Here is a 507,500-nt window from a genome sequence, read left to right as displayed (position 1 = left end):
CAATGTCCGTCTTGCCAGTTGATGCACCGTGTGCAACCGCTCCCTGAGCCGCCGGAAGTAATCCATTTCTGGACCACCAGCAATCTCCGGCTCAGGGGGCGCCCCGAACACCAAGTCCACCGGGGTTCGGAGCTCCCTCCCGAACATCAACGCTGCAGGAGTACATCGACTTGACTCCTGCACTGCTGTTCGATACGCCCACAAAACAAGAGGCAGGTGTTGGTCCCAGTCCCTCTGATGTTGGCTGGTCAGGTTGGCCAGCTGGGTGGCCAGCGTGCGGTTGAACCGCTCAACCAGACCATCGCTCTGAGGATGGAGGGGGGTGTCCACTCCGATCCGCTCCATTGGCGCCCCAACCAGGTATTGCTGCAATGGGGCATGGGAGCGCTGGCTTGGACCTTTCTGCGCTGTGCAGTCGTCACAGCAATGAACATGGATCTCCACGTCCTGACGACACCCCGGCCAGTAGAACCGCCGCCTCAGCCGTCGCACCGTCTTGCCATTCCCAAAATGGCCAGTACCTGCGGCCCCATGAACCCAGCGGAGGACCTCAGGCCGCAAGGCCCGGGGAACCAGGAGCTGGAGTATGTTGCCTCCACCGTCTGGCGCTCGCCACCGCCGGTAGATTACACCACCATGGAGCTCCAGGCTGTTCCACTGGGAGTACAGCGACTTTGTCTCGGGCCCCTGGGAAGACACGGCGGACCAGTCTGGCCGTGTCCCTGCCTCCATCATCCAGTCCCTCACCATCCCCAGCGCTGGATTGCTCACCTGGTGTTGCTGTAGTTCCGCCGCGGTGAAAGGTCCCTGCCCTTCATCCGCACCCTCAGGTTCTGCTGCTGCCGATGTCGGACCCCAGTCCAGCTCCTCCAGGCGCCTGCAGTACCGGCACTCATCCGCAGAACAGGGGCGCCTGGACAGGGCGTCAGCGTTGGCGTGCTGCCGCCCTGGTCGGTGCTGGGCCTCAAAGTCGTACTCTTGTAGTATTTCCAGCCACCGGGCCACCTGACCCTCCGGCTGGCGAAAGTTCAGCATCCAGGTTAGGCTGGCGTGGTCTGTCCTGAGCAGGAACTTAGTGCCCAGGAGGTAAGGTTGGAAATGACGAACCGCCAGGACCACAGCCAACAGTTCACGCCGGGTAACACAGTAATTCCTCTCAGCCCGGTTGAGGCTGCAGCTGTAGTATGCCACCACTCGCTCCTCAGCCTCTCCCCTCTGGGAGAGCACCGCTCCGACCCCCACGTTGCTGGCGTCAGTGTCCAAAAGGAAAGGCTGGCTGGGGTCAGGATACGCCAAGACCGGGGCACTCACCAGGGCAGCTTTCAGCTGCTCGAAGGCCGTTGCACAGTCCCCCGTCCAAGCAAACCGCTGACCCTTGTTTGTCAACTGATGCAAGGGGCTAGCGACGGTGGCAAAGTCTTTTACAAACCTCCTATAATAGGAGGCCAGCCCCAGGAAGCTTCGTAGCTCGGCGACGTTCGATGGGGGAGGCCAGTCCCCCACAGCAACCACCTTCTCGGGGTCAATAGCCACCCCCTTTTCGCTCACCACATGTCCCAGGAACTTCACCTGGCGAGCAAGAAGGTTGCACTTGGCCGGGTTCAGCTTTAGTCCGGCCCCGCGGATGGCAGTCAGAACTTCTCGTAGGTTAGCCATGGCCTGTTCAAAGTCCTTAGCATGAGTCAGCAAGTCATCCAAATAGACCACGCAGCGGGCACGGGGAATGTCGTTGAGGACCCTTTCCATTAACCTTTCGAACGTGGCTGGTCCATTGCATAGTCCAAAAGGCATCACCTTAAACTGCCACAGTCCTTGCCCTATGGTGAACGCAGTCTTGAGCCGTGCCTCGGCAGCGAGCTCCACCTGCCAGTACCCACTGCGGAGGTCTAGCGAGCTGAACCAACTGGACCCTGCAATGTAATCCAGTGCGTCATCGATGCGAGGTAACGGGTAGGAGTCCTTGCGGGTGACCGCGTTCAGATGCCTGTAGTCCACACAAGGGCGCCACCCCCCTGTCTTCTTCCGCACCATACCCACAGGTGCGGCCCATGGACTATCCGAGGGTTCAATGACGCCATTAGCTGCCATCTCTTTTATCAGTTCCTCGGCAGCTTGGCGTTTGGCGAGGGGCAGGCGGTGGGGCCGCAGCCGGATTGGAGCAGCTGCTCCAGTGTCTATAGTGTGCTGCACCAGGCCCGTCCTTGTGCAGTCCTCTTCCCTGGCGGCAAAAGTGTCCATAAACTCTGCCAAGAGGCTCTGCAGCTGCCGCTGCTGTGTCGCACTGAGGTGTACCCCACTCCGCCGCCCAAGCTCCTCTACTGCCGCGACAGTCTCAGGTGACGGGGAGACTGCCAAGCTAGGCGGCGACTCTGGCTGCGGGATGTTGGCCCTGCTTAGGTTCGCCCCCTGGGTCCTCTTCCGCACCCTTGCCGCCCTCGGCCCCTGGCTGTGGCATGGAGCTGTGGGGTGCGAGGGCTTTGGGGGTGCTGGTGGGGTGGGGGGTCTGTCCCTGGCTACCGCGGCCCACTTGGAGTTGCACGGTCTCAGCACCCAGGTGGATGGCAACTCCCGGCACATCGACCCGTGCCCACCAGTGGGCCAGCAAGTCCAGTCCAACAATGCACTCGTCTGTTATGTCGGCAAGCCAGAACTCATGGTTCACACTGTTCGTTCCCACCACCACCTGCAGAGTCTTTTTCCCCGGTATCACAGTCTTTTCTCCCGTTACAGTGTACAACGCTGTGTGGGTAGGGGTCCAGTCTCTCGGCAATGAGCCGCCTGTCTCCGGAAGCACCCCCCTCCGCAGCAAGCAGATGGTGGACCCCGTGTCTACCAGGGCCCGGCAAGACCGTCCATCAATTATACAGTCCAGGTACAGTCCACGGGTGGACCCACAGCGGCCCACCACGGGATGAGCGTCACGGAGAGGGTTTAATGATTGGGGTGGGGGTTCCCTCACTGTCCCACCCCGTGGCCGTTTCCCGTCGGTGATGTCACTCGGCTCCGAGGACTAGGTGCGGGACAGTTCCGGGCGAGGTGACCGGGTTCCCCGCACCGATAACAGCAGTCCGTCCGGCGCCTCCGACGGGGAACTGCCTCTGATTGGGCTCGTCTGGCCTCCTCCTCTTCATCCGACTGGGACGCGCTCATCTCTCGCTCGACCACCCTGACCGATCGTTGGGTCACTGGCTCGCCCCGCAGCACCTCCTCAGCCCGCTCAGCCTCCCTCAATGCCTCCTCCAGGTCTCGGGGGGATGACAGCCGGACATGCTGTCGCAGCCTCTCCGGTGTGAGGCCCCTCAGGAAGGCGTGGAGACCCAGCTCCTCTCGTGCCGCTCCTGGGAACGTCGGATAGCCCCGTCGGGCATAGAGGCGGACGTCCGCAGCAAAGGACCCTAGGCTCTCTCCCTCGCGTCGGTGAGTCAGCTCCTCCCTGCTCTGTTCGGCTGGTGGTCTCTGTCCAAACCGTCTGTCGAGCGCCGTGGTTAGAGCCTGGAGGTCGCGCTGCTCCTCTGGGGGCAGGTCCAGTAGAACCTGGAGCGCCGGGCCCTCCAGTGCAAGCGCCAGGTGGGTGGCAGTCTCTTCTTGACCCCACTCGTTGTGAGTGGCAGCCAGCGTGACTTGGGCCAGGTACGGCTCCAGCTGCGTCGCCCAGTGTAGTGCTGTAGCTTAGCAGCCGTCCTGCCAGGAAGCGGTGGTGCGGTCCCAGGACTCCCCTCCCGTCGCAGGGGGAGCAGGGGGTGGCTGTTCCGGGGCACGCTGCGGCCCTCTGGCCGCCCCAGCTCGGGTCTTCTCCGCTGGGTCTCGGCAGCCATGCTTTCCAGAAGCGAGCAGTTGTCTCGGATTACACGCTCTAATTTGCCTTTGGTCGGCTCCATAGTGTCTGCTAGACACTCAGAATCCCACTTCTGACACCAATTGTAACGACCATGGGTTTGGGGAGCTGAACTGGCTAAACTGCTCACTAGCTAAACGGTTAGCAGGGCGCTAGCAGCTATCGCTAAACTTCGCAATGAATGGAGAGCGCTCGTGCCTCATACACCACACGACCCCGAGCGTCTCAGCAGCGGACTGGTAATCCCCAAATAATCCAGCAGGAGGCAGTAATGGTTCACACCAGGCGTTTATTTACCATCTTTTTCTACAACAACGTAACGCTGCTGACACCGAACCCCTATCACGCTCCCACCACATAGAGTCGCGGTGTCAGCCAACCACGCCAATTCAACCCACTCCACAGAACACACATCAACTTCACTGTGGCTTACATTAACATAACACTAACACAACATGCGAATCAAACACATAGGAACTAGCAGAACGATAGAAAACACAGACAACACAATACCCAGAATGCACCTGGCTAACAACCCCAGCCAGGTCATTACAATACATACATATATATATATATATATATATATATATATATATATATATATATATATATATATATATATATATATATATTTATTTATTTTTTTTTTTATGCACTTCCTTGTGACATAGTTTTCAACTTCCTGTTTCATAAATGGCCAGTAGAACCTCTCTCTAGCTAGGGCCAGTACTCGGTCAGTACCAATGTGTCCCATGTCGTCATGGAGGTATTTTAGTACCTTGGCCTTGTAAACTGCTGGGAGAACAAGTTGCTGTCTTTCAGTAGTACGTCGATACGAAAGTCCATTGTCAAGGCACAGTTTGCTCCATTCATGAAGCAATCTTCTTGCAGCTTTACCTACTGTTTGTCGTATCTCGTTTGTCATTACAGCATTTGTCTCTTTTAGCCGAATGATTTCTCCCACTGCTGGGTCTTCCCTTTGAGCCTTCACCAACTCCTCACTGCTTATGGTTGGAAGTGAAGTTGGGGGGTCTTGGTTCGTGTTAGCAGTAAGAGCCAAGCTACATCGTGTTCCTGGGCTGCTTTGGCCCCACCCCATGTGGTTTGCACAACTTCATGAGAGAGCCCCTCAGTACATGCTGTCACATACTTCTCAATGTCAAGGGGCATGCGGGACAACGTGTCAGCATCTATATTTACCTTTCCTGGTCTGTATTTTATCTCAAACCGGAAATCTGACAACTCCCTAACCCAGCGATGCCCAACAGCATTAAGCTTAGCAGTGCTCATTATGTAAGTCAGAGGGTTGTTGTCAGTATAGATGGTGAAGTGTGGGGCATAATAGAGGTAGTCTCTAAACTTTTCACACACTGCCCATTTAACTGCCCATTTAAGCGCCAGAAATTCTAATTTCCCACTAGCAATAGTTTTTCTCGGCTGGAGACAGCGTTCTGGAGCCATACCCAATAACCCTTAGCTTACCATCTTGCTGCTGATAGAGTACAGCGCCAAGGCCTTGCTCTGAGGCATCTGTGTGTAGCAAGAAAGGTAAGTGGAAGTCTGGGTAGGCCAGGACTGGAGGGTGGGTGAGCATGTCAATGAGTTGCTCCAGTGCCCCCTGGTGTTCACCAGTCCACACCACAGGAGTATTGGAAGACAGCTGACTGCCTTTGGGTTTCCTCTGGTGAGGTGGTGCTCGTGACATGTCAGACTTGGCATGGAGAAGCTCATACACAGGCTTTGCGATACGTGAGAAGTCCTGAATATAGCTACGGTAATAGCTGAGGAAGCCCAAGAGCCGCCTCACATCGCCAACAGTCTGCGGTGTTTTGGCCCTGAGTGACTGCACAGCCTCTAGATCCTTTGGGTCAATTTGCACACCCTCTGCTGATACAAGGCGACCCAAATATCTTACTTGTCTGCGAAAGAGTTCGCACTTTTCAGGCCTTAACTTCACACCATGATGCTGAAGCACTTTCAAAACTTTGCGGACGCCCTCAACATGCTCCTCAAAGGTGTTGGCATAGCAGAAGATGTCATCTAGGTAGGGAATGCAACATTCATCCCTAAATGCATCCAGCATCTCCTCCATACTCCTCTGAAAGGCTGCAGGCGCATTGGAGAGGCCGAAGGGTATTCTGACCCACTCATACAACCCCCAGGGAGTTACAAAGGCTGTGAGATGCCTTGAGCCCTCTGCCATAAATCCCTGGTGGTACGCCTTTCCTTGGTCAAGAATACTGAACCAGCAATGGCCCCCCAGCATATCGATCAGATCTTGGATACGGGGCAGTGGGTGTCTATCAGGTATGGTTTTCTGGTTTAGTAACCGGTAGTCGATGCACAGGCGTAATGTGCCATCCTTTTTGCGGACACATACAACAGGGGCAGCATAAGGAGATTTTGATTTGATTATCCAGCCCTTTGCTAAAAGGTCCTGGATGTACTCCTTTACTTCATTGAATAATGGCTTTGGAACTGAGCTGTAGGCTTTTTGCACAGGGATGTCATCTTTAAGATTTAGTGACAGCTCTAGACTTGTAATACAGCCTATATCATTAGCATCCTTTGCAAAAGCAGCTGACTCCTCAAACAGCATTTTCCTTACAACTCCCTGCTGCTCCTTTGTGAGGTGATGTACATCAACGAGTGGATGCCACAATAGAGTGGAACAACTTGGAGTAGGTGGTGCAGTGGTAGGACTCTGGATCTCCAGGTCTCTGTTTGGGAGTGAGTCAGTCTCAACAATTTTCTTGATAGGCTGGATACTGCCAATCAAAGCTTTTCGGGGTAGAATAATGTCATGTTTTGTCTGGTTTCCTAAAGGCAAATTTACATGTGGAGTTCTGCCCATCTGAACTTCTAAGAGGCCCTCACCCACAATTTTCCTCAGGTTCGAACAGCACTAGAGGGTTGCCAGAGTCAAACTGTGGTGGTACTTTACATTTTACCGAGGTTACGCTACCAGCTGGGATGACTTTGTCTTTCGGACCTGTTCTCAGGCGCCCCTGAGCAGAAACAGGTTTTTTTGTCTGCACAAAATGGACAATGGTCTTTGCTGTGTCATCAGGGATGGACATTGCCCCACCTAGGAGGCGACTTAAAGTGGAAGCTAGCCTTTCTGGTTTTCCCTGAATCACTACTTCAACCACATTGAATCCCAAAAGTGGCATTTCTAAGGGCAACGAGCTCACCAGGAAGGGTACACTGACTGATAAATCTGGGTCCTCATTTCCTGGTAAGTTCAGGGTTATGATCACCCAGCCATCAAAGGGGATTAGCCCTCCATTGACTGCATACACTTCCAGTGGCTTTTTATCCTCCATGAGTTCAATTAGCTCAGTCAGGGGACGAACGTCAAGATCAGGTAAGTACTTGTCTCTCCAATGGCGGTCTATTATGCTGACTTGGGCCCCAGTGTCCAAGAGAGCATTGACTGCGAGGCCATTGAGAATACACTTAGTCAAAGCTTTCCTACCTATTAATTTGGCAACAGGTTCATTGGTAGGCGTCGTGTCTTTTAGGGGGTCAGCAGCAGTTCTCTCACGGCTATGCTTTTTGTTAACAGCAGCTGTTTCAATAGTTGTTTTGAACCTGCTGTTCCCCGTCACATTGTGGGTGGTGTCTGTTTCAGCTCCTCTGTCTGTGAATTGGGACTTGGGAAGAACTCCGGTTACTGTTTGTCCCCCCACAGCAACCGGTTCACGTTTCCCTGCTGCTTAGGGTTTTTTAGGCAACCCACAGCTCTGTGTCCCTGTTCGCCACAAGAGAAGCAGTGTTTACAATCTTGTAACCCCTCCTGCACACATTTTGGACAACCATAACGGCTTCCTCTTCTGGTTGGTTGTGGCTTTGGGGGTAGACAGCTGTATGACTGGCTTCTCTCCACTTTCTCTGCTAGGGTGTCTACTAATTTGGTGAGCACATCTATTTTCTCTGCAAGCTTCTGTACTTCATCTGATTTAGCTCTATGCTCTGTCATGTCTTTCTTTGTATTTGCCTGCTTAACCTGTTCTCCCTCAACCTGTAGACTATGTGCAGCAGCTTGTCTTGAGCGTTGTGTTGACCCCAAACGCCTTTGTCGTTCACTTTCATCACTTGTTACCCTCATGACATGCTTTAGGATTGTCTCATCTGTAACTGTGTTGTCTGAAAGTAAAGGTTTAAGCTCCCTGCGAATATCATTGTACTTGTGTCCTATTCCCTGATACACTGTGTGTAGGAAGACATCTTGTACTGTGTCTGGGCTATACCTGATATCAGTCCCTGGCTATTTTGACCCAAACAATATTCTTTGCTTCAGTCCAATAACACGATAGAGGGACTGCTGAGGGGTTTCATGCTCATTTTGTTTGGCACACATTAGTTCTTGGAATAGTTCTGTGCTATTCCTCTCACCTAAGTGCGACTGGAGGAACCCCTTGAGCTCAGCCACAGTCATGTCTTCTTTATTGACCAGCATGTCCTTGAAATCTCCTGGCTTTATTATCCTTAGCACACCTCTCACAATCTCAGACTCAGTGAAATTGTCCTTTATCCCCTCCTCTATCTGTCTGCAAACACTGTTAATGCTGATATCAGATGAGTGATCTCCAATTTGGCCTCCTTGAACTTTGAATTCACGGCGATGAATGTAGGACAGATCCTTCAATGATACTACTTGTTCGGGTCCTCTGTGTCTGGAAACGTCCATCTGTTTCTCAGAGTGATGTGGGACTGAGAGTGTAGGTGTCATGGTCCTGCGACCATGACTCAGTGACTTTATGTTTATGTTCTTTATTGTTATTACTTTCATTATTATTCATGGCTGTTTTGGGATGGTTTGTGTTTGGGATTTTAGACACTGGGTTCTGGGTTTGTGCTCCCTCTGTTGGTCCCTGGTGTTAGTGTTCCCCTGTCTCGTCAGGTTAATCAGGTCCAGCTGTTTCCCCCACCTGTGTGTGATTTCCTCTGCTCCTCGTCGCGTCGTCTGTGTTCATACCTGGTGTAATCCCCTGCGTGCTCTCCCTGCTGTTCTCCCTTCATGCTCAGGTTTGCTATTTCTTTGTGTAGTTTCTCCCAGTTAGTTCATCCTTAGTTCTGTTTTACCATCCCCACTTTATATTGGATATTATCAATAAATCACCCTCACACCTGAATAAGTGCTGCGTTTTGAGTCCTCCTTCCGCTCTCCACACGGCCGCTGCCCCGGACCGTGACAGTACGACGCGACCACAACATGGACCCAGCAGCGCTTAACCCGTCCAGGGAGCTACAGGAGACGCTCATCGATGCCACACAGGAGCTGATCGACCTGTGGCTGGAAAGCCCGGGTGGCACGTCCCAGCGCGCTATAGAGAGGCGGCTACAGCGTCTGGTGACCGGTCTCCCATGGCTTCTGGGCTCGCTCTGTTCGTGGGAGCGGGAGTTTCTCCTTTTGGACCTTGGACTACACCCCCCGTCTGCATTCACTTTCGAGCAGCCCGATGCGGTGAGTGAGCGGGATGCATTGCTTTCCCCAGTTTCCGGGACTTTATTTTCTGGGGCTATTCAGAGCGGGATGGGAGACTGTACGGGTCGCTTACCTACCTTCGTGGTAACGGATCCCTCCCAAGTGTGCGTGTACAAACCCTCTGTAAAACCGAGAGACTGTTTCTCTGCCGCTCCTTCTGAGCCAGGACTTTATTGCCATTCTCCGGCTCAGTTCTGTGTCCAGCCACAAGCTTCCCAGTCTGCAGCTCAACCGTTAGCCTCCCTACGGACACAATTACCGGTTCTGCCACCGCTCCAGTTAGCCACTCAGCCACCACCACTGCTAGCCTCGCTACAACCCATAGTTCAGTTAATGGCTGAGTCACAACATTCACACTATTTTTCCACCGCTGTTTCTAAGCAGGGAGATGAACTGTTTTACAACGGACCTGTTCCTCAAAAGCTGGCAACAATAGAGACTGTTGCTCACTCCGGGGCTTCCCCAGAGGCTGGGTTACTGCCCTCAGCTTACTCTGGACCCCTGGAGGCCAAGATGCCAGCTGTGAACTGCACCGGGCTGTCACTGCCTGAGCAGGGTCAGTGCTCTGCGCAGCTGCAGCCCTCCGTATGTGTGCCAGAGGCCCACGTGCCTACTGGTTTTGTTTCAAATGTGCCAGAGGCCCACGTGCCTACTGGTTTTGTTTCAAATGTGCCAGAGGCCCACGTGCCTACTGGTTTTGTTTCATGTGTGCCAGAGGCCCACGTGCCTACTGGTTTTGTTTCATGTGTGCCGGGGGCCCCGGTGCCCACTGGTTCTGCGGCTGTTTTTGCTGGGGGGCCCGAGGAGCCCGTCCAGCCTCCTGTTTCGCCTGCTGGGGGGCCCGAGGAGCCCGTCCGGCCTCCTGCCACACTGACTGCCACGTCGGCTGGGGGGCCCGAGGAGCCCGTCCGGCCTCCTGCTTCTTTGGCTGGGGGGCCTGAGGAGCCCGTCCGGCCTCCTGCTTCTTTGGCTGGGGGGCCCGAGGAGCCCGTCCAGCCTCATGCCACACCGGCTGCCACATCAGCTGGGGGGCCCGAGGATCCCGTCCGGCCACCTGTGGCTGCTTCTCCACCTGTGGCTGCTTCTCCACCTGTGGCTGCAGCGCTACCACCTGCTACTGCCACGCCTCAGCCTGAAGCTTCGTCCTCGCCCGGCCCGGCTTCAGCTACAGCTTCATCATCGCCTGGCCCGGCTTCAGCCTCGCCTGGTCCGGCTTCATCCTCGCCTGGTCCGGCTCCATCCACGCCTGGCCCGGCTCCATCCACGCCTGGCCCGGCTTCATCCACGCCTGGCCCGGCTTCATCCACGCCTGGCCCGGCTTCATCCTCAGCTTCATCCTCGCCTGATTCTGGTCCAGCTTCATCCTCACCTGGCCCAGCTTCAGCTACAGCTTCGCCCGGCCCAGCTTCAGCTACAGCTTCATCCTCGCCCGGTCCGGCTTCAGCCTCGTCTGGTCCAGCCTTCGTGTCTGCATCCTCGTCTGGTCCAGCTTCAGTCTCGCCCGGTCCTGGTCCGGCTTCGTCCCTGCCTGGTCCGGCTTCATCCTCGTCTGGTCCAGCCTTCGTGCCCGCATCCTCGTCTGGTCCAGCCTTCGTGCCCACATCCTCGGCCACAGCATCCTCATCTTCACCCGCAGCGCCTGGTCCAGCCTCCGCTTCAGCGTCCTCATCAGCTTCGCCTGGTCCAGCCTCCGTGTCTGCATCACACACATCCATACATATGCAATAATACTAAGTGCAATAATCCTTTCTGTCATCGTTGTATTTTTACTCAGTTGTATATAGTATTTGTATTTGTATTCTATTTTTATCTTATTGTATATTTATTTTATTTTATTCTACTGTATATAGTATTTTATTTTATTCTATTCTGTACAGTTGTGTACTGTATTTATTCTTATTGTATTCTAATTTTTGCCTCATAACTTTTGCACTGTCCACTTCCTGCTGTGACAAAACAAATTTCCCACGTGTGGGACTAATAAAGGTTATCTTATCTTATCTTATCTTATCTTATCTTATCTTATCCTCGTCTGGTCCAGCCTCCGTGTCTGCATCCTCGTCTGGTCCAGCCTCCGTGTCTGCATCATCGTCTGGTCCAGCCTCCGTGTCTGCATCATCATCTCCGCCTGCTGCGGTCCCGGCTTCCGTGCCCTCAGCCTCGCCTGGCCCAGCCTCGTTTGGGTCTGGAGCTAAACGGCCGTTTTCTGGACCGCTGGCTAGGCTACTGGCCGGGCGCCGTCACCTGAGCGGCCGCCGTTGCCTTCCGCACGGCCGGCCCCCGGACCCTCTTCGCCTGAGCGGCTGCCGTTGCCTTCCGCACGGCCGGCCCCCGGACCCTCTTCGCCTGTGCGGCCGCCGTTGCCTTCCGCACGGCCGGCCCCCGGACCCTCTTCGCCTGAGCGGCCGCCGTTGCCTTCCGCACGGCCGGCCCCCGGACCCTCTTCGCCTGAGCGGCCGCCGTTGCCTTCCGCACGGCCGGCCCCTCCTGAACCTTTTGTGCGCCTCCACGGCCTTCTTCGTGGCCGGCCTCCTGAACTGTCCCATCCCGGCCTCCTGTGTTATCGGGCCCCTGGCCGGCCACCTGAACTGTGTTTTGGACTCTGCTCCCCTGTGAGTTTTTTTTTGTGAACATTTGTTTGGGACTCTGGGGCCTCTGTCTTTGGTCTTGGCCCGGTCCCTCCGTCCTGGGCCCCCTGCCGCCCGCCCGGATCTGGTGGTGTGTTTCTGTGGCTGTCGGGGGCCAGCCCTTGAGGGGGGGGTACTGTCATGGTCCTGCGACCATGACTCAGTGACTTTATGTTTATGTTCTTTATTGTTATTACTTTCATTATTATTCATGGCTGTTTTGGGATGGTTTGTGTTTGGGATTTTAGACACTGGGTTCTGGGTTTGTGCTCCCTCTGTTGGTCCCTGGTGTTAGTGTTCCCCTGTCTCATCAGGTTAATCAGGTCCAGCTGTTTCCCCCACCTGTGTGTGATTTCCCAGTGTCTCTTTGTGTATTTATAGTGTGTGATTTCCTCTGCTCCTCGTCGCGTCGTCTGTGTTCATACCTGGTGTAATCCCCTGCATGCTCTCCCTGCTGTTCTCCCTTCATGCTCAGGTTTGCTATTTCTTTGTGTAGTTTCTCCCAGTTAGTTCATCCTTAGTTCTGTTTTACCATCCCCACTTTATATTGGATATTATCAATAAATCACCCTCACACCTGAATAAGTGCTGCGTTTTGAGTCCTCCTTCCGCTCTCCACACGGCCGCTGCCCCGGACCGTGACAGTAGGTTGTGCTGTAGCTTGAGGTTTGGGAATGTGCATCAGCCTACCAAGCTTTTGGCTCAAATCCTCATAGTCTAACAGCATCTTTTGGACATTCTCTGGTGAAATGTCACAACTGAGTTCATTAGTTGTCTCAGTGATTAGCTTGGCGTTTGCTGTTACAGGAGTGGTTACATTTGTTACATCAGAAAATAGTACATCAGTGTCAGCTGGTTGGGCTGATGCAGTAGGTGGGACAGTGATAAGTGGGGACATTGGCTTTGTATTTACACTTGACCCAGCAGGTAAGATTACACTACTTTGAGACTGAAAAACCTCATCGACAACATCTTTTAGGGCTAGCAGTTCTCCCATGCCCCTATCCCCAGCATCTAACAAGTTCTTACTGTACATAAAGGCGTGGATGTACTCGAAACATCCCTCTGCGTCTCCGCTGGAAAGCTCTGCAGCATCTTTGCCTGGAACAGGGCTGACTGTAGAAGCAATCTGGAAAAGTTCGTTGGATGACAGCGACAGTAGGCTTTTCCTGATGTCCCATACCAGGCTTTTCCTCTCCTGGTCTGCCATGACGACGTCTTCCCCAGTCTCTCGTAGTAGGTTGCTTTTGGGTCCAGCCCTCTTCCTCACTTGGTCTCAGCTTGTCTCACACAGACAGCTCACTTTGGGGCAGCCGGCATCACGCTGTCAGCTTTACCAGCACGAGGTGTTGTAGGTTGTGGGATTAGCTCATGGCAATGTGGAGAGCCAATCCCGGAAGAGCCCCCAAAAATCTGTAACACGCCCCAGGCAAGAGGGCGGCTGGCAGATTATGTCTGGTTCTGAAAAAAACAGATAAATCATGAGATGGACGACAGGTAGTGTGTTTCCTCTCTCGCTTCTGCCAGATCTTTATTTAAACACATTCATGTGTTCACAACAGGTTGCAAAAACTTCTTAACATCTCTGTCTCACATTCCCAAAGCCCAAAATCAGAATAAACTAAAATAGTATAGTAATAGTATAAACAAAAATCTAAACAGTCATCTCTGTTGTTTGTTACTAAGAGCTATAAATCACACTTTTTTCACACATAGTTTGATAAAGCAAACATTCCAGTACTGTACCATATACTAATGGAGTACCTGTATAGTGGAAATCTCCACATCAACATTGCAGAGCGATCAGAATTATTGTAGGTTATTACACTAACTTTAGACAATAACAGTGACAACACATCAAACTGTCTCTGCGAACACATTAACTCAAATATACAGGAGCCGTGGTGTATTTTTGTTACAACAGGGTGCCTTAAGTTTAGAAAACAACAAAGCTAACAGCTACTCCAGGATGTGGCGAGCTAAGCTAGCTCCTACTCTCGATCGTAACACATTTCAATGAGCAAAACAGATGAATACAGATCCCAGCAAAACAAACTGCTGGTCAGGTTTTACCCTTATTTGGCATGTAAATTATGTGGACCACATGTGTGGCCTTATTACTTACTAACCTGAAAAAAACAGATAAATCATGAGATGGACGACAGGTAGTGTGTTTCCTCTCTCGCTTCTGCCAGATCTGAAGACGAGCAGTAGCGTCACACTAAACCATCTCACTAGGGCGGAAGTGCCCCCTTGTGGCGTAACTAGGGATCACACCACATGTTGGATCTCCAACAAAAATCACAAGCTTAAGGCCCTTCCTTAACAAAACTACACCTAAAAGCTTATACGATATACAAAAATTAAATCACATGATGTGACCACACATTACAGTGTGTCACATATATATATATACACACACACACATCAGTACTACATGCATGTATATAAGCACATAATGTACTTTATGTACGTTAAATATGTAGCAATGGCAGACTCCTTGGGCTAACATTACCCCAATGTGGTCATCTGGAAAGTATGCAGGCTGTAAACAGCGAGCGCAGAGGGTGACGAGGTCACGAAAGCTGTCCTTCTCAATTACATAAACAAGGGCCACGCCTTTACAAATGTAACGCGAGACGGCTCCTGTGATTTGCTTATGGTGCTGGGACGTTTTCTCATACGGCGTGCCTTCTGCGAAAGATTGCTGTATCTTTGGCTGGCTATCCGGTCATTAAGTGATGACGTGACGAATCCTACTTCCGGGCCTAAAGTAGTCTGCGTTTAATATGGCTTTTGTGTTGTTAACATGTTTAATGTTATGTATTTTCTTCTATTTGATCTCAAAAAGCTCCTAAAACAGTCAGTGATCACTGTTGACCTCCCTCGGCTTTTATTACCGCTAATCATTTATTTAAGCTCAGTTTTTAAAACCTTAGGATGTAACTACAGCCCAGCCCATGCAGCAGTATATGAATGACTAACCTCGTATTGTGGATGGATTATCTCAGTTGTTCTCCTGGCTGAAGTTTGGTCCTTTTACAGCATCCTGCCATGCGATTACATTTGTTCCTGACCACCGAGAACACTCACGTTAACTTTTATTGAGTTGAAAAAAGTTAGCTTGTTTATATTATGCTAATATAGCTGTGTCGCTAGCGGTCACGTAGCACATAATTATATACCAGCTAGCCAAACTTCAGTAACCCTACAAATGTCACTACTGTTTAGTTTTCTGTCTTCATTTATGTTGGAAGTGATAACAAAGCTGTACGTTTTAATTTGTTTCCAAAACCCCGCAGTCAGGACATGCTATATTGTATTTAGATAGAAGCTAGCGAGCTAACTTCCTGCTAACTTCTAACTCTGTTAAATGTCATAAATTCCGTTTTCATGGATGCCTGGATGTTAAACTCAATTGTTACACCTGGTAGAGCAGAACGCTGATCATTTTATTAAAGATGAAAGGCTTTAGACAGTTTTTCAACTCTCAGTAATGCCATAGTAATCATTTGATATATGGACCTGCAGCGGAGTTTAGGCCCAGACACGGCTAGTGACGTCAGACTTAACGACTGGATAGTTTTTCTTTTCCAAACTTGCTTCCGTTGTTCCACAACTTGGTTTAGCTTGGATTTTCTGCATTCTTGAGTATTCTTTTTCGTGGACCTTCTGTAGGTGATAGAAGAGATTTGTTGTGTTGCTATCGGGCAGTTTTATAGCATAGCTTGCAAATGGGTGTCTTCTGCTCCGTGTTCCGTGCTGTTGAACCCAAAATGTAACCAAATCACAGACGTACCCCCTCTTTTCGGTAAAAGTGCTTCTTCTTGGGCTGCCTGTGTAGCTGTCTCTGCCTGTTGCATGTCTGGGCATGAAACTGCAACCTGTCGCACGTCCATCGTTTTGAGTTACCGTAAAGCACACCGCAAATCCGGGTGCACGTAAAGCAGCACCATGTCGCAAAACTTTTCTTTGCAAAAAATATAATTTTTTTATACTTTATTTTCTCTTGCATAAAGTTAGAGTATGTATAGTGACAAGACAACACTAATATATTTGCCACGGGCTATTTAATGATATATTTTATGTAATAATTTATAAAACTAGGTTAGAAACGATAGAAGACAAATGGCACGATAGACATTTTTCTATCGTCCACACGATATATATCATCATGTCGCCCAGCACTATTGCTAACTATCATTAACAGCTCAGCATCTATTAGAAAAGTATTAAATTATATTATCATACTTTAGATTCTTCTTATGCAAATTGCAGATTTCTGACCATCTTTCTGACGTGGCTTTTTAAATTATGATAATGATCTTTTAGTGGTGTATACTGCAGTGTTCATTTTAGTTGATGTCAACCTTTGATACCTTTGACCTTTGACCACAGTATGTTACCTAATAAGTTTAAAATTTTGGCATTAACATTAGACTTCCTGCTATTTTACATAACAGTGTTACAAGTTCTCCTGTAACTCTGCTTCTATAATTAATATCCTTATTTTCTTTCTTGTTCCTTGAACTCATTCAATGTTTTAATGTAAAATCAGTTTTAGATTCCTGTTTTGTTTTTCATTTACAGAACATTTCTAAATCGCAAACAAAAGTTTCCTCCAGCTGAACTGGGTAAAACTGCTTGTTTATATTTGCGTCACTGCTTGTATTCTTAACTAAATAAGCAAAACTATTTACCTTCATGTAAATTTTGTCTCCTTATTTGTCTGAACTGTCTCAACCATCGCCACTGATGTCAGCATTATAAACGTGATCAGGTGATCTCTTATAAAATGAGAAACTTGAATTTGACTCTGAGAGTTTGAGTCACCTCGTATGTACAGTATGTATGTATTTACACATTTGGAAAACATATGCTGTCATGATCCTGGTCATTAGTTTTTGTGTGTTTTTGTATTTTGTTCTTTATTTATGCCATGGTTCCTAGGTTGTTCTGTTAAGATGTTGCTTATTTGATTTCCCCTGACTTTACCCCCTGTGTGCCCCCTCTGTGGATGTGAGTCCTTGTTTCCCCTGCCTGTGTTTTATTCCATGTTTTCCCCAGCCCGTTATGTCTGTGCTCTCCCCATGCTCTCTCTCTCCCCCTGGTCTCCCTCTGTGTGCTTCCTGTTTTAATAATAATAATAATAATAATAATAATAATAATAATAATAATAATAAAAATAATAATGGATTGCATTTATATAGCGCTTTTCGAGACCCTCAAAGCGCTTTAAAATACCACTATTCATTCACTTTCACACACTGGTGGAGGCAGCTGCAGTTGTAGCCACAGCTGCCCTGGGGCAGCCTGACAGAAACGAGGCTGCCATATCGCGCCATTGGCCCCTCTGGCCATCACCAGTAGGTGAAGTGTCTTGCCCAAGGACACAACGACTGAGACTGTCAGAGCCGGGGCTCGAACCGGCAACCTTCTGATTACAAGACGAACTGCCAACTCTTGAGCCGCGATTACTTTTACTTTGATAGTCTCCCGTCTAGTGATGGTAAATTTGATTCTTTTTACTGAATCGAGTTTTAATGAGTCACTCACCAAAGTGAATCCGGGTTGTTGAGTCATTTGATTCACTGAGTCAGTTGACCAGAGAGTGCAAAAAATGTACATTTTCACTCAAACTTAATTTGTTTCTCTTTTCATGTAAATCCTACTGCTAAGATGAATGATTCTAAAAAAACAACAACTATTTTATAGAGCAAAAAAAGACCAAAAGCATTTCTAAAATTAAGCAATTTCCTATCACAATTGCTTAAACCGAGGAGCTATTTTCTTGATGTGAGCTTCTACTCAGGGTTTTTTCTTCCAGTTCAGAGCAGAAATTTTTTTTAAAGATACTGGATGTTGTGTTTTTCTCCACAATTTTAATTATAAGCTAGATACATTGCTGCTAACAGCAACAGGGATGAGTCAGTGAGTCAGTTGGGCTTGTGAATCATGATTGATGAGTCAGTAAAGTGATTCTCGAGTACTGAACGATTCGTTCATGATTCGCGCATCACTACTCCCGTCAGTGTGCGTCAGTGTTGTGTTTGCTCCTGCCGTGTCTCATTATAATTATCAGTGTCACCTGTGTTCCCCGTGTGCTCCCACTTCCTTCGTTAACCCTCTGTGTATTTATGTCCACGTCTCCCTCAGTTCAGTGTGGCGTTGTCAATGTCTCTTCCCTGAATCTGTGTGCCTTTCTCTGTGTTCCCTCTGTCCTCAGTTTAGTTTTCCCAGTTTAGTTCTGTTTCTTTGTGAAGCCTGCAATAAAGCAGAGATTTTGAGTTCAGCTTTTGTCTCCGTGAGTTTTGGATTTGGGTCCTCATCTGCCTGCATACAGCTAGTTCATGACATATGCAGTGTTGAGCAAGTTAATTTGAAAAAGTAATTAATTATAGTTACTAGTTACTTCTTCAAAAAAGTAACTGAGTTACAAGAATCTAAAAGTAATTAATTACTTGAAAAGTAACTATTGCGTTACTTTTTAACCCTCTGGGGTCCAGGGTATAATTGACCATTTTTTACTACTTTTGATTTTCCCTCCACATTTCACCTTTAAAAACTATTTATTTGCCTTGTTTGGTCTCATCCTTTTCAGCACAACCTCACGTGTTTGGGTTTACAGTCATGTTTTCATTTTGACATACTGTATTAACACAATTGATCTAAAATCAGGCAAAAAACTAAATCTGAGTAGAAAACATTATATTTTTACTGTAACAACCACAAACATTTATTAAATCATATTTCACAACTTTAAATGCAAATATAAATTGTCAGTTTTAAAATCATATGCACAAGTTTTGCAAACAACAATGTTATTTGCATCCATTTACCTTTTACCCTTTTTTTTTATAACCATTTCAAACTATTTACAGAACAATCAGCTGTTCTGCATTCAATAAGATGATGCACAAATTATTTGTGCCACTCCAAAAAAATAATTTCTGTCCACTATAAAGGAGAACATCACAGCCTGATACCTGCAGGTTTGACAGCAGCAGGTGTATCACTCCTGTTTCTACCTGAAGACAGCAGTCGCCTCATTGTTCTGACACACAACACAAAACTATCCACAACACTACACACTAACTACACAAGACAACACATTAACTACACACTCCAAACACGCTAAACTTCACAAATCTTTCACATCTCAAAACTCTCTCCCTCTCTCTCACCGTCACTCCTAAAACTTCCCCCTCTTCCTAAACAACCAAATGTCATGTTTCCATATCATTTTTTGATTGGTTGACATGGTGCATTTCTCCACCAACACAAAGAGGCCCAGACCTCCCTCTCCCCAGCCACCTCCTCCAGATTATCCAGGGGAACACCAAGGCGTTCCCGGGCCAGCTGAGAGATATAATCTCTCCAGCTTGTCCTGGGTCTGCCCCGGGGCCTCCTCCCGGTGTGACATGCCTGGAACACCTCACCCAGGAGGCGCCCAGGGGGCATCCTTGTCAGATGCCCGAACCACCTCAGCTGGCTCCTTTCGATGTGGAGCAGCAGCGGCTCTACTCTGAGCCCCTCCAAGGCACTTGATCATTCATATGTTCTTCCCAGTAGAAGTACAGTATCCAGACAGCTGATGCCCGATTTGTTTCAGAAGATAAGAGCTGATGTTCAGGAAAAAAATCAAGACAGCACCTGCTGTGTGCTTAACAACTGACTGCTGGACCTCCAGCACATCAACAAGTTACATGTCTGTTACATGCCACTATGTGACCAAGTTTAAGCTGCAGTCAAACTTGTTGGACTGTTTTGAATTAACAGACAACCATACATCTGAAAACCTGGCTAGAGAGCTGGAAAGGATTGCAACTGAATGGGCCATTATGGAAAAGATAGTTGCATGTGTAAGTGATTGTGCAGCCAATGTCAAGAAGGCTGTGGGTGACATTCTGCACTGGAACCATCTAAATTGTTTTGCACACATTTTCAATTTAATAGTCAGAAAGGGAATCCAGCAGTCTCAAATTCAAGAAATTATCAGAAAGGTAAAAGCAATAATTGAATATACACGCCGCAGCAGAGTGGCTTCTGCTAAACTGAGAGAGACACAGCAGCAGATGGGACAGCCCCAACTACGACTGAAGCAAGATGTGCCAACCAGGTGGAATTCCACTTATTACATGCTGAAGCGGATTGCAGAAGTGAAGGATCCCCTCATTTCCACCCTGGCCTTGGTGAATCCACAGCTGCAAACCCTGTCACTTGAAGAGTGGGAGATGGTCAAGGAAACCTGTGAGGTCCTGCAGCCTTTTGAGGAAGTGACTGTGGAACTGAGTGCCGAAAGGTATGTTAAAATAGTTTCATAATACATGTATATATTTCATGTTGTGTCATTACATTTGCCTAAACACATTTTTCAATTCTTTCCCAGATAATAGCATTTAAGATGTTTCTTACAACAGCTTACAATTAAATGTAAACTGTGAAATGGTTTTCTATGACAATGTATGCTTAATGCACTGCACTGCAGGGGCTGTAACTGCATTAAAACGCATGGAACTACAGTCTTTCCTTTATTTCTCCTCAACAGGTTTGTTACTGGATCAAAAGCCATTTTAATGGCAAGAGGGCTGCAGAGGGTTACTGCACACAGACAGAGAAGTCCTTCCATCTATCAGCCAATCCGCAACATGGTAGATATCCTCATGGCAGAAACTGTTAAACAGCTGGGGGTATCGAACAAGTGAGCCTGCTTACAGATGCTACACTTTTGGATCCCAGGTTCAAGAAGCATGCATTTTTGCATGATAGACATGCAGAAGATGCTGTAACAAGAGTTGTGGAAGCTGCATCGAGGTCCTTAAGACCACTGCCACTGGCAACACCCAGCACAGAGGAAGGAGAGGGTGTCCCACAGGCCAATCCTTCCACTGAGACAGTGCCTGTGATTTGGGCCGATTTTGAAAAGCGGTTTGCATCACTGAGGCCAGGAGTCCAAAACCCCTTCACAGAGGCAATGCTGGACCCCCAATGCTGGACCCCCTGGAGTGGTGGAAGTCCCGTGCCACTGTCTTCAAAAAAACCTGCGATATTATGAAGACGAGACTCTGCATAGTGGCAACTTCCGTTCCATCAGAGCAGATCTTTTCAAAGGCAGGACAAATAATTACAGACAAGAGGAACCGTCTCAGCCCTGGAAAAGTTCGGGAGCTTATTTTCCTCAATGCCAATCTGTAAGGGACAATTAATTTTGAAGTGGACTAGTACTTTTGAACACAGTAATCTGTGAATTTTATTTATTTTTATTTTTGATTTTGATTTTGATTTTGTTGATTCACATTTCATTTTCTATCTGTCAGAAATTTCATTGATATTCTATTGAAATAAAAATAAATGTTCCCTTTACAAATCTTTATTTTTTGCTCTTTTTTGCTCTATAAAAGAGTTGTTTTTCTTTTTCAATCACTCATCTTAGCAATTGGGTTTACATGAAAAGACAAACAAATTAAGTTTGCATGAAAATGTACATTTTTTGCACTCTCCTAGCAACTGACTCAGTGACTCAAATGACTCAAAACAACCGATTCATTTTGGTGAGTGACTCATTCAAACTCGATTCACCAAAAGGAATCAAATTTACAATGTAATAAAGGCCTGACTGTGTCATGAACTTAGGAGTAGAGTATAGGAGACCCTCCCAAGTTGAACTGTGGAAGTAAAACAGAGAGAAGTTAATGCTGAGTGGAAATTCCCCAGAGAATGTTTGGGTGGGGGTCTCAACATTTGTAACTGGATAACTGTGGTCTGGAAGGGAGAGGGGTTTTTTATGACCACTAGGGAGTCACCTACACCCACAGTGTTTTAACTGTCACGCACACACATCCACACGCACACTCACTCATGTGCGCTCACATAGGCATTCATGTGCTCGTGCACATAGACACAGACACAGAGTTTGCAGCACACCGTGGGGGGGTTTTATGATGGGGTCGCCTCTATAAAACTGGCTGTAACTAACAAAGGGGTGAAGATTTTGCAGAGGGACACACCGGCCTCGTCTTCCCTTCTAGAAGTGCATGCTTAAATGAAGATGAATAAAGATGAATAAAGGTTTTGTGTAATAACTACTGAGTTCCGGTGCCGTCTCTGGAAGTTTCGACGAATAAAAGAACCGGGGTGAAACTGATTTCGGAACAGTATTTAGATTTTTGTTTATACTATTTTAGTTTATTCTGATTTTGGGCTTTGGGAATGTGAGACAGAGATGTTAAGAAGTTTTTGCAACCTGTTGTGAACGCATGAATGTGTTTAAATAAAGATCTGGCAGAAGCGAGACAGGAAACACACTACCTGTCGTCTATCTCATGATTTATCTGTGTTTTTCAGAACCAGACATAATCTGTCAGCCGCCCTCTTGCTTGGGGTGTGTTACACTTGCCTACTTCATTTGATGTGATGCCCATGTTTGAGTGGATTTGTATGTTGCGGCTCAGAGTGCACAATAACCACACCAGGTATTTAATGGCTGAGCAGCTTAGTCTCCAACACGTTTCACTTGAAATTCAACTTCGTTGTTTTGCCCATTAATTTGTTGGGATATTAATGGCAAAGGTGTGTGTGTGTGTGTGTGTGTGTGTGTGTGTGTGTGTGTGTGTGTGTGTGTGTGTGTGTGTGTGTGTGTGTGTGTGTGTGTGTGTGTGGTTGAATGGCTGTGCTCAGTATTCACACATTGTTATGGGATGAAAATCATTGGAGCTCATTATGTGGCTGAGCTGTGCTGGTTGTGGAGCTGTCATTAGCAGCGTCTCAGAGGAGCTAATGAGAGAAGCCCTTCTCCTTCTACAAAGCTCTTTACAAACTCCAGCTGTAGGCTGAAGGCTTACCTTACCATTATTCTTTCACGTGATTGGCCAAAGCTCCAAACATAGTGTAACAAAGAGTCCAGAAGAGGTGCAGGAGTACGCTTCTTCCACATCACATAAATTAAGATATACTTAAAAGGTTCATATTTAATTATTATGAGACACAAATACTGCCCACTCTGTAATCTAAATAAAACTGCAGTGAAAAATGTCTGATCTAAAACATACTGAATCTTTTCATGAAGGACCCTATTCTTATTAGGTGTTGACAGCTTCACATGGTCTTCACTGTAAACAGTAGATCTCAGTGAGAGATGAATCTAATTTCCCTCTCTTCCATGTATGCCATGCACCTTGCACCCTGCTGTTCTGTGCTGGATTGTCTCAGGGTATCGCTGCACAGCCTGCTCCCAGGATCTTACCTGATGATCTATGGGTCTTGTCACTTGTCAGGGGACGTTGTTTGATTGTTGGGGTTTCTCTCTGTTATTGTAAGGTCTTTACCTTACAGTAAAAAGTCCCAAGTGCCCTAAATATATGTGCTACTACTGGATGAGTCAAGTCGAAAGTGACTACTCTGTGCAAAAATATCAATAGAAGACAGCTGGAGATCCAGATGCTATAGGACAGTGGGGACAATAGTGAGGAGAGTGGAAATAACGAGCAAACCCCGGGAGCAGACAATACTTAACTAGATGTCCAGCCGTGCATCAGATGTGTCTAATGAGGTGGGGATGAAGATTATGGCCACCCAACCCAGAGCACAACTCCCTGTTCTCACTGACAACGTTTCAGATGTGACCACTGCTCTTTGCATCATCCCCCTCAACCAGAAACAGTGAGCTCAGTATCCCAAGAAGTACTTGGGCATAAGATTATGTGTGAAAGGAAGTCCTCCTGGCTGAAAGCCAAACTCAAGGTAACCTGGAGGATGAAGTGGTTAAATGAAGTAGAAAAAAAGGCTAGGTATATGCAACAAACCTATTACGAATCAGGGCCCAAAGCAACTAAAATACTTGCCAGTAGACTGCGTAAAAAGCAGGCATCAAGGATTATTGATAAAGTAAGAAACTTGGATAGTAAGAAATTACATTATATGCCCAATGAGATAGAAAATGAATTTAAAAAATATTACACGAGACTGTATTCACAACCGGCAGCCGCAGACCTTGAGACAATAAAAAATTTTCTTGACCCGCTGGATCTGCCCTCCATAGGAGATACCCAAAACAAGTTACTGATTTCACAGATTACAGATAAGGAACTAGATACAGTTATTGCCGAACAGAAAACAAATAAAGCCCCAGGAAGCGATGGCTTTCAGGCTGAATTTTACAAAGTTTTCAAAGAAGAACTCAAGCCACTTCTTCTATCTTGCTTCAACTGGACTCTGAATCAGGGAATAGCTCCACCATCATGGGGAGAAGCTATTATAACAATTTTACCCAAAGAAGGAAAAAACAAAGAATATTGCAAGAATTATAGACCCATTTCCCTCCTAAATAACGACTATAAATTGTACGCTTCGATCATTAGCAAAAGACTCCAAAAATTTGTACCAGATCTGATAGAAGTGGATCAAACTGGATTCATCAAGGGACGTCAGGCACAGGACAATATAAGGAGAGTCCTTCACAGTATTGACAATGCAGAAAAAACGAATATCGGTACTGTGTTAATTAGCTTAGATCAAGAAAAGGCATTTGATAGCGTAAGCTGGCTCTTCCTATTTGGAGTATTGGAAAAATTCGGGTTTAAGGACAGCTCAATACAATGTATAAGGACAATCTATAATCAACCTACAGCTAGAATCAAGGTGAATGGTAGTCTGACAGATAGAATTCGGCTATATAGAGGTACAAAACAGGGCTGTGTCTTGTCACCAATTCTTTTTGCTTTATATGTTGAGCCACTAGCACAAGCAGTGCGACAACATTCAAAGTTGGAGGGGGTATCCCTTGCTGGACAAAAACACCTTATTGGATTGTTTGCTGATGACGTTATTATTTTTCTACGAAACCCTGACAAGTGCTTCCCAATTTTGATGCAACTATTCCATACCTTTGAATACTTATCAGGCTATAAAATTAATGTATCCAAAACACAAATTCTATCATTCATTATATACCCTCCCAAAAGATCAGAGACGAATACAAATTAAATTGGCACTCGAACAACATGAAATATTTGGGCGTAACCTTGACAAAATCATTATCAGATATGGCGGACATAAACTATAATCAGGTGGAGGGCAACATTAGAAAAGATCTAGAACGGTGGTCGGCAACACCTACAAACGTCTACTCAAGAATCCAAATAATAAAGATGAATGTTCTCCCAAGACTGTTATACATGTTTCAGTCACTCCCACTTCCTATATCTCAAAAAAAAATTCAAAATATGGGACAAGATGATATCAAGGTTTATTTGGGGTGGGAAGAAGCCCAGAATAAGACTAACAACACTGCAACTCCCGAAGCGCAAGGGAGGGATGGCCTTGCCGAACCTAAGGGAATACTTCTATGCAGCCCAATTCAGACCACTTGCTGGTTGGTGTAGACCAGAATATGAGGCAAGATGGAAGGAAATTGAGAAAGAAATCGAGGGAAACAACATTCAAATTTTTATCTCTGACAAACATTTAATGACAAAGAATAAAAGTGGAATGAATCAAATTGTGAAATTTACATTAGACATATGGCACACAGTAATAGAAAAATGTCAGTTAAAAGAACAATTATTTATACTCAGATGGTTTAGACATGATAAAAATTTCAAGCCAGGACAATTGGACCAAACATTCAAACAGTGGGGACTAAAAGGGATTACAGCAGTTTGTACCCTTATGAAAAACGGAAGACTAATGAGTTTCCAACAACTAAAAAACAAATACAAATTGGAAAATAGAGATTTCTTTAGATATTTGCAAGTTAGGGACTACTGCGCAAAACAAATAAAATCTGACTGGCTTGGGAAACCACTGTGGGTTGTCGGAAAAGTAAAAGATTGCTATGAACATAAACAATTTAAAACTATTTCCACCTTCTATAGGTCATTAGAAGAAAATAGACAAGATTCAACACTCTATATTAAAAAGAAATGGGAAGTTGAACTGACTATAAAAATAACAGAGAAAGAATGGCTCAATATGTGTGAATTGCAACACAGTACAACTAATTCGCCGTTGTGGAGGGAATTTTGTTGGAAAAATTTGACACGTTTTTTCATTACACCCAAAATAAAAAGCAAACTGACCTCAAGTTTACAAAATTGTTGGAGATTGTGTGGAGAAATAGAAGCGGATCATTCTCATGTATTCTGGAAGTGCATTAAAATTAAAAAGTATTGGGAAGACTTAAAAATGAATATGGATAATATTTTGAGTTATACATTCCCAAATACTTGCCAAGTGATGTATCTAGGAAACATAAAAGAACACATACAAAAAGAGGACGTGTATTTAGTCAAAATAATTCTGGCCGCAACAAAAAAAGCTATTACAAAGAAGTGGTTACACCCAGATCCTCCCACCCAGCGGGATTGGATCAGTATTGTAGAGGATATCTCAGAGATGGAAAAAATAACACTCAACATTAGACTGATGGGAGGTAAATACGACAGACTATGGAGGAAGTGGAAAACATTCAGAAGTGACACAAATGAAATAACATAATAGGTTTTCTTTTTTTTCTGCAACGTGATAAATGGAAAAAGATATGTAAACTCCAGAAAGAAGTGGTTAAATGAGAGAGACGGGCCCTGGATGAACAAGGGGTACAACAAGATGCCCGTCACTGAGAGGCTACCAACTGCCAAACAAAGCCTCCCAGCTCTACCCACCAGGCTGTAGAGAAACACCAAAGAAGCAGAAAGGGCAGCACAGAGCAGATCCATAATGGTAGGAGTCTACCAGAACCCAAGCTGTAAACTGTGCAAAGGTCCTCCAGAGACTATCGAGCAGGCAGGATGAAAGGTGCAAGCTGGGACCGCACTGAGAGGCACAACCAAGTGGCTGTGATAGTGTACAGGAACATTTGTGCTAAGTATGGATTAGTGGCACGATCATGGGTCATTGACCCAGTGTTTGGAGATTTTATATATTTTGATGTTTATGGTTTAAGTTCGTCAGGTTGTCCAAGGTCATTTCTGTTATGCCTAGGTTGCCTTTATAGTTCACTGTTTATTAGATTCCCCTCGTGTCTACCCCCTGTGTTTAAGTCTCCCTCGCCCTTCATGTGTTTCCTGTCTGCGTGTCTGATATTGTCATGTTTGTCTCATTATGCTTCCTGTTTTATTTTGAAGAGGTCTGGTATCCCATTGTGTTTAGTTTCACTTCCCCTGTTTTGTCTGTGTGTTTCCACTTACTCCTTGTCCAATCGTTTGCTTATTGTTGGTTTCGCCTTTGCTTTTGTATTGTTTACCAGCCTACAATTAACGGCTCGCTTTCAGTTAGTATTAAGTAGGGCTGGGTATCGTCACTGATTTCTAGAATCGATTCGATTCCAATTCACAAGGTCCCGAATCGATTCGATCCACGATTCAATTCAATTCAATTTTAATCGGGGAAATTTTGCCTCAGACAGTCCGAAATATTATAATTCAGATCATGCATTAGTACATATCCATATTTTTATATCTATAAAAAGAAAGCTGACACTTGCAAGACTTTATCAAAGGTGTGAGCGTCACAGCAGAGGCCTTTGTGTCAAAGTAGCTGAAGATAAAACACAGAAAAACATGAAGGAGATTTTCCTATAAAAATATTCTGCAGTAGATCAAAAACAAAAGAAAACTACTAATCAACACATGAACATTACCTGATGCTGCTGAAGTGAAGCAGAGCAAAGTTACAGAGGTTTTATTAGAGACACAGCTGAGCGTTTTCCAATTTTGCATAATTTAAAAAAGTTTAAATTTGTTCAGAAGCCTATTGAACGGCAGAAATTAGGTTTTCTTTTCGGAAGTAAGTAAAAGGAAAGAAACAGCGTCCGACAGCGCTGTAAACAACGGCAGACTTGTGCGTAACAAGCAAGTTAATAATGCAGAAAACAGATTTTTAGACGGGAAACCGTTCTTGAAGTACAGAGAGAGGGAGAGAGCTGTGCATGAAGTGGGATTTTGTCATGGTGGAATCAAAACAGCAAAAGTCAGAGTGAATTCATGACGATGTTTATGTGAAGCGTAGTTTGGATCTTCTTTTGCTGCTAGTTCAGTCAGTATTGTTTGGAGAGAGATAAAACTAACAGCTTCAGAATCTAACACAAAAAGGGCGTAAACACAAAGCGCGGACCCGCCGAAACATCAGAATCAGGGAGCTGTCGGCTTTCAGCTCATGTCCGTGCAGTCAGGTGAGAAAGGCGACATCTCACTGATTCTGATCCGTCGGCGGGTCGCGTTTTGTGTTTACGTCTTTGTGCAGAATCCGTGTACCTGCTCTCATTTACTGTTTTAGCTGTTTGGTGGTTGTTGAAATTTTGTGAGGTTTAACTTGAGATTCTGGCATTTTGGGCAAAATAAATTTATATTAAAAAAATTGATTCAGGAATCGATATCATGTTATCCAAGCTAGAATTGATAAATCGATCATGAAAACCCACCCCTAGTGTTAAGTTTGTTTCCATGCTGTGTTTCATCTGCATTTGGGTGTGTCATGTAATTAATATATATTCTTAATGCTTATTTTCTGATTATATTGTTTTATGTATTTTAATAATACAGGCCTTTATAAACCAGGCCCAGAGGTGACAATAGGACTAGGTCAGAGGGTGACAAGTTGCCCTGGCAACAGACTTTAGAAAGGAGAAGTAAAGAAAAGGGTGAAGTTTAGTGCAGAGCTGCACCAGAAATCTGACACAAAGAAAGAGGAACTGAGTAAACTGAGGGGGTGTGCGTGACGTAGCTGAACTAGACACATACAGATTCATCTTGTGAATTTTTTTAGAGCTGTGGGTCCATGAGAGCGCTCAACAGTTCTCCGTTCCCGGGAATGTCAAAAAAGATCATTTTTTGAGTTAGACCACTTTGAGCCTTGAGTTTTTCTTCACTGCCAAAAGAATGCAAAGAACCGAATTTAATAGTGCATTATTCACACACTCCACACAGTCTGCTTCAACCACACTGTAACATTAGAAGTCTCGAAGTCCTGAAAGAAGACACCACCAAAGTCGGTCGGTTGAGCACAACAGGTTTAACTAAGGTCCTTTGAATTCAAGTTACTTAGACTGGTGTTAACTCATCATGACTGTCATTAAGTTTCCTAGAAACAACATATCTTTCATTAAAGCTAGCTGAAAGGCACTTCTTGCATTCCTTATTGCAGCATGGCTTGACAAGTAGTCGAACAACATTTCTTTTGTTATACCCAAATTTAAAGCTGATTTACTTTTTATTGTGGGTTCTGCGTTTGCACATTTGTGCCTGAAGATTCATTTCTGAGTATCCCGATGACCATCCAGTCGATAGCTGCTAGTCCAGGAGCCAGGGCTCAGCAGCTTTAGATGTCTCTGTCAGGTCTAATCAGTGTGATGGAGCAGAACACAGACAAACAGCACAGTATTATACCACAAAGGTTGCTGCAGCACAAGGAAAACGTCTCTTTAGCAAGTGTATATCGTTTACATCTGCTTAGAAACCATTTCATCTGACGTTTGTGAGATTTTCTGGCAACATAATTGCACTACTGTGCTCAGATAGTCTTTTAACATTCTAGTTAAACACATACTTTAGCTGAATGGTGCATAACACTATCATACCATGACATGACACAGGTCAGGAACACAAGAGAGTCTTTATAAATGTCCACAACTGATGTCAGTAAGTTTGGTTTGATGTGATTACACTTAACCATAATCCCTGAGGATAATGATAAAGTGTTTGTCCTCAGCTCTCTGATCTTTGGTTTCTCTCATTGGGTCTGTTTTTTTGTTTTGTTTGTTTACAATATTATGCTTTAAGGTGATATATTGTAAACAGCTGCTATATAAATGAAACTGAATTGAAATAAACAGAACAAACCTAATGATCATACCTGATCAGGCACGTGCACAGACAAACCCCAGGTTCATCCAACCAGCTGCCCTTTAGGCCCTGTGATAAGTGCCTGTATGCAGGACAGCTCTTTGCTGATTTTACTTTAAAGCTTTATATTTAGTTTAAAATTTTGCACATGGTATCAATTCCCAATTGTATTTTTGCAGTTCTGCTAGACCACACGTTTGATCTTTGTTTGGAGCCGCAGTATATCTCAAAATTCCTTTACTGCTGACAGCCAGGTGACAAGTTGTCCAACCTGTCCATGTTTCCCATCATTAGAAAATAATGATATTACTACAACTTGTACAACTTATTATTTTATATATACAAAAACCAGCCTGGTCTTGGAACGTTTTCGCCACCTGCGGGTGCAGCTGCCCGCATCCCATGTGGTACCCCAGATACTCTACCTCCCTGCACACTTCTTCGGGTTGGCTGTGTGCCCCGGTTGCCTCAGGGACTCCAGGACTACGCCATCTGCTCCACATGCTCCGCTCAGGTGTCACTGTGCACTTAGAAAAATAAAGGTGCCAACTGGAACCAAAAGTGGTTCTTTAGACTGATGCCATAGAAGAACCTTTTTTGGTGCCACAAAGAACCTTTCACACAATGGTTCTTTGAAGAACCATTTCTTTCAGTGGTTTATTGAAGAAGCTTTAAAGGTTTAATGGTTTTTCAAAGAACCTTTTTTAAAATGGTTAAAGAACCATTTTTAAAAAAGGTGCTTCAAATGGTTCTTTAAAGAACCATTTTAAATCTTTCAAAATAAAATGTATCATAAATTGAATTTGAGTAGGGTAAAATAAATATTAGCACAGCATAATAATAATAATAATAATAATAAATTTTATTTATGAGCGCCTTTCAAGTCACCCAAGGACACTTTACAATAGGATAAAACACTTAGTAAAACAATGGCAGAATAAGAACAATAAAATAAAGCACAAGATAAAATGAACAAACAGTGGATTCACAGTGAATATGCAGATTTGAACAGATGAGTTTTGAGTTGGGATTTAAACTGGGGGAGAGAACCAATATTTCTTATTTCAGGGGGCAGAGAATTCCACAACTTGGGAGCAGAGCAGCTGAAAGCTCTGCTTCCCATGGTGGTGAGGCGGAAGGAAGGTACAGTAAGCTGGACAGAAGAAGAAGAACGAAGTGAACGGGCAGAACAAGTGGTGGTTAACAGGTCAGAAAGGTAAGAAGGAGCGAGGTTATGAAGGGCCTTGAAGGTGAGCAGAAGAAGTTTGAAAATTATCCGGAATTTCACAGGGAGCCAGTGAAGTTCCTGAAGAACAGGGGTGATATTTTAATGGTTTGTTGCCATTTCGTAGTTACCAAAAGACAAAAAGGCATTTTAACCCTCAGCACAACATCACTACTAATACATGTCACATATTAGTGTTTTAAACAGTGATAATTAAATATATTTGCTATACTATAAATAAATATATATAAATACCATATCTATAGGTAACACAATTAATACATGTATTGTTTAATTGATAAAACATCAGAAAGTGATAAAAACACATTAGAAATAGCAATAGCTTCATAACAGACCAATAAATCAACACATTTTCATTAGCAGATATTTGCATGTTCAGTAAAAATATTTCAACAACAAGCTTTTGATTAAAATGATCAATGAACTTCAGCGTTATGTAAGGTAAGTTTCATGTTGGACTCGTGGTCTCTGACGTATGTATCATATCAAATAAATGTCAAAACATCAAAACAACCCCACACCTGCAGTTGTTTCAGTTTTTCACAGGTGTTTCCTGTCAGCTGGTCAACCTCACTCAGGTGGACATCCATATCAGCCAACCAAAGGACAAGCTCCTCCCTTTGTGCTTCAAATCCCTCCCACTCTGAGACAAGGAGCTGAGAGAGAGATCAAATGTATGCGATTCGCAATCAATTCGCAAGAACACATTATAAAAAACAAGTCCAGTTCTTGCCTGATTTCAAGTGAATTCTGAATCAAAACAGGGTAACATAATTCAAACGAGTGTTTGCTGCAAATGTGAGCACAAATCTTCACTTTGTACAAGCCTGCTATTAAAGTTCTCCTCTATGCAGACAATGTTCCTCTTTTCAAAGCACAACTTGGATCTGCTGTACAAATCTTACGGATACACGCTAAATGAAACAATAGTGTGCACGACTCCAGATTCTGATCCCTCATCCTAATATGGTCCCAAAAGGCTCACAAAAAAAAAAAAAAACACATAGCAATAAAGCAAATGTTGAGGCTTCTAAATACAAAGTCCATAAACCAATGGCTGACATCGGTTTTATCATAAGGGTGATAAATATACAACATATGGTCTTAAGACTAAAAGTATAATACAGATTTTAGTCTGAGAGATTTGATGCAGGGCAACCTGCAGATGCCCTATACGTACCTGCTCTGTGGTTTTCCACAATGTTTTGCACATCACTATTTAATACAGGAAGTAGGTGAACTAAAACAAGTCATCTTTCTTTGTGAGAGGACCATATTAATGAAAGCAAACCTCAATGACATCATAGAGATCCCTAAAGATGCTCCTGCTGCTTCTCTTCCTCCTCATCCTAAGCTGAGCGAGCAACTAGACCGGCTGCACGGGCGATGGGTCCGACATGATGAGCTGGGTTTCAGCACCACTGTCATCCACAGTCACCAATCGTAACACTCTGTCTGCTTGTGATTCGCTTTTATTTGGTTTCAGATCCGACAGTTTCAGTCCACGACCTGCCAGCTTTCTAGCTGTCTCCACCCTCCTCTCTCCAGTACCAATGTCACTGAAGAAGAGCCTGATTACTAAATGGGTTTCAGCTTCACTGCCAGCGTCAGTAGCACTGCCCCTTGAGCCTGTCGCACCATATATCGAATTATAGAATTTATTGGTTTTCTTTTATTATTACCTGATAGTAAAATATAATAAATAATATGTATTGCAATAAATAAAAAACTATGTATGTAAGCGAGTAAATGGTGTGCTACTATAAAGGTGCCTTTATTTTGGTGTCTGTTAGCTGCTGTGTATCTGATTATTCTACATCAACAGGCGTGTGTGTCTAATCCACATTCTGCAAAGGTAAAGCAGCCCTGAGTAGCTCCGTGCTGTGCTGGTCCATATTGAGGCAATCTGTCCTTGTTGCTTGTAATTTACATGGTAACGTGCTGATATTGAGGGAGCCTATCAGAGAACCCCTGCAGAGCAGTGTGGGAGCTCTGCCTTTGCTCGGTAACAGCAGAGATGTGCACACTCTGACCTTGAGATTATCTCTCCTCTTCACCCTCATCTGCTTGCATCTATCAGATTCTCTGCGGACTAAAAGCTTGATTTTCTTTCTTTTGAAATAGCTGGAGGGCTCTGACATGACTCCATGCAAGTCTATTTTGGATGTTGGTAAAAATTACAGAGAAAGTGAAATTAGGTGTGTGATACATTTGTCACATTGGTAATAACATTTATAAATCCAGAACAAAGACCGAGGCAGCTTGGCAGATAAAATGAGAATGTACCTTAGTTCAGGATGGTGTTGGCACACTGAACCAATTACTACAAAGTGGGATTAATGGATTAGCAAGATTTCAGGCAAAACAAGGTTTTCGGAGTCACAAAGGTGACTCCTTTTACCGTCTAAATTACTGTGAAAACCTATACCAACACATAGCCTGGTCCTGCGTTTCACATTAAAATTGTCTGAACTTTGAATGAAGGACCATGTCATTGCTTTATTCCACTGGAAGAGGCAGTGCATTAAAGTTACCGCAGCACAGTCTGTATGTATTGTCATCATGGGAATTTCCACGTGTTCAGTTGCAGAAAATTGCAAATATATTATAATGATTGGTCTTTATTAGCTGGAAAATCTTATTTATACAGTTGAAACTGCACTGAATGAAATAACAATTAGAACATGTGTTGTAGATGATGTTACACATGTCGTCATTTCCACATCTCCTTCATTAGTATATACGACCATGTGAAACCTGAATGCACTAAGTGGCCCACGATGTGTAGCTGTGTCACATTTTACGTGACAGCTCTAATGTGTAGATGTTTCGCATGACACTATTCTGTCAAGGTAAAGCAGTACTGAGCACACACTCACTGGCAAAAGAAGCGGGGTATCTGATGTCCCCATATTGGCGTTTTTCTGCATCATCACAATAACGCTGGTCTGGGATCAGCATTATAAATGGCCAGTCGTGTTGTTGGTTTGGGAAAAACAAAACAAACAATCATCATTCTAATGAGTTTTTATGATATTCTGACTTTTTGTTTTGGATTTGCAGGTTTGGGAGTTTCACTTTAAACATTATTGTATGTCAGAGGTAAGATTTGGGAAAACCAGTACTACAAAACATCTCCGATAACTAACTAAATGTTTTTTTACATCTAGATTTATTTTTCCTTTAGTTATAACCTCGTATATTATCAAGTTCGGTTTGCTGTATGACACATTTAGGGGACTCGCGTTGTTCGCTAATGAGTTTGATAGCATTAGCTAGCTTCTTAGCTAACGTCTCAGCTAATGCTCAGACAAAATCATTGCAATGTTGATCCTGGATCAGTGTTATTATGATGATATAGGAATAACACAGAGATATCAGAGTGGCACAATATTTCCAGCTGTGAATTCAAAAGTTTACCTGTAGTCCTACCAGCAGGTCAGCTTGTACCATGTTGGTGATCATCAGACGGGGACTTCACTCTGTTCAAAGTAGCAGTAAGTGTGATAAATTTTCTCCACTGTACCTGCAGCCACACTGGAAAGCTTAATGAAGGGCTTAATGAAGGACCAACTGATACTAAGGAAATAAATCTCATTAGTCTGGAAAGCTCAATAGTACATTTAACAATTATACGAGTAGGCTTATTGTCAGCAAATTAAAGCGACATGTTGTGGTGTGTTCTGCTCGAATCAGTGGATTCATCTGTGCTCTTTGGCATGTACTTTTTAACAGAATGAGAGGCGGTTGTGTGTCCCATTTGTGGATGTTCATTATCACTCACAGCTACTGGTAATTGTTCAGCCTGTCATTCACACAGTATTTGGGGGCGTCTGATTGTTACAAGGGGCAACACAGCTTATTATGTTAATGCCTGCATGCATTAGCAGTGACTGCATACCCTGACTTGTGTGTACATAACCTACTCTGAAATGTTTTGACTAATTGATATTTAATAAATTGATGTTCTGTCACTTCAGATTTAAGCAGCAGTACTCTGTCCTTAATTAATATGAATTTATTAAGTACTTACAGTTTAATGCAGCGTGATGATGCTGCACTTAATGTCAAAGCAGGTGACTTTTAGCTCGTGATGCATTTCCACTCAAGGTTAGATTTCTTCCCCCCATGCAGTCGAGGTGTTTTATCAAAACGCAGCAGTGTGGAGCACGTAGGTGGCTAACTGCTAACAGCAGGTATTAATAGGTCATCATTTCCTTCTGTCTTGTCATACCGCCGCCTTTTTTAGCTCTCTTGAGAGGAGCTTGTTGTTCAGGGTTTCATACAGTAAGAAAGCTATAAGCTGTTAACTTTCTGCTTGCCTGTTTACTCGTTAAGGAGGAATTCATCCAGATGTGAAGTTTATGTCAAACAGTTCTAGTTGGCATTAGTAAGCATGCTTAGTATGAGCTCTAAAAGGATTCAAAAGGCAGTAAACATAAGCCAGTGTTGTACCTTTTATCCATTTGTATATATATCTAAGGGCTATGAAATGGAAATCTGTCAAAGGGTTTATTTAACATAATGACTCAGTTCCAGTTTCTGAGATGAGTTAAAAATGTACCGTGGTTTCATTCATTCAGTTGGACGATCAACACAAAGATAAACTGTCAAATTCCATCCAACCATCCATCCATCTTCATCCGCTTTATCCGAGGCCGGGTCGCGGGGGCAGCAGCCTAAGCTGTCGATCTCCGGCTCCCTTCTCCCATCACTCGCGAACAAGACCCCGAGATACTTGAACTCCCCCACTTGGGGCAGGAACTCATCCCCGACCCGGAGTGGGCACTCCACCCTTTTCCGGCTGAGAACCATGGCCTCAGATTTGGAGGTGCTGATCCTCATTCCCGCTGCTTCACACTCGGCTGCGAACCGTTCCAGTGCGAGCTGGAGGCCCTCACCCGATGAAGCCAACAGAACCACATCATCCGCAAAAATCAGAGATGAGATTCTGAGGCCACCAAAGCGAAAGCCCTCGCGCCTAGAAATCCTGTCCATAAAAATTATGAACAGAACCGGAGACAAAGGGCAGCCCTGGCGGAGCCCATCACCCACCGGTTCGCATTGCCGGCAATAACTGTCAAATTCATTTGTATTTATTTTCTTATCGTCCTAATTCATACACATTTTCTCCAAATAGCTCCTAACTGTTTTCACCTGTTTTCTTAATCCACAAGTAAAGACTTGAAAATGAATTCAACAGATTCTGGAGCTTCTTAAGATGCTCTTAGTCTGAGTGGGTACTCTTCAGTCTCTTGATCTCTTATTTCTAATATCATTTTAATGCTGTTGGAAAATGCCTGGAAAAAGCTCTGTTGTATTCTCAGCTTCTTTACGTACGTATATCATCTATTAGAAACCTGCAGACCAGCAAAGACTTTCCTTCTAGCAAACTCAAAGAGAAGCTCCACACTCCAAACCATATAACCTTTATACCTTTGACACAACAACCCTAACCTCTGCTGGCATGGGAAGAGGAAGAAGTTTTTATTGCCTCCTGTCTCTCCCGTCAAAGCCTGGGCATCCAGAGAGAAACAGCACAAGCAGAAAACCCCGGGGAAATATCAGGACACAACCTGAGAGATGAAAATGGAGAGAGGCAGAGAAAGGTGAGATGAGGCGAGAGACAGAATGTAAATGGCATCGAGAGAGAAAGACTGAAGGTGTGAGATAGGAGAAAGAAAAGGGAGGTTCAAGGAGGAAACAGAAGGCAGGAGAGGGAGGAGGAGGAGAGGTGAGTGGTGATAGCAAAGCAGAGAAATTGCATTTTGATGGAGGCAAATTGAATCAAGTCAGCAGTGAAGACCTCGGGGCAGAGCGACAGATTGAGACGGTCATGTCAGCACGGAGAGATTACTACCGCCTGTGTGTGTGCGCGACGTGATGATTGCCTGCCGTCACAATCATAAAATGTCGCACAAGAATGTTTGTGCACGCACTGTGACAGCAACCCCCTATCATCAGGGTGAATGAGCAGGCACGCACACACACCTATGATAGTAACAGGAGACCAGGGAGACACTCGGAAATAAAAAGGAGTCAAAGACAGGTATATGAGATTGTCTGCTGAAAAGTCATCATCATCATCCACTAACAGGATTACACAGCAAGGATGCTGGTGCAAGAGAACTCAGCTCTGGTTTGAGGAAACTTTAAAAAAGCAGTCACACTGAGGAAATCTGTGTCACATTAGTCATCAGCGTGAAATAGAAAACGCATCTACCCGGGTGAGCACACGTGATCTGCTTTCAATTTACACGTCGAGGTTTTAAAATATCACACAAACAGCTTGGTCCACGTGAACGCTTTTCATATTGGACTGTCACGCCCTCTCTCTCTCACCTCCATCAATGTGGCTTTCAAGGCAGCGGCTTGGAGCCCTGTTTAAGTCATTTTAAGTGCAGTGGAAATTTTAAAAGCAGCATCAACCCAGTAATCTTAATGATGTCATGAAAAGTATGAAACTGTCACGGTTCTGGGTCATTTTGACCCAGCATTTTCAGTTTCTTATGTTTTTGGTATTCTTCTGTATTATGATTGATGTCTCATTCTTTAGTTATCCTGTTTTGATTATTATTATAAATCTATGTTTCAGTTTATTCTGGTTTAGGGTTTAGTTCTTAAGTTTTGTTCTTGTGCCGTCATGTTTAGTTTAGTTCTGTGTTTAGTCTTCTCTGCCCGTGTGTTCCCTCTGTGTAAAGTCCGTGTTTCTCAGTCTGCGTCTTTGTGAATTGTTTCCTGGTTTATTTTGAAGGGTTATGTCTGATGTCAGTGTTTCTAGCTTCGCTCCCCCTGACTCGTTACGTCTCATTCCTCCCAGCTGTGTTCCCCTTCTGTCTCTAATTCCTTGATGACTGCCTCGGTGTGTTTCTTTGTGTCAGTGTTGCGTTGTACCATCAGATTTTGCCTGTGTGTTTCCGGTCTCAGCTTTCATTGTTCTGTTCATGTTTTGTTCATTACCAGCAATAAAGCTGTGGTTTTCAGTTGCAATTTTGGCTCCATGAGTCCTGCGTTTGGATCCTCATCTCCGTCTGCCTGCACAGAGAGCCCTGACAGAAGCTGAAGAAGAATGGAGGGAACTAAAACATGTAAACACAGAGGGTGGAGCATGTTAGCAGAGCAGCATCTGTGATGTGTCATCAGCAGACTGAATTAGTGACGTGCGATACATCTGATCTGACACAGAGGAAGAAAATTTAAATCAAAAGTAGTGTTTTTCAAATTATAGCTTTCAGAGTGTTAAATTATGAAGAATTATCATAGAAGAAATACATTTTAAATATTCAAACATTTGATAAATGCATGGTATTGTGTATGAAATATTTTTGAGTCGTATTTTTATAATTTAAAGCCTGCAGTGGCTGTTTTACTGCAAGTATGTTTTAATGATACCTCTCCAGTTTGATTGCTCTACATCTTGACCTGACTAAATCTAGTCTGAATGAATTGTTATGAGGTGATTGCAGGGACGCACATATTACTCCAAGCTAAACTCATACAGCGATTTATTGTAGCATATATTTATGTCATTACTTTTTTCATAACCATATTTATTAATTTGAACAAATGGGTTTAAAGGATGCGAACAAAAACATAAAACCTAAGTCGCTGAAATAGCTCCACACATGACTCCACTTACAGTTAGCCATTATTGTCAACTGAGTGAGTGAGCACACATGAGCCGTGACGCATTTATACAGCTGTGTTTCACATATCACAGTGACAAGAAGTAGTTCCTACCAATCATTTAGACTACCCAGTGACATTTTTACTTCCCACTGTGTTCCTGTTAATGACACCACAGGTCGTAACACAGGGCCACAGCTTCCAGGTCAGACAAATGAAACCAGTGCCTTAAACCAGTATTCTACAGAAACTCTGTGCTGCGAAATGAGTTCAACACACACTTTGTTATCGAGACATCCCAACATTGGGATGATAAGCACTCACATGAAGCTCAACTCACTAAGCTAACCCAGGATTCCCACTGCGCGTTCACATGAACTGGGTGGTGTCAGCAACATCTGACCAATCCATAAGAGCCTTTCATGCATCCTATGACTGTAAGTGCCAACTTCTCCAATCAGAGACATGATCAGGTGATGTTAAAACAGTCATTTAAAAATCTCTAAAGAACAGGAAAAATATAACAGTTAAATGACCCCCGATTAATGCTGCAGAACACGATTAATCAGGTGATTTAATGCACAGATAAAAATTTTAATTAAAGTTAATTTGCGAGGCAGTGCCAGCCCTGTCAGAGAGTCCTCAGGCCACCCTCATGAAGTCTGTTTGTGATTGTTTGATCACAGACATTCACAGCTCGAGCAGTGCTCATCCTGTTCCTCACTGCACAAAGGAGCAGATACCGGTCCTGCTGATGGACCGTCTGTAGCCCTGTCCAGCTGTCCCAGAGTAACTGTCCTGAAATCTCCTTCATGCTCGGTGCTGGCAGACACAGCAAACCTGGCAAACAAGGAACAAAGCTAAGATTGTATATTTACTACCAACGCTCATCAGGAAAAGAAAACACTGCTATTAAAAACTAAAAACATTAGAGCCTCCTACTTGACCCGTCAAGTCTGCGCCATCTTTGAGGAATTGTCATGCTATTTTGGAAAACTGGTCAGTAGGCAATGATTTCACATGCCGGTTTCTACTCTGGAACCTAACTTGCTCTGGATCAAAGGTTCACATCATAAATTACTATGGCGATATAGCCTGATAGGAAGTGAACCACCTTCACGGTAGTGATGTGTCGGTCGCGAACGAAATGGCTCTTAGAGCCGGATCTTTGACGTGAACGACGCAAGCCGACTCCTTATCGCGAGCCGTTGGGGTTTTTTTTTTCTTTCAGTTGCAGATGATAAAGGATTCAGAAAGTTTATTCATGCAGGCCCATGTGACAGAGAATGTGCATCTTCTTTTTGTTTTCATATTTTAGTTTATATTTAATTGTGTTGTGGTTTACAGTGTTTTGTGTTGTTTCGCTTTAAATTTGTTTAAAAGGAAGAAGCTGAAAATTTAAATAGTTAAAAGTTGAAATGTGAATAGTTGTTTTTTGTATTATATGATTTATTTATTACATTTTTATGTGGAGTGAATAAATAAAAGTATATTTACGGTGGCCCCTAGAGACAAAGCACATACAAACTTCAAAACACGTACAAACTTCAAAACACGTACGAACTCTGAAGCACGTACAAACGCCGAAAGAGCCGGCTCTTTTTAGTTAGTCGAGCCGAAAGTACCAGTTCTCTAAAAAGAGCTGGAAATCCCATCACTACTTCACGGTCCAGAGAGCCCAGGGTTACTCCTGACATTACCTGGGTAAAACGTCCTCTCTTGTAGTTCAGACCAAAGACTGTAGAAAACATGGACGACAGCGCCTCCTCCCATTGTGCAAAAATGAAGCCAAAATATCCCGCTTGTGAAGGCTGCCATCTTGCATTTTTGGAGCCAGAGTCTGCGTAGTAGTGACTTGAGGTGGAGCGACTGTGTCACGCTCCCACCCACACACGTGACCGCAAACACGCCCCCCTACACTTTTTACATAGCCCGGCTGCTCCATTATTTTGCTGATGGGTTTACCGCGAGTGACAACTCGTTAAATTAAGGTAAATACAACCACATCTGTCATGGTCCGCGGTGTCTGAGGAGCGGATGGGATGCCCACGCCTATGGGTGTGGCTGTCGTCTTCACACCTGCATCCCATTCCAGGCGATCATCAGGAGGACTATTTAACCCCGCACGGCTGGTTGCTCCACACCAGTCCGTCAGTCACCATTCAGTGATAACTTGGCCCCCATGCAAAGGTGGATGTGGAATTTCTGGTTTCTTTGAACTATGTTAATCCTTTTACTGTGTGCTCAGGTTATTGTTCGGCATGTTCGAGCCTACACCTGCCTGTTCTCCTGCCTGTTCTCCTGCCCGCCTGGAGTTCAGATAAACCACCGGTCATGATCCTCTCCGTCTCCCTGGAATCCTCTCCCACGGACACTCACCCCTCCCTCCAATTCCCACGGCCCGGCCCCGATTGTAAGATAAATAACTCTACCCCGTTGTATGCTGTTATCTCCCTGCTCCCCAGTACCTTCCCAGATAGCAAGACGACATTGAATTAACAGGAAGAAACCTCCAGCAGAACCAGGCTCAGGGAGGGGCGGCCATCTGCTGCGACCGGTTGGGGTGAGAGAAGAAAGACAGGATAAAAGACATGCTGTGGAAGGAAGAGAGACAGAGGTTAATAACAGATATGATCAATGCAGAGAGGTCTATTAATACATAGTGAGTGAGAAAGGTGACTGGAAAGGAAAAACTCAATGCATCATGGGAATCCCCCGGCAGCCTACGTCTATTGCAGAATAACTAAGGGAGGATTCAGGGTCACCTGGTCCAGCCCTAACTATATGCTTTAGCAAAAAGCAAAGTTTGAAGCCTAATCTTGAAAGTAGAGATAGTGTCTGTCTCCCGAATCCAAAATGGAAGCTGGTTCCACAGAAGAGGGGCCTGAAAACTGAAGGCTCTGCCTCCCATTCTACTTTTAAATACTCTAGGAACAACAAGTAGCCCTGCAGAGCGAGAGCGAAGTGCTCTAATAGGGTGATATGGCACTACAAGGTCATTAAGATAAGATGGGGCCTGATTATTTAAGACCTTGTATGTGAGGAGCAGGATTTTGAATTCAATTCTGGATTTAACAGGAAGCCAATGAAGAACATTGGTGACACAAATGCCACTGTTGTAACAACATTGAAATACTGTGGTAAACCGACGGTCTTACTATAGGGACGTTGAAATGATGTTGATTTTTTGTCATTGATATTTGATCTATTTGTAGTCGACCAGGTGACGACAACAATGTCGAGAAAATGTCTATTTATAGTTGACCATCATTCGGCGCCGGTCACCATCAAAAAGCCATCGATTTGTAGTTGAGCGTTAAATTGCATTGTAACTGAGCGGGTATAAAGTACCGGAGAAAGTAGATTTATTGTTTTTTTCTTATCAATGACTTTGGTCTAGTTCACCAGCTTTAAAAAAATCGCGTCGACGTGCAATTTATGTATAGTTGACCGGAAAATTAAAGCAGCGATCACTTGGACTATTCCGCAGCACCCCTCTCAGTGGTACATCCCTCCAGGTAACCATTGTCTTGTACAGTAGAGCGGGACATTTGATTTACTCTCAGTGGAATTGACCGGAGAAGGCATCAGTTCATGCACTGCACTGGCCTGCACCACGATTAGTATAAGGTAAGAATGAATGACTTTTGTTCTATTCGTTATTTCCACGGTTGCATTTGAATAACAGTAAAAAACTCGTTAATGTACAGTTTCTGACAAAATGGGAGCCCGAAATTGTGTCTACTTTCATCTTACAATCCGGCAACAAATAAATTGCACTGCGAACAAAGTCTATCAACAAAGATAACATTTTCGTTTCATACTTTTCTGTTATATTCCCTTACAAAGCTAGCTTTAACGCTTCAAGGTTCCTTTGTTCTTGCCGTCGCCTCGGCGCTTGACCCAGACTTTCGCTCTGTAGTTGCTTTTTAGCATAGTACTACAAAAAATTGTAAATCTGTGATATATGATTGATAAACGTAAAGGTAACTGTATAAATCTGTTCAATGACTTCATTACTTTTAATGATTGGAGAGCACCCGCTTCAATTCACACTCAATTCAAACTTTACGTTGCACACTCACCTAACTTTACGTTGCACGCTCACCTACCGTGCATTTGTACCTTTTGCCCACACGTAAACAGCGTTTTCGTTAACTGAAAACTGAGATTTTTAAAGACGCCTGCCAGGGTGGATATTTTCGAAAACTCAGTTTTAGCATTTACGTGTGGACGAGGAAAACGGAGTTGCCTATATACATTTTAAGCTATTATTTATTATTTAGTTCAGTCAATAGATCAAGTTTTGTAGTGACTATGAAATATATTGTAATTATCTGTTTCCTGTTTATCCTAGACAGGGCAAAAAAAGACAAATTTAAAAAAAGATAAAAATGAAAGACTGGTGCATTGTGCAGTTCAGCACTGGTGGTACAGAAATAGTCCCTAGTTCATGGATAAATGGGGAGAAATTGTCATGGCCTCCATATCCTCCGTGAGACATATTCAGGATCCACGACGCAGTAAAGAGGAGAGTTCATCCTGGTGCAACATGGCTCACCTATGCACCAGCCCGGCTTCTCATAAGCCATGGTGGGTATCATCTAGATTGGTGTTGTATAAATGTAACAATAACAAGTTTTTCGTGTCCTAATTTATGTCTGGCCATACACATTTTACGAAGCAGAACGCAGTCTCCAGAGATATCTACGTGAACACTGTGATACGTCTGACCTTCAGTCCGAAGCAGAAACACAGACCAGTCATAAAAGAAAGCACAAGTAAAACTGTTTTATTCACAAACATATCTTTGATTGCTAAGAATTTATGATCTTGTCTTTTATACATATCTGTGGTGCTTGCATACTGCAATATCACCACATAATATTGTCCAAAAAGTGGAAGTTTGTAAACTTTTTAAAAATGCAAAGCCGTGTACACTTGTGCACTTCAAAAATTCCTTGTATACTGTACCTTCTTACATATCTCCGTTCCCTGTGTGTGTTGTTATAAATCAAACTGTATCTTTAGGAAAAAATATGCCAAAAGCACATTTGTAATTATTTTTGACCATTTTTAACTTTTTTCCTTTAGACCAAATCCCCTGTACATGTATACTGACTCAGAGGATGAGCAGCCCACAAAAAAAACAGTTTCCTCAGGCCCCTCGAGTGACAATACCATGTAATAAAATACTGTCTAGTGTCTGTGTACATATCTGTGTGTGACACAAGGAAACTTTTTTGACAAGTTGTCTGTATTCTTAAATACTTAAAAAAAATTATCTTTTTCTAAACAGCCCTCACCACTCCACAGTCTTCCCCCCCAGCCCACTGACAGCAGACACCATAATGCTCCCCCAGCTTCCGGCACCTTTCGCCACTCCGGTAGAACACACAAAACGACACAGCTTTGCGATCACCCCAGCATGCAGAATCTGATGTCGAGGCCTTCCCTATAGATGGTATGCTTTTAAAATTGTTTTAAAGCTGAATCACAATGTCATTGTACTCTTATCTTCAAAACACCAATTTTTACTCTTGAATGTCATCTTGTTGTGATTTTTTTTCTGTAGATTCCAGAGACTCTGTGAGGCCACTATTACAAGGCAAGTTCGAAAATCTTGGAATTTCAGATTTTACATGGTATAAATAGTAAATGGCCTATATTTGTACAGTGCTTTAACTAGTCCCTAAGGACCCCAAAGCGCTTTACACATTCAGTCATCCACCCATTCACACACACATTCACACACTGGTACCTAGCAAGCTACATATACAAATATCAAATATATGTGACAGGCAAAAACTAGCAAACACTTTTAGCAGTTAGAACAACTTATACTTGAATGCAGAATGTTACACCATCACTTATGGATATATTACAGGGAGTGCAGAATTATTAGGCAAGTTGTATTTTTGAGGAATAATTTTATTATTGAACAACAACCATGTTCTCAATGAACCCAAAAAACTCATTAATATTAAAGCTGAATGTTTTTGGAAGTAGTTTTTAGTTTGTTTTTAGTTTTAGCTATTTTAGGGGGATATCTGTGTGTGCAGGTGACTATTACTGTGCATAATTATTAGGCAACTTAACAAAAAACAAATATATACCCATTTCAATTATTTATTTTTATCAGTGAAACCAATATAACATCTCCACATTCACAAATATACATTTCTGACATTCAAAAACAAAACAAAAACAAATCAGCGACCAATATAGCCACCTTTCTTTGCAAGGACACTCAAAAGCCTGCCATCCATGGATTCTGTCAGTGTTTTGATCTGTTCACCATCAACATTGCGTGCAGCAGCAACCACAGCCTCCCAGACACTGTTCAGAGAGGTGTACTGTTTTCCCTCCTTGTAAATCTCACATTTGATGATGGACCACAGGTTCTCAATGGGGTTCAGATCAGGTGAACAAGGTGGCCATGTCATTAGTTTTTCTTCTTTTATACCCTTTCTTGCCAGCCACGCTGTAGAGTACTTGGACGCGTGTGATGGAGCATTGTCCTGCATGAAAATCATGTTTTTCTTGAAGGATGCAGACTTCTTCCTGTACCACTGCTTGAAGAAGGTCTTCCAGAAACTGGCAGTAGGACTGGGAGTTGAGCTTGACTCCATCCTCAACCCGAAAAGGCCCCACAAGCTCATCTTTGATGATACCAACCCAAACCAGTACTCCACCTCCACCTTGCTGGCGTCTGAGTCGGACTGGAGCTCTCTGCCCTTTACCAATCCAGCCACGGGCCCATCCATCTGGCCCATCAAGACTCACTCTCATTTCATCAGTCCATAAAACCTTAGAAAAACCAGTCTCGAGATATTTCTTGGCCCAGTCTTGACGTTTCAGCTTGTGTGTCTTGTTCAGTGGTGGTCGTCTTTCAGCCTTTCTTACCTTGGCCATGTCTCTGAGTATTGCACACCTTGTACTTTTGGGCACTCCAGTGATGTTGCAGCTCTGAAATATGGCCAAACTGGTGGCAAGTGGCATCTTGGCAGCTGCACGCTTGACTTTTCTCAGTTCATGGGCAGTTATTTTGCGCCTTGGTTTTTCCACACGCTTCTTGCGACCCTGTTGACTATTTTGAATGAAACGCTTGATTGTTCGATGATCACGCTTCAGAAGCTTTGCAATTTTGAGACTGCTGCATCCCTCTGCAAGATATCTCACTATCTTTGACTTTTCTGAGCCTGTCAAGTCCTTCTTTTGACCCATTTTGCCAAAGGAAAGGACGTTGCCTAATAATTATGCACACCTGATATAGGGTGTTGATGTCATTAGACCACACCCCTTCTCATTACAGCGATGCGCATCACCTAATATGCTTAATTGGTAGTAGGCTTTCGAGCCTATACAGCTTGGAGTAAGACAACATGCATGAAGAGGATGATGTGGACAAAATACTCATTTGCCTAATAATTATGCACTCCCTATAGTTTTTCGCCTCTCACTGCTTAAGCCATTAATCTTTCTAGAATTGTTCTTTGAAACAGATGCAACCTCACAAAAGATGTTAACGATGCTGTCAGACCTGACCAGAGCAGTTAACGAACTCCGTGAGGAGGTCAGAGCCATCCGCCGTCCCTGCTGCAATGAATCGGTAGATGCTGGGGTACTGCCTCTGGATTTGCCCTTGCACAACATTGAGGAGCTAAACAATGCAGAGGCAGCTCTTCAATCACAAGAGGCAAATAAGGCAATGGTAAGTATATAAAGGTTATGTACACTTTGTAACTATAAAGTGTAATAGCTGTCAGATGTGATTTAAATACATAACAACGGCCTGTTGATTATACACACAAGCACTTGCATACACACTTAAGACATGAGACACGCTAATTCCATCTCTTAAAATGTGTCTATAGGTGAGACGCTTTGCCTTGATTGGAGGGACCACACTGGAGGTGCGAGTCCGCCGCGTAATGGCTTATGCCATTACAAACGAGCTGGCCTCTGTACTCAACTGGGCAGGGAAAAAAACCAAGGACCAGACAGAGCAAAAAAGGGCATTTAAAGATACAGCGCTGTGCAGATGCATATTTGGTAAATTTGACCTTTTGTTGTAGTTTTATGAGCCCAAAGTGAACAGTAAAGGGATCAATTGATCTTTCACATTTCCTATGTCCGGTTTTTGCTATATTACTTTGTCTTTCTTAATAACAAAACTTTCATGTCCGGTTAATCTGGAGATGGAGTCTTTGGTCTTCAGCTTGTTTAGTCCTCGGGTTGTACAGTTTGTGCAGCCGTTTACATACTTTCTCCCCGCTGAAGACAGTCAACAAGAGCTTATTCATGTGCTCTAATTCACTTTTTGTGTGTGTGTGTGTGTGTGTGTGTGTGTGTGTGTGTGTGTGTGTGTGTGTGTGTGTGTGTGTGTGTGTGTGTGTGTATTTTTGTCCTAGATGGCACAAGCAGTCCAGAAATGGCTCCGATACGCCCCAGATCGTATGGGCGGCGCAGGACGCACATCATCCATCCCCATCCCAGAGTAAAAATTACAAACTTATGTGAAACATAGAAATGTAAATAGGAAACTCTCTTTTAATAAAGTATTTAGCAAACGAAACATGTTTATTGACCTTTTTTTGTTTAGTTTTTTTTCTCTGTTACATCACATGCAATGCTTTCTCATTTTAGGATATTAATATTGACATGATACCTTGTGAGACATTTTTTTTATAAAGGGTGTCCAATTTGAGGAATAAGTACAATTATGTGTTTAGGTGGTTTAAGTATTGATGGAAACATGCAGTAGTTTAGTATTGGTTAAAATACCTATAAAGAAAGGTAGATTTCCAGTCATGATTTAACTGTTGTTTTAATAAAAAGCAACTGTGCGAAAGAGGTGGAAAATCAACACCATAGCTCAATAGTGTTTCAATATCAGAATCTGACATTGTTTCAATGTCAACAGTATTAGAAAATATAACGTTGAATCAATGTCAGGTTTCAACATTGATTCAATATCAAAACCTGACGTTGTTTCAATATTAAAAAAGGATGCAAGAGTGACGTTAGGTCAAGGTCACACCTTAACATTGATTCAATGACATCGCCTGATATTGACTAAACATTGTTTCAATGTTTCCTTGCCATCTGGGTCTCTCCCTTTTTCTGTTGCAGCCTCCCACGGTCCTGATCAGTGTGTTCCCGAATCGTTTATCTCCCGGTCTCTTTTGTTCTAAAACAGCATGTTTTCCGTTGGTTATTCCGGGGCACCCTTAATTAAGAAATAAAGTTTATTCTGCGTGCATTCCTGCGTATTGTGTTTGCTTCTGGGTCTAGCTTGCGTGTTAGAACTACGGTTCTTGACAACGTCACTGTTATGAAAAAGACACAGATTGCCATCTTATAGTTCTACAACATCTAAAATCACTCTGTTTTTAATTCATTTGCTAGATTAGCGGCTAGCATACGCAATGTGTTGGGGGCTTGTTGCTAGCTAGTTAGCGATGCTACATACCTGTTACTCTAATAGTCTGTGTTATTGAAGGATTCAGGACTCCTTAGGTTTTGTTATCCATTTTTAGACAGCAATGAGATCAGCTTATACGTCCGGTTGCGCTGTAAGATGGCTGCACCGACGAGAGCTCCCAGCCATCTCAGCAAAAATGTTATTATTTATTTTGTACTGCTTTCTATTTCTGTGCGCGCAGCACGATCATACACTTGGTATGACAGACAAACGCTTTTGGAGCTACATTTGTCAGCCAGTTCGGACTTTACAGCGGGTTTCGACTCCGTGGACGCTCTGCTGCCTGGGATCCTTTGTTTACCCGCGTGACGTTGAGGGAAAACAAAGAGGGGGAAACGCGCCGGAGTTTTGTGCCGAACGCGACAGAGAAACAGCAAGCCACCTCTGCCCAGCATCCTGCTCGTGAATCTCCAGTCTCTGGACAACAAACTTGACGAGCTGCGTGCACCATTAAACACCAACAAGACATCAGGAACTGCTGCGTTCTGGCCTTCACAGAGACATGGCTGGAGCCCAGCGTCCCTGAGTGCGCCATCACGCCGGATGGATTCACTGTTTACCGGGGAGACCGAACGAAGGACTCAGGCAAGAAAAGGGGAGGAGTGGTGTGCTTTATGGTTAACTCTTTGTGGGCTAGAGATGTGTGTATCTTAAAAACTTACTGCTCTCAGAGCCTCGAGCTACTGACCATTAATCCTGGAGAACCCATGGGGTCAGAGCCGACCCCATGGTTTCCCTAGAAAACCAAAGTCAGGCCTTTTTACCTCCCGAGGGAGTTCAGCTCAGTTCTCCTCTCAGCTGTTTACATTCCCCCACACGCTGATAAAGCTACGGCTATGGACGAACTGTATAACATCATTACTGGACTTGAGAACAAAAATCCAGAAGCTGCCTTTATTGTGCTGGGAGACTTCAACAGAGCCAACATGAAGAAGGTTCTCCCCAAATACTATCAGCACATCTCCTTCCCCACAAGAGGTGATCAAACACTAGACCACTGTTACACTCCATTCAAAGAGTGCTACAAACCCCTCCCTAGCTTTTGGCAAGACAGACCATTGTTCCATACTGCTGCTGCCTGCATACAGACAAAGACTAAAACAGGAAAAACCAGCTTCCAGGGTCCTCTACAAATGGGACAGTGAGGCTGAGGAGGTCCTACAGGACTGCTTTGACACAACTGACTGGCAGATATTTGTGGATGCAGCTGATGGCATATGTGGTACTTTAACCTTTGTACTGTTTTCATCAGGTAATTTTGCAGTTAACATGTGAACATGTTGGATGATCTGTCTGCTGTCACTGAGTGGTGCTGAGGTCTGAATCTGAGGGCAGCCCCTGTAATCACAAAGACAACAGAACCATCACAAACTGAAATATAAAGTTTATCTCAAGTCTGAAATAAAGCTGATCCTTCTGTCCTCACACACTCAGAATCTGAAGCTCTTCTCTCACATTTTCAGTTCTACAGTTTAATCCACAGTTACAGATTAATGAGGAGTTACTGAAGTACAAGCTTAAAAAAAAATTGGTGTTACTGTCTTTACACATGTGGAGACTGAAAACATGCTGTTGTTTGCACATATTTAATAATCAGCTCTGCACAGGAGCTGAAGCAGGATGCAGCCTGTTGCTTTTACAGTATAATACTTGTAATAAAAGTACAGTAACAGTAATTAGTGACTGAGCACCCCGGGGCGTTTCTCTTGATTTCTTTAGTCAGGGTAAATTCATTCACCTGCACAGGTTAGCTAAACGAACCCTGACAGCCGAGTCCTCATCTTAGCTAGCTAGGTCTCAGGACCTAGCTAAGGACGGTAGTTACGGATTAGCTTACAAACACGTTTAACTTACCGAAAAAGTGCAGCAGGGCCTCGGGTCCTTCTGTCGGGTAGTCCAGTTTACTGAAGAACACCTCAGGCTGTCAGGTTAAAACAGTCGGTCGTGTTTTTGTAGCGTAAACGCTGGGCGTCCTCTCAGAGCCTACGCTCTATCTGCTATTCCCGAACAGAGATACGCAAGTTTCTCCGTGACTGCAGCTGCCAGTCAAAACTCTTATGATGACGTTACACCCCAATTTAACATCACCGCGGTAGGAATTAAAAAATTATCTGAGGAGAATTAATTTATTTTAGTCTGACCCCAGTCCCATCCACTAACATGGAGGAGGCGGACCTATACTCCAGCTGACCTATACTGCAGCCAGACACCAGAGGGCGATAGAGACGTTTTGGGTTCATTTTTGGGGAGCTGTCGCGTCGTCCATGTTTTCTACAGTCATTGGCCCTTTCTAAATTCTAAGTACGCGAGTACATACTGACGTGCTTGGCGAGACCGGACTTGCCGAGACCGCACGGGAGTACGGACTTGCCGAGAACACGAGCACGGACTCGCGATTTTTACAATTGGAACACCAGCGTACTTGATGATGTCACAGGTCCGGAGTTTTTACTGCCGTCCCCTCTTAATTTAACTGTGAGTAATATGTTATGAAGCTTAACTTTAATCACAGCCAAACCGGTTTACTCAGGAACAAATAAAACACTGAAATAAACCAAACATTAACATTTAGAAGTGATCTAAGTGACTTATATGTCATGTTTAACCTCAGTAGTGAAATCTCTAATAAAAATAGTGTACATGTACATACGTGTACATACCTTAATAAAAACAAGCAGGTGAGATGTTAGAACGCTTCTATTTTTATTTTAGTGGACACTCAATACAATAGACAGCTACTGGGGTTGTGGGTTTGTTTAACCTGAGTAGTGAAAAGACCGTGGGGGGGTTGAAAATGATATGCTGGGAGTCCGCTGTTCTCGCCGGCTCTAATGATCCTCGACCTCGCTGTCTGCTATGGAGCTGGCGGGTCACAGACGTCTCCGAAAACGTGATTAACACCCAACCTTGGAACTGGAACTTGTGACTCTTTCACACCTTAGCTAGCTACTTTAAGTGCTCACAGCCACCCATAAACTTAGTACAAGTAGGTAAGGTGTTTTCTCACATGCACTGAAGCTCTGACCTTTTCTATAAGTAACCTGACAGAGCTGCACAAATGTCCAGCACAGCTGGATCAGATTAAATGGGCTTTAACCTGATCCAGCTCCCTAAAAGTTTGATTTCCAGTTGCTCCCACTGACACGATCTCAGGCATGCCTAACAATTAGCTGTAAGTGAGGGTTTTCTGTGTTGTGCCTCCTGTTGCGCTATTATTATTCTTCAGCTTCCTGTTGTGTGTTTAATGTCAAAAATATGAATTTTGAATAATATCCAGACTGAATCTGAAGTTTGTGTTTCTGGTCGTGATTCTGCTGATCATTAATTAGCAGATACGTGCGTCTGCACAGGTTCCTGTCATCCAAATATGGTCACTCTTGGCTCTTAAAACAACAATGCTGACGCTTCTTTAAATCTAAAATAAATGGGTGTCAGTGTTTACATTCGTTTTTATACAGTGCATGTCATTCGGTGTTTCACACTAAATGTTGCTCCGAGGAGTCAGCTGTTCACTTCTTTTGGAAACGATATTTTAATTTAAGCCTGTTTTTGTAGCCAAAATCAGTGTCCTATGTAACTCCACTTCAAAACTGATAACCAGCATTAGGATACCTGTAATCTTTAACTGGGCTTTATAGCTCTGCCTGTTGGATGCCCCAGTATACGACGCAGGTCCCATGAAAGGAATGTGGGACCCGCACAGTGTCTGAATATTTAGACGTTCTGCTCATCTCCCTGATGTTTCGTCGTCTACTCGCAGAGCTCAACAATGCATCTGAGACAAATTCTCTCGAAGCAACTGGAGGAAAGTCGAAGAAAGAATCGTTTCTCATTCTGACTCATCCACATCACAGCGTCATCTGCATTTATCATCAGCAACAACAACAAGAGATGGTTTTGTTCTTTCCGCTGTGAGACTGAGCCCACTGTGCAGCTATATTTAGTTTGCCAGCTTGCTCCATAAAAACAGACCTAATGATGAAACTAGGGCAGCCCACAGTGGCAGAGCCCCTTGCAACCTGAAGCAATGCTCTCAGAAACCCTTGATGTTAATAATAACAACAACCCAGAGAACCTGTGCGCTTCATTTATGTACCAGCATTTTCTGCTGTGAAAGGCACTTCTGTGGTTCTGTTCTTTTCCACAGCATGTTTGCAAACAGCAGTTTAATCTAAAGATCTTTCCTTGAATGAGTTTCTAAGAGACAAATGTGAGCAGGATGATGAAATAACACTGCAGAGAGGCCACTGGTTAGTATGCAAACACAGCAACAAAGGTTCGGATGTGGGATGACGCACACCTGGCTGCCATCTGTGTTTTCACAGTGAGGAAGGAAAATACAAGATATAGATCCAAGATTTTGTTTTCAGACTAATTAATAAAAAATCTTCCAGATATAAATAATCAAACATTAAATATAACAAATCACCAGAGCAAATCAAAGACGATTCAAAGCTTCTTTAGCATATTTACATATTTCTGATATTCAGGAAAGTAAAAGACATCCTTCTGGTGACTGTGAAGGCTGAGAGTGCTCGTGGATTGCTGTGATGAAAAATTAAGCAGAGGGAAATTGGGATCTCTTTAATGAAACCAGACTGTTATATCACGGCCACGGAGGAATACTTGGTCATTTACGCATCAGCCTCTACTCACACTTGCACATATTTCCACAGAGGCATAAGATCCAGGGTGAGGAATTATACTGTAGGCATGCATACACACACACTGCACTGATCATAACACTGCTATCCAACACTGCAGTCGGTAGCCTAGTGATACAGTCACAGTCTGCTTTATGTGACAGAAGTGAAGAAAAACTGAAACTGAATATAAATACTCGTTCTTTACAAAATGTAAAAATGGAGAAAAAACAGTAGATGCATAAGAAAGTCAGCTAACACTAGACCATCTCCTCTGTGATGACTCCAGACATGTTAACAGATAGAAAAAAGCAGCATCCGATTAGGGTCTTGAAAGTGGGGCCTCCCTGCTGCTGCGGAGTCGGGGCAGTCTGCTTCTCTCCACCCCAGGGAAAAGGGTAATACTACCTGGGTCTGGGTGCAGTTTCCCCCTCCAGGGGCAAGGGTACCTAGACCTGGGGTATAGAGTACGCTTGGGGAGTGTGATTGTGTGTACAGTGTCTCTTTATGTCTGTCTCCACGTTGGTTGAGTGTTGAGTAATTGCATATGAGAGCATGAGGGTGGGAATGGATGTTTGTATCTGTGTGTGCCTGTTTGTCTGTGTCCATATGTCAGGTCAGGTCAGACGCCACCTCTCTGGGGACATCTCAGGCCCTCTAAGGTATGGAGGCCTATCTCCCCCCACCACTTCCCCTGCCAGTGGCAGACGCCCTCAGACATCGGTACATTGGTGGTTCTTTGTGTCCGGGGATGGGCATCCAGGTACACGCCGGCTCACTCCTTGGTGGCTGCTTGTCGGGGCCTGCAGCCTGCGGCTCGCTCGGGCCACTTCCGGGGTGGGGTGACCTCAGCCTCTCGGCCTGGGGCTTGGTCACTCAGGCACAGCAGGCTGCCGGCAGAGCTCACGGGCACGTCACTGCAACCCCCCCTGGCTTCTGCTCCGCGGCTGCTGAGTGAGCCCTCATCTGGGACTCTCCTCAGCTCTTTCTGGGACAGTGGCGCGGCTGCCCCTCTGTTGGTCTTCCTTGGTCTCTTGTGTTCTGGGGGCCTCTGGATGTCCGGAGTTTTGATCTCCTCCATACCTGCTTCATGCCCTGGTGGACGGGGCTGTGGCTCCCCACACCCTCTAGCAGATCATTACATGTAGGAACCTTTTAAAAACAAGCGCGCTCATGCTCACAGGTGTACACACGGGTGCTCACACACATAAACTACACCCTTTTTGGCTCCTACCTTAAAGCACATTGTGCGCTGTCGATCTTACGTGCTGCACAATAATGTTTAACACTTAGTATTTACTGTTATATTCCCATAGATCATCATGATGTTGTTTATCCCTTGTTAAATGCTTGTTTTCTTTTTTCTTTCTCAACAGGTGATCCAGGTGATTGATATTTGTATTTTTGTCTGCTTATTTTGTTGGTTTTTATTTTTTGCCCTTTATCCCCGTCCCTCTTCTCCGTTGTTTTTTTGTTGTTGTTTTTCCCCTCTTTCTTTCTCCCTTTTCTTTTCCTCATTCAAGTCTGTCCAGTATCTAGCAAGTGAAAATAAAAAATAAAATAAACAATAAAAGGTGAATCAAATAGACCATTACGGCAAGGATGGAATGGTCCATTTGGTAAAGTAAATCCGTTGGGCATCTTTTTTCGCCTTTAGACAATAATTCTGATGGCAAAAGAGCCAAACGGGACAGGCAAAAAAAAAACAAAAACAAAAAGAAATCCCTCGGTTTCAGCCCAGCTGACCTCGTTTTTGGACACACAGTGCACGGGCCTTTGCGATTGCTTAAGGAGAAGTGGTTGTCTGAATCGCATCGGGTGGAGCATAATGTGTTGGATTATGTGTGTGCTTTTAAGGAACGTCTCTCTTGTGCACGTCAGCTGGCCCACGACCATTTGAAGCGAGCCCAGGGCGGCATGAAAGCACGGTTTGACAAGAAATCTGTGGTTCGGATTTTTGCCCTGCGGGAGAAGGTGCTGGTTTTGCTTCCGGTGATTGGGTCCAGGCTTCGAGCTCAATTTTCTGGTCCTTACGAGGTAGATCAGAGAATAAGCAATACTAACTATGTCATGTCTATGTCTTCCTGACCGGAAGCAAAGGTTGCGGGTGTGTCATGTTAATATGCTCAAACGCTATGTGTCTAAAGAGCTTGCCACCTGTGATGTAGTTTGCCCCGTGGTTCAGTGTGTGCTGGGCCGGCTTAGTACCGCCCACAAGACGATGGTTTGATGGAGAAAAGTGGTTTTATGCCGGGGGCTTGGTTGAGGAATTCCAAAATGTTGGCAACTTTGGAATCCTCCCTATCTCATTTGCCACCCTCTGCTTGTAGGGATGTCCTAGCTTTAGTGACAGCTCATCAACCTTTGTTCTCTGACCACCCTAGACAAACGTCTGTGCTGTGTCACGACATCACGGTGGAAACTGACAGGCCAATAAAACAGCACGCTTGTCATGTAAACCCCACAAAGCGGAGCTTGATGCAGCAGGAAGTTGAATATCTCATTGAGCATGGTCTTGCCATTCCCAGTCATAGCACGTGGAGCTCGCCCTGTATTCTGGTACCGAAAGCGGACAATATGCCCCGCTTCTGCACAGATTTCCGGAAAGTGAATGATCGTGTTGGTTCTAGTGATGTGCGATACCACAGATTTCCTTTCCGATCTGATACCAAGTAATATTCAGGGTGGTATCGACGATACTGATCCGATACCGATACTTTGTACAAAAGCTTATTTTATTTATTGTATCTCAAATTATAGCGTCATAATGATTATATCAGAATCAGAATACTTTATTGATCCCTGGGGGAAATTATTTGGACATCATTATTTGGACATAGGTCATCAGATTACTTGTTCTTATCACTTAATAATGCAGAGTTCATCATATAGAAATAAAAAAACTTGTGCGCTATTTGAACACCTTGCCTGCCTGCAGCACTAAAGGACTCCGTGAGAGACGTCTGTCTCGCCCTAGCAGCACCTGTCCCTGTCCTCCTCTTCAGTTCGTCTCAACATACGCTCGTCATATCCTGTGATATGATTTACTCTGAGGTGTTTGACAAGGTTAGAGATGTTGCCACAACCATACATGCCAACCCTCCTGATTTTTCCGGGAGAATACCGAATTTCAGTGCCCCTCCCGAAAATCTCCCGGAGCCACCATTCTCCCGAATTTCTCCCGATTTTCCAACAAAATTGAAAAACCATATCGCAGAATTCATAGCGCGGCCCAGCCAATTTCAGTTTCCAACAACGGCGGCAGCTACTTAGTTTTAATATCACAACTTTTAACATATTTTCAGGTGAGAATGTAGCTGTGTAAACTTCAAATATCTGAGCCGACCGACACATCGTCTTCAAACCCCCACGGTCTTTCACTACTCGGGTTAAACATGATATATAAGTCACTTTGATAACTTAAAAATGTTATTGTTTGGCTTTTTCAGTGTTTTATTTGTTCGTGAGTAAATCGGTTTGGCTGAGATTAAAGTTATTAGATTAGATTAAATCGGGAGGGTTCCTCCGGGGTTTTCACACAGCTGAATAAAGGTTAAACAGAAAACTGATTAAACAGAAGAGTTTAAGTCAGCGCCGGTTATATTTTAGACAGCAAGGAGCAGACGGCAGAGTTTCACTCCACCGAGGGAGCTCGTGACATACTACCTGGCTTTCTCTAGACCACGAAGGCCAGGTCCTCAGGCAGAAGCAGCCTCTGAATTTGGACACCCCCGCTGTTTCCGGGCCGGCCAATAATAACGGTGACATTTAACGTATTTTATCCGATAAATAAACACTGTAAAATGTATTTATCACCCCCCAACAGCCCTTTTGAATGTCTTCCTAATTCTGAGGTCTCAAGGTTGGCAAGTATGGCTGCAACACCTCACTTTTTTGCCACATATATCGCAAACCACGTCTCAGCTGTTTGTGGAGGTGAAATACGTCCGCACAATTACGCTCAGCCATTGTTGTGAGCGCGCACGCCAAGGGGCTGCGAGACATTTATACAGCCGTATTTCGCACATGACTATGAAAGGCGGAAGAGGAAGTAGTTCCTTTGAATGTAGAAAATCCGAATGTTATAGTTTCTTTCCACTGTGTTCCTGTTAATGATAAACTACAATTTACCCTAAATTACTAAAATATCGATATTTTAATGTGAGAATCGATTCTAGAACATAAATGATTGGTATCGGAGGAATCGATATTTCAGGATCGATCCGCACATCACTAGTTGGTTCTGCTCAGTATGGGGTACTGGCAGGTTCCAGAGGTGGGACCAAGTCATTGTTTTGCAAGTCTCAAGTAAGTCTCAAGTCTTTATCCTCAAGTCTCAAGTCAAGTCTCAAGTAATGTCAGGCAAGTCAGAGTCGAGTCTCAAGTCACTGGTGTAAAAGTCCGAGTCAAGTCACAAGTCTGAAACTTTGAATTTCAAGTCCTTTCGAGTCTTTAAAAAAAACAAACAACGAAAAAATAATGTTGCAGTTATATGCTAAATGTAAATATTAGACCATGTAATTTTAAAATCTGTGTTTTTCTCAACACATGACAAAATAGTTAACTTAGAAAATATACACAAATTGTGAAATTGCACCTCTTTAAAATGCAGCTCAATTAAACCTAGCTCCAAGAATAATTTTCACCGACGGTTCTGAGATAAGCTGCATGTTATTCTTGGATGCGGTTGTAGGACCAGCTTTAAAATCGCATGACAAAAATATCATACACATTAAAAAAAACTGTATCACCAACGTAGCCTGGAAAACATTTGCTAGTTAGATGAAGTCAGCTATCTCATCTTAGCATATTTATATGCATATTTATAATCATACGGTTCTTGGAGTGAGTGCATACACTCATGAAGTTTAGTAACTTCCGGTCACTGCAACAAGCCCAGGTACAGTTTACCGACGGATGGGTGCAGGACCTTGAAATGCACCGTGTAGAACGAAAGACCATCGTACATATCATAAGTTTACCAGTCTCACAAATCGTCGTCATAAATACACATTCCTTAACCGTTTATTAATAGGACCTTTGAGCTCAAGGGTAATTAATTAGTAGTGGAAATAATTTCTGGTTCATTACAGAAATGTAGCAGTGACAATAATATTGTATGCTGTAATCGTACTGGGCAATTAGTGATACAAAAAACCTGTTTTAGTTGTTCCAGCGGTTTAGTGATGCCTCCCTCACACTCAACCTTTCTAAATGTAAGTTCGGGAAAGCTACTATTACCTATCTGGGGAAGCAAGTGGGACAAGGGCAGGTACGGCCCGTAACTGCAAAAGTTCAGGCCATTGTTCACTTTCCTGTGCCACAAACCCGGGGCGCTTTGCGTCGGTTTCTGGGCATGGCCGGGTTCTATCGGGGGTTCTGTAAAAACTTTTTGGATGTGGTAAGCCCTTTACCCGACCTCGTTAGCCCCTCGAAGCCTTTTGTGTGGTCTGCTGCATGTCAAACAGCGTTCAGGTCGATCAAAGTGTTGTTGTGTAGTGCGCCGGTGCTTTCGGTTGCCTGTTCAAATTGGTTGCCAGCGCATCTGGTGCAGGGGCTGTCTTGCTGCAAGAAAGCAAGCAGGGGATCGACCATCTCGTCTGCTACTTCTCTAAGAAGTTTCATAAACATCAGAGTCATTACAGCACTATCGAGAAAGAGGCTCTTGCCCTGCTATTGGCTCTACAACACTTTAAGGTGTATGTTGGATTGACAGTCAGGTATGTACTGATCACAAGTATGTACTGATCACAATCCACTGGTGTTTCTGTCTCAGATGCATAATTCCAACCAGCGACTGATGCGTTGGTCGCTGCTGCCAGATTTTAACTTGCAGCTTCACTACAAGAAAAGTAAAGATAACGTGCTAGCAGATGCTTTGTCTAGAGCCCTGGAGTTTTCTCCTTGAATTAAATATGTGGTGAAATGTTAATTCTTGGGGTATGGGGGTGTTACAGCTGCCGTCGTGGGCTGGGGTTCTGACATGTAAATGTGAGTGTGCAGGTGCGCCTCCAGGGGTGGTGGATCCCGAAGAGGGTGTGCCAGGATTGGATGCTGCTCTGGAGGTGGAGTATAAGACGGTGCGTTTGAGGACGGCAATCATCCATCCTCAGTTTTACCCCAACTGGCTGGGGCTGCGACATGCCCTGTGTTGTTTTTTGAATCCAGGAGGAAGTAGAGGTGGATCGCCTTTTCAGTTGGGCACAGTTTTCTCATGTTTAGTTAGTCAGGGAGGTAAGTGATTGTTGTTTGGTTATGTTTCTTTGGGGCTAGGTAAGCAGTCGCTCCCCTAAGTTAGTTTCCTTTTGTTTGTTATTTTGGCGTGGGTCCACCCCGAAGCCTGAGTGACTCCTGTGAAACCCATTTTTGTTTCGTGTCTGTAAATAAACCATTTCATTTTTTTTTTTACAAGTGAATAATAATTAATTTAATTACATTAATTAAATCCCAGAAAACGTGCAGACATACTGAAAAGGAAAGAACAGTAAGAATTCAGCACGAGGCAGCAAAATCACCCGATTTAAAAAGTAAATTTCAGTTTATGTTCTTAAATAATCCTTCTTTACCGGTACCACTTTACTGTACTCAGACTTTTTTTTTTCTTAAATTTTATTTTTGCATTTAAATTAAACATAACATGCTTATACAAAATCAACCAAGAACAATTACTGTTTTTAACATTTGTGAACTTATAAGCATGAAAGGAAAAAAAAAAGAAAGGAAAAAAGAAGAAAAAGAAGAGGAAGAAAAAAAACAAAAAAAAACCCAAATAAAATAATTCACGCAGAGAGTGAGGCATGAATTATGATCAGTTTTTTTTTTTTTAAGAATTCTAGAAATGGTTGCCAAATCATACAAAAACTCGCCAGTTTCCCCTCTCTATCAAATCTTATCTGCTCCACCCTGGCCACAGACACCATCTCATTAAGCCACCTGTTAAAACACGGGGCCGAAGAAGACCGCCACTGTAAAAGAATAAGTTTCTTTGCAGCCAGCATACCCATTGTAATTATCTGTTTTTGTGAAAAGGAAAAAGATTCGACTGATGCAAATGATCCAAGTATAGCCAATGTACCATCACGTGGTACTTTTTTCCTAAATTGGTTTGAAAACCACATAAAAATCCGGCTCCAAAAAGCATTCAAAACCGGGCAATGCCAAAATAAATGTGCAAGAGAACCTTCACCGACTTAATTAATTAAGTTTAAGTTTAGAAAAGTGTAGTCTATGAATGACTTTAAACTGGATTAGTTTATATCTGGCATTTATTGAGCCTTTCTGAATATTGGACAAACAATTTGACCATTGGTCTTCAGACAGAGGGACCCCGAGGTCTTCAGCCCATGTTTTCTTAATTCGGTCGGAATCAACTGGGATTGTAAAGCACTTAACAAACTGAGATATCAAATGTTTAAAATCTGCTTTCCGAATTATATCAAAGTAAGTATAACTTCGTGGCTTCAGTGGAAAGTCTGAAAAGTTTTGTTGAACAAAATTCCTTATTTGAAGATAACGAAAAAAATGTGATTGAGGTAATTGAAACTTTTCTTGAAGTTGAAGGAAGGACATAAATTTGTCATCTGTATATAAGTCCTCAATGTATTTCAATCCCTTTTCCCCCCATTCTAAAACACCCTATCCATTTTACCTGGTTTAAACAAGTAGTTATGTATTATTGGCATTCCTACTGAAAAATCAGGTAGTTTGAGAGATTTCCTAATTTGACTTAATATCTTTAAGGAGTGTTTAACAACAAAATTACAACTGAGCGAATTGTTAAAAGAACCCGTGTTAGAAAACAATAAGACCGGTAATGAGGCTTCAGATACTGTTGCTGCCTCTACCTGGAGCCAGATCGGAAGCTTGTCATGACAATAATCAATAGGCGAACCCCACTGCCAGTGCAATAGAGCTCTTGAATTTGCTGCCCAATAATAATGTCTAAACACAGGGAGACCTAACCCCCCGCAGGAAGTGTTTTTTTGAAGATGAGCCATGGATATCCGAGGGGGTTTTCCTGCCCAAATAAATGAGTGAATCAATGAATCAAGCTGCTTAAAAAATTTAAGTGGCAAATGAATAGGAAGGTTTTGAAAAAGATATAAAAATCATGGCAAATATACCATTCTAACTGCATTTATTTGACCGATCAGAGACAGAGTTTCCATTTTCTAATATCTTCTTTGAGCTTATCCAGCATTTCCAGGAAATTCAATTTATAAAGGAGTTTGGGATTTTTAGAGATCTTAAGACCAAGATAGGTAAAAGACGTAGTTACTAATTTGAATGGGAGTGAGCTGAGGAACTTTGGGCATAGATTATCTGTTATTGGCATAAATTCAGATTTATCCCAATTGATCATATATCCTGATAATTTCCCAAAGTGTTTAATACAATTTAAAAGATTAGGGAGTGAGATTTCTGGTTTGGAAAGGCAGATCAGTAAGTCATCTGCATACATGTTAACAAGACTTTCCACATTCCCAAATTTAACTCCCTGTATACCTGGGTGGTTTCTTATGTTAATGGCTAGGGGCTCCAGGGCTATATCAAAAAGAAGCGGTGAGAGGGGATCCCCCTGTCTCACCCCGCGTTGTAATTGAAAGGGAGAGGATTTATCTGCATTAGTGAGAATACAGGACACCGGACACAGATAAATCATTTTAATCCAATCCCTAAAGTACTCCCCAAAACCAAATTGTTTTAGAGTCTCAAATATATAAGACCATTCAATCTGATCAAACGCTTTTTGAGCGTCCAGAGAAAGTACTGCTGTTTTAACCTCTTTTCCATAACCTGAGTAAATTGTATTTAATAATAAACGGACATTATTAAATGACCACACTGTTAACCTTTGCTGTATTTTTCACAGTAAAATACCACAAAATGCCCAGTAACTTACCTGAAAACATTTCTACAGTTAATTACTGTAATTTGCTTTGCATTATGGGTATATTAAGGTTATTTACATTTACTTACTGTATTTTTTAAAATTGCGGTAGTAGTTATACCTACCGTTAACACATTAGCAGTAGTGCTACTGTATTATGTGATTTGAATGGTTCATCATACTGTTTGTGTATTTTTACTCTTTCAGTGGTTGGTTGCAATAGTGCATTACATTTTAACTCTTTCACTGCCAACCATTTCCGGATTTTCCTCCAACCTATGCCATTTGTCAGTATGATACCAGTGAAAGTATTATAGTTTTGACTTTTTAGGGGACTTGCCTGTGTGTAAGGTTCAAGAATTCTGATCATCTAATCTGCTGCATGCAGTTGTATGCACATGCACAGCTGCTGCAAATGTGTGCTTGCCACTGCGTTGCCAAAGGCGAACTTCAGTCAGTGGAGAATATTGTAATAATTTGGCGGAGGCTTCTCAGTCGAGCAGTAACTGAATTGCTCATTTACTGAACGTATAAAAACAAGTACAGAACTCTTCTGGGAACTAGTCAACCCAACTTAGTGAAACACACACTGAATGCATGCTGGCCCCGCCCACCCACCTACCTCTACCAACCATCACTCCATATCCTGACTGACATGACCTGTGATCCAGTGATTGACAGGAGAGGAAAGACAGTCCAACTTTGTTAACTCTTCGTTACGATATGCTCGAGAGGACAAAATATTTTGCACCTCGTTATTGTTGGACCTCTGTGTGGAAACTGCAAACGGGACGTCATAAGGTAATGCAAAGGACTCTCCTACCTAACATACTCGTTTATTAATTCTTAAGAGCATATATATTTTTTGTGTGTGTGTGGGAGGGGGCTTAAAATCGGTGTTAGCTTGGTCGAAATAGCACATTAGCTGAATTATTCTGGAAAAAAATAGGTTGTGTGTGTTTTTTTCTTTTCTTATTTAAATATATATTTAGATATATATTTTCCACGGGGAGGGGCGAAGAACACGGGCGCAACGACAGTCTTTGTCTTTTTCCCGCCGAGTGTGGTGCATTGTCCTCCTGCGCTTCTGTTCTATGACTATTGAGAAGCTGGCCACGCTAACAGTGGGACATTTAGCTTCAGCTAAAGCAGCAGGTAAAAATACACATTTAATGAGAATAAAGAAAGACAACTTTTTTTTTTGGAAATTTAGAGACTGCTAAAACAATCTTATCCAGTTTTGAGCTTGCTCATGTAGGTTAGCCTGCTTTATTTAATTTTGTGTGAGCTGCAGTACACAACATTAAAAAGTTAATATAAGATTAGGTTGGTGGCGCGAGGAACTCCAACCTAAGTTTAATATTTATTATTTTTTTAAGTGGGAAGGGGAGCATGTTTTTTTTCCTTTAATACAACGTCTTCCAGGGTCTTTTTCATAGGAAAACCGTGTAACGTCTGTGTTAGGTTGGTCAAAAGAGCAATTAGTTGAATTATTCTTGAAAAGATGGGTTGTGTGTTTTTTTTTCTTTTATTTACTTATGTAAATATATTTTTCAAGGGTTAAATAAATGCAACATTAAATTAATTGTCTCTCTGTCTTTTCCCGCCCAGTGTGGTGCATTGCTGTCCTCCTGCCCTTGCTGGCTGCGCTGAGTGTGATGTAGCCTCAGTGTTTGTGTTTTAAAGGCTTTTTCCACCAAGATGTCTGTTGAGAGAGAGATGACCTTACCCATCACACCAAGGGTAATAGCGCTTGGTAAGTAAATAGTTTCAATCCTCTTGTAATATTTTTGTAAAAAATCTATGTAATTATTGTTGTATTTGTACCCACAACAACTTACTTAACAGGGGTTTGTCTGTTTTATATTGTATAAAAATAGAATACACACAGTTTGCTGCTGTTTCTCTTATTATTTATTATACACAATGACCAACAGGAAAAAACAGCCTAACATTTCAGCACAGGCCAAAATGCCAAAACATTAGGCAGTTTTTTCCTGTAATTGATCATAATTTTCATTACATAATAAATAATAAGAGAAACAGCAGCAAACTGTGTGGATTCTATTTTTGTACAGTGTGAGGCCTGCTATCCAGCATTCTTGTGGAAACCTTATTTGTAAGGGTGAGCACATTGTCTTATTGGACTCTTGTCTGTTTTTAGGGAATAATTTCATGTCTGCAAGCCGCTGGATGATCAGTTTGGAGGGCAAGGTATTTTATGAGCCTGAGCAGATGCATGACTTTGCCAGCACCCTTGCTGTCTTCTTTGCGTCATACTACGTTTTCAACCTTGAGTATCAGGAGTCAGCATCCATCACACAGGAGATGATACAGAGGTAAATACTTTACACCATGCATCTACCAGGGATAAAACCTGTTTGATTAGGATGTATAATTGTTGAAATATGTTTACTCAATCTTGTAGCTAAGATTTTGGTTATGATTTTATGATCACAATTTAAAAGAGCAATGGGTCTATAATTTGCTGGATTGCCTTCCTCCTTTCCAGTTTTATGAAGCAAACAAATATTTGCCTCGTAAAGTGAAAACCATTTCATATTTTAACTTATGGTGTGATGTGCTGCTTGGGGTCGAGCAGGGGATGGACCATTCCTCTTGTTGCAGTCGGGTCCCCTAGACCGGCCGTAACACTCATGTATGGATCTCTGTGTCGCCACATCTGCCCAAAGCATAATCTGAAAGGCAAACATTGTGTTTACAGTGCGTATAAAACAGTTTTAGTTTTGTTTTTCCCTTTCATCACAGTTGTTTTAATAACCTCTCCATCTGGATAGTGTTAAAGCCTGGCCACTGTTTAAAGTTTTATCTCCTTTAATTCTGTTCACTGGACATCTTGGTCATCTTTGTGTTATTGGTATCTTTTGAAAACATTTTAATGGAACTGTCTGACAAGTGATATGTCACAGTGTGCTGTAACGTTTGAGCGTAAGTGGTGAGAGAAATTCCCCACTGTACTTAGTGTGCAACTATAATAAGCTAATTAGCACCACACCAACCCATACCATTTGTGGATACAGCTTTGCTCACATTAGCTTAGTATACCAACCTTTGGTCTACATGTAGTCACAGAAAAACCTTGTCAAAACCATCTCCAGCACAAACCCATAGGTGTTGTCACACTATGATGTAAGCATACCATCTGTCTAGAGAATAGAGACTATGTGCACCTTACCATATGCTACTTTCGGTGGGGAAACTCCTGTAGGGCACTTCGTTTCCGGAGTGATATTCGCGTCTTGTTTACGGTCAGGTTTTCCAAAAAAAGTAAACCAAATGGACGACTCAAGCGGCGATTTAAATTTCTCAAGATGTCTTGGGCATTTACCAAATATATCTGTAGATGATGTTCATCGACTTGTCGATAGTTTTCCCTCGCACCTCAGAGCAGAAGAGAGAAAGGGTTGAAATTTCTCAGCATATACAGTTATGTTCTAAAAATAACCAGCGATAGGTGAAATCTGCGAAGTAGCCAACTTTATTTTTTACAATTATTTTAGATGTTTTAAGGCTGTAAAACCCGTCACTACACACTGCTAGTGATCGATGTAGCGATTCTGTACTGTACAGGAGAGCACGGCACAGCACAGAGGAGCTCGACAATGATCTACAGCCGATCGGGACGCAGAACACAATGCGCTTTAAAAAGCACGGCGAAACAGCGAAGCTGCAAAAGGTGAACCGCGTTATAGCGAAGGACCACTGTAATTGTGAAGATACAGTAAGTCACAACATACCCTTCGTAAATACTAACATATAGAGACCCTTGCCAGCAATCATTCATGTATTTTTTATATCCTGTGGCTTTTTTTAACGGTTTGTTGACATGCTGTGTAGGTGTGTACTGATATCGACATAACTGGGAAACATCTGTCTCTGACTATTGTTCACCTTTAGTTTGAATGCTGAACATTTGCCTGTTTAAATCATAAGAACTGTCACTATACAGAGATGTGCTTCTGAATGTGGACGATGTGTCTTCTGCATGGTGAATGGTGAGTGTTCCCACCCTCTGCTCTTTGTAATTTAACGTAATCTTTCCGTTTTCGTATTTTGAGCATGATTTTTGAGTCCACCTTCGCAGTAGCAATTGACTGCAAAATAAAGCTACCGGAAATGTACAACCCTACATCCGGTCTTAACACAGGAAGTTATCATTGTCTTGTGTACAGGGTCTATAAAACATAAACTCTTAATGTTAAATGCTATGAAGTTATTCCTATCTATCATTACACACATAACATCCGTCCATCCACTCGCTTCTTCTTTTCAGGGTCGCCGGAGCCTATCCCAGCTGGCATAGGGCGAGAGACAGGGTACACCCTGGACAGGTCGCCAGTCTGTCGCAGGGCTAACATACAGAGACATTTACTCGCGCAGTCACACCTATTTTGATTGATTAAATTTTTGATTAATTTGGATTAATCAATTAACCTGTCCCCACAAACTGCATGTCTTTGGACAGTGGTAAGAAGCCAGGGTACCCGGAGGGACCCCACACAAACATGGGGAGAACATGCAAACCCCACACAGAAAGCCTGCTGCCTGATGGTGGAATTGAACTCATTACCTTCGTGCTGTGCGGCAACAGTGCTAACCACCATGCTGCCCATCATACACATGCCTTTGTTATAAAATGGTGTGTGGATATGATGAAAACTATAAATGTTGAGGTTATACGTGACACTCACTATACAGTCATTGCATTACAGTTTCAATTTTCTTACACAAACAGTAAAGAGGACTCATATTCAGTTCAGCTTTCACTTATTGACTTTTCTGCACTCAACCTATATTAGATGTCTTTTAAATCATAACACAGACAGAATAGAGTTGTCTTTCACTTGGCAATATTTTTCCTTACCAGCCATTTTCCCTTTGTTTTTCTCATCTTATTGATTCCTCACACACTCCCTCTTATATGTTACCTCCCTCTTATATATGCATCTATACATCTCTTTGTTCTGTCTGTCTTTCTGGGCGCTGCACAGCAGTAACAAAGCATAATATTAGGGAGGATGAAGATGTCATGGCGGGCTTATCCTTGTATCTCTATTTCCACAGATGAAACAGAACGTTGTTATTAAACAAGGTTGCCTAGAGCTGCCTACGCACCGTGTCACCTGAAATATCCCCATATCCTCTACTTTTAAATTCTGCACTTTAAAGAGTTGACATTTCAAAGTTTTTTGTGAAGCTGTTCTCTAATTAACACCAGTGAAGACGACTCTGACATTCACGCACTGAGCCAACAGAAACACAAGCTCCCTCTTTCCTGCACTGACAGTCAGAGAGGCCATCTCTCCACATTGCTCATGTACAACATGTTGTAGGTTAATTGGCTGATCCCAGGTGGATGGAGTGATTGATGACCATGAAGAAGCAGAGAGGGACTGAGTAACAGACCGACACCGATGCAGAGTATGGCAGTTGGGGGAAAGAGAAAATTGGGGGACACTGAGACTAATTTAACATCCTTCCCATCATTACCTGATAGCTGGGGGTGGGTCATTAGCTGAGCCTGTCCTATATGCTGGCTTCATGGTGCAGGATGAGGAACACCTGCTGAAGGTGGCAGATGGCAGATACAAAGAGCCCTGAAATAGACACAGTCAGGAGGGGACTGGTTCACATGATTGAGCTCTTGTTCCATTTCCTGTTGTTGGTTTATGTGTAGAAAACTAAAAGGACAGATTTATTTCTTTTCATTTTTAATGGAAAGACTGGCATTTAAGATGTGGCTCAAATTGTTGCAAAATTAGATGCAAAAGAAAATGCATATAAACGGCTGTATATAAACCACTAGCTTTCTGTGGTAGGAACAATGGCAATAATGTACATTTTGGCATCCTTTTTGAAAATTGCTTTGAAATAAAATGTCAGCTGCTTGACATTTTTATTTCAATAGATTGTTGTAATTTTCACCTTGATTGTCTCATTTTTATCCCTTCCCCTCCCCAAAAGTAAAATATGACGCAACACAAAGGTTTTGAAGTTAGCTTTGTTAAAAGATCCAAGATTGTTATGAAGAGTGTGTCAGACTGAGACAGGCAGTAAAAGCATTAAATCAAAAAAGATGAAAAGAGTTTAAGCTGCTCTAATTTAGGCTCAACAAATACAGGAGAACGTGACGAAGTGAAGGTGTCAAAGCTCTCATTTGTTTTTTCTTTTTGTAAACTCATTACACCGAAGCTTTAAGCATTAAAGTTGTTACTTTGTGTTAAAACATCATTCAATAAAGACTATTTTATAAATTAAACCTTTTCTTTGTAACTATATAAGATAGCTTACTCAACAACTCAACAGCCTAAGAAAGGAGTGCGTGTGCAATGCATTCAGCACACACATAAATGACTGTATTTACTTGCATTAAGTCTAATATGTAGTTGCAGCTGACAACATTAGCATTTACTGCGTCTTCCAGAAACCATTAGACATGACCTCTCCCAAACATTTTTGTTTTTGTTTTGTTTTGGGATTTTTTGTAAAGCTTAGGAGTAAGTGCTTAAAAGGATCATTCCAGTGTCTGTTTCCCATTAATGTGGCTGCTGTGGCTCTCTAGGTCATGGTAATTTTACTCTCTCTGTCTCCATTGTAGAGATTGAAAAGGCTTCCTTGATGTTAGAAAAAATTACCATTGAAAGCGGGTAATTTATTTGTTTACTTTCCATCAGACTTTAAAACAAACATGAAAAGTGATTTACATTAATATTGTGCCTTCTGGAAAAGCTGCAGGAAGCTCGTGCTGTTTGTTCTGATGAAAAAAAGAAAAGCTCACATTATACAACTTACCTTGTCTATATTGGAGCATGCGTCTGTGTGTCTGGGGCTTTTTGACCCTCAGCCCCTGTGGGACGTGATCATTGAGGGAGGGGCTCTCCACTGGATGCTGCATGTGGGTACTTGTTGGTTCAGTGGCACGTGGCTGCATGTTGTGGCGTTGTCAGGAGGGGGGGCTCTGCCGATGTTTGGGGGTCTGAAGCCATGGGACCTGTTCTTGGCTCGTACCAGGGTGGCCAGCCTCTAGCAGGGTAGCAGCCCATTGCCTCTGGTAAGTCCTTTAGCTTAGCTCCTGCCCTGCAGAAGCCTATCGTAAAAAGAAGAATTCATGGCGTACAAAAAAATATAATTTTTTTGTTTATTTTGTAGTGTACTCAACCTCAGTGAGAAAATCTACATCTTGCAGCTATTTTCTTTGTTTTTTTTAACCATTCAGCCATAAAAGACTGATGGGGTTTTCTCATCACCTGATCGATGGGCAGTGTTAAATACCCCAATTCTTTGCTCTTTGGGCTGAAGGAAGAACAACACTCGGTGTATAAATGACAAAAGCATTACAAAATTCCGGACGGGAGATGTGCATAGAGAGGGTCACAGCAGATCTGTCATGATCCTGGGTCCTTTTGACCCAGCGTTTTGTGTTTTCTCTTCGCGATTTTGGTTCTGTTCTCTAATTGGTGTTTACCCTGTTTCCCCCCCGTGTGTTCCTGTTTTATTGTGAAGGTCTGCGTCTTATGTGAGTGTTTTCAGTTTGCCTCCCTGGTCTCGTCATGTTAATCACTCCCAGCTGTGTCTCCCACCTGTGTGTAATCTCCCTGTGTTCTGAGTGTATTTAAGTTGTATTTTCTGTCTCAGTAATCGCTGATTCGTCTGTGTTGTTTCCCCTCGGTCTCCCTGCGTCCTCCCGTATGTATTTCCCCGGACCTCCCTGCATCCTCGTTTCTGGTTTGTGTTATTAGTTTTACCCAGTTTAGGTTTTCCTGTTTCATGGTACCCACACCATTGCTGTTTGTATTTTCGGTTGTCAAATAAACACTCATCTGCACCAGAGCTGCCGCATTTTGGGTCCTATTTCATATTCCACACGGCTTGCCCCGGCAAACCGTGACAGTACGAACCAGCCACCATGGACCCAGCGGCAGTAAATCCGTCCGAGGAGCTCCAGGACGACATTACGTACAATGTGGAGATTCTCCTCGGGCTATGGCTAGAGAACCCTCCAGAGGAGCTCCGTCGTGCCGTGGAAAGTCGGCTACAACGGCTCTTTTCTGGCCTGCCATGGCTTCTGCAGTCGCTCCCTCCGACCATGCAGGCTTTTCTCTGGCTCACACCTCACCTCCTCTCAGCCACTCCTACCTCGCTGCCCGACTCGCCGGATGTGATCTTGCCCGGCCCGTCGGAGCCGTCTGCGGGGAGGAGACGCCAATCGCGCCGCAAGCGCGCCACCCCACAGCCGGACGTTCGGGCTTCTAAATTGCCGGCTGTGGTGAGTGAGGACTCTTTTTCATTTTCGGACTGCATGACCGTTCATTCAGGGGCTATGTTCTGTGCAGCATATGATATTGTGAACAGCATATCACCAGCTCAGTTAGCTCCCCCGCAGCCACTCCCAGCTCAGTTAGCTCCCCCGCAGCCACTCCCAGCTCAGTCTCCAGTGTCACTTTCAGCTCAGTCTCCAGTGTCACTTTCAGCTCAGTCTCCAGTGTCACTTTCAGCTCAGTCTCCAGTGCCACCCTCAGTTCAGTCTCCAGTGCCACCCTCAGTTCAGTCTCCAGTGCCGCCTGTAGCGCAGGCCCCAGTAGCTCCAGTGCCACCTTCAGTTCAGTCTCCAGTGCCGCCTGTAGCGCAGGCCCCAGTAGCTCCAGTGCCGCCTGTAGCGCAGGCCCCAGTAGCTCCAGTGCCGCCTGTAGCGCAGGCCCCAGTAGCTCCAGAGCCCCCGCTACCCGTAGCCCGGCTCCAGTATCCCCGGTTTCACTCATTCACTCCATGCAGGGAGAAAGTCTAATTTCACCTCAAGGTGCTTTTCATGGTTCAGCCGCCATTGGCACAGTTTGCCGCTCCAGGGCTTCCCCAGAGGCTAGGTCTCAGTCCCCGGCTGATTCTGGACCCCTGAAGTCTATGCAGCCACCTGAGAACTGCACCATGTCAGCGTTGCCTGGGCAGAGCCAGTGCTCAGTGCATCGCCAGTTGCCTTCGTGTTTGCCAGAGGACTCCATGACTGCTGGCTTAATGGTGACTTCTGCTGGAGGGTCCGTAGGACCACTCCGGCCTTCGTCTCTAGTCTCCGCTGGAGGGTCCGAGGGACCGCTCCGTCCTTCGTCTCTAGTCTCCGCTGGAGGGTCCGAGGGACCGCTCCGGCCTTCGTCTCTAGTCTCCGCTGGAGGGTCCGAGGGACCGCTCCGGCCTTCGTCTCTAGTCTCCGCTGGAGGGTCCGAGGGACCGCTCCGGCCTTCGTCTCTAGTCTCCGCTGGAGGGTCCGAGGGACCGCTCCGGCCTTCGTCTCCTGCCTCCGCTGGAGGGTCCGAGGTGCCCGTTCAGCCTCCTGCCTCCGCTGGAGGGTCCGAGGGGCCCGTTCAGCCTCCTGCCTCCGCTGGAGGGTCCGAGGGGCCTGTTCAGCCCGTCCAGCCGCCTGCTGTAGCTCCATCATCATCCTCGCCTGCTGCAGCTCCAGGGCCTTCAGCCTCGCCTGCTGCAGCTCCAGGGCCTTCAGCCTCGCCTGGCCCAGCCTCCGTGTCTTCAGCCTCGCCTGGCCCAGCCTCCGTGTCTTCAGCCTCGCCTGGCCCAGCCGCAGAGCCTTCAGCCTCGCCTGGTCCAGCCGCAGAGCCTTCAGCCTCGCCTGGTCCAGCCTCCGCCTCTTCATCCTCGCCTGGCCCAGCCTCCGCCTGTGCTTCGCCTGGCCCAGCTTCTGCCTGTGCTTCGCCTGGCCCAGCTTCTGCCTGTGCTTCGCCTGGCCCAGCTTCAACCTGTGCTTCGCCTGGTCCAGCTTCAGCCTGTGCTTCGCCTGGTCCGGATCGCCATCGCCTGAGTCGCCGCCGTTGCCGTCCGCACGGCCGGCCCCCCGAACTGTGTCCACGTCGCCGCCGTTGCCGTCCGCACGGTCGGCCCCCCGAACTGTGTCCACGTCGCCGCCGTTGCCGTCCGCACGGTCGGCCCCCCGAACTGTGTCCACGTCGCCGCCGTTGCCGTCCGCACGGTCGGCCCCCCGAACTGTTTGGACTCCTGTGCTGTCGGCCCCCTGGCCGGCCCCCTGAACTGTTTGGACTCCTGTGCTGTCGGCCCCCTGGACTCTTCTATTTTGGACTCTGTTTTTCCTTTGTTCTGGTGTGCTTCGTTTCTTTTGGGTTTGGGCTCGTTTTTTGTTTTTGTCTTTTGGCCTTCTGGTGCTCCAGTTTTGTTTTGCTTCGAGCCCTCCTTCCTGGGCCCCCACCGCCCGCCCTGGTCGGGTTGTTTTCTGTTTTTTCTGGCTGTTTTGTTTCTTGTTGGGCTGTCTGGAGCCTGCCTTTGAGGGGGGGGTACTGTCATGATCCTGGGTCCTTTTGACCCAGCGTTTTGTGTTTTCTCTTCGCAATTTTGGTTCTGTTCTCTAATTGGTGTTTACCCTGTTTTCCCCCCGTGTGTTCCTGTTTTATTGTGAAGGTCTGCGTCTTATGTGAGTGTTTTCAGTTTGCCTCCCTGGTCTCGTCATGTTAATCACTCCCAGCTGTGTCTCCCACCTGTGTGTAATCTCCCTGTGTTCTGAGTGTATTTAAGTTGTATTTTCTGTCTCAGTAATCGCTGGTTCGTCTGTGTTGTTTCCCCTCGGTCTCCCGTATGTATTTCCCCGGACCTCCCTGCATCCTCGTTTCTGGTTTGTGTTATTAGTTTTACCCAGTTTAGGTTTTCCTGTTTCATGGTACCCACACCATTGCTGTTTCTATTTTCGGTTGTCAAATAAACACTCATCTGCACCAGAGCTGCCGCATTTTGGGTCCTATTTCATATTCCACACGGCTTGCCCCGCCCGGCAAACCGTGACAAAATCTGGACGTGTCTCACAGTTACACAGACTCTAATAGCTTCTCTCCCGCTAAACAAATACAGGCCATTTACCATTTATACCTCAGCAGGATAATGCATCATAAAACAGTGTAATGATTTCGTAATCTTTAATAGTGATGGTAAATTTCATTTTTACTGAATCGAGTTTTAATGAGTCACTCACCAAAGTGAATCGGCTTTTTTGAGTCATTTGATTCACTGAGTCAGTTGACCAGAGAGTGCAAAAAATGTACATTTTCACTCAAACTTAATTTGTTTCTGTTTTCATGTAAATCCTACTGCTAAGATGAATGATTCTAAAAAAAACAACAACTATTTTATAGAGCAAAAAAGAGCAAAAACATTTCTAAAATTAAACAATTTCGTATCAAAATTGCTTAATAAATATTTATTTTGTTTATTTTTATTTTATTAGCATTTTCCTTAAATGTGTTAAATATATATTTTCTCATCTAAATGTCTACTGAGCTGTGAGCCAGGGGGCGGTAATGCACCTTAACATTGGTTGCCAACCAAGAAGAAGAAGAAGCTGTGAGCCAGTGAGCCAGGGTGAGTGAGTGAGTGTTCCCTTTCAGTCGATTCACTCGGTACAACACATAAGTATGGGATATCACGCCCTCGCTTGTCCTGGCTGAAGAAACCTTTAATCACACCTTTAAGGCAGATGACGTGTGATGACACGTGCACGGCCCCGCCTGCATTTATAGCCGCTGTCATCACAGTCATCCCTCGGTTCTTACGCTCTTCACCTCGCTGAGAACACCTCTGCTGAGTTGGGCTAGCTAGCTGCTGCTAGTTAGCTCCGTTGTCTGCCGACTTGAACTTAGCTTAACTGCCCCTGTTGGTGTTAGCCTCCACCGCGCAGTTGGTGTGTAGGCTGCCTGCGGAGCGCTAATTTCAAGTTTCCCCGTGCAGCGTTTTGCTTTGTGTTTTGGAATGGACTCCAAACCGAAGCGAGCAAAGCAGAAATCTTCTCTTCGCCCCTGTCCTCAGGGATGCGGTTTGTCTTTGCACGACAGCGACCAGCACGATGCCTGTCCTGTCTGCCTGGGGATCGTCCACGCTAGGAGAGCGTTGACGATGATGACGTACTGGACATCGGCCTGGACATGCATGGTTTGTCGGAGGATGAGCAGGAGAGCTCATTGTCGGCCCAATGTACCGCTGCTGCTGCGCCGGTCGGCCACGGTGACACCTCTCTTTTCTCCCTGTTTCATCGTGCTGCTGAGAAGCTGCAGGTGGACTGGCCCTCTCCTCCGCCAGCTCAGCCATGTGGTGAATTAAGAAAAGGATCCAAGATGCAGGCACTGACTGGGGTGCGAGTGAATGTTTATTTGCAGAGGTGATAAGCTGACAAAAATAGGAGGAGCAGAGCAGGGAGTAAACCAATCTAAACTGGGGAAAACTAAAGAACTCAACTTAAACCAAACACGCATGGGAGGAGGAACAAAATACACAATGAAAGATGGCGGAGAGACGCAGACTGAACACCGGGTTACACAGAATGATGCAGAGTCCAAAAAGGCCCAGACGGACAAGTTCAGGGGGCCGACCCGGAGGCCGACAGCGCCAGAGGCCAAAACAGTTCAGTTCCGGGGGCCGACCGTGTGAAAGGCAGCGGCAGTGGGGCAGGTCCAGAGGCCAGCCACGCAGTAGGCAGTGGCATGGAAACAGTTCTGGGGCCGACCGTGCGGATGGCAACAGCGGCATAAAAGCAGTTCTGGGGGCCGACCGTGCGGACGGCAACAGCGGCATGAAAGCAGTTCTGGGGGCCGACCGTGCGGACGGCAACAGCGGCATGAAAGCAGTTCTGGGGGCTGACCGTGCGGACGGCAACAGCGGCATGAAAGCAGTTCTGGGGGCCGACCGTGCTCACGACAGTGGTGGCAACAATGCAAGTCCGGAGGCCGGCCACGGTGGCGAAGATGCCCAACATGCGGCCTGGCAGATGACCGACGATGTTGAGGCGGCAGCTGGGGACCAGAAGGCTGCGTGGCCCCCCCAGTACCAGGTGAGAAGGAGGCTGGACCAGACGAGGCAGAAGCAGAGGCTGGACCAGACGAGGCTGGACCAGACGAGGCAGAAGCCGAAGCTGAACCAGGCGGCGTGGGTGAAGCTGAAGCTGGACAAGGCGACGGCTGGACCAGGCGGAGGCGAAGCCGAAGCTGAACCAGGCGGCGTGGGTGAAGCTGAAGCTGGACTAGGCGACGGCATGGGTGAAGCTGAAGCTGGACCAGGCGACGGCGTGGGTGAAGCTGAAGCTGGAGCTGGCAACGGCGTGGGTGAGGCTGAAGCTGGACCAGGCGACGGCGTGGGTGAAGCTGAAGCTGGACCAGGCGACGGCGTGGGTGAAGCTGAAGCTGGACCAGGCGACGGCGTGGGTGAAGCTGAAGCCGGACCAGGCAAAGCTGAGGCAGAGGCTGGACCAGGCGAAGCTGATGAAGCTGATGAGGAGGCTGCTGCGGACGAGGATGATGAGACTGCAGCTGGCGAGGATGATGAGTCTTGGGGCTGGACGGGCTCCTCGGGCCCTCCAGCTGACGAGGCAGGAAGCTGGCTAGGTTCTCCTGAACCTCCAGCTGACGAATCTTGGGGCTGGACGGGCTCCTCGGGCCCTCCAGCTGACGAGGCAGGAAGCTGGCTAGGTTCTCCTGAACCTCCAGCTGACGAGTCTTGAGGCTGGACGGGCCCCTTGGGCCCTCCAGCTGACGAGTCTTGGGGCTGGACGGGCTCTTCGGGCCCTCCAGCTGACAAGGCAGGAAGCTGGACGGGCTCCTCGGGCCCTCCAGCTGATGAGGCAGGAAGCTGGACGGGCTCCTCGGGCCCCCCAGCGAAGACAGTCTCAGAACCAGTGGGCACTGGTGGGCACTCTCACTATGAACAGCCCCAGAAAACACAGTCTCAGAAGCACCAGCGTCCTTAAAACTCACCACAGATGGTCGCACAGGAGTCCCTGAATCCGGCTGTGGGGTGAAGCGCCGGTGGCGCGAACGTTGCTTCCCCACCACTGACGGCTCCGACGGGCAGGGCAAAACCTCCGGCGGGTCGGGCCGTGAAACCTCCGGTGGGTGAAGCTGAGACGGCTGCTTCGGGACGGTCGTAGTCCACTGTTGCTGGGCAGAACCCGCCACTTCCCGAGCTTGCACTGCCTCCCGGGCTTTATGCAGCTCAGAGATTAAATCCGTAAATCCCCTGACCTGGTGGAGATAGGGATTTCCATCCAGAATAGCCTCAATGGCATTTAACCCCACAACCTTCGCTCGTGCGTTGGAGGTGTGGGTTACCCAGTCCGCCAGGCGTAGGGCGCATGTGAGGTCGCTCTCCCCGGTCGAGGCCGCTGGATCCATCTTGTGGTCGCGTCGTACTGTCACGGCTGCACAGCAGTCATGTGGTGAATTGAGAAAAGGATCCAAGATGCAGGCACTGACTGGGGTGTGAGTGAATGTTTATTTGCAGAGGTGATAAGGTGACAAAAACAGGAGGAGCAGAGCGGGGAGTAAACCAATCTAAACTGGGGAAAACTAAAGAACTCAACTTAAACCAAACAAAATACACAATGAAAGATGGCGGAGAGACGCAGACTGAACACCGGGTTACACAGAATGATGCAGACGGACATGGAGTTAAACAGACGACACGACAGAGAGCACAGGAAAACACAGGGCTTAAATACACGGGGAGGAATCACGGAATGGGCCAAAGGAGGGAGACACAGCTGGGAGCAATTAGGCTAACGAGACAGGGGAGCGGTAAAACAGAACACACTGACATGAAACATGAACTTTCAGAATAAAACAGGAAACTAACAGACACAGAGAACCAGACAGGACACTGAACTTGACAGGCAGACTCATGAGCAGACACAATAACACCATGGACAGACAGAGGGAACACAGAGAAGTGGGAGCAGGCAGGCAAAGAACAGAAACCTAACAAATGGCAAAACCACAACAGAATACACACTCGGAATGAACAAAAGCATAAGGAAACACAAAACACTGAGTCCTCAGACTCAGGACCATGACAGTCGCGGTTCGCGGGGTTTTTCCTCCCACCGGAGCCTGCAACGGCCAAAAACTGCCTTCCCATGTTCCCAGACTTTCTCTGCGAGCTAACAGCATCATGGGACAAACCTCTGTCTACCCGCGTCACTATGGACAGTACATGGAATTGGACGGCGCCGAGGGGACTGGCCTAGCTAACCCACCCCCTATGGAGCCGTCTCTGGCTGCTTATCTGGCCCCGTCCCATAACCATGGTGTCGGCGGCCCCGCAACTCCGCAACTCTGCCTGCTTCGCAGCTGGAGAAGATTTATCGAGCTCAGGCCGGCACTTGGTTTCGAGTGGAGAGGGGGTCCAGCAGCAGGGAGACGCTGTTTTTACCCCTCTGTTGCCGCACAAGAGGTGCCGCTTAAGTTCTGTTCAGGTTGTCAGCCCCAGAAGGCGCTGCACTTTCCTAACACTGTCTCCCAAGCACAAAACCCCTGCACACAAAATGCCTCATGCCTGTTCAGGTGTGTTAAATGTTCAGGTGACCACATCGAGTGTTCCCGCTGTTTTTCATTGTTGTGCCCCAGAAAAGGTGCCTCCAACAAAATGTATAAATGTACATTTTACAATTTTACAATCAATAAAGAGTGTTGTTTATTCTCAAACAATCACAAATGCTCAGCGTGCAGGCAGAATGAGCCAGTTCAGGCAGGTGATGCAGTCCCCTGCAGACACACTGGGGGGCGACAACGCCCCGCCGACGGTGCTGCAGGTCAGCTGGCTGGCTGCTCACTTCCCTCCGTGGCATGCTTGCGCCCCCTCTCCGTGCGTGCTGTGAACCATTGCCATGGGTTACCGGTTGCAGTTCCGGGTCAAGCCGCCTTGTTTCCAAAGAGTCGTAAACACGACTTTCAACACCGAGGCGGCCATGATAGGAAACAAAGGCGCTATTGCAGAAAAGAGCAATACGAGTGGTCCCCGTTCGGAGACAGACAAAGGTTGGCTTCTGCCAAGTCTTGCATGCCATTCCATCCTGACAGGTAGGTGTGAAAGCGATAGAGGTTCCACAGAAGACTGTCTTCCAGAGCTCAAGTTCGTCATTACTGGGGTCGGAGCTTGGGTTCTCTGGCCATGTATCAGGACTGTTGAGCAGAAAGGGGGGTCCATTAGACCACCAATTAGGCACTTTGAGCTCGGCCAGAGCCTTCCCTCTTGTCAGGTCATCCGCTGGGTTACTCTCTGAGTCTATGTAGCGCCAGGTACAGTGTTCCGTCAACTCCTGTATCTCAGCTACCCTGGCTCCTACAAAAACCTTGTTGCGGCAGGACTGTGAGCTCAACCAAGTGAGGACAGTGGTCGAATCAGACCACAGGACTGTTCTTTCAATCGCTGAGGTGAGTTCCCTATTCAGGGTACTGGCCAGCTGCGCTGCCAGCAAAGCTTCGCAGAGCTCGAGGCGGGGAATAGAGAGAGCTTGTTTGGGGGCTACACAGGATCGAGCTAGGATGAAGGTGAAGGGAACTTGCCCATCCTGTTCTACAGTCCTCATATAAGACACCTCTCCATAAGCTTTCTCAGAAGCATCTGCCAAAATGTGCACCTCACGGATGGCCCCCTTTGAGTTAGCACTGGCAGGAACATAGGCACGTGGGAAGGTAAGGTGAGGTAAAAACTGAAGTTCCGCCTCCCAGTCAGACAAAGCTTGCAGGAGGGTGGAGGGGAGATTCGAGTCGTCCCAACCATGCTTCTTATCCCATAGCTGCCTGAGGAGGAGCTTGGCCTGAGTGGTGAAGGGTAACAGATAGCCCAAAGGGTCGTACTATGAGGCTAGGACTCTATAGATGTTTCTGAGGGTTGGCATCTCATAGGACACGGGCATGTGCTTATACCCCAAGGAGTCGGTATTCCAGTCCAAGCTGAGCCCGAGCGTGGTCTCTAGCGGGTTGGATTTGTCCTCATCTAGCCACAGATCCAGACTCTGTGATCTAGCTTCTGGAGGCAAATGGCTCAGGACACTTGGATCATTACAAGCCCACTGACGTAGCTCAAAGCCGATTTCAGCAACTCTCTTAGCCAATCCACCAGATCTCTAGCTTCTTCCGGTGAGCGTAGTGTAATAAGCTACTTTTCTGACACAGTAATTAGATAAGTATTTTAACAATATTGACTAAGTAATTAGTAATTAGTAATTAATTACTTTTTTAAAGTAACTTACCCAACACTGCACCATAGTGATGGAAATTTATAAGGCTGCTATTTCTTTGTGTCAAGCTGATCTTACTGAAAGAAAAGCTCCATATAGTCTTACTTCGTCTACTTTGTTTTTCTTTCAAAAAACATGCAGACTGCTACGATGCTGTCTGTACTGTTGTTTGACCACTTTACAAAGGTAAATAAAATGCATAAAGAAATGCACCTCAGTTTATTTCAGATTTCCATAACAAGGTTGGTCGCAAAAGTAAGACCCCCATGGATGATTGGATCTTGAGTCAAAGATGGAAAGTGAATGATCATTCTGGAAAAATGCACTAACAGCCCCTACCTTGCAAAGATAAGGGACAAAGAGAGATGACCTTTTGGATCCCACACAGCCTCCACTGGGGTCTTCGGGATTGAATCACATTGTCCTCCATTGTGATTGGGGCCATGGGCTTGTTTCGTTACTTCACACTAAAGCAACTAGCTTGTCACAATGTCACTCTAAGCCAGTGGTTCCCAAACTTTTTTTGCTAGGCCCCCCTTTGTTCGCCCCCCGCGCACAAACACATCCTCCAACCACACACACCTATTTTGCTCCATTGCGGTTTATTTCACACCTCAAACATTTAGTAAACAATTAAGCAAATACAAGTAATCTGCAATAAATTACAGGTAGTAATAAAATAAACTACTAACTCTGTTACGCTACGTCCACACCTACACGGGTGATTTTGAAAACGCAGCTGTTTCGTCCACACGTAAACGGCGTTTCGAATCACCGAAAACTGAGATTTTTTTAAAACTCCTTTTTTGCGTTTCCGTGTGGACGAGGAATACAGAGTTCAACACGCAACGTCAAAGGTAAGTGCCTTTTTTCACGTCAGCTGTGCGCCACGTTATTGTTTACATGAGATGAATTGCAGAATGACAGTGTCAAGGGTAGTGTCGTGGATGAGAGAAGGAGGACCCAAACGCTGGACTCACGGGCAGGTAGGTGAAGGTGGATGTTTATTGCCGAAGGAGTGAGCAAACAGTACAGAGGGAGGAAATGGCTGGCTGACTGAATGAATGAACTAAGGACTGACTGACTGACTGACTGGACATACAGACGACATCAGACATACATCATTAACATCAATGACACGACAGAGAACTGGTGAAACCGAGGAACTTAAATACACAGGTTGACTGATGACAATGATTGGAAACAGGTGAGTACAGGGCTGAACATAATCTGACTAATGACACGGGAGACAAACTGACACGGGAAAAAACAGGAAGTGAGAACATTAATGTGGCGAACCAAACTGAACATGAACAAACTGAAATCACTGGGTCAACGACCCAGGAACCCTGACAGGCAGATAGACACAAAATACTGTTAATCTGACTATCTGCAGGTTTTACACACTTACATACACACACGCAGTTACTGTCCCTCCATTTAGAAAGGCAGATGCTCACGGTGTAATTATTTTACCTGTAGTTATTTTTTTCCTGTGTAATAATATTCAACACTGCTATCAATACATTTTTCCAAAAATGCCTCTCTGTGCAAAATGGGTTCAAAAACATAAACAACTGTGGGATACTGTTTGTCAATGTTTTGAACCAAGGGAACAAATCGTGGCAGGATCAGCCTGATGTTATTTGTATCCCGCTGTAACTTTACTGTATAAAGAGCTAATATCTCCAAAATGTCAGGAGTAGTTAGTCATTATGAGAAGTGTTTGTGAACTAAAAATCAAGAATGTGGGATACTGTTTGTCCGTGATTTGAACAGCCCAGCACGTGCTCCTGACTAAGGGAAAACCAATTATGCAGGGGAGAGCTACCTTGGCACTTGTGCAGGTGAAGCCAAAGGGAAGATATGCTTCACCATATTTTCTAGTCTTTGGCTTAGAATGAAGTTGGTTTGGAAACATATTCAGCGATGCGTCATCTCCTGCTTTGCGTTTGTGTAGGTGCCCCGTGCTAGCAGTGTCCAAGCCTTCTTTCATACCACGCCCCCCTGCAATGGCTCTGCCCCCCCCCCCCCCCCCAAGGGGCGGGCCCCACACTTTGGGAAGGTCTGCTCTAAGCTTACTCACAAGATCGGCTGCCTTGAAGGCAAAAGGCTGTTACCCTTCTTCTAATTTTAGCTTCTGTCAGAACACAAGCACAGCTCATGTTCTCTGAGTCCAATCAAGGATCCTGAGCTTGGAAGCAGTGGGCAGCCATAGACATCATAGTTACAGTATTAATTGGTTATGGTTTTAGAAGCGTGGTTGGAGACATTCGAGGCTGTCTCAGTAACACAAGCCTCTCTAATGTTTCAAACAGTCAGACAAGATGAAAAAGAAGGCCTTTTCTGTCATGGTCCCTGTGCTCCGCTGGTCAATCCTCTATTGGGCAGGGCCGGCCCGTGGCATAGGCCGTATAGGCAAATGCTAAGGGCGCTGTCCATCAGGGGGCGCCACGCCAGTGCCACAAATGTTGGGGAAAAAAAAAAAAGTTGGTACTATTATTTCTAAATACAAAAAATAATCCCACGTTAATTAAAATGCAAAGTAAAGCTTATTTAATAGAAATATTATTTGTTACAACATTACACTACACTGCTGATGTAGGGGGGCGCCACCTAAAATCTTGCCTAGGGCGCCAGATTGGTTAGGGCCGTTTCTGCTATTGGGCAATATGTTTGTGGTTTGTTTGCTCTCTCGCTCTCGCTCTCTCTCTCTCTCACTCTCTCTCTCTCTCGCCACGGCGATGCTCACTGCGGGCTCCCGCTGCTGGCCCACACACCTGCTCATCACCACACCGGCCGCTGATCCCAGCTGATTACTGCACTACTTAGATGGCGAGTCTGCACTAGTCTTCGCTGGATCGTTGAGCTATCAGTGTCAGTTAGACTTGTGTTTCTGTTAACCTGTACTTTGAGAATTTCTTATAATTATCCTTCTAACCCGACGTTTTGTGTGTAGATCGTTTTTGGAACCCGATGCGGAGAGGAGTGATTGAGGGGGAACGTTTTTGTACAGAAAGTATGGAACACCCTTCTCCCAACCCTGATTCCCAAGGACCCTGGCGACCCGGACCCGTTTCCCCTGCACGTTGTATATAGCCACTTGGTGTATGTGTTCGCTGTAAATAAACGCACTGTCCTTCGCTTAAAGGAAAACCCTGGCCTGTGCCTGAGTCTCTTTCGGAAACCTTATCAGAACGATCCAGCCATTATGGACTCAGCAGGACAGGACCCCGTGGGCCGGGCTCTGGCCGCCCAGGAAGCTGCGCTGGCCCGCCATGAACAAATGCTCGGGCAGCTACGGCCGGATGTCGCCGCATTGACCCTGGCAGTGGCGCAGTTAATACCGCTGGAGGGAAATGCGCAACCAGGGAATCCCCAGCCACCCAGCCCGGCTCCCCAGGCGGCACCGCCCGCCGTAGCGTCAGGTAGCTCACCGCGGGTCGGTACGCCATCTGACGGACCTTTACCCACACCAGAACCATTCTCGGGTGAGTCTGACAAATGTGCCGGATTTTTGGCTCAGTTGTCTCTGACGTTTCGCGAGCTGCAGCGTTTTCATAGCAACGATGGGGCGAAGATCACTTATTTAGTTCAACTTCTGAGGGGCAGTGCACTAAAGTGGGCCCAGGTTGTGTTAAACTCTGATCCTGTCATCACCTACGCTGACTTTCTCTCCAAATTTAAGAGTGTGTTTAACCCAGGCACCGGGGCAGAGGCCGCTGCTCTCCGTCTCCTCAACTTCAAACAAGGTAGGAGAAGCATGTCTGAATACGCTATCGACTTCTGGGTTCTGGCAGAAGAGGCAGGGTGGAATCAGGAGGCGCTATGGAGCACGTTGCTGAACAATATCAGAGAAGAATTAAGGGACGAGCTAATCATGCGTGATCTCCCTGCCTCCTTTAATGAGCTAATGTCCCTGTGCATTAAGGTGGATGAGCGGCTACGGGCTCGCCGGTCGCAGTGGAACTACAACTTCCATGAGGCTGCGGGAGTCTCTGGCACCGGCGCCATGGCAGATGCCGGCCCCTCCCGGACTCACGAGAGCGGGGATGGAGAGGAACCGATGCAGCTGGGCGGCTCCCATCTCACCGCGGCGGAGCGTCAGCGCAGGATTACGGCCGGTGAGTGCCTCTATTGTGGTCACAGGGGACATGTTGTGGCTACCTGCCCTTCGCGGGCAAAAGGGTGCGCCCGCCAGTGATGGTAGGAGTACTGGTGGGCGAGCTGAGCCAGGAAGAAGCTCCTCCCCGTTTAACACTACCGGCCACGCTTTCCATTCACTCTAAGAGCCGCTCCCTATCGGTGTTAATTGACTCTGGGGCGGAACAAAACTTTATTGACTGTCAGTTAGCCCGGCAACTTGGGTTACTATTGGAGCCCCTGCCTCATGCATTACGTGTTACGGCGTTGTCAGGTCAACGCCTTCCAGACATCACTCTGGTGACGGAGCCTGTCGAGCTCACCCTCTCTGGCAATCATTCTGAAGAAATCTGTTTTTTGGTGTTTAAAGTAACTCGCACTCCACTAGTTCTCGGCCATCCTTGGCTACAACAGCACAACCCTCACATAGATTGGCTAAAGGGGCGTGTCACTGGGTGGGGGGAGGACTGCCACATGACCTGCCTTAAAGCTGCCTCGCCTCCAAGCACTGAAACGCCCTCTCCTGGGGAATTGAAATCAGCTGATTTAACTAATGTGCCCTCTGTTTATCACGACCTAGCTGAGGTGTTTCAAAAGGCCCGCGCCCAGTCACTTCCTCCGCATAGGCCCTATGACTGTGCTATCGAACTGCTCCCGGGAGCTCCTTTACCCACCAGTCGGCTATATAGCATCTCACTTCCAGAACGAGACGCTATGGACAAGTACATCATGGAATCCCTGGCTGCCGGCCTCATTCGGGCCTCCACCTCTCCAGTCGTGGCAGGCTTCTTCTTTGTCGAAAAGAAGGATAAAACCCTCCGGCCATGCATTGACTATCGCGGATTAAACAACATCACAGTAAAAAATAAATACCCTCTGCCGCTCCTCAGTTCGGCCTTCGAGCTCCTCCAGGGGGCTACTGTTTTCACCAAACTGGATTTGCGAAACGCATACCATCTGGTTCGCATCCGTGAGGGCGATGAGTGGAAGACCGCCTTCAACACCCACCTCGGCCACTTCGAGTACCTTGTCATGCCCTTTGGTCTCACTAACGCCCCTGCGGTGTTCCAAGCCCTGGTGAATGACGTGCTCAGAGACTTCATTAACCGTTTTGTTTTTGTCTATCTAGATGACATCCTGATCTTTTCCAGAAACCAATCCGAGCACGAGACCCATGTCAGACAGGTCCTGCAACGACTCCTCCAAAACCGATTGTTCGTCAAAGGAGAAAAGTGTGAGTTCCACGTCTCCACCGTTGCATTCCTGGGGTACATAATCGACCAAGGAAACCTCCGCCCGGACCCTGTGAAGGTAAAAGCCGTTGTTGAGTGGCCGGAACCTCCTAATAGGCACCAACTGCAACGTTTCCTTGGGTTTGCCAACTTTTACCGGCGGTTCATTCGGGACTTCAGCCGAGTTGCCTTGCCGCTGACCCAGCTAACCTCTCCCAAGCTTCCTTTTCAGTCGAACAAAGAAGCTCAGGTAGCTTTCCAAGAACTGAAGAAACGATTCGCCTCAGCCCCCATCCTGATCCAACCCGACCTCACGCAGCCATTTGTGGTCGAGGTCGACGCGTCCGACTCAGGGGTTGGAGCGGTTCTGTCGCAACGGAAGGACGGTAAGCTCCACCCTTGTGCCTTCTTCTCCCGCCGCCTGTCCCCTGCAGAGAGAAACTATGATGTCGGGGATCGGGAACTGCTGGCGATAAAACTAGCCCTGGAGGAGTGGCGGCACTGGTTGGAGGGCACGGCTCAGCCTTTCCTCGTCTGGACAGACCACAAGAACCTGGCATACCTGCAATCAGCTAAGAGGCTCAATGCCCGACAGGCCAGGTGGGCCCTGTTTTTCACCCGTTTCCACTTCTCCATCTCTTACAGACCCGGTTCCCGGAATGTCAAACCCGACGCCCTGTCCCGTCAGTTCTCAGTCTCGGAGGACCCCACTGAGCCCGCTCCCGTTCTCCCCGCCACCTGTGTCGTGGGCGCCACCTCCTGGGGGATCGAAGCAGCCATTCGGGAGGCTCAGGTGTCGGAACCGGATCCGGGAGGTGGGCCAGCCCAACGGCTCTACGTCCCTCAATCAGTACGTTCTCAAGTACTTCAATGGGCCCACACTGCCCGCTTTACGTGCCACCCAGGGGTCCACTGCACTATCAACTTCCTCCAGCGCTACTTCTGGTGGCCCTCTCTGTCTAAAGACGCTCGGGAGTACGTCTTCGCCTGCGCGACCTGTGCCCGGAATAAAGCGTCTCATCAGCCGCCCGCTGGACAGCTCAATCCCCTGCCGACTCAGTCCAGGCCGTGGTCCCATATAGCTTTGGACTTTGTGACCGGACTGCCGCCATCAGCAGGCAACACTGTCATACTTATCATCGTAGACCGTTTTTCTAAAGCTGCCCACTTCATAGCTCTACCCAAGCTTCCCATGGCCATGGAGACCGCACGACTGCTTACCCGTCATGTGTTTCGTTTGCATGGGATTCCGGAAGACATTGTGTCTGACAGAGGCCCCCAGTTCACGTCTGGCATCTGGAAGGAATTCTGCTCCTCATTAGGAGCAAAGGTCAGTCTGACCTCCGGTTACCATCCCCAAAGCAACGGTCAGTGTGAGCGAGCCAACCAAGAGCTTGAGACAGTGCTACGGTGCATAGCATCCACCAACCAGTCCATCTGGAGTGATGAGCTGCTCTGGATTGAGTATGCCCATAATAGTCTGACCTTCTCCACCACCGTTCGGTCCCCCTTCGAGGTCTCTTTGGGTTTCCAGCCGCCTCTCTTCCCCTCTGTCGAGGGTGAGCATTCTGTACCATCTGTCCAGGCCCATCTACGTAGGTGCCGACGAGCTTGGCGGGCCGCACGGACGGCGTTGCTGTGCACAAAGGACCGAACCAAACAGACCGCAGATCGCCGCCGCACACCAGCTCCAGCATACAGCGTGGGACAAAAGGTATGGCTGTCCACACGCTTTGTTCCTCTCAGGACTGAGTCCAAGAAGCTCAACCCAAACTTCATTGGTCCGTTTGAGGTTTCGGCGCTGATCAACCCCGTCTCTGTGAAACTCCTGCTGCCGCGCAACATGAGGATTCACAATGTGTTCCACGTCTCCCAAATCAAACCTGTCCGGAATAGCCCTCTGTGCCCTCCTTCCAGGCCCCCTCCACCCGCCCGGCTTGTGGACGGCTTGCCCGCCTATTCCATCACGCAGGTTATGGACTCTCGCCGCCGCGGGCGTGGCTTCCAGTACCGTGTGGACTGGGAGGGCTATGGCATCGAGGAGCGGTCCTGGGTTCCGCGGGCCGCTGTCCTGGACAAGCGTATGCTGCGGGCCTTCCATCAGTCTCATCCTGGTAAGCCTGGTGGGTCGCCGGGGGGCTCCCGTTGAGGGGGGGGTACTTTCATGGTCCCTGTGCCCCGCTGGTCAATCCTCTATTGGGCAATATGTTTGTGGTTTGTTTGCTCTCTCGCTCTCGCTCTCTCTCTCTCTCTCTCTCTCTCTCTCTCGCCACGGCGATGCTCACTGCGGGCTCCCGCTGCTGGCCCACACACCTGCTCATCACCAAACCGGCCGCTGATCCCAGCTGATTACTGCACTACTTAGATGGCGAGTCTGCACTAGTCTTCGCTGGATCGTTGAGCTATCAGTGTCAGTTAGACTTGTGTTTCTGCTAACCTGTACTTTGAGAATTTCTTATAATTATCCTGCTAACCCGACGTTTTGTGTGTAGATCGTTTTTGGAACCCGATGCGGAGAGGAGTGATTGAGGGGGAACGTTTTTGTACAGAAAGTGTGGAACACCCTTCTCCCAACCCTGTTTCCCACGGACCCTGGCGACCCGGACCCGTTTCCCCTGCACGTTGTATATAGCCACTTGGTGTATGTGTTCACTGTATATAAACGCACTGTCCTTCGCTTAAAGGAAAACCCTGGCCTGCGCCTGAGTCTCTTTCGGAAACCTTATCATTTTCAAACAGTTCTAGACCTCAAAAAACCCCAAAGACTCAATGAAGACAACAATATGGTGAGCTGACACCAGTTCTTGAAAAGCACAAACAAACTGGAGCTTATTTATTCAGTTGTTTGCTAACACCACAGTCTTTCTAGTTACAAGAATTTCAGAAACGCTCTGTCAGTGTCATCCTGAGCTTTGGTCCATTCACACTCATTTACCTTCAAAGTGGGTTGCATGTGTACTGCCTGACATTAGATCTGCGTGGCCTCAATGCCCACTCTTTTAGTTCTATATACGCGTATTGGCCAGTTTGCCGAGAAGCGTCCAGGAAGATGGAGAGCAACAGAGCACGGCAGCCTGCCAAAGGCTGACCGAGAAAAGCGAAAGCACAGGAGGGATTTAGTCAAGTGCTCATTTAAATATGAGTGAGCAACAGACTGTGGAATTTGAATGAGATTATAAAGGGAGATGGGTAGGATGAATTTCAATTTGAGAGCATTACACGTATTCTCTGTGTGTCTCTTCATCCCACTACCCCCGCGCCTTACCCACCATCCTCCCAGAGGTGAGAAAATAACTCCCAACAAAGAAGCGGGAGGGAGGAAGTTGGCAGCGCTGTCGCCAAATAGCGAAGCCCAACGGTTGTTATGGCACGGAGACTCCTCCCCTCCCATTATCTGTGAACATACACACAAACACGCACACACCAGAAAACACAGGTGGGAACACATACACACGCACGCACACACACACAGACTAGGATCTAGGTTAACAGAGCATCATATCCGAGTGCATCTCTCCAGCACTGCAGTGGTACGCATTGCACCTCATCTAAAAGCTCTTTATCAAATTATAGCCTCCAATAGCAATATAGCCATAGAATATATACATATATATGTACAAAGACAACATGAGCAGCAGCAGGTTGATGGAAGGCACTGAAGTAGGGAGAAAAAGACAGATGGAGAAAACACAGTGAGTTACAGGGAAAAAAGAGCAAAAAGGGAAAGCCGGGAGGGTGGGAGAACAGACTGCGAGAGAGAGAGAAGAGAGAGAGAGAGAGAGAGAGAGAGAGAGTGAGGGGGGAGGTTTATCCAGCAGCGCTGATGAGACAGAAGTTTCAGCTCTGTGCGTTGTACACGGCCAGGACAGAAGAGACCTTCCGCATACATACAGGTGAGACAGCTCACTTCTTCTTCCCCTCTGAAGCACGGCTTGTAGCCTTTGTGCATGCTGAAACGTAATGCAGACATTCAGGTGCAACAGAGAATGCTAGGAACTTGGTGCTGGGAGCGCAGCCTAAGTTGTGAGTGTGCTGGCATTCATCGAGCGCATCACTCGGGGTTCAGCAGATGTCCCGAGAGACAAACAAGACAACCAGTCCAGAATGTGCTCTGATTTTTCTGATAAGTAATTTCCCAGATGAGCTCAAAAAGCAAGGGGCAGCGTAAGTGTTGGTGTGATGTTAATGGATGCTTTAAGTGTTGCTTGCTGTGTAAGTGCTGGGAGAAAAGAGCTATACTGCCTTCAGTGCGCATTCAGCAGTCATGCCGCGTCTGAGCAGCATGCATTATTTATCTGCACTGATCTCCAGAAACAGTGACACCTCACAAAAGCAGAGGGTGTAATGCATATAATGTCTATATAATGTCACATGTGGCAGCTGGGCTGATATAATGCACTGTGGGAATGCGAGCAGAGGGACAACCTGCAGCTTGCATATGTTTAGCTGAGCTACAGTTGCTTTGTCTTGTTTGTAACATCTTGCCACGGTGGGTTGCAGTGTGGCAAAGACAGCATGCGTGGATATCCTATGGTTTATTTATCTGCCATTATCTGCGGCAGAGATACAGGAGAGCAGAAGGAGGCTGTGAATTAGGCTGAGGAGATGAGATCTCTCTTATCTTAAGATGGGTTTTCTGCACAAAGGCGGTTGACTCCTTTTGTCTGCAGATACAATATCTTAATCCGCATCAGTGTAACATACGGCTGCGGCGGGCTACAGATTGATCCTCGTGCTCAGTGTGTGTGCAGATTACACATTTGTCAGGGACATATGCTGGTGTTATTTACAGCATCTGTGTGTGTGTGTGTGTGTGTGTGTGTGTGTGTGTGTGTGTGTGTGTGTGTGTGTGTGTGTGTGTGTGTGTGTGTGTGTCTGCATCCAGCTGCTTCTGCCTTCTTTTATTGAGGAGCTCTTGATGTCGTGAGAGCAAACAAAGAAACCTAGAGTTATGAGATATAAAAATATACACACTGCCAGCGCAATAAATTGACAAGTAAAGAATTGTCTCAACCAAACACAGCCCGGAGGGAGGGAGCATCAAGCGGTTGAGGAAAGTTTCAAGCTTGTTGCTTTGCAGTAGATTGCAAATGTAAATGGTGTCGTTTTACCTGTTGTACGGTTTTACCATACAGGCAGAGCCTTCAGTTTTCAGGCCCCTCTTCTCTGGAACCAGTTTCCTGTTTGGATTCAGGAGACAGACACTATCTCTACTTTTAAGATTATTCATTACTAAGATTATTCTCTCACCCCAGCATGTCACAGCAGATGGCCCCGCCCCTCCCTGAGCCTGGTTCTGCCGGAGGTTTCTTCCTGTTAAAAGGGAGTTTTTCCTTCCCACTGTTGCCAAAGTGCTTGCTCATAGGGGGTCATATGATTGTTGGGTTTTTCTCTGTATTTAGTTTTGTAGGATCTACCTTACCATATAAAGCGCCTTGAGACGACTGTTGTTGTGATTTGGTGCTATATAAATAAAATAAAATTGAATTGCTGTATTAAGTCGACCATCCTTTTGACATCATACACTCTATGCAGACGATAGATGTAGCCACATGACATTACGCACTGGTTTGTGGACTTTTTGCTTTTTGGCTGCTGCTTTATCTGTGTCATGATCATGAAACACAAAAGCATGTGTTTCTTAGGATGCTTAACAAAGAAGTAAAACCAGCAGCTTAACAAGTTCTTTGGCTTAAGCAACCAAGTTTTATTCAAGTGAGCCCTTTTTTTCATAATAAATACGAGCCTGTAGCATTTAGTGACAATAGCATATGAAGACTGTAGCTTGAGGCGACTGCATTTACGTACTTCTGAGGATGATGTTTGGGGTTTTAACAGACAGACTGAGATTAAAATAGTTGCAGCTACACAACCCTAAAGCTTCTGTAAATAACATTTAATCTTCTGCATTCCTGCACCAAACAGTCAGCCTGTCTTGTTCATTTGTGCTGACGACCTTGGATTGGAAATCAACTTGTTGCATGCAATATTGTTGCATATTCAACACTAACAGCGTGGTTTGTATGAGTGTGTGAGAGCGAAAAGGCCGGTAACCCCTCTCAAATATTCAAAAAGAAAAAGCTCGAATGCTTGAAAAACAGGGCAAAGATTTATTCAAGTTGAAGCCATGCTGTTCTCAGTCAGTCTCCTTTTTGTCATGCTTTAATTCTCATTTAGAAAGGGCTCACTCTGCTGCTCACTGCTCCAACTGTGACAGGTGCAGCTTTTCCCAAAAGAATGCCTTCTGATGGGAGCTTTAAAAAAAATCTATATCAATGCATTCTTTTTTTCTGGATTTCTCCTGACACATGAAGGGTATAGGAAAGAAAAACAGTGGTCCATCTTTTCATTGACCACATCTACACATAGTTCAGGCGTTCAGTGTTAAAAGGCACTGAAGGCATAAAGAGCCGATCACTACAGATCCAGATCCATCATGATGTTACTGAGGTGTGACTCACTTTAAAAAGAAAACAGCAGAAATGCAGTTTACTTGTACTCGTGCTAGAGAGTTTTCTTTGTTTTCTTTGTATTACTGTGGGGTCTTTACTTTACACCTTGAGAGAACTGTTGTTGTGATTTAGCATTAGATTGATAAATTGAAGTCAATCATTTGCAGAAAAATACTGTATTTATCAAAGCCAACATAAATTATACTTTTTTTGTTGTCCTTTAATCATAGTTTAAAATCTCATAATCACATATAATTTAATATTAATCACACAATTACTGAGCAGTAAGCATCACTATTTTTATCCTTGGAAAATAAAAACACTTAGATGAACCAGAGATCACAAAAATAGATAATGAGATACTTTCTGTGTTTTTGTGCTTAATGGTATTTAACTAAGACACCTGAGTGATGTATGAGCAACTAATTATGTGAGCAACCTTCTCCAAGTCATCTGGGGTAGCAGTGTTTGATCTTTGAAACATCACAGCAAACACAACATTTCAGTTTGGAAATAGTTTGTGCAAATCCAAGCTCAACCACGAGACATTGCTTTTTTTTATTTGTCATGAATTGAAGAGAACAGCTTTGGGGGACATTAAGGCCACCGTCACAAAGAGACCAGCTGGCAACCTGCTGTCAGCTTGTCAAGAATGAGGGAGGTTGCTTGGTGTCACTAGGTGAAATCAGTCACAAAGAAGTATTTGCCACTGTATTGAAAACCTCATTGTAATTGCTGTGGTTGCTAGCAGATTAGTATGGTCACGTGTAATTTATGAGAGAGTTGCCAACACGTGCAAACACTTGTTAACGATTTGGTAAGCAGCAGTGAAACGGGAAACAGAGACCAACCATCTGTAAAGAAAACACCTTTGAAAAGTGGTGGTTTCAACAGAAAGGCACACATTTTATTTTGAAGGTGAACGCTCTCCATTCCTGATTTAGATTTTTCAAATTTCACTACTTGTCTGTGGTTATTTGGCAATTTGCAGACAACTTGTCATCTTCTATACAAACTACAGGCAACCACAGCAATCCAAGGAGTCACGAGTCCCCTGTGTTATTGAGGCTTACCAGGCTATAGTGTGACATTACGGCTGCCAGCACCTTCCAAATAAAACTGAATGTGGAATATTTGCAAGAGCCACTTCAGTCACTGATTGCCCATCTGTAAGCACCAACCAGAATACTCAAAGCAGGTGGAGATCTGTTTGTTCAGAGCTTGCCAATCTTGAAAGCACAACATGCATCCCACGCAGGAAAAAGTAACTACTAAGCCAATTACACGAGATTTTGACCAACAGCAGGTGAGCATGTTGTGGAACAGTGGAAGTGTGAATGCAAAGCATGATGTGAGAAGCACACAAGGAAAAAAGAGAGAAGCACTCTGATTATTTTAAAGCTCACACCTTTGGATCAGTGCAAGTTACAAATAAATCCCAGGAAAGTGACAGTACTGCAGCAGAGGATGTCTTTGAGTTGTACCGCGTCATCATCTGACAATCCCTCTGTTGCTGCACTAATCTGTCTCCAGCAACATCCTGACGATATCTCTCTCTCTCTCACACACACACACACACACACACACACACACACACACACACACACACACACACACACACACACACACACAGTTCACTCCACCCTGAACCCTTTCATACTTTCCCCAAAGCACAGTCCCCACCCCGAATGGAAAACAATCCATCTGTGGATTCTTCTGTTGTGATTATACAGGTTCACAATGCTTCAATGCTTTTGTTTCCTCACTTTCTCAGGCCATGGAAAAAGACTTTCGGACTGCCTCGAAGAGATTCTAGCAAACCATCAGGCAATTCAGGAGGGGAAAGCGGTGCTTTACCTGCACTGTGTATAGTGCGGGTGGAGTGCTGCTGACTTCGACTGAGAAAATTGTCAGGCGGTGGAAGGAAGGAATACACACCTCTATTGCGTGGAGATCAGGGGCAGTACCCCTGGATTGGCAGACCAGGGTGGTGGTTCCCATCTTTAAGAAAGGGGACCCGGTGTGTGTTCCAACTACAGGGGAATCACACTCCTCAGCCTCCCTGGGAAAGACTATGCCGGGGTGCTGGAAAGGAGAGTTTGTCTGCTAGTCGAAACCTCGGATTCAGGAGGAACAATGCGGTCTTCGTCCTGGTCGTGGAACACTGGATCAGCTCTTTATCCTCTCGAGGATACTTGAGGGGACATGGCCCAACCAGTCTACATGTGTTTTGTGGACTTGGAGAAGGCGTTCGATACTGTTGATCATAATATCCTATTAGAGCGATTAGAACATGCTGTAGGTATTACAAGTACTGCGCTGCAGTGGTTTGTATCATATCTATCTAATAGACTCCAATTCGTGCATGTAAATGGAGAGTCCTCTTCACACACTGAGGTTAATTATGGAGTTCCACAGGGTTCAGTGCTAGGACCAATTCTGTTTACATTATACATGCTTCCCTTAGGCAGTATCATTAGAAGACATAGCATACATTTTCACTGCTATGCAGATGACACCCAGCTCTATCTGTCCATGAAGCCAGATAACACACACCAATTAGTTAAACTGCAGGAATGTCTTAAAGACATAAAGACCTGGATGGCCGCTAACTTTCTGCTTCTTAATTCAGATAAAACTGAGGTTATTGTACTCGGCCCTGAAAATCTTAGAAATATGGTATCTAATCAGATTCTTACTCTGGATGGCATTACCTTGGCCTCCAGTAACGCGGTGAGGAACCTTGGAGTCATTTTTGACCAGGACATGTCCTTCAACGCACATATTAAACAAATATGTAAGACTGCTTTCTTCCATTTGCGCAACATCTCTAAAATTAGAAATATCCTGTCTCAGAGTGACGCTGAAAAACTAGTACATGCATTTATTACTTCCAGGCTGGACTACTGTAATTCATTATTATCAGGATGTCCAAAAAACTCACTGAAAAGCCTTCAGCTAATCCAAAATGCTGCAGCAAGAGTCCTGACAGGGACTAGAAAGAGAGAGCATATTTCTCCTGTTTTGGCTTCCCTTCATTGGCTTCCTGTTAAATCCAGAATTGAATTCAAAATCCTGCTCCTCACATACAAGGTCTTAAATAATCAGGCCCCATCTTATCTTAATGACCTTGTAGTACCATATCACCCTATTAGAGCGCTCCGCTCTCGCTCTGCAGGCCTACTTGTTGTTCCTAGAGTATTTAAAAGTAGAATGGGAGGGAGAGCCTTCAGTTTTCAGGCCCCTCTTCTGTGGAACCAGCTTCCAGTTTGGATTCGGGAGACAGACACTATCTCTACTTTTAAGATTAGGCTTAAAACTTTCCTTTTTTCTAAAGCATATAGTTAGGGCTGGACCAGGTGACCCTGAATCCTCCCTTTGTTATGCTGCAATAGATGTAGGCTGCCGGGGGATTCCCATGATGCATTGAGTTTTTCCTTTCCAGTCACCTTTCTCACTCACTATGTATTAATAGACCTCTCTGCATTGAATCATATCTGTTATTAACCTCTGTCTCTCTTCCACAGCATGTCTTTATCCTGTCTTCCTTCTCTCACCCCAACGGGTCGCAGCAGATGGCCGCCCCTCCCTGAGCCTGGTTCTGCCGGAGGTTTCTTCCTGTTAAAAGGGAGTTTTTCCTTCCCACTGTCGCCAAAGTGCTTGCTCATAGGGGGTCATATGATTGTTGGGTTTTTCTCTGTATCTATGAAGCGCCTTGAGGCGACTTTTGTTGTGATTTGGCGCTATATAAATAAAATTGAATTGAATTGAAAAAGGCATTCGATCGTGTCCCTTGGGGTGTCCTGTCGGGGGTGCTCCAGGAGTATGGGGTGACTGGCCCATTGCTACGGGCCATTCAGTCCTTATACAACCGTTGCATAGCCGGCAATAAGTCGAACTTGTTCCTGGTGGGTCAGCCAGGGCAGCCCTTTATCACAGATTCTGTTCATAATTTGTATGGACAGAATTTCAAGGCGTAGCCAAGTGGCAGAAGGCTTTCACTTTGGTGGTCTCAGGATATCATCTCTGCTTTTCGCAGATGATGTGGTTCTGTTGGCTTCATCAGGTGATGGCCTCCAGCTCGCCTTGAATAGTTTGCAGCCGAGTGTGACGCGCTGGAAATGAGAATCAGCACCTCCAAATCTGAGGCCATGGTCTTCAGGCGGAAAAGAGTGTAGTGCCCACTCCGGGTCAGGGACGAGACCCTGCCCCAAGTGAAGGAGTTTAAGTATCTCTGGGTCTTGTTTGCGAGTGATGGGAGAAGGGAGCGGGAGATCGACAGACGGATTGGTGCGGCGGCCACAGTGATGCGGATGCTGTACCGGTCTGTTGTGTTGAAGAGAGAGCTGAGAGTAAAAGCGAAGCTTTCAGTTGACCAGTCGATCTACGTCCCTACCCTCACCTATGGTCACGAGCTGTGGGTAGTGACCAAAAGAACGAGATCGCGAATAAAAGCGGCAGAAATGGGCTTCCTCCGATGGGTGGCCGGCCTCTCCCTTGGAGATAGGGTGAGAAGTTTGCCCATCCGGGAGGGGCTCAGAGTAGAGCTGCTGCTCCTCCACATCGAAAGGAGCCAGTTGAGGTGGTTCGGGCATCTGACAAGGAGGCCTCCAGGTATGTCCCACCATGAGGAGGCCCCGGGGCAGACCCAGGACATGCTAGAGAGATTACACCTCTCGGCTGGCCTGGGAACGCCTTGGTGTCCCCCCGGATAAGCTGGAGGAGTTTGCTGAGGAGACGGAGGTCTGGGCTTCTCTGCTTTGGCTGCTGCCCCCGCGACCCGGCCCCGGATAAGCGGAAGAAAATGAAAGAAAGTATACTTTATTGATCCCCATGGGGAAAGTCCTCTCTGCATTTAACCCATTCACTCAGTGAAGCAGTGGGCAGCCATTGGGCACCCGGGGAGCAGTGTGTAGGGATGGTACTTTGCTCAGGGGTACCTCAGGGTAGCCGTTCAGTGGATTCGAACCACCAACCTTCCGATCATGGGGCCACCACTACCTACTGAGCTATCCCTGCCGCAGTGGATGGATAGATGGATGGGTGAAATAAGTTATCCCACACAGAACAGTGTGCATGCTGTCAAATGCAAGCTGTCTTTAGAACAACTTTCAGTCCAGTTTCCAGAAATTCAACAGTCAGCACAAGTAAACATGACTCACTGCATTGTGTTTGTTTATGACCATCAAGCATTACACAGTGAGCTACCAACGTACAATCATGCAGTAAATGATGGGATGGGAATGACGGGATGGGAATGACGGGAGTGAAAACTGGGTAAAGAGACACTGGTGCTGGTGCAGGTGTAGAGTCAGAAGGGTAAAACAAATAAACAGCAAGGACAGAAGCTGTAAATGGACTGGTTCTTAAGCAGAACTTTCCTCTCTGGTTAAGCACTCAAAGTGCTTCATTCAACTTGTCTTAGTCACATTCATACAAGCGCTTTTTTCCAACATCTAAGTGCTTTCTGTCTAACACTCACACACTCCAGTGAATGCATCAGGGGCAGCTCAGGGTTCAGAGTTTTGGTGAAGCATGCAGACTGAAGCAGCCAGGGATCAAAATACCAACCACCCAATTAGCAGATGACCTGCTGTGACCCTCAGCCACCCCAAACTGTGGTATGAGAAGAAGATTGATGCCCATCTACAAACTTTGTCAAACAGAAGTTCACAGACCAAATTTAGCACCACTTACTACAGGATAAAAACAAACTAGCAGCCACTGCTGGTTTTTACAGTGGCTCTTTAGGGACAGCACAGCTGCTCTTTCAGCTGGTGCGCCTCTTTTAGCCAACTGAAATATCTTTGTTCAAAATTTTAAAAATCTTAAGGAGACTTTTATTATCGCAACTCAGAAATACCAGGAAGGATATAGTCTGGGGTAAAAATAATTGTTTTCACAAGCAGAACAACTCATCTCTGTGCAGGTTGCCAAGAGATGAGTGGGAAAATTGAGTCACTAATCCAACTTAAGGTGGAAATAGGTGAGAGCATGGGCTGGTGCTAAATATAGTAAGCCCAGATGATTAATACTACTGACTTTGGATTCTTCGTCCATGAGGTTGAATTTCAATGTCACAAAGTTTACCCAGCAGAATGAAGTGTGATCTCTTTATTGACCCGTGTTGTGGTATATAACCAAAGTGGTAGCTAAACGTGATGTGGACACCAAACTGACTGGACAAACACGACTCAGGATCAGCAGGTTCATCGCTTTCAGCGTGTTTAGAATTTAGTTCAAGAAATGCTTGCATAATCAATTCAATTCAATTTTATTTACACAGCACCAAATCAGAACAACAGTCACCTCAAGGCACTTTATATTGTAAGGTAGACCCTACAATAACACATGCAGAGAAAAACCCAACAATCATATGACCCCCTATGAGCAAGCACTTTGGCAACAGTGGGAAGGAAAAACTCCCTTTTAACAGGAAGAAACCTCTGGCAGAACCAGGCTCAGGGAGGGCGGGGCCATCTGCTGTGACTGCTGCAAGCTCACTAAGCCGCTAGCAAGTCTCTGGACTCTTCTGCTGCTTTCATTGTCCTTCAGTACACAGATGCATTTTCAGTTTGTAGAGAGGATGTGATCAGTCAGCACCGTGGATGTTTGATACACTCACTATTTAAGATACCATGGATTACACACCTCCGTTTATGATAGAAAGGGAACTGGATCAAAATCGAATAAGCATGACAAAGTTGGATATTTCTTAAGCATTAAACAAACGGACCAAAAATAAGTGGGTGGAGATTTCTAACTATATGCTTAGAAGTTCTTTGATTCTGAAGATGTGTCCTGCTAGTCTTAGATCATTAAACCCGTCCTGGTGGGCTGGAAACATCCTCCTGTGCTAATTATTCACCTTCCTCACAAGACCATAACAGCTGACCACAAATTGCAGGATAGTTTGCAACGGGAAGTTTGTTGGTGTTTAAATCTTACTGAAATCTAAACCAGCTCCTTACCTGACTACCATCTGTTTCTTCAACCCCTGTAATCGCACATATAATGGGCCGAGGCAGCAGTCAGCTCACTCCCACTGCTGCTTCACTTGTACCTCGTATGTCACTGATGAATCGAACCTCGCCATGTTTTCTGGCAAGAAACTAGGCTGCTGCCACAGCTGATATTCTCCTTGCTTTCTCTCTCTATTCCTTCTCTCTTTCTGTTTCTTTAGCAGGTGAATTGACAGGATTGAGAGAGCAGTGTTTCTGCTTTGGGTTTTCTTTGTACTCAGACACTTGCAGGAAAAAGAAGACACTTACAGGATGGATTAGAGTTCATAGAAATTGATCTCTTCTGTTGTTTGCTAGGGCTGACAAGCTTGGCTTACACCTCCAACTCTTTTTTTCTCTTTCATATTGGATCTGTCAGTTCTCTCTCTTTGTCTTTCCATCTTTCTTTCCATCCCTGCCATGCATCCCATCCCCAGGCTGGTCCGTGTGTCTACAGTTGAGCAGGCAGCTGACAGCTTGGTGACAAGTGCTGAGGAAGGGAGGAGGAAAAGCAGTGAAGGGAAGGAGGGAGGGAGAAGGATTAATGAGAGGGGCAGAAGCAGCAGAGGTCTGCCACTGCACCTCCAGATAACAACCCCCCAATTCTCTTTGATATGAGGCCCAGGTCGCCAGGCTGCTCCATCAGGCTGCTCCATCAGTTTGTATTTTTGAGGAAGGGTTGGGCTCTTATTATACCTTCCTCCCTTTATTTTCTTTGTGCATTTTAAAAGGGAGGAAAAGAGGAACCAGTGTAGGGTGGTGCCAAACCTCCGAAGAATAAAAAGCCAAAAGTAGAACTGAAAAAAACACCTTTGGGAAAGGACAAGAGGAAAGAAACTGGTTATCCACCCAAAGCACGTTCCCCCTGCTGTGCTGATAAATACAGGATGGTGTACAAGAGGAACTGCATGATGTCTCAGCAGTGAGAGGTTGGCAAATACAACATGGGAAATGTCTAAACAACTCGACTACTAAATCAAAACTTTAATACAACAGATACAGACACACTGAGACTTGATATATATATTTGGCAATTACACTCCGATGATCCATCATGGGAGAACTGAATCCCAGCACTGATAGGCTTTAGGACACCTCCCCGGAGTCTGAGGCTTAGATGGAGCTATGACTGAGGTATCTGTGAGTTCGAGATGGGGGGAACGAATGAGTCTGAAAGGGACAATAATGGACACTTAAACCAAACAACGGGAGGCTCATTGGGTCAAAGAAGGTAGAAGGAAGATGATAGGACAAGAGTAATGATGTCAGACAACGTGAGAATTGATATATAAACATGTTTCTACACATGATATAGAAACATGTATAAATCATAGGTTTTAAAAGATGGATGTAACTTCTGGTTCTAAGAAGATTTAGGTACCTTAATCTTAATCTTTAGGAACCTATTCCTAATTAATACCTTAATCCCACAGTCCTTCCAGTGACCAGCAGGGGCAGCTCCTCATCCCAATCCTCTTGATGCAAAAAGAGTCTGATTGTATAGAAGTCTATGGGGAAGCGTCTCTAATGCTAACTTATCTATGACTTCAGTCAAGATTTTAATTGTGAGTTTGTGGTCTCTGTTCTTAGTTTCAAGTCTCATTTAATATGATATGATGTTCATTTTGTAATTTTTCCTCATTTATAATAATAAATTAAACACTAAACATGGAGTGATTTGGAGTGTGGCTATCTTCTGATTCATAAGTACCTCACTAATCAAATTAATGAGTGTTGTCATTCTGGCTACATCCATCTTTTCTATTCAGTCTGGGGTATAAATACATTCACATTCATTGTTTGTTTGTTTTTAAAAGCTTTAATTTAAGCATATGTTTTTACTGCTCTGGGATTTATGCTCCCTCACTGGTCAGGAGCTGAGCTGTATGCACAGGGCAGTTTTCAGATGGGGGGGAGCAATGAAAGGACCTGTTGAAACAAACAGACCTTGTGATGAAACACTTTGCATATTCCTGCAGAAAACAAAATCCACCAATAGGCTTTATTTTTTATGTAAATAGCAAAGAACCTAATCCAGCCCTCCAGCTTTTCACTTTCATATAAACTTTACATGGATTTCCATAATACTGCTGTAGATAACAATGTGAAAACAAGGCACACATAAATCCCAATGAACCCGACCCTCTGACGTCGTAATGCCCCTCATGATCAGGGCTCTTGTGTGTGTCCTGCCCTTTGGCAGCATACTCTGTTTAAAGTTGAAGACATTTACTGTAGCACCAAAATATAATATCAAGTACCTCATTTACACTTAATTCAAATCTAACATGGCAGTGAACTGTGCCACATGTTTGGTAGAGCAGCAGATAATGTTAAGCTCTGAGTCATTCTTAGATAATCTGCCGTAGCTCCTCAGATAAAACATTACATTACAATAAAGATGTGCACACATCACCCAGAGGTTAAGCTGCAGGGATACAGATTTAATCAATGGGACTTTTCCTAACTGGTAATAAATTAATTTTGTAAGTCAAAATATTTACAATGAATTACCCAGTCCCAGTACACTCCCTTATTTAGATTTGTATGTACTGATGGTGGACGTGATGTTTGTTTGTTACATGAAAGCTCCAGATAACATTACCAACTATTGTGCTCATGCTTGGATTCACATTTGATTACAATTTGATTAAAATGTATATCTTAAGAGAATTTTGGAGCAACAGAAATTGCTCAAGTCATGTAAACTTGCACTATTTTATAATCTGCTACTAGAAGATTACGGCATGTCAGCTGAATGGAGCTGGTAGCTTTCAGTGTTTGAATGCAGATAATGCTTTAATAAGACAAGTCTTATTAAAGTCCATCTCCTTCTCTTAGCTGATGAAGGGACCAAAACAAAACTTTACACTTGTGCTAAATAACGACCCTAGACATCTTCTCAGAATGTGTTTAAGGACAATGAAATCCAGAGACATATTTGAATCCTTCATTTTACACTTTGTCAGATAGCTGTTGCAATAACTGTTTTAGTTAAAAAGCAGAAAGTCCTGCTTCTCAGCCTGGTTTAGAAGACAGAGTGAATTAGAAGCATTACAAATCTATAAAGGTGACTTTGAGGGCAACAGAAGGTTTTTTAGCTCAGACTCGGGTGTTACCTGTCATCATCCTGTCCAAGAGCTTCAGACTCATCTGGGATTTTGTCTGCACACTTCTGATTATACGACCTGTGTAATGCAGACATCAGTGGGGATGCTAAAAACAATCTTCTACAGTAGAAATCTTTGATCCAGTCCCAAAGGGCATAATCATTCAGGATCACCCCGTGACTCTTATTTCTTCTCCTGGGGCTGCTCCTTGTGATAATGGACATAATCATAACACTAGACTGAACACTTTGATGTCCATCCTCAGTCCCAGTCTACATTTTGATATTGACTTCTAGTCAGAGGTGTGAACTTTCCTATCCACCCTCCCTCAGAAGCCTGTGCTTTGATTTTGCCCTCCCAGCAGGTAGAGCCGAGGGAGGCGGCTTCACAACATCAGTCGCAGCCTGCTGCCTTCATGGGAAACAGAGCAGACAGTATTGGTCATTATGGAGGCCTTTATGTGCTTTTCACAGAGTATAAGGGCGAGCACGGGCATGCATGTGCAAAATTATTATCATCAAGCTAACTGGAGGACGTACAGGGTAAGATGGGCGTTGAGTGTTCTTTGGTGGAACAAAAAAAGAACCAGGTAACATGTATACTGGTTTTTATGCTTTTTCAGAGCAGGAATGTTACTGGGACTTAATATGTACGTCCTGTACTGTGGATAACTCTATTGACCTTCATATCAACCCGTGGTAAAATCTGATGATGACAGGTACTGTGGATAAACTACTGCACATTTCTGTGTAAAATGCAAGTTAAAAAGTAGAATGCATCAGTTCTGTTTGTCCCGATTTAAAATGTGATGTGTTGCTTTTTGGTTCAAACTGTAAATAGAAACAATGCAGTAATTGTTTTGTTTTTTTTTTGTTTTTTTGTTTTTTTGTTTTTTGTTTTTTTGTCCCGTTTGGATCTTTAGCCATCAGAATTGTTGTCTTAAGGCCAAGAAAGATGCCAAGCGGATTTATTTTACCAAGTGGATCATCATGGCCTTGCCATATTGGTCCATTTGATTGACCTTTATTATAATTATGAATTTATTTTATTTTCAGTTGCTACAAATGGGACAGACATGACTGGGGGATAGGACAGGGAGAAAGAATGAAAGAAAGAGAGGGCTCCAGGCCCCGATAAGCGGCCGCCAAGGAGTGAGCCGGTGTGTACCCGGACGCCCACCCCCAGACACAAAGAACCACCAACGCACCGACACCTGAGGGAGTCCGCCACTGGCAGGGGAAGTGGTGGTAGGGGGAGATAGGCCTCCAAACCTTGGAGGGCCTGAGATGTCCCCAGAGAGGTGGCGTCTGATACCCAACCTGACATATAGACACAGACATACAGGCACACACAGACACAAACATCCATTCCCACCCTCATGCTCTCATATGCACTTACTCCACACTCAACCAACGTACACACGATCACACTCCCCAAGCGTACTCTACGAACCGGGTCTAGGTACCCTTGCCCCTGGAGGGGGGAACTGCACCCAGACCCAGGTGCACAATGCAGCAATTAAAACATGAGCCGCATTTTGCACGAGCGTTGGGTTTTCTTTTTCAGCCGTGGTAGCAGTAACTTCACTCTGCTGTTACCACTACAGTTGTTTCAGTTTAACCGCATAATACAGATCAAGGTCAGACGAGAAACTGCTGAAATGCATTCTGGGAAAGTACATAATCACAAACCTGTGTAGAGAAAGGTGACTGAGGGGAGGAACATTGTGTCGTGCGCTCTTTATTCTAAATGATGAATATGGAGCATGTGGTTATGCCAACTGACCGTAAGCTTTAAGTTTAGATTTAACTTCATCAACCGTGTACAAACGGTCTTTTTTATACTTGGTAAAAAAAACTGCACATTTGTTTTTTTGTGTACAACCCGATCCTGTTATATGCAACTTATCACATTATAATCATCGAGGGAAATCTTGGGGTAGACACAAGCTCGAACCACCAACAGTGGTCCGTACACTGGCATCTTTCCCTTTGTAGGCTTGCAAACCACCAGTGCCTTCTTTTTCATCTCGTTCACCTTCACAGTTTTCACCAGTTTCATGAGAGCCTGGATGTTTGCGGTGAGCAACTTGAAACCTTGTTCCAAACATAGCATGGACCATACTCACAGTGTGTTATCTAAATGTGTAGAGGAGGCCATTTAAAACATGTCAGAAACATCCAACTTGGATTTCTGACAACTTAATGCTCTTTGAAACATTTTAGAAGGAAATATGTTTTTAATTTATGCTGAGCTTTTAGCACTTTTTGTTTTGAACTCACCGGTCACTCTTGGTAATCATCTAAATAAGTCAATCATCGGCAGAAAACTACAAGGATTTGGAACAATCAAAAATCTCACTGCTACTTCCAAGCAGTCCTTCCTGCTGATGCCATGGAGACTACTCGCTGCACATCCTACCCATTCATCTCGTGCATCCATACAGATTTCACTGGATTTCCAGTGGCCTCATTTATCTGTAGCTAGCAGTACAGAAGCAAAGCAGGCATATAAGCTATGTTTTTAAAATTAGCAGGTCATTTCAAATGTCAACAAATATGGCCTGAAACAGACTATCAACTGGATTTTGAAACACAAACTGTTAGCTAGCTATCGGTCCATTTGCTGTATTTGAGATCAATCTCTGAGATGGCGAGAGTGACAACACAGAAAATCCAGTCTCAAAATTATATCCGCTCTCTCATTAAGCACTTTATCCAGCTCTTCTGACCAAGGTGTTCCCAAGCCAGAGGTGTAATCTGTCCAGCGTTTCTGAGTATGCCTCATCCCAGGAGGACATACCTGGATTACCTCGCACAGGAGATGCCCAGGATGTATACTGATGCCTGCACTACATCATCTCACTCCTTTAACGTGGAGGAGTGGTCCCTCCTAAGTGACCACAGCTAAGGCTGAGCCTAGCCACCTTTAGTATCCATGATCTCATTCTTTAATCCGCAGGTCATGAACCAAGACCTGAAGATACTTAAAGTCACGAACCATGGCCCTTGGCAGGTGTTGCTGAATTTCTCTTGTTAGTTTGTATTGCTACTTTTATTTTACAATAGATTGTTTTTTAAGTAATAAAAAAGAATGTAGAGTACACCCAGCACAGACACACGCACACACAGGCAGGTATAGCCAACTTCCACGTTTATTGATATATTTGTATTTTGACAGCTGACTCAGTCGCACCGTCTGACAGCTGGAGCCCAGCTGATCTCCCTTGGCCGCTCCTCCTCGTCTCACTATAAACACAGCGGAGGAGACCATCATTAGTCCATAAACAATATCAGCTGTTCTTACCAGCCTCGCGGCGCCGCCCCGTTGAGCCTTCCGCTCCACTCCTCCCCTGCAGCTGCGCCCGGGGCCACGCCTCCGCCACACACCCCCACCGCCCGTTCGAGGCCGGGGAGCCGTCCGGCCGAGCCAACTCCCCCCCCCGCGAGCGAGAGAGGAAATCGGCCACTGCCATCTGCGCCCCCGGCCTATGGATCACCTTGAACTTAAAGGGCTGCAACGCCAGATACCACCGGGTGATCCGGGCGTTGGCATCCTTCATGCGGTGGAGCCACTGCAGCGGGGCGTGGTCCGAACAGAGGGTGAATGAGCGTCCCAGGAGGTAATAGCGCAGGGAGCCGACCGCCCACCGGATGGCCAGGCACTCCTTCTCCACAGTGCTGTACCGGCGCTCGCGCTCCGCCAGCTTCCGGCTGATGAACAGGACAGGGCGGTCGGCCCCCCTCACCTGCTGGGACAAAACGGCTCCCAGCCCTCTGTCCAAGGCGTCAGTCCGCAGAACAAAAGGGAGGGAAAAGTTAGGAGTGTGAAGCAGCGGCTCCCCACAGAGAGCCTTTTTCACCTGCACAAACGCCGCCTGGCACGGCCCCGTCCACTGGACCAGATCCGGGGCACCCTTTCGAGTGAGATCGGTCAGGGGGCTGGTTAGCTGCGCAAACCCCGGCACAAAGCGACGATAGTAACCCGCCAACCCCAAGAACCGTCTCACCTCCTTTTTCGTCCTGGGGCGCGGGCAGGATGCGATAGCCGCCGTCTTCTCCACCTGTGGACGCACCTGCCCGCCCCCCAGGTGGTACCCCAGATACTGCACCTCCCTCCGTCCAACCGCGCACTCCTTCGGATTGGCCGTGAGCCCCGCCCCCCTCAGGGACTCCAGGACCGCGGCCACCCGCAGCACATGCTCCGCCCAGGTGTCGCTGTGGATGATCACGTCATCCAAGTAGGCGGCAGCATACGCTGCGTGCGGACGCAGTACCCGGTCCATGAGACGCTGGAAAGTGGCCGGGGCCCCGAACAGGCCAAACGGAAGTGTCACGAACTGGTACAAACCGTACGGAGTGGAGAAGGCCGTTTTCTCCCTGGCCTCGGCAGACAAGGGAATCTGCCAATAGCCCTTGGTTAAGTCCAGTGTCGTGAAAAAGCGGGCCGTGCCTAACCGGTCCAGGAGCTCGTCGACCCGAGGCATGGGGTAGGCATCAAAGCGTGACACTTCGTTCACCCTGCGATAGTCGACACAGAACCGTATAGACCCATCCTTCTTCGCCACCAGAACGATGGGGCTACACCAGGCGCTGTGCGACTCTTCTATTACTCCCATCCTCAGCATTTCCGCCAATTCCCTCTGCACGATTTTTCGCTTGTGCTCCGGGAGCCTGTAGGGCCGTGAACGCACCGTCACGCCAGGCTGCGTCACGAAATGGTGCTCGATGAGGGACGTCCGGCCGGGCAGGGGGGAGAACACGTCCGCAAAACGCTGTTGCAACGCGACAACATCCGCTCTCTGGGCCTGTGTGAGATGGTCATCACAAGGGAGGGAGGCGGGAATGATAGAATTTGGCACCTCCGGACCCATCTCGCCGTCTCCGCTGGCAATCCCTCCGTGAACTGCTCCAGCACCACCTTGTCCACCAGCTTCGTCTCGCCCTCCGATGCTCCCGGTTGCAGCCAGCGCACCGCCGCGTCGCGCAGCTGCCGGGCCCAGGCGAATGGTCGGTCCGTTGTAGCCAGCCGACAGGCCCGGAACCGCCGGCGATGGTCTTCGGCGGTGAGCCCCAGCCTGTCCACCACCGCCGGAGGCAGACTCAGGGCCGCTGTTTGTGCCTCCCCAGACAGCAGGGGGAGCAGCCGCGGAGCCCACTCCTCCCGCGGCCATTGGCAAGCCTCCGCCGTGGCACGGAAGGTCTCCAAAAAAACTTGTGGGTCGTCCCCGTCCCCCATCCGGGGCACCGACACCGACAGCGGCGAGGGCTTCGGCGTGGCAGCGGCCCCGACCAGCCGTTCCAGAACTTGCGTCTGTCGGTCCGTCTGCTCCCGCAGCGCGGCCAGGTGGGCACGCTGGTCGGCCGCCTGATCCCGGCTCATCGTCGCCATCTCCGCCAGCATCTGCGCCAAGAATTGCAGAGGCTGGGCGGGTGGCGTGGCCTGTGGGTCGGACATTTCCCCACCGGCACTAATCCTGGGTTTCGGCACCACTTGTAGAGTACACCCAGCACAGACACACGCACACACAGGCAGGTATAGCCAACTTCCACGTTTATTGATATATTTGTATTTTGACAGCTGACTCAGTCGCACCGTCTGACAGCTGGAGCCCAGCTGATCTCCCTTGGCCGCTCCTCCTCGTCTCACTATAAACACAGCGGAGGAGACCATCATTAGTCCATAAACAATATCAGCTGTTCTTACCAGCCTCGCGGCGCCGCCCCGTTGAGCCTTCCGCTCCACTCCTCCCCTGCAGCTGCGCCCGGGGCCACGCCTCCGCCACAAAGAAATTTAAAGGTTGTGTTAGAAAGTAAGCATAGACTAAACATGGTAGGTTGCAGTATTATGTCAGAATTTACAGAATTTACAGTAACATGCTCTGCACTGTTAGAATAACCCAGCGTAGGAGTTACTAATGTGAAATTTAGCTGATGGTGCCTTTTAGTGTAACTAACCAAAGTCCACCTGAGACCAGCTTTATTCTGGCAGGGTTTGGGAAGCAGTGGTGAAAACATCTGTCTATATGCAGTTAGCCAAATCAGTCCTTCTGGAAACAAACTGGGTAGCCATCTTGAAACACCGCCTGGGAGTTATTTTAGAAGAATTGACTTTAATTTAAATTTCAACACCAATTTCTCCCTTAGATTTTTATTTGAAAATTTTAGTACCATTCTCTTACAATGTCTCTTGATAAATGAACAAAAGCACTAAATCTCCTGGTTAGCAGCAGCACTGGTTATCCCATCATAGCCACAAACAAACATGCAATGCTGCTTTCAGTACAAATTATGAGACTTATTTATAAGTTAGTAACTTTTTGCACTATCTCTAGCTAAATCCTTAAAGCTGAATACTTGCTGTAGGTTGGTGCCCGGGTCATGGTCAGAGCATTTTACAGAGAGCTTTTTTTGGTGAAAATGGTTATAGCGCAACTGAAACACGGTGAGGGGAGGAAGATTTAACCAAAACACTAAAACTTTGGGATGAAGGGCTGAAAACAGTGCACTAAAATTCCACAAGGTGGAAGGAAGCTGCAGATTCAACACTTCACGGTTTCCAGTGTGTTATTGAAAGAAAGCACCTCTGGTACTCTCAAAGATGAAAGGCTTCATTTTGATTGTACTATGTGCTTTGAAACACAATGAAATCATCGATCTTAATGTGCTATGTTGATAAAAATGACTCTCTGAAACTGATGACAGTGATATTGCTTTAATGTGCAGTAAAGACAGCTGATGAGATCACACATGAAATAAGCTGATAGACTGTTACCAGAAATAAGCACGACGCCCGTTCCTATTGTCCCGCAGCATCTTATATTCCTGCTCATTTACGGCATCCAATGAGCATCCGTACCACTAAACACAAAGTGTCGTGCATGCTGCTCTCCGCTCAGCAGCCGTTGGATTTGGATCGGCTCTCACTGACTCTGTCTGTGTGGCTTTCAAGGTTGCGTGCTGCAGTTCCAGTCAAAGTCATTTTCAAAGGAGCTTTTGTACTCAGATGCCAGTGGGAGAGGAGGAATCAGCAGCCTGCACCCCTGTGTGTTTAGAGGACAGGAGGAGGGAGCCGGTCTTGAGCTGGAACTTCATGTTTGCTCCAGCTCATGAAGCAAAACATGTTTCATCTGTTAAGAATGGGTAAACATGTCAGCAAATGGCAAATTATGCCTTTGGTTCCCATTTTTCAGGCTTTTGCCATTTAAACATGGCAGCTTACTATATGGATGTTTTTTTAGCTGAAACGTTTGTGAGATAAACCATGTGTCACATTTTCGGTTTTGAATTTACTTTGGATAAGAAACTGTCAAAAGCATTAACCAGCTTTGTTTCAAAGAGTGTGATGAAACAAAGCCTGATCCTGATTACTTTAGTCATTACACAGCCTACAGACTGCAACCATCAGTCAACCTCTGCTCCCAGGGAAAATATGTATTCTCCAAATGGGTGTAACTATTTGCTGGAAGTTGTTGTGAAATCAGTTGCTAAAGCCCGAGGATTAGAGACCAGTAAGGCCCCAGTAACCATCGATTGCTGGGGAAAAGTGTGTATTCCACGACAAATTGTTTGCTGAAGGTTGATAGGTGTTGCTAAAGTGAAACTGGCTGCAAAGAGACATACGGTGCTGCACCAACAGCATGAAATTGCTTTGGTTGCTTGGTTGGTTCCATGCAAACTCGAAGCAATGATCTGCTGGTGACCAAAGCAGCGCAAGGACATTTTTGATATGGCATCATCGTCGTCAACAACCTCCAGCAACCACTCCACAAGTGACTATTTTTCCATCGCAGTCATAAGTTTCCAGACAATTTCTAAGCCTGTGTGGTTCACAGGACATTTAACATATGATAATATGTAAAACTCCCACTTTAGAGGTGTTTTGTATTTGTTACCTACATGATGTTAACAATATTTTGCAGTGTATGTGCTTAGTTTCATACCTAAGAATAAACATGTGTCATCAACTCCCTCAGAACGTAGCCAAAGCTCACCAGTCAAGGAGACGGTGTTATGAATTTTTCAACAGGTATTATAATATAAATTTGAATATATTTTTTTTTATTTGAATCAGCATTTGAAACAACAGTAGGGGCTTACAACCATCAAAACACAGTGGAGCCTTTATCATGGTTTGCAGTATTGGGAGGTTACTTTTAAAATGTATTCCACTACAGATTACAGATTACATGCCCCAAAATGTATTTTGTAACGTATTCCGTCACGTTACTCAATGAGAGTAACGTATTCTGAATACTTTGGATCACTTAATATATTATCATGCTTTTTACAACTACATGAATGTACTATTGCTGTGTGATTTATTACTATTACTGAAGACTACTCGTCATACCAACTAGATGTTTAAATCTTAATATAAATGAGTAACAGTAGGTGGACATTAGGTAAAGCTGCACTTTCTGCAGCGATCTCGTATAGAAAACTATTCGGCGCGTATATAAAACAGGTCCGCGGCTCCGAACCGTAGTAAAGGGACCTCTGGCTAATACGTCGAGTTCACGGTTTGCCCCTCTGGGGGCGGGGGTACCCGGACCTGGGATATAGAGTATGTTTGGGGAGTGTGAATGTGTGTACAGTGTCTATTTGTGTCTGTCTCCACGTCGGGTGAGTGCCGAGTATTTGTTTGTGTATATGGGGGTGGGAATGCACGTTTGTGTCTGCGTGCGCCTGTTCATCTGTGTCTATATGTCAGCTTGGGTTTTAGACTCCACCTCTCTGGGAACATCTCAGGCTCTCCAAGGTATGGAGGCCTTTCTTCCCTCACCACACTCCCAGTGGCTGATGCCCTCCGACCTTGGTGTGTTGGTGGTTCTTGGTGTCTGGGGCTGGGGCTGGGTGTTCATGTATGTACCGGCTCACTCCTGGTGGCCGATTGGTGGTGCCTGGCGCCTGTGGCCCGGCTGGGCCCCTTCCGAGGGCCTGAGGCCCGGTCCTGTCTGGCACAGCTGGCTGCCAGCAGAGCCCGCGGGCACGTCACTGCAACCCCCTCTGGCCTCTGCTCCGTGGCTGCTGGGTGACCTCTCGTTTGAGGCTCTCCTCAGCTCTTCCCAGGAGGGTGGCACGGTTGCCCCCTGGTGGTCCTCCTTCGGTCCTCGTATTCTGGGGCCTCTGGATGTCTGGGGCCTGGATATCCTCCATACCTGCTTCATGCCCTGGGGGATGGGGCTTTGGCTCCCCACACTCCCTAGCAGATCGTTACATGGAGAAACCTTTTTGAATACAAGCGTGCTGATCCACACAGGCGTACACACGGGTGTTCACAGACATAAACTACACCTTTCTTGGCTGCTACCTCAAAGCACATTGTGCGCTGTCGATCTTGCGTACTGCACAATAACATGTAATATTTAGCATCTACTGTTATCTACTGTTAGCTAGTTTATTGTGATGGTGTTGTATTTATTAAATTCAATTCAATTCAATTTTATTTATATAGCGCCAAATCACAACAAAAGTCATCTCAAGGCGCTTCATAGATACAGAGAAAAACCCAACAATCATATGACCCCCTATGAGCAAGCACTTTGGCAACAGTGGGAAGGAAAAACTCCCTTTTAACAGGAAGAAACCTCCGGCAGAACCAGGCTCAGGGAGGGGCGGGGCCATCTGCTGCGACCGTTGGGGTGAGAGAAGGAAGACAGGATAAAGACATGCTGTGGAAGAGAGACAGAGGTTAATAACAGATATGATTCAATGCAGAGAGGTCTATTAACACATAGTGAGTGAGAAAGGTGACTGGAAAGGAAAAACTCAATGCATCATGGGAATCCCCCGGCAGCCTACGTCTATTGCAGCATAACTAAGGGTGGATTCAGGGTCACCTGGTCCAGCCCTAACTATATGCTTTAGCAAAAAGGAAAGTTTGAAGCCTAATCTTAAAAGTAGAGATAGTGTCTGTCTCCTGAATCTAAACTGGAAGCTGGTTCCACAGAAGAGGGGCCTGAAAGCTGAAGGCTCTGCCTCCCATTCTACTTTTAAATACACTAGGAACAACAAGTAGGTCTGCAGTGTGAGAGCAAAGTGCTTTAATAGGGTGATATGGTACTACAAGGTCATTAAGATAAGATGGGGCCTAATTATTTAAGACCTTGTATGTGAGGAGCAGGATTTTGAATTCAATTCTGGATTTAACAGGAAGCCAATGAAGGGAAGCCAATACAGGAGAAATCTGCTCTCTCTTCCAAGTCCCTGTCAGGACTCTTGCTGCAGCATTTTGGATTAGCTGAAGGCTTTTCAGCGAGTTTTTAGGACATCCTGATAATAATGAATTACAGTAGTCCAGCCTGGAAGTAATAAATGCATGAACTAGTTTTTCAGCGTCACTCTGAGACAGGATATTTCTAACTTTAGAGATGTTGCACAAATCGAAGAAAGCAGTGTTACTGGAGGCCAAGGTAATGCCATCCAGAGTAAGAGTCTGGTTAGATACCATATTTCTAAGATTTTCAGGTCCGAGTACAATAACCTCAGTTTGATCTGAATGAAGAAGCAGAAAGTTAGCGGCCATCCAGGTCTTTATGTCTTTAAGACATTCCTGCAGTTTAACTAATTGGTGTGTGTTGTCTGGCTTCATGGACAGATAGAGCTGGGTGTCATCTGCATTGCAGTGAACATTTATGCTATGTCTTCTAATGATGCTGCCTAAGGGAAGCATGTATAATGTAAACAGAATTGGTCCTAGCACTGAACCCTGTGGAACTCCATAATTAACCTCAGTGTGTGAAGAGGACTCTCCATTTACATGAACAGATTGGAGTCTATTAGATAGATACAATACAAACCACTGCAGCGCAGTACCTGTAATACCTACAGCATGTTCTAATCGCTCTAATAGGATATTATGGTCGACAGTATTGAACGCTGACTGAGGTCTAGCAGGACAAGCACAGAAATGAGTCCACTGTCAGAGGCCATAAGAAGATCATTTGTAACCTTCACTAAAGCTGTTTCTGTGCTGTGATGAGCTCTGAAACTGACTGAAACTCTTCAAATAAACCATTCCTCTGCAGATGATCTGTTAGCTGTTTGACAACTACTCTTTCAAGGATTTTTGATATGAAAGGAAGGTTGGAGATTGGCCTATAATTAGCTAAGACTGCTGGGTCTAGAGATGCTTTTTGAGTAAAGGTTTAACTACAGCCACCTTGAAGGCCTGTGGTACATAGCCGATTATTAGAGATAGGTTGATCATATTTAAGATCGAAGAATTAATTAATGGCAGGACTTCTTTGAGCAGTTTTGTAGGAATGGGGTCTAAAATGGTTTGGAGGAAGTAATTATTGAAGTTAACTCAGAAAGATCAATTGGAGAAAATGAGTCTAACTTAACATCAATGGTACTGAAAGTAGCTGTAGATAATATTACATCTGTGGGATGATTATTGGTAATTTTTTCTGTAATGATAAAAATTTTATTTGTGAAGAAGTTCATGAAGTCATTACTAGTTAACGTTAAAGGGATGGTTGGCTCAACAGTGTTCTGACTGTTTGTCAGCCTGGCTACAGAGCTGAAGAGAAACCTGGGGTTGTTCTTATTTGCTTCAATCAGTGATGAATAGTAAGATGTTCTGGCTTTGCGGAGGGCTTTCTTATAAAGCAACAAACTATTTCTCCAGGCTAAATGATGATCCTCTAAATTTGTGACACGCCATTTCCGCTCCAGCTTATGAGTCATCTGCTTTAGGCTACGTGTTACTTCTGATTTGAGACCTTAGTTTTCACCGGAGCTACAGTATCCAGAGTCGTACGTAGTGAAGAGGTAAAATTATTAACCAGATAATCGAGCTCTGTTGGGGTAGCGTTCAGATAGCTGCTCTGCTCTGTGTTGATACAGGGCAATGAAGATGATAACAGTGGGTGGATTATATTCTTAAACTTAGTTACAGCGCTTTCAGAAAGACATCTACTTTGATAAAGTCTACTCTCCACTGCTGTGTAATCAATTATTGTAAATGTAAATGTTATCAGGAAATGATCAGACAGGAGAGGGTTTTCAGGAAACACTGTTAAATGTTCAGTTTCTATGCCATATGTTAAAACAAGATCTAGAGCAGGGGTGTCAAACTCAAATACACAGTGGGCCAAAATTCAAAACTGGAACAAAGTCGCAGGCTAACGTTAATATTTATTGAAATATATTTATTCCTCCAGATATAAGAATGAATCTTTTCTTATGGACTCAAACACGTTTTGCTGAAAAACTGAATATGGAACAAGCAAAGCTTAATACTAAACAATATATATATTAGCTGTATAATACCAGTAGGCCAGCCCTATTAGTAATTTGGCCCGCGGGCCAGAGTTTGGCACCTATGATCTAGAGTGTGATTAAAGTGGGTGGGTTCTTTTACATTTTGAGAGAAGCCAATTGAGTCTAATAACAGATTAAATGCCATGTTGAGGCTGTCATTTTTAGCATCTACATTGATGTTAAAATCACCCACAATAATTATTTTATCTGAGCTGAGCACTAAATTAGATATAAAGTCTGAGAAATCAGACAGAAACTCTGTGTAAGGCCCAGGTGGACGATAGATGATAACAAGTAAGACTGGTTTCTGAGTTTTACACAAGGCTAAGCATCAGGCTTTCAAATGAATTAAAAGTCTGTCTGGGTCTTTGGTTGATTAATAGGCTGGTGTGAAAAATTGCTGCCACACCGCCCCCTCGGCCTGTGCTTCGAGATTTCTGGTAGTTAGAATGACTCGGGGGTGTTGATTCATTTAAGATAACATAATCATCCTGCTGCAACCAGGTTTCTGTAAGGCAGAGTAAATTGATTTGTTGATCAATTATTAAGTTTAATAATCCACATTTCACTGTTTTACTCTTTGGTTCAGATGTGGATACTGTATTGTTCTTTCTTTGTGATTGTTTATGTTTAAGTTGTTTGTTGCTGGTTTTTAGTTTTTTTTTTTTGTCTGTTTGGAAGCTGACATAGTCTCTATGGGGATGGGTTTTGGGGGGGTAGCAGGAGGAGAGAAGCTGCAGAGAGGCGTGTAAGACTGCAACTCTGCTTCCTGGTCCCAACTCTGGATAGTCATATTATGGGGGGTTTAATAAATTTGTCCATATTTCTAGAAATGAGAGCTGCTCCATCCAAAGTGGGATGGATGCCGTCTCTCCTAACAAGACCAGGTTTCCTCCAGAAGGTTTGCCAATTATCTATGAAGCCCACATCGTTTCTGGGACACCACTCAGACAGCCAGCAATTTAAGGAGAACATGCGGCTAAACATGTCACTCCTGGTCTGACTGGGAAGGGGACCACAGAAAACTACAGAGTCCGACATTGTTTTGGCAAAGTTGCACACCGATTCAATATTGATTTTAGTGACCTCCGATTGGCGTACCCGGGTGTCATTACTACCGACGTGAATTATGATTTTACTGAATTAGGTATTTATTATGTTGCTCTTTTCTGTTTGTTTTCTCTTCTGTTTTTTCTTATCTCCATACAGGTGATCCAAGTGTTTTGTTTGTTTTTCTTTTTTTTCTTCCACCCTTTCTCACCATCTCTTCTCCCCTCTATTTTTCTTTCTCTCTCTCTCTCTTTCTTTCATTCTTTCTCCCTGTCCTATCCCCCAGTCATGTCTGTCCCGTCTGTAACAACCGAAAATCTAATCAAATAAATACATAATTATAATAAAGGTCAATCAAATGGACCAATATGGCAAGGCCGTGATGATCCACTTGATAAAGTAAATCTTTCTTGGCCTTCAGACAACAATTCTGATGGCTAAAGATCCAAACGGGAAAGGCAAAAAAACCCAAAAAAAAACCCACATATACATATGCACACATGCATAAACTGATGGTTTGGTAGTGTGGCGTTGGGGGTCTTCTGAAAACTGTTGGAATTATCAGTGTCACATTTTGACCATAATGCAACAACATCTGGAAAGCATCTGATTGGCAACAGCTTCATTTTTTAGTTTGTCGTTGATCCCAAACACACTGAAAATTCAGTAAAAGCATACGTTGGTAGAAAAATGGAACACTTTAAGTCAAATATTGGCCCCCCAGAGTGTGTGTGAATGTGTGTGCACACATGTGTGATGAGAGATACTTTTGTTTTGTTTTTTTTCTCTTGCTTTCACAGAGCAAAAGCAGTTGTACTGGCCTATACAATGCAACAATAGTTCTCTGTGTGGCTTTGATCTAATGAAGAATAGTGTGTGTGTGTGTGTGTGTGTGTGTGTGTGTGTGTGTGTGTGTGTGTGTGTGTGTGTGTGTGTGTGTGTGTGTGTGTGTGTGTGTGTGTGTGTGTGTGGTGGGGGTGGGTGTATCAGAAAGAGAGCGCTATTGCTCAGAGGAAAGCAAAAGCTGGGTTACACAATGAGACTGAATCAGCTGCTTATATCTTCGTTTTTGCTGAACCAAAGGTCTTGCCATAGAAATTGAACCATGCTGTTTTAAAGAGTGATAGCACGGCTATTATTAGAACAGTTACAGTTACTAACATCACATTCACATCAGAGCACTGGCTAGTAAACATGATGAAAATGAAGGTTTCTACCATCACTGCACATTGGTGTAAAAGCTAAAGGTCGAAGGGAGCAGCTGGCCTCAGTGATAGTTATTACCAACATGAAAAGGGAAATGAAAATTAATTTGGGAGTAGAGACTATGTCTGCATTATGGTATGAAATATTAAAATGCAGGTTTGCATTTGTCCACACCTAGGGACGCATGCAGACAACCAGCTAACCCTGTGAATAATCACAAGGACAGAAAAGTACATACACTTTGTTTTCATAGGCTTTATGCAGCCATGCGTACACGCTGTTACTGTGAACTACTAAAAGTGCATTTCTTCTATCGTCTTTAGCAGCAAGTGGAAGCAGACCATCTCATTTTTCATCATTTGCATACAGAATCACTGTTTGCTCCACAAGTTATTTGACAATAATTTTTTAATAAGACAATATCAAAGTAGACATGCAATTTTACAGACTGTGAAACTGAGAGAGTCACAGGAGAAGTGGGTGAAATGTGCTTTTGTTGTTGAGAACAGAAGAAAAGCTACTGAGGAACAACAAATGTGATGGAGGCGATCGATCCTTTAAGTTCAGGGTACAGAACGCTGCTGCAAGGAAAAAATAGACTTTAAAAAATAAGCTCAAATCACAGAAGAAGAGTCAATAATTACAGGTAACAGAAAGAGCTGTAGATAGATGTGTTCATAAACATGCAATATAACAACAATACATGGTTGTAGTTTCACTGTCCTTTATAAAGCTTATTTATGTGTTAGAAAGCATGTGCATGGTCTATGTGTGTCATTTATACATGTGGCCAAAGCACTACAGATTATTTCTGCAAATGATGCAATCTGATGGAGGACAAGGGTTTGTTAAGAGCTTGTTTGCTGCCTGTTGTTGTTGGAAATGGGGCTGATAAAAAACACTTGGACTAAGCTGTAGAATAAGCTGCCATTAAACCAAAACACTGAGCTAGAAGAGGCTAAAAGCCTACACATATCTGCACAGCTGGGTAAAATCTGTAAGGTCTTTTTACAGAATCCCTGAAGTCAGTTTATTCAGTGCTATACAGTACTTTTGTCTGTTTGTGCCAGGATAACAGGTTATAGAGTAAAGTCTTCCCTTTCCCTGATTTACTTAGCAGACTAAATATTGCAAATCTTTCACATTTACTAAGCAGTGTCATCAGAAAGCCAGAACATTTTAGAAAATTAAGATATCTGATTTTATGATACTGGCTGTTAACTTCATGTCAATGTACATGTAATCTACATGTAGGTCCAAACAATCTTAGACAATGACACAGTTAATTTGAAATCACACAGTGCGTGTGTGACTGAAGTACAGACTTTAAGCTTTAATTTGAGGTGCAAACAAAAGTATTGCATTAATTGTTTCACAGTCATTTTTATACGCATGCCTTCATATTCAAAGGCTCAAGAGAAATTGATAAAGCTGTTTTATGGTCAGGTCAGTTTCCTCATAAGTCCATGAAAAATTCAGCAGAAATAAAGTCTTGAGTTGATTCCAAGAGTTGCATTTTATTTGGTCTATCTTCACTGGAACTCTCAGTTTGACTGTCAAAGACACGTGGATGCAAATGAGGAAGACTGAAACAAACAACAAAATCAGAGTAAGAGTAAAAACATTCGCATTGTCCAAATCACCATCTAACAAAGTCAGAACATTCATGAATAGATCGCTGCATCACTGCCAAGTCTACAATGAAGAGACACATTCATACAGTAAATGAAAATAAAAAGGGTTTGCAGTGGTGCAAAGCACTGGTTACACTGACAAATGGGAATTCCATTAAAACAAAAAAGGCCACACAGGTCTGGAATAAAGTTCTTTGGACAGAAGAAAGTAAAATGAACTTAGATTAACCAGAATGATGGGAAGAGAAAAGTCTGGAGAAGAAGAGAAATAGCTCATGAGGTAAAACATACCATACCAGTGTTGTGGGATGGGCATGCAAACGCCTGCCAGTGAAACTGTGTCACTAGTGTTTATTGATGATGTGAGTGCTGATAAAAGCAGCAGGATCAGTTTGAATCTGCTCAGATTTGGCCAAATGCTGCAAAATCAATCGGACAGCACTTCACAGTCCAAATGTATCCAAATGGATAGTAGCTCAAGGAGTACTGCAAAGAAACTGGATGTTCATCAACAGCCAGGTCAGGCAGATGCTGGAGATAAAACTGAAGGCAGAGAGAGCCATGAACAGACACAGTGGGACTGAAAGCGGCTGCAGTACAGAGGCAAATGACCAGAAATGCGTCCACAAATGTAAACTGCAGCTACACTTTAATGTCAGTCTTTTTTGGCTTTGTCTTGTTTACAGTTGTAAAAAAAAAAACTGAGCCATGGAGGAAAAAAGACTGTGCTCATATTGGTCAGTTCACACAAAAGAGACAGAACCATGATGACTCAAGAGGATTTTAACGTGCCAGTCCTTCTGTCACAATGATGTGAAATGTCTCAGATGCATTGGTTTGGTTCCATTATTAAACACCATGAGAAATAAAATGCTGAACTGTTGAGCACAAAATTTGTTCTTTTTTTGTTCCTGTCCTACACGTTCTCAGCTTCAGTCATCGTCCTTAGATTAGCTGAGGAAATCTTAGCTGAGGGTTAAATGGGAGACGATGGCGCTGCAGTTTGTGGACAGCAGCAGCAGGAAAAATGAAAACATATTAACAGGTTCTCTTAAAGGTAATATGAACTAGTCATCCTGAGCCAGCTGGAGAAAGCTGGAGAATGGCTGTTTTGCTTCAGTCTGTAGGCTAATGTGTCTGTTATCACCTCGAGCAGATGGCTCAGCATGGAAGAGAGAGATTCACACATGCACGCACAAATAAACCAACTCTTCCCTGCACATCCACAAAAACACTCTGAAGTATGTTTGTCATACACATGTACAGCAGCGCAAAAATAAACGTGAAAAAATTCCCCCCAGAAACCAAATATTCTGTCCACTACTGACATTTATTCATTTCTGAGTGACAAGAGGGTAACGGAAATGATTTAAAGGTTTGCTGGGAATCTGCATAAAAATATAACCACAAAAATATTCTAATGGAGGGGAAAAGGTCATATTAAAGCTGGTCGGTATAAGCAGTGTGTCTGTAGTGTCTGTAACATTCCTCTGTAGATTAAACCATGCACATGCCGAGGTGGCAAAGTTGCACTGCAAAATAAAACTTGGTGTGTGACCTTCAACATATTTCTTTTTCAGCAAGCTCCAACTAGTGCCAAAGTATCCTGTCACATGCTGTATAACTTATGTATACAGTGTATTTAGTGTTTGACCAGATTATTTATGTTTGAGAAAGAAAAAAAGACAATTTAATCATCCTGAAACAAGATACTGTGACATATACAGTAGAATATAGACATAAAGTCATATACAGGGAGGGAAATAATAATTTGAACCCCTGCTGACTTTGTGTGTTTTTCCACTTATAAAGAAATCAAGAGTTTATGTTATGATCATTTCATTTTAATGGAGAGAGACAGAATTCCAAAGCCAACATAACGTAATACTTGGTGGAGAAACCCGTGTTGGCAAGAACAGCAGTAAGATGTTTCTTCTTGTAGCTGGTCAACAGGTTTGCACATATCGCAGGAGGGATTTTGGCCCAGTCCTCTTTACAGAAACTCACTAAATCCTTTAAGGTTTCTTGGCTGCCAATTCGATGTTCAGATCCCTCCACAGATTTCCTACAGGTTGGAAGTAGACTGGTTTGGCCACTCCAAGAACTTAATGTGCCTCTTCAAAGCCACTCCTTTGTTGGCTTGGTGGTATATTTTGGGTTACTGTTATGCTGAATCCTCAAATGTTCTGGCTGAGGGAAAGAGCTTCCTGTGCAAGATTTTGTGGTACCTAATACCATCAACTGGCCCCACAATGCATTGAAGTCATCCTGAACCCTTAGCAGAAAAACAGCCCCAAAGCATAATGCTTCCACCTCCATGCTTGACTCTTTGGGTCATACTCAACATTTCCTTTCCTCCAACCATAGCAGGTCAAGTTGATGACATTTTATATAAGCATTGGAAATTTCTTCTGTTTCACACCAAGACTTGTTGCCTTCTCAGTAAGCCTCGTGCTGATGATCTTATACTGTAACCCATTCCAGCCTTGTGCAGCTCTGGGCACAAAGCCAGTCTGTGGGATCCCACATTCTGGCTAGGTTGTAGGGGAGCAAGCACTTTTGTACGGTGGCCCCTAGAGACAAAGCACGTACAAACTCCAAAGCACGTACAAATTCCAAAACACGTGCAAACCCCAAAACACAACGGAAGTGCTCCAGGACCCTAGGTGCAATGTTGAGCTTTTGTTACCTAGTGGCTACACAAGCCAGCAAGTACCAACGACCAGATTTGGTGTGTGGTAGTAACAGGTAAATTACCATCCATCCATCCATTCGCTTCCGCTTCTCCTTTTCAGGGTCGTGGGGGGCGCTGGAGCCTATCCCAACTGTCATAGGGCGAGAGGCGGGGTACACCCTGGACAGGTCGCCAGTCCGTCGCAGGGCCAACACACAGGGACAGACAACCATTCGCGCTCACATTCACTCGCACATTCACACCTAATGGCAATTTGGATTTTCCAATTAACCTATCCCCCACAAGCTGCATGTCTTTGGACGGTGGGAGGAAGCCGGAGTACCCGGAGGAAACCCACACAAACACGGGGAGAACATGCAAACTCCACACAGAAAGACCCCGGCCTGATGTTGGAATTGAACTCAGGACCTTCTTGCTGTGCGGCAACAGTGCTAACCACCGTGCCACCGTGCCACCGACAAAAAATTGGTTAAGGGTTCCCCAAGCTTTCACGCCCCTCATGTTCTTCATGTGCCCACCATTAGAAGCATGCCTATGGAAAAAGTGCGCCGGCACACAGTGCAGTGCGCTTTATAGGTGTTATCGTGCACTTTCCCAGCCAGGTGTTTTCCTTTTCCCATTCCTCCCTGTACTTTTGCAGCCTTTTTTTTTTCTTTCTCTGAGGGGAACAAACATTGCTGCTCTAATGCTGGGCTTACACTGTGCGATTTTTGGCCCATTTTGAGCCGATTTTTGAGTCGTGCGGCCGATTTGGTGATCGGCCCGATTTTGGCCTTCATCGTGCATCGTGTAGTATACGTGGGGTAACGAGAAGCGATTAACACCTCACGACCAGCTCCCGATCATCAATCGCTCGTGAGGGTGTCACCACAGCCGCTCACACTGCTCACGCGCAAACACGTAAACGTCGGTGAAAAAGACGGAGCAGCACGGCTGTGCAGCCTGTGATCTGGACACAAGCGATAGAGGCACAACTTGTAGAACTTTGGAAAGCTCACCCGAGCCTTTTCAATGTGGCATCACAAAATTATCACGACCACAACAACCGTGAAAATAGTTGGATTTACATTGCTGCTTTATCACAGCTGCCTGATCAATGTTTTTCATTAGCAATTTAGCAAAGTTGATGGTGGTGGTGTGCGTGTCTGTGTGAGTGAAAGACAGAGAGGGAGAGAGCGACAGATTTTCTGTTATAACCTTCATTTTATGGACGCACAGTGTGAGCTCTCAGGTCGCATCAGAGCATCGGGCGGTATAGTGTGAGACCCTGCATCGTGACCTACCAACTTCTAACCCCTGTGAGTCAATCGCGCAGTTTGAAAATCGCACAGTGTCTGCCCAGCTTTAGGTGTACTGTCAACCGAGACTTGCACCGCAGTGTCGGCATTTGTTTCCCTGTTGCCCATGCTTCTTGTTGTGGTCATCTGTTGTCTTCCAGTATTTTCTCCGCAAGCGACCTTTCCTCAACCAATGAGATGAGCGGTAATCTGAATTGTCATACTCGAATTGTCATAAGTGTGCTGTCAGCTCATTGGTCACAAAGCAGGAGAGGGGCTGGGAATTATGTTTTCAAACAAAGTGTTAATTCCATTAACATTTATAGACTACTTTTGATTCTCACTGTATTACGGGACAAAGTGCGTCCCTTATTAGCTCAATACGGTACGTGTACTTTTGTTTCTAAATACGGGACGATTCCGTTTTTTAAGGGACGGTTGGCAATCCTAGGCTCCCCAGACCCTCCAGCTGGCGAGGCAGGATGCTGGCTGGGTTCTCCTGAACCCCCAGATGATGTAGACGGCGGCATGGAAGCTGCTGGGTGCTGGGCTGGCTCACCTGAGCCAGCAGTGGAAGCCGATGCAGGACCAGCAGGTATGGAGGCCCCCTGCAAAACTGAGAGCGTGGCAGCAGGGTGCGCCAACAGCTGAGCTGCTAAGCGTACAGGGAGCTGAGCTGCTACTTGTGCAAGTAAAAGCGCATGTGACTGATCTAGAGGCAAAACTAGAGATTGAGCAGGTGGCTGAACTCTGGCCTGCGCCAAGGACTGAGGCATAATCATGCAGAGAGAGAGAGCAGGTGAAAAACAGTCCATAGTGCCCACAATCTGTAAACAAGCGGCCATGAAATTAGTAGTGTTAATGATCACTGATCCTGAGCCAGCAGTCTTTACGTTCTCAGAGTCTGAGGCAGTCTTAATTGGCTTAAAGGCAAATGGTCCAGTCTCTTCAGACACAGAAGAATTCAGCATAGGCTGGTTGAATTCAATCAATGACAGTTCCTTAAAGTTCAGAGGGGCTGGTCCAGCCACACGAAAAACAAGGATCACAACCTGGCACACAAAACATGACTTAGACCTTTATGGTGAGGCTCGAGGACAAACATTAAATACTCAGGTATGTATCTGGTTAATGACAACAGAATGATAGTGGTAAGTGGTACATTTAGATTGTATGGAGAAATGGGTGCAGATAACGCTGCGCTAGAATCCTTAATGAAAAGAGATGACTTTTCAGATTGTGACTGGGTGGTAACACTGTTATCCCAACATGAAACCTCGTCTAGTGGTGAGTTTACAGAGCCAGAGAAGACAGACATCACGTTAACTCTGGGAGGGGATAACAGAAGTTCACTAACAGTTAGATTGGACTCCCCACTTTCAGCCATGATCACCTGATTGGAGGTGACAGTGCTGGAGTTAAACAGTTCAGAAGCATCCTGCTTAATATTCAGAGGAAAACAGATTTCAGGTTGAGTAATGTTACTCGCTTGGATTTCTATGATCTGAATTCGTGTTGTTGTCAGTGAGTTTCATAGTGAGTCTTTGACCAGCATCTATAGTTTTCAGTTCTTTGCACACAACAGCAGGCAATACCTTATCACTTGTCACTTCACACACGGTCTGTTCACACTTTAATTCAGGACTGGCCACCTCTGAAATGTCTTTACTTGCTATGAAAGCAGAGGGGCCTGGAGGAGAAGAAACACAGTCTCTGAAGACAGGCTCCAAAAGAGGGTGTGGCTAGGGAACCAATCAGTTCTGGTACATTGAAATCTTTATTTTGAACAAGATCCCCAAACATGACTTTCTCCAGTGACTCAGTAACACCATCATTAGCTTCTTGAAGTGGCTCTGGGGTGAGCAGAGCAGACACAGGAAGGGAGGCATCGGTCACACATAGTCTGTGATGGAACCCTTGGCACAACATATGTCGCAGAAGAAAGCACCTCCACCCCACCGCCCACACTATTCACATTATGATCTGTGAAAGTCTCTTTTAGTCTAAGTGCAGCATCAGAGGACTTTACAGGAGTACTAGAATTGTTCACAATTGTTTTAGAAACAAAATCTCCTGTCTGTGGCTTGGTTAGCGGCGCATTACTTACCGTATTTTCACGACCATAAGACGCACTGTACTAAAAGGCGCAGTCTCAGTTATGTGTGCCATTACTGTATTTAACACACACATAAGGCGCACTGGATCATAGGGCGCATACAAGTACCGTATGCGTATTTAAAAATAAAGCGGGAGCAAACCTGAGTTCGGTACCTTACTCACATTTTTATTACCAGTAATCGTCATCATCAACAACACACAAGCATACAAGTGTGCGTATTTAAAAATAAAGCAGGAGCAAAACAAAGTTTGGTACTCACATTTTTATCATCAATCAAACCCATCGAAGTCCTCATCCTCTGTGTCTGAATTGAACAGCTGCACTAAATCTCCATCAAACATGCCAGGTTCACTTTCTTCACTGTCAGAGTCACTTTCTGTGCCGTGCGGCTCCTCGGAAATGATGCCGGCTTTTGCGAAAGCTCGAACAACAGTGCCAGCAGACATGTTAGCCCAAGCATCTACAATCCATTCGCAAATTGTGGCGTAACTCGCCCGGCGCTGCCTTCCACTCTTGGTGAAACTGTGGTCTCCATCGGTCATCCATCGCTCCCAGGCCGCTCGCAGCCTTACTTTGAACGGGCGGTTCACACCGATGCCCAGCGGTTGGAATTCCTTTGTCAGGCCTCCCGGAATGACAGCAAGCTCACAGTTCATTTGTTTCACTAGTTTTTTCACATCGGCTGTGAGATGGGCACGCATAGAGTCACAGATTAAGAGCGATGGTGATGCGTGGAAAAAACCACCTGGTCTCCTTACATACACCTCCCTCAGCCACTCTTTCATCATTTCCTCATCCATCCAGCCCTTTTCATTTGCCTTAATGATGATTCCTGCTGGAAACTTCTCTTTAGGAAAAGTCTTTCTCTTAAAAATCACCATAGGCGGCAGTTTCTGTCCATTAGCATGGCAACCAAGCACAACAGTAAAAGAAGACTTTTCGTGCCCCGTTGTGCGTATCGCTACCGTGCTGGTCCCCTTCTTCTCCACAGTGTGACTCACCGGGATGTCAAAAGTGAGCGGGACCTCGTCCATGTTTGTGATGTGGCTGGGCTGGATGTTTTTGTCGCCGATGTGTTTGCTGCAGTAGGAGCGGAAGATGGCCAGCTTTTCCTTATAATCCGCTGGAAGTTGCTGCGCTACCGTAGTCCTGGTCCGGATGGAAAAATGGCACCGTTTCATAAAAAGTGAAAGTGAAACTGCTTTTAGCCGAATGGTGACCGTCAAAACGCTTCTCCCGCTCGTTCTTTGCTCGATGATCCACCGCTCGAGTCTTTCCTCCAACTCGGGCCACCTCGCCTTATGTCCGCGGAAACTCAGCTGCGTTTTCTTGACCTGCCGGAGCTTGTTTTCTAGCTTCCTCCATTTGCGAACCATCGATTCGTTAATCTTAAATTCTCTCGCCGCTGCTCGATTTCCATGTTCCTCCGCGTAGCTGATGGCCTTCAGTTTAAACTGTGCTTCATAAGCGTGTCTCTTTGCCATTTTCAGGGTTGCGCCCACACTTCACCCTTTAGCGTTCTCATGGTGTTCTCTACTACCTCCTTACAACACACAGGGCGCACTGCGCTATAGGGCGCGCCGTACTTTTTGAAGAAAATCTAAGACTTTTAAGTGCGCCTTATGGTCGTGAAAATACGGTAGCTGAAACTCAGCACTGTCTAACTCTGAACAAACGTCTTCACAAACAGGAGGACACATGACACAGGATTCCCCGTCAGCGCAGCAGCTGAGCCATCAATCTCCTGTTTGGAAGGGCGTGACAAAAACACAGGCTGAAACTCTCCAGTGCTGGAATTCACAGTCTGTGTGGGTCTTACTCCTTGTGCATAGAAGCCAGACGAACAGACCACACCATTCTCAGTACTACAGTCGGCCATCTTCACACTATGAGTCTCTTTTAACTTTGACTCTTGAATCTGTAATTCTGAATCTAGTTCATCTTCTAATGTTTCAACGAAGACTGGTGATGAAAGACTGCATTCACTCACCTCCAGTCGTTGCGCAGCGCGACGGCGACACGAACGCCGTTTCTTCTTGATGGTGGTTTCCAATGAACCAGACAGCGGTTCCTCATGCACCATTGCAGAGGCTGGGGAACTAGGTGCTGACAGAGCGGTAGGTGAGAGTTTCTGGCAGCTCAGGGGGCCCCCGAGAGCCAGGCAAGTTCCCCGGAAAATCTTGTCATAGTTAGGAGTGAACCACGGCTTCCACCGGAGCTCTTCCCCTAGTTGAGCGCATGCAGCGCACTGCCGCTCCTCGAGGTTGAAATCCATGACCTCCACAGCATCCTTGTGCTGCTCAGTGGAGGCAAGATATGCCGTAGCAATGCACGACGGCGACGTGAACGCCGCTTCCTCTTTGAAGCGGCCGTGGACAAAACTTGAATTTCCCCTCGTCCTCCAACCACATCCGTGCCAGATAGGAAACAGGAGATGAGTAGTCCGATTGAGGCGGCGAAGGTGAGTGGCCGGTCCGAAGCGGGGCGACTGGCGAGAGCTCCTCCACGAAAATGAGCCAGGGCTTCCAACGGAGCTCTTCCTCCCGAAAGGCTCGTAACACCTGCTGCCGCTCATCGTCACCAAAATTGATGGCCTCCACCACCTCTGTGCAGCTTGACTGTGGCGGAGATGAGGAAGCCGATGAATGGTGAGACGCTGGCAGAGCAGTGGCGAGCTTCAGCATTCCAACTCTGACTGCCTCTGGCTCACGAGGCAGCGGCGACGACACCCGATTACGGGGTGAATTCGTGGGTGCTGCTGCGGCTTTCAACACTCTCTAAGCCAGCGATGGGTGCGAAGCTCCTCCTTCAGGGGGGCCAGAGAGTCGAATGCCTCAAAAAGCTGGGGAAACTGCCGGAGCTGCGACAGGATGGCGTCTATAGCCGCCAACACAGTGGACACCACTCTGGGGTCCATGCACCCGCAGATGCGTGTCATGAGCTGGCTGATCCGCTGCAGCTCCTCCCCCATCTCATCTGGACTGTCCGCTGGGTCTGACATGGTCAGGTCGTGCTGTCACGGCGGGGTGCGCCGGTGTGTAGATGAGGTAGACCCAAAAGCAGATACAGTGAAGACAGAACTAAGTCCAAAAATAAAGCGAGCCTTTGTTGTGGCTGATGGCATGAGAACAACTCTAGAGACACACTGAAACTGGGAAAACTAAGGGGACTAAGAACACTGTGTAAACTAAATGACAATGACACTCTGTGAAAGAACTATGAAAAACTATGAACACAGAGTAACTAGGAATGCTATGAAATACAGTGAAACAATGAGGGAAAACTATTAAATCTGTGGTGAGGATAACACACAACCGGACAAAGAACAGTAAGAGACAAAGGACTTAAATATACACATAAGGTGATCAGGGGGAGTGGAGACACATGAGGAAACAGCTGACTAGGATGAACATAATGATGCACAGGAAATGTAAACCAAAACACAAAGACATGGAAACTGGACTTTCATAATAAACAGGAAAACATGATAAGAAGCAGGCATGACACAAACTTGACAACATTAACCAGGCAGGCAAGAAACATGACCAATAACACACAATAAACAACATGGGGAACTTTACAACATGTAAAGTTCCCCATGTTGACACAAAGAAATTAAGAAACAAAGGACTAATAGCAACCTAGAAATTGACTGGATGAGCTAAACTGAAACTAGAACACAAATTAATACAAAATGACACATTAACAACCCACACACTGGCTCCCATGACCCAGTACCGTGACAGACTCATTAATGTTGAATTCTCTGGCAGCTGCTCTATTCCCATGTTGTTGCAGTATATTAATGACTAACCTCGTATTGTGGATGAATAATCTCAGTTGTTCTCCTGACTGAAGTTTGGTCCGTTTACAGCATCCTGCCATGCGATTGCATTTGTCCCTAACCATCGGGAACCCTCAGGCTAACTTTTATCAAGGGGAAAAAAGTTAGCGTTCATCCTCCAGCTTCACTGTGTTTATGCTATGCTAACATAACTGTGTCGCTAGCCACCACGTAGCACATCATTATATACCAGCTAGCCCAACTTCGGTAACCCTACAAACGTCACTGCTGTTTAGTTTTCTGTCTTCATTTATGTTGGAAGTGATAGCAGAGCTGTACGTTTGAAATTTTCAGAAATCTCTCACTCAGAACATGTTATATCATGATTAGGTGGAAACTAGTGAGCTAACTTCCTGCTAACTTCTAACTCAGTGAAATGTAATAAATTCCTTTTTCATGGATGCCTGGATGTTAAACTTAATTGTTTCACCTGGTAAAGCAGCAACGCTGATGATTTTATTAAAGATGAAAGAATTTCAGACTTTGGGACCTGAAGAAGATGGAGTTTAGGACCCAGATTATTCCGCGAGGCTCCTGACTACGGTAGCCGTAATGCTCCAACAATCCATCAAGCGGTGCGGCTTTGTAGCTTACCAACATTTTTTGACAGATATTTGACCACATAAAATCAGTTCGAGGTCAGTAAGGACAACCAGAATTCATACATAAGGCACACTGTCGATTTTTGAGAAAATAAAAGGATTTTAAGTGCACCTTATTGTCTGAAAAATATTGTAATATTTCCTGGGCCCTGTGGTTGATATTCTGCCTCTCTCCATTAAAATGAGACAACCATATAGATTACAGGCTGTTCCCTTCTTTGTAAGTGAGCACACTTACTGATTCAGGGCATGAAAGGATTATTTCCCCCACTGTTCATATAACCTTAACCACATTATATAGGGCAGAAACAAGCATGATTCAGATGTGTGAACCCACATGTGCACAAAAATATAACTTTAATCAGCACACACAGATAAATTCACACTCGCAGTCACACATTTCTTCTGATACACACCACCAACAACCCACGCAGCAGAGACTACACAAAAACGCACACCACCACCCACATGACAAAGTTATATAGGCCACATGAGCACGCACGCACAAACACACACACTATTACTGTATTTTAAATCCCCAGTAACCACTCAACAGCTAGATCCACTCCAAGAAATTCTGCCAGATTTGTTCATCGTTCTTCTCTTTCTCCACCTTTCCTCCATTTTCTCTCCCTCCTCTTGTCCTCCTTCTCTCTCCCATCTCAATCGTCAGGTATCGATCTGTTTCCAGGGAGGAGAAATCAGCCCTTCTCCTCCCTCTATTTTTAGACGCGGGGCATATCTCGGGGAGAACCACAACACGAGAGAAAATGGACTAGAAGCACCAACTCTACTGACAACACAAGATGGTGCTTAATCTGATGGCGAGCTGATATTAGAAAAGAATAAAGACAAAGCTCGTAAAGCAATGAACCTGCCAAGGATTCGCTGTCTCTGAGGACATTTGGTTCACTGCGGTGCAATCCATGACACCACACTGATATGCATTTGTAGTATTTTAACTAACTTCTACAAGAGAAATTCTCTGTGAGACTCTTTTAAAATCCTCTCTACAAACTCAAAAATGCATGAAGGTCAATCTAAGAATAAGGCTGGTTTTGAAATCCCCCACAGGCTGACCTTTGGAGACAAAGAGGAGTTTGGCTCACATGTTTCTGCTGTCTGAAAAACACACAGATATTTCTGTGTGTTCCTCAGTGTCTCTGCTTAATCTGTGGATCACAGAGAGTGTAGATATTAGAAATCACATGGTGAAAAAACTATTATTCAACTGAGTATGATAGCTTATGATTTTACCTCTACAAACAATCATTATGACCTTTTAAGAACAAACACAGATGAGTATTTAAAACCCCTTTGAATCCATCACATCTGTGCAAGCCCGTTTTATTTTCAACCCCATCGAACAACAAGATGAGACTTTTTGAGTAAAGCTACTTAGATTTGGGGAAACAATTTGTTCAGGGAGGCCATGAAATCAAGCTCAGCTGATTCTTTCTCTAACTGCTCTGCCTATAGTTGCTTACACCAACAAGCCACTTTGCAACCCACCTTAACCCAGTTCCTACTTTGATGACTTAAATTGAATGAATATCTTATCAGTTTTCACCAATGCCTACTATCAGTTTGGGGATCTTGGAGTTTTTCTTCTCCACCTCTCGCTCCATGTATGCACATATTGGCAAATACAAATGACTGCAGATGGTGGTTTTCTTGGCTAATGCACAAATCTCTGAATCTCTTGGGAAGATGGATGCCTTTTCAAATGCAGGATGCTTTGTGTTTTGTGTTTTAGCCATCAGAAAATACAGCAGCTCTGTAACACTCATGCTGTGTATACAGTGAACAGACACACAACCAGCTCTGTGCTGCTGCTTTATCACTCAGCTGAGTGGTGGGGAGTCCCGTACAGACAGTGATTGATCCCCTCTAGGATCAGAGCTCTTTTGATAAGATTGCTGCGACTGTCACTGAGGCATGCAACCTTTCATCTTCTGTGATAATGTTGATTTTCCAGCAAGGTGAAGGACTTGGAGTTAAACTGGCAGAACACAACAGTGCAAAAGCACATGATTCATACTCCATGTATTTTATGGCAAATACATTAATTACACAACTTGCTTTTGTAGTTAACCAAATGCCAAGAAGGTGGAAAACATTCATTAGGAAAAGAAGTTTCAAAAAATCTTCTGTCTGTATTTTGTCGTAGACTGTACAAAATACAGCTGGAGCCTCCACAGCTGCAAAATGAACTTTGACTCTTCCGCTACCATCTGCACTGTGTTTACTGTAACGGAAAGAAGAGGTGAGGTAATCCTGTACCTCCAGCACATTTGGTGTGTTGATGTTCAGTTGCAAATAGTTGAACACACACTAGTCTACCACTCTCAGGTATTCTGAAAGCTCATCCGGTATCCGGTAGCTGCAGATCCTGTTCTGAATATGAGATGCCACTGCCTATGTGTACAGGGGGCAGAGTGAAAAGGGAATAAGACACAGTTCCTTGCAGTGGCCGTCCAAACTTCTGTGTCTGACACAGTTTTAAATGTGAATGTGCTAGCGTACAGTAATCTGTGTTTAACGCAGTTCTGACCAGTGAGGAAATATCTCAGCTATAAGTGTTTCATGTTCTGCATCTGCGTTAAAAATCCAAGTTTATGCTTTTATTTTGATACATATAAGAAAACTATTCTGGAGGTCTTCAAAATAACACTCTGAAAGGATTAAGAGGTGTATCAATGTGCATGACAGTCATTCAGGACCAGTGTTGGGTAAGTTACTTTAAAAAAGTAATTAATTACTAATTACTAATTACTTAGTCAATATTGTATTTAAAATACTTATCTAATTACTGTGTCAGAAAAGTAACTTAATTACTAAATAAGTAATTTAACTAAATACTTCTTAAAATCCCTATAAACCTTGAATGGGCAAACAATAGAAATTAAACTCTTTAAATAATAAATACATTTTTTTTAAAGACGGAGACTCTACAGTACGCAGCGGTAGCATCTTTTCCACAATGTAGCCCGCAATCATTTTTTAAGCTCACCTTCAGACGCTTTCTGTGCTGCTGAAGTAAAATCACGTTTTGCCTGCTTAGCAGGAGTTGTCGCGGTGTTATCCATGGATGATGAACAAGGATCACTCAGAAGTGTTCGTCTATGCTCTCGTGTCAGGTGCTTCAGTAGATTACTCGTGCTATTAACAGCGGCCGATAGTTTTTTCTCCCCAAGACATAGCTTACATTTTACTGTAATGTTCTTGTCTGCTTGTTTCAGAAAAGTGAAGAGATGGGAATATGTCCATTTCATAAAACAGCCACTCGCTTCAGCCGAGTCCGACATCTTCCGCTTTAGAATACGACTATGCAGCAAACTGGTGCGAAATGACGCGCAGCTGCACTACAGCGGTGTTAAAGCAGCAGAGCTTACTTCTACGTTGTAAGTACATTGTAAGTAACTGTAATTAAAATACCTAAAAATGAACAGTAATTAGTTACTCTACTTTTTCAGTGGAAAAGTAATTTAATTACAGTACGCATTACACCCAACACTGTTCAGGACATTTTGAAATGTGCTGAAGACACTGGAGAAATCAAAGAGCATCATTTGGACAGCCCCTCCTGTCCTGTCCAGATGGATGTAGGCACGGTGGATTAGGTGTATCGCGGCAGCGCCAACTCGTACATCCGGTTGGTTGGCGAACTGAGTAATGAATCAGTCCCCGTGGATTTTCCCAGAACATGTTTCCTGGCACTTTGAAACAGCTAGTACTGACACGGATATTTGCATACCATGGAGTTTAAGAACTCACCGAATATCTGGACAACTACAGATAAACTACTGAGCAGTCTGAAGGCAAGACAAAAGAGGCAGTTTGATGGCAGCATTTACATGTTTGTTTGTTTGTTTTTTGCTTATTGTAATTTGTTTTTCATGTGTTCAGTTCCACCTGATTCTACAGTGTATGTAAACACAGCTCTGGCCTACTTCTGTTGTTGCCCTGAGACAAAAAGCCAGAAAACACAAACAGTATTTAAGGGGAATGAGGGTAGGAGATGTTTTACTCCAGTACATAGTAAATCCTCTGGCACATGGAAGAACAGACGTCTTTTGTTAAAAGGAACATATCCAGGACTCACTGGGACCATAACGGGATCTCCCAGTCTGCTCAGACTACTCAGTATTCCCCTCAGAAGAAGCTGCTGGACTCGTAAGCTGTTCAAAAAGGGAATTCTGGCTTCAGCCCAGTTAAATATAGAAATCGACGTATGAACAGACATTTGGAGATAAGTAACTAGTAAAAAGAAATAGTAAATAAGATTCATGGCAGTCAAATTCATTAGCTGATACATTTCCTCATATTATATCTGTCACAGCTGATGTTAGTCTGATGGCTTCCCTCAGTCTCTGTATTGGCCATCACAGCCGAGTGCTAGCAGTCACATTAAGTTAACATATGGTTTTATTTGCAGGAGGGTTAAACAGAGCTGTTGTCCTCTTGAAACAAGAGTAAACTCTAACGAGGTAATTAACTTGTGAAGCTGTTGAGCTTCAAGAATAACAAAAATATATTTCAGTAACATAACACTAAAGTAATTTCCACAAATTATTAATTTATTGTTACAGGTTTGGTTTCAGAACATATACACATCTATATTATGATCCAATAACTTATTGAACTTACACTTCTGACTGATAGATAACAAATTGCCTGTGACTTGGAGCCTATTTAATATTAGCAGCTTCACCAATTCTGCACAGTCTGTCTCGGCCTGTGGGGAAGCAAGAAATTAGAAACACAATTAACAGCAGAGTGAACAAATATGAAAGTCAGCTATCCCGTGATGACTGAGCCTCTGCAGGCAGCAGCCCCTATCTTCAGGCGTTTTGTTGCCAGATGGCAGATAACTCGTATCTGAGCCAATACTTCATCTTACTTGCAGTGCTTATTGTTTACAGACCTCTGGGCTTGCGGTACTTACATTAGTATTATTTATTTTTAACCTTAATACATTATGTCATTTTATTACTGCAGTAATCACTGGACACCCTGCTACTGAGTAAAACTACAACAACTAATCAAATGTCGTGGTATGCTACTCATCATGCTGTATAGCAAATGTTAGCATGCTACCATGCTCAGGCAGTTAACATGCTTAAAGGGGCTTTTGGCCAACAGGGATTACTGTGCTAGCACTACTGTGTTGTCCATATGACCGTCATACACTTTTACATGACAGAAACAGCAGTAGGTCTACTTTAACATCGACGTGTTAGCATATGTTCAGCTCAAAGTAGTGCTTTGCAGCATTGTTAGCTACACCTCAGTACAGCTAGCATAGCCATTTAGTGTTTTTCTGTTTGTTTCTGGTTAAAATGAAGAATATTCACTGCAGCACACACTGAGCAGCACATAGTCAAACACACTCAGTGTGTAACAGATATTGTTGTGTTATGCATACTAAAAAAGCTTGTACAATCAGATAATTGTAACCACACAATTACAATGCTCCGCGCATAATAATGTTAACACTAAACTTCAAGAAAGTCAGCCAAAGAGAAATATGCACCTGAGGTGCATTTTAACTATAGAACTGTGCAGGGCACTAGAAAGAGGCTCGTTAGTTACATTTTTTGAAAAAGTATCACCATGTACTCTTTATTCTTGAATGGACTTACTCAGCTCCATCCCGTTCTGTTGCTTCGCTCTGTGCTTTACTCCCATGGGTGCTCATTATGGAGGAAGTTTGTTTGATCTGTTCTTTTATTACTGTTTGAACCCGAAGCGTCTCTCTGCGGAGAATCAACATGACTAGTTAAAACTGCTGCCATTACATAGACAAACACTATTTTTTTAATGTAAGGTGCCATTATGTGAACAAGACTAACTACTGCATCATCTGCTTTTTTAAGACTGTTATGATTCATAAAGGAAAATTATGATATCTGCAGCACTATTTGCTTTCTCAGAAAAGATTTCTCTCTCTGCTGCAATGGGACGAGTAATCACACAGAAGTGATCAGTTGTGCCTCGGTGCCTTAAGTACAATTAACCACTATAATTAGTTTCCATTTAAAGAGGTCGATTTAGTATAGCCATACAAGAAGAACATTTAGTTTCACCAGTAAATAACTTTCAAAGATTACAAGTTATAGAGAACCATATAATATACAACACTTTGCACATTAGATGAGGTAAGACGCCACAATGCCGGTTTGTCATGAGAACAAATTCTAATCAATAACAGCCAGTAAAAATCCCAGCAGAACAAAATATACGGACCTATTTCCTGCTTCATATAAGTTATATACACCGATCAGCCATAACATCATGATTTCATGCATGTGAAGTGAATAACGCTGATTATCTCTTCATTCTGTTCCCTTCTGTTGGGGAGGACATGACCTTTGTGTCCTCAAAGTTAATGTGTTAGAAAACTGGACAAGCTTAAGCAGTCAAAACGTTATCCCCAGTCAGTGTGTGTGCTGTGTACATGCAGCCTGTATGTATGAACCTGTTTTAAGTCTTATAGTTTCCACTTTTCTCACCAGTTAGGCATGCAAACCTGTTACACTACTGCAAAATTGTTGCACAAAGTAATGGTGTGTTTACTGTGTTTGGTTTGACAGTGAATGTTAGTCTGTGCGTCTAAGCTTGTGCATTTAACCCAAGTAAAAACATGCAGTTCATAAAACCATTTCCAAAAGAACAAGAACACTGTGTAAGAGTGTAAATTAAAACATAATGCAGTGGAATATAATGTGACCAAAAGTGTGTGAGACTCTAAGAATGATAGTCTGGCCCTCGGGTGGAACTGTACTAAAGGGATTCTGTCATGGAAATCTCTGCATGGGCTCAGGAACACTTCTAGAAATCACTGTCTATGTTTGCCCACAAATCTGCATCATGCATGTGTGAGCACTGCTGAAACACTGCTGTCGTCTCTGCGCCAAACTGTAAGCTGACTGGAGCAAAGTGGAAAACTGTTCTGTGGTCACACACTTTTTTATTATTTTGCGTTATCTGGACTGAAGAGGAGATGGACAGTTTATAATCAGTACAAGTTCAGCAGCCTTCATCTGTGATGATAATCAGGTGTGTTAGTGCCTGTGGAACTGGATCTGGAGAGGCAGCATCAATGCTAAAGGTACATACAGCCTTGTCTATGTCAGCAGAACAAAGACAAAAACTGCACACTGCAATTTTTACAACAGCATGGCGGGGTAACTGAGCTGCCTGCAGCCCAGACCGTTCACCAATAAAAAATATTTGGAGCATTATGAAATGAAAGACACGGCAAAGAAGATCCAGTCAAGAATCAGAAAAGAACGAGTCGACATTCGTCTCCCAAAAGCAGCCGGTATCCCTGATTTTCCCAGATGTTTACGGACTGTCGTCAGTAGAAGGGATGCTACACGTTCGTAAACATGGCCCAGCTTCAGATGTGTTGCTGTCAACAAAATCAAAAGCACCTATTTTCTAACTGAAATGGTACATTTTCTCAATTGAAACATTTGATTTGCTGTCTGTGTTCTACTGTAAATAAAATCTTTGCATTCTGTTTCTATTTGTATTTTCCACAGCATGCCAGCTTTCTGCAGTTGTGATGCTGAACATATGTGCAATGCTGTCGTCTGGGTTGGTAGGCAGATTAGCCTTGTCAGGTCACCAGTAAAAGATCCATCATAAAATATGATATAAAAATATGCAGACATTTGGTTTAACAAAATAAGCAGCATCCAGAAGTCCAGAGTGCCTTCCTCTGCAAAAATAACCTGTGAGACGGGAGAAACCTGCAGTGTGGTCGGGAAATGTTACTCACTTTTAATTTGTCTTGTAAGATACACTGCACTCAATTTCTTCATGGAGCAGGACCGTCAGTCATTCCAGTTCAAACTGACCTTGACCTAACCTAACAGTTACCATGGAAACCACAGCCAAATCTAGAGGAAACTTTACAACAATGCTGCAAACTAACCAGCTCCACATCCTGCACTTATATAATCTGTCAACATTTGCAAAATAAAACAATAACTGAGATATGTCACAGTGTAAAAAATGAATCTGACAGTATGGATTAACCACTTATCTCTAAATGTTTCATTTAATGAGTTTCATGTTTATTGTTTTATTTTTTTATCAGCTATAGTGTTTAAAATAAATGAATGGTACCTACGTGAGGGCCTGGGAGGGAGTATAACACCAGAACCTTAAGAGCACAGCAGCACCTTCGCTATGAGAGCATTCACAGCTACAGTACAGAGAGCCAGTAGCAGCATCAGGTGACTCAAGTATTGATTTTGGGGGGGGGGGAGTGTGTGACAGGGTTTATGACTATATAAACCTTCTGATACCTCACTGTCACTTGTCATAAAACTCCACCGTCTGCTCACAATTTGAATTAGAGTTCAGATTCTTCTGATTGTGTGAAATACTGAAGCATATTGTTGACACAACTGCATCTAATTTTCTTCATATTCTCTAACGTTCTGCATTGTTTGTTTTGTGAGTGGATGGTTGTTATATGTAATAAGTCCAAATGTAAAACTAAGGTGGTGATCATGTATTCGCTGTGCTGAACATGGAGACCACTCCCCCGAGTCTCTGCTCCTTACATGTTAAGCCTCGTCCTTTTGTTCTGACAAGCTTTCAGAGCCCTGCAGCTCCACCTGTGTGTGTGTGTGTGTGTGTGTGTGTGTGTGTGTGTGTGTGTGTGTGTGTGTGTGTGTGTGTGTGTGTGTGTGTGTGTGTGTGTGTGTGTGTGTGTCTACTTCCTGTTGGTTCACTGGGGGAGGACAATAAGACAATGAAAGCGCTTGTCGCTGCTAATAAAGAACACAATACCTCCTTTACTGAGCACGAACTGCTTGAGTGATTCAAACCCTGCTCTGGGACTGCGTGTTTTTCTTTCATTGAAAAGCTTTTTTTGTTGTCGTTTTTGATGTGCAAATGTGTAGTTGCTCCACTGTATGGGGGTCGGGTTTGTCCAGTGTGGTTCTAATGTTGATACAAATATGTGCCTCCACTGTGCAAATGACAGATGTGGCTGAAATGACTGCACGGTCTGTCATGACCAGGAAGGGGCAGCTTCTCTGACTGCAGAAGAAAACCTGATTGTAATGAAGTCGACAAGAAAGTGATGCTTTGGCTTCTCCAGGTTTGTCCACTTATTACAGTAACAGTGTTACTGAAGGCAAGATTATATTTATTTTGTAAATTATAAAGGATAAAAACACAGGGTGTGATTCAGAGCTTGTGTCAGGCAGTCGTGCTGTGACAGACGAGTTGCTACCATATGAGAGTGAAGTGTTCCTCAGCTTCTAAGACAGGCCAAAAATTCGGCTTGGTTTTTAAAACTGATCTAGATGGCAGTGGACAAAAAGCTCAGCTTGATGGAGCAATGTCATCTTTCATATGCAGTAAATGGCCTTTGCTTAACAGTTGAAGCTCAGTTATTTATTATTGTCCATAATTCTCTACGATGGACATTTTTGTCAGGTGATGTTTTGAGTTGGTGCTAAATTTCAGGAAGTTTCTGCTGGTTCAAGTGTGCCGACAACACTGACTCAGTGAGAGTAGCTCAGGTACATCCAGGAGGTCAGTGACTGCCTCAAGGGCAGTGACAGCAGCAAAGCAAGGCTGCGACAGCACGTAAGCAGCATCCATCCATTTACAGGTGTGTGTGTGCGTGTGTGTGTGTGTGTGTGTGTGTGTGTGTGTGTGTGTGTGTGTGTGTGTGTGTGTGTGTGTGTGTGTGTGTGTGTGTGTGCATTCACATTCACATCTTTGGGCAGTTTAGGATCACCAATTATCTGAATCCTACCAACTACGTGTCTCTGAGATGAGGGATGGAGAGAGAACTCACACAGGTACGAGGCAAACACTTTCAGGTGTGAGGCAGTGGTGTTAGCCACCACGTTACTGTGTTGCCATGGTGATGATTAAGAAACCATCGACAGAAAAAAACTAGTCCAACTCTTCTCCACAGAAATGGGTTCTGGTTTATCTCCATTTATCTCCATGTGCTAGTTCACTATGAGCATTGGTATATCAAATCATGTGAAGGGGACGAATACGATGCTGTGGAAATTAATGAAACAACCGTTACAAATGTTCCAGCCACTAAGCAGCAAGATAAATGAACACAAGGCTTCAGGCAGCTGGAGCTGATGTGCTGTTTAAGCAGATTGAACACAACAGGGTTATTTATTAAATCCCACTCGGAATCATGGAGTAAGACAAGGCAGCAAGGGAAATTCCATATCCTAACTTCCCTGTCACGTATTGATTATACACTGCTGTTTGCCAAGTGATCCATGGAAACCTTTCTATGATAGACTGTCACAAAAACCGCAGCTAGGACTGAAACTCTGAGATGTGTGACTGAAACTTTGCAAACCTGTATTTGAGGTAAACGTGTCCCTTCTTTCTTTCTGTCTACAGATAAGATGCTGCTCCCAGCCGGCCTGTTGATTGTCCTGCTGTGCCTGAGTCACATGGGCAGTGCGTGGGGTTTCGCCCGTCTGCTTGATGATGTAGAGCTGCGCTCAGCTTTCTCGGTCGCTCGCACCAGCAGCATGGAAGGTGGACCAAAGATGACGGTAACCTTTGACGCTGTTTACGTCAACATCGGTGGGGACTTTGATGCCAAGTCTGGTCTGTTCCGCTGTCGTATCCCTGGAGCCTACTACTTTTCCTTCACCGTGGGAAAGTTTCCACATAAGGACCTGTCTGTGATGCTGATGAAAAACAGGAATGAGGTGCAGGCCATTGTGTATGAAGAAAATGCAGGGGAGGAGAGGAAGGTACGCTTCAGAGCTTCAATCTTATTTGTTTTTATGTACAGAAAGCTGCTAGCGGCCAAATCTTATAATCCAGTAGTGCTTTACATGTTCAGCAGGTATTACTGGTTAGGATTACTACACTTGGAGGATGAGACTGACCTAAACTTTTATCCCCTTGTCAAAGTGGGTAATAAACACCCCGGTATCTCTCTCTTGTCAGTGACTGAGCGGAAATGCACCAAGCCCTAATACACCTCTGCTTATTATAATAAAGTGACTGTTTTTTAACTTTGGAGCCTGCTTCAGGTTTTTATGGAAGTGAGCTCCAGCTCCACAGTTAGTACTTTGACTGGCCACAACATTAAATAATCTACCTTACATTGTGCTTATACACACAGCTGGCCCAGCAGGACACGGTTAAAGAAGCTCCGAGTGCAGATCTGTCAGGCACTGGGACTTTGGGACTTTGCTTTGTGAAGTGAAATTCCTGACACTGAGAACTGTACTGAAGGTGTCCTGGGCTAAGATCCCCCAGCATGAATCTGTTGTGTTTTTTAGTGCTCAGTCAGAATCAAGAAGACTGGGTCAGGGTCTCTGGCTCTGTTTCATGTGCCTCAGCTGTCCTGAGGGCACGCTCTCCTACTGGGTGAAGCCATGCACACCTTCTGGTATATTCCAGTGGCATGCACATGAATGTCAGACCCAGAGGTTTCCCAGCAGATCATTGCATTTCATGCACATTTAAAAAATGCAAAAGCTTCTAATCTAATCAAGCTACCAGATTTCCCAAAATATGGAACTTCAATAACCTTTAAACAGGCCCCGGCACTTTATAGAGACATCTTATAATTGATTGAATCAATCTCTCTCGATGTGTGTTTTTTCTCCCCATATTTACAGCGCTCTTTTATGATGTCAGAGGTTGTGGTAGCACTCACAGAGGGTGTGTTTGTGTGGGGATGGGAATGAGATCAGATCAGAGCGGATTATTCCGTCCAATGAAAGGCTGTGTGACAGGATCATGTGTTTGTTGTTGATGTGAAACAGGCCTCGGTATGACTACACCGGCATAACAGTCTGCATCATTCCTCAGGTGCAGAGCCAGAGTGTCATGTTGCAGCTGGAGTTCGGGGACACTGTCTGGCTCCGTCTCCATGGCGACCCTCGCTACGCGCTGTACAGCAACACCGGACACTACACCACCTTCAATGGTTACCTTGTGTACCCCGATGTCTACGGCTACCAAACGCACCACCATCACCACCAGCAGCACGCCGACTCCGAGCAGCCACTGCAAGACAACATCCCACTGCCGAGCGACAACCAGGCCACGGATCATGTCAGACCCGGAATGACGGATGGGGAGAAGGAGCCGCAAATGAAAGAGGAAGAAGAGGAGGAGGAGGACGAAGAGGATGACCAGAGATCTGCTTTCTCGGTGGGGCGCACCCAAAGCATTGTGGGCGTGAACCAACTGGGCATGCCGCAACACCAGCCGGTGAGCTTCGACACTGCATTTGTTAACATAGGGGAAGACTTCAACGTGACAGAGGGAGTGTTCACCTGCCGCATTCCCGGGGCGTACTATTTCTCCTTCAACGTGGGCAAGATGCCACAGAAGACACTGTCCGTCAAACTGATGAAGAACCGCCTGGAAGTGCAAGCGATGATCTATGACGATAGCCAAGGTGAGAAAGCTCTGCAAAGCCAGAGTTTGATGCTGTCACTTAAACCAGGGGACACAGTCTGGCTCTACTCCCACCAGAGAGATGGATTCGGTGCCTACAGCAACCACGCCAAGTACATCACTTTTACCGGCTTCCTGGTATACCCAGATTTTCCTGCTGCCGCCACCACCAATACTGCCACCAGCCAATCATATGCAGACAAGAAACCCTAGCTGCAGCACCTTGACTAGGCACCGAACATTTCTGGAGGAATTCATATAAGATGGAAAAGTCTCAGATTTCACAGAAAGTACTGGGGAGCTGTACTCCAAATGAATGCTGCTTTGTGGCTGTCTTTCTGCTTCATATGAATTCCTTCACAAAGTCACAGCGACCCGGACTGAGTGCAGCGCTTACAACAAAATCAATGTTCAGCCAGTGGCTTCCCAGGATATGATGTTGGCAGATGTGAATATTTAACTCTTTAATGAAAGTTCAGTGGTTATCACCCACTCATTCCTGTGTTAGCTCATCAGTTAGCGTCCATGTCTTTTATACAGCTCAAAAGCAGAGTGGGATTCAGAAATGCTCTGTGATATACTGTTAATGATTATTATATGATTGGATGGATATTGGGACAATATGGTGGACTGCTAAGGTGGAATGCTAGCAAGCTAACTTCTAAGTTGGGCAACAAAGATAGGTTAGCGAGCTGCATGTGCGGTCACAGATATCTGATAATTAATGCCAGCTGTTAGAAAGTCACTCACAAACACTGAATCCAAGGCGGTGCAATAAACACAGCAAGTTATTTTTTAGACAGCAGCAATGAAAATGCCCCAAAAGACAGTTTCACTTCTCGCTATAAAGACAAAGATAAAAAACTGAACCTAACTCTACACCTGCGTATTTCTGCTGCACTGAAACTGAGTTGTTTCCGTTGTCAGGCCCAAGTGGCTCATAGATTTGGCTTTGTTAGCTTCTTTTTTAGACGAGGCTGCTGCTCGTTGCCGCTTGATGACATTAAGTTGTTGACAAATAAACACATATGTTACTTGCCAACTACATTGCTAGATTAAGTGATTAAATGAGGCGACTTTAGTTAAAGTGTTATATGATTATTTAATGTTGACAGTTGGCCGGTGCGTACCACAGTACATCGTCCTTGTAAAGTCTTTATATTTGATTGCATTTTGAACATAAGATCTTGCTCTGAAGAGAAACTTGTAAGCATGTTTTGATAAATGTGCACTAAACGTCCTGTGTAATGTACTGCAGAATTATAAGGGAAGGGTTAAACTGCAAAACGATGTACTTAATTCCATTACATTGAGCAAAATGAAAATTCAAACTGCATGCACACTTCAGTCTGACCTGTAGACATAAAGCTGTGGTAGATAATCACTGAATTTTTCATTTTTTTGAGCAAAATATTCCTCCAAGTGCATTTGTTACCCTCGTCCAAGGTGTTTCTGCTTGTAAAGTGTCTTTACTTTCTTTGTCTATAGAGGCATGTAAATTGATATGAAATTTGTGTGTTTTGTGTCAAAATTAGTCTTTTTTTTTTTTAAGTTTGGTGTTTCTCGCCCAAATATCAGCCGCAGGAGGAGCAGAGCGCGACGGGAACAAACTGACGTAGCTGTAGAAATGTGCAGACTCCATATCCATCCGACTGTTGACCACATGCCACCTCTGAGCCTGCAGGGATCTGGACCTTAATTTGATTTCTAATTCTAGCGGCACTTAATTCATGTCTTCAGAACCACTGTGGGGAAAATGTAATTGCTTCTCCCGGCAGCTATAATATGCATGTCTGTTTAATTTCACGCCGCAGGGGAAACGATGATGCTGTTCAAGTTGTGATGAACCTTGACTTTATGAAATCACCTTCTCTGTTGGAAAGGCAACATGTGAAATCATACTTCACTTTTACTGAACATTTACATTTTTATTACAGTTAACTGGCTATAAATTCACAGGAATGAGGTTCTCATATAACCAACGATCAAAACCAGGGGTGTCCACCTCCAGGCCTCGAGGGCCGGTGTCCTGCAGGATTTAGATCTCACCCTGGGTCAGTACACCTGAATCACATGATTAGTTCATTCCCAGGCCTCTGGAGAACTTCAGGACATGTTGAGGAGGTCATTTAGCCATTTGAATCAGCTGTGTTGGATCAAGGACACATCGAAAACATCCAGGACACCGGCCCTCGAGGCCTGGAGGTGGACACCCCTGATCTAAACACACCAGTGTATAAAAAATGCAAACCTGCTTCCTGAAGACTAAAATAACAAATCAACATTAGTTTCATTAATCAGTATTTTGGTGGTACTGACAGCATAAATGGCTGTGCAATTATAAAAGGTTGCCCAGTGTCGAACCCACACTGAATTATTATCCCATTTTGCTTAACAGCTCACTCTCACAGCAAACAACAGAGTCTGTGCTCGTGTGCATTTAACCCAACACAGTTTCCTCAATAGAGGAAATAGAGACTGACTGGCATTCATCAGGTGGAGAGAAGTGGTGCTCCACCTGAGCAGTGGTGGTGTTCATGTACATCTGCTGCAGGTGCAGCTGCTTTTGTGTCCAACCAGACACTACAGTCCAATCACTTCCAAAATCCCTCTTTTATTATTTGGATAAGCAGAATCTTTCAAATCAAGGCAAATATTCTGCCTAAATTCAAGCAAACTTTTTTTTTTTAAATTGTTAGAGTCAACAACAAATTAAACGTGAAGAAAAAAGATAGAAAGCTTTTGTCCCCTAGCAACAAAATCTGTTATTAGTATCAAAAGTTAAAAAGGCCATTAACAAAACATTTCACATTAAATACCAGAGGCCTTGACTTTGCTTTCTTTTAGCTTTTATCAGATCGCTCAAGATATAATTTTCCTCTTGTAAAGCTGTGGGTGGAGAAGTTCACACTTAAATAAGACATAAGCTATGATGTCCACATCATAACCAGCGAATCAGAGATCTCGGACAACTGCCGATCCTGAGCCACACAGAAAAATCTCTATTAATTAATTAGCCCAGGAAACTTGTGTATAAACACTTCCTCTTGCTCCAGTGAAGTGCATTCAGACTGAAGCACCACAGCAGGGGTAATGATCGCGTGGGTAGCCACGCTTCAGTTGGCAGGCTGAATAGCAGTGAATGTTGCAGCCAATACACGTAACTCCTAAAATAATCCAAACAGCCACGCTATTAATAAACTAGATGCCCGTTAACCACACTGCGGTCCTGCCAGTTTTACCGGCCCTTGGAGCGCCGCAATGGTGAAAAATTCATTGGAAGGAAACATAAACAGTGGGCTGGTGCAAAGTCATTTGGACTGATTAGGAAAAAATACAAGCTGCATTATAAGAAGCATGCAACCCTTCATGTATCCCTGAATTCTGACTATCCCTCATCTGGCAGTAATGTGATTAATTGCTAATATTAAGAGCAGAAATTTCTAACCACACACACCGTGGCAAAGGAGGAGACAGAAATGAGAGTGTGCAGCAGCAGGAAGTTACATCAAATGGACCAAGGTCTTTAAAACTGGGCTTTAAAATTATGAAAACCTGAAAAGATAAACCTGAAAATGTTCCTAAACGACAGCGTTAGAGTAGTGGAAAGTAAAAAGAAAAGTCTTTGCTTCATTGTCACATCTTTTGGGCACAGGAGAAATGATTTTGCACCAGCTGATCTCCGGCTTCAGGTGGCTCCACATTCACAGTCTCACTAATCCACAATTTCCTGTCCTTTACGGGCTGCACTCACTTCTGAGAAATTCAGAAAAATATGCCTTTTTTTTTAACAGTATGAAATTACACTGTGAGCGTGGCTCATTGCAGATATATTCTGTCACAGTCTAACACTCAGTGAGGAGGAGTGCACACAGGTGGAACGCCTCAGTTCAGCTTTCAGAACCGTGACCAGTCTGCAAAGGTGTCCAGAAATCCTGCACCAAACTCGTGTGATGCATGCATTTAAGTGAAAAACATGAAAAAGATACTTTGTCACGATTGCAGAGCAGCTTCACAGACCCACTCGATGCCTGCTGTGTACTTTTCTTGATTAGTGACTTATCTGTATAGTAACTGACGATATGTTGGATGTTTCGGGTCTGTGCTTCTCTGTTTCTGATAATCCCCAATGGAAGACTGTGTATTAGTAAATATGTGGCACAGACATGGGTCGAAATGTGCTCGCTTTCTGGAACAGCATCATTTTACTCGGCATGATTGAAACTGAAACTGTGACCCTGCTTATGGGGAAAGAGGGCTCAGTTTGACCCACAGCCTGTCTGCAGTAGTCTGCCTCACGTTGACTCTTTAAAGTGTTTCGAGTATTTTTTATTTGTAAAATGAATGCTTCAATGAAGATGTTTGACAAAATAAAAAATAAACATAAAGGTTTGAGTGTCATTCTGACTGCGATGAAAGACATTCCAGCTTTATATTCAGTGCTGCAGCGCCACCTGCTGGCTAAATTTAGTGTTTGAAATTTGAAAAGACTTCAGTGGTCACAAACAAAAAGTTTGTTTCATGTTTGGCTTTCACGTTAGCCATAGTTTAAAACGTCTGGTTTCATTTTTTTCGGTTGTGTGTTTGTATGTGTGTTTGGGGGGGGGGGGCGGGGGGGGGGTATGAAGTTCATAACAGACACTGCAATGTAAAAACTATAATCACAGTCACATGAACATCCTAGCCTCGGTAAACATTTGGAGACAACTTTGACCAACCACACAGACTTTTTCACTCACTCACAGTTTGTTAGTTTTCTCTTTTATCAACTTGCTAAAGCTGCTGCCTCGGTAGGAACAGTTTATTTGGGGCCCATAATACACAGCGTCCCCCAGTTTAGTTACCTCGGGTTGGTCCCTTATTTCCCCTTATTCAGCACAGATTTGATGCTGGATGCCCTCGTGTCAGGAACACATCGGGAACAAAAGGATGCTGCGTCATTTGTTAGAAATTAACATTTTCTACCTACCCAGGGCTGAACTTAAGAAAACTCTGAAAATCAAAGGGAAGGAAATGCAGCACGTTAGCTCATTTTGCCAAAAGAACAATTCTGAAACTCAAATAGTGTCAGTAGTTTGTATGGCCCCCATGTGGTTGCATGCATGCCTGACAATGTTGGGACATGCTCCTAATGAGACAACCGATGGAGTGATTCCTCCCAGACCAAAACCAGTGAAAAAACACAGAAGTTGAGGTCAGCAACTGAGGTGCCAAAATTTTAGTTTTTTTTCCTTTTTGTTTGAATTCCCCCAGGTCGATATTCTGCTGCTCATGATTCCAACATGAATGTAAATTCTTTAAGGACTTATTTTGAAAAATTAAACAAAATAAGGCTTTGTGCATTATTGGGTTTACTTTTAAAAACATTTTCCCAGTTTATGGTGAAAGTGACAGGTCTGTACCCCTCTGTCAAATCCTTTCAGATACTTTTTTCATCAACTGGAAGAAAAAAAAGCCACAATATTCCAGATGTTTTACTAGTATCTTTATTTACATAAATATCAGGATTGCTGGGGGGTTGGACTCCCAGAATAACACAAAAACAAAACATGGTGATGAAGATGTGGAGGCTAAACAAGAGGACGTCACTTCTTCTCAGGGGCCTTTTCACCAGCCTCCAGCTTGGGTGCATCCTCTTTGGGATCTCGGTAGGCGGGGAACACCTCCCAGGGCGTGTTTAAATCAAACTTCCTAAACTCCTGCGCCAGCTCCACAGGCTCCGCCACCACACGTTTCAACTCATCGTCATAACGAACCTGCAGAGGGAGGCATGCTCCGGGTCAGATTCCTTCCCGTCTCTCACATTGCTGGAGTTGAATAAAGTGGACTCAAAGTAAACTCACCTCCACATATCCCGACAGAGGGAAGTCCTTCCTGAAGGGGTGACCCTCGAAGCCATAGTCTGTCAGGATCCGCCTCAGGTCGGGATGGTTGGCAAAGAAAACTCCAAACATGTCCCACACCTGTGGTAATACAGCTTTGCTCTCAGTTTGTCTGTAATGTTAGTATAAACCACTGCTGAGTTTCACAAGTGCAGCGGGCAACTCACCTCCCTCTCGTACCAGTTAGCGGCCATGTGGACGGGGACAGCGGAGTCAACCGGTGTTAACTCATCGGTGTAGGTCTTGACGCGGATACGGGAGTTGTAACGCAGTGAGAGCAGGTTGTACACAATCTGTAGACCAGCACACACAGTGAGTCAGAGTACTATAGTACACAATCAATGCATAAATTAGACTACCGAATGTCCCACCACAGCCCTTCTCTTGGACTGAGTCTGGACATGATTCTTTTCAGCTCTTCTGTTACAGATCGGTTGGTTTGCTGTGATCCTGTTACATGACCTAATGTCACCAGGCTTTAGCTCTCAGACAGATGGCCTCATATTTGACTTATATTTGAACCCCCCTCAGTATGCAGAGCAATGCCCCTAAATGACTCAAGGTCCAAACAGGCCTTGGCCTTCGTGGTGCCGCCCCTGTGACCCAGCTCCAGATAAGTGGAAGAAAATGGTTCGCTGGATGAAGGTTAGAGCCTGAGCATTTAATATTAAACTGAAAATTTTTATTATATTATATTATACTATATTATATTATATTATATTATACTATACATATTTATTATATATTATGTGTGGTTTTTGGTGCTTTGGAAAACTGTACAAAATGACCAAAACACAATAATAAATACAATTATTATTGAACGTGGTGGCAGAAGTATTTTTAAAGGTTTATGGTAAAATGTCCTAATGCAGACAGGCTCTATGATGCACAGTCAGAGGGACTACTCCATTTGTTAAAGAAGTACAAAGTAATTCAGGAACAAATGTTGATAAATCACAGATGCTGCTGTGAAACGTCTTGAAGCACAGATTGGTGCAGACGCTCGGTTGATAAATGAGCCGCAACATTGCAGAAATCTCCAGGCTGTCATCAGGTTTATCATTGAACGTGCTAACTGAGCCCTGCACACTTTGAGATGCAGTGTTTGGGTTTATTCCAGATTCCCGGAGCGTTGCCTGTTCTGACCTTGAGGTACATTTGTCTGTCTTGAATGCTTTCCACTTTTTTATAATTCTTCTTTCTTTCTCATTGTAGAATAATGGACTGATGAGCATAAATAATTGCTTCTTTATCAGTGCTTATCTTTCCTCCTTGGCTGGCCGTGCTGATGATCAATTAACCCTTTAAAACCTACCATAGCACCAAATCCGCCAGAGCTTACTTTATATTTTTACATGCTGTGGAGCCATTTTTGGGAGCATTTCAAGTTGCTATACATCAATACAACTGTTATAGCCCAGATTGTAATAATATGTATGCATTAAGTCCATAGTAACTACATAATAGTTTATTTTAAAAAAAAATTGCAATAAATTACAAAAAAAAAAAAAAATAGAAAATCGTTTGTTTTTTTTACATATATTTCTACTTTAAGAAGTTTATCCCTCAAAACTTTAAATACAAAAAAAGTTGCAAAAAATAGTTTCCAACAACTGAAAATTTATTTTGAGTGTCTTCATAGTTTTATTTTTCAGATACACCAATTTTTATAAACTGCAGAAAAAACGAAAAACAATCCTACAATGCACATTTGCAAAGAAAACAGCATGTGCATCAAAATAAACTATTTCCAGCAGTGCAATTTGAGTTCTAAGCATCACAGAAACTATTCAGAAAAGCTTAAAGTCAAACAAGACTTTTAAAAACACCAGTATAGGCTTATAAGGCCTACAAGTAAAAAACTAAATTTTCCGTAAAAATGACATCACTTCCGGTTACGGGCAGGTAATGGCGGACATGCGATAGTTCGCGCTGACGTCTATTTCAATGTAGGAAGTGTTATGAACAGCTGATCGGATCGGCAAAGCGTGTTTCTGGGATATTATGTTTTTGTTCCTGCAAGTGCTTTTTATGCAATTTTTGCAAAGCTATATGTGGAAGGAAACCGTGACCGAGGACAAGCTGATGGCATGAGATGTAAGTACAACTCCTCTGGTTTCATATGCAAAAATCATTATTGCGCTAGCTTACGTGGTTCCAGTTCTACGGGGATTTAAAAATAGTTATGCAAAACGGAGCGTGCCCGCGCTGACCGGCTTTAAAGGGTTAATCAAATGCATTGATTACCAGCACCAGGCTCTACTTTCCCTCATAATTCCTATCAAAGCATTAATTGTAGACTTGGTCTTTCACGCACCAAATTTTGGATACATTTTTGTTAAACAAATAATGACATAGTGTAACATGTTATATGTTGTTGTTCACCTGCACTGAGAGTTCTACTTTCTTGTAACCATGGCTACACAGGCATGCACCTGCAGATAGGATGCTTAAATCCTTGCCTCTCTTAGCAATAACCTCAGGCAGCTCACGGTTCAGTCAGTTCCAGTTTATCTCTGTACCTCAAAACGGTTCTGTCGTGTCGGGATGTCGACAGCTGTCAAGTCAGTCATGTTCCTGAACTGAGCATTGGTGTGGTCCCTCAGGAAGGTCAGCACAGGGATGACTCCATCAGGATGGATCATCACCTCCAGCTCATTGTAGCAGGTCACCTACACACATGAACACAGTCTTTTAGGCCCTGCTGCAGGTTTCTGAATCTAAACATGCATTCATCCATTCTCTTCCTTTTTCAAATCAGAGTAAATCCAAACATCCATCCATCCATCCATCCATTCGCTTCCGCTTATCCTTTTCAGGGTCGCGGGGGGTGCTGGAGCCTATCCCAGCTGTCATGGGGCTGGAGGCGGGGTACACCCTGGACAGGTCGCCAGTTTGTCGCAGGGCCAACACGCAGGGACAGACAACCATTCGCACTCACATTCCCTCACACATTCAAACCTAGTGGCAATTTGGATTATCCAATTAACCTATCCCCACAAGTTGCATATCTTTGGACAGTGGGAGGAAGCCGGAGTACCCGGAGTGAACCCACGCAAACACGGGCAGAACATGCAAACTCCACACAGAAAGACCCTGGCCTGATGGTGGAATTGAACTCAGGACCTTCTTGCTGTGAGGCAACAGTGCTAACCACCGTGCCACCGTGCTGCCTAAATCCAAACATAATAAGTCTAATTACAGTTTTAAAATATTTACTCAGGTCTTGATTAGTAACGGCACCAACACATTGATGGCTTTTCACAATAACTGTGAAAAACCATCAATGTGCTGTCTCGGTCAGCAGCAGGATTTGCAACAGAAGAGTGTACGTGCTCCCACTGTGATGTGAATATGAACTGACCTGGACCTGCTGAATATATTTGGGCATCATCTCTGCCACATACTCCCCAAACGCTGCCAGCTGGTTGTGAGCGACAGCATCCTTGGGCCTGACGGTGGCTGCAAAGAGCAGAGGAGACGACACCGTAAATTCACCACGACAGACGCTTCAGGCTGTGTAACATTTGACCAGAGTCACAGGCGCTGGGGCCGTTTGATATAACGATAGACATCGGATGACGATATAAAAACATCTATCGTTTCATTTATGAAGCGCCTTGAGGCGACTTTTGTTGTGATTTGGCACTATATAAATAAAATTGAATTGAATTTTACGATATCGTTTGTATCGTTTTGATGGCCACTGTAGTGACTATATTCATTTCTTAAAGTTCTCTCTTTCTTTTATATTTAATATAACCACACTACGGACGGACAAGCGCCTGTTTTTATGCTTTGTTGTTAGCAACAACGACGGTAAAACCATTGCATGTCCGCTTGTTTATTTTCCACATAAACCTTTCACAATAAAGCTCAAGGTCCTATTGAGACTTTTCAAAATAAACTGAATCACATGAAAGAGGATGCAAAAAAGAGCCGTCAGGTGCTAAAAAATAAACCTTAGACTCAAACGTTTGAACAGGCTGGCTGCCGGCGGAGCTCACAGGCACGTCACTGCAACCCCCCCTGGCTTCTGCTCCGCGGCTGCTGAGTGAGCCCTCATCTGGGACTCTCCTCAGCTCTTTCTGGGACAGCGGCGCGGCTGCCCCTCTGTTGGTCTTCCTTGGTCTCTTGTGTTCTGGGGGCCTCTGGATGTCTGGAGTTTTGATCTCCTCCATACCTGCTTCATGCCCTGGAGGACGGGGCTGTGGCCCCCCCACACCTTCTAGCAGATTATTACATGAAGGAACCTTTTAAAAAACAAAAAACAAGCGCGTCCATGCTCACAGGTGTACACACGGGTGATCACACCCACAAACTACACCCTTTTTGGCTCCTACCTCAAAGCACACTGTGTTCTGTTGATCTTATATGCTGCACAATAATGTTTAATATTTAGTATTTACTGTTATATTCCCATATATCATCGTGATGTTGTTTATTATGTTGCTCTCGTTTTCTTCTGCTCGTTTTCTTTTTTCTTTCTCAACAGGTGATTGATATATGTATTTTTTTTCTGCTTATTTAGTTGTTTTTTTTGCCCTTCATCCCCGTCCCTCTTCTCTGCTGTTTATTCCCCTTCTTCCTTTCTCCCTTTTCTTTTCCTCATTCAAGTCTGTCCCGTATCTAGCAAGTGAAAATAAACATTAGGACTAATAGCTGTTAAATGTACAGTTACAACTTATGTCTAAAAATGTATAGTTTCATTTTTAGACATAAGACTCCAGGTACACGACGTGCAGCTGGAAACACTTCACGCAAGTCAAGCTGCCCGAGATTCACAGAATTTTCAGAAAATGTTAAATTTTTGTGATTTATATCTTTATTGGGACGATAGATGTCTCATATTGGAATATGAGATTTTGGTCATATCGCACAGCCCTAACAGATGAAAAAATGCTTTTGTTTTTCTAATACAACCGATTGTCTTGCTGATGTGCTGAAGACTCTCCTGAGCATTAAGGAAACACTGATTCAGATTTTTCCCGGTTCCAATCTGATTACAAGACCTGGGTTTAAGGTTCTGCCAACACCAATCGCTGATCCGATACCAGTGTTGAAATAATAAAGTCACTGTGAGGGACAGTTTGGGAATCAGTGCTAATAACGTCAGGGTCAATGACGGTACGGCTGGGCCTTATCATACCGTTCACAGTAATACTGGTATAATGTTGGGCAACAATAAGAAAATGAAATATTGCGGTAGAATATGGGTAAAACGCGCACGCGCAGTGTCTTTGTTTACATATGCACATGGCGGAAAAAGCACAGCGGCGACGGAGAATGAGAAGAGCGAAAGTGGATCGTTGAATGAAACGGATGAACCGAGAACTGGTTTGTAAAAATGCTGCAACTTCAGTGGTGTGGAACTGGTTTGGCTTTCGTACGTTAGATACACAACAAAGCACTATTTTTGGTAGCACATGCTAGCGGGACGTCGTTATTACCGTGTTTTTTGGAAAATACGGCACACTTAAAATCAATGCTTTGATTTTTCTGAAAATCGACACTGCCCCTTATAGTCCCGTGTGCTTTATGTATGAATTCTGGTTGTGTTTACTGACCTCGAAACAATTTTATGTCGTACACGTAGAGCTGGGCGATATGAGATTTTTTCATATCACGATATGTTTTTTTCATTTCAGGCGATAACGATATCTATCACGATATAAGCCAAATAACTATATTTGTAAGATTTAAATGTGCCGTTGCTCACAAGTAAAATGTGAAATAATCAGCAGCTTGTTTTTAAATATTTATTTCCCATAATAAGTTCAACAGGGTAGATGTACTTAAGGAACATGAGACTTTTTCAGATAAATAAAGGCAAATATTGCAAACTACACAAAAGACAGCCGCTAAAGCGTTTAAGTTTCAAAATAGAACAAATGAAACAGACTAAATTGTCAATTCCACTTAGAAACAAAATATTAATTCTAAAAATAAATCTTAGTTTGTTTTACAGAAGAACAGACAAAACTGACTAACTTTTGTCAATATCAAATAAACTGAGAACTAAAAGGAAATTCTCAATCTCTCCTTGTTGTATAGCTGAGCTTTTCAAACAGTTTTAACAGTTACTTTAGTCTGACAAAAGCCGAATGACGAATTAGCGCTTCCAGTCAGAGACTGAGGCTACGTCCACACGTACACGGGTATTTTTGAAAACGGAGATTTTCCGTTTTCGTTTTAAAAAATAATCCCGTCCACACGTAAAGGCAGAAATGAAGGAAAACGCTGCTATGAACATGCCAAAGCAGCAGGTGGCGCTAGATTCCTAACCGTGCAGAAATGTTGGCCAATCAGAAGCCTCGGTGGGAAAAAGTAAACAAAGCTGGGGCATAGAAGCAGAACCGAGTCGTATGTGTGGAGGGACAGTAACTGTGTGTATATGTAAGCATTTAAACACTGCAGAGAGTAGAATTAACAGTAACAGTATTGTAGAAATTCATTTCACCGGAACAATAACGTGACGCACAGTGTGACGCATGCACCAGTTTATTGTATTTCCAGACTTGCTTTCGGCACAATTTACAGTGCACGCTACTCTATTTTTTTGTCAGACTTGAAATAGCCGAAATACCTTCACACTACGGAACTTCTATGGCTCTTCCGTTCGACAATCTCTCCGGCATTAGAACCATCATCTGTTTTCTCTTCGGACACGCTCGGTTGATTTTTCTAGTCGGCACACTCATTTCCTCCATTATGCGCTGGCTGCTTCCCAAACAAACACACGTGCGGCTTGGCACTAATATATATATATATATATATATATATATCATTAGCAAATTGTAAAGATAAAGGAAACATCGTGAGTCATTACTGGGACTCCCCTCCCTAAGGACGATTCAACACAGATGTTTCAGCCCAAAGATCAGACTTCAAGAAGCGGCACACTAAGCCAGCAGCTGTGCTACATACATGCGGTGTCGCCTCTTTGTTGCCAACTTTGTGCACCAGAGAGTTTTTTTTCCTCATTCATCTGACACGCGCACAAAGTCACGAAAGTCTTTTACTGTTGGGAAGACGAGTGCCCAGTGGAGAGAGTGGACAGCTTCAAATACCTCGGAGTTCACATCACGCAGGACCTGTCATGGTCCTGTCACATCAACACTGTGGTGAAAAAGGCCCGACAGCGTCTCTACCACCTCAGACGCTTGAGAGACTTCCAACTGCCCTCCAAGGTGCTCAGGAACTTTTACTCGTGCACCATAGAGAGCATCCTGGCGGGAAACATCTTAACCTGGTTCGGGAACAGCACCATGCAGGACAGACTAGCTCTAGAGAGGGTTGTGCGGTCAGCTGAGCGCACCATCCGCTCCGAGCTCCCTGACCTGCACTCAATCTACAGCAGGCGGTGCTGGACCAAGGCCAGGAAGATCGTGAAGGACCTCAGCCATCCCAACAACAGACTGTTCTCTCTGCTGAGGTCAGGAAAGCGATTCCGCTCCCTGAAGACCAACACAGAGAGACTGAGGAGGAGCTTCTTCCCGCAGGCGATACGGTCTCTCAATCACACCACCACACAGTCCTGACCCACACATATGGTTCTTACACACACACTGGACTTTCTGGACTTTGGTTTTGCACAACACTGGTCACTATATTCTTCATTTCCGGTTAATACTTGTACAGCTGCTGTTATTGTGTATATATTTATTTATATTTAGATTTCTTCATACATTCTTATATAGTTCTATATTGTGTATTTTGTTGTACAGTTATTTTATTTTCAACTTTAATTTATATATTTTATCTTATTCTTCCCAGTTAAATTTACCCTTCATTCTAATTTGTGTTGTACAGTTATTTCATTTTTAACCTTAATTTATATTTTATTCCTTCCTAGTTAAATTTACCCTTTTTAATTTTTCATATTTATTTCCTATCTTATTCATAGCCTTTTCCTTTTTTGTTTTCTTTAGGTCACGAGCAGTTGTCCAAGCATTTCACTACATATCGTACTGTGTATGACTGTGTACGTGACAAATAAAAATTTGAATTTTGAATTTGAATTTGGAAAACACTAAATTTTCATTTGATGTATGTAGTGCTTTATCTGATAGGTCGAGCTTTGTGTGTCTGTCAGCAGACAAAATAACATCACAACAGTCACAAACACAGCAGCTTTCACTGTGGACCCCACTCCATGTGCTGTTACATATATGTGGACCCTCTGGATATTTTTAAAGCACCTGTCAGTGTTTAAAAAAAAAGTCTGATGTTTTTAGTTGTTGCTGTGTAATGTTAGTACCGGGGACAAAAACAACCCGTCAATGCAACCATGTCCGTAGGTACAAACAATGATTTGCTGCTCCATACTCCCACAGTAACGTCCTGTTAACTAGTTGAGTTAAAACAATTCTAACTCTGGGGTTCTCAGCTATTAGTGACAGCTATTAGTCCTAATGTCAAACAGCTCGGTGGTTCAGCGGCACTACCCTGCACGATGAGTTAGTGTGTACTCACGTCTGGTCTCGGTGCTGGAGCCCTGCAGTCTGGTCTGCTGCTGCAGGAGACACGAAGTCCTCGCAACTGAGGAGGGACAGACAGAAAGGATCAATCACAGAGGTACTGACGAGTGAATCCGCACTGCTACACAAGAGCTGGCTAAAGGTAGCATTAGCTAGCTCGAAGGTCAAACACGGAGCATTTGACAGCTGAAGACGACACTGTATTGGTAGCACGCAAACGGACGCAGGCTAAAACGAATCACTGCAGTCTACAGCCTGTATATGGATTTCTAGTTAACGTACTGTTAAAACTCCTTCCAAGACCTCCGCGGACAAACCGTACCAACGACGCCGCCATGTTGGCTCTCTCAAGTTTCCTCTTCGGGCCGAGAGCTGACTATCAGCGGCCAGTCGCCCCCTCGTGGACGGGAAGACAAATGTCACTCAATGTAAGATAAGATAAGATAGAACTTTATTAATCCCTCGGGTGGGTTCCTCTGGGAAATTCGACTTCCAAAAAAAGCACAGCAACGACCGACGTTACAGTTACAGAATTGTTATATATATATATATATATATATATATATATATATACACACACACACACACATATATAAATACAGAGACAAATATAAATAAAATATACAAAGGGGATAAATAGGATAAATAGGAATAAAAAATAAAAATACAAGTGAATTGCACATTTCAAGTATTGAGTCTATTGCACTGTTCACTATTTACAAAAAGTATTGCACAAGGTATTGTACAGTGAGGTGAAGAGGCACTACAGCTTAGTTGTTCCCCCCTCCTTTGTCCTCCTGTTTCCTGTTTCCCCTCCCTCTCCCCTCCAGAGAGGAGTTAAACAGTTTGATGGCGTGTGGGAGTTTTTAAGTCTGTTAGTTCTTGTCTTGGGGAGAAGCAACCTGTCACTGAACAGACTCTTCTGATTGTTTATGGCCGTGTGCAGAGGATGCCCAGCATTGTCCATAATGTCCATCAGTTTCTTTAATGTCCTTTTCTCTGCCACTGTCACCAGAGTGTCCAGCTTCATGCCGACCACAGAGCTAGCCCTCCTGATCAGTTTCTCCAGCCTGGATGAGTCCTTCTTTGCTGTGCTGCTCCCCCAGCACACCACAGCATAGAAAAGTACTCCAGCAACCACTGACTGGTAAAACATCCTCAGGAGCTTCCTGCAGATGTTAAAAGACCTCAGCCTCCTGAGGAAGTACAGTCGGCTTTGGGCTTTTTTATACAGGTGCTCTGTGTTGCATGACCAGTCCAGTTTATTGTCCACCCACAGCCCGAGGTACTTGTACTTGTTGACCACCTCCACCTCCTCCCCCTCTATCTGAACTGGCAGTGGACCTGCTCTAGACCTCCCGAAGTCCACAACCAGTTCCTTGGTCTTTGAGGTGTTGAGTTGCAGGTGGTTTGTGTGACTCCATGCGACAAAGTTCCTCACCAGACTTCTGTACTCCTCTTCCTGATCATCCCAGATACACCCCATGATGGCCGTGTCATCTGCAAACTTCTGAATATGGCATAATTCAGAGTTGTAGCAGAAGTCAGAGGTGTACAGGGTGAAGAGAAGAGGGGACAGCACAGTTCCCTGTGGTGCTCCTGTGCTGCTCACCACTGTGTCAGACGTGATGTCCTTCAGCCTGACGTACTGTGGTCTGTCGGTGAGGTAGTCGGAGATCCAAGCCACCAGGCAGGGGTCCACCTCCATCCTGTTCAGTTTTTCCTGAAGCATACAGGGCCGGATGGTATTAAAGGCACTGGAAAAGTCAAGAAACAGTATCCTGACTGTGCCTTTTCCCCCATCCAGGTGTGAGTGGGCTCTGTGTAGGAGGTACAGGATGGCATCCTCCACTCCGACACCCGCCTTGTATGCAAACTGTAGTGGGTCCTGGGCATGTTGTACCTGTGGTCGGAGGAGGTTGAGGAAGAGCCGCTCTAGAGTCTTCATAAGATGTGACGTCAGTGCCACCGGTCGGAAGTCATTCAGCTCATTGGGCCGGTTCCTTTTAGGGACCGGGACGATGCAGGATGTCTTCCATAGGGCGGGCACTCTCCCCAGTCGCAGACTGAGGTTGAAGACTCGTTGTAGCGGCTCCCCAAGTTCAGCAGCACACGCCTTAAGCATCCTAGGACACACCTTGTCTGGGCCTGCTGCCTTTCTGGGGAGAAGCTTCCTCAGTTGCCTCCTGACCTGATCCACTGTGACACTGGGAGATGTTTGGGAGGAGGGGAGGGGGGGAGATGTCTTGCTGCTGAGAGAGGGATTGGAGGAGGGGGGTGTCATGGTGTCAGGAAGGGGGGGAAGCGAGGGAGGCAGGAGAGTGGGGAGAGGACTCTGTAGTGAAGGTGAGGGTGAGGGTGGGGGGGTTGTGGGCTGGTCAAACCTGTTGAAGGAGTTGTTGAGTTCGTTTGCCTTCTCCACAGTCCCCCCCACTGTGCTTTTCTTGGTGTTGTGGCCTGTGATGGTTTTCACACCATTTCAGACCTCCCTCATATTGTTCCTCTCCAACTTCTGCTCCACCTTCCTCCTGTAGGTGTCCTTTGCTTCCCTCAGGCAGCCTTTCACCTCCCGCTGTGCTGCTTTCATCTCCTCCTTCACTTTGCTCCTGAAAGCGTGCCCTGAAAAATGCCCTGGAAAATGCACTGAAACGGAAATATTCAAACATCACATTTTAAGAGTGCCAAATGATTTCATTAAATAATTACTAATTCAATATTTTTAAATAAAATTGTAAATAATTAAATATTTAAAACTGTAATTACTGAATAAATTATTTCAATTTTTAATTAATCCATGCTACATTTAGTTATTTACAGATGTATTTAATTAATTGAGTTTGGCACTCGCGTGTAATTTTTTAGCCCCAAACCATGCAAATGCTTAAAATACCATGATTTATATAACAATGTGTCATGATACGATGCAGCACTGGCAGTCGACAAGTCAGACTACGCCGAGTGGCCTCTCAAGTCTGGATTAAAGGGGAGGGTTGTGTCAGGAAGATCATCCAGCACAAAATAGTCAGTGCTGTTAGCCAACAGCGTGTCAGTGGAAACTAATGTTAAATGTTAAAGTTAAATGAACTTCCAATAAACAGCTACCCTACTAGGATGTAAAAGTTGACCGAATGTTTGTCCACGCTAGTTAGATTTAGGTTTTATTTTGTTTTACTTCAATTTAATTTTTCTATTTGTTTGCATGAAATAGAATCTAACAGTATTATCACTTGAACATTTTTCATGTGTGTTTGCTTCGGGGACTCCATCCTCATATTAAACCTTCTTGATAACTGTCACATTGGAACATCCTAACTTTATTTAAATATGTGCTTGCCAATATGAACAAACTACTGAAAATAAAGAAGCACCATTACTCTTTTTGTCATAAACATTTATTTATGGTCATTTTTTTACATTATGAGGCACTGCAGAAAAATATAAAGCAAATATTTTCCAGTCTACACAGAAACACCTTCATTACTGAATTATTTACTACAGTGTTCTCATCCTGTTGACTAAACTCCAGCTGACGTCAGCCGGCTCTGAGGGGAGTGTTTTCTTTTTTTAAAAACAAATGTGGAGAGCATTGCAGTGATTTGTCTTAGTTTGTTAGTTAAAACAGAATAACGTGGCTGGAAATCAAATTATAAAAAGAAAATTTTCTTTCAACAAAATTATATTAAAGAGTAACAAAAACAGATAAACAACATGTTCTGTTCTGCAGCTGTACACATGCCAAAGAGCACTTGCTGAAAAGGCAACAGTTGCATTTCCTGTTACAGTTGTTTTGATCAAGGCTCTGAGTCGCCGTCTCCCACCTCCAGTGGGAACACGATGAGGTCCGACACACTGCCCCACTTTCTCAGCTGGACTGTGCACATATCTGCTGGTAGTACTTCCTCAGCATCTCCAGCTGAGCGGAGCGTACTAGGATGTGCGGTCGAACAGATGCCAGCTTCTGACAGGCCTCGTCTGGAGTCCAGCAGTGTAACTGTCAGCAGGAAAGCAAACGGTCAACACAGCAAACCTGTCGCTTGATGCCTGAGCGACTCATCAGCCATGAGCATGTTTCATACAGTCACCACTCTGGAATATTGACTTAAACACTCTGTGGTTCAGTGCATGTGGAGGTAAACGGGTCAAAAACGGAGTTAAATGTGGCATGTGTTTTATCTGAAATGACCATGAGATTATATTTACATACAAATACTTTAAAGGTAAGTACGCTGGAATAAGAGGGTAAAAAGTCAGGGTTTTTTCAGGAAACAAAGAAATATATTACATTGTAATTTAGCAGTATGCTGTACTGTTCAGGGAGAGGGCCATATTATGAAGCGGATTAACCTCGGCCAGTTTCTGGGTATTTTACAGGAAAGGAGACACAGCTTACAGTGTAAGTAATTTTAAATACACTGTAAGTTAAAAAGAACAACTGAATAACAGAAAATCCATCATGTACACAGTGTAACAAAATAAGGATGTAAAAAGGGAAGGTTAAGTCACTCAACATTTACAGCCGTCAACACAAAAACTGCATCAAAAATATTGTTTTTCTGCAAAATTACCAGCTAATTACACACCACTTAAAACAGGCTCTGAAACTGAAACGATGTCATCTCATTGGAAGACCACTTTGTGTTCAAGTAGTAATAAAAAACGAAACAAACAAGAAAACACCCACAAATATTTCTGAAAATGTTTTGTTTTGCTTTTTAAATTTCAAATATTGTATAACGAGACAAAACTGCAAACATGAACGCAGATTGTAACAAACTGAATCCTTTCATCGAACCACCAAACAAACACACTGGTCCTCTCTGTGCACACACGTGGCAGCACTGCTGCTGTCATTGTGTTCATGTTTAACAAAATAAACTGCAGACATGAGTGTGACTCTGTCACTGAGCTAACAGCTGATCCCTCAGCATGTTTGTGCTCTCTGCTCATGCTGCCTTCATATTCAGTCATTCTCAGCTTTTTAAAGAACTTCAAAGACAAACTGCATGACATTTCTTCAAGTGGCCCCCAGGCTGCAAATATGAGACCCTGACTTAAAATAAGTTATGCAATACTCAAAATTACCTACAGTATAAATTGTGTCTCCTTTCCTCTAAAATACATGCAGGATAGGCACGTTTAGGCCACTCTGTAATATTGCCTGCTCCACAAAAAGTAACACGTACTTAGGACGTAAATACAGGGAAATATTGTTTGTTTTGCTGCTAAATTACCAGGAAATTACACAGTACTTAAAAATACTTAAAAGTACTTAAAAGTACTTAAAAGTGCTTAAAAGTACTTAAAAGTGCTTAAAAGTGCTTATGCGCTGCTCAGATTTTATAGCAGTATAATTATTTGCTTCCTGTAAAAAACGGATTTGTTGCCACCTTATTCTTATTTGTTCAAAATTATCCAACATAACAAATGTAAATTTATTATTCTATTTATTATTTATTTCTTTATTTTTTATCCGCTCTTTATGCTTTATCTTGCGTTACCATGAAAAGTGGGATGTTCTTCTCTCCACTCGGTTTTTGTGCTGTCTGCAGTTCAAACAGCAGGTGGCAGTCTGAATGCATCATACTGACCCGTATGAGGTAGGCGGCAGCTAATGTGGCGCTCCGGGAACGTCCAGCCTTGCAGTGCACGTACACACTGGTTCCCTGCTCTTTATGCTGCAGTGCAAACTCCACGCCTCTGTGGAGGTTCTCCATGCTGGGGACACCAGTCAGGTCCACAGTGCTAAGCCTGAGCTGCTCCACACCAGCAGCCTGCCACTCCTGCACCAGCACCGCAACAATAAATGACACAGTGTATGAGGGGCGGCTCTTTGGCACTGTTAGGGTTTGAACTTCTATCACACATCAGTATTTAACTCATCTTGCATATGCATGACAGCACAGGGTCATTTCAAATATGAGCAGGGCGATTAAACTGCACGTTAACTTTTTTTTTTTTTGGCCTGTCCCGTTTGGCTCTTTTGCCATCAGAATTGTTGTCTAAAGGCGAAGAAAGATGCCCAACGGATTTACTTTACCGAATTGACCATCCCAGCCTTGCCGTAATGGTCCATTTGATTCACCTTTTATTGTTTATTTTATTTTCACTTACTGAATACGGGACAGAATTAACTGGGGGAAAGAAGGGGAGAAAGAAAGAGGGAAAGAGAAACAGCTGAGAAGAGGGACGGGGGAGAAGGGCAAAAGACAAAAACTAACAGAACGGGCAGAGAAAAAAAAATGCATATATCAATCACCTGGGTCACCTGCTGAGAAAGAAAAAAGAAAACAAGCAGAAGAGAACAAGAGTAATAGAATAAACAACATCACAATGATATATGGGAATATGACAGTAAATACTAAATATTAAACATTATTTTGCAGCACATAAGATCAACAGAAAAGTGTGCTTTGAGGTAGGAGCCAAAAAGGGTGTAGTTTGTGGGTGTGATCACCCGTGTGTACACCTGTGAGCATGGACGCGCTTGTTTTTTGTTTTTTAAAAGGTTCCTTCATGTAATAATCTGCTAGAGGGTGTGGGGGGGCCACAGCCCCGTCCTCCAGGGCATGAAGCAGGTATGGAGGAGATCAAAACTCCAGACATCCAGAGGCCCCCAGAACACAAGAGACCAAGGAAGACCAACAGAGGGGCAGCCGCGCCGCTGTCCCAGAAAGAGCTGAGGAGAGTCCCAGATGAGGGCTCACTCAGCAGCCGCGGAGCAGAAGCCAGGGGGGGTTGCAGTGATGTGCCCGTGAGCTCCGCCGGCAGCCAGCTGTGCCTGAGTGACCGAGCCCCAGGCCGAGAGGCCGGGGGCACCCCACCTCTGAAGTGGCCCGAGCGAGCCCCAGGCTCCAGGCCCCGATAAGCAGCCGCCAAGGAGTGAGTCGGTGTGTACCTGGACGCCCATCCCCAGACACAAAGAACCACCAACGCACCGATGTCTGAGGGAGTCCGCCACTGGCAGGGGAAGTGGTGGTAGGGGGAGATAGGCCTCCAAACCTTGGAGGGCCTGAGATGTCCCCAGAGAGGTGGCGCCTGACACCCAACCTGACATATAGACACAGACATACAGGCACACACAGATACAAACATCCATTCCCACCCTCATGCTCTCATATGCACTTACTCCACACACAACCAACGATCACAACACGATCACACTCCCCAAGCGTACTCTACGAACCGGGTCTAGGTACCCTTGCCCCTGGAGGGGGGAACTGCACCCAGACCCAGGTGGTGTTACCCTTTTCCCTGCGGTGGGGGGAGGCAGACCGCCCCGACTCCGCAGCAGCAGGAAGGCCCCACACTCCAGACCGCAGTCGGACGGCCAACTCCTCCTCCTAGCCCCCCCGCTCCAGCAGGTCGCAGAGAATGGGGGTGAGAGAAGACTCCAAACCTCCCTCCACCCGCTCATTGTAGTGTTGATGCATGTGTGTTCTAAGGTGCATTTAAAACCCAGGAGGGCATGGAGCTACCTGCCAGAGAGCAGCAAGTAAGCGCATGGTCCCTCCTGCTAGCCCTCAATGTCTGTATTTAAAATTGAGAGGTGGGCAACGACGCCAGGGGTGGGGTGTACACCCTGATGGTACTTTGGATTCCGTGTATCGTACCCCAAGATCCTATATGTATGTGTAATGAGAGTGTGAGTAATGTGAATGTCTAAGTTGTGGGATAAAATTGAGGCAGAGGCAGCCAGAAGGGGACGGGGGGGGGGGGGGGGGGGGGGGGGGGGTAGCCTCCTCTGCACCCTGGTGACATACCCCTACTCCCCCCTACTCCAAGGTCCTGCATGTGTGGGTGGTTGTGGTGGAGCAGGAAGAGGGAGGCAGCTGGAGATGGGGAGGGAAGGAAGGGAGGGGCAAGTGACCCCTCCTTGGGGCCAGCTCCCCCGCTGACCCCAGTAGGCACCCCCATACTCCGCGAGCCGCCAGGGAAAGGGGGCCCAGGCCCATCCAGACCGGGGCCCAGTGCAGCAGCGCCTCCCGGCCCCACAGAGCCCGGGACAGTCCACCCAACCCCACCACAGAGAAAACTGCACCCACCCCACCATCCACTCATCTTCCAGACTACATAAGACAATAAACACCCAGGCTGAGATCTTCCTCCACCTCTCCTGTATCTCCCCCTCCTGTAGAGGGAGCTCCTGAGGAGAGGAAAGCTCCTGCAAGATGTGACAATCTCCCCCACCAGTTGAAGAGCCCCCCAGGTGGCTCGATGCACCGGCGGCACCCTGCTCCAGGGCTGGGTCCCCATGCACTGCACGTTAACTTAATAATGGGAACTCAAACGAAGGGAACTCACCTGGGCTGAGTTGCAGAAATATTTGGTCTCGTACTCTTCGTTCATGGTGATCACCCCTCGAACATTTTCTGTTTCCACCAGCTGCAAAAGCAAAAACAGGCCATCAGCTCTCAGAGTTGAAAACTGCAACTGCCACGAGAGCGGCACTCTAAATACTCTTTCTCTCCTTTATTCCATTTTTTATGAGGTCTTGACAAAATATATTTCCAGTCTCCTTCTCTGCTCTTTATGCAAACACTGGTGCATCTCAGAAAATGGCAATATTGTGTAAAAGTTCATTTTTTTCCAAGATTTTTTTTTATTTCATTTTGATGATCACAAAAAACATAAATCTGGTATGTCAAATTATTAGAATATTTCATCTGGAGTCCACAGCCATGAGGAAGACTGCTGACTTACCAGATGCTCAGATGGCAAAATTCAACAACCACCAGAAGCCACCACAGTCACTGCTGCAAAAGCTGTCAGTTCACAGTGTGCAAATATTTATGGGAAGTTGACTAGAAGGGAAAAGTATACACAAACAACACACATGACATGAGAGTTTGCCAAGGAGTAGACTGAAGGTGGTGTCAGTGTCACAATGTACACAGCAAAGGGACCACAGCCATCGACTTCAATAATATCAGCCACTCATAAACAGGCATCTTACCTGAGCTAAGGAGAAAGATGCCTGTGGTCCTTATTCTAATCATGTAACAGGTAATATCCAGTATGTGTAATGTGACAAAAGCACAACGTTCAGTGTGTGTTTCATGGCATTTTTACGCAGCCAACCCAAAGTTGTGGAATGATCTGCCCTTGCACGTTAGACAGGCCTCTTCTCTTTCTGAGTTTAAAAGTTTTCTTAAAACATATTTATTCGCTGAAGCCTTTGGCACTGATTAAAGGGGTTGACTCAATTTGTTTTAATTTATTTTAGTTATTTAATTTATTTTATCTTATTTTTTATTTACTTTACTTAGGCCATTTTGCATGTACAGCACTTTGTGAACTCTGGTTTTATGTTAAAGTGCTTTATAAATAAAGGTGGTATGGTATGGTAGCATGTTCCTTGTGTAAGAGTCTTTACATTAATAAGCTGTATTCCTCACAATGAGGAAGGGATGTCTGCCTATCATTTAATAATCAAAAACATTTTAGAAATCAGTCCTACAATTATCCAAAAGCTTCTTTGCTGGGACCAAAATTACTTTTATAAAAGGAAAGCCCTTAGCTCGGGAAAAGGCCATTCAAAAGCTTTTTGGGTGCAAAGTATTCAAACACACAAATAAGTGGCCAAATGTGCATCTGTGGGTGGTGCTGGAGTGGCCACAGTGGCTGTAGGCAGGACGCACTGATGGGGCATCGTGAAGGAAGGGGCGGAGGTACAGAGCAGCAGAACAATAGCAACAGCTGTGTGTGAATTAATGCTAAACATAGTATGAACATTAGTCTTAGTGTTTTTCTACTGATGCACACTGCACTGTGTGCTCTGTCTGACTACTGAAGAAAAACAAACCTAATAAATCATGTTGACCGTCAGAGGTCTGATGATCCAAGAGGACCAACTATGGGCAAAAACTACTGAACCTGCGAGACCGTTTCTGTTTCTGATATGTTAGCTTGTTAGATAACTGAGGCGGTGTTACAGCGGTTTCTGCTTCAGCTGGATCGAAGATGGTGAGAATCACCCACAAATCACAATATTCGCTGATTGAGATAATGACCTACTCACTGTGAGTTACTATTTCATAATTGTGGCTTCGCATATTACTGTCTTTACAGCATTTCTTTGAAATTGTACACACACACACACCACTACTACTATAACAACTTGTCAAAACATTTGTTTAGAACAAAGTCAATGCCGCCTCGTTAGCGCGGGCTAGCTCGGCAGCTGGTCTAAAGAGTCGTTAGCGTAGTCGAGCGCTAGCTAGCAGCTTCAGTGTTTGACAGGCGGACCTGTTTGGTCATGGACCTGAACGGCAGCGCTCCGAGGATCACAGTTTCATCCACTCGGTCAAACCACCGTCTCGAGGACACCTTCTCCATGACAACGTTGTAGGCTAACGTGGGGTAGAAGAGCAGCCGTGCTAACACTCCCGACATGGCTGAGCTATTTTCTGACGAGTCGTGTAAGAACTGAATTTGTGCTGTGGAGAGCTCAGCCTCTCATCATTACTCCTCCGTGCTGCTGTGCGGCGTGTGCTTCGCAGCCTTCATCCCACATGCTGTCAGCTTCCTCCTCCTGAAGCACGACTTCCGCCGACTGCTACCCCTTCAACATAAACGCACTGACCTTCCATCCATAGATTCAGTCTCAAATCAGAATATTTTTTCTGCTCGACCAGCTGATGTTAAGGTGCAAAGTCGAACATATATAATGAGTACAACAACTTCATATATCACATTTTTTAAAGGACTGTCAGAACTTTTTTTTTTTACACATTAAAATTTAATCTCTCAAAAACTATTCCAAAATAAAAGCCTGATTTGTCACTGCGCTTTCTTATCGTCGAAATAAATCACGGTATCTGCCAAAGATACGTCAGAAAATCTCGCTAGTTAAAATATGAAAACAACAGCCCAGCACTCTGGCGTTTTTAAAAGTAGAATGGTAGGCAGAAGCTTCAGGTCTCAGTCCCCTCTCCTGACCTTACAGTTAGGGGTGGGTTTTTATAATCGATTCATTGATTAATGGGTAATGTTCATATGTAGATTAATGGTTTTCTTTCGTTTTTGATGTACTGCAGAATATTTTTATAAATCCCAGGCCAGGAAAACCTTCATGTTTTTCTGTGTTTTATCTTCAGCTACTTTGACACAAAGGCATCTGCTGTGACGCTTACACCTGTGATAAAGTCTTGCGTGTGTCAGCTTCCTTTTTATTGATACAAAAATATGTAAATGTACTGATCTGAATTATAATATTTCTGACTGTCAAAATTTCCCAGATTTAAATCGAATCGAATTAAATCGAATCGTGGATCGAATCGATTCGGGACCTTGTGAATCGGAATTGAATCGATTCTAGAAATCAGTGACGATACCCAGCCCTACTCACAGTTTGGACTCAGGACCAGAGGTGGAGCCAGACATTTGAAACACCTGGGGCTTAGCCCTAAAGGGTAGTATGCATGTGGGATTTTTTTTTTTTTTTTGGGGGGGGGGGCTTAGAAATGACTGAAAGATTAATTGGCTCTGTTTTCAGTTTTGTTCAAAAAAAGAATGACTTCATATAGGGAAAAATATATATCACATATACAGGACACCTTGAACTAGTTGTCAGGGTCCTGGGTCTTCTGACCCAGCATTTTTAGTTCTTTGTGATTTTTGTATTATTGTACTTGTGTGTGATTTATTCTATGGTTTCTAGTTTTGATCCCTTGCCCTTCATGTCTCTCTGTGTCCCCTCTGTTCTGTGTAAGTCTGTGTCTGCATGTTTGAGTTTCCCTCTGTCTTTTGGTTCGAGTCCTCTGCCTTACTGGTTATGTCTCTGTTTCTTAGTTGCTGTCTCCACCGTGTCAAGTTCGCGCCTCTGTGTCATAGTTCCTGTTTTACTTTGAAGGTCTGTGTCTTATGTGAATGTGTTCAGTTTACGCTTCCTTGTCTCGTCAGTTCTGATTTCCCCCAGCTGTGCTCTCCTTCTGTGTCTCATTCCCCTCGTTACTTCCCAGTGTTTTTAAACCCTGTGTTTCTCTGAGTCAGTGTCGCGTCGTACCCTCAACAAGCTGTGTGTTTTGCCTCCAGTTCAGTATTTCTGCTACAATGTTTTAGTCCACCAGCGTTTTTGTTTGTCTTTTGGTGAGTTTAGTTTAGTAAGAGGTTTTTCCCAGCAATAAAGCTGTGCTTTAAGTTGTACTTCTGTGTCTGAGTCCTGCATTTTGGATCCACCACTCCTGCTTGCCTGCCTGCCACACAGCGATTCATGACACTAGTTTTTTAATTAAGCAGCAAGGCAGAACAAAGTCGGGCTGTATCAAGACACGAGGACTAAACCCAAATTCAACCAGACACAGAACTGATCCGGAATTAAAACAGGACTACAACAGTTCAAAATCAGGAGTACTGAGGACTTAACCAAGACAGAACCACAATCAGAACTAGATGATAGTAGCACTAAAAATCATCATAGACCTGCACTACACTTATTTTTTTTAATTCTACCAAAGTCCACTATTTAGATTGAGAAAAGTTTATATAATTACTTAGCCTTGTTGTGCAAACAAGCCTGCAAAAGTTAATAAATGTAGAATTTGAAAAATAGCAAACCTAAAAAGAAACACTAGGTACGAGATACATGAGGACCTATGATACGGTGATACTTTTGGTATGTCACGGGGTGAAACGGGACAAGTTATTTAGAGTTTTTATTGTGCATGTTTTGCAATGTTTTATCTGTTTTAATATTTTAATATTGTATATTGGGTTTGTTTGTATGAGCTTTATTGCATGTTTTTATCTTATTTAAATTGAACACCTGTCCTGGAAAGACTCCGCCCCTACCTGATAATAAACTGATCACACCTGCGAGAGATCCCAGAGAGGCCAATAAGAGGGCCTGGCAGACCAAAGGAAGGAGTCGACCGAGAGGCTTGAGAGACGGCCAGGAGTAAGTGGTGCCAGGCGGCAGCGCCTGCAAGCCGAAGGGGCTGGTGGAGCTGGGCGTGGGGAGGACGGACAGCACCAGCGCACGGAGGACCAGGGCACCAGTGCAGAGAGTGACAGTACCAGCGGGGAGAGCGGAGACAGCACCAGCGGAAGGCACGGGACGGCTGTGTGGCCTTGCAGTTTTAAAGAAGCGGCGGGCGGAGTTGAGAGCTCTGCCCACCCGGGGTAAGTCTTCGACTTATCCCCTTTTATTGAATAAAAACTGCCGGAGGAATAGTGACTGCCGCTCCTCCCTTTCTCTAGCATATCAAGACGCGAATGCGGAAAGGAAGGAGAGGACTCCGCTGGATTTCTTAACTCCCTGGGACTTTTATGCTGTGGTGGATCCCACTGGACTTTTAATGTTGTGTTTTATTGATTTTTATTGTGTTATCCCTTGGCCAAGGTTGTTTTAATTTATCTTACATTTTTAACTATTTAAATATAATAAATTATATTTTAATTCTACAGTTTTTTAATCGTGTGCTTTCCCTTGGCGGCTCCACTGCTCTGTCCGTTTGGAGGAAGGTTTCCTTCCTTTAAAAAACGACACTGTGGGAATAAAATCAGCCTTTCCGCTCCGTTACAGGTAAACAACAATTTTACTAACATGTGTGTCTCACCTGCTCTTGTTCCACCTCTGTTCTGTCCTCATTCTCCATCTCCCTCTCTGTTCCTCTCTCTCCCTCTTTGTGCTGACAATCATCAAATATACAGTTTAAACCACATATTTATGTACTCTTCAGATCAAAACACAAACACTTTTTTAATTGTAACATCAAATCAGACTAAATGTTTATTTTTTTTAGATTGATAAATATAAAAACATATTTGTTAACTTTAAGAGTAAAGAGAGAAACTATCTGTATTTCTTAATTGTAAATGGCACCAAATTGTATTCAAAATTGAGCCACACTTATGGAGCTCCACAATTCTTTTTCTGGTGTTTTGGTTGACATCTCTTAATTTTCCCATGTCACAGAAACAGGCTCTGTGTTTTGCCTTATATGCATCCACAGCTGTGCCACCAGTTTACTCACATGGACTCTACTAACCAATCAGAAACTTCTTCAGCTCAGAATGGAATCGTCTGCAGTTTTCTTATTAATGAACAATAAACTTAGTGTACATGTACTCCTAAATTTGATGAAAGTGATAAAAAATAGAAGCTCTGTCTCTCTTTATTCTGACATTTAACTAATTCAAAAGATATTTCAATATTTATTTATCCAAAACAAAACAAGTTTACTCTAAATTGATATTGTACAGTAAAAAAAATTTTCTTGTGTTTTCCATAAAGTGTATGTAAATATCTGGTTTCAACTGTGAATGTACTGCTGTGTGTTGAAGTTCCTCTTGTTTTGCATAGAAATATACTGAACAACATACAAAGCATAATATATAAAATACTACCTGAGTTTTTTTCTTTGAAAGAAGCTCCTTATGTCCATTCTTGTATATCAGTGCATTACTGAAACCGATTTATTTAGCCGTGGAGGGTAACAACTGAAAATATGAAATAAACACACATGTAAGCTAAGACTCTCTAAAGAAACAGCATTGTTGTTGTTCCACTTTTCATTTCGCCGTTTGTTGATTCACTTAAAGACCAAGTAACGTAATATGGGTCAAGTGATCAGTCTGATATCAAGCTTTCGTGATTCACCGTCATATTTACATTATTTGTACAGTACGGATGATTTGCTTTGGTACCTGGTCGAACTTCAGTTCTCCTCTGTCTGCCTGGCTGCGTTTCTCTAACAGCGCACTCGTAGGCAGCAGCTGCCCCGCCCCGCTTAGTGCCTGAGCTCGGATCATACCAATATTAGGGGGGATTTACGCACAGTCGTAAATTCCCACAGTGTGCGCTATGTGCTTCGAATATTGTGTGTAGTTTTTTGCTTTATACAGTTGTCAGCCAGGCATCTAACTATGAAAAAAATTACACTCCAAAAGACCCCGGGCTTCTGAAAAAACCACCCGGGCTTAAGCCACCCCCCGCTCCACCACTGCTCAGGACACAAATGATTTCTTCTTTCAAGGTTAGGCTCAAAATGTGCCTTTTGTCAACCCATGCTTCAGTTATGCTGTCATAGTCTGTATTTGCTGGGGGACTTGCCATGATGCACGGAGCACTACTTCTCCTCTCTGTCTCTCACTCCCATCGTGTTTATATACTGTGCTGACTCAAATTTCAATGTTGAGGTTTTCCTGTAATGTTTAGGGCTTTTCCATTGTTTAATATTGTCATTCTATCATAAATTTAAAAAAAGATTGTCATTGTGTGGTTTATTCTTCATATAATTTGTAACACATACGAGTATATATGAATAACAGTCTATTAGCATCCTGAGATCCAGCACCCTCATTTGGAAATATTCCATTTAGTCTTTTCCTTATACATCATTCAAAACATTTATATTAAAATGTAAATCTTTTCATTTAAAAATGATGACTTTGCTTTATGGTGTTAAATAAAACTATTCTCACCATACTAGGACATTAAAAGATAAAATGGATGTAAGTAACGGCTTCGTACTCAAAGATTACGTTTAGTTTTTATCATTATAAAGGCAGCTGTGCTGTGCAGCCTGGTGTGAGCTGAAAACATAATGCTATGGTTATGGTCGTCTTCTTTAGAGATGGTCCACATTTACAGGTGCATTTGGTGCAGGATGTAATTATAGTGCAATCACTGATGATTGGCTGCTTCTGGAAGAGGGCTGTGCAGGAGTGTCTAAAATTTGGGGCCTTTTTCCTTATTGACTCTCCCTGACTATGAGGCTTTACAGAAACACGTACCATTGCTAAGCTAACTGCAGAGGATACCTACAATAAGGTGACTGTTCAAGCACACCTGACATGTGTCTGACCTTGTTTGATCTTAGACTGGACAAACATTGCTCCCCCGATGTCAGCGGGAAACAACTAACAGAACTGAACTTTGAAAAACCCTGTTTGTGTGTCACCAAATACCGTTTTAATATTTTTTTTTTAGCAGAGAATGCAGTGGTTTAATCTTTAGATTTCTGGTCGGTTTGTCAAGATAGAGCCTCTTTGCAAAAGTGCTTCGATGATGTCTGCCCAGCTCAGTCCCACCGCCGACAAAGCGCAGGCACAGCTGCCATAACCCCCGCAGTACACTGACTTCATTTACTGAGGTTATATTTGTCGGGTTTTTATTTCCTTATCTGTCCTACGTGTTTCAGTCAACAATTCTGAATTATAACTAACATTAAAAACATGTTTAAAGAGGAGAGCGAGCAAATAAATCTGATTAACAGCCGATCTTTGGGTTTTTGTTCAGTAATCAGCGTGACCTGCGTATAAACGCATAAAAGAAATAACGTTGGTGTTTCTGTCATGTAGGAGTGGGCGATAGAAATGATATACGATAGAAACAATATAAATTTGGCCAAAGATAGAGATTTTGACTATACCGCTCTATCGGGATAGCACATGTGATGATGTCATCAAGCTGCGCCTGTTTTGGTCAAAAGCATGGCAGTGTGGCTACAACCATTATCATCTGCAAATTATTCCGGGCAACAGTCATAGCAAAGAGATGAAGCACTTTTGGAATATGGGGAAAGCCAAAAACTGCGCTTCCTCCACTTCCGTAACATTGATTCATTAATGTTGAATTCTCTCGCAGCTGCTCTATTCCCATGTTGTTGCAGTATATTAATAACTAACCCTGTATTGTGGATGAATAATCTCAGTTGTTCTCCTGACTGAAGTTTGGCCTGCTATGCGATTGCATTTGTCCCTGACCACCAGAATCCCTCACGTTAACTTTTAATGAGTGGAAAAAAAGTTGTGGTTCATCCTCCAGCTTCACTGTGCTAATGTTATGCTAACATAGCTGTGTCGCTAGCAATTGTAACGGAGCGAAGGTGATTTTATTTCCACAGTGTCTTTTTTTTTTTTTAAAGGAAGGAAACCTTCCTCCAAACGGACAGAGCAGTGGAGCCGCCAAGGGAAAGCACACGATTAAAAAACTGTATAATTAAAATATAATTTATTATATTTAAATAGTTAAAAATGCAAAATGAATTAAAACAACCTTGGCCAAGGGGTAACACAATAAAAAGCAATAAAACACAACATTAAAAGTCTAGTGGCATCCGCCACGATATAAAAGTCACAAAGAACTAAAAAAGTCCAGCGAAGTGATGTAAAAGGGAAACCCAGCGGAGTCCTCGCCTTCCTCCCCGCATTCCGCGTCCTGGTACGCTGAAGAAAGGGAGGGAGCGGCAGTCACTATTCTTTTTGGCAATTTTCATTCAATAAAAGGGGCTAAGTCGAAGACTTACCCCGGGTGGGCAGAGCTCTCAACTCCGCCGGCCGCTTCTTTAAAACTGCAAATCGGCACCAGCTGTCTCGCCGCCTCTGCTCTCCCGCAGTGCACAAGCTGGGCTCTCGTTACTACTGCTGTCCGCCTGTTCGCTCCGCGTCCCTAGTCGCTGGTGCTGTCCGTCCTCCTCGAACGCCAAGCTCCAACCCTCTTATGTGTCACTCAGCACTCTGTAAATTACACTGCCTTTCCTCTCAGGTGTGTCCAATTAGTAAAAATGGGGAAAGGCGGAGTCTCTCCAGGACAATTTGACGGTATAACCAAAACATGCAATCTAAATAAAACACTGCACAAAATATAACCAGTACATGCAATATAAAAATATAAATAAGTACACTTCACATTAAAATACAGCACAGCAAAACAACATCCGTCCTTCTCTGGATGACATCCCCCCACACTGAAATATTAGCAGTCCCTACTAATGCTCTATCTCTCTATAACGCTCAGGTGGAATCCCATGCGTGGTCCTAATGGACCGTCTAAGGGACATACCTGAATCACTCTGGTGAGGTGACACACAGTCAGTAAGGGGTAAAAACCCATAAAACACTGGCGCTGGGAAATCCGAAGGGCCTGTGGTTGGCTCCTCCGTAGGAGGGGTAAAGTCTGTTTGAGGAGCAATGCACACTTTTAAGGCATTCCTATGTAAAGTTTGTATATTACCCCCCTTTTCTGGTTTGACCTTATACGCTAAGCCCGCATCTCCCACCTGTTCCAACACCACATATGGCTCAGGAGACCACCAGGAGCACAGTTTTCCTTCGCCCTGTCTGTTTCGGTCACGTACCCAGACTCTCTCTCCGGGCAACAATGGGAGGGTACAGCCTCTTTTCTCATACTGGCTTTTGTGTTGGGAGGCCGCACTATACATCCTCTGCCCAGCCAAACGGTAAGCTAGGGAGAGTTTCTGTTGATGAGAATACACCCACTCACTTACATCCTGCCTCGCCTGCTGGGGGGCCACGCCTAACACCACGTCCACAGGAAGTCGCAAGTGTCGACCAAACATCAAATAGGCAGGCGCATAACCTGTGGAACTATGGATAGTATTATTATAAGCATGAACGAGTTCCGGCAGATTTCCTACCCACTGGCTCTGCCTAACTGATTCTAGGGAGCGGAGCATGTTCAATAGGGTCTGATTGAAACGTTCTACACTACCATTCCCTGCAGGGTGGTAAGGTGTCGTACGGCTTTTGGCTATACCATAGGTATCACAAAGCTGTTTCATTAATGCAGATTCGAAATTAGACCCACGGTCGGGGTGGAGTCGGCCTGGGCAACCGAACGGCTGTATCACATACAGTGGGGCAAAAAAGTATTTAGTCAGCCACCGATTGTGCAAGTTCCCCCACCTAAAATGATGACAGAGGTCAGTAATTTGCACCAGAGGTACACTTCAACTGTGAGAGACAGAATGTGAAAAAAAAAAATCCATGAATCCACATGGTAGGATTTGTAAAGAATTTATTTGTAAATCAGGGTGGAAAATAAGTATTTGGTCAATAACAAAAATACAACTCAATACTTTGTAACATAACCTTTGTTGGCAATAACAGAGGTCAAACGTTTACTATAGGTCTTTACCAGGTTTGCACACACAGTAGCTGGTATTTTGGCCCATTCCTCCATGCAGATCTTCTCGAGAGCAGTGATGTTTTGGGGCTGTCGCCGAGCAACACGGACTTTCAACTCCCGCCACAGATTTTCTATGGGGTTGAGGTCTGGAGACTGGCTAGGCCACTCCAGGACTTTCAAATGCTTCTTACGGAGCCACTCCTTTGTTGCCCGGGCGGTGTGTTTTGGATCATTGTCATGTTGGAAGACCCAGCCTCGTTTCATCTTCAAAGTTCTCACTGATGGAAGGAGGTTTTGGCTCAAAATCTCACGATACATGGCCCCATTCATTCTGTCCTTAACACGGATCAGTCGTCCTGTCCCCTTGGCAGAAAAACAGCCCCATAGCATGATGTTTCCACCCCCATGCTTCACAGTAGGTATGGTGTTCTTGGGATGCAACTCAGTATTCTTCTTCCTCCAAACACAACGAGTTGAGTTTATACCAAAAAGTTCTACTTTGGTTTCATCTGACCACATGACATTCTCCCAATCCTCTGCTGTATCATCCATGTGCTCTCTGGCAAACTTCAGACGGGCCTGGACATGCACTGGCTTCAGCAGCGGAACACGTCTGGCACTGCGGGATTTGATTCCCTGCTGTTGTAGTGTGTTACTGATGGTGACCTTTGTTACTTTGGTCCCAGCTCTCTGCAGGTCATTCACCAGGTCCCCCCGTGTGGTTCTGGGATCTTTGCTCACGGTTCTCATGATCATTTTGACCCCACGGGATGAGATCTTGTGTGGAGCCCCAGATCGTGGGAGATTATCAGTGGTCTTGTATGTCTTCCATTTTCTGATGATTGCTCCCACAGTTGATTTTTTCACACCAAGCTGCTTGCCTATTGTAGATTCACTCTTCCCAGTCTGGTGCAGGTCTACAATACTTTTCCTGGTGTCCTTCGAAAGCTCTTTGGTCTTGGCCATGGCGGAGTTTGGAGTCTGACTGTTTGAGGCTGTGGACAGGTGTCTTTTATACAGATGATGAGTTCAAACAGGTGCCATTCATACAGGTAACGAGTGGGGGACAGAAAAGCGTCTTACAGAAGACGTTACAGGTCTGTGAGAGCCAGAGATTTTCCATGTTTGAGGTGACCAAATACTTATTTTCCACCCGAATTTACGAATAAATTCTTTACAAATCCTACCATGTGAATTCATGGATTTTTTTTTCACATTCTGTCTCTCACAGTTGAAGTGTACCTCTGGTGCAAATTACTGACCTCTGTCATCATTTTAAGTGGGGGAACTTGCACAATCGGTGGCTGACTAAATACTTTTTTGCCCCACTGTACTTCCACAAAGCCTTTACTGTAGTCTCTGCTGTTTGGTTTATTGTAGGGATAGCCCAAGCGAACCGCGTAAACAGATCAGTCACCACAAGTATATTTTGATAAGTGTCAGTTGGTCGACCTAAGGACAGGAAATCCATGCCTACAACCTCCAAAGGGTATGAGACCGAAATAGGGTGCAGTGGAGCCCTAGGTTCTACCCTCTCCTTTTGTAGACTACAGGGGACACAACCAAGATGAAACTGACGTACCTGCGCTTCCATGTTAACCCAGTAGAACCGCTGCCGTATCCGAGATAGGGTTCGATCTACCCCCGCATGGGCAGCAGCCTCATGGATCTTCCTCCACACCTCATGGCACCTGGAACTAGGACACACAACTTGATAACGAGTCTCCTGGGTATATTCGTCCAACACTTTACGGCACAGTACTCCGTCTTTAATAAAAAGCCTTTTTTTCTCCTGTAGGAGTCGCCGCACACCATGCGACAATGCCTGACGTTCTGACTTTGTGGGTGCGACCTAAGCTTCCAAAAGTTGTTTTACCACTTGAATATCCGGATCGCGAACTTGTGCTTCTGCCCAGTCGCTCCCCTCTAGTTCACAGGTCAATTCAATGGCTGCTGAAGTAACTTCTCGCTCTGATCCAGCCCCTTCCAGGTGTTCTGCTGGGACAGTGGGGAATCGAGAAAGGGCATCAGCATTAATATTGCTCTTCCCCGAGCGATACTTAATCTCATAGTCAAAAGAGGCCAGCTGACCCACCCAACGTTGTTCTACTGCGCCCAAACGGGCAGTCTGTAAATGGGCCACAGGGTTATTATCAGTATACACAACGAATCGTGCACCAGTCAGATAGTCTTTAAACTTTTCGGCAACTGCCCATTTGAGGGCTAACAGCTCCAACTTGAAGGAACTATAGTTCGCATCATTCCGTTCTGTGTGATGTAAACTTCTGCTGGCGTACGCTATTACCCCTTCTTGACCTTCTTGAACCTGCGCTAGAACGGCTCCCAACCCGCACCCACTGGCATCAGTATACACAATAAAGGGAAGGGAGTAATCTGCGTATGCTAAAACAGGTGCTCGCGGACACAAAACGTCTGTAGTAGCCAGCCAGGCCCAAAAAGGATCTGACTTGTCTGATGGTATCAGGGACCGGCCAATCCATCACTGCAGAAATCTTATCAGGGTCTGGTCTTACACCATATTTATCCACTACATGCCCCAGAAATTTCACCTCCTGTTGCAGGAACTCGCACTTGTTCGGCTGTAACTTCAACCCATGACGCCACAGCCTCTGAAACACTTCATCTAGATGCTGTAAATGAGACGAAAAGTCAGGTGAATAAATGATAATGTCATCTAAGTACACCAATAAAGACTCTGCAATCTGTCCACTCAAACAGTGCTGCATCAGGCGTTGAAATGTAGCGGGTGCATTGCACAGACCAAACGGCATCCGCTCGAACTCAAACAACCCGACTGGGGTAGTAAAACTGGATGACACAATCACGTAGCACAACATTATATACCAGGTCGCCCAACTTCAGTAACCCTGCAAACGTCACTGCTGTTTAGTTTTCTGTCTTCATTTATGTTGGAAGTGATAGCAGAGCTGTACATTTGAATTAGTTTCAAAAATCTCTCAGTCAGAACATGGCACCCCCAAAATGGTGCTTCAGCACCCCCAAAATGAATCAAAGCACCCCAAAGATTTTTTTACTCTTTTTTTTGACAATAGTTTTGCTGTTTGTGTGACACACTACTAAAGATATAAAAATCATTCAGTACTTGGTTGAGACGTAACATTTTAACAACAAAAGTATAGATAACCCCCTCCCACCACCCAAAAAATGGTTTGTTCCAGCTCGCCTCTCCCCTACTCTGGCTCTAGCGCTGTTGCTGCAAGAGCTATAGTGGCTGAGACGCAGCTGAGTGGAGGTGTGAGCATCTGGCTTAAAACAAGACATATTAGCTGCATTTAACCTTCAGTTACTCTTTATATAGTTAGGTAGGAGTCAGGCCATGTTTCTTTTTAGCTGAAAAACATTACACCAGGTAACCTGCAGTGTTGAAAACTTGTTTCCCGACTATGTTTGCTACCCTACAATCCGTCCTGCTCTGTAGTAAAATCAGCTACATTTGACTGTCCTGTTGCTCCCATTGACATTTATACAGACTATTTAAAATCTAAAACTTAACATTGTCCGTAGCCTGCTGCTGTTACCACTGTCCTGTTTGAAATGGAAAGAGAGAAGCTGGTTATTTTGTCATATGTGCCAATATGATACCCAGAAGCAACATTCAGGTAAAAGTGTAAGAACAAATGATCTGTCAACAAAGGATAATGTTGGATCAGTGTTTCAATATTTATATCTTTTATTAGATGTACATGTGGTTGGGTTATTTGCCTTTTGGTTGAAAGTACACTGAGAGAGGACTTTTTTTTTTACTAGTGATCTTAATAATATTTTTTTTTCACATTAATGTAATTTTTTCATCTAATTGAATACAATCTATTTGTGTATTATTGTCAGTCCAAAGAGGGAAAGAGGTATGGGGGGAACATGAGGAGAGAGTACAAGGTCAGGAAGAACCAGGTATGAAAACAGACAGGGAAGAGTGACAGGCAAAACAGAAACTGTTAACCTGCTTGAGAGACTTGACCACCAAAAGTGACAGATTTGCCAACCTCAAGGTGAGGTGACATGGTTTAAAATAAAATAAAAAATCTTCAGAGTCATAGTAGCATCTGCAGTAAAGATCTTTTCATACATTGTACCATAGGCAAAGTTGCCTCCATTTTTATAATTTTTTTTAATCAATATTTTGTACATTTGTACATTTCAAGGACTCTATTTTTGGAGTGTATTTTTATGTATCTGTATTATATTATACATACACTTTAAAAGTGAATCTCTGTCCAAAAAATGCACTCAGTTTACTTTTTACTCACTATGAGCATCATTCATTATTCTCCCGCAGTAATTAAGGTTAGGATATGTATTTTTTTTATTTTATTCCAATCCATTCTTCTTCTGCAGCATTTAAATAACCTTTATCAGATTTGATGGTTTTATTACAGACTTTAAAAAAGTGTTTTGCTTTTCTTTCACAAATGTGGGATTAAATTGTGTTAAAATGTACAAAACAGTGATGTCATGTTTTGTGATGAGGACCCAGGCACAGAGAGACTTGATGAATTTAAGAATGTTATGATTTAATACAGAAATTTGCAGACTTGCACAGAGACGGTAAAATTATGATGACTGATAATGGAGACGAAGACAACAGACGACGAGGACAGGGAGGAACAGGGGTTTAAATGCACCAAGGAGACAGTCAGAGAGAACTCGGAACAACTGGAGACATTTAAGGATGCAGGGACTGACAGAGACGGGGAAGAAGTCTCATCTTGAAGTTTATCTTGCCTGGCTGGGCAGCTCTCTGGGTGCTCAGCACCCCCAAAGCTCTGATCCTAGAATCGCCCCTGCTTTCGGTTGTAAATAAAACAGCGAAGTAAACGTGACCCGACAGACAGAACCTGAGTGAATTAAGTCCAGCGTTTAACCACTGAGAGCTAAAACTCAGGTGAGATTTCAAAGCTGTGCCGGTGATTGGACATCAGCCGCTGATCAAGTGGGTTCGCCTATAAAGTGCTCTGTAGGGAAACAAGCTCCAGCAGCTCTGCGCTCGGGGAAAATACTATGCACCGACATTGCGTTATATCGAGCACAGTTAAACTGTGACTATCACCAGGTCACGTGGGCGTGTTTCTTGAACTAGCAGCAGGTGTTAAACAGCTGACAGGTGAGGAGGAGGATGCATGCAGGTAAACTGAGGGCCTGTTGAGCTGATCGCTGGTGTCATGAGAAAAATGTCAGCTCGTTCTTTATGTTACAGAAGCACAGAGACACAAGACCAGGCGGAAAGAGACGATCGTTTGGTGAAAATGAGAATCTGCGAATGCAACATGTGGAACACGGAGAGTGAAATATGTAAACAAACCGGTTAACCCCCCTTTCCCCCCCAAAAAACAAACAGTGAAGCTGGAACACCGGGGCTGTGAGCTCGGTGCACTCTGTCAGCTGACTGTTAGCTGAGCACTTTTGCAAACATGTTCTATGTCGACAACCTGAGCAGATGTGTGAAGATTACGGCGCTACATTCGCGGCTAAAACACTATTAAAAGTGTAGCTGGTGACAGAAAAACGGGGTATTTCAAAACTTTACACCACCAACATTGCTGCCTGTGATTTGAAATGCATTCTGAGATACCTGGCTGCCCCAAGTTCACACAAGCAATCGATTATCTAAGATCGACCTGTCTTGACTTACTTTGCACGGCAACCAATCAAATGTTATAGAAGCTGCAGTGGCCGCGTTCCCCCCCCCAGTTTACTGGTGTCAAGCCAGCCTCCAATTCGAGACTTGCAGTCAAGCCAGCCTCCAGTTTGTTTTACGTTCCCTGTGTATTCAAAGTATTACGGGAATGGATGTGGAAACCGGATTTCAAAATAAAAGCCAACTTCGAGTGAATTAACAGATATGTTAAGAACATAATAACATATAATTTAGGCTTTTTTTTATTTTACAAACTCTAATGTTAGATCTATATGACACAGCCTTGTGCCCTAGTTGTGCCCTGTCACTATCAAGGCCATCTTATTTTGGATTTCAAAGTAAAAGCCTTGTGAATCTTCATTTTTGAACTACTCTTTCAATGACTTAATAATGCTCTTAAAAGCAAAAGTCGTATTTCCAAATACTATTTGAACTTTATATCAACACTTTCCAACCACAGTCTTTTTCACAGTGATACCATATCAATATCAAGTCATTCTGATTATGCCTTCCAAAATAAAAGCCTTTTTAAATTGTCCATAATTGACCTACCTTTCAGTGATTTCAAAATGCTCTAAAATGGAAATTTCCTGTTTCCACAGGGTAATTCCACTCCAGATCAACAGTATACAGCCCCACAGTGATACCATATCAATATCAAGTCATTCTGATTATGCCTTCCAAAATAAATGCCCTTTCAAATTGAGCATATACGACCTACTTTTTTAACGATTTCAAAATGTTCTTAAACAGAATTTTGCTGTTTCCACAGGATAATTTCACTTTAGGTCAACAGTATACAACCTCACGATGTTACCATGTCAATTTCAAGTCAGTCTGATTTTGCTTTTCAAAATAAAAGCTTTTTCAAATTGCCCATATACGACCTACTCTTTTAACGATTTCAAAATGCTCTTAAATGAAAAATTCATGTTTCAACAGGACAATTCCACTTTAGGTCAACAGTATACAACCCCACAGAGATACGATGTTAAGATCAAGTCACTCTGATTTTGCCTTCCAAAATAAAAGTATTTTCAAATTGCCCGTAGACGACCTACTCTTTTAACGATTTCAAAATGCTCTTAAATTGAAAGATGCTGTTTCCACAGGATAATTCCACTTTAGATCAACAGTATCCAACCCGACAGTAAAACCATGTAAATTTCATGTTGGTCTGATTTCGCCTTTCAAATTAATGGCCCGTCGAATTTGTCCATATGTGATATACTCTTTCAATTATTTCAGAATGTTTTAAAAATGAAAATTGCTGTTTCAACACATATTGGGTTTTCATTTTGAAAAGCAAAATCAGACTCAATTGATTATGACAGAATTGAATCATAAAGATGATGTAAAAGGAAGCTGAAATTGCCACTAGGTTGTAATTGATAGTACGTTCATATTTCAAGTCTGTGGAAAGATGTCATTCTAAATAAAGAAATTACAAAACAGCTTGCAAACCATTTCCAGGGCAATTATTTTTAAAGCCAAAATAAGAAAGACTTGATTTTCACAGTGTACAACTTTGAGGGAGTATATTATTGATTTAGAGGAAAAATTAGTCCATGGGAACAGGGATTTTCCTATTTAACAGCATTCTGAAGTCACCGAAAAGTATGGTCACCGACTCCACTGTTAGATTATATGCAATGATATGTGTTGGCATGAACTGGTATTAATTCATTGAAGCTGGAACTTTCCATTTAATGCCATTCTGAAGTTATGGAAAGAGAAGCTCCTATAAACAAAGTCAAAAGGCTTTTACTCTGAAATGCAAAACGAGATTGATTTGAGATTGAGATGTTACCACTGTAGAGGTTGCGTATGGTTTGTTTGAACTCCAATTACTTAGTGGAAACAGTAATTGTCCTGTTAACAGCATCCGCGTTTAATTATTAAAAGTAGCAAATGAACAATTATAATTCCGATACTGACGTGATAAAACTGTGGGGTTGTATACTGTCAATGTAGAGTGAAATGAACTTGTGGAAACAGCAACTTTGCTTTTAATAGGATTCTGAAGTCAGTGAAAGAGTGGGTCATACATGGACAATTTCAATGGACCATTACTTTGAAAGGCAAATTGACTTGATATCACCGTGATAGTGTGCACTGTCGATCTTGAGTGAAATTATCCCGTGGAAACAGCAATTTTCATTTTTAAAACATTCTGAAATAATTGAAAGAGTATATCACATATGGACAAATTCGACGGGCCATTAATTTGAAAGGCGAAATCAGACCAACATGAAATTTACATGGTTTTACTGTCGGGTTGGATACTGTTGATCTAAAGTGGAATTATCCTGTGGAAACAGCATCTTTCAATTTAAGAGCATTTTGAAATCGTTAAAAGAGTAGGTCGTCTACGGGCAATTTGAAAATATTTTTATTTTGGAAGGCAAAATCAGAGTGACTTGATCTTAACATCGTTTCTCTGTGGGGTTGTATACTGTTGATCTAAAGTGGAATTGTCCTGTTGAAACATGAATTTTTCATTTAAGAGCATTTTGAAATCGTTAAAAGAGTAGGTCGTATATGGGCAATTTGAAAAGGCTTTTATTTTGGAAAGCAAAATCAGAATGACTTGAAATTGACATGGTAACATCGTGAGGTTGTATACTGTTGATTTAAAGTGAAATTATTCTGTGGAAACAGAAAATTTCCTTTTTAGAGCATTCTGAAATCACTGAAAGTTAGGTAAGTTATGGGCATTTTCAACAGGCCATTATTTTGGAAGGCAAAATCAGAATGACTTGAAATTGACATAGTACCATGGTGTGGTTGTACACTTTTGATCTAACATGGATTCATCCTGTGGAAAGAGCAATTTTCATTTTTAGAGCGTTCTGAATTCTTTAAAAGAGTAGGTCGTATATCGGCAATTTGAAAAGTCTTTTATTTTGGAAGGCAACATCAGACTGATTTGATATTGATATGGTATCACTGTGGGGTTGGATACTATTGATCTAAAGTGGAATTATGCTGTGGAAACAGCAATTTTCCATCTTAGAGCATTTTGAATTCGCTCCAAGAGTAAGTCATATATGGGCAAATTGAAAATGCTTTTATTTTGAAAAGCAAAATCAGACTGACTTGAAATTGACATGGTAACATCGTGAGGTTGTATACTGTTGATCTAAAGTGGAATTACCCTGTGGAAACTGAAATCTTCCTTTTTAGAGCATTCTGAAATCACTGAAAGTTAAGTAAATTATGGGCATTTTCAACAGGCCATTATTTTGGAAGGCATAATCAGAATTACTTGAAATTGATATGGTATCACTGAGGGGCTGTATACTGTTGACCTAAAGTGAAATTATCCTGTGGAAACAGCAATTTTCACTTTTAGAGCATTTTGAAATCTTTAAAAGAGTAGGTCGTATCGTGGCAATTTGAAAAGTCTTTTATTTTGGAAGGCATAATCAGAATGACTTGATATTGATATGGTATCACTGTGGGGTTGTATACTGTTGATCTGGAGTTGAATTACCCTGTGGAAACAGGAATTTTCCATTTTAGAGCATTTTGAAATCACTGAAAGGTAGGTCAATTGTGAACAATTTGAAAAGGCTTTTACTTTGGAAGGCAAAATCAGAATGACTTGATATTGATATGGTATCACTGTGGGGCTGTATACTGTTGATCTAAAGTGGAATTACCCTGTGGAAACAGGAATTTTCCATTTTAGAGCATTTTGAAATTGTTCCAGGATCAAGTCAGATATGGGCAGTTTGAAAATGCTTTTATTTTTGAAAGCAAAATCAGAATGACTTGATATTGATATGGTAACATCATGAGGTTGTATACTGTTGACCTAAAGTGAAATTATCCTGTGGAAACAGCAAAATTCTGTTTAAGAACATTTTGAAATCGTTAAAAAAGTAGGTTGTATATGCTCAATTTGAAAGGGCATTTATTTTGGAAGGCATAATCAGAATGACTTGATATTGATATGGTATCACTGTGGGGCTGTATACTGTTTATCTGGAGTGGAATTACCCTGTGGAAACAGGAATTTTCCTTTTTAGTGCATTTTGAAATTACTGAAAGTTAGGTCAATTATGGACAATTTAAGAAGGCTTTTATTTTGGAAGGCATAATCAGAATGACTTGATATTGATATGGTATCACTGTGGGGCTGTATACTGTTGATCTAAGGTGGAATTACCCTGTGGAAACAAGAATTTTTCATTTTAGAGCATTTTGAATCGTTAAAAGATTAAGTCAAATATCAGCAATTTCAAAGGGCCATTACTGTGAAAGGCAAAATCAGACTGACTTGATATTGATATGGTATCACTGTGAAAAAGACTGTGGTTGGAAAGTGTTGATATAAAGTTCAAATAGTATTTGGAAATACGACTTTTGCTTTTAAGAGCATTATTAAGTCATTTAAAGAGTAGTTCAAAAATGAAGATTCACAGGGCTTTTACTTTGAAATCCAAAATAAGATGGCCTTGATAGTGACAGGGCACAATTAGGGTACAAGGCTGTGTCATATAGATCTAACATTAGAGTTTGTAAATAAAAAAAAAAGCCTAAATTATATGTTATTATGTTCTTAACATATCTGTTAATTCACTCGAAGTTGGCTTTTATTTTGAAATCCGGTTTCCACATCCATTCCCGTAATACTTTGAATACACAGGAAACGTAAAACAAACTGGAGGCTGGCTTGACACAAGTCCCAGTTTGATGGGTGAGGCTGACAGATAAGATGATTTCAACGCGAGACATGAAGGGGACAATAGTGCCAAAATGAATTAATTAAATACATTATTAAATAATTAATTAAATGTGCCAATAATTAATTCATTATTTACAATGTTTATTTATTGCCACATTTAATTAATTACACTCAACAAAAATATAAACGCAACACCTTTGTTACTGCTCCCATTCCCCATGGGATGGACGTAGAGACCTAAAATTCATTCCAGATACACAATATAACCATCCCTCCCAAACAGTGGTCACAAATCAGTCCAAATGTGTGGTAGTGGGCACATCTGCTATATTGAGATAATCCATCCCACCTCACAGGTGTGCCACATCAGGATGGTGATCTGACATCATGAGTAGTGCACAGGTGTACCTCAGACTGCCCACAACAAAAGGCCACCCTGGAATGTGCAGTTTTTTTGCGCTATTGGGGGTCTGGGGACCCAGAACCGGTCAGTATCTGGTGTGACCACCATTTGCCTCATGCAGTGCAACACATCGTTGCATGGAGTCTTTCAGATTGTCAATTGTGGCCTGTGGAATGTTGGTCCACTCCACTTCAATGGCTGTGCGAGGTTGTTGGATATTCGTGGGAACTGGTACACGCTGTCGTATACGCCGGTCAAGCACATCCCGAACATGCTCAATGGGTGACATGTCCGGTGAGTATGCTGGCCATGCAAGAACTGGGACATTCTCAGCTGCCATCTGCCCTGAACAATGTGAACCATGATTCATCCGTGAAGCGCACACCTCTCCAACGTGCCAGACGCCATCGAATGTGAGCATTTGCCCACACAAGTCTGTTACGGCGACAAGCTGGAGTCAGGTCAAGACCCCGATGAGGACGACGGGCATGCAGTTGAGCGTCCCTGAGACGGTTTCTGACAGTTTGTGCAGAAATTGTTTGGTTGTGCAAACCAATTGTTCCAGCAGCTGTCTGAGTGGCTGGTCTCAGACGATCTTGGTGGTGAACCTGCTGGATGTGGAGGTCCTGGGCTGGTGTGGTTACACGAGGTCTGTGGTTGTGAGGCCGGTTGGATGTGCTGCCATATTCTCTGAAACGCCTGTGGAGACGGCTTATGGTTGAGAAATGAACATTCAATGCACGGGCGACAGATCTGGTTGACATTCCTGCTGTCAGCATGCCAATTGCACGCTCCCTCATTGCTTGTGGCATCTGTGGCATTTTGCTGTGAGACAAAACTGCACATTCCAGGGTGGCCTTTTGTTGTGGGCAGTCTGAGGTACACCTGTGCACTACTCATGATGTCAGATCAGCATCCTGATGTGGCACACCTGTGAGGTGGGATGGATTATCTCAATATAGCAGATGTGCCCACTACCACACATTTGGACTGATTTGTGACCACTGTTTGGGAGGGATGGTTATATTGTGTATCTGGAATGAATTTTAGGTCTCTACGTCCATCCCATGGGGAATGGGAGCAGTAACAAAGGTGTTGCGTTTATATTTTTGTTGAGTGTATTTAATGGTGTGTTTAATTAATTCATTATGTCAGTCCTGGCGTTCCATACGACCCAACCAGAGCCTGTGATGTCAAACATGTTTGTGCTACACACTGGCTAAACCTGTGAGAACCCTCTGAAAACTTTGGGGTTTGTGTGTCTTGATATGTTTTCAAAAATAATCTCCAAATGGGCTCCACAAAATGTTAGAGGGCAGCCTTTTTTTCCCCAACCAGTTTCTTTGTTGTCTTTGAGTGAAAAATGTATTCATTTATTTTTCTTGCTTCCAAAATCAGCCGTGATATGACGTTTCTGTGATTTCAAACATGTAACCTAAAGCCCCTCTCAGACACTCATTCCTTTTCTCATAATCTGATGGCAGCATTTTTCAGCAGGAGTCATCACGGCAACTTTACCAGGATAGACCCATATGTGCAGATCTGAACATGACACAAGCCTGAAACTGAAGCGCACAAAGACTTACGCCTGCACACGTGCTAATCCTTAGTTTGCTCTGTTAATGAGAATAGTGGAGAAAACCAAACATTCAAAAGTTCAGTTGCACGTCACCAGAGACGTGACGGTGTCACGCATGTAGGCAAACATGGTGTAACACAGCTGTTACTATAGAGCAGGGGTGGGCAATTCCAGGCCTTGAGGGCCGGTGTCTTGCAGGTTTTAGATCTCACCTTGGGTCAACACACCTGAATCACATGATTAGCTCGTTACCAGGCCTCTGGAGAACTGCAGGAGCTAATTTAGCCATTTAAATCAGCTGTGTTGGTTCAAGGACACATCTAAAACCTGCAGGGACACTGGCCCTCGAAGCCTGGAGTTGCCCACCCCTGCTATAGAGGGTTTGTCTGAATGAAGCCATGAAAAATGTGTCACTGAAACCTTTTCATGTCCAAAAAGGGGCTTTAAAGTCCTGACAGCCTGAAATCTTTATGAATTAGCTTAAAAAACACAAACAGCATAGAGACATATACAGAAACATTTAGGAAAAGGAAAAAAAAAAAAAGACCGAGGGAACAGTGTGAGTCTGTGTGAAATTACACTAATCGCAGCAATATATTTTCTAAACAAAGTGCAATACAGTCATACATATATGGCCTGCAGCTCCAGATTGCATAACTTTATAAAGCTAAACTTCTTATTCAACTTTTTCTCTAAAAAACAACAATGTGCAGTATAAGATATGGACAATACTATTAGAATAACTGTAAAATTATACAGCCAAAGTAGTGTTGGTTTGACTGTTCTCAGTGACAGGCAAACATCAAAAAGCTTCCTCAGGCCTTTGCTCTCAAACATTTAACACATAATATATTAATGCCTTCATTTACATGGACAAGCAGATCGCTGTGAAAGGTAGTGACACTTGTTGAACGAGACCTCAACTTTAACCAATCAGAGCGGAGAGGTCAAAGGTTGGTGGTGGTGGAGTTCAGGATGCCGTGCTGGATCTTGGCGTCAGAGGCCTTGGACAGGTCTCGCTGTGGAAAAACGAGCAGGCGTGAGCGTGACGTCACATACGTGTGCGGGCCGTTGGAGAAGACAAGACACACACTGTTAGTGTAAATCAGACAATCACACAGATATTAAAGTGCTGCTCATCTAAGTAGTGCTAGCAGCAACAGCAGTGCAGATGAATAAAGGTGTCTAAACACTGAACTTGCATTAGCCGTCGCTGACATGTCAGCACACCCAACAACGGTTAATGGTGACATTTTGGAGAACCTTCAGTGACGATGACAGCAAAAGCCAATCACAGAAGCCCAAAGAGAGCCTCGTTTAGCTGTTAGTATGAGCTTAGCTAGCTGCTCTCACATGTACGTGCTTCCTCTGTGGACAGGGTCATGATTGTGGATTTGTTTAGTTTGCTTGTGCTGTCACAGTGAAGACTTGATGAAATAAAGTAAACTCAAAACAGCTTTGGATTATTTACAGTCTAAAATAAATCTTTATTCACGTCACACTGCTCTTCGTGGAGCCCCTCAGTTGGACAATGTGTTTCAGCTCCTTCGAGCCAAATCTCTTCTCATCCGATAAGCAGAAAAGTTGAACAGGAGATGGACGGGAGCTCCTGCGCTCACAGTCACTAATGTAGACCCCACAGCTCCACACTAAGGAGGTTCCCAGTCTATGACATGCAGCGCAAAGAAACCTGATACAGAGGGCTCAGAAGCCTTGATTCACATCCACTATATCAACGATTAGTAAATTAACACAGTGTCTGAGTAACCAACTGTTAATCTATGCTACCCATAAATCTGTGCCATCACGTTTAAGAAAGTTAATTGCTAATTTTATCTTTAAGGTGATTTCTATCTTTGGTTTGAAGCATGCAGTTAGAGCAGATTAAGGCAATTAGTTAGGATTATGCAAAGTTTCAGGACTTTAAACACACCTTGATTGAACAGATTCAGTGCTGACCAAGTCCCTCTAAAATACAAATGTACAGCATAAGCATTATCGTGTACTTCATCCTTGACTTTATGCCTTAAAATGTTATTGCACAGAAACAGAGGGACCAAAATAATAAAGACATGCAGAGACAAAAGTGTTAAATTACCACAAACTCTGAATATGTGCTGGCAACAGAGGCTATGCTGAAGTTACGCTGTGGACTAGCAGGAGTCAGCAACGCACCCCTCAGAGGGCTGCTGCCCTTCAGCTGGGCCTCATTCTCTTTGTTGCATCCCTGCAGTCTCGGGTGGGGGGGTTTACAGCCCCCCGGTGTCCGCACTGCCAGGGTCTGATGGAGGAGGACAGAGTCACATCAGAGAAATACAGAGTTGTTGCTTCTTTACACCAACTCACTCAATTCCCCAAAGCACTGATAAATACACTGTTTGTACTTTAATTCATTCAAACAGAATATTTTTAAATCATGAAAGGTTTCTGCACCACTGAGACGAAAAATAAGACAACACGTGTAAACGTCCTGAAGCATTTATAGGCATGCTCTGCTGATAAGTAAAATATAACAGTCGCACAACACGATGCAACTATGGTACATTTTAGCATGAAGCAGTAAAATAGACAGGTTATAATAAGTTAGGCAATTGGTGTCTATATCGAGCTGATGGATCAATTTGACCACTTTGTGTTTAACTGACTCCAAAGACAAACCAGGAAAAACATCGAACATATTTTACGTCCGAGGCTCAAATATCAGTGAGCATGCTTTCGATGTGAACAAGTTTCCCAAAAATCAAGCCAACCTTGTTTGCTGAGAGGGGAGGGCGCGGCGCCGGCGAGCGGCAGACAGTCCCACCATAGACAGAGCGCATTGTGCTGTTAGAGGTGCCACTAGAGATGCTGGAGGTCGCATTACCCTGATAAGAGAGACGAAGCAGGGTCAGTACTGCAGAGACGGCGGCTTAATTACAGCAAGAATCAAAACCCCGACTACAAGCTGACATTTACCATCTTTCGTGATTTATTTGGGGTGGCGGTGCCCAGGAACCTGCGCTTGGTTGGGGTTCGTACTGCGGTTCCATACAACATGTCCTCCTCCGTTTGTTTGCTTTTCTTAATGTGCTGCAGAGATTGTGGAAAGACAAATCATCAGCACCCTTAGCAAACACCGTGGGTAAGCTTTTAATACAAACACACTCTTACCCTCTCCAGCTTCTCCTTCTCCTTCTCTATTCGGTGCAGCTCCCACTGCTCCTCCACGTACTGCAGAAACTTCTGGCCGTTTACTTGAAAGTCTCGACCCTGCTCCTGTTCCCACGTGTCGATCTGGGCTTTTAATCTCTTTTCAATCTTTAAAAAGGAAAGACGCGCGCACACACACGCGATTAATGCTACAGGATATTATCAGCTCAGGAAAGAGGTGGCTTTGCTCTTTACCTTTGGCAGGCTTTTAAGCAGGTCAGATCTCTGTTTCTCCTCTTTGAGAAGATTTCCTCCTCTGTTAGTGAACCTCGATGGATCTGTTGCTTTTTTCTGAAGAAAAGAAAGAAAGTGAAAGAAATGGAGATGGACCTGGAAGCAGCATTACCAAATAGAACATGTTCATTAAGGGAGTGACAAATGTTTCCAAATGAATTCAGAAATGTTCATTTAAAGTGATGAAACATGGATATTCATGTTTTATTTGTATGAACTTTTCCTGCCACACATGTTCATAATCTGTATAACAGATTTATAATTAAAAACAATTATCTGAGTGAGATTTAAGACCAGTCACAGCACATACAGAGGTCCATAAATATTTTGAGACAACTTGTTTCTAATGTTGGTTCTGTACATCACCACAGTGAATTTTAAATGAAACGACTCAGATGCAGATCAAGTGCAGACTTTCAGCTTAAATTCAGTGGGTTGAACAAAAATGTGACCAAATAAAGCATTTTAACACAACCCCTTCATTTCAGGGGCTCAAAGGTCATTGGACAAACTAATAGTTGCTTGTAAACTGTTTGCTGGCTTTGACAGCCTGAAGTCTTGAACATCCCCAGATGCTGGTTTCCTCCTTTTTAAAGCTCTGCCAGGCCTTTGCTGCAGCGCGTTTCACTTCCTGTTTGTTTGTGAAGTTTAGTCTTCAACAAGTAAAACGCTCAGTTGGGTTAAGATCAGCTGACTTACTTGGCCAATAAAGAATATTCCTCTTCTTTGCATTAATAAACTGCTGGCTTGCTTTGGCTGTATGTTCTGGCTTGTGGTCCATCTGTATTATGAAACACCGGCTAATCAATCTGACTGCATTTAGCTGGATTTGAGCAGACAGTCTCTGAACACCTCAGAGTTCATTCAGCTGCTCCTGTGTCCCTGTGCTTCAGTCCATGACGCCGTGTGTCACCGATGATGTGGTGTGCTTTGGATCATCAGCTGTTCCACACCTTCCATTCAGGTAGAGGTTGATGTCGGTTTCATCTGTTTGTCCAGATCTGTGCTGGCTTTTTGAGATGACTTCTTTTTTGCACCTTGCAATGAACCCTCTGCATTTACTTTCATGCAGTCTTCTCTTTATGGTAGACTTGGATACTGATAAGCCTACCTCCTACCTTCCTCCTGGAGAGTGTTATTCACTTTGTGAAGAATTTCTCATCACCATGGAAATGATTCTGCGATCACATTGATGTCTGTGGACATCCAGGTCTTTGTGTTGCTGAGTTCCCCACAGCTTTCTTTCTTTCTTGCACCAAACTGTAGATTTTGCCGCTCCTAATATTGCAGTAATTTCTTGGATGGATGTTTTTTTTCTTCACAGCTTAAGGATGGATCGTTTCACCTGCATGGAGCGCTCCTTTGACCAATGTGGTCTGTTTACAGCAAAATCTTCCAAATGCAAGCACCGCACCTCAAACTGCAGGCTTTTTATCTGCTTAATTAATAATGATATAACGGAGGAATCGCACACACCTGCCCATGGTCCCTTTAAAAAAACAAAACAAAACAAACAAAAAAAAAAAAACGTGGAGGAGCTTCAGCTCCTAAACACGTCAGAGACTCTAGAATGAAAGCTGAGTCTACACATCGTGTCCATGATCTAACTATAATTCAAATGTTTCAGTAGACATAAAACAACCTAATTTTGTGTCAGTGTTATACATGGACGTAGCTTCTTGTCAAACTCACCTCCAGCTCCAGGAAGAGTCTCCAGCTTTGCTCCCACTGCTGAACCCCTTCAAAAAGCTCTTTGTGATCCTCATAATGCTGCTTCAAGCGCTGGATCTCAGCATCGTGCAGACTTAACAGATCTTCAGTAAAGTCCTCTAAAACAATCAGTCAGCTTCAGTTTAAAAAACTGAACAAAAGGCGAAAAGAATGTGTGACAAACAAGAAAACCCACCACTAAAATATGGTGTGAAAGCCTGCCGCTGGTCTGTGCTGAGGAAGCACTTCTCCCAGAAGACAGCGATCTCAGAGCGGATGGCATCTATGACATTGCGGATGTTCTGCAGTTTGAGCTCCTCGAGACGCTGGACTTCTGTTTGTAACTGAGGAGGACAAATAAAGATCAAACAACACGGAAAAACAGCAGCCACAGAACTGGAACTCACAGCTGTCCACAAAGAACAGGAATAATAATCTGCAGCATCTTCTCACCGCGTCCAAATTCCTCTTCTTGGACGTGACCATGTGTTGGCTGAAAGCCTCCCTTTCCTCCTGTGGAACCTGCAGTCTGTCCCACAGCTGCTGGATCTTCTCTCTGTGACTCTCACACATGGCCTCGTTCTCTGCCTTGTGTTCCTCAAGCTGCAAGATCAACACAGCATCAGTTAGCAACTCAACAGGTTGGGCTGAAATGACGATTTATGCAAAAAAAGAAAAAGATTCTGCTCACCTGGCAAAGAAGCAGTTTGAGTGATGTAATGTTGTCTCTCGAGAGGCAAAAAGAGTCCTCATCCTCACAGACCACGTCCTTCTCAAAGCTGGTTTCGGGGACACGGTCCAGCTCCTCCATGTATAAAATGATCTGCTTTTTGAGCTCCGTGAACTCAGCGTGTCGCTTCACCTGGAAACATGAAGCAGTCAAAATGTGACATAACAAAGAGGAAGAAACAAAACCTGCTCATCAAACAGTGCTGCACCCAGACTGATCTCAGCCTGTCCAGTGACATCTCTCCTGCTTGTAGCAGTGTTCATCCCACAGTTTCTCTTCATGCAGCCACATTAATGTTCTGTTAGAGGTGTGGTTTGAACTATGAGGTCCTACCCTCTCTTCGTTCTGGTTGGCGATGTGCTGGTGGAAGTTGTCCAGTGTTTCCAGTGAGGGGACGGAGTCGGGAGCGATGCCGTACGGCACGGAGCACAGGACGTCGCACAGGTCCTGGTCCTGCTCCAGCAGAGCCTTCAGCTGCTGCATCCGCCGAGCCTTCTCCTTTATCAGGGCCTCCGCCTGTGTGCGGATGTTCTTCTCTTGCTGGAGCATGCTGATGCCAGCCTCTTCCTTAATATGCAAACAAATTTAACAGCAAAAAGTTTTTTGTTTTTTTTTTTAAAGTCACTAAATTGTCATTAAAGACATCAGCTGGTAACTACAGTGACTGACAGGCATGAAGTTAGAAATGGTTTTACAGCAAAAGGAGGAAGCAGGTTAGGCTTGTTGAATATCAATGATATAATCAGTCATTTGCCAAGGAAGATGCTCGATGACGTGTAATTAAATGTTTGATTCAGTTTCCAGTTAAACACGTTGAGATGGAAACGCGCTGTTACCTCGAACACGGGCAGCTGAAGCTCCAAGCAGAGTTTCTCCATTTCTGTTTTGCATGTCTGAAGGCTAAGGATGAGCCTCTTTTTCAGAGATTCCTCTTCTTGAATCATCATGTCTAATAAATTCTGTTGGAGAAACGCAGCAAATCAAACAGGAGTTTAGTGTAAATATCAAAATTCTCTTCAACAGCTGATCACGCACCTAAATAATCACGCTTCCTGTAATTATTTAGGAAACAGTCATTTCAATTTCCATTTCAGTTCATGAAATCCAGATATAATCGGCAACAAAGACTTTGGTGGTTAGCATACTGCTCCTTGTAAAGGTAAACCAAAGAGCTAGCACAGTTCTTCGTTTTAAAATGCACATTAGGATAGCAACAACTTACCCAAACTATGGTATCTGTTTAGATATTAGTTCTGATGTTTCTACTGAAATAAGGGGGATAAAATAAATTTTGAACAATCACCAATTCTAGTTGGGACTGAATCAGCTGATATTAATTTGCACTGAGTGGCAAAAATTGCTTTCAGTCCTGATGCACTTCTGCTGGTGTCATGACTTTCCTTGGCTTTGAATTCTTTGCATGTGTGGATTGGACAGGTTGTTACTGACTTCTGGTGAAAACTTCATGTCAATAGCACAGAAATATATTTACTTCCAGATGCATCTGATCTGCAGATAACTTTAACTCTATTGTAGTTTTTAGACTATAATAGGCATCACTACAGTGGCTATCAGCTTTCTTTCCGAAGCGGAGCTTTCAACTCTGAACAAACTCATAAAATGTTGTGTTTCATGGGTCACATGACTCCTCTCCCACACAAAATGAGCTGCATGTCTACTCCAATCAGATGATGACAAAATGATCTTCTATAAAGAATCTGAAAAAATAAACAGTAAAATGTAAGTGTTGCAAAAGATCAAGCAATGGATGCTGCAGCAACCTGACGATGCAGCACACAGAGCAGTGAAATAAACTCTCAGTGCTGCTGTTTATTTCTAAGGTTAGTGCTGCACACATAACAGTGAAACATTAAATGTTACCACAGCATAATGAAGGAGACGCTTTACTTTGTAGTCAGATCAGCAACAAACTGATGTTGCTGACCGAACAGGCAGAGGTGATGCGCCCTGCGCTCTAGTGGCTGCAGCTGCAGTGTAAAAGCCATCTGCTGCGACCGGCTGAGGTATTAATATCATCAGAGCTGTAAATATTTTCCACTGCCAAAGATCTCTTAGTAACAAGCCTTGCCACTCTACAGTCATATTGAAATATTTCTGAGTACTTGTTCAGGCAGATATTTTGAAGCGTTGTCTAAATTAGGGTTGTCCAAACTCCCCTGATGTCAGCAAGTCAAAAAAAGAGCATGAGATAGCAAAGGGTGAACATCACAGAGAACTTGTCATTGACAAAGAGCACAGCTGTTCCACAAAGATGTAAGAGACAGGTTTTTCTTTTTGCCACAGTGATGCACACGTAACGTCTACAGAGTTCACGAAGTGTTTAAAAAAACAAAAAACAAAAAAACAAACAAACAAACACACAATTTACATTTATTTTAAAGGAATGCACTCATGTTTCTTAAGAGGTCTCATGTTGCACTCTTCTGTTCTGCAAATGGATGATTCATTAAGTGTGACCGTTTTTATCCACCGAAGATCAAACTGAGCAGCATGTAAACAACAGACAATTCGAACAGAAAAACTACAATCTGATGACAAACTGCTCACAGGTGTGATGACTTTGCCCAAACACAAGGCTTTAAAAAGCCCCTCCCCCGGGAAGTTTACCTTCTCCCACTACCTTTGCTGTTGCAGATTTTCCGGATTCTTTGAATGTCTCCAGTCTCGTTTCGCTCATAATGAATGCAAGCATCAATCCCATCCTTCTTTATTGCTGTCATTCAGATTTACACTCACCCAAAGCACCCTGCACCATCCTACATCATGATAGGACCCAGACTCCGTGAAACACCACTAGCCTAAAACTTAAACCCGGTCACAATCCAGCAGGCGCATTTGAGTCACTGACACATCAGCAGTGATCAGAGGTTACACATACGGTTACATGTGAAATGGTCTCACCTTTATGTGACTTTTGACTACATTAGTTCTCTGTAGTCTCTGGTCCTCCGGGATGCCGATCTCCTCCCAAATGTCCTTCAGGTGGCACAGCGCTTTATTCAGGCACGACACAGCCTCCGCTGCGAGTACCTCGCTAAAAACAAACGCAGGAGACACCGTCGTTTATTAATACAGGATTCACAAGCTATCGATAATCCAGCCGTTCGTAACATTATAACAACAACAGGATTTTTGTGGAACACGCACACATCAATTACGAACTGCCTTTGACATTAGCTAACAGTAAGCTGCTAAGAGCCCAATATATAGTTTACAAACACTGACTCCAATGCGAGAAACAAAGAGACTTAAACATACCTTTTCCTCATCGTTAAATTCCAGAGCCCGTTACAATTACAGGTAAAAACCGTTTAAAACACCTGTGGAAAAGTCAAGCCTCAGACGGCCGCTTCTCTCCTGCGCCCAGTCCGTTTGTACACAGTTCAAAATACGCGACTCGCAGCGTCCCGCTCTCCGATTGGCCCGTGCTGCCAGTGCGCTCGTTTTGTTACACCACATCGGGCCGCCAGGGTTTCTTCTACCCATTGCATGCAATGAACTGCACGTCGTCGAAAAAACAAACGCAACGATCGCACGGGCGGTGCGCTGACGTCACGTAGTAGAACAGAAGAAACTGCAGTTAATTTTAAACTGATGAACTCACAGCAGAGCCGGGCAGCCGGTAAACGCGACTACATAGAAACCAACGAAGATGTTAAGAAACGTTTATTCACTTTACACATCTTTACAGTTCTCGCGTCACCAGAAACAGACCAGAATGAAGCATTTCTTTATCTTTAATGCCAGTGTTGGAGGAATGCATAGCGGCTCCTCAGCAGTTCTGTCCATAATGAAGTGCTGCCAGGCTTCATACGTGGTTGTCCAGCAAAGCCTCCAGGAGTCTGGAACTGTTTGTAATTGCAGTTGTAACCACAATGAATTTATAACCTGAGAGAAAAAAATAGAAACGGTTGTTATTTTCTGCTTTTCAACAATACAATAAAAAATACATCTCCCATTTCAGAAGATGTTTTTCACATTTTTTATTTTTGCTTAAGTGGCCCTACACCCCATCACAATGTTTACCTTTCTCTCTGCCGAGGAACCGAAGGGCCGAAATCTCAGAGTAGGTGCATCCTCCAAGAAACATGACCAGTATGATACGCTGAGTGTCGTTCTTTCCCCTTGAATCCACTCCGCTGCTCCCTGATCAGAGAAGGAGAACAGTGATCAAATCTGTTAGACGTCTGTTACAACAGTCTCCTTTTCTGTTTTAGCATTAGCCTCAAACGGATCCATTATACCTGCCATTGAACTAACCTGTAACTGCAAATTCATGACCATTTAGCAGCCTGGTGACTTCTTCAAGCCCCGTCCAACCGTCTCGCTCCAGCACCTATGCAATACATACCGGGAATAGAATTTTATTTTAAAGTTACCATGGCTGCCCCCCCATCATATCCACAGACTGAATGTGTCCTGGTTGACTTACTTGTTCGATGAGTTTGCAGCTCAGAGGGATGTAGGCACCACTGAAGATATAAGCCATGTCTCGAGGGACACGCAGGTCATATTCTTCATCCGTCTTTGGCACCTTGATGCAAAATATGATGAGCACGTTACCATTTGACACAATCAGAAATGAAAAACAAAATGCCTTTAGGAAAAGTATGTGCTGTATTTTTTTTTTAAACTAAATAAAGTTAATTAAGGAGAATATATGTTACTGTTTTGTGTCATATATAGTGTTATGATTGCAGATGCTCGTTAAAAGTGTCAAACCATGAGGTCAGCCTATGTGAAAGAAGTAAACAGTGATTTTTTTTTTTACTTGTGGCTCTGTCTGATGTCACTGAGAGGACATTGCTAATATGGTCATCCCAACTTAAAACTCGTTTCTCTGTTTGGGCCAACCAATCAGAAAAAAGATTAAAGAGAGGGATGTTTTACAAGGAGAGGAGATTTTTTTAAAAGCCTTTTTTCCAAGCAGGATGAACACAGTGCTTCACCAAGGCTCAGTACACCATAGATAAGGTTTATTTTGAACCGTGAACCATACAAAGTTGTTCTTGTAGAGTCCACAAATACAACTAACCAAAGATGTTCACCTAAACAATAATTTACCAAGTTAAGTTTTCTGCTCAAGGCTCTGAAATTGCTCTTCTTTGCCAGAGAGGAAAAGGCATCTGTCAGTTTTCCTGGAAACAAAGAAGAAGAAGAAAAGTCAAACAGCACGTGTGTCTTGATGCACAGAGCAATGCAGGGTTTCCTGTAAGTGGAGAAGGCTAAAACTGCGCTGAGAAGCCACTGTCACCTGCAGTTTTATCATTAACCAGTTTGCCCACTTTGCTCTCCATTACAGTGAGCGTCTCTCCCGGCTGTTGCTCGACCAGCAGCCCAAGCTGCCTCAGGTTGGAAAATGTGAGCAGGTGATCCACTCCATAGCTCTGATGAGGTCAGACAGAGAAAAATGTCAGGCATTGGACCCATGGCTCTTTATCAAAATGAGCACACACTTAACAAGCCAAGGCTGGCAGCAAAGAGCAATCTGCCACTACAGGCTGCCTGATCAGATCTGTGACAAAAGCCTGTGATGTCCCCAAACAGCTGGACGCTGCACGTTCTCCAAAGCATTACTCTAAGAGGAGGAAATGATCTTTGTTCAGCTACAGACTGATTTACATTTCATGCTCCAGTGTAGGGATAGGCTGTATTATTATTTTCCCCACGGGGCCAGACTGTTAAATTAAGTGAAAGCTCACAACGAATAAATGAAAAATTTAGTGATGATTTAAGCTGAACTCAGATTCTTTTACAATCAGATATTTGTGAGCCTACAAGTCCCGAGTCTTTGTTTAAAAAATACATTTCATTGTCATCTCAGGTTACAAAGATACAAACATCATTTGAGAAAGCAGCCGCTCTTTCCAAGACAATCATTGACACAATGCTGCATTTGATGAAATGTGAAGGTTGTTTTGTTTGAAGACATTACAGGGTGACTGAGATGGTTACAGGCATATTTGAGCTGCACAAAACACACACAAAGCAAAGAAAGAAGTGTGTGTGTGTTTGCTATTTAACAGGCAAATGTAAGATAAGATAAGATAAGATAAGATAACCTTTATTAGTCCCACACGTGGGAAATTTGTTTTGTCACAGCAGGAAGTGGACAGTGCAAAAGTTATGAGGCAAAAATTAGAATACAATAAGAATAAATACAGTACACAACTGTACAGAATAGAATAAAATAAAATACTATATACAGTAGAATAAAATAAAATAAATATACAATAAGATATAATAAAATATACAATAAGATGTGTAGAAACTGTGTTATAACTGTGCAGCTGCTTTGTGAGAAGTTCTGCTGTCAGCCTGATTTTCTCCGTCTCAGACGGGTTTCTCCTCGGCGCTCTGGTCTTCCAACAAACAGATTGGACTTTTATTCACCAAGAGCTCCAAAAATGACAGATAGGAGTGTTTTCTGGCACAAATCCCTTACGGCCAGTATCAGCCTACATGCTGTTTGTATACTTGAATCTTTTTTGAGCAAACATGAACAGAAAATAGCATTAAAAAATAAATAAAAATAAACAGCAGAAAATACCATTTCAAGCAAAGGTACAAAAATGCTGACACTAAAAGCTTTTGTACTTCTACCACCAGTGTTGGTCAAATTACTTGAAAAAAGTGATCAGTAACTAACTACTGATTACTTCTCCCCAAGGTAATCCTGTTACTTTACTGATTACTTATTTTCAAATTAGTTACTTAGTTACTTTTTAAAAACACGATTTACAACCTGAATAGGTGATAAAGCGATAGATCTTTCAGCCCAATTCTACTTTTTCTACATAATCTATCATATAAAATGTAATCAAATGGAAAAGTCTCTTTTTAAAACTTGTTTTATTAGTTTTAATCTTTTAACTTTATGCATCAAGCAAAAATGTAATTATATGCAGCATTCTCTGACTGGAAGAAATTTGTTTAACATTTAAATGTATTTTCTGCACATTCCAGCACATAAAATAAAATATTTTTTGTGTTTACACTCACTCCTTCAAATAGATGCAAGTAAAACACAGCAGAAAATAAATAAAATCAAAGACTCAGCGGTCCTGTTGCTCTATCTTCAGCAGCGGTCAGTGGAAGAATCCGCGAGTTTCTCTGTGAATTTCCCATTACGTGGCAGCTACTCGGTGCTTGCTCGGACGTTTAGGGTTTTTTCGCTGTAAAAAGAAGTTTTCTTCCCACGCACAGCGGACACTAATGTTTTTGTCACTTTTTATGGAATCAAACTCAAAGTAAGGTCAGTACTTCCACACTTTAAACGCTGCACGCTCATACTCTCTCCCGCACTCGATATATGATCCATTGTTGATCTGCACACAGCTGTTACCACGAACATCGCACTCGCTTACGTCACTGTCATGAGACATTCTCGCAAAAATAAAATCAAAAAAAATCACGGTTTTAGTAACGCAGCGTTCCTACGGGAAAGTAACAGTAATCTAATTACCATTTTTGCAATAGGAATCCCTTACTTTACTCGTTACTTGAAAAAAGTAATCGGATTACAGTAACGCGTTACTTGTAACGTGTACTGCCCATCTCTGTCTCCCACAACAAAAATACTCTGAGAGATTTGTTGTACCTCACCTGCAAATACTGTGCTTTCAATGAGCGGTAGTCTTTTGGCAGCAGTCCTGCAGGAAAACAGCATCACAATAGTTGTAAACAGGAAAGACAACAGTCTGTGACGAATCAGTGAAGGATGATTCACCGTTTTCTGTGATAGACAGCAGACAAAGCAGCCGCAGACTTTCTATCATGGACACCTAGAAAGGAGAAAAAGAGTCATTCAGACTTTTTGGCAGTGCGCTTATTGCTGAACTCTTTTAAGAACACTCACCTGTCTGTTGATGTGCTCCTCTATGTAAGAAATGCATTCACGGATTTCAAATCCTTCCAGTAATACTGGGAAAGCACAAGGAAACAAGATTTGCTGCTCCTGGGGTTAAAACACTACAAACTATTATCTTTGACAACTTTTAGTAGCGGACACACACAAAATGAACTGAACCACTTAACGTGCAGCATGGAGACAGGAGCACACACAGGAACACAGGTGTGTTTGTTTACCCATCTCTGCAGGACTTTATTCCACATCAGTGCACTTCAAGCCAGGCACTGTTGTCTCACAGTAAAAGTTTCTATGTGGAGTTTGTTCTCTTAGGTTATTCTGGCAGCTCACAGAGACGTGGCCACAGGTGTGACTGTGAGTATTAATGGTTGTCTGTCTGTGTGGTAGGCCCTGCACTGGACTAGGAATCTGTCCAGGGAGTGTGCTCTCCCTCTTGCCCTGTGACAGGATAGGCTCCGCCCTCCTGTGGCCCTAAACTGGATAAGTGTTTAAGGAAATAGATTTATGGTTGTATGGCATTCTCAAGCCTCACATTTAAGTGCTAAAAACTACCATAAACCTAACTTAACTATGGTCCAAGTCTAAACTGTCACTGCTTATAATCCCACTCTTAACACTGATCTTACTGTTCTTCTCCCAGTCTTGGAAACAGGGCACACAGAAAACAATGCAGCAGTTTTAGGCATCACATCGTCACCAGTCCCCGTCGTAACCCAGGGAGATAATGTTGCTGCTTCAGTGACCTTTGCTGGGTTTATGACTGCCTGCTTGTGATGCATTTAGGGGGCATCTGTAAATTGTAGTAATAAAAAAAGATAACCCAAGTTACACCCTTCTCAAATGGGATCATCTCTAGTTCATTTAAAGTACTGAAAACATGAGACTCATCGGTCAGCAAAGTCTTTGGAGAGCTTTCATGTTCTTGCACACACGTATGAAACCAACAAACATGGAGCTTGTTTTGTGCTTTAAGGCGTTAAAGTCCCTTAACCTCCTAGGACCTGGCGTCCACATGTGTGGGCATCACATTTTGGGTTATTTAGACCAAAATAGACAATTTTGCACTACAAAAGTGATATCCACTTATGAGGACATTATACTGCTAGTGTTCGATCGAAATGAATATCCTCATATGTGGCTCTCATTTTTCTTAGAAACAAAAATCAGGTAAAGAAAATATCTGGTAATTCTTTGTTTTTACATTCATCGGGTCCCAATATGCCCAAATATCAAAGAGAAATTAAAAATGCTGCTGTGGAAGAGTTAGGGTCTTAGGAGGTTAAATGAAACGTGATTGGAACAAAGAGCAGAGCGGAGGATTCTTACAGTGTTCTGTCTTCAGCAGCTCCTGAAAGTCCTGCTTTGTTTTCTTCTTCATTATCGACTCGCTGGCACCAATGTCTGGAAGAGAAAATGCTCTTCAGCAACGCAGCCGTGCAGATATGGCTCGGAGTCAGCGGTAGGATACTGTAACACTCACGCAGGCTCAGCAGTCGATGTTCCTGCTTCAACCCTTTCAGCTCCTCTGACACAAACGTCTTCATCTGCTTTATGTCCATGCCCCGACGTTTCTGTAGAGTTATTAAAGAAAACCAGAAAAAAGGTGTTAGCTGTTATCCTTACTGGTCACTAATGCTTCAGCTACGTCATAATTACCCCACTGAAACACTGCAGGGTAACCTGACACTATGTAACTAAATGTAACTACACATCGCATCAACGCAGCCCAACACTACTGCGAGGGGTTCAGCACCATCAGATCATCCGGACAATTTCCAGATACTTTTTTGTTGTAGTTTTTGAGACAATAACAATTATAGCATCAAAGTGTCAAGATAAAGACTCACAAACGTCACCCCAGCAAATTCCTGGAGCGAGATCACTGAAACTACTGGAACGTACAGAGAAAGAGGAAAAACTAGAGGGACAAAAATGTTTGCTGACCTAAACAGAGAGCGCAGACGCAGGAGCATTTTATTAGTTTCTATTGGCTGGCATCGCACATAAAACACGACCACGAGGTAATAAACACGTAACGCACCAGTGCAAATATAAATGCCATTTTTCAAGGTTGTGCCGTACAAAGACTCTTCAAATCGAGCCACGGGTGCAATGATTGCTAAGCAGTATCAACATTCACTCACGTCATATGCAGTCTGCAGATTCCTGGCTTTCTGACTGAGAAAACCAAAGACGTTGGAGAAATGCTCATTTCTGATTTCACTGAACACCTACAAAACATTAGACACACTTTTCTATTAGAATCACGACAATTAGCAAAGTGCAGCCGACCGCAGACTAAGACGAGCCTTACCTTATCGTGAGAGTTCAGCATCACTTTCACACTTTTGTCAGAGGCGGTAACATCAGGTCCAAACTCCACACATCCTGCACACCAGTTGGAATGATCACACAACATATGGATATTTTTTAAAAGAAACACCACAACCAGCAGCGTGGCTTCAAAAGAGCTAAGAATGTGAGGGCGAAATGCTCTGCTCAAGAGGTCAGAGGTGACGTGTTTCTTCCAGGCATAAAGTGAACGTGTGAGTGGATTCGATTTACTGACACCTACCACATTTGATTCTAAAGATGTCATCAACAAGTCCTTCGTAGACAACTTGTGAGCACAGAGGAGTAACAAAGTCCACATCTGCAATGATAACGACGACATTAGAACGGGAACGGCACGGCCCATCGTCCTCTGAGATCACTGCGCCTCCTCACCTCTGTCAATAAGGAAAACATTCCCAATTTCAGCCTGACGAGCTTTTTGTTCTCCCTCTTCAACCTGCTCCCTCCACGACTCGTACGCCATCTGGGATCACACAGAATTACCATCAGCAACAGACCAAAGCAGGTGACGGACAAACTGGACGTGAAAAAGTTAAACTAGTTTGTATCAGACTAGCTTCTGGTCTCTAATCTTACAGCACCTTTGAGCAGCGCCCAATCCCGTAGACCTTTGAGAATGGGCCGTACAGGGAGTACAGGAGGTGGAGAGCACTGCCGGCGGTCCTCACCCAGCGCTGGTCTCCAGCCTGGAAAAATACAGGATGCATCAGAGATTTTGTAGTTACACTTCTGATTCAACTACGGGCTTATAAATTCAGCAATGAACAGCTCAAATGTGATGATTTGTTTCACTATGATTATTAACACATTAGTAACACTACAATGCCCAGACTTCCTTTGTGCGGTTGGCTTCAGAAATGAGGAAATTAAGGAAAGAAACGACGAAAACTCAAAACTAAAGCTCGAAGACAAAAACTGTGACACATCTGGACAACGGTACGAGCAGCTCTGTGTTTCTCACAAAAACATGTTTGGATGTCAAGGTGTCTGTAAACCACGTGGAACAGTAAAAACACAACGAACTTCAGATTTCAGACTGAGTCTATAACGTTTTATTCAAACGTCTAAAACTGAATCAAACACTGATGCAGAGCAACAAGTCATGCATGCATCCAACGAGCATGTGAGGCCAATATTTCTTTTCTTTTCTTTTCTTTTCATCATTTAGGGGAAACAGTTAGCTCATTAGCTGCTCGTGTTCACTCATTAGTCTGTGTACTGCTGCAGAACCTCTTCACATTAACAAATGATGACTAAAACACTGACTAGAAAAGGATTTAGACAAGGAATTGGCCTCTACTAACCAGGAAGTTGTCTTGAAAGAATTCTGGCAGCTCCAGACTGATGATGTCATCATCAAGAGGAAGCAGGTAGAAAGGCCACTCGTCTATGGACACATCTACAGGAAAGGCAAAAACAGCTTTTACACTTCTCCTCACTCACACTCGTCATTCCTGCAAAAAGAGAAAGATGCCTACCGCCAAAGATCCCCTGCTCCTCCAGCACGGCCTCACACGCATAGAACTGGTAACACAAAGAAGGGTCAGCAGGTCAGTATCAAGCACTCGAAGCATTACAAGTACAGCACGGACACAAGACAAGAAAGAGAAATACCTTCTGAGGGGTAAAGATGATCTTGTATCTTCGGGATTTTCCAGGTACCTTGTCTGTGTTCACTACATCTGCAACAAAAATGCAGATGTCACTTTGCTTCAGTTTCATCCATTTTACCCAAAAGACTTTATAATAAAACCATCAAGACAAGAGATAAATAAAAAGAATCTCCGTTTACCACATATCCATTTCACAGTTTGTATTCTTGGACGGATCAGGAAACAGAGCCTGGAAAAAGAGCAACGCCACATTGTCAGGTGGGCGCGTCAGGTGTGTGGGTACAATTCTGTAAGGTATGAAGGTGCAGGCTCACTGATCTGAGGTGCTGATAACAGGTTTGTGTTCCACTTTGTAGAGTTTGTCCACCTCATGTTGCTGAAAGAAAATGGGGGGGGGGGGGGACAAAAAGCTTTTAAAGACCTGCTGAAAGTGCAGTAATCCTGAAGAGATCAGAACAGGCAGGAGAGCAGCAGCTGATGCAGTTCACCTTTAGTGTTGATACATTTGCAATACGATCCAGCGGGCTCATCAAGTCTGCCTCAATGAACAGGTCCTTCTTCCCGGGCAGCTGTGACACAAGAGAACGGCTTGTAGGACAATCTGCTCTTCACAACACAAAAAGCATCGCTTGTTTTGTCTTCACCGAGTTGGAAGTACATCACAAACTAATGCGTGCATGGCTTAGTCTGCACACAGCTTCTACACTTTCTCCACTGATTCTGACAATGTTCATTTTTGCCTAATTAAATGAAATTAAACTGTAAAACGGAGTCCTAAGGCAAAAGTAAACTGTAGTTTGGTGGGGACAATTTTCATGTTAAGACAGTATAGTTCAGCACATAGGAATATTTCTCAACATAAAATCTCAAGTGAATCGCTGCAACCTTAGAAATAGACATGATTCTGCAGCAGAATTCACTCCATTAGCTGGTGGGCACTTTTAAAAGCCACTGCCAGTGAAACTGCTTGTTGTTATCTCCATAAACACAATTTATAATTCTATAAAACAAACAAGAAATACAGTAGACTTCATTAAAAACATAGAAGGCCAAAGCAGTCTCTATTTTCTGACATCACTGAGGTCCTTCAACATCTACCGGACGCTGCTCAGGATGTTTGATGAGTCTGTGGTGACGTGTCGTGAATGGGTGTGCAGTCAAATGATAAAGTATAATAATAAAAAAACAAAAAAAGAAGAACAGTGCCATATCCATGCTATACATGCCAGTCATATTACTGATGTATATGTCTTCGGCAGGAGCTGTGACGTGCTCCTACCTGTTCCAGCAGGTAGATGAGCTGATCTCTGGCCAGCCTCTTGAGGATGGAGAAGTCGGGGAGCTCCGGGGAGTCTCTCCTGGCACTGTGAGCCATGCTGGACACACGACGGAGACCGGACAACACTCAGGCATCCACGACTGGCATAAACAAAGAAAATAAATAAATAACTCATATACAAATATAATGTTTAATAATGGAGATACAAAAACCAGCAGAAACATATAAGACAGAGATCTGTGCTGTGATTATCCTCCCTGCTGGCTTAGCTTCAAAGCTAAAAACACATTCATCATATAAATGCTGATATAATCGAATACACTGACAGTACTTTGTAAAATTCTCCCTCGAAATATAAAATTAATGCCAGAAATTTGACCGTTTATGTCTTTTGAAACATAACGCTTTATCTTAAGTTAGCAGCTACCTGCTTCCGTAGCTAAATAAGTGGAATGATCCCACGAACAGTTGTTTCCCCCCGGATCATAATACCAACGGACCGCTACACTTGCTCGAAAGACGTTGAAAATTAAATAACCTAATAACGCGGTTTTTTTGTCACTGACCTGACAGGACGTGATTTTTACACCATGAACTCAGACGCAGCTTTGTTGTTAGAAACTGTTCAATTTGCCGCAGAGAAACACCGCAACCAGCGACGTAAAGATCCAGAGGGAACGCCGTATATAAATCACCCCATAGGTAGGTGTGTTTTTACGGTAGTATGATGCATTCACTGCCTGTACGTAAACCCGTGAAGTTTCTCACTCTTATCTTTAAAAGAAAAAGAAAAAAAAGTTTCTGATGTTTAACTGATACGATACCGGAAACCGTGGAAGGAGGAGATTGAATTAAAACCCAGTTATCAAACTTAATTATGTTCATAGTGGACATTATATAACAGTATCTGCTGCGGCGACACCTTGTCAACAAGGGAGTCGCCGAAAGGAGCGGTATATTAGAACTAACCAGTCAAGTTATCAGGGTTTACTCGCCTACTACAGCTATATCACTAACATTATATGTTTACCATTTTATGGCAACAAATAGTTTTGCAGAAACGATGTTTCTGCAAAACCTTTATTTACCTTTATTTTATTTGATTCTAGTGATAATACCCTGCCGTGTAATAGCGATACGTTATTTTTCGACTTTAAATTTGTATAGTGTATAGTCTCACAGGGAGGTGGAGGTCGATTGATCTGTTTTTTTGTTCAGGGGTACAAAACTAATGGCTTTTTGTGTGCGGGGGATTTAGCGGCATCTAGTGGTAATGCCGCAGATTTCAACGAACCTAATATCTCCTCCACTACTCACTGCTCCGTTTTTCTTTGCTGAGCTAATGATAGCACTTGGCAGTGCTTTTCCTGTCAGGGCTCCAGACCACTAGAGCTGTGGGGGACTTAAAGGGACAAACTTTGAAAGGATAAAGGAACGCACCAAAAATAATACTGAAAAACATAAATTATTTTCCCTCAAATCTAATTTCCATGTATCGATTTTTATTATATTGTCTTTGCTTTTATTTATTTTTTTTACCTTTTCCCCCCAAATTCGTATTTTTACATTTCTTCAGACATTCTGCTTTATTATGCAAAAGAGGAGCTAGTGATTGTTTCAAAATATCTTTTGAAACGACAGTTCAGTGGATTTGTTTATCGTGGTGTTAGCAAGGAGCACCATAGATGGGCAACCAGTGATTAAGCTCCCTCCTTGTGTCCCTGTGTGTAAAGGAAGTTTCTGATGGTTCGTCTGCTTGTTCTGTTTGAGTTTTATTTTCCTACTTACAAATGAGACCTATGAGCTATGTTATAGTGGGGAGGTAGAGTGTACAGCCCGATCCGGCGGGGAGGTGTGGGAAGCCAGATCAGGCGCCCCCCCCCCCCTTCCGGCTCTCCTCTCTGCTCACTCCTGTCTTGTCCCTTTTGTCTTACTTCTCTCTATCACCTTTTCTATCCCTTTGAAGAAGTGAGGCTCCATAAATGCTAAAGAGGTAAGTATTAGTTTTTAGTTGCAATGATTAGATAGAAAAATAAACCATAGAAACCTAAACAGAAGAAAGAAGAAGAGAAATAACAATGTTAACATAAACCAGTGACACACTCCAGGGCTGAATCAACCCTGGCAGGGCCTCCTTGGATGAGGGTGTCTAGTGATAATGGCCAAAACACCCGATGAATTCAAGGTCCACTACTGACGATGTGTCCCAAATTTTAATATGAAAATGTAGATCAGATCTCTAATCCCTAAACCTAACCAAGGAATTAAAAATGGCAGATTAGCGTTGGTAAAAGACCTAAAGTTGAGGAATAACGATGTGTGCTGCTGGCAAAGTTTCTGGGCTTTCCTCATAACAGCCATCCCTCAAGATTCTCTCCATTTAAAGCAATGCATTATCAGGGACTGTAACATCTAGTCCTTTTACTGAATGTAGAAACTTAAAGTGCTGGAGGAGCTCTTCAGAGAGGAAATGTCTGATTATAAATGAGTTTTCTTGTTCTATAAGTGACTTCTCTTAGCAGTCTGGAAACAGTGAAGGTTCTTGTTTACAGTCTTGTTTACTCACAGCTCTCTGTGTGTGCTTTTAAGGAGTAGCGAGAATCCTCAGCCACGAAGGGGGCGTCACAGATATCGAGGTTTTGCAGGTGAGTTATCAGTTGTTACCTGTTAGTCACAGTCACGTGCATGCATTCTCGCATCAGTAATCCTGTGTGCTTCCTCCTGCCCTGCAGGCCGCCCTGCTTCATGACACAGTCGAAGACACCGACACCACCCCCGCAGAGCTGGAAGCTAAATTTGGTGTAACTGTGGCTCGCATTGTTCAGGAGGTGACGGATGACAAGAGCCTGCCCAAGCAGGAGAGGAAGCGTCTACAGGTGGAACACGCACCTCACTGCAGCCAACAGGCCAAGCTGGTTAAACTGGCTGATAAACTGTACAACCTGAGGGATCTGAACCGCTGCACTCCTGTTGGTCAGTACGTCTCTGGACACAGTGCTGTTTCCTACAATAAATGGGATGCTGTGTAAAAATAAAAAAATAAAAAAATAAAAATTAAAAATGAAGAGGATGAAATGCTTTGGAACACTTTATTTATTTGGCAGAAGTGCAAAAGACAACATAACAAACGTTGTTCAGTTATGTTTCTGAATGTGCTTGGCAGGTTGGACAGCTGAGCGAGTGCAGGAGTATTTCCTGTGGGCCTTTGAGGTGGTGAATTGCCTGAAAGGAACCAACTTGGCTCTGGAGAAGAAGCTAGAGGAACTCTTCAAAGAGAGAGGAGTCCAGCTCTGACAGGAGGGCCACAACACAGTGGAGAATGGGCTATTTCGAATGCAAATAAAATGCTTTTTGTTTGTAAATATTCAAAATAAATCAAATTTCATGTACATTACAGTGTCCTTTAGTTTTCTGTTCTGTTTGTAATGTTTTTGCAGGCTAGTTGAATCCCCGAGTGTCTGATGTTGTGGTGTTTAGTAATAGTGAAAAAGTAAAAGATACTACTCCCCATTTGGTAATTGTAGCTTGTGGACTGTGATGGTGCGTAAGCCTATTTAGATATAACACACATTTGCAGGACTGCATTACACAAAGCAAACAATTTGGCACAAAGTGTTTTTCACTATACATGTTATTGGTTATATTTGAATCCATTGAAGAAAGCCAGGATGCTCAGTAATTTTCTTTAACAGAAAATAAATAAGCTAATATAAAACAACAAGGAGATGTAGGTCATTTGCATTTTTTCTCTTGAAGCGACCTGATAACTCTACTTCATTAAAGATGATTTAAGAGTTTTAGTGACTCCTTTACATGTTACATGTCCACATTTAAAACATGGGATTATTTGAAATTATTCTACTTTTTAACCAAGAAAACAATAATTTGATATATTCGTATAAAAAGAATGAATGTGTTTAGCTCAGCAGCCTGCAGAGGGCGATGTTACACTAAAACGTTTCAGAATATTAACATTCACTTTCACCCTTCCCTGTTTTAGAAAGTTAACTTTTCGTTTTTCGGAAACATATTTCCTGTGTAAACCAAATACTTCCTATCTTCTGTATTAAAGTGAAATGTACACAGTCACCGCTTACCGGCGGAAGAACTGTCGGAGCAAATTTACTTCCTGTCCGTTCGCCGACTGTGTCGAACTTCCGTTTGATTTGAGCGACGACGAGGAATTCGTTTTGTTAAAGTGAAATACTCATTTTTTAATCTTTGTACGGTTGCATATCGTCGACCGGGCGGTCATGTCTAGTCGCGAAGCCCTAAACATGAAGCTTCCACCGATCCAGTCCACGGCCGGAGCCGTGCCGGTCCGGAATGAAAAAGGTGAGCTTGTGCGGTTAGCAAGCAGGGTGTTAGCTGCGTGCTAAGCTAGTTAGCTGGAGTAGCAAAGCTGATAGTAAATTTATGTACGAAGATATATGCTGGAAAAAATTGGACTGTACTTTCTTCTTTTTTTTTTTTTTACTTAATTTAATAACATTAGTGTCCTGGCTGTAACAATTTAAGAATTGACGGAACATGTTACAAAATTATCTTCGTCTACATATCTGTAGTGTTGTAGTTGGATAACGGGTCTCAATAAACCTGATGGGATCCTGCACTACCTGCGGCCTCAGAGTGGAGTTGCATTAAAAAAGAGCCACGTTTTTATTGCGGGGTGCCTCAGTTTGTGGTTTGCACGATTTACACTTCAGATTAACTCTCAGTCCACTCCGTGTTAAACGAGCTCCGTCTTTAAGCCAACGGTTTTCATTGGCTGGTCTTCCTAAACAGAAGGTTTTTAGAGCAGGTGACATGACCCAGTTGGGGATATTTCCTCTGTGTGACATAATACAGAGTCAAGAGTAGAAAAAACTGTCCGCATCAGCGTGTTGCGAGCGGCCTGAAGCCAGTGAGGACGTAAATACACAGACACCAGCACTGTCAGGCATTGCAGTTACTTAAAGACCAGTGACCCCAAAGTCGGAATCAGAATACTTTATTACTCCCCAAGGAAATTATGTGGGTTACAGTTGCTCCAAGACAGCAACAGACTAAACTAATTAAATAATACAATATGTTGCAGAGTTTACAAATGTAAGAAATAGCACTAATATATACATGTAAATACACTCAGTTTGATGTCACGTGTGCTTAAGAAAAGGTGGATTTATTTCTTACTTAGCAGAAGAAGAAAATTGTTCTGAATTAAAATTATGCTTCATGTCAGTGGATTCATTGATTAATAAAAGTATTTTTTAAAAGGTTTTTACTAGATTTGCTACATACAAAGAAATTGGATATTAGAAGTGACTTAAATAATAACTGAAAAACAAACTGTGTAATCATTCATTTGGGGTTACCAGTATTGTATAATATTAAATCAATTCAGGTTTAGGTACTTTTAAGATGACTTTTTATGATTTGCATGTCCTGTGAGAAAGGTATTAAATCTATATGTCGAGCAGTTTTCTAGTGATCAGTTTGTCATGTAAAGATTTATTTAGCAGTAATAAATGATGATATTTATGACTTGGTCTTAGCTAAACATTAAAATGAGAAACTGCAAAGTTGGTATTATTTGTGGTTCTGCTGAGCTGGTATTCCTAATCGGAAAACTTTACGTAGGTTCAAGTGTGATTAAGAGGATTGTGTGTCTCTGTGTGCCAGGTGAACTCTCCATGGAGAAGGTGAAGGTGAAAAGGTATGTGTCGGGTAAACGCCCTGACTACGCGCCGATGGAGTCGTCTGATGAAGAAGAAGAAGACTTCCAGTTTGTGAAGAAGGGAAAAGAAATGGAGCCAGAGGTGGAGCTGGAGGAGGAGGACGTCTCTGATCCACGTCTCAGGCGTTTGCTAAACCGTGTCTCTGAGGACGTGGAAGAGAGGTGGCGCCCAATGTTTACAATCTGATTCAAGTTCACCAAAACGATCGTGTTGGAAAGCTGACGTGAACATGATTTGTGCCTGTTTGTCCTCAGGCTTGCAAGACACAGACAGATAGCAGAGCCTGAAGTTGTGGTTGAGAGCAGCGAAGACTCTGATGAAGGCACGTGGCACCCACAGCGAGAGGAGAGCAGTGAAGATGAAGAGGAGGAGGAAGAAGAAGTGGATGATGAGGTGCCTCAAAGCTTAAATTTGTCAGTTTTTTTTTTTCTTCACCTGTTTGTACTAAGACATGTTTCTTTTCTTCTGGTCACTTACAGGAAATCGAGAGGAGGCGAGCAATGATGCGTCAGCGAGCCTTGGATAGAAAGAATGAAGAGATGGAGGTCATGGAGGTGGAGGAAGAGGGGAAATCAGGAGACGAGTCGGAGATGGAGTCTGAATACGAGGAATACACCGACAGCGAGGACGAAGCAGAGCCGCGGCTCAAACCTGTCTTCATCCGCAAGTACGAGATGAAAGTTTGTAGAACAACGTAAATCCAAAGACCATATTTATCAGTCGCAGACATGCGACGGTCAGTTTTCTGTGCAGAATGTTGACAGATCAAGACACACAAGAAGTGTCTGCTTGCATTACTGAAGGAACGAAAATTAACAGCATGGAGAAAACATGAGTGAATGATGAGTCTTTTATCAAGTGTGCTGTGTCTCATTTATCCAGAACAGTCATGTCATTTGGAAACATACAGTACAGTCTGGAGCTGTTCACACTCAAAAATGTGTTTGGAAAGAGCTCGAGCAGAGCAGAACGTTTCTGTCAAAGTAACTCCTGAACACTTTATTCCTGTTAAAGCTGCAGTGCGCTTTGTGTTTTAGATGGAAGCAGATCACAACAACACCGGCCTGAATACCAGGCCCTTAACATTAATGAGCACATGAACTGTTTTCTCCACAGAAAAGAGAGAGTCACAGTGGCAGAGCGTGAAGCTGAGGAGCAGAGGCAGAGAGAGTTGGAGGCCGAAGCGAAGAGGCAGGCGGAGGAGCGACGGCGCTATACCCTCAAGATCGTGGAGGAAGAGGCCAAGAAGGAGTTTGAGGAGAACCGGCGCACGCTGGCTGCTCTGGACGCTCTGGACACCGATGGAGAGAACGAGGAGGAGGAATACGAAGCCTGGAAGGTCAGAGAGCTGAAGCGCATCAAAAGGGACAGAGAGGCACGAGAAGCGTAAGTAAACACCAGTTTGAGTGACTGAAAATAAATTTGTGATAAAGGAACATCCAGAGAAGAGATCATGAGTGTTGTTTGTTCTCAGCTTCGAGAAGGAGAAGTCTGAAATCGAGAGATTCCACAGCTTGACTGAGGAGGAGCGTAGGGCCGAGCTGCGCAACAACGGCAAGGTCGTCACCAACAAAGCCACCAAAGGCAAATACAAGTTCCTCCAGAAGTACTACCACAGAGGAGCCTTCTTCATGGTGAGTCACCACAGTGCTTCAGTCTAGCTGCACCATCTAACTGAGCTTCCCCCAAATGTCCCAGCTTGACCCAGGGCTTTTCTGCTGAGTTTCTCCTAAGAACCTAAAACATTTGTTACATGTAGCAAAGCAATAATACTTTAATTTCTCATTATATGACTTACCTTTGAATGAATTTCTTGATTTCCATCCCCCTTTTCTTGTATTTTTTAATCAAACTATTTGAGGAGGATCTCTTTGCACCAAATACTTTCTGTGCATTTACCTGCATGTAGTTGAGTGAAGCCGAGTTAGTTCACCTAGAAATGAATTAATTTGGATTTGTGTGCCAAAGGTCAGGTGACTGTAGTTTAGTTTAATCAACCAGAGACAGATGATAAAATGATTTTCAGTAAAGTTGAGTACATGTTGGATATTTTGTGTATGTTATGTGCGTGCACACAGGGATGCTGAGCTTCAGTGGGCTGGTGGTACTCTCTGAAAAAAAGCAGGATATATGCACCGCACACAGTGCAGGAGATGCATGTAATCCTTGTGGATGTGAACTTTAAACAACCACCAGGCCTGTACTGTTTTGTCCTCAACAGCAAACTCTTGTATCAGTGAGCTTTTTAAAATGTCCTGACTTTTTTTTTTTTTTACACCAAAACGCTTTTATAGTCGTAACATCTCTGACCTACTGGCTCATCCCTGGAACATTGATCCAAGCTGCAGGATATTAGCTGATGATGTCAGCGATAAGTCTAAGTGTCAGGATGTTTTTCTTTTGCAGGACGAGGAGGAGGACGTGTACAAGAGAGATTTCAGTGCACCTACTCTGGAGGATCACTTCAACAAAACCATCCTACCCAAAGTTATGCAGGTCAGTGGCGTTTGCTTTTTCCTCATCTTCATCGTAGCCTGGACTGTTTCACTGAACATTGTTATAACAGCGTTGTGTTCATATGGAAAAATAAGGTTAAATGGTTTTCAGGTGTTTGTGCTGTTTCTCAGGAGATCTAGTTGGAACCTTGGAGAGGAGGATGTTAACACTTAACCATGTTTTTACATTTGTGTCTTGTTGTTCTGAAGACATTTGGACGGCTATGTTGTGAAATTAAATGTCCTTGTGTGCTGCGGGTGTTTCGGCACTCCAGCTAGCTTGGACCTGCTTACTTGGTGCACTTGCAGATATTTATTGTTAATCTGCATCTGTTTATTTGTGCGTTTTCATAAATCAGTACTTGTTTTGAAGCTTTAATGACTAAACAGTTGTCTTTGACCTGCTGCTGTTTCCACTGACTTCTTCTCACATGTGCTGACAGCTGAGAGAACCTCTTGTGCTGCACAGAGCAGTAGAGACAATAACAGTGCATCTTATTCAGGCAATAGAAAAAAAGAGTTTCTTTTTCTCTTCAATCACGGGGCTCTCTGATCTTTTCTGGTTTGTGTTTCCTGCAAAGGTGAAAAACTTTGGTCGGTCTGGACGCACAAAGTACACCCACCTGGTGGACCAGGACACCACGTCGTTCGACTCTGCCTGGGCTCAAGAGAGCGCTCAGAACACCAAGTTCTTCAAGCAGAAGGCAGCAGGCGTGAGGGACGTGTTTGACCGGCCCACCGTGAAGAAGAGGAAGACTTAAGATGCACACGAAGAGGATATGAGCAGGCCCACGGTGCAGCTGTAAAGACTTTGAGAGACTGAGCTGCAGCCTGATGGTCTGTTTTTCTGGACTGTGACGTGGAAGGAAATCAGCAGATGGACTGCTGGCTCCATGAAATCTACAGGAGATGCAGCTGGTGGGATTTCAGCTGTAAAACCATCAAAAAGAGGTTTCTATGTCATTGGACGATGGCTTATGTAATTTTGTAAATTCAACATTTAGTACACACAGTCTCCCACTGACTCGTTCCTTTTTCCTCGGTGTTGTTTACTGATGTTTGATGACTATTTCAATAAAGCAGTGTGTTTTCTTTTTTCATAAATGGACATGAAAGAAGCCAAATGTCAACTTTTATTTAAAAAAACAAAAACACAAAAACAACTGTCAAGGTGACACCACGACAGTTTAACCACCCAGCGTGACCGATGAGCCTAACGAAGCAGTCCAGTGTCAGTCATGTTTGTTCAGTTGGTCAGAGCCACCAGAGCTTCCACCACGTTTCCCATGTGTTCCCTCAGACTGCGCTCAGCCACGGCCCTCGAAATCTCCATCTCAGACATCTGGACACCAAAAGAAGCGTAAAGACAACTGGTTTTATAAAAACTACAGTTTGGCTCAGGACGATTCCTTCTGTAACACACTGATGTAATTTAAAACGTAGGTTTAATATTTGATAGTTTCCATTACCAACGCTCCAATCAACAAACGTTAGACAGCACTGGTCCAACTTGAATTTTATTTTTAGATCACCAATTTACAATAATAGTCGGGACTTAATAAGGTAATATAAGTCATATGTGCACACATGTAGTGACTGTGTGAAGGAACTACTCCACTGTAGAGCTAGGCTCATACGCTGCGATCACCTGGGAAATCAAAGGAAAGGAATTCCAGTTCTAATCGTTTCAAGTGAAGCTTTTAGGAATTCTGCTACTTTCAGATCGCTGAGATCAGATTTTTGTCAATTATCAATAGAAGTGTTTTTGATTCTGGTCCAAGATGCTCATATTTATCATTTTCACCACAACTAAAAAACAGAATCAACTTTTTGGGTTTGGGTCACACGGCGTTAGTGTCCACATACTTTAGATCAGGGGTGTCAAACTCAAATACACAGTGGGCCAAAATTCAAAACTGGAACAAAGTCGCAGGCTAACATTAATATTTATTTTTTAAAAAAATCTTCCTCCAGATATAAAAATGAATCTTTTGTTATGGACTCAAACAAGTTTTGCTGAAAAACTGAATTTGGAACAAGCAAAGCTTAATACTAAACAATATATATATTAGCTGTATAATACCAGTAGGCCAGCTCTAATAGTAATTTCGGGCCAAATGTAATTAGGCTGCGGGCCAGAGTTTGACACCTATGCTTTAGACCATGTAGTGAACCAGCATTTGTGTGGTTGTATAACAGCTAAATGGATTAATACACAAAAAGAGTAAAATAAATAATATAATAATTAAAAACAACAACTTACAATTAGCTCTACGTCCTCTCTCTTGATGGTGACTTTGGCCAACTCCTTTTCTCTGAAAGCAGGAATAAATAAAACATCGGGACTCTCCTGGGTCTTTTACAGTGACTGAGGCAACAAGGAGCCAACACTTCAGTTACAGATGAAGCTGCTCTTACCTCTCCTGCTTGGCTTTCTGTTCCCGCGACCTTCTGTCGCCAATCACTGACATGGCCTGTGACAGGAAACTCTGTTTATAGCATTTATATGGTTTTCACCTTCCTATGTGTCAAACATGAAGAATGTCGCAACCCAGACAATCTCTGTTCTACACGTCCAAGCATTTTGTCTCACAAATTAATGATTTTTTTTTTTTAAATAGTAAATGTTACAAGTAAATAAAGTCCTGCTCACAACTCAAAGTGTACAGTGCGTACACATTTCATGACTCAAACACCAACAGACGGTCGCACAAATGATGGGAATAATCTAGTCACGTCACCACTCATTAGGAAGCACCACAAATATTTGTGTGTGCCACACGCAATGTTTACGAATGAATATTAAAATGTGCATTTATCCAAAAGGCGTTAATTATTGGTATTTTGTCAAGAAACAAGGTTTCAAGGTGAGAAAAACTGAAATACTTCTCTGGTCTCACTCCGTGCTGCTCTATCATATCGTGAGTTAGTGTGCAGTAGTTAATTTTTTCCTTTAGGTCGAAATATAACCTGAAGGTCTTCAGGAGGCGCTGCGGTGGAGTGGGCTTGGAAAATGATGTCAGGCAGCATTTTACTATTTTCTGATGCAGGCATCAGTGAGGTAAACCCTATTTGATTACTAGATGTGCCTCATAATGGGAGAGCAATTACTTTAAAGTTGTGATTACGTCGCTCAATCATCCAGGGAAGGAAATCCCCAAAAGGTTGAAACCTGCAGTCAGCTGAGAATGAGGAAGTTACCTGGCTGAGTGACAAAACGTTTCTCCCACGTGCAGATGGACAGAATCAACGTTGGGGGATTGTGATTACGTCCCTAACGTTTGAAAGGTTTTCGTTTTTCATACCGGAGCTAATGAGAGACATTTAAAAACAGAAGCCTGACAGGACATGTGCGCTCTCTATAACGCTGCTCTTCTATGTGCAGCATGCTCTGTCTCAGCTGTGAGGCTGTCGTGTCTTTTTAAAAAAAAACATATTTTACTTGTTTTAAAGAAAACCGGTGTGCGGATTTACCTGGCGAGCCACGAAGCAATTAGTTACCGAGTTTATCACTCACGTTACATAATTGCGCAAACGTTAGCTACTAGCATGAAAACAGGCAAAACTCGTGCAGATCAAGTGTGTATAAAACACAAGCTACACAACAAACACACTAGACTTGGTTCTGTATCAGTGATGCTGTGCGGGAAACGGCAGCACGGACCGCATGTTTCCGGTGCTAACGTTAGCCCGCTGCTCTCACCGTTTCTAAATCAGAGCTGGAGATTTCCTTCTCCTCCGCGTAGTCTGTCACTCTCTCCAAATCAGCGGCCCCGCTGTCATGTTTCCGAGGCTTCTCTGCCGGCTTCCCGGTGCAGTTTTCCTCGGCTTCCAAGTCCAAATCGACATCTCCTTCCGCCGCCATGTTTGCTCGAGTAACGCCGGAACAAAGAGGACGGTTCCTAGAACTATCGGATGGAATACGAGGTAGAACCGGAAAGCTTTAAAAAATAAAATTCCAGCTCCCTTGAAACAAAAAGTTCTTTAAAAATAGCAATAACAAAAAACTCAACAAAATTAATTAAATCATAAGATACAAACAACAAAAATGAAAGTGTTCAGTTTAAAAATACTGCATGAGACTTGTTTGTGAGGAAGAACTCATTCATATTTGTCCGTAGATACTATATCTTTATTTCATCAGAATCAGAATCAGAAAGGGTTTTAATGCCAAATGTTGAGCAGGTTTACAACATTAGGAAATTGCTGCGGTGCTTCAGTGCAAACATACTTTCATAAATTGCGCTTAAATAGACATGAAAAAATAAAAGTAAGAATAAGAATTAAAAGTGCTACGTAGAAAGATATATGCATGAGTGCAGGTGGTGATCAGTGCCAAAACATGGAATGATGCAGTGAACACAGCGTAGGGTCATGTGTTAGTGGTGGGAACAGTCGTACGTTTATTGTTCATGTGTCCAACAGCAGAGGGGAAGAGAATAATTCATGTAGTCAAATATGATTCTGCAATGTTGCTCAACCTTGTAATGGATATGTGTATCCATAATTTAGGTAAGCGTTTGGTCACCATGACTATGTCTTACAGGACACCAGATTTATTTTATTGTATTTTTTTTTAAGAAAAAGGAATTTGTCGTCAGTCTGATCAATATTTATGATCAGTCAGATGATCCATATATCCAAAATACAGCACAACGATTAAATCCAGTGTGGTCCCCTGTGACACTGAGCAGAGAAATGTGTTACAGTGATAACAGCAGAGAGCATAAACAACAGTTTGTGGAAGGCTCCAGTAAACCAACAACAGTCAGTTGATCAGATGATCAGTCTGATGCATCAGAGATGCTGGGGAAGGAAATGTCTGTTTATTTTATTTTTTAAAATTCTGGATCTAAACTAACATTTAAACCTACCCACATGTTTGAGGAAGGATAGCATGACTTACTGTCTTGTTATTTTTGAGACAAAAACAAATAACCGGATTACGTGCCGTCTGTCTCCGGATAACTAAATCTCTCTGTACTCCTCTTTGTTCTATTCCTGTCTGTTCTAAGAGGTTTACCTGTTCTTCCACCACTGCAACAGATTTCCTGTGTGTCCAGACTTTTCCAGCCCTTCTGTGTATTTGAGCTTTTCCAATCCACCCACCACTGTAATCAGATTAAAAGAAAGAGAAACCTGTTGGTGCTTTCAGCCTCGAGTGGGACTGAAAAGCCACCTCAGTGCTCTGTGGTTTCCTCCTTCAGGAGGTGCGTCGGGTCGCGAGCAGCTGGAGGGATGCCACCGGGGCCGGAGACACATTGTTCCCGTCATACCAACCCCTTCATCCTGCTTTATGACTGATGCCTGCTTGACAGTTTTGGAGATCTCATCACCCAGGGCCTCAGGAACGTGATGACAGGACGCTGGCTTCGGCCACAGGTGAGACTCTGCAGAAAGCAAACAGCCTGACAAACACACAAGAATAGAAATCATCTAATGAAATGAAATTCCTCTGATTCCCAAAAGGATTAAAATGTTGCATACAACCTCTGCTGCCCTTAACTGTCAGTCAGTCAGCGCTGAGAACCAGTGGGACTAACAGATTCTATGTAATTATATATTTTTTATATATATAACAAGAAATACTCAGAGAGTGCAGACTGCCGCTGAGGCAGCTCACTCTCTGAGTATTTATTTTTCAGGAAATATTATTGTATATTTATATGTTTAGTTTTCTTTGATCTTTTTAAACGTACTTTAAGAAGTTTGTATTCCAGTAAAAACAAGTGCAAAGTGGAGGCTTTTGTCATTTCCCATTTTATTTTGTATAATACATTAGCAATGAAGTTATTGGTTAGTTTAGTTTGTTAATAACTGGACATGAATAACTTAAGTCTATTATGTACTACAGTACATTTCTAGCTAACTAAGCAGCTCATTCTCTTTCTCTTAACGAAACTTCCTTTAAAGATCAAATCATTTCTGTGTGAACTTGAAAGAAAAGCAGATGTGAAATGTAAAAGTAGATCATAGTTATGAAAGTGTGACCTTATTTGGCCTTGAAGAAGATGTCAGAGGTCCAAAGTAATGTCATATTTAGATCCTCATACATCTTTGCCTGTATACGTTCATGTTGTCAGTCCGAGCGATGGCAGTGAGAAGTACTTCTATTTAGGAGACCCCCCCTTACAGAGCCAAACAATTGTACTGGGCAATTGATGTAAATATTGGAAACCACCTTTCAGGAACATAATTATTGAGCACTGTGTATGTACACAATGTTCCTGTGCTAGAATAAAAAGGATGGCATCAGATTTTGATGTTAGACCAATGAAAGCAGCACTTTCCCCAAAGTTAAGCTGTCAGTAGAAAAAATGCTGTGTGTAATAATCTGTCGTCTGTGTAATCCTTCAGAGTATGAACACGCCGTTCTGTCAGAGCTATGAATGGGTACATTGTGTCTCTATGGGAAGAAACATTCCTATTGTTTGTAAAATCTGGTAAAAAGTCACAGCTTTTATTTACCCACCAGGACCAGCGCTGCTTAGAGCGCTCAGGTTTGTCTGTAAGATTCCTAAATAATAACAAAGGGATCAATTTTGAATTTTTTGTGATAAATGAAAACAAGGCTTGGATTTCAGCCAACAGTCATTGCACAGGCCTATTGAAACCATAGATCGAGCACATTCACTCAAGCACGGATTTGCATCCTCTAATTTGCTTTTGTTTGTTCTCGCTGGCACTTCCTCCTCTCCCACAAGGCAGCAGTAATTATCCAAGAGTGAAAGGGGCCCCAAGGAATGCCGGACCCTGCGCAGCCGACCGGAGCGCTGAGAGCAACACGTGTTTGTCACAGTGACTAACTGGTTTACACCCACACTTGTTGGAGGGGATAATCTAAAGTGAAATTAAGGAAATGACATCAAACAATGTTTGTTCTTAAAGTTAGTGTGGACGTTTGTGGCCTGGAGAAGCCTTCCTCAAGGTCAAGGTCAAGGTAACTTTATTTATACCCAAAGGCAGGGTCAATTTGCTTTACAGAAAAATGACAGCATTTGGCATCCCTTTCCTAAGTGGGTTACTGGTTCAAGAGAGAGTTATCAAACACATGCAAAGTTACATCATCTGGTTCATTTCTGTCATTTTTATTGGATTTTTTACTAAATAGATTTGAATAAAAGTACTTTGAGTTGTAACATGCATGCAGGTGAAAGGTTATGAATCCTGGGAGCGGGACACCCACACTCAGGGAGACAGCAGAACACAGTCGTGTCCTGAGTCCTCCACAGTTTCCTCCCCTGGTCTTTGTGTACATTCACAGCTAGCGTGCATCACCTTTCAGTCCTTTAGTGTTTATTCTTCTCGTTTTGGTCATCTTACATTTCTTTGATCGTCTTGTGTATCTGTATTTATTTACAATGTATTATATACAGGGATAGACATTATCAAAGCATCTTAGGTCAGCTAGTTTTTTCAAGTATATTGTTAAAAAAGTACTTTTCTGTGAAATCGCTGTGAATGAATATGTGGCAGTGAGCTTGTTCTTGGTAATGCTGGCTGTGGTCAGCATGTTCACCATGTTCACAGAGCTCCGTGTGTCTCCATGAGCCTCACACTGATAATCCTACAACTGGAAGAGATTCTGGAAGAGTCTTCATTGACTGGCTTTGTAAATCCAAGCCTGAACCAGGTTAACCTCTGATGTTCCCTCTTACTCAACTTCTTCTTTATTGCTCAGTCCCATGAAGGTAAATCTGGTAGGACTGTGTCTCCTCTCCAGAGGCTACACGATCCTGGCACAAGCTGCTTTTTTCCAGCGTACATTCACAGAGGTTCAGTACCAAGAACAACTCATTAAAGCAGCTGAACACGACAGCATTGTGACTCTCTGCTTTTGCTTTGCATCAGCATAACAGTGAACAGACAGTTTAATATATCTGCAAATAACAAAGTGATCTTTTACAGTTGGATGTTTTTGTAATGCATTGTACTCAGATGGCTGTTTACTGAAGCAGGGGCTCTAAATCCCACGGGTCCTGAGGACACTTGGCCTTCATCATGTAATCTATCAGACACAGCAGTAACTAAGTAAACTTGTAGCTAAACATGTTGGGTTTTTGTCTCCATACGGGAGCACAGACTGCTGTGTATTATTTCCTAAACATGCTGCACATTGGAGAATCTCTGCAGCTTCAGTAGAAGGTTTCACTCAGATAGAGTAACAGGCTGCAATAATGCTGTGCCTGCGCTGGTGAAGGTCATCCTGTCTGAGAGGAGGGCTGGAACAGCGATGGGATTATCCCAGTGCGCCACCCTGCACACTAACCCAGATCTAATCTGACTCTCTCCTCATGCACTCAGCGCTTTTCAGCCGCTGCCGTCGTCTCGTTTCCCTGCCGCTGTGCAACACAGAAGAGTGTTTTAGCACATATCCAGCTCCAAGTAGCTTTTACACCTCAGTACTGACCAGCTTTGTCCCTTTGAGGAATTCATGGACTGTTTTCACAAATGTCAGATTGTAGAACAGAGCTGGCGACGAGGAGTGTAGCAGCTTTGCAATGGGAAAGCTGAACTTGCAGGGTATGGTTTCCTCCCACGAGCATAATCGGCTTTTATCATGCGATATTCGATATTTGATATCATTTTACACAGAAACTCATCAAATAAAAGCACAAAGAAAAATACTAACAGTTCATGGAGCTGCAGAGTGCAGCAGCTTGGATTGTGGAGCTGTAAGTCCTTTAAATGATTGCTGAGCAGTCCATCCCAACATCACACACACACTGTCTGGGTAACTTAATAATAAATATATTGTCTTTTGTTCATTTTTGCCTAATACCTTATTACTCTCCCATTAGAGGCCTTCCAAATCCATTGGCCTGTTTATCATTAAGCACATGTACCGATACCGTTGTTGACCCATCAACGGCAGAAAGCCGCCCAGCGCGTCCTGCTTTAACATTTCTGGGTCGTAGTGCAATCACGAAAACTCGTTGGGATTACGGATGTGGGCCTCTCTCTCTCAGACTTGGCCCAGGTCTCGGAGAAAACTGCGAGTCAAGCTTCCAGAAGTCACACAGGATAATTGTTTAATTTTCCAAATCTGGATTAAACATGCCCAATCTCATTGTGCTGTGGATTTTGTGCAATGCTGGGAATATGGAATGGAAAGGGACAGATGGGACTGGCACATGATCCCTGTTGACCTCCTCCTTCTCTCCCTCCCCCTCCTCCTCTTCGTCATTTCTCTCCCACTCCCTCCTCCCCTCACACACTCTCTGCCTAATCTGACTGGGGGAGAGAGGGAGGGCACCGGGCATTCGCCACCACCTCTCCCTATTTTCTGGCAGCGCCTAACTCGGCAGCAGAGCCAAAGCACGCAGGATATGGGCGAAAAAACAACTGATTCCTCTGTGAGGCTGGACTGAGAGCAACACAGCTCTCATGTCTCATCTGCAGAGAGCCTAGTTGGACTAGATTTACCGCTAATCCAGCATAAGAGAGCGCGCAGAAACAAGCTGCCGGACTGTGCATCTTTCCTTTTATTTCATTTTGCTGAAAAACCCATTAGACGCTGCGTTCTGGCCTCTTTGAGGATGTGAGGATGCCATCTTTGTAGGCACTTAGAAAAAGAAGCCGCTTGTGCTGAACGTTCATGGCCAAATGTAGGGTGCTGGCGGCCGAGGAAAAGCAGTTCACGATGTCGGCCACTCAGGGGATGAACCGCAGCGGGGTCTACAACTACTTCCTCAACATGGTGGCCTATCAGGTGAGAGCTGGTGAGCAGCAGCACAGCTGGAGTCTGTTTGAGCCTTTTTCAGTGTCAGTTTAGTTTGTAATGCATTAAACTAAAGGAATTTACTCATGAGATGATTGTGCATACTCACTGAAGTGCTTTTATCCAGTCAGTTAGATTCACTGTAGCTATTAAGAGTTTTCTGTAGCTGTATTTGTTTTTATTAAAAAGTAGAAGGACAGTAATGTAGAAATAATCAGTTACAGGACGCAGAAACATATTAATGTGTAAGGAGCTTTTTAATGTTGTTGCTGGTCCCAGGTCAGCATTGGACATATATTGTACAGATGCTATAGAAATGTGTAAATATTACTCTGGACAATAACTTTGAGCCAGTGCTGTTAAACAATAAATGTACGTGAGTGAACTACAAGCTTTTTTACTGACTGTTTGCAGTGCTGGCATCCTACTGCAGCAGTGCACTCTTTCACTGCAGACTGCATGGCTACATGTTTGATTTTTCTCACCAGTGACAATGGGACTCAATGCCTCATTGCAGTGTTGAGACGTAGCCCGAGATCCAGATTTGTTCATTTGCTCAGCAGTATAGAACTAAAGAACAGTTTTTTTCTTCGGTAGCAGCGGCGTTGTCTTCGGTTTAGTAATGTGCAACATGATACTCTGAACATTCTGCATCATTCGCCTTTATGTTGCTCTCCATTAGTAAAAGGTGATTTACTTTTGGATTTTGGATTTGAAGCTGTATTTGGCCTGTGTATCATAGAACCACAGACCTGTTGAAAGCAGTCCTGTTTCCATACATCCATACTTTACTTAATGTTACTTCCAAACGCTCCCAGTGGGGGACAGGTCTGAGGTGCAGGTTAGAGTATGTGCAGAACGAGGTTTTGGCATTATCTGTCTGAAATAAGCAAGACCTTTGCTAAGAACACATCACATTAATAGCAGCTTATGTTAGCTTATGGGGCTTTCATGAATATGCATTTATCGATGTTATGTGGACCTGTGCACCCACACCATGACGGATTGTGCACTGGTAGAAACCCGGAAGGTCCCGCTCCTCTTTAGCCCAGAGAAGAAAGCCTGCTTGATTTTCAGGTCACTTTCCTCCTTTGCTACACTTCATGAATTACCTTTAGGCCAGGATCAGCTGTATTTCTAGATTGTTTTTATGTAGGTTGTCTTATTTCTTGGTTTGCATGTGTGGTAGAATTTTAACCTGGATTTGTGCAACAACGAACTGTGTTCATGACAGCGCTCCTGAACCTGTGCAGCAAGAATACTGAAAGGAAAAGAGTTCATATTACTCTTATATAAGATATATTTCAGGGAGTCCCAGTAAAGTCAAGTTGTCCCAGTTTGTGTTCAGGAGACAGAGACCCGCTCTGCTTTTGATAAAGCATATAGTTAGGGACGGGTCAGGTGACCCTGAACCATTCACTAGCTTTGCTGCTGTGTATGCAGGGACGTTTCCCATGATTCAGTGAGTATTTGAAAGGGGAGTTCTTCTTCCCCATAGGGGACTGTCTTATCATTGGGGTTCTTTCTTTTCTGTAAAATATAAGGTCCTGTCAGATCCATGTTGTACAGTTGGAGCTTTATAAGTGCATGGAGGCTTAAAGGCGCTCAGCATTAGATTTCAAACTGTGCACACGGGTTTCTGTGGATTCTGTAAAGCTTTAATGTTCTGCAGGATAGTTCATGTAGTTCTTTACTTTATCACACTGAGAAATGTTCTGTTGTTGAACAACTTGCCTTTTCACAAAGCAGCGAAACCCTTCCCACCACCATGTTGCTCTTCCATTAAGGTGAAGCCCTCAAACCTCAGTGGATGAAAATAAAATGCAAAGGACATATTATAAGAAATATACATAGATTAAAATACATAAACTTGACAGAGGTCCTTTTGCGATACAAAGTGAAAGGCAGATGTGGGTCAGGATTAGCACTTAATACTTGGAAAGGTGCAGATGAGATCGGCATCATGTAGAAGTAACACGTTGAGTGACTCCTGTGTTTCTGAAATTATATTCTTACATTTGTGATTTGACAGGACAACCTGGCTCATTTATGCAAACGTCCATGAATGCCTGAATGAAGACTCCGTCTCTATCTCACAAACTCCTCCACGTTTAGTCTTCACTCTGTACCTAACAGTCTGTGGTCTGCCCTGAATATGCTGTGTGACCCACGCTTTTATTTGGCTGTTTTTAAATGAAAGTGATTATTCGTGTTTTTGGTTTAATCTCCATGGCCCAACTTTGCTCTGTGACCAGTAATCCTGCATTATGAACCTTAAACTAGGCCACAGGGCAGACACCTGGCTGTCTGTAAGGTGGCTCAACTTATAAACCTTTTTTATAAATTCTATAAAGTTTCCCTTTTGTTTATGTGTAGTTTTCTTTATTCCATCAGAAACATCTGCACTTCTTTATTATGAACAGTTCTGGTTTGTTCAGAATGCAAAAAAGGACAATTTACATCTGATGCATTTATGGTTTCTCATGCTCTGCATGCTGAGAGATGGTTTTAGGTGTTCAGTTTACAAAGTAGTTTATTTTGTGATTATCAAGTGACTTGGAGTTATTACAGTATCTCCATGCTTCTCTTTGGGCCGTCAGACCATCAGTCAGAGTGCAGATAAAAGCACTTTTATTAACAAATCTACAACTTGACTAATAGACAAATAAACAATAAGCATGTAAATGTGTACAGTATGTAAGAAAGTAAACAGAGATGGTAAACAAAGCTGGTTTAAGTGACTGTGCATGTGGTTGCTGGTGTCTGATGGGCGGGTCTGTTGCAGATCTACTGTATTTTCCCACATAATCATCTCTGGGAGGTTGGTCTGAAGAAGAAAACCTGAGTGACAGTTCTCTGGGTGAAAGTGTGTTGCTGGTGTCAGAGGGAAATGGTCAGACTGCTTTGAGCAGACATTGAGGCAGCAGTAACCACCTGTTAGAACCACGGCATGTAGAAGAACGTCTTTGAATGTACGATGTTAAACTTTGAAGCAAGTGGGCTGCAGCAGCAGAAGTTCACATTATGTGGCTCTCCTGTCAGCTTTGAACAGAAAACTGCAGCTACAGTTCACACAGAAGACTGGAAGTATGCTGCCCGCTCTGATAGCATGAATTTCTGCTGTAACATTCAGATGTCTGGGTCAGAGACAACAGGACAGCATAGATCCATGTTGTGTGGCATCACTGGCTTCAGGCTGCTGGTGGTTCAATAGTGCGGGGGATATTGTCTCGGCACCATTCGAGTCCATTAGCAGCGGCATTGTTAAAACACCACGGCCTACCTGGGTAGTGTTGCTGACCTTTACTACCACAGTGTACCCATTCTGTAGCTCAGGAGGAGCCACAGCAGTAGAGCTGGTCATCTACTAATCAGAAGGTTGGGGGTTCAATCCCTGGCTGCTGGAGAAGATACTCACCTCGTTGCTTCCTGATTCATCCATCGCAGTGTGAAGGTTAGAAACGACAAAGGAAAGAGAGATAAAGGTGCTTGCGGGTGTGTGAATGAAGCAAGTCGTATAAAGTGCTTTGAATGGACAGGACATCACACCACATCACAATAGTCTCATCAATGAGCTCACTGGGCTCCACAGTTAAAGCCTTTATGATGTGGTGGAATGGGAGATTCAAGTCATGGGTGTGAATCCCAAAATCTGCAGCAAACACACATATGTACGTGTTAATATATACATATATTGTAATATAGACCAAAATCTATCTTAGAATTATAGAATTCTAATAAAGCACATATTTCTTCTTCAAAATTTAAAGTAATCTACAAAAATAGAAAAGGTAGCACCAACAAACGGAAACTGTTCCCCACAAAAATGACCAGAGCAACATCACTGACTGACTGATTTGCAGCCATGTGAGCAGTCAGTGCATAATGGAAACCCATTCTTCAGCTGGAAGGGATATCAGGAGATATACGCTCCATTTAATCGTCTTTCATCAAATCATTTTTCAGCCACTGACCAAGATTAAAGATCTATTTTGATGCAGTCTTCCCCTCAATGAGAAGATGTTGGATAATCCTCTCTGCATTATCTATCAGATTAAGACGTGCACATGATGAGTGATAATACATCTGGATTTACTCCTTTAGTATTTAGTGCAGTTCCAGTGCCTGCAAATATGCACACAGTTCACAAAGCAAAGCAGAGAAATACAATCTACAATATAAAACTACACAGTTACTACAGACAGACTGCAGAGGCTGCTGAAGCACATGAGCAGATGAGCGTGCAGGTTTCTCCTCTAGGTTTAGTTCAGGATCAGTGGACACGGGCTTACATTCAGTCATCCACAGCTCTGATTGATGAGAATCAGAACCAGCCAGATGCCAGTGGACTCATTAATCTGCCATCATTGGCAGTGTGAGACTGGGACTTTTAAATGTCTTCAGACAGTTTTGCTTTTAATACTTGGATTGTGCAGATGCAGTGTTTAGGATTTTCAATCCTCCGGGTCCCTGTACCAGCAGGACACATTGTCCTGTAGAGGTCTGCTGCTCACCAAAAGGTCTGCAGAGATGTGGAACAGCACTGGGAGTTCAATCCATGCATCGATAGTAAACTCTGCTTAACGTAAACTTAACCATACAGCACGATTCAACACTGCAGTGCCCACTACAGAAAGTCTTCAACTTTCAATGAGTACTAAAGCAGTTTGAAACTACTCCAAATACCCGTAAAGTAAATTAGAGCTTAAGGATCAAGAGTTCTCCTGTTGTTGAAAGGCAACAAATTTATGGAGCTCATAGTAGTTCATGGTTTTCATTTTTCAGCACTCTGGACTGAATATCAGTGCACATCATTTCTACTCTGCTGTCTGACCTCATGTATCACCCACGGCCGTCAGATGCTCTTTTGACTCAGGAGATGCTGTGTGCCGGAAGTGACCACATGCCAAAGATTTTATTTTTCTAACTTTATCTCCACTTGTTGCAGCATGCAGTGTATTTACTAACATATTACACGTTTCAGATCAAGTGGGATTTTGGTGAAATACAGTTCACATCTTCTCAGCTGCTATGTGTGACAGTTGTAACAGCAGACAGAAATATGTCCGTGGCCTGTGTGCTGTTTGGATGCTGAGCTGCCTCTTCTCCTCCTCAGATATGCTGCTGCTGTGGGCCGGCTCCCTGCTCGCTCTGCTGTGCCTTCTGCCCTCCGGTCAAATCCTCCACCAGCACGCGGGTCATGTACACGCTCTTTCACATAATGAGTTGTGCGGTCTCCTGCCTCATGCTGTCCCGCACGGTCTCCGAGCTCGTCAGGGAAAATGTGAGTGTTTGCTCAGTTGTTCAATATGTTACCAGTGCGCTTTATACAGTGCAGCTATTCTGACTCCATACACAAAGTCCACAGTCATGAGTGAATTCAAACCCCAATGAACAATGTGAGAAACATTAAATAAAGTCATACAGAATAATAACTACTAAACATTATTATTCTGTACGTAGTTCTGCAAATAACTGCTGCAGGTAAGAGTTTCAAGAACAAAAGAATAAATAAACCAAATTATTTGTCTTAGCTGTGTGAATTTAATGTGTAGACGAAAATACACTGAATAGTCAGTCAGTGTGGAGAAGCACCATCTCTGACGTCATCATGAATGTGACGTGTCACTTCAGGTGCCTTTCTTCAACGTGGTGTGTGACCAGGCGCACGGCGGGGGCCACTGTGAGATGTTGGTGGGCTACTCTGCGGTCTATCGAGTCTGCTTCGGCACTTCCTCTTTCTACCTGATGATGGCGATGTTCCTCATTGACGTGAAGTCCAGTCAGGACTTCAGAGCACTCATACACAACGGGTCAGTGTGAAGTGTTACACATGAGCCTTTTTCCACATTTCAGCACCAACATGTTACAATGAGTGACAAGAAGATACACGTACAGACTGTTAGAGGTTAATAATGTAGTTCACCAATCAATCAATCAATCAATCAATCAACCAATAGCTATTTGTAGGAGTCTTCCCAATCTGGGCCTAAAAGTAAAATACCGTATGTTTGTCCAAACAACTCTACACTTTACAAAAGTGAGAATCTATGATGTAAACAGTCGTGACCACAAAGAAAGAACAGTAAATGAGAAGGCGTGTCCAAACTTTTCAATGGTAGTGTTTGTGTATTTTATACATATTATTCTATCTATTTACACTATACATAATACATACATCTCTGTATAGATATTAATATAAATACACACTATAGGAATATGTCCTAACTACATACAGACAGCAGGATATAAAAGAGAAATGAAGCATTGTGTGAAGGTTATGAGCAGGGACAGAAGATGATGTGTCATGTGACCTGTGCAGGTCTTGTAAAGAAGGCAGATTGGAGTCAATCATGTTTCAGTTAAAAATACTCAAGAAAATATTCAGTTTTTACATTTTGTAATGTTTTCTTATTCACATTAACAATCAAAAGCATAACGCAGGATATTATTGTAACACTGTTATGCAAGTGCAGCAGATCTGACCTAAATGTGCACCGCCTGCTTTTATGTGATTTCCTTGAATATTTAAATTAGACTTTAGGAGTGTGTCCTCACACACGCCTTTAAATACTCCAGCCTGTACCTACTGAAAGCTGCTGCTCTAATTAAAGCTCTTTGTTGTTGCACTTTCCATTGCAGTGCAGTCGATTATAGCTGTGACGTAACTCGGATTAGGATTTGACAGACTGGATTGCTGCTTCTGTCTGGTATAAATAAACTCACAGGAGTCTTAGTAGTAGCACAGTGAAAGGTTACAGCTCTAACAGTGGCCTGCAGAGCACCGAGTACCCTCGTTCTTAAAGACCAGACGCAGACACATAAACAGTGTTTGCACGGAGGAAAAACTTACTGTGCTCATCAACGTGCACCTCCCTCTTTGGGAGTTTATTATTTGTGTTTCAATTGTTTTTCTTGTTAAATAAAGTATTTATCTGAATGTATGAGGCCACTAAAGTCAGTACAATGAATTTCATTTCTGAGGAAACATGAGCAGCACACAAGCATTTTAAAATTCTGCACAGAGACATTCAGTCTGTAGCTGGAAGAAAATCCAATAACATAAAACATGTAATGTTCATGTTGGTAGCAGATGCTGTAAATCTTTACAACAGCAGCTTGAGTTTATGCTGATTCTAATTATTAGTTCAAAAACACACCACAGTGAATATATTTTCATTCCACATCAGATGAATAAAGTAAGTTTGAGCAAACAAGCCGATTTGGAGCTCAGAAGTCTGCAAAAGGTACGTTTTTCAGATTCTGCTGTTTCTTTTCTTAGTATCAGAAATGAGTGGGTTTGTAGGTTCAATAGAGAAGTAATACAGCACTTGTAAATTAGTAAAAATTACAAAATCGTTGGAAAAAAGCTTTTATATTGAAGGTTTAAAACCCCCCAAAAACTAACAGTTCCTTTTTTCTTTCTTTTTTCAGCTTCTGGTTCCTTAAGTTCATCACACTGCTGGGAATGTGCACTGCTGCCTTCTTCATCCCAACAGAGTCCTTCCTGCATGGTGAGAAACTTTTCTATCAGGCTTTTCATTGGAAGCAAATCCATCCTGAGAGCAGATATGACCTTCCTTCTAGACCCTTCTAGGGGGCAGCAGAGATCTGCTCCTGAGCACTATCGAAACCCTGCAGGGCATTCATCAACGGGCCATAAATCTCTGCAGCTCGGTTTCACTTTGTTTGGGGACAATAAATATGCTGAAACAAGTTTGAGATCACAGCCAGTTTATTATATACAGGTTGCTCTTGTTTTTCCTTTCCTGTTAACTGCTTCCTCTGTCATCTTGAAATAAATCACTGAATGATGGCGCTTCTCTCTCTCTTTTACCTGCCTCAGCTTGGCATTATGTTGGTGTGGTGGGAGGATTCGCCTTCATCTTGATTCAGCTCATCCTCATCACAGCGTTTGCACATACCTGGAACAAGAACTGGTAAGACTAAGACTGTCCTACAGAATCACCTAATGTGTGATTTTATGTTGTGAAATGAAGAAGACGAACTCGTAGCTGTGTGGAATCACTCATTTGACAATCATCCAAAACAAGGACACACTTACCACGTCTGTGGGGATCTTGACATTGTTAAAAAGTGTGTCATTAACTTTGTGTTTGCTGTGTTGCTTGTGTTTTGCTGACATCATAATGCGTCTTTGCACGATGAAACTTTATGAAAAAACGATTCATGACCATGAGCACATCCAGCAGCTCTGGGATGCCTCGGTGCAGTGCTGGATGAGAGCGAATCCCTGCAGTCAGATTAAACATCTGGAAAGACTGAATCCAGAGGAGGAGCGCCACATGGTGTTGGAATGACATGTTTTCTTTGTTTCGCAGTGAACACATATTTTTGGTTTTCAGCATAACACAAGTCCTTCACAAAATACCAATGAAACAATACACACAATCACATCTATTTATTTCTGTAATCTGCATATTTACAAGAGAAATGGAAACATTTTGGATAAAGCTTATAAATTGGGGATGTGCAGCATATACTGCTTTATCATCCTTCTGGACACTAATGTGCATCATTTCCAAACTGAACATAGTGTTGTGTTATTTAAGAAAAGCCACTGCGCTCATACATTTATATACAGCTGGACTTGTCAGACCTGTAGCATCCATCTCTTGTTATGTACGGTTTCTGGGTCCTTTGCAGCTTCTTCCAGCCTCGTGTGAAGCCAGTGCTGATGATTCATTTCTGTCCTGCAGAATAACTCAAATCAGACTCATTCAGCACCAGCTAAGTAAAACAGAGCGCTGCTTCTTTTTTTATTTGCTTTTTCTGTGGGTGAAACATGCGACAAACAGCAACCACACGTCTGTCTTCAGACGTCTGGAGTAGTTGAAACCAAAAGTATTCAGTTTGCTGTGATCAAAGAAAATCATCCAGACCTCAAATATTCAGGAAAAGAAGGACGTGTTCATGAATTTTGAACAGTTTCCGAGTGACCGGAGAACCGACGGACTAAGAAATAATAATTCTGTTGGCACTTCTATCCTCTCTGCATCCTTTCTGTCATGTCCTCATTTATCCCTCCAGACGTATCCCAGATGTTATTTACTGTATCCAGCTGTTGCGGCTGCCTTTGTCGTCAGGCTCAGCCACCTCTGAACTCTGATGAGTTGTAGCCACGACAGCTAAGAGGATTTATTCATTCAGGCCTTTTCTGAGGCCACTGCAGACAGGCAGAAAAGCCTCTTTCTCTCTTTACAATGACGTGGAGTTTTCATTCACCACTGTCTCTCCAGTCTTGGTTTACAGGTCAGAAATGTTACCAAATATTCTTTGGTTCACAGCTGCAGCACCTGGCAGATTTCTCTTTGCATTATCAAGCTGACTCCAGTGTTATTCTTACTGTCTTCTCAATCCTTGGCCTCACCACTGTGAGTCCTAAATACCCGACTGACTCAGTGACTGTGTGAGATATTCCGAATTCCATCTTAATAACAATAACAGTCACACATTTGATTTATAGGTGCCTGTTGGTACAGCAAATTAAAAACATGTACACAATTAAACGAAAATCAAATACACACATGAAACTATACAAACTAATGAAAGTAACTACAGACTGAGACCGTGTTATAATGAAGGCTCTGAAACCTTTTCCATAGAAAATCACATTCACTTCTAAACATAACTTTAGGTTTACTTTCAGCTACATGCTAAAGATGCTAAACATGTTCACGTCAAAGTAGGCTGTATACATGCATTCTGTCTTCCAGTTGTTTTCCAGTTGTGTGAGTTTAAATCTCCATAACAAGAGGTTTGAACCACTAACCACCGAGTTCTACCCATGAGGATGGCAAGGAGAGCAAATGTTACTGTACATGTCATTTATCCACAGTTCATGTATATGATGCAGATGTGCAGACTAAGAGATTCATCTTTAATGTTTATGGACCTTAGCAGAGGAAATGTTCTTACAGTCCCAGTTGGTGTTATTAATGGCTCAAAGCCCAGCTCTGCTTTGGTAAGCATACGGTTCAGGTGTGATGTGTTCAGTCAAAACAATACAGATCTGTTGTTTTTAGTGTTAACAGGTAAAACAACAGGGCTGGAATAAACTCTCAGTTAAAAATGAAGCCTGATGTAATAATTGGATGCCACTTTCCCACCAGCTTCCTTGTCTCGCCAAATTCAAAGTGGAATAATCACTCGTGCAGTGGAACACCATAACACTTGAATATGAACTCAGTCAAGCTCTGACGATCATCTGTCCTCTCAGGTTGACTGGAGCAGCAGAAAACAAGCGCTGGTACCTGGCGGTAATGTGCGCCACCCTGTTCTTCTACACCATCGCCACTATGGCCTTCACCTTCATGTACAAGTACTACACCCACCCCATTGCCTGCCACTTCAACAAAGTCCTGCTGTGGGTCAACCTGGGACTCTGTGGTCTCATGTCCTTCATTGCCGTCACACCGTGTGTGAAACAGAGTGAGTCGATGAAACACGCTCACGGCAACAAATCTGCAAATAACACTTAGTCCACATCCAGCTGTGCAAACATACACCTGTTGAACGGAGAGCTGATGTAAGCTAACATTATCTGCTTCTCCCATTAAACCAGACGTGCTTTGCCTACACATGTCTGGGCTTCAGGATTAAACACGGGCCTGTACTTTCAGACAAGTACAGGTAATGGTATTGGTACTTTACATGAGTATTTACATTTTGTGAGAGTTTATGGACTCTAGGAATACACATCAAGACTTTTAACTCCACTGCATTTATCACACAGCATGAGGTAGTGTAGTGTGCATTTGTACTGTGCAAATCTGTAGTTTGGTAAAAAATCTTTATATTCTATATTTATAAAAATATTTATAAAAAAAGAAAAATAGACCCTATATGGAATGGAGGACAGTTACATCCTGGTCATTGTGCTGGGACAACAGTAGCGTTGCCAGGTTTGATGGTTCTTTATAGCAGTTTGAAGTGCTGAGCTGAAGGTTTCTTCCTCGAGATGAAAAATAATCATGGCCAGACTTTTCAGGACTCCCCTTTGAGAACTTTTGTACCATCCTCTGTCTTTCTCTCTGTCTACAGAACAGCCTCGGTCTGGGCTCCTTCAGGCCTCCATCATCAGCTGTTATGTCATGTACCTCACGTTCTCTGCACTGTCCAGCCGTCCACCAGAGAAAGGTACGGTAAATAATCAAACGCAGAGCAGAAACACAGAGATCGCTCGGCTGAGACACTGACACAGAAACGTGGACTTTCCCCTTACATGCTGATTAAAAGAGAAACATGTGCAACAAGTTCCCACACATGCACCCGGATCTCTTCATGCTTTTTTCTTCAGAGCTGCGATCGATCAATGTTGTTGGATTAAATGACACCTGCGTAACCTGATGAGGGTTATAAGGGTTGTCTTCCTGCAGCGTTTCTCTGCATAACTGCGATGTAGGGATTGAAACAATGCACAAATTTAAAAACTGAAAGTGTAACACTCACAGAGGAAGATAACCCAAATGCAGGACAAAGACGGGAAGTACAAGATTCAGTACAAATAATCCATCTTCAAAATAAAAAAGGAAGTAACTAAGACAGAGTAATGCACAGAGACATGGAGGCAGACGAGGCCTGACAGCTTGCGCTATACCAGGATGTAACCCTAACACATACACATACTCCTCTATAATTTGCCTTTCCGTTTTCCCAGTGACTCACCTGTTGGCTCCAGGTAAAACAAAGACCCTTCACATAACAGAGACATTAGAGCAGCAGCTTATCACACAACCCAAGTCTTATCCAGGCTTTACATCTAAATGTGTCTGAATCATACATGGATGCTTTGACAATACTGGCTGGTAGAGTCGTTACACTTCCAAACACAGCTGTCCCGATGAACAGCAAAGTGCAGGGTGATGTAAAGCAGGCGTCCAGGAGGAACCAAAGTACCAATGCATCCCTCATTAAGTGTAGCAGTTCGATGTTTTTAGTCCATTTTTGCTACTTCTGGACTCGTTTGGTTAAATACAGTGCGTTTTTAGTCAAAGGTAAAACATCAATAAAGTCAACATGGGTTCACGATTTGAATCTAAATAGCTGTTATTTTACACAAATGTTGGAGAAATCTAAATTTGTTTGTGTTGCTATTTTATGCTCTTATTCCAGAAAAGCCATAAATTGTATCATAACTTCGACAGACTGCATGATGTCACCCACGGTTTAAGAACTCCAGTCTTTGAAGTCTAAATTTTAGCGTTAATTTCATCACCACCTTGTTTTTAGGTGACAGAAATGAGAATTTATTCAACAAGAGGGTGTAGTTCAATCCTGACAGGTAATGCTAGCAGCATGATTGTCTACAGTCCATATTAGCTGCAGTGATGCCTCGCAAACACATAGGGGCTATAGCTGCCTATAGCTGTGAAACCAGTGAGTTATGTAAAACTTTACTCTCTGTACAATTATCACAAAGTATAAAGGCAAAGGCATGTTTTCATGCTGAGGCTCTGTTGCAGCTACCTTTGAGTCATCGTCTGCCATTGTTGGTGCTTTGGCATAATCTGGCATACACTTGCAGTCCTGGACGGACTCTCGCTACTTTCTGTTGCTGTTTAAACACATTATGGGTAAATGTCAGAACTCAATAAAACATTTGAAACCCTCACTGAAGGCCCAGCAGAAAAGTTCTACATCTGTTTTCTAAATGAAGATTGTCGCTTTCTTTAAGGTCACTCAGCAGACTGTGAGCTGTGTCATGTTTGAAAATGTTCTCGGTAATCGGCTGTTATCCACAAGGACAAACTATAGGTGTGTTTGTGTGTGTAGGAGAGGTGTGTGAGAGCTCAGAGGCACTCGGGCAGCTCGGGACACTGCAGCAACATGTTGAGAAAATATGCACTCTGAGTTTGTTATAAAAACAACTTTTCAACACAGACTGGGAACCACACACAGACACACACACATACTTACACACTGTAATAGTTAATTCCCACTTACTGTCAAGTTTCCTTTAATTCATGGATTGACCTGTCATGGAAACGTCTCCAGAAGGGAAGTGTGTGTGTGTCTGTGTGTGTGTGCGTGTGCGTGCACGTGTGTGTGTGGGTGTGTGTGTGTGTGCAGGGCTGGACTGGGACAAAAAATCGGCCCAGGCATTTTGACTAGAGACCGGCCCACCAGGTATTATAGGAAAAACCATAAAGCCTTTGAATGAAAACAAACGCTGTTGTCACAGTGATGCAGACTGTCTTGTTGGTATATATGTATCAGTCTAATAAACTTAAACCTACACCATCCTCCCTATTCTGGTATTCTAAACTGCTTGGTCGACTTAACCTCCTGAACTATCTACAACACATGGTGAAAACCTGAAATTAAGACAGAGAAGACTAGAGGGGAGACATGATCATTACTGATTACTGATGACAGATTTAGATATATTTTCATAAACCATTCATTTGCCACATCAATAAACAGCATGGCAGGGCAAAATATTTTTTCTAACATGGCAACCTTTAAAAAGTGAAAGGAGACAGAAAGACAGGTGAGAAAGAATAAAACTTAATTGACTTTTTGATGGCATTTTGCACACAGTACTGGTACAGTATCTAGAAAATGTGGGAAAATACTGGCATCATATGCAGTACTTAGCTACTTCTGAAGAAATTATGATGGGATCCTAAAAAAAATTACTATGTACAATAATGGATTTCTATACATTTAACATCAGATGAAAACATTTGTTGTAAGATTCAGATAATTATTTTTTAAAAGCGAAACATTTTAAATGAGAATAAAAAAGAAAAGTATTTCTTTGTGCCCCCCTCTCCCTGTTAATGCCTACCTGCCCCCCTGGCAAAACTTTGCTAGACCCGCCCCTGCAGTTACCAGCTGTCAGCTACTTAGAAAAGGATCCTGGTGTTATTAGTCTCTCAGAAACAGTTCATAACTTCCCTTCAACTCGTTTATGTCACCTAAAGCAGCGGTCCCCAACCCCCGGGCCTAGGACCGGTCCGTGAGTCGTTTGGTAACGGGCTGCGAGAGTTGAGGCTCAGGTGTGAAATGTATGATTTTCAGGGTTTTTATCGTTTTCAGCGTTATTTTGTTATCGTTTTGATCGTTAACTCGGTTTTCCTGGGTCTTTTCACGTGTGTTATGAACAGTGTTGGGGAGTAACAGAATACATGTACCGCCGTTACGTATTTAAAATACAAAATATGAGTAACTGTATTCCGTTACAGTTACTGTTTAAAAAGGTGGTATTCAGAATACAGTTACTTTGTTGAAATAAATGGATTACACTGCGGTACTTTCCTGTTTCATATTGTCGCGGGTCAGGACTGTTTGGGTTTTGTTTGACAGCTACGTTCTGTTGTTCTAGGCGGCAGCACTACGGTTGCCATGGTTACATGGTGACGCTCTCTCTGTGTGTTTCCTGGGTGAGAGAGCGCCTTTTTGTTGTTGTTGTTGTGCTAAGCTAACAGGCAGAATGCTACAGACATAGCTCTAAAGAATGCAGCCTCATGGGCAGTGTAGTCCGTGCTGCAGGGAGAATGGACTGCCATACACGTTATGTGTCTGTGAGCGAGGGAGGGAGAAAAAGGGAAAGTACGAGCTGTCATCGAGCAGAAACGGGAGCTGGAAGCATGTAAATATAATAATAACCACTGCAGCCAAGAAGAGTGCCTGACGAGCCCAGTTGTAAGTAAGCTATTAAGACTCGACTGTACGCTGTGTTCGTGTTTTCCTCCGAAACAATAAGTTCCGTTGGAGCAGTCTTTCAACGCCTCTCTCTGTCTCTCGCAAGAAAAGTTGACCCAGACAACAAAGTAAAGCTATTTTTCAGCTACGAGCCCAACACGGAACCCAGAGGTCCCTTTACTACGGTTCGGAGCCGCGGACCTTCAGTAATAGTAATAAATCACATTCATGTAGTTGTAAACAGCATGATAATATATTAAATAATCCAAAGTATTCAGAATACGTTACTCTCATTGAGTAACGTAACGGAATACGTTACAAAATACATTTTGGGGCATGTATTCTGTATTCTGTAATCTGTAATGGAATACATTTTAAAAGTAACCTTCCCAACACTGGTTATGAATAAATCTTCTTTTTTTCGGTACCGGTACTAGTTTTATTTTGTTGTATTTATCCGCGACACATTAAAGGCCGGTCCGTGAAAATATTGTCGGGCATAAACCGGTCCGTGGTACAAAAAAGGTTGGAGACCGCTGACCTAAAAGGTAAACCTGTTTCTCCATCACCTGTTCAGCTCTGATGATTCAGTAAGGACATCTCCTGGTTTCATCTTCATGTTTCCTTCTCACCACAATCCAAACCGGTATCATGACCAGCAGCTTTTACAGCTGTGGCTCCAGCAAACATCAGCTGATACTAGAAATTAATATTAAATAAATTCTAACAACAGCTGATCAAGCTTAAATATGCTGCTGTTGTTTAGCGCGACATCCGCTGGTTTCCTCTTTCTGGCACAAAGTGGGCGATAAACAAACAAGAGAGAAAAGCCGATCAGCTGATCATTGATCAGTTTCATGATTGAAGTAGAAACAGGAGAGAGAGGGGAGAGAATGAGAGAAGAAGAGGCAGCTGACAGCAAAGACACAGAATAAATCCAGCTTTGTGTATTTTTTCATTGTAGCTGAAGTCCAGGACAAACTGTGTTCCTTCTCACCTCAATACGAAACGCGCAATATTTTCTCTGAATACCAGACTATTCCGTTTTTTACAGGACAGTTGGAAACTCTAATAACTAACCTTATAAATAAAATAAGATAAAACAAATTCAACATCAGTAACATCATAGCACCCGCCCAGCAGTATATAAACTCCATCATGCTAGCTAGGACGCAGTACGAGTTATTGTAACTGACTGTAAAAAGTCAGCATAACGAAAATAAACTCCACCTAAACTTGGTTTATATCTGACCAGATAGACTGCAGGTCATAACTTCTTACCTGAAGTTCAGTTCACTGCCTCGGGTCTCTGCTCCTCCTGCCTTTCCGTCATCCACCTGCCAGCGTGTTGCATCTGCTGGCCTCCACCACTTGCTAATGTTACTGAATTTGTGGAAGCTCCGCAATAGCCACCACCAAACAATTGAGTTATTTTTACACATCTCCCAGCATCTGGCCAATCCACCACCTTTCAGTGTTTATGCCGTTACGGGAAAAAAAACGAACCCCCCCCCCCCAAAAACCCATTGGCCCATAAGAACGAAAAATCACCATGCCCGGTGGGCCGATGGCCAGTCCAGCTATGTGTGTGTGTGTGTGTGTGTGTGTGTGTGTGCGTGTGGGGGGGTCTCGTTACTCTCTTCTTCGGCCTTTGTTTGAGTTGTGTGTTCCTGGAAGGCTTATTCTGCTCTATGAGCTCACCGTGACGCACACAGAGTAATCTGTATGTTTCTGAGAGAAAGAATTAGTGACTGAAAAGACACAACTCAAAGAGGGAGACATGCTCTTGCTGCTTTGGCAACTCCTGATCTGAGTGTACTTGTTTGTCTGTCTTTGTGGGGCCCGGCATTAAAGTTTAAAAAACTTTTGAAACTAAATGGAAACTAATGCAAGAACCAACAACAGTCTCTGTGAAGCTTATTTTGGTCACAGTAACATTGTTTTCAGCTCTGCCCCACCTGAGTGTAATCGTTCAGGTAGAAATATGGTTCAGAAATTACATGCCAGGCAACCAAGGTGTCAGTTTCTGAATTTTGCTCAGCATTGCTGTTAGGATTAGCGGCATCACTCCTGGGAAAGAGGGTGTCGGTACTGACGGCGTCAGTTTCACTGTTATTGGGATTAGGCTCGTCATTACTGTTATAAATGGAACTGTTGCTATGGTGATTTTCTGTTTGTGTCTGCAGCTCAGCTTTTCGAATGCGATTCAAGTATCCTTCACAGAGTTTCTTTGCTTTTTCTTCTACTATATTTTTGAGCTCATTCAAGTGGTTGCTCACCTCCTCTGAAAGAAGTTCTTCGTACACCCATCTGTAGTATGAGGGGCACCCTGAGGACTTGATGTTGTTGAACCGTCTCATAATACAAATGGGTTTCCAAAATTCGTAGATATTCCAAATAATGAAAACCACACTCAAAACACCAAAGCCAATGTCCTACAAGGGAAGGCAGGAAAATGTTAAAACTTATTTATCTGTATGTTACATGAAATGCACAACTGCCAAAGATATCTATGAATATATATCTAAATCTATATAAATACATCTGTATGGTAGAGCTGTTAGAGAAACGCATTTTATCTTATTTTATTTACTTACCACTGACTCATTCTTATATGTAGCTTTGGTGTGCTTTTCCTCATTTGTCAGATACTCCTTACAAACAATTCCTCTGTGGTTTCTACCAATGTTTGTTATCAGACAGATGTACCAGTCACCCTCAAGCAGAACAGCGCCTGCCCAAATGCCAGTCAGAAAGAGATATTTGGCCAAAAAAAAGCCAAAAAGCTGCATGTAATTACCACAACTACAATAGCGCTGATAATAAATGGTCTTTTTGTAGAAAGACTCAATTAAGGTGACTAAACAACTGAGGATTAAAGGTGGGAGAGCCATGAAGACTGCACCAGTTATATGTGAATGTGGATCGCAGGAACAAACATAGTCCTTGTCCAATAAGTACTGAAGCAGGATGATGCTCACAGCTTTAGTTAAGGATGAAAAAAGTTTTTGAAGCAGCTCGACATGGTGAGTCATGCTTGCTGAAAAATGTCAAAAACTCTTGATGTAGTAGAAGAACAGTTCAGCTTTGAGACTCGATTTCATCCAGCTTTGTGCACTGCTAATGTGAGAGTGTTTTTCATACGATAACAGAGGGATTTTATTGTGTCTGCTGTGTTTTTAGGTGGGTGGGTTACAACCTGCACTTTTATACTTTCCATTTTGATATCTGTAGTCTATGAAAACACAATATATTCTACGTTTTACACAGAATGCAGATAGTTTCATCTCAATATTTAGTAAAATAATTTAAACCCAAAAATACTTTTCATCACTGCCTCTGCAAATTTGAACCATTGGGTCTGGTATGAAAGCACATGGCAGCTAGTCTATGTGTCTCTGCTGAATCCAGAGACAGGGATTTCTATTAACTGCCTACCCTTCCTATTCGTTGTTTCTAAGTTTGATAAACTTAGAGAGACTCCATTCGCACGACTAACATGCTGAGGATAAAAGGAGGCCCAGCCATGAAGACTGCATCATTTACATGTAAACCCGCGCTGCATGAGCAAAAATAATCCATGTCAAATACGTATTGCACAACGAGGAAGAAGGTTATGAGGATGATGCTCACAGCTTTTGATAAGAGTGAACTAAAATTTCCACGTGGTGTGCCATGACAGCTGAAAAATATTACAGCACAAAACTCTCAAAGCAGTTTCATCAAATTCTTTCTTGCAGCTTTGCTTTCTGCTAAAACCACAGGAAATATTCTGCATTTAGCGGGCCTGTGAGAACACTGCTGAACTGCTACTACAACGTGCCAGCCCTCTACCCCAGCAGTGGGGGTATAGTCCTTCTTTCGTTGGTGCACTACCCCCCCCCTTAGAACACACAGTGCAGGTTGGCAGAAGTCAGTTTTTTACAGTTTTATTTAAAGCGCAGTTTAAACATCAAAGTGTGTGCACACTGTAGAGAGCGAGAGCAGTAACCACAGGTTATGAAAACAAGCTGGGACAGGTGCCAACAGTTTCTGCTTCATTTCTTAGTTACTCTGATTTGGATACATCAACAACACCTTAGACAACAAGAACTGTAATAACTGTAAACCGTCCTTTTTACTGTTCAACAATAACAAAACAGAACATTTTCTTTGCGTAAATAATTCTCCTAACAGATCAAACGTCTGGCCACATAATTTGTGGAACAATTTATAACAAAATTATTTTAAATACACAAAATTACATCACCAAATGGCACGGTGTTTTAATTCCTGTGCATAAATATGCTTATTTATTCTTGATATTGCTGCAGTTACTTATTGTCACCAGATTGGTCATGTGATCCTCTGGACAAATGAGAGTTTAGAGAATAAAAAGTTTTGTGAAGGCCGGCTAACAGCAGCTAACAACAGAAAAGCTGAAGATGTTCAGCAAATGAGCGTCACCGACTCCTCGACTTGTATCATTGTTGTGAGCAAGACTGAGCAGATGTGCACAGCTGAGGTAAACAGCAGCCTGACAGGCTACACTCACTGCAGATCAACGCTGGCCAGGGCTCTTGGTCCTACAGCGGCCACCATAGCTAAGGATTAGAATTAGAATAGAATTCATGTCTATTGTCATTGCACACGTCACAAGTACAAGGCAACGAAATGCAGTTTGCATCCATCCACAAACTGCTTTAGCAATAATATAGATATATTACAGAATATGGAACTATTATAGGTATGGTACAATGTACACGGTATGAAGGTATGTTATGAATATACTATAAGTATGTACAGGCTACAGCTGTAGTGAGTGTACAGGCTATGTTAGCTTATACATATTAATAAACAGTTATATACAGTTGCAAACAGTTGTAGAATTATAATTATTGTATTTTACAGCATTTACAGTAGTGCAGTTAAGCTAAGTGAAATATGTGGATAATTTCTACAGAGGCTATATAAAGTGCTAGTGGTTGTGGGTGGTGGTTCAGTCCATGTTATTATTGTGTTTATTTAAAATCAGTACACAGTAGATCGAGAGTCCTTTGAAAAGATGTCATATTTTAATATTGAGTCAGTTACTGTGTTGGAGGAACTGTGACCGTATCATTTCCTCAGGGATTAATAAAGTATTCTGATAATAAAGATTTCTCTCTTTTTTTTTAATATAAATTGTGATATTGTTTCATCTTCTGAACCTGTACTGTCAGTGTTCAGCCATTCATACATTATATAAACCAGCGTTTGAGTTTCCTGGTGTGATGCGATGGTAAAACTTAGCATGCTGTGTTATCTTTGTGTCAGTTGTGTACCAGGGCATGAACATGACCGTCTGTTACCCCAGTGTGGGACAAGATGGCATCCAGAAAGAAGGCAACGCTGTGGCCATAATTGGAGCCGCCATCATGTACTGCTGTGTGCTCTTTGCATGGTGAGTAAACACTTCATCTTTAGACAGAGTATCTGCATGATACAAAGAAGTGACTGAAAATGTCCTGTAAGCGTGCATTACATTTTACATCACAGCCACATATCTCTGCTGGGGCAACAAATGTGTTGATGTCTAATTTCCCTCCAGTAATGAAGCTTCCTACCTGGCAGAGGTGTTCGGGCCATTTTGGATGATCAAAGTTTACCGCTATGAGTTCCAGAAAGCTACATGCTGTTTCTGCTGCCCTGAAGAAGAAGAAGGTGTGTACTAAAACACTTAACCTGGTTTCATTTGGTCCTTATGCTACATTTGACCATTTAAAAACTCTTCTTGCAACTAAATTAACTCCCTTAAAACTGAGGATGTAAAGGTAAGAGGTTGGTATCAACTTGTGTCAGTCTTTAACAAGAAGTGTGCAAATGTAAACTCTATGTTGAAGCACTTGCAGTTCTTCTAAAGACCAGCTCGATCCAGGATCACCAACAGCACCGGCAGACTTTTGAAACTGACACCTGACATCAGGAGCTAACGTTGTCCCGCTGATGGGCACTGGAGATTTATTGACTGAGTTTAAATACAAAAGCTGCAACCATTGTTAGCCAATCCTTACACTTGATGATACAAATGTTACAGCAGAATAATGTTTTCCACTTGTTTACTAAATGCAGATTATGGTAGGCCAGGTGGTTCTTTGTCATGTTTCAACCATGCTCACTGTGACTCAGTGCTCTCTCTCATAAATGATTGTGTGTGCAGAAGAAAAAAACACCTTTGCTGTTGTGTAATCCTAACTATGCCTCACAGTTGATGCTACAGTGGACTGATGGTTCTGCAGTAACCAGCATATCACTTGTAATCTTCCAGCTGAAGAAGATTTTGCGATTGATGACGAGAACAAAGGCTGTCAGAAGGTTATTCACAACGAGACACAGAGGGTGGCTTACAGCTACTTCTTCTTTCATTTTGTCTTCTTCCTGGCCTCGCTGTACGTCATGATGACCCTCACTAACTGGTTCAGGTTAGTAAGTGACAGTTCTAGACATTGTTCTCATACATATATATTTTACATTTCTGAGATGTTTCTTTTGTAATCTGTGCCGTCTTCTCCCCAGTTACGAGTCAGCAGTGCTGGAGACCACTTTCACCCACGGCAGCTGGTCTACCTTCTGGGTGAAGATGTCGTCCTGCTGGGCCTGTGTGATCCTCTACCTCTGGCTCCTGCTGGGCCCTTTGTGCAGCTGTCAGAACGAATCCAGACCTCGCCGATCACGCATCAAACGCCGCTCAACATCGTCCCGCCATGTCACTGTCAGTGTCTGACACTCAGGAAGTAGCCTGGCAGGAGAAGAGTGGACAAGAGGTCAGGTGTCGGAGGGCCTCCCCGTGTTGCCCAGCAGGAGGAAATTTTCAGGCGTGGAGGTCACTGGGGTGAGGGGTCAAAGACTCACGGTGTTGTGAGAGAAACCCACGGGTGGTGCCCCTGCTGACATGTGAAGAACTGGGCACAGGCCTGATGTCACAGGCTTGATACCCTAAACCACTAACAAGGATGTAACTGTGGTTTAGAAGCACATTACAATATGAATTGCCAAAGGGATCAGAAATGAACTCTCACTCAGTATACTGGGTATCGCAGTAAGAGGGTAGGTGTAAAGATTTTGAATGTTTCATTTTAGTATTTTTATTATTTTTGCAGTATGTAGACACTTAAAATTGTAAGAGAGAACACTGTTTATGTATTTGCTAGATTACTATTTCAGAGGCGCATGTCCCTAACATTTAAAACTGTTTCATGTATATCAAATAAAGAATTTGCCCTAAAGCACAGAGCCTTTTTAGCCCTATGACAAATAATTGAGGGTTATGGAGCATGAACAAATCTTTCAAATTCTGCAAAAACACAAACAGTTTAAGAACTACCTATAAAGCAACACGTTTTCCTACCGACACATTTACAGTTCAATCTGTGCAGTAACTTTGAATCTTTTTGTACATCTAATCTCTCTCCTCCGCATACAACTGCAAACCTGAAAAAAAGGTCACATTACACATAACTACACTTGACCCACTCATCTTTCATCTAAAATAACGTCATGCATACATACAAACAAGCATAATCCAGTCATCTTGAAAGAAAGAAAATTGCACATGAGACTGGCTCCATATAAAACAAGGCATTCCCGACAGACCCATGTGAAAATCTTCAAGTTTACATCAGTAATAACTAACCTTTTATCTTTTATTAGTTAACTTTATCCAATTTGAAGATGATGTAGACGCTGCCTTGATGTCTGTAGTGGTCGGTGCAGGGCGTAACTGCTATAGCAGTAGCATAGCAGTAATCAGCTCCTTCATTGTGAGGACAGTTACAACTGCCTGATGTGTGTGGTTGCCAGTCCAACATGAGGGATTCTCCAGTCTCGGTTAACCAGATGGTAGCTGCAAACACACCCTAAAAAACTCGTTCTTTTTAGCTTAACATCTTGATTAGAAATCGCTAACACATTAGCCTAGCTTTTCCAGCCTAGCTTTTCCCCATGCTGCCAGTTGTAAAGGTAAGCTAAAGCCAGTAAACTTCTGGCTTTAGTTTGTTAATGCACAGACACAAAAGTGTTGGTGATCTTCTCAATAGGGATGGGTATTGATAAGATTTTCACGATTCCGATTCCATTTTCGATTCTGTTTAACGATTCGATTCTTTATCGATTCTCTTATCGATTCTTTTTAAAAAAGGAGAACACTAAGGTCGATTAGCTTAGAACTTTGTTTTATATCTTCTCTTTGAACAAGATAGAAATTTAGGAGTAACATGGCCTTACAAACGCAGCAGTGAGATCTTAAGAGATCCACAGCCTACGGCTTTTCAATGGGGTGTCACAGGGTCCCCTGGAAAAGAAATTGTAAATGTAAAATAATAAAATAAATATTCTTCTGTAGCAATAACAAAGTATAACATAAATTATTCTGTAGCAATTACACAAGAATATCCAGTAATGTCCCTGCCTACAATTAAACACATTCACTTACCGAAAATCGGGGGCATCTGCTGTGGCAAATGGGTGCAAGCCTTTTACCACAAACTTAGTCACTGCTCGTGACATTCGTCTATCCTGGCCTGAAAGGAGACGCTACCGGTAGACTGCAGCGAGAACTGCCAGCGACTGAGCCAGACTCTGTCTGTCTCTCTCATCATGGTCACCTAAATGCACAGTAATGGCAGGTTTAGTAATAAGGCAGATCGCGCTAACATAATATGCACTGTTAGTTGATTATTTACCTGCCGCAGTAACGGGAGAGGGCGTGCAAACGTTACCGCTGCTGCTGGGTTGAGATTCACGACATTCATTTAAGGTCATCGCGTGTTTTGTGAGCAAATGCTTTTGCATATTCGTAGTGTTTCCTCCCTTAAATGAAATATCTACTTTGCAAGTATTGCAAGTGGCCCTGTTGTCATCCATTCTCGTAAAGTATAATCAAACTTTTGAGCGTTTGAGCCGCCATGTTTCCTGCCAGGTAAATGATGCTCCGCAATGTGGTGACGTCATTCGGGGCGACTGGAATCGATAAGGGAATCGTTTGCAAAAATGGCAAACAATTCCAAGGAATTCAAACAGTGGGAACCGGTTCTCAACAAGAACCGGTTTTCGATACCCATCCCTATTTCTCAATAAACGATAAACAAATCCATCCAGCACAGAATGTGAGCTTTATTTCATGTAGCGCTAACGAAACCAGAAAATGTACAAACAACATCAGTTTATTCTTTTAATTCATTCATAGCTTCCCACTTCTGTTTGATGCGGCAGCTCTTGATTCGTTTTCCACACAAACCCAAAGAAAGATTTGTTCATGTGTTAAATTAAATTCTGAAAAAGATCATGTCTGCATTGTTTCATCAGAATTTGATCTTTAAATACTCTGAGACAAAGTTTACTAAAACAATTGAGAGGCAGCTAAGTAGAATTACATGATTTTTTTTTAACGATTAACTGAAGACGTGTTAAAATGACATAATTCACTTCTGTATTTCACAATAATTATCCAGATACGTTTATTTATTGTTTACATTTATTTTTGCAAATTGTGAAGCAATTTTAAAAACTTAAAAAAATAAATCCAGGAGTGCTTAAAAAGTATTAAAAATGCAGAAGGGATAGAAGCTTCCTGTCTCATGCCTTCAAATGAAGTAATCATGTCTGCAAGAGCGAGTTTGAAATATGTTGTGCATCTAACATAGCCCCGCTCCATCCCACAAAAGGTCTCGTTGATGTAAGTATATGAAGCCTAGGACTGGTTTCCAATAGTCCCTGTTCAAATGAAGGGAAACTGAGCCAAGTGTCTGTGATGACTCACATACAGTTAATGAGCAGGAACCAGGCTTAGTAAAAAACAATTTTATATATATATATATATATATATATATATATATATATATATATATATATATATATATATATATATATATATATGTATGTGTGTGTGTGTGTGTGTGTGTGTATATATATATGTATATGTGTATATATATGTCTGTATATGTATATATGTGTATGTGTGTGTGTATAAAGTTGTATTAGCCACTGTTTAGTGCTTCCTTTGGTGTAGATGTAAAGGGTTTTTGTAAATACAGTTGTCTTACGGATGTTAATTTTTTCTCATTTGTTATTTTACATTGGTTGGTCTTTGAATACACACGCACATTATAAAGACAAAGAGAGTCTCTTTGGCACATATACATACAGTATATTAGGTTCAAAAGCAAATATGATATTTTTAATCCACAACACAATAAGCAGAGTTCAACCATTTAACTCATTACAAGGTTTCTTAAAACAGTTATAATCAGTTATATTGTAGTACATTTGTAGCTAATCAGCGCCACACAATAAAATACTGTATATTTATTTTCTGTAAGTATCAAAGGCCAGACCTGATTTAACATACTCTAACAAATGAATACAGCAAATAAGCAACGTTATGAAAGACATTACACAGCTGACACAAAATTATTGTGTTATGATTAAAGCTTATTTTTCATACATGAACACTGTGAAACAATCTGTTATTAGATATCACCAGTCAAAGATAAAGCAGCTAATTCAGTCTGTCGTGACTGCTGTTTCAGGTTTTTCCCATTGTCTGTAGTGTAAGGACAGGTCACACCACAGTTTGAGTAGTGAAGTTAGTGTCTGCATTATATTCTGGTCTATTGTCTGAGAAAGGACTACGCAGTGAGAAGAACTGGAATTACTTTTACTCTGGACAGGTAGCCAGTCTGTCGATCTTCTTAAAGACTTCCAAACCTCCATGTTGGAAAAATCTGAAATGAATTACGCTGTGGACGTTCAACACTCTGATTAACTTGTGAATCACAAACTATCACATCAAATTAATGCTGCAAGAACCACATCCTTGATTAGATTGACAGTGTTTATTTAAAGAGAGTGGCAGATGGAATAAAGATAGCTCTAGACCTGAGTCTGTGGACTGGGGAAGGCCTCAGAGCTAGACCTGAGTCTGTGGACTGGGGAAGGCCTCAGGGAGAACTGGCAGGAGCTTTTGGGCCAAGCATTGTGTGGGTTGGCAAGCGTGAAAATGAAAGGAAATGTGCAAGAAAACCATACAACCATGGGACCAGAGGGGAAGTGTATGAGGTGTGGTCCCACTCCTGAAATTCAGATAAATTATTTCAAAAAAGAAAAAAAGACAATGAAACAGCCCCATTGTTGGGATTAAATATTTTACAGTGCCTCAATAATGCACTGGTGAACAACCTTCAGTTGTTCATCTGATATCGGTCCACTCATGTTCACTAATTATGGCTTGTTATTATGGTACCCCGCTTCTCAGCCCACTTACAGACTGGCGACCTGTCCGGGTGTGCCCCGCCTCTCGCACTATGACTAGTCTAAAGCAGGTGAGCAGCAGCTGCTCCACAGAGCTGAGTTTGGCACACAGTATACCTTATTCCAGGTGAGATTGTTTTCATCAACATCCCAGGATTAGCATCTGAAAACGTGATTGTTGGAAACCCAGCTTTGCATTCTGTCCCCTTTCTCATAATGAAGTGTCTTTATTTGATCATGTAGTGTAATATTTAATGACAGCTCTAATTTTTTAAAACCTCGTCACCACTAATATCTTCGGATATCTGTAATCTAAGTTGCTGTCTCGATGCTGTAATGAACCTATAAGTTGAATTTGACTTATTGTTTTGGTGCTGTCGATCAACCCTTGATGACATCTCGCTAGCCAATGAGCTGGAGGTTTCATATCACATATGCTATTTGAAAATAGTATGACCAAGATTTACAAAACAGATCAAAACATATATTCAGAACAACCCAAAATAGGTGACTGAGCCATTCTCCCACAGACTTTGATAGGATCAGAAGTTATTTTGAAACCACAGCTATCGCCATGTGCTTCCTGTCATACAAAATTCTGGTTTTTAGGCATTTTTTCAGAAATACTAAAGAGAAAAAGGAGAAAATTATTCAAAGTGGATTCTTCTTTTACACAAAAACAAATATAATATAAAAATATATGATGGCTGTGGGAAATAGCCACAATAAAAAGGCCATTTCAGTCAGTTTTTCTCTTTGGTGTTTTTAAAGGTGGCACAAGTGTCACCTAAAGTGCTCTAAATTGTACAGTAAGCTGATCAGGCTTTTAAATAATCGTGGACTCTCAGTATTTCTGGAATACATGCATCACAAGGAATCTGATGTTGGTTTAAAGGTCCAGAAATGTTATATCTGAGTAAAGCGTGCGACAACACTCATCCCCTCAGTTCTGTTTGGGTCCTCTGTTGCTGCAGAGCCTTTCAAGCGGCCATAACAGTTCATCCTCTCTGGGTCTGTATGGCACCACATAGCTCTCCTCTTCAAGCAGAATTCGGTTTAATGTGCGCTCATAATTAATGTGACGTCGCGCCATAAAGATATACTGTTTCCCTACTTCCAGGTTAGGGCAGTCGCACACATTAGGGACCCACAGGAACTCCCGGTGCTCCAGGCGGAACCGGTTCCGGTAGGTGTGGATGATCTGGACGTCGTAACGAGTTTCCTCACCTCGTTGCAGCTTCAAAAGGACTCTTGCCCGGAAAACTAAAATAAAATAGCGATACTAATACAGCTGTATGTGGTAACAAGCCACTAAAAACAGCAAAAATAGAATATGTAGTCTTACCAAAGTCCTTCTGGCAATACTGTCTCTGGCGTTCTCGTCGACCTTTAACACGCTGGCATTTGCCACAATGCCCTGAAGGATATGGCAACCGCAAATTAGTTCAGACAATTGCAGACATAAATAAAAATATGTCTCATAGAAATACACCCCATGGAATTAGATGAAAAACATTAATTAACATTTAGAAGATCACTATCTTCTAAATGTTTCTGCCATTTAGAAGATAGTGATCCTTTTGTGACAGCCAAAAATGGCCATTGCAATAAATTCATCCCGGATGAACCCCCACTTGCCAAAAACGGGCCACAAGACAAAAAGGGAGACATACACAAATACTTATTAATAGACTATTTATTTTAAATGAAAGACACAAGAAGAGACGCTAAACTAACCATCGTGTGTGGTTAGTACAATCATTTGTGTAAATGGGTGAATAAGGTGTGTGCAGTTTTCTCAGGGGTAAGAAACAACTGAGCTCTGAGGACGTTGATAGTGCACAGGCACAGGAGCCCCATGCCAACAGATGTAACCTGCCACTCAAAGCCAAAAGGAGGGAAGGATGGAGTGGGTCATCACACACAGGCTTGGATGAGAGCCACACTGAAGGTACGTCAACACTAAAGGTGGTACTATCAAATGTTTCTTTTTAAAGGTACTTGGCTAGTAGGTTGTTCTCAGTAACTCAGATAACTTGCCACAGTTCCTCTGTGAATGTGGTCCCAGTGCCAAAACTAGGACTGGTCACAATGACTGATGCCAAAAACTTTGACCCCAAAGATGGAGCCATAACCAAAGACAGCTGCAGTCTACAGATTCTCTCTGCGATGATATTATTCTCAAGGACGTTAGCCACACTTCTGCTGTGCAGTTATCAAGTGTTGCATATACTGAAATGTCAAAGGTATCAAGTTCTTTTTTCTCTTAATGTCAGACTGATTGTTGAGATCACGGCTATGTGGGGTCTTAGCAAAATACACAAGACCTCTTGTTATTCTTGTGCTTCAAGCTGTTTTTTATTACTCTAGCTTGGAGTTAATGTGGCATTTGGCCTTGGCACATATTTGGGACTGATCTATATTTATAGGGTACATGAAGTTTTAAAAAATACCAGTTTTAGCTTGTTGAGTGATGTGATGGGTTGCTTGAACATACTTTCAGGTGAGGGCTGAGGGAGGAAATTTCTACGGTTCTCGTCCCGCTCCAGACGAGGCAGGATGGGCTGGTGGGGACGCTGGTGGTGTGGTGGCTTCACTGGCTGTAAAACTAGAAGAGACAAAATCAACACACTAATATCAACATGATTTTTCAAATCCTTGGGCATCTTACAATTGGCTGTTTCTCTATGTATTGCAACCACAATCACTTTGGGCTCCAAAGCAAAAACATGGAAGAGACCAAAAACTGGTCTGAGTCTAAAACTGGTCAGTGATGTCACGGTGGCTATTTTCATCTTTTATATACAGTCTATAGTCAAGGTTGATCCACTTTTTTTTTAACCTATTTTTGATTATTACTTATATTTCGTTGCTTTCGTTTTTTATTTTATTAAGTTTATTTTATTTTATTAAGTTTAGGCAACAAACCTCTGGATTTAAGAGTGGGAAGTTGTGCCTTCATTCCATTTTATCCAGCACTAATGAAAAACCTATAGCTGTGTACTAGAAAGGCAAACTCTTCCTCTGGAACTCCATTTCCATTGGCTATAAAAACATATTTTATGTCGTGTTGTGGCTTAAATGTTTGCTGTTGTTCATTTCATTTTGGATAATGATCAACAGGCATGCACTGATATTACAGCCTATCAGTTAACAGTGTTTTTCATTATATAACACAACAGGAAACATTATTTGAATATATTAATGAAATGAGAGAGCAGCAACTTTTTCTCTCTCTTTTTTTCCCCTTTCAATTATAAGTTAAAAAATGTGAAAGCAATGCCATACTACTGTTATGTTCAATTGCTTTCTCAATAAAAGAGATCATGATTGAAAAAAAAAAAGAAATGACAGAGCAGCTTAAAAATCCACGATGTGTCTCCGTTATTCAACTTCACATTACATATCTAAAACTAAACCTGGCATTGTAAAAGATAAAATATATAAAAAACCTGCATCATACAGTCTGTTTTGCTTCGGCAAAAAAAAATTCATTCTGACTTTATTATGTATCATTGCGACCTGAAGAGTCCCGTTTTTATCTAATAAACAATCAAAATACTATTTCTGTTAATGATATGAGTTCTGCTTTTGGCAGAAATTCCCCTGCTGGAAAATGTTTTCCAGAGAGGCTACTTAGATTTATTGCAGGGTCGGATGGAGTCTGACAAGAAGGCATGGCTCCTCGGGCTCAGTGCAGATTCCCATGTGAATATTTAAGGAGAGATTGAACACATGTGTACTGTGTACTGTAATCCTGAAACTTACACCAGCTGTGTTTCTCAGCAGCAACCAGGCCAGCCTGCAGATAAACTATTTTAAAATCAAATGGGACCTGAACATGGATTCTTTTCAGCCCTTCATCCACTGTGAGTGTTTTCACTTATTCAGCTGAATTAGAACTTCTGTAAGGGTGCTGTGTGCACGTGTGCACGCCTTTAGGTTTGCTGCCACTCGTCTGACAACTTCCTCTGTCAGACAATAAAATGCACTCATGAGCTAATCTTGGCTTTATATTTATCTCTGAAAGGAGTCACTCAGCCAATATTTCTGAGTTAGTTTCATCCCATGCTGCTGATTAAAGATGCATAAATATGTCCAAAGTAATTTATTACATATTCATTAGGTTACTCAGAAATGTGTACTTTCTGCATTTTCAAGTACTTTGCAGAGTGGTCAGCAATCTGCTATTTTCAGCATTACCACAAGTTTGTTTGTTAATTTAGCATCATTAGCGTTGCTTTATCAATTTATAAAGTCAGTGAGGAGCATCTATTGTTTCAGTTGTGTTTTTTTGTGACTTGCGTGTCTACTGCAGAGGGCATGAATGAATAGGCTGTGTCTCAGAAGGACATAGAACATGAATAACATGTTATAGTCTGACTTCAAACGAGCACCTGAGAGCATAAACACATCATAATTCCTGAAAAAACAGAGGAATGTAGCAAAACAGGCATTTTCAGCCTCAGATTTGTGCAGAATCAAACTTGTTTTTCATCCCCTGCTGGTGATTAGAAGAAATTATAATTTCTTTCTGTATTTTTACACACATTCTGTATCTGCGGTTTAAAGTGAGCACTTGCATCTGTACAGATACAGCTCTTAAATGGCTGTTAATGGCACACTTGTTATTAATCTCTCTCTCCTCCACAGCATGTCTTTATCCTGTCTTCCTTCTCTCACCCCAACCAATCACAGCAGATGGCCCCGCCCCTCCCTGAGCCTGGTTCTGCCGGAGGTTACTTCTTGTTAAAAGGGAGTTTTTCCTTCCCACTGTCACCAAAGTGCTTGCTCATAGGGGGTCATATGATTGTTGGGTTTTTCCTCTGTATCTATTACTGTAGGGTCGACCTTACAGTGTAAAGTGTCTTGAGGCGACTGTTGTTGTGATTTGGCGCTATATAAATGCAATTGAACTGACATTTTTTTTGTAGATGAGCTTTACTAACCACTGAATAATTTGGCTGCATTTTTACTTTCAAAGCATAACCGTGTGGGGTTATTTTTGTTTCTGCATGTGGCTGAAACAGCCTCTGTTTCTGGAATAAATCCATCCGTCACACAGATCACAAAGAGTCTGATGGTGATCCATGTAAACTGAGTATAAACTACTGTAAATGTTTAGTGCTATTACTGCAGACTGCAGAGACTGCACAGGACCAAAGCCTTAGTTTTCTTCTTTTTCTTTTTGTAACCTGGATTTCCCTGATGACTGCTCGTTGCCCAGTAATATAAAGTGAACAGAGAACACTTGTAAGTGAGTGCTGTACATGTATGTACAATACTTGGTGATGAGAAAACACTGCTTTGCATCATAGCTAGCATTCAGTTACTGAAAAGTGACAACCAAAGACCAATGGTGTTGTAGGTATTTGTGGAATGACACAATGAATCTGTCTGGTTCTGGTAACAGATCCACAGCACAACACCACAGAAGGCAGCATTTATGACGTTGGAAAGATAGCACAAAGTCCATTTTAGCTGTTATCATTAAAGAAACAATAAAAACACTGTATTCATGTAAGTATCTGCTCAGTATAGGGCAGATGGTCTGAATGTTGCTGACGGCACACTCTTTCATGAGTTTCTCCCCTTACAGGAATGACTGGCAGAAATTTCTTTAATGTGGTACTTGTGTGTTTTTAAAGGCAGCCTAAAATTTCTTCTCAACCTGAACTGAGCTTTAAGTAACATGAGGTTGTTTGAGAGGTTGACTGACTTACAGTTTACTGACTTACTAAACTAATGGTTTAATGTATGAATCTGTTTCACAAGAATTAAAGAGAGTATATGGGCCTTACACCAGTGAGGTCGGGGGGTGTTTTGTGGAACCCTGGTAGTGGTGGTTGTGGCTGAAGCAGTGGGCTGACTCCAGGGTAGGTAGCTGGCAGTATGGTGAGCCTGTCGCAGTGGGCTCCTCCTCCCGTGGAAGAGAGCATACTGGTCTGGTGGGAGCCAATACTCGTACTCAATCCCCGGGTTTCTGTCTGTTGCCAGAACCTGCACACAAGTGAACAGTTCAGAGTGGCATGGAGAAAAAGAAAAATAGCAAGCTATCAGTCAGGACCATTAGAGCCAAAGGAAGATTTCTATTTCTATCTGCAGTAACCGGATTCTTTCACCGAGCTGACATATACTCTTTCCAAAATGTTTGGGCTAACTCCAAGAAAAAGTCTTTGACTAGCTTCCTCGTTCTCATTTCTATTTTGTTGTTAGTCATCTTGTTATCAGTACATGTGCCCAGATACTTGAAGCTACTCCCACAGACTGACCAGAAATTGAAGGACCTGTCATCAGGCCTGTGTAATTCACCGTCTTGATGCTCAATCATCCAGGTAAGTAAATCTCCAAAGGTTGATTCTGTTCATCTGGACGTTTTCAGTGGGAGAAACGTTTTGTCACTCATCCAAGTGACTTCTTCAGTCTCAGCTGACTGCAGGTTTCCAATCTTATAAACAGTACATTTGCATAATGACTGAAACCAGCTGAAAACGCTACGTCCAGATGAACAGAATCAACCTTTGGAGACTGTGTAATTCACATTTTGTGAACCTTAAACATCAACTAATAATGGATTATCAGTTATCATATGTTCAAATTCTAATCCATCGAATCCGTCTTGTTGTTGTTGTTGTATTAAAGTCAGATTGACAAATAGCATCTTTTTACTGTAAGTGACATGCAGCTGTATTAAATAAAATCATGTTGCATCTTCTGTGCCCCTTTGTGGTTTATATAAAAACTGCAAGGATCCGACTGATCCACTACAGCTGAGGTAAGATGTTCACTAACCACTTGTGCCACATATTTAGCCAGGACAAGTCAAAAGTTAAAGCACCTAGATGAAAGTCACCAAGGGCTTTTGGGAAGTGCTTTAATTATAGAAGTCTTCCATATATTTGGGAATGCGCATGCATTTAACAAAAACTGAAACAGTCTGGTCAAACTGCTGCCCAGATGCTTTATGTGGTTTAATCCTCAACAGTTACAAACTGGGACAGATGACCAGTTGGCTCTGAGCTACATCAGCCATTATGGTACTGGTACCTTTACCTTTAAAGCTGTGGCGTGTCCAGCCCAACCAGACTGGCCACCCCAGGTGCCACCCGAAGCTAAAACAATAAGTGAATCGAGTTTGAATGAGTCACTCACCAAAATAAATCGGGTGTTTTGAGTCATTTGAGTCACTGAGTCAGTTGCTAGGAGAGTGCAAAAAATGTACATTTTCACTCAAACTTAATTTGTTTGTCTTTTCATGTAAACCCAATTGCTAAGATGAGTGATTGAAAAAGAAAAACAACTTTTTTATAGAGCAAAAAAGAGCAAAAAAATAAAGAGTTGTAAAGGGAACATTTATTTTTATTTCAATAGAATATCAATGAAATTTCTGACAGATAGAAATGAAATGTGAATCATCAAAATCAAAAATCGAAATAAAAATAAATAAAATTCACAGATTAAAGCGTTCAAAAGTACTAGTCCACTTCAAAATTAATTGTCCCTTACAGATTGGCATTGAGGAAAATAAGCTCCCGAACTTTTCCAGGGCTGAGACGGTTCCTCTTGTCTGTAATTATTTGTCCTGCCTTTGAAAAGATCTGCTCTGATGGAACGGAAGTTGCCACTATGCAGAGTCTCGTCTTCATAATATCGCAGGTTTTTTTGAAGACAGTGGCACGGGACTTCCACCACTCCAGGGGGTCCAGCATTGGGGGTCCAGCATTGCCTCTGTGAAGGGGTTTTGGACTCCTGGCCTCAGTGATGCAAACCGCTTTTCAAAATCGGCCCAAATCACAGGCACTGTCTCAGTGGAAGGATTGGCCTGTGGGACACCCTCTCCTTCCTCTGTGCTGGGTGTTGCCAGTGGCAGTGGTCTTAAGGACCTCGATGCAGCTTCCACAACTCTTGTTACAGCATCTTCTGCATGTCTATCATGCAAAAATGCATGCTTCTTGAACCTGGGATCCAAAAGTGTAGCATCTGTAAGCAGGCTCACTTGTTCGATACCCCCAGCCATTTGACAGTTTCTGCCATGAGGATATCTACCATGTTGCGGATTGGCTGATAGATGGAAGGACTTCTCTGTCTGTGTGCAGTAACCCTCTGCAGCCCTCTTGCCATTAAAATGGCTTTTGATCCAGTAACAAACCTGTTGAGGAGAAATAAAGGAAAGACTGTAGTTCCATGCGTTTTAATGCAGTTACAGCCCCTGCAGTGCAGTGCATTAAGCATACATTGTCATAGAAAACCATTTCACAGTTTACATTTAATTGTAAGCTGTTGTAAGAAACATCTTAAATGCTATTATCTGGGAAAGAATTGAAAAATGTGTTTAGGCAAATGTAATGACACAACATGAAATATATACATGTATTATGAAACTATTTTAACATACCTTTCGGCACTCAGTTCCACAGTCACTTCCTCAAAAGGCTGCAGGACCTCACAGGTTTCCTTGACCATCTCCCACTCTTCAAGTGACAGGGTTTGCAGCTGTGGATTCACCAAGGCCAGGGTGGAAATGAGGGGATCCTTCACTTCTGCAATCCGCTTCAGCATGTAATAAGTGGAATTCCACCTGGTTGGCACATCTTGCTTCAGTCGTAGTTGGGGCTGTCCCATCTGCTGCTGTGTCTCTCTCAGTTTAGCAGAAGCCACTCTGCTGCGGCGTGTATATTCAATTATTGCTTTTACCTTTCTGATAATTTCTTGAATTTGAGACTGCTGGATTCCCTTTCTGACTATTAAATTCAAAATGTGTGCAAAACAATTTAGATGGTTCCAGTGCAGAATGTCACCCACAGCCTTCTTGACATTGGCTGCACAATCACTTACACATGCAACTATCTTTTCCATAATGGCCCATTCAGTTGCAATCCTTTCCAGCTCTCTAGCCAGGTTTTCAGATGTATGGTTGTCTGTTAATTCAAAACAGTCCAACAAGTTTGACTGCAGCTTAAACTTGGTCACATAGTGGCATGTAACAGACATGTAACTTGTTGATGTGCTGGAGGTCCAGCAGTCAGTTGTTAAGCACACAGCAGGTGCTGTCTTGATTTTTTCCTGAACATCAGCTCTTATCTTCTGAAACAAATCGGGCATCAGCTGTCTGGATACTGTACTTCTACTGGGAAGAACATATGAAGGATCAAGTGCCTTGGTGAATTCCCTAAATCCTCTGTCATCAACGATTGAAAAGGGCTGAAAATCTTGGGCAATCATTTTAACCTGGTCAACCTTGCTCTGCTGAAGTGGCATCATGGGCCTTGACACAAATGCTCCCATGTAAGACTGCCTCTGTCTTCTTTTTGCTGATTGTTGTCCTTGCCCTGCTGTGTGTGTGCTTGTATTCTCTTGCTGAGTACTTGTTGATGTGCTGCTGGAATAAACAGGTGATGTGACCGCTGTTGATAATGCTGCTGTTGAAGATTGTTGCTCCTGCTGCTGGCTGCTAGGTTGTCCAATGGTAGTAGCTGGGTTTTGACTGTGCTGTTGTTGTTGTGGGGTGCTTGCTACTGAGATGTCTTCTCATATTGGACGTGCTTCCCCCTCGAAAAGACAAAACTGCCTTGCAAATGTTGCATTGTGCATGTGTTGCACAAAAAAACCCATTGCGGGGGGGGGGGGGGGGGGGGGGTTACGGTATGAAAAGGGAAAAAAAACAACAACGCTTGGACACTGCTAGCACGGGGCGCCCACAGGAATGCAAAGCAGGAGATGAAGCATAGCTGAATATGTTTCCAAACCAACTCTATTCTAAGCCAAAGACTAGAAAATATGGTGAAGCATGGTTTCACCTGCACAAGTGCCGAGGTAGGTCTCCCTGCAGGATTGGTTTCCCTGTGTCGAGAGCAGCGCTGGGCTGTTCAAATCATGGACAAACAGTATCCCACATTCTTGATTTTTAGTTCACAAACACTTGTTGTAATAACTAACTACTCCTGACATGTTGGAGATGTTAGCTCTTTATACAGTAAAGTTACAGTGGGATACAAATAATATCAGGCTGATCCTGCCACGATTCGTTCCCTCGGTTCAAATCCCGGACAAACAGCATCCCACAGCTGTTTATGTTTTTGAACCCATTTTGCACAGAGACATTTTTGGAAAAATGTATTGATAGCAATTTTGAATATTATTACACAGGAAAATAACAACTACATGTAAAATAATTACACCGTGACGCCTCTGCCTTTGTAAATAGAGGGACAGTAACTGCGTGTGTGTATGTAAGCCTGTAAAAACTGCAGATAGAGACAAAATACTGTTAATCTGACTATCTGCCACTCTGCAATTCCTCTCATGTAAACAATAACGTGGCGCACAGCTGACGTGAAAAAAAGGCACATACCTTTGACGTTGCGTGTCGAACTCTGTATTCCTCGTCCACACGTAAACGCAAAAAAGGAGTTTTAAAAAAATCTCAGTTTTCGGTGATTCGAAACGCCGTTTACGTGTGGACGAAACAGCTGCGTTTTCAAAAATACCCGTGTAGGTGTGGACGTAGCGTAAAAGAGTCAGTAGTTTATTTTATTACTACCTGTAATTTATTGCAGATTACTTGTATTTGCTTAATTGTTTACTAAATGTTTGAGGTGTGAAATAAACCGCAATGGTGCAAAATATGGGGGTGTGTGGTTAGAAGATGTGTTTGTGCGTGTGCGCGCCAGGGGGGGGCGCGAACATTTTTCATGTAAAACAAAGGGGGGCCCAGCAAAACAAGTTTGGGAACCACTGGCTTACGCTACGATTCAGCACGTGAAGGGAGGGGGTGAGTAACTCAAATGTGCTGTTAGCATGTTAGCAGAGCGCTGCTACTGTGAACAGAGGAGCTATTGTCTTGATGTGAGCTTCTACTCAGGGTTTTTTCTTCCAGTTCAGAGCAGAAATTTTTTTAAGAAACTGGCTGTTGTTTTTTTCCCCACAATTTTAATTATAAGCTAGATATATTTCTACTAATGAAATTAGTTTGCTAACAGCAACAGGGATGAGTCAGTGAGTCAGTTGGGCTTGTGAATCATGATTCACGAGTCAGTAAAGTGATTCTCGAGTATTGAATCGAACATCACCAATGAGCATCATGTTAGCAAAGGAAGGAGAGCCAAGCACGAAAGACGGCACCACAGAAAATGAGAAAATGAGGTGAAAAGAAAATGAGAGAATAAATGTCCCAGTAAGTAATATTAAGTTTGTTGAGTTTAGTAAACTTCGGTGAAATTAGAATACCAAGGAAAAAATAACAGTTAAAGAATTATTGCAGCCATCGCATATTTCAGACAGTAGGCTGCTGGGGGGAGCTAGCATAAGAGTTATGAGTTATAAGATATAATCCAAGTCGTAACATTGCTGTGTGGAGCTGCAGATTTGGTTGCAGGTTAATACTGGCAGTGTCACCATGCCAGCTGACTGTACTTCGTCATCAGCCAGTGTTGTTCTTTATACATCAATATTACCAAAGTTTACCATAACGCAGCACTTACACTACACTGTGCGGTCTATCTAATTCCTCTCATTACTTATCCTATCTGCCAGCTCCATGTTATGAATAGAGTGTAAATCACCCCTGTGCCATGTTCAGTGCAGGGATGTGCAGTCCTGGATCTCAAGGCTCCTGGTCTCCCGGTTTCAGATGTTTCCATACTTCAACACAGCTGATTTAAAGAATCATTTACAGACTTCTGCACAACTAGGTGTTTGGGGATTATTTGATTTGAATTGGCTCTGTTGGTATAGGTAACATCTAAAACGTGCATGATAGGGGTCCATGAGGGCCAGAATTTGACATCCCTGACTTCTAGTCAAGGTCATACATCAGGAAAGTTGTTGTTTGTGACATAAGTTTTTGCTTTATTACTTCAGGGCCAACCAGTAGAGATAAAAGAAGAGAAAGAATGAAAAGATCTCAAAATATTGAGAATTTCTTTCTTAAGAAGGCTAAAATACACCCAGAAGCAGAGAGCAATGTCAGGGAAAGGTGGACTGAGCAGCAGTCATCACTGTCACCTGTGAGTTCTACAAATGAAGGTATGTGTGAGAAGGAAAATGCAAGGAAGGGATGTTTATATTGTCAAGGTACTTGAGTAAATGTTCACTTTCAAAACATAAATATTTTGCAACTCCAAGTGCTGCTGTTTACAAATGTTTTTGTACTTCTTGTCTTCCTAACACGTAACAGACTCATATTAAAAGTTCAAGAAGTTTATTTTTGCACAATTTATACTGAAAACATTATCAAAAGAAGGCATAGAAAGTATTTACTTGCTTTCAGCTTTCATTCAAATGTTAGTCTTTTCATTTGTTTCCCCACTTTTTTCCTGTTTCAAAATCAAACACCAGTTTGTGAGAAGATTATCTTCTTTTTTTAATAGGCAGATAAAGTTTTGCATTGGCTAATTTGCCAATTGAATGTTAAAAATGTTCATATTTTAATATTACAAAAATGCTTTTGCTCAAAACATATGTGCACTATATGTCAGTAAAAATACTATGCAAATATTGCTGTCCTTGAATGCTGAATAAAAACTGACAAAGCACTGATTGTATCTCTTTTACTTTATCAACACAGTATCTAAAGACTTTGCTCTGTAGTGGTTAAAATCTCATTCTAATAAGAGTTAAAAGCGCATTCGGTTATTAGGTTTATAGGGTTATTGAATTATGGTTAACGGTTGGCAGAATTCTTTTTTAACATTATCTGCCAATTACATCTGCCACCCTTCTCCAAATCTGTGCCCCTACCTGGCCCCCCCAACAAAAGTTTTCTAGACACGCCACTGCTTTAAAGTCTTCAGTGTCAAAACAGACATGTAATTGATTTATAAAATATATATAAATATTTGGACAGAGACAACTTTTTTCTCATTTTGGTTCTGTACATTACCACAATGAATTATATATATTTGTTCTGTTCCAGCATCTTCAGATATTCTTACCATTAGATGAAGGTCTTCCTGGGTGGGTCCTGACACCTCAAAGCTTTCCCAGGTGTCTGCTGAGCGCCGATAAACCAGCTTAGTCCCTGCTACACTGTACTCGCCTGGAACGCTGATCTTCCAGTTTCCATTAATCAAAAACTGGGAGCGTCCATTCTGCAGGGCTGTGCAAGGGAAGAACAGGTCATGAGAATGAAGGAAAGACTGGCATGTCTTTCGACATCAAAGGAAACAGTTATGTTTCCTTATCAGTGGGTGAAGTTGAGGCAAAGGCCGGATGCCAGAAGCAGAAATATGGCGCCTGACTATATATGGCAGCAGTGACTCCTGGAGGGGAGAGATTTTCCATGACATGGATGGAAACAAGTACCTTCACCTGTCTTAACCAAGTGGTCAAATAAAGCCTTTATGAGGGTCTCTTTAAAGACAACAGCGCATTCTGTTTCAGGGCGTGTTTTATTTTGGTCTCATAAACTGTGATGAGAATAGATGCCCTTGGTTATTTTGCTGCCTGGGAAACGTTCAGAGGGTCCAGAAACCAAATGGGACCGTCAAGCCCACTGTCTCCAGGGAGAGGAAGCCACAGCATGTGTAGACCTGAATTATAAAACTGATTTACACTGCAGCTATGAAACAGTGATGCAAAGAGACTGCCATGGAATTAAGCTGAAAGTCAAACGCACAGCAGGCCTGGTGTGTGTAAAAGAGAGACAGGGAGAAAAAGCGGCTCTGTAGACGGATTCTTACCAAGATAATTCCTGCTGTTATCAGTGACTCGGATGTGAGTTGCTCCAGCAGGGATCATGGCCACTTCATTGTATCCAAAAGGCCCGCCTGACAGAGAGAGTAAAAGCTTGGTTTTAATTGGATTTCTTGCACCACATTCAGAAAAGGCCATTTTTTTCCCAATCAACTACACAAATACAACACCAACAGCAAGCTTGGATACAAAGTACCAGGAAGCCAGGAAACAAGAAAATCCTAGAAATCATCTAAAAGAAGCTTGTTGGTTAAACAATAATCCCACATCTGCCTCTGGGATTGCAGAGAGAGTTATGGCTCAGTCTGCAGGTTGAAGTGTTTACTTATATATACGGTCCAAAAAAAGGATGTGTCTGTAATGTTAAAGCATCTTCACGTTCAAGTCATCTTACAAGACCAGACCAGCCTCCTGACAGAAATCAACCCCTCAGTTACTTGTTTAAACTCTTTTATTAAAAACTAAATCACCAACATCAGATTACTAGACTACCACTTTATTAGAACCAGTCCATTTACCATTTTAGTGCCATGCTAAACAAGCAGTCACAAAGTTTAAACATTTTTTAAACATCTTAATGTTTTTCTGTCATTTAGAACTTTTTTCTCATTTATGTATGTGAAAATTCCACAAAATGCTGTGGATGCTATCCTAACCCCACCCTTAACTCTAAATGGTCACATGGTGGATACCAAAAACCTGCTATGCATTACTGAATGTTATTTGAAAGGCTATAAACTTGCACATCTCCAGACAATTGACTGTACTATTATCCTAGTTTGATACATTCTGTCATTTTTCAAACATAATAGATATTTAGAAGTATTCAGACTGTACTGTGCACCTGATACTCAGGGTCTACCTTTGTGTAACTGAGCAGTCAGTAAGTGCTCTGTGATCAGTGACTCACAGAAAACCTGGATTATTAATCACATGATTATAGCTTTTAAAAGAGCTTGCTGTACACTTGCAGGCGATGGTTTGTAATGTGTCATTATAAGACAAACGGGATCTGTAATGTCAGTAATATTAAACCTAATTAAGCACAAAGAAAAAGAAATATGGACTCTAAACTCCCAACCATTCCTTACAGACTGATACTTCAAGAAATAGAAAAAGTCTCAGGTGTGTCTCCGAGCGCAAAGCATCAACAGCATGAAGCTCATTTATCATGACGTATAAAGAGTGTCTCACTCTGGTTTTTCTTTTCACCAGTTTCGGAGAAAAACTATTCTCGAGGTGAATCTGCAGGGCTTTATGATGATATAGTGTTTTGAAATGTCAAAGTGGCAGGCATGTGATCAGCGATGAGCTCGGGGCCATGTGCATTTGGAGCTTGGAAAGAACCGTTTCGTGCTGCCCCATTGGCCCTCCCTCCACTGGTGAAGGAAAGGAAAAAGAGCCCTTGGAGGCTGCTGAGTCACCCAAACAAAGCAGCCTTTATCAGCCGTGTTCTTCTTTCTCAGTCTGAGCCATTATGGGCCAGGACTTCATCTATCACCTCTGGTCTCCCTACACAATGAGCTGTGAGAGAGAACCACTGTTACAGAGCCAAAGTGACACACTTGAGGTGTTAGGCACTTTGTAATTAGGTTTAATTCCCCAGAATCTGGTGCTTATTATTTGTTTATTTCCATCTATTATTCTCAGACCATTAATGTTTGAGAATAACATGAAAGCTCTGTATTATGTTGAGGTTTCCATTCATTAGATGAATGCTCCCAGCTGAATAGGAATGCCCCCTAAACAAACCTCCAAACTCACATGAGTTAAAAAGTAACGATTCTGAAGATAAAGCAGCCAACAAATTCCAAAAGCTGCCAAAAATCACATCAAAATGTAGCCAAAGTGCCTTAAACGTGCAAGGCCACTAGATGGCAACTGGTGTTTTTGCAAAAAGAATTTTGGTTAAATACCAATACTATGAAGTCTATGAAGTCTTGACCTCTGTATACACAGACTATTCCATGGTTTGCTCACCAGCTGATGACTTACATTGACATTTGAATTCTTAATTCAATTAAACAGGGCAAACAATGCAGTATAATACTGCAACCCAGTGTGTGGGGTTTGTCTGCAGTATACGGGGGAACATAGCACACAGATGCAGGATGAAGTCAAGAGGCTGGAGATGAACTTGAAGAACATGTGTCCAAGTCCAAGCTCTGCCTGCTGCTTTGTTTTTGCTCTGTTTAATAATTGAAATACATTTTGATGTGATTAAATTTCAAAGTAAACTGAGTTAGAAACAGTTTGTTCGCTGGCCGGGTTTAAGTAGTGAATACTTGTGTTTTCTAACCTGTTATTTCTCTTTTCAGATAGAGCATACAGGCAGACAAGCTTCTGAAAACCTCCTCCCAGCATGCAGTCATAGCCCACATTATCCTCTCGAGTACAAGTGCTGATGAAGGTAGAACATGATGTGGTGGCACCGAGCCAGAATGGCCCAAAGAACTTTGTGTTCTTCCTCCTCTTTCCTGAATCAACTGTAATTTTGTAGCTGTTGTTAGCTCGATTCCTCCTGGAAGGCAGCCAACTGCTTTTATTTGGTAAACGTGTTGCCATGGTTAATGTTCACTTCATCAGGGAACAGTTCCCTGAGCTTGAATGACTAATAGCATTTGGGTAGGAAAACACAAAGGGGGGACTGGAAATATCCCCACGCTGTGTTGGCATTTCAGTCCTTATTACTCTGTGTGTGTGTGTGTGTGTGTGTGTGTGTGTGTGTGTGTGTGTGTGTGTGTGTGTGTGTGTGTGTGTGTGTGTGTTTCCTACCTGCCTCCAGACTGTTGCTCTGGTACACACTCTTGTGGTGTAGGCAGGTGGCGTTGTGTCCGCCACACACCATGCAGGCATCCACCTGCTGCTTTGAGCCTAAGATGAAGTCACAGCCAGGTTTCTGTGATAAACACAGACAAACGCTTTGAGAAGGACAGTTTGCTTTGACTTAATGTCGCTCCTGTTTTTCCTAACAGCGTGCATTTTCTGCTGAGAAGTAACCTTTCTTTTGGCCTTTTCTTTGCCATGTAGTCACCTCCAGCTACTGCCGGGCCTCAGCTCTCTTCACTCTTCCTTTCTTTCTCGTATTTGCTTCTCTCTGTCATTTGCTTGCTCTTACAAACATTTACTTTGTGGAAAAACTGTACCCCAGGGCCTCAACAGGGCAGAGTGGGTTGGAGTCGTCTCTGTAAATGCCAGAGTAAAGAGCAGCGAAGACGAGCAGGATGTTTTATGGTGTGTGAAGAATCTGTTGCTAGAAAGACGACAGTGGCTGCGCTCTTCTGTGGTCTCCATTTCTGCTGTACAACCCAATCAAAGAGGTTCCCACACTAGAGATCAATAATCTGGAGAACCTATTTAATTAAAAACACATGATCTGTTTGCACAGAAGAAGACATGGATGCTGTGACATTTAGGCATGAAAGCAGATTGACAAATTGAATGGTTGAAGTTGTTGCTGAGCAGCTCTTCTAAAGTCTAGAACTGATACGGTCAGTTCCCTGTTTGGTCGTTCAACAGGAAATGAACAATCAGAATCAGTAATTTAATCATTTATGTCATCCAAAGGATGACAGCTTTCCCACTGGTAACCTCCACAGCTGAAGAGAAAACTATTCTTTTTCTTAAAGTCAAAACTAATCAAGTATCAAAATCTGCAGTTTCTCAAGTGGCCACTTGAGGCAGGCGAAAACAAACCAGCCAATCCCGATGGACTCTCCATTCCAGCCAAAGACAATAAACCCACTTTGGGGTTGGATCAGGAGGGCATCCAGGGTAAAATCAAACATGTGGTGCTGCCTGCTGTGGCTAGGGAGCAGCTAAAACATAGCTAGTAATTGCAGAATGAAATAATTTCTTAAACTGAAAAGAGTTTAGATAATTTTGTGTGGTGTACATTAAAGAAACACCGCAGTTTTAGCTGTGAAGGAGTATCTACACTTACACTGCACACATACGGTCCTGTGTTCATGTGTTCACCTGCCTGAACTCAGTTTGTTACCTGCAGGACTCCACGAGCTGCAGGCTGCATCTGCTTCTTGTTTCAGGCCCAGGGCAGCTCTGACCTGGGCCAGCACAAGTCTGTGGCCCATAAATCCTCTTATATGTGCCACACACAACATGTGAGCATGCTCACACACAAATACACACGTATGCACATGCAGCATATGTAAACACAGACACAAATTAATCCTTTGTGGGCTGTGTAAAAATAGCTTCAGCAGTGAGCGTCCTCCCTTGCAGCAGATGTGTCTGCTGAGTGTTATGTATGCATGTCCCAACAGCACACGGGCTCCAGGACCCATGAGACACACGTTTGTTTCCTACCCAGTCCCCATCCGTGTGAGGGTAGGAGAGGTGAGAAGGGGACAGGCTAGATGTGGGATTGTGGAGAGCTCAGCAGAGCCATAATGCTAACTGAAGGCTGCAGTCTACACTGATGAGAGAACTGTGGTCCAAACGCACAGCATGGAGTTCACTTCTCCAGAGAGCTCCAGTGAGACTGGTCAACATCACTTATGCCTCAACAGAGTGGAGCTGAAGGCACAAGAGACTCGGGCCAGTTTTCTTTTGACATCGCCGTCATTTGAAAGCTTGGATGAGTTTTTAAGGATTTCTGTTTCCAGAAGTACAGCTCCTGTTCATTTTTTCCATAGACATGTGACTGAGTGCCGGAGCACCTCAGATGACTGAATGGACACGTAACTCTCTTCAAATAATATTTATTTGATAGAAAAGTGAAATTATTTGTTTTTTAGTAGAAAAGGAACAAAAATTAACCGTAACTCTCAATTTGGCACAAAGCATCCACATATAAAATCAAATTACTGTATAATGACTTTAAAACATGTAAATAGTTTAACTTTTAGACTATAGTGTGGTGAGAAAATATCCTGATTTTTGCATTCCTGGTATAGACCGGACGTGACATCTGCAGTCCAGCCACAGGTGTGAAAATCAAGTGCCCATATTAGGAATATCCCCTCTCCGTGACATCATACTGACCCAAGAGCAGGAAAAAATACCTGAAACAGACTGACCTTCGTATCTGAATCCTCGGCCATGTTCAACATAAGCATCTGGCATTGCTTATGACAGAAAACAAGGAAATCCATAATAGGTCTGCTTTAAATCTTCTATGTGGTAAACATAGGAAACAGTGACACACACACAGACTGGGTACCACTCACCAGGCAGCGTCCGTTCACACACACTGCTCCTGAGTCCTTGTCGCAGGCTGTGCCGTCAAGCACTCGGCCAAAGTTGAAGTAGAAGTTGTGACCCAAGGCCAAGCAGCTGAGTTCACAGGGGTTAGAGCCTGGCAGAGAAGATATTCAGTCAGTGGCTCATTATAATATTATGGGAAAATAGGTGAAGCAAAGAGGCAGCGGGGGAGGTGACTGAACAGCAAAAACAACCAGAACATGGAGAAAGAGAGCAAACTGAACGAACAGCAACAAAGTCCTGGGATTTAACTTCCAGTAGGCCACAGCAGGATGTGCGAGCTACACGGCTGCCACAAACACACAAACTACACCTGCGTACAGCTGCTGAGCTTTTTTATTGTTTAGCTACAGTCTGTATGGGCCTTAAAAAACACAGTCTCTGCACATCCACGAGCTATACATCTGAGTCCCTGGAAAACAGAAAAAAGCGCTGTTTTATATGCTCATCGAGGCTCTGAATGTTATTGGGGAACACTTTTTAAATTCATCTCCAGACATTTTGCTGTAGTTTGTTATATTCTACACAGATTAAGCCCAAAAGACACATTAGGATAGACTTTTCAGCTCACTGTGGATTTTTGATACGCACTAACTTGTTTGATGGGTTTTATTGAAGATTTGTGGTTTGTTATGTATGATTAACAAAGAAGGGAACATATTGACACAGTCAAACTGTGGGAAACTGACTTCCTTTTGCGCCCAAATGATGAGTCCCCTTACAGTAAACCATTTCATTTTACAGTCGTGGTTTAAATTCAGTGTTAGGACCGAGCAGGCTGCTTATGGTGTTAGTGTGGTGCCATCTGTCCCATCACGATGCCCACAAGTAGTAGAAAAACTGTATTTCAAATATATCTGGTCTAAAAGCCACGAGTGCCCAGGAATTGCTTTATTGGTGTGCAGGGTTTTTTGTGTTTTCTAGTTTTAAAACGTGCTTCTGAAGACAACATAGAAAAAAGTCTCTCTTTCAATCCATGTTAGATATCACTCTTCTCCTCAGAGGCCTGTAGATCGAATAGGAACGTTCGCTGGCTTTCAAGGAAGCATCTTTTGAAAGAAAACCATTTTTCCTTCAATCTGGTGATTAAATGATGCCTGCAGAGAGTAAACTGTGGGCTTAGAAAATTTTCATACATATATAAAAACCACACATTGCATAAATGAGCCATCTGTCTCAGCATTCATATGGTGACTCTATAACAAGCCACGTGGGACTAGTTACATCCAAAACTGATCTCTTCACTGCACAACAAAAACAACAACATATACTGAAGAAGTCTTAAGTAGGAAGAGGGTGAATCATCTCACTGACCTCCATGAAAGGTGGTCCATCTGAAGGAGTTGCCAGCCACCAGCGGCCTGTCATTAAAGGCAGCACACTGCATCTCTCGGAAATCCTCCGAGCCAGGGGGACAGTCCTGCACACACACAGACACACAGCATCAACACCCTGACGTCCTGGAGGATGAACCTTTGTTACAACCATGCCATACAATATAGGCTTCACATTGAGGGAACCTTCTACCTGATTTTGAACTCTCTCAGTGAAACCGTTTTGATTGCTACACTGTAACAATTACTCTGCATACAGAGACACATTATTGCTTTATCATGAAGCGCAAACAGTGGCAGGACCGCCGCCGCGGTGCAGACGCAGGTTAAACTGTCAGTGAAATTCCAGATCACACCCTGAAAGTCGCTGATCGTTATACCCTGGACATTCCTTCACGAGCAAACATTAGCCATTGCTCTACAGTGTTTGCATAAAATGTGTGTGTGTTTTTTTTAAATAAAGACCAAAAGCCTTTTTGTTGAAAGGACCTTGGTGTTGCAGATCTTGTACTGTCTGGGATCTCCTGCACATGGTCCACCCACTGGATTCCTGGGACACAGAAATAAAAGAGATGTATAGGATTAGGTAAGAGAACAGTAGGAAACACTGTGGCTTAAAAATGTTAAAATATAAATTTCATATCCCTTCAAAAATATCTATGAAGGTTTTTCTGAAAAAAAAAAGTCTGACTGAAACGTCGCATAAAATTTTGAAAACTGTCCGCATTTTCTCCCGTGCTAACCTTGTGATGCAGGTGCGTGACCTCACAGATGCTCCGCCCCCACAGGTGCGTGAGCACACAGACCAGCCGCTCCATGTTGCCCACTCATTTCTGAAGTGCAGCTGCCTCCGTGTGCGAGCTGGACGCACCGACGAATCGTTGCTGTTAGGACCCCACGCCGAAATCCAAGAGGGCTGGAAAAAAAAGCATAAAACAGAGAGACAATTACAAAGACAACTTTAAGAACAGGTAACACAAACATGGGAGCATGAGAGCAGGACACTGGGAGAAGATCAGGTAGACACCAAATGAGTGTACACGCTGAAACCTTTTATCAAATGTAGATGGAGTATTTGTATTGGAAGCATTAGGTTTCTATCATATCTCTCTGCAGTTATTTAGGTCACAAGAGTCACAGTAACAGATGCTAGTGTTGCAGTAACACATGTTGCAACCTATGTATATATTCTGTGGTAGGGCTGTTCGATATAACGATATATATCGGATGATGATATAAAAACATCTATCGTTTCATTTTACGCTATTGTTTGTTTCGTGGTGTATTAAAGTTCTCTCTTTCTCTTATATTTAATATAACCACACTACAGGCGCCTGTTTTTATGCGTCGTGGTTAACAACAACCATGGTAACAGCATCGCGTGTCCGCTTGTTTATGTTCCACATAAACCTTTCACAATAAAGCTCAAGATCCTGTTGAGACTTTTCAAAATAAACTGAATCACGTGAAAGAGCAGATTATTTACGGATGAGAAGTAAAAAGGAGCCGCCAGGTGCTAAAAAATAGTCCTTAGACTCAAACGTTAGAACAGGCTTTTCCCCGCAGCACGCCGTGTAATAAATATTCACAAAGAAAACAGCGGCCGTTACAACTTATGTCTAAAAATGTATCGTTTCATGCATTGGTTAAAACACTCTACTCCAGGTACACGACGCCCAGCTGGAAACACTTCCCGCAATACGAGCTGCCCGAGATTCACAGAATTTACAGAAAATGTTACATTTTTGTGATTTATATCGTTATCGGGACGATAGAAATCTTATATAGGGATATGAGATTTTGGTCATATCGCACAGCCCTATTCTGTGGTTATAACCAGAGATTTTTCTTTAGTTCACAGTATCTGCAAAGAAGTTTAACTATAGTTGTGGCACTAATCTACAGGCACAGGCATTCTTTATCTATGCATTGGCTGTTTAGAGCTTTGTGTGCTATTTTCTTCCATGACATGCTTCTTTCATTCTAAAAATGCTCCATTTACACATGTAGTCTTAGTCTGAGCGTTTATGCAAACGTCAATGTCAATGAATATTTATTATCAGAAACTGTTGGTGCCCAGAGGTTGAACACTGACTTTCCTAGCCACAAACACGTTTCCATCCTATTTTTATTCCTCTGTGACTGGCTCACAATCATCTTGATCCATGTGCTACTGTGTTATGTTTTTTTAATATGATCTTTCTTTGAACAATGTTTAAGTTCTTACTGAGAGATTGAAAGTGCAGAAACAACACGACTCCCTGCTCTGTTGTTACTGTGCTCTGCTCTGCAATCACTCTGCACTCATGTCCTGCATGTTCAAAGCTGTTAGGTGGCAACTGGCCACTGTCAGCAACTCCGAGTCATTTGTGTCGTGCATAAGGGAGAAAGCAGAGAATGATGAAATATCGTTTGTGGGAGGGAAAATCCTGGAGCCAAATAAATCTATTTAAAGAGCAGACGTATGAAGAACAACAGTCAACCTTGTGAGCCTGGTGGATCAGGATCAGCGGAACAATAAAAGTGATTAGAGAAACCTCAGTGCTGCTCCTCAAACACATTCCACAGTTTCTGCCCTGGAGGACGACTGAAACTGGCAGCATTCCCACTGGTTGCTCATACTGCACACACACGTTTAACTCTTTACACACATGCAACAGCTGCAGCAGACTCGCTGTCATGGATGGCTGAAGCCACAGACAGCAAGTACACAAAACATGTCAGACGGAAAGTTGGTTACATGTACCGTATTTAAACTGATTCATATCTACAATATTTAAACAACACTGAAGATTACATTTGAAATAAATCCAAAAGAGGCAGCATGTGCACTGAGAGAGACAAGCTGAAGAAAAATGATTTCAAACAGTTATCTAATAAAGACTTTATGCCAGCATGCCGACGATTTGTCACGTCCTGAGGCGTTCCATGGGAAAGCTAAAGGTAACCTTCCGCGTCCCCATGACACGTGCCCGATTGTGGATGGAATCCAATAGAAGGATGCTGCCGGCGGTAGCTCACGTTCCAGCCATGTATTCCAGCCCTAACCCTAACATCATGCCTAACCTTGTGTGTTTTCCAAAGCAATTCATGATGAGAAAGTAAAATAAATGTACATTGTAGATTCAGTCCAAATGGTTCTCATGTTTCCTTCTGTTTCAAACGCATAACATAGGAACGTGTTGGGGGGCTGAAAGCGTAACATACCGACGATTTGTCACATGGCATCAGATGTTACGCGTTTGGAGTGAGAACGTGTTGCTTATGCATGAGTATGTTTCTTAGTAAAAGCATCATATAGATTTAAATCAAATATTAATTTAATGATCTGGCTCTAATTTAACAGTTGCACCAGGTTATGTGGCAAACAAGATGATTATTACAACCTCAGCGTGCTACTCTTCACTGTCATAACATTTTAAATGGTGTCAGTATTGCAACAAAACAACACATTTACTGAGTTTTACTGCAACAACAACAAAAATGGATGTTCACAAATGAAACAGAAAACTCTTTGTATGCAGCTGATGTTGCACCACGTCTGTGTCGGTTCATCCAGGTCCTGGTTTAAGTTTAAGGAGCAAGAAATCCAACAGACTTCTTTAGGTTCCGTGAAGACGTTTCACCTCTCATCCAAAAGGGAGTCTTCTTCACTTCTAAAACCAAAGAGTGGCAATGTGATGAGGCTCATGATTAATCTGAACTAGGTTTTAAATACTGCGGACATTTGGTTTACGTGACAAAAAGAAAACAATAATGGATTGACCTCCCCAGAGCTTGAACCTCAAGCAAAGAAGATCTTTCGACTGTCCTTCAAGAAGCCTGGTGAAGAAACAAGAAGAAAGCCTGCCTACACCAGTGCAGGCTGTGTTGAAGAACAAAGCTTTCCTGCTCATGAGAAAATGTCAAACTCTGGTTTGGCTGTTATTAAGATAAACTTTAGTGGAAAAAGGAGCCAGGCTACTAAACAAAGGCTGATACGTGTGTAAACCAAGATCACTGATGTTAATTCAATTATAGTCTATAATGTTTGTTTAAAATAATACTGACATTATTTCCTAGTTTTAGTTATGTAACTAAATGAAAAAATAAATCATCTACTGTCACGGCTAGCAGGCACAAAACAAAACCTAAGAGAAACCTAAACTGGGAAAACTAACACAACTAACCTGAAACCAGAACAACTGCAGGGAGACTCGGGGAAGCAACAAAGAGGAACCAGCAACAGGCAGGAGAACACACAGGGCTTTAATACTCACAGGACTAATTATGGGATGGGAGAGAGGAGGGGAACACACCTGGGAGAAATCAGGGCTAACGAGACACAGACATAAAGCTGAGAACACTCACATGTGACAGAGACCTTCAGAATAAAACAGGAAACTCACAGACACAGAACCAGACAAGGCATTGAACTTAACAGACAGATTCACGAGCAGACAGTGTGACACCATGGACAGACAGAAGGAACACAGAGAAGTGGGAGCAAGTAGGCTCAGAACAGAAACCTAACAAATGACAAACCTTACCGAAAGACATAACCAGAATAAACAAGAACATAGAACAATATAAGGAAACACAAAACACTGAGTTGTCAGACTCAGGATCATAACATCTACAAGCTGAGTTGTAATTAATATTAGCAAGAAAGGTTCAATTCGATCCAATTTTATTTATATAGCGCCAAATCACAACAACAGTCGCCTCAAGGTGCTTTATACTGTAAGGTCAACCCTACAATAATACATACAGAGAAAAACCCCAGCTCTCTGGGCTAACACCATCACTGCTTCCTTGACTACAGTAGCTTCCTGGGCTTACACCATCACTGCTTCCTTGACTACAGTAGCTCCCTGGGCTAACACCATCACTGCTTCCTTGGCTACAGCAGCTCCCTGGGCTTACAATTCAATTTACAAGTCACCCTAGCTTTACTGTACGGAAGGCGTCCCTCAGTGTTCAATTCTAGGCCCCCTGTTATTTTCACTTTATGTAAATGACCTGCCCAATGTGTGCAAAAATGATTATGTATGTTGATGATACGGTAATTTTTACACAAGCCAAAACTGCTGATGATGCTTTCATTGGCATTACATGATCTACAAAAATGGCAGAATGACTCATGCCTGTGCCTTAATGTTAAAAAGACCATATCGATGTTTTTTAGTAAACCTATAACAACCGTGGCTGCAGTAAAAGTTCGCCTGGGTGCACAAGAACTAATTAATGTTGAGGAATTTAAGTATTTGGGAGTGCTACTAGACTTTTAAATTATCCTTTAAAAACACGTTAAAAAAAATATTGAAAACTGTAAATGTTAATATACAGAACTTTAGACATATCCACACATCATTTACAGACACGGCAGCGATTACATTCCTGCACTCTATGATACTGGCTCATATTGAATACTGTATTACTATATGAGCTTTGCTGCTATTGGGCCAATCGAAGTGTGCTACAAAAGAGCATTGAAAATATTAGATAAAAAAAACCTTTTTCATATCACCATTGTTAAATTTTAGATAAATACAAGTTTCTAAATTTTACTAATTTCAAATTATTCAAATCTGCCTGTCTAGTATACAAAGTTGTACATGGTCTGACGCCTCCACCAATGAGTGATTTTTATTAAACAAAAGTCTAGCAGTGTTGCCGGGTCTCGACTGACTCGAGCCACTGTGAGAGGTGATTGTGAACTGACATTTAGACGGAGCACCTGTTCACAGATGCTCTGTCATATCATGGAGTGAGCTTCTGGAATAGTCTTCCACTGTCGGTGAGGGAAAGTCTCCCCATGTTTAAGAGTCACTTAAAAGGGCAGCTGAGGGACACAAACATGTGACCATGTTTAATAATCATGCTTTATATTGGACGTGAAAAAGAGTTAGTGTATTACAAAAAGGGAAACAACTATTAGTGTAATGGGTCAGTGCAATATCAGGACAGTCAGGGCATGTGCAATACTGGGGTTTGTGCAATATAATTGATGTGTTTCCGTTATTGTTCTCTATATTGTCCTCTGTGTCCACTCTTCTTGTCATTGTCTGTTCTAATATAATGTGATCACTGTTTTTGTCCTTGTCACATGATCTGTAAATAGTGTCTCTGTATGTTTTTACTAACATGTGTGTAACACCAACCTGCCAGAGGGTCTACAGATGGAAATTAGCCAAAGGCTATAATCTGGCATATTTACATCTGTTTAAATGTTCATTAATATGTTGCCCCGCTTTCTAAATAAAATAGATAAAAATAAAATAAGAAGCAGCCAGTGAATCATGGGAAGCAGCCTAAGCCTATTTCAGCATGTAAAAAGGTGGATTCAGGGTCACCTGATCCACCTCTATCAAAAAGGTTTATCCGAACTCCCATTCTACCTTTAAATGATGCAGGATGGCCTGCATTATGAGAGCAAAGTGCTCTGTTGGGGTGATACGGTACTGTGAGGTCTTTAAGACTCGATAGGGACGGATTATTCAGGACCTTGTATGAGAGGATTTTAAACTTAATTCTGGGTTTAACAGGGAGCCAGTAGCAGGTTAGGTCTGCACTGTAAATATGTTGACAGAAATATAAAAACAAAGTTAGAGGATATAATGAGCTGAAAACAATGCAACCCTTCAAAATGAACAACAGATCAGCAGTGACTGTGAAAACTGCTTCATGTAGCTGCACAGTCAGGAGATAAACTGTGATTTAGCCATTTCATGTTTCCTGACTGCAGTACATGACGAACAGTTTCACCTTGGGGTTACATCAATCCTGTTTTTCAAAGTGTGACAGCCACTTTACAAAAGATAAAATTCATCATGTAAGAACTGTTATTAAAAGCCGTCTGAATCCCCCGAGCTCAACATTAAATGGCTTTTGGTATCCATAAATCAACATGTTAAAACTCCCACATCTAAAACTTCAAAACAAATCCTCTGTACTTTGAACGTCTGGCATTTACGTGTGTGGAGAAAAAGCGACAAAGTGTCTCATAATAAAAAAAAAAAAATGGTTAGATGCAAACACACCCTCATACAACGTTACACACAAAGCTGAGAGTGACCTTTGCTATAACTGTCCAGCATTACCATGGCAGGGTCACCTGAGGTCACTGTCATTAGCATCAGCGCCAGCCAAATTAGCCTTGATAACAGCTGTCAATGGGTCGGACTAGCTTTCTAATTAACTAAGTTGACCTATGACCTTTACAATGTCCCCATCTCTCCTCCACCATTCACACCAAACAGAGAAAAAAGTGTCTTCTTTGCACAAAGCAAACTGCATAAAGAAAGAGAGACGGAGTAAAGAGTCTACGTCTCTCTAGCCAGCGTGCAGGTAAAATGCCACAGTGTAACGTTGTTCGACTGTTCGCCTGTCTGACCTGGCATAACTGTTTCCATTCTGTAAGCTGGATGGACAAAGGGTCTTTTCTCCAGGGTCGATACACACTCATATAGAGGGGAGTCTGATGTGTCATTTGTATAAAATATACCTGCAAAGAATGACACTTGTGCTCCAAATAAAGCAGGAAAGCATTAATGTAATTAAGATAATTACTGTAGTTTGTGGTCAGATCAAAAGGAAGACATTATTCCTGATTCAGTGTTTTAATCTGTGTAAAGTTGTGTAAAAGTTGAAGCTCTCTAGTTAAAAATGTGAGTTTTGTGCCCGAGAAACAAATCCTAATCTGCAAATTTAACATGCAGCTTTGGGAGTCAGGGGTGAAGATTTGAACTATTCTGTTGTTCAAGTCTCAGGTAAATATTTCAAGCATCTGATCTGTGTGATTATAGAGTTGATGTTGTTATGTTAGTATATTTGTCCACAGTTTTCCTCCTTTTCTTTTTTTTGTTTTTTTTTTGGCCTGTCCCGTTTGGCTCTTTTGCCATCAGAATTGTTGTCTAAAGGCAAAGAAAGATGCCCAACGGATTTACTTTACCAAATTGACCATCCCAGCCTTGCCGTAATGGTCCATTTGATTCACCTTTTATTGTTTATTTTATTTTCACTTACTGAATACGGGACAGACTTGACTGGGGGAAAGAAGGGGAGAAAGAAAGAGGGAAAGAGAAACAGCTGAGAAGAGGGACGGGGGAGAAGGGCAAAAGACAAAAACCAACAGAACGGGCAGAGGAAAAAAAAATGCATATATAGATCACCTGGATCACCTGCTGAGAAAGAAAAAAAGAAAACAAGCAGAAGAGAAGAAGAGTAATAGAATAAACAACATCACAATGATATATGGGAATATGACAGTAAATACTAAATATTAAACATTATTGTGCAGCACATAAGATCAACAGAACACAGTGTGCTTTGAGTTAGGAGCCAAAAAGGGTGTAGTTTGTGTGTGTGATCACCCGTGTGTACACCTGTGAGCATGGACGCGCTTGTTTTTTGTTTTTTAAAAGGTTCCTTCATGTAATAATCTGCTAGAGGGTGTGGGGGGGCCACAGCCCCGTCCTCCAGGGCGTGAAGCAGGTATGGAGGAGATCCAAACTCCAGACATCCAGAGGCCCCCAGAACACAAGAGACCAAGGAAGACCAACAGAGGGGCAGCCGCGCCACTGTCCCAGAAAGAGCTGAGGAGAGTCCCAGATGAGGGCTCACTCAGCAGCCGTGGAGCAGAAGCCAGGGGGAGTTGCCGTGACGCGCCCGTGAGCTCCGCCGGCAGCCAGCTGTGCCTGAGTGACCGAGCCCCAGGCCGAGAGGCCGGGGGCACCCCACCTCCGAAGTGGCCCGAGCGAGCCCCAGGCTCCAGGCCCCGATAAGCGGCCGCCAAGGAGTGAGCCGGTGTGTACCTGGACGCCCATCCCCGGACACAGAGAACCACCAACGCACCGATGTCTGAGGGAGTCCGCCACTGGCAGGGGAAGTGGTGGTAGGGGGAGATAGGCCTCCAAACCTTGGAGGGCCTGAGATGTCCCCAGAGAGGTGGCGCCTGATACCCAACCTGACATATAGACACAGACATACAGGCACACACAGATACAAACATCCATTCCCACCCTCATGCTCTCATATGCACTTACTCCACACTCAACCAACGTGGAGACAGACATAAAGAGACGCTGTACACACGATCACACTCCCCAAGCGTACTCTACAAACCGGGTCTAGGTACCCTTGCCCCTGGAGGGGGAACTGCACCCAGACCCAAGTGGTGTTACCCTTTTCCCTGCGGTGGGGGTAGGCAGACCGCCCCGACTCCGCAGCAGCAGGAAGGCCCCACACTCCAGACCGCAGTTGGACGGCCAACTCCCCCTCCTCACAGTTTTCCTCCTTTTATTTCATTTGCACTTTGTAATTTTTTTTATCAGTCATGAATTCATTTAACAGTTTCGGTGTTAAGAGACGAATGATTGTTTTTTGTGGTGATGAATGCAATTTTTTTTTTTATTAATCACTAAATATCGGTAGCAGTTGTAAGCATATGATTTCACGTAGCATAGATGTTTTTGATAATTATGAGAGCTGCAGTATCTAGAAACACTTAAAGACACGTAAACAACCTGCAGATACTGGCGTCCACACAGCTGGGGGCGCTGCAGTAAGGCTTACACAGTAACTGAAATGGCTGTTTCTTTGCAGCCATAAACCAAAGTTCCCAGTGAGAACAAAGAAACGCAGAAGCATCACAGCCCTATAAAAGTGAAGCAATAACATCTGTACATGCTGTTCTCTGAATCCAAGGGGAAATACACCAAGCCTGTGGCGGGGTTACACCATGTCCAAGTCTGGTGTATTTCATGTTCTGTTTTTGCCGTGGCCACCCGAGACGCTGCCAGCACAGCTGCAACAATGACCGAGAGCAAAAGATGTTTCAGCAGTGTAAACAACTCTGAAACAAGGATTGAAAATAATGTGTTACTAGTCTTTTTGAAATGACACAACTGTAACACGAAAATGAAGAATGAAGAATGGATCCATTGGTCTTTTTGAGGTGTCACAGCAGCTGGGAGGGGGGGGCAGTGTCTGAGTGTGGTTATTCCAGTCAGCCCTCGGGGAAGGTTGGATGGTTGTCTGCTTGACCTCAAGACAAATAGCGATGAAAGATGCGGTAAGATGGGAAAAGGTGACATAGCAGCGACAAACACAACAGAATAGGAGACAATGAGGATGCTGGCTTGGAGCAGTGCTCCTCTGCTCAAGACAAAATCCCATCAGAGGACAAACACCCTGCAAGAAAAAGCCAATCGGCTCAATCGCTGTGACTAGTCTATGGTCTGTGATTGGTTTATTATCTAAATGAGCTGGATTTTCCTCTTTGGGACCTGAAAGTTGGGATTTTTCTTCCTCACAAATGGCCTTAATCACAATATTTAACTCTGAACTGTAAGAAAAAGAAGGCATGAAGACAGGATAACGTGGGGGCGGCTTTGGGATATGGCTTTAGGCGCTGGCAGGTTTCACATGCAAATAAAACACGATGCCATTTGTTAAAACACTCTCTTCCATTCTTGCAAAACTCAACACATACGTCATCCAACTTTCAGTGAATTCCTTAAAATCTGTGGGAATACAGGGCTCTAGACTGACTTTTTGCCACAGTTGCACTGGTGCACCTAAATTTTTTTTCTTAGGCGCACCAGCACAAAAGTTAGGCGCACCCAAATTTTTCAACCGCATCGCTTAACACTGTAGTTTTACCTGTGCACTTTTTTGGGGGGGAAATTTCTGTCTATACAGACAATATTGATTTGTAAATGATTAACTAACAATCTTGTGCTTGTACAAAGTGCTTTGTCTACAATATTGCCAAAGAGTGCCAATGTTAAACGTAATCATCACATCGGTCTCCTCTGACGACCTGTTTGCTGCTGCCTGCCGCTGAAAGGCAGTGGGGACACTTGGGCAGTGCATTTATGACGACATATAATGTGTTCTCTGGACACACTGTGCTTTTTCAGTGCTCAGAGGTTAATGGGTTCATGTCAGAGCTGGCTATGAATGTCAGACGGATCAGGCCTTAACAAAAAAGTTATCAATCGTTCTTTTCATCTTTTCTCATTACCCACAGCTACATCCACCTCTCAGGCCTAGGCTGCTCACCAGGGCTGGGTATCATCACTGATTTCTATAATCCATTCGATTCGATTCACAAAGTCCCAATTCGATTCAATTTTGCCTCAGAGAGTCAGAAATATTATAATTCTGATCATTGATCAGCACTGACACTTGTGAGACTTTATCAGAGATGTGAACATCACAGCAGAGGCCTTTGTGTCAAAGTAACGGAGGATAAAACTCAGAAAAGCATGAAGCAGATTTTCCTGGCCTGGCTTTTTATAGCAGATAAACTTAAAAATATTCTGCATTTTGCATAATTTTAAAAAGTTTAAATGTCTTCAGTATTGAACAGCAGAAATCAGTCTTTCTTGTCCGACGTGGTTAAGTAAACAAAACAAAACAAAAAAAACAGCGGCCGCCAGCGCTGTAAACAACGGTAGACTGATGGGTAATAAGCGAATGAGTAATGCAGAAAACACATGTTTGAGATGGGAAACTTTTCTTGAAGTACACAGAGAGAGAGAAAGAGAGAGAGAGAGAGAGAGAGCTGTGCATGAAGTGTGATTTTTATCGTGTTGGAAGCAAAACAGCAAAAGTAAGAAGGAATTAATGGTGATGTTTATCAAATGTGAAGCGTGGTTTGCTGCTGGTTCAGTGAATTTTGGTCGTGTACCTGCTCTCATTTACTGTTTGGTGGTTGTTGAAATAGTTTTATGAGCTTTAACCTGAGATTCTGGTGTTTCTGGTAAAATAAGTTTATATTTAAATGTCGATTCAGGATTTAATGAATCGATATCGCTTCATTCAAGCTACTCACCTCTCTCTATCCGCCTGCACTTTCAAACGTACACACGAAGGACTACGGGAATATCTGGACCATGACCAATCAGAGAGGCCCCGCCTCTGACTGTCTCTGATTGATTTAGACCACGATAGGGGCATAATGTGTGTCTTTTAGAGTTGCGGAGGTTTTTTTTGTTTGTTTGTTTGGTTTTTTTTGTTACTCAAAAAGTTGGTCGCACCGGTGCGACCTAAGATTTTTTTTTTAGTTGCACCATTGAAAAATTTGGTCGCATTTGCGACTAAATTGGTCGCACTCTAGAGCCCTGGAATACAATTTATGGAGCGCTATAACAGGAAAATTGTCATAGTAAGATCAAAGATATTTAAAATACACCAAAAAAGATAAATATTATAATGATTTTTCATTAATAAGGAGAATACCAACAGTATACATCAGTGGGTGATTCAATAACAAGTAACAGAGAAAATAAATCACCAGTAGTGCCATTTTGTTTAACTTTTAGCCTCTCCTAGGTCACTCTTTCATTTTTTACAGCACACTTATTAACCATTGATTTACTGATCAATGTCTCCATTCTTGATTCATGTGTCTCATTACCATCAAGCTGTCTCCTCTGGGGCTTAAACATTAGGTCAATGTAGAATTGGTACAAAAAGTCCTTCAGTTTCTACTAGAGCATGAGCGAGTTGTTATTTTTTTAACAGCCATCTTGAAACTGAAGTCGGGGTTGTAGCTGCTTTTAATGACAGGTGTCTCAAACTAGGCAGCTACAGCTGATCGGTGTTGGTGCTTTCTGGAAGATATTATTACAAATAATCCATCCTGCTGCAAGGTAGAGTTGTTGGTTAGCGTACTAACCAAGCTTGCTACCTTGAGCTGAGCTAATATGTTAGCCCTCCAGCCTCTGGCCACTCCAAAACACAATCTGTCCAAAGCTATGAAGAGTTTAAAACTAATGTGTGACCTTTTCATCAAGGTCGCTATGTTTATCTTTTATATACAGTCTATAATTAGCACCAGAACATTTGTTGGCTTGAGAGCGAGCGATTTTTGTTAGCTGATAGCAGCTATACAAAAAAAGTGAATTCTTAGCTAAACTATGGAGGTGTCCAAATTCGTAGACTCCGCCAAATATGGTCGACAAATGCGTCCTCATTTTCCCCAGAATATCCCAGAATTCATTGTACGGCCCAGCCAATTCCAGTTTCCAATAATGGCGGACGCTACTTAGTTGTAATATTACTCTTATTACTCTTTCACTTTTAAGATATTTTCAGGCGAGAATGTAGCTGTGTAAAGTTCAAATATCTGCTTGGTTTATCACAATGTCACATATTTGCAAAAGTGCTCCGACATTTTAGGAGACATCTGTTACCCACCAGCTCGATAGCTCGCCGGGAGCTCGAGGGTCACTAGAGCCGCTGAGAATGGCAAACTCCCGACACATGGTTTTCAGACCCCCACAGTCTTTCGCTACTCAGGTTAAACGTGATATATAAGTCACTTAATAACTTAAAAATGTTATTGTTTGTTTTTATTTCAATGTTTTATTTGTTCCTGAGTAAATCGGTTTGGCTGAGATTAAAGTTCTAGTTTTCACACAGCTAAATAAACATCAAACAGAAAACTGATTAAACAGAAGTGTGAGATGGTCGAGAGTTTACTCCTGTGTCCTGTTATATTTTAGATAGAAAGGAGCAGACAGCTAAACTCCACCGAGACAGCTGGTGACGCAAATCTGAAGGCTGGACCGTCCAATTTCACAGCCGCTCACTTCTGGCCTACCCGGCCCACGTGGACCGCTAAGGCCGGGTCCTCAGGAGGATACAGCCTATGAATTTGAACACCCCTTAAGCAGTGGCGGAGTGGTGGGGTGGGGTGGCTTGCTGGGCTTAAGCCCGGGTCGTTTTTTAAGAAGCCTGGGGTCTTTTGGAGTGTAATTTTTTCATAGTTAGATGCCTGGCTGACAACTGTATAAAACAAAAACTACACACAGTATTCGAAGCACATAGTGCACACTGTGGGAATTTATGACTGTGCGTAAATCCCCCCTAATATTGGTATGATCCGAGCTCAGACACTGAGCGAGGGGGCGGGGGGAGCTGCTGCCTACGAGTGCGCTGTTGGAGAAGCGCAGGGAGGCAGACAGAGGAGAACTGAAGTTTGACCAGGTACCGAAGTAAATCATCCGTACTGTACAAATAATGTAAATATGACGGTGAATCACAAAAGATTGATATCAAACTGATCACTTGACCCATATTACGTTACTTTCTCTTCACGTGAATCAACAAACGGCGAAATGAAAAGCGGAACAACAACAATGCTGTTTCTTTAGAGAGTCTTAGCTTACATGTGTGTTTATTTCATATTTTCAGTTGTTACCCTCCACCGCTAAATAAATCGGTTTCAGTAATGCACTGATATACAAGAATGGACATAAGGAGCTTCTTTCAAAGAAAAAGCTCAGGTAGATGTTATTTTATATATTATGCTTTGTATGTTGTTCAGTATATTTCTATGCAAAACAAGAGGAACTTCAACACACAGCAGTACATTCACAGTTGAAACCAGATATTTACATACACTTTATGGAAAACATAAGAACATGTTTTTACTGTACAACAACAATTTAGAGTAAACTTGTTTTGTTTTGGTTAAATAAATATTGAAATATCTTTTGAATTAGTTAAATGTCAGAATAAAGAGAGACAGAGCTTCTATTTTTTATCACTTTCATCAAATTTAGGGTTACATGTACACTAAGTTTATTGTTCATTAATAAGAAAACTGCAGACGATTCCATTCTGAGCTGAAGAAGCTTCTGATTGGTTAGTAGAGTCCATGTGAGTAAATTGGTGGCACAGCTGTGGATGCATATAAGGCAAAACACAGAGCCTGTTTCTGTGACATGGGAAAATCAAGAGATGTCAACCAAAACACCAGGAACAGAACTGTGGAGCTCCATAAGTGTGGCTCAGTTTGAATACAATTTGGTGCCGTTTACAATTAAGAAATACAGAAAATTTCTCTCTTTACTCTTAAAGTTAACAAATATGTTTTTATATTTATCAATCTAAAAAAAATAAACATTTAGTCTGATTTGATGTTACAATTAAAAAAGTGTTTTTATCTGAAGAGTATTTAAACATCTGGTTTCAACTGTATATTTGATGGTGTTGGTGTTTGAGAGAGAGAGAGAGAGAGAGAGAGAGAGAGAGAGAGAGAGAGAGAGAGAGAGAGAGAGAGAGAGAACAAGAGCAGGTGAGACACACATGTTAGTCAAATGGTTGTTTACCAAAAGTATCACCGTTAGGTTTGTTATTTTTCAGATTCTATATTTATTAAGTTTTGCAGGCTTGTTTGCACAACACGGCTAAATAATTATATAAACGTTTCTGAATCTAAATAGTGGACTTTGGTAGAATTAAAAAATAAGTGTAGTGCAGGTCTATGATGATTTTTAGTGCTACTATCATCTAGTTCTGATTACGATTCTGTTTTGGTTAAGTCCTAAGTACTCCTGATTTTGAACTGTTGTAGTCCTGTTTTAATTCCGGATCAGTTCTGGGTCTGGTTGAATTTGGGTTTAGTCTGTGTGTCTTGATACAGCCCCGACTTTGTTCTGCCTCGCTGCTTAATTATAAAAATAGTTTAAGGTGTCCTGCATATGTGAAATATATATATTTTTTCTTATATGAAGTCATTCTTTCTTTTGAACAAAACTCAAAACAGAGCCTATTAATCCCCCCCCCAATCCCACATGCATACTACCCTTTAGGGCTAAGCCCCAGGTGTATCAAATGTCTGCCTCCGCCTCTGCCCTTAAGACTGATGATTTGACTGAAAAGCTAATGTTTCAGTGTATCTGCTGTTTGCCACTACATCATAAAAGTATGAAAATGAAAACGATGGTTAATCCCAGCCTCAGTTTGGTTAAGCTTAAGAACCAAACTCATGACAACTCAGTACAGCTTAGGAAGCTTCCACAGAGTCACGTCATTTAAAAAGGAGCCTTGGCTGACGAGCTTGTGCTGATGTGGGTGGGTTGGGCTTACACTCTGCGGGGAGGACAGGGACACGGGAAGGACCAGCAGCAGGACAAAGGTCAGGGCCTGGCAAAGAGTCAGCTTCCTAGAGACAAAGAGAGAAACAAACCCCGTCAGTCGCTTGGTGACGTCGCCCTTTGCTGTTTCACACATCAGATACACATGAATGAAGAGCTGCAGAAGTAAAGATGTACATGTTGTTGCAAACATGTTTGAGCAGGAGACAGAGAAGACAAAAGAGGATAGAGGAAGAAAAGGCACTGCTGACACTTCAAACAGACGAGGTCTTTAGGTCAGTGATAATATACACAAATAAGCTGCCATACTACCCAGGGCTGGACTGGGACAAAAAATCGGCCCGGGCATTTTGACTAGAGACCGGCCCACCAAAAATGTGACGTCATTCAGGGGTAAAACCGCAAAGGATTCTGGGAACTTGTGGCAAGAGGTACTAGCGCATGCAGGCTTTCAATTGAGCTCAGTTACACAGCGATAAAAAGAAACACAAAAAATGGCAAGACGCTGTTGTATTATTAACTGCAATAGCCGGTGTTGTGCCAAAAAGTGATTGTCTGCCAAAAACTGATTGCTGGTATTTAAATTGCTATGAGTAACTTGTTGGGCTATAATATGTGAAACATATGTCAAATGCATCCCTCATGGATGACATGAAGTCATCTCTCCATCTCTCTCTGCTGCTCTTCTGTCTCCTCTGTCACAGACTTCTCCACTTTAGATGATAAATCAGCCTGGTGCAACATGTAAGGATTGGCACAATTTGTTAAGATTTTGAGGAGTTTGAGAAACTAACCTGAAGCATAAAATAAAATTTACTATCAGTAACTTCATAGCACCCGCCCAGCAGTATATAAACTCCATCATGCTAGCTAGTACGCAGTACCAGTTATTCTAAGCGCCTGTAAAAAAGTCAGCACAACGAAAACAAACTACAACTAAACTTGGTTTATATCTGACACAGACAGCAGGTCATAACTTCTTGCCTGAAGTTCAGTTCCTCTGCCACTATGACCGGCGGCCGCCTCGGGTCTCTCCTCCTCTTGCCTCCCCTTTCCCTTATCCACCTGCTGGCCTCCACCACTTGCTGATGTTGCTAAATCTGTGGAAGCTATGCCATAGCTACCGCCAAACAATTCAGTTATTTTTACACATTTGGCAGCGTCTGCCTGAAGGGCTCGTTTCTTTTTGGCCCTAATTTTTTTCTGCACCTTCTTTCCTTTTTTTGTTCTCCATTTTCTTTAGTTCGTCTATAAGATTGCTAAACAAGGGGGAGGGTGCATCCGACCTCCTCGGCTGTAATTGGTCCAGCCCAGAGTCGATCATGACCAACTGGCCAATCCAACACCTTTCATTATTTATACCCTTCCAAAAAAAAAAAAAAAATCGATCGGCCCATAAAAACAAAAAATCGCCAGCGGCCCACCGGGCAAATGCCCGGTATGCCCGATGGCCAGTCCAGCTATGATACTACCCTGAACCCCTGAGGGCAGCAGCCAAGGTCAGGAATGTCCCCCGATTCAGTAAGTATCATTCGTTCCCCCCACCCTACTCCCCCAACTCACCCCCACAGTATCATATTAACTCCCACAGATTCTGAGAGGTGGTGACTGCCCGCCTTGCTGTCCCACCACTCCCCTCGCCTTACCTCCCACTCAGCTGCTGACCTTTAGCATCAAATAATCCACATGAAACCTTTTCTTTTCTCTGCTGGCATCAACTCACTGTACATTCAATTTTAGCCTTAACAGATAATTTTGTTGATGATGGATTTCTTGAATATATCAGGTACCAATAAGGCTGAACTAAATATGTTCAGATGACCTGTTTGCTTGAATAGATCAAGTCTTTCTGAAGGTGGCAAGTCGTAATTCAAGAATTGGAGCTGACCAAGTTAGAATTCAGACAAAGATGGTGACAGAACTGACATTGATGCTTGTTTTTTGTAGTTTCTTTTTTTGCAGTCTTTGATCATTTTATTTGGCACAGATACAAACATTTTGTTTTTTAAACCCTTTTATCTCACACTGTCTGACTTTGTCTGACTCAGTCGTCAGTACAGCAACCTGCTCAAGCATGAAGGTACACTGTTTGACAAAACTGTACTGACTCAAAGTCGACTTATGTACTTTTCTGGATTATTCAACCATATCCCCCAGCCTGTCTTCATCCACTTTAAGCACTTTTAGGACTTCTAAGAATTACATCTTGAACTTAATTCGACATAAACAAGAGCAACAGTGACATCCTTTTAGGGTGAAAATAAGTAAATTGGAATTTATTTCAGATTGTTTCTAAATTGTAATGTAATATTAACGTGAAATGTAATATTTGAACCCAGGATTTCCACTAGAGATTATTTTAATCTTCTGAATGATTTTGTAATGAACAACCCACAGATGTGAAATGTAGTGACCAGATGTGCAAAGCTTGATCAGACTTACATTTAGTAAATGACGCTGACCTTACAAATCTGAAAATGACAGGTTTAACCACTGAATAAATGAATATATTTTTAATTCAAAAGCAATTCTAGGTAACTGCAGTAACACCACTGTGAGGCGGTGAGATTCTACCAGATAAAGTCTCTGTTGAGCTTCACGGTGACTGTGTTTTCTGCCTCATCTCTTTCCTTACCTCCAGGTTAAACTCAACAATGACACATCCATCCTCTGATTCACCAAAGGATGACTGCTTTCTTCTGAGAAGTCTCAGTGATTCTGGGAAAAGCTCTTTGATTGCTTCCTTGCGCTGCTTTGTAGACAGTCACAGTGTGTCATACTTTTGAGTGTTTTGTGATGGAACATTTTTATTTTCATTAAGACAAGTCGACAAAATAAAAATGCCAGACAGATTTCATTTGTGAAGGGCAACTCAATATCCTCCATTTCTTTACTTGTGCCCTCTCCCCCCACATTTCAGCTCATCTAGCTCTCTCCCCTGATCATAAACACTGAGCTGCTCTAAAGCTTTTGGAGTTGGCTGTTGGCTCAGTCCCAGGTCAGTAGGTTGCCCTGTCCAATTAAACGATACACATCTCGCTACATCTCCCTCACACTTGGCTGGGCAGCCCTTCCCTTCGGAGACTCGGCTGCTGTCCTGGCCTTACATGGGAGAATTCTTATCAGAGGAAAAGAGAAGGTCGCAGTGACCGAAAGAGGAGAACATTAATCACAATTAAAGGAAGAGGCCGTCACAATTTTATATACATTTCCACTGTGTGCACAGCTTAAGAGCCACTAGATTTGCAAGTTTGGTGTTTTTAACATCAAATCATACACTTGTACTATCCATTCGTCCATCTATTCGCTTCCGCTTATCCTTTTCAGGGTCGCGGGGGGCGCTGGAGCCTATCCCAGCTGTCATAGGGCGAGAGGCAGGGTACACCCTGGACAGGTCGCCAGTCTGTCGCAGGGCCAACACACAAGGACAGACAACCATTCACACTCACTCGCACATTCACACCTAGTGGCAATTTGGATTATCCAATTAACCTATCCCCACAAGCTGCATGTCTTTGGACGGTGGGAGGAAGCCGGAGTACCCGGAGAGAACCCACGCAAACACGGGGAGAACATGCAAACTCCACACAGAAAGACCCTGGCCTGATGGTGGAATTGAACTCAGGACCTTCTTGCTGTGCGGCAACAGTGCTAACCACCGTGCCACCGTGCTGCCTTGTACACTGGTACTGAACAATATTAAATCCATATTAGTCATTGTTTGTATGTGACACGCCACATCACACAGAAACATCCACATGGAAAGCAAAACAAGGCTTTCTTTTGTTTGTTTTTTAACTGCTCTGTTAAGCCAAATTGTGGATGGATTATCTCAGTTGTTCTCCTGACTGAAGTTTGGTCCGTTTACAGCATCCTGCCATGATTTACATTTGTCCCTGACCTGAAAGTTTGGACCTGGAAACGGCTAATGATTTTAGATTTAAAGACCAGATACTGCATGGAAACACACTTCCTCTAACCGTGCCAATAAAGCACAGTCACCAATACTTCTTTACCACAACAACCTGTGTGGTCAGTGAGGACACTGGAAATAAATTTTGATTCGTTTTGTCACTACTACCCCTGCATGCTTATGCCAGTGACATGTAATGAGCATGTATTGATTTTAGGTAGCTATCTAACATTAACTGATAAGCTCTTTTCAATGCTTAGTACTTTAGTTAGTACTTTTGCACCAGCACGATAAGCCCCAAAGAGCTATTAGCCAGAAACTTGGCGTGTCTCAACATGGTGTGAGTGTGTCTTTCAGGGACAAAAGAAGATGTGCCAGTAAACAATATCAATCATGGATTGGCCTCCCCAGAGCCTGGAACTCAACTTTATTGTAAAGTGGGATCACCTTGACAAAGAACAACAACAAAAAAAAGCAAAACAAAAAAATGCAGCCAACATCCAAAGATACATTTTGGGTGTTCTTCGGGTGGCTTGGAGAACTATTCCTAAAGACCACTTTTAAAGAAATTACAAGTAGATTTGCCTACAAGAGTTCAAGCTGTGTTGAATAAAGATGGTCATACCAAATATTGACTTTCAGGCTTGTTATAATTGTATAAACTCTGTTTTTGCCTAATTTTGTATTATGTAAATATTTCTCTTTTTCCTAGCTAAGTATAAAATAATGAGGGTTGGCAGGTTACTACGGGCCATTTGATCCTTATACACCCGCTGGAAGAGCTTGGTCTCAACAAGCGCTGGACTCATAAGTTTTATGGTCTGAATTTCTAGGCGTAACAACTTGGGTGGTGTCATAATCTCGTTTCTGCTTTTCGTAGGTGATGTGGTTCTGTTGGCTTTATCAGGTGGTGGGCTCCAGGTCACAATGGAGCGGTTCACAGCCGAGTGGGAAGTGGCGGGAATGAGAATCAGCACCTCCCAGTCTGAGGCTATGGTCCTCAGCCGGAAAAGGGTGGAGTGCCCACTCTGGGTCAGGGACAAGTGAGGAGTTTAAGCATCTCGGGGTCTTGTTCACAACTGAGGGGAGCAGAAGATTGACAGAGATGTGCAGTGATGTGGACGCTGTACTGTCGTGGTGAAGAGAGAGCTGAGGGTGAAAGTACCAGTTAACCTACGCCCCTACCCTCACCTATGGTCACGAGCTGTGGGTAGTGACAGAAAGAACGAGATCGCGAATAAAAGCGGCAGAAATTAGCCAAAGGAAATTAGCGGAATGGTTGCTGGCCTCTCCCTTAGAGATGGGGTGAGAAGTTCAGCCATCGGGAGGGGCTCAGAGTAGAGCTGTTGTTCCTCCACATCGAATGGAGCCAGTTGAGGTGGTTCGGGCATCGGACAAGGATGCCTCCTGGGTGAGGTGTTCCGGGCATGTCCCACTGGGAGGAGGCTTCGGGGAAGAGCCAGGACACGCTGGAGAGATTATCTCTCTCGGCTGGCCTGGGAACGCCTTGGTGTTTCCCCGGACAAGCTGGAGGAGGTGGCAGGGGAGAGGGAGGTCTCCCTCCACCCTGCCTCAGCTGCTGTCCCTGCGACCTGATCCCAGCTAAGCGGAAGAAGATGGATGGTTGGCTCAAGAATTTCGCACAGCATATATAATTGATTTCTTTCCAAAATGGCAGTCATCCATGAAAATGCGTACATGTCTTTGCACTGTAGGTTTTATTCTGGTAGAACAGGACAGATTCTCCACCAGATACATGTAATCATCATCAAAGTGGAGCTCTAAATGCGACTGCACTGTTTTTAAGATTTGAATCTCTGTACAAGGATCACGAGAGCCCAAAACGTGTTTGTAATTCATTCCCATATCTTTGAGTATTTGAGAGTGAAAACAAACAGGCCTGTGCTGCAGTTCTGTGCTGTGTCCTGGGTGGGACAGATGTTTTTATGGGTGTGTTTTTCCTATAATAAATCAATTAGCAGGCTTGTTTTAGACATGTAATCCACTTTGAGCTTGCATTAATCTTCTTCTTTTTAACTCAGTTAGTTCCAGTTTGAATGGAGCTGCATGAGAAATGAGGGATTGCACAACAAAAAGAGAATAAAAATGTAATCCTTCATATCATGCACTATATGCAAACCATTTGTTGGGGAATGAAGTATAATATACATGCAAGAAAGAAAACAGAATGTTGTTTGCTAAATGGTTTGTTGTGATCCAACCCTCCCCTTTCTTCACTGCCTTTCAAATCCAGGCTCACAAGGAGGCTGAAGCTTCTCCCAGCTGTCAAGGGTGAGAGGCAAAGTATATATGCTGAATATGCTGCCCGTTATCAGAAGGCTGACACACAGACACACCCATTCACACTTACAGCCAATTTACAATAATAAACACATTTTCTCAGTGACAATATTTGTTAAGAGAACTGCTTTTTTATTATGTTCATTAAAAAGAATCATCAGTTTTCCAGAGATAAGCAACACTTACTCATTTATGAATGAGCATGGTTTCACAAAAACAACATTATGTGAATGTAGATCGATGAAGGAACCCACAAAACTGAGTCATTTCTCAAGTTTCACTTGATCTTTGGCTGCTGTTGTTGAACATGAAAAGATCAGCAGCAGCGACTGACTGGTTGGCCCCCTCACTGCAGGGGCCTGCACAGAGGTGAGCAGGAGTCAGCCCGCCTCCTCCTGCTCTCATTAAGACTATAGCAGCACATTAGCGAATAGCTGCAGGGCAGGGGGAGGGCAATGGCTCTAATCAACGTGAGACTAGTTTTTTATTTGGACTGACATTAGTGGAGCTCATGACTTTAGAAAAAGACCAAAAAGCACAAAGAATTTTTAAACAAATGACGAACAGGATATGGCTAAAATCATCAAGCAGCTGTGCTTTTATTCAAAAAGAGTAAAGCTAATAAACCAGGCTAGAGATAAACACGGTATATCATTTATTACGTTGAACTTTACATTAGAAGTTACGACTCATTTAATCTAAAAACGGTGGGTAAATTAGATCAGCTGCTGCTTGAATATATTTAAGCATCATATTTTCCAACATTACAACAATATAACACATGGTGTAATTTACTTTATAACTAGTTTACTTGTCAGATTACTATCTATGTTTTGGTGAAATTGAACCCAACTTTCACTATTAACTAAAAAGAAAAACATTTCAACAATCAATTAAATGTCCGACCATTTATTGACCATTTCAAATGTGAACATTTGCTACAGTTGGTACAGTAAGTAGTAAGTAAGTAAGTAAAGTTTATTTATATAGCACCTTTCACAGACATATGTCACAAAGTGCTTTACAAGGTAAAAACATAATACAGTCATAAAATACACCATGAAAACCCTGGTCTAATTAAAAGCTTTTTGAAATAAAAATGTCTTTAGCTGCTTTTTGAAGGTCTCCACCGAGTCCAAACCCCGTAGAAGTAGGGGAAGTGCATTCCACAATCTGGGTGCAACAGCTTGGAAAGATCGGTCCCCTCGGGTTTTAAAACGAGTGTGGGGAACCACTAAAAGGTTTTGGTTTGCTTATCTCAGGTTACGAGTGGAGGTATGTGTATGAATCAGATCAGCAATGTAGGGGGGGTGCCTGTCTCTGTAATGCTCTAAAAGTTAAAACTAGAATTTTAAAATGGAACCTGAATCTGATTGGTAGCCAGTGCAGCGACATTAAAACAGGGGTCATATGAGCACCCTTGTTCGAGCGGGTCAGTAGCCTCGCTGCAGAGTTTTGAACAACCTGTAGGCGGGCTAGCCCTTTCATGTTTAGACAAGTAAACAGGCTGTTACAGTAGTCAAGTCTTGTAGAGATAAAAGCATGTATTATCATCTCGAGTTCACTTGTTGACACGATGGATCTAAGTTTAGAAATGTTCCTCAGGTGAAAAAAGCAGGTTCTTACTGTCTGATTTAAATGCCCCTCCAAAGAAAAAGCTTCATCAAAAATGACACCCAAGTTTCTAAGGTTATGTTTCTGTGAGGAACCTAAGTCACCCAGTCGCCGTTTAATATCAGGTATTGCACTGCCTGGTGCAATAATCAGAGTTTCTGTTTTGGCCGGGTTTAGCTGTAAGCAGTTATTGTTCAACCATTGTTTAATGTTGGTTAAACAGTCAATCAGATTGGAGAGCTTATGAGCTTCAGCAGGCTTAAACGAATAATGTAGCTGAATATCGTCAGCAAAAAGATGATAAAATACTTCAGGAAACTGCTGTATTATCTGACTTAAAGGAAGAATGTATATTAAAAACAGAATAGGTCCCAGCACAGAGCCCTGAGGAACTCCACACAACAACTCTGTAGATTCCGACATGATCTGGTCTGCAGACACACTAAAACTCCTTTCAGATATATAAGATGAAAACCAGTCTAGAACAGAGCCAGACATCCCAACCAGGTCTCTCAGTCTGTTTATCAGGATGGGTGGCTGTAGCTCAGGTGGCAGAGCAGGTCAGCCACTAATCAGAAGGTCGGTGGTTTGATCCCAGGCTGCGTCCTGGCTGCATGCCAAATATCCTTGGGCAAGATACTAACCCCATGTTTGCCTACTGGTGGTGGTCAGAGGGCCCGGTGGTGCCAGTGTCCGGCAGCCTCGGCTCTGTCAGTGCGCCCCAGGGCAGCTGTGGCTACAATGTAGCTTGCCATCACCAGTGTGTGAATGGGTGAATGACTGAATGTAGTGTGAAGCGCTTTGGGGTCCTTAGGGACTGAATAAAGCGCTATACAAATGCAGGCCATTTACCATTTATGGTATGGTTGACTGTATCAAAGGCTGAGGTGAGGTCTAACAAGACTAGGACTGTGTATTCTCCGGAGTCTGCTGACATCATAATATCATCAGTAACTTTCAGTAGTGCTGTCTCAGTGGAATGCAATTTACGGAACCCAGATTGAAAACGGTCATGGATGTTATATTTCTCCAAGTATGCCGTAAGGTGGACAGCTACTGCCTTCTCAAGGAGTTTTGACATAAATGGGAGTTTGGAGATAGGTCTTAAATTTTGAAGTAGTGTTGGGTCCAGGTTGGGTTTTTTGAGCCTTGGTTCCACAATGGCATGTTTAAAAAAACTGGGGAACACCCCAGTCTGAAGAGAAACATTAAAAAGGTTCACAACCCAAGGACCAATGGTGTCAAAGGCATTAATAAAAAGCTTAGTGGGGATAATGTCTGAGGGGCTCTCGGATGGCTTCATTTTGTCAACCAGGGCTGCTATTTCATCATATGTTACAGTTGTAAAAGTTGACCAGGAGTACAAAGGGAGTGCCTGACTCAGAGAACAAGAAAGCTTTGGGGAGATTTTAGCATTGTTGTCGTTAATCTTATCAACAAAAAATCGGAGGAGTTTATTACTATCTACTTTAGAGTGTACATCTAAAGGTACCACATCTGGGGAGACAATAGCACTAACTTTGTCAAAAAGAAACTTGGGATTTCTCTTGTTTTTTCTTATGAGTCTAGAAAAATATTCAGATCTAACAGTTCTCACTGTGTCATTTAAGGAGAGCATGAGATCTCGAAGATGGAGCCTGTGTACGTCAAGTTTGGTTTTCTTCCATAGTCGTTCTATTTTGCGGCATATTCTCCTTAAGTTTAAGATAGACTCATTTATCCAAGGGCATGTCTTCTTTTGTAAAGCCGAGCTTGTTTTAATAGGTGCCACTTGATCCAAAATGGATGTGCATTCCCTATTAAAAGACTGAATAAGAACATTTACATCGTTTCCGGTAAAAAGTGGAGACCTGTCAAACATAATGGAGAACCTCTCAGCAGTAGTCTCAGTTATTATGCGTCTATGAGTTTTTAACTTCACAGGCGTCTGTTTAGAGCTAAAATTAAGTTCAACAAAGATACAGTTATGATCACTCAAATGTACATCCTCAGCAAACACATTGCCAATGTTGAGGCCCAAGGAAAAAACAAGGTCCAAGATATGGCCTTTTAAATGGGTTGGACCGGAGACATGTTGGACAAAATTAAAAGACTCAGATATAGATAGAAGTTCAGCTGCAGAGTTAGATGAGGCATCATCAATATGAATGTTAAAATCCCCAAGAATTAAAACTTTCTCCAGCTTGATAATAGAAGATAAGAAGTCCATAAAATCCTTTAAGAACTCAGTAGCAGGGCCAGGAGGGCGATAGACTAAAACACAATGAAAGATGTTCGTAGAGCCCACCTTAATTGTTTGCGACTCAAAGAAAGAATAGTTTTCAGTTTGCATACCTCTGCAGGTGAAACTGTCCTTAAAGACAACAGCAAGACCTCCACCACGGCGACCTAAACGGGGGGCGCCCAAGTAAGAGCAGTCCTCAGGACGCAGTTCGTTTAGGTGAATAAATTCGCCATCCCTCTGCCATGTTTCGGTGAGAAACAGAAAGTCCAGGCTTTTCCTTGTGAAGAGCTCATTCAGAGAGAAGGATTTGTTTCAAATCAAATCAAATCAAATCACTTTTATTGTCACATCACATGTGCAGGTACATTGGTACAGCACATTTGAGTGAAATTCTTGTGTGCGAGCTTCACAAGCAACAGAGTTGTGCAAAATACAATAATGTAAACAAGCAAAATACAAGAATGGCTACATCTGAAACTAATAAATATATGTACAATATATAATAGTATATGCATTTCTGGATGTGTATACTAAATATTTTTCTACGTGTGTGTGTGTGTGTGTGTGTGTGTGTGTGTGTGTGTGTGTGTGTGTGTGTGTGTGTGTGTGTGTGTGTGTGTGTGTGTGTGTGTGTACACATATTTTACAAATTAAATAGAGTAAACAATAAATAAAATATATAAAATAAAATATACAGAGTGAGACATGTGCAAAACAGTGGCGTTATTGTACAGTATGGAGTGCATAATGTTAAAGTTCCAGTAGTGAAGCTGAGGTGTCTATGACGTGTTCAGCAGTCTGATGGCCTGATGGAAGAAGCTGTCTCTCAGTCTGCTGGTACGGGACCGGATGCTGCAGAACCTCCTTCCTGATGGAAGTAGTCTGAACAGTTTATGGCTGGGGTGACTGGAGTCCTTGATGATCCTCCCCGCTTTCCTCAGGCACCGCTTCCTGTAGATGTCTTGGAGGGAGGGAAGCTCACCTCCAATTATCCGTTCAGAGCACCGCACTACTCGCTGGAGAGCTTTGCAGTTGTAGGCGGTGCTGTTGCCATACCAGGTGGTGATGCATCCAGTGAAGATGCTCTCAATGGCACAGTGATAGAAGGTCCTGAGGATGCGGGGGCTCATGCCGAATCTTTTCAGTCTCCTGAGAAAGAAGAGGCGCTGCTGCGCCTTCTTCACTGTTTTGTTTGTGTGTACTGACCACGTAAGATCCTCAGCCAGATGTACACCAAGGAACCGGAAGCTGCTCACTCTCTCCACAGCAGCGCCGTTGATGGTGATGGGGGTGTGTACTTCTCTGCACCTCCGGAAGTCCACTATCAACTCCTTTGTCTTTGCGACGTTGAGGGTGAGATGGTTGTCTTGACACCAGTGGGTCAGGGCGCTGACCTCCTCCCTGTAAGCTGTCTCATCACTGTTGGTGATAAGACCCACCACTGTAGTGTCGTCCGCAAACTTCACAATGATGTTGGAGTTGTTAGTGGCCGTGCAGTCGTAGGTGTAGAGCAGGGCTGCCCAATCCCAGTCCTCGAGAGCTACTATCTTGCAGCTTTTAGATGCATCCCTACTCCAACACAGCTGAATCAAATGAATGGCTTGTTATCAGGCCTTTGCCAAACACGATGGCATGCTGAAGAGGTAATCAAACCATTTGATTCAGCTGTGTTGGAGTAGGGATGCATCTAAAAGCTGCAGGACGGTAGCTCTCGAGGACCGGGATTGGGCACCCCTGGTGTAGAGTGAGTACAGGAGAGGGCTCAGTACACACCCCTGTGGAGCACCAGTGTTCAGTGTGATGGGGGATGAGGTGATGCTGCCCAGTCTGACCACTTGGCGTCTGTCACACAGGAAGCTAAGGATCCAGCTGCAGAGGGAGCTGCTCAGTCCTAGATCCTGCAGTTTCCTGTCCAGCTTCGAGGGAACGATGGTATTGAATGCTGAGCTGTAATCTACAAACAGCATTCTCACATACGTGTCTCTCTTCTCCAGGTGTGACAGGGCAGTATGTAGTGTCAGGGCTATGGCATCATCAGTGGACCTGTTGTGGCGGTATGCAAACTGTAGAGGGTCCAGTGAGTCGGGTAGTGCAGAGCAGATGAAGTCCCTGACCAGCTTCTCGAAGCATTTGCTTACGATGGGGGTCAGGGCTACAGGTCGCCAGTCGTTCAATGAGGAGATGGTGGAGGATTTGGGTTCAGGGACGATGGTGGCCATTTTGAAGCAGGCTGGGACTACAGACAGAGAGAGGGAAAGGTTGAAGATGTGCGTGAACACTCCAGCCAGCTGAGCCGCGCATGACTTGAGGACGCGGCCGGGAATCCCGTCCGGACCAGTAGCTTTGCGTGCGTTCACCTTCCTGAAGCACCTCCGCACATCCTCCTCAGACACAGTGTGCGCACTGACGTCATCCGCGGTGCGCACACTGTCCGGTCTCATGGTGTTCGCTGTGTCGAATCTAGCGTAGAATACGTTTAGATCCTCACACAGAGAGGCCATGGTATTTGTTTGCGATGGAGCGGGCGTTCAAGAGCGCGATCCGATTAAAAGCTGGCAGTGCAGGTTTCCCATCAGCTTGTCGGAGTGGAATTGACAGCAAACACCGTGTCCGCGCGCGAGGTCTCCAGCAGCGCCACGGAACCGGCGGGGCCAACCACCGGTTGTGCGATGCGGGCTGTGAGGCCACAGTGGTGGGGGGATAATCGGCAAAATCCAGAGCATCAGATTGGCAGGATCCACGCTGTAGTGGCTGCAAGTACGTGTTTCCAATCAAATCCGGAAGGGTAACTGGCAGCAGAAACCGTGGACGCCTCCAGACGAGTCGGGAGATCTCCGATCTGTAGGCTCGTCTGATGTGTACCTGAATGCCGGCCCTACAGCCTCTTCTCCTCGATTTCTTCTTGGAATTGCTTATGGCATGTTTCGCCGGTAGCAAGAAGTAATCCGGTGAGGTGGAAGAGTGCACAAATGGTGGGGGGAAAGTTTTTCTATAACTGTCCCAGTCATCATAAAGACATTCCATAGACTCTTTGATGTGGAGCAAGGAAGAACGGTCGTAAATCACAGCAGCATAGCGCCATATATTAAACGTCAGGGCTGATATAAAAGCATAAAATACAATACAGCGTAGGCAGGTAGACGTCAAGCCGAGCAAAGGCGCCATCTTCCTGTCACAGTCAGCTCAGTCTGATCAATTACAACCATGAACCATATATAAAAGATGCTAGTCACCATGACATTACCCACTGGTTTTTAAGGCCTCTTGAGAAGCTTCATGTGGAGCGTTTGGCTGTTGCCATACAGATGTTTAAAACAAGACATGATGAGTGAAGAGCAGCTCAAACTGAGAAACTGAGGAACACTGCATGTTTATATGGTACTGACTTATTAATTGGTAGGAAGCCACACCCAAAAGAATACAGTTATTTATCATCTATGTTGCTCTTGGACATGAAACTAACAAACCACAAATCCAATAAGAACGCACTGAGGTTATGTTGCCCTGTCATATATGTATGTGCTCTTAACCTGAAAGGTATAAATACGGAAGTGTGTGTGTAATAAATGGTGGCGCAGAGGAAGGTGTGTCCCTCTGATGTAAAACTCTAAACAACGTGTGTATGGTTTATTCCTCCGTGAGATATGCAAGTTACCACGGTATTTCTGCCCTAAAAAAATGGAACCTCCAACAGGTTATGGGCCCAGAAGGGATGTGGGAAGCCGGTGGAACAGTCTATGCTTCGACGGAGACGAGAGAAACTACGAATTGTGGGAAACAAAGTTCCTGGGATACCTGCGGCTACTTGGGCTAAAGGCTGCCATTCTGAACGAGCCCGGCGAGTCGGAGGAAGAAGACAAGGACTTGGATGAAAAGAATGAAGTAGCTTATGCAGAGCTAATCCAAGTATTGGATGATAGAAGTCTTTCACTCGTGATGAGAGATGCCAAGGATGACGGACGGAAAGCGTTGGAAATTCTGAGAGAGCACTACGCCGGTAAGGGGACACCACGCGTGATTAGCCTGTACACGGCGCTAACGTCGCTACAGAAAACGCCCAGTGAGAGCGTCACAGACTATATGATAAGGGCTGAGACTGCCATTACAGCTCTGAGGAATGCAGAAGAGACATTAAGTGATGGACTACTTATTGCAATGGTGCTAAAAGGGTTGCCTGAATCTTTCAAGCCGTTTGCCATACATGTAACCCACAGTGACAAAGCAATGACATTTAGTGAATTCAAAGCTAAATTAAGAAGCTACGAGAGCACCGAAAAGGCCACATGTTCTGAAGACAATGTGATGAAGGCAAATAACTGGAAGAAAGAGAGAGACAATGCAGAAATCATATGTTACAATTGTGGAAAAGAGGGTCATATAGCACGTGAGTGTTACACAAAGACCGAAAGGAAAGAAAAAAAAGTGAAGCAGTGGTGCGGTTACTGTAAAAGCTCAACGCATAAGGACAGCGACTGTCGCCGACGAAAGAAGATTACTGCTAAACACGTAACCGATGCAGAAGATCATAGTTTCGCGTTCAAAGCTAAAGACTGTGGAAATCAAGGGCTGAAACAGAGAGGCCTAATGGTTGATACAGGGTCCACTTCTCACATTATTACGGACATTCAGAGATTTAAGAGTTTTGATGAGACATTCACACCTGGAAGACACTTCATGGAATTAGCTGACGGGACCAGGACGAGTGGGGTCGCACTGAAGAGGGGAGATGTGGAGGTCTATCTACAAGACAGCGAGGGACGAAAGGTGAAGGCGACACTGGAGGGAGCACTTTACATTCCCTCTTACCCGCAAGATATCTTCTCGGTTCAGGCGGCGACGGCCAAAGGAGCCTCAGTAACCTTCAAGAAGGGCTGCAACCAGCTTATCCATAAGAACGGGACAAGGTTTAAGATAAGTGAATATGAACGCCTATACTATTTGAACAGTGTTACATCTGATCATTATGTTGACAACGACGAATGCAATGGCTGTCATGATGTAGAAACTTGGCACAAAATCCTCGGCCATTGCAACTATGAAGACTTGGTTAAACTAGAGAACATTACCGAGGGTATGAAAATAAAAGGTAAAGCTAAACATTACCAAGACTGTGAAGTGTGTACAAAAGGCAAATTTATCCAAACCAGGAATAGAGAGCCTGATGAAAGAGCAGAAGAAGCATTAGAGCTAGTGCACACTGACTTAGCTGGACCGATAGAACCAGAAGCTAAAGACGGGTTCAGGTACACGTTAGCATTTACTGATGATTACTCAGGCACAATGTTTGTGTACTTTCTAAAGGCTAAAAGTGACACCGTAAAAGCAACTGAAAAGTTTTTGGCAGACGTCGCCCCCTATGGGCAAGTAAAGAGAATCAGATCAGACAATGGAACTGAATTTACATCTAAAGAGTTTCAGACATTGTTAAATAAAAACACGATAAGGCATGAGACATCAGCGCCGTATTCACCTCATCAGAATGGGACTGCCGAGAGACAATGGCGAACACTTTTTGAAATGGCACGGTGTATGTTGATCGAAAGTAACCTGCCAAAAAGATTATGGACTTATGCTGTTATGACTGCCGCAGTAATTCGTAATAGGTGTTACAACAGACGCACAAAGCAAACCCCTTATTACATGCTGACAGGAAAGAAGCCAGACATGTCGAGGATGGGGATTTTTGGATCAGTTTGCTACGGTTACGGGCACAACAAAAAAAAGTTAGACACGAGATGTGACGAAGGAGTTTTTGTGGGTTACGATAAAAACAGTCCGTCGTATCTAATCTACTACCCTAAAACAGGACGAGTTCTTAGACATAGGTTGGTCAAGTTCCTCACTAAAAGTGTGGTTGAGCACCAAACCCAGACCACTCAGGTTGATGACAATGGAGATGATGATTTGACTGCAGGGGACATCTTGAAGTACCCCGCTAGAAAGGACAAAACAGGGAATGACCAGAGATCAGATGAAAGTATGATCCTGGAACCTGAAAGTGACATTCAGGACAATGGCATAAATGATGCACAAAACTCAGACAAACAGAGTGATAGAACAGAGTCTGAACGATATCCCAAACGAAACAGGAGAAGGCCAGATTACCTGAAAGACTATGTCCAAACTGCAGATGACGACCAAACATCACTGACTGTAGATTACTGTTACAGGGTGATGTATGACATACCAAAGACTTTTGAAGAAGCTATGCAGTCATCGAACTCTAAGTGTTGGTCAGATGCTATGGAAGATGAAATGAGATCCTTGAAAGACAATAATACGTTTACTTTAACCACGCTGCCAGAAGGTAAAAATGCAGTGGGGGGGAGATGGGTGTATGTGATAAAAGAGAACCCAAATCAGACTAAAACATTTAAAGCAAGATATGTTGCTAAAGGCTATAGCCAAGTCCAAGGCATTGATTACAAAGAAACCTTTTCGCCGACTGCAGATATGACGTCAGTGCGTACGCTGATGCAATTAGCAGTACAGCACAACTTTAAACTCCATCAAATGGACGTGAAGACTGCTTATTTGCATGCCCCAATTGATTGTGAGGTGTATATGCAGCAACCAGAAGGTTTTGAAGTAAAATCAGTCACAGGTGAAAAACTGGTCTGTAAACTAAACAAATCACTATATGGTTTGAAACAATCTGGCAGGAACTGGAATAAGATGTTACATGACCATTTATGTGAAAAAGGTTACAAACAAAATCCTGTAGACCATTGTGTATATTCCAGACAGACAGCGAGTGAGACAGTGATTCTTATCATCTGGGTTGATGATGTAATCATAGCTGCCAACAGTGAAGACGCTATCAGAAACGTGAAACAAATGTTGGATAAGAAATTTAAAATGAAGGATCTTGGTGAGCTCAAACATTTCTTGGGTATTGACTGTATACAAGAGAACCATGAGATAAGACTAAATCAGACACGGTACATCACAAAAATCCTGGAAAAGTTCAAAATGTCTGACTGTAAGCCACGTTCTACTCCTTGTGAACTCAAAAATGATTTTGGTGCACATGGTGAATCAGTTGATTCAGGAAAATATAGAGAATTAGTGGGCAGTTTGATTTACTTAATGACATGTACAAGACCAGATTTGAGTTGGATAGTGAGCAAACTGTCACAATCCCTGTCTGAGCCAAAAGAGCATCATTGGACAGCAGCAAAACATGTATTACGTTACCTTAAGGGGACACTAAACAAAGAGCTGTGCTATAAAAGGATAGAAGGAAACCTAAATCTTATAGCATACAGCGATGCAGATTGGGCCACAGACTTGAGTGACAGGAGAAGTACAACGGGTTATTGTTTTGTACTATCCAAAAATGGGCCAGTGATCTGCTGGAAAACCAGGAAGCAAGCTACAGTAGCTTTGTCAACGTGCGAGGCAGAGTACATGGCGATGGCCGCCACAGTACAAGAAAGCTTATAGCTCTCACAGCTACTTAATGGCATGGACATTAAAAGGCAATATTCACCAGTTACCATTCTTGCAGACAATCAAGGTGCAATTGCATTGTCCAAAAATCCTATAAACCGTCAAAGATGTAAACACATCGATATCAAGTATCACTTTATTAGGTCTGCTATAACTGAGAAGGAAGTACAAGTTAAATATTGTGCAACAGAAGACATGGTAGCAGACATCATGACTAAGGCTGTAAGTAAAGTGAAAATAGATGAATTTACGCATATTTTGGTTGGAACATAAAATGTTGATATGTGAATATCATGTAAATATGTATATCATGTAAATGTGTAATGTATAGTGTTAAGAGCAAGTGGGGGTGTTGCCCTGTCATATATGTATGTGCTCTTAACCTGAAAGGTATAAATACGGAAGTGTGTGTGCAATAAATGGTGGCGCAGAGGAAGGTGTGTCCCTCTGATGTAAAACTCTAAAAAACGTGTGTATGGTTTATTCCTCCGTGAGATATGCGAGTTACCCCGGTATTTCTGCCCTAAAAAATGGAACCTCCAACAGGTTATACATGAAGTGAATATTAGGGCAGTTTCCTCATACACTTCACCCTCTACTTACCATTAGAAAGAATACAGGGTTAAAGTGCTTCAGTTTTATTTAGCAGTACTTGCTATTATGCTGTAGTATTATTTGTTCTGTGAGTTTAGTCTGTTGTTGCCTGGAGAACATGATGGTGTCATAATATATCCTGCACAATTCAAGCTTTGTGGATATAAATGAGAGGTTATGATACTGAGGTATTATAGGTGCAAAGATGTAGATGGCCTAATTTAACCTGTTAGTAAACTAAAACGGCGGTTGAAGGTGGTTGCTAGGTAGCATCATGTGTTGCCTAGCAACCACATGCCAACAGGTAAGACCCTTGATATAGTTAAGTAAGCGAGGGTGTACATGTGTGCCAGTTTTGGTTGTTCAGCACCTGATCCTCATGCAGTCCTTCTGACAGGCAGTCACCATCTTTTATATACAGTCTATAATTATAATCTATGCTTTTGTGTTTTGTGTCATATTTAACAATGCATAACAACAGCTCTTACACAGTACGCACACCTACACATCTCTCTGTTGACCTTTTTAAGAGTGTCTGTGGAGCAACATCACCTATAACCACAGATGAATCACATGCACTGGCTTCACTGGGCTGTAGATCTGGAATATTGCACATATGCCATCGACAGATCATAAAATTTTGACTTGAAACACTGGTTTGGTCTGGTCTCCTTATGATGACTCACAAAGTGGGTTGCCATGAGCAGTGACTGTGACTTGGCAACAAACCCATATGTAGACAGGTACCTCACCTGTGTCTAACGTCAGCAGGTCTTAAGAAAGGTAAAGTTCTCTGCACTCTCCCCACCCTTACATTGTAATGTGAGTGAACTCACGAACCTTGCCTTAAACACGCCCTAACAGACAGGTAGCTCTCACATTCCCACCCTGCACAAATAAACAACAGCTCCACACAGCTATCATGCAATTACACGGATTCTATTATACCGCTTTGGCTTGATTATGCTGCAGGTGAGAATGTGACCTCTGACCTCCTGGAAGCCGAGAGTCACGTCAACACCGGAGACACCTCAATTCAAGATCTCTGCTCATTTAAATTCTTTGTGTGGGATCTCGGTGTAAGTGTTTCTGTATGGCGCCCTACAAATATCTGCACACCCACCAAGTTTGGAAAAGCAACATGTCTTCCAACCAGAGGCAAGACTTGACCTTTGACCCACCCTGAGATTTAATGACCCAAGACTGACTGGTGGAGGGTCTGATGCTTACGTGGAGCACGCGTTTGAATAAAATGAAAGAACCAGATGTTCAGTCTGAAGCGCCGGATTCCGGCTCTGATCCCTGGATCTGTGCTTACTAAGTAGTCAGTGGCCTTGGTCTGGGTTAGGGTTCGGGACTGTGAGCCTCTCTGAAGACGAGGCAAAAGTCTCTGTGGCTCAGCAGCTGTTTCACTTGAAGACGTAGTAAAAAAAGAAAAAAAGAAATCCAGTATCACTGTTTGTTAACCCTTTAAGACCTACCATAGAACCAAGTCCGCCAGAGCTTATATTATATTTTTACATGCTGTAGTGCCATTTTAGGGAGCATTTCAAGTTGCTATACATCAATACAACCATTATAGCCCAAATTTTAATAATATGTATGCATTAAGTGCATAGTAACTACATAAATTGCAAAAAAGTGCAATAAACTACAAAAAAAACTGACAATCGTTTTTGTTTTTTTAACATATATTTCTAGCTAGAGAAATTTAAGAGGCTTATGCCTCAGAACTGTAAATACAAAAAAGTTGCACAAAATAGTTTCCCACCACAGGAAATTTATTTTGAGTGTCTTCATAGTTTTATTTTTGAAATACACCAATTTTTATATACTGCAGGAAAAACGAAAATAAATATTATAATGCAAATTTGCAAAAAAACACCATATGCATCAAAATAAACTATTTCCAGCAGTACAATTTGACTTCTAAGCATCCCAAAAACAATACAGAAAGTCATAAAGTCAAACATAACTTTTAAAAACACCAGTATAGGCTGATGAGGCCCTGAAGGTAAAAAACTACATTTCCATGAAAATGACGTCACTTCCGGTTCCGGGCAGGTAATGGCAGACATGCGATCGTTTGCGCTGATGATCTATTCCAAAGTGTTACGAACAGCTGATCGGATCGGTAAACCGTGTTTCTGGAATATTATGTTTTTGTTGCTGCAAGTGGTTTTTATGCAATTTTTGCAAATATGTGGAAGGAAACTGTGACCAAGGACAAGTTGATGGCATAAGATGTAAGTACAACTCCTCCAGTTTCATATGCAAAAAAAATTATTGCGCTAGCTTACGTGGTTGCAGTTCTACCGGGATTTAAAAATAGCTATGCAAAACGGAGCGTGCCCGCTCCCACCGGCTTTAAAGGGTTAAACGCTCAGAGAGGATTGTGGTTAATTGTAAAATAATTATAGATGGCCACTGCCAAAATGTCTAGACTCAACTATGGTGCCTTCCCTTTGTTTGGCTTGCTTTGCTTCACTTGATTTCACTTTGCTCCTTCAACCACAGGGAGAACAACCTTGGTACACCACCATACTTCGGGGATTATGAGATTATCTTTTCACAGCCACTTTGATTGAAGCAGAGCCTCTCAGGTCACCGACAGTCACGGTCTCACAACATGAGAATGTGGAGAGATGCACGCAACTGATGTTGTGATGACATGTGGGCTAAACCCACCATGTTTTAATGGGCTTTTCAAAATGTCTTCTATCCACATAAAGAGTGAAGCCTGTCTTAGATTAAAAAAACATAAACACTAAGTAGACATAAATGTATCCTGAGGGTTGGGAGTCAAGTTTCAAGTCTCTGTCAGATTTTCTACATCATGGATTAAAAACATTAATGATCCAGTGGCAGAAGCTATGATTTAGATCACATCCAGTTCAGTTATTCCTTGTTACCAATCAGTTTTCACATTGTACCACAAAGGTTCATCCTGCTAACAGACAAAAATGTCACATGTCCGCCTTGGACACAAAGAGACTAAAGAGTAAAAGCTTGAGTTCAGATAGACACAAAGAGCAGTAAAGCCTTATCTACCTGGTCCATGACACTAGAAAGCGTCCGTCTGTGGAATGACTGCATGGCTTCATCTTTGTCTCCGACAGAGCCCGTGGGCCGCTGCAGATAAGCCAGTACCTGCTTCAAAGTAACATGGAAAGTGTATAAATGTGAATATCCACAACAGGAAATCATTCAAAGTGGATTCCACCTTCTACCATTTGTTAACCTTCTGTTACTCTCACCTGTGGAAAGACTAGTTTTACATTATAGGAGTTTCTGAGGTTTACTTTAAAAAGTCTTTGATTATTGGCTGAATCTTTCCAAGAAATCGGCACAAGAGACAGCGAGAGTTTACTTTGCTGCTGGATCGATAACAGCATTCCAGTTGTTTGCCTGAACTCAGTGATTGTTCTCAGCTACTGTTTGTACCGACAGAGGAACACAAAGTGACAACAGTGAAAAAGATGAAATGACCAATAAGTGTTTCATTTTAGTTTGCTCTGTTCTGGACGTTGACCAACAAAGTAAGTGAGAGTGCAATGATTGGACATCCTGCCAGCTTCCTACTGCAACGTTGACGTCCTGCGTCCTCCAGCATACTCTGTTCCTTACCTAAACCAAAAATATTATTTCCACTGATGAGGACACATCTGAACCATCTCCCATCCTGATTATCACTCTCATGCCTTGATTTCATTCAAGAAAACATCTTTAATGTGGGTATTTTTGTAGCTGTGGCTGTGATCTGACCTATTTGAGCAGATAATCTGTTTTGTGAATTAAAGTACTATTTTTGCCCTGTCCTTTATTCTTGTCTTAGGTCATTTGGGTGTATCTAAAAACAAAGGGTTTTTTGCATAGAGTTTTAAACTGGGAGAAGCTGTGACTGAGAACTGAAGTACTTCATGACTTGGATGGACATCAAACTCTCCACGTTGAATCATCACGAGAGTTTCCGGTATGATGGTGCCTGTGTTCGCTTGTCTTAACAAGTCCTCCCTGGAGCGTGTGCAGGTTGTTCAGACTAAGAGTCCAAGTACTCCCCATCAACATCAGAGTCCACTTGAAGATTTTGGTTTTAAAATGTTAGAGCTCTGCATGGGCAAGCAGCAGTGCACATCAGAGAGCTTTAGCTCCATACATCCACAGCAGGTCCCTGAGGTCATGTGATAAGGACCTGCTGTGGATGTATGGATACAAAACTAAAGGAGCTTTAGCAACAGTGGCCCCCAGACTCTTGATCTCTTTTCTTCTGAGCCTGAGATCTGTGGACTCGCTGGTCTCTTTCACTAAATCTCTTTAAACTTTAACTCTAAGCACCTTATGATATTTGACTTGAAGAGTGATATATAAATACAATTTTACTTACTTTACAAATGTGGTTCTTCGATTAATAAATAATTAAAATGTTATAAAGAATTCAGTATCTTTATCTGTATAATAAGAAGCTTAAATAAATGTAATAATACAGTTATAATAATGGTACAGTTGCCTTCCTTCCATGTATGGGCCTTTTTACTCTTAAAAATGTATGAGGACCTAAGTTGAAGAATCTGAATCTGACTGTTTGACTGATGTGTTCTTAATTACAGCTCCCAAGGAGCACTGAGATTTAAACCAGCCAGCCCCAGAGTTTAAAATGAAGACTGGATAATTCACAGATGTAACTGGCAAATTGTGATGCAGTACTTTTTTCCTTGCGGCAACATTACTCCAATCAGCTCCAACATTAAAACCATCTGCTCGCTCATGTAGGTCTCCCATCAAACAGCTCTGACCCATTAAGGCGTGGACTCCACAACAACCCAGAAGATGTCCTGTGGCATCCACAACAAAGAAGTTTGTAACAGGTCCAAATAATCCTGTCTTTGCAACCTGAACCACCTTCTTCCATTGCTCCATGGTTCACATCCACCCTTTTCACACAGGAAGCGGCGTGCACTGCGCTGGGCTCTGGCTGTACTACATCACTTTCTTGCTTCCACTCATGATCTTCATTCGTACTACAGGCTCTGAACTTCTATTGGTCACACAGCTATACTGTCGCAGCTAGCATGTTGCAGTTTCTATATGAAAGGGCCCTAACTCTCACATGTAGGCACATTTGATTATGGACAGCATAAACAAAGTTCCAAACCAAAGACTGTATAAGACTGTAATGCAACATCACCCTGGACTATGCATTTCCAAGCCTCACCATTGGTGATTTGGATGTATCTTTGGAACCAGAAGTGAAGGTATCAGTTATCAGCTAATGCTAGCAAGCTGTATTCATAGGCAAACGTGTAGGTGCACAGATCTGCTAATTAGTATCAAGCTAAAAAGATACTCGAATAGGGATGGGTATCGTTTAGGTTTTATCCGATACCGGTGCCAAATCGGTACTTTTGAAACGGTGCCGGTGCTTAAACGGTGCTCGAACCGGTGCTTAAAGAATGGAGAACACAAACTTTGTCCAAAAACCTCTCATGTTCAGCTGGGTTTTTTTGTAAAAAGATAACAATGTTAGCCTTTTCTGCAGCTATGGGGCATATATGGCATCACTCTTGGCTGGAAGCAGTGCTTAAACAATGGAAAAAACACAAACTTTATCCAAAAACCTCTCATGTTCAGCTGTTTTCCACTTTTTCTTTGGTCATTTTAGCCTTTTTGGCCAGGGTGAAGGGAGCATCTGCCATCAAACAAGAAGACAGCCGCATGTAGCTATGATGATGTTTGCTAGTTCACCTTACATACATTAATGTAATAACGTGGTTAGCCTACTCAACGTAAATTACACACGAACAACATTAAGCTACTCACGCAGAGAAGAACGGCTGCTGCTGCATCATCATCCTCATCATTTCTGCTACACTGGCAGGGCTAGGGGTCAGTACTCTCCTCTTCGGGTTTTTGGGGGATGTTGCTCCGGGTCCGATAACTGGCAACCCACCCGACGTGCACGGTGTGAGGTCTTGCAGCAAGCTATCAAATACGGCGCATTCCTCGGCTTTTAAAAAAAAACGCTATGCGTCACCAGGTGTTTCATCGGATTCGAGGTGTTACCTCCTTTGACAGTATCACAGTATCAGCTTAAAGCACTTGTTGCTGGCTGAGTTTGCATATTTTGCTGTGAAGTACAGCCAGACTTTTGACCGCTTCGCCTTGGACATTTTAATCTGTAGCTCTGCTCTAACAGAACGTACGTACCTGGACCCGCCTACTATCCTCGGAAACGTAAAATGATTGGCTAGAAGTGTATCACAGCTCAGGAAAAAAAGCACCGAAATAAAGCACCGAAATGTGCGCTGCTTTTCGGTCTGGTTACTACCGTTTATGTCAGAACCGGTGCCATCGTGGCACCGGATACCGGTACCCATCCCTATACTCGAATTTTACTCATCAAATTTAAGGCACAGATTTCTTGGATGGTCAGTACTACAAAACAGGTCACTTCATTTGTGAGATGTTTCCATTAAAAATGGAGTGGAGGCCTAGCAAACCCAGGCCTCATTGGGCACTCGGCCTGGACTACATTTATTTGCGTCCATTAACCAACTTTCAGCATTTTAAATATCTGAACAGGTGAGTTTAAAAAAATCCAGCTCCTGTACAGTTATTATGGAGGGAGACTATCAATAGAAAGAGACTGAAATGTTTTTTGTCCCAGGCTGCCATGTTCAAATGCCAGATTTGAACATGGCAGCCTTTGGGGACTGATTCAGTTTGGAGCCAGCCTCACATGGCCATTAGAGAAACTGCTTGTTGTTGGTACTTCCACATTTTTCTGGAGGTTTGCACTTGCTCCATAAACTTTTAGCAGCCTTTACATTTTAGCAAGTCTTTTAGAAGAGCAAGAATCTCCCCATGGCCATTACTATTCACAGCTTTCTGAAGCTAGTAACCACAACATACAGGGTACCCTCCACAAGACCTGCCCTCTTGGCACTGCTATGATTTTCTAATATAGCCATCATCAAAGTCTCTATGATCATTATCCCCATTTTTTCCTGTTTCCAGCATTTCAAGCACTGCCCGTTCACTTGTTGCCTGATGATCAATGTTGTTCCCTCGGTTCCAGTGGTTTTCATGGTACTATCACCTGCTTCTCTAATGGAGTCTCAGGCTTTCAGGTGTGATAGCAGTTACAGCCAAAATACAGGAGATATTTTCATAATTTCAAAAACTACCTTCAATCTTCATCATGGACCAGATGCTTTATATGCACGTAGAGGCCATTGCAGAAAATGTCTGTAAAAATGAAAACTGGAGTGCAAAATCATGTACCTCAGCTTTGTATCTGTTAAATTAAGAACATTGTATTTATTAGAAGAAAACTGAGGCTTGCATAACTTTTTGTCTTTCGTTACACATCAAGGATAATCCATCAATTACAAAGAGCCACTTAAAAAAAAACACTAATGTCTTTCTCTAGTGCTTAAAGCGCAAATCCCAGGCGAGAGAAAAGGATTGAAATTCCTTGCTGGAGGAGAGAGTGACATCGTTGCGTGTTACACCAAATTAGTGTCCTCGTTTTGAAGCTATATGCTCAGTGTTCCATGGTAAGAAGATTAAACCTGTTCATGAGTCTGACAGCTCCTTCCCAAACAAACATTCCTCTGAAGAGTTACCCGACACAGAAAATGTGCCCTGAGCCAATTCTTTCTCTCCTCTTTCTCCTGCTGCACACCAGCCTGGCTGACAGCGGTCCTACAAATGTGCCCTGATGCACGGCATCAAATGCACACCAGGTCCATTTGAGAGGCAGATATGAAAAAAGCTTTGCAAAGTTTGAGTCTCTCTGCAGTCCTCTGTGTTTGTGTTCTCTGTTGCAGGGTAAGGATTAGATAAAATATTACCAGGGTATTTATAGGCAGTGACATTTAGGAGATAAAGGTAGAGTATCAGGGCGTGTGGAATGTGGAGTCGGGACTTGTAATATCACTGATATGGCAGGGGGATTACCTCACCCTCTGGTAGGAAGTAGCCTACAGCAGACTGGATATGACTTCTGCCCCTGGCTTCACAGGCGACTGCAGGATCAACTAAGCTGCTCCAAGTCAAATCAAATGCACAAACCAAATAAAGCGAAATACAGAAGCACCCGAGCAACGAGCTTTTTCAAATATGCTCCAAAACAACTGAGAAAAGATGCCCCACAGCACAAGTTTTCCTTGAACTTCTTGGAATGGATCAAACCACAAAACAAACACCGTCCAACCCACTGGGGAAGAGAAAAACTCAACTGTCCCTGGAATTTATCACCTCCCATCCTTCAATGCAGTGCAAGAAATGTTCAAGGCTTTGCAGCTCCTTGCAAGAAAAAAAAATAACTCAAGGTAAATATTTAAAGCCACCAAATATTTCCTCCTTCCAGAGGACAGACGGCTCCATGTTGCTTCTCTGGAATTTGTCGCCTCTTATCAAAGCTGGACTCGTATTAGAAATCACAGTATATTAATCCCACCTGCGGGTGGAAGATAAACTTGATCAGAGAGATCGTTTACAGCCCCTCGTTCTTACCTCGTCTGGACTGAGGACATCGTGGATCCTGTAGTGGAGTGGGCTCCGGTAACGTTACATTCGCGCTCAGGTGCAGTTTGGATTCTCTGTCATGATGAACTGTCACGGCTCGGACGCGCTGTGCACCCAATCTGCAGACTGCGCCGACACACGGATTTCAAAGACAGCGATACCATCCATGTCCCTGCGTCTGCTGGAGGCTTCTTCCTTCTGCCTTCGCTGTTTTTTTAGCAGACACTCTGAAGGAAGTCTCTGTCTTTCACTCTCTCTCAGCTGAAGTGCCTGTCCATCCAAACAGCTGCGTCCCACTTCCCAAAACACATGACATCAGTTACAAGTAAAGCCTGAAAATAATAAATACGTTAATTTTTGTAAGACCTCCTTTGCTGGACGCGCAAGTGCAAAAAGTGACACGAAGGGCCCTTTGTCCTTTAAAAAAAGAGCTTCTTATAAACCATCTTCCACGACTCCAACGTGTTCCTACAACTACGCTTAAAATGCACTTTTGCCTCCCGGCAGGTGACTCCCGGTTGACTGTGGTCGCAGCAGGTAGCGCCGGTGGCACTTTCCCCTCTATTTTCCTCGTGACCTTCCTCTCAGTCCGGCCAAAGTGCGCACAGAGGAGCGGGGACGACTTCTCAGGAGCACGGGGGCCACGGGCCGATCCCACTTGTCCACAGCTCGGCTGCTGCTGTTGTGTCCGTGTGTCTCCCTCTCTCTCTTTGCTGCCCTCTCTCTTTCTCCACCTGAGCGCTGCATTCCTGCCGTGAACACGCCTCTCTCCCCCGTCACAGCACAGCAGCGCGTCGGAACTCAGAGGCGGTAAAACTTACCATCCCTTCACCTCACTACGATCAGTTCAACTTTGGAAATGGAGCAACTCACAACAGACATCTTTGAAGGAACATATATATATGTATATATATATGTCTGCACTGTAACAGTACCATTTAATACCTTCAGTAAAAACACAATTTATATCAATCAAGTAGAAAGTAGCGCTTGGGGGCAAATGTAACACTGAGAGCTTTTACTATTGTAGTTCAAAAGCACTTTTGTTACATTTTTATAAAGTTAAAATATTTTTAACTGTATTTGATGAAAATATCTTCTTCCTTCAAGTCATCCTCCTCATCAGTGGCGGTCCTAGCCTGTTTGGCGCCCTGGGCGAACACTCCCTCTGACACACACACACACACACACACACACACACACACACACACACACACACACACACACACACACACATAAAACAAATACAGTTTTACATTAACATAAAACTGTTGTCGAAACCATACTGAATTTCACCAGAGAAACACACACACACACACACACACAGAGTATGCATAGTATGCAAATGGATTACAAACAGCCATCATAATTGGTCATACAATGAAACAGGACAAATCAAGAATTGACAATGACTAATTAATATTGTGCTGAACACAGTCCAAAGAGTCAGTAAGCTACATCAGTGTCTGTTTACTGTTTACTATCATAGCCAAGTGGCTAACAAAGGTAAACAGACGTTTTCACTGTCCCTACTAATTAATGTTACTTGTTGTATTTCTGTTGTGGTCAGTGCGATCCTCTCTGCTGTTGCATGCTGGGGCAGCAGGTTGAGGGTCACAGATGCCAAAAGGCTAAATTAACTGATCCATAAGGCCAGTTATGTTGTGGGGATGGAGCTGGACTCTGTTAGGGTGGTATCTGAGAGGCGATGTTGTTCAAGATAAAGACAATCATGGATAACACCTCCCACCCACTCCATGACACGCCGGCTAGTCAGAGGAGCGCGCTCAGTGAGAGACTGAGATTACCCACAATGCACCACTGACCGACACAGGAAATCATTCCTGCCTGTGGCCATCTCCCTGTACGACTGGACTGTATGTAGCGGAGATGACAATAAAGTTTACTTTGACTTCAGCAGCGCGCAGGCGCACCGAGGGCTCTCGCGCTCACTTTTCACGTACAGAATTTTGAAAAACATTGGTGCAAATTATAAGTCTGTATCATGATGTCTGGTGTTTTCGTGTCTGATGGTTTGTTTTTATTTTGTTTTATTTTGCGAGTTGTTTAATAGATGCTGCTCCAGCCAGCCAGAGATAAATGCAGCTAATAAAATGCAGCACTGGGAGGTGTGAGCACTTCTGTTAAAGCAGAAGTTTTGCTGAGCGATCAGCCGTGTGTTACCACAATGCCAGGGAGGAAAGACATCAGCGGTGATGTTAAAGAAGTAATTGTTGCTGCTCGTCTATCTGTGAAAAGCTAAAAGGTCATTTCCAAACAGTCTGAAGTTCATCAATGTACAGTGAAGGGGATTATTCACAGGTGGAAAACAAGACAGCTGCCACTCCTTTCTTGGTGTGGATGTCTCAGAAAATTCACCCCAGGGCCAGCTTGTGTAATGTTTAAAAAAAAAAAAAGGGGGGGGGGGGGGGGGGGAGTAAGCGATCTCATTCTTGGGAGGCCTTATTTAGCATGTTAAATGTGAAAACTTCTGACGTTACAACAAAAGACTGAACAGGTTTGTAAAGGTTGCCAGGAGAAAGCTCGAGCACCTCAGATGAACCTTTCAGTCACTGCGCTGACCATGAGCTCTTCTGTGCACCAAAGTCAAACCCGAGTCCATCTCACGTTTGCTTGAAACTAGTTTATGACAATGAAAGCAAGCACACCAGCTGGAGAATAAGGTGTTGTCCCAGTTAAAGACCAGGCTTCGAGCAGGTTGAAATGCTGTGGTGGGGCCTTATGTGAGCTGTTCAGGAACAAATGCCCCCAAATATTTTGTGAACTGAAGTAACGTTGAGTAGAAAAACGTCCAGAATTCCCCCACAATGAAGGCACACAGAAACAAGTACTTCAAGTACTAATAAAACTAATAAAACCTTTCTTTTTCACAAGATCGTGTGCACCTCAGAGGGCCGACACATGAAACATGGGGACCACAGTTAGGTCTGGGAATCTTCTTTTGCCTTACATTTCCCTACAAAAATAGCAACGACTGCAAAGGCAAAGATTTCTTTAAAAAAAACAAAGAAGAATCAACACAGTGAGTCTGCAGACTGTCTGTTTGTTTAGTTACCCTGGTAATCCACGATTACCTGCTCCAGCTCAGAAGGGAAAGACTCTCAAGTAACAAATATACATTTGCTGAAGAAACGTGACTTTACTTTGACGTCTCATTAGTTGTGGATCCTCCACCTTTATGCAATTTTAGGAATAATAAAAAGGGCGTAAATCTTTAACTTCTTGTACAAAATAATCAGACACTACTATTTTACAGTATTCCTACAAACGAGTTTATGACTTCATCGTGTTATATTGATGTAACATTTATACAGTTTATTTGGTATTAAAATACAAAAAGAGGCAAAGAACTGGATTTAACTTGTATGTCTCATAAACCAGTTTATTGATTGGTGTTTGTTTCAGTTCAATTAAATGTCATTAAAACAACTTGAAAAATGAAACTGTGTTTCAGAGCCCGCACAGCCACAAAAATAACAAATCAGTATCTCGAATATCCTCGTCTCAGTCCGTTTATCATCACTGCCTCTTTCATCTGGCCCCGTTCTCATTGCCTGCATCTTCCATTAATCCCTCCACATCACGTCATCCTCTGTGACTCCTTGTTTCAGAGGGTGACTCCTTAAGAAAAGTAGACCTCTGCATCGACATGTCAGGACACGTTTATCATACCAGTCTTAGTTTCTTCTTTTTATTTTACAGGCACATTTAAAACCCCCTCTTCCTCTGGACCTGTGTGTAACTGTATCCCTCAGGCTTCTCTTTTTGTCTCCCACTGTGCGTTATGTCTGACGTGCCAAAGCTCGTATTTAGCAGGTTTGATGTTACAGTGGGAATGTTTTCTGCAATGAGACAGTAACACCCAGGTCATCTCCAGTTTCCTGCACCGCTTGTCCAGCGGTACAACTAGCATAACTTAGTGATAGTGGAGCAACCACACGGGCTTTCTGTGAACTCGGAGCACACTCCCTTTATGCTCAGCCAAGACAGCTACAGTTAAGCTGTGCTTCAGGTTCCACGCGCGACCTTGAGCTATCATCTGGAGCCATGCAGACATAACAGAGGAAACAGGACAGCGCTCTCAGCTCTGCTACTGCCCGTGAGCGTGTTTTTGACCATACAGGGTCATACATGATGCCCATAAACATTACAGATGCCAAAAAACACGAGAAACTACAAATGTTGACTTGTAGACAAAATGAGTCATAAATCATCAGAGGGGTGGAAGCCGTCAGCAGCCAAACAGAGTGTACGTTAAACTGTGAGAGTAGACTAAATAAGGCATGTTTGGTTTAACCATCGCAGACTCAAGTGGACCACAGCATGGCTTAAGAAGATAAAAGGCGGCCAATCTGTACACAGCAGGATGGGACAAAGTGGCAAAAGCCCAAAGCCACAACACAGCATTAAGTTTTGTGTGGGTCTGAATCTATTAAACCTCAGCTAACACAAAACGGACTCGTGGTCAAAACCATGCCGACATCATCAATCCTCTCAGTCCACACTTTGTTAGCCTGAAGCGAAGCATTAAGGCAAGTTTTTGCTGTTGGCGTGCTAAACAGATGCTGGAAGCTGGACCGTGCTGTAACTACATACAAGCACTGCTCACAGCTGCTTTTTTCCAAGAGGGCTGTGCTGGTGCCAGTCCCTGAAAACTCATACCACAAGTACAAGAACAAATTATTACACATGATTCTTCCCTCCGTTCACATAACGTACGGAGGGCAATCGTGGCTTAAGAGTTGGGAGTTCGCCTTGTAATCGGAAGGTTGCCGGTTCGAGCCCCGGCTCGGACAGTCTCGGTCGTTGTGTCCTTGGGCAAGACACTTCACCCGTTGCCTACTGGTGGTGGTCAGAGGGCCCGGTGGCGCCAGTGTCCGGCAGCCTCGCCTCTGTCAGTGCGCCCCAGGGTGGCTGTGGCTACAATGTAGCTGCCATCACCAGTGTGTGAATGTGTGTGTGGATGACTGGATATGTAAAGCGCTTTGGGGTCCTTAGGGACTAGTAAAGCGCTATATAAATACAGGCCATTTTCACATAAAAAAAGCTAGTACTGGTATGAAGTGCTTTGAACTGGTCCTTTTCTGGGTTTCAGTGCATGGAACCGGTTCTCAGTTGGGCCCTGGAACCATGACAGTAGACTTAGGCAAACACCAATATGCACTTAGTTTTTTGGACAATGACCTTTTGTAATTTTGCCTGTGTGCACCACCAAAGTGGATCTGATCCAGCCAGACATCACATCTGTACATTCACCACCATCAGGAGCTGAGCCTTAAACAGTTCTCTGATCTCCTGCTCCTTCATCTAGCTTCACCATCACAGAGTGTAATCTTTTCACAGCACGGCGTTATTAAACTAAACAGTCTTTCAGATACATTTACAGTGAAACTTTCTGTTTAATAAGTCAAAGGGCTCCATGCAGTTAGACAAAAAGCATAAATATTTAACGTCTTCATCTTGGTTCCAAAAGTATTTAAATAGCTCTAAACAGCTTCAAGCTGCCTATCAGTCATATGTGATAGAAATGTTTCCGTGGGCAGTAAGCAGCTCCTCAGCACTCGTGTATATAATGATTAGTTAAGCGCTCCGAGGTCTGGATGCTTGTCCTGGCTTGTAGAGAGATTTTCCTACGCCCTCCTATAGTTCCCCATCATTACAGAGCACACTTTAGTACTCTGTGTGTTTACCGAGAGGCAGATAGCCGAGTGTTTACAGTAATCATCACATTCACGCACACGTGCACGCTCTCTCTTTCTCTGTGCGTGCTTTTGGCAGCTTACTATGTTCTTCCCTCTAATAAGAGCTTTCTGAGATGAGGAGGCACTTTCCCGCTCCTCAGAGATATTAGTGAGGAGGAGGGTTGGGGGTTAGGAGGGGGATATGGAGGGCTGCACTTACACCTACCAGCCCCGCCCCTCTTTCAGGTTTTTACTGAGCTTGGCAGGCGGCCACGATGAGAAGCTGATGGTAGGACTGGGTTTCACGCAGCAGCGCTGATGAAAGATTGTGGATGGTGCTGTGAGGAATCATACACAGTACATGCAGCCTTGGCACAGCTGCTGCTAGGAAGCTCTTCAGGTGTGTCGGCCTTCTTTAACAGTTTTATTGCTGTCTAGAGAAAATCCATATTTGTGACAGATACAGCACCATTAACAAATACTGGTGAATACCTGGACATCAACAGCTGAACTGGGGCAGGGGGCAGGCCAAACAAATGATATCCCCGTTCCTCCAACGCGGTGCCGGCATCTAAGCTAGAACCGGTTCTAAGCATGTTCTTCAACATAGAAAGAAAGAGGAAACAGCATCCACCAGCACAGAGGACCACTGGCTGTACGAGGGTTACACACATGGTTGGCACAGAAAAACCCAAACTGTTGAAATGTTGGCTGGTTCTCAAAGGATGCCAAAGCAGAACTCAGACTTCACAGCCTAGCACGGACAGCAACTCTCAAAGTGGATAGCATCATTTTGGGGTCTTCTTTTGCATTTTTATGAATCGGAGCACTCGGTGCAGTGACTCCCAAGCTAGGCGAGTGGCTCCAGCAGATCCCAGGAACAACATTGGAGATCTCTGTCCAGAAGAGCGCAGTCCTGGGAACAGCTAAGATACTGCACAGGACCCTCAAGCTCCCAGGCCTCTGGTAGAGGACCTGAGCTTGGTGGATAGACCGCCCACAGGGGCGAGCGGGGAAATAAAAAATATATATAATCTCTTATTCATATGGAGCAATCGGAAACTGCTATTGAGCTATTTCACACTGGAATTCTGCTTTATAACATGCCTTTATAAATGCACTGATGACCTCATTACTACTTTGCTGTGACACGTGAAACTTGTGTCACTCTCATTCATTCACCTAATCAGTCAAAGCACACTCACACATGGCAACAACACCCACTGGCAGCCTCTCTGCTGCCCCACAGAAAATGTCGCTCAGGAAACTTGTGTCACAATTTACTGACCTGCCTAAAAAACACTCCACACAGTGACCTGATCAGCATCTGTGGAATGCACCACACAAGCCCCCAGACAGCCAGAGCAGTGGGTAGGTTTTAATTTAACTGCAGGTCTGTTTTTATAAATGTTTTGCTTTGCTGTGTTCAGACTCAAACTATGGCAGCAAAATACCACAAACACCATAACAGAAGTGATGCACCCCTCACTGCTGACTTCAGTGGTTCAAATGAGTGTTTTCACTCACTGGGATCACGTCCTCATTAAGGTTTGACAGTGTTTCTAGCAGATAATATATGGTTGAGCATGAATTGAGGCTGTGGTTTGGAGAAGGCCTCACTGGCAGTGACAGATGCACGTGTTCTTTGTAGGTTCACCCAGTGTCCCTTCCACAGGACAACATGCAGGCATGATGGCCACAGGCAGGTGTTTGGGGAAAGAAACTGAAAGCATCATATTTGTGACAACATGAGAGGGGTGCCTCTATAATCAAATAAAGAGACTATTTTAAGGAGAATGATCAAAATCACTTTATTCATAAAAGACTTCATAGGCTTGAAACAGACGACGAGAAGCCTCAGCATGTCAGCGTGATGTCAGCATGTCAGCATGGGTGGGATTTGAATTCAAGTGGAGGTAGAATAACACTTAAAGAGTGTGCAGGAACGTCCTGCTTTCATCTCGATCTGTCACCGGTCACCTGGGCAACACACCGGCACATACATGTGATGTGGTGTTGTGACATGTTTTATATGTGGCCCTGTGGCAGACACTCTCTGAGGCGGTGAGGTTTTGATGCAGGGGCTTAGTAAAGTTCATAAACAGAGCAGAGGGATCAGCCACTTTGATTTAATGCTGGCAGGAAAAGAGAGTGTGTAGCAGTGCAGACACCGAGCGCACAGTCGAGCTTGTTCATCAACCAGCTTGTTAGAATACGAGCTATTACATGCAGCCGTCATGTAATTTACAATACCGTGTTCACATAAGGGAGAAATAACATGCACAGAAAGCCACTTGAAGCCATGGGTAAAACACCATTTACTCAGTTTACTGGGCTACTTGAATCCTGTAAGAACATCTGCATCAGGAGTTATGTACAGAAACCAAACAAGCCACATGCTGCTCTTAATAGCTCTCGGTGCCCATGTGGAAAAACAGCAACACAATGCCTTGAAAAAAAAATAAATGCATTCTTCAGCTTAGAGTACACCGATCAGCCAGAACATCACCTCCTGCTGCCTAATGTTGTGTTGGTCCCCCTTTTGCTGCCCCGACCCTTCCAGCCATGGATGCCACTAGAGCCTGAAGCTGTGCAGTTGTACCTGCCACCGAGACGTCAGCAACAGATCCTTTTGGTCCTCCAAGGTGCGAGGTGGGGCCTCCATGGATCGCACTTGTTTATCCAGCAGGTCCCACAGATGCTCTGGATTAAGATCTGGGATTTTGGAGGTCGATACAATTGAGTCATTGTTGTGTTCCTCAAACCATTCCTTTTTCTTTCTTTTTTTTCATATTTTTATTGAGAGACAAGTGTACATTAGTTTACAATGACAATACAATCTGTGCCCCTCACATATTTGTTAGTTTTGCTTACATGAACAGATACAATAATACACCCACACACACACTTAAATAAAATTGAAAAAACAAACAAACAAAACCTAAGAGGAAACCCAAAACAAACACAAACAACAAACCCCAAAACACACACACAAAAAAAAAAAGGGGGGGGGGGGACATGATATTAATCAGCTGGTAGAGCGTTTAATGACTTGCAATAGTCTACGAAGGGGCCCCAGATACGATAAAAGTCTCTGTATTTGCCCTTCGCCACAAGGCCTATCTTTTGCAATTTAAGAAATGACATCACATCTCTAAACCAAAAAGAAACTGAAGGTGGCTTTGAAGATTTCCAAAGGAGTAAGATGCAACGTCTAGCCAAAAGTGATGTAAAGGCTAATATTTTGAAGTGTGTAGGGTCGGTTAGACCAGTGTTGACTGGAAGCCCAAAAACAGCTAGAAAAGGGTCCATGCAGATTTGGGTCCCAAGAGCCTTGGAAAGAATAACTGAATACTGACTCCAGAAGCCATGGAGTCTTGGGCACAGAAAGAACATATGACCTAGGTCACATGGGGTGGCATGACATCTCTCACACTGATCCATCACTTGTGGGTAAATCTCAGACAGACGAGACTTTGAATAGTAAACCCTGTACAACACCTTGAACTGGATAAGTTGTAACCTGGCACAGGACGTACTATAACGGACATTGGATACTGCTTTCTCCCATTGCTGATCTGAAAAAATTACTCCTAACTCCCGCTCCCAAGCCCTCCTAATTTTAACAACTGAATGGACATTTAAATCCATAAGTTGTTTATATATTAAAGATATAATTGACTTCTTATTGGGTTTAAGGGATAAGAATTCCTCCCACGGTTGGACATTTGGAAGAAGACGGTAGGAGGGGAAGAGAGCAGAAGTGCAATGCCGTGCCTGAAAATAACAGAATAGATTGGTAGCCGGAAGATTTGTTTCTGAACACAGGTCTAAAAAACTTAAGTGCCATCTTTATAGAGATCCTTAAACGTATTAATACCATGACGCTTCCACTGTACATAGGTACCATCAATGAGGCCAGGAGTAAACAGATGGTTCTGTGTGATGGGCATGTGTACTGACGCAGAGATGTACTTAAAATGACTCCTGAATTGTGACCAGACCCTTAGACTAGACTGTACCACGGGATTTTGGGTGAAATGAGAAGGCTTAAGTGGTAGTGGAGAGAACAATAAAGCTTCTAAGGATGAGGAAGTGCACGACAGGTGCTCCAGTTTGCACCACAGCAGTTCTTGAGATTCAAGCCAATGGGTCAATTTGTGAACATGAGAGGACCAATAGTAAAATAAAAAGTTAGGCAAGGCAAGACCACCATCAAACGTCAGTCTCTGTAATAATGATTTCCTCACCCTGGGATGTTTCCCTCCCCACAAAAACGATGTAACTAGCTGGTCTAACTTTTTGAAAAAAGCTTTAGGTAAAAATATAGGAATACTCTGAAACTGAAATAACAATCGAGGCAAAATGTTCATCTTTACAGCATTGATCCGACCAATTAGGGACAAAGGTAGCGATTTCCATCTCTGAAAATCTGATTGAATTTGAGAAAATTGGAATTAAATTGAAATTGGAAGAGCATAAAGAAGACAAAGTACGAGTCACGTTAACTCCCAAATATTTAAAGCCGGCAGGGCTAAGTCTAAAAGGAATGTCAGTTTGTTTAAATGTAAGACTTAAAGAATTTATGGGGAAACATTCACTTTTAAGAAGATTTATTTTGTAACCTGACAGAGAGCCGAACGTCTTTAATAGAGACACAATCGATGGTATGCTAGATAAGGGATCAGAAACATATAGAAGCAGGTCATCTGCATACAAAGACAATTTTAAGTCAAGGCCTGACCGGGAAATACCACGAAAATGAGGAAGGGCCTTCAAAGCTATAGATAGGGGTTCAATTACAATAGCAAAAAGTAGGTGGGACAGGGGGCAACCCTGTCTCGTGCCGTGTGACAATGAGAAGTAGCCAGAGGAAACACCATTTGTATAGACACTGGCTTGTGGTGCCTTGTACAACAGTCGAATCCATGAAATGAATCTGTCCTTGAAACCAAATCTTTGTAAGACTGCAAAGAGAAAGCTCCACTCTACACGATCGAAAGCTTTCTCAGCGTCAAGTGAGATAACTACTTCTGGATTAGTGGTCGAGTGTTGGGAAAGAATGACATTCAAAAGCATGCGAACATTAAAGAACAGCTGGCGGCCTTTAATAAAGCCATTCTGTTCATCTGAAATAATAGTAGGAAGAACCTTTTCAAGGCAAATTGCTAAAATTTTAACCAAGACTTTAACATCCACATTCAGCAGTGAAATAGGCCTATACGAGGTGCAAGGCGTAGGATCCTTACCCTTCTTTAAGAGAACAGTAATTAGTGCTTGAGACAATGTAGGGGGCAATAGACCACGTTCAAAAGATTCATTATACACTGAAAGAAGTAGTGGGGCTAACTTGTCTATAAATGTTTTTAAAAATTCAACTGAAAACCTGTCGGGTCCTGGTGCCTTACTATTGTGCATGGTCTTGATTGCATGCACAATTTCATCCAACCTAAAAGGGGCATCTAATTATTCAGCTATAACATGATCGACAGTGGGCATTGTAAGACCGTTAAAAAAAGAATCCATCTCTGAGGCGTCGGCAGCAGATTCAGATTCATATAGGGAGGAATAATACTTCTTAAACACCTCATTTACTTCCTTTGAATCAGAGACCAAGTTGCCTGCCGCATCTTTAATTTGAGAAATTAATCGAGAAGAGGCCTGACGTTTTAACTGATGGGCCAAAAGCCTACTGGGCTTATCACCATGTTCATAATAAGTCGCACGCGCACAAAGTAAAAGACATTCAGCATCTGCCGTAGAAAGTAAATCAAATTCGGTCTGCAAGTCAAGTCGTCTTTTATGCAAATCAGGAGTGGGACTGTCAACAACCTGTCTATCTATCTCACAAATTTGTGCAGTCAAAGTTTGAAGTTTGGCTTTGTGGCTTTTAGTGGAATGGGCAGAGAAAGAAATTATTTTCCCACGCACATATGCTTTAAGAGATTCCCAAAGCAATGACCTCGTAACAGTATTGCTGTCATTAAACACCATAAATTCATCAATTGCGGATTTGATAAAGGTAACAAATCCGAAAGCAACAGAGAGTCAAATCTCCAGGGTGAGGAAAAAGAGGACTGGGCTATGAGCTTGATGTCAACGCTAAGTGGTGCGTGATCGGAAATGACAATTGGATGATATGTAGATGACAGTACTTTTGGAATAAGGGAACCGTCCACAAAAAAAATAATCAATCCGCGAAAAGGACTGATGTACCTGAGAAAAGAAAGAGTACGCTCTGGTGGTAGGGTTAGAAAACCTCCAGGGATCTACAAAACCATTCTGAAACATAAACTCTGAAATAGACTTGGACATAGAGGATTGGGTCAGGGTCCGAGGATTCGAGCGATCTAAGGCAGGATCAATAACACAGTTTAAGTCACCACCCAATATTAAGAGATGAGTATCAAGGGAAGGGAGACTACTCAAAAGTGCATCTGTAAAACCTGGATTATCAAAATTCAGATCATACACATTGACTAAGAGGACGGGTACATTGTACATGGTGCCTACAACAACCAAATACCTCCCGTTTTTGTCAGCTTTAATCTCAGAGGCTGTAAACTGTACCCTTCTGTTTATTAAGATCGCCACCCCCCTGGCTTTTGAATTAAACATTGAATGGAAAGTATGACCCACCTATGGGCACCTGAGCCTAAGATGATCCCTATTTCGCAAATGGGTCTCTTGTAAAAACATTACATCACTCTTTAGACATTTAAGATGCGAGAATATCGTTTAATTGGACTATTCATACCTTTGACATTCCAAGTTAAAAATCTAATACCACTATTGCCTAAGGACTGACCTGAAGTGCTGATCATTGCAGAAAGATAAAAGAGAAAATACTTATTTCTTCACCCCCAAAGAAAGAACAAGTGGGAAAAACACACTCACGCAAACACACAAAGCAAACCCACAACAACAGAAGTACAGCTTCAGAATAAAAATAATAATAATAATAATAATAATAATAACTCGTCAAACACACCCTCCCGCCTCCCCCCTGCGCGGCAAAAGCCCCCATCCCCAAACGATGGAGATGGCAGTGCACGCTCCCACCCGGAGCAATCTGAACAAAAATGCTCCCGACTTCTGAATAAATTAAAAGGCACAAATAAAATAAAAAATAACACAATTATATTTTACTATTAGACAGGTAAAACAAAACAAGTGTTTGGCAGAGTAACAAACTTAACTCACCACAATGATGTTTGGATTTGGATCATTCGCTATTTCAAACAAACAAACATTGTCCCGCTATATTTTTTAATCGCGTGGTTATTATCTTAATATATTCCTTGGCCTCTTCTGGCGAGACGAAGTCGCGCTGCATTCCTTGATAAGTGATCCGTAGCCTTGCCGGATAGAGGATCCCAAATGGGACTCCCTGGATGCCGCGAAGCTGGCGACGGACCTCATTGAAAGCCGCACGGGCCCGCGCTGTCTTAGCGGTGTGGTCGGGGAACACAGAAATGGTCATATTATTTATCTGCACCCTCTGCAGCTCCCTGGCCTTCTGGAGAATCCTAGCACAGTCCGCGTATTAGTGCAGCTTCACAACCATAGCGCGGGGACGTTCACCGGTGTTAGGTTTGGGGGCCAAAGTTCGGTGGGCTCCTTCTACAAGCGGCTCCTTCCCAAGCTGAAATGCCTCCATCAACAGCACGGACACATCTGTAGCAGATAGGATGTTCTCCTCTGGCACACCAACAATGCGTAGGCTATATTATTGCGGCGAGACCTGGACTCCAAATCCTCGCATTTATTCTCCAATTTGGCCAACTCCTTTGACATCGCATCCACTTTGGCTTGGAGGTGGACAATATCATCTGTACATGTGGAGAGAGACTGCTCCATCCCCGTAACTGTGCTTCTGAGGTCAGCGAATTCCTGCCGCATGGTAGATATATCTGAGGAAAGGTCCGTTTTTAGTTGCTGTATGTCGGACCTGATAGACGTGAGATTCTCTGCAAAGGAGCCGTCAGTTCCTTTTTAAACAGTGCTGAAATTTCTTCACGAAGTTCAGAGAGGAGGTCAGCCTTCGTGAACTTTTCCGTATCGACAAGCAGCGTGTCGGGCGACCCAGGCAGTGGCGAAGTTTTACCACGAGGCGGGGATGCAGTGTTAGCAGCAGGCCGCAAGTTCGGCTGAGAGGTGCTTGCGCTCTTATTAACCTTACGCGACATTCTAAACGCAAAAAGCAAAAACAGTCTTGTCTCGGAACTATACAAAACAGTTTAAAAACACCCGTCAAAATGTGCCTGGACATGCTAGATAATAACTAGACTCTGCAGGAGCTGCACTCGGTGCGACCTACGCCATAGTCACATAAACCGGAAGTTCTCCTCAAACCATTCCTGAACCATCGGGGAGTAAGGAGCTACTTGATCTGCAGCTCATGCATGCAAGTAGCATCTTTATGGATGGCAGTACCCAAGTGTTCCCAACAGAACATTGTCCAAACCTTCATACTGGTTGCCTTCTTCCATACTGCATACCCCGCCCCCAAGAACAAGGTCCTACAGGCGCCAAGGCTCAGTGAGCCACAGACCCAGGTTTAGCTGTATGCACACACACACACACACACACACACACACACATACAAACACGCACATGCACACGGAAACTGCACATTTTTCCTGCTTCTATGTTTACCTGTTCCCTGATATATTCCACCCACTAACAGGTGCCATGATGATGATCGGTGTTATTCACTGTCAGTGCTCATATTGTCATGTATGATTGGTGTATATGTCTACTTCTATGATTATTTTTGAGAAGCCAGTCATGAGCTGGAATTGGATGCAGGCTGGAAAACCAACCAGTGGCCTGTGGGATGGTTGGAAATCTCCTGCAGGGAGTATGAGCTCGCTGAGTGAAAGCATAACTGTTGATATATTGTTTGTAAGGAATGCTGGTCACCAATCCACACGGTCCACATGCCCGACAGCGCGCCCAACACTCTGCAGAAAGCTTGACCAGTATTCGACCAGGATTTTTCATGGTTCGTTCGCCATATGATTTTCACTCACTGTTTGGTTACAACACATGTCTCAAAGCTTTGTGCACATTTTTCTCAACGTATTCACACGATCATAAACTCTCTTGACTTTAAAAACATGAGTGTAAATCATAACGGGAACTTGCACAAACGACCTGCTGCGTCGCGTCCTGGGGTCTCAGGCGTTTGCTGTGACAACCTTCACCGAATAAAATTTCTTGTAAGGACACGCAGCCATTGTTAACAATAATGTTTTCACAGGATGTATGCAGTCCACCCTCACTGCTTCCAGGGGAACTACGAGTGTCATTAGCAGCCAGGTGCTGCTAATCAAATGCATCTGATTAACTGATCATTGCTGAGGTTGATCATCTCTATAAAAGTGGCAGTTTGGGCATCCAGATGTGTACTAACACATCAGGATGCCACATCGTTCCCAGCAATGGGCGTCCCAGCAAATCCGGCCCAAGGTCAGACCATGCATCTCTCTGAGAAACTGGATAAAACCCAGGAGCTATATCTCAGAAGAAATGGACCCACCTGAGGCATGATGGATATTTGGGGATGCATGCTAAGTGAGATAGTAAACACTGTATTTCCGCTGTAAAGTCACACGGGTCAGTAACCTGTCAGTATAAACAAGGTGTCTGGATGGGAAACATCTGCCGTCTCACTGACGTTCTCATGGAGTCTCTCCTTTGCTCAGTCATAAACACGTAGATAAACACAGCTCGTCTTAGTTGAGGTTGCACAGATGCAGCGGAGAAGCTGTGTTTATGCCAGCAACACGGTAGTCTAAGGAACACGTCTCAGTGTCTCAAAACAAACATCCACATGCCCTCAAACACAGCTGCAGGGGGAATCCACTCGTACGCGCACGTAGAATAACTTCACAAACACACAGTCAACAAAGTCATCCTCGGTTGGCTCACTGCTGGCAAATGTTCCCACACAGCCCAAATGTGCTTTGTACTTGTTGGCTGAGAATAACACACAAAAGCATGTAAACATCCAAAGCACAAAGGCAGGTCGCAGATCGGGATGATGTTGACGCTCCTCGTACTCTTCTGGGAACCAGGTTTATTTGAGCCCGTTCTGCCAGGATCCTGCTGCTGTTGTGTGGATTAGTCTATTTCAGTCACCCACAACATGCAATGCCAGAGGTGTGGCTGCCCTGCCACCCCGGCCACAAGAAACCTAAAAATACAGATCACAAGCATTCAGGCCGGATGAGAACGAAAGAGTTTGTTAGTGGGTGCAATGAGCGAGGCATTAGAAAGCAAAGGAAACACTGCTATACAGGCATCTAACAACAGCTGCATCATGAAACCAATTAAATATGAAAAGAACCCAAATTGTACCGGCACAAAAGTTAGGCGCACTCAAATTTTTCAACCGCATCGCTTAACACCGCAGTTTTACATGTGCACTTTCTTTGGGGGGGAGTCCATACAGACAATATTAATTTCTAAATTATTAACTAACAAACTTGTGCTTAAAGTGCTTTGTCAATATTGTAGAAAATGTTAAACTTAATCATCATCTTGGCCTCCTCTGACGACCTGTTTGCTGCTGTCTGCTGCTGAAAGGCCGTGGGGAGAGGGGACACTTGGGCAGTGCATTTATTGCAGCATATAATGTGTTTTCTGGATACACTGTGCTTTTTCAGCATTCAAATATTGATGGCACCGTGTCAGAGCACTGGCTATGAATTTCAGACAGATCAGGCCTTAACTTAACAAAAAAGTTATCAATAGTTCTTTTCATCTTTTCTTATTACCCACAGCTACAGTACATCCACTTCTCTCAGGCCTAGGCTGCTCACTAGGGCTGAGTATCATCACTGATTTCTATAATCCATTCAATTCCGGTTCTCAAAGTCCTGATTTGATTCAATTTAGCCTCAGACAGTCAGAAATATTATAATTCTGATCATTTATCAGTACTGATACACATGAGACTTCATCAGAATTGTGAAAATCACAGCAGATGCCTTTGTGTGAAAGTAACAGAATAAAACACAGGAAAACATGAAGGAGATTTTCCTGGTCTGGCTTTTTATAGCAGATAACCTTAAAAATATTCTGCAATATTCTGCAATTTTGCATAATTTTAAGAAATTTGAATTTCTTCAGTATTGAACAGCAGAAATTAGGCTTTCTTGTCCGAGGTCATTTAAGTGAAAAAAGAAAAAGCGCTGTAAACAACGCTAGACTGGTGGGTAATAAGCGAATGAATAATGCAGAAAACAGATTTGAGACGGGAAACTGTTCCTGAAGTACAGAGAGAGAGAGAGCTGTGCAGGAAGTGTGATTTTTATCGTGGTGGAAGCAAAACAGCAAAAGTCAGAGGGAATTCATGACGACATTGATCAAATGTGAAGCGCAGTTTGCTGCTTCTTTTGCTGCTGGCTCGGTGAATTTTGGTTGGAGAGAGACAAAACCTGCAGCTCAGAATCAGCGCAAAAAGACGTAAACACAGCGCGGACCCGAAGAATCGCTAAGCTCCGACAGCGTGTCCGTGTTCGGGCCTTCGGGTGAGAAAGCCGAGAAAGACGAAGCTGATTCTGATGTGTTGGGTCCGCTCCGTGTTTAGGTCTTTGTGTGGAATCCGTTAATGAATTGATATCGCTTTATTCAAGCTACTCACCTCTCTCTTCCACCTGCACTTTCAACTGGACCACGGCCAATCAGAGAGGTCCCGCCCCTGACTATCTCTGATTGGTTTAGTCCACGATAGTGTTGTTGACCACACGGAGAGTTACAGAGATTTTTGTTGTTGTTACCGGAACAATATTTATTTTTAGTCGCACCACTGAAAAATTTGGTCGCACTCTAGAGCCCTGATACTGAAGCTACACTGTGATGAGGGACTGAGAAGAAACACTGCAGCAGCAGTGTTGTTAAACAGAGAGTGGAGTGTGTCACATGCAGCTAATCTCAGGTTGAATTTGCCTTATTTTTCATTTGCCCGTGGGTTTGACCACGTCTCTCACACATAGCAGCAGATAGCGTGAGTCATCCAGGCTGCTGTTTGCTGAAGGCCTCAGAGGTCACATATATGGACAAGACATAGACAATAGACTTGAAGTCAAGACCGCCTAAACCAAGACAATACCAAGACCAGAGGGTATCGAGACCAAGACAGAGTCGAGACGAGACCACGTAAAAGTGGCCTCGAGACATCCAACTCTAATAGACAATAACATGTATGGAGGTGTCCCAATCCTGAGAGTCACAGGTAATCTCCAGTCTTATATATTATCTCCAATTAAGACCTGCCAGAGATTTTTATGATGTCCTGATACAGAAAATCTTGGTGTACTTTGTATCTCACAGATTTTGAGCTCTTTTGAAATAATCCACTGCAAACATGAAATTCTGAACATGCACCGAAGAAGGTCAAAGTCAATGTGTAGTTTTTCAAAGATGGGGGAAAGATAGAACTAGATTGATTTTAATGAATTTCCCATCATGCTCTGGGTGGAAATGAATGATGGAGAAGAAGCACAGCTGCTTTTGTGTGTTTCTGAGAAAAAGCAGGTGACACCAGAGCCGTAGACAGAGATCATTGTTGTCGACAATCATCATGCAAATGAACATCATCGTGTGCACAAACCTAGAAAAGACAAACCTGCAACAGCATTAAATCTGTCTGACCTTATCAGAACCTCAAGGCAAAAAAGGACTTAAATAGTTCAGCAAATGTTTGAGATGAATGACGAGCATCATGAGAGTCAAGCTATAATATTACCTGATAGTAAATCAGCTTACACTGCAGCCACACACAGACTGGTCAGCCACCAGCAATGAGGGGAAGGTGTGTATCCCCCAACCATTTAGTGGTTCCTGGATGCAGCTGATTGCCAAACACTGCTATACACAGTGCTTTAATCACTAGCAGGTTGCCAGTAGTTGTAATGGAAGAAGCTGATTTGTCTGCAGACACAAAAACGACTTGCCATGGGGCGGTACAACTGTGAAAAGTGTGACACAAACTGGAAATGGAGAGTCCTGACTTCCACGATTGCATCCTATTCTAAGATCACCTTTTAGTTGTGACTCTATGCATTTCAGAGTAATGACATCCTGATGTAGGCCATGGGTCCCCCGTCTCCTCGTTTTAGCTTGCCTGTAAAAATCTCACCCAAACTCACAAAGTTATATAAAACAAACTGCTGCAAACTTTTGACTGCATCTGAGAACATGAATGCTTTAAGGATTATTCTCTGTGTACACAACAAACCTCATCCTTAGACAAAGATGCAGTTGAAAGACCCAGAAAGCCCTGATTGATATTTTTATCTCACACCAAAACTCAAAGTAACATTAAATAATAAATAGATGGCTTTTTGTGACCAGCTAACGACTCCACGACCAACTTTGTTCTTAACTGGTTTAAACAGAAATCAGCTGGTGCACTGCAGGACTGCCGGCAGCTTAAACCAGTTCATTAATTACTTTTCGGCAGCAGCTCAGTTCAGTACTCCTCCAGGTTCCCACCAGCTGGACAGTATACACACACACACACACACACACACACACACACACACACACACACACACACACATCATCCTCAGAGGAATGTCAGGCTGGCATCCTGACCTGCCCAGACTCACTCTGTGGAGCTACTCCAGCTCTCTGACTGAGGACTGATTATCTGTTCAGCTCCCTTACTGTGTGTGTGTGTGTGTGTGTGTGTGGGTGCGTAGTTGTTTTGGGAACTCACTCCCAGACTGCATTTGATATATGAAGCCTGGCTGATTTCCATGGCCCACACTGTCCTCTCACACTGCTATGTAAAGTCTATACTGTTTGCATGTGTGGTTCCAGGGACTGTAATTATCCCCCGCGGGGCAACAAATGTCACATTTTATCTGAAATAGTGTTTACTGCAGAGTCAACAATTAGTATTACCATCTTCTTACGGCAGCTGTGAGGATGAGCACGAAGCAGGCGAACACACTGAGATGACTAAAACTCTGGGAAACGCTTTTTCTCTCATAGCTTCAGCTGAAATTTAGAGTTCTTAGACAGAGAGAAGACTAGATTTCGACTTAATCCCACAGTTTATTGCCTTTGCTGGCAGGTACAGAGGAACAAACATTATCAAATTGTTACCATCTGACTTCAGCTTGAACGTATAAACACAGAGCAGCAGTGCTAATAAATACACACGAACAGGTCTATGTGCCGGCACTCGATCGAGTACTTGTAGTCATCAGACACTCGAGAGTAACGTGACGCTATTGTGCTCATTCACAGCTTCATGTTTTTATTCTTGGGCTCTGCTAGGAGGAGCTTTGCATGATTCACGGTTCAAAATCATCTTTTAAAAAAAAATCTTATACCAGGACTTTGTGCAGTCGCGCAATTAGCCATCATTTGAAACAAGCAGTCCTTCCTTTAACCTAAAGCTCTTTCCAGTGGCTGACCGTCATAACATAAAGACAACTGAGTGTGTTTTCAATGTGAGGATATCCTTGATGTCATGTGGAGCTAAAAGAAAAAAACCCTCAGAAACTTAGATGACAGATTATATGCAACTTTGGTCATGTTTTATTTGATGCCAGCATCCACATCATTAGCTACACCAGTACTAGGTTGGATCACCTTTTGCATTCAGAACTGCCTCAAGTCTTTGTGGCACAGTTTCAGCAAGTTGCTGGAAACATTCATCAGAGATTTGGATCACTACTGACACGACAGCATCACACAGTTGCTGCAGATTTTTGCACATCCATGATGTGTGTTCGACTGGATTAAGATGTAACTAAAAGGACAAGAAACTAGTTTGATGCATTTCAATTTTTGTGGCATGGCACAATATCCTGCAGGAAGCAGCTATCAGAAGGGATGGATATGAAAGGAGAATAGTATTTATGTAGGCTGTGGTGTTTGATTGATTTAATTGGTAACAAGGAGCCCGAAGTGTGTAAAGACAATGTCCTCCACACCGTTACAGCACCTGATCCACTGATACAAGAAGGAGTCGTGTTTTCATTTGTTTACATCAAATTCTGACCTCATCATCCAGATGTTGCAGCACAAATTGAGACACATCAGGTGGATGATCATTTTTCCAACCATTTATCTTCCGATGTTTGGCGATGCCATGTAAATTGCAGCCTCAGCTCCCTGTTCTGATAGGAAACAACCACACCGGGGACTGTTTCTAACAGCACATCTGCTCTAAGGGCTGACATGTACATTCAGAGCTACCCTTTCCATCAGTGTGAAACAGTTTTCCACTGACCTCTGACATCATGGTGTGTGGGGATGTGTACATTAATGCATAGAGGAAACTTGTAAATAAATAATCTGCATTTGAATCCTGACAGACACTAACAAATGTTGTTTGTAGACCACTTACAGAAAACATGAGGGCAAAGGAAACTGCACGTGTTGAGCTCATCAGCTGAACTAGCTGTGGTTTAAAGAGGCTTCCTGCAGTGATGCTGTTAGTTTGTGCAGCGCTTACAAACATCGGAACCAATCAAATCAGACGTCCCTTTAAGGGACTTGTCTCTTTACAGAGTACAGTTATATTGGTTTCAAGCGAGCGTGTGTTCGACTGTAAGTGTGAGGTACACCACACTGCTGCCATCTGGTGGCAGGAGCAGAAACGCCAGGACAACATTAATACTTAATGCACAGTATAGAGTTTTATTGTTTATATTAAATCAGAAAGAAAAGCACTATAACGTATGATACAAACCAATAAAATTTTATATCTTAGGGAAAAACAAAAACTCAAATGACATTACAAAAAAAATAGTAACACTAGTGGACAAAAAACATTCTTTAAATAACAGAACTGTACATTTTCATACGCAACTAAAAAACAAAAAACAAAAAAAACAGAAAAAAGTAAGACACCAAAAAGAAACGAATTAAATAGTGATGGAAAAGAACCACAGGCAGTCAGTACCAAACAGAGCTAAAGCTAAAGTCAGCTGACGCGGGAGGAAGGACGTAAGGCAGCAGGAAACAGGCTGGGACGCGGGGAGGATCAGAGCGAAGAGAGGAGAAACTGCTGTGTGGTTCCTTCACTCACCGTCTTTACAGAGTTAACAAGAGAGAGCAAGTAGCTGAATATAAACTCTTTAGAAAACAACCTCAGTGTAAGCCTAGCACCCCACCTTCATTTTCATTTTGACAAATATAATGACACTGAATCTCTTTGACACACAGACAGAAGCCACAGTCCACACAGTGCAGGACACCTCCAGGTTCCTTTGCATCAATCACTGTAAACTCTCACGAGAGTCGGCACGCACCGTGGACGCCGGACGGATGTAATATCGCAATTTGTAGGAAACTCGAGCCCGCCCATCGACTCAACCGGCGAGCCTTGTTACACTGCATAAAGTCCAAGTTGCACCTGTTCTACAGGTTTCTGAAACTCTTTGAAAAGTTGCATAGGTAAACGAGCAGGCAGCAAACGACAGCCTTCGATTTGACTACAACAAACACTAGAGGGCACCGAATGACTTTGATTCATTACATAATCGTCTGCAAATCTGAAAAACTTTTCACCCAGGAAACAAAAACTCATCTCGCATCAAAATTAAACTCGTGGTGCTTTTCTGCAACAACTGCATGTGTGCTATAGAAAGTCTTCAGTGATGGCTTCATTCTGTTTCTTTGGGTTTGCAGGTTTAAACAAAGAATCTACACAATGAGAATCAATTAGTGCAAAAGAGGTTAAATGCAACGTTACACCATGTCCGGAGTCCACGTGATCGAGAGCCCCCTGAACGACTCAGCAGCTTCAGCCACAGAGTGCTGGTGGAGGGAGGGGAGCTATGTACTGCTACAGAAGACAAACACGTAATTAACCCAGTAGCACAGCGCATGCCCCGCCCCTTTTTCTTGTCTTTTTTTAAAAAAGCGCCATTACAAGTCGGTACAAAATGTAAAATAAAATCATATGCAGTGAACGTACACATGAGCAAAAATGTGTCAGGTTCCTTTGAAGCGGATTCGGCCCAGAGCTGTGCGAGCTGTGCCAGACAGAAGTGCCAGGCCGCTCACGTGTGACGCAGGAAAGATCCATCAAAAATGCAAATAAACAAAACGTCTCAGAATCTGACTTCTCCGATAGAAAATTCACAAATCTAAACTTTTTAGTAGCAATATCAAAATGTCCTCTTTGTAAACAGTTTGCCCTTTTTGTCGAGTGGGTAAATACATTCTAGTCACACTGATGCTGAGGCTTGTATACGAGTGTGTAAGCGTGTATTCACAAATCTGTGGCAAACATCTCAAAATCATCTGACGCTCAAATCCCTGTGAGCTGCACTTCTGTTGTTCAAGCAGCCACGGCTGACTTCACTGCAGAACAAAGTCGTGCAGGTGTTCGACTTCATCGCAGCTCCACTCGTACGTTTGAAGAAACGTAAATTGCGTGCTGGCGTTCGCGTCGCCTTTTGGAGCAGCGGCGGGGTTGCTATGGTGCGTAACCATGGTGATTGGCGCAGAGTGGGGTGGGGGTAAGGTGTTGTGAGCTGGTGATGAGTGAAAGGACGGGAGCACTCGAGCTCCTGTCGGACGTCCTCGAGGTTTTGAGTGTGGAGACGGGAGGGGCTGTGTGTGTGTGTGTGTGAGTGTGTGTGTTAGGGCGGGGGGGCTCAAGCGTGCATGAGGGGAACGTTGCTCAGAGCAGGCATAAACAGTGTCTGTTCACAAGTCTCCTTCTTCCGAAGTGGGCATGACCGTGTGGGCGTGTTTCACATTTCATGAATCTTAGTGGCAGTGGATGCATGCACAGTGGCCCTACATGGATTGTTTGCATGCAGATTCAGATTTGTACACTATACACTGCAAATCTGTGTGTGTGTGTGAGTGTGTTTCTTTAGACATGTGGTGCTCTTCACATTCAGAGTCTGTCACTGCGGAAAGTATCCTCCACAGACGGGTCCGGCAGCACCATGTCGGGATCACTGAGCATGCTCAGTCCGTCCAGGCTGAGGGGCTCGATGCGCAGCTCGTCCTCCAACGGGAAGCCTACCTCTGAGTCAAAACATTCGGGCACCGTGGAGAGCGCACTGCTGATGTCCTTGGACAGACTGGGGTTGGAGTCATCTGAGAGAGAGAAGCAGGTAACGCCCAATGATCTTTTTGCTTAGACCAAAAAGAAATAAAAAAAAAAGCACAAGAGCAGCACAGGTAAAAGTCACGTACATGAAAGTGAGTTCATCTCCCTTCAGTGAGAAACGTCAGCACGGCGCTCTCCTATTCTTTGCTTTCAATGAACACTGAAAATTCGAGGTCGCAGCTGCGTGACATTTACTAATGTCACTGCAGTTCAGCACAATCACTGCAGCTGTCTGAGGCTGCGCCGCATTAGCTCAACATCCACCAGCTCTCTGCAACACGGCAAACATCATAATACACAACATCCTGTGAAACAGGTGATTTCTAACACCCATAACTGCACAGGCCAGTGGCTCATGTTAGCAAGCCAGAGACAGGTTAACAGATGGGAGGGGCTCCGTGATCCACCGAAAGCAGTAAAGACAGATGGAAAACGGGAGGTGCAGTAAAACAACTTGTGACCAGCAGAGGAGCTCTCAGCTGGACCGTCCTGACAGACGAAGCTAGCTCTGCTAACGTGAATGAGCCAGATGTTGACTTTGTTTGAAAACAGTAGCACCAAAATGTGGCACCGCATCCAATCGAACAGCAGGCAGCCTGGTGAGGACTCCCTGTGCCAAAGTCACTGACTGCTGTTAACTCAAACTAACAGCAACAGCAACAAAAGTAAGACTAATAACAATGTGACATCATAGCAAACAGTAAGGGTGACAAAAACAGGGCTGTGTAACTGGCTCAGATTCCTGCACCAGGATATCCAAACAGTCCAGCGTGTCAGGAAAACACCGACTGTTCGGTTTGTTTTACATACTCGCATGTTTATTTTTTTTAATCCAGACATGACAGCGGCTCTCTCCCCGTCAGACTCACCAGTCAGTATGATGTTGGGCAGTCCTCCGCTGCAGTTTGAGTACAACATATTGGACCTCATGTGCATCTGGTCCTGCAGGCTGCTGTGGCTGCCACCCATCCCTGACTGAGCAGCCTGCGAGTAATAGAGGGAGGCGGACGACGGATCGAAGCAAGACCCCCCTGCTGTGGAGCTCATTGTGTTTTCCAACAGACCAAACTGATCCAACTAGCAGGCAGAAGGTGGAGAGAAAAACAGAAAGAATCAAGGAGCTGAGATGGTGTCACATTCACCCTGGCAGACTGTACCATGTAGCACGTTTTCTCAGCACAAGAAAAACGTCACATCCTCCTGATCTGTCCTGTCAACACTGCACTCACTTTACTGTTGGTTTGATCTTTGTTTGAGGTTTCACACATACAGTCTGCAGGATTTTGTTTAGGAAAAATGTTCCCAGAAGATATTTCAATCTTTTAACAATTACAGACACTGGAATCTGTGTGTCAATAACCAAACACTCGAGGTTCTCATAGCACATCTGCAGGTTTAACAGTGGTCACCTGATAGGGGACCATCTTGTTCTGGCGATTACAGAACTGCGGCTCCATGAACGGGTCGCTGAAGAGAGCTGCCAAATTGTTGGGCTATCAGGGAGAAAACATTACAATGAGAAGGAAATCAGTTCATTTCATTCGTGATGACGTGTGCTGCCAAAACATATCAGACTTTATTATTATTACATATAATGTTGCTTCAGTCACTTTAACCGTAACCACAGGAAAGGACAAAAAGCTAAAACAGAATGAAACTAAAGGAGGCTTTGTGTGTCTGCTTCTGAACACATCTGCATAAAAATGATCGCATATGAAGTGCTGACTGACAAATCCAACTACAGCCTCAGTGTTGCACTGGCTTGTTTGTTGTTCAGACTCCATAATAAGATATAAAGGCTCAGCCTTGTCTGTTACAGTTCAAATGCTGAAGCAAAAATGTATGAAAATCAATAATACGCTGCAAACACTGTTGTTTAGTGACATGACTGTGTGTCCCCGCGTGTGCATGCTAACCATTCTGCACACACACAGACACACACAGACAGACAAAGACGCTCTTCACTCACTTGGCTCGTGTTGAAGTCTAGTGGAATGCTCTGAAGCGGAGAGACGGGCTGCTGCTGCTGCTGGCGTTGGCGGCCCTGGTCCACTATATGCTGGGGTTGTTGGTAGAGCGGATAGGGCGGCGGAGGCTCCCTTGGCATATTGCTGGTATCCAAAGCAACTCCCTATCCACAACAGAGAAACCCAGCAGGAGTCACTAAAGTCCAATAAAGACCTGAAGCTAATTCAGTCTGACTGTAGTGTCATTACTTCATTACTCTGAACAATGACACCAGCGTGTTTTCTGCAATGTAAATGAGTAACTTGGAGGAAATGCTTTGCTTTGTTATGCGTACGTTGAATTTTGGATCCTTCTTTGTGACAGCAGTCGTTCACACAGTGAAATAACTCCTTTTTCTGGTGTTTCCCTCTAGTCAGGGGAAACCTGTCTGTGAGGTGAGTGTACCTGCGTGATGGGGGACAGCGAGGGCGACATGGTCGGAGACAGCTGCTTGGCCAGACCCCTGCGCTGCTCGGCCCCAGGAGACAGGGTGAGGGGGCTGATGGGAGCTGGCCTTCGCCGGGGGGAGTTGCTGGACAGGCGCAGGGACGAGTTGATGGAGGGATTGCTGAGCGAAGACTGCAGCTGACAGTTGTTGAGGGAAGCCTGGATTGAAGGGTTGCTCAAAGAGGAGGAGAGACCTGCAGGGAGAGAAAGCACAGCAACACAGGGACTCAATCACACGAGCTTCAGACCCAGCACGGTGTAAACGAGGAGAGTATGTGGTACTGCTGATGTACTTTTTTCCAGAATACTCTCCAGGCCCCGACTCACAACACTAGACTTTATTGTGTGACTGGGAAGGGAGAGAAAGATGGCGAGCAGAGGAAAGGAAAATGAGAGGACAGAGGGAAACTGAGGGGAAAGAAAAGGGCTGTTTGTAGCGAACCGAAAGAGGGTCAAAGTTTCTCTGTCACTTTGGTGTTCGGCCAAGCTGAACTGTATCCGACATGGGAGCCCAAACACACACGCGCACACGCAACATACACAGACATTTATGGGCGTGACCAGGCAGCAGAGTTCACAGTGGGAGCTCTGAGACAGAGAGAGCCTTTAATGAGTTACTAACAACGTATGGCTGGCAGAGACATGGAGCTGGAGCTCGCTCAAAGTGCCGGAGCTCGGCTTCCTAAGTTAAAGGGACAGTTCGAGTCCCAAATTCATGTATTTTCCCCATCAGCACTGTTATTCACCTGTCCAGACTGTTTCAGCGTAAAGTCCTAAAAGTCAAAGAAAAATCTATCAAAAGCACGTGTTACTCACTCCAAGTATGCCACAACTAAATGTTGCAAGGACAAGTGGAAGCAGCAGTGTTGTGTTAAACTGAGCTCCCACAGAATCACTGCTGTGATGTGTTTTATGAATAATTCAGGCAGACTCACATCTTTGGTCTTGGATCGGTCACAGCTCAATATTATTGGAACGTCCCAGACATGTTTGAGGTGTGCGGGCCAGAGATTGTCCGCGGTGATGTCATGTGATGAAAGGGGGGGCACTTTGAGTTTGCGCTATCAGGCAAGAGGAGCAACAGAAGGGGAGGCAGGCACCCATGTATCTGTGAGGTTTCCCCTGGTGTGTGTGTCCTGTGTTTGTGTGTAAACAAGTATTTGTTTGTAATTTACTCATTTCCACGTGGTCAAAATGAGTCTTTATCACATGTGGACTGTTGATTCAGCACCATGGCTACGACAGGCGCAAGAGAGGCACGGGTGCTCCACAGTGACCACAACTGCACAAACAGCTGCTAATTTGTGATTATTTTTGTTTTTTTACAGAAATAAAGCTTTGTATTTTTTTAAATAAACTCCCATAATGACTTGCATATTAAAAAAAAACTTTGGTTTTTTTTTTGTTTTTTATTGGGGAGTGACGGTAACGGTGTTCTGGGAATCCATCCTACCTGAAAAAACATCCTACCCAATGTTTCTGCGCAGAAGCGGCGCATGCGCACAACACCAACGCTGAATTAACTTCTTTTTCTCTCACCCATCCGGAATACTTCTTAAGGTTATGGTTAGGGTTATGGGTGGGGGTAGGGTTAGGTTTAGTCGCAAGTCACCGTCAAATTATAACATGTCTTGTGTAGTTGTTCTGTTGTGTAGTCGTTTTGTTTTGTGTGTCAGTGAGGGCACTAATGAATGTCACAAAGGCACATTGGCAATGTAAACACTGTCACTAAGTAGAAAACCAGCGGAGTGATACACCTCCTGTCGTCAGGCCTGCAGGTTCATCCCTGTGCTGTTCTGTCTTTTGGTGGACAAACTTTTTTTTTTTTTTTACTGACACACATCATTTGTGGGGCATCTTATTGTGACACCTGATTGTTCTCTCACTTTAGTTTTAGTAATACTTTTAAATGGTTGTAGAAAATGAAAAACCAGCAGGTGTATTGGCTGCATTTTTAGATAAATAGTTGTATATGTTTACAAAATGTACAATTTATATTTACCCAGCATGTCTGTGTTTTTTTAACAGTAAAAAATACTACTAAGATTTTAAGTTCTTTGTGTGATTTCAGATCAGTAATAGAACTATTAATAGTAATAGTAATACTAATGCAGTATGTCAGTAAAAAAACAACAACATGCTGTTGAGCTGAAAGAATGAAACCAAACCAGGCAAAGGGGAAAAATAAAATGAAACAATCTGAGGGTGAAATACAAACGTAAACTCAAAAGGAGTCAAAAATGGCCGGTTGTATTTCAGACCTCAGAGGGTTAATCCAACAAATCATGAAAAATTAGGTTTAAATTTTTGTTCATGACAGTGCAGATTTCTGACATTTTGTGTAATTTAACATGTAACAATGTGACTGTTTTCTGACAAAAAACAGTGTGAAACTTAAGTCAGACTTGTGTTTGTAAATGAACCGCCCCATGTTGTGTAGCTTTTTATACTTATTGGGCTGCATATTTATTTATTATACAGGTTATACGGTACATAACATCAAAACTCACATGTTTTATGTAACTAAAGTGTGTAATTATGTGGGCTACATACAATAATTAAGTTGTAGACTATATTTATATGAAAAACATGTATTCTTACTGCATTTGAATCATTTTAACCATATTTAACCACCTGCATATGTGTTTGGGGGAAAAAAAGGGCTTTGATTTTGCCACCCCATTTGATTTCTTTGTCACCCTCATGCCACCCTAAGAAAATTTCTCTAGATCCGCCCCTGCACACACACACACACACACACACACACACACACACACACACACACACACACACACACACACACACACACACACACACACACACACACACACAACCTTGTGAGTTGCCGATGCCCAGGTGCATCATTGCAGCTGGCAGGTTTCCGGTGCTGCTGCCCCCGCTGATGTTGGGGTACCCGATGTTGTCGTCAGGGTCCAGCGGCGTGGAGAGCGGGGAGGGAAACTGCAGGTTGCTGAGGTCTGGCAGGGAGCCCCCGGTACTCAACGAGCCCTGGTAGTGGGACAGCCCGGGGTTCTGCTCTGGAGACGGGAATATGCTGTAGGAAAGGCAGACAGAACACTGATTCAACACTGCGCCACTGACCACAAACCATTCGGATTAAAGTAACGAACGCGACTAATTGAAAAGCACTCTCTTCTGTTCCCCACCCACTCTCTGCTTCTTCAATTATTTCCAAATAATAGCATATGGGCAGCAACTGTGCCTCGTCTGTCCCCAGACTATAAAGCAAATGATCGCCTCCATAAACAGAGCAGCTCGGCACCTGGTACTCAGTGTTCTCCCTTTCTTATTTCCATGTTCAACTGGGGCAAGTCTATGAACGCTCTGCAGAAGCTGTTACTGCATTCTGTATCATGAAAAGAGAAGATATAGGTCAGAGCTGTCTCACACGGTACCACAAGGCTGCTGCTAATACATTCCTGGCAAAAATGGAGATTCACGACACCGGAGGTCGTTTGTGGTGGAAGGAAAATAGTGTCAACAAAACATGGTTAAACAATGCCAACGGCATGTGATTGTCGTAACAACACTCTTCCTCTTACTTCTAAAGGTTAAAGGTGTAAAGGACGTCCTGTTTGAAGCAGTGGGAATGCGTGGCATTTCATTTCTAGCATTCCTTTGTTTCCTTAGATCAGCTGCAGTTGTTACTGCCCATGGAAAACACCCACAGCAGGTCAGTTATGACCACAGGGAAACAGCAGAAAACACACACAGTGACCCTGCTCAGACTCACTTGATTCCAGGCACTTCACAGGATTTAGGCCTTGAGGCCAGAGACTGGACCTGAAACAGAAACAGGAAAACTATGATACACGCAAAACATAACTGAGACATAAAGCAACGAAAACCCTGAACATGCATTTACACTTCTTGAAACAACAATTCTGCATTTTGATTTTATGCTAAAATTATTTCAAGGTTGCATCAAAGACAACCTAGTGTGCTAAAAAAAGGCAACGCAACAGCAGCCAGTGACTGCAGTCAGGGCTAGGCCACGCGGTGCGTTTGACTGAGCATGAAAGATCAGCAATTAGGCAACATTTAAAATGTTAACAACATGGAGATGTTGGAGCCTCCCGTTCATGTCAGAGCATGTTCACAGCATTTACAGCTTCAATTAGAGGTTGAAACAGAACTGCCATGAGAGAGAGGAAGAGGAGAAAAAGTCCTGCAGCGGTGTCAAGATGTGCTAAACTGTGGCTTCTTTACTTCCCAGCCACTCTGTGGGCCGTGCACCACCAAAGGGAGCATCAAACCATTTATAGGCTGCACTTGACGAGCAGCGATGAAGAACTTTGTTTAGAAACTGCATCTTGGAAATGATGAACACTTAAACACGCATCCATGTGCACAAGTTAAAAACATGAACACTACCGCCAGCAGCAGAAAAAGCTCGCCATTATTTCACTTTTCTACTACCGCTTATTGCTCGTGCACATGTTGCTATTCCAGAGAAATGATTTCAACAAACACTTAGAGAATAAAAGCAGTAAAATAAGGATCGCTCAGGCATCAAAACCAGAGCATCTGTGCTGAGAGCGGCTCTTTGCATCAGCACAGCGTATTCATCCAATAATGAGCAGAAATCCCCCTGAATACCAAGAATTGAGCAAAAAGAATGGGGACATTAATCACTGAGCAATGGGTGGTCATAACATTTGAGAATGCTGTGATCAGACAGACAGTGTTCTGACTGAAGGTCCACGTTTAAAACACACACAGTGTGCAAAAGTAAATGTCACGCATGCAACTGTGTTATGTGCAAATGTGCAGCTGGTGACTCGAGGGGTTAGAAAGACCACCATACTCTCTGTGTATTTAAATCATTTCTTGTTCCTTTGTGAATTTCAACATTCCCGATTCCGTATATTTGCCTCTCACATTTCTGGCTGCTAACGATCAGACAGGAAGGACTGGTTTGACCTGCAGTCTCTCCTGAGCCACGGCAGGAATCCACGGTGTCACGATCACCTACGCTGCCACAGACAAGTGCTGTTGGTCCCATTTTCAAGTTTGTTTCTATCAGCATAGAAAGAATGCAACCAGATGTGCAGGGATGAAGCCAGCCTGTGGTCAGTGATGTAAAAAGAGAGCAAACTTCTCACCTTCTTGGCCTGCCACAGCTGCTTGGGTAGAGGCTTACTGACACCTATGAGGTTCTCCTCGTTAGGGATGGTGGGGAAGGAGAAGACTGCAGAGAGAAAGGCGCACGTTCATTCACACGTTTCCTAATGTCAAGTATAATATGGTGCAATGTGGTTCAACTCACCGTCTCCTGAGCCGTCCACCTCGGCCTCATTTACACTCGCTGCACACCAGCCTCCATCAGAAGCAAACAACCAGGAAGCAGAGTGCGAGTGGCGTGATCGACGAAGAAAGACACAGAAAACAAAGGCGGAGGAACGTTAGAGGATATTCTATATTAACCAGCTGTTTGAATAATCCCAGCACGCCTGATGCTCTCATTAGCCTCTCTGACAGTAACAGGCCCTCTGGCATTCTGCAATTACTGTGCAGTTTCAACAACAACAGCTGGGCATCTGGCATCGTGTTATTAATCAGAGAGGGCGAAGAAAAGTTGGGAGACGACTGTTGTTTTCTCATGCCTCAAAGATGCTTTCTACTCCTCCAGACTTAACAGCAGATCCACATGCCTGTGTCTCGTCCACCCAGCGTTTCTCTTTTCTCTGCCCAAGTCATCGTGTGGGCAACACCACTTCCTGTGAAACACTTCTGTTGCTTATTAGGAAAATAGTTTTTGTTTCTCTCGTTTTCTCCTTCAGAGCTCATCATGCATCAAACTTGAGTTTAGGTCATTTTTTTACGACTGCTATTATAGAAGTTTAAGGGCTGAAAATCTGGAATTCATGTCAATGCTACTTTGGCACAGACACTTCCCAAATTGAAGCCAGCTCGCCCCGGCAGGCTTATGCCCCCCACTACACCAGAGCAACTGCTCAGGCAGAGCTCAAGCAACACAATCAAGAGCCCAAGGCACTGACTTTGCCTCCAAACTGCACCAGCTTCCAATGGGATGCACTGGTCTAATACATGGAGGCAGCATCTGAAATCCACAGAACACAAAGGCTCCACAAACCTGTGACCACAGGTTAGAAGTGCTCAATCATCCAGGTAAGTACTAAGATCATCGGGCCAACTGCTCTTGGTGCAACCTAGGTCTCGGCTGAAGACCAGAGGAGACCGTGCCTTTGCCGTTGCTGCACCCAGGCTATGGAATACTCTCCCTCTTCATATTCGCGCATCAGATTCCATTCAGTCTTTTAAATCACGTTTAAAAACGTATTTGTTTGATCTGGCATTTAAGGCGAATTAGGGTAATTTACATCTGGCTCTGTATTTAGATTATGTAATTATCTTATTTTATATATTTGTAATTTATATTTTATTGTGATTTTATTTGTACTGCGATTTTAATGGAAAGCACTTTGGTGTACTTCGGTCTTAAAAATGTGCTATATAAATAAATTTTGATTGATTGATTGAAGTAAATCCCTAAACGTTGATTCTGTTCATCTGGACATAGTGGGAGTGGGAGAAGTGTTTGTCACTCATCTTTCACCGTCTTATAATGCTGTGATTGCAGCCCAGCTCTCTGTGAATGGTACTCATGGACGTTGATCGGTGGTTGTTGATCAATGGCTATAATAATCTGCATATTAATGATCAAGGAACTGACCTCCATCGTTCCCTCAGTGGTGCTACTTTCAGTCATTGTGCAAATGTAGTGTTTATCATGTTGGGGAAACCTGCAGTCAGCTGAGACTGAAGAAGTCACCTGATGATGACGAAACGTTTCTCCCACTGAAAGCGTCCAGAATCAACCTTTGGAACAAATCAGAAGTGTTTTGGTTTCATTGGATTTAGACCATATCAGTGCATGTAGTGTGAAGCATAAATCCAATAAAACCTTTAAAGTATAATTGTAATTTGCTTTGAGGACAGATGTTTCCAAAGACTTTTCAGGATCTCCACAGCCCGACTCCTTCCGTGCTCTCATTCTCTCTGAGGCCCATTCAAATTCAGAGACAGCATTCAGATGGAGCAATGAGACAAGACAAGCGTCTGGCATCGCTACATTTCCCCTTTAAAGGTTGTCGAGTCCCCGTAGCTCAATGCTGCAACTAGGACGGAAACGGGACAACTGGCATGGAAAATGGTTGGGCTGGTGTCCCTGGCTCGGATCAGGCCGTGCAATGCTCTCAGTATGGGTGTTGTAAATGCTCAGGATTAAGAAAAAACACTAGTGTCTACTGCCACAGCATAGCAGCAATCAGAGCCCTGTCAGCTGCACAGACTGCTCCTTTTCTACTGACAACAACAGAAACGAAATCTCACGATTAGAGACTGCAGCTGAACTGATCTGTCCAAAGTGTTTCCACCTATTCCTCCAGTGTGACTCATAGCTGTAATTTCTAGTTAGATGCTTCTTTAATCAGCCAGGGCTTAACACCACTCTAAGTCCGCCGAAGCCTTGAGAGGTGTCAACGAGGCCCTGGAGCCTCACAGCTCTGTGCGCTTGTGCAGGAGGCCGTGACACCAGGCTGCTCCATCTCAAGGCCTCTTTCAGAGGAAACGACACAGAGCCTGTGGGTCATGTGCAACATGTATTTTACATTTACAACAGGCTGTGAGCGCAGACTGCACTGTGCATAGTCCCCCGCAGACTTCTTAGTTCATGTTGGAGAAACAGAATTAGCTCTTTGCAGATACAGTTAATGATTTATCAGTTTGACATAAATGCACCGAATAAAGTTTAACTACTTAAACTATTGTCAACGGACATTATCATAATTACACATTCATTTATAGACATAAATCCTTCAGTGGTTTGAGCCTCTTAACAATTCCAATGATGGGAGACTAAAGAAACCTTATGGATTCTGACTGATGGAGTCTCAAGCTGCAGCTCCTCTAATGGCCAAATGAGGCTTTAATGTTAAGGTTTCATTTTAAAATACCTCTTTTTTTTTTCATTATTTAAAAAAATAAATAAATTACCGCTTAGTTATTTTGGTCTTCTTGGGTAATTTCTCCCTTCATAGCACACCTGTTTGGATTTTGTTTAAGTACGGGGTGTGCTGACAGCTGTAGTCCCATAGCTGCATGCTGGGCCTCACCTCCATTAACTGGAGTCGCTGAACTGGACCTCTGGGGTGCCGTTTGTGCATTTTGGAGCACGTTAACAGACGAGCAAATGTTACAGCTGAAATGCAGCACAGACCATCCAAGAAGTCTGTGCTTCAGGTTTGGTGCGTAAGGCTGTAATATTTTACTCAGTGTGCTGTGTGTCCACTTCATGGATGCAGTTTGCTAACAACAGTTGGTAACTCAGTACTCCACCCACTGATCAACGGCCAATATGCTATAAACACAAAAACTAATGGGTCACAGTGGCTACGTCCATCTAGGATCCACGGGTAGCCACTCCCATCAGTGCATGCGAGCTGGAACTAACATACAGGCAAAAGCAACCCTGTGTGCATAAATGAAGCTCTTTCTTGGGTTAGATCTTGAGGCAATATCCTGTTTGAATGTGTTGTCTAAACAGAAGGAGTAGGAATCCACTGCAGGAGCACTTCTGTTCCACACTTCATCAGCACTGAGATAACAAAGAAGCACAAAGTGAAGGACTAACGAGTGCAGAGAAGAGGACGATCAGCTCTTTGACTCTGAGTCGACTCTCTCTCTCTGGCTCAGCTACAGACGTATAAACAGACTGTTTTAAACCACAAAGGGCTGATGGTGAGTTGTGTAACTGAGCCTAGAGTGGCTTACTGGCCTGAAATGCAGCTGGTTGGACTGTGTTCTCTGTTAATAAATGACCAGGGGAACAGAAACACAAACATCATAAACTAGCATGATTACAATGAAATGAGCCCAGTATAGGAGCGGTCTGCTTACTCTATATGACTAAAACACATCAGCTCTGTATTGCAGTGATCCAGCTTTCTACTCTGAAGTGTAACACATTGGCTAAGTTTTTGAGGCTAAATCCACGAGTGGGTTGTAATTAGTCTCGCTGGACTGTTTCCTGGCCTTTTGGTGGAGCGTTTCACACTGTTATTCCTCAGATTCTTTCATGTGATGGTTCCTGTTAGATTTAGGACCTGATTAAGTGGCTCAGGGCAGAATAAAAACCTCTGTTGGCACCAAAAAGCAGGCACACAAACAGGTTAGCGATGGAACCTGCTGATTAATTCAGCTTGGACTTTCTGACTTGCTCAGATTTGCAGGAGGACGAGGTCACTGCTGCTGTTTGTGGCATCATTTAGCCCCGTGTCCGTCATTGCAGCAATCATTGTTAGAACAAGCACAAGGCTGTAAGATCCATTCCTTCAGTCTTTAACGACTGCTCCCTCTGAACCAAGCCCTGCATATTTCTGCTCCTCAACACTGCTGTTTTAATGCATCCGAGCTGATTTGAAAGGTCAGAGAGAGGGGACGCATATAGGCAACAGTGTGTACTTCTCAAGTCATTTAAACACAGTCGGTCAGAATCTGACTAATGCTCTGTGTTTTTCTACACATCCGACAGGTCAGCTGTTAAAGACAGATTCCAGGTTTACATCCCGCCCTCTAGTTGGGAATATAAAGCAGCCTCACTCTGGATGAATCCTGCACTCCATCTCAGCTGTCGGGATTTGGAGAACAGCATTTCTCAGTGGCTGACAGAAGATTTTACCCAAAAACACAGCGATTCTCCTTCTGCCCCCTCTCCTCGGTCGTTAGTTTTGTCCCCCTGTTATGCACAGCTCGTGGTAGCTCGTGTTGCTCATTACTGAAATGACTCGGTCACGTCTTTTCTCATAAATTGGTGATTTACTCTTAGATCACCTGCAAAACCTTCCACTTCCTGTGGCACTTTTCAGCTGTTGTGGGATTATGCTAATCCGGCCTGCTTAGCAGCGCTGTGTTAGACGTTAATTCACAAATTCTGCTTGAACTAAAATTAGCTGGTGGGGCAGACCGTGGCTTCAAATGAGCCTGAGTATGTGTTTTAAGACACAAAGCTGGGAAGTTTAAAGATGTTCAAACAGAGAGTTTAACAAATGTATTAGTCCAGGTTTACACCACAGGTACCGTAACATAACAGTACTGCTAATCAACAAAACCATTTTTATGTTTGTGTCATGGTTAAACCATCTGCATGTGCAAGTTCTTTAATCAAAATGATATTTTAATACTAGAATATAATGTTGTTAAACATGTGTATTGAGTTAAGGAAATTATTTTGTTTTAAACATATTTTCCAAAAGCGTGTTTTCCTATTTTTACAACAGACGGTCTCATAAATTTGTTAAGCACTGTACTTCCATATCACACCTGTGCAACCAAATGCAACACCATCTTGTTTGCTTGTAGCTTAAAGTGAATCGGGTGACTCACTCTGCACAGAAGTTACAAACTCACGGTGAAGCACAGACGCACAAAACCCACGGAGTGAAGAGGCGACATTTTCTGGTTTGTTTGCGTCTCTCTTCAGGCAAACTGAGGCCTGATGATGTCAGGTTCTTTGATGGCCAATAAGAGCAAAGTAACTGCTGTGAACATAGGTAATATTTACAGGAATAAGACTACTTTAAACTCCAAATGTCTTTTTAATTTTGCAACTTAAAGGCATGTCTTAATGATGGAGATGAATTGCAGGTCTTCTTAAGTCAAATTCTAACTTACAACACTAAACACTGTCAAAAGGGACGCATAGAAAGTGCTCTCTGAATGAGTGTGCGTATGATACTCTCACCATTGCGCTGTGGGGGTCCTCTACCCATCTGCTGGTGCATGCCAAATGGGTCCTGAGGGTTTGGGTTCATAGCACTTGTATGAAGAGCAGAGTCTGAGTTGGTTCTGTGTAGGAGGAAGAGGAGGAGGAAGAAATTATGGTGTGTATTCCAGCACCCTGGACAGAGGCAGAAGGTTTCTGAGGGCTGTAAGGTCAGTGAATCATTCCTGCTCTGGCTGCACATGGGCCACATTCATCTGCAGGCTCCCGCTGACCTTACACATAAACACCCTCACAGCACTCAGCTCAATCTTTAGCAGGACATCGTAACATAATCACCTTAAACCCTGAACGAGACACAGGGAACTCCATGCAATGGTTAAGATTAATATGAATGTTATAACAATCCAATTTCATCTGATTATTTGATTTGAAGCTGCGCTTTTCTTGGCGGTAGATGCCCAATCCAACATTTCACACACATATGTTCACCTTTCACTTGAAGCAATCTCTGAACATACACACACGAGCCAGCCCACACACAGCATCTTCGTCTTGCAGCGCTTCAGCTGAGAGCTTTCTTTAGTGCGCTCCATTAAGCCTAAATAGCTGCTTTTGTGCACCACAATGTAGAAAAGTGTTGTAATCACACTTATACTGTGAATGTGTGTGTGAATGGGTGGGTGACTGGATGTGTAGAGCGCTTTGGGGTCATTAGGGACTAGTAAAGCGTTATACAAATACAGGCCATTTACCATTTATACTTGATCCAGTTTAAGCTTTTAAAGCTGCCAGATTTTATTCCAAGTCTGCTTTGTACCATCCATTACTGTAGGCTGAGGCAGGCGAGTACGTTTGATTATTGAGCACATCGAAATGAAGCTAATGCATCTACACACTTTGGCTGTAAATATAAATCTGTGCTGTGGTTTGAAATAAAATAACAGAGACACATCAAAATGACCATTTTCTTCACTGTGCCAATTATAATGATGACTAGGGCTGGGCGATACATCGAGTTTTTCAATACATCGATATATTTTTATACGAGATAAGAGATGTGACAATATCGTTTATATCGATAGCGTCTTTGTCACGTTATGATTATAAGTTTGCTTCTTGTCCACTTTTGTCTCTATGCTGCGTTACTCCGCCTCCCCCATCGCTTCACCTGCAGGCAACGACTAGATGGACACGCAGCTATCAAAGAGGAGCTGGTCGGTAAAAACAAAACATTTGGAAATTACTGCTTTAGTCCTGGCAGCGTTAATCTCATTAAAATGACGTTAACGTGGCAAATCTCCGTTAACGAGTTACCGCGGATCGCCCCATGCGTGGGGCTGCACGGCGGCAATGCTTTAACGCGCTAACGCCATGCAGCCCCACGCACGGGGGCTGCATGCCCTAAAGTCCTTTAATTTTCTCAAAAATTGACAGCGCGCCTTATGTATGAATTCTGGTTGTGCTCACTGATATTGAACCGATTTTCTGTGGTACATGGCGCTCAAAATTCTGTGAAAAATGTTTTAGTACGACTTTGCTAAGCTACAAGGCCGCACCGCTTGATGGATTGTCGGAGCATTACGGCTATCGTAGGCAGGAGCCTCGCGGAGTGATAGTACTGTGCTTCAACGTAATATTACCGTACTGTGTGTGTATAAGGACCATAAATGGCACCTGTTCAGAGACACGGTTACAAAGAGGATTTCAAACTCCAGGCTGTCAGTCACGCAGTAGAAGTTGGGAACAGAGCAGCTGTGAAATCTGTCTTTGTTATTATGCTCAGCGTCTGTTAGTTTACATTTTGACTGCACAATTGTGAGCTTTTTGTTATGCACAAAAACAACATTGGTTTATTTTATTTATGGAGCATTATTATTAAATGCTGATAATTTATTTCTGAGTAATTTTTGCACGTACATCTGCGCTGTATGTTAATAAAAGTGTCTGTGTGAGATCTGGGACACAGCTTTGACTAAGAGCTCTCTCTTTGTTCTTACTTTATGGCTTTAAGAAATATGGAGAGAGATATATCGTATATCACCATCGAGATATGAATTTTGGGTCATATCGCCCAGTCCTAATGATCACTGACTTTATGGTAAATGGCCTGTATTTGTATAGCACTTTACTAGTCCCTAAGGACCCCAAAGTGCTTTACACATCCAGTCATCCACCCATTCACACACACATTCACATTACACACAGTAATACATTCTAAGTTAGGAAATAGCCTTTAAACAACAGTTAAACAAGCACAGGGTGGAGACTCTGTGATCTGCCCCCATTCATAGCAAAAAGGTGCATTTACAAACATTTTGATTGCAAATTTAGAAAAAAATAAAACAAAACATTGAATTATCTTCAAAGCATTTAAAATTCAGACATGTCATTTTCATTTTTCCCCTGTTGTAGGAGATCCAGACTTCTGCACTCAGTACTCATCAAATGTGGTCGTGTGTTCAGTCTTTAAGTCAGATTTAAACCCTTTCACAGCTGACGTTATTACAGTTAACTGACTCATTGAAGCTGCCTTTTACTTACAAAATTAAAATAAAATCAAAGTATTGAGTAAGTGTCCTTATTTTTATACGTTAAAAAACAAACTTCAACGTCCTTGCTACTGTGATATTTGCAATTTATTTCCATATTTGGCGGTCAACTGCAGCAACCAAGTGTTCATTCATAGACTGAGAGTATGTCACAGTCTGGACAACCATTTTTATTCACAAGGCAATCGCACAAATCTCATAATGGGAGGCAACCTGTCTCCAAACAATCGTGATCCAGCTTCAGCTGGTTACAGTTATTCTCAGACTGGTGAAGGTGTGCAAAAAAACTGCCATCTCATTTACAAATGCAGACGGATTGCCAACACGTCGTGATCAATCTGCCAAAAAACCCCAAAGAAAAACAAGTTGATTGACTGATTGATCCAATTTAATGTTGTTGTCATAGTAACAGAAACACCGTTTTCTGATAATCCGCTGGTGCAAACCTAAAAATGTGTATTTTAGACAAACTATTCTCCGTGGTGATGACCTGGAGGCTGATACTCAAAGTTGGTTATGGAAAAATATCATGCTGAATGAAGATGAGAACGCCACATTGGAGATGGTATAAAATTGATCTGGTGCCATTTTACGAGTGTATGTGCGCAGATATTTCATATATCCCATCCAGTCTGTACCTCGAGAGCTGCAATTCGGTGTTTCACAGAAGCCAACGGTCACAGCGAGGTAATACTTGTAGAAAGCACTCAAGCACTTTGCAATGTGTGCCATTTTATTCTTTTCTACATATTCCACTTGTGTGTTTTTAATCCTGTTCTCTTATAATAAGAAATCCAATCAGACAAACAGTAAAGAAGAATGGTGCTAAGGAAGCCGCTGCTCCCCGCAACAATCGAGTACAGTGCAGCTGTTGGTTTGTTATTGCTTTGGTCACATTGTGTTGGTCCAGAGCTGTGAAAGAGATTAAGATCAGACCACATTTTATGAGTAATCAATGCAGAACTCGCTTTAATTCCAACATGTTCTCAACCTTTTCCTGCAACTGCCGCCAACACAAACTGACTCCAGAAAAATCAGAGAACCCAAAGACAATACAACATTTCAGAGATGATGTAAAAAGGCTGAGAGTCAGAAAATGTGAGTAAGGGACCTTGATGTTAGACTGCAAAGAGTCCTAAAGCTGGTTAGTGAGTACCTAATGTTACAGACTGAAAACAGGAGTGGAAAGCTACAAAGAAATGAGTGATAAGACTCTGGAGCTGAGACTCGGGTCCTCTATTCCAGTGCTTCAAAGGAAGGAAGAAAGAAGAAGGGGATTATTGAGATGTTACAAATCAGGCAGAGATTTACAACAGATAGAAACCAGGACACGATGTAGACAAGACGGATTGCAAAAAGACAAAGAACAGAATTGTTTGCCACTGTAAGCGAGGGATAAGGCAGGCCGAGTGAAAGAGGGGAAAAAGACTGAGAAAGAGAGGGATGGGGTCAAGGGGTCACCTGTTGAGTTGTGATATTAATCTAAACCCCGGCCGTTTTTCCTCAGTCCATGGCTGCTGTTCCCTTCGAAGACAGACAGAGGAAAAGCATGACAGACACATTTAATGGGTAAAAGCAGAGACCCCTGGCTCCAGCCTTAAAGTTCTGCAAGAGGAGAAAATATCCCTGTAAAAAATGTGACATATTTGCATTGGCATACACATGGAAAGAAGAAAGACCTCGGAAAACACTCAAGACCCAGCACAAAAGTCCTTTATTTCGGAGGAAAATGGAAAGAGGGGATAAATTCAAAACAGGCTGAAGACTGATGGGAAGGAAAAATGAAGACAAAGACAAGAAGCAAGCTAGGTTTATAAACCTCTCACACGTGCAACCAGCACTCTGAGGAAACGACGAGAAACAGAGTCGTCAAAGCCTGAAACGATGGAGTGGGAACGCTGACTGAGTGGATTTTGTCCTAAAGCGCTCATCAAAAAGGGTCCTGACTTCTACGTAAAAGGAAGTAGTAACAGTTTGTTTTTCTCCAACTGGCACAGCTACTCTTCTAAAAATACTAAACTGTGATGGAAAGAACTAAAAACTAAAAATAAATAAATAATAAACTAGACCACCCTCTCTCCAGTCATGCTGGCTGGGATGTTTGTGGAATGCTTTCTTAGCGTTATATAGTGGTGCAACGGATCACGGTTGATCCGTAATCCGAACCGATCCCACTCCACGGTTCGGCATGCACGTGATCCGAAGATTCGAAAAAGAAGAAAGAAAAAAAATGTGTATGGTGGTCAGTCTGTCAAGCGGTAGAGTGGAGGAGCAGAGGAGTTTGCGGTATTTAAGCAGCCCTTTGCTGCCCAGTCCGACCGGGCTAAAGCTATTACAGAAGCTATTGGGGTGTTTAGCTGCAGACGGGAGGCCGTATTCTGTTGTGCAAAACAAGGGGTTTAAACTGTGATGAACGTGCTTGAGCCATGCTATGATATCCTGTTGTGCGTCCACTTCAGTGACAAGATCGCTCCAAGCATGTGTGAGCAGGAAAAGTTTAAAGTTATGGCTGAACTGTCACAGACATCTTCTGCTGCCCTAACTACAAATGGGTGGACCTCCAGGGCAACGGAAAGCTACGTGACCTTTATTATATCGTTGTTATATCACAGCGGAGTGGTAGATACAAAGCCCTGCCCTATAGATTACATAAGATTAGATGAAACTTTATTTATCCCTCGGGTGGGTTCCTCCAGGAAATTCTGCAACAGAAGTTGCAGAATGTGAGCAGAAATATACCATATTTACACATATATAAATACAGAGAATACAAAGGGGATAAATAGTATAAACAGGAATAAGAATAAGAATACAAGGGATCGGCACATTTCAAGTATTGTGAGTCTATTACACCGTTGGATATTAACAAAAACTATTGCACAGTGAAAAGGCACTACAGCTTACTTGTTCCCCCCTCCTCTGTCCCCGTTTCCCCTCCCAGTTTGATGGCGTGTGGGACAAAGGAGTTTTTAAGTCTGCTGGTTCTTGACTTTGGGAGAAGCAACCTGTCACTGAACAGACTCCTCTGGTTGTTTATGACCGTGTGCAGAGGATGCCCAGCATGGTCCATAATGTACATATTGCACCTTAATTTATTTTTATATAAGTGCGTGGAATGAGTCTTGAATTTAATGTTTTTTAATAGGCAAAAAATACTTAAATGAGTAAATGGCGAGTCAAATTTTTGTCTTTTTTTTTTTCTCATTTTTGCTGATCCGAAAATTGATCTGATCCGTGAGATATTTGATCTGTTGCACCACTAGCGTTATATATTAACAACATGCTCCTGTTTTTCAGCTGCCATCAAAGAAATAGTTGGAAAACCAAAAATCAAAGCAACCAGAAACACAATGACGTCAGGCACTTTGTTAACAAGCTGTTTAGCCACATCTTCACTTTCAGTACAGGGAGACAGAATTTAACTGCCCGACGTGTGAGCCTGGGTTCGAACCTGCTGGGCAGTGAATCTCTGAGTGGACTTTGTCTGTGTGAAGGCTAACGTTTCCTCTCACTGTCCAAGTTAGGCTTAAGATATAGCTGAGAGCCCGCTGTGACTTTTTTCTCTGAGGAATTCGACCTCTGCTACTGTGGCTACATAACAATCAGTTCTCAGAACTGACATAATGTGGGCTGGTTCTCAAAGGGCACCAGTGCAGACCTGTGACAACACTGACTGGGTTCCCTACGTGACGTCTCAAGCCGACTGTCTTGGTGTTTTAAAAGTGGATATTAAAAAAAATCCAGGGTGGATCTGACTGGAAACCAGTGGAGCACACTGCAAAGCTAGCATTGCTCCAAAGCTAGCAAGCTGCCCATCCTCTTTCCAACTTTAATGTGGGCAATAACTTCAAAGTGAACATTACAATATGTTCAGTGAGACTTTTTGGTGGCAATACTATGTCAATGCAGGGACATCAAATATCGATTTTATTAAATACATGAAAATACTTTGGGAGCACTACAAACAAGAGCAGGGCTCTCAAAATTTCAAAATCCCTGGTAGCCCTTCGGGCAGGGACTCTTCAGTTTTTGGTAGCCCAAAAGCCCGAATAAAAAAAAGAGAGCAATTTTTTGATTAATGTTTTGTTTCCGTTACAATATTATACTTTAATGTATAATATTGTAACGGAAACAAAACATTAATCAAAAAATTGTTGAAACACAAATTACAACATTGTATAAAAATTACAATCATCAACTCAAATACTTGGTTCTAATTGAACAGAAATTTCTATGAACTTGTAAGAACTGTGTAGGACATGAATCAGTCTGTGTCAGATCCTGAATTTGAAATTTCCACTGAAGTCACGGGTAAGAGACAAGTGGAACCAAGATCTAGGCCATTTGTTTTTTGAAGTTTGCAAAGACTGCTAAATTTTGCCACTATTTGCAACATAGTATGCTGTTCTAAACAGATTTTTCAGGTTTATTTTTAGTATGTTATTTGCAATTGGTGTTTGTTCTGGGAAAGATATTGCAGACTGAGCAATAATGCATTACTTGCATTTCTCATGGGTTCTAATGGGGGCCTTTCTTAAAATGACTGGTCCCAGTAACAAAGGCGCTTGTCGACTCAGAAATCGAATAAAACCAACAACACACCCGGTAGAACATTATGTTATTTACACGGGTGCACATAAGTGGTCTGCATGTGCGCATTCGCTGTCAAAATAAAAGACGCGCACCAGATAAGAAGTTGCAACGCGCGTTTGCGTCCATATAAAAAGCACTGTTGTTGTCCACTAGAGTGGGATTTTCACGGCACATTCTGCACCACATCTCTGTGCGTTCATCATTTGTTTGAAGCCAGCTCACCTCCTGCAACCACTTTTCCGAGAATACGCGCTTCTTTTGTGGTTCGGACTCCTTCTGACATTTGTTTGGAGGTGGAGGAAAACCAAAGTAATTGCTTAAAGGAGCTTCTTCGACATCTTTAAGAGTTCTAAACAAATGTCTGTCCTCCTCCAGAAAATCCTATGTACGCAAACACGCGTTGCAACTTCTTATCTTGTGCGCGTTTTTTATTTTGACAGCGAATGCGCACCTGCGGACCACTTATGTGCAGCCCTGGTTATTTAGCTCGTCATATTGCAGCCACAGAAATTCTTTTGTCCATGAAACCATAAAGATGCATTTTCTTTTTCCCTTATAGTCTGATTTGTCATAACTTCTCCGTTTTGTGGTAAGCTTTTCTTTGGCTGTCACTTCTTCACCCTGACCTTTCTTATTTGGCTCAGCAGAACTAAAATATATATCCTCCTGCTTTTACACACGCACTCACATAACGCTCAGCGATTCTCTGCGCGATCAACCTCTCACATGTTTAAGCTGCGGGAGATTTCACTTGTCATGTTTGCATAGTAAGCTAACGATTGATAAGACGATGTCAGAGGAATTGGTGCGCAAATTATCGTCACTCACCAATCAGTGCTGTCGCTCTCTATACACAGTTCGCACGATTGCAAAGTGAAAGCAAAAAACAAGCGCAAATTCAAACGCGACTTCAATATGTCACATATTGACAGTGGCTCACCGATGCCAATGACATAATTACCCAGCTACATTTCTGAAAGAATGCAAAAGCATTGACATATATTTTTCCTTCCTATGATAGCCCGACAGGCAAGGCAGATTTTGGTAGATTTTGGTAGCCCGACTGGAAAAATCACTAGCCCCAGGACGTCGGGCTAGCGATTTTGCAAGCCCTGAAGAGGCTCATCACGCCTGACACGAGGCAAACAGTTGCAGTCTGACTGACTACGCTCACTCAGAGCTTGTTGATGCAAATAACTTCTCATTTATAAACGCACACAGATTGCCAGCATGTTGCCATCAGGCTGAGTGAGTTTCAACAGGCTTCGGTTGAGCAGGAAGGTAACTGAGCACAAATTTAACAGTAAAATGAGAATTTCCGTCTGTGTAGACAGCAACACACGTGTGATTGTCAATCATGTATCACACATAGATTGCATGTAATTGCCGACTTGACCCCATCTAATAGACTTATAGCAGACTGACTCCATAATTTTGTGGTTACTACAATTCTTGGTATATTGCAAAACATTAAAAATCGCAATAATATCACATTGTGAGTGAAGTATTGTGACAATATCGTATCATAGGATGTCTCTACAATGATGTAGGCTGGAATCATGTTTTCTCAAATCAGCACAAATGTTCACGCAACACTTACTCATGTTAGCAACGCTGACAGTTTAAGACAAACCTCTGACCTCCAACAGTCTGTGACAGAAGCGTCTCAGGAAACCAACACCCAGAGTGCCGTGCTGGAAACACGATTAGTGTTACTATTAAGCTTTGTGAGTATAAAGGTCTGCAAACCTCCAGACTTACCTGACAACTTACTGCATTCATGCAACTGTAAAAACAACAAACAAAAAGCTACAACACTACGTGTGCGACATTACCTGGCTGTTACTGCAGGGAGTACAACCTGTAGCTATATTTAGATATGACGTAGGCAAAGGAATGCAGATGAGCTGTGGCATCCCACCCATCCCACAACAAATATTTAACTTGCACAAATACGTGTGATTGTTAAAAAGGGCAGACCGGTCTAAATTCATCCAAGACGGGTTATGTTAATGCCATGTTGTACATGTGAATGCCAACCGGCGTTTGTGTTAAACAGCAGCAGCATGACGCAGTTTTCAGGTGAGACAGCAGTTGTTTAGTTGAAACAAATACACAAAAAACCCACAGCTCATTCAATAAATGCATAGAAAAAGCAGCAGCCACCGAGGGCACAATCCCTTAGCAATCGTCACAAAACATCTCCGACAGAGACTGCGGTGGAATTTAAGTCCTCTTCTCTGCACTGCAGCCTCCTGGGAGCCTGGGCTGAGATTTCATCCCGAGAGAGGCTGGTACAGGAACAGCAGGCCAAAGATGGGTGCATGGAAGAGAAGCAGAGCGTGGGACTGCATTGATGCTCTGACCCTGAAGCAGATGGTCTCCAAAGGGACCCAGAGCTGTACTCAGGTTTTATGCCTGAAGCATCTGTAGGAACTAACCCCCTTTAAGAGCAGTCTTCCCACACACAAAAAAAACAACGCACCTTTTTAACACTGGACTGTTCAGAAAGGTGTCGGTGTGTAGGAAGGACAGATGGTGGATATCAAAAACCCTGGCTCAACTCACTACAGATGGACGCATTAGGATACAACTCTTTTTCCCCTCAGAGAAAAAGAAAATCCAGAGAGATGATAAAATATTCCTTTGGCCAGACTGCTGGTCACTGGGCGGTTAAAGGCTATGTGAACAGCTCTGTTCCCCTGCATTTCTCTCATGCCTGGCAATCCCTCAGCTTATGTAACAGAGTCTGTAAACCTCAACATCAGTCATCTGTTTACAAGAGGACAGATGTGCTAATGAATGCAAATATATATTTTTCAATCATCTTCATGAAAAGCAGCTTTTATTAAAACACCATCTTATTTCTAACAGCGGCTGGTAAAGTGTGTACTCTGTGCTGTGTACACACTTTATCCAGACCTGCCACAGTTCATCTGGAGATTTTCTCTTCAAGTACTCTAAGATCGGGCTCTGCGGAGGCCGACAGCGCCGCACACACAATTCCCGGGAAATCAAGTTTCCCTAATTTGGATCCATTCTTTGCAACTAAGCTCCGAAACACCTTAAGGATTATTTTAGCGCCCTAAATGTTAGCTGTCAGAAAGCTACTGTAGCTAGCTCTGACACTTTCAAACATTAACGTATTCACAGCTTTATAGCTGTTAGTTTTATACCACCACAAAAACACAGTGGCCCAAACTGACATGTGGATATTTGACTTAACAGTGATCTTTTCCCCTGTAATAGCACCTTACCTCTTATTGTTGCTTTGCTTTTTGGTTTGAACGTTTATAGAAGCTGGGTTACAATCGAACACAGGTCTCTCCACAGCGTATACCAACTCAAGGTTGTATGTAGATACATTACATGTAGACCGTGTTCTACCATCACATGCTCAGGACTGAATCATGTTGCTCTTCTTGGCCCTCACCATTGCTCTTTATTACTCTGCCAACATGTTTGGGCTTGTTGTCAAACTTTTACTCAGTGCAGCACATGACATCAAACCAAAAACTCAGCAAAATATGATGAGATTTCTCCTGGTTGCTGTGTGTCCTTTCTGAGCGGCTGATTTTAAGCAGTGAAACCGAACACACTGCTGAGCTAATGCAACGAAACGGTTAAAGTGTTTTGTGGCTCTTCTCCACAACTGACTAACAGTAATGTAGTGCAGATGTAGCTGGCGCTGTAAACACTTACCACCCCACTCTCCCCTGAGACAGTCTAGCTGGAGGATCTGCTTCTGACTGTAACAACACAAGGGCCTGAGACTATTTCCATGAATGCTTATTAACCTTAGCCACAGATGGGGTCTTTGGATGAGACTGAGTGGGTTTAAATATGGAAAACAAATGAACATTAGCCTCTTGCAAAGGATTGCAACACACAAAATTTCTTCAATGGGACTTCCTGGCCAACCAGTTGAAGAAGAGCTTCCCAAATGTGACACAAGTTCAGGCCAAACACACTTCCTGTTTCCCCTCCAATCATGTGTTATGTCTTTATCCAAGCTACATATCCGTCAGCAGGCTGAGAGGAAAAGCATAACAGTGACAGTGCAGAGGGGAGCTTGTGTTGTGTTCACTTATTTGGTCCACACAGACAGCTTACAGAACGAGGACACTTGCCAAACGCAGGTGGTCCAAGGACCGTGACCTGATTTGTAAAATAGCTATGGCTGCATTATCATCAAGAGATGACTGCTGTCGCTTCTCGAGGCGTCTCAAACGCAGACACGTGCAAATGACAACAAGTGACTATGAAAACGTGGTTGTGTGCAGAGTCAAAAAAGAGAAGTACTTCTCCATTGTTTAAGTACAAATATGCATACCGGTATGTTTAAGAAAAACGAAAACTAAGAGGGGACGGGCTAATATGGGTCCTTATTTATGGCTCCCAAGCACTTTACTCTGATCTAACATCATATATTGATCAAAGAGAAGAGCAGCAGAAACAGCTTTACTTCATCGATTTCAGTCTTAAATCATATGAAACATTGAGAGCAACTTATTCTGATTGCAAAGATCTGATTACGTTACAGTTTTTCATTTTCAGCAGTGGCACTGGCATGAGACCACAGCGTGCCCCTGATCCTCAAAGGGATTTGAAATTGGATCTTTGTAGCTTAAATCTTAAATGCTCTTGTATTAAAGAACCTTGAACCTTGATTAACCTCATTCATGGACGGTTATAAGCATCTTCCGAGTGTTATTATGATGCCAGATTCAATATTCTGAACCTTTTGTTTTCAAATTGGGATAATAAACTGATGGATTAAGTCAACGTTTAAACTTCTTATCAGCTTTTCAAAACCCACAATCTGGAAACTGTGATAAGTAAAATTCAGGAAGGCTACTTAGCATTTTGTTGTTGTTTGTCTTGGCTCAGCCAGATATACAAATCTCAGAATGATGAACTACATCATTAGAACTAAAAAGCAAATGAAAACACATGTAAAGCCCTCGGATGTCAGGTGAACATGCGAACATTAAGCAGGGGGACAGGGATGCTCTCTGAGCTTTCAAGCTCTACTGAGACAAACTGGGCAGCAGAGTTTGCCTAATGTGCTTCCACTTATGGTACGCCTTATAACCAGCATTATGGTACTCGTAGTTCCTCTGCCTGTGACAGTAAAGTAGGCCAAAATCCACTGCTGAGGGGGAAGCTTATCCCTGTTACACACTGTGACAGCAATCTGCTGCAGGTTGGAGCAGGAGGCTCGATTTGGCCTGCAGAGACTTGATGGAGCTGCAGAGGGGCACGAAGAGGGAACAGGAAAAGAAAACGAAAGGAAAAATGACCACAAGCATAACAAAGGGTTTTTTGGCAGTTTACATAAGAGTATTTGGATTTTAGATTGAGTACTTTGCACCTATAAACAGAGAAACTATGAAAAAAATCCTCTAGCACAACTGAGTCACAACCCATTGAAGACTCATTCAATCGATTGACGAGTTCACATTATCGTTCATAGACTTGTGTGCGCCTTCATGCCAGAAGGTCCAGTGACTGAATCACGTCAAAATGATCGTCACGTTTGCTCATACTCTAAATTCACAAGCTCAACCATTCACCACGAACAGGTCTGAGACAAAAGCAGCGGTGCCGAAATTATATGCACGAATCTGCTTTTAGTTCTTTGTGCCACATGGCTCAGTAAGAAACACGCCCACTCCGAGTGCGCTGACGTCTGGCTGCTCCGCGAGGACGTTTGTCAGCCAACCTGTTTTGTGCTATCAACAATGACGCAAGGGCGTGGGCCTTATTCAGTTCTTCGGCGCAAGCTGTTATAGTACACTGCAACGCAGAGCCAATGTCTGCGTCGCTGCTGTGGAAGAAAACGAGGCAGGCTGATCGGCAGCTGGCCAAGACGGCATACAAAACACAAAGTGTGGAAACACAGCAAGACTGAAAGAGTGAGAAGGGAGGAGCTTGGCTCAGCTCTTCTATTACAGGCCCATAATTCACTCCCTTGTAAACACAGAGAAAAAGCTGTCTACCAGCACACTGACTGCTCTACGCAGCCACGATCAGAGCTCAGGCGTCCAGCAGATGCCGAGACAGAGTTTCAGCTAAGTTGGTGATTCTGCACCACGGGGCAGCGACAACACAAATCCCTTAGCAGTAGGATGACTGCTGCTGGGCATGACCTTTAAAACAAAAGGCTATCTGTCAGACACCTTCAGTGAGACGCAGGCTTCTCAGGGCCAACGCAGCATTTTCACACTTGAAACATTTGTGCAGAAACAGTCGAGGCCAACAACTCCACCCAACAGCCTGCTCCAGCACCTCACTCAGCCATTACTCACTGATCTGTGTTCAATCGAGATAGCTGGGGTCTGGACTTTAAAAGAAAATAACAGCTAGCACACAGACAGACTTGATATGGGAAATACACTGGCAGGAGCAAATGGTTCCTGTTGTAAAATGATCCAGTTAGAGGAAGAAGAAAAGACGATAAGCATTCTGTCAGGAGCTCGGAGGCTCTACTCACCTTCTCCAGTTGTTGTCCGGAGGTGGCGACAGGTACACTGCTCCATACGGAGAGCTCTCTATGTAGGCTTTGGTCAAGGAAACGAGTGACACATCAACACCATAACACAACAGTCAGAATTAAACCTCATTATAAAAGATATGCAGATGTGTTCTGTCTATAAGAAGCAGGTCAAAGCCCTGCTGAAGTGATGTACAGCAGAGAAAAGGTGTGAACAACAGAACCGACCGTCCCAAAACACTCAGTGAAACAACATTTAAGAAAGACATGTTTGCCTTTATACACACGCTGTGGTGCACAGTAGAGAGGGCACGCCATCCTGGATGCTCTAACATGCTGTCCAACAACCTGACTGCTGAACAACATGAAACAATGGCAGCATTATTTGATTTACTCCTGAATGCTGATGCAGAGTTCCTGGCTTTGTCTGCGAGAGGGCAGGGTGGCGCTTCCTCTTGCCAACAGTTACTCTTTCAGCGAGTTGAGGTCTTTTGTTTTGGAAATACGGGGTAGCTGCTTAATTCAAGCAAAGCCACGCGAGACTGACGGCTGTTCCAGGAGAATCTGTATCACGTGGATTATTATTGACATGGGGCAGATTTACAATCTAGATACTTGGTGTCATTCATCAGTTCTCACACAAAACATCGGACAGGCCCAGATACAGAGCAGAGAGGCCATGATCCAGTCAAACTGGATTAACACCTTTCAACAGCTACAATGGAGGAGTCCAGCCCGGAGCGCACAAAGAGGAAAAATGAATGAACAACCTTCTTCTATATGAGCAGTGAGCCTGAAATGGGAAAATCATTCAAAATCAGCCCACCCTGCATTTCTCTGGCCTATTGGAGCCACCATCACATTTTAAAGATTTGCCACTGTTAAAAACAGAAGAACAATCCACTACAAGTGTCTCGGCTTCAGGTGTCGTTTGATACAGACACACTTCATTACATGTTTTTGTGATTTTAACTAATGGTCCAGTCTCAGCGTGAGTCTGCATTCATTAAGCTGTCATTTACAGTCACGCTAGTTTCTCCTTTCACTGCTCCAAGTCTCAGTGTGAGTGCACCTCCTCAAACATATGCATGCAATGTGAACAGTAGAGCTGACATGAAAGGTGGAGTGTATATATGTGCGTATCGATGAAGGTGAGAAAGCTGCTTAACGTAACAAACAGAAAAAGAGAGTGTGCAGCACAGGTCGTCCTCGGATCTTTCCAGCAGTATCAACACACACGACCTGACTGTGCCTAAGACAAAAGCAACTGGAATACCTTCAACCTGAGCTACACTGCTGATGACTGAATCAAACAGATCAGGCTCATAGTTTGTCCCATTGTCACGATGACAGCATCTCCAACTTTCATAGTCAGGATCAGACTGACATCAAATTTGTCATTTTTATTTTGAAGGTGATGTGCTGCCCCCTGTAATCACCACGTAACAAGTAAAGAGTAAGTAGAAGGTCGACTTTCCAGCTCAAGTTCAACCAATCATCAGTAGCCTAGCTGACAGAAAGATTACTGTTCAATCCTAATAGGGCAACGATGACATGTCTCCTCCCCCCAGCTTTTTATCTGCACAGTGGCAGATTTGGCTCTCAGCAGTTCTAACCAGTGTTGTTGACTAAAGTTTCATTTCCGCTACTGCGATGTACATTTTTACTATTGAAATAATCAGATATTAAACAGGAAGGCTATGACACCATGTGACCATGAAGCACAGGTGCTTAGATGGCCTCCTGTCCCACAGGGCCCATTCTGAGCAACAAACACCTCATTATTGACCTTTGCAGACACCAATGCACAGAACTGACACCACCGCTTTTGTTTTGATACTACGAGATCAAACATCAACACGGGGGCCCCACCCAGGTTACATGTTACATTACAGTATACAACTTTCATTAAAATTAGAAAACAAACAAAGCTATCCATCCTAATCTCTCATCCTGTTCTACTGCTCGCTGATGTGAACCACAATCACAGCTCTTTAACTGTTAAGCAGAACAAAGGTCTGCAAACTGGGCTCAACTTTATTGTTTTATGTCAAACAAAAGTGATCAAAAGGAAGTGCAGCTTATGCTCCTATCTGGAAATGTACAGCTGCAAAACTTAACTGAAATAGAGAGTATATGTAATGTGTATATTTTGAAGGCAGTGTTCATACAGCAGTTAATGAAGCTGTCGTAAGCTTTGGAAGAGGTGTGGTGTGTTTCAGTCTTTAGCAACACGGGTTGGGGAGCGCATCTGTAACCGGAAGGTTGCCGGTTCGATCCCCGGGCTCTCTGTCCTGGTTGTTGTGTCCTTGGGCAAGACACTTTACCCTGCCGCCTACTGGTGCGGAGTTATATTTACTTAGGCCCACAGGAACCAGTCTACCTGCAGGTTGTGGTTAGAGGGCCCAGCTCGCTCCAGAGCAGCAGGAAGATAACTGTGGAGCTTCTAGAAAAAGCCACTAAATGATGTCAAGCACCACCACAACAGCAACTTGGTCAGCCAATAGAGAAGCACAGGGTGTGAAGGACTGCAGCTAGCTGGTTAGCAGTGACTAAAAGGTTCAAAGAAGAATGAGGGCATCTACTAGCAAATCGATTACGGATAGCATTGTTTGCTCAGATACAAAGAAATCACCAAATATGTTGAGCTGCTGTTGATATAAATGGGTCCAAGTCAAAACGATGCCTGGGAAACAGTGGACACATCTACGTGTCCATCCATACAATGTCTTCACCAGTCTGTCACAGGGCCAAGTTAGAACTTAACAAACAAAGTAAATGGACTGGTCCTTATATCGCACTTTTCTACACTGGGCTCATTTAGCTTTTCACACCCATCTGTACGAGCACGTTTTTCTAGGTTGTTGTTTTTTTTCTACGCAGGTGCTTTTCTATCCAGCATTCACACTCCAGTGGACACATCACAGAGCAACTCTAGGTTGGTATCTTGCCCAAGGATATTTGGCATGCAGCCACCCCACAAGTTACCACTTGTTTCATTATAGTGTAACAGATGCACAACAACTTTGGTATTGATTCAAACCAGAGTATTGATTTTATTTTGGCAATCTTACTAAAGTCAGTTAGTATAGATCAGAGATGGGACCAAGTCATTGTTTTGCAAGTCTCAAGTAAGTCTCAAGTCTTTATCCTCAAGTCTCAAGTCAAGTCTCAAGTAATGTCAGGCAAGTCAGAGTCGAGTCTCAAGTCACTGGTGTAAAAGTCCGAGTCAAGTCACAAGTCTGAAACTTTGAATTTCAAGTCCTTTCGAGTCTTTAAAAAAAAAAAAAAAAAAAAAAAAAAAAAGGCATGTTGCAGTTATATGCTAAATGTAAATATTAGACCATGTAATTTTAAAATCTGTGTTTTTCTCAACACATGACAAAATAGTGAACTTAGAAAATATACACAAATTGTGAAATTGCAGCTCAATTAAACCTAGCTCCAAGAATAATTTTCACTGACAGTTCTGAGATAAGCTGCATGTTATTCTTGGATGCGGTTGTAGGACCAGCTTTAAAATCGCATGACAAAAATATCATACACATTTAAAAAAAAAACTGCATCACCAACGTAGCCTGGACAACATTTGCTAGTTAGATGAAGTCAGCTATCTCATCTTAGCATATTTATATGCATATTTATAATCATACGGTTGTTGGAGTGAGTGCATACACTCATGAAGTTTAGTAACTTCAGGTCACTGCAACAAGCCCAGGTACAGTTTACCGACGGATGGGTGCAGGACCTTGAAATGCACCGTGTAGAACGAAAGACCATCGTACGTATCATAAGTTTACCAGTCTCACAAATTGTCGTCATAAATACACATTCGTTAACCGTTTATTAATAGGACCTTTGAGCTCAACGGTAATTAATTAGTAGTGGAAATAATTTCTGGTACCCATCACAGAAATGTAGCAGTGACAATAATACTGTATGCTGTAATCGTACTGGGCAATTAGTGATACAAAAAACCTGTTTTATCCTGTGAATAAAAGTATATGTTTTTGTCAATGTACCATAATAACAGAAGCGAAACGCAATATTGTGTCAGGACAATTCACTATTTATGCACAATAAATAAAGGAGCATAGCGCGACAATTTCTGTTCAGCGCCAGACTTGCTTGTAACCTATATCACCAATTATGTTAAGAAAAATGACGCATTAACTACAACAGCAGACTGACCTTTGTGTAAATGCTTGGAGCAGACTAACCTGTGAGCTGGAGGGTTCTGGGACGTTATATTTGATCTTTGAATGGCTGCTATCCAGTCCATCCGTCACCTCTTTGTTACTTCGGAAACATGGCTCGAACAATTTCTCTTCAACGACGTAATCCGATAACAACCGATCTCTTTACCCGTCGGCTTCCCGTGGCTGTCATGCGACCGGCTATTGCAGTTAATAATACAACAGCTTCTTGACATTTTTGTGTTTCTTTTTATCGCTGTATAACTGATTTTAATTGAAAGCCTGCGTGCGCTAGTACCGCTTGCCACGAGTTCCCAGAATCCTTTGCGGTTCTACCCGTGAATGACGTCACATTTTCAATCTCTATATAATATGCATGTTAAATTTTATATTTGGGGTAAAATATCAAGTCTTTTCAAATAAACCGTTTCAAGTCCAATTCAAGTCCCAAGTCATTGGTGTAAAAGTCCAAGTCAAGTCACAAGTCTTAGAACATTTTTTCAAGTCAAGTCTAAAGTCATAAAATTAATGACTCGAGTCTGACTCGAGTCCAAGTCATGTGACTCGAGTCCACACCTCTGGTATAGATATATAAACTTTTATATATAAAGAGCTTCTCTTCAACATCTGTGCAGAGGCAGGGAAAGAAGAAACAAGTAGGGCTGCTAGAAGTGTGAACAAATGCTTAATTTAAATATAAAAAACTGGGTGTGAATGAATCCACATCAAGAAACTCATGTTTCAGTCATCGGTTAGAAGCAGCTACTGTTTTTGTGCGATTGCATGTTGGATAATGATAACAGCACACAACAGGCTCAGTCTAAAAAGGAATCGGGCCGTCTCTCCTGCACTGCAAATTCATTTTTAGAACAGCCTGTCCAAGTTACTTCTCTCATCTCTTATAATGGTTGCTCATCATTCATGAGTTAAATTATTATACGTGAACTGCCTACGCAGCTGTTATGCATCCTGACAAACACCGCGCATGTAATTGCTGACTGCTAAAAACAATCACAATAATTAACTGTGCATCGTAAAATCGTACAAATCCTGAATTATTTCACTGCCGACCGTGAAATCTACAAGGAAGTATAAAACGAAATGATTTCTCTTCTCTTGCTCATTTCAGCTGTGATGAGACTCCATGATGAGATGAAGGTCGCAGCTACGAGTCAAACAATCACCGCTCTGCTCCTGCATCTTCACCATGAAAGTCTCACTTACTGCGACACGTGCATGCAAAACACACACATATGTACCCACACCTTCAGTGTGCTCTCAGACGATGCTGAGAATCTCCTGCTGCCAGTGTCTATTAGGAAAAAGCAAGCACATTGTCTCTGCGTCACACTTGAAATTAGCATAATGACTAATTCTGCTCCTGAGGCTAGAGAACATCTGCCTACACCAGTAAGTGTCGTCACATTAAAGCTCACTATGAACACAAACCATTAACAAACAAAACAAAAACCACCTGGAAGCCACAGCACCCACTTTCTCATCGTCGATTAACCTTTCATGATGATGACAACATCCGTATTGCACAGAAACTATCGTTCGTTCAGGCTTTAAAGGATATCTGCCGGCCGTGCTTGTCGAGGGGTCGGCGATGGGGAGAGTTGATACGGTTGCGGTCCCTGTGGACCCTCTCGACCAGCCCGTGGTGGCGAGTCCCTCTCACAGAGTCCAAACCTGAAGGGAAGCCACCCTGTAAAGGACAGAGCAAAGGAACTGTTCACATCACACACATCAAAAAGCTGTTTCCTGAAATGTAGTTAGAGCTGCTGACACTTGGTGAAAGGTGCTGCAGAACTGAAATGAGCCGTTTAGTAATCATGTTAATTAAGGTTGTACACCTAAACAGAACAGACTTAATGTGATCACTAACACCTTTTACACCTCACTGTGCTCCATATTTTCACTCTTGTACACTATTAGAGCAGTTATGCCACAGTCACTGGCCCTCAGTAGTAGCTCCTCCCCTTTCCCCTCTGGTTAAGATGACTTTCTTCTGATTGGAAGCCCCTCCCAAACCAGCGGTTTAAACAGCAGGTCGATGGGGTTTGTGGGCCTTAGATGACCAACGCAGAGATATCCCTTCTCTATGACATCTCATGCTGCTGTGCATAAAAAACAACTACCTGACAGCGAGCATATGGAGCAGTCTGCAGCCAGATTATCTGAAACTTTAGCCATGTGTGTAATTTAAAAGTCAACATTGAAAAATGTGACAGATACACACAATAGGTCCCCTTTAAAAGTCTACAAACACTGTCAGAGACCAATATGTACCCATGCATTTTCATCACATAAAGTGCCACAGTGAAATACATGTAATGTCACATGTTTAACAGTTTAGAGCTGTTTATTCCCTGGCTGAAACCCAGACATGTTACTCAACTATGTTAACATAAAGATCGAACCATCTGTTTTCATACAAGTCATCTTTAAAGTGTCTGGTAGTTATGTCTATATATGCAGCTCTGACCACAGGTATGTGGTCATAGAATTAAAACACTAAGACTAAACATCTTACAGACATTAACAGTGAGCGGCAGGTAACAGAGCACAAAATAACGCTGAAACCGATTAAAAACCCTGAAAACCATACATTTCACACCTGAGCCTCAACTCTCGCGGCCCGGTACCAAACGACTCACGGACCGATACCGGTCCGAGGCCCGGGGGTTGGGGACCACTGACATAGAGCACCTAGAGAACCACAACCACTATCCTCAGTGATTTGTGAGAGCAATGGGTCAGATATAGAGCATAAAGCAAACCGCCTCAGTGCAAATTAGCAGTCATTGCTCGATGAAGTCAACAAGACCACATTATTTACCCAAAGCAGAGATGAGATCCTGAAATAGCTGAACTCAACACCTTCCATCCCATGCCTGCACTAGAAAGAGAGCACCTAGAGAGTCTATAAAATTACATCAGAGTCCGTGATGAAGGGCAGTCCTGGCAAAGTCAAACCCGCCGAGAACAAGTCTGACTTGTAGCTAACAATATGAACCAAGCTCCCACTGTACAGGGACATGATAGGAATACCACATACCCCAACTTCCCAAAACATCCCGAAATGCAACTGGATCCCATCTCCAAGTTTACTAGTTGTGTTTTGTGTGTACATATGGAGATAAGTTGGGAAAACTCCCACAAATCCTTGAATATCCTTGAGAAAGAGCTGAACGAAAACCAAATCGTTCTTCCAGAATCCAAGCTTCAACTAACGGATAGACTCCCCTCTCCAGCACCCTGACATAGACCTTACTGCACTCAGGATCTCCTTGGAATATTGTTGAGATTCTGACTGAGGGTGGGATTTAAAGACCTCACTACCCGAGGCCTCAGCCAGATGCTCCCAACGGACCTTTGCTATATGCTCGCTGTACTAAGCCTGTGTGACATCCTCTCCACGCTACCGATAGTAGTGTTGCATTATTGCATTGGTTAGGTTTTGTATGCTTGCAGTATTCAGGTCTTATGAAAGGAATTTTGGAGTTTAAGAGGTCGCACTTTAGTGGAGAAATAAATCAGTTCAGTATACAGATTATCACCCCAGTCAGCTGAGATCAAGCAGAGGACGTTTCCACCTCTCGTTAGGGCTGGGCCATATTATACCGTTCACAGTAATACCGGTACAATGTTAGGCAACGATAAGAAAATGAAATATCGCAACATAATATGGGTGAAACGCGCATGCGCAGTGCCTTTGTTTTCATACGCACATGGCCGAAAAAGCATGGTGGCAACAGAGAATGAGAAGGGAAAAAGCGGATCGTTGAGTGAAACAGATGAACTAGAATTAGTTTGTAAAAATGCTGCCACTTCAGTGATGCGGAACTGGTTTGGTGTTTGTCCATCAGATACACAACAAAGCACTTTTTTTGTAGAACATGCAAGCGGGCTGTCGTTATTGCCGTATTTGTTGGACTAAGGTGCTTGTAATTCTGGGAGCAATCTGGGTCCTAAACTCCGCCCATTCCAGGTCCCAAAGTCATCTTTAATAAAACGATCAGCGTTGCTGCTTTACCAGGTGTAACTATGAAGTTTAACATCCAGGCATCCATGAAAACAGAATTTATTACATTTAACGGAGTTAGAAGCTAGCAGGAAGTTAGCGGAAGTTAGCTCGCTAGTTTCGCTAGTTACCTAAGCATGATATAGCATGTTCTGGCAGGGAGATTTCTGAAAAAATTCAAACGTACAGCTCTGCTATCACTTCCAACATAAATGAAGACAGAAAACTAAACAGCAGTGACGTTTGTAGGGTTACTGAAGTTGGGCTAGCTGGTATATAATGATGTGCTACGTGATCGCTAGCGACACAGCTATGTTAGCATAATATAAACAGTGAAGCTGGAGGATGAACGCTAACTTTTTTCCACTCGATAAAAGTTAACGTGAAGGTTCCTGATGGTTAGAGACAAATGCAATCTCATGGCAGGATGCTGTAAACGGACCAAACTTCAGTCAGGAGAACAACTGAGATAATCCATCCACAATACAAGGTTAGTCATTAATATACTGCAACAACATGGGAATAGAGCAGCTGTGAGAGAATACAGCATTAAGGAATCAATAGTACAGAAGTGGAGGAAGCAAGAAGTGTGAGTTGAATAAAGTTTGATTTATCTGACTGCTTTGTTTCGCTTAATGTGCCTAATAATCCCGTGCACCTTATGGTCCGAAAAATACATATTTGACTTTTTTATGCAGTTTAATGTAGCAAAGCACCTCTTTTTAACTTCAGTGGATATTATACATGGTTATGCTCAGGATATGTCAGCGCATTTCTACTGGAAATGCCTTTTGGTTAAACTTTCAGCAAGGAATTTACTTTTACACTGTTAAATGTTTATATAGCTTTAATGCACATAAAAAACAGCTGCTTGTTTAAGTGAAAAGAAATGGATGGGGTTTTTTTTCGCTAGTATGGAGTTCTGTTTTGTCTTGCGTCAATTATATCGTCAGTTATATCGTTATCGCAAATTTTCAAATATATATCGTGATAAATATTTTTGGCCATATCGCCCTGCTCTACCTCTCGTTAAGGCTTAACACGTGATGGTAGTATTGTGGTGTTTGGGAAAAGTTGGGATTAAATGGGTTAATTCTGTCTGATTAAGAAAGCCTTGGCAAGTATTACATTAAGCACTCTGCACTCATTTAATTGAATTAGGGCTAACAAATGATCACAATCGAGTAAGAGCTAGAAGCCATTTAGTTTGAGTCCCAGTAGAGACGAATGCACTCGATCAGTGAGGGAGGCTTTATCCGTCAGTGAGGGGAAAGCTCCACCTCAAAAGGCCATTCTTTCAGCTAACAGGGACACCTTTACCTGGACTTTGTGTATCTTAGGACAGATACTCCTCAGAGAACTGATACACGTCCCAGTGTGACAGAAAAGCTCTGTTAGAACTGCAGCATTGATGTTTTATCCTGGTTTTTCTTCCAGTCTGCAGAAACTCGAGTGAATTATTTAATGCTCTCGAGAGCAGCTTGTTTGCACTTCTAAAGATCCAGCACACAGTTTTGCTGCTTTTGCAGTTGAGCCGCACATCAAAAGTGGGCATCAAACACAGCTGACCTTGAACAACCCCTCAATGAAAACGAGAGCTTACACATGATGGACTGCAATTTCAAGGAAAGCACACATCTTTTTCTTTTCTTTTAATAAGAAATCTTTTTTAGCTTAACTTCAAAACTTCAAACCGACTAAAACCTCCCGTGTTTCTGCACCAGTATGTCCTGAGGCCATGTTCAAACTGACATTAGCCCTGTGAGGCCTCCTTAATAGGTTTGAACAACAATGCTGCACTGATGCAGCTGCAGCGCTAATGCAGAGCTCCACCAAGACCAAACATACATATATAAAGAAAGACAGAAATAAGGCTCGTCTAGTGAAAGAGTTGAATTTGGCTCAACTTCACTGCAGCATAACTGCACAAGAATTGGCCCAAGTGCACAATGAGTATTTCTGTTAAACCTCTGGGCTTTTTTTCCACACAGATTTCATACAGACCTTATCAAGTCCATGATATTTCATTTTGCTTAAAGTCTTAGAGAGGTGTTATTACATTTTGAATGCAGTCTGTGTGGGTGCTGTATATTTTGATGGTGACGAGTTCCCACCTGAAATTCAGTGCTGGTGTTGCCGATTTGATTGACGTTGGGCAGAGAGCCTCCGTAGTACTGTGCCCTTGACTGAGACAAGCGAAGCTGCTGGATCTTCTGAAACTGGACCTACGACAAAAACAGAGTCACGTGTTGATCGTCTGGGCACGTAGAGAACAAGTTCTGAATGAGAAATGAATTTGAGCAACCGACCTTATATCATACTTCAAATTCTGCAATATCCTGCGGATGTCTAAAATGTCACTTGGGGCCCACTCCTGTTATACTGTCACTGCTCCTCAAATTGCATTTTTTTTCTTTGCATGTCTCATCAAATGGATTTATGGTTTTCAATCAGTTTGAAGCAATATCGTAGTGCAAGCAGCCACTCCAGATGCTTTAGCACAGCTGTGCTCTTATTATTTAATCTGATTTTACCATCTACATTTTGGAAGTGAACAGAGAGACAGGCGTAATGTATAAATGCATTAAAAACTGTCTGTCTGATTAAAAAGCAGCCATATCCACTGGACACTGGGGACACATTCTAGGAAATGGGCAGCTTGGCGTCCACATTAGCAGCCTACTGCAAAGACGCCACAATGATTACCTCGCAGAAAACAGAAGGCAGCTTGTTCTGCCAAGGTAAACAGGGCCGGCCCTTAGCTGTGATCGGGGATAGGCAAATCAGAGGGCCAACTTCCCTTAGAGTGCCGAAAGGACAAAATTTAAATTTCAAAGACTGGCCTTGTTTGATTGTATCGTGTTGTATAAGAGTTTACAAAGAGACTGAAGTTGGCAAGAAATTCGGGGCGAGCTAGGACCACTGGACTAAAAACCTTATCTTTTGGCACAAAATGTATCAGTTTCTGTGCAGTGTGGGCGAAAGACTGTTCTGATTCAGCACACACAGCACAGCAGACAGTGGTACGGTGTTTAGAGGTGCTGGTGGTCAGTAACCAATGGGTCTGTGATATACACGACAGAAAAGTTGGTAAACACAGGCTTCCTCAAGCCAACTCAGAAACTTTTACTGCCAACAACTGGTATTTAATGTCAGAGGGTTTCTAGCCTCAAATTTCAGTAACATTGATTATTAATGTAGGACACATGAAAAAAATATTGCCTCTCTTAGAGTGTCTGGGTCAGCCTTTATGTAACATCTACATATATTTATGTATGTGAAGGGTGCAGACTTAAGCCTCTTGGTGTACTCGCTACAATGCAGAGTTCTGCAGAGCTTCTCAGGGGTTGATAGTAAGATAAGATAAGATAAGATAAGATAACTCTTTATTGTCATTGCACAGTCATACATAGTACAGTAGTACAATGAAATCGGAAAAACTGTCCTACGTCGGCACTACATATAACACAACACGACACGATATGACACATCACAACGTAACAAACAACACAACACAGTATATTAACTTAGTATAAAAAAGAAGAATAAGTGTATGTGTATTGCACACTGTTATTATTGCACATTAATTATTATTGCACCTTGTTATAAATATAAATATTATTGTTATCGTTTTAAACATTGTTACCTCCCCCTAAAAAGTCCAGGGAGGTATCCAGTCAGGTCAGCTATTTACATTGATCAGGGCTATTGCCCTGTTGTAAAAGCTGTCCTTGAGTCTATTTGTTCGGGACCTCAGCAGCCTGAACCTCCTGCCAGACGGCAGCAGCTTAAACACCCGGTGTCCTGGGTGTGTGCAGTCCCGTAGGATGCTGCGTGCCCTCTTGAGACAGCGAGTGCTGTACAGGTCCTTCAGGGAGGGAAGAGGTTGTCCAATGATTTAGTAAGACTTTATGGTTGGTGTAAATCAGGGGTGCCCAATCCCGGTCCTCGAGAGCTACCGTCCTGCAGCTTTTAGATGCATCCCTACTCCAACACAGCTGAATCAAATGGTTTGATTACCTCTTCAGCATGCCATCGTGTTTGGCAAAGGCCTGATAACAAGCCATTCATTTGATTCAGCTGTGTTGGAGTAGGGATGCATCTAAAAGCTGCAGGATAGTAGCTCTCGAGGACTGGGATTGGGCAGCCCTGGTGTAAATGCTGAAGCAGCTATTTCTAATTTCAGCTGTTTGCTTCAAGTGTGCCCTGTGGCCTGGCCACTGACTGGGCTTTTCTGTCTCAGAGGTCACTTACAGTTCACATCTTATGGCAAACTTAACTCAGTGTCGCCTCAAAACCACATCCTCTTTGACTAGCCATTCAGGACTCTCGCTCGCACAGAAAGAGCCCACTGTCAGTGGATGGAATGAGAATAATGTGAAAAGGCCTTTATATCATCCAAGGAGTTTTTATGACTTGGAATGCATAAGGTTTACAGTCACAGGAAAATGAATTTTCCAGGTTTATGTGTGGTCTGATATCATCCTAGTCACAAATCTAAACAATCTAGCAAATAATACACAAACACTGTACATTTAATGTCTTCAGTAACTAAGAAAACTTCCCATCTCAATTCTGACGTAATTGCACCTGCAACGCATGCAGGTCTAAGGTAGCAAAGCACCTCCAAACCCTAATGCTTCACAGCTGGGATGGGGCTTTAGTGTTGGTGTGGAGAGCTGTTTAACCACTAAACAACAAGCGTGTCTTTTCTCAGACAGAGCAGCTACAACAGGAGCCATTACCAGCTCCTAATGTTAACGTTTGGCATCCGTCCGGAAATAACAGAAACGTTTTCATCTATTTTTTAATCATTTTCTCTTTATTTTTTGTAGCATCGCATGAGAATCAATCTGTCTTTGTTTGAGTTACAATTCAGAATTACGTTCTGATCATCTTTTCAGTCACTGAGCACAGTTCCTAGAGTACATGAGGTGGTCATGTCAGGGACGTGCAACAACATCTGCCAACAGCAGCCTTATTGACTTCGGTTGGCCTAAAGACAAATGTTGTGACATTGAAATAGTGTAATATCAGAACATCATTGTTATAGCAACACCATGACTTCCCTAGTGTGCATAACAAGGCAAGTCCTGGAATGTCTGAGAGCAAGAGCTGCTTGCCAGACCCTGACAACAACTTAAAAGAGCACTACTTAGCAACCTCCAACAAAGCACAGCACTTTGGAAAATAAAGGCCAAAATAACAAACATGTTTCACCATTTGCAACAAAAACAAAACAAAAAAACCCCACCAGACTACGAAGGAGGAAAAGATGCTACCAGCAGGTAATGTGCAACCCAAATGTAAACAAATGAATCAACCGAGCATGGCTGGAGCATCGGTTGTCATATGGAGCCATGGTTGCAGTCCATATGACAGGAAGCGCCAACGACAGATGGAAATTACTGACGTAGTTGCATAGTGGAGCTGTAAGCAACAGGTTAAAACACTCAAATGTTCAACGTGCCAGGCAGAAAATTGTTTCACTTTCAATGTTACTATGTGGCAAATACTGTGCAGGCTGCTGAAGAGTTACAAGGTTACTTTAGTTATTGTTATACTAACGTGTTACACAGTTATTTGATACTTTTACTTTAAATTTCCTGAGAAAACACGACCCAGACTGCTTATATTTTGACTTGTGCCATGTCACTGGATGTTTTGGATACTTTGCTTTGTCACTACTATTGCACTACAAACCTGCTGCTGCTCGCAACTTGTTAAACTAGAGTCACACGTTGAATTAGGTACTGTCATCAGTAACAGTTCACTGGAAAAGGCGGCACACTGAAAAAACACTAATGCAAGTAACAACATAATGGTTACAGCCGTGTACTTACTGAACTAAGTACAGTAATGTGTTACCGAGTTACTGAAAAATGTAATGTGACTACAGCAATGCGTTACTCTAATTGTTACATTGTAACCCAACACTGGTCATCACATGTTTACAAGTATACAAATGTGACAAGTGAAGAAAGTGAAGCGAAGCACTGACTGACACAAAGACTGAGACTATGTAACTAATGTGCCGACATCACGAGCCTCTTTAGTTCGCCCTAGTCGGATTTCTCTTTTCAAATTCGTATTACATGAGACAGTAAGCATCAGGTTGAACCTGTGAAAGCATTTTCAAGAAATACACTGACAACGTGTAAACTCTGCATTTCTGAACAGGAAACTCCTTCAGTGTTTATGAAGCCGGAGCATGTCCAGAAGGGGGCCTGGAAGGCCGGCTGCCAACGCCATCAGCATATGGTAGTGTTACTCTTACAACGCCAGCGCCAACGAGCGAGAGCACAGTCTGGGGGGAAAAAGTACTCGTGTACTTTTACTTCACTGGTACTTTAAGTACTTCTATGTCTCTACTTCTGCTCCACTATAATATAGATTAATATATTGTACTTATATTGTAAAGCTTAGTTATGTCTTATTTTGCATGTTTAAAAATATAACTCTAATGAATGATGCTATATAAATACAGATAAAAGTCATTAAGTAAGGAGTCAAACTCATCTGATACACAAATGCATAAATACTTATGAGACAAAATCATTATGTATATGATTCTGCATAATGAGTGCTTTTACTTTAGTTACTTTATTCTTGTGCTCAAACTTTTATACGGTTGTGTTAGATATGTTTTTAATAAAATATTATATTAAAATTAACAATATATAAGAAAATAAAGTAGGTTTATGACTTTAGTAAAAAGTAAGTCTAAAAAGAGAATGTTTCATATAACGGCATCACGGGGTTACACAGAAGCTGGAAAACTGTGCCCATGTTTTCTGTGCCTAATGTGTACACTTTATTTATTTGTGCTAAAAAAAACCCCAAAAACTTCCTGTGCCCCCTCCCCGTGCTATCCCATTCAAGAAAAATCCTGTACACGCCCATGACAAACAGGACGGCTTTTAAGCGGTTGGTGCAAATATTAAGGAGCCAATTTCTCCATTCCTGTCTCACCGCCGACTGCAGTTTAAAAAGGCTGTACGTCAATCGCTGCACCCAAAGTCGCAAGTTGCTTAATATTTGGCTCTTGAGTAGAATAAGCCGAGTATCGACGGGTGTGATTTACGGCTGCTCAAGAGAAACGAGAAGTACTGGTTGAATACCAGAAATCTCCGCCGGCAGATGAAGCCTGACAGCTCCGGTGTGAATGAGGTATATGACCACATCCGCGTAGAAGACAAGAGAGCAATAAATGTCAACAAGCTGAAAGTGAAGCGCATTTACCCTTGAGACATTGAGGTCCGTCATCAGCTGTTCAAAGGCCCGCGTCTCCTCTGCTTGCTTCTGGTTGTGCAGCGCTATCTTTTCGCTGAACTTCCTGGGGTTCGAGCCACCTGTGCCTGGGGAGCTGGACATGGTGCGGGCCGCAGTTCAACAACTTCAGCTACTTGTTTTGAGTGGAAGACTGTGCTGGTGGGGTCTTATTTTGCAAAGTCTCTCAGCAAGCGTTGTAGCAAACCCATGAGAATTTTAAGAGCACACCTCGCGTTATCGGTTAAACTAAAGTCACTTCAGACGTAGCTCGGCTGGCTGCACTGTCTCAATGCTTTTACAAGGCAACAGGCAAGCTAACGCGGCTAGGCTAACACTCAAAGCTCCCTTTAATAAAAGTTGTTTAAGTGTGACTAAAAAGCGGACAAAATAAAAACTTTGCAAAGTATATATTTACTCTGACTTTCTAGGCAAACTGCGAGGCGACAATGGGTTAAAGTTAAGCTGTAACTTCACGCTGACACTCTTCCAGCGAACCACTTGTTTGAATCTAACGTTAACATGGCGTTAGCTGTCACTGCTAACATAGCGTTGGAAGTGAACGGAGAGCAACAGCGACAGCTAGTCGGCTAAGCTACTGTCAGTGCCATTTTAATTCCGACAAATGCACTTTATCTGCTTGTCGACATCTACCCGCTGTCGGTATCTTTTAGAGGAAACTTCCACCTAAATATTTACAGCTGCGGTCAGAGAAAGTTGATAGCCTCGTTAGCTAAATCTCTCCACTCCCGCTAGTAAAGCTGACCCGCAGTTGGCCAAAGGTTTACTCGCCGAATTGTATTTCAACAAGTTTCCGCTCGTTTTGCATAGACTTAGCTGTAGTTCCACTTTGTTTCCAACCAAACCGGGGAAAGCAGCCGCTGAATATTGGCAAGTGACGTAAGGATCACAATCCACAGTTTGACACTTTAGCTGATATGACAGCGCTTCGGAGTCGACTCTAGTGTTAATCCATGGACAGCATAGAGACCGCAGACAAACTCCAGCCGAGCGACTCCGTGAAGATAAAACAAACAGCGCCGACAGGGAAGAAAAAAAACGGTGGTTTCCCCGTCGCCGAAAAAATGTCTCTCGGAAAAAATGTTTTTAGCTTATTCGTCCTTGGTTGAGGGAGCGAGTAACAGCAACTCAGATCGGCTGGCTTGTTATCCTCATACTACTGCGAGAAAAACATTACCTCGTCAAAGGCGGTGTGTACCTGTGGTATCCACAAGGGGGCGACAAAGTCACCACGCCCTTACCTTACGCAGCCGCAAGAAAAAGTAAAAACAAAACATGGAACATCACTGGCTATAGCTATAGATCAAGAAAACTACTTCTGTGCTTACAAGATTTTCTTAAATGCGCTATTTAGATATGCAAGTATTGCATTTATCAAATTAATTTTCATGTTTCTATGAAATAGAATAATAAAACGCTGTGTTTCTTGGAATAAGCTATGTACAAATCGTGCTCTGAAATACACATGAAAAACACCCTTAAAATGTACATCGTGCATGAATGTACCATAAACATGAGTACACTGTGCTCTACAATTCACCTATTAGAAATCCAGATTTTGCACATATCATGATGGAAAGTAAAAGAATTCAGGAGCTGGACTGTCCTGTTGTTCTGTTGGAACAAAAGGTTGTGTAAATCAGAATCTTAATGATATGTGAACAATCCAATCAGTCAAACAGGAAACAAAGTTTGGTGTGTGTCTCAGGTTTATGCAGGGCACCCAGTTTTCAAACACACAGAAACATCTGTGCAGGAAAACTCCACACTGCTGTCGAGCCTGCAGACACTGAGAACACTCAGCATTTAGCTACAATACATCAAATTACTGAAAACTGCGGGTATGACACAGTAGTATGACACATTTACAAATCCATTTCCAAAAAAGTTGGAATACTGTGTATAACAGGTAAATAAAAACAGAATGCATGTTGTGCATATCTTGTGCACAATAGCATTACTCCATAGACTTCTGGGCAGAGAGACCAGCTGCTGAAATGTTGGGAAAGGACACAGCAGTCCTGGTTCGTCTTTGTCATGTCTTTCGTTTCACGATGCGTCAAATGTTTTCTGCTGATGGAAGCTTTGGAATGCAGGCGAGCAAGTTTAGCACCTGGACTTTGCCATTGTGACGCCACGCTGTTGTAATAGATGCAGTATGTGAGCTCCAAATCCTGCCTTTACCTTTCAGCACTCGTGTGGAAACACTAATGTAGTGCAGAGAAGCAGAAGGTCCCTCTCCTCTTTATCCCAGAGGATGCAGCATCCTTGTATTCCAAAACAAATTTCACATTTTCTATTTGTCTGGCCACAGAACAGTTTTCCACTTTTCCTCGGTCCATGTTAAGACAGCAGTGTTTCCGGTTCACGTATGGCTTTGTCTGCGCATCGCAGGGCTTGAACCTGCATCAATAGACGACACCGTGATGTCTGGAAGTGTCCCTGACAGAATCACATCGGTTTTTACTGAAGTGCCGCCTGAGGGCTCAGAAATCCTTGCACAGAGAATTCTTCAGCTTCCTAGAATATGTAGATATTATTACATAGCACAGATGATGAGATCATCAAAGTCTTTGCAATTCTACAGTGAGGAAGAGCGATCTGCAGTGCTGAACCTCTGCCTCTCCAAGATGCTCCTTTTATACTCAGTCTGTTACTTTTCCAGGGCTTTGTTGAGGCATGTCGCTGCTGCCGTAGTCAGAATGGACTGAACGTTTTCTGAAAGTGTTACATTTTCTGTTTAATGTTTTCTTTTTAATTGTCAATCAAATCTAGATTTGAAAATCACCATTTTATTAACATTTTGCGCAACATCCAAACTTTATGGGAAGCGGGTTGTAATTTCACTACACATTCCTTCTGGTTGTGTGTGTAGTGGAGGTGGGTTTACAGGTGGTTGTAACATAAAATGGAAATGCTCATTTGGGAAAACGCCTTCTCTTCCTGCACGAAAACTGTAAGATTAGGAAAAAGGCAGCGCATTGGTAGAGCTTTATTCTGAAACTGGAACAAGCACATTTCATCAAATGAAGAACAAATAATGAAGCGAGCACAAGGTGGCCACCTCCGATCAAAGTGAGTCTGCGTGAGAAGCAAAATCGATTTCACCAAGTCTGCACAGATTTTCAGCCTGGCTGAAACAATCGCTTCAAGGACCACTCAAACGCCACGACGTGACAGCGCAGAGTGACATCTAGTGGGCCCACAAGGTGCTGTAACACTGCACCGCACACTGGAGCTCGTTGGGTGATGGTGCAACCATCAGCTCCAGCAGACTGAAAACATATAAAATATAAATAATGGCGACCAGGTATTTTCAACGCTAGAAGCATTCTCAGTATTTAACATCTGCTCAGCTTACAAGTCCAAATCCCATCTTGTTTTACAATTCATCAGGCATCATGTTGTGCTTACCCATTTTATAACGTAACAAATCGTTCTACAAGATAAAAAGAAAAATAATGATTTCCAGTAAGTTATCTGAGAAAGCCAGCAAAGCGGCACGTCTGCCCAGTTTCGTGTGATTCCACGTTTCGCTTGCTTCTCTTGCGGGAGCCAGAAGCACAAATGCACGGCAGGTCAGTTCTGAGAAGCAGCAGGGCTGCAGTCACGGCCAGCTCAGTCCACTCAAAACCACTGACCCGTCTGTAGACAGGAAAGGCCTCAGAGCCAGATCAGCACCAGTGCAGCCTGGACTTCAGAGGTAACATCACACTCCTGCAGCTCAGTGTTAGAATTGGACATTTTGGTGACTGATGTCACAGTAAAGCCAGGAGAAGATGATCAGAGAGAGAGACGGCTGCAGCGCTTTCACCATAAACACACGATCAAAGATAAGGAGCCCATCGTTTTCTTTTCTCTCAGTTTTTCCTGGACAAAGTGCCGTGTACTACAACCCTGCTGAAAAGTGCGCATGCACATCGATGATGTTCATCGGGCTTTTCTCAGTCAGGTGAGCGGATGAACTAACAGCTGAAAAAGACGTAAAACTCTCTTTACATAAAAAAAAAATACACTTTTTTCTTTTTAGATCTAAGCCCATGCACAACATATTCAGAGTATTTAGAGCAAAAACAGAAATTACAAATCTTAAACCTCTGACCGAGCCTCAATGAGAGATGAGGCACTAGGAAAAAACTTGGGTAATGGAGGTTTTGCATTAAGAATAAAGGATACTACATATCCATGTAATAAAACATAATGCATAAACTTGTATAGGCACAGTGGAGACGTGCTGGAGGAAATGTGTAGGTAAGACAGCATGGTTCTGGTCAGGGCTTTAAAGCAACCCTCAGAGGGGGGGTTGTGGTTTCAGTGTCTCTAGCCCTTTTTTCTCCTCTTTTTTTTCTTCTATTTCCCATAAAATTTCTTGTTGAGCAGGAAAATGAGCAGGTTGACGTTAATGGTGGCCCGGTCGAAGAGCTTCATCACTGCCACGCCTTCATACTGCAGCTGGAGCAGATCCTGTGAAACAAAAACCCAAAGAGCTCAAACAAAATACGTCGCTGGTCAAGCTACTACGAGAAGAGCCAACGAAGCTGAGAAAGGCAACGCTACCTGATATTCTAACTGTAACGTCTCCAAGTGGACGCCCATGAACTTGGCCTTCACGTCAAACACTCCGACCGTCTCCGATGGGGAAATCTCAAAAATGGCATTCTTGAACCTGCGATGAGAAAAGAGCAGAAGACGGCTGTTTAAAGCAGAGGAACGGCAGACTTCTAACCTTGGGCTGTTCATGAAGCTAACTGTATACGTGATCAGCTGCACAACTCACTGGTTGGGCTGCAGGTCCTCTATGGAGATCAGCACGCCCTTTTCGTGCAGGCGGGCGGCTGTGTATTTCTGAGAAACCTGTTTGCTCTTCTTAGCCTTGTTGTCGCCTGGTTTCTTTGACAACCTGAGAAGAAAGACACACAAGTGTACAATAAAAGCAGCTCTCAGCACAGACTTCAAGGCTCACTATTGTATTCTAGGCTGTGACATGCAGACTTTAAAAACACTGAAGCCAATGCTGCACGGTCACCATGCAGCAGACGACGCATCGCAAGTCGCCAACGTGCATTTAAATGGAGGAAAAGAACAAAGATTTATGCTGTATGTAACAACAGCAATTTCATCACATTCACAGAGTTCAAACAGCCAAAAGACGAACAAAAAGACAGCTTCGTGATTTAAATTTGACCGAGCAGCCCACGCCACTGCCTGTGTTTCTGTTATGGGCGGATACGAGCCTCAAACATCAGCTTGTGCTAACGAACGCTCACACTGAGCTGAGGATGAGAACAAGCCTGAAGGTTGCCCATCAGGTCAAGTGCATGTTCAGTTTCTGTTTCTTTGTCCCCCCCAGGTCTGCCGAGGGAAGACATGTGGCACAATCAAGAGGTCTTTCTGCCACACCAACAGTGAGAGAAGATGCCGGGCAGGCCAAGAACATCTTTGATCCCCCAGGAAAAGATTATGAAGCTCAACCTGCCTCGAACCTTCAGAGGCAACGATGGTCCATTAAAAAAATCTGGCAGCTATAAAACACTCAGTGATTAGAGATTAAAACCCAAAAACAAGGAGTCCAAGGACCAGTGTGAGAGACTGGCTCCTATTTTTGGTTTTGACACAAATCAGACGTGAGCTGTAAGCTCGTCTGCGGAGGGAAAGGATACAGGATGTGACATTTTCAGGTCACGTCTGAAGCCCATTTACGCTGGACGTTTGAGTGCGGTATGTTTCAGATGTGGTACTGAGGTTTGCACTGACAAACGCACAACTTTACCAACATGTAGGTGACAAACTTCGCCGTATCCCCAGCAGCAGTGCAGCTCATGACAGCAGTAACAACCAGCAGACAGTGGAGGTCACTCACTTGCCCTTGCTGGCCAGGTTGTCCATGCAGGTCTTGATGTACTGATTGTAGGAGTCGATCTGCACGTTGTAAAAGTTGCTCTTTGAATTCAGGGCGGCGTTGGTCTGCTGAAGCTTCACCAGCTCGGCTTTCCTCCGCTGCCGATACCGTCTCTGATTCCTGATGTCCTGCAGACATTGAAATGACAACCCGTGAGGCAGCCTCTCTCTTATTTGTCCATTGAAGGGACGAGCAGTTTATTTTACCTTGGCGATGTCATTGATGAGGTCCTGATAGCGGTTCTCTGGGTGGACCTTCCCCAGCTCTGCCAGCCTCTGCAGGTTACTCTTGATCTTGTCCTTCTTGCCCTGCAGCGTCAGGCTGTCGTCCACCACCGGTTTGACCTGCTTCATCTTCTCAGGCGTGTTGGCATCTCTGATTGCTCTCCTCTGCATGGCCCGCTGGTACTCTGCCTCCTGCACATTATGTTCAGAGTCTTTAAAACTGTCATTAACAGAAGTGGCAGCAGTAATACTGTTACACTAGTAGTTGTAGTGAGTTTTTAATTTCCCATAAACTTCACTCCTTTTGATTGAAAGAGGATGTTACCAAATATGTGGCTATTGCAGTTTTGTGTTAGTAATTCACCAACTACAGGACAAAGAGTCATGTGTAAAAGTCAGTTCCTGTTTTGGGTCGTAAGGCAGCTCAGTAGTTTTCCGCTCAGATACAACATGCTGAGTAGACATGTCTCAGGACCATCTGCTGAGATGTTGACTTGGTTACAGTCATCACCCATCCAGATTACTGAGACCTGGTGCAGAAACACACAACGTCATGCACTCCCCACCTGCTCTGGGCTGGCTGTTGAGTCCAGGATCTCGGTCAGAGTCTCCCCAGGCTGGAACCGGATCACATCCACAATGAGCCTCTTGGTGCTGGAGAGAGAAACACAAAGACAGAGATGTGAGAAGTCAAAGAGATCCGACAAACAGCAAGCTGCTGACTTGGACTCTGCGGTCTGAACTCACTTTAGCAGGAGCGTCTTTGCGTCCATCTCAGCGTTGGCCTCACCGGGGACATCGAATTTATTCGTGAGAGTGAGCGACACTTCGGTTTTGCCCATCAGCTCTTTGTTGGGGTCGTCAGCGGGGAGAGGATTTTCACCTGAGTGCAACAGAAAACAAGACATCGTAAACTACTGACGAGTTCCTGACCCGTGACCTGCAGAGTGGAGGCAGGGTTTAGACAGCCACCATTTCAGACAGACCTGTTGTTTTCACACAAACGTTCCCTGCCAGCATATTTTAGGCCAGAGGAAGTCCAAAAGCCAGGATATGAAAACCAAAATGAAAACCACAGAACATTGGAGGAAAATGTTCTGTGGTTACGTTTTACGGTGCAGCCACGCTCAGCAACACATTTGAAGTCATTTAGGGATCGATTCCACTCTACCAACATTTAAGGTCCTGTAAACTGAAACATTTAGTTGGCCTTGAAAGCTTGACCCAGACAGACGCTTCCTCTTAGTCACAAATATGTTTCACAGGGTTTTGCAACCCAGGGGTTTCTTATAGATTTGAAATGATTTGGAAGTTTTCAGCCGTTTCTTGGATGTTTTATATTTCTACAAATGTCTTTAAATTTCTTTCCATGAAGCACTCTCTAAACCTAAGTGCTACAACCTTATAGCTAACCTCACATACTCGTTCTTGTGATTGCACCCTCCCTGTGATCGTCCTTTGAAGATCAATCAGCCTGTCTGCTTTGCCACCCAGAGTGTGAATGCACACCTCACACTAACACACTATAGCTAGTTAATGTGAGCATATGCAATTCATGTTAAATAATAAAAACATACCATTGGTGTACCTATTGTACAGAGGCATGTGGTGTGTTTGGCATCAAGCTTACAGCCCACGATAAGAATGAGCAAACATTAATGAACCTTAGTCTGTAAAAACAAGTTTTTTTGTTGTTCATTTAAATATTTGCTATTCACCAGTTATATACATTATATTATGTTATATTATATTATATTATATATATATTAGGGGTGCAACGATACACAAAATTCATGGTTCGGTTCGATACTTTGGTGTCACGGTTCGATATTTTTTTGATACAAAAAAAATGTTCATGCCTTTTTAATTTGTCATTTATTAAAATTATAAATATATATTTTAACTCAAACGTACAGTTTTTAAATTTAATGTTGCTGAAACAACAAAGGGATAAAATAATAAATCTGATCGAGAAATCACTCATCTTTGGAAAAGAGAGTTTATTACAGAGAAATGGCTCTTTCAAAAATAAAAGCTATACTATCCGCTTCTTCTGGGCTATATTCTCAGCAGCATATTAAACATATCAGGTCCCCATAAGGAGAATCCTGTGCTAACGGCTGTCTAAATGACTCGGGTAAAGTTTGTAGCATGCGTGCTTGTTGTTTTTGTCTTTGCACTAGGATGATGTCGGCGTAAATGTGCAGTCATATTTGTTGTGTTCCCACTAGTGCTGTCAGTGTTAATCTCGTTGAAATGACGTTAACGCCATAATGTGGCAAATCTCCGTTAACGAGCTACCGCGGATCGCCCCGTGCGTGGGGCTGGACGGCGTCAACACGTTAACAAGCAAACTGCGCTAACGCAGTAGTTCCCACCCATGTAATTGAGCATTGCGTGGCACATCCAACATACTGTTTTACTTTTGTCCATGACGCGCTTACCTTCAGGGTCATACGTCACATGAAAACCAAAATAGTTCCAAACGCCAGATCTGAATGAGGGTGGGGCAGGTTCAATTTGCCATGTTGCAAGGAGAGCTTAACTTCTGTCTCGCTAGCTTGCGCTGCGCTCAGTGGATCTGCACTCGAGAGTGCAGCCTAGGCGGAGTAGTCGAATGCAGATCCACTGAGCGCTCAACACAGACAGCATCGTCAGAAGAAAAGTTGATCAAATAAATTAAAAATGTTGTATTGTTCGATACATATGCGTACCGAACCGAAAGCACTGTATCGAACGGTTCAATATCGATACGAGTATAGTTGCACCCCTAATATACATATATAGCAGTTTGCCACTTCCAGTGGTTTTGTTCATTTTGTTTTGTCTTATTACTGTTAATTCCTAAATATTACAAAAAAAACGACAAAGCTCACCAATGAGGGACTCCACAGTGGGAACCTCGCCTAGGTCCTCAAGCAGCTCATGGATGGGGTCATTGTGCTCTGGGGCGATGGCATCCTGATGGTCCAGCAGCAGCTAAGGATACAAGTTCAAGTACAAGTACCCGATCAGTGTTCGTACTGTACAGGCAAAACTTTTCAAGACCACCTTAAAGCGAGCGCTTTGGCACCTCAGTCTCAGTCAGTGAGAGATAAATGGATGAATGAGGTGAGTCAAACTCACTGTGTGAGTGTTAATAATCTCTCCGATGGAGATGTAGATGACAGGTTTGGTGACTGTGACCAAGTCTGAGTATTGATCCACGTTGAACTTGTCTTCGAGCGATGGGACGTCGCACGCTGCCAGAAAGAAGCGCCTGTGACAGAAGACAGGAGGAGAATGTCACGGGGAACAGAAACGGTAACAAAGTAACAGTTTTGGTTGTTATTTAGCTGTTCTATGTGCACACATTCATAATCGTATCAGACCTGAACTTCTGGTAGGAGGTGCTAAGGTATTCGTTGATGGGATTGAGGTGGGCGTTATCTCCCAGGAACATCTTGTTGGACGCAGCGTGCTGCAGCATCTTGGCCACAGAGCCCAGGTTCCGTCGCTGCTCGGTGGTCAGCTGACCACCAGCAGACATCTCGATGATGTCAAAGGCATCGGGAGCCACGATGGCCGGGTTCATGTAGCGGTAATACAAAAGGTTGCCCACAATCTGAAAGTTTCAAAGTAAACTTAATGATCACCACCAGAAAAATCAGCAGCATTTCAAAGCTTTGTCTCTATTATGAAGAAAACTATTAGACAAAGAAAGTTTGGGATCTAAAACCTCAGACTGGAAAACACTAACTGAGCAACAACAGGTATCAACAGGTATGACTTCATCGGATTTAATGTTAATTATATAGAAAGGAGGCCTTAACCCAAGACTGTATATGCTGTTATGGTTGGAACCCCTCTACTTTAGGATCATTAGTCATGAGGGTAATGAACAGACTCCCAGGATAAGTGCTAGTGTGTCATGCAGAAGAGCGCTTAAAAGTGTAAGGAACAAGTGGAGCAGTAAGAGAAGGAGAGCCAGAAGAGTGGCATGGCTCACCTTTGCGTCAGCAGTCGGCCGTAACATGGAAAGGAAGGATGGAGCTGGTTGGTGAGGCGGGGAGAGAAGAGCAACAGCAGAGTACGGAGGGGAAAAAAAGGAAAGAGTGTGAAACAAACAGTGAAAGTAGAGCGAAGCAAATGATTGATGAAGAAGGCTGGAGAAGAGAGGCTTATGAAAGATCCAGGTCAAAGGTCAGAGTGTGAAAGAGTGAGCTGTATGCAGAGTGCTTTCTGTGTAGCATGGTTGAACATGTAATGCTCTTAGGGCCACACATCTCTGTGTCAGTAGCACTGTCAGTTTTACACAGGCACAGTCGGCACAGGCACAGACATGCCGATGTTCTTGAACACGACTAAAGTAGTCTGCATGATTCACACTTCAAAATAACACCTGCTGGGTGTTAGCATAGTGCTAACATGCTTCGTCCTGTCTGAAACACAACATTTAAGCTGCTCCTCCCACCGTGTGAGATAACCTTCTCCTGATTGGCTGCCCCTCATGGATAAACAAGAGCATTAAGCTTGCAAATGACTGATGCAAACCTTGAGCAGCTCATCCTCCGTAGCATCTGGGAACTTCTCATGCAGAGTGTCCTTCAGCACTTTGGAGATGAACCGCATCCCGTATCTGAAATAAAACACACAGATGCTGTGACACAAGCCAGAGGTGGGTACTGAAGAAAAAAAAAGCGATGTTGGGAGCAACGTACGGAATCTTTTCCACAGAGACGATTATGGCAGACAGGAATTTGTCAGTGATTGTCTTCATGTTCTTGATGGAGGCTTCCAGTCTGGTCCTCACCTCCTCGTGGCTCATGGCCTGCTCCGGAGTGACGTCATAAGGCAGCTTACTGTAAACAACAGTATGAGGGAGGATACATAGAATAAGGTTAATGTACCTATATGTGCAAGGTAGTGTTCTTTAAAATCTTGTTATTGTGCCGCTCCAGGTGGTGTCTCTGAGTTTTCGGAGAACAAGATGCTGGAGGACACCTCCACCTCACCTGGCCTCTCCAGTCTGAGACTCCATCTGGTTCACCCAGCCCTTGTAGATGTCCACTGGGTCGGTCTTGATGTTTAGCGTTTTGTCATCCATGATCTCCTTGACAACTGGCGCCAGGATCTGCCGCAGTGCATTCTGCCCCCGTGCACCTCTGTGGAAGCTCACTACCATCTTGATTACGGTAGGATTTCCAGTGACAATCTCCTTCATCTGGTCCACTTTTGACCTGCACACAGTTGTTGATGACAAGTCTTTTATTGAATTTAAGACATTTCTTTGTGAATTAGAAAGGTCATCGGGCTTCTCACTTGATCTCCTCCTGCAGGGCGGTCTTGAAGAGCTTGAGTAGCAGGTACTCCTCTCTCTGGTTTGATGCATAGTTATACAGAGTGAAGATTACAGAGTCCATGAACTTGGTGGATTTATTCTGTGGCATCTGGAAGATCAGCTTGGCGAGATACGTGGGGTTGGTCTGAAAGGACGCAGAAAATTTAACAACCTTACAGTATGTATCCACGGTAACACGCTGTGAGGATACTGTGATGCTCAGTGCTTTGTATCTTTACAGGAAAAATGTCAGATCTGTTTACATTACTCTCATTCATCTAAAGAAGCGACTCTGAGAAGTCAAACTGGTGGAAACTTCTCCTCCCTCTGTGCATCAGTGTCCTGTAGCAAAGACAACAAAGTGCAGCGATGTCCTGGGTTCTTACCTGTAACAGGTAGAAGAGGTACTGGTAGGCTTCCAGTTTAAGCCGCTTTTCCTTGCTTAGAGCCTTCAGGCCTCCCTTCTGCTTGGTCATCATCATCATGTCCGACAGCTGGCCCTTGTTCTTCTTGGTCAGCTTTTTACTGTGGGACACCACCTCCTGCAACGTGATCTTGTTCTTCACCAGCAGGCCGATCTTGATGTCCATCAGGTTCAGGTCGTTCTCCAGCTGCTGGTTGGAACGGATGTTGGTGACCACCTCCTCACGGAGCCGCATCAGTTCCAACTCCTCCTGGAAGTCCTGGTCGCTGTGGTCCAGCAGGTGGACGAACTTCCTCACCACCCCCATCGGAGGATTGTCAGCGCTGACTGGAGACAAATAAGGAACATGTCAGGTGGCCCCCCTAAATCGTGAAAAGTTGGTTTGACAGCCCAGGTCCTGCTTACTCAAAGTCTTGTAGTCGTCCCTGGCCTTGTTGGCTCTGATGAAAGCCTGAATCTTCACCACATCATTGATCTGTAAGTGACAACCGCTTGATCAAAGGTGCTCATTACAAACAGCTCCAAAGGGACCCGCAGAGGGTCACATGTGTCAAAGTGCTAAATGAGCCACCGCCTGGAACGCCACAGGAGCCAGAGGAAATGTCAGAGGAGATTTATATCCCGGTAAAAAAGCTTTCATTAAATAACAAGTAATTTGTTTACGTCAATGTAAATTGTGGCAGAGGATGAACAATGACTTCTCTCGAGCGTCCCGCGGCACCTCATTTGAAACGACAGAGGCTGAAACAAATAATACTAACGTGATCTTCAAAGTACTTCAGACGATCCTTATACTTCTTACGAGCTTGATGCATCCGAACCATGGACTGGATCTGAGAGAGATAAAAGGAATGTGTTAGTTTCACACGTATTTAATCACACGCAGACGAATGGAGCCTCACACTAAGCTTACCTTGACGGCCTCAGCAGTGTGGTCTTTCAGGTACTCCTTACGGTCTTTGAACGCCTTCCTCTGTTTGCAGCCTTTCCAGTGAGCCTAAGAACGAGTGAGACCAAAAATGATGACTTCTTCCATCAGGCTCATCTTTCCATCTACACACAAACGTGATGGCAGTAAACATGGCTATATCACCTGTATACAGGTAACAGCAGGGTCTTGGGATTTCAGGAACTCCATCCTCTCCTTTTGGCCTTTTCGGACCAGATAGCCACGGCAGCGGGCTTGTAACTTGGTTATTAGAGTTTCATTGGCCAGCCACAGCTGCTCTCGATTGTAGGCCGTGGTTACCCCAGAGACCACGCCCTGACAGGCAGAAGAAAATAAAGAGTTAAAAGGTGTGTTAAACAGCCGGGAACCCGCAGAGCTTCCCTGGGAGAGACGCCGACCTGGATGTCCTCCTTGTTGAGCTGAGTGTTGTTCTGAATGAAGTTCTCTGGCTCCACCCAGGTGCCCTCCTTGGTTTGCAGGTTGTAGTAGTAGTTGTGTCCTCCCTTGACCCAGTGTTTCACCCACTCACTGCCATTATCACCTAGACACAGGATGGACGGAAGCAAGATAAAAGCAAGTTTCCTCTCGTAGTTGTGCTGTGAAGTGTAGTAATGTGCTAGCACTTTATTTATTAGCCCTAACACATTTCTTATGGCAGCCTGAGCCTTCAACTGTATGCATTTTACATGAAGGCCAACAGGTTTGTGTTTTTTGCGAGCATAAAGCAGACACTAAAGTCACTTCTTTTGGTTTTTGTGTTTCCTTGCAAAAATTCAATTGCCTGACTGGAACAAACCATTTCTACATGGTTCTGACACAGACAGAAAGAGTCGTGAGTTCATGAAAAGCCACACGAAATGCTCGTGCAGAAAGCTGCAGGTTCTCTAACAGTCACTTGAGCCCGAAGTCGATGTTCCCCTTTTAATAGATATTTAATAGATATTAAGGGCACTGATAAAGTAATACCCACCTCCCCATCAGTAATTCTATCACTATATTTGTGTCTTAAAAATAATCAGCAGGTAAGTCTGTGCACCTGTGCAGCTGATGGCTTTGTACTCCACCCTCCTAACGCTAAGACCTCACTATGCACATCGCGGTGTCTCCATCGTTTATATACAGTCTGTGTTACTTATTTCAAGTGTTGCGAGTTTCATCAAAACGCCACATCACTAATCCGTCTCAGGCTCCTCACCTTCCTTCTTTTTCTCCTGTTTGATCTTGGCCAGGTCGTCCTGATAGGTCTGCGCACACTCGGACGTGACGCCATACAGTCCTGCTCCAGGACCACGCAGAGCGGCCAACGTCTGAGCTGCATCTCCGCTGTCCACCGCCTCGTTAACAGCCTGGATGGCCTGAGAGACTGCAGATAGATAGGCTTTAGTTCTCTCTAGACTACTGAAGACAAGTGTGGCATAAATGTACGTATTCTTACACTGCAAAGCCTCTTTTGTGTCCTGGTTGGCTTTCAGAATGGCATCCTGGATCTCATCCAGCCACAGCACAGCAGAAGGATCCTGTGTCTCCTGGATGAACACATGAAAATGTGTTTTGAGACAAACACAGCAAATCCAATCATAAACACGCCACTTTGAGCTCCCGTCACCTCTCTCTGAGCTGCTCACAACATAAGGATGAAGAGTGCTAACAGCAGGAAGTGCATGCTTGGATCTGAGATGATGACCATATTAGGGACATCCCCGATCTATGACATGACAAAGAGCCAAGAATACAAAAAAAGCCTGAGCTTTTGGCTCACAGGGATTTATTCTACATATTATTACAGATGAAGCTCCCATCCCGCTGCCTCAGATCTTCATCTTCTCTTTCTGTTCCCTCTGCTCGTCTGATCACAATGGGAGGGAGGGCCTTTAGCTGCTCTGCCCCTCGACTTTGGAATTCCCTACCCCCGGACCTCAGAAATATTAGTTCATTCTCTCTTTTTAAGTCCACCCTTAAAACTCATCTGTTTAAAATTGCCTATTCTTAAATTTCTGTATGTTTTAACTTTTATCTTCTATTTTTATCATTGTGTATATTTCCAGTCTTTATCTGTTGTACAGTGTCCTTGGGTGCTTTGAAAGGCGCTATTTAAATAAAATGTATTATTATTATTATTATTATTATTATAATAATATGCTGACCTGATTATATGAAATATTCTAATCCAGCATACATGACAAAAAATAAAGTACACTACGGCCCCTTTGTAGGTTTTGCTCAACCAGAAAAGAATTGCCTTCATATATCAGCATGTTGAGAGTTAAATGAGACACAAAAATGGTTAAATATTGCATTTAAAAGATACATTTTCAGAAAAACAGATTATTTTCACAACAGCTGAACAGCAGATTTTGTAGAGATGCTTTGTTAATCCCAGAAAGCCGCTGTCATTTATCTGTGATATTTTTATCTTATGTAACTCCTGCCGTGCATATTTTTACTTTATGGACATTTGCATAGTGCAATCATTCACAGCTGTAGCCCAGCATGCCATTTGTTCACCATACAAACCACTCCAAGACCTCGACTTCTACAATGTTATGAGATGCAGTGGCAAACAGCAGCATCCAGATGGCGCTCTCTGCCTCTGTATAAAGAGTGCAGGAGCTGGCTGCTGCTTGTTCCCGCTGCTTTTCAGAGCCTGGTGAGAGCAGGCAGCTCATTTGGCAACAACACCCCCACCTCCTTGGTGCGCCCCGCCTCTTCACATTTAGTGCCACGCATTAACAGGAGGTGTGAAAGAAGAGGGCGGATAAAATCTGGTCCCGCATCTTGTGCAGCACGCACATGTGTGGAGTCGAACCAGCCCCGTCGTTATAGTAAATAAAGTCGTAGCTGGGATGGTGCCGATGACTGTTTGTGTGTTTGCATTTTGGCGCTGTAACTGGTGATTGCAGGCGATGAGTCACTGCAGTTAGCAGGAGGTGCTAGACAGGGTGTGGTGGCAGAGTGGGCAGCGGGTGGAGGAGGAGGACTTGGGTGAAAGCTTTATGAAGTTTGTCACACAATACAAGCCCACTGTGGAAAGGGAGGAAGTGAAAGCTGGGGGGTGGTGGGGGGGAGGCCATAATTCATCCATCTAGACTTTTCTTCTATACTTAGAAAACATGACTCTCTCTCGTGAGAAACACACACATGCAGAACTACAGTACAGTCTGCACACTGTAAACACTGCAGCTACAATCACATGAAGAGGATGAGGAGAGAATATTTAGCTTGTTAGTCAGTGGAGTCTGGGCAGGACTTCCTGCTGTTTATCTAGGCACAGCCCTCTGCCCACAACAGACGCCAGCTTCTGCCCAAATATCTTCTCACTAACTGTTCTGCAGAGTTAAAGGAGCGACACTAAGAAGCTAGTCGCAAACTCAACATCCAGCAAAAAACAAAGCAAGCCCTGACCTCACGTTACTTGGAAACAGCCACCTTACATTCCCACTATTCCCTGCCCCTTGGAGACATCAGCGGCGGGGAAATACCTCATTGACTTCGACCCTTTGAAACCCAACAGGAAGCTTTAACCACTTCCTGTCTTCAGCTCGTTACTTCAATCAGCCGCACTCGCCCGCTGACACGACGAGCACGGTCAGAGTGCCCGCGGGTCTGTAATGCAGCGGTCAACTTTCTGCCCTTTTATGGAAGCAAACGACTGAGACTGGCTTGTTATTTCCTATGCCTGTGAAATCAGCAGGAAAATAGCTGGCTGCTTTTCCCATCCAGGTTTTTTTCCTCCCCAGCTTCTCTTTTTCCGGTGACTGTACTCAAAGTGAGTTCCCATATGATGTTTTTACAGATTTTAGATGAACCTGATGATGTTGACTTTGAAAACAATGTGGGCAGTGACTTGATAAGAACATTTCCCTTATCAGTGTTTATGCTGGAGCAAAAACAGACTACTTTCTAAAAGCAATGCACCGAGTCCACGCTCGAGAAATCTGGAGGGGACCTTTGGTCAGTGCGGACTTCCTTTGTGCACGGCAGTAAAGCTCTAACCAGCTCCTGCAGCTGAGCTTCAGCTTCAACAGGAAAACAGCACAAGTGTTCTGTGACATCATATGCAAACTGACTGCCTCACCACAAGCGCGCACAAACACACAAGAACCTCCACAGACTCATCATCCATCCAGTAACGATAACACAGGCAAATGAGTCAAAGAGAGCAAGGGTGCCTCTCCATCAATGATCAACCAAAGAGGAGCAACAGAAACGACGTGTCAGGCCTCAGGAAAGAGTGAGAGCAAGGAGACAAGCGCACACGTCCCACACAGACGTGTGACAGGAAGTAAGGGGGGATGGTACACATGACATCAGCGTCCACTCGAATCAAGCACCGCTCCGAGGACAGAGTCACATGAACGACACCTGGTGAGCTTCTTGTGCACCCCCCCCCCCCACACACACACACACACACACACACTAAATCATGCAATATTTGCAACAGCTGTGTTTTAGTGACACAGTACGATGTGTGAACAATCAAACACTCCTCGCATAGCCCAGGATCATTAGTCGACCCAAGAGTAGCAAGTCCATCCCATCTGAATAAGACTCAACATTGCACTAAGTTCATATAAACAAGTCAGTAAGTTGATTAAAGTCTTCTACATGCGTCGCATGTCACGTCAAAGAAAACCAAAACCAAGCTGTAACTGTCTAAGCTGCAGTTAAAACTGTAGCCTGTTTGCATAATGTTCACAGGAATACACACAAAAAGCAAATAGAGGCTGAGTGACGCAGTAATTGCCATCCACAGCCCATGCTTAGCAGATGCAGCCGAACACGTTATTCAGTTTTGCGCAGCAGAAATCAGGAACATGAGGTCCTTACATGAGCCTTCTCCCTGCGGGCCTCCAGCAGTTTGTCATGGTAGTGCTGAGCAATCGACGGGTCCACGTCTGTGAGCTTGGCTGACGGGCTCTGCAGCATGGACAGCGTCTTCGTAGGATCTCCCTCATCCAGGGCTTCATTGATCAACCCAATGGCAGCAATTCCTACAAATGCAGAAGCAGACACACACAGAAAGTGTTGGGCTGTCTGTAAACGTGTGATTCTCATAGGACGACAACGGAAAAGCACCTTTTTGTTAAATACTGCCACATCTTGACTTATCATTCAAGATGTGGCAGTATTTAACAAAAAGGTGCACTATAACTAAACTAAAGCTAAGGAATATAACTAATAAAGGTGCTGAAATGTTCTTAAACTTGAACATATCATACAACAAATAAGAAAACATTTTATGGATCAGAGCTTAGATCATTCTGTTCTATTCATGGGTATGTTTGTGTTTTACCCAGAAACTCTGTTCATTTGTTTGTGGACTGGTGTCTCGAGTCCATAGCCATCTATTTTTTTATAACTACGGGGAGGGAGCAGAAGTGATGACACGGGGTGAGAGACGCGAGCGCCAAGTTTCCAGCTCGCTCTACCTGACCTGGCTCTATATGTTGTATTGTTACCATGGATGGGAAATTGGAACAAAGCTTTTCATGTTTATGTAGCATTTATGTAGCTGCAGCATTTTAACCAGCGAGTTTATGGGGCGTGGCTGCGTTTGTTAGACTGCCATTTGAGGAAGTACAATAATTGGCAGTTCAGTGGAGCCATCCACGGTGATGTTGGTTTAAAAACTTTATATCAAAGTGTCAAACCGATGATCTAGCAGCGCCACGCGTTTATGTTTGCTGCACGAGCACGTCTGAGACCGTGGCACTAAATCACACTTTTAATTAGGAAGACTGTCATCAATGACAGAAACTCCTTAAAACAGAAGGATGTTCAGCATTTTTTGGATGGCATCAGGAACATCATCTGAAACTTTGCTGAAATATCGTGGCTCCATGGTGTGGTGGTTTGATCCTGGGAGGACACACGAGATCAGCAAACACACCGATCTACCAGGTGAGACACCTGTGAACAAGCGAGCAGCCACAAGTTTCTGACAAAGACGTGAATGGATGCGATCGTGTGGCCTCTTACGTTCATGCTCCTCCTGCACAGCCAGGTTGACCTGGTCGATGCAGGCCTGAATGTCGTTCCAGGTCAGATAGTCGGACCCTTCCTCTCTGGCTGCTGCTTTGAGACGCATCAGTTCATCCATGTATCTGAGGAGCACAGGGGTAAAGAGTTTGCACGTCTGCTTTTGTTCACGCAGAAACACTCAAGACTTGACAAAGGACGTGTTGATGACGCCAGGCGTAGGCGCTCACCTCTGAGCGTACTCATCCTCAACATTGCTGAGTCCAGTTACGGTGCTGGACAGTTGTTTCCAGAGAGCCCCTCGGTCTCCGACGTCCAGCGCCTCGTTCATTAGCACCACCGATGACAGCATCTCCACGGCAACGAGCAGCTCGGGGTGGGTAAGGTTACCCTGCGGGACAGAAACATAAAGCGCTTCATATGTAAAACTACCATTATTGCTACTAAAATAATCAACTACACTGTTTACTCGGTCATGAAGGAGGTCGTAAGATACACACCGCTTCCAGTCCAGTATATAATAAATATACACCAAGCATGGCTCCATGCTCGGGTAGGAAATGGGAATTCAAACATGGAGCATGGAAAACAGGACCAAAGTATTCCATGTGGAAATAAATAAAATCTTTCTTAGTTACAGAAACTGGTACGGTGAGTTTGATACGACAACACTGCACCTGCACATTTTATGCTTGCTAACCAGGCTTGCTAGCATTAGCTAATAGGTTAGTGGTTGACGCTCTCACACAATGAGGTCACGATTGGCGCCAAAGGAGACACGGCAACGACAAGTTCACAACCCAATGGCTGCCATCACGGTGAGCACATGCTGTGCTACAAAAGACGGATTCTGATGTCTGTCGTGGAAAACACACGAAAAAACTTTTTTGGGGAAAAAAAAAAAAAGTATATTCTCACATAGATGAGAACTTGGGTTAGGAGTACTTCCTACCTCGGTCTGTGCAGACTTTAGTGTCCTTTCTGTTTTGTGTACGTCTCAGTGAAAAATAAAATAAACTGTGCTATCATCAGAGCAGGCTGGATCCCAATAGAGCACCTGTTGTGATATAAACTGGAAGACTGTCAGCTGCTGCTGTAATTGGCATTAAAGCCACACGAACACGTTTCTCTGCTGAGAACTGTGTCAGTGAGCGTTCGCATTATTCACTGAGCTTTGGGTCCGGGTACCTCTTGGCTCTGCTGCTGCAGGCTGACTAGCTCTCTCTGGTAGAGGTCTGCAGCGCTCGGGTAGACCTCAGGCAGCTGTGCGTCAGGGTTCATGAGCTCCTCCACCGTCTTTTCTGGCACACCTTCTCTGATTGCATTATTGATCCGTTCCACTGCTTTCAGCACTGCACAGAGACAGGAACCGAGTTACAAACGCATAGATAACTTTTTTATAACACAGTTGTTACAGTCGTACTCTTTAGGTAGCTCTCTGCTATCCCGTTGGCCACGTCCACGCCGCTCTGCAGCTCGTCCTTAGTCAGGGCTTCTCCTGGAGACGTCTAAGAAGGAGAAACCAGGTTAATGTGGAAAGAGGGACGCAGGCTTGCTACAGTGGTGGCTGTTAGACTGTTGACCCCACCTGCTCTTTGTTCTCTCGGTCACCCTGCAGCTGTTTCAGGTACCAGGCTTTGTTCTGGGGCTGCAGGTTCTGAATGCCCATGGCCTTCAGCGCCTCATACAACTTATCCTCATCTCCACTCAGCAAGGCCTGTTCAGCTTCACTCAAAGCATTGTTCACTGTTGGAGAGAGGTCGGCATTTCCACGAGTGCACCACAGAATCCAGTAAATACCACAGAGTGTGTGTGTGTGCTGATGTAGCTTACCGTTGACCTTATTGACATTGCCTTGGATTTCTGCCTGGGTAAGAAGCTCATCGTAGATGTCCCTCTCTGCCTCGGCGTTCTCCATTTGCTGTGAGAGCAGAGCAGCACGTTACACATTTGCACTGCATGATACTAGAATAAGACGTTTGTGCGCTTAAAGGGATGTTTGGGCCATGCATTCAAAGTGCATCAGTATGGCAGTGCTTCGTTTTAGCCATTCTCAGCACATCGCAGACTAATGCCAACATTTTCTTCCATCTTCAGGCTGAACCTTCAATTATTTTCTAATCAAAAAGCAGACGCGACTGCTATGAGCTCCCTTCATCTTTAATTATAAAATAATGTGCCTCAGGCTGCTATGAAAGCAGTGGACGGTAAATCCAGTTACCCGCTTGCGTGAGTTGGCCACCTTCTTCCCTTTGGCCTGGTACAACGTGTCGTGGTACTGCTGAGCACAGCTGGGATCCAGTTTGACCAGCATGGCGTTGGGGTTTTGCATAGCGGCCAGCGTGCCCTCTGGTACGCCCTGGTCAATGGCCTCATTTATGGCAATCACAGCAGCGTGCACTGAGGAGGAGAAGCAGTCACACCGTTTACTTTGTTAGTTTTTGTGGAAAAACTTTGAAACGTGGGATTGTAACATCGCTGCCTTACCAGGCTGTTAAAATTGTGTCCTTTGAGCCACAGCTGACTAAATGAAGTCACTTTTCAACTGGTGTTATATACGACACAGTAAAGACGTCACTCATCAACAGATCTTTATCGATCACGTCTCCATTTAAGAAATCATTTATTGGAAGAATTCACAAACGTGACGTGTTTGTTTCTGATTGTCTGTGGCTGTAGAGATGCCGTCTGACGCAGTGATGTCAGGTTGGCTTTGGACTGGACTGAAGTAAACAAAGGCAGGCCGACGGTTTCTTACTTAATCAACAATCAAACGTCCTAAATTCCTGAGTTGGAATAATCCTGAGACGGATGGGAAGAAATGCATCCGTTTCATTAAAGCATTTATTAGAAGCTCTGAGAGCCCGCCCCCTCCCAGCGACACCCGAGCCCCTGCTTACATGCCGCTTCATCCACTGAGAGCTCATTGGCCAGGATCCCACCAATCTTGCTGAAGGCGGGCATCTGGATTCCATACTTTTCCAGCTCGCTCTTCATGTTGTTGATCTCCTCCTCTGGGAGAGAGAAGACAGAGCAGATGGAACAGATCCACGGATCGCAGCGGAGAGGGAAAAAGAGAGAAAGGAGTAGGGTTGGGGGGGCAGAGACAGACTGTTCCTGGCTCATGTGTGATAATCTGATTTTGGAGACTGGCTCAGGGACAGCGAGCTGAGCTGGGCTGACAGGAAACCCTCTGACAGTTACTAATGACTTTCACATTTCCAGGAGCTCCTCCGCTCTTTACTCACAGCGCTGCCAGTGCTGCTCTCAGGCTGACGGCAGTTTCACCATGATTTACATATTACTGTATGTTGTTACAGTGGTGGAGGCTCATAGCAATGACATGACATTTAGCATCACGTGATGAGGTCAGGGGAAGTGTACAAGTATTCCCTGCATAGCGGCTCCAAGCTTTTGTTTACAAGTGGAAGCCAATCAGAAGAAACCCAGCAGCGTGATGTTTAACCATAACAATACAGAATGAGCACCACAGGTTACCTGTAAGCCGCACGCTAACTTTGGCAGTGGTCTGGATTTAAGACGACATAAGGACGTTAATAAGAAGCAAACGAGGAAAACAGATGCGCACGTTCAGGCTCGCACTCTTACCAGTGAAATCGACTTTTCCATACAGGTCCTGGATCTGAGGTGCCAGACCCAACTTGAACAAGTACAGACTGCAACACAGGGGAGAAAAGAAGTGAGTATAAACATGAGTGAAGATGTGCAGAAGAAGAGATGAGCGTCACCACAGGAACGCATATAAACACCAGCGCTTGGCTGACACCTCCAACAACTCCAGGATTTTACTACTCGTTTTATTTTTGGTTACGCAATCGACAAATAGTGAACAGCCAATATGTATGAAATATATGAAAAGTACTGTATGTGCCTTTGCTAAAGGCTGGAAATACTACTTTTAATTATCACTGTGAAGAGGTTCAAACCAAGGAGACGTGATTATTCAGCATGTGCCTATAAATGATCTCAGCTGACCTGGGGCTAAAAGGATATTTAGACTGAACAACAGCGATGTGTAAAAGTGAACTCTGAAGGTTACAGGTAGGAAAGTTAGTTTTGCTGTGAAGTAGAGCAGCAGCACAAGAGGATGAAGAAGAAGGATTTGGGATGGCAGTTTTCAGAGGCACCATGTCTTAATCTGAGAAGATGTTTCAGAGCCGCCTTAACACACCGACCACCACATTAACCGTGAAGGTTTACAAGCTGCTGTACAGCTGCTCACAGCACCAGTTGGACAAACCACACACTTCAGTGTTTACAGTAGAGCACATTTCTGTGGCAGTGCATGTGTGCGTTTTCTTTAGGAGGGTAATTACAGAGCTCAGAGCAATGACAACATCTGCTCTGCTGGCTTTGAAGGCATCAACATCCTTTACACCTGAGCGTGCAATCAAAACAAATGAGCACATACTCTGTGCCGCTGGATACCTCAGTGTCACAGACCCATTGTTGGAGCCTTTTTCAAAAGTCACGCCATATGCTGAGCGCTCCAGGCTTTAATGCTTTTAAAAAAAGAGCCTCAGCAGCAGTCTGAACTGCAGGGCAGCTAAAGCTGGGTCCTTACTGTCAAATCAAACTCAAAGGACGAGACACAAACCTGAGTGCATGTATGCAGTAGATGCAGCGTGGCATGTTCTTCCGGTCATATATGTCTGTGGTCTCAGGGTAGAAGATCTGAAACACAGAGACAACGGCTTCATCATGTCGCAGCATGTGTGCAGGAGTGACTCAGTATATTAGCTCAATGGTGGGATTACTCAATGCAGCTCTTCTATTCACACGCCCTGGCACTGCCTCTGTGGCACAACTGGAATGAAACATTTAACACAGCTACCAGCGGGTCATTTTCATGTCTGATAGTCGATTTTATTCACGTCCAACTAAATGACCCGCTGCCAGTTTGCTCATGTGGAAATTTCTCACAAAGGAGCCTCGTTACTACAACAGGCCAGTGTTTCCTCATTTTAGGCTGAGTGCTCCTTTACTGTCCTGAATGGACAGTTTACAAACCTGCCAACTTCTCCAAAGCACTCCGAGCGTCCGAGGAGTTCAGACCACAGTATCAAAGTCAACGTCCACTGAAGGGAAAGCTTGTTTGAAGCAATCAGTCACTCTGAAAAACGCTGCTGTCATCAAAAATGGGAATCAACCTAAAACTCATTCTTTTCATATAAAAACTACATTTAGTGATTCATTTTAAACATTTGACACGAGGGTAAAGCACCGTTCTGTCACGATGCACAGGGACGGCAGTGCTCTTTAAACTGAGTATTGGTGAGCTGCACTTCAGCGCTGCTCTGAGGATCCTTCTCTGTCGTCTGGCAGCCGTGGCCATCGAGCTCTTTTTCCATCCGATTGTTCATTCGTTTGGTTTGAATTATCAGGAAAAAAAACCCACACCCACTCAGGTCAGACAAACAGCTCAATGCCTGAGGAAATTTAAATTACAGAGTTTCTGACATCCCACTCAAATGCAAGAACAAAGTAAAAATAAAGAACTGCTTTTTTGTGGGGTTGGCATCTTATTTGTAATCTGATATTACCTGTAGCTGCTATCATGACCTTGGTTGATAAAAAAAAGCTCATCAGGTAAAGTAAGTGTCTCCAAACATTCTGAGCAATAAACTAAAACTGTGTGACTTTTAATGTCCCAGCAGTTTCCCATTCTGACAAACGCATGAAAACAACAAGGTCGGAGGAATGGCCCCCCACCCCCCCAACACTGACACGGCAGCATTAATACTGTAGGACTTAAGCCGCTTATTTAAATCTGACAAAGAACTACTCTTAACAGTCACTGGCTGCAGGACCGACACCCTGTCATATATTTACTGTAACGTCATCTCTAGCACACTTCTTTGCAAGCTTAGCTCAGGCTACCTGGGATCATTTGATGTCTTGAGGGTGAGAAATTGAAATGTCAAACAAAGCATGTGCTTTGAATGTGAGCACTGGCATCACGTAACTGGCTGACAATATGCAAAACCAACACAATCCAGTAAGTCTCTGTTGTAAATGCTTAACTGACAGTTTGTGCACATTTGTGTCCCCTGTGGGCTTTGAGCCGGCCTTACCTTTGGCAGTCCCTTCTCTGCCATGGCGTTGAGCCACTGGATGACATTGTCTGTGTGTCTAAAATGAAGACCAGTCGCCTGTAAGAGAGACGTATTACATCAGAGGAGAACAAAGGCTCACAGTAACAAATTACAGTAAATAAATGACAAATGCATAAACATCTGCATGTTTTCACCTTGTAACGTGTCTGCTCACGGTCGTAAATCTTCTTGAGGGAAACTGTCTGCGGCGCAAAGAAGTTGCCCAGTTTGGCCAGATAAACGCCGTTTCTCAGCCCCTCCTCCAGCTCTGTTGTTGGAGGCAAGTCCTCATCCAGGCAGGCCTCCATCCATCTGCAAGGAGGGCAGCACAAACACGTATCATGCATTACAGTCAACAAAAAGCACAACTTCAAGTGAAGATGGAAACACTGCAGTGCCTCTTAAAGGCCATGAAACAAAGTGAGTCATTGCTCACAGCATTTAAAAGCAAATATCACAGATGCATGCAAAGAACATTTGGTCTTGATGTTTAGATTTCCCCCAATAGGTTTAAAGGCGACAAAGCTAACCATAGCCGATAGCTATAAGCTAATTCAACACACTTAGCAAGACCGCTCTCGAGATCATTTTCTGGCAAATACTCAGAAACCTGCTCTGAAGTACAGCTGAGAAGTTTCGGTTTTTAACCCAAAGCACAAACAACTTTTTGTATGTAATGCACGCTAGTGTTAGCACGTGCAGATAGCAACACTGCACCTCCATGACTGCCACCCCTGCTATTAGAATAAGAGCAAAACACTTTCATCTAAAACGGTTCTTTTTGTATAGCAAGTTTTATTTCAGGATAAATGCCATTAAAATATAAACACATCGGCCATCAGAAGTTTCCACAGAAACATTTTCCTACCATAGCCTGATTCATTGGTTATTATGAATAAGGAGTAAGCCCTGCTCGGGTTTAATATTAATGCCGCAGGTCCAAAAGGTCCAACCTCACAGTTAAAAAGGATCCAACTAGTGTCTTGACTTGATCTCAGGGGGAAAGAGCACAGCTTTCCTTCCTGTGTTGATCCGTTTCACACATCAGTATTAATTCTCTGCAGCTCCAAGACAACAAACCCCCCTAACCTGGTTAGTGCTGCTAACCCCTCAGCATTCCTCACGCGTGACATTTCATTTCTTCCAGGTCACACTGTGGAGGCGCATTCCCGCTGAGTGACAGTGTCAGCCCCGGGCCACCGAGCAGACACGCTGAGCTCTCTCACTGGGACGCAACTGGTGGACTAGATTCCACCAGCAAATGTCACTTACCAGTAACAACATATGAAGCCAGCCAATGTTAGTATGTAATTTAAATCACCCTGTCATCTCCTTTCATTCTCTTAAATACGGGTCAGTTTACACTCATTAAAGGAGGAATGATCCCTGCAGCAAAGCATCATGGCGGCGTGTAACAGCATGGTGAACTTTTCTGCTCTAACACTGGTTATGAAACTACTCTGAGTTTTATCTGTGTAACGTCACAGTGTGAAGGCAGTGAAATGAAATGTGTTCTTGTGAACAGACAGCCTGTGTTTGCATTCGCTAAGGAAACACTCCCACTCTTCAGAAACAGCACAAGGTTAACTCTACGCTGATTACAAGATTCCTTTCTTCCTACAGACAGACTGTCCTTAACACACACACACACGCACGCACACGCACACACGCACGCACACACACACACACACGCACACACACACACGCACACACACACACTTGTGAAAACTGTCTCTGACTTTATTCAATCAAATACAAAGTACAGAGGCTCATTTTTAGGCCATATCCACGTCTAAGCTCTTGTTAAAACACTTGTGTGACGAAACATTCACAGCAACATTTTCCAACGTGAGAAGCCAGCGAACCACCAGCTGAAACAACTTCCCTCTCAGGAAGTCGTGACACAGGGTCTCCAGACAGGCCTGCTATTGAGGCTGAGGTGATGGACCCACAGCGCAGGGCTCGGGCCTGCCAGGCAGGAACAAGCCCCCCCTTTCACTGCACATGGGAGCAGTGAAAGGCTCCACAAAGGCTGCTCAGTAATGGCTCTTTTATCAAGGCTATACACATTCCCCTTTTCCCCCAAACACAGACACACCCTCCACTTAACTGGGAAGGACGGCGGCCATGAATGGGATCTCTGAATTGTTTGTCGTCAATTATGGCAAAGAGCTGCCAAAAATGATCCGTGTGACATTTACAGGCGTGTCTACAATTCAAAAAATAACCACAAATATGAAAATGTTATCTGAAGTCTCTAAAGTGGCTGTAAACAGTCTTATCAAAGACGTGACGGTTCAAGAACGTCCTCTGGGACAAGCTCATCGAAGGCTAAAGCTACATTCATGTCATACCAAAAAGATCACCATTAGAAAACTTCTGATATCAAGTTTTTTTGTCCCACTCGACAAAACAGTTTAAGAGCTGCACGCTTTCACACGGACATTAAGTCAGGATTCATGTTTGTGAAACGAAACCAAATCAAATGTTCACACGTCACACTTCAATGATAATATTGGACCGATACTAAAAGCATGAGACAAAGCAAATTAGTGACAATTAAGATTATTTTTAATACTTTTTCCAACAAGGTCCTTATTTAGGAGACAGCTTTCAGTATGTATACTAGCTAGCAACAGTTTACACTGGAAGTACCAGTTTAATGATTTCTGTTGAAAAGCACTAACATTCAGTGCTGACACTCACACTGAATATACGTATTCACAAAGAACTGCAGATGTTTGATGCTCATCGTCCTGCTTTTACTTAAGTTTCAGTTTAATCACTTCTGTAAAACCAAAGGAGTGGCTAATGGCTAATGGCTAATGGCACAGACAGCTAACATGATGTAATGCAGTGTGTGAAAACCAGGCTCAAGCTCTGGTTACTTTTTTAAAATGGTAAGAAGACATCAAACTAAATCAATCTACATGAGTGTGGTTTCATAATGATGACAATAACGTTACACTGCTGTGATTCAGACATGGACGATTTTTTAAAGACAGGAATTCTAAAGTTGTTACATTCTGATAATAAATCTCATCTGTGGAGCTGTAGAAGTTTGTGAATGTAACAGTAATATGCAGAATAAACTACAAGGCCAAATAACCAGTGTTGGGAGGTTACTTTTAAAGTGTATTCCACTACAGATTACATGCCCCAAAATGTATTTTGTAACTTATTCCGTTACGTTACTCAATGACAGTAACGTATTCTGAATACTTTGGATTACTTAATATATTATCATGCTGTTTACAACTACATGAATGTACTATTGTTGTGTGATTTATTACTATTACTGAAGGCTACTCGTCATACCAACTTGATGTTTAAATCTTAATATAAATGAGTAACAGTAGGTGGACATTAGGTAAAGCTGCACTTTCTGCAGCGATCTCGTATAGAAAACGATTCGTCGCGAATATAAAACAGGTCCGCGGCTCCGAACCGTAGTAAAGGGACCTCTGGCTAATACGTCGGGTTCGTGTCGGGCTCGTAGCTGAAAACTAGCTTTACTTTGTTGTCTGGGTCAACTTTGCTAGCGAGAGACAGAGAGAGGCTGAAAGGCTGCTCCAACTGAACTTATTGTTTCAGAGGAAAACACGAACACAGTGTACAGTCGAGTCTTAATAGCTTACTTACAGCTGGGCTCGTCAGGCTCTCTTTTTGGCTGCAGTGGTTATTATTATATTTACATGCTTCCAGCTCCCGTTTCTGCTCGGTGACAGCTCGTACTTTTCCTTTTTCTCCCTCCCTCGCTCACAGACACTTCACGGGTATGACAGTCCATTTTCGCTGCAGCACGGACTACACTGCCCATCAGGCTACATGCTTTAGGGCGATGCCTGTAACACTCTGCCTGTTGCCTTCATATTAAATCATTTTTGTGAATAATTTTTTTAAATATTTCTTCACATCATTATGCTGCTGCAAGTAGAGGTGACATGGGCCACGAGACTGAGACACAGACATCAGAGCCTCTAGAGCCCCAAAAACAGAGAGGGCATAGCCCAACATATGAAACAGGAAAAGACCGCCGTGTAATCCATTTATTTCAGCAAAGTAACTGTATTCTGAATACCACCTTTTTAAACGGTAACTGTAACAGAATACAGTTACTCATATTTTGTATTTTAAATAGTAACGGCAGTACATGTACTCTGTTAGTCCCCAGCACTGCAAATAATCAGCCTCGAGCTGAACATCTGCTGCTGGACCCGTAGATCTTTGTTTTGAAAGGAACCTTTTCTTTTGAAAAAGCAGACAGCTGTCCTTCCTTAGGAAGCACAGCTCCAGCCCCAGAAACTGCTGCTCAACTTCTCCAGGACCACCATAGAGAGCATCCTCACAGACTGCATCACAGTGCGGTGCAGAAGCTGCACAGCTGCTGCTGGACTGTGGCAGGGCCGTACGGCTGGAGAGCCCACACCACAGACTAATACAATCCCACACAAACAGACCAAGAGCAGCTTCTTCCTCGGGCTGTGGCCTCCATCAGCCCCACCCCTCCACATACAACGAGGTGCACTGATAACTGTCAGGACACTCATGTACCCCTATATAAGCACTGTCTCAGGTTAAATAATCTATTTATCATTTTTAATATTTATACTTAATGTTATTTTGCTGATCACAGCAGTTATGTTGTTGTCCTTGTATAAAGACAAAGACTATTCTACTCTAACAGCACAGGACACAGAGGGAAACTGCAGGAATTATTGTCTCATTCCTCCTCAGATCCTGCACGCTTTCAGGAAGCCGATGTCAGTGCTGAGTTCAGAGGTCAGTCTCATAGGAAGAGGTCTGCTACTGACCGCTGTTACTCCAGGAAGACACACCGACCACGCCTCTGCCTGCTATCGAGGAGCTTCCTCTTGTTTTCCTGCATGACTTAAATCAAACGGCCTATACTTGCCCTGCACTCTCTTTGCTAGGATGGTGGGTTTGAGATTGAGGCGGAGCGTTAATAACATAAGCTAACTTCAGCCGCTTCCCTTTTCCCCAGGTTTCACTTTTGGACACAGACACACCGTTAACGTTTGATAACAGCTCAGAAATATAGGCTGTGCAGGCCACACGCCTGGTTACTGTACAGCTGAGTCACTGCTGCCCGATGCCTCTCAGGGAGCGGCCTCATAGGTTTCAATGCCTCATTGTTTGGAACAGTTAGGTCAGGGCTATAAAGAACGATAATGTGCTTCAGTGAGTCGAGTGTGCACATTAGTGAAATTATATTGGTTTAGCATGATAGACATGTGTCTAATGTGAGGCAGGTAATTACACTGATGAACCGTAATTAAGAAACCAGCATTTAGAAATTGGATGTTTGAGGGGAAAATAAAAAGTCCTTTATGAGGACAATCCTACTAAAAAGGGGAAGTCAAGCACTGCCACAGGAAATGACAATTCAGCATTTTAGTCACATGATCAAAAGAAGTCTATATGTTTGCTTATGATAGCATGAACCACACTCAGTGCTGTTTTATTATGATCTCACACCTGGTTGAGGATCTTTCTTCATTTCATGCTTTTGATTTTTTACCACTTATAACCAGATTATTTCACATGGGAGTCCAACTAAATCCTGAGTGCTAGTAACACTAGAAAATTCAGCAACTGAGGTCAGAGACAGCGAGACAGCCGCTCAAAGCTTTTATGGTTAGTCTAACTAGTTCATTTATGTTAAATACATTTCCTGCTGATTACAAAAGAAACCTTTGATCAAATTGTAGTTTATATGTTATATTGTGACAGAACTGTAAGAATAAGTTTTGGTTTAGTGAGCCAAGCACCAGTAAAGCCTCACGTCCACACCTATGGAGCTTGTTCTTTTTACATCGCTTAAAAGATCCAGGATTAACTGGATAATCCTGGATTGGCTAAACCTGGGAATGCTGATACGGTTTATTTGGTTCTAATGCAAGTGAACTGAATTAGCTGAGTAGCCATGAATCACTTGAACTGATTGCACAGTGTTGTGGTCACAGTGTAGGGGAAACGTATAGATGAATGCTGTGACAGGAGTCTGCATAGCTACAGCTCGATGAGAGCTTCTGTTTGAGGGCTCTGTGATGAAAGCCAAACAAGAAAGGAGTGGCTGTTGAATAACAATCACAGAAAACGTGACCACGTTTTTACCAAACCACAGCAGCCGCTGTTTGTCCAACGATGCTCGCTCCACCTGAAATCTTCTTCGTGTCATGAATGCAGCATTTGACTGAAACCTCCCAAACCAGACGAGCCCGGCGTGGTTGGACATTTAGTTCCGTCATGTAATACATGCAATAACCGTGCTGTGCAGCAGGTTTGATTTCTATGCTATTTTACTGTGACACCCAATCCAACAGGAGAAATATCTGGGACCTCATCAAATCATTGGCAGTTTGCAGGATTACCATCCTGGTTAAAATGGGAATGCCCCTGTGCAGAACGATCCCTGCGACACACGTATTCATTGGTGCGATGAGCAGAAACACATGCATCACCAGGCCTAACATTGGGCCACTTTTAGCCTGTGGATGGACCGAGCTGTGGAGAAAAGCAGGAAAAGGCTGAGTGGCGACAGCGCCAAGCTTTGGCACTTATGGACGTGCTCTCAGTCTCGCATTGTTCCCCAGCATTACAGACCTATTTCTGTGTGTGCCTGAAAAGAGAAGGGTAGGAAGTGGTGTTTACATAATAGCTGGAAAGGCAAATGATGTGTGGTGAGCCTTATCTAGCAGCAGCACAATGTCAAGGCACACGTGGCCTCTATGTCCTGCTCTGTGAACCTCTGTGATGCTAAAGGAAGGTGTGTATGCTCAGCCACAACTCTAACACCACAGGCCAATCCAGCCCAGCGGGAATCTGACTGCGTTTCATGGAAAACGAGGCTGTGAGTGATGGAGGGAGACGAGGAGAGAAATGACAGGAGGGAATACAAAGAAAGATGAGTCAAAGCCAAGTTGTCCATTACATGCTTTGCTGCAACACTGGAATCTGTGCACCAAGTGACCTTGCACTTTCCCCACTCACAGTCAAACAGCCTGTCCTGTCTGTGACAGCAAAGCCAACCACGTTACCCTGCACTCACCCACGCCTGCTCCACACAACCCTCTGCTGTCCTTTATGCTACAGAAGGCTTTGATGGATTTATTATTTGCCACCTTGGACATTCTGCTGCATTCTCGTGATAAACGTGAGCTCAGCACATATGCAGGTATGTGCAACAAAAGCTCAAGATTCAGGCTACACCAGCTGCTTTGTTTCAGACACTTTTTCCTGTCCTTGACTCTGTATGATGTTAGAGAGAGCTGATGTAGATAATGCAGTTATCTAAGGCAGCGGTCCCCAAACAGCTGCTGCTGAAACCTTATCGTTATCAGGACTCAAAAAGCCTTTTTAAGACAGAAGATGAACAAACTTATCCGAAAAATAAGGACGACTTGGAACTGTGAAGTATGCAAAGCAGCTCTCGTAGAGCCCAAGAGTCCCAGCACGTCCGACCTGCTTTTACTCGAGTCCCAGACGAGGTCACCTGAGGTCAAATAACAGCTGATGTACAGTACAGCAGGGGGTTGGTGAGCAGGGACGAAACTATTGTGAAGTCCAGAGTGTAACTTGCAGTCTCAGGTTTCACAGGTGGAGGTAGGGCGGGACCTTTCCCGCAGGGCCTTTATGGAGCACTAATCCCTCTCCCTTTCATTCCCATCTCATTCCCTCATTCTCAACTGTTTACTGCCAGCCGAGTGACTCAGGCCTGTTTTCTGGGACGCCTCGCTGTCTCCCAGGAAACAGGCAGCAGGTAGTATTTACACAAATACCCAAAATACTACACTGAATACTACGATGAAGACTCATGTCTCAAAAGGCACAAAGAGCAGAGGAAAGCTGAGTTTCCTGTTAAAACAACCAAGCAAAGAAAAAGAGAAGAAACTAGTAAACAAGTGTTTTTAACTGAAATTTCATCAACAAAAATAAAACTTTGCTCAGAATGAATAAAACAAAAATGTCATCCTTGGAAGCTTTTCATTTATATGGAATCAGCACATCAGCTGAGCCTTCAGGTTTAGTCACCTGACGACTGTAATGGCATCGAAGAGGCCATTTTTCACCTCCTACGCTGGCTGTGACATTACGTAACAGGTATTGCAGCAGCAGCAGCAGCTGTACACAACAGCGTTGGGAAACTTTTGAAAACAGGAAACTGCAGGCAGTTGGCCGGAGCTTTAGGAGGAACTGTGCTGCTCTTGAAGGGTGAGAACACCGGGCTTCTGTTTTACACTGCAACATGACGCTCGGCATGGGGACAGTCCTAATCTTAACTTCAACACCAAAATACAGATTTACAGTTTAAAGCCTTTCATTGCTGTTGCTTCAATTCTCCTCGTCCATGCAATCGATGTTCGTTTTCCTTTTTTAAGCATAAACTTCCTAAAATCTTCTTTTCAGTACTGTGGGTGTCAGATAAGCTCAGATAAAAGATAAAACACAGAGGATCCTTGTGTTTAGCATGATAGGTGGTTTATTCGACTGGCTTCTCTTGAGCTAAGATTAAAAGACAGTGGCGTCGCACCATTCCCACGTATTAAGAAGACAATAAGAAAGAAACTTTATCGCGTCACGGGTTAATGTGTGATGAGATATTCTGCACTCCACAGATCTCTCTCTCATATCATATATTCAACACTATGCTAACACAGCATGAGGCAAGCTAATAGCAAAGGGTCAAGAGTTTACAGGTCACATAATGTGATAACTCCATGTAACATAATGTGTTGTGTCAACCTTAATTTAGATTAATTTCTCTTCAGCACAGCTGTGAGGGGTGCACTCAGTGATACCGAGAGCAGGGAACAGAAAACTAGTGTGAGTGTAAATGTGAGCAGCGTGCAGTGAAAGACTCACACAGAGCTAAAATAAATGTAGTCCAAATAAACAACACCAACATGTCATTTTTTTATTTTACTAATCAAATATCACTTCAGTAAAATTATGTTCGCGGATTTATTCATGTCTTAAATTTTATTTTATAAAGTTAGGAAAACAGTCTTGTCTGTTGATAGGTTTGTAGCTTGAACCTATTCGCTGGAATGTTGAAGACAATTTAATTACACAGCAAAAGCAAGACACGAGTAGGCAAAGTTCTTTATGTCTCTCGTGCACGGGAGAGAACTGGACAAACGCCGTCCCTTCGCTTGACCCCAGTCGCTCTCGTCCGCTCCCTCGTAACACTGCTCTTTTATTGAGGTTACATGAATTTACATAGGTTCATTAACATATGACATCTACATACACACGAAGAATACCTTGTGGGGGGGGGGGGTTGTCAGTGTGTGACCCCATAAACGACTTCCCTAAACCTGCTGGTCTGGAAGTCCAGCCGTTCATCTAAACAAAAGGCACTTAGACTTAAACAGATGTACGTGTGTTTGCTATACCATATATCAGTAAGAGCAGATATAACCTCTCTCCAGACCTTAAGTTGTGTGCATGCCAGAGTGCTCTGGGAGGCACACAGAGTCTCCACAGACTACTAAGGATCAAACCTCTACCAACATGACAGTGATTATAAAACTCTAAGCATATATGAGTAGATATTTCTAAGCATAAATGACAATCCACTATATCAACCTGACATCTGTTGTTGCCTTACATATAAAAGAATGATTCCTAGTCTCTTGCCGTGGCCAAGAATAAAGCTTATAACCTTTTATGCAAGTTCGCCTGAAAAAAAGAAGATATATGTTAATTGATAAATACATCTTTGGCCTCTTTCACTTTTACCCAACACCTCGAACCCTTGAAGAATAGACGTTCACAAGACTTAACAACATGAGGAACTTTGAGATGTCAGTGAAGCTCTGGCTGTCATAAATATTAATGTATCCAGCGCACACATTAATATTAGCCTTTTAGCTATTGTCAGTTACCCAACAGCCACATTAGCTGTCAAAGCTAATTAGCTGTAAAATCTAATGTGGCTATTGAGCTACTGATAAAATTAACACTCACTGCATAGCATTAACAGGACAACACAATTATTAATTTTATTGCTTTCTTTAACAAGACAAATAATAATAAACATACTTGGCTAAACCTTCATGAAGAAAAGCGTCAGTGAATTGTTGTTGCAGTGACTCAGCCACACCTCTGGTTAGCAGAAAGGCTAGCATTAGCTTAGAGCATTGTGAACACACAATCTGCACCAAGAGCATTTTAATTCATTAAGCAAATGAAGGTAGATACAGCTTAATGCGCCTGTGTGAGTGGATTTTGTGTTGCGGGAAGAGAGTTTCTTAGTGTGGGAGAGAAGTAGCAGCAGCCACAAAAAGAAAGAAGGAAAAATGGATGTTGTTAGCGGCAGTTGCATTCGTTGACTGCACCGTCAGCTCATATCTGCCGTGAGGTTGACTGAACTAGTTACTTCTCTAATTGAAAGGGAGCAGAGCAGTTTGATTTTCAATATAGAGTTATTGCTATAGAATTTATGCTGAATAAAGTACAAGGATTTAAACAGATTACACAAAAATCCCAAAGATTTCCACTCGTATACCAAGAGCTTAGTGGCCGTCAGCTGCCAATGATGTAACCCAACAACCACCTCACTGTGCCACTTGTGATATCTCTCCCCACTGTCGACCACCTCGTCTGTGAAGAAATTCTCATCGCTCTTAAGTGATGGGCGAAATGTTTTCCCCATTTTAAGAGGTGACACACCTTTGCTGTCAAACAGCATTTACTATGACCTGAAGGATGGATTTCATCTGAGCAAAAACAGCCTGAGTGCAGCATGTCAGTCAGTGTCAGCGAGGGTGAAATCACAGGTAAACTCTGCTGTCGTCATGGCAACAAGTTAGGTTTTTTTTGTTAGTTCACCTTCAAATTTATTACCAAAGTCCATGAAAAAATCCCAAACTAATCAACTACAACTGTGCAGTATTTTGGAGCACAACACCTGCACACAGGTATCTACAGTTACATCACAGCAGTATGGCTGGCTTTGAGGTTGAATAGTAGAAAGAAACTTGTTTGTCGTTGTGTACGAGACCTGGTAGCATTACACTAAGAGCTTCACAGCATCATTTGACCTTTGTGCTGTCTTATTCAGAGTAAAGGTTCAACTCTCGTGCAAAGCATACCCAAATTCTGTTTGCGAAGTGTGTGTGGGAGGAAAAAGATCAGAGAAGGGGAATCAATAAAGAACAATGACTGGGTTCATCATTTGCAGTGACCTTAAACATAATGGATACAATAAATGATCTTAGAGCAGTTATGTGGGCTACACATGACGAGTGGCTGTTATGGAAAGTAAGCTACAGCGCTAAGTTAGATTCGATGTAACTTTCCTAAAAATGCTTAAATCGTTGGCGTATTTTTTTAGATTCACATGTTCGGTTTCTTGCAGAGTTCACTCTCGTTTGTGTGTGCTGAACATAACCAGCAGCCAGCGAGGTTAGCTTAGTACTGAGACCAGCGGGGAAACCGTTAGCATAGCACCTAATCAGTGCCACGAATTCTCACATTTCATTTGTTCGTCTGTCCAACAACCAAAGCACGACCGCCTCTTGAGCTCCAAATCAAAGAGGGACTCAAAACTGGTTTAATCTAAGCTTTATAACGGAAAGTTCCAGCAACGAGTCATTGCAACCTGTTTCAGTCATTTACATAACTGCACTGCCATTTCTTTTCAGTTTTCAAATCCAAATCCTTTCTAACATTTTGCAGGAAAACTGTCATGTAATTACGTACGAGACATCCTCTCTGACTTCTGTGAGCTGTTAATAGACCTGAAAATGAACCACACTCTCACAAAAGAAAACAAAGCCAGACACCTTCCTGTTCTTAATCTCGCCATCTCAGCGCGCTGTCAGCGGCAGGACTAATACCACAGATGGCAGCTGGACGACATCGGTGGTACACACTGACCTGGTGTCTGAAGTGCTTCTGAGAAGGTACGAAGCACAAACTGACTACGTACCCACACCTCTGTTATCAATTATAACATTTTCATGGTGAGTGATGCACGTGGTGTCTGCGGGTAAAAGAATTGTTTGTTGTCGTTTTACTTCTTTAACCTGACAGGTGAGTCTGATCTCTGATCTGACCATAAAAGTCAGTCAGGATTCCACCTACGCCTGGACAATAGTTTTATCACTTCCTCCTTGTTCTTTTGAACAGGCTGTGAGTTTTAATAAAAACAAAACAAAACAAGAATTCATGTCCAATGGACAAATTAGAAGAAACTCAAGTTGGAAGATGACAAAGTTTTTCCTTCCTAAAATAACTGCCACTCAATGTTTTCTTTTAAATTCCTTTTTTCCCCCCAAAACATTTTAAATTTTTTTGTTATTGTTGTAACAAGATTATTTTCCAAATCTGGAATAAATAAACTATATCATATAAAGGTACTGATTAGGGCTGCTCGATTATGGCAAAAATGATAATCACGATTATTTTTACTGAAATTGAGATCTCGATTATTTGACGATATTTATTTAACCCTTTAAGACCTACTATAGAACCAAGTCCGCCAGAGATTATATTATTTTTTTAATATGTGGTAGTGCCGTTTGTGGGAGCATTTCAAGTTGCTATACAACTGTTATAGCCCATATTTTAATAATATGTATGCATTAAGTCCATAGTAACTACATTAATTGCAAAAAAGTACAATAAACTACAAAAAAATTGAAAATCGTTTTTGTTTTTTTACATATATTTCTACTTGGAGAAATTTAAGAGGTTTATCCCTCAAAACTTTAAAAACAAAAATGTTGCACAAAATAGTTTACAACAACAGGAAACTTCTTTTGAGTGTCTTCATAGTTTTATTTTGGAGATACACCAATTTTTATATACTGCAGGAAAAACAAAAAAAACAATCCTATGATGCAAATTTGCAAAGAAAACAGCATGTGCATCAAAATAAACTATTTCCAGCAGTGATGTTTGAGTTCTAAGCATCCCAGCAACTATTCAGAAAAGTCAAACATGACCAGTATAGGCTTTTAAGGCCTACAAGTAAAAAACTACATTTCCGCGAAAATGACGTCACTTCCGGTTTCGGCCAGGAAATGGCGGACATGTGATAGTTCGCGCTGACGTCTGTTTCAATGTGGGAAGTGTTACGAACAGCTGATCAGATCGGCAAAGCGTGTTTCTGGAATATTATGTTTTTGTTCCTGCAAGCGCTTTTTATGCGATTTTTGCAAAGCTTTATGTGGAAGGAAACCGTGGCCGAGGACAAGCTGATGGCATAAGATGTAAGTACAACTCCTCCGGTTTCATATGCAAAACAAATTATTGCGCTAGCTTACACGGTTCAGGTTCTACAGGGATTTAAAAATAGTTACACAACACGGAGCGTGCAGCTCTGACCGGCTTTAAAGGGTTAACAATATAAAATAGTGTGCAACACCACTGAAGTTTTTTTTACCTCTCTTTTCAACCAACGGCAGTCACTCTCCTCTCCAAATAACTTCTGCTTAGCTTTCCGAGCTTCCCTCGGGTCCTCTTAATCAGCGGTCTCCAACCTTTTTTGCGCCACGGACCGGTTTATGCCCGACAATATTTTCACGGACCGGCCTTTAAGGTGTCGCGGATAAACGAGGGAGGGGCTAATAATCGGCTCAGTCATTTTTAATGATCGTTGAAAGCCCAGATCGTAATCGTGATTAAAATTCGATTAATTGAGCAGCCCTAGTACTGATTTTTTTGTAACAAATGGACAGAAATAACATCGGAACACACACATTTTTGTCCAATTAGGTAACACATGCCTTTTGTATAGTCACTCTGCTAAAGGCCAATTTTGAACTGGAAAAACCCAGCTATACTATCTGTTTACCAGCCCATACTGTAAAATCAAACAGGTAACCTCTGCCCCTCTTCTTCAGCCAAAACAAACACATGCTCCTCTGCTGCCTACAGTATGCTGCGCATGGTGCCATCAGCTTTGGGGGGGGTAACCTGTCACAACCCGCTCCTACACCCCAAACACAACATCGTGATCTGCAGAAAACATATGCTGAGTGCGTGACTCGTACCCAGCTTCACTACACTGCAGAACATACAGACAGGAAATGATCATGAGAAAAAAAAAAAAATTGTAGCCCACATGACACTATGTGCCATCTGTGCACTGAGACTACTTGAAATTGTTTTCTGCTTGTGGCAATGTATGAAATGTCTGAATGTGTAGCCTGGATCAATAAAAATAGTATCACACTGAAAACATGTCTGACTGCATTCCCACTGCACACTGCACGAAAGGAGCAGAAAGTGAAAGAAAATTGAAGCGAAACTTCAGAAACATTAGATACAAGATAAGTTTCTTCTTATGTAAATGTTACCCAAACACGCTGCTTTCAACTTCTCAAACAGGACGACTGGATTTCTACTTTGGATTTTTTCTTTTTCATGAAACATTTGGGGGGGGGGGGGGGGGGGGGGGCAGCTGCTTGATTACTAGACAATGAAAATAATCATAATAATCATGGCCTCTCCAGTGAACGGAGCTCAGCAGAGGTGCGCGACTCACTTACCATTCAAATATGGTGTGATAAAGAGCAGGTTGCCTGAGCCTCACTGCTTGCTTCTGTGCATTTAATGGGAACATGAAGATAAGAGCGATAAAACCTGCTGTCGTTTGCATCCGTCTGCCGGGCTGGCAGGTATGAAACGGGCACTTGTGTCTGTATCGACACTTGAATGCACATCTGACAGTAGTAGTGTTGGAACGGTGGCAGTGCATTCCCACAGCCAGGTACAGGCTCACGCCCTGCTGTGCATCTGTCACATACATTCATATCATACCACACACACTCCCAGCATTCCTGTGCCCCGGCCTTTCTCTGCAGGTGTTCCCTACATGGAGTCGCTTCACTGCCTGAAACTCTGATGTAACAACTGTAACAGATTCCTGCCACCAACGGCCCGGGACACCGTCACTCAGAGGAGTCGTTCTTGTAGAGGTCAAGAGCAAATACTGTGCTGCTACTGGCAACAGACTATTTAAATCAACAGAGGAATTGTGTCTTCATCAAACATCGTAGACTTCCCTTGAAACAAAGCTGTGATCAGCTAGTGGGGCAGTTGGATTAAGTCTGGTAGAAACGAATGTGAAGACGGGAAATAACCCAGACTGGTTTATCCAGGACCGCACGCACACACAGACACACGCGTTACTGAATCCTTTCCTCCAGGTTTGTCTGATATTCACAAACCAGAGAAATGTTGAAAAATCATGTTTGTTAATTTTAAGAAAACAGGGCGTCCTGCCTTCAGGCCTGAGATATGAAGCCAAGACACAAGTGCTAACAGCTGCAGTACCTGCAATGGCCACTTGAGGCTGTTCTAGAAACGAGTCAATTCCCAAACGCTCCCAAGTAAAAGGAGCTTACAGCAGAAATGAGCATCAGTCAGGATCACTGTGGTCACTATCACTATAATTGATGAGGCTTTTACATTTGATGATTGCTACCTCACTATTACAGTAACATCAACATCAGAAATTGAAATCTGATTTCAAAATAATATCAAAGATTTCAAAATATTGAAATATATTTTCACACTCATAGGCCATTGTTGCAATGCAGGATGGGTAGTGAAACAGTTGGAATGATCTTGGAGCTCACAGTGAGACAAAAAGTCCTGTGTTAATGAGTCGAAGCCAACGTAACGTAACTGCTATTCAAACAGACACAGGCAGGCGTGTCTTTGCAGCACCTGCTCCTCGATGCCAACTGGGAGGCTGTGCTGGTTAAAAGCTCCACTTTCATTCAGCTGGTAGAGGTCAGTTTGTAACTTTCATTTTATGATAAAAAGTCTATTACTAATGGTAATTTCAAAGATTAGTAATGACTGCCGTCATACAGTCCTTCTCCAGTTTTATATCAGAGTAAGTTTCATGTTGACGCACAGAAACGTGGCCCATAATTACAGGCCCAAACGCTTCTCCAGGCCACTGTGTGTATCAGACATGCCTGCATCACACTGAGCTCTTGGGAATTGCTGAGCTGCCTGACCAGGAAGACTGTCTGCTTCCTCCGGGATCGGGGCAGTGAGCACATCGTTTAGCATCCAGCTGAACAGTGTCTAATATTTTCCTTCTTTTACAATCCGACAGTGATTTTCACTCATTTTCCTGAGGGAGTTTTGAGTCCTCGTGGGAGAAAGTTGTAGTAGCAGCATCTGGTTTTAGTCTTCACTTACCACCAGCAGCATTTGTGAACTCTTTCAGCCAACTACATTGATGAAGTGCATGTGGATGGAAGCGCAGAGAACACAGCTGCAGGGCTTTCAGGGCTCGTCCTCGTCCAAAAGCCCCCCCTCTCAAAGACTGATGTAACGTCCCTTGATTCCTTCAGACTGACAATCCCAACCAAAAAGCAGCACGCTGTGGCATATTTTTATATTTATATAATCGGGTTCATTCTGAACTGTGTAATGACAGCTCTGTGACAATCTGTGCGATCAGCAGGCTGTGCCATCAGAGTGAAGTCTTGTAGTTCACAGCAAATGTGTAAGAAAAATGAACAAGTGTCACATGTTGAATGGTGTGATCTTATATTATTAGCATATTAATGCTGACAACTTGAAGTAGTTTAGGTTCCCAAACTAAGGCAAGAACTTAGCTAAATATCGAATTTACCAATATGGTCTCACATATGCTTTCCTCCAGCAACGCAGTGTGAAAAACACAGGAAACTCATGTGACCCCACATTTCATACTTAGTGCTTTGCTCACCTAAAATGTGCTCTTTTCCTCTCAAGTGTCCTGATTTACCAAATTTACAAATCCTAGAAAGCATTTCAGGGGTAAAAAAAAAAGCCGCCCAACTGAAGCAGAAATGTCAGATACTCCGAAATCATTCCAAGGATTTCCTGATGCCCGCCCGTGTGAGCCGGTGAGGGACGAGGGGCAACACACACCTTCACTGCAGAAGTACAATCACACAGAATCAGAGCGCACGCAGCCTCGCAGCAACCCGGCTCCACTCACACCGGAACCTGTTGCTATGACAACTGTGGGTTTCTGTGGCAACAGTGGGAGATATTAAAATCAACAGGGACTGAGTCACTTCCTGTCTAACACAATCCTTCCTCTTTTGAACCCATGAGCCCGCGCTGACTCCAAACACACTGAAAGCAAACATACGTGGCTGCTGACAAGCTCGGGCAACCGCCACCTTTCACACACACACACACACACACACACACACACACACACACACACACACACACACACACACACACACACGTCTAAGAGAAAGAACAGACCTCACCTATTTCATCATGAATGTACTAACGAAATCACCCCCAAAACAAGAAGTCGGCTCAACATAAAGTTATGAGGTGTGGCTGCTTGAACCTTTTCAAGTGTGATGATCTGCATTTAGCAATTAATGTTCAAGTACGCTCACCCTGACGACTGAGGTATCCAGTCATACTGCAAGGGTCCTCATAGAGACTTTCTGTTGGGGTCACAGGGTGTTGCTCAGACAACACAGCAAAGAAAAGAAGTAAACAGAGTACGCCTGTGGCTTTTACTCCAGTGAAACCACAGACCTCCAGCATCACTACATGTTTGAAAGTAGGGCTTGTTAGCATACAGATCATTAGAACTTCTTCCAACATTTCAACGCTGGTCACTGAGTGGAGCACCACACATGACATCCACCTAAGAAAAAGCAAGTGTTCTCCAAAGCTAAACGTTTTACCCGTCAGATCAAAGAGTCACTGAAAGGATCACATTGGATTGCGACGCGCTGTTACGCAGTCAGCACCAAAACCACCGCCATTCAGAGACGTCACTTCCAAGCTGCTTGTTCTCTCCAAACTGTAACTTCAGCACAGGTTGAGATTAAACGATGACACGTCTCTGCTGCACGCAACAGTCAAGCTGTGATACGCTTCAGTCAATAAATAGACTCCTGCTTTCTTTCTAGCAAATGTTACATCTCATACTCACAGGTTACATGAGGGCAGACATACAGTTGAATTAGGAACCAAATCAGTGACTTGCTCTGGCTATTCAGATTTTCCCGTGCATGCTTCACATTACCATAACTCCTCAAACATCTTGAGCCAAAATTACTAAATAAGTGCAGCCTGCCTGTCGTGAGCGATAAAGCGTTAACAGATGGCAGATTAGCCAGAAATGAAAACGATGACACCGCCGTACAAGCCATGAACGAGTTCTGCCGCAGATAAGACATTTTCTCCCTTTCTTTAAAGCCAGAAACACTTTTCAGTCATTTGGACGACAGGCGGGATTTTTCTCACTGTGTTGCAACATTTAACCACATTCTCTGGGTTTTGGGGACCGAGAGCGACTAAACTCAGTTTGGTTCTAATATTCTTCGTTTTAAATTGAGCTGAATGTTTTCAGTGGGCGACCCAGACTCTTTCACTTCAGAGCCGGGCTTGCTTTAATATGTACAGACTGTGGGTTGACACAGTGTCACTGAAACAATCATGGCCTTTCCTAAAAGACACACATAACCCTCGTATGTATCCTAATGTGTCATCAGTGGCTTCACAGATAAGCACTTCACCCGTGCCACATGCACTAATGTACCCTGATACTATCGTGGACGCTGGCATTTAAACTATAACAACCCGGGCTGTCCCCCTCAGTCTGTGACTGACACAAAGTGTTTGAGCCTCTCTGATATTTGTTGTTAGATTACAGGACAGTCTGATATTCTGCCTCAGTCCATTTAAATGGGGATGGGACCCACAGACTGTTTCTGGATGGTTTTCATGGTTTGAGCTCGTTGAACACAGTGATGAACTGTGTTCAGCGAAAGTGGTTTTCACAAGTGGTCTTCAGCCCAACAAATGATTAACACCTTTTCTTTTTTTACATGTAGAATTGTCTGAAGGCCTGAACATCACAGCCGTGCAGCAATGCTTACAGCCGTGATGTCATGTGTCACAGATCATTTGACCTTCACTATCACAGCATTTCCCAGAGAGGTGACGAGCTCCCTGCCCTGAAAGACTCTGGACGCTGATTTTGAATCCAGTCTGGGATGCTGTCCCGGGTGTTTTTGTTGCTTCAGCCCAGCTTTACTGGCAACAAGTTCAGACTGGACATACATTCTTTAAAAAGAAAAAAAAAGGCAAAAAGGCCGATCACTTTGACCTTCTTATGAGTCGTCTCTGGTCTGTTTTCTGTAGCTTTTTGGAAACTGGTAGTTTTCTACATAATTCTCTGTGTATATAATCTGACACTAGGTGCAGGGGCTCATTGCGAGCTGACTCACAGCTCTTACTCATGAACCCTGCTGCCTCTGCAGGCTCAGCTGACTTGCAGATGAAGTGACTTTCTTACCTTTTGGCTTCCTCCAGGTGGCACAGGTACTCATAGGCCATGTTCTGCTGGCGCCGCTCATCCATCTCCTCGGCTGTGAGCCGCTCCACGCCATCCAGTACAGCTGGAGGCAGGAAACACAAGGAATGCTTTTGAAACAGCAGGAATACATGGGAAATAAGAAACTATGGCTGTGTTGCTGCACAAAGAGCCTCACAGTGTGGCTATTCACAAACAGCGTTTACACAATGTTCACCTCATCAATTTTTGTTTTGCTTGCATAACTATGGAAATCTTTCCAACCAGCAGCGTGGCCTCTAACTTTCTCCATAAAGCCAGCGTGTTTGTAAGTCATCTGTGCTTCACACATGAACACAGGTGCGTGTAACTTTAGGGAATGCATGCGTGTGGAGATGGCAAACAGTAACCCACACAATGCAGAGGAAGTCACAGGGCGATTCCCCGTGAGATTACACAGAGGCCTGCACAGAGCATGAGTACCTACAGCCGTGGGGTTTTTCCCACATAATGATGGGAGGGGGATGGGGACGAGAGGAGGGGAGGGACCACCTCAGCAGGTAAAACAGCTTTCAGCAGAAACGGAACATACGGGGCTAAGACTTCAGAAACGGCCTCCTGTTTGGAACCAGGTTTGGTATCCACTCATAAATGACATACCATCGGCTAAGCAAACCACTTCACATTTTCCACGCTGCGTGGATAAAGTGTCACAGTGCAATCACCACACGTTGCCTCAAAAGGTCTGAGTTTATGGGCGGTGGTTGTTAAGTTGGTAGCTGTTCGCTTCATGTGTGCGAGGACGCAAAACTTTGGACTATCGCCGTCTGTCCCGTTTCCACCAGGTCCAGTCCCCATCCCACGTCCACGTACGAACTAACTTGGACGTAAAGCGGCATTTAAGAAGGAAAAAGTCGGGGAAACTGCTTCCCCGCTCTACGATGCCTTGCTATTAAAACGCGGAAGTCATGATTAGGCTGTATCATGCCGTCAGAAATAAAGAGCCAAGCTCGCCGTGAGCGCTTTCTACTAACATACAACGTCTGTTTCGGGACTTTTGGAGGAGTCTTGCGTGAGCGCAGTGTCCACTGTGGTCCGGGGCTGTGTGCGGTTAAAGGAAGCCTTCCTGCCTGGCATCTCAAGGTGAGCACGGGGGGAAAGCGCATAACTTACAGCCATATCTGGGCCGGGGCCCGTCTCCCTCCTCTGAAGTTGACATCCTCCTCTGTCGAGAAACGCGACTCTCTGCGCTCCACTGCAGTCACGAAGAAAAGTTGAAGCGCAACTTCAGTCCCAAACTCAACAGAACTTTGAAAAGAGCAACACGCCGAGAAAGAGCCGAAAGAAAAGCGCACAGGACCTTTCGGCCCTCTTGTTCCTCCTCTGCACAGTTTGAGTTGCGAGCTTTTTTTCTTCTTCTTCTTCTTCAAACCTCACTGATGTCACTGGGTGTGTTCTTCATAATCCTGAAGTATGCGTTTCAGGAAACACGGTTTAGCAGCCTGGGGCCGGCCAAGCTGCAGGCGCAGCGCCCCCTGCCGTCCACTCGAAGGCGGGATAGTGCAGGGAGGTTCCCAAGCGGAGGTCCGGGGACCCCAGGGGACCGGGGAAATCGCAATGACATGACAAAATGTTGCATTTTCCAAGAACCTTCCCGTCCAACCTGTAATCATGGGCAGTACATATAAGTCAGCATGTGTTAATGCGGATTTGACCCAAGTGTTCATCTGCAACAAACACTGGGGGGGGGAAAGGATGCTGTGACTTTCAGTTACTGGGATAACGATGTATTTACAGTAGAAAGCTGGAGTAATAGACACAATAAGATAAGATAAACCTTTATTAGTGCCACACGTGGGAAATTTGTTTGTTCACAGCAGAAAGTGGACAGTGCAAAGTTAAGAGCAGCAAAAATTAAGAAACCCCCCCCCCCAATAGAATAAAATAAGATAAACTAGAATAACATACCAAATACAATCAGAATGACAATGATAAAAATGGTTGGCGAATGTGCACAACCGCTAGAATCTTTTTCTGTCTTTCACCAAAAGGGAAAAACCACAGTGAAATATTAGGTTTGTGACAAATGTATTTGTTCTTTTTATGTATGTATAAATACTTTATTATCAGGCTGCAGGAGTGCGTCTGTGGCACTGCACACGAGTTTAAACATTCCTTTGAATTCACATTGTTTCACAAAGTATTTGGACCCTTGGTTTGAGTGCAAACATGTGGTAATTGTGAGGCACTCTAAAATATATTTATATATGTGTGTTACTTTAATGTTGCAGGGGAGATGATTTTAATGACTGAAATACTTCTGGGTAGCTTGATCCATAATAGTCACGTTTTAATAAGTTTGGATTTTAAAATGTGCAAAGACGTAAAAAGACTCTGGACGGTTCAAACCAGGATCTTTTTACTGTGAGGCAACAGTGCTAACCACCATATCTACCTATCTATATAATAAGATAAAATACATGTTTGTATAAAGTCTCACAGGCTAATTGGCTAAAACAGTTATCAGATTTAAAAAAAAACAAAAAACAAACAAACAAACAAACTTGCAGTTATACTGTTTCTATGGAAATTCAAGTCCACTTATCAGTCGCAAGCTGGCACTTAAAGTAAAGATCTTCTTATGTGAGCAATTTTAGTTAAATGTCATTGTGAGCAGACATGATAGAAGTGTTACGTTAGTGCAGAGCAGAGCGATAACTCTTATTAATAAACCACAGAACAACAAGCCTTCTTATAATTCCTTCTTTGTGCATAACTACAAGGTCAGCTGCTGACTCATTTTTCTCTGTTACTAAATTTAAAGGGGTTTTCCAGCAGTGCAGTAAGCGTCCCCTGAGAGGCCGCTGTCAGCAGCAGACTTTTGAGTTTCGGTGGCCGATACATTCACTGAAAAACGAGGCCCATGGTGCACACACACACGACTCGCTGGAGCTCAGAGCTTTTGTTGAGTTACAGTTCCAATCAAACGATGGTGAAAAGCAGACACAAGTTGGACTCAGCTTGTAGGAATCGATGCAAACACACAGTCTTCTTTAGAAGGATGAAAGCTTTATCGTTAAACCATTTACATTTTTTTTCTAAAATATTTCATAAAATTGTATTTAAAACGTATTATTGTGATAGACTGAAGCATGTCGTCGACGCCGTTAGGAATAGATTCTGTTATGTGGACGATAATAATGATAACAAACAACAAACAACAGATATTTATATTCATGCTGAATTAAGAATTTCATAAATTTTCCTTGCCATATGTATCTTGACAAAATTTTATCCCATTCATTAAACTGTTTCTGGTTAATTTCTATTGGTAATGTTTGGAATAAATATAATAATTTAGGAAGAATATTAATTTTAATTGAGTCTATTCTCGAATATAAACTTAAATATGGAATTAGATTCCATCTCGCTATATCTTCCTTAATTTTTTTTTGTATTGGTAAATAATTTCGTTCTAATAGTTCTGTAAGATCCTTCGGTATTATGACTCCTAGATATTTAAAGTACTCTGTTTGCCATGCTAATTGATACTTATTTTTAATTTCTTCTGATGGAATATAATTGTACTTAAGCAATTGTGTTTTACTCATATTAACCCTATATCCAGATAGTCGACCAAAGTATTCAAATGATTGCATTAATTTAGGTAAAGAATTTGATGGTTGACCCAAAAATATTAAACTATCATCTGCATAGCAGGCTAATTTATGCTCCTTTTCATGGATATTAATACCTTCTACTTCTTTATTTTGTCTTATATATTGAGCCAATGGTTCCAGATATAACGCAAATAATAATGGTGAGCACGCACAGCCATAGGTAGCCATTAATTTTAATCCTTGCCGTAGGGTTATCATAAAGTGCCTGTATTGTCTTAATTATATTTTCGTGAAAGCCAAATCTATGCAAGACTCGGTAAAGAAATTTCCAATTGACTGAATCGAATGCTTTTTCTGCATCGATACTGATTACCATTGCTTCTATTTCATTCTTTTGAATATGATTGATTCTTTGTAATGTCCGTCGTACATTATCTTGTATTTGGCGCTCTCGGATAAAACCTGTTTGATCATTATGAATTAGATTAGGTAAGAAATTTTCTAGTCGTCTAGTCATGATAGATGTAAACAGCTTGTAATCTGTATTAAGAACAGATATTGGTCTATATGACGCACATTCTAATTTTTCCTTATTTTCTTTTGGGATGGCAGAGATAATCGCTTCTTTCCAGCTAGAAGGTACTTGAGCCTTCTTTAGGACCCAATTCATTGTTAGAAGCATCACTGGTATTAATTCTTCTTTTAGCTCCTTGTGCCATTCTGACGTATATCCATCTGATCCTGGAGATTTATTTATTTTAACTTTACTTATTGCTATTCTTAGTTCCTTTTCTGTTATATCTTCAATCAAAGTTTTATTCTGTTCTTCATTCAGTACTGGTAAATCAAGAGAATCTAAAAAACTGTTAATTTCAACTATACTCTCTGTGTTATTAGCATAAAGAGTCTTATAAAATGTTTCAAATGCACTCTGAACTTCTATTGGTTTATTTTTTATTAGTTTTGTCACTGGATGTTTGATTTTGTGAACTGTATTATCTGCTATTTTCTTTTTTAGTTTCCAGGCTAATACATTCATTGCTTTTGATCCTCCCTCATAATACCTTTGTTTAAGAAACATTAATTTTTTAAAATTTCATATGTGGTCAAATCATTTATTTCATTTCTTGTTTTCCTAATTTCCTCCAATATGTCCTGTGTTGTTTTTCTTTTATGCCTTTAGGCCCCGAATTAGATTTAAAACCCTACAACTTAACAAAGGAAAAGGGGGGTGGGGCTTACCTTCTCTTAGGGAATATTATTGGGCAGCACAATTAAGGCCTATGATATGCTGGTGTAATCCTTCATACGATGCTCAATGGAAAGCCATTGAGGAGGGTCTGACTTCCATCCCCATACAAGCTATTATAGCAGACAGAAGCTTGCAAAATTTAATAAAAACTATTGAAAATCCATGGATCAAGTTGACTTTTAAAATTTGGGAAACAGTAATAAAAGAATATAAACTAGAAGAGGATATAGCAGTTCTTAAGTGGTGTGCATATGACACACATTTTGCTCCAAATAAATTGGACACCAGATTCAAAGATTGGACATATAAAGGATTAACAGCTTTATGTATGGTAATGGAGGAAGGGAGACTAATTAGTTTTGATAAAATGAAAGATAAATATTCATTAGAAACACAGGATTTTTATAGATATCTACAGATGAGGCATTTTGTCAATAAAACGATAAAAGCTAAGGCTGAATTAAGTAAACAGCTGCTAGACGTATTTAAAAGGGCATATAGTTCAAATAAAAATAGAGGTATTATAGGTGACCTCTATAAAGGATTAACAAATATGAAATTACACTCAACCTTGTATATCAAAACAAAATGGGAAATGGAGGGAGGAATGGAGATAGAGGGGGAAGAATGGACAACAATATGGGCATATCAATGGAAATGTAGCAGCTCACAGAGCTGGAGGGAATTTGGGTGGAAATGCCTGATAAGATATTTTATTACACCTCACCAAAAATCTCACTATGAAGGTAACCCTCCCTCTTGCTGGAGAAATTGTGGAAATACAAATGCAATCACTATCATATTTTCTGGGACTGTCATGTTATTAAAACTTATTGGAAGGGAATACATGCAGCAATACAAGAGACATTTGGAAGATATTTACCTTTGGAAAGTAAAACTCTATTTTTTGGACTTATGCCAGAAGGATGGACAAAGAACGATAAATACTTGTTTAATATTTTACTGGCAGCTGGCAAAAAAGCCATCACAAAAAATGGCTTTCTTCAGAGAGCCCAACTATGAACATGTGGATGAACATCACATTGGACATTTACAGAATGGAGAAAATGACAGCAGATGTGAACTACAAGAGGGACCTGTTTGTATCACGATGGAAGAAATGGATGGACTACATTAGAAAACGCAGGGCAGTTTTTGCTTTTGCTTTAGATTTTGACTTTGTTAACTACTAGAAGACTAGAGGAAATATTAGTTACATTAATGGAAACAAAAACACTCCCTATATTTATTTATTTATTTTTCTTTCCTTTTTCTTTTTCCTTATGTATTTTTTATTTATGTTGTTTGTTGTTTCCTGTTTTGCTTCTTTTTCTTTTCTTCTTTTTCTTTTCTTCTTATTGTATGGATATTTTAGTTGTTTAAATATAGAAAAAAAGAAAAATATATATGTACTGAAAGATAGCTGAAGTTGATGGTATTGTATAGTGATTCTAAAATGTTAATAAAAAAAATAAAAAAAGAATTTCATAAATACAGCTTCCCCACACCTGATTAATATCACTATTATACCCACTGTCAGTGTTATCAGGTCCTGCTGTGACGTGTCAAAATGTCTCTTGAAAACAACCATTATGGTACAATTTTTGTTAAGACTGTGGCCAAATACACTTCAAAAATATAGCTTTTGTGTCATCCTCCTTGTAGAAACACTTAAATATTCCTGATACTTATTTAAACACACGTGGAAATCACTGTCAAGTTTGTCTTCGTTCTCCAAAATCAGCCAGGACAGCAATGACAAGTTTCTTTGGAAAAGGGGGCCTGGAAAAATCAAAGCATGGATAAAAAAGCTTGTTTGTTTAGAGTTGAAGCAACTTTTTAAAAAGGCAGTCAAACGTTCCAACAAGCTTTTATTATGCCCCCCCCCCCCCCCCAAAAAAGGGGGGGGGGACATGAATAAACTAGTAATAATGGTGCACTCAAAAAATAATATTCCTCCAATTGATCCCTTCTTTTCCACTTATCCTATTCAGGGTGTAGGAAAGCGGCTGGAGCCAGTCCCGGGTGGTGCTGGGTCAGATGGTGGATTCAAACCCAGGTCCTTGTTGCTGTAAGGCATCACCGTGCCCTAAGGTTGTAACCTACACAGCTCTATTTACTAAAAGACGCAGAGCTCCAATAAGGCCCCCCTGACACTGGATGAGCTGTTTCTCTACTCACACACACACTCAGCAGAAATGTAAATCAATGGGCTGAAGGTTTGGGTCTGATCGGTGTTGTTCTACACTCTGCAGGGGCACATCTTTCCTGTGGGGCCAACAGCCTGAGTAATGGCTTCATTTACAGTATTCACAGTTAACAGGCTGTCACATCTGCAGCAGGATGACTTGCAGCTATTTGTGGGGTTGTAATTCTCACCGACTTGTATCATCAGTACAGAGAGCCAGTCTTTGTTTTGTCAGTGTAATGTAAAATAAACGCTCAATAGTATTGACCCCAAACCTCTCTCTCACACACACACACACACACACACACACACACACACACACACACACACACACACACACACACAGAGGCTCTCATTTTTGCTTCTGCTTCTCAGCCTCTAACAGTTATGGATCTTTTGGCCTGTATTGCTTCTTGTACTGTCACTGCTCTGATGCATTCCGCAAATTATTATTTAAAAGATGATCTTGCTGGGTGGCAGTCAGGTTGGTAGACAGGCGACTAAACATGTTTGAAAGGGTGAGAGGTGAGTTTACAGGAAACAAAGGAATGATGAGTGAGGTGCAGGTAGAGAAACTGGGATAAGGTGGAGTGGGTGTGTCAGACAGGTGACTGGGAGGAGAGTGAGGGCCTCTGCAGGGTGGAAGCAGGGATATAAACTGTAACACTGCTCACCTCTGCCTAAAGAGTTAAGGAGAAATAATCCAGCCATAACAGTTTGATCCAGGGCCGTTTCAGGCCACAGCTCCATGAAAACGCTTCTGCTCTTCTTACCGAGGAAGAATTTCTTACTTGTGTTTGTTAGACTTGAAGTAAGAATGCAGAAGTGGCAGTTTTACACACAGTGGTGTTGAAGGTAATTCTCTCAACTGTGTGTGATGTTTTCTGATGTAATCTAAAATATATATTTATATATAAGTACCTGCCCTACAACACAATTCATATGAAAATAAATATTTAAAATATGAATATTTTATTCAGGATGTAATTTGATGTGACTAAATGATAACTTCGTTGTGATACATGGCGGTGCTACAACAGTAAAAGTTATTTTGATGGGCAAAGACGTTCAGAATGAAAATCCCTCCTTCCTTTATCACACAGGAAATGAAGTAAGCAGGTAATCAGGGATGATGCTGGAGGGATGAGGTTTCTAGACATTTAAACGTGTGTGTGTGTTTACACATGATGTGTGAGTTCCTCGTGGTCTAACCAAAAGAGGGAGGAGAGTGGGCTTCTCGTGCTTCTGCCCCCCCTCCCCTTCAGTATTTTCCGGTATGGTAGTCTCGCAGCGGCCTCCCGGGCGGGGCTGTGTGAACCGGTATAAGAGGGGACATGGTCCGGAGGGTGGAGGGAGAGTCACCTGTAGACCTGTTGCGACACTGTGCTCCTCAGCCTCTAATCTGCTGCCTCCCACTGGGACCTCCGCCCTCCCGCTTCACCGCCACCAGCACCATGGATAGCTCCGGGATGCTCCGCGGGCTGCTGCTCGTCGGCCTGCTGTCCGTCCTGTGCCACGGCCAGGCATCACGGGAAGTCTCCGCAGAAGACTTTGGAGAGAAGAAACAAGAAGCAGCTGTAGACAGAGACCTGGTGAGTATCTGCAGAGCTGTGAGTTTATGGAGGAAGGCCACAGTGAGGGAGGGAGCAGTTTAATGATAAAGCTGAGAGACGCCAAATAACTAAGAAAAGAAAATATCGTTTTGAGTACAAACTCAGAATTCTGGACGGATGCTGTAAACTACATAGAATAGAATAGAATAGAATTCAACTTTATTGTCATTGCACATGCACAGGTACAGGGCAACGAAATGCAGTTTGCATCCATCCAGAAGTGCTTTAGTGATATAGATATATTACAATATATATTAGCAATAATATAGATATGTGAGTATATTACAGAAATGGGTCTATTATGGTATGTTATAATGTACACGGTATGAAGTATGTTGTGAATATTCTATAACTATAAGTATGTACAGGCTGTAGTGAGTACAAGCTATGTACAGGATATGAACAGGATATAAATATGAAAAACTATACAGAATATGAAATAAATAACTTTACAGAATCTGGGATATACAGCTATACAGAAATGGGAACTATGCAAGTTGTAAACAGTTGTAGGATTAAAGATTATCGAATGTACATGTGAGGTATAAACTGTTTGTGAGGCACAAATACTCAAATCAACATAAACACGTAGGATCCAAATAAAGCGCATTTCATTTGCATGCGATTCTCTCACTTCCACGCTGCTTAAACACAATCAGAATAAACAGAAGTAAAAGTTTGCAGACTTATGCAATATTCCCGGATTTCCTATGACAGCAACTGTTAACTGTCACATCAGCTGCTTTTCTGTCTGCTGTATGTCTTTGGGTTTCAGTGGGGATGCAGCTGCACGTCACAGTTTTGTTTTTTTTTTCGTGAAACTTAAGTGTGATTTACTTGACCCTCGGTGGTTTCTGGTGGCCAAAATGATGGCTCACGTTGTCAATAATTAGAACCATGTTTTTCTTTGATCCGTGAATAATGATGAAGTATTTTTTTTAATAGAAAGAAAAAAAAAGTTACATTAAATTATCAACACATGTACTGCACAACGGCTCGTTATATTAATAGTCACGCTGTAAATAACGTCAAACTGAGAGGTGATTATAATGGTCACTTTTGTCTGTTTTGCCTGTTTATCATCATAAGTTGTTGCTGTGGTTAGTTATGAACGTTTTGCCATTTAGCATATGGCATGATAAGCATAATAAACAAAAGCTTTATTATAAAAGCTGAACAGCTTTTCAGAGAGTTCAGTTGAAATTTAGTAAATTGCGTTCTTTCTATTTAATTGCATTTGTATCCTTTGTCATGTGTCTAATTTTTTTTCCAACTGCAAACATATAAACTCATAAATTCATGATTCATATGATTCAAATGAACCTGGACATGTTTTAGTTTGCTGGAATAAAGTTACAGTATCAAAAAATTATCTCACTGTAGTCTTAGTAGTAACTCTGTAACATAATTGTGTTATTAACATGAATAACGCTGACAGTGCAGTGTTACAAATGCTAACACGTTTAACATTTAACTCTAACCTGAGTGAAACTGACTGAAAGGGTAACACAGCTCATAGTGTAGCGTTAACACTCTATCACAGTTAGTTTGACACTTTTGTTTTTATTGTGTATCTTCTGGCTTCATTAAAAAGTTTGAGCACGAATAAATGTGCAAAAGTATCAAAAAGTGGATGAATGTTATTTAAATCAAACTTTTTCTGTTGTTCTGTGCTGAGCAGCTAGAGGCACTGGACGTGCTCCTGGGCAGAAACCATAATCAAGTCTCCTCCCCTGAGAAAAGAGGAAGCATCCCACTGGTAACGTCACTCCCCCCCCCCCCCCCCCCCCCTTTTAACATTAATGCACCGTGGCTCTAAGGACGTCATTTAGTCTCGGCTTGTAAGACCAGTCATTAATATGTACTGCGTACATCACTGCTGTTTAATTAAAGCGTATGGAAAATATACCTGCCAGTAATTAAAAGATAACAAGGGAATGCCAACAACACTCTTTCATTCAGTGCAATTACAGACTAATCAAGGCTGCTGCCCAACTCCAATTAGCTGAGAGAGGGAAACTGGAAAGCTGCAAACAGCTTTCAATCCTCCTGTCTCCTCACACAAAATAAGTCAGCCTGTTTCCTACAGGCCCAGCTGGAGGTAATGGATGGCATTTAATTACAGCGCTGAAGAATGATTCATCTTCTTCTTTCTGTTAAATAAATTGAATAACTGTTCGCAAAGTAATGAAGTTTTTGTGCGCAAATAACAGAATAAAAAATAAATATCCTCCCTGACAGATGTGAAAGCTCATAGTTCTTTTTGCAGCTGTTTCCACATTCAAAGATAAATAAGTAAACTCGCTCAGAGTAACAAGTCTGTGTCTTCCTGCTCCCCTCAGTGCGGGTTGGGGAACCGGTGTGCCATGAAGTACGGGCCTCGCATCGGGAAGCTCTGCGACTGTGGAAGAGGAGCCAACTGCAACTCCTACCTCCTCAAGTGCATCTAAACCGCCCAGGGCTCTCCTTTAATTTGTCACCTCTGCTATGCCAAACACATCCTTCAGCACAGCTCCCATAAACCAACCCTTTCATTTATAGTCATAGCTGTTGTTAAACAGTTGTCGCCTGAGGATAAGCATGGATTTTGTACTGCTGACAGTACTGAATATGTTGTGTTTAATGTAAATGTTTCATCTTCAATAAACACGTCAACATATAATTTGTTTTTTTTGTTATTTCTTGGTCCGTGTCGCTCGCCCTTTGTCATTCAGGTTACTGTGTGTTTTTATATTGGAGATGAGAACATGTTGTATAAAGCTTGTTTGGATTCGTTTTTATTGGCACTGCAGCCATTACACTACACAGGAAGTTTGCTCAGCTGGAAGGACAGCACTGTGCAAATTCAAGCTCTTCAATGTAGCTGGAGTGTGTCCAGTAACGATACACATTTATTCTGGTTTCAGAGGCCTTTCGGGCCAGTGGAGAATGCATACGTAGGAGGTTTCAAACTTGGGAAAAGCCTTAAAAGTATAATGTACTGACACGCTGGTTTATTTGTTTATGTAGAAACTTCAATTCAATTCAGTTTTATTTATATAGCGTCAAATCACAACAACAGTCGCCCCAAGGCGCTTTATATTGTACAGTATATCCTATAATAATAGATACAGAGAAAAACCCAACAATCATATGACCCCCTATATGAGCAAGCACTTTGGTGACAGTGGGAAGGAAAAACTCCCTTTTAACAGGAAGAAACCTCCGGCAGAACCAGGCTCAGGGAGGGGCGGGGCCATCTGCTGCGACCGGTTGGGGTGAGAGAAGTAGAGACAGGATAAAGACATGCTGTGGAAGAGAGACAGAGGTTAATAACAGATATGATTCAATGCAGAGAGGTCTGTTAATACATAGTGAGGGAGAAAGGTGACTGGAAAGGAAAAACTCAATGCATCATGGGAATCCCCGGCAGCCTACGTCTATTGCAGCATAATTAAGGGAGGATTCAGGGTCACCTGGTCCAGCCCTAACTATATGCTTTAGCAAAAAGGAAAGTTTGAAGCCTAATCTTGAAAGTAGAGATTGTGTCTGTCTCCTGAATCCAAACTGGAAGCTGGTTCCACAGAAGAGGGGCCTGAAAACTGAAGGCTCTCCCTCCCATTCTACTTTTAAATACTCTAGGAACAACAAGTAGGCCTGCAGAGCGAGAGCGAAGTGCTCTAATAGGGTGATATGGTACTACAAGGTCATTAAGATAAGATGGGGCCTGATTATTTAAGACCTTGTATGTGAGGAGCAGGATTTTGAATTCTGGATTTAACAGGGAGCCAATGAAGGGAAGCCAATACAGGAGAAATCTGCTCTCTCCCTTTCAAGGATGCCAATGTTCACATTTTGGACAGAGAGGACAGATGGTTTGAAAGAGGAGTGAAAGAAGCCATCTATGTCCACTGTGAGCGACCATCTTTGAACAGAGGCGGGGGTTTACGACACCAACTCTCTGCCATCTATAATCCAGTTTTGAGATCCCTTCCCAGACGCCTTAACGCCCACTCACATCCTGGGCCATCTGACCTCAGGAATTCGCATGATAAGGTGGGGCCAGGTTTCACAATGAACTCACCCGAAACTCTGACTGATTGGGACCCACGCCGAGTTCGACACGTTGGCTCAGGCGATTAGAGGATCATCAGGGGGTCCTTTTGTCCTTCTGTGGGGGGATACTCCCACTAGGTTTATATCTGGGACTCTCCACCATTTGACCTTAGAACTGAAGAAACTTCTCGGATGAGAGGTGAAACGTCTTCAAGTAACTTAAAGAAGTCCAGACGCTTTTCTTTGCAAGCTCCTTTGAATATTTGTTTAATATGTGCATTGAAGGACATGTCCTGGTCAAAAATGACTCCAAGGTTCCTCACAGTGTTACTGGAGGCCAAGGTAATGCCATCCAGAGTAAGAATCTGGTTAGATACTATATTTCTAAGATTTTCGGGGCCGAGTACAATAACCTCAGTTTGATCTGAATTAAGAAGCAGAAAGTTAGCGGCCATCCAGGTCTTTATGTCTTTAAGACATTCCTGCAGTTTAACTAATTGGTGTGTGTTATCTGGCTTCATAGATAGATAGAGCTGGGTGTCATCTGCATAGCAGTGAAAATTTATGCTATGTCTTCTAATGATGCTGCCTAAGGGAAGCATGTATAATGTAAACAGAATACAACTTAGACTCACATTAGTGTCAGGTGTGTTAAAGGTGTTTTAACTTCGTGTAACAAAGAAGACGATTAAAAGACGAACTGTTGCCAGAATAAAGTTGGTAGCACACACTGCCATTTCTAAGTAACCACAGCTTATAACAGGCACGACATACTGTGCAGTTACCATTGACTCAGAGCTCTTTTGTTGTTGTTTTTATATATTTCTGGGAATATTCATGGGAATTGAAAATGAGCACTTAAATCAGTAAAAAAAAAAAAGTCTATAAACACACAAACACAAACTGTAATATACAATGACAATGAGAATGATAGTGAAGATGTTCATTATTTCCAGCAGAATCACAACAACACCATCAATCATCTGGAATCATATTTCAATGCAGATGATTACTTTAAACCCAATATTCACTCTTGTTTTTGCTCTATTAGCATCACCACCCAAGTACACTGTGTAGATAACTACACATTACACCTACAGGAGTTGTTTGGCAATGGAAACCCTGCTATGATGTTCGAGGCACACACTTTTTGTGTTTGGAAATCTGCAGTTAGTGAGTCAGCAGAGCGTTGGCAACTTGTATGCACTATACACCTCTGCAACAAAACTCTATAATTTTATATGATCAGTCACTTCTTGGCTAAGCTGCTCCTAAACGACTGTGAAACATCTAAATTTCACAAACTGGTGGCACCGTCTTACAGGACCATGCCAGAATTCAAAAACACATTCTTTGAAACATGTTGGCAACGGCTGCATGGCTACAAGCTGGAGTTGATACCTGTGGCAATGAGACTGAAAATGTCTGGACTCAGTAAGAGATGTGGCCTGACACAACGTCCACACCGTGTACAGCCTTTTACCCTTCACTGGCTCCGCCTGTGAGCTGCAGTGATTGGGTACAACGATTACTTTTTTAAGAGTTAAAAGGCTTAAACCCCCCATAGTGCTGCAGACACAAGGACAACTTGTGTTCCTGACGAGGGGAAGCCTCTTCCACACAGTCTATCTGGATCATTGTTATTATTATATTGTTAATATACTGTTTGGTAGATATTCATTTATAAAATAAGTCAGAATTTGAAGCAGAATATTTCTGCAGTGTATTACAGGGTGTGTCACATAACTTCTACAAGCAGTTGTCTTCATGTTTTGTTTTTAACCCTCCAGTGCAGGAGCCATTAAACAGCTCCTGCACTGGACTCCTGCAGGACTGTGGCTTTAAAGGTTGATGGAGACCCTCTGCTGGCTGATGCTGCTTGGGCTGGAGCCAAGTGCAACATGCTTATTAAGCCCAAAGTGGAAACAGACCAAAGAAAAACAAATCAGCGTGACGGCTCATCATTTATAAATGCTTATTTATAACTGCCCTTTCCTAAACTTTTATTCTTGCTCTTTCCAGAGCCTGTGCACCCTGCTGCGTGACACATTTAACCACAGCTTGGAACAAATGTAGTGTGTTCATAATATTTGGCTGTATTTAGTCACAAACTGTGACAAATAAAAGCACACTGTCCAGCTGCGCCAAAGATATGTACAGTAATGCTGCAAACATGTGGCCTGCAGCCAACAGATACATGCTTTTCATTCATCCTCCTAATCCGCCATGAAAAACCGAGGAGCTCATTTAAAGTTCTTTGGCTTCCTCTGCTTCTGTTGAAGAGATAGCAGACAAACAGCCCTGTAATGCGTCCCCTGTCCAACGGCTGAAGAAATTTAACCTGCATTAAAAAACAAGTCAATTAACAGTGGATGAAAAGCTTCTGTTTTTAATTATTGCAAACAGTGTGTACCATGTGTCCCCAATAAGGCAACCTTACCTGTGAATTTTAACATGTAACATGGGAGTGTATGGAGATGCACTGCCTTTTAAAATTAGCCTGAAGTCTCATTAGAGGAACCACATGTTTTGGTACTTCCACACTGACTTAAAATGTAAGCCACGTAAATGTTTTCACAGGGGTCTGTGAAAAACCAAGAACACCCCACGATTCAGTAGATTGTAGAACCATGTTTAGTTGAAGTGATGATATTCTGTATGACTGTATCATGTCTCTGACATCACTGCGGAGGAGGCCCTCTCTTCTGCTAACAGCCCACCGTTACCAGTAGCAGGGCCTAATGTAGCCTCGGAGTAGTAATCTGGCCTGCAGGAGGACTAAAAAGGTCTGGAAAGCTCACAGTTTCACACACTGTTTTAGTTTGTAGTTTTCAGACTTCACATCGCTCTCTGTGGTGCCCTTATACTCTTCAGCACCTGGAAATATTGTTAAAGTTCTTATTAAAGCAACATCCTGCCTGATAAGGAATCTATATATCTGTGTCCTATTGCCCAAAATTATTGTGTGGACTGTACTGGGACAGTGGCTGCTGTCGTCACAACCCCAGTGATGTTTCAAATAAGGTTTTTTTTCCAGCATTAAATCTGTTACACCACATTCACTCTGTCCTGGTTTCTTCCAGCCTCATGACTCCCCTGGGTTCTCTTAAAGTGGTGCCAACTTGATGAAAAAAGCTCTTTTTTTGTACAGTTGTGAAGCACAATAGAGAGAGCTGTTTTACAGCAGACAGAAAGCTGTTGTTTCCACTCCCCACCCAGGTAATGTGATCCGTTCCCGACTAGATGGCGTGATTCAAAGATAATAAACTAACTGCTACAATGACTCACATGAAACATAAAAAGAAATAAAAGTCACTATTATTCTTTGTCTGTGATGTTGAAAGTCTTTAGTCTGTAAGAAACACATCATCGCTGCGTGTGCTTTTAGATCTGGGACAAACGAACAACTGCAAAATGTTATGTAGATGACTTGGCTTGGATTTTCTTTTTTTAGAAAGTTTTATTCATGTTATAATTCATACATTTACAGCAATGGCAGCCACAGAGCAGAAGAGATGCATCTGCCTGCAAGAAATGAGCAAATGTGTTCATGCTGACTTTAATCTGAATTACATGATTAATGATCACTGGCTACATTTGTGTAGATTAGATTGTCAGATGAAATACACAACATCCCTGCATTAGCTATAATAATCCAGGGCAGCCTTAAATACCACAGTGCTCACTGAGCCCATCAGGATCAGGATCAGGATCAGAATCAGGATCAGGATCAGGATCAGGATCAGTGATCACTGGATCACATGGAGCAGTGCTCGTGATGATGTAAGTTTTTGACCTACGTAATGTTATCAGTATCTAACATTACCTCAGAGTTACCTCAGGCCATTATCAGGCCCACTGTATAACATAATGGGCTTTTGTTAAAGCGGCTGGTGTGTCCCAGTTACACACAAAGTACGTTGATGCATGACGTGCGCGGTACATATGGAGAGTCACGCACATTAACATAAAGTATTTTAAGAATGAATTATTAATTGTGAAACAATTATTCACTTTATATTCATTCATAAATTAAGTTTTGATGTCTAATACTTATTTATACACTAATGAAGCAATTTATTATTTAAACACTGGATTGTCAGCAAAAATTAGGAAGTATAAATGTTTCTAAATGAGCTATTAATCCATTCATAAATAGTTCAAATGGAAAAGGGATTTACAAAAAAACACTCAATAAAAGCTTCATTTAAAATATAGAAAACATATATCTACATAAACGTATTTAGGCGCTATACACGAGCGCCTATATATATTTACATATATATGTATATATATATATTTACATATATATATACATATATATGTAAATATATATATATATATACATATATATATATTTACATATATATGTATATATATATATATATATATATATATATATTTACATATATACATATACAGATATATCCGTGCTACTTTGATCTTGCCCTCTAGCCTCCTTCTCCATGGAGGGTACTGCCCCTTGTGGCTCTTCAACTTGTAGCCAAGCATCTCACTGATCACTGCTGCCGTATTGTAGATCAGCTTGTTAGTGTCGGTAATCGTGGTTGTAGGTATTGTCCGTAGTGCTGCATTAACATCATCTAGCAGACCTTCTGAGGGTAAATATGTATATATGTGTGTGTGTGTGTGTGTGTGTGTGTGTGGTCCGCGTCAAGCTTGGCCATGATCCTATTTTTCAGGTCAGTTCCTCTCGCACTCAACGATCCTTCTCCTATCGCACTTGGGGCTATGTAGCCAATCTCGGGTGGGGGTGATGATATCTCCTCCCTGACCTGGCGTCCTGACTAGCCGTCTGTGTGCATGGGTGTTGGACTTCCTCACTGGCAGAACTCAGGTGGTGAGGGTGGGCAGGTGCTTCTCCAACAGCATCACCATCAACACAGGAGCACCTCAGGGATGTGTCCTCTCGCCACTGCTCTACTCCCTCTACACTTCAGACTGTGTGGCCACCCATGGCTCCAACACCATTGTGAAGTTTGCTGACGACACAGTGGTGTTGGGTGCCATCTCCAACAACGATGAGGCGGCCTACATGGATGAAGTGAAGAATCTGGCATCGTGGTGCCAGGACAACCACCTCCAGCTGAACGTCAGCAAGACCAAGGAGCTGGTGGTGGACTTCAGAAGGGGTCAGCACAGAGACTACAAGCCCATTATCATCAATGGAGCTCCAGTGGAGAGGGTGCAGTCCTTCAAGTATCTTGGTGTCCACATCTGCTCAGACCTGACATGGGCTGCCCACATTCAGGTCCAGACCAAAAAGGCTAGGCAGCGCCTGTATCACCTACGACAACTGAGGAAGTTCAGGGTCTCTCCAAAGATCCTCAGGATTTTCTATACAGGCGCTGTGGAGAGCATCCTCACACAGAACATGACATCGTGGTTTGGGAACAGCTGTGTGAAGGACCAAAAAGCTCTCCAGAGAGTGATCCGTACAGCAGAACGCTGCTGCAGGATTGCTCTCCCCCCGCTTCAGGACACCTACACCAGGAGATGCCGGACTAGAGCAGCGCAGATACTGAAGGACCCGTCCCATCCTGGCAACAAACTGTTCCAACTTCTGCAATCTGGTAGAAGGTTCCGCATCTTCCGGGCAAGGACAGAGAGACTCAAGAGGAGCTTCTATCCCCAAGCCATCCGTGCCCTAAACACACACACCCGCCCTCTCACATCATCACAGCATCTATAATTGACTGAGACAGGACTCTTCCAGACACTAAACCAAGGCACAATGTACATTTCAATTCCTTTAATTTTAAATATGTTTATATTGTCTATCCTGTAAAATAGTCAGATATCTATTCATATTAATGTACAGAATTCACCTGCTTGCTGCTACTACTGCACATTCACCCAGTGTATATACTATATGTGTATATATATATATATATATATATATATATATATATATATATATATATATATATATATATATATATATATATATATATATATATATATACACATATATATATATATATATATCCCTCCTGCCATCCTTTAAAAAACTCACACCCATCACCCTAGGGACCATTCTCAGCCACGCCATAAAAAGACCATATATCCATATTTTATTCCACTTTAAATTAGCCAACCTTGTAAAACTACTTCTCCCTGAAATATTCATGTAAAGTTTTAATTATATTTTCGTTGTTTTAACCCTTCAAATCCCAGTGTTATTACATGAGCGCCCTGTGTTATAAGCCCCAAAAACCAAAAAACGAAACTAAATATTTCCACAAAAAACCAGTTGAAGTAATATGTGATTGTCATTATAAGTAGGCCTTTAGATGGACCAAAGATTGGCACCAACATACATTTTGACCTGCCATTATTTTTTTTGCATTTTTTTTGCAATTTAAAAATTAAAACTTCAAGGCCCTGAGTCTTCATTGACATCCAAGAAAAGAAGAAAAAATAAAATCATATGATGATAATTTGGGGTTGAAAAATAGCGTTTATAATGGAAGTCAATGGGCAGAAAATGGTCCCCAGGGTGATGGGTGTGGGGATTTCTGCTGCTCAGCCATTTTAGGCTGATTTAAGGAATTCACACTGGAATATTAACATTGACAGGTAAAAACTATCCTGTGGCAAGTTTGGTTATATTCCACTGAACACAGTGGAAATGGCAGCCATTTAACACATAGCAGTGGCACAAAAAGGTCCCAAGAAGGCAGGAAGGTTAAATATATATATATATATATATATATATATATATATATATATATATATATATGTATTGTTACGTTCTGGTCCCGGCAAGTAAATAAACGTAACAAATAGTTTGCCCCACTCACTTCCCACCCACGCACAAACCCCAACAACGACACCTTTTTCAAGTATTTAAGCAGCCATTTATTTTCATCGGCAGTGAGCAATGCCAAAACAATAAACAAAACTCCCTATAAAACAATCCCTACTCTTCCCTACACCAAAATAAAAAGAAGCCAAAACAAAAGACAAGTCACTTACCTAACTATCTAACGAAAAACAGGAGAAAACTTGCTCAACAAAAGAAAACGGCTTCTCACGCCTACTAGGCTGCGGCAGTGACAGTGATATATCAGGTGAACCAACCCGTGATCACTACTTGACAATCTATTTACAATTATTTACAACATAATAGCCATCCCACCCAGATATACTATTTACACTATTTACAACCAAGTAGACATCCCAACCAGATATACACTCAAAACTCTACACTGCACTAACATAGATCATCACACAGGTTCTTGGTCGAGTGGTGGAGGCTCGGGGAGGGCTTCCAGGTGGCTGTCGTTAAGTCCTTAAGTACCGGAGGTGGTCCATCAATTATCCACACAGGATCCACACAGGACAGGCAGAGACTCCACCCGGATACCCAGCAGCCACGCCCAGGTTTCCACCTCCTAGGAGAGAAAAAGGGGAAAGATACCCACAGCCATCCCCCCCGTGGGAAGCATAACACAACACACACATCACTGGGTCGTAACAATATATATATATATATATATATATATATATATATATATATTAGGGGTGCAACGATACACAAAATTCACGGTTCGGTTCGATACTTTGGTGTCACGGTTCGATATTTTTTCAATACAAAAAAAAATGTTCATGCCTTTTTAATTTGTCATTTATTAAAATTATAAATATATATTTTAACACAAAAGTACAGTTTTTAAATTTAACCCTAACCCTTGTGCGTGTTGTTTTTTAGCTCGTCATATTGCAGCCACAGAAATTCTTTTGTCCATGAAACCATAAAGCTGCACTTTCTTTTTGCCTTATAGTCTGATTTGTCATAACTTCTCCGTTTTGTGGTAAGCTTTTCTTTGGCTGTCACTTCTTCACCCTGACCTGTCTTATTTGGCTCAGCAGAACTAAAATATATATCTGTCTGTGAAGGTTCTCAGTCATCCAGGTCATCGTAGTGAAATATATATCCTGCATCACTCACATAAGCTCAGCGATTCTCTGCGCGATCAACCTCTCACATGTTTAAGCTTGCTGCGGGAGATTTCACTTGTCATGTTTGCATAGTAAGCTAACAATTAATAAGACGATGTCAGAGGAATTGGTGCACAAATTATCATCACTCACAGATCAGTGCTGTCGCTCTCTATACACAGTTCGCGCGATTGCAAAGTGAAAGCAAAAAAACAAGCGCAAATTCAAACACGATTTCAATATGTCACATATTGACAGTGGCTCACCCAATGACATAATTACCCAGCTACATTTCTGAAAGAATGCAAAAGCACTGACACATATTTTTCCTTCCTACAATAGCCCGACAGGCAGGGCAGAGATAGCCCCGGGACGTCGGGCTAGCGATATTGCGAGCCCTGTATCTGATTGAGGAATCACTCATCTTTGGAAAAGAGAGTTTATTACAGAGAAATGTCTCTTTCCAAAATAAAAGCTATACTATCCGCTTCTTCTGGGCTATATTCTCAGCAGCATAAGGAGAATCATGTGCTAACAGCTGTCTAAATGACTCGGCTAAAGTTAGTAGCATGCTTGTTGTTTTTGTCTTTGCACTAGGATGATGTCGGTGTAAATGTGCAGTCATATTCGTTGTGTTCCCACTAGTGCTTTCAGGTTAATCTCGTTGAAATAACCTTAACGCCACAACACGGCAAATCTCCGTTAACGAGCTACCCTATACAGAGGGGCTAGACGGCCAACACGTTAACGAGCTAACTGCGCTAACACACTAGCTCCCACCCATGTAATTGAGCATTGCATGGCACATCCAACATACTGTTTTACTTTAGTCCATGACTCGCTTACCTTCAGGGTCATACGTCACATGAAAACCAAAATAATTCCAAACGCCAGATCTGAATGAGGGTGGGGAGGTCCACTTCTGTCTCGCTAGCTTGCCCTGCGCTCTTCCTTCTGACTATGCTGTCTGTGTTGAGTGCTCAGTGAATCTGCGTTCGACTACTCCGCCTAGGCTGCACTCTCGAGCCTAGGCGGAGTAGTCAAATGCAGATTCACTGAGCGCTCAACACAGACAGCATCGTCAGAAGGAAAGTTGATAAAATAAATTACAAATTTTGTATTGTTCTTTTTTTTCCTCCCCTTTGGTTTTCTTTCTTTCTCTCCCCCTCTTTCTTTCATTCTTTCCCCCTGTCCTATCCCACAGTCATGTCTGTCCCGTTTGCAACTGAAAATAAAATAAATTCATAATTATAATAAAGGTCAATCAAATGGACCAATATGATGATCCACTTAAAATAAATCCTCTTGGCATCTTTCTTGGCCTCAAGACAACAATTCTGATGGCTATAGATCCAAACGGGACACAAAAAAAAAAAAAAAAAAAAAAAAAAAATTGAAAAAAATTGTATTGTTCGATACATATGCGTACCGAACCGAAAGCACTGTATCGAACGGTTCAATATCGATACGAATATCGTTGCACCCCTAATATATATATATATATATATATATATATATATATATATATATATATATATATATATATATATATATATTAATGTTCTTCCTCTACACCCCCCCCCCCCCCCACCCCAATTTTTGCACATGTCGAGGAGCGTGTCAGGCTACATTTCACTGTGTGTTATACTTGTATAACTATGCATGTGACAAATAATAAAGAACCTTGAACCTTGAACCTTGACTCCTCCTTGCCGTAGCATTTATGTTGTACCTCGTCAATCTCTAGCTGTGAGAGCAGTCCCTTCTTTCGAATGTTGGAACACTGAGCTACTAGTTGTTTCGCCGTTATTGTGGATGTTGGGTATCGAAGAATCCATAGAAGAATCATCCTATTCATGTAGCCCCTTCCGCCGGGGTTACTTGCGTAGTAGAATTCCAACAACGCCCTGTTTTCGTCTCTTGCCCACCGATGCCTTCTTGTTCCAGTAGCCCACTTCTCGTCAGGGTGCCCTGGTTCCTCATCACCTGACGCGGACCACACACACACACACACACACACACACACACACACACACACACACATATATGTATGTATATATGTATATATGTGTATATGTGTATATATATATATATATATATAAAAAAACACCCAGCGCGCCCCTGCGGGCGGTTTATCCTTCAAGCTCGGGTCCTCTACCAGAGGCCTGGGAGCTTGAGGGTCCTGCGCAGTATCTTAGCTGTTCCCAGGACTGCGCTCTTCTGGACAGAGATCTCCGATGTTGTTCCCGGGATCTGCTGGAGCCACTCGCCTAGCTTGGGAGTCACCGCACCTAGTGCTCCGATTACCACGGGGACCACCGTTACCTTCACCCTCCACATCCTCTCGAGCTCTTCTCTGAGCCCTTGGTATTTCTCCAGCTTCTCGTGTTCCTTCTTCCTGATATTGCTGTCATTGGGAACCGCTACATCGATCACTACGGCCGTCTTCTTCTGTTTGTCTACCACCACTATGTCCGGTTGGTTAGCCACCACCATTTTGTCCGTCTGTATCTGGAAGTCCCACAGGATCTTAGCTCGGTCATTCTCCACCACCCTTGGGGGCATCTCCCATTTTGACCTCGGGACTTCTAGGTTATACTCGGCACAGATGTTCCTGTACACTATGCCGGCCACTTGGTTATGGCGTTCCATGTATGCCTTGCCTGCTAGCATCTTGCACCCTGCTGTTATGTGCTGGATAGTCTCTGGGGCATCTTTACACAGCCTGCACCTGGGGTCTTGCCTGGTGTGATAGACCCCAGCCTCTATGGATCTTGTACTCAGAGCTTGTTCTTGTGCTGCCATGATTAGTGCCTCTGTGCTGTCTTTCAGTCCAGCTTTGTCCAGCCACTGGTAGGATTTCTGGATATCAGCCACCTCCTCTATCTGCCGGTGGTACATACCGTGCAGGGGCCTGTCCTTCCATGATGGTTCCTCGTCTCCCTCCTCTTTCTTGGGTTTCTGCTGCCTGAGGTATTCACTGAGCACTTGGTCAGTTGGGGCCATCTTCCCAATGTATTCTTGGATGTTCCTTGTCTCATCCTGGACTGTGGTGCTGACACTCACCAGTCCCCGGCCCCCTTCCTTCCGCTTAGCGTACAGCCTCAGGGTGCTGGACTTGGGGTGAAACCCTCCATGCATGGTCAGGAGCTTTCTTGTCTTTATGTCAGTGGCTTCTATCTCCTCCTTTGGCCAGCCTATTACCCCAGCAGGGTACCTGATCACGGGCAGGGCGTACGTGTTGATGGCCCGGATCTTGTTCTTACCATTCAGCTGACTCCTCAGGACTTGCCTGACCCTCTGCAGGTACTTGGTGGTTGCAGCCTTTCTAGCGGCCTCTTCATGGTTCCCATTTGCCTGCGGGATCCCCAGGTACTTGTAACTGTCCTCTATGTCTGCAATGTTGCCTTCTGGTAGTTCAATCCCCTCAGTTCTGACTACCTTCCCTCTCTTTGTTATATATATATATATATATATATATATATATATATATATATATATATATATATATATATATATATATATATATATATATATATATATATATATATATATATATATATATATAGGCCCTGGCGGACTGACCCCCGGCTGCCAAGACTGGCAATAGGGACATGGAATGTCACCTCTCTGGTGGGGAAGGAGCCTGAGTTAGTGTGTGAGGTTGAGAGGTACCGGCTAGATATAGTCGGGCTCACCTCTACGCATGGCTTGGGCTCTGGAACCAGTCTCCTGGAGAGGGGCTGGACTCTGTCTCAGTCTGGAGTTGCCTCTGGTGAGAGGCGGCGGGCTGGGGTGGGTATTCTAATATCCCCTTGCTGCCGGTACGTTGGGGTTTTTCCCGGTGGACGAGAGGGTTTGTTCCCTGTGCCTTAGGGTCGGGGAACGGGTCCTGACTGTCATCTGCGCTTATGCGCCGAGTGGCAATTCAGAGTACCCAGCCTTCTTAGAGTCCCTGGGCGGGGTGCTGGAAGGTGCTCCACCTGGAGACTCTGTTGTCCTGCTGGGAGACTTCAATGCTCACGTGGGTAACGACAGCGAGACCTGGAGGGGCGTGATTGGGAGGAACGGCCTCCCTGATCTGAACCCGAGCGGTGCTTTGTTATTGGACTTCTGTGCTAATCACAGTTTGGCCATAACGAACACCCTGTTCGAACATAAGAGTGTCCATAAGTGCACGTGGCGCCAGGACGCTCTAGGCTGATCGATTTTGTAATCATATCACCAGACCTGCGACCATATGTTCTGGACACTCGGGTAAAGAGAGGGGCTGAGCTGTCAACTGATCACCACCTGGTGGTGAGTTGGATCAGGTGGCGGGGGAGGACGCTGGACAGACCTGGTGCACCTAAACGTGTAGTGAGGGTGTGCTGGGAACGTCTAGCAGAGGCCCCAGTCCGCGAGATCTTCAATGCACACCTCCGGCAGAGCTTCAACAGCATTCCGAGGGAGACTGGGGACATTGAGTCCGAATGGACCATGTTCAGCGTCTCCATTGCCGAAGCTGCTGCATTGAGCTGCGGCCGCAAGGTGGTTGGTGCCTGCCGTGGTGGTAATCCCCAAACCAAATGATGGACACCAGAGGTGAAGGGAGCCACCAGGCTGAAGAAGGAGTCCTATCTGGCTTGGTTAGCCTGTGGGACTCCGGAGGTAGTATCGACAGGCCAAGCAGAATGCGGCTCGGGCAGTGGCTGAAGCAAAAACTCGGGTGTGGGAGGAGTTCGGAGAGGCCATGGAAAAAGACTTTCGGACTGCCTCGAAGAGATTCTGGCAAACCGTCAGGCGTCTCAGAAGGGGAAAGCGGTGCTCTACCTGTACTGTTTATAGTGCTGGCGGAGCGCTGCTGACGTCGACTGAGAAAATTGTCAGGCGGTGGAAGGAATACTTCGAGGACCTCCTTAATCCCACTGACACGTCTTCCGAGGAGGAAGCAGAGTCTGGGGATGAGGGGAATGACCCGCCAATTTCCGGGGGCGAGGTCACTGAGGCAGTTAAACAACTCCTTGGTGGCAGAGCCCCTGGTGTTGATGAGGTCCGCCCCGAGTTCCTGAAGGCTCTGGATGTTGTAGGGCTGTCCTGGTTGACACGCCTCTGCAATGTTGCGTGGAGATCAGGGGCAGTACCCTTGGACTGGCAGACCGGGGTGGTGGTCCCCATATTTAAGAAGAGGGACCGGAGGGTGTGTTCCAACTACAGGGGGATCACACTCCTCAGCCTCCCTTGGAAAGTCTATGCCAGGGTGCTGGAAAGGAGAGTTCGTCCGTTAGTCGAACCTCGGATACAGGAGGAACAATGCGGTTTTCGTCCTGGTCGCGGAACACTGGACCAGCTCTTTATCCTCTCGAGGATACTTGAGGGTGCATGGGAGTTTGCCCAACCAGTCTACATGTGTTTTGTGGACTTGGAGAAGGCATTCGACCGTGTCCCTCGGGGTGTCCTGTGGGAGGTGTTGCGGGAGTATGGGGTGTCTGGCCCATTGCTACGGGCCATTCGATCCCTATACAACCGTTGCAAGAGTTTGGTTCGCATTGCCGGCAATGAGTCGGACTCGTTCCCGGTGGGTGATGGGCTCCGCCAGGGCTGCCCTTTGTCTCCGGTTCTGTTCATAATTTTTATGGACAGGATTTCTAGGCGCAGCCAAGTGGCGGAGGGCTTTCGCTTTGGTGGCCTCAGAATCTCATCTCTGATTTTTGCGGATGATGTGGTTCTGTTGGCTTCATCGGGTGAGGGCCTCCAGCTCGCACTGGAACGGTTCGCAGCCGAGTGTGAAGCAGCGGGAATGAGGATCAGCACCTCCAAATCTGAGGCCATGGTTCTCAGCCGGAAAAGGGTGGAGTGCCCACTCCGGGTCGGGGATGAGTTCCTGCCCCAAGTGGAGGAGTTCAAGTATCTCGGGGTCTTGTTCGCGAGTGATGGGAGAAGGGAGCCGGAGATCGACAGACGGATTGGGGCTGCAGCTGCAGTAATGCGGACGCTGCACCGGTCCGTCGTGGTGAAGAGGGAGCTGAGTGTAAAAGCGAAGCTCTCAATTTACCGGTCCATCTACGTCCCTACCCTCACCTATGGCCATGAGCTGTGGGTAGTGACCGAAAGAACGAGATCGCGGATACAAGAAATGAGCTTCCTCTGAAGGTTGGCTGGCCTCTCCCTTAGAGATAGGGTGAGAAGTTCGGCCATCCGCGAGGGGCTCAGAGTAGAGCCGCTGCTGCTCCACATCGAAAGGAGCCAGCTGAGGTGGTTCGGGCATCTGACAAGGAGGCCCCCTGGGCGCGGTGTTCCAGGCATGTCCCACCGGGAGGAGGCCCCGGGGCAGACCCAGGACACGCTGGAGAGATTATATCTCTCGGCTGGCCTGGGAACGCCTTGGTATTCCCCCGGATGAGCTGGAGGAGGTGGCTGGGGAGAGGGAGGTCTGGGTCTCTTTGCTTAGGCTGCTGCCCCCGCGACCCGGCCTCGGATAAAGCGGATGAAGATGGATGGTGTATGTATACATATGTATATATATATATATATATATATATATATATATATATATATATATATATATATATATATATATATATATATATATATACATATATATATATATATATATATATATATATATATATATATATATATAAAAACACCCAGCACGCCCCTGCGGGCGGTTTATCCTTCAAGCTCGGGTCTTCTACCAGAGGCCTGGGATCTTGAGGGTCCTGCGCAGTATCTTAGCTGTTCCCAGGACTGCGCTATTCTGGACAGAGATCTCCGATGTTGTTCCCGGGATCTGCTGGAGCCACTCGCCTAGCTTGGGAGTCACCGCACCTAGTGCTCCGATTACCACGGGGACCACCGTTACCTTCACCCTCCACATCCTCTCGAGCTCTTCTCTGAGCCCTTGGTATTTCTCCAGCTTCTCGTGTTCCTTCTTCCTGATATTGCTGTCATTCGGAACCGCTACATCGATCACTACGGCCGTCTTCTTCTGTTTGTCTACCACCACTATGTCCGGTTGGTTAGCCACCACCATTTTGTCCGTCTGTATCTGGAATATATATATATATATATATATATATATATATATATACACACACACACACACACACACACATATTCCATGTGTTCTCCCTCAAAGTACCTTTTCCTTGTAGATGCAAAGGTTTGATTTTCCTGGTTTTGTTATTTTGTATTTTATTTTAGTTTAATAAAAAGACCAATGAGTTCATTCCTTGAGTTTCTGAGTCCTGTGTTTGGGTCCAACCTCTGCCAGCCACACAGTCACTGTGACAGGTAAAGTACCTTTGGCAGCGATTAAGTCTTCTTGACTTCCATCGCTGACCTTTACCACCCTCACCTATTCCTTACCCGCTCAATCTGTCTGTCCAGCCTGTTGATACCTCCTTTTCTCCTTCCTTAGTGTGCAGCCTTACACAGGACTCACTCTAAGCTTTTGTGACCTCTCTTTCTGCTGTCTGCCTATGTCTCCCAGCATTTCTACTTTCTACTTTCTTCATCTTCTTGATTATCTCATGTTTTTTTTTTTCACCTATTTTTTTTAATGCCCATCAAAGTCTGTTCCATTCACCAGTCTCTCCCTGATGGAGACACTCCATACTACTTTATCCACCTTACTTCAGAATTAGTTTTTCTCTTTTAACCTCCAACCTGTGCACTCACAACATTCAACAGCCAGCAGCCCTTCAGTTTACAGCTTCAAATCCAGGATCCTGTCTGAGATGAGAGCAGTTTAAGTGTCATTCAGTGACTGTCCAGAAGACAGACGGGGCTCAGCTGTTAGTCTTAACCCTTCTATAAGATAAATCACCAGCTGATTTCCCCCTATTATGGGGTTTTTTACTTTTTTGTTTTTTTGCCTTTCAGGCTGTCTTCACACTCACAGTTGGTTACACATTTGATAAATCCAACAATGATCTGCAAACTCATGCATACCAGCCGAGTCAAGGCCTTCTACAAAATGAAGGTATATCTGTAATGCTTAGCAAGTATTTATTACAGTAACATAAAACCACATGTCAGTTTTATCATTAAATTAACACCTACAGCTATTCATTTTTAAAAAGTCTAATTTTCTCATTTTTTTCAGTCCTTTTCTATGTAGAAAAAGTAGAGGCTCATTCAAAATTATTACTGTTTTATATACAGACATTTTTTTTTAAAAAACTAAAATTGTGGTTAATGCTGAAAACGGAAACTTTTCATATGGGGTGAATGTGGCTCAGGGGGTTTGGAAGCGCATCTGTAACCGGAAGGTTGCTGGTTCAATCCCCGGGCTCTCTGTCCTGGTCGTTGTGTCCTTGGGCAAGACACTTTACCCTACTGCCTACTATTGTTGGCCAGAGGGGCCGATGGTGCGATATGGCAGCCTCGCTTCTGTCAGTCTGCCCCAGGGCAGGGCCCCAGGGCAGCTGTAGCTACAACTGTAGCTTGCCTCCACCAGTGTATGAATGTGAGAGTGAATGAATAGTGGCATTGTAAAGCGCTTTTTGGTTAGTACTTGGATGGGAGACTGCCTGGGAATACCTGGTGCTGTAAGCCTATGGCAGCACGGCGGCATGGTGGTTAGCACTGTTGCCGCACAGCAAGAAGGTCCTGCGTTCAATTCCACCATCAGGCCGGGGTCTTTCTGTGTGGAGTTTGCATGTTCTCCCCGTGTTTGCGTGGGTTCCCTCTGGGTACTCCGGCTTTCTCCCACTGTCCAAAGACATGCAGCTTGTGGGGATAGGTTAATTGGATAATCCAAATTGTCACTAGGTGTGAATGTGTGAGTGAATGTGAGTGCGAATGGTTGTTTGTCCCTGTGTGTTGGCCCTGCGACAGACTGGCGACCTGTCCAGGGTGTACCCCGCCTCTCGCCCTATGACAGCTGGGATAGGCTCCAGCGCCCCCCGCGACCCTGAAAAGGATAAGCGGAAGCGAATGGATGGAAATGGATGGATGACAATTCCAGCACGTTGGCGATATACTTTTATATGTTACCATAGCTATAGTGGATTTTTCCGACCACATGTGAGAAGGGAAACAAGTGGAACCAGACAAGTACGTGTTACCAGCTTGTAAAGTGATTACTAACAACAGTCGGATAGCAGCCTTCATTTGTAGCTGTGTATTTGGCCATGTGACACATGTAAAGCAAATACTGCTTCACTCTACACAAACTCCCCGGGGAAATATCTTTGTGTTTTTAATCCTCTGTCTTCACCAGTTAGCTGCTAACTTTGTCTGCCATCTGATGCTGAGCAGGCAGTGCACACTGGGCTTAGGGGAGCTTTTCTGACACCTGTTGTGGAAATAAATGTGGTTAATGAGCAGCAAAAGTGAAAAAAATACAAAAGTTTTTGGTCATTACATCAAAACAAAGTTTCTTATAAAGACAGTAGCTCTGTAGGATTGAAGGGAACTGTAGAGGCAGGTGAAAAACTTGATTCACGACTCTTTAGAGTTTCTTTCATTTTCAATTAGTGGAGTGATTTAATTACACTGAGCTATAAGGTCCTGTCTGCACTCAGTGTTTGGACAGGATTAGTGATGCACCAGTGCTCTGATGTCACAGTGGGCCAGGCACAAATCCAGACAGAAGCATAGAATAGTACGAGGTTCCTCCTCAGTGAAAAGACTCGTTCAGTATTACCTGATGACTGATGGGGAGTCTGGACTCTGATTCACACACATGGATGATCGTGAATGTTTACACATAATGGAGAGACATACAGTATTTTGATAATGTGCTTAACACACAAGGATCTTTTGCAAATTCACATGAAAATGCAAAATAAATAAATAAAATCATGTCAAGAGGTCACCATAGCAATAGGTGGTGATGCATCCCTCAGCAAACAGTAATGCTGGCCAATCAGAAGTCTACAAGCAATAATATGTCACTGAAAAGTCTTCATCCCGGAGGAAGTTTTTGACATCTGGAAGCAGACTCACTGGCCACTCGGGGAACTGTAGCACCTCCATGTTTACTAGTTTCAGCTCCAGTGGCTGCCACCTTGTAAACTCCAGAGTTTAGTAAAGACTGCATATCTTCCAGAGAGTGAAAACTCCCTCTGTCCCACAGTTTTATCTGTCATATATGCACCCACTGTGTGGGCTGCAGTGACTAATAGTATGAAATGAAAATATAAGATGTGTATGTGTGCAGAGTCATTTTTACAGTTCTGCTTCTTGTTGATTGATCACTCAACAGCTCCTTAACTGATGCTATTTTTCTAAGTCATGACACATGGAGGGGTACCTGAACGCTATCTCAGCCAGCTGCATGCGTCCCATCTTGCATCTATGTGCAGTACTGCACTGCTGCTTTGCACAGCTGAGGTAAGCCTCTAAGTCCACGGATGTTTTGATTCCACTAATCTCTTACCCCATCAGAGAGCCCACCCCACAGGTATGTGTAAACATAACACAAAGATGTTAGATGGGATCTCCACGGTCTGCAAGGGAAAACGGCAGCAGTGATGGAAGGACATGCCCTCCCTGAAGGGGATAATTGAAGTTCAATCAGGACTGGGTTTGGGGTTTTTTTTTCTTTATGGGTGGTTTTCTCAAACCTTATGACTGCACCTGGTATAGAAAGTCACTCAAAATAATGCAGAGTGGTTTCTTTGAGAAATATTTGCAAATGTGGTGCAAGAGACGTAGGATGGACTCAAGCACTGAAGAGAAGAGCAGCAGCACAGCTGTTAGTGTTAGAAGTGCACACTAATAAGTGTGAATGCCAAATGAATCCCACAGAGTTTATTCCCATTTTTACCAGTTTAATATAATGTGAACTGACCGACACTGAGTGCAGACGAAAGGGAAGCATCTCATCCTCAGGACAGCTGTGGGCTATTTGGCACCGATGTGTGTGATTTTAAGTCTAAAAATATGAAATAAAATATGTCACTTATATAACAATCTAATAAACACGATTATAAAATGCGGTTTAATTACTCTCAACATGAGAAACACAGCAGTTTTGACTTCTTCTGTTATTAATCTGTTTCTATTCACATTCGTTTTGCTGTGAGGTTTATGAAAATGATCCATCATGCAGCTCTGTGGGCAAAACCCCAAAACTGGCCGCCATACTTTCCGTCGTGCTACCACAGTAACATAAATGGAAATCCATCAGAATGAGATGTTATTCAATTATACCTCTGGGCGTCCAACCTTCATTTTCATTTTCGATCTTTTTGCTTGAGTGTGTTTTATGGACAGACACATAAAACATCAGAGTCGTGAACAAGAAAGAAAATGCAATTACTCCCCAGTTCCCAGGAGCACTGCTCTGATTGCAGATAATTTTATTGGATTACCAATAACCTGCAGGGAAATGGAACACAATCTGTGTCTGGCACCAACATCACTGCATAGACCAGATGTTAATGAGATTCTTCTGGACCTGATTACCTGAGAGAATAAAGTCGCAGGCCCAAGAGAAATGGCTGTGTTGACTCTTTGCCGAAGGATCATAAAAACAGCTCAGGTGGTAGAGCAGATCAGCTACTGATCGGAAGGTTGGTGGTTTGATCCTAGGCTTCCCCAGTCTGCATGTCAAGTGTCCTTGGGCAACTCCAACTTGCCCTCCGATGCGTTCATTGGAGTGTGACTGTGTGTGAATGTAGATTAGCACTTGCGTGTAGAAGTGCTTGCATGAGTGGGTGTGATTGGGTGAATGAGGCATGTTGTATAGAGTGCTTTGAGCACTCCGGGAGAGTAGAAAAGCGCTGTCCATCAGTCCATTTACACACACGCCTGTTCAGCTATCTTAGTTATCAGCTATCTTCATTGACATAATGGTTTCCCTAGCCCCATAATTGTAACCCTGACACTAAAACCACATTTTGAGCCTCAAAAAGGCCTTCAAACTTGTGAGGACCGGTGCGTCTGTCCTCACAAGTGACTGTTGGTTCTCACAAGTATAGTAGAATGCAGATTTCAGTCCTCACAAAGATAGCTAGACAGGAACACACACACACACACACACACACAGTAAAGTAAAATGACAAAATACTGTAAAAATGAAAGGTCTCCGTATCAGACCATCTTGGACGTAACATGTTTACAGCCTTATAAAAAGACCCTTTTAGTCTCCTAGTTTAATTTCTGCCTTCATAACAAGTTTACGGGTGATGTTTTTATATAATTCACCCTTCTGTTAATGCTTTAAGATAAGGGAATGACTACCTTGACTAACAAGTGTAGCAGCACAGGCCACTGTAGCTGGGAGCTCTTTGCTAGGCGTTGCTTCTGGTAATCCGACCCACTAAAGTGGACCTCATGACAGGATTTGAGCTGTTGGGGACTTGTTTTGTTTTACTGCAATTATCTGGCAAATAACACGGATCACTGTGTGGCACAGGCCATCAACAGCTACTTCAATCATTAATTTGACACAAAGTGAACAATGAGGAAAAAAATAAGAATCATTTAAGAAGCCTGAGGTGATAGGACCACTTTGTTACTTTGTTACACATCATACTGAAATGATGATGATGGAGTGGATATGATAAAGAGCAGGACCACTGAGGAGTTTTCTGGAATGATGAACACTGGTCCTGTTGAAATGTGGAGGTGAAGGAGGTAGAGGAGAGAAAACGCAACGAGAACCTTCAGTTGGGACAAACAGATCATCTCTCTCTCTCCTGTTGTAGTCTGTTTGGCTCCATCACTACAGTCACTTGCTGTTCCTTATTACTAGCTTCAGGTCTAGGATGAGTGGTGACACATACCAGTACATTCACTGGCTTCAAGTGATGTAGGATAACCAAAGTACTGAAGAAGTTAGTGAGATCAAACAGTTGTTTCACTTTCAAAGAGAAATGATGGAGTCAGACCCAGGAAGTGAGGACACATGTGTGGATACAGTAAGCCTACAGCATTTTGAATGAGTCTCTCTTTTTAGCATCCAAAGCGATGATGCTAATTTAACTTGCCTAAACTCTTAATGGGGAATGGCAATACTAGAAAGATACTGGTACAACGATCTTATAGAGAGGTCAAGTTTTGATCATGGAGCAGTTGTTTTCATAAGCAGACTGTTTCTAAAGTGAATGGCTTTCCTCTACCAGAGCCGTAGATGCACCTTCCTGTTTGAGCTATAAAGATCAAAATCTCCGCAGTTTTATTTTGTCAATGAAACAGCTGCTAGAAGGATGCAACCGCTTGCTACAAATGGCCACAACAACTAGGAATTGTCCTTTAAAGCTTTTCCAGAGACCAGGAGATGGTGCTGTTTCTTAACAAATGTCCATCATTTCCCCTCTAATCAGACTGGGTCATGTGGCTGAAAGCAGAGAGAGAACCAGCAGGACTCTGAACAAATGTTTGAAACCACACTCCAGGACTGTCACATCAGTGCAGCAGCTGATTTCACTAATTAGGCTCTGCTCTCTGTGTGAACACGTGTCAGTCACTTAAATCTGGTGTTGCTGTGTTTGTTTAGAAGAAATCCTGCATCGGCTCAGCACTCAGTGCCTGCTTTGTCACAGTCTGGGGGAGGCAGACTGTATGAATAGAAAAAAAAGGACCCAAAACGCAGACTCCAAGGAACAGGGAACAGAACTTGAATGTTAACAAAAAGCGAGCCGTTTAATAAGGCTGGTAAAAAAAAAAAAGGGTACAAAGAAAGGGCAAGGCAAACTGAAGTAAACTGTCAACATCAACCTAAACTGGAAGAGCAAAATAAACAACAAGAAAAACCTAGACATGAAACATGACACGAAAACCTTGGCATGAACAACAGACGACCTGACAAAGAATGAACAGAAACACACAGACTAAATACACACAAGGGTGATTAGGGGAAGTGAAAGACATGCAGCTTGAACATTTAAGGGGAAAAGGGAGACTAAAACACAGGGGTAGAAGACACAAGGGGAATCTAAATAAACAAATGAGCTTAGATAACCTAATGAACTAAAAAATAAACCATAAACATCAAAATAAACTAAAACTCAAAACGCTGGGTCAACAGACCCAGGAACGTGACATGCTTTTGTATGGATGGAAGCATATTTGGATTGCAGTGGTTATCAGCAGTGGCTCGGTGTTTCAGTTTCCAGACACTTTACTTGAATTCAGTTTGGTTTATATTACATCAAATCACAACAGCAATCAAAGTGCTTTATATCATAAAGTAACTGCCCTAGTGAGAAACCCCACAAATCAGACTACCCTCCATGAGCAAGTACTTGGCGACCGTGTGAAGGAAAAACTCCCTTTTAACAGGAAGAAACCTCCAGCAGAACCAGGCTCCGGGAGGGGCGGGGCCATCTGCTGCAACTCCATCACATGAATCTTTTTACTACAATGAAAAAACTCTCAGATTTATTTAACAAAGCCCTGAAGAGTAGTTTTACTGGTGCTAGAAGACACTGGTTTTACTGGGTGTCAGTTTTCCCATTCACCCTGTCGATCAGGGATCATGGCTCATTGTCAGCAAACATTTTCTTCTGAAAAGTTCTGTTTCTTAGTTTAGATGTGTATTTAAAATGACACCGTTGTGCACATGAAATATTGCTAAACAAGACTGTTGTTTCAAAAAGTGAACTGGAGATACTGGATTATTGTTTTCTTGTATGAGTAAAGCACATGTTAGTCACCTCCAGTCTGTTCATACTGCTGTTGTAAGTCTTTCAACTCACTCATAAATCTTGACACATCAGGGTTCTTACTTGTACGGCCTTACGAGGTGAGGGCCCCTCCTGCATTACTCAACTGCTCCATCTCTGGGTTTCAGGTCCTCAAACAGGGGCTTTCTTAAGGTTCACCGTCGGTTGTGGATTGTGCCTTCTGCACATTCGTTCCAAAACGTGTTCACACTTTTAAAAAGCAGCTTCAACACAGACAGTGTTTGTAGTGTTTGTGTTTTGTCTCTAACATAGGCTGCTTCTTACTGATCCCTTTGTAAAGGACTTTGTGACTGCTCTTTATTTTAGAAAGGGTTGGATTACACTTTTTTTCACATTTGCATTTTTCAGATCATCAAACAAATGGTAATAGTAGACAAAGATAACCTGAATAAATGCAAAATACCCCCTTTGAAATGATAAATTAGCATTGATTAACCACACTTTTTCTTTAATCTTTTAATTTGATGGTCAGAAAATATGACAAAATTGCAAAAAAAAAAGAAAAGAAAAGAAAGAAAGAAATCAGGAAGGGGGCAAATACTCGTTCACAGTGCTATAAAAAAGCTTTACATGCTTTCTATTACTGAAGCAGTGTGGGCTCACTGACAGAGAATGGAACAAAGGGCAGCTTTTTAAAATTCATTTGTCACTTTTGTAACACAGTACAGAGTCATTATCCCCGTGGTGCAGGTGCACTGTCTCACAATGAACACAGGATGTCTCAGCCATCTTAAAGGATTGAAAATGTGAACATCTAGAATAGTTGGACAGACGTCATCTGCAGATGAAGTGCATGTGATATAACTGAAAGCAGGGGCGATTCTAGGATCAGAGCTTTGGGGGTGCTGAGCACCCAGAGAGCTGCCCAGCCAGGCAAGATAAACTTCAAGATGAGACTTCTTCCCCGTCTCTGTCAGTCCCTGCATCCTTAAATGTCTCCCGAGTTCTCTCTGACTGTCTCCTTGGTGCATTTAAACCCCTGTTCCTCCCTGTCCTCATCGTCTGTTGTCTTCATCTCCATTATCAGTCATCATCATTTTACCGTCTCTGTGCAAGTCTGCAAATTTCTTTATTAAATCAAAAGATTCTTAAATTCATCAAGTCTCTCTGTGCCTGGGTCCTCGTCACAAAACATGACATCATTGTTTTGTACATTTTAACACAATTTAATCCTACATTTGTGAAAGAAAAGCAAAACACTTTTTAAAAGTCTGTAACAAAACCATCAAATCTGATAAAGGTTATTTGAATGCTGCAGAAGAAGAATGGATTGGAATAAAAAAACAAACAAACTGATGATGAAAATGATGCTCACAGTGAGCAAAAAGTAAACTGAGTGCATTTTTTGGACAGAGATTCACTTTTAACCCTTGTATGGTGTTCGGGTCTGTGAGACCTGTGTTCAGTTTTTTTCAAAAGAAAAATTAAACAATTAATTATTTTTTCATGTGTAAATGTGTTGTGTCTTTCCACTCACTCCACTTGATTATAACTGATTTATTTATAACATTTTATATAAAAGAAAAACGAGAAGCACATTAATTCATAAATGTGATCTAACAAAGGTAAAGGGAAAAAATTAACCATGTTTGCTGTTCATATGTCTTGTAATTGGGATGAAGTAAACATCTGTTGAGTAATTTAACATAAAATTGTTTGATAGTGTTAATTTGGAAAGCCAAAACTCTAGCGGGTCCACCAGACCCATGAACACTGGCTGAGTAACAAAAATACGAACACCACACAAGGGTTAAAGTGTATGTATGATATAATACAGATACATAAAAATACACTCCAAAAATAGAGTCCTTGAAATGTACAAATGTACAAAATATTGATAAAAAAATGTATAAAAATGGAAGCAATGTCGCCAATGGTACAATGTATGAAAAGATCTTTACTGCAGATGCTACTATGACTCTGCAGATTTTTTCATTTTATTTTAACCTATGTTGCCTCACCTTGAAGTTGGCAAATCTGTCACTTTTGGTGCTCAACTCTCTCAACTGACATCACAGCCAGGTGCTGGAGTCTGCTTTGACCCATGGTCCTGCTCAGCCAGGTGTCCCTGTCTGTTTTCATACCTGGTTCTTCCTGACCTTGTACTCTCTCCTCATGTTCCCCCCATACCTCTTTCCCTCTTTGGACTGACAATAATACACAAATAGATTGTATTCAATTAGATGAAAAAATTACATTAATGTGAAAAAAAATATTATTAAGATCACTAGTAAAAAAAAAAGTCCTCTCTCAGTGTACTTTCAACCAAAAGGCAAATAACCCAACCACATGTACATCTAATAAAAGATATAAATATTGAAACACTGATCCAACATTATCCTTTGTTGACAGATCATTTGTTCTTACACTTTTACCTGAATGTTGCTTCTGGGTATCATATTGGCACATATGACAAAATAACCAGCTTCTCTCTTTCCATTTCAAACAGGACAGTGGTAACAGCAGCAGGCTACGGACAATGTTAAGTTTTAGATTTTAAATAGTCTGTATAAATGTCAATGGGAGCAACAGGACAGTCAAATGTAGCTGATTTTACTACAGAGCAGGACGGATTGTAGGGTAGCAAACATAGTCGGGAAACAAGTTTTCAACACTGCAGGTTACCTGGTGTAATGTTTTTCAGCTAAAAAGAAACATGGCCTGACTCCTACCTAACTATATAAAGAGTAACTGAAGGTTAAATGCAGCTAATATGTCCTGTTTTAAGCCAGATGCTCACACCTCCACTCAGCTGCGTCTCAAAAAGTAAGAATGAATCAAAGTGTGAACTCTGAAAAACCTTATATGGTCATCTTGTACGTTATGCAGCCAATTTTCACAATTGTAACTGGAACTGTAATTATATATGTGAATATGCCAAAGGAAGTGCCAAACTGAAGCTTTTATAATGACCTGTGAAGGTCCCGGCAGTTATGAAAACTACTTAAAAAGAAAAGTGGCATGTTTTTAAAAGTAAAGAAGTCGCTGCTTTGACATTACGAAATGTCAATCTCAGCATTTCTAATATCAGGAGTGATGTAAAGCTGGTGTGTTTTTTGTAATAATTCCTCATATGAAGCATTAATCATCACTTCCAGCCGGCTGAATAATAACTGTGCTTTCGTTTCTTCATATAAAGGTTTCATTTTGACGTATGGGAGCGAGTCTGGCACGACTCCCTTATCAGTGGACAACAGGAGATTAAAGATGGTCACTTCTGACCTCTTGATCCTGAAGTAATTTTTCCCGCTGGCACATTACTCTGGTTTGATTGTCAAGCAGAAAGACATTACACTGGTCCATCAGCAAACAAAGAAAACCTGGGTGACTAATGTGAGTCATTACAACAGCTCTAATAACAGCTACTTTGCACTCCAGGATTAATTATTTAGGAACTCTAATTAGTTTTAGGAGCTTGTTGGACAGTTTTTTCCTTTTTTATGAAGTGGTGTAGAAATGGGAAGAGAATAGAAATGTTTTATTGGCTCGTAAATAAAGAAGCGCTGACTATTTCCTCACAACACATGTGTAACAGATACAACCTGACCACCCTGCACTGATTGGTTTATTGAACATTGACTTTGATGCCAGGAGCCTGAATAACAGGTGAAGCTGGATTTATTTAATATGAACAGGAAATGCCTATTAATACTAAATGTGTTCAAACATTCCCTCTGCAGTGTCTGTGTTGTTTCTGCATCATCACTGAAAGAGCATTCAAACAGAAAAGGTGACAGGTTTTTGAGAGTTGAACCTAATTTGAACCATTCACCGATTTCACACCGAGCAAGTTTATTTGGATTTGAGGTATGAAGGTGTGTCCACACACAAATGTGACTATGAAGAATGGTGTCCTTTCATTTAAAGGGATGTCAGACGTTTCCGTAACATCTTCACTGTGACTAACGTCTAACCTAAACAAACCTCAGTTTTAACATTCATTTGTTCAGGATGGGGTGAGACCACAGCTCTGGTTCTGAGGTCAGACTTCCAGGCTTTATTTATTAAACCGAGCTGTGACAGAAAAGCACGTATAAGTCGGTTTTGAAATCCATACTTGGAAGTGGCAAGAATCTCTAAACAGTCCAGACTTGACTAGAAGCGATTTTTGGGTTTTGCTCTTTAGGGACGTGCTTGCTCTTGTCCGTCTGTCTTCGTGCTGCAGTTTTGGATGGCTGCTCGTTTCCCCTTTGGTCAAACTAGTTCTGCTGAACCAAAACCTCAGCTCTGCCACTCTATCAGCTCAGGGACGAGGCAGGTGATCAGTCTGATATGTGCATCGTCTCTCCCTCTGCAGAGTGAATTCAACAGCTGTGTTTGCACTTAAGTGTTAAATGAAAAAGATGAAACCAACAGTATGGGTAATGTTACTTACATGGGTTTATGTGGTGACACCAAACATGATTATTGTAGATCAGCACTCATATTTCTTTGCAAGTTCAGGTTGTCTTTGAACTTCTGGGCATGAATTAAAACACAGACACAACTTTAAATTCATCGTGTTGTTCTTTTTATCTTCACTGTGTCACTGTATATAGACGGCAAAAACACCTGTTCATAAACACCAAAGAAATTAATATTAGAAATGAGTATACTAGTTGTTCTTTTTTACAAGCTACACGTTTATTGTGTAAGACCAAGTAATCAGTTACAGGCACTATCACTGTCCATCATATCTATAGATATGCATGACCACACATTCCAGTCACCCCACTGCAGAGAGCCACTGCACCAAAAACACTTATTTATAAACAATGACGTACGCTTACATATCAACAACACGCATGTATATGTAGATGTCTGCGTTTGTACACATAATATATTTAATTTGAGTCTTTTAACCCTTTCACACGCCGTGGTCACTACAGTGGGCAGCTGTTCAAAGGTTCTTGTGTCAGTGTTGATGGTGTACTTGCACATAAATCACTACATTGGACACTGATGTGTCCCTCCATACCTGCCACCTACTCCAAAGGGGATGTTGTCCACCTAAGTGGACATGTAAAAACTATTTGAAAAATACATGTTTAAAAAATAAAGTTCAAAAATCTTTTTTTCAAGATGAATAAAAAAATCCTGATGGATTTTGCCATAATTCATGCATGACAGGGTTAAGAATAATTCCCATAATCTATATGGGCGTTGATACTGGTGCCCGAGGCAGTGTAGAGAGAGCAGAAATTTGATTATCATTGGAAGATCGAAGAAATTAGCAATGCAGCAAAAATTAGCAGCATAGAAAACTTTAGTACTAGCATTTGAAATACTGCAGAGTTACTGCATTAACTGGTTTTTCTGTCCTGTCGCACCAATTTTTATTTACAGCACCAATTCACATAAACTGTTGCCTCAAGGTGACCCTGTAATATTAAACAACATGAACAAAGACAAAGAATCAAGAGAAAATCCAGTGATTACACAGCCCCGTACAAGCAAGGACTTGATGAGGGTGGGAAGGAAAAACTCCCTTTTAACAGGAAGGAAGCTCTGCTGCCCTCTGCTGCAGCAGGCTGGGGACTATAAGCAACCTGTAGTTTGGAAGAAAACTGAAGGCTAACTGAAATCCACTTGGTTTCATTGCTACAGTCTTTCATTCTACTATTTCTGATGTGAACATTGTAGGGACATTTATGCAACTCTCTCCTTCTGCAGCTATACTGTCATTAAAGTCTTCACTACTGTAGTTCCTTTTGCCTGTGCACCAAGCTGAGGGGTCTGAAATTGTGCCTCTTCCTCTGTGACTGTGTCATGGACTTGCACTCCACAGGTGGGGACACCAGGTGATGATGCTTGCAGCATCGTTAATAGTGCTGCTCCTGCACAGCTCCAGTACCAGTGTAAAATTTGCCGATGACTCAACGGTGGTAGCCTTGGTCTCTAATGAGGATGACTCTGCCCACCTGAAAAAACGTGAAGGTGTCATTTCTGTGGATCCAAGGAGATTATTGTGGATAAGACAAAATCAGCTCAGAATCTAACTCCATCCCACTCAGGCTCCACTGGCCTTTTGTGGGATGAGTCAGCAGTTCCAAATATCTTCATGTGTATATTTTTGAGGCCCTGGCCTGAACTATTCACATCTCCACTGCAGAAAGCAACCACCTCAGCAACTGAGGAAATTCACTCTTTAATGCCATACACTAAACATTCTTTAATGCTACTGTACTTGTCGGAGTTGCATATAACAGCTCATTAGACAGACCTGCAGGTCATCTACACCCAATGATGCAGGCCTGGGGCGAAACAGATCACTGCTGACACGTTTCACCCGAGCCATATACTTTTCTACTGGCTGCATTCAGGCAAACGCCTCTGCAGGCAGAACTGAGACGAGGAGAAGCTTTCTTTGCTGTCTTTTTAACCACAGGCTGTGCAAAGTCTAAATTTACCTTAATCCCACTTTAATATTTTCATTCTCTTCTGCGTGGCATTACTTAAGCTGCATGCACAGTTTAAATTCTGCCCACGTGTATTAGATTAATATCTATACTCGCTCATTACATAACACTTACCTGCCACAATTGAACTTGTTGCCCTTCTAATTGTAACATTAACTCATCCCTGTTTATCTTACACTGTCTGTTTTACCATTTGTCTAACTTTGGTCTCATTTTGGAGCCTGACCATGCTCTCACAGTTAGAGGCTGCAGCCCTTTCATTTAGCTTAGTCCTATCCTTTACATAGAATTTTGTTTAATATAATATATTATATGTATAATGCATTACAGTCATGTATAGTGATTATATTGCTTTTCACCACAGTGCTACCATTTTCACACTGCTACCATTATCAGCTTCAGTGGACCAGCACATCATGAAAAAAGTAACACTGAGTGTACAATGGGTGTAGTGTGAGTGCTTATGCGTCTCTCAGCCTTTAGTTTTGTTCTCAGTAACTGAGAAGCTCTGTTGTGGTTGAGATCAGGTAACTTTCCCTGAAGAATATCTCATGTCTTTGCCTTGAGACTCTTTGCTTTGGCAGTATACTCTGGGTCGTTATCCGTTTGCTCCGTGCTGTCTGAGCAATTTTGTAGCACTTGGCTGAATCTGAACATAGAATATAACAGAATTGATCACATCATTAATAAAAACTGCTAACTTTTCTCTTCCTATTATTGTGGTGCAAGTCAATCTTAGTTTCATCTGTGCAGAGAATTTTTCCAGAACTGTGTGTTATTTTGGATGTTTTGTGCAGTCTGACCTTTCCTTCTTGTTCGTCAGTATCATCAGTGGTGTGCACCTTGTTTTAAACCTTGTGTACTGAAGGTTTAAAACATGAAGGCGTCTCTGGGTTGTAGACAGCGATACACCTGGCTCCCTGGCGTAACTATATGCTTTAGCACAGAAAGAATTCTGTAATTATCCACTTTGTCTCTGATCTTTCAGGCCTTTGGGTCTTTCTGAGCTGGCCAGTGTATTTTCTTTAAGCATTTAACAGACTGTTGATTTGCCCTCTCCTAATGTTTTCAAAAGTCCTAGAATATTCTCCTCCTAGAGTATACTCAGAGAGGTGTTAGGTAAAGCAGTTTCACCCCGGTTCTTTTTTATTCCTCAGGCCTCCAGAGACGACACCAAGCTCAGCAGTCATTTCACAAAACCATCTTCAGTTACGCATGCACCTTCTAGAAGGGGAGACGTGCAAGGCCCTCTGCAGAGCTCCACTTCTTTGTTTGTTTCCACCAGTTTTATAGAAGCAACCCCATCGTGAGTGCCTGTGTGTGCGCAGTGGCATTTGATTAAACATTTCATTTACTAAGCATACAGTTTCAGCATACCTGTGTACCTGTGTGTGTGTGTGTGTGTGTGTGTGTGTGTGTGTGTGTGTGTGTGTGTGTGTGTGTGTGTGTGTGTGTGTGTGTGTGTGTGTGTGTGTGTGTGTACGTGAATGAATGTGCGTGTCAGTATATGTGACTTCCTGTTGGTCATAAAAGTCAATCTCCCCTCATCCAAGCTACACCAAATTCCTCTACAAAACATAGTTAACAGATTACAAGCACTGAGACCCCCACTCTACACCCACTGGCCTCTTGTTGTCTTACTCTTACAGCTAAGCATGTGGAGAGTCTCCTGCAAACCTACTTCTAAGTTATGACAATTATGAGCTTTTATTACATTCAGGGACAAGCATCAGCATCAGCATCCCCAACTGTAGCTTCCTGTCTCCTTTTATGACAGGTTGACCCCCAGTGTCCATAAATTCCTCTCCTGCTACACAATCACACACTCTCAGGCCTACAGCTAAACCAAACTGAAACACACAGACACATCCTTCCCTATTCCTCTGATCTACTGCCAGTTAAAAGGGAGTTTTTCCTTCCCACTGTCACCAAAGTGCTTGCTCATAGGGGGTCATATGAATGTTGAGGTTTCCTCTTCTGTATTTAGGGCAGGGTATCGTCACAGTTCTCTCTCAGCATCACAGCAGGTGTGTCAAAGTAACTAAAGATATAAAACAGAAAAACTTGAAGCAGATTTTCCTCTCCTGGCTTCGTATAGCAGATAACATTAAAAATATTCTGCAGTAATTAAAAAACTGAATAAAACCACGAATCAACATATGAACCTTACCTGATGCTGCATTGACATTATAATAGACAATAGATAATAGATAATAAACAAGTGAATAATACAGAGATTTGAGATGGTAAACTGGTAAATTCATGACAATGTTTATCAAGCATGAAGTTTGGATCTTGTTTTGCTGCTGGTTCAGTGAATTTTGGTCAGAGAGTGACGAAACCTGCAGCATCAGGATCTGTGAGCTGTCGGCGACGACGGCGTGTCCGTGTACGTGTTTACGTCTTTTTCCGTTGATCTGCTCTTTAATCGTTGCTGTTTTAGCTGTTTGGCGGTTGTTGAAATAGTTTTGTGAACTGTTACCTGATATTCTGGCGTTTCTGGCAAAACAAATCGATTCAGGAATAATGAATTGATATCACGTTACTCAAACTAAAATCGATTTGAATTGGGAAATAATAATTTTTCAAACCCACCCCTAGCTGTGTTATAGTATAAAGAGCTGAATGTTGTTGTATAAATAAAACTGAACAGAAGTGTGTGCCATCTCTCCGATGATTTATTTTTGGGTTTTCAATCTAATCTAATGTTACGTCAGCATCTCTTTGGAGTTCATATTGAGAGTTAAACATCTCCCAAATGCAAGTTTCAAATTTGGAATGAACTCTAGATTAATGAGGTAACAGGCCGGGCCAATCGATCGCCCAGTTACTTTTAAGCTTCAAAAATGAGCACCATGTATAAAAATGGCTTTTCTTAAACAGTTAATGCAATACTTTTGTTTTGTTCTTGTTTCTGAAGGTCTGCACCTCAATCATTGTATCATTGTCCAGATCTGGGAGATACCATATTTTGCAAGTCAGCAAAGTGACTATGAGTGAAAGTTATATGTTTCTTGCAAGTAGTATCATAAACCACAGAAACCATAGAAACGTGTGCTGCATCCCTCCCGTAGCTGATTATCACCCAGCAGGTGATAATATATTCATTTTGACCCTTTCCAGGATTACTGAGTTCCTTAAACCAATTATGTTTTCAGTGTCTGCACAAGGACAGAAATCACTGACCTTTGCCACATTGATGTCACTGTGTGGTTGGTTACAGCTTTAAATGGCAGTGACTGAGTGAGCACAGGCCCAACTTTCCCCTCTCTGACGTAACGTGATGAATGAAACAGCTGCCATTGAACCACTCAGGAGGAGGAACAAGCTGAAAGCATGAGGAGAAAACTGAGCTTAGCTAAGTCTGTGCTGAGGAAGTGTTTTTATTAAGTGACTCCAGAAGTGAATGTCAGCACATTTTACAAGTTTCCTGACATTACTGAACAATGAGGAGCACTTTTGTCCAATCAAAGTATATCTGCTCTGCTCAAATATAACTTCAGCTCTATACTCAGGGGACTTTAGATCTTTTACCTTTTCTCAGCTGTAGGGAAACAGCTGACTATGAGATTCTGTATATAGGAAACATCTGACATGTCTTCCAAGGAAACATCTGCTGCTCATCACTCTAGACACAAAGGATTAGGTACACCTGTGCCTTCCTTTATCTGTCCACACTGATTGTGGTCACGAAAATGTAAAAATATCCCACTATTTGCATAAATGTCAGGGATAAATCTGATCAGATCTCTGCCTACAAGCAATAGTAATGCACACGTTATGGATCTTTATCCAGTGTAGTTTTTTCTGTAAAATGGGCCCAGCCTAATGGATTATGATTCCTCGTGCCGCATGCATCCACTGCCAATATTTACCACTGATAATACTGTGTGTGAACAGGTGGAAGATAAGATTACAGAGTGTATTCAGCTTGTCTATCAATGCAGGACAGCACAGCACCTGTTGAACCTGCACTAGGCTGAGAGGAGCTTGCTCACTTCAGTAGGACATCAGAAACCCAAAGCATCCACTCAGGCAAACATAATGGCTGAATTTGGTTGTTAAAAGTTATGGTGTGGACTTGATGGTCTGTTCTAGTTCACCGGCATTGTGCTTTCTCCACAGACTGGACATTGATTGTTAACCTGAGAAATGCTGAACACAGGTTCTACAGAACCAACAGCTTCAATTCTGTCCAATCCAAAAATGTTTTACTGTGCAGTAGAGGAAAATCTTTGGATATGGTGTTGTAGCCTGGTTTGGCAACTTTGGTCCGGAGTTAAAATCTCACTTTATCCTAAATGCTATGAAAATCATTGACATGAGGCAACATCACTTCGATGTATCACATGGTTTACCTGGAGCCACCTGGGGCTGTCACTGTTTGGAAAATATTTAAATTATCCATTTAATCACCTTTTACCTGTTGTCACACTCATGCTACACAAATGTCCTTTCAGTTTCTTATAGAAGTCATCCAAACCTGTTATACACTAGTTAAGTCTAAGTGGATAAACCTATAGCAGTGTTTCCCAACCTCTTGGAGCCACGGCACATATTTCACACTAGAAAAATCCCACGGCACACCACCAAACAAAAATGTCACAAAAAGCATATTGATCATTTACCCAAGAACACCAGGTATAACACAACTCAATTCAATTCAATGTTATTTATGCAGCGTCAAATCACAACAACAGTCACCTCAAGGAGCTTTATATTATACAGTAGACCCTACAATAATACATGCAGAGAAAAACCCAACAATCATATGACCCCCTATGAGCAAGCACTTTGGTGACAGTGGGAAGGAAAAACTCCCTTTTAACAGGAAGAAACCTCCAGCAGAACCAGGCTCAGGGAGGGGCGGGGCCATCTGCTGTGATTGGTTGGGGTGAGAGAAGGAAGACAGGATAAAGACATGCTGTGGAGGAGAGACAGAGATTAATAACAGATATGATTCAATGCAGAGAGGTCTGTTAACCTTTGTGGCTCAAGGCGATTGAGCGATTGTGGCTCAAGAGTTGGCAGTTCGTCTTGTAATCGGAAGGTTGCCGGTTCGAGCCCCGGCTCTGACAGTCTCGGTCGTTGTGTCCTTGGGCAAGACACTTCACCCGTTGCCACCTACTGGTGGTGGTCAGAGGGCCCGGTGGCGCCAGTGTCCGGCAGCCTCTCCTCTGTCAGTGCGCCCCAGGGCGGCTGTGGCTACAATGTAGCTGCCATCACCAGTGTGTGAATGGGTGGATGATTGTGTATAGTGTAAAGCGCTTTGGGGTCCTTAGGACCAAGTAAAGCGCTAAACAAATACAGATCATTTACCATTTAACACATAGTGAGTGAAGAAGAAACACCCAGTGCATCATGAACCCCCCAGCAGCCTACGTCTATTGCAGCATAACTAAAGGAGGATCCAGGGTCACCTGGTCCAGCCCTAACTATATGCTTTAGCAAAAAGGAAGTTTGAAGCCTAATCTTGAAAGTAGAGATAGTGTCTGTCTCCTGAATCCAAACTGGAAGCTGGTTCCACAGAAGAGGGGCCTGAAAACTGAAGGCTCTGCCTCCCATTCTACTTTTAAATACTCTAGGAACAACAAGTAGGCCTGCAGAGCGAGAGCGAAGTGCTCTAATAGGGTGATATGGTACTACAAGGTCATTAAGATAAGATGGGGCCTGATTATTTAAGACCTTGTATGTGAGGAGCAGGATTTTGAATTCTGGATTTAACAGGAAGCCAATGAAGGGAAGCCAATACAGGAGAAATCTGCTCTCTCTTTCTAGTCCCTGTCAGGACTCTTGCTGCAGCATTTTGGATTAACCGAAGGCTTTTCAGCGAGTTTTTAGGACTTCCTGATAATAATGAATTACAGTCGTCCAGCCTGGAAGTAATAAATGCATGAACTAGTTTTGGATAATTTAGAATTGGCTCGGTTTGTCCCCAGTATACCTTTGTTGCTTTCTTCTGACCACTACTCATGCTAGGACCAGGACCAGCTCAGACTGAACACTTTTAATTTTCAAATATTTATCTATTGCTATTAGCACTGCCTCATCTTACAGCATGACTATTATGTCATTTCATCTTCATCTTCTTCTGTTTTCCTGGCAGTTGGCAACTCATTGAATTAGAGCAGGTAGTTGTACTGCCCTCTAGTGGAAGAGAATGTAATTGTTCTGCCTGTTACTCATGCTGGTCGCTTAGAGTATTAATCAGGTGGAAGCAGATAATCTTCCACAGCACACCTGATCATTTCTCACAGCACACCTATGTGCCGCACCACTGCCCCATAGTGTGTAAAGTTGCTGGCAGGGATGCTAGCAAGCTTAGGAGTAAAAGTGCATCCCAGTAATTTTCCTCCCAGCATGTCCAGTTCCCTCCAAAAATGAAGTAAAAGAGATGTTGTTTAAAAGTTCCTGAGTATAAAGTTGTGTATGCTAAAGCCAGCTGACATCTCTATGATGACTTCCAATTCCTTCAGATGTGATGCTTTTCATGCTTGAGACCGATTCTGTTGATTAAAGTTCTGCTGCTTATGCACCTCACAGAGAGTCTGTTTGAGACCTCAGGGTACGGCTGACCCTCAATACATTTTAATCACACATCAGTTCTCATTAAAAAACAGTCGATATTTGAGGAAAAGAAAGAGAGGGAGGAAATATAACCTCAATCACTCCTAACAGAAGAGTTGTTGTTTGAATAGAAACACTTAGAATCTTAGAAGACGCTCTCTCTCATGACTTTACAAATCTCATGAGAATCCAGCTGCATCATGAGGTAAGCATCACACTGCACAGGACATGACAGGAAGCGATTAGTGGATAAGACTGTTTGTCCTACCTCCACCTGCCCTCCAGTAGATACTTTAAAGCCCGAGCACAGGCCAAATAGTTTTCACAGCTTTTTGTTCCCTTTCCCATGGAAACTTAGCACAAGAACTGTAATTATTTTACTACACGTTGCTCATTTGCTCTAAATTTTTAAGGCTAGATTTGGTCTTTGAAGATCTTTATGCCAAATGAAGGGAATACAGGGTGGACTTTGGAACAGCTGATGTAGTTGTTCCTTCAAAAACAGAGCCAGAGTGTGTTTCAGTTACTCACAATCTTTTGATTTTAGTCAAAGCCCTTCTTGCATCGTGACAACCAGATGTGAAATTCCTTCAGGCTATTTGGAAATTACATTCTAAATAAATAGGGAGAGATTCCCATCGTCACTGGAACATAAACATGGTGCAGTGGTTAACACAGTTTCCTCACAGCATGAAGGTCTGGTTTCAGGTGTGTGGGCCAGCTGGGGCCTTCTCTGTGTGGACGTTTCATGTTCTCCCTGTGGGTACCCTTCCTCCCACAATCCAAAGACATGAAAGTTCGGATAAATGATGATTTCAAATTATCCACAAATGAGAAGCAGATAAAGTGCTTACAATGAATGGTTAAAAATAGCTTGTAACTTGTTTCCATGTACGGACCAATCAAATGCTCAAAAGCTTGAAAGATTCAGCAACTTTCAACCAACATATTTGTTACCTATGCAATGCACAACATTACTGCTGATGGCTCAATCATTAACTCTAGCAAATTACAATTAATCAAATTTTAATCTCAATTACAATCTCAGCTTTCAGGGATTAAATGGACACGGTTAAAACATGTGCATCCAGTAGAACACAGCAAAAGCAAATCAGATGTTCAGTCTATGTTAACAGACACATGCACAACAACAGGCTGGCAAACCAGAAGCTTGTGAACATTGGTGTCTGCGACAGACTGGCGACCTGTCCAGGGTGTACACCCCCCCCTCCCCCTCGTCCAGACTGCTGGGACGGACTCCAGCCCCCCTGCGACGCTGACAAGGATAAGTGGAAGAGGATGGATGGGTGGTGTTGTTTGGTTCTTTAGGGACCTTTTCAGCGTTGTGGGGCCACTAGAGCCTATCCCAGCTGTCATAGGGCAAGAGGCGGGGTACACCCTGGACAAGTCGCCAGTCTGTCGCAGACACACAGGGACAGACAACCATTCTCGCTCACATTCACTCCCGCATTCACACCTATGGGCAAATTGGATTAACCAATTAACCTATCCCCACTAACTGCATGTCTTTGGACGGTGGGAGGAAGCTGAAGTACCCGGAGGGAACCCACGCAAACACGGGGAGAACATGAAAACTCCACACAGTGCTGACCACCGTGCCACCGTGCAGGCAATATATTTCAGTTAATGTTTCTTTGAGTGCCATTTCCCCTCCTAATGTTTTTAATACCGATTTATTCTGCTTCTGACCTCACTCCTCGTTGTCTTCTCAACTAAGAAATTTGAATCTATCTTTAAAAAACTTCCAGTGGTCGTGGTTAACCACTCCGCTTTTTTCTGTCCGACTTGACGCACCAGCAGCTCTCCTGCTGAGAGGTTTGGCTGGATTGGTGTTCCTTGAAGATCAAACAGAGTCTTAAAAACCGTAAAATGAACACAGAATTTGAAATTCAGATTACAAGCAGAATGGCTTACACAGGATAAATTGGGCGGCTCGTTCTGATCATTCTCACAAAGAAAATGTTCACGTTATTATTCAGGAAGGCAAGGAGAAAATGTATGGTGAGCAGACAGAAGTATTGGAACTCATGGTGATGGAAAAACACAAAATGTGGCAGAAGAAACGTGTATGCTGTTGTTCCAGTTTGTTACACTGAAGCCATAAATGCCATAATTATCTTGTTTTTTATGGATAATGTCAGTTAAAAATAAGCAAAACAAAATGCAATTCTTCACATTCTTATGCAAAATGCTTTTTAAAAACATTTGATGAACAAATTTTACATAACACATGATCCCAACTGAAGTCATGGAAGTGTTGCCAAAAATATTTTATTGTTTTTTTTGCTGCCACTGTATCAGACAGCATATTGTTTGTGTTGAAGCACAACACAACAGGATTCCTTTTAAAAGAAGACCGTTGTTTGGCATTTATTTGGAAAACTGTTGAAAAGCACAGCCTGCTTGTTCACGCTGCTCTGTGTTAAACATTAATAAAACGAAGGTGGTGCAGACAGTCAGTCTGTACAACACTGTGCAGCCCGGTCTCTTCTTCCATCTGACCTCCCTTGTCACTTCCAGTTGCCACGTTATGGCTGTGAAAAGCCTGCAATAGTTCAGACTTTATCGATTTTTCTTCTTTTCCCATCTTGACTGGCAAGCAGTGACTTTGTATCCACTTTTGACAATCACAGAAACTTCAGATTGGAATTGATTTAAGTCCCCGGGGAGCCCAGGTGCATTTAAGACACTGCAAAATTTTAATGATTTATCAGTTTGTTACATAATATGACACTAATGATGAATGTTGAACAAATAACCATCTATGTAGGCAGAGACTGACTCATCTTCAGTGGCTGAATTTTGTACTTTAAGAGGCCACATATGATATTTCTAACAGTAAGAGTTAATATTACAGTGGTCAGGACTGTATTAGCAGATTAGATTAGTTTGAAAAGAGACATTTGTTTTGGACAAATGGGATAAAATTAAAACTGAAAACTAAATTCACACACACACATATGATGTCACAATTCACCTTTTGCCATCAGTAGTTTAACTGAGAATGGCACTAAGGAAAATTTACAGCTGTTTGGTATCCTCTACCTTTTTCTTCCTGATGGCATCAACTCTTTAGAAACTGTGAGTCTAAATGCTTACATGTTGTCGCTTGCTCAGTCTTCTCTCAATGTTAATTTTAGTCTTTTGGCCCGACTGGATCCACAAAAATTGTTTAGACACCTTCATAAGTATCCAGAACGTGGATCCCAACAAATCCCATCTGATGGGACATGGTTCCTATGTTTAGACAAACAAACAACTTAACTAGGTTTAGAGAAAAGATCGGATTTGGATAAAAACAGGATATGGTCTCAAGGCATAGACTGTAGTTAAAGGATGGGCTGCCACGACGTCACCCACAGGTTCGTGAAATCCTGTTGGGAAGCCTGGAGCTTTTTAGCCGCCACCATCATTGTGTTTTGAATGAGTTTACTCGTGATAGGTACTGCATGTTTTACTAATTTTATGAAACTGGATTGAGTCCATAAACACACCTTTTGCACAACCCGCTGTCATTGTTGCATTTTTCTATTGCACTTGTTTCTGCTCTGTTCTGTCTGGTGTTGCACTGCATTGATTGTCTGCTACATGTAGCACTGTGGTCTTGGAGGAACCCTGTCTGACTTCAGTGTGCGCTGTACCACTGCTCATGGTTTCAAAGACAATAAAGCCACCTGACTTGACATCAGGAAAACGTTTAACAACGTCACAGAGCGAGGGAGCTGAGGGTTGTTTCCTGTGGACGTCTACAGCAGCTAGGAGCTGCTTCTGCTGACAAATAAAAACACTGCAGGTTTCAGTCACTTCCACGTTGGCTTCACTGTCCACTGTTAAAAGGAGCTACTAGAAGATGTTTTCACCAGAGCATGGTTCATAATCAGCTGTTTGCATAAGCAACCTTAGTACAGGAGCACGGTCTGACTCTGCTGCCCCGCTGACATTTTGTCTAGACCAGGGGTGGGCAACTCCAGGCCTCGAGGGCCGGTGTCCCTGCAGGTTTTAGATGTGTCCTTGAACCAACACAGCTGATTTAAATGGCTAAATTACCTCCTCAACATGTCTTGAAGTTCTCCAGAAGCCTGTTAATGAACTAATCCTTTGATTCAGGTGTGTTGACCCTGGGTGAGATCTAAAACCTGCAGGACACTGGCCCTCGAGGCCTGGAGTTTGACACCCCTGCTTTAATATGTCACAAGTTTGTGAAGTCTAGTGAAATCTGTCTGAGATATCCTTGTAGCTCTCAGGATCAAGACACTGTTGAACATTTCTTAACTTTTCCACTAATAACATCATTCAATTCAATGTTATTTATGCAGCGCCAAATCACAACAAAAGTCACCTCAAGGCGCTTTATATTATACAGTATATCCTATAATAATACATACAGAGAAAAACCCAACAGTCATATGACCCCCTATGAGCAAGCACTTTGGCGACAGTGGGAAGGAAAAACTCCCTTTTAACAGGAAGAAACCTCCGGCAGAACCAGGCTCAGGGAGTGGCGGGGCCATCTGCTGTGACCAAGTCCGAAAATGTGACAGTATTGTTCAACACTTTGGTTCATTAACAAACGTGCAAAAGTGCTGTGAAACCAACAAAGGCTGATTCTTCACACTCTCAGTAACAACGTTTTATTGCTGCTTTAATATTTACTGCAGTATTCAGGTGTGTCTCACAGGGTTTTTCTAATGATGCAACATAATGTGCTGCTGCAATTGCACTGTAGGTATTTCATTAGAAATCATAAATGTTTCTGTCAGTTCAATATTATTTTAAAAAATCGTTCACAAATTAGGACATTTCAAAGTACTCACAAACTTTTGAGCAATAGGCTTGTTGCTGACTCGTTTTCTAATTACTCTGGTTAATTGTGGACTAATTGATTAACAGGCTAATAATTAATCAGCTCAGATTAAAAGGTTCTAAAAGTCCTAACCAGACTCGGCGTAAATGTTACGAGCCGTGAACTCCAAAGGACAGAAACGCTTTAAAGTGCAGTTAATGATGAGATTTTATAGACGCGTTGCAGCTGTATGCATGAATCTAAAACACGCACATGCAGAGAAGCTGCAGAGATGAGGGGAAATCATTGCTGCAAAAAAAGCCAAACGAAAAAGCCGTCACTGTTTCTCTACACTGCAATTACAGCAGAGAGAATAGTGTGCATTATTTAAGGACAAATGTACGCCGTGTAGGCAGACAGAAGCAGAAAGGTCCCGAACCCACACCCTCAATTACCTCACAGTGACGCACGAGAGCGAATCTGAAGGATGCTGGGCTGACAGACTGAACTTGTCCAAGTATATGTTATTTACCGATCCAGTGAACTCGGAGCTGTGCCTTTTGTCCTCTCGGTTCCAAAGAAAAAGGTGGAGTACGACGCTTTCCCTCATGAATACTTTATTATTCATGCAATGTCATTATTATCTCTCTCCTTTGATATTTTGCTCTTTAACATTTTTTTGCACTTCATAAAAGTTGAAATATTAATCCCAGTGAGGGAAGATCAAAGCTGCTTCATCATCCCTTTAACACGCTTGAAATGTTCTGCAACATGACAGACAGTTTAAAACAGACTCTGCTGCCCACGCTCGAAACATCCTGTGTCTTTAGTGTACCGGGCAGCCTTTAAGGGACCAAGCATTATGATTTCATGGTGGGAACTGACAGGCTTTGCATTAATCATCTCCTCCACCCACACAGCTTTGCAACAGATACTCCCTATGTTAATGATACAGATTATGTCAAATAAGGACATTTTACAGACATTGTGTGAAATGCAAAAATACCAATGTGACAGATCGAGTGAGGAGAGTCATTGTGACAGGAGGAAGTCAAAGCTGTTTAATAGCAAATGATAACAAAAAGAGGCGAGGACATTTGCTGGAGCTCGCTTTTGAATCTTTAAGATTTTATTTAAGGCTGACCTGCACGTCTTGCTCCAGGACACAGGAAAAGTGGCGTGTTCTTTGAGTCATGTCTAATTGGGCCGTGTTGTTACTGTTCAAGGTTACTGCTACAGAAAACCGTCTGTCAGATAATTATGACCATGGTGTGAACACCAGAGCTGCCTCCTGCTGTGTTAAACACACTCTTGTCACACTTGGTGCAAAGATGATTGACTCTTGGAGTCAGCTGTAGGATGCTCCAGTTGACCTGTAAGTGTCTCGACAGAGCAAGGACGGCTTATTATTTTGTTCTGATCTAATCACTGTTGAGATAAAATGATTTGCAGTGCTTCAATATTGCTATGCTTTTTTATTAATAAGTGTTATAAAGTCATGTAGTACTATTAAGTGGACACAGGGGAGTAGAAAGCTGCAGACTCTCGCTCACGGTTGCCTGGGAAAAAGTAGATAAGAGGGGACCATCTCTGGTGGAAAGTTACTGAGACACTGTTGTTTAGACTAGAATGAGAGAGCTTCTGTAATAAAACTATCAGGGGCACACCAGCATTTTGAGATCTGCAGCAGCGTGTCATGCAGGACGCATCTCCCTTCTAGAAGTAATAAAGTGTTAAATGGTCTACTGAGCAGTGTTTGGTCTCTGAGGAATCAAAAGAACTGGGTGAAGTGTTGCTGTTAACATCACCCAAACCTACGCAGCATTTGTTAAAGCCTGATTCCAGCTTTAGGATGGTTGTTTACCAGGTGACATGATTGTTGAAGAAAACCTTCAAGATGGGATTTTATAGCATGTTTGGAGAAGTAAAAACAAGCTGCAGACTTTTATTAAAGTGTTATGTCACAGCAGCCTTCAGGGCTCAGAATGAAGCCAGAGTGGAGGCAACAGAAACGGCTCCTCTAACGGTCATTCGAGGGTTATTCTAAAAATGAGTCAGTCCACGTAGAGTAGCTGTCTGCTGGGCTTTACCTCAGCTGATTCAAGTCACTGAACTGAACACGTTAAATGTGTCTGTGATGTCAGAGCATTTCTATGGCTCACTGTGTGCTTAACCTCCCTTAAATTCTACACTCAGATATTTTCTCATCCAACAAATAAGCTTAGCAATCCTTTGTCAGTGATTTGTGTTCTGGTAAGTGTAAGTCCACTATTAACTTTGTCCGTGCTTTGGTCACAACCATCACCAGATCTGTGCAAAAGTCTTGAGTGGCTGGGCACTTTTTATTTCTGCTTCAGGTATTTTACAGTTTTTATTTGACTAATTTTACAATCATTTTCAGCACAGTCTTTGTAACTGACCATTTACAGTGGCCACTTAACATGGATCTATAAGCATAAAACGTGCACCTAACTCATGAGATGAACTGGTGTTGTATCAGAAAAACCAAAGTTCAAACGGTTCAAATCAGGAGTGAAATCAACCACCTGTAAACATGGAGGCTCTGTCATTTGGGGGTTTGTTGAAGATGAAAATGAATTATGACAGCAGTGTCGTATGCTCAGATCTGTAAAGTGTCGGGGATCTCCACCCTGCAACCAAACACATTGCCATTGTGCATACCTGATTAGAAAAACACATCAGGGAAGACTATCAGTCATGGACTGGCCTCCCCACAGCTCAGACTTCAACATTACTGAAGCAGTGTGGGATCATCGTGACAGAGCATGGAATGAAAGGCAGTCAGAGTGGAGCTCTGAGCGTCCTACAGGAAGACAGAGATCAGAAAAGAAGAATATAGGTTGTCACACCAAATACTGACTTTCCAGCTCTTCAAAAAGTTGTGTTTTTGTCATCTATGCTATATTTCCGTGTGTGAACATTTTTCAGTAAATTGCTGCAGCTAAATGAACGACGACTTCAGGCGTTTGCACAGCATCAAATGTGGGTTCATCTGATGGTAGCTAACTTCAAAAAACAAAAAAGGTTTCCACACAGCTGTGCTACACTGTGTTTTACTCTAAATGCTGAAATCAGTGAAGATCTGCCAGAATTCACTAAAACAAACAGAAAAAACAAACAATTGTTGATTGTAAAGTATCCTGGAGCCACTTTACATGATGTTTTAAAGTGCTTAAAACCCCACAGTATGAGTGCATACTGAGGTTACACACACAAATCAAGAAACTTTGAAGTTAATGTTTTCAAAAGCATGTACATATATTTCATTTCACATATGTTACAGACATTCACCCGCGATACCTCGAGCCCACATGTTGGATGCATGAACATGACTCAGTATCCAAGAACAAAATAAAGGTGTCTGTATATTTCAAAGTGAAGTCGATTATGAACTCGTGTTTCATTTATATAACACAATATGCCCTTAATGCATTGACATGCAGTCTAAATCAGTCTGCAGTAGATCAATGGTACTCTGGTTACTTAAAACTTCTTTTGGCGTTTAAATGTTTATGTTGTATCTGATGCTTCTTCATATTCCTGCACCTGAAGCCCCACAAATGGCAGTTAGACACACCGATGACTCACTCGCTCATGAAATTAGAGGCAACAGTGGAGTCAAACTCAAGCTGCTGGCTTTATGTCATAAAAACTGACTTTATATCACATTTGTTTGACACCGCTCGAGTAATGATGCTCATTAATCACACTCTTATTTCACACAGATGACTTGTAAGATGCAGCAATTAGTGATGAGTCACGACTGGAGTTAACACTCGACCCGACCCTGATCGTTTTTCACTGCAAGAGCGGGCTGGTATGCCATCTGATGACCAATCAAAAACCAGCGCTGGGAAGACATTCTGATGTGTGATAGCGAGATAAATAGAGATTAGCTCTGACGCGATGCTCTTATGTCATCTCATTTTCCTTTTTTCCTTCCTCTCCTCCTCCTCCTCCTCAGATCTCCATTTGAGGTGTTTTCCGGAAAGGAGATATTCTTTGTTAACGAGACAGCTCAGCGGCACTTGTACTGGTGTGTGTAATTAAGGCTGGGCTCTGCAGATAGACGGAGACCTGAGCTCTCTGCTCTTCCCTTCACACCAAACTCCCAGTTTACACAAAACAAACTGATTGTGGGAAACACAATCAGAGCTAGACCACAGGCATTGATGTTTTTCTTCTGCTTATCATTCATATCAACTGCGTTGCCCTGTCCTGGAACAGAGTGAGAGCTCTCGTTATGGCATCTCTGCATATTTATGTGACAAGTTTAATTTGAAACATGATATAAATTACACAAGTCCCAACATCCTCATCTTTATTTCTTTTGAAGAAAAGGCTGGCAGTCAAGCTGAAAGCGAGCGAGGCTATTTTTAGCTCGTGAAAAGTCAACATTTTAGAAACAGAGGTTTTTTTTACATGGTAAAGGAGAAAAATCAACATTTGAAATGATGAGGAGATAATGAGAGCTCAGCACTTCATATTTCATATGGGAGAAGTATGAGCAGCAGATTAAAAGACAGGCACTACTTCTTTAGATGCTTCTTGAACGAGTAGCTGTTAGATTAAAGTCTGAGTCAAATGAGGTACAAAGAACAACTTCACAGGTGTGCACGTGGCTGATGAATGAAATGAATGTTGGTGAAACACAACGGACTGATTAATGATTTCATTATGTTGTAGTAGAGCTCAAGCAGAGACTTGGAAATGTTTGATCAGACCTGAAGACAACTCTGTCTCCCATTCATATCTGACATCACAAATATAAATATATATAAATACAATGTAACAACTTTACGGTTCACTTGAGTATTTTTTGAGGTCAGTTAAAAGAAAAAAAGGATGCTGTACATAAAATAGTATGTAGTTACATCTTCCAACAAACTAATTACATCTAATAATTATATATAGGAGTGAGTTTGTGGTTTGTGAAAGCCACCACGTTCCATCCAACATATTTAATACAGTGGAAGGACATCTCAGACTAATCACGTGCTGTGTATGTGGCCGGTCCCTAACCACATACAGTGGGCTGAAAAAGCCCTGAGTTACTATTTGTTTTGTATGTTTGTGACACGTAAATGTTTCAGATGATCATGATGATGACACAAGTGAACACAAAATGCAGTTCCTAAATGAAGGTGTTTATTATGAAGGGGGAAATATCCAAACCTACAGTGCCCCGTGTGAAAAAGTGATTCCCTCTCATCCTAATAACTTATCAGTCAAGCGTTTTGTCTTTGGCTGTGGAGGAATTTTGGCACATTCGTCTCTGCAGAGTTGCTGTAATTCAGCCACATTGGAGGATTTTATAGCATTAACCGCCTTTTTAAGGTTCATGCTCAAATACAGCAGCACTTACCAACACTTTCTGTTGATTCCAGAGACCCTGGAATCAACAGAAAATGAATCAAACAGGATTTCTTTTGGATCTTAGCAAGGTAGAGTCATTCAGGTATCACTGGCAAAGCTGAGCAATTCTTATTTATACAAACACTCCTGCAGCACATTCATGGACAGCCTGCTCGGAGCTCTCTGTATAGCTTATTTAACGAGTCACAAACACACAACAGCAGCAGATCGTTTACAGTTTTACTGCTGTTTACGTTCTGTGCCGCCATCTTGGATCGTGAACTCTGGGTATGCAGGGCTGCGCTGACTTTCCAAGTGGGAAAACCAAGTCGAGGGGGCATCCCACAAAAACACTTCTGACTGGGAACTGAATTTCCGAGTTCTGACGTAGTCATCTTCAACAACTCACCTCAGCATGGCTGCCATCAGTCAAAAGTGAGCTTCTCTGATTCAGCCTGTTCTGGGCTCCGTTCACCAGGTTTTACACAGTAAATAGACATGGATGCTTCTCACCGAGAGCCTTCGACTGACAGGAAAAAACTCGAGCAGTAATACAAACACGCTGGCCAGCTACGACGACGTTATAAGGTGTGTCTAAATTTAGTGTTTTTGATCTCTCCGGGTTGACTGAGACATATTTGTCCCTTAGCAGCCACCATAGCTGGGATTACACACACTTTAATTGGGAAGGATAAGAAAACAGAACTGAGTTAACTACATTACTGACATCTAGCAGTGAAAATTTCACACACTTTTAACATCAGGTCGTGATCACAGTGACAGTGCTGTCTTTGGAGAAATGCCTCACCACCTCATCAGTATACTGTTTTGCAGTAAAACGTCTCTGTTGCTTAGCACTAATTAGCGGATATGTAGCTATTGTATCTGCACCGTTCATGGCACTGCTTAGTTATTGCCTAATAACTAAGCATTGAACCTATTTATCCAAATCTGATGGTTCAAAGTGTTATTCTAATTTATGTTTCATCGGCGTCTCGGCCTGCATGAGTCTCTTCCTGTTCATCATGTGTGATCTCCTTGTCTATGTAGGTTCCCCGTGTGCTTCCCTCTCGTGTCCCTTATCTGTTCCCACGTTCTTCTCCCTGTGTTCTGTGAGATTATTATATTATCTTATGCCATGTTATACCCCTAATTAAAGATTGTGAAATTATTATGTAGTTTTAGTTTGCATTATTCTCCTGAATTAGAAGAAGGTGATAACTATTACAAGTATTAAACTGATTTGTATTACATTAGACTGCTGATTTATGGTGAATGAATGATATTGTTTTACGATGCATTATACTGCTGAGGTATAAGAAATACTGTTTTCAGAGAGTCATCGCCTTATTAGTCTGATTAGAAAAAAACAGAACATACTGCACAGGAAGCCAAGGTCATAACTTAGGCGCCGTGTGAGAGAAAGAATGTGGATGTTTAGGCTTTTACGACTAGGTCGGGGCCACTAGAGGCTATAAGAGCTTGAGTAACCCTTGCCCAGTTTAAGATTTTCTGTGTCCCTCTGCATGAATGTCTCCCCATCCGGATGGTTTATGCTCATAAAGTGTTGAATTGTATGAAATAAAAGATTGTTGATTGAGCATTTATACACCGAGTATTGTCCTTCTTTCAGCCCAAAGATCGAAAGAATTGGGAGGATTTAACAGTACCTACCCGTTCCCCCAGTCTGTCGTGTAATTCATGTCTGTGTGTTCCTTGTCCTATTGTCAAGTTTGGTTGTCATGTCTACGTCTCTCCATGTTTCCTGTTTTATTTTGAAAAGGTCTAGTGTTTCCCTGTTCAGTGTGTTAGTTTTACTTTTCCCTGTGGTGTTGTGATAATTTGTGTCAGCTGTGTCTCCCAGGTGCTTCCCTCGTTACCCATCTGTGTATTTCAGTCCTCTGTCTTCCTCTGTTCTTTGTCAGGTTGGCTGTGTCCCAATTCAGGGTCTGCACGCTTGAAGTACGTATTTTAAGTGCGATTACGTCACCACCACGCGTCGACGGCTGTCCTAATTCGAAGTGTACTTCAAATACGTACTCCAAATGCGCCGTCGATTTCCCCAAATATCAAGCGTGTCACTACCCAATCCGTACCGGAAACCCGATCAGTACCCTGGTGTCTACTTCCGGTCGAAGTGTTTTACGATAGTTACGGGTCAGAGTATCTGTTAAGATGTTAAGAATGATAAGTATCTCTTAAAACGCTTCCAATAATGAAACATTTCAATATAATGTGGACAAAAATGAAAAATAACTCCCCGATCCTTACTGAGCATGTGCAAAGTCAGACCGTACAAATCGGGTCTACCCGATCCGTACCGCTCCACATAATAGCCCAATTTGGAACAATAGATATATACTGAGGAACAGAAAATCTATTTTTATTCAAGATTGGTTATCAAAAGGTGTTTGGGCAATTGCCCATTTTGTAGATGAGGAAGGACATGTTCTAGTACATCAAGATTTTTGCCAAAAATTTAATATCCAATGTTCTAAAAGTAAATTTAATCGGGTTATAAAATCCATTCCATTGTCACTTAAAAACATAGTTGTAAATGATATAATATATTCTGACATCTCCCCCAAGCTAAGGCAATTATATATAGATGGTTTTCAGTTTTGTGATGTTAAATGCAATAATAAGTTTCTAAGATCTTCATTAAGGAGTCTTTATTCTCCAAATTTACTTAGACGTAATTACATATTAAAAGATTTCCAAAGGGAAGAAATTGAAAGAATAAGAACTGATTATATCACCTTCCCTATCCCTCCTAAAGGGAAAGAAGTCCAATTTAAAATTTTGAATAAAATTTACCTGACAAATAGACTCCTTGGTGATAGATTCAAAATAGAAACTGGTAATTGTGTATTTTGTGAAACAGAAGAGGAGGATTTGGACCATCTATTCTTTTTATGCAATTTTATACAAATATTTTGGTTGGATTTTCATACCTGACTTTATTCCAGTGGGATTCAAATTACCCCATTTACCTTAAATATGATCATGTTTGGAGTGTTTTTGAAAGAAAAGAAAGCTAATTATGGTGTTAATGTGTTATTAATCTTGTGCAAGCAATTTATACATAAATGTCGTTTTTTTTTTAAAGACCAAACCAACACTAGCTTACTGGAAAAACGACTTAAACCTGTTGGTTAAATCTTTGACTTTAGTTAAAAAGAAAAAGGCTGCTTTTTTTGTTTCCTTTGTGGAAGATTTTGATTTAGTGAGTTAATAATCTGTTAAATTATGTAACCCCATCTTTATATTTTCTTTTTCCTATGTATGAAAGTTGCTAATATGTAAGGAATGTTTATTCTCTGACTGTGTAATATATGGTGCATTTTGTTTGTATGTTAATTTTACTAATAATAAAAAAAAATAATTAAAAAAAGTACTGAATATGATGTCACTTATTTATGTGCGAATGTTTAATAACGAAGAAAATTAAAACATTACTGTTGGCCACATGTTGGCAAAGTTATGTGACATTAGTGATGTTTGTACTTTCAGCATTAACTTGGTTTTAAAGCCTCTACTTCAAAAAATATATATAGTCGACCTTAATCTTACATAGAATGTGATGATTTTATGGATAATTAAAGTCAGTCATGTATCCACAAACACAACAAGCTGAAAGTCAGTGATGCTGCTCGGTTTGCAGTCCTGAATATCACGGCACAAGCAGGATTCACTGCACTGTTAATGTTAGCTATGTTATATTGCTGCCTCTGTTCGGTGGTGTCGAGCCAAACGGACTTTAACGTGTGTTTGAATGAGCTGACGGTTCACTCGTTAAGCTGAAAGAAAGATGCTTTAATCACAGGAGTCACACGTGTGTCCACTGTACCATCTGGGAACTCTTCTTGTTTAGCACTCGTAATAACACAAACACTAAATCCTCCTTCTCTGGTGCTGTTTTGTAGCAGTGTGTACACCTAAGACTGCCACCTGTCTGTCTGTCCTGCACTCGCTCTCTGTTTCTTTCTCTCTGATTGTGGAATAAAAGTATGAACATGTATTTATAAGTTGCACTTGTGTTTGAATCCTGCAGCTTATCGCACATTTCATTTCCATGTGTGACAACTGCAAGTGTCCAGAGTGAGGACAGACTGAGGGACCCACTGCTGCACATCATCTGTGAGGCTTTGCACCCCTGATGATCCACCAGGACAAACTCAGCAGTGTGTGAGGAAGAGGAGGAGGAAGAGCCAGCAGCAGCTGACAGTTGGAGAGAATAGACAGACTGTTCCCTGTTTGTGAAGGACTGCTAGGAAAGTTATAACTAATTGTCTGTCCTGAATCAGTCTTATTAGGTAATGTTCAAATAATTTGATCATTCCAGTGTTTTCAGTGTGGGAGAAAGTACTCAGGGCCTTCAAGTTACACACTATGAAAGGCAGCAACAAGTTTAATATTCAGAAACCTAAAGTCTGTATCAGCAGCAGAATGGAGCTAAAAATAAATGTTTGTTTCAGTTCTATGAAGCTTTGAGTATTTTGGATCAGTAGCACTGCTGTGTTTGTTGCATCATATTGCTGTAATTGTTTATATGCTTTATATATTCTGAGCTAAGTTGATCTATAGTGTTACATCATATTCTATAAGGATGTTATGTGTTTGGATACTTTCTGCCCAGTTTAGCAGAAGTCAGCCTGTTTAAGGCTCTGATGTCTATTCTGTATGACTTAAAGCAGTTATGACATGGTCTGATTTTCTCACCCAATAAAGGAATATTTCATATATCAGTCTACTCTTCATTCTATCAGAAACAGTCATCACAGCTCGGACATTTTCTTTTTACACATATATGTAAGCATTGAGCCAAATTTAGTAATGCCAACATATTAAAAGAACAATATTTGTCTCTTATATATAATACATCTGTAAATACACTGTCAAAGGTACTTGTCTTTGAGTGAAGATTTAAGGTGATAGGAAATATAAATAACTGCAACTTGAATCTTTGACACAGAGTTCAAGCTCACTGCTGTATATATATATATATATATATATATATATATATATATATATATATATATATATATATATATATACACATATGTACATATACATATATATATGTATATGTACACATAACAAGAAGGCATCGGTGGGCAAGAGACAAAAACAGGGCGTTGTTGGAATGCTACTACGCAAGTAACCCCGGCGAAAGGGGCTACATGAATAGGATGAGGGACCTATGGATTCTTCGATACCCAACATCCACAATGACAGCAAAACAACTAGTAGCTCAGTGTTCCAACATTCGAAAGAAGGGACTGCTCTCACAGCTAGAGATTGACGAGGTACAACATAAATGCTACGGCAAGGAGGAGTCAGGACGCCAGGTCAGGGGGGAGATATCATCACCCCCACCCGAGATTGGCTACATAGCCCCAAGTGCGATAGGAGAAGGATCGTTGAGTGCGAGAGGAACTGACCTGAAAAACAGGATCATGGTCAAGCTTGAAACCTGGATAACCCGTAGCCGGTTACCAAGATTACGTGAAGTACCCTCAGAAGGTCTGCTAGATGATGTTAATGCAGCACTACGGACGATACCTACAACCACGATTACCGACACTAACAAGCTGATCTACAATACGGCAGCAGTGATCAGTGAGATGCTTGGCTACAAGTTGAACAGCCACAAGGGGCAGTACCCTCCATGGAGAAGGAGGCTAGAGGGCAAGATCAAAGTAGCACGGAGGGAGGTTAGCCAACTAACGGAGTTGCAGAACGGTGCAACAAAGAAGGTGCATAAGAAATACAGCAAGCGGTCCATACCTGAGGCCTTGGAAACTGCCAAGCAAAGACTCACAGCCTTGGGCAACCGCTTGAGGAGGTACACCAGAGAGACAGAAGGCAGGAGAATAAACCAGCTGTTCTCCACAGAACCAGCAAAGGTGTACTCTCAGTGGCAAGGGAACAATAAGAGAACAGCACCACCAAGGCTGGAGACGGAGCAATACTGGAAGAGCATATGGGAGAAGGACGCAACCCATAACGGCAATGCTCAGTGGCTAATGGATCTGAGGGCAGACCATAGCGACCTCCCTGAACAGGGTCCAGTAACCATCACAGTGGCAGATATCCAAGAAAGAGTCTCCAGTATGAAGAGTTGGACAGCACCAGGGCTCGACATGGTTCATGCCTACTGGCTGAAGAAGCTGACTGCACTCCACGAGCGTCTGGCAACACAAATGAACCAGCTGCTAGTTAACAAGAGACACCCAGAATGGCTAACCGAAGGTCGGACTGTCCTGATCCCCAAGGACCCCAAGAAGGGACCCGTCCCATCCAACTACCGACCAATAACCTGCCTCAGTACTACATGGAAGCTCCTGTCAGGCATCATATCGGCTAAGATGAACAGGCACATGGGTCAATACATGAATGGGGCACAGAAAGGGATAGGCAAGAATACCAGAGGCGCAAAACACCAGCTACTGGTAGACAGAACAGTCAGCCGAGACTGCAAGACCAGACTGACCAACCTGTGCATTGCCTGGATTGATTACAAGAAGGCCTATGACTCAATGCCCCACAGCTGGATACTGGAATGCCTAGAATTGTACAAGATCAACAGGACCCTAAGAGCCTTCATCAGGAACTCAATGGGGATGTGGCGTACAACACTAGAGGCCAACTCCAACCCATAGCACAAGTCGCCATTAAGTGCGGGATCTACCAAGGAGATGCTCTGTCCCCACTGCTGTTCTGCATAGGCCTGAACCCCCTCAGTGAGATCATTAACAAGACTGGCTACGGATACCGACTACGGAACGGAGCAGTTGTCAGCCACCTCCTGTACATGGATGACATCAAGCTGTATGCCAAGAGTGAACGAGACATCGATTCACTGATCCACACTACCAGGCTATACAGCAATGACATTGGAATGTCGTTCGGACTGGAGAAGTGTAGTCGGATGGTAACAAAGAGAGGGAAGGTAGTCAGAACTGAGGGGATTGAACTACCAGAAGGCAACATTGCAGACATAGAGGACAGTTACAAGTACCTGGGGATCCCGCAGGCAAATGGGAACAATGAAGAGGCCGCTAGACAAGCTGCAACCACCAAGTACCTGCAGAGGGTCAGGCAAGTCCTGAGGAGTCAGCTGAATGGTAAGAACAAGATCCGGGCCATCAACACGTACGCCCTGCCCGTGATCAGGTACCCTGCTGGGGTAATAGGCTGGCCAAAGGAGGAGATAGAAGCCACTGACATAAAGACAAGAAAGCTCCTTACCATGCATGGAGGGTTTCACCCCAAGTCCAGCACCCTGAGGCTGTACGCTAAGCGGAAGGAAGGGGGCCGGGGACTGGTGAGTGTCAGCACCACAGTCCAGGATGAGACAATGAACATCCAAGAATACATTGGGAAGATGGCCCCACCTGACCGAGTGCTCAGTGAATACCTCAGGCAGCAGAAACCCAAGAAAGAGGAGGGAGACGAGGAACCATCATGGAAGGACAGGCCCCTGCACGGTATGTACCACCGGCAGATAGAGGAGGTGGCTGATATCCAGAAATCCTACCAGTGGCTGGACAAAGCTGGACTGAAAGACAGCACAGAGGCACTAATCATGGCAGCACAAGAACAAGCTCTGAGTACAAGATCCATAGAGGCTGGGGTCTATCACACCAGGCAAGACCCCAGGTGCAGGCTGTGTAAAGATGCCTCAGAGACAATCCAGCACATAACAGCAGGGTGCAAGATGCTAGCAGGCAAGGCATACATGGAACGCCATAACCAAGTGGCCGGCATAGTGTACAGGAACATCTGTGCCGAGTATAACCTGGAAGTCCCGAGGTCAAAATGGGAGATGCCCCCAAGGGTGGTGGAGAATGACCGAGCTAAGATCCTGTGGGACTTCCAGATACAGACGGACAAAATGGTGGTGGCTAACCAACCGGACATAGTGGGGTGGTAGACAAACAGAAGAAGACGGCCGTAGTGATCGATGTAGCGGTTCCGAATGACAGCAATATCAGGAAGAAGGAACACGAGAAGCTGGAGAAATACCAAGGGCTCAGAGAAGAGCTCGAGAGGATGTGGAGGGTGAAGGTGACGGTGGTCCCAGTGGTAATCGGAGCACTAGGTGCGGTGACTCCCAAGCTAGGCGAGTGGCTCCAGCAGATCCCGGGAATAACATCGGAGATCTCTGTCCAGCTAAGATACTGCGCAGGACCCTCAAGCTCCCAGGCCTCTGGTAGAGGACCCGAGCTTGAAGGATAAACCGCCCGCAGGGGCGTGCTGGGTGTGTGTGTGTGTGTGTATATATATATATATATTCATGTTTTGCACGTACCTGTTTGGTTTCATGTTCTAGTTCTGAAAGTCATTTAGCTGCTCCCAGTTGAGTTTCTAGTTTAGTTTGTCCCAGTATGTTTTGCCTTGTTTTCTGTTTTTGACACCAGCCCAAAATAAACAGCTTTTTGTTAAAGATTCAGTTCCCTCGTCTGCTTTTGGGTCTGCTCCACAAACACACCTACAGTGGAGGCAGAGAAGGTCACCTACTGATCTGAAGGTTGGTGGTTCGATCCCTGGCTCCTCCAGTCTGCATGTCAAGTATCCTTGGGCAAGATACAGACCCCAGTTTGCTCTCCGATGCATCCATGTAGTCAGAAAGCACTAAGTATAGAGAAAGTGCTTGTGAGAATGGGTGTGACTGGGTGAATGTGGCATGTTGTATAGAGCACTTTGAGTACTCCGGGAGAGTAGAAAAGCGCTATATAAGAATCAGTCCATTTACACGGGCCATGCGTGACAGATCCATTCATTAGTTACTGAGACACTCATCTAAAAATATCTCAATAAAAATGGGGTCGAGAAAATTGAGTTGTTTGCGGAAGAAAAGGTAAACTGATGACTAGAATATTTAGATTTTATTCTCAGGCAAACACAAACGTCTGAAAGTCGATGACACTCACCCTGATTGGAGCCAAAGTAGAGTCCTGACCTCAGGAACAGCAGCAGCTCCCAGCAGTGGCAAAAAGTTGCATATGCAGAGTGGAGATAACTAACACTGATAATGTTACAATGCTGAGAAACAGCTGTTAGGTATACAGACCCAAAGAGACCTCCAGCAACTTCAGGTGCTTGAAAAAGTATGAGTAAGTGTAGAGCAAAAACCTCAAAGTCAGTTTGATGGATCTACATAACATCGTGTTTGGCCAACGCCTCTCAGATATTCAGCACATCTGTTCTTGCAGTTTCCTGAGCAGAAACATGAGCGAAGCAGCAGGTGGGCTGTACCTGCTGCTGGGAGCGTCTGCACAGGGATCAATGGATAGCAAAGTGAACAAACCAGGGGTTGACAAATGGATTACTTTTACCTACTTGTTGTCAACCATGTAGGTGGAATTTTTATCTGTTTTGGACTTTAAGGCTTTTTTATTTAATTAGAAATATTTCCCCTCACAGTTTTACGTATTTAGGATGTGATTTTTATCAAACTGTCTCATATTTATAGCAAAAACTTTGGAAACTTGACTGCGGTGCCTGACTCATGAAAGTTACGGCTACTTTTACATCTTACTCCCACTGTTGATTTCATACATATGCATCTGTGTGTGGTCAGTTTTATTATGACTTGTCTTTTTTGTTTTGATTTGTTGTGTTTTTGCATCTGTACCTCCTTATGGTGTGACGAGGGTGTGGGTGGGTTTCAGGTCCTTCATGTGTGGACGTCTTTGTTCCAACATACCTCTAACAGGTTTGTTTGGTTAAAATGTTAACCTCAACTTCTACTTGTGAAAACACATCCTTAACTTGATAGAATTTTATTGATTTATTTATCTGGATGGCCCAGGTCCTGTCAGCCGGTGATCAGCTGATCACGGGGTCGGGTTTAAAAGAGAGACACCACCCACCTGTTCGCCGCTCAGACATCATTCTCTTCATGTCAGGAGCTCCGAAACTCTCCCGACGTCAGTCTCCGCCTGATTCAGCAACCGTGAGTGTTTTTCCCATCGATCCTCTTTTTCATCCCGGCTCTGCTCGCTGTCTGTCTGTAACGACAGTTCCGAAGCCACGCTTTGTGCACTGATCGTTACTAGAATAACTGCGTGTCTGTTCCAACCCACCACTAGCCTAGCCGCGTTTGGGTCTAGCCAGCACGCCACACGGGCACGCCGACCTACTGTGTGTAACTCGCCCCGTTGTGACAGTCCCGCTTTTTTAGTTCATTCTAAGACGATCAATTGATTGACTCGGTCTTGGCAGAATAATCTGCTTTTTTAGCCTTCGAAAACTTCTCGTCTTCAGTTCATTGTCCATATTGTGAGGTTGAATCTGACACCACATCCTTACTGATCCCAAAATGTTGATCATGTTCATCTGGACGTTGCATTTTCTCCCACTGGAAACGTTACATCCAGATGGACACAATCAACTTTTTGGGATTTCTTCACCTGGATGATTGCGCAAGCATCAAGACACATCCTTACACTCTGTAGCGTATCACACTGATTTCATCAAGTTTTAAAGTAAGAATATGATATTCGTCTAATCTGAGCACATGTTGATCTTAGTTTAATCCAAATACTATATTTTCTTTTGTGAATTCCTGTTGGCCTTGATGGAGAGAGTTGTTCACTTGTCTTTTTAAATGATAGAAAGGATCCTGTGATCATACACCTTGGTCACTGAGCTCATCTGTGTTTTATTTCGAAGGTTTAGTAGACATAGAATAAGGCTATTCTCAGACTAAAAGAAAAAAAATCACTGAAAACCTCCACTGAAAAAAAGTTTATGGTCTACTACAGCAGGAATCATGTCTGTACAGTTTTCCTGCCTACTTAATGGAACATGTACAAAGCAATAGCCTACAGCGTTTCCTTGGAATAACTTTTCTTCAATTACATCTGAGCCCTTGAAAATAGGCAACTGTATAATCATGGATTATATGCATTGGGGTGGGTTTTGATTATCTGTTTATCGATTAAAATCGATTCTGGCTTGGATAACATGATATCATTCATTAAAATCCTGAGTCGATTTTAAATATAAATTTATTTTGCCCGAAACGCCAGAATCTCAGGTTAAACCTCACAAAATTTCTACAACCACCAAACAGCTACAACAGTAAATGAGAGCAGGTACATGGATTCTGCACAAAGACGTAAACACAAAGCTCGGACCCGCCGACGCATCTGTATCAGTGAGATGTCGCCTTTCTCACCCAACGGCACGGACACGCCGTCGGGGCTGAAAGCCAACATCACTGATTTTAAAGTCAATATTGACAATATTGACTGAACCAGCAGCCAAATACGATCCAAATTACGCTTCACATTTCGCTTCACATAAACATCGTCATGAAGTCCCTCTGACTTTTGCTGTTTTGCTTCCACCACGATAAAATCACACTTCATGCAGAGCTCTCTCTCTCTCAGGAATAGTTTCCCATCTAAAAACCTTTGCTTTTTGTATTATTCGCTTACTTATTACCCACCAGTCTACGGTGTCAGCTGTTTTTTTTTTTACTTACTTCTGACAAGAAAGCCTCATTTCTGCTGTTCAATACTGAACAAATTTAAACTTTTTAAAATTATGCAAAATTGCAAAATGCTTAGCTGTGTCTCTAATAACACCTGTGTAACTTTGCTCTGCTTCACTTCATTTTTGATCTATTGCACAATATTTTTAAGGTCATCTGCTATAAAAACCCAGACCAGGAAAACCGCCTTCATGTTTTTCTGTGTTTTATTCTCAGTTACTTCAACACAAAGGAATCTGCTGTGATGCTCACACCTTTGATAAAGTCTCACAAGTGTCAACTTTCTTTTTATAGATAAAAATATATAGATATGTACTGATAAGTGATCAGAATTATAATATTTCTGACTGAGGCAAAATTTCCCTGATTCGAATCTAATCGAATCGTGGATCGAATCAATTCAGGACCTTGTGAATCGGAATCGAATCGATTCTAGAAATCAGTGACGATACCCAGCCCTAATAGGCATATAATAGGGCTTGCTCCTCCCCTTTGTGAGTGTGGACGCTTCATCTCTTTGCTCTTGAATGCTTTGCTTCTTATATTGATTTTTATTGATTTTTATGCTGATTTTTTCCCTTTTTTCCGTGTGAGCTTACCTGCGATAACTTCTGGACACTTGTAGATCATTAGGACTAGAGTGTTCTTAACAGAAACAGCAACATTTTATGGTTACCTTATCCTCAGCGCTCCGTGTGTCTGTGGCCTAGACACAGCTGAAGCCTGATTACAGCGTCTGGGCACCGAGCAGCCTCAATAGCCTGGAAAGGTGCTAACCGCTAGGCTAACTAGCAACAAGATGCCTTCCCTCTCCACAGATGACTACCACAGCCTCCTGCAGAAGATTGCAGTACTGGAGACAAAAATTCATCGCTTAGAAGTAAACGTGGAGGTAAATGGACTGTGTGGAAATGAAACAACCTTGCCTTTGATTCAAAACAATGGCGATGAGCAAGCTAGTACACAGCTAAGGAGCACAGATAACATGACCAAGAAAGTAGACTCTGTGCATTATTATAAATCCTCAAGTGATAATCCCCCCTTAGACTGTCTTGGTGCAAAACCAAGACATAAATCATGTCTCCTGGAAGGGGGAGGACGTATCACAGGCAGGGCACAGCGAGCTGAAATCTCTGAAACCGACTGGCCTTCACTTCCTACGAGACAGAGAAGCTCTTCTACCCCTGTATACGAGAGGAAACAGGACTGGACAACCGTGAATAGGAAGGTTAACAACAAACCTCCAAAACAACTGAATGTGAAACTGCAGAACAGATTTGCTCCACTATCAAAGGACCCTGGATCTATATCGGACAACCATCCATCTAAAAGCAGCGAAATAAGGTCTGAAAATCTGTTGAAAAGTGAAAGGCCACAGGGAAAGCTAAAGGCTAGGCCTGAAACTCTGATTGTGGGTGACTCTGCCGTAAAGGATGTACAAAGGATGTGCGGTAAGAACACTAAAGTCCTCTGCTTTCCTAACGATATGGTCAACAACCAGAAGGAGAGAATTCTTCAAATTGCAGATGAATATCCAACTGTGACAAACATTGTTCTGCATACAGGGTCAAACGATGTGTCCAAACAACAGTCGGAGGTTCTGAAACGGGACTTTACTGGATTATTAAATACTGTAAACTCTCTGAATGCAGCTGTATTCATCAGTGGACCTGTACCGCCGGTCAGAGGAGGAGACGAGAGATTCAGCAGGTTGTTTACACTGAATAAATGGCTTATATCAGCATGTGCTGACCACTCAGTGCATTTTATCGACAACTTTAATATTTTTTGGGAACGCAGGCATCTGTTCAAAGCAAATGGATTTAATTTTAACAAGTCAGGGGTGAAACTGTTCACCTCCAACTTGTTTTATTCCATATGTCATCCATCCGTGCTTGGTGCCAAGGCTGAGATAAACGAGGAGTTATCTCATAAAGAGGAACAAACAGTACTCCAAGAACAGACAAAGCCCAGCAGAAACCTTGAGGAGGAGCTCCATTTGCCCCCACCCGGGAAGAGCCTCAGAAAGGAGAGACATCCATGGCATCTGAGGAAGAGCCTCAGAAAGGAGAGACATCTAAGGCAAGAAGAGGGGTCCCTATTTGCCTCCAACTCTCTCAACAACACCAACGACCAGGACAAGGGACCACGACCTTCCCCAGTCCCCCAAACCCCTGACAGGCCATCACCCTCCTCCCCCTCCCTTTCTCCCTCCTCCCCACACCTGAAATTCACTGAGGAGATGATGGAGCGGGTCAATGCTGGGCTCAGATCTACCCCCCGTCCCAATCCCTTTTTGTCCCCCATAAACCCCCCACCAGAGCGGCCAAAGGTTCGCCATCGAGCCCCACCCTCAACAGAGCAATCGAAGTCACATTGCCCAGCCTCGCCCCCCTTAGTTCCTCTTCATGCCCTGTCTCCGCAGTCTGATGCGTGATGTGTGAAGGGTCCGGGCTGTGAGGATTATGGCAGTGATGACTTTTCCCAGGAGAAGCTGGGACCCTGTTTACTAGAAGGTTTTAAAATTTCTGTACTTTTAGGTGACAGGAGACATGTGGCCTGGTCAAAACACAGTGAGCTGCACCCTAAAAGATCTTTAAACATAGTAAACATACCTTGTGTGCCACAGACTGCTCCCAAACACGAGGGGACAAGTAATACCTCTAAAACACTTAAGTTGGCTTTATTAAACATTAGATCTCTAGCTGGGAAAACATTTTTAATTAATGATTTAATCACTGAGCACAGCCTTGATTTTATGTTTTTAACTGAAACTTGGTTGGACCAAAGTAACAGTGGAGCTGTTCTCATCGAGACGACCCCTCCTAACTACAGTTTTATCAGTGAGGTCAGGGCGAGCAGGAGAGGAGGAGGGGTTGCTGTCTTATTTAATGAATCATTTCAATGTAAGCAGCTATCTCCTGGAAGTTTTCAGTCTTTTGAATATGTGGCTTTACAGCTGAAGGCCCCATCCAAAGTTGTGTTTCTTAATGTTTACAGGCCTCCCAAATACTGCACAGACTTTTTTAATGACCTCAGTGAACTGCTGTCTGTGATCTGTGTTGATTTTGACTGTGTAATTATTGCTGGGGATTTTAACATTCATGTGGACAACCCTCAGGACAAAGGGACTAAAGACCTGAGTAACACTCTGGGCAACTTTGGGCTGACTCAGCATGTAACAGAGGCCACACATAATAGAGGACACACTCTTGACCTACTGATCTCCAAAGGCCTGAGCATTTCAAAGGTTACTGTGTCTGATGTGGGCCTGTCTGATCATTACTGTGTTTTCTTTGAAAGTAAAATCTCAGCCCACACAAATATATCAACAACAGTGATCACAAAACGGTGTATAACTGAACACAGTAGTGCAATTTTTAACCAGGTCTTCCCATTAACACCTGACCTGCCCAGAGGGTCAGTCAATGAGCTCGTCAATAGCTTCAATGCTAACATGTTAAATGTAATGGACACTATTGCTCCCATTAAGGTGAAGGTTATCTCTGGAAGGAAAAAGTCTCCATGGAGAAACTCCACACTGGTGAAAAAAGAAAAAAGAGAGTGTAGGAAAGCTGAGCGCAGATGGAGAAAAACAAACCTCCAGGTTCATTATGACATCTATAAAGAGAAACTTCACAATTATAATTTACAACTGAGGAATGCAAGGAGGTCCTACTTCTCTGACATCATCACTAAAAACAGTCATAATGCTCGGGTCTTATTTTCTACAGTTGACAGGCTAACAAACCCTCCTGTGTCAGTGGCAGCTGAACTTCATTCGACCATGGCCTGCAATGACTTTGCCAAATTCTTCACTGAAAAAATCCAAAAAATTAGACAAGCAATTGGTACATCAACAGCAGATCCAGGATATGTACTGTGTCCACCAAAAAACTGTTTAAACACCATGAAACAGTTTCAACCTATTAACAGCAAAGACCTGGAGGACATCTTAGGTCAACTGAACTCCTCCTCCTGCTGTTTAGAAGTCCTGCCAACAAGTTTTTTCAAAAAGGTCTCAAAGACTTTAGAGTCAGACCTGTTACAGATCGTCAACTTTTCTTTATTATCAGGTGTGTTTCCAGAATCACTAAAAACTGCTGTAATCAAACCTATACTGAAAAAGGACAATCTTGACAAGACACAAATGAACAACTACAGGCCGATCTCAAATCTCCCATTTTTAAGTAAGATCATTGAAAAAGCAGTTTCTCAACAGCTCAGTTACTTCTTAAAACAGAATAACTGCTACGATGCCTTCCAGTCAGGTTTTAGACAGAACCACAGCACTGAAACCGCTCTGACCAAAGTGTTTAATGACATATGTCTGAATACAGACAGTGGAAAAATGTCAGTCCTAGTTTTACTGGATCTCAGTGCAGCATTTGATACAGTTGACCACAACATATTACTCAAACGACTGGAGAACTGGACAGGTCTTTCAGGAACTGTACTAAACTGGTTCAAAACATACGTAGAAAACAGGAAATACTTTGTATCAATAGGTAACTTCACATCTGAGCAGACAAGTATCACATGTGGAGTTCCCCAAGGTTCCATCTTGGGACCCCTTCTGTTTAACATCTACATGCTCCCACTGGCACAGATTATAAACAACAACAAAATAAACTATCACAGCTATGCAGATGACACACAAATATATATCACAATGTCACCAGGAGACCGAGGCCCTGTACAGGCTCTTGGTAAATGCATTGAGGAAATCAATGACTGGTTGTGCCATAATTTTCTCCAGCTAAACAAAAACAAAACTGAGGTAATAGTCTTTGGCGCCAAAGAAAAACGATTACAGGTCACCAGAGAACTTCAATCTATACATCTAAAAACCACAAACCAGGCGAGAAATTTGGGTGTAGTGATGGATGCAGACCTAAACTTAGAAAAACACATTAAGACAATAACAAAGTCAGCTTACTATCACTTCAAGAATATATCAAGGATAAAAGATCTGATGTCTCAACAGGACCTGGAAAAACTAGTCCATGCATTCATCTTTAGTAGGCTTGATTACTGTAACAGCATCTTTACAGGTCTACCTAAAAAATCAGTCAGACAACTACAGCTCATTCAGAACTCTGCTGCTCGAGTCCTCACTAAGACCAAAAAAGTGGACCACATCAGTCCAGCTCTGAGGTCCTTACACTGGCTGCCTGTCCGTCAGAGGATAGACTTTAAAGTTCTGATGCTGGTCTATAAAGCTCTGAATGGTTTAGGACCAAAATACATCAATGACCTCCTGACCCAGTATGAACCATCCAGATCCCTCAGGTCATCTGGATCCGGTCTTTTATCAGTTCCCAGAGTCAGAACCAGACACGGAGAAGCTGCATTCAGCTTTTATGCTCCTTATATCTGGAACAAACTCCCAGAAAGCCTCAGATCAGCTGAAACACTCAGTTTATTTAAATCCAGGTTGAAGACTCACCTGTTCTCAGCTGCATTTGAATAAAGCACCAAATCCACACTTTAAGCTTAAATTTCAAAACTTACATTTAACTACTGATTTTATCTACTGTTCTGATTTTATCTGTTTTGATTTTATATACTGTTGTTTGTTTGTTTGTTAATTAGTTAGTTAGTTTATTTGCTTGTTTTATTCAATTTTAAATCATGCTTTTTATTTGTTCTTGTTTCTAATGTCTCTGTAAAGCACTTTGAATCACCTTGTTGTTGAATTGTGCTATACAAATAAACTTGCCTTGCCTTGCCTTGCCTATAATCCCCCCCCCCCCCCCCCACACACACACCCAGAGATGGGCAGTAAAGCGTTACTTGTAAAGCGTTACTGTAATCTGATTACTTTTTTCAAGTAACGAGTAAAGTAAGGGATTACTATTGCAAAAACGGTAATTAGATTACCGTTATTTTCCCGTAGGAACGCTGCGTTACTGTGTTACTAAAACCGTGATTTTTTGCGAGAATGTCTCACAACAGTGACATAAGCGATTGCGCTGTTAGTGACAACAGCTGTGTTGCAGATCAACAATGGATCATATATCGAGTGCGGGAGAGAGTATGAGCGTGCAGCGTTTAAAGTGTGGAAGCACTGACCTTACTTTGAGTTTGATTCCATAAAAAGTGACAAAAATATTAGTGTCCGTTGTGCGTGGGAAGAAAACTTCTTTTTACAGCGAGTGTGTAAACACAAAAAATATTTTATTTTATGTGCTGGAATGTGTAGAAAATAGGTTTAAATGTTAAACTAATTTATTCAAGTCAGAGAATGTTGCATATAATTAAATTTTTTCTTGATGCATAAAGTTAAAAGATTAAAACTGATAAAACAAGTTAAAAAAGTAGACTTTTCCATTTGATTACATTTTGTATGATGGATTATGTAGAAAAAGTAGAATTGGGCTGAAAGATCTATCGCTTTATCACCTCTTCAGGTTGTAAATCGGGTTTTTAAAAAGTAACTAAGTAACTAAGTAATTAATTAATTACTTTTGAAAATAAGTAATCAGTAAAGTAACAGGATTACTTTTTGGGGGAAGTAATCAGTAATTAGCTACTGATTACTTTTTTCAAGTAACTTGACCAACACTGCACACACCCTATATTTTTGTTGTTTCATTTCAAATCAGTTGGGGCACACACACATAAACAAGACCAGTCTTTTTGGCTATACCTGCCATTCCAAGCATGTTTGCTATCAGAGCAGATAATTATCTGTCAGGGTGACAATAACAGCTGATTTTAACTTCAAATTGTCTATTATGTGCCTTTTATTGTACTCCTTTGTTTCTGTCTCTTCCTTCCTTCCTTCCTTCCTTCCTTCCATCCGTCCTTCCTTCCTTCCTTCCTTCCGTCCTTCCTTCCTTCCTTCCTTCCGTCCTTCCGTGCGTCCTTCCTTCCTTCCTTCCGTCCTTCCTTGCTTCAATCCGTCCTTCCTTCCTTCTGTCCTTCCTTCCTTCCGTCCGTCCTTCCTTCCTTCCTTCTCCTGGTGATTGCTTCTCCTTCCTGACTTGGTGAGTTATTCTTTGGCCATCTTTAAGCATCTTTTTGCTCATGTGGTTTTCTGTGTTTGTCCTTCTAACCTCTGTTCTCTTCCTGCTTCGTTAGTGTCTGAGCTCGCTGGTACGTTATTACCCCGTTTCTCTCTCTGGTGTTTAGCTTGTGTGCATTTACTCACTGGTCAGTGGATTGCTCTCTCACCTCTGTTCCTTTCCTGTTTTTCTCCTGCTGACACTGGGTGTTAGGTGACAGAAAAATAATATAGGTGTGTACAACACATTTTGTTAACCGTAAGTTAATTCTTTTTCACCACCTGCTCACCTGTTGAGATGTCCAACTGCACCAGGCCAATACCCCACTGTGGCCCACAGGGTGGCTTTAGAAAATGTGAAGGAGAGCATCAGTTTTGAATATTTACCTATATTTTCATAAGTCTGCATTATTGTAGGGTGTTTGCATTACAATATAAAGTGTCTTGGTGCTATAGAAATGGAACTGATGACCTCACACGTGACCATTCATACTACAGCAGAGTAAATAAGTTCCAGATAAACAACGATAACAAAAAGTTGCTGTTTTTTCACTGTTTAGTACAGAAATGTATGATGTGTAATTAAACAGACATAATCTGTCAATTATCAAATGCTTTCTGTTTTATAATTACAGGACAGTCTGGGCAGTGAGCTACCAGAACATCATTTTAAGGATTTATTTCAGTTTAGCCCAAAGAGTTGTGCTGACAGACTTCTTTTACTTACTACAGGAGCAGGGTTAGGTCTTTATTATGTAGGAAAACTGACTTGTGTTGTTGAACTTGCGCTTCTTTTTCTCATATTAAAATATCTCAGGGATTAAATGTAAAGTTCTTTACACTGACAAAAAGAGGCGTTTCACGGGTCCGACCCAAGTAAGATCAAAGTGGACCATATGTGACCGCAGACGTAAAGAAGAGTGGGGTATTTGTTAGAGACAGAAAAAACAAACCACAAAGTGTGGAGGGTTAATTCTGAGGTAACCAGAGAAAGAAAACCGAATGAGTGCTGCTGTTGCTCTGTGGTCACTGGATATGTAAATTAGGCAGTGATTATATGTCTGCTGTGTTTACAGCTCGTTGTCCTGCCCTGGGTCACAAAAATAAAATCACTGATATGAAAAGAAATATTTAAGCCTATTTTTAAACTCATGGCTTCCCCTCAAAAATCCCCTAATATGCTTTTTCTGAAATAGTGAAAACATCTGTTATATTGTTTTCCTTGCACTGCTTCCCGAAATCTGTTTATTTATGCACAATTCACAAACTGGCTGATTGAGGTAACTCACTTTATGGTCTTCAAGGTTACATTTTATGTCTGAAAGCACCAGAAGAAACCAATCAGAAGGAGGAAGTGACCCCAAAGGCAGTGCAAGCCTGTGGCAAAAAGAGTTTCAGAGATACGATACAAAAACTAGAGAAGCCGAGGTTGTGAATGGAATAGCCTGGTGGTTTTGAATGGAATGTCAAATTGGCGTCTCAGTCATTAAAGCTGGCACAGAGGGAGACATGAGTCATGCAGTCTCGAGCACAATCAAAGCAGCTTCCTGCTCCTCCATCTCCGCCGGTGGACCCGACGCAGGCAGCTCTGATACCCTCGATCAATGCAGCGCACAGGGAAAACTCAGCCGCAGGATTAAGAATACAATGGGAGAGACAACTGCTGTCGCTTGTCCGCCCATATTTTGTGTAAACATTCATCATTTGCATTGTTACCGCAGACTCAGTGGTTGCATAAGAGATAAAATGATATGATTCTGTGGCTGCAGGGTACAGATCATGTTAGGTGGAAGAGTGCGCGGTGGAGCTGATTATTCTGCAAAATATGGATTATTTTAATGTTGTTTATGTTCCTCAGTGTGAGTTCTGATGCGTTTGGAGTTCAAGTATGCAGATATTAAAAAATAAAATCATCTGATTATTTTCCATAAACCTGAAATATACTCGGAAACTTGTACCTGTTTTTTCCCCACAAGTGTCATAAATGCTGCAGAAATAACGAAATAAATCACTATTTCCCTTTGAGCAGTTGGTAATAAAAATATCTCACATACTTCAAAATGCAAAAAATGGACTTCTAATCAACGTACAGGCTGATTAGAAGTCGGTTTGTTACTTTACAAGCCGTTTTCAACCAGCACTGCTTGTTTTCGTGGTAATTCACTGCATAAAAGACTGAGTCACTAAGTTCTAATGCTGGAGAGCCTGGAAATGGCACTCTGGGAAAATAATAAGAGAAAAGTAACGCATTGTGCCATACTTCTTCTATAGGTGGAATACTAAATACAGCCCTGTTCTCTGACTGCTGGGTGACTCAAGCACATCTTTTGCTCTTCTGTGAAGTTGAACATCCTGAGGCTGTAAATCCAACAGTGTTTGCCGACTGCAGTTATATTCTCATGGCTGAAATTTAATCAGGTGATTGACCTAATGCCGCTTGAACTTGATCTTGAGCTTCTTAGAAAAGACCAATTAGTTTTCCATTCTTCTATCGAGTAAGGAGTAATCCTTTGCGCTCTAAGTAACGACCCCACGCAGGCTGCTGTTGTTGTTGACTTTTGGAGGCATATTTTGCCCAGCAACTTTTGCGGCATGACTCACCCAAGGCAGCTGTTACGCATGACAAATAGAAAAAAAATCAAAGGATAAGGTGGAGCGAGCAGATGCAACTAGTCAGATAAAAAGGTGTTTGGAGCGGTGGAGCGACTATTTGAGACCGGCAAAAGGGGCGACATGCTGCCGTGCACTGGGACCATGCAGAGCTCCAGGCTGCTCAGCGGGGCGCTCCTGTGCGCATTGCTGCTGCTCTCCAGCGCCGCTGGAGCCGAAGTGTTGGACTCCGAGTCCGAGGAGGAGCTGAGCCCCAGAGCCCTGCGCGACTTCTACCCCAAAGGTCCGAACCTGACCAGCGAGAAGCAGCTGGTAAGATCTGCACCCGGAGTACGCACGCAGACACACGGCGCAAGTTTAACAGCGGAGAGCTTTCTTCTTTTATCAAGACCGTTACTGTTTTTTCCTCTCTTTCTCCCCTTTTTAAACAAAAAACAAAACTTTTAGTTATGCTGTGAAAAATAAAATTAAGACCATTTTATTTATAGTCTATGAAGCCCGCTGACAACAAGAGTCAAGAGCAACAATGTGACGCTAAGCTGAGCTCTGTGAACAGCTGAGAGTGAAAAGAAAGTCGCATTTTACGCATGAATGCAGGATTCTTCCCGGTAATGAAACTTGGACCCAGTGTAGTTAATACAACACAAACAACAAGAACAAGAAGAAACACCTTTCCTCAGCGGTTTGTGTCGTTTTACAGAATTATGGCTTTGTTTGTATAGTTACTTTATTAATAATTCCAACTTTTAAGAAACTCACCAACAGATTCGATTTTTATTTTATTCGTGGCTTTTAATTAATTTGCATGTTCCATAAATAGATTTTATATTTGTATCCCACTCCAAAAACCACATTATCTTTATTAATGGTTTTGTGTTTATGTTTGTTTCCGACAGCTCGGAGCTCTCCAAGAAGTTTTGGAAAAGCTGCAGGCTAAACGGCTGCCTTTATGGGAAAAGAAATTTGGCCAAGTCCCAACGGTAATTATTATTATTATTATTATTATTAGTAGTAGTAGTAGTAGTAGTATGAAATGGCATGCCCTTGGTGCATGTAGTGGCGGGTGGAAATGAAGCGAACCTCTGGTTGTGTCCCTCTCTCTGCCTCTCAGTGTGACATCGGGGAGCAGTGCGCCGTGCGGAAAGGCGCTCGAATCGGCAAGATGTGCGACTGTCCCCGGGGAGCTTTCTGCAACTTCTTCCTGCTGAAGTGCTTATGAGCCTCTCCGGATCTGAATGTAGCATTGAGACAGAGGGAAAACAAACTCGCACTCTATTTCTCTGTAATTACTATCATATTTTTTATGATGCCGTTGAGGAGCAGGTGGCTGTCCAACCCTTACAAAAAAGAGTATTCTGTGATATGTATATATTTTGAAAGTATATATTATCAAAGAAAAATACTATAAAGAGTCTGTGTAAGGATGGTGGCGATGGATTGAAGATGAGCCACAAAGTACCATAAAGTTCCTGTAAATGCTCCCAACCACTTTATGTCAGTAGGAAAAGCACAGGATGCGTGTTGTGATGTAATAGGAGTTAAGGCATAATCCACCCTGCACAATTAACCCACCCGAGGAGCACATACACGCTGTAAAGTCTCAGCAGCAATATTATGGGAACATTGTAGTGATTCTTCACCTGGGCTAGTCCGGTCTGTCTCTCGACCCTGGTCTGTTTTGTTTCAGATGAATGTTTTGTGTATGACTCATAATTATAATAAACTGTGGACCATCTTGTTTTGTAAAGCAGCGGACTGAGTGCGTGTTCTTTTAAAAATGGCTCCGGGCACGTAAACAGAGGCCAGCTCCCTTGAAATCAGTTATGCAACGTTTTCCACTTTTTATTTTTATTTTTAGTATTCAGATAATCTCACGGATTTGAGGGAGTCAATATTTAAACTGTGACGTTCGCCAGTGACGTCACACCTCCTGGGGCAGGCCAGGCTGCTCCGGTGACAGAGGGGCTTAAAACTAATATTACTGCAGGGAAAGCGCAGAGTGACTGCCACGTCTCGGCCACACTGTCACTGCGCCAAAACACTGAGCCGCTTAATCACTTTCACAGAGGGCAGCCTCAGGCTGATAACGTCAGATATAAGCTCAACACAAACGTCAAGTAAAACTAGTTCGTTCTTGGCTTGTACAGGTAACCTCACGAATCTGGTCTTTTCTTAACTTAACTTAAACCCGTCTTCGTTCAGAAACACTTGCACACTGATGTTTGCGCAGAGTTTTGGAAAGGCGCTTTGATTTTATGCTGATGGAGGGAAATGTTTAGGGCTGAATTAAAGGAGTGAGCAGCACCGTGCAAAGGTTTCAGGGAGTAAAAGCGAAGGAAGGATGCTCACAAAAGTGATGTCATGAAGGATTTTTATGAATCAGCGAAGTAACATAAACAAGCCTTTGCTTTTAAGACATCCTCTCTAGTTTCAGTGCACTTTCTCTCACGCAAGTATTCAAGGTATTTCGCGTGATTGAAGCACCTGGGAGAACTTGCTACAGTTAATCTGACTGCAATGTTGAGACAGGAGCTCAGTGGGGGTCAAACCATCTCCTGAGGATGTCTTGTTCTTCTTTTGGCTGAAATCAGTCGTGTGGTCCTGGATCGATGTTTTCATCTTGCTGCACAATGAATGAGCCTGAGAGAATCTACCAGCTGAGAATCCAGCATGCTCGCAGCTTTTGCACACAGTCAGGATCCTGTTTGGAGCGAGCCATTATATACAAAACACGACAAATCACCAGGAAACTTGCAGGTGCAATTTTAAATAATGACAACTTCCAGAAACTTGGTACTAGAAACTTGAAAAACTTATAAAACTCTAATAATATATATTTTTTTAATGCTTAGCAAAAGGTTTTGAGTTTCCATCAGGGAGGAGGTGAAATAATTACAGCTTTTTCTTGGTGGCAACCCAAAACTTACTTGACACAAATTATGATAAAAAAAAAAAATCACGTCTACAGTAGCAGTAACACATGTCACTGAAAACAATGCATGTCATTGTTTTGACAGAGTGCAGGGATCCCTGCTGAATGAAACTGAGCCAGTGTTTCGTTCCAAAGCATCTGCCAGAGTCACCTTCTCTTCCTAATAAACTACAACGTACATAAAATAAATTACACACCAGACATTTTCAACAACAACAAACACACAAAAAAACCTAAAAAAAAAAAAAAAAGTTTGGAGACAGTGGCACCGCCCAAAAGATTCAACGCTGAGGTAAATGAGTACATCAGCCCGAGGCGAGCGGTCAAAGCTGAGATGGTTTGGACATGCGCAGACGGAGGTGCTGAAGATGGAGAAGATGGAGCTACAGGAGGAAAAGAGGAAGACACACAAAAAACAATAGACTGTCACTGAATCTTAATTTATTTGTTCTTAATTTCCAGAAAAGCTTTCTATAAATGTTCGGCACAGCCACAGTGGTGTAGAGTGAAGGGAAATCTCACGCTGGGTGTTTTTGCTGTTGATATCTGTTGTTTTGAAACCAGACAAGAAAGACGAGACAAGAAGGTAAGTGAGTGTCAATCACAGGGTCAGCTCAGAGAGTCACCAAACAATCTGAAACAGATTTCACGAGGGTGGCTGAAGGCCCAGCGTCCTTTACTGGGCCCTGTTCACACTTCCCCGCTCTGTGGAGCCTGACTGGCATTTTCCATACAACACCAGGATCAGCAGGTCCACCTCTGGCACACTCTGCTTTTCACAGAGGAGAGCAGGTTCACCCTGAGCACATGTGACAGATGTGAAAGGGTCAGTTTGGTGATGGGCTGGGGAGGCATATTCATGGAGAGACACACAGACCTTTACAGGCTAGACAACGGCACAATGACAGCCATTACATATCAGGATGAAGGCCTTGGACCCACTGTCAGACCCTATGCCAGTGCAATGGGTCCAGGGTTCCTGAAGGAGTTCCTGATGAAGGGATTGATACCACTGACTGGTCCCCACACTCACCTGACCTAAACCCAATAGAACACCTCTGGTACATCAGACATTGCCAAGTTGAACCTCAGATTGTTATCGGGCACGCATACGTGCACATGGGAGCCATTAAAACGAGCACCATTCTCAGTTTCTGCAAACACTAGCCTGCTGCATCATTTTCACTTTGAATTCAGCTCTCTGCAGGCTTCCACCATGCGGCATCTGTTCAACACATTACCCAGTCCACTTCAGATATCCAGCGTAGTTTATTTCCCCCATTGTTATCTGACGGGTTTTCAAAGTGTTCTTCTCATTTTCATTCTGTCATTTTGAGCATGCAGAGACAGAGAGAGTCTCTGTGCTAGGAACTGTATGCACATATTGTATAAACTAATACAAAAATATTTTTTAGACCAAATCCAACATGCAGATCATAAAGAATTTCATTACCGGATCAGTCGGGGCCCAGGTTAACAGCATCCACCTCCAGTGCTATTGGCCAGCAGGGTGCTGATTGAAACTGTTGGCCGAAGACAAGAAGGAAAGGGACAGTGGGGACACTAAATCTGGGACTATGACTGATAAAGAAGAAAAAGAAGCTAGATATATTTTTGTGTGTGCAGGAAACCAAGCGGAAGAGAAGTAAGGCCAAGAGCCCTGGGGGTGGATTTAAACTGTTCTGCCATGATCTAAATATGAGGAGAAGGGTAATCCTGAAGGACGAGGGTGTGAGCGGCGTTGTTGAGCTGGAGAGAGTGAAGGACAGGATTGTGAGTTTGAAGCTATTAATCAGAGGAGTGATATTGAATGCCCCACAGTGTCCTCGGGCAGAGAGACTGTGGGGGCAGACCACAGGTGTAAGGACAGAGTAGGGAACATGTAGAAGCGACGAGCCTGGAGAGGTGGAGGTATGCTCTGGAGAGAAGAAGAAGACTTTATTTCATTTTTCATTTTATTTATTGGTTTCACACATGGTTCAGCAGTATTTCATTTCCTACACACACGCCCTGGAAGAAGAATAAATTCACTTTCTTCTGTAACAAGTATAAAGGTTTTATGTTACTCGCATATGTATTCCCCCACACTTCAGCACAGCAACTGAGAAATATGAAATACGCATTGCCATATAATCATATATCTCTGACATTGCCCAAAATATAAATATTTTTAACCACCTCTTTTCAAAATGAGATTTCCATGTTAATTCATCATCACTACTCCCAAAAACTGGAGTTCGGTAACTCTCTCAATCGGAACTCAACGGACAGAGTTACTTCATCCTCCTATTTCAAAAAATGTCACTTTTGTCAAGTTCAAAGATACTTTACAGATGTATTACAGAAGGAAACAAAGTGCATTTACACACGCTCACAGCTCTTTATTCACCTACTCAGTTATCATACAGCTGTAGCTTTTTTCTTTGGTTGTTTGTTTGTTTTGAAGATTTTACACACAAGTGTGACACACTGACGATTCAATAGCCAGCAGTTTATGTCAGCCCCACTAACAATAACATCAGAACTCTATTACTGCACCACTAATAATAATTCTGCTGCAGGAAGGTACTTTGGCATGAGTCTGTTTCACATGTACAAAGGCGATTGCTGTAGTTGTTTTATGTCCTCAGTGCATCGAACCGTTCATTGTTTTCATACTTAATAATCATCATTTGTTGCTTATGAAAGTCAAGCCGCAGTCTCATTACATGTTAAAATAATAGAAATATTCATTCATTGGACTCAATAACGGATGTGTTTTCTTAACTTCTCACTCTTAGTGAATATTGAAGCTTCTTTGTTGACATTCCTCAGCCCTGTGCTTAATCCACGCATCCACCCTTCCTCTCTGCCACCTGCCATCAATAATGCAGTCGAGTCTGGAATAAAACGTTGACTTTTTAATGTCCCCTTTGCTCCTCTGTGAGCTCAGCGTGTGTGTGGGCGTGTTACCACTTGGGAAATCATGGTGGAGCTAAAGGCAGACAGCGTTGTTGTTGACCGCGCACTTATTCCCCAGAAAAGCTGTTTTTGTCTTTTTTTGTTGTTTTTTTCCCCGCCTGTCCCGTTTGGCTCTTTTACCATCAGAATTTTTGTCTAAAGGCAAAGAAAGATGCCCAACGGATTTACTTTACCAAATGGACCATCCCAGCCTTGCCGTAATGGTCTATTTGATTCACCTTTGCTTTTATTGTTTATTTTATTTTATTTTCACTTGCTACACACGGGACAGACTTGACTGGCGGAAAGAAAGAGGGAAAGAAAAACAGCGGGGAAGAGGGACGGGGATAAAGGGCAAAAAACAAAAACCAACAAAACCAACAGGCAAAAAAATCCATCTATTAATCACCTGGATCACCTGTTGAGAAAGAAAAAAGAGAAAACAAGCAAAATAAAGAGCAACATAATAAACAACATCACAATGATATATGGGAATATAACAGTAAATACTAAATATTAAACATTATTGTGCAACACGTAAGATCGACGGCACACAGTGTGCTTTGAGGTAGGAGCCAAAAAGGGTGTAGTTTGTGTGTGTGAGCACCCGTGTGTATACCTGTGAGCTTGGACGCGCTTGTTTTTAAAAGGTTCCTTCAT

At 43.1% G+C, this 507,500-nt stretch overlaps 15 protein-coding genes and 1 long non-coding RNA gene across 27 annotated transcripts; 6 read left to right on the top strand and 10 right to left on the bottom strand.

Annotated features, from left to right (window-relative positions):
- The first annotated feature begins 87,559 nt into the window (after positions 1–87,559).
- Positions 87,560–141,300, top strand: c1qtnf4 (C1q and TNF related 4). Of its 2 annotated transcripts, none has more exons than XM_026151687.1 (3): positions 87,560–87,982; positions 137,759–138,120; positions 139,193–141,300. In XM_026151687.1, exons 1-3 carry the CDS (start codon positions 87,913–87,915, stop codon positions 139,997–139,999), a joined length of 1,239 nt encoding a protein of 412 aa, XP_026007472.1. In that variant the 5' UTR covers positions 87,560–87,912; the 3' UTR covers positions 140,000–141,300. The 2 variants fall into 2 exon arrangements, with proteins under 2 accessions (XP_026007472.1, XP_026007558.1); XM_026151773.1 differs by lacking the exon at positions 87,560–87,982 and adding an exon at positions 136,356–136,472.
- Positions 141,301–145,254: 3,954 nt separating this feature from the next.
- On the bottom strand, positions 145,255–154,536 carry ndufs3 (NADH:ubiquinone oxidoreductase core subunit S3). Its single transcript, XM_026151565.1, has 7 exons — positions 154,431–154,536; positions 154,144–154,209; positions 149,033–149,130; positions 148,191–148,340; positions 145,836–145,961; positions 145,630–145,749; positions 145,255–145,542 (listed from the first exon to the last, which is right to left on the bottom strand). The coding sequence occupies exons 1-7, from the start codon at positions 154,483–154,485 to the stop codon at positions 145,372–145,374; spliced, it is 786 nt and encodes a 261-aa protein (XP_026007350.1). The 5' UTR covers positions 154,486–154,536; the 3' UTR covers positions 145,255–145,371.
- A 3,044-nt stretch (positions 154,537–157,580) lies between these two features.
- On the bottom strand, positions 157,581–164,713 carry ptpmt1 (protein tyrosine phosphatase mitochondrial 1). Its single transcript, XM_026151182.1, has 4 exons — positions 164,394–164,713; positions 162,450–162,530; positions 159,737–159,928; positions 157,581–158,139 (listed from the first exon to the last, which is right to left on the bottom strand). The coding sequence occupies exons 1-4, from the start codon at positions 164,538–164,540 to the stop codon at positions 158,011–158,013; spliced, it is 549 nt and encodes a 182-aa protein (XP_026006967.1). The 5' UTR covers positions 164,541–164,713; the 3' UTR covers positions 157,581–158,010.
- A 21,110-nt stretch (positions 164,714–185,823) lies between these two features.
- On the bottom strand, positions 185,824–194,835 carry prc1b (protein regulator of cytokinesis 1b). Of its 4 annotated transcripts, XM_026150522.1 has the most exons (15): positions 194,514–194,835; positions 194,157–194,289; positions 192,071–192,193; positions 191,568–191,801; positions 191,196–191,366; positions 190,958–191,107; positions 190,701–190,848; positions 190,487–190,623; positions 188,756–188,851; positions 188,522–188,668; positions 188,327–188,440; positions 188,122–188,235; positions 187,470–187,652; positions 187,305–187,339; positions 185,824–186,390 (listed from the first exon to the last, which is right to left on the bottom strand). In XM_026150522.1, exons 1-15 carry the CDS (start codon positions 194,522–194,524, stop codon positions 186,342–186,344), a joined length of 1,845 nt encoding a protein of 614 aa, XP_026006307.1. In that variant the 5' UTR covers positions 194,525–194,835; the 3' UTR covers positions 185,824–186,341. The 4 variants fall into 4 exon arrangements, with proteins under 4 accessions (XP_026006307.1, XP_026006457.1, XP_026006536.1 ...); XM_026150672.1 differs by lacking the exon at positions 187,305–187,339 and having other exon boundaries at positions 187,547–187,652; XM_026150751.1 differs by lacking the exons at positions 194,157–194,289; positions 194,514–194,835 and adding an exon at positions 192,457–192,599.
- A 69-nt stretch (positions 194,836–194,904) lies between these two features.
- vps33b (VPS33B late endosome and lysosome associated) lies at positions 194,905–205,002 on the bottom strand. Of its 3 annotated transcripts, none has more exons than XM_026150361.1 (24): positions 204,939–205,002; positions 204,373–204,512; positions 203,582–203,662; positions 203,408–203,469; positions 203,273–203,322; positions 203,095–203,162; positions 202,959–203,004; positions 202,785–202,879; positions 202,062–202,166; positions 201,853–201,943; positions 201,701–201,778; positions 201,440–201,513; positions 201,270–201,356; positions 200,606–200,696; positions 200,452–200,526; positions 199,114–199,178; positions 198,985–199,039; positions 198,861–198,907; positions 196,510–196,642; positions 196,320–196,393; positions 195,688–195,789; positions 195,516–195,591; positions 195,282–195,401; positions 194,905–195,143 (listed from the first exon to the last, which is right to left on the bottom strand). In XM_026150361.1, the coding sequence occupies exons 2-24, from the start codon at positions 204,466–204,468 to the stop codon at positions 195,064–195,066; spliced, it is 1,851 nt and encodes a 616-aa protein (XP_026006146.1). In that variant the 5' UTR covers positions 204,469–204,512; positions 204,939–205,002; the 3' UTR covers positions 194,905–195,063. The 3 variants fall into 3 exon arrangements, with proteins under 3 accessions (XP_026006146.1, XP_026006059.1, XP_026006201.1); XM_026150274.1 differs by lacking the exon at positions 204,939–205,002 and adding an exon at positions 204,800–204,866; XM_026150416.1 differs by lacking the exon at positions 204,939–205,002 and adding an exon at positions 204,704–204,734.
- hddc3 (HD domain containing 3) lies at positions 204,945–207,730 on the top strand. Its single transcript, XM_026151310.1, has 4 exons — positions 204,945–205,074; positions 206,962–207,017; positions 207,105–207,345; positions 207,536–207,730. The coding sequence occupies exons 1-4, from the start codon at positions 204,963–204,965 to the stop codon at positions 207,664–207,666; spliced, it is 540 nt and encodes a 179-aa protein (XP_026007095.1). The 5' UTR covers positions 204,945–204,962; the 3' UTR covers positions 207,667–207,730.
- A 787-nt stretch (positions 207,731–208,517) lies between these two features.
- On the top strand, positions 208,518–213,692 carry mfap1 (microfibril associated protein 1). Its single transcript, XM_026151070.1, has 8 exons — positions 208,518–208,707; positions 210,034–210,250; positions 210,344–210,482; positions 210,569–210,756; positions 211,206–211,475; positions 211,564–211,723; positions 212,496–212,585; positions 213,166–213,692. Exons 1-8 carry the CDS (start codon positions 208,626–208,628, stop codon positions 213,343–213,345), a joined length of 1,326 nt encoding a protein of 441 aa, XP_026006855.1. The 5' UTR covers positions 208,518–208,625; the 3' UTR covers positions 213,346–213,692.
- A 12-nt stretch (positions 213,693–213,704) lies between these two features.
- hypk (huntingtin interacting protein K) lies at positions 213,705–216,504 on the bottom strand. Its single transcript, XM_026151439.1, has 4 exons — positions 216,288–216,504; positions 215,003–215,058; positions 214,848–214,899; positions 213,705–213,926 (listed from the first exon to the last, which is right to left on the bottom strand). The coding sequence occupies exons 1-4, from the start codon at positions 216,447–216,449 to the stop codon at positions 213,831–213,833; spliced, it is 366 nt and encodes a 121-aa protein (XP_026007224.1). The 5' UTR covers positions 216,450–216,504; the 3' UTR covers positions 213,705–213,830.
- Positions 216,505–217,741: 1,237 nt separating this feature from the next.
- On the top strand, positions 217,742–245,076 carry serinc4 (serine incorporator 4). Of its 3 annotated transcripts, none has more exons than XM_026150941.1 (11): positions 217,742–217,966; positions 227,422–227,589; positions 227,940–228,118; positions 229,740–229,819; positions 230,152–230,245; positions 232,546–232,757; positions 233,370–233,465; positions 242,271–242,397; positions 242,545–242,657; positions 243,262–243,415; positions 243,510–245,076. In XM_026150941.1, exons 1-11 carry the CDS (start codon positions 217,940–217,942, stop codon positions 243,715–243,717), a joined length of 1,458 nt encoding a protein of 485 aa, XP_026006726.1. In that variant the 5' UTR covers positions 217,742–217,939; the 3' UTR covers positions 243,718–245,076. The 3 variants fall into 3 exon arrangements, with proteins under 3 accessions (XP_026006726.1, XP_026006642.1, XP_026006804.1); XM_026150857.1 differs by lacking the exon at positions 217,742–217,966 and adding an exon at positions 221,775–222,296; XM_026151019.1 differs by lacking the exon at positions 217,742–217,966 and adding an exon at positions 222,258–222,306.
- Positions 245,077–247,145: 2,069 nt separating this feature from the next.
- Positions 247,146–311,982, bottom strand: adamtsl5 (ADAMTS like 5). 2 transcript variants are annotated; one of them, XM_026149923.1, is made up of 14 exons: positions 310,980–311,982; positions 305,514–305,615; positions 284,357–284,432; positions 269,233–269,405; positions 268,979–269,039; positions 268,470–268,575; positions 267,122–267,249; positions 264,708–264,831; positions 261,920–262,006; positions 261,173–261,336; positions 254,042–254,240; positions 250,738–250,848; positions 249,586–249,657; positions 247,146–249,503 (listed from the first exon to the last, which is right to left on the bottom strand). In XM_026149923.1, the coding sequence occupies exons 1-14, from the start codon at positions 310,997–310,999 to the stop codon at positions 249,184–249,186; spliced, it is 1,743 nt and encodes a 580-aa protein (XP_026005708.1). In that variant the 5' UTR covers positions 311,000–311,982; the 3' UTR covers positions 247,146–249,183. The 2 variants fall into 2 exon arrangements, with proteins under 2 accessions (XP_026005708.1, XP_026005769.1); XM_026149984.1 differs by lacking the exon at positions 305,514–305,615.
- LOC113010826 (zinc finger BED domain-containing protein 4-like) lies at positions 255,711–257,846 on the bottom strand. The gene is made up of 2 exons (XM_026150085.1): positions 256,636–257,846; positions 255,711–256,389 (listed from the first exon to the last, which is right to left on the bottom strand). The coding sequence occupies exons 1-2, from the start codon at positions 257,523–257,525 to the stop codon at positions 256,233–256,235; spliced, it is 1,047 nt and encodes a 348-aa protein (XP_026005870.1). The 5' UTR covers positions 257,526–257,846; the 3' UTR covers positions 255,711–256,232.
- On the bottom strand, positions 270,385–272,722 carry LOC113010897 (uncharacterized). Its single transcript, XR_003270402.1, has 3 exons — positions 272,659–272,722; positions 272,256–272,339; positions 270,385–272,145 (listed from the first exon to the last, which is right to left on the bottom strand). It is a non-coding gene; the product is annotated as an uncharacterized LOC113010897 (long non-coding RNA).
- Positions 311,983–332,339: 20,357 nt separating the features above from the next.
- On the bottom strand, positions 332,340–378,458 carry crtc3 (CREB regulated transcription coactivator 3). 2 transcript variants are annotated; one of them, XM_026149730.1, is made up of 15 exons: positions 377,122–378,458; positions 371,994–372,104; positions 367,432–367,560; positions 361,657–361,718; positions 352,029–352,091; positions 348,037–348,140; positions 342,541–342,579; positions 342,377–342,462; positions 341,005–341,054; positions 340,085–340,305; positions 337,209–337,444; positions 336,766–336,927; positions 336,206–336,289; positions 335,666–335,873; positions 332,340–334,783 (listed from the first exon to the last, which is right to left on the bottom strand). In XM_026149730.1, exons 1-15 carry the CDS (start codon positions 377,251–377,253, stop codon positions 334,578–334,580), a joined length of 1,893 nt encoding a protein of 630 aa, XP_026005515.1. In that variant the 5' UTR covers positions 377,254–378,458; the 3' UTR covers positions 332,340–334,577. The 2 variants fall into 2 exon arrangements, with proteins under 2 accessions (XP_026005515.1, XP_026005598.1); XM_026149813.1 differs by lacking the exon at positions 352,029–352,091 and having other exon boundaries at positions 377,122–378,457.
- Positions 378,459–380,145: 1,687 nt separating this feature from the next.
- On the bottom strand, positions 380,146–422,915 carry iqgap1 (IQ motif containing GTPase activating protein 1). The gene is made up of 37 exons (XM_026149414.1): positions 422,572–422,915; positions 421,402–421,504; positions 402,236–402,392; positions 402,060–402,137; positions 400,583–400,659; positions 399,574–399,641; positions 398,865–398,978; positions 398,186–398,364; positions 397,798–397,885; positions 397,553–397,710; positions 397,388–397,472; positions 397,153–397,316; positions 396,195–396,355; positions 395,965–396,089; positions 394,813–394,976; positions 391,421–391,511; positions 391,181–391,348; positions 390,384–390,526; positions 390,130–390,300; positions 389,950–390,033; positions 389,798–389,869; positions 389,442–389,511; positions 388,999–389,363; positions 388,594–388,757; positions 388,287–388,511; positions 387,993–388,133; positions 387,826–387,910; positions 386,664–386,896; positions 386,419–386,551; positions 386,169–386,271; positions 384,040–384,175; positions 383,859–383,946; positions 383,275–383,484; positions 383,030–383,196; positions 381,947–382,069; positions 381,727–381,835; positions 380,146–381,633 (listed from the first exon to the last, which is right to left on the bottom strand). Exons 1-37 carry the CDS (start codon positions 422,615–422,617, stop codon positions 381,520–381,522), a joined length of 4,962 nt encoding a protein of 1,653 aa, XP_026005199.1. The 5' UTR covers positions 422,618–422,915; the 3' UTR covers positions 380,146–381,519.
- On the top strand, positions 411,687–432,649 carry cartl (cocaine- and amphetamine-regulated transcript-like). Of its 2 annotated transcripts, XM_026149611.1 has the most exons (5): positions 411,687–414,013; positions 428,265–428,364; positions 429,909–430,050; positions 431,753–431,830; positions 432,414–432,649. In XM_026149611.1, the coding sequence occupies exons 3-5, from the start codon at positions 429,913–429,915 to the stop codon at positions 432,519–432,521; spliced, it is 324 nt and encodes a 107-aa protein (XP_026005396.1). In that variant the 5' UTR covers positions 411,687–414,013; positions 428,265–428,364; positions 429,909–429,912; the 3' UTR covers positions 432,522–432,649. The 2 variants fall into 2 exon arrangements, with proteins under 2 accessions (XP_026005396.1, XP_026005318.1); XM_026149533.1 differs by lacking the exons at positions 411,687–414,013; positions 428,265–428,364 and having other exon boundaries at positions 429,214–430,050.
- Positions 432,650–500,798: 68,149 nt separating this feature from the next.
- cart3 (cocaine- and amphetamine-regulated transcript 3) lies at positions 500,799–502,715 on the top strand. The gene is made up of 3 exons (XM_026147429.1): positions 500,799–501,280; positions 501,865–501,948; positions 502,080–502,715. Exons 1-3 carry the CDS (start codon positions 501,092–501,094, stop codon positions 502,185–502,187), a joined length of 381 nt encoding a protein of 126 aa, XP_026003214.1. The 5' UTR covers positions 500,799–501,091; the 3' UTR covers positions 502,188–502,715.
- Positions 502,716–507,500: the final 4,785 nt, after the last annotated feature.

The sequence above is a fragment of the Astatotilapia calliptera genome, chromosome 1, assembly GCF_900246225.1.
Source record: "Astatotilapia calliptera chromosome 1, fAstCal1.2, whole genome shotgun sequence".
NCBI lineage: Eukaryota > Metazoa > Chordata > Actinopteri > Cichliformes > Cichlidae > Astatotilapia > Astatotilapia calliptera.
Note: the sequence above shows the minus strand (reverse complement) of the source record. Positions and strands in the feature narration are given on the sequence as shown.

Excerpts from the sequence above, each read along its gene's own strand:
- c1qtnf4 (XM_026151687.1), top strand. The coding sequence starts at position 87,913 with ATGAGACAGAAGTTTCAGCTCTGTGCGTTGTACACGGCCAGGACAGAA. Across the intron at positions 87,983-137,758 it reads GACCTTCCGCATACATACAG|ATAAGATGCTGCTCCCAGCC; the intron begins GTGAGACAGCTC and ends TTCTGTCTACAG. Across the intron at positions 138,121-139,192 it reads ATGCAGGGGAGGAGAGGAAG|GTGCAGAGCCAGAGTGTCAT; the intron begins GTACGCTTCAGA and ends ATCATTCCTCAG.
- ndufs3 (XM_026151565.1), bottom strand. The coding sequence starts at position 154,485 with ATGGCGGCGTCGTTGGTACGGTTTGTCCGCGGAGGTCTTGGAAGGAGT. Across the intron at positions 148,341-149,032 it reads AATATATTCAGCAGGTCCAG|GTGACCTGCTACAATGAGCT; the intron begins GTCAGTTCATAT and ends TCATGTGTGTAG. Across the intron at positions 145,962-148,190 it reads CACGACAGAACCGTTTTGAG|ATTGTGTACAACCTGCTCTC; the intron begins GTACAGAGATAA and ends GCTGGTCTACAG.
- ptpmt1 (XM_026151182.1), bottom strand. The coding sequence starts at position 164,540 with ATGTCGGGAGTGTTAGCACGGCTGCTCTTCTACCCCACGTTAGCCTAC. Across the intron at positions 162,531-164,393 it reads TCAGGTCCATGACCAAACAG|CTGGTGGAAACAGAAAATGT; the intron begins GTCCGCCTGTCA and ends TTGCTTTTGCAG. Across the intron at positions 158,140-159,736 it reads CTGCCGCCTACCTCATACGG|TTACACTGCTGGACTCCAGA; the intron begins GTCAGTATGATG and ends TCCTGCTGACAG.
- prc1b (XM_026150522.1), bottom strand. Across the intron at positions 188,236-188,326 it reads CAAATAAATCACGAAAGATG|GGTAATGCGACCTCCAGCAT; the intron begins GTAAATGTCAGC and ends CTCTCTTATCAG. Across the intron at positions 186,391-187,304 it reads ACTGAATCTGTTCAATCAAG|CGAGACCTGTCCAAGGCCTC; the intron begins GTGTGTTTAAAG and ends GTTTTTCCACAG.
- vps33b (XM_026150361.1), bottom strand. The coding sequence starts at position 204,468 with ATGGCTCACAGTGCCAGGAGAGACTCCCCGGAGCTCCCCGACTTCTCC. Across the intron at positions 196,394-196,509 it reads GGTTAATGATAAAACTGCAG|GAAAACTGACAGATGCCTTT; the intron begins GTGACAGTGGCT and ends CTTTGTTTCCAG. Across the intron at positions 195,592-195,687 it reads GCTGCAAACTCATCGAACAA|GTGCTGGAGCGAGACGGTTG; the intron begins GTAAGTCAACCA and ends TGTATTGCATAG.
- hddc3 (XM_026151310.1), top strand. The coding sequence starts at position 204,963 with ATGAACTCAGACGCAGCTTTGTTGTTAGAAACTGTTCAATTTGCCGCA. Across the intron at positions 207,018-207,104 it reads CAGATATCGAGGTTTTGCAG|GCCGCCCTGCTTCATGACAC; the intron begins GTGAGTTATCAG and ends CCTGCCCTGCAG. Across the intron at positions 207,346-207,535 it reads GAACCGCTGCACTCCTGTTG|GTTGGACAGCTGAGCGAGTG; the intron begins GTCAGTACGTCT and ends TGTGCTTGGCAG.
- mfap1 (XM_026151070.1), top strand. The coding sequence starts at position 208,626 with ATGTCTAGTCGCGAAGCCCTAAACATGAAGCTTCCACCGATCCAGTCC. Across the intron at positions 208,708-210,033 it reads GCCGGTCCGGAATGAAAAAG|GTGAACTCTCCATGGAGAAG; the intron begins GTGAGCTTGTGC and ends TCTGTGTGCCAG. Across the intron at positions 211,476-211,563 it reads GACAGAGAGGCACGAGAAGC|CTTCGAGAAGGAGAAGTCTG; the intron begins GTAAGTAAACAC and ends GTTTGTTCTCAG.
- hypk (XM_026151439.1), bottom strand. The coding sequence starts at position 216,449 with ATGGCGGCGGAAGGAGATGTCGATTTGGACTTGGAAGCCGAGGAAAAC. Across the intron at positions 215,059-216,287 it reads CCAGCTCTGATTTAGAAACG|GCCATGTCAGTGATTGGCGA; the intron begins GTGAGAGCAGCG and ends TTCCTGTCACAG. Across the intron at positions 213,927-214,847 it reads GAGAGGACGTAGAGCTAATT|ATGTCTGAGATGGAGATTTC; the intron begins GTAAGTTGTTGT and ends TTTGGTGTCCAG.
- serinc4 (XM_026150857.1), top strand. The coding sequence starts at position 222,183 with ATGGCCAAATGTAGGGTGCTGGCGGCCGAGGAAAAGCAGTTCACGATG. Across the intron at positions 222,297-227,421 it reads TCAACATGGTGGCCTATCAG|ATATGCTGCTGCTGTGGGCC; the intron begins GTGAGAGCTGGT and ends TCTCCTCCTCAG. Across the intron at positions 228,119-229,739 it reads AGAGCACTCATACACAACGG|CTTCTGGTTCCTTAAGTTCA; the intron begins GTCAGTGTGAAG and ends TTCTTTTTTCAG.
- LOC113010826 (XM_026150085.1), bottom strand. The coding sequence starts at position 257,525 with ATGGGAGCATTTGTGTCAAGGCCCATGATGCCACTTCAGCAGAGCAAG. Across the intron at positions 256,390-256,635 it reads GTGGAACTGAGTGCCGAAAG|GTTTGTTACTGGATCAAAAG; the intron begins GTATGTTAAAAT and ends TCTCCTCAACAG.
- adamtsl5 (XM_026149923.1), bottom strand. The coding sequence starts at position 310,999 with ATGTCCTCAGTCCAGACGAG. Across the intron at positions 267,250-268,469 it reads ATGGACCACCTTTCATGGAG|GCTCTAACCCCTGTGAACTC; the intron begins GTCAGTGAGATG and ends CTTCTCTGCCAG. Across the intron at positions 250,849-254,041 it reads CACCCCCCGACCTCACTGGT|TTTTACAGCCAGTGAAGCCA; the intron begins GTAAGGCCCATA and ends TGTCTCTTCTAG.
- crtc3 (XM_026149730.1), bottom strand. The coding sequence starts at position 377,253 with ATGTCCAGCTCCCCAGGCACAGGTGGCTCGAACCCCAGGAAGTTCAGC. Across the intron at positions 340,306-341,004 it reads TGTGAAGTGCCTGGAATCAA|CATATTCCCGTCTCCAGAGC; the intron begins GTGAGTCTGAGC and ends CCTTTCCTACAG. Across the intron at positions 337,445-340,084 it reads GGGCATCGGCAACTCACAAG|GTCTCTCCTCCTCTTTGAGC; the intron begins GTTGTGTGTGTG and ends CTCTCCCTGCAG.
- iqgap1 (XM_026149414.1), bottom strand. The coding sequence starts at position 422,617 with ATGTCAACTTCAGAGGAGGGAGACGGGCCCCGGCCCAGATATGGCT. Across the intron at positions 398,365-398,864 it reads CTCAGTGGATGAAGCGGCAT|TGCACGCTGCTGTGATTGCC; the intron begins GTAAGCAGGGGC and ends TCTCCTCCTCAG. Across the intron at positions 397,317-397,387 it reads AGCAGAGAGCTACCTAAAGA|TGCTGAAAGCAGTGGAACGG; the intron begins GTACGACTGTAA and ends GTCTCTGTGCAG.
- cartl (XM_026149533.1), top strand. The coding sequence starts at position 429,793 with ATGGTCCGGAGGGTGGAGGGAGAGTCACCTGTAGACCTGTTGCGACAC. Across the intron at positions 430,051-431,752 it reads CAGCTGTAGACAGAGACCTG|CTAGAGGCACTGGACGTGCT; the intron begins GTGAGTATCTGC and ends TGTGCTGAGCAG. Across the intron at positions 431,831-432,413 it reads AAAGAGGAAGCATCCCACTG|TGCGGGTTGGGGAACCGGTG; the intron begins GTAACGTCACTC and ends TGCTCCCCTCAG.
- cart3 (XM_026147429.1), top strand. The coding sequence starts at position 501,092 with ATGCTGCCGTGCACTGGGACCATGCAGAGCTCCAGGCTGCTCAGCGGG. Across the intron at positions 501,281-501,864 it reads TGACCAGCGAGAAGCAGCTG|CTCGGAGCTCTCCAAGAAGT; the intron begins GTAAGATCTGCA and ends TGTTTCCGACAG. Across the intron at positions 501,949-502,079 it reads AATTTGGCCAAGTCCCAACG|TGTGACATCGGGGAGCAGTG; the intron begins GTAATTATTATT and ends TCTGCCTCTCAG.